The 516,144-nt window shown below is 40.6% G+C and overlaps 2 protein-coding genes across 5 annotated transcripts; one reads left to right on the top strand and one right to left on the bottom strand.

Annotated features, from left to right (window-relative positions):
• Positions 1-55,192: 55,192 nt before the first annotated feature.
• Positions 55,193-507,210, bottom strand: TRAPPC9 (trafficking protein particle complex subunit 9). 4 transcript variants are annotated; one of them, XM_056484391.1, is made up of 23 exons: positions 507,046-507,210; positions 504,031-504,631; positions 494,988-495,133; positions 493,321-493,449; positions 489,461-489,487; positions 488,160-488,281; positions 486,328-486,453; positions 481,853-482,069; positions 479,568-479,711; positions 465,709-465,835; positions 462,127-462,272; positions 457,010-457,095; positions 449,807-449,933; positions 448,101-448,233; positions 446,715-446,878; positions 439,981-440,133; positions 431,087-431,211; positions 348,641-348,783; positions 338,464-338,574; positions 294,008-294,161; positions 285,223-285,313; positions 65,993-66,216; positions 55,193-58,241 (listed from the first exon to the last, which is right to left on the bottom strand). In XM_056484391.1, the coding sequence occupies exons 2-23, from the start codon at positions 504,612-504,614 to the stop codon at positions 58,062-58,064; spliced, it is 3,459 nt and encodes a 1,152-aa protein (XP_056340366.1). In that variant the 5' UTR covers positions 504,615-504,631; positions 507,046-507,210; the 3' UTR covers positions 55,193-58,061. The 4 variants fall into 4 exon arrangements, with proteins under 4 accessions (XP_056340366.1, XP_056340365.1, XP_056340368.1 ...); XM_056484390.1 differs by lacking the exon at positions 507,046-507,210 and adding an exon at positions 506,506-506,585; XM_056484393.1 differs by lacking the exon at positions 507,046-507,210 and adding an exon at positions 506,461-506,557.
• Positions 507,211-510,562: 3,352 nt separating this feature from the next.
• Positions 510,563-513,331, top strand: CHRAC1 (chromatin accessibility complex subunit 1). The gene is made up of 3 exons (XM_056483697.1): positions 510,563-511,084; positions 511,657-511,783; positions 512,544-513,331. Exons 1-3 carry the CDS (start codon positions 510,947-510,949, stop codon positions 512,687-512,689), a joined length of 411 nt encoding a protein of 136 aa, XP_056339672.1. The 5' UTR covers positions 510,563-510,946; the 3' UTR covers positions 512,690-513,331.
• The last annotated feature ends 2,813 nt before the right edge of the window (positions 513,332-516,144 follow it).

The raw sequence follows: 516,144 nt of genomic DNA, 5'->3' as shown, positions 1-516,144 counted from the left end.
ATCACCTGAGAGTTACCAGAATTGTTACAGCACAACATGGAGCAAGGTCTCACCTGCCAAAAGAAGTGTGTACAGATCAGGAACAGAGGGAAGAAGGGGAAAGGTGGGGAAAAGAGGAAATATCTGGTTTTGATCAACTCCTTAAATATAGAAGTCTGATTACCTTTGCCCGTTTCTGATTCCTCAAGGGAGAGCGGGAGAAGAGGAATCTATAAATAGTTTGCAACACAGAGAATCCTATAGCAAAGTTGCTGGGAAAGATCAATAACATGATTCAAGGAGGGCTCCAAATTACATCTCAGGGGAGGGAGGTGCTGAACAGAATTGATAAATGAGTTGCAAATGCTGTGTGTGTTGTGTGTATCTAATTAACAGAGGGTGACTGGGATCAATAGCAAGGAAGGAGATGGTCTAAAAATAGGACTCAGGCAGGGGCTGCAACCTGCAGGCAACAGCTTGGATGGAAATGTCCCCTGGAGTAATTAACCTTTAGCAGAAAGTGATGATTAACATGAGGCCAAAGTGGGGCCTGGGGGCAGCTGGGAAGGGATGAGGGCTCTGTGGGACTTAGGGCACAGAGCAGTGTGACATTGTGGGGGTACAGGCACAGCCATGAGCTCAGAGCCTTCCTTTGGTCAGGCGACGGTGACAAGATGATGATTGGTGTGGTGCTTTCTGGAGAAACATCTGAATATTGACATTTTACTGGGGTTTTGGAACAGAAGATACATGCTGTTCTGTGTGCTCACAAACATTTCAACATTGCTTAGAGAAAAGTAATGGTAAGTTTTTTAAACATCTATTTATTTCCATAAGAATCTTCAGTTTTCTTCTTTTTTGCTGACCCTGTTACTAAGGAAGTACCCACCACTCTGAGGACCAGTCTTTGTTCATCCAGGCTCAGCACCATATAGATATTTGAGCCACAAAGAAAATAACTTGAAAAGGGGAGTGTCCTTCAATCCTTCCATCTACAACAGAGCTGTCAGGCAAACTCCAATGGAGAAGAATCGATTGGGCAGAATGGTCTATGGCTCAGCTCACAGCTTCAGCCAAGTGAGAGGCAGAGTCACACCCAGGAACAGAAGGTTCATTTGCAGACTGAGTGCAGGATTTGGACCTGGGCTGTACAGTATGACCAAAAGAAAATTAAACTCTAAAGATGAAGTATCTAGAAAATATCTGTCAGGAAAGGATTGGAGGGGTAAGTGGTGAGTGAAGAGCTTTTCTTTAATATAGACAGAAGTGACTAAAAATTCCTGGACAATTGTTTTCTCTGTAAGATTAAAAAAAAAAAAAAAAAAAAAAAAAAACTTTTATTCTGCTATAGATGGAGCTACCAAAACAGCCAACCATGTTCAGTCACCAAAAGGAAAGTTAACTTAAAGGGAAAACACATAACTGAGTTTCTCTTAGGTTAAGTCTAACTTGGAGAGAACACAGGCTGGAAGACAGCTCTGAGATGTGCAGTGGGTGCCCTGGCTGCTGACAGCTCTGCTAACCCAAAGTTCCACCTACTGTCTCCACAAAAAGCCAAGCATAATTTGAAATTTCACACATTTTAGGTAGGAGCATGTGGGTGCTGTTGTGTCACAGCAGCTCTCCTGTTTTACCTGAAATTCACTCTGCAACAAAGGCAAGAGCCAGCAGCAAGGCACCTGGATTGTGAGTTGTTCTCCAGTCCATCCTTTGGACCTGACAGATGTTCCTTGAGAGAAATCTAGTGTCCCTGTCTGTGCAAGAAGGGGCTGAGAGCTGCCAATCCATGAGCCATCTTCCAGATGAACAGCAGGAGTCACAACAAACCAGAAAGGGAAAAAAGCCCCCGAAACAAGAAAAATAACTGAAAAATATGATCAGTAGTAGAAAGAAGACGTAATCTGTTCAGCAAAAATTCAAGATAAGGGTAGGTTGGATGGGGCTCTGAGCAACCTGATCTCATTGAAGATGTCTCTGCCCACATCAAGAGGGCTGGAATGACATATCTTCAAGGTTGCCTTCCAACCCAAACCATTCTATGATTCTATGAAAAATTTTCATCCTTCCTGAAGATAAGTGGATAAATGGATCTGTTATTCAGAGCAGGAAGAGCATTCCCTTTTATCTGTTTTGACCACCATTCCTTCAGTGGTCCCCAGGCCCTGGGCTGGAACAGAGAACACAGTGTAATTTCTTTATGCCATCAGGGCTTGGTAAAGATTTTGAAGTTCAAGAAGGTGGCCCTATTTTTAGCCACTCTTCCCAGTGCAGGGCCATAAAATGATATCTCCCTGTGGGTCTCCCATCTCTACATGTAAGAGGAAGAGGTTCCATGTGTACAGGTGAGCAAGGCAGGGATGTAGCCCTGGCTCATTTTGCCCTTTTAAATGTCTCTGGCCCTTTGAGGGATTTCTTTGAATTACTACTGTAAAGAGTCACTGTGTTGAATTTTGCTGTGGATGTTCTTGTCAGTGACAATTCATGGAAGGTGGAGGCACACAAGGAGTAGTTGTTGCCATGCTGTTCACATGACAGGAGAGGCTGCAAATCTCTATCAATTCCAAGACCTAGTGAGACTGGCAGTACTCAAGAAAGACACTGCAAATTCAGTCATTAAGAATCACCAGAGGTCCTCCATAAAAATTCTTCCCTGCAATCTACAAAATTCATTCATTAAATGATCTGGCCATGAATGAAGTCTGTCCTCTACAATGCAGCAGCAGTGAAGCAGACGTTGCAATTTCAAGAACGGGGAAGCGTCTCAGTTAAAAATGCAATGCCTTGCTCAGCGCCTGTCATAGCCCTGTCTGTCACTTCTGGTGGCCTTTGGATCCGGCTGTTATCAGGAATACAAAGATTATGATGACAAGTATTAGTGACTGGGTTGTGAGGAGCCAGACTTGTCTTTGTGTCAGAGCTCTCTTCACGTCCTTTGCTTCCGCCAGCTGTGCATTTGCGCAGTCACCGAGGGGTTTGTGGACCATGGACTCGGCTGACTGAGCGAGGAGGAAGCTGAGCTCGGGTTACTGGGTGAATGCACCTGTGTCCTTAGAGCAGGAGCTCGGGAAAATGATGGAGGAGGGAACCTTCCCTGTGCAGCTCTCACTTTACTCTTTGTACCTTCTTTCCATTGATGTTCAAAGGAGTGCAACCTCTGTTGGATACACTGGGGCAGGACGCACATGATTCAACTGCATTCCTTTGTGCAGAAGCAGGTAGAACAGGACTGGTGCTTTAATTCTGCCTCCATCCCCCCGTGCCTGCAACATGACAGTCCTCTTGAAAGTAATCAGCAGTGACAGAAAACATGCACGAAGAGTCTCATTGACTTAGGCAGAGGGTGCTTGTGTGAAACAACTTCACACATGGGAGAAAAAAAAGGACAGGATCAGACCTACGCTTTGTATTTTTCCCACACTTGTTTCTTTTCACAGGGAATTCACTAATATTAAATCCACCTAGGTGGCAGGAATGTGAGCATCTGGTCCAACCTAAATAGTCTCCTCTGTTCTATTTTTATCCTCGTGTATCATTTTTATTCTGCAGAGCCTGTGCGTGGCAGAAAGGGTGAGTTCACTTCTCAGTGTACAAGCCAAAGGTCTCTTCCAGAACTGCTGTGAGGGATTTGGAAGATATTTCACTCAAGCACAGAATTTATATATAGGCACAAAGCTTTCATTAAACATGAGCAGCCACGGGGACAGCATCAGTCACTGATGGTAATGTAGGCACACTATAGAGGAGCGAGCTGCTTGGAGGAATTAATGCAGCAAAGGTGTTGGATATGGCTGCATTTGTTACTGAATTGACTCCATCTAAGTTTCCTGAGCCACTGTTATTTCCAGGTCTATTTGTAGATTACCAAATGCTCATAGTGTGACTGTCACTTTTGCATTTACTGCAGCTGATGCCTCAATGTGATATTTAATGCATATTCTGAATGAATAATTCCCATACCAAACCTGCCCCTGATTAAGAATAAGTCTTTCAGGAAAACCCTGGCAAGGTAGAAAGGAAGATCTCTGAACAGGTACAGCCCTCACCTTTGTCACCAGAGATAAGTGAGCTGCAGAGATGCAGAGCTCTGGGAGAGACATCTTCCTACAGCAGTGGGTACTGTATTTTGGTGCAACAATTTCTGAATGAATTGGTGGAAAATGTGCATTTTTAAATCACCAGTGAAGAGGGAAAGCAATTACTGAGGGGGCTTGCTGGCTAGTGCAATAATCTGCAACTGTTACTAACAGAATGCCACAGTAAAAGCAAAATAGGAGCTGTTATGTATTTTTGCTGTGGAATTGTCCTTTTCTGTCCAGAAAAAAAAATTGCTTATTATAATTAGAATAATGCTGAATTAAATGTGAATGAAATGTTCTGATTTATCTTACTTCTCTCTTTTGATTGCTTGAGAAGGAGGATCCAGCTTTTATCTCTGTGGAAACAAATGGCTGATCCATTTATTCCAAGGAGATACTCATCTTTTTTATTTGGAAGAGATTGAGTGGGGTCTCCCACAGCTCCTTCTATGTTGTTTTTTTTTTTTCCTATTTGAGGACATGTGAATACACTCACCCTTCAGTTACCTCCATAATTTTCACAGTGCATTTTGTTCTAACATATTTTTTCTGGCCTCTACTCCCATTGTTTATGACCTGCCTGCCTCCCAGTAATGGAAACACTTCTCCCAACCAACATTTTCCTCCTGCATATACCATTTTTCAGGTAGGGAGCTGAGAGCTTCACCAAAGCCTGTGGAAAGTGAGGTACCCAGCTGCAGCCTTAGATCTGACACAAACTCGATGGCACCTGGTGGGGTGTCCCCACTGCCTCCACTTCAGCTCTTGCCAAGCTGCCTCAGTGGTCCATGGCCTGAATATTCCAACTTAATCCCTGAATACTCCAGCTGTGGGTGCTACTTTGAACTCTACCTAGGATGCCTCAAGGCCAACCAAGCCAATCTGTTGTAGAGCAAGTGGGAAAAAGCTTCTTTCCTCATCTCCACAGACATGCTGGAAGTGTCAGCTGTACCTCTACAAATTCAGACAGTATTTGTACTGTACTTTAAAAAGTGTTGCTAAACATTGTTATTACTGTATCTGACTGTGTTGAAATGGAAGACCATAGCAGCAGCTTAAACCTCAGCTAATTCAATTACATTTAGCAGTTCCAGGGTCTCTTACAGGTATTTTCAAAATAAATTCCAACCTGTATATACACACAAAGCTGAACTGTTTCTTTGAAATGAAGATTATAGTGTTACTGGTAAAGATAAGGCAGGATATTTACTGCAGGGAAAACATTTCCTGAGAAACTGAGAGCCAGGGCAAAGGCAGTACCAGCTCATGGAGACAATTTCCCACCACTTCATATTATCACTTAGTTCGAAACTGGAAGAGGGAAGGAAAGTGAACCTTTAATAATTGTCCAGATCTAAAACCAATTTCAGTGCTCAAGACACCTTGTAAACACACAATGTACTTTAAGAAGGACTGATGCTGAGCAAAGTCAGGTGCACATTTTCCTGCTGTTGAAGTCAAACAAAGCTCTTAAACAACTTCCATTTTCCAGGGTGTGTAAATGGCTACATTAATAAGAGCTTTCCTCTGTCTGAAGATGAGAGATTTGTTTCTCAGCTCTCATATACACATTTAAATCAGGAATAACCCACTGAGAATTGACCTGGTGTACATTTGTTATGAGAAAAGAATAGAAAAAAAAAAAAAGTCCTGTATAAAAAAATTGTTGCAAGGATATAAATTATGATGATTTACACTTTTGGGCCAGGAGTTGAGATTCCTTTTAAAACCACAACTGATTGATGAAGCCTCACAACATGCCTGTGATTCAGTAAGTACTACACTCAGTTTGCAGATGGCTGCTCTGGAGCACAGCATAGTTATATGGTTACAAGCCCAACAAATGAATTAGTGGCAGAGCATGAACCAAATGCAGATTGCTATATCCCAATTATTACAGAGCAGTGCTTTGAGACAGCATTTATTCCTTGTGGCTGCTCACAACACAGCAAGAATTTCTGTGGTTTTGTGTCTCTTGGCTACAGAAGTTGATAACTTAGTGTGGTACTGCTGCCTTTATATCTTCATGGTGTCACATCTCATCACCCTGAAACCCACGGTTTTTCTTGACAACCCACAGTATCCCCAGGGTTCAATACTGGGCCTGGTACTTTTTTACTTAGTCCTAAATTACTTGGATAAGGGGCAAGTTTGCTGATGACCCAAAGCTGGGAGCAGTGTCCAAAACCCCAGAGAGCCGTGCAGCAGGAGAGGTGGGCAAGGAAAAGCTGAAATTCAACAGAGGTAAATGGATCCTGCAGCTAGGGAGGAATAATCCAGCACAGGGTGGGGGCTGATCTGATGGAAAGCCACTCTGCAGAGAAGAACCTGGGGGTTCTGGTGGGCAACAGGCTGTTCCTGAGCCAGCAGGGCCCTTGTGGCCAAGAAGGCCAGTGGGATCCTGGGGTGGATTGGGGAGAGCATTGCCAGCAGATCAAGGGAGGTGATCCTGTCCCTCTACCCAGCCTGCTCTGAGTGTGATATACATTCAAAGTGCTGAATATACATTCAGAATGCTGTGTCCAGTTCTGGGCTACTCAGGATGAGAAAGACATGGAGCCCAGGGATCTGGCAACAAAACATGATTAAAGGACCAGAGCATCTCTCTTCCAAGGAAAGCTGAGGGAGCTGGGGCTGATCAGCCTTAAGAAGATACAGGAGATGTCATCCCTGTGTCTGCAGGGAGGGCTCAGAGCAGGACCAGGCTCTGCTCCTGTGTCCAGCAATGGGACAAGAGAAATGGGCAGGAACTGATCCCAGGAAGTTCCACCTGGACATGAGGAATAATTTCTTTCCTGTGCAGTGACCAAGCACTGAGCAGATTGTCCAGAGCAGGTGTGGGGTCTCCTCACTGGAGATATCCCAGCACTGTCTGCACACAATCCTGTGCCTGTGCTCTGGGATGGCCCTGCTGGAGCAGGGAGGTGGCACCAGGTGACCCCACTGTGGTCCCTTCCCCATTTGACCCATTCTGGAATTCTGGGATTCTGTGTATTGCATTTAAGTCACTGAAGTAGAAGTTTAAAATCTGTGCTTACTAGAAGGTTTAGAGATGCTCAACTGCCAGCCAGGCTCTGTAAGTCCATCCTGAAGGATCAGTCAAGAAAAGGGATGTCTGCCACTGATGGCTCACACTATAGATGTGCAGGACAAAAAAGATCAGTGATAAGGGCAGAATGCACAAAGAGTGAAGAGAATGACAGCAAAGGTCATCACACAGGGTATCTAACCTAGATGGGAGAAAAAAACAGACTGGAAAGAAGATCTAGGAGACTGGGGAAGGAAGTGAACAGAGAAATTGAATGCTGAGGATGTGGGGCTAGGAGGGAGATGGTGCAATCAGTCATTTGACACTGGGCAGAAAAAAATTGCAGTCAGAACTCAGAAAATGTTTATCAATGTCCACTTCAGCTGTGTCTGCAGCTTTTCCAGCTGTCTGGAGACTCTGGATGAATCCTCTTGGCATTTTTTCTTGAAGGCAACAAAGTAGAGGAGGGAACAGATAGCACCCGCATTTTATTTTCCTCAGGGGGACAGGCAGTCTGTCATACAATGTTCCAAACCCAGGGGATTTTTGGGAAAGGCACATTATGTCCAGTGAAGTTAGCACTGGCATGATGCTGGCATAATAAAGTGGACCCTCAAACCTGAACTCTGTCCTGAACTGTGTGCCTTGAGGATTTCTGAGCACATCTCTTGCTAAGGCTTTTTTCTTGCATGGACATCACACTGCATCAGACTTTTGTCTTGCATGTCAAGAGAGATATGTGAGAAAAAAAGAGACAGATCTCGACCAGCTCTTCAGTTTTCTGTTCCCAGTCTGCCTTAGTGCACCTGAAGAGCCTTGTGTGTGCCAATATCTGAGGGACATTAATGCTGAAACACCTCCAAGCCATTCTCCTGAAAAGACAGTTTAGGAGGGAAACTTGCTGTTTAAACAGACATTCCCTGAGATTAATTTTGTCTGCAGTGAATCCATTTCTCTACTGCTATACCATCTTGGAAAAGCATCTTTGCAAGTGTCTGCAGACACCTGCCTGCAAAGCAGAGCTTTGCATAAGCTCAGTAGCTTTTCCCCACCAGCAAAGCAAGCTGTCTGACTTCTGCTGGATAACCACACTGCTGTTAGGACCTGGTGCCAGTTTAGCTAGACAGGGACTGTTCACACCTCCCTCACCCCGGGGCAATGCTGCTTGGCCAGTGCAAAGCTGGGGTTAGTGGTGGCCAAGCAGTGTGACTGGTGCTGGCCCTGATCTCCAGTGTGTGCTGGGGCACTGCTGGGCTCCTCCTTGCTGAATCTGCTCTAAAGTCACATTAAATAACCCACAAGAGCTGCAGGTCAAAAGTTTATGAGACAATGGCAAATGATATTTCTGTCCTGCTGAGTCAGAAAAAGGAGATGGGGAAGGAGGGGCCTGGGACTTTTTGGTTTTCTCTGAAGATCATGCCTTGGCAAGGTTAAATAATTTCTGGCAGATTGAAAAGACTCATTGGGCAGATTGGAAATTCTAGCAAATGCCTTTTTAGAGCAGACTGAAAAGGCAGAAATCTGAGCTCTGAATATGAAGCTGCTTGATAGCTTCAGTAGACCACTTACTATCAATCTCATCCTCTTAGCAACTGTATGAACAGCAGGGCACATGATTGAATGTTTTTCATATATTGTGAAATAAACTGCACTCCACTTCCTACTGCAGCAAGTGTCAGGTGTGCAAGATAAAACAGGGGCTGAGGTGCTCCTGATCACAGCACCTTCTGCATTTCCAACGTACACAGCACCTCCCCTCCACAAGCTACACAAGATTGAATTCATCACACTTTCCAGCACACTGCTAAGTAAAACAGAAGACTGATACACTACTAATAGTTGAGGCTTCTTATAGCAGCCTGATCTGTTCTCACATCCTCCACCATCACTCAGCTTCTGCTCCCACCTCGCAGTTACTCTGGCCTCGTACTCTGTTTATCTTGCTCTTCCTCTCCTGACTCCATGCCTCTTCCCATGCTCCTCACTCTCCTGGATCCAGTTTCCCTGCTAACCCCTGATGCCACCAGCTCACACAAATCCTCAGGACAAATCCCTTCGGTCATGACCCAGGACAGGAGCTCGGGATGACGTTGTGGGGCTGGCAGAGGTCTGTGCTCCTGGCTCTGTGCAAGGTGGGGCTGCACGGGGCAGCTCTGCACTCCCCTGGGCTACATCTCCTTCACTTGTGGGGAGAGGAACCTTACAGCCTTACTCAGGGCTTGATTCTCTGTGAGTCTTGAAGTCTAGAAAATCAAAGCCTGGGTTTGGTGGAAATGACTGGTTTCACTGGCAGTTTGCATGAGAAGAGATTGAGAATGAATGAAAACACATTTAGGATTTAGCCCAAAGTATCTATTATGAATATGTCATGAAATCCATCCTAGCACAACTTCTGCAGTTAAGGAGTAGGGTAGGAGCTCCAGGCCTGACCTGGAGCTGAATCTAGGAGATCATAATTCTGTGTAAGATCGCTATTAACTGACACACTGTCATGATGCTTTAGAGAAGAGAAAGAGGATGATTACAGAGAGAGAGAAGGAGCCACAAAATAGCACTTTTATTTTTCAAAACCTTCACATAGCTTGGCAGAAAAAATGACAACAGAAGTTAAAACAGCACTTTTCAATTTTCCATTCTTTATTTCCACATGATTCTTCTGTGGAACTGCAATTAGGATATTTATTTCCCTGTCTTGTGCTTTTTCAACACAGAATGTCAAATGGTTCAGTAACAGAGAGAAAAGCATGGCTCTTATCTCCATATAAATATAAGAGTACATTTCTGCAGGACTAAATCCAGGTATTCATGATGCTCATAGTCACCATTACCCTATTACCCAAATGTCTTGCATTAATGGATTTCTCCTTGCATCACTTGACTGAGGAGAAATTCAGTGCTGAATTACTACCCTCATCTTACAGACAGGAACTTGCATCTTAGAGAAATTACAGCATTGACTGGATGCTCACAGGAAACCTGTGCAGATCAGAAACCTCAATCAAAAGCAATGCAGACACAAAGGCCAAATCTGCTCCCTCAAGTACCTGTCCAGCACTTATGGGAACCAGATTTCCTTGAGACTGCTCCCCAGTCAGGCCCACACAAACAAGATTTCAAACCACTACATGGTAAATTCAAAGCCAAACCAAAATCTTCAGCTGACAGAAACTGGAGAAAATGCAGCTTCAAAGCTGCCAACAATGTCATTTACACCTGCTGGGAATTTGACCCAATCCACTCCCTGCTTCCAATTACGCAGACAATAAACCACTGAAATTGTCAGATTTAATGGCAGATCAAAGCAGTCCTCTAAACTGTAAGATCTTGGGGGATTTCTCTTTGCTGGATTGGGAAGAACAAAAATTTTTAATGTGAGGCAAGTATTCTCTTTTTACAATATTGCTAATAAATGTATTAGAAACAGGGAATTTCTTTTGTAAGGAAATATGTTCTCATGAGAAATTTCTGATGCAGAGACTTTCCTCCTGCTCTGAATTCCCATCAGATGCCATTCAGGATCTCCTGGTGAGGGTGCTGATTAACAGCAGCTTTCCCAGTCCCATGTTAGGCCTGGCTAGGGAATGGCAGCACCAGGCCCCAGCTCTTATGGTGACTTGCATCTCTCAGCTTTTGGGTAAAGGTGTTGACACAGCTCACTGCAGTCAATTTACTTCTTGATAAAGACAAAAAATTGTTTAAAAGAAAAAAAAATTAGAAAATCTAGCTCTATCATAAGGCATTGTCCTAGGTTGTAAAGATATGCCCAAAGGTTTGTATTCTATCACCATCTGCTGAAACCAGGTGGGACAGTGATTCTGATCTCTGTGGGAGATATCCTCTGCTAATGGGTCATCTGTTAAAACCAGATGGGGCAATGTTCTTTATCTTTGCCACAACCAATCCTCCCTCCAGGAGATATCTCCTGTTAATGGCCATGGAGTCCCAGTGCATGACTGATAAAATTCCATCATCCCACTGGGAGATGCTCCAGCCAGGGGGAGGAGCCAAGCCTTTCCTACCTAGATAAAAACTGAGATTTGGAACACAAAGCTGCCCTTACCCACTGGTTTCCAAAGGACAGGAGCTACCAGACCTTTCTACAGAATCACTATTTTAACAAGAGCACTTCATCTGGGCTGCTACCACCACTCTAACTTGCAGGGTGTCAGGTTGTATTCTGACTCTGTCAGTGGTTTTTCATTTGTACTCTTGCATTTTATTTTATTTTTTCTCTTTTTTCGTATTAAATTGTATTTCTGACTTGGAGTCTCTCACTAGTTTTGCTTTCAAACCAGTACAACTATTTAAAGCATCAGTTCATCCACTTTCAAACCCAGCCAGGTTTCTCACAGCCCTATGTCCATCCAAGCTCTAAATGAACACCAACATTCTGGCCCTTAGTGAGACCAGTGTTAAAATGTCTATGTCCCAAATTCACTTAGGGAATTTAGTAATTTATATAAAGTCCACACACCTCATAAAGAGCTAAAACAGGCAAATAACTCACCTGTGGAGGAGGAGGTGCTTTGGTGCCACAATGGTTTGCAATTGCAGTGCTTTGGTAATTCTGCCCTGCTTCTGGTATGGAAGAGATTGTATAATCCCATTTTCCTTTCTCTCTTAGAAACCTGCTCTCTGCTAACATTGTTGGAAGCCTGTTGTAGCTGTTAGCCTGTCACAGTTAAAGTATGGCTTTATTTATTTAAACAAAATACAAACAGGAAAAAAAAACAAAGCAAAAAAAAAAAAAAAAAGACAGTCTGTGTGCCTGCTTCTCTTCCTGTAGGAATCTGATCAAATTTAGCTTTACAAATGCAGAAATAATTCCATTCAGAAGAGAATCCAGAGATATTGTTGTCTGTATGATATCCAATGCTTTCTTTCAGAACTGCAGGAAACAGAGACTCCATTTCTCAGCACTGAGATTCTTCCCGACTAAAAAAGCTCATGGAACCTTTTCACTAAACTTCTCATGTTCTCCCAGTCTGAAGGTTTTTCCAGCCCTCTCTAGCTCCAGATCATGTCCTTCAACTGTCTTGTCAGCTTTCAGATTGTCTCACCTTTTCATTTCTATTTTCCTTTGCATTTGCTCATTATCTCTCGCTTCATTCTCAGCAATCTAGTCCTTAGTTAAAGTAAATGTCAACTTTTCTCTCTACTGGCATGAAATGATATTTTAACATTTATACTCTTACTTTGCCTCAACTCATAATTAAAATGATCAAATTAGCTATTTCATTAAAGTCAATGGCCAGACTGCTAACAGAGCCCCTCTTTTAGTATAATTTAACACTAGCATCCAGTGCAATGAAGGTGCCTAGCACTTAACATGTCACCTGGAATAGATACCAGTTAGCTCTGAACCCAACTGAAATAATTGTCACCACTGAGCCAGCAAAGAATGCTTTACAGTGGCTGCTGCAGTTAAGTATCTCAGGCCAAGTATTCCAGTGCCTCCATTCAATAACATCACACAATGTGTCTTAGCTCCAGATGCCTGAATTCATCACAACAGCTGGTATGAACCAAGATTGCTTTAACCCACCTTTATGCCCTCCTGGTCCATGTGGTGGCCCTTTGTCTGCTCACAGTGTTGGTTAAAGGAGATTCAAGGTCAGTAATGGAGATCCCACTGTCCATGAAGGGCCAGCACCCAGGACTGCTCTGCCTGTGGCCTCCTTTTCCCTGTGAGACCCCTCACAGACCCCTAATGCATGGTCTGGATAAAGCAGTTCATTTAAAATCACTTACTGACTCAGGGCCTTGGAGAGATCCATGAGGGTTACAGAAGGATGCTAAAGCAGCTGTACTCTAACGAGAATGGGTCTGATTAGTGACACACATGTGCCAAAAATTTCCTTGAAGGGCTAGGTTAGCACACACAGGAGAAAAAGGGCTTTGGTATTTAACAGGGTTTTTTAATCTTTGTCTATGCAGAAATGAATAATTTGATGCTGGTGTATTCTTGTTTTTTCAGAAATTAGCATCTCAGTACTGACAGCAACAACTGAACTGAGTGTGCTTTCTGAGGCATTCAGTGTCCTTTTCTGAGTGTGCCCCATAAAGAATAAAACTAATTTTATACCAATAACTCTGAATATTAATGACCTTACTGAGGTCTTGCTGTTCCCAGTGTGGGAAAGGGGAGCTGGGGCAGAGGGCTGATAATGCCTTGGACAGCTAAACTTGGTGTTCAGCTGCCTTCAGGAGGATGGAAAATTACCACCCCAGTGCCCTACAGCAGATTAGCAAACGCTGTCCCTCAGGGCTCCAGCATCAGCCAGCAGGCAGAGAGCTCTGCACCACTAAACCCACACATCTGTAACTGTATATCCCCAAAGTCTATGCCAATCTCATCTGAAAAATCCTCCTTGGCAATTACAAGCATTTTAGGGACTACTGTAAACCACTCTGAAATCATCCTGCTGTCACATTGCCTGTGCTATGGCCTGTGGAGGAAATTTGCTTCCAACAGAGCAAAGGCACTGCAGTTTCGGTGGGACAGGGTGGGTTTTTGCTTCTTTATCTGTGATGGTCTGTATGTGCCATGGAAGTATTGGAAGTTGCAGAAAGTCAAGGATATTTGAGGCAGGTTCTGTGAGGTTTGAATGCACACACAGTAGTGGCATTGGGGTGAGGATCTTTTGGAGAGAACTTTGCTGCAACATGAAGCTTTAGAGACAGAGGAACTATGCTGTGCATTAAATGTCTGTTTACTGTCTTTACTTTTATGTTTTCATGTGTCCTACCACAATGACATCTGTGCTGAAGAATTTTGCTATTGGAAGCTAGGATAATATCCCAATAATTAATTTTATAAGTAGCTCTCATTCTGGCATAATTTTATCTAGACAGGTATTGCTTCCAGTATTTCATATTTGCCCTTTTTGAGGCCAAAGACATCATTAACTCCTGGTGTGTGCTTATAGAAATGATAGAGACAGATTCTTTTCAGGGGTGCAGAGTGAAAAGATGAGAAGCATCAGACACAGGTTGCAGTAAGAAACAATCCTGCTGTTTGCAAGGAAGCATTTTTCACAATGTTCCAGCTAAGCACTGGAGTGGGTTGTCCAGGCAGGCTGTGATTTCTCCTTTCTTAGATATTTTAAACTCTGTTAGAGGGAACCCTCAAGCAAACTGACCCAGATATGAAATGAGTCTTGCACAGAACAGGAGGCTGAACTAGAGTACCTGCAGAGGTACTTGCTAATCTACAGTAATCCCTGATTCTAAAATATATTTATAAGAATAATGTATTGACCAGAGTGTTTAGGAAAAGAGCAATACTATTATTTTAAATGGCATGGAAGATGGATCTGAAGGCTTCTATACTTGGGCTCATTATTTTCTTCAGCCTTTGAGATGAAGAGTTACCAGGTTCCTTGTGGATGATGTCTTTTGGAAGGCAACATGTGATGCACTTCAAAAAGCTTAGACAGCAAAATATAAGTGCATCAATCAGCAGACAGACTCAGAATTTGGTTTCAGAGCTGTTTTTCCTGAAGACTTTACTCCTAGATTTCCTGCCAACCAATGATAGAAAAGAAACAATACACATAACATATGTGTGTAGGCAAAGCTGCCTGACCTTAGTCAATCATACATTCATAGGAAGGAGATCATGTAGACACAGTGGCAGAAATCGTTCAGCTTCAGCACACAATTCCAGCCACAACCTATTAATGGACCATTTGTGTAGGAAAAAAAAAAAAAAAAAGAGAAAAGTACCATTTATGAGAGAAATTATTTATGGCAATTTACTCTCCTAAAACTACCTGTTCTATATCCCATTATTGTTACCCTACCTCAGAGCTTTGAGGAAGGAAGGCTGATGTATATTAGCCAGGCTACTATGTTAGCTGTCATTCAACACATGAGGAAATCATTGTATTTGCAAACTCTGCAAACAGATCACTGTAAGCAATCTTCAAGAACATGCACTTTGACTTCATTCTCAAGTAAATGTTGGCATGTTGGTAAATAGAACTGGCATGGTTTAATTTAAAGTTTGATTTTTCATTGCTTTGAGGGTGAACACTTATGTTTGCCCTTTTTTTTATATATATAGAAAGCTAAATTCTTTGCATTTAGCATAAGTTTGCACAAATATTTATAAGGGCATCATTAGGTCATTAAGGCCTAAATAACAACAAAGTTCAGAAAAAAACTACAAACTAGTTTGGATTTGCATTTTTAAAGCACCTGTTTTGTCTAAGTCATGGATACATGAGGATTTTGCCTCACTCTGCCTTCCTCCACAACTTTATTCTATTATTCTAATGTTGGCAAAAAGCCAAAGTTTTACTCTGAGACACACAGGTTGCACTGTGATTTAAAGGAGAGCTGAAAACAGTTTAAAAAAAAGATACTCAATGAAATTTCTTTGTTGGATATATGGACCAGACAAACATCTGGATGTGAACTCCTTTCAACAGAATTTCCTCACAGGATCCTGGTTATTCCTGAGCTTTATGACATTATTGAACAGTGATGAGACTACTCACAATCTGAACATCAGGGTCTTTGAATATGCTTTTAGCTGAGCTAAAAAATTGCAGCAAAGCATTAATCTATTGGACTGTGTATTCACAATACTGCCAAGAACTCTGAAGGGCTCACAGTGCAGTTTTTGTGATTTCCAGCTCAAGCAGAGGTAACAGTGCTCTGAGTGCTGATCTGGTGTTCTGAACTGCATTTCTCATCAGGGGAACATTGTCACCCCATGTCAGCACCTTCTGCTCCACAGTCCTGTTCAGCCTGTCTCTCTCACAGCTAGATCCCTGCACAAGGCCACTTCTTTTCAGGAGGCAGCAGCTTTTACAGGTGAAACCCTGAAACCCAAATTTTCTTCTGCACACTATGCCATCCCAGACAGTGACCAGAAGAGGATTCCTAAGAAAGAGAAAGAAGTGAGTCATCATGTGCTGACATTTGCCCATCTTCTGTGACTTTTCATCCAGGAATTCCTCAGACAGGCATTACATGTATGCATTTAATAGTCCTTAGCACGTTTTCTTCTATGAATCTGCCTAATCACTTCTTGAACACACATAAACTTATAACACCATCCCATGGGAAGAAATTTCACAGCCTAATTATACATTACACAAGGGAGACAGTATCCTCTTGTTTGCTCTGAACCTGTAGCCTGGTAGTTTCATTATTATCCCCTAGTTCTGGCACTGAAAGAGATCATAAAGTAAACTATAATTTTCTACATACCACTCAGGTTTTAAAAGGCCTCTTTGAAATTTCTTCTTCTATTCACTTTTGAGGGAGAAGATTCTTAGTCTTTTATCCCTTGCTGTGTCTCCCTTTGCATGAAATCCAGTCCTACTGCACTTTTTTGAGATAGATGGGACACAACTCCATACAGGCATCAGGATGTGAGCAGCGTGGGGTCACACAGGTACAATGAAGTTCTCTTTTATGATGTCAACTCATTTTTCCAACACCTGATTTCTATTTTTGACCCCTGTGGAGCAGCCCAGTTGTGTTTTCATGTAATGTATTCCTCTGCTCTCAAAACATTGCTTCTAAGTGAAATAACCAGCTGCTCTGCACATGCTCACACATTTCTGTATCTCTTTGTGTCTAAGCCCTGCAAACTTTCTTTTATTTAGCTAGCCTAATCCTGACCCAGTGGTTATTCCTGCATATTGATCCCCCATAATCATAGAACCATTGAATGGTTTGGGCTAGAAAGGATGTTAAAGATAATCCAGTTCCAGCCCCTGCCATGGCAGGGACACCTTCCACTATCCCAGGTTTCTCAGAGTCCCACCCAATCCAGCCTTGGACACTGCCAGGGATGGGGCAGCCACAGCTTCTCTGGGCACCCTGTGCCAGGGCCTCACCACCCTCACAGGGAACAATTTCTTCCTAATCTAAACTTTCCCTCTTTTAGTTTAAAGCCATTGCCCCTTCTATCACTGCAAGCCCTTGTCAAAAACCCCTCTCCAGCTTTCCTGCAAGTCCTGTTTAGCTACTGAAGGTGGTGAATTCTGTCTTCTGCCCATGATGGTGGAGGATTGCTGCCTTTTTGCATCTTCAGAACTCTGATATATCTGTAGTTAGTGGAATATTTTTCTTTGCATAGAAAAAAAAGTGAGAGTTTCCAGAGAGGCTTAAAACTTACTGGCATGTTAGAATGAAAAGGATGAAGCACCACCTGCAAAACACATGGAGAAATGTTCATCTGTGTGAACTAGAAGCTTACATTATTTCTTTCTACTGAATATGTGTATAAATCAGGTTATTGCAGACCATCCATGACATGGACATCCATTTCTGAGAAGTGCCCTTGCAAGACCTGAAATGAAATGAAAGGAAACTAAATTAAATAAATGAAATATAGATTAATGATTCAGTTGCTGGAATTTTGCATGGTACATAACAGAGAGGGCACAGACCAACACCAGCTGTGAAAGAACCAGAGAAAAACCAAATGAACAAGCAACCAACCAGAAGTTTAACAGGGTCAAGTTTGTTTCTCTGTCTCCCTGCCCAATGGCAGCAGTTGGAATGAAAACATTTGCAAAAATTCAAAAATGTAGAATTTTTGAGAGGAAAAAAACCAACAGTAAGGAAAAGGACCAACCAGGCTGAGTGAGCAGAATGGAGCTGTGGATGCTCCTGAACTGAGCTGCAACTTCTGTTGTTTTCTTCAGCTGCTCTGTTTAATTTACTGCCCTGTTTTTTTGTGAAATATTGTTAAAAAGAAGATGTGGTTTCAGCAGTGTTGGATTCACTGAACCACAAAGCAAGGTGACCACCTGGAACCCTTTCAGTTACATGACAATATTAATGTGGCTAATTTTGAGCCTTTTTTAAATGCATGTCACTCACCTCTACAAGGCATCTCAGAGCCCTTCAGTCCATGGAAAACAATTTTTTGTATCAACTATAAAGACAGAATCCTTGAAAGGTTACATCTTAAGTTTATTGTCCAGGCAGACATTTCAAAGTTTTGCAGAAGTGTGTTATGTATAAGACTCATCCAACCTTAGTCCTATATACAAAACAGAGCATTGCTTGACCCAGAATCAAAACTGGCAGATCAAAAGTGGAACTAGAATTCCTCCTGATCTCCTTGATTATCTTTGTGTACTGTTCTTCAAATCCAGTTTATGCTGGAGTGTCAGAGGTTATGACACAGCAGCCATTATGGACACAAATTTGCCACTGACCATTCTGCAGATGGCTCCAGCCTAGACCAGTGCTGGCACTGGTAGTTCTGTGATCAGGAAATGGGCAAAGTTCTCTAAGTGCACATTTTCTAAGTGAAAGGATGATTTTTCTCCTAATAATTTTTCAATACTTCATTTAAACCATGATTATGGATAGCACTGGGGAGCCATGAACCTCAGTGTCACAGAGATTGCAAACCAGTCTTCTAGATCTTTCAGCAGAAAGGCTTTTCTTCTTTCAAAACACCTCAGATCCACAAAATATTTCTAAATGTGGGGTTTTCTGTCTGCATCTGATGAATGGAGAAATGAAATTGGTGAGCTCAGAGAATACTGGAGAAATCTGCCAAACCACTGAGCTGGCAAAGAATTTGCTGAGGACTTCAGCAACTTGTAGCTGGCCAAAGGCCTGTTATTTATCTAATGTATTGACAACAGTAATATTTTCCTTCTTCAGGCTTCAGCTGAAAAATATCATAATGTACTTGGGCTGCAGCCCTGTGAAAGAGAGCAAAGATTGGATTTGCTCATCCTGTGTCTTCCACAAGACTCTTGACGAGAGTTTTCCTCTCGCCCTAAGAGCAAATAGTTGATTTGATAGCTGGTAGATATAAATACTTGGTTATCTGGTTTAATGTATGCCTGTAAGTTCCTTCACAGGTGATATCAGACTTTGTATCCTTAGAATTTCCACTGGGATCTGACAAGTAAAAGTATTGCAGAAGTTGTGAATTCTGTGAAATGAGTTTAGCTGGATATTAGCCAGTCAGTCAGAAGAAACTGTAGTCCTGGAAAACAGGCAAGTATCTCATCCAGCTAATCAGAGAGCTTACTGAATGCTGGAAATCTGTGTTCTCTTTTCTGCCTGAGAAGAGAAGCAGACTGGAGGTCATGTCTGCTGTTCATAAATGCACCTTCATGACTTCTACTCTTTGAGTAAGGAAAGGGAGCAGCTCCATCCATCAGCTCTGTTGAAGTTTTTTGTACTGTAATTAAAAAAAAAAATACACTCAGTACAGAGACAAGAAAGAAAATGAATCACCATTGAGTGATGAGTGTATTCTACTGGGAGGGAAAGAGTTTGGAGCTCCAGCTCTCCTTCAGAAGGCTGTGTGCTTTATCTGTTTGTGTGATGGACACTTCATCTCACATCCCAAGGCTTCCCCACTCCAGCACTGCACCAATTACCTGCCAATCAGACTATCAGATTAGTACACACACTTTTTTTGGATGCCACCTCTGGTTTCCATAGAAACTGTTTAAAGCCTCATCCTCTCTCTCAATTAGAACTTTTTATAATTTCTCCACCCTTATGAAATCATTTGTGGTTCCCATGGTAATCACTGAAAATTTGTTCTCTCTCAAGTACTGCTTCTTAATCAGAGGCTTCACCAATGGCAATGTCCTGCTGGAGAAGTAAAAGGCACAAGAAGGTTCTAATCCTCTTTTGGAATGAGTAGTGTGCCCTTTGCTCATCCTTAAGGCTTGCACCATAAATCCCTCTGAGCCTCCTGACTCTGACATCAGCAGTGCAGTTCACTACATTCACTGAGGAGCTGCTCTGTCCCCATTTTACTGACTGCAGAGATGATGGGCACAGACTTGCACTCACTTTGTCCAAGCTTGTAGGAGAATTCAGGTCTCCTTTGCTGAATTTACCTCCTATCTAATTCTCTTTTCACTGGAGCACCATGCACTCTCCTATAAGACAGGTGCCAAAAGTCCAAATCCCCTGTGTACATTCATTGCATGTTCAGGTGTTTAAAACACCATATAGTCAATACAAACCAAATTTTTTATATATACACACACACATACACAGAGTACATTTATAACACATTTTATTCACTCTCCTTCAAGCCTACAGCAATCTCCATGACTGTAAATACACTGATGCATGATAATATGTCCTACCACAGTCCCAGACTGAGGTTTGATTTGACATTAAAAGCAGAGGTGCAGCTGATCTCAGCCCATTTTTTTTCAAAAATCAGCCCACATTGGTCCTCTACAGCAGCTCTTCTTGGAGCCCTGCTCTGAGCCTGTTAGCAAGGTTCAGAAGCAAATCCCGTGGATGGTATCCTCTGGCCTTTCTGACTCAACTCCAGCATTTCAGCAACTTCTATCTTTATCCATCTGGGATGAGAGCAGACAACTCTCCATCAAACACTGGTTGTACTTGCCTCTTACAGCTGATTCTGGACTTCTCTCTGCTCTGAGTCATAAAAACCAAATTAACTGTGTTTCAAATTTTGGACATATCTAAAACACAGATATGTGTGTATATATCTTCTGGATGCACAAGGCATCACTTGATGAGGTAAAATCCCATCCCTATCTGTTCTAGTGAAACCAGGACCTCACCCAGGAGTTTCAGGTTGAGTGGGGGCTATTGTAACCAGCTATCATAATTTCCAGCCAGCAAACACTGCATTGAATTTCTCATTCCTCTTTGAAATAAGCAATACATTTTGCAAAGATAGCCACTCTTGACTGAAAAAATTAAAGTGAAAGGACACCATTTTCCCTCTACAGAACTGCCCCAGTAGTTACTTGCTGGAGATTCATTTTTTGTTTGCAGTAAAATATTCCACATGACACACATCCATCTTACAGAAATTGCTATCTTGTGTATCCCTGTGTATCCAATTCCCTTTTGGTCCTGCTCCCTCAGCACAGTATATCATCCCTGAGACATATCAGACTTTTTTTTCTTTTTTTTTTTAGGAGGAATCTTATTCTGTCTTTCATATGTGGAATTTCTTTCTCAGCTGACATTAATCCAGGGCCTGAGCTGGTGGGATGTGAGCTTGATGTGACTGTGTGAGTATCACCATGCACTGCAGGTTATGTTTGCATTCAGACCTCACCTCTGAAAGGGGGGATGTTATCTGCAGCACTGTAGAAAGGGTTCATTGATGGACAAGGTGATGAATAACAACAACCTCGTGGAGAATTGCTCCATTTTGTTCATCAGATCAGGTTATTTCCTATACCCATGGAAACCCAAGGTTCATGGTCTGTTCATGCTCATGTCAGGACGTGGGAGAGAGTCCAGAGGAGGCACCAGGATGATCAGAGGGATGGAGCAGCTCTGCTGTGAGGAAAGACTGGGCAAGTTGGGATTGTTCAGCCTGGAACAGAGAAGGCTTCAGGGTGACGTAATTTCAGGTTAATTTTCAGTGCACGAAGGGAGCTGACAGAAAAGATAGTGGGGGATTTTTTACCAGGGCATGCAGTGACAGGACAAGGGGGAATGGCTTCCAACTGAAACATGGTAGGTTTAGATTAGATTTTGGGAAGAAATTCTTTGCCCAGAGGATGGTGAGGCCCTGGCACAGGTTGCTTAGAAAAGTTGTGGATGCCTCATCCCTGGAAGTGTTCAAGGTCAGGCTGGGGAGGCTCTGAGCCAGCCTGGGATGGTGGAAGGTGTCCTGTGGCAGGGGGTAGGAAATGGATGATCATTAAGGTCCCTACCAACCAAACAATTCAATGGTTATGTGATTCTATGACTAGTACTAAGCAGAGTAGTATTTGTTTTTAAAGCCATATATAGTATTTAAAACAACAGAAACTCAGAGTTGTTAAGACACGTCAGAATTCAGAAGAAACTTCTGTAGCCTTTTGTATTCAAAAAGGCATTGTGAAGCATTTGACATTTTGGTGTGTCAAAAAGGTTAAATGAATACCTGATAATCATGTAGCTGAACACTGGAATCCATTTGATAAAAAAAATAAAGGCATTTGCAAGCTATAGAAGATCAAAGAGCACCAAAAAACATTTCATTTATATGTTGAAAAGCCAGTGTGATGTCACACTTTTCAAAGGCCTTGCAAACAAGGCCTCAGAAGGAAAAGAAATTGTTGCAGAGGCTTATTAGCAGCTTTAGTAGACACTGACAGTAACCCCAGCTTGGAAAGAAAATTAGAGAATAATAAATAAAATAGAATTTTGTTGACACTGCCCCAGAAAGTCAGTAATTCATCAGAAAGAAAATGATTTTCCAAAAAACAGCAGAGTTGCATGTGGTTTCAACTGAGTACTGTGTCCCCCTGAACAGCACATTTTAGTGAAAGAGCACATGCCTTAAAAAAAGGAATTAAGTCTCAAGAATCCCTCCCAAGTGCTTTGGAGAAAGACTGGAGAGCTGATGGCTCAAACAATTAGGGGGTAGCTAATGGTGTGCAAAGTCAGGACACAGCCCCACCTCAGGTACAGTGGGTGTGGAGGCTGAGAAGAGGCAGATCCTTCCATGGGGTGATGCCTTTGCTCGTGCCAGAGTCCTGACACAAATGGCTCAGCTGTGAAAACTTCCCTCTGGGAAAGTACTGGGGCAGACACACAGATCCTGAAGGTTTTCCTCCCTTCTGCTGGGCCACCTCTGACTCCAGCCCTGCTGAATTCAGAGGCAGCTGTGGCACCTTGGGAGGTGTCCTGGACCACCAAAGACCCACAAATTGTCCCTGACCCACAGCATTGCATCACCAGTTAAAACTCCCTGCCTGAGGGGGGCACCTGGGTGTTCCCACCTGGACCTGAGTGTTGATAACCCCTGGAACATGAGTGCATCCTGTCAGATGGAGACTGTGACCATCACTTTGACCAACAGGCACTGCAGCTGCAACAACCAAATCTCATTGTGAGGTCCATGGGTAGTGAGATCCTTCTACTCTTTCTTTTCCTTATACATTTTCTTAAGAGATATTTTTATGCTTTTGTATTGCTATATTACTATAGATAATAATAACCAAAATAGCTACATAACTGATTTTCATTGCAACCAAATTGTTCTAAAAGAAACCCTACATATAAGTACTCACAAGCACCAATCACTCAGTGCTATGTCACTCTAATCCACCTCCACCTATTAACAAGAACCTGCTTTGCCCTTGCTTCAGGGCTGGGTCACAACAGCTCTCAAGGCCAAGCTATCAGAAATAGAGTTTAATGCATTTATCAGTATCCTGCCCCTGGGAGATGGGAAGGGCTCTGTGCACATGCTGTTTGTGAGTGGATATGTTTCACAGACAGATATAAAAACACAAATAACTTTGTAATGGAAAATCCTGAAGAGGATCAAAAGTTTGCCACATTTCCACATCTTCTCTTTTCTACTTTCCATGTCCGTCTCTTTGAACATCACTCTCAAAATGGACCTGTTGATACAAAGGGAGCTGATTTGGGCCCACCACAGTGTGATGTGTGTAGCACAGCTATTCTGCTTCCATCCTACTCTGCTGCTTATTTCTACCTCACCCAGCCTCAACTTTTCCCCCTCAGAAATACAGCCCAGACTGATGCAAAAAGACCAAAAAAAACCCCTAGAGGCTACAAGATCAAACTTTTAATTAACATCTCAAATTCCAGTGGAGTGCTAGCATCTTAAATTGCTGCTGTTTAACAGCATAAGCAATTTCTGGTGCCTCAGCAAGGCTTGGAAATAAGAACTGGCAGAGGCAAATGGTGCAGATGAATATGCACCTCACTGACATGAAAAAAGGATATTACAGCTATTTCTTACCTAGAGGTAAGTTTCTCCAAGGCTGAGTTAACAAAATGACAGTGCTCTGATTAGATTGGCCTGTTAGTTTTGAACGAAGGTCACTTGTGAATCCCAGAATTTTTCATGGAAAGATTTAGGCAACAAAATCCCTGCCTGGTTTGCAGGATCCCAGACCCAGCAGCCAGCACTGATTCCTTGTTTTCATTGTTTCTTCACCCAGCACAGGGTGGTGGGAAGTTCTTCTGTCTTCTCAGAACTGGAAGTCTTGAAGCCCCAGAGCCCTCCCTGAATAAGCAACGTAGTCCATCATCCAAAAGCCATGGACAGGGGGCTCTTTCCATCTTAGAGCAAAGCTGTAGCTCTCACATGCTCTTTAACAGAGGTGTTGGGATCAGTGTTTTCCTCAAAGCAAGATGTATCTTGCCCTTTGTGTTATGTTTGTAATTACAGATTCAAAAGGAGAAGTCTTCCCTCCTATTGTCAAAAGAAGAGGGGGCTCAATCTTCATTTGCTTGCTGTGTAAGAGAACAAGAGTGGTCTGCTCTGATTTCATGAGGAAAGGGGAGGTGTGTGTTCCTCTCACTGCCTCTGTGCCTGTTAATTGTAAAGTGTGTGATAAGCCCTTGGAGGAAGATCACAACCAGACCTGGATCCCAGATGGACTTTGGTGCAGTTCCCAGCAGCAGAGCAGAACCTGGAAAACATTGCTGTAAAATAATCACTGATAGAAAGGTTCTAGTGTGAGCTGAACACAGGATTTTAAGCTCATCATTTTGGGCTTGGAATTTTGCTTTCCATGTTTATATACTTACTGCAAGAGTCTACTCCTACTCTTTTCACTTTCCAAAAGTACCTTCTGAAGTCAGTGAGTCTGCTGAGACAGCAGATAACCTTTTATTCATATCAACATCTGCACTGAATCAGCAGCCATGGAAGAGGTGAAGTAGGATTCCAATAAACAGCCTTAAGTCAGCTTGGGCTTCACATGTCTGATGAATTTTCCTGGAGGAAAACCCATCTCCACCAGATTCTGCATCATCTCAGCTGTAGCTAAAATCCCAGCATTGCAAAGCCTGCAGTAAAATTCCAGTTGTAAGAATAAGTGTGTATCTATTTCTGTAGAGCATGAGAGATTCTGCTGAAGATTTTACAGGTGGTTTTATTTACATCTGTGTCAGGGAGGTTAGAATCTTATCCAAAACATTCTGGTTTTGTGTTGGCGAGCAAAAATCTTCACACTAACTAAATCTATCCTATAAATCACCTTGACAGTCCTCATAATTCAACATAATAGGGTTTTCTGCAGAAAGAATTGTCTCTCAGCTGATGCAAGAGGATGGACAAGAAAACCTAAGAGAGTTCTATGTCTATGAAAAATTAAATTCTTGACCCTTTTCTTGTTCCATTGAATTCCACCCATTCAGGAGCAGTTATATCCCAATCATTAAGGAGATTTCCCTCCATTAGGTCTCCACATCCCTTTGCTTGTCAGTAAGGTGCTTCAGCTCCTGCTCAACATTTTCTGTCTTTATTTTCTTTGCTCCAAGAGTCATTATTCTACATTTATCTGCACTGAACTGGATTTGTCACCTTTTTGCCCAATTACTTATATGATCTAAGACCTTCTGTGTCTGACTGCATTGTTCTTCATTGTTTACCTCTCCTCACCCACTCCTGTCACCCAAAAGTCTTGCTTTCAATAATTTCCAAGTCATGTCTGCAAATAATAAAGCATTTAAAGAGCCACGGTATAACACTCATAGTGAAATGCCTTCTCACTTGAGACACAGAAAATAGACACAATTTCTGTATGTTTTACACATCTTAGTCTGATGCCTTCCTGTCACTCTCTGCTACCCACAGCCTTCAGATGCAAAAGGCACATATTGAAGCTGCCAATGCAAACATTAATTTATGAGCTGACTACCTCTGGGTCATAAATCAAAGGAATATCTTCCACCTAACTGGACTTCCTAGGTTTTAAAATAACCCTCTGGGTACATTGGTGGCTGTGAGGCTTAGTAATTATGCAGATATTTTCTGCCAACTTGAAATGGCAGGGAAAAGAAGTGATGCAGTGACTTCCTTCAGAGCTGCAATTTCCCACCCAGCTAGGGAGAACCCCTTTTCCTCATGGTATGGCACATTCTAGGATAAAGCCAAGCTAGTCAGGTCAAGCTTTTCCTCATTCTCAAGGTAACAAATCTGAAAATCTTCTGAGAGTGATGTTTTTGACTGCAGAAAAAAAATGTTCAGAAATTTTTCAAAAAAAATGCATCAATAGCATTGTCCTGGAAAAACTTGTTGGAATTACATTTAGCCCCCCACCAACAACAGATCAGTGCAGAATTACTGCACTGCTCTTTAAGAATTTGAACAGACTAGCACAAAATTTGGACAAACTGCAATAAGCCACTAGAAAAGCTAATAAAACAAAAGGTAAAACATCTGCCATTACAGCATCATTGCTTCTAAGGTGTTTTTCTCCCCTGCCCTATAGATATTTAATACAGAAAATCCTGTAACATCTTAATTTCTAATTTTCTGCTCCAAAAATTCCCTTTTGCTCATGGGCCAGTGGTGGATTGATGAGCCATCAGAAGGTAACTTAGCTCCCAGTTTACTTCTGGTCTTTAGGCTGCTCACAAGGCAGGACTCACCAAGATGAGAGGCAGGGGAGGACCACTAGGTTGTGTTCCCCACCAGAGTAAGGTTCAGTAGCTAAAGGGAAGTGAGAGCTCAGCACATTTCCTCTGCAGCTCTCTTTGGCTGCTTCTGCCCTAAAAACCAAGCCCATGTCTGCAAGCTTATCTGAATGCAGGTTTGAAAAGTTTGGAGAGTCTCTTGAACTGAACTGTATCAAATCTCATAAAAACATGACCAATTGCAAGAAGCTTATCTAAGTGGGAAACATCAGGGCACAAGGCACCTAAATTTGAAAACAGAAGAGATACCTTCCTGATGTGTTACCAAGAGAACTTGTTTTATAATTTTGAAATTCAATTCAGCTCCTTGAAACCTTCACCACTGACACATAACACATTTTACAGTGCCTTTTATAATAAAATTACTGAAGACTTTCTACTGGAGTAGTTAAGATGGACATACTGGATTAATCCACATTAGAGTTGCAGTGGAGATCAGGATTTGCCTTGGAAATGAATTTCTCAGTCACACTTACTGCACTTCCCTACACAGACTGGAATTGCACCTGAAATTTATTTCATTTTAGATTAAACTGAACAAAAAGAACTGAACAACCTCGGGCACTTGACCCACAAATGGTAATCTATGAGATCATTGTACCATGTGGATGTCAGATTGCCAGGTTGGGTTGCTAATTATTTTATTGCTTTGCTGGCAGTTTGGGTGTGAATTACATTTCCCAAGAAAACACACCTGCTTACACCTATAAAGTCATTGCCACCTCCTGATGGTTTTTATACTGACATGCAAAAAATCCCTGTCAGAAAAGCCCAGCAAGGTCATGGTGGTGTGAGGACTGTGGAGTCTGGTGAACTCTGAAAAACATAGGGAAGGATGTTGCTACTGGGGAAAAGAAAAAGGATAAAGGAGGTATAGGGAAATCAGAGGAACACTGAAGTAATGAAGAAAAGTTTACTGTGAAAATGAGGTAAACAGTAAAAGGAGCTACAGGAAAGATCAAATGGCAGATAAAGGAGCAAGTTCTCTCCAGGCTGCCAGAGAAGAGGATACGTCTTAGGGTAATTTCTGTTCCTTGTGGATGGACAAAGCCAGTTATTTTTACTTTCAAATGAAATATCTTGTTCTGGATATGGATAACACTGTCTTCCCTTTTCAAAAGGCAGGAAGAGTATAGCCTGGGTTAGCCAAGCTCCTTTGTTTAGGATCCTGTTTCGTGGATGGAAAGGAAGGAGTAGCACAAACACACAGACACACAAACAAACACCAAACTAACTCACCACAAATTCTGAGTGCTCCTCCTATTCTTCACTCTGCTCACTGAGCATCGTATTTAAATCAGGCTGCAAAGTCTTCCAGTGTAGAAACCAAGTCAAAACTATTACTTTTCTTCCCCTGAAACCCCCCAGCATACTTTTTCAGCTTTAAAAATGAATAATCTTCACTTCTACCTGTGAACCTGAGAGCAGGCAAGTGTAATAGAAAAGAGCAGAAGTCTGTGACACATCCTTCACTCATGGTGATCAAGAAATGAGATCTTTCACCATCTGCAGCAGTTCATTTCAGTCTTGATTCTTCCTCAGGTTTCCAAGCTTACAGTGCCATGGATGAAAGGACCTCAAAATAAAATGCTTGAGTAGATATTTTCCCTTCCTTCCTTGGCACCCTGCACAAACTCTCAAAGCCATGATGATTGTTTGCATCGTTATATTCAAATCACAAACATTGTGAAGCTGCTGATGAACTTGTTGAGGCTGCTGGAAATACCTAGAGCTGGCCAGTGATACTGAATCCTAAGTTTTGTATGTTTTTTTAGGGCAAACTGTGGAGATCTTGAAGGGACTGGCAAAGCCCAGCATTCATTCCCAGCTGAAGGCTGCTTCCCTCCCATCCATCCTAATGGAGAAAGGGAGCAAAGCCCTTCCCCTTGGCTCCCCTCCTCCCTTCTGCAGTCAGGGCTGGTAGAACACACAGCACAGACATGCTGCATCCCATTAAGGGTTGTAGCAGCAAACAGGCTCTCCAGCAGCACCAGGGATTGTCATGTTCTCAAGTGCAGTAGCTAACTAACAGCTGAGAAGTTTCTGGATGAGCAGCTCACAGAGGCTGCAGCAGAGGTTACCAGTTTGGTCAGTTTGGTCAGTTTGGTCAGTTTGGTCAGCAGCACTGTCTGAGCAGAACTCTCTTCTCCCAGGCTCTCCCCACTCTGCAGATGCTGCTCATCCAGAGCCCAGCTCCCCCAGCTCTGAAATGCCAACCCAGGAGACCAGGGAGCACAAATCATGTGTCAGAAGAACAGGGAGCACAAGCCATGTGTCAGGAGACCTGGGAATTTGCTGGCTGTGTATCTGCATCCCCAGCCTCTCACAAATTCACAGAAATGCCCATTTTTTTATTGTCATCCTTAGAAGATCCCTAGGAAGTATCTTTGTGGATTGACTGTCCTTTGCTCTCCCATGGGATTTGGGAGTGGAATATCCAATAACAGCTATTTCTTGTGCTATGTGCACCTCTGAAGGATCAGCACTGAGCAGTTCTTGCTTTCCCTGCCTGTTGGAGAAGAGAGGATCATTCTGCTTAACTCTTTCTGGAGTTCACAGAGAAGCTGGGGAAGGAACTAAATTTAATTTAGCAGGCTTGGGAGAAAGGATAATGTAGAGTCTTGAGGCACTATTGGTGCTTCACCAATTACTTTGGAGTGCCATTTCAGCCCTCTGAGCACTGGGTAATGCCCATCATGAAAGCAGATGGGGCAGGGAAGGTCAGTGCATATGCAGAGAATGACTACCTGCAGGCTTGCCTGCTGTTAATAAGGCACATCCAAGTTAATTTAACAAGCCAATTAGTTCAGAGCATCAGCAGAATTTGAATAGGAAGTCCAGAGTTACAATATAAACTTGAATTTGCTTGTCATTTTCCATTTAGACATGTATTTTAACAGTAGGCAATGCCACCTGAGTTTATGTGAGTCCAAGTCTTATATCTTCCCCTAGAATCAATTTCTGTAAATATTTTCAAAATATTTTAACTCTTAGCTTTTTAAAAAGACTGTATTTTTGAGATTTTTCTATCACAGTGGTTTTTTTCTATCACAGAAATATGAGTCCTTGTTTAAAAGTTTCCATGTATATAGCATTGTACATTTTTCTCTTAATCTTTGCACAATAAAAATTTTCCACTGGCACTTCACTGCATCTGGCTAGCTTGATGCTTTCGTAGGTTTGCAGTTTCTGTCTTCTTTTGCTTATTCCATTAGAAAAGTTGGACTTGGCCTGAAGTCCCTAGTAGCTTGAGTTAATTTGGGAAGAAATAGTGTCAAAAATTCTACCCAGAGATGATGCTAAACAAATGTTCAGGCAAGAAATTTCTCCCTCTAAATATTTCATCATGACAGATTCCCAGGACACATTCCTGCTCAATCCCTCCAGTACTGGACTAATCAGTTACTTCAGACAAAATTCATTTCCACTAAGTTTTCCTGTTCACAGTGTAGATGTTTGCACCCAGGTGTTTAACCTCCCGTGGAGAGCTCAGGGTTCAGGATAGCTCTGACCAGAGATGATCATTTCCCCAAGGACAGTGAAATTTATCATGTCCTGATCTCTCCTGACCCTGTGGATCAGCTCTGCACTACTTTAGAGGGCGTGGGGTTTGCTCAGGAGGGCTGAAATGCAGATTAAATATTTAGCCACATGTATTTTGGGGAGTTGTACACCCAGTGGAGAGAGAGGAACATGCTCAGGGTGGGTGGTGTCATAGCAGGCAGACTCCAACATATCCCTCCTGAGGATGTGCAAACATTTCAGCAGCTAATAATTAAAATTAATGGGGATGAATTTTAATAGGAGTAGCAGGAGGCACATTCCTGGCACAAGAGGGAAATCATGTCTGCTGTGGAACATCTGGATGCTCCACTTCCCAACAAATCCCAGGAAACTGGGCAAAATAAGTAGTTTTTCCATTTCCTTCTTATATCTTACAGACAAATACTTTTTGCTAATTAAGAGAGAGGTTTTTGGTAAAAGAAATAATTAAAAAAAAAAAAAAAAAAAAAAAAAAGAAGAAACCTCAAACCAATCAACAAAATAATAATTTAAGAAAACCAGAAAGAATTATCTCATAAATGGGCAGGTAGAAGATTTCAGTCAAGGCAAAACTATTCCACAGTTGTATGAAAATCTGTCAAAGCTTTCAAAAAGAGGGGTGACACAGAAGTGACAGTGTTGGGAAGCCTTGTGGGCTGCACTGTGAGCTCTGACTGTCCTTGCTCCTGAATAAAGGCCCAGCTAAGATTGAAAGCCTCACATTAAAACTGCTCTCATTTGCTCCTTCATTTTGAGAGGGGCTTTTCCATAGACAGGAGGTTAATAATAAGATACTGGAAAGGGTTCAGAAGGTGATTCATGGCTCAGGTTAAACAAAGATTTACTGTACACAATCATTTGCTGCTCTAATTGCAGCCAAGTGTATCTATGTTTGATTGCCCAGGTTTTCTTTCACAGCACCTTTAAATTGTTGATCCACTACATGTGCAATGAATGGGGCATGGTATTTAAAAACTCAGTGTTCTGAGCAATCCAGTAACAAAGGAAATTATTTTATTATGTGTTTAATGGGATAAAGATCACCACAGGTTATCACATAAGAACCTTCCCTAGCCTGAAAGAACATCTTTTTAAAAAATAAACAGATTTTTCTGTGGAAAAGCCAGCTTCTTGGAAGTTTGGGGGAGACTTTACCTACAAACTGAACCCAACTAGGGAACCAGTTTAGTTTTATTTAGGCCTGAAAGAGTTTCTCATTCCAGGATGGACAGGCAGGGGCTGGCATCCTAACATGTAGGACTGCAGGGACACTAAGTCCTGTGTCACTCTGTGGCATTTGGTTGCACAGACTCATCCCTCTTCATTGCACAGAAGTCATGAGAGCAGATGCATCTGATTTCCCTGCTTTTCCACCAGAAGGGCATGTCTTGGTGTGGAATATTGTCCTTTTTTTGGCATCAATCAGGATGTTGCTGTAAGAAACAGCCAAGGACCTTGAGACAGTGACTAACTGAGCCTGGGAAGCTGCTTTGTGTCTCATAATGTTGCACTTCTTGATGTTTTCCATGGTAATTAATGAATATAACAACTTTTTTTTTTTTTTTTTTTTTTTTTTTTTTTTTTTTTTTTTTTTTTTTTTTCCCAAAAAGCTACTCTTTTCAGAACTGAGAGACCCAAAGCTTGATATCTGCTTACCAACACTGAATCTGTGGAGGTGGGCAGAGGTGCAGGGCACACAGGGCTGACAGACACATTCAGCACACTGACCAGTCCCTGCCTGAGCTGAGCCTCCAGTACCCACAGGAATGCCAAGAGCATCTGCAGCACAAACCAAAGGGTTTCTTTTCAACTTGGGAAAAAAAACCCAATGTAATTATGGAGCTCCACAAGTGCTAAATGAGGTCTTGCCTTTTAAAAGAGCTCTGTGATGTGGAAAGCTGTGGAGGGAGCAACAGGTTAAATGAACAGGCAACAGCAGCTAAAATGCAGCCTGGATAGATAAAAAGAAACACATGATGGAGGTGAATGTCCATTTTAAAATGTTTGGCCCTAAATATGTCCTTGACTATGTCAAAGAATTTTATAGAGCCAGAAGTTTTTTCCCCTTTAACATTTTTCTTTTAGCTAAAATTATACTGGTACTGCATTATTATATTATCACAATGGAGTATTTTTTCTTTCCCTTACTCTTCTCTCCCATACACAAAATCAATAGAAAGAAATATTGAAAATGCCCTATTTTCCCTCTTTTATTATAAAAAGACTTTTGCAGCCAGAGGTTGTGGGGTTTATGATTAAGCAACGCTGTTAGAAGGGCCTAGACAGATAGGAACATGAAATACAACAAAAGGTTGAAAAATATAACTGAATTTAGGGCTGTCTGAGCCTTGATATTTCAATAGTGAACCCTTTTTTGAGTCTCTCATGGCCAGTGAAACAAGTTAATGGTGCTGGAAAATGAAAAGTTCCTTTTCTGTTTTGTCTTTTAATAATTTAAGGGCACCTCCAGCAACCAAAACAAATATATTTATCACTGCACACAAAGCCTTTAGGCATGAGCTCTAAAGAGGCACATTAGTGTCAATGCATCTGGAACACTGTCACTTCCCAGTTCAGTTTAACTCTTGCTGCTCCTTTTTTCCTCACACTTGTGTCTGAAGAGATGCTGCTTGATGCTGGGGGTTTTTTTTCCAGACAACAGAAACAAGTTAAATACATATTATTTATACAAAAATACACAAGCATGCAAAAATCTCTTGGCAAAATTCAACAGTTTGACTACGCAGAAGATCGTGTTCAACAGTAATAATGGATGCACTTGATCTAAGACCTGTGAAATAACAGCACCTCTTCACTCCTCATCACTCTGTTTGCATGTGGGCAGGGTGGCTTTATTCACATAATGAAAAAAAATTGTACAGATGAACAACAAAACAACCCCTGGAAGGAATTTTCTCAGATAAAGTAATACATGAAGGATTAGAGCAGCAGCTGTTTGTAGACAACAGGACTGCAAGCTTAAATCTGGAAGGAATTAAAAGATATAACCAAGCATAAGAATTCTGGTGTTTGGTATCTCTTCAGAAGACACATTTCATGGTGGAATTATATTTTGGGGATCAGCTTAGGGCAAAGTTTGTTTTGCATCATTACATCCAGCAGCTTACTCTAGATCATGAAGCAAGTCAAGCCAGCAGTAAATGGGAAAATTTACTCTTTGCATGTTAGCAAACAGTCCTGCAAAGGTGGATCCTGAGAGTCCACCAACCCATTTCTACAGAAGGAAAAACAAAGGCAGAGCATCTGGGAGAAGGTCGTGTGGTGAAGTCATTGCTCAAGGCACTCTGAGATGTCAGCACTTTGGGCTCCCAGAGCTGCTCTGAGGAGGGAACCAAACCCTCCCATTCAGCAAGAAGTGAGATGTTGATGTCTGAGGAGCAGGGGGAGTTTGCCTTGGCACATCAGCAGCACCCAGGTTAATCAGGGTGGCACAAGTGGCACTCCCAGAAGCCAAGAGGGGCTGAACTGCAGCTGCAGCCTCGTGACAGCCTGCAAGAGCAGAGAGCCCAGAGAGTGTCTGGGAACCAGCCTGGCCACAGGGACAGCTCATCAGCCTCCACAAGGAGTCCCTCCCAAAAACCAGGGCAGAACAGCACCCCAAGCTCATCCTCATTTTCATCCAGCAGACATCTGTGAGCAAGCCCAGCAGAGCCACTCCTGGAGCCAGGATGTGGCTGGCAGGACTGATTTTGCTGTCTTTAGCCCCAGTTTCAGTAATCAGTTCCCTTGGCTTCAGTGGCATCAGCCATTATTTACCTTACTGTGAAAGAAGCAGCAACACAGAGGAGGTTTTCAGTTTCCCACTGGAGCTCTGTCTTGGGCACTGTCTCACAGCCAGGCAGAATTATCAATCTCTTCTCCCAAAAGCTCTCCTCTCAGGGCTGGAAATCTTGAGATGCTGAAGGTCAGGAGATTTAAGGTACATTGGCAGAGCTCTATATCTCCAGCTTGCATTATTCTGGGTGCTGGCCAATGCTATCAGTCTCTTGCCAAAAAGGAATAGCTATTATGGCATTGATTTTCTGCCACAAAAAAAACAGAGAGAGTGACTTCTAGTTAAATGCAACAGTAGAAAATGCTCCAGCCTTTTATTGCAAAAAAAAAAAAAAAAAAAAAGTCTGTGTCTTGGTCTGTGTGTCTTGGTCTGTGATGGCTGAAAAGTTTTCAACACCAGTTCTGCACAGAGGAATTACAGAGAGCCAGTAGAAACAACTGGTATGCAAAGAGCAGATTTTAGAAGTTGTTACAGATTGATCCCAAGATCCCAGAGGCTCCCAGTGACAGCAAGAAAAATGATTATAAAGATAATAATTGTTCTGGAATGGTAATATTCCACAGCAGGTTCAGGTCTGTAGGCTGTATCCATCATAGATGGATAGGGCCACACCACAGCAGTGAATTTTTTTCAGTGTTTCTCTGTTGAAAATTTTATCTGCTTATTAACAAACATAAGCCCAGTCCAGGCTGCACCAAACACTTCAGCATTAAACAAACAAACAAAATCCATAGTGACAATAAACATTAGTCACTAAGTAATTCCTAAGCTTTGTTGACTATCCAGATCACTTGGCTTCTGAGAATATCTTTTCCTGCTGAATTTCTGGTATGCTCACCCTGTTTTGGATAAGAACCTATATAATCCAAGTTTTTTGTTTTATTTTTGGCATGTCTTTTTTTTTTTCTTTTCCAGGGCTTGGCCAGAGTGCAGAGGAAGAAAAAGTACAAAAGAGATGGAGAGAGAGAGAGATTTGACAGTAAAACACAGGAGATATCTAACCTGCCCTGAACCTTAAATAATCATCTCCTTCAATTCAGTTGGAGCCATTGAGGACATGAAGGGTCATGTTTTATTCTTATTTCTGCAGATTCAAAGAAGTCAGTGATAGCTTAAGCTCCCATTATACAAGCTGAAAATGAACCTGAATTCATTGTATCTAAATACAGCCTAATCCATTTAAAAAAAAAAAAAAAAAAACAGAGAGATAATTCATTTAAAAATTCACAGTGACTTCTACTGCTTGTGGTTTGCAAATAATGTTGGATCTGTGCCACAGAACAGAGAAAACATGAATGCAACCAGCAATTTAACTCACAGGAGCCCCACTTTAGGAGGGTGCTTCTGGCTTTATCCAGGGTAGGTGAAATAACCTTCTCTTAATTGCTTAAATTAATCTCAGACAATCATGACAAGCTCTGTTTCTCAGCTCTTTTACTCTTCCAGATGAAATTCAGTTTCATGCACTTGGTGCAAATTTTGGAGTTGTCCTCTGCAGGACCAGGGTTTGGACTCAAAGATCTTTGGGGTCCCTTCCAACCCAGCAGCCAGTGCGACTCTGCCTGGTTGGACCCTGCATCTTCACTCAGGTCTGGCTCTCACCATCTCCCTGGTGTGCCCACAGCAGCATTTGCACTGGGAGATGAATTCAGCTGGGGACAAACCCTCAATAATAACTATGGGCAACTAGAGACACTCCTTCAAACCTTCCCATGCATCCAATCTCAGCTGTATTTATCCTTTCCAGAAAGCCTGGCAGAGGGTGGGAGGAGTCAGAATTCCCAGCCCCAGCATCCCCACATGACTGGGCTCTCAGTGCCATGGATGTGCCAGTGTTGAGCCAGTAATTCCTCTCTGAAATGTGAAAATGGGGTGAGGCTGAGGCCAGCACCAGCTCTGTGCAGAGCCTCACACCTCCTCCATCCACAGGAGCTGTTCTTCCCAGCCCAGCTACAAGGTTGGTTCCTGAGCTCTGCCTGTGTCTGTGACTCATGCTCAGCCCCAGCAGCTTTTAATTCAATCCCAGGTGTGCTAAGCACTGGCCATCATCACCAATATATGTGAAATGGTTGTATTAATCTAGTTACAACACACGAAGGTAGAACAGAGTCATTTCACAGTAATGAATCACAGTCATGGAGATTTCAACATGGGGATTAAAAAGGAAATTAAAGTCAGGTTTCCTGTATGGCTCATTCTCTGTCCCAGCATTGGCACAGACAGGAGAGAGATTTCTTTTTGTTCATTAATAGCAGGGGCAGACCCAGCACTGCTTCCTGAGGACTGTGCCCTGCCCTGGACAGCAGTGACCACACAGAGCCACTCAGGATTGGTGCTGGGAGCTCCCCAGCTGCTGCTCTGCAGTGCCTGTGGCACCAGTGTGTGCTCTGGAACACACAGAAAGCTTCTGACTTCAGATGCAACTAGGCACAAACCTAGGACTTGGATGAACCATGGTTCATTATTAAATAGTCAGTGAGAAAGAATCCTAAATTAAACCCCATGGGTCCTACCTGGTCATGACAGAGAGGACTCTTCAGGGGTCCTGCTGCAGGAAGAACAAGGACATACCTGAGCAGCTACTTACCTTTGTAAGAACACAACCATTTTTGCTTTTTCTAGACCTCTGAATAATGAGCAGCACAGTAATCATATTAAACAGGACTTTAAGGGCATGACCAGCTGCATACAGTGTCAAGCATAACAGCCCTTGGAAGTGCTTAGTCACCTTTAACTCCTGTTATTATTTTCCAAGCCTGTGTTTAACTCAGACAGAAATGTGGCTTTTTCTCACTCGGTGCAATATTGCCAGCATGTTTAACCATAACCTCCCACAACAGCAGAAGGGCAGCTGCTGCACTTTCTTTCACTAGTGCAAAAGACACAGGCTGAGAAAATTGTCTCAAGGTTTCACATGATTGTTGCCTTCAAAACATCTTTGCCCAGGGCCAGCTTTTGCACTGATGTCCCTCTGATACCTTAGGTGAGGAACTATCCTGGAAAATTTGCTTTGCTAACTAGTACAGGACTCAGGAGCTGTGGGGACCAATAAAGCAGAGGGTAAACACAGTGAATGAAGAAATACAACAGAAAGAGGAGAGAGATACTCTTGAACGTGCCACTGAAGGGTGACAGCTCCTTTCCTACATAATGTCACTCAGTCCTAGCCAAGGGCTATTCTTTTGATCTTACAAAGCTGAAGATGTAAAATGAAACCAACAGATCTGGGAAATCACAGTCCTAGAAATGGGGAAGACAATATTAGATTAACACACCCAAAATAGATGGTTGACATCCAGAAGAGTTCATATTATATTTATTAATAACAGGCAAAACTTCAGTGTCACCGTATGTTTAGAGTCTTTACTGTGTAAATCCCCTCTGCTCCGAAGGTTTTTGTTGCTCTAGCAACAAAAGGGAGGGAAGGGAGAAAAAGGAGAAGGGGGAATAAAAGGAAGGAGCAAAAGAGATGGTCTAATTGATAGGAAAGTTCAAAAAATCAGAAAAGAGGAAAAATAAACTGAAAGAACTAGTGGAGATTTTTTGAGAAAAATACAAATATATAAAAAAACATAGCTGAAACTTTTCAAAAATATAAAATAGAATAGCTTTCAAATTAGTGTTTTCACAGCTGCAGGCTACAGAGTTTATTGCTTGCAGTATAAAACCTAATGACGTGATGAGAAAAAATTCTGAAAACTCTTCCACCCAGCCCTAGACAGACTGACAGCCCTAGAGATCAGTGTCCTTTATTAAGTTGCTGACTTCATGCACAGCAAGGCAGAGCATGAAGTTCTCTGGTTCTCTTCAAATTTGGCTTAATTGGATCACCTACAGGATGAGAGGATAATTCAGCATGCATGGCCACCCCTGAGCCTAGAACAGAGGCTCTGGCCAGGAGGGTGTGGAAGCTGAGCACTGAGATGCCCTGGGACTATCTGTCCATGTCGTGAGTCCCTCTGACCACACAGGAGAGGACAACTGATCCAGTCACTATTGTTCTGAGCTGTCTCCAACCCTGGATTGGAAGAGAAATGCCCATGGCAGACTCCTTTCAGTGGAATCCTGATGAGACTTCAAAGGGAAAGGACCAAGCTTCTACTTCCAAACCATTCTCCTTAGGGATTTAACCTAGCCCTACTGAATGTAATGAGAGTTTTCTATAATTGCAGCTGGTGCAGAATCAAGTCTATATGGTCAGAGATGGGTTAGGGTCACAGATCACAGGTTTTGTTTTGTGTTTTCTTCCCCTGATTGCCCAGGAACCTTGTCCTGACACAGGAATATCCTCCATCAAAGTCTCTTGCTTCTAGAAAATTAAATAGGCCTTGGTTTTCTTAACAACTCATGCTTTTAAAAAATAATAAATTAAGCTATCCTGTGAAATTTCACAGAATTTTTTTGCTACAGTAACAGGAAGAACTACAAAGAGTTTCAACTACCATTTAGAGGGCATAAGAAAATTCATGGTTTAGAAACTGGTTTCTCAAAGGAGGAAAGGAGCAGTTCTACCTCATCAGAGAGACCCAGGGTCACTTTTATCCCTGAACTGCACCCCCACCACCCCCCCTGCCATGGCTGGGGTCTCTGCCCAAGCAGATCTGCTGGCAGCAGTTTGAGCCAGGCTTTGCTGGGTGCACCCTGTGCCTCAGGCAGTCCCTGCAGACCCTCTGCTCCCTCCCCCACTGCTGCTTCCTTGGATCTATTGGCCATGGTGTCAGAGTAATGAGGCAGGAGTTGTCTGTGCAGCCACTGACTCCATTATCTCACACGATATCAGGAGTGGAAAAGTGGCTGCTGGGTTTTTTAATGGTCTGCCAGAAGAGCCCTGTCAATAATTCTTTAGTTGGGTTTCCTGGAAATTACAGCTGTCTCCTCCTCTCCAGCATCTTGCAGTTCTGCAGGAAAGAGTTTTGAAACAGCTCCTCCAGCCTTAGGAAAAAAAAAATGAAAAAAAAAAAGCAAATTTGTCCATGGTGAACATGTCTTCCTCTCTCTTAAGCAACAATAAACGCGACTCTCTGGTTTCTTATCTCTCACTCCTGCCTTATTATTTAGGAGTCAGTACTAGCAAGACCCTCTCTGGTTCTCAGTTACAAGTTTGGATTTATTTGACTGATCCCAGCACTCTCCTGGATCCCTGACTGCAGCTCACTAATGCACCCTGTGACAGGGGCACACTCAAAGGGATGAGCAGCTGAAAATCCTGTCATGTTCCCTCTGAGCTGGAGTGAGCACAGCATCAGCACATCCTGCTCCCCACAGAACCTCCCCAGCCCCATGCTGGGCCATGCCATGCTCCACCAGCCTCTTGATTCACACAACATGCAATAAATGCCTAAAAATCCCCACCCTGCTTTAACTGAGCCTGTGCTGCCTTCTGTCCCTGTTATGAGAGTTCTCTGTGACACTCTTAGCAGCTTTTTTCCCCATGTTATTCTTTGGAGCTAAAAAAAAGAAAAAGAAAAAGAAAAAGAAAAAGAAAAAGAAAAAGAAAAAGAAAAAGAAAAAGAAAAAGAAAAAGAAAAAGAAAAAGAAAAAGAAAAAGAAAAAGAAAGAAAAAGAAAAAGAAAAAGAAAAAGAAAAAGAAAAAGAAAAAGAAAAAGAAAAAGAAAAAGAAAAAGAAAAAGAAAAAGAAAAAGAAAAAGAAAAAGAAAAAGAAAAAGAAAAAGAAAAAGAGAAAAAGAAAAATACCCTGGGTCTCTCTCTACGGTCTTGTTTAGTGCAAAACCAGTCTCATCTAAAACCTAAAAAATTTCTAAATGAAATTTCTTGGGGTGCAGAGACTCAGCTGGTTTGAATCTGAGCTCTTCCTTTGACTTAAGTGGATTCATGCCCCTTTATACCAACTGCAGCTCTGATTTGAGGTATTTAACTCATTTATTCTCTGGATATTGTGCTGGCCATCTCCTGAGATATTTCTCTCAAGTTGTCCCTTACTTTGGGTTCCAGGGAGAAATAAACTCTTCTTTCTATTATTTCAATGACATGCAAAACTCTTCTAGGCATTTCCCACCACTAATTGAAGGAGACAGACTCTGTCTTACCTCAAAATCTCCAGTAAAATGCCTGCCAGGTAAAGCTGGAACTGCAAACTCTGCATCACTGTGGCTGCCTGGTTATTTGGCAAGGGCAGGGCACGAGGGGAGGGGTGGCCAAAATTAAATGTGGCCTGTGTTAATCAAACCTGTGTTGTGGGTCTCAGTGGAGGGAAAACAGCACTGCTGTAGACCTGACAGAGACAGACAAAGCTTCCTGCATCATCCCTCACAGCCAGCTGTGCATGTTCTATTTTCTATGTGCTATTCAAGAAGCAGCTGTGAACCAGGAGGAGCAGTCTGAGGGTGGAGCTCCTGCAGAACTTCCAGACAGAAATGTTGATATCATCTGCAGGATCCAGGGAAGTCACTGGTTGGACACACTGTGACAAGAGAATGAATTTCTGTATGGCTTGAGTAAAAAAATGGGAAATGGAGGATGGAAAGCATTGCCAGTGGGGTGGCCAGGAATCATGGAACCATAGAACAGTCTGAGTTGGAAGGGACCCACAAGAATCCAAATACTGGCTTTACAAAGGACAATCCCAACAATCCCACCCTGTGCCTTGGAGTGTTGTCCAAACACTCCTTGAGCTCTGTCAGGCTTGGGCTGTGACCCCTGGGAACCCTGTTCCAGCGCCCAACCACCCTCTGGATTTTCAAATATCCAACTAAACTACCCCTGGCACAGCTCCAGCTGTGTCCTTGAGTCCTGTCATGGTCACCACAGGGAAGAAATCAACATCTGCCCCTCTTCTTGTCCTCTCAAGGAATCCTTAACTGCAGTGAGATTCCTCTCAGTCTCCTGTTCTCCACACTGAACAGCCCAAGCATCCTCAGCTTCTCCTCTCAAGCTCTTCACCACCTTCATTACCCTCCTTTGGACACTCCCTAATGCCTTTGTATCTTCCTTGTATTGGGGTGCCCCAAACTGCACTCAGGACCTGGGGGGAGGGAGGAGAAGACTGGGAGAGTGTTTGGGGAGGGTTGGAGTGTGGGACATAAAGAGAGCTCCAGGAGGGAAACAGTGCCTGAGCTGCTGTCCTGTGTCTGCCATAGCAGGGAAAGGCATCCACAAAGTGGCAAGTAGTGCAAAATAGGAGGAATCACAAAAAAGGGCAAGGGAGTGGTGATGGGGAAGGGATTCAAGATGGAAAAAGCAGATGGAGACATTTGTTCAGAAAGAAAATCTCCACCAATGCTTAGGAAGCCAGGAGGAAGCACATCCAGAAGAGACAAATTAGAAAACAACAAAACAACTTCCTCTGAATCAAAGAGCATTCCGAGAAACTATGAATGACAGGACTCAATAAAAGGTTGATTTTTTGTGAATAAGTGCACCTTCTTTGAAGCTCCCAGGCTAAAACACCAGCTACTTCCAGGGTCTGTCAACCCTCCCTCCTGCCCTCCAGGCAGCAGGCTGAGCACATCACATTTGATGTCATCTCAGTGCATGCAAACCAGAAAGGGCTAAAGACTATTTACAGTCTGCAGACCTCTAAACATTGACCATCTTTTCAACTTGACAGCCTGTTTTAAAACTGGCTGCCACACAGCAAAGCTGGGAATTCTTTGCCTCATCTTTTATTCCTCATTTCTTCCTGTTTTCTCTCAGGTGGGGACAGACTCCTCACTGGTGAAGTCTCTCATTTACTTCCAGGCATTATGTCCTGGATCACAGTCCTTTAACAGGGTTAAACTCAAACCATTATACAGCAAACTGAATTCAACATGCACATATTTGCCAGACAAATTGAATTTGCTTTCACTCAGTTAATTAGGATAAGCATCCATTCTCACATCAACTGTTTTGCATTCGTACACAGACACAGCCTCCTCTTCTCCCTGCAATTACCAGCACAAGGCCAGCACATTTGCAGACATACACCTCCTCTGTGGCTCATTCAAACCCACCTTCTGGTTCTCACAAGACTCTTCCTAGACTTTGACATCCAGCACCTCCTGCAGAAGGCATCTGAGTTATCATGGTCACATCTCAGACCCTCAAAAGAAAAATCTACCAAAAAAAAAAAAAAAAAAAAAAGAAAAGAAAGAAAGAAATCACTCAAGAAAGAGAAAAGAAAGTTGTTTAAAAAGAAAACATTTTTCTTTTTTTTCACTTTGCCCCAAACAGAGAGCTTCAACCCTCTTGTAGGCCAGCACAGATTAGTTTAGGAAATCAGAAACAAGTGGCCCAAGACTTGGTGGTGCTGTGGTTGTTACCCCATGGGATAGTCACATGTACCTGTCTTTCAACATCCTTCATTATATATCAAAGCACAGAGCCACAGGAAACTATTAATTTATTATTGTTATCATCCAAAGTTTCCTGTTTGCTGGATCCTGAGGCACTCCCAAAGAGTGGTTATTCAAAAAAGGGAGCTCAGCTCACAATGAACATCTTCCTTTTTCAGAATTTAAACATATCAAACCTTCACCTTTTCTTCCCCTGCTCCCCCACATGTTCCAGTATTGCAGTATTATTGCTTTTAGCTGCACCAAGATCTGCAGAATAAGGCCAAATTCACTCATCTACCCTCATTGACTTAACCCAGTTCTTCTAAGACAGATGCAAGCACACAGGAGCCTAAAGCACTGCAAAAGCTGAATCTTAATCAGAGATATTTGGTTGCACCAAGGTCCCAAGAACATCCTTACCTAGGGGCAACCTTTATCTCTCAACTCTTCTTCCACGTGTTTTCCCTTGAATCTAAGTCCATGCAGCTTCTTAATCAAATCACAAAATAATCAGCTCCTGATCACATTTTAAGGGATAAATAGCACAAGACCAGCATTAATCCCTCATTACACCCCATATGGGTGGCTAATTCCCAAGGACTTCCAATAAAATCTAGAAAGTGCTATGTTTTTCCTTGCACACAGTAGCCTTCACCCGAATCAAATGGAATTTTTTTATCATGTCTAAGTTGTTAACACTGCAGATCTCAGAATAGGTATTGGCAATGCTGCTAATAAAAAGTTATTACCCTCGTTGAAGTTGTATAGGATTTTATTAAAGCTAATGCAATTCCCTCAAACTCTAATGGTTAAACCACACTTTTCAAATCATCTTACAGGAGTATCATTGCCATTACTGTACTTAATGGTTTCCTTAAACACCAAAATATATCAAGGAGGGAAAAGAGATTGTTTAAGCAGGTACATTTCCCACAAAACATTGTATTAACCACACTCTAGCATAGCTCTAAAATCAATAGATTTACATCTGGGAGACAAAAGCAGGAAAGGTCAGGGGGTGGGTTATTGTGAACTTGATCAATCCTGGCTGAAGACATGGTTTTCCAGTTTCCATACTACAGAAAACCCCAGCCCCCACTGCATTTTGTTGTGTTATGCTTTTCCCATTATGCAATGTAGTTTTAAGAAGTGCACCCTACAGATTGTGACTGCTTTGCTAATATTCTCATCAAGCCAAAGTGTTCAGTTGTTGCAGCACAGTGGGTGGAGGGGGGGGATAAAATCTTCAAAAATAGATCCTAAAGTCTTTACTTAGATTGCAAAAAAAAAAATCTTGAAAAAAATTAAAAGAAATCCAAGCTACCACACACTCCCCCATTCATCTGAAAGTGATTTGTTGGCAAGAATAGAAATTTGGTTTCCAAGGTACAGTGAAAGAGCATAGAGACAGCCTGAGGAATGGGATAAATATGCCATGTTTCTCAGTTACACAAGGTGCTGTAGCTAAGGGGAGAGGCAAAGGGGGTACCAGTGTGAAGCTGCTTGCCAAAAACGCCCCAGAAGATTTGCATGTAATGCCTTGAGTTGGAAGTGGAGTCCAGGGGTGACTCAGTGCTGAGGCAGCCGTGCCAGCCGCTCTGCACAGACCCTGCAGGGCTGAGAGATCCTCTTCAGCTTGCTCAGACAAATTCCATGTGCCAGCTGCTCCTTGAATGGGGACAGGCTCCCTCCAGCTTTCACAGAAGGAGCCAGTGACACTTGCAGAGCTTGTGATCCCTCAATGGCTCTGGATCCCGCAGCACTTTCTGGCAGTGTGGTGCCTGTGCTGCAAAAATCAGTATTTAGAGAGATGCAGCCCTGCACAGCCCCTGCACAGCTGTCAGCTCTCCCTGCCTGCAGGAACACAGCCAGACCTGCCAGATGTACCAAGGGACAGGGTTTCCATGTGCACCTGAGGCCAGGAGGGGATGGTGAAGACTTGGGTGTAGGGACAGGAAACCCTTGGGCTGGCTGCTCCCTACAGAGCCCCTTGCAAGAGAAGAGGGATTTAATTCCACCCCAATCTGCACACAGCTCTGAGGCTCCTGCTGAGCCTGGGGCAAAGCAGCAGAGAAGGGAGAAGGGTTTGGATGAGCATCACATGGAGATGCTCTGTGGGAGTCTCAGCCCGTGGTGGGATGGGTTTCACCAAGACAGGAGCATTCTCAGAGCTGCTTTCCATTGAGGTGTCTGTTCTCATGCCCAGCCTGCACACAGAGGCTCTCAGGTGGAACACCCACCCATTGCTCAGGTGCTGGGGTCAAGCCTGCCTGGGCTCCTGCTGCAGCTTGGCCTTTGCCAGTTCTCCACGCTGGCCCCTTTTGCCCCTGTGCCCCCAGAGGGTCCTGGAACCCAACTGCAAAGGGCACAGCCACCTCAGATGGGCTCAACTGGACTGTGAAAGGGTCAGAAATGGAGACAAGAAAACAGCACAACTGCTGGAGAGGAGAGAGCAATGAGAGAGGAGAGAACAATGAGAGAGGAGAGAACAATGAGGGAGGAGAGAACAATGAGAGAGGAGAGAACAATGAGAGAGGACAATGTGCTCCAGGCTGCCATGACTGGAGTAGCCCTGGGAAGGCTCCAGTGTCTGAAATAAAGACCAGGCTAACTGTGTTGACCACTTTTTCATGCCTCGTGGTAAGGTCCACTTTGGGACCCAGCTTTCTTTGCAAAATTCTTTTTCCAAACATCATTTTTAGCATAAAAAATTGCTTTAGGTGACAATCCATCAGTCAATCAATCAGCCTCATTGATGCTAAACCCTTACTGGGATTACCTGGAAACACAACAATGGAGAGTGCCCATTCAATTTCATTCCAACTTTTTCCCTTTAGTAATAAGAGATCTCAGATCTTTCTTATGTAAGAAATCCCTCAACCCCTATTTCCCATTCCACAGCCCATGTTCACTTCTCCTCAAGCTGGTGGTGATGTGAAGGTCAACCAAGGGCATGCTCTGGATGCACTACAGAGAAAACACCCAAAGGTACTCATAGATACATATTCTCTTCTCTTGTGAAGTACTTTAGCATTCCTGCTTTATCCCATAAAAACTCCCAGCCCTGAACCCTTTTGTTTTTCCAGGTGGGCCCAGCTGGAAGCATCTACAGACTTCTGTGGTGGGAAAAGACACCAACTTTCTGTGTGTTTTTCCAGCCTGTGGAAATACTGGGGAAAGAATGAAGAGTTTGAAAGATATGAAGACCCAGACCAATCCTTCTGTGAACTGCCTACAGAGTAGCCAAAGCTTCTTACAGGTTATTTTGAATTGCATCCTGTAAGGAAAAAGAGACAGACACAAAACACCAAGCACACTTCTTGTGCCCCCAGCTAAAACCACAGCTCAGAAATCCCCCAGCTCAGTGATGCCCTAAGTGGGCTGCCCAGCACTGATCTATCCCTGGGCAGAGACATTTCTCAGGGTTACTTCTCCAGGCTGAGAGACCCCTTACCCAACACCTGATATCTGGAAGGAGATAAGCAATATTTCACATTGGGTTTACAAGTACATTGTATACCAGCACCATGTATCCAGCTACAGGTTAGTTATTTAAAGTGAAGTAAATAGTAGTGTTTGGCCACTTTTTAAAATCACTTTTGAAATCATTGTCAAATCACTGTCTAAACTATTGTTCAAATCATCATCAAAATCACCATTAAATATTTGTCAAATCATTGTTAAATCACTGTTTCACTTATTGCTTAATCACCAATTAATTTCCATCTGATCATCGTTTGATCATTAATAGGAACTTTAAGTTAACCCCATAGCTATGGCTTCTCATAATTCTCCTCTGACAGAAGTCTCAAGGGCAAGCTGAGGGGATGTGGTGAAATAAAGCAATTTTGGCACATTTAGCCCCAAAATCCCCAAGCTATGCCCAAAAGTCACTTCACTGAAACACCACACTCCCTGTGGAGTGTGGAACTCTACTGAAGCTGAGCTGGAAATGCATATGATTCATAATACAGACAGCATCTAATGGCTGGGTTATTTTCCTTTAATAAACCTTTCCTGAACCCAACTATTTTTCCCTTCTGTGTCCCCACCCCTCACCCTACTTCCTCCAATAAAGGCATTTCCTATTGCAGCCACAGGAATACTCCATCACTGCACCAAAATTTCCTACAGCCTCCCCAACATTTGTCCTCTGAAATGCCTGAATCTGTGTGAAGGCTTTCCCACAGCTGAATTGCTCACAGAACAAGGAGGAGAAGAGCTCAGCAAGGTGTTGGAAAGTCAACCAGCAGGTAGCTGGGTCAGCTCTGCTCCTCCTTCCCTGGCAGCAGCTGGAATAAACCTCTGCAGGGTGCAGGGTGGGGAATGGAGGAGGGAATGGGGCACCCCTGTGCTGAAGCAATGCTCTGTCTCCCTGCTCTCAGTGATCACAAGTTTCAGCTCCAGGCTTTTGTTTTGAAATCCCTAATTTTAATGGTGTGATTATTGATTTGAGCAGATAAAGCATTGGGTAGATCAAATAGCTTAATTATGTTCAGGAAAGTTATATTGCATCCTGATTATATAACTCATATTTTGTTGCAGAACTATACTAGTTTTGGGTATTAAACCACCTTTTAATTTTATTTTTCTTCCAATGAGTACTAACATGGGTTATTCCTGGGTGGAGGAACATTATTGTTGCAAGCCTGGAACGTGCCCAGTCTCACCTGGAACATGGGGAAAAGGTGTAGTAGCCCTGGTGAGGTGGTGGGTGCTGTCCTTTGTGCTTTGCCCACTGGAAAGGTCCCACCCAAGCCCTGTTTGTACCCAGGGAGCACGGGGTGTCCCTGCTGTAGAGATAAGGGGGGAATGGGTGACACTGAGGGACCAGGGCAGGAGATTTCAGGCTGTGCTGTGCAGTTCCTAGAGGAAACAGCAGCACTGCTTTTCAGAAGGATTATTTTTCATTTGATTTCATTTTTTTCTTGCCAGTAAAAGATTCCTGCAAACACTGAGCTTTTAAATTAAAGGGAGTTAATGAAAGTGTACCTGTGGTAACAATTACCAGGTCCCCTGTACATTGAACAGTCGCATTAAGATGATTTCTTATTATCTCTAAATCCATTCCAGAGGTATGTTCTTGCTGTTACAGCCCTCCTGTGCACCATTGCAGGTGCAAGTTTGCTGCCCAGCATGGCAGATAAAATACTGTCCAACTGTGTTGCTACAGCCCTGACTTGGTTTTTTAATTTTTTTTTATTTCTTAGACAGAAGAGCTGGGGCTTACCAAAAGCCCTGCTCAACCTTGCCTGTGGATAAAGAATGTTCTTGTACTCACATCCCCTGGGAATTCTAATGCAAATGGATACTTCACCTAAAAGGAGAGATCTTTTGTTCTAAGGACAGCAAAGCAGTTTTCAGCTGAGACTGTGATGTGTTGTATGAAACAATATCAAACAAGACAGAAATGGAATATTATTTTGGTGTAGACAAAGCTGCTGCAGCCTCTCCAGCCCCCTGAATGGATTAGGCAGGGTTTACTAGCAAGGCAGGCTGTCCAAAATATATTTGGTGCATTGTCAGTCACAGGCACCCCATGAAATACACATTTCCACACAGCAGTTACTTATTTTGATTGAACCAGGCTTTAGTCCCTGAGCTCTTTTCTTTGATACAGATGGAGAGTTTTGCACTCTTTTAATTTTGGTCCAATTCTGAGTCATAGATTGTTCCTAATTCACAATGCCTTGGGTTTTCTTGAGGAGGATATTTCTTTACTGAGAGGTCAGGTCAAACACTAGAAGCAGCTTCATCAAGAACTGCTCAGTTCCATAAGCTTGTCAGTGCTTAAGAGTAATTTGGATAATGACTTTAATAGCCTGCTTTAATTTTTGGTCAGCCCTGAAGTAGTCAGGCAGTTGGACTGGATGACCATTTTAGGTACCTTCTAACTAAAATAGTCTCTTCTCCTTCTCTTCTCTTCTCTTCCCTTCCCTTCCCTTCCCTTCCCTTCCCTTCCCTTCCCTTCCCTTCCCTTCCCTTCCCTTCCCTTCCCTTCCCTTCCCTTCCCTTCCCTTCCCTTCCCTTCCCTTCCCTTCCCTTCCCTTCCCTTCCCTTCCCTTCCCTTCCCTTCCCTTCCCTTCCCTTCCCTTCCCTTCCCTTCCCTTCCCTTCCCTTCCCTTCCCTTCCCTTCCCTTCCCTTCCCTTCCCTTCCCTTCCCTTCCCTTCCCTTCCCTTCCCTTCTCTTCCCTTCTCTTCTCTTCTCTTCTCTTCTCTTCTCTTCTCTTCTCTTCTCTTCTCTTCTCTTCTCTTCTCTTCTCTTCTCTTCTCTTCTCTTCTCTTCTCTTCTCTCCAATGTGTTCCCTTTCTGATGTCATTTGGGTTGTTCCACACCCTGGCTGTCACTGCCTGCAGCTCCAGAGCCTCCTCTCTTAAAGTGAATTACAGTATCCACAAGACAGAGGCTTGAAAACAGTTAGGAGTTGCCTTTTTATGTTCAGGTGGAAGTGAGAAAAAGAGCTGCTGAAGTGTTTCCTCCTGGGAAAGACTGTGGAATAAAAACAAACTTTGTGTCAAAGTAAGCAAAGCCATTTCTACACACGTGTGAGACAACTGTCTTTCACTCCTGAGCTCTGTGGGCTGCTCTGTCCTTCTAGGCTGCAAGAATCTGCCCCCAGATCCATCCCACCCTCCCCTGGACACAAGCAATGTTTGGGATGCTCTGGATATGGCAGAGGCAGCACTGCTTGGTGCCAGGGAGCTGGGGGGCGGCTGTGCCCATCTGCAGTGCCCTGGAGTGTTTGGAAGAGGAGCTGGGAGCCCCATCCCAGAGCTGAGTGAGGTGTGACATTCAGCAAAGCTTAACCTCTTGCTGCCTGGCAGTGCTGAACATTCAGCATTTCACATGTAGCACTGGGACCCAGCATAAAGATGTTGTCACTAAGCAACAAAACACAGATTTTGCAGGAGACAGTGAGGTGATACTGAACCTCCTCTCCTCCTGCCTCCTCTCCACTGCACCAGAGCACAGAAACCAGTCCCACCTGTGTGGTGGTGGGGAGCAGCAGGAGGACTGGTGGATAGGGAAGAGAGGAGGAGAGTGCTGTGGACTAATTCAAACCAACTGTGCCAGGTGTGAAGAGAGAGACCAGACAGGCAGGAGTCCTCCTGTTCTCTCTGCCTAACCTTGAAATCAGGCTGGCAGCAGAGCAAGGCAGGAGGTGAACAAGCAGTGAGATGCACTTGAACACAGAGAGGGAAGACTTCATCCATGGCACAGGACTCAGGACTCTCTCTGAGCATTCCAAACCCAGAAACCCAGGGCTTGAATGAACAGGAAAAATGGTATGGTCTACTTGCAGAAAAGTGACACTGAGAACAGTGAAGGACTATGAATAAATAAATCTGTTGTCAGAAAAAATACCCTGAAAAGAAAAATCTAAAGAAGCTAGGGAAGAAAGAGGTTTGGAACTGAGCAAGAGAACAGTGAGCAAGAGTGATGCAGGGGCTTTTTGGGTATTGAAAGCAGAACTGCCTGGTCTGTGGTCTGTGGTCTGTGCCCAGCATCACTGCTCTTTGCATTGCCACCAAAACAACCAGCCAATGTCCCCAGCACGACCAGCAGAGGCACTGACCCCAGTGATGGTGATGGGTGGCACATTTCCATTAGTGTCCTGCATGTGCAAACAGATAGAGCATCACCTCCCAGCTGCCAAAACACTGCTGCCTTATCTACAGAGCAGCCAGGGGTAGAGGGAACAGAGAGAGGGAAAATATGACCACACTCATTCAGGAACAGCTCACAAAGCCTCTCAGCTGAAGGTCTGGTCAGGGCAGGTTTGCACAAAGCTGAGATAAAGCTGCAGCAGGTTTCTCTCTTCCCCTGGACACTGCACACATTCTCCCCAGGAGAGCTGCATTTCCCCATCATGTGGCTCCCTGCTCACCCAGGTCACCCTGTGCCTGACCCATGGAAAAGTACTGGGAATGAGGCACAGCACTCCTGTTTGTACCACATGTACATGTACAAACCTGAACCCCATGAAACTGCATCCTGGATGGGGAGGGAAAGGGGTTTGCCTTGTCTGATCTCCAAAGAAATGAGACTCCTGTGCTCAGAGTTGGGTTCAGAGGGGTGTCCCTGGATCCTTTGAAACTTTTAACCACATTTGCTAACTTCATCCATGTTTCATGGGACAGGACACAGGGATTTATAGGACAAGAGGGAATGGCTTTAAACTGACAGAAAATAGGTTTAGATTGCCCATTAGGAAAACATTCTCTACTGTGAGTGGGGTGAGGCCCTGGCACAGGTTGCCCAGAGAAGCTGTGGATGCTCCATCCCTGGGAATGTTGAAGGCCAGGCTGGATGGGGCTTTGAGAAACCTGGTCTAGTGAAAGGTGTCTCTGCCCATGGCAGGGGGTTGGAATGAGATCCTTAAGGTTCCTTCCAACCCAGATCATTCTGTGGTTCTGATTTATCTTACCTGAATGCACTGGTCTGGTAAGTGGAGGTCTCCATGTCATCACCCTGCCTCTCTTTACAGGCATTTCAGGTTGGAAACTTTTCTGATGCAGGGTGAATGTTTCCTTACAGAGCCCCTTGCCCTGAGGATTTTTTGGGAAGCACAGACTGTGCGGCTCCTGTTCATACCCAGTGTTCTTTAATAAAGAGGTTTGTATTAACAACATCACTCATCTCCCCTGTTGTTTCTCTCAACAGAACCCTCAACATGGACAAGCTTTAGAGGATGTGATTTTTATTGGAACCAACAGCAGCAACATTTGGAGAGCTACACAAAAGGGAAAATCTGGTAGATTTACCCAATACTTGTGTTGAAAACAACATTCCAAAACATTTGCACCTATTTTGTCTTATTTTTGTGTGACATTTAAATGCACATTATCCATGGGCTTTGTTCTGACACCACATGCAGTGGCTAATATTGATCCACAATTCAAATACTACAGACCTGGGCCAGGTCCCTGCAGTGCTCTCCTCAAGAGACTTGTAAAGACACAGCCCTGGGCAGGATTCAGCCAAGAGTGGAAAGACAGGAGCATCTTCTTTCTCTTCCACTTGTGAAAAGAGTCCTGAGACTCAGCTCTGCACAGGAATGAGAGATGGGATGGGATGGGATGGGATGGGATGGGATGGGATGGGATGGGATGGGATGGGATGGGATGGGATGGGATGGGATGGGATGGGATGGGATGGGATGGGATGGGATGGGATGGGATGGGATGGGATGGGATGGGATGGGATGGGATGGGATGGGATGGATGGGATGGGATGGGATGGGATGGGATGGGATGGGATGGGATGGGATGGGATGGGATGGGATGGGCAGGCTTTACACCTTCCTCCAGGATTATGGAGGATGTGATGCTAGGGAAGGACAGTTCTTACCTGGTCTGCCTTGTCCTGAGGGTCTGCAGTAGTAACCTCTTCTCTGGTGACATCTTCCATGTAAGCAAATGGCCAGAGTGAATGTAGGGTTCATTTTAATAAATTAGATTGTCTTGTTCAAGTCTTATTTCATGGCTCTTCTCTTTACTTAATTTAACATTACTAAATTCACATTACTTTTGCACTTTTGTGCTTTCTCCGGGGATCTGCAGACACCCTGGCTGGCAAGGTGACATCCTGCTGGGGTGACATCCTTTTGCATCCCTGGAGTCCATATCCCAAAACACACCAAACACACTTGCAGCAGAGGGGAGCACATCCAAATACTGTATGTGTTCCATAAAGCCTTTTAATTTTCAGGAGCCTGTGGCCTTTCTCAAGCCAGAGGTGAAGAAAAATAAAATAATTATTAAACTGGTGAATTGAGAGTTGGGGGGGGGTGGGGCAGGTGTTGGGGCTTTGTTGGTTCGGTTTAGGATTTTTTTAGGAATAAAAAACAAAAGGATGAAAGGGGCAAAAGTTCCCTGTTTCATAGTTCCTAGGATCACACTTCATATTAAGGCTCCATTCAGAAAGAGCACATAATTCCTTGATACATGTTGAGGTGATTGATGAATCATTTATGGTGCATTGCTATTGAACTGCTGGTCTCAGAGCAGAGATTTCACCATCTATAAAACCTGCAGCTGCCCTGGACACGGCCGTCGATAACGCTGGAACACAAAGCATTTGTGTGCTTACCACATCTAACATTTATGAATGCTTTATAAACAATTTATAAATGAAATCTTAATATACAGCATAACCTATTTTTAATGTTGTGGCAGTTACATAACCTGTTTCACCTTGATTCATCTCAGTTAACTTTGGGCACCTTGTGGAGGTGTCTCTGTTGCCCTGTACCATCTCCCTCTGCATTTTTTTTCCTCTCTCTTCTTCCCAGTACTCATTTACCCCAGTTCTGCCCCAAAAGTTCTGGTCTGGAATGCTGCAGCCTCACAGGCTTCTGTGTGATGATGCAGCTTCACATCATCAACTCACTCGCATGTGCACACACTAAAGGAAAACACTCCCCTGCCTTTTCTCTCCTCTTTTCAACCCAAACCCATTGCATGGGTTCAGCCTTGTGTGGTGAATGAAGAGGTGAATCAGGCAAAGGAATGGGAAGGGAATGGGGAGGGAATGGGGAGGGAATGGGGAGGGAATGGGGAGGGAATGGCATCTCTGCTCTGGGTGTGAGCTGTTGGGAAAGGAGGTGGAAGGCAGATGCCTGAGTCAGACCAAGGCATCACTTCAGCACCAGGCTGGACCAGTTTGTAAGAGCAAGGGCAGACTTTGGAGAGCAGAAGGGCCCCATTTCTGACACACATTACTGATGACATCCTCACAGTCATTAACAAGATGCTCATTGTTAAACTGTTTCAAAAGCTGGCCTGATTTCTCTCTGGCAGTGTTTACATTGTTTTGTTCAAGCTGAAGAGGGGCTGAAATTGCCCTTCTCCAACCACAGCATCAGAAAACACTGGGCCATAAAAAATTCTTCTCTGCAGAGGTTCCATCACAGAAATGGTGCAGTGCTGCCTCACTGTTAACATGTTTCCATTATGCCAATGACTTCTGAGCACTCCTGAGGAGTTTTCCTGTGGCTGTGAAGATGGGGAGGCTGGGAGGATGTGCAGGCACCAGCCCTTGGGAGAGCAACACTTGGAAGAGCAACTGCAAGCAGGCTGAGCACTGCTTTGCCTGGTGCCCAGTGCTGGGGACACCGTGGCTTCCCTGGCAAGACTGTGCATCTGATTTACACCTCCAGGATGCATTTCTGTGGTTGCTATAGCCACACACTGGCCTGGAAGGATCTTCTGCACTGCCAGACTTGTACAGATGCAGAGGCAGGTTTTGGTGAGATGCCTTCTCCCTGTGCCAGTGGTGATGGCCATCAATGGCATGTGGGCCTCCATCAGGAATTTGCAGGTTCAGGTGAAGATTGCACATCTGGGCACAGGGTTAGCAGATTTCCCAGGGAGATGTGTGACTGAATTATCTGTCAAAAGAGGGGCTATTAATGTGCTTGTGTTGATGTGTTTAACATTAGGCACGTGCTTGGATATCCTGCTGGATCAGGAACACAGGGACAATAAGGGAGCAGTGACACATCACCTACACACAAAGTCCCACTGGTGTTAGGGAATTGATGCATCTAAATGCAGTGGACTTAAGGATCTTTCCAACAAGAAACATCAGATTGTAACAAACTAGACAAGATCCTGTTCGACTGAAATAGCTCAAGATGCTTTAAGGAGAGGATAGATGAGAGTCAAACTTCAGTCTAGCAGCTGAATTTGGGTTTGAAGCAATTTTTTCCCCAACATGAACAAAGTGTTAGGAGAGCTCTAACAGAGACGCAGAGGAAGGAAAAAAATAAAGGGGCAAGTTGATCCTTTCTGTTGGGACCAAAGAAAAGCAGAAAAGTGCAGTGAGTGGAAGAGTCAGTGGGAAGGATGAGGCAAGAGCAAGATGAGAAGCTAAGAACTAAAAAGATGCTGAACAACCCAAGAACCCTGACCTAACCCCAGAAGGAAACAGCTATCATGGAACACTTGACATAAAAATTTTATCCAGATCTTTTGTGTCTTCTATATTAAGAAAAGAGCACAAGTGTTTGCAAAGCTCTGTAAAGCAGCTGCCTGTAGGAAAGCTCCAATCCCCCTGTGCCCACAGAGCTGAGTGCACAGGCCTGGTTCCATCACAGGGAGCTGGCAGCCAGCACTGCTCTGGGTGTGTAGTGCAGGGTGGGTGCACAGCCCCATTCCAGGGACCCACAGCCAGGCAGGGAGCCAGAGGGAGTGTGCAGCTGGCCCTCACTAAGGAAACCCTAAGAGTTTCTAGGCCGGGAATCCAAGCACAGGAGCCCCAGGACTGACAGAAGGAGCTCAGACAAGGCTGGGCATCAAATGGTTTTTAAGTGCTTGCAGTTAGTCTCCCAGGATGGTCCTTCCAGCCTTTGAGCTGTTTCTTAAAGGATGGGAAGGGTGATAGAATCATGGAATGCTTTGGGCTGCAAGGAACATTTACAGATCTATTCCAATCCTCCAGCAAGGAGCAGGGATATCCTCAGCTGGATCAGGCTCTTCAGAGCCCTGTCCAACCCAATCTTGAATGCTCCCAGGGATGGGGCAGCCATCACTTCTCTGGGCAATCTGTGCCTCACCACCCTCAGCATCAGTATTGGGACACTGAGGCATTTCACAGATTAAGCCAAGCTGGAAGGGATCCACAGGAATCAGCAAATCCAACTCCCACCCCTTCACAGCACCTCCCCTAGAGTCCCACTCTGTGCCTGAGAGCATTGTCCAAACACTTGAGCTCTGCCAGGCTCTGGGTGTGACCCCTGCCCTGGGGAGCTGTTCCAGCACCCAGCCACCCTCTGGGGGAAGAACCTTTTCCTGATATCCAACCCAAGCCTCCCTGGACACAGCTTCTGGCCTCTTGCTGCCTTTCATGTGAGTGCTCTCTGCCCTCAGCTGACAGTGAATAGGCACTGACACAGGAGCCACACCATAGAGCAGACAGGCTTCACCACCTCTGAGCTCATCTAGGAAGAGAAAATGTGAGTGAAGCTGAAATTTCAGTTCCTGGGTCCAACACATTCTTTCAGAGACACAATACAGAACCAAGAGATATGCATTATTATCAGCAAAAACACACAAGAACACAACCAAGAACTACAGACTAAAGAGACTGGCAGAGGTGTAAATAACAAGACACAAGCATTTATTCAGGTAAAGTTACATAACTTATGCTTCTCCAGTGCATTCATATATGGGATCAACATCTGCTCTCAGCAATGGATATTTAAATCAAGAATAATTTATTGCAACCACTGGTTTGTATCAGATTTACAATGAACAGTTCAGTTCATCATGTTCAAAATAATTGCTGGGTGTTTCAGAGAAAGAAAAAAAAAATTTCAGCACCAAGAAAGGAAAGCAGATAAGACAAGTATCATCCTTCCTTCAAGCAGTACAAGGACCAATCCTGACAGCAACCCCAGTGATATTGAGCACCTTTCCCTCAACCCTTCTCCAAATCACACTAACACTTAAAATCTTCCTTCTGGACAAGTTAAAAATGATCCCCAGAAGGAAAGAATTCTTGTGCTTCATCTCTCTCACCAAGACAAGTAGAAGTGTGAGAAAATTGGGGAAGATATCATAAATGCCACAAGCAACTAAGCACTCAAGTTGACAAGGGACAGAGTAGTTTACTGTACAACAAACAGACCTTTAAGGGTCAGCTCACAGAAGAACTTATATTTATGTGCACATATGGCAGATTTATAATGGCATATTGGATACCTAGAAAATATGCAGCCTGCTTTTGTTGTAATAAAATCTGTTCCCATCCAACAGCATCAGTGGGCTGTACATCAGGATCCTTCATCAGTAGAAGCACAGGAATGTTACATCCCAGGACAGGCTCCACAGAACAAGACCCTCTCTTTTCAGACAACACTGTCAAAAATTAATTAGAGAATAGTCCCTTAGCTGGGTAAATTGAAGGATCTTGACTGCAACTACTTTACAATAATTTTATTTCAAATGCAGTGTGCTCCTTATAAAGCCTTAGCTGTATCCCTAGAATGTGCAGATTTTCTTCTGGGAACACTGAATAAAAACCCAATTTGGACTTTGCTGCAAGGGTGTTGTGCAACATAGTACAGACATTCATGTCAAAACCAAGCTTTTACAGAGAAGATGTACTGCTTTAGTTCCTGCTCTCCTTGGATCTTATTTTTGTGTGCACTGCCTATCCAGGGATAGAGAATTCAGCCTCATCTGGCACAGCCTGGTCAGCCAAGCTCCACCAGCACAGGAGAACAGTCCCAGCTCAGCTGTTGGACCCTCCTTCCAGGGCTGTCTCAAGCCCAGAGCCAGTCTAAGGCTAAGTCTTGTTACTGCACCTGACAGAGCAGTGAATCATTGCAAACAAATCTTCACCAGGGCTCAGATTTTCATTAGGTCAAGACTGAAAGCTTCCACCTTCAAGGCTGAGTACAGAGCCACAGCTCAAGCACAAACACTGACAGCATTGCCACAACACAGGTTTTTAGAGATAATCCCCTGCATACACTGGAAATACAGCTACCATGCTGCAGCCATAGCTCCCTCAGGTTAGGAATATATTTAGGATGAACAATCATCTGCAAACATGCAATAAATGGAGTTTTGAGCACTGTCTTTCCTATGGAAAAGACCAGCCACATCTAAAATACCCCTGGCATGATGCAGAGAGCCAGAACTGAGCAGGGAGGGTCAGGCCAGGCATTCAGTGGGGGCCCATGTTTGCATGAATTCTAAAGAAACAAGGAATCTGCAAAGAGGTTGTGCATGTAGATTTAAATCATGTAGAGCTAACTGGAGTGTCCCTGCCACATCTTGGTGTATCCACCCCCAAAGCATACTACCACCAAATTTAACTCTGTATTTAAGCAAAGACTGAGAAAGGTTTTAAACATATGCTCCATGAAATAATGTATTAATCATACAGCTAAGACATCTCCCTGCTTTACATGGGGTAAAAACATGTCTCACTATACAAAAACATTATTCTGAAAAACAGGCTAAATTATCAGTACATTCAACAACTACTCTCACACTCAGGAATTCCATGGCCTTAATTGCCTAATAATTAAACTTAAAAAAAACCCAAACTTTAAAGAAAACAGGAAAAAAAAAAAAAAAGAGGAAAAAACCAGACACATTTAAAGGCAATATATTAGTATGGAAAATCTGATGAGAAGAGTTTGCAAAAACTCACAAAAAGTTATATTAATGATCATCTGATTAATTCTGGTGGATCTTTAAGAGTCTGCAAATATTTCAAGTGACTATGACTATGCAAAACAGAACTGTGAAAGCCTAAATTCACAGGCAAGGCTTATTTTTTCTCCCAAGGACAAAACTCTTTTGCTCTTCCTCACCCTCTCTCCTTTCTAGTTCATAGATCTGCCAAACTAAAGGCAGTGACTTTACCAGGAGCAAGTGGCACTGGGCTCAGGGGAGGGAGAGAATAACTGGAGGCTATTCTTACTTTCAGTAGCACACTAAAAAGCACCATTACTGCCATTTACTACCAAAGACACCAAATTCTCAGCAAACAAATGAGCAAGAGCAAGCCAGTGAACAAATCTAACAGAGATCTATACCCCAAGGGAACATGCCATGGGTCCAGCATAAACCAGGAGGAATTTCATACACATACACAAATCTTAGTGAAAAATGATCAAACAGGATTATTCAAATAGGATTTAAGACCTTCAAACACACAGCAAAATTCAGCCCTGAAGAATCTTTCAAATCACTGATATCAATGGAGTGTATTGAAGTATAATGCATATAGTTTCAAAGCCTGTCTGGAAACAGAGGAAAACTTCAGAATAGTTATAATCTCTCTCTCTCTCCCTCTGAAATTAGCCAAAGCAGCTGCCTAAATGACTATCAGCCAATTCAGAAAGTGTTCAGCTGTTCCTCCAAAGCAGAGGCTGTGTCCAGGGGTCAGGCAGGGGATGTGCCAGGCATTGCTGTGCTGGGTTAATCAGGAGCACTCAGGGCATTCACAGCCTGGCTGGGGCCACGGGCTCTGTAGCACGGATGTGCACACTGGGAAGGCAGAGCCAGGACAGAGGCAGCTCCCTGCTGCAGTTGTCCTCGTGGAATTTGATATTCAGGTAGAAATCACCTGTGTAGAGGAAGAGAAGTGCTCCAAAGTACACAGAGTCTTTGGCTGGCTTTACCTGGTGAAGAGAAAGAAAAAACAGTACAAATAAACCATCAACCATCAACAATGCAAATTAATTGCAGTATGCAATTCATTAGCTACTTCAAAGTTCTCAGAGTACTCCAGATAAACATCTTAATAATGCTTTCATACAAAAAAGGAGTAAACACCTCGTCCCCATTCTAGTAAAACTGCTACATTAAAAAAATAATCCTGTTATTCACTCATGCAGTAAACTCAAAACAGAATATGAGCCTTTAGGAGTCACTGATTCCAAAACATAATTTGTTTAAGGTAGAGGTCCCCTAAATCTCTCCTTAGACTGCATTTACCAACATCTCTATTAAAGTTCTAAATCATGTCTCTGAATTAATGTTAAACACATGGTTAAACACCATTTAACAGCTTAGCAATAACTCAGTTCATTCTCACTTATTACTGAGACACAATCTGACTGCAAATTCTAACCAAGAACTTGGGTCACAATCATTGAAATAACAAAGTTTAGCAAGAAACTTCCCAGAAACAGTACCAATCCTGTTTTACTTGTCCAAATTAAATATACAGAGTTCACACTGTTTCCACATTTATGTATCTTCCTTCATCACAAATCCATCTACAGTCCATATCTTCACAACAGATAATATATCTCAGTCCATCATTTCAGCAAGACACTTCAGTAATTTCTAACTTTAACACTCCCACCACTGTTCAGCATGTGATAATGTTTGAATTAGTATCTGCTTCCACAAGATGTTAAATCCAGTTTCAGGATGCCTAGAACTGAGTTAAAGTTACAGCAAATGCAAAACACCAAATCAACACAAAGCCATTCCACTGGATGGAATTTTTCCAAAAATTGTGAAAAGACAGCTTCAATCCAGCAGAAAAGTTCTAATAAAGGCTGAGGCTCCAAGACAGGTGATCAGGGCTGTTCCCCACTAAAAAAAATTCAACATATGGTAAATTGGGACATGAACAACAGGGTGTGAACTGGGAAAGTGCTCATGGACACCCTTTGCTGAAGGACAACTTGACATTGCTTGGGAAGACCAGAACAGGGTGATGGGAAGGCCACAGTGGGGAAGAGGGGCAAGGCAAATGATCAACAGAAGATTTCAGGGGTGCAGGGAACTCAAGAATATTCCAGAGCTGAAAACTTCCAGCCACCATCTTCCATGAGACAGAATCTCTGTAGCTTCCAGAAGTTAAGGGAATAAGATGTTTCAATTTTTTCCTGTTCTAGTTTTTTTGTTTTGTTTTGTTTTTGTTTTTTGTTTTTGTTTTTTTTTGTTTGTTTTGTTTTGTTTTGTTTTGTTTTTTGTTTTTTGTTTTTTGGATTTTTTTTGGACTTTCACTGCTGGATTCTTTAGCCAGGAAAGGCATATAGCTGTGCATCCTGTATAGTCCCCAGGGCTATCAGTCTGCTTTGTTGGACCTCCCTAAATGGGAAGAAGTCCAGAGAGGGGCCATGAAGCTGCTAAAGGTATTGGAACAGCTTTTCTATGAAGACAAGCTGAGAAAGTTGGGGTTGTTCAGCCTGGAGAAGAGAAGATTGAGTGAAGACTTCACAGCACGTTCTAGTACTTGAAGGAGCTACAGAGAAGCTGAAAAAGACTCTCCATCAGGATCTGCAGTGCCAGGACAAAGAGTATGGGGATCAAACTGAAAGAGGGAAAAATTAGGATACTTATATGGAAAAAATTCTTTACTGTGAGGGTGGTGAAGCCCTGGCACAGGTTGAATGCCCCATCCCTGGAGGTGTTCAAGGAGAGGCTGGTTGGGGCTTGGAGCAATGTGGGATAAGGAAGGTGTCCCTCCCATGGCAGAGGGGTTGGAATGAGATGAGTTTTAAGTTCCCTTCCCACCCAAACCATTCTGTGCTTCTGTGACTCCAAATTGCTCCTGCACAAGAAGCCACAACCTCAGAGCTGGAGAGCTCAGGCTCCCTTTGCTTCTGGTGCTGAGCACTTCTGCTGACCTACAGCAAACTGTATCAGCACCATGTCATCCACCTCAGTGATCAGAGAGCCACAGCTGCTCCCCTGACCCCGTCCCTGGCATCTCCCCTCCTGGCTGGGTGCAGGTTCTTGCCTCTGGCACAGCGTCTGGACATGCAGAATTACATCAAGCCATGTCCCCTTTTGCCTCCTCCCCTTCTCCCAGGGCTGCCTGCCTGACTGCTGCCTCACTGGGGCTGATTGGACTTTCACCCAGAGGAGGGCAGAGGCAGCAGGGCCAGCAGTGGGTGCAGGCAAACAGCAAATGAAGCCTCCTCAGGACCCTCAGCTTTCTCAGGCTCCTGGTCCATTTTTCCCAATCTTGTTCCATCACAAAGGAATATCTGTAACAGCTCAGAGCCCTGGGCAAGCAGCAAGGTGGCATCAGGCTCATCAGCACCTACACCACACATCACATTCATGGCTTGGGCTCTACCCACATCTGTTCTACCACCACCCCTGTAACAACACCTGTGGTTTGGAGCAGAAACAGGGAAGCAAAACAAGCTTGAAACCTTTGCCTTGCCTAAGTGCAGGTGGCTCTGCAGAAGTTACAAGATGTTTCCTTCAAAACCAACTTTGGAAAGTAAGGCTGCATCTCCAGTGGGGCTGCCTACAAACATTCCCAAAAGATCAGACATTCAGCTGCAGCAGTCAGGCCAGTAGAGGGTCACACCCAGCCCAGCTGCTGCACCAGGCACAGGACTGATTTTGAGGTTAAACCTACATTTAGGAGCCCAAGGCACCCAAGCTCCTACTACAAAAGGAGGACACCTAGTCACTGCAGACAGTGGAGCAAGCACAGAATGGTCTCCCTGGGCAGCATGCAGAGCCAGCACAGAGCTGCCTAAACACAGGTAATGGGATGACCCAAGGCACTGGGAAGATGCCCAGGATGTCTTACAGGATTTCTGGCAGCACCTGGTGGCTGGCAGGATACCCACAGCACCTGTATGATGGCAAACATCTACATTTAGGCAACTGAATCCCAGCCCGTTCCTGCTGCAGACCACACTTCCACTGACTCATGGCAGCTTAGTGGGCCAGCACCCCTGGTGACACCCCCTCATTCAGGTCCTCAGTCTGGAACTGAATCCCCCCAAATGTCTGTGAAGTGGATGTCCACATCTAAGCCAGCTGCTCAAAGCAAGGATTCACCTGATCAAATGCAGAATGAGGCAAAATGTTCCCTAAACTCCACAAGCTCTGACTTGCTCAGGCACTCAGAGTGGCTGGTTCAGGTGGCACCTCTGCAGCAGGAGACACCAGCCCATGGCTGCAGGGCATGACCCAGCTAAAGCAAGAGGAGCAGGGCTCGTGTCTGACCCAGAGCAAACCCGTGCTGTCCTTCAGTCCAGCAGCACACAGCTCTGGCAGGATGTGGCCAGAAATGTGAATTCTGTCACCATCTGTTGAAGCTGGGTGGGGCAGTGATCCTTATCTCCATGGCACATATTATCTGCTAATGGGCCATCTTTAAATCAGCTGGGGCAATCTTTTTTATCTTTTCCACAGCCCATCCTCCCTCCAGGAAGATATCATCTGCTGCTGGGCCATTGGGTCCCACTGTGTGACTGATAAAATTACATCATCCCACTGGGAGATGCTCCAGCCAGGGGAGGAGCCAAGCCTTTCCTACCCAGATAAAAACTGAGATTTTGGACAGAAAGATACCTTCTTCCCACTGGATTCCAGAGGAGAAAATGGACCTTTCCATATCATCCCTGAACCTTCAGAGGAAAACTGCACCTTCTACAGGAGCACTGCTCCAGCTGAACCACATCTGCCACTGCAGGAGGATGCAGCCACCATTGAATGGGACTGCTGCCAACATCCTGACTGACTGACTGACAGGGTGTCAGGTGGTATTCTGACTGACTCTGTCAGTGTTTTGGGATTGTTCTTTGTAATACTGTATTTCTATTTCAATTTTCTAGTAAAGAACTGTTATTCCTAATTCCCATATCTTTGCCTGAGAGCCCCTTAATTTCAAAATTATAATAATTTGGAGGGAGGAGGTTTACATTCTCCATTTCAAAGAGAAGCTTCTGCCTTTATTGGCAGACACCTGTCCTCCAAACCACGACATAGTGCCACTGCCAGATATGTGCCTGTGTGTGTCTGAATCATTGATCAGGATGCTGACATTCCTAAGTCAGGGCAGAGTCAAAACAGGTTTTATTAATATTTATATTATTTATTCCACCATTCACGGAAACAAAGATGAGCAGCTTGTACCTCAGAAAATAATGATTGAAAATCAAGGAAAAAAGTCCACATTACTCCTTTGTTCCACCAAGATAGAAGAAAAATTAAGTTTCTAGCTCCATCCTAATTCTTCCCTGATTTAGGCTACCATGTGGGACTGTGATTGCTTAGAACTAATTACTACTTATTTATACTGCTGTAGTACTTAGGGAGCTCAGTTGGAGATTAGGGCTGGTGCCAGCTACTGCTCGCTGCCCCAAAGAGTTTACAGTGTGAATAAAACAGTGCCAAGAAAAATAATTTGTTCCAGATGGGCCACAGAGGACCTGCCAGAAGTGAGCAAATGTTCACCATGGCTTCTGAGCTGATTCAAAATGACCATCTACTAATGAATTTCTCCTCATCTCCCACTACCAATTGCTTGAGCCTGTGTCTGATAACACACCCAGGAAAAAATCCTGCTTGAGAATAAGTAATGGCACAAGCAGGGACAATAAGAGAGGATGAATTGCTGGGAGTTACAGGATTCTCCACAGAAGACAGTATTTTTGGTTATAATTTGGCAAAAAGCAACTCTGTGTGATTAACTAAGTCTTCAACAAAAAACATTGGTAAGAAGGAAAAAAATAGTAATAGGGCAGAAGATAAAACTTATATTGTAAAGCAAGATTAAAAAAATAAATCAACCCACTGTATTTTAATGGGTAGATTCCATCATGTTAACTTGTGTTTCAAAATCACACACTGAACAAAAAAGGCCAAATATTTAAGTCATAATGGAGAAAGTCACTTTTTTTTTTTACAGAAAAAAGTAAGGTTAGCCAAATTTGAAGTTGTGCTTAAAAATACAGATTTTACTTAATTTAAAATGCATGGAAATAACTCAATATCCTTCAAAATATTCCAGAAAAGAGTTTGCTTTTTGAAGTAGAACATCCCAGAAGAGACTTTGTGACACAAACCCAGGCTGCTGCATCGAATTGAGGTAAAAGCACAAAGAGGTGAATAAGCATCATTACATTACTTCCAAGATAAATCTTCTAACTAGGACTTCAAGCCACAAGAAAGGGAAATACAAAATTGTGTGACTTCCAGGTAGCAGCAGAAACTGCTTGGAGACTTTTTAGTCTGGAATCAAAAATAATGGTGAATTTTTGAGCATGAGATTTAATATGAAACTAACATTTATGAAGGCAGAGGGATCTGTTGGGGATTTTTTGTACCAATAATGAAGTTTCTATGTGACAACAGGGTGAATTTTCAGGGTGTGAGGAGTATCTGCCCTTGCTCTAATACCTGATGCTCCCACTTGTTCTTGACCATGCACCAGTGGTACCAAACCAGACCTGATTCTCCATCCTTCCTCCCACCCAGCTCAGCCCTGCAATAAATCATGTCAGCATCCCTGTGCCAGTGTCAGTGTGAAGTCAGCCCAATTAACTTAAACTGCTGACCAATGCAGTTTTTGCTAAACTGGACAACTTTGCACAAAACAAGTGCTTGCAGTGATGGGCCTGCTGGGGGAGAGGGGAGCATCTTTCTCAAGCAGCTGGGAAAGGGCAGCACCTCAAGCCACCTCCACTAAACAAGGAAAACAGTCCAGTGCCCATGACCTCAGGTTAAAAAAATGATGGGGACATTTTTAACAGCTTGCACACAGCAGCACTGAGTTGAAAACCAGCAGGCAATCTTGTCCAGTATCTCGAGTTTTGTTTATAAAATAGAGAAACTCTGGCTGTCTTTCATCTCACCCAGCCATGAGCATCTTTGTTTTTCAACCAGTGTCTGTCTGACTTTTGGCCAAACTCGGGGCAGAAACACAATTCTGAGCATGGTGGCTCTTCCCTGAAGCACCAAATGCACAAACCAGGGCTTTCCCCTCGTCCCCCACAAACAGGTGGAACTTTCTGAAATCTACTTTCTATTTCTGAATTAGTTATTATGAGGGAAGAAAGGGCTCTGGAAGATGTGAAGGATTTTCTTGCACAATCAGGGCTCTATGCCCCAGAGAACCATGACCAAGCACTTTCCCTAGCAGCCTGAGTAGTGTCAGCTCCACACACTGTGAAATGTAACACTGGTCTCCAAGAGTCGACATTTTGTTCATTTCACCTTTTTGTATGGAAAGGAGGACAAGCAGCAGAAAACAATTCTATTTTTAACTTCTTGGGGATTGTGTTTACAGGAGAAATGTCAAAATCCTGAGCAATGGGGCAAAAGCAGGGACTGTAACATATGAGAAGGCTGCCTGGGCAGGCACCAGAGATGTGACCTCCTGACTTTCTGCCCCGTAGGAGACTCAATCAGAGGCTAAGAATACATCACACTGACATCTCCCTTTTCCCTCATTAGCCTGGAGGGTCAGGCCCTTTGGCAGCTGGGCATCCAAACACCACCACTCTGATTAAAAACTCCACATTGTCAGAAACAAAGTCAAAGAATGCCATCCCTGGATGATTTCTGTTGACATATTTAAATTATTCAGCTATAAGAATGCAGTTAGCCCCCATTAAAATTCAAGTTGATGGTATATTTCATGCTCATTAGCTTTTAGAAATATTGTCTTCTGTGACGTGTAATTGAGAAATATGCATGGTGACTATCTCTGTGGTTAACCTTTAATTTCTTTTTAACTGAGGTTCACTTATATATTTAATTTTGACAGGTACATTTTATTACCAATCTGAAGAGCTGACCTAAACAAAGGTCCTAAGCACCATCCCAAACACCCACCCCCTTCTTCGTGTTTATTTCATGAGTTACCAGAAATGCTGCTCATTCCACTCTGCAGCATTGCCTGCAAAATTTCAGTCCAGGTAGTTTGCTGTATTTTTGGGAGGGAAGGATGTGGGAGAGAGTAGGGTTATCTGTATTTTCAGTGTCTTGCCTTAGAAGCAAAAAGCTCCCAGGCTTGAATTTTCTAGAGAAATTGAGAGAAAAATCATAATCTCAATTGTTTTAAAAAGGGGCTTTTTTTTTTTTTTTTTTTTTTTTTTTTTTTTTTTTTTTTTGTATCATTTTAAGCATTTCTTTATGGTTTTATAACAGTATGCTAAGCATCCAGGAAATGAACCAGCTCATCAGATTGGCCATTAATGTTTAGCATTTTCTTCTTGCAGTCTGTTGTGTTTCCTCAGGACCTGACTAAAACTGATTTGCTGAGTTCCTCAGCTCAGCCTGGGGAATGTTTCTTATGGACTAAAGAAGAAAAGAAAAGTTATTTAAAATCTATTACTGCAGGCTGTGCTGGGTGGCTCAAGGGACTGGCAATCTGGTATTGAACATTCAATCTAGGGTTACCCATTCACATTCAGCCACATCTGCAGTGACCAGAAGTTGCTGCCCCTGATAATTTACCACTGGTTTACACGGTAGGAAATTGCAGTCTTAAACCATTGCAGAGAAACCACTGCAGATGAACACAGCAGTAGCAGTAGCTGCCATAATCATGGGGCTTCCAAAAAGTAATCTGCTTTAAAATGCCCAATAGAACAATGAAGCCCCTTTCAAAATGCAAAATGTTATTCAAGATCCTGACACTTGTGGTAGAACAACTCACGGTGTCGATGTGGAAGGTGTTGGAGCCCACAAAGGTGATGGCATCCTGCAGGTCATAGTTGTGCACCCCGTTCTGGTAGTCCTGGTAGGGCATCATGGTCAGAGCAAAGGGTCCCACGCTGTGCCTGCTCCTGTTGGTCAGCCTCACCTGCAGGGGCACAGGGTCCCCCACCTGGCACGTCACCACCGCGTCGCAGTCGCACACCTTGCCATCAACCAGGATGTCTGCAAAGGAAAGGAGTCCTCATCAGCTGGACACCTGCTTCAGAAGCTGCATTAATCCTGACAGGAGACTCAACAAGGAAAAAGTAACCTTAATGAAACCAGAAGAGTGAGGCAGTTAATTTTGGGAGTGAAAACCCAACGCTGTGCTGCTGTGCAGGGCACTCACTGAGAAGAACCAGCTCATGTGGGCCTGATATCTCTCCACAGCTGTTGAAAGAATTATGAAAAAAACTCAATTATGATCCATACACAGGTACCAGAAGATTTTTTTTTAACCTCCTCGCTTGAAGGCCAAAGCCACAGACCATTCTCATGGTTCTGCAAATTAACAGCATGAGATGAAGGGAAATACAAACAGGAGCCATCAATACAAACAGCAGCTAGAGAGATCCAGGGCTGGAGGCCCATGTTCATGTGGTACAGCCAGAATAAATCCTGCATGGATGTGAGCTTTTGGAGCAGGACAGACATTGGCAGAATTTGCAATGTAATACATATATTAAAATCCAGATTATAAGGAAAAGAGGGATTTTAAAATTATACTGGAGTACAATATAAGCTTGTGCACTCTTTGCACTTTAAATCACTCTGGGATTTCTATTTTTAATTTTCTACTTTTCTTTCCCTTACTGGGACAGCAGAAAATATAAAGCCTCTAAATTGGTTACTGCTGGGACAATGACAGCCAGAGTAATGTGTCCATTAACCTTGCCCATTTGCTTATACAGAACCAAAATGTTTCATTACCAACACACTATGAAATTGCCAGTCCAATTCCCTGCTCTGAAAGGGTTCCCAGTTGTGCAGTATTACTGTATTTTTCAGAGGAGGGTTATCTCCAATGCACTATTAACAGAGGAACATTTCTATTTCACTATGGGTTCATGTCCAGAGATAAGAGAAAGCCCTGGGCACATGTAAGAAAGCTTCCTTTGTGTGAATACCTATCCCCACAATCTCATATGCCCACGAGGCATTTCCATCACTCCAGCTCCTCCTCGGTTGCTTGCCTTTTGACACACATCATATTATTCCTCTGCATTGGATTTACATTAGTAATATCTCCTCTTCAAAGAAAGACACTATTTTTATGCTTCAGGAGTTTTCACACGAAAAAAAAAAAAAATTACACCAAAGTGATTTTTTTAAACTCAGTTTTGTTTTGTTGCCTCAGACAAAAGATACAAAATGATGCATGTTCTTGTGATGCTCTTTAGCCTGGCAAACTGAGCAAGCCTCAAAGCAGCCACTGGATAACAAAATAAACTAAAGCTTTGCCAAAGAAGAAAAGAGTTCAGAAAGGAACAGAAATTCCATAGGTCAGCCCAGCAAAGCTGAGATACCCAGATGAAAGCCCCTCCTTGACCAAAGCTGCCCAAATGCAGCAGCATCAGGTAGAAGAGGTTTGGCAAAAAGAACACAAAAACACCCTTCAGTGTTCAAGCTGAAGCCATCCAAAACCAGTGTTGAGTCCCAGTTGGAACAGCCCCTGTTCTAAATCTCCTTTCATTTATTTTATTTTTGACAATTAGAGCACTGTTGAGGAGCACTGGAGTGCTGTATCCAGTTCTGGGCTCCTCATTACAAGAGAGACATGGACACACTGGAGAGACTCCAACCCAGTGTCATGAGGAGGATTAAGGGACTGGAGCATCTCTCCCATGAGGACAGGATGTGAGAACTGGGACTGCTCAGGCTGGGGAGGACTCCAGGGGATCTCAGCAGTGAACACTGGAGGGAGGGTGCAAAGAGGACAGAGCCAGGCTCTGATTCAGTGCCAGGATCAGAAGCAATGTGCACACACTGAAACACAGGAGCTTCCCTCTGACCATCAGGAAATAATTTTGCTCTGAAGGTGACCCAGAGCTGGCACAGGTTGCCCAGGGAGGTTGTGGAGTCTCCATCCCTGGAGATACTCAAAAGCCATCTGGACATGGCCCATGGCAAGTGACTTTAGGTGGCCCTGCTTGAACAGGGATAGGACCACATGATTGCCAGAGGTCCCTGCCCATCTCTGTGGTTCTCTGAAAGGAAGTGATAATCACCTCTGCATTTTGGGCAAGGGCTAGAAAACCTTTTTTGGCATTGGATTTCTTTTGCAACAGCACACTCTAATGCCATGGGCTGTCCTGCCCAACATGATCAATTTGCTTCTTGCACCTCCAAGATCATGGAGGGGAAGTAGTGGCTATAATGGTATCCCATTATCAGGGATTAACTGACTTGAGTTCCTCAAACACAAAATGTGTGTCTGTGGATAACCTTTATGCTTCCCAGTCTCCTGGCACAGAGCTGAAGTCCAGTTGCTTCCTTCAAAAGCAGTGCATTAATATCAATTCACTATTTTATATCAGATCATGTTTTCAAGTTTCTCCCTGCAAGGTGACTCTTTTCATTAACTAAAAAAACCTAAAAAAATTTAAAAACCCACTTGTTTTCTGCTTCCTCCATTCAGTGGGTTTTATAGCTGCACAAAAGGTTAGATCCCCAGACCAGCACAAACCTTTGGAAATACTCCCTAAGCTTAGTGGATGAATCTATATTTTCAAGCTGCTCATCAGTTGCCTTTTAGCTTCAATGGTCTGCTGTAGGAATTGTAAATGAACCCTTTGCCCTCTATCTTTACCTTTCTATCTATTAATAGCACAGAGCATTTCTTTCTAATATCTTCATGAGAAATAGAAAATCCAAACAAAAGGGAAGCAATTAAGTCTGGCTCAACCAGATTAATTTTTTTTTTTTTTTCGCATTCCTAAAAAAAAAACAAAATTCAATTTTAGATGGATTTAAGAGAGAGTGTGTGTGTGCACACGTGTTTGTGTTCATATTGAGAGATAATCTCCTCCCTTCCCAGAACACACTTCCCTCCTGCAGGGAGCCAAGGACCTCAATGAGATGTCAGATGAGAAAGCACACATGGCTGGCGTGCAAAATACTATGGAAAGGAGTGTTTAAAAACAGCCCCTTCCATCAGAGAGAACAGCTTGGCTTGCCAGGCAGCTTTACTCCCTTCCTGACACAGAAACATCTCACGGACCATACGGATTTGCTTTAATATTTTCATCCATGAGCAGAGGAAAAGCCATGTGCACAGGGTCCCGTTTCTGCAGATTCAGCTCACTCTCACAGATGGCACAGAAAAGCTGAGACTGCTCACACCACTGCTGTGAGAGTGAATCATTACTGGCTTCAGAGTACAGGAGCTCTGAATCACAAGATGCAGTCACTAGCACAGAAACCAGTCGTGGCTGTATCTCCATCCTACAAAGATTCAGATACAAGAGAAACAGCCCTTCAGAAAATTAGAAGGACCAAGTTTAATTCCAACTGCATAAATAAATTGCGTTTTAAAAGTGGCAGCAGAAAATGTGGATGACAGAAGGAAAAAAAAAACCCATAAAGACCTAGCAATCTCCCAACCTCCTTCTAATTAAAAGTTAAATCATTTTTTAAATAATGCAATAAGCCAACAGAATGCTGTCCTCCCCACCCCTTTTCCTGTTCATTTACCTACAATGCCCACTCTGTTGGCATCCTTGGCTGCCAAAATTACCCTGCAATGCCTGACAGCCATGAAAAAGGGACAGACATTAATGAACAGGCACGGGGCCATTCTCTTTTCCCTCTAGGACCCTCCCTGAGTGATTATTGTATCAAGGGAGAAAATGCTGTCCTACACATTTTGGAAGGGAGAGGATGAGGCTGCTACAACCACTGAGAAGGGTGATTGGAAAGCCTTGCTTTTCCACTGACAGCCTTTGCCAAGCCTTTCAGGATCTCCATGAATTAATCTTTAAGATGGAAAAAACTACTTCATGGCCCAGCTGATGGGTGATGCTTATTGACACCACAGGAAGTCTGTGAGAGACCATTATGTGAAAATAATACATTGGTATTGTTCTAATGTCTTTCTTTCAGGACCTCAGACCTCTCAAGAAAAGGGAATGAATGTTACAAACAGGAAGACAATGACTACTCCACAAGAAGAACATAATTTACCATCACCTGCCAGGTGCACTTCTGTCCACATCACCCAAAGAAGCCACTTGGAAATGAATACCAAACATTATTAACATTAATAGCATTAATTTTGTGCTATTTACTCTGCTCATATTAACACATAGAAAGTTGTTCTTGCCACTTTAGCTTGCAAGAAATCACAACTGATTGGTCCCCCTGTATATTAAGAGTCCTGAGTCATTGCATTTTGACACCCAAGTCCCTCTTTGCCACTGTCAAAGTCTAATTTTGAAAAGCCACATACAAATACATTTAATCCCATTGGAAATGCATATTCCAACAATGTTTTCTCTCCCCACTCATTTTTGAGCTGATTTTAAAGAACAGGCTGCAGAGAAGGGTAAGGTGGTTTTGCTCATCTTTACAGGGATATTTCCATTGGATATTTGCCTGTAAACTGGGTGTTGAATCCCCAGCTGGTGCACACAAACTGGCCTCTGCCATTCCCTGCAGCTGGGAACTTGGCCCAGGACTTTGAGCAAATCCCTCACAGAGGAATGGCTTTGCACAAACAAAACTCAGCCAACAAAACCCAAGGCATGAGATGCCCAGATGAGCAAATACCTCTCACAGATAAAGGTAAAAGAGAGTTAAACCAGAAAAGCAAGCCTTGCCTAGCTTTGCTGTTGTAGTTAGGCTACTCTGTCAATCAACCACTGCAATTGTTAATTACAAATACTAATTTTACTCATCTTGGTCTGTGGACCAGGAGAGCCATGGCCTGGGGAGGGGAGAGGAGTAGCAGCATCACTGATATCTCTGGATAATCTCCATCAGGTACGTTGATGGAGGAAAGCCAAAGACCCAGAGCCCATGCTAGAGTTGCTGCAATGAAGGTCTCATGGAATGATTCAGTTCTTTGTGTTCAAAATATCCAAAATGCTGATTAAAATGTTTGCCCATGCCAGCTTTCCTTTCAATTGCCTTAAAAGAGCACAAAAAGGGCCAGCCATGGTGTCTGGAACAACTTCTCTATATTTCTTTTTTTTTCCCCTTAACCATTTCTGCAAGAGTATTTGTTCAGAACTTTGCAAGGAACTTAACAATGAAAAGGGAATTATTTTTGAAATCATTTATTTGGAAATAGGTTTAATCAATTCTCTCCATTTCTGATCTCACATTTTGTATAGGTGCAAGAAAAGATCAGAAAGTAGGAAAAGAATCTGTACTACAGGCAAACTCTCTGTACAGAGCAGATCCTGCCTGTGTCCACACAGGCAAGTTTCCCATCCCTCCCCTCACGCTCTGTGTCAAGTCAGGAACAGATTTATCAGCCTGGTTTTTGGGGCAGGAACAGGTGACATGTGGCATTCTATGGAGACAACAGGATCCCTGGATTTTCCTGTGTCTCCTCTAAAGAATGAACCTAAACACTGTTTGTTTCCCCTCTTTGCACTTGTTCTCCCTAATGTAGACCAGCTTCCTTTCATTTTCCAAAATGTTCCTGTAAATTATTTGCACACAGAGAGGCAGGTTTGGTTACATTCATTTGTCCATGATGACATCCTGCAGCACTTTCAGAGCTGAATACATCCACACAAAAGATATTTCTATGAATATAAGAACTGTGTTCCCTGTCACATCTATCAGGAAAATGCTGAATGGTTATTTAATAACACAAGACCTTCCTGGCTACTTGCATTAAACCTTCTGTCTGTGATTTGGACCTGCTCCTTGCACCTGAATATCTTAATTTGGAATAACATACTCACATTCATTAAATGTTATTGTGACACAATAGTGAGGCAAATTCAGCCCCTGCTGAATTTCCCTGCAGTCAGTAGTACCAAAGCACAGAGGTATACAGATGTTTGTGTTGTAGCAGGTTCAAACTACACAGATATCTCACCTTGTCAACCACTGCTAGTCCTGTCCTGAAAACTGCCCTTATACTCAGAGCCTGCTGCTCCAAACCCCCAGTGGACCTGAAGAGTTCAGCTCCTCTTTGGGTCAAGGCCCTTGGACAGTGATGAATGAAAAATACAGGAAAGGATATGAACAAACCATTGCAGCTTCCTGCAAGTCCCAACAAGCCAGAGACCTTCAGCCAACATCAGGGCATGAACCAGAAAACAGGAATGTTGGCAGAGGATGGGATAACTGGACATGAATATAGGCTGGGGAAAGAGGCAATTGCTTTCACAAGACCTCTGAGCTGCCCTGTTCCTGGCAGACTTCCCATTCCTAAACATTTTAGAATTAAATTAAGGACACTTGATTCGCTCCAAAACCAATTAAAAAGAAAAACACATTTAAAATATAGCTCTAGCAACAATAAGCAATTAGTCTTTGATAATTGTCTGTGTCTTCCTATTTAATCACTCTTTTGCAGTGCCCAGTATGCTGATAACAGATCCCAACTGGTCCCATTATCGTTCCTGCCAAATTGTTCCCAGTTTGTGTCTGTTCTTAACTCTGTGATGGCAGCAGGCTGAGGATGCTGCAGCATCCCGTGGGACTCGCTTGCAAAAGGATTCCTCAACCTTGTCATTTGCCCTGAGTGAGATTTCTTCCTCCCAATCTGTCCAATTTTAAACTCCAAGACATGTGACCAGTTTTAGCACTACTTGATCTTGGCTATGAACATCTAAATGTTGTACAACCTTCTTCCATTAACTCCCAATAACAGGGTCACGCTGGCTGAGGAGGGAAGCATGAACATGACTCTGGGGTTTGACTGCCTCCAGCCTCTGCTTGGGATCTTAAAACCTGAAAGCACATTAACCACAGATTTATCTCAGAAATGTGTCAGTTCAGTTTAACCTCCCTGGTTTTGGTGGGAGTTATTTTATTTCACACATGCCTTTTATGACAGACATTTCTCCTTCCTTAAGAAACTGCTGGCACATGGATGGCACCTGCTTGTCTCATCCTCTGGCAGCCAAGATAACCTGTGATTTGGTGCTTTGCCCAATTTGCTATCAAGTGAAAATCACTTCAGAGTTTATACTGCTTGTGTCCAGTCCTAATCTAAATGCACAAAGGCAGATCCCTAAAATTTTAAGATACTCAAAGCTCTGTGTTTTTCAGTAAGCTTGAGATCCTTGAGCTCCTTTTGACTTATTTTAAAATATTCCATGACATTGCCCCAGCTTGTTTAAATAGTCTCGTTTATGAATGTGGGCCAACCCTTTTTTATCACAAGCAGGTTTAACAAAATTTCTTTTTATTATCTGCCCCACAGCCAGGAGGTCAGGCTGGCATACAGAGTGTCTTGTGTTTGAAAATTCACAAGCCTGGGATTTGCATGTTATTTTAAGTTATTGAAAATTTCATTTCTACAGCTTGTCTGTGCCATGACTACTTTCAGAGCATTTTTATCCAGCCCCATGGGGAAAAAAAAGGAGAAGGGAAAGATCCCTATAATACATTTAAACAAAACTAAAACATGTTAGAATGTATCATGTACCACAGGTTTTTGTATATTGGCAGCTTTGTGCAGGAACTGAACTGAATCACAGAATAAATACCATGAATCAGAAGGGAACATACAAGGATCATTGAGTTCAACTTCTGGCTCTGCACAGGACAAACCTAAAAATCACACCATGATGTGACTTAACCAACAGTTTACTGAAAGCAAATCACCTCTTTCTTCACTGGTTGCTTAATGAGACTTTAGGTTTTTTCCTTTTTTCCTGCCATTCTGCAGTGATGGATGTTGGACAAACCCCTCCCTCTGTAGAAGAGATTTTGAAAAGCCTCATGCCAACTTTGTCAGAGTTTCTGACTTGTGGCTGCAAAAGTTAATGGTAAAAAAGGAGCCTGTGGCACTTTGTGCTGTTTTGGGAGCATGTCTCAACCTCAAAGCAGGGTTAGTCTACACACTGGATGGACTGCAGACCTCCAGGGAGTGTTACCTGCTCTGGAAATCAGTGATAAGGGCGGTGATTGGGGCACATTTGCTATGGAGATGGCAATGAACTACAACTGCTCACTAGAGAAGTAATGCCTGTTTAACAGCAGACACACAAAACTAGGCTCCTGTACTCAGTTCTGTGCATGCAAAGTCAAATATGTGATCTCAGTCACACACCTTTCTCACCCAAAATCTCATGGAATCTGGCAAAATGGAACTGGATTTTTTTTTTCTGGCTTTTCTACCATTTCAAATGGAAACAGCATTTTCTGCATTACCCATTCAACAAGCACACAGTGCTGCTATGGATTCTTACAGAGGTAACACCTAACAGGGAGTTATTTTTTTTTAAAGTTGTTGGTTAAACTAATCCTATAGTAGTGTAGCATAATTATCTTTTTTGAGGCCTGTAGGAAGAGATCTGTGAGGTATTGTCTGAAGCAGAAGGAACTCAAACACAGGTGAGAAGAGAGATGAGACAGCAGTATCTCCATGCTCAGATATTCAGAGACATCGGTGCAAGATACTTTAGGTAAGGAAAAAAAAATTAAAAAAAAAAAAAAGAAAAGAAAGTTATACTGATTATTTGAAGAAAACTGTGACTCTGTGACTCATTTTCCATGCTTGCCATAAAAACAACCACGAGACTCTGCATGAGATGTCCAGAGAATTGTTGTGTCCTCGTAGATCAGGCACAGCCTGGTCCCAGATAATGTTTAACCCCCTATTAACAGGCAGGTAGATGATTTACCACATTTCAGAGGCTGTGTAAACATGAGCAGTAGGGCTCTGAGCCTCACAGGCCTCCTTTAGCCCAGCCATGGCTGAAATGCAATGAGCTGAGCTAAATGAGGATATCAGACATAGCCAGACTACCTGTGCCCAGTATCCACACACTGGGGGTGCTCAGAAGCAGGGGTGCTCACTAAAATCAACATATTCTTCATAGAGTTTCTTTGAATTTCAGCCACAGCTTATTTCAGTCTTATAGCTCTTAGTTGTTCCACTTGCCAATGGACTGTGTTAATTTTTTCCCATTTTCCCTGTGTGTGATTAGTCCACTTTTGCATTAAGGCATGAGACAATACTCCAGGCAGATTCAAACTGGAAACTCTCAAACCCTACTGTGACTTCTTTATTCTGATTGCATCCTGCTTCTATATCATGACCTGTCTCAAAATCCAATTTGAATGCACAAAAGAACTGCAGCAATAGATATGTGTAGATGGAAGTTTCCAGTCGTCCTCTGTGACACAAATCCATATTTTTCCTTGCTAGATTGGTTATGAACACTCAAATAACAATCAAGCTTACAGAAAACAAGAAATCTTTAAGCCTAGAGTCATCAAACCAAACTACTTTTGGCCTTTCTCAGAGATATTTCTGTTAATAATTTACTACTTCTAAAACTGAACATGCTCAAAACCTAGCTCCTGCATTTTTCATGAAGTCCTTTCCTCCCCATACCTGTCTTAATTTCAGAAATAAAATCAGACTCCTTCCTGCCAATCTCAGCTTTCACTTTGACTTGATATCCTCTCATGACTCACACCTCCAGCCTGTGATTAAATTCTGATACCACTTTCCAGAAAACTTCTCCAAAACTGACCTTTTTGCTCTGCCTGCACTGCCAAGCCCTCCTCTGAGATCTAACTGGATTACACGCCTTAAAAATTAAAGTCACCTCATCTCTGCTTTTGACACCTCCAAACTTTCTATTCCCCTGAAGCCCTTGCACCAAATATCATCCTACAGGTCCATGACCTGGCCATGTCCACAAGGCATCTTGCATGGATCTCATTCCCAGCTTTCTAGACAGAGCAGTAAAGCTGAATTCCCACATAATGACCCATCTTTTCCTGTGCCAGCTGAAACCCATTGCTGAGGTCAATAATAACCACAGAAACCTGGTGATTGCTGCAGAGGTGGCAAATTGTGCTCACTGCTACCTGTGGGCTACAACCTGGGTTCAAAACTACTTCTTTCTCTGTTATTACTCTCTTATATTATTTTTCCTATTCTTCCTCCCTGCTCACCATGTTTTTACACATGTTGTATAGAACACAACACAGACATATATATATATGTGTGTGCATATATCTATATTCATATTTATAGATATAGATATAGATGATATAGATGATATAGATGATATAGATATAGATAGATATAGATATAGATATAGATATAGATATAGATATAGATATAGATATAGATATAGATGATATAGATATAGATATAGATATAGATATAGATATAGATATAGATATAGATAGATATAGATATAGATATATAGATATAGATATAGATATAGATATAGATATAGATATAGATATAGATATATAGATATAGATATAGATATAGATATAGATATAGATATAGATATAGATATAGATGATATAGATATATAGATATAGATATAGATATAGATATAGATATAGATATAGATATAGATAGACATAGATGATATAGATATAACGCTGGATTTATTATAAGCACTCAGGGACAAAGATTATAAGCTCTTAGGGACCACAACACTCATGTTCCTAAGAGCTTAGCAGAACAATTTTTATGGCACCTAGAAGTACACAGACCTATTTTCCTGGGATGTGAAGAAGACACTGCCAGAGAATCAAAACAATTAAATAAAAAAACTTCCAAAAAAACAACAAACCTAATCCTAAATAACTTAAAAATTTCTTTATTCATGTATCTCAATTCTCTAATCTGATGGGGCAAGGAAGTGAGCACTGTCCATGTGGGGACACTGTGACATTTTAGGGAGGAGTTAACCTGTCCTGGGAAGAGAAGTAAGGAGTTCTCATTAAGCAGATATGAACTAATAAGCTGCCAAAAAGAACTAAGAAGGGAAAGTGACTTCCAGAAGATAGAGAAAAACATCTTAATTGTAAGTTTTCAAAATCCCCATGCTGGCTCTTTGAGGTACCAGCTCCTTACAGAAATAACTCTTACACTAAACCAAAGGTAAAGCCTGAGGATTTACAGGACATGCAGGAAGAGTGTCGAGGGGATAAAAGAAAACCCAAACACAAAGAAAAGTAAATTGAAATAAAAATAATGCTGTTTAAAGGAGAATTCTCTGAGAAAAGACTTAATGTAAGAGCCTAGAAATCCTTTCTTTCCCATCACTGCATTTTGAGGGAAAGGAAACCTCAAATATCAGCACAAGGGAGTGCGCAGAGGATGAAAACTTTGTGTTTCAATAAAACTGCAAATATGACATTGTGGGGAAGAGCAGAAAAGAAACACTGAGTTCAGCTAGACAGAGTAAAAAATTAAATCCTCTCCATACCCAAGACTGTGAGCCATGCCTTGGGCTTCATCTGTCAAGTGCTGCACAGATTCCTGCAAACCCTTCTCCTTCCACTGACAACCCGGGTGGCAAAACCTTTTTCCTCACTCAAACCCTGCTCCAGCCTGGAGAGCTGCTGGGAAAATGAGCAATGAGCAGGTGTCAAATTCTGTCCTTTTATCTCTGGCTTTTAAAAGACAGACACAATTATGTGCAAATCAGCCTAGTGTGGCAGCTGATTAAGTCCCTTTTCTAAGAATTATTTTCCCAAGGCTCTGAGCACAGGCCAGCCAGAGCTATCAGCTCATCTGCAGACACACTATGGTGGCTGCTCCACCTTCTAGAGACCCATGGACATGGAAACTGAGATGAGAAATTATTAATTTCTCATCCTCCACATCAGGCAAAGGGCCCTGCATCCTTTGACAAGGCTTCTCTGGCACAATCTTTCCATGGTTTAGGTATTTGAGATTATGTGGGTACATTTGATTCACAGTAATAGAATGCCCAGTAAGTGAAATGAGGTTGTAAAGTACAGCAAGTTGAGAAAGCTGAAAAACTAATGGTGAAAGTCTTCAAAATTAAGTGTATGGGAAGGCTTTATGGCTTCCTTAGTCCATGTCTTAGGTCATGTATCGTCCTGTGAATTTACATGTCAAGTGTAAAGAACTGCATTGTGTTTCAACCTACAAAACAGGAACAGGAAATCCTCCCAAGCCCTATTACCTGCTGAGACCAGATTTTTAAATCTTTATAAAAATCCATGGATTTACATTACCTAGGGGTCTGGCAAATGTTTTTTTACTTAGCCATGCTGGAAAATAGAGTTGGAGGGTTTTAAATTAAAAAAAAAAAAAAAAAGAAGGAGGATAAAAGAAAAGTAACTTTTGATGGTTTGAACTGATCTAAGAAGGGAAGTTACCCATATCATATCAAAAGGAAATTTTCCTTGCAGTCTTAATACAAAGCCTGAGTGTACTTCCAGGGATCCTGGTTGCCAGCCAAGCCACAGTTGTGCCCCTGGGAGGGCAGCACTAAAAAAAGCCTCCTGATGCCATCTACATCAGTGCTGCTTTTTGCATAAGCACAGCTCCAAATTGTGCCCCTCAGTGCTAACATCATCCTCACATCCAAACCAGGAGAGGCTGTACATGCATCCTCATCATGCAAAGAGGAAAGAGGATAATTTCGTCCTGATCCTTTCTAAACAAAAGAAGTAGAAGTTTTCAGTGCCAGGGAAGTTTTTTCCAGAATTTTTCAGGTCTCAAGCAACAGTTTAGGCTATGCTTTTCCAAAAATATCTTGGAAGTAAGAGAGTGGAGAGAAGCTCATGAGTTGCTTGGAAAGTACATAAATCAAAGAGTGACATAGAATGGAAACTGTTCCCAAGAGCATTTGTGATTTCAGCAAGTACACAGCGCTGGGAGTTAACCACTCTATTATGTGGGTTGTCTTTTCCAGCATTAATTTGTGAAAAAGTCCATCTTTTACTCACTTGAAATCCAAACAAAAGAACAAATGAAGAGAACTAAGCACAAAACCCGCGCTGGGAACAGAGCGCCGCAGACAAACGCTGCCAGAAATCGAAATTCACACTGTGCTGCATGAGCTGACCCAGAATTAACTATGGCTGCCCTCTCCTGGAAAACTCTCTGGAACAAATGAAGTTCTCTCATCCATTTCCATTAATGGCATTAGCATGCTTGGTGGCCAGACCACAGCAGAACAACTGGATAAACAGCCACAAGGAAGAAGCGACAATAGAACGGAACTGTTTTTCCACAGAGGTCTTGAAGAGATATCCCAGCCCCTCTTGTAAACCAGGGATACAACTGAGCTCACTCAGAAAATGCAAACTCTGGCTCCTGGCTTTTAAAATGGTGTCAGATGTCAGCATGGGAGTAGGAAGAAAATAACTTGCAGTCAGTTCACAGAAGTTCTTCACATTCAGACACCTGAGAGGTTTAGGAAAATTCACTGGAAATCTTAATCCCATTGAGGTTCACTGGTCAAACACAACATGAGCCTATGAGCTCCAAGGGACTGAGTGCTGGCACCAGGCTCAGCAGGTCCTCCTGCTGGTATGTCTTTGTGCACATCTGGAGAGCCCCTTCCTCACTCTTCAAATAAAGATGGAATTCCCAGAACAAATGAGGATGGGAAAGGATGTTACTATGAGTCAGGAAAATGCCCTGACCCAAATTCTAGCAATGTTATTGCTAGAATGCAGGAAGGGTGCAGGTGGTTTCAGCCTCCTATCCACAGCTGTATAATCACCTATTAGGAAACCAATCATAGACCTTTCCTCTGAAGGCATTTTTGGTTGAGTCCACTCAGTAAAAACCTCTTAAAATCCATTCTTGAGAAACAATGGCATAAGATGATAATTTTGGAAGATCACTGGCCAAATACAAATTATTAATTCTTCCATAAAGATGTCACTGAGTCATATCTGGTGATAAGAGCACAGAATTACATGCTAATATTGTAGAAACATGGTGACATTTCATTAGATTTCGTTATCAAATTGATCAATAGAGTATCCCTGATCAAAACAAATGAAAGGAAAACCAGAGGTAAAGAATTTATCACCTTCATGAGAGGTTTGACTTTGAAAGGGTTCTAAAAATTGCATCAATCTTAAACATCCATCAGAGTAGAATAATATGTTAAATTCTTTCAAAACTAAAAAGTTCAGTTCAAGCATTTTAGAAGCTCAGTAGCAAATATCTACAAATGGGTTTTGCTACATCTTCTTCATTGTTTTCCTCTTTCCTCAGGTTGTTCCTGAACATTTTTTAATATCTCCTGCTTTTGCCTCTGACAGTATCTGCAGTGCACCAGGCCCTAGATGAAAACAGGCAAAATCTGTGCCCTTAAATAATCACTTTGTCACATAATGACCAGAGAAATCTCCATGTATGCAATGAGCCCTTTCAAATGCCACATTCAATCTGCCTCAATGAAAAGTAGCTGTAATAGGAGGCAGATGCTCCCCAACAAGTTTGCCAGCTGTTGAAGTGATATCCAGATGTTGTGCTCACTGAACTCCAAACACACAGCCTTTCAGGAAAAAGGGAACTCGTTCCCTGTCTTAAAAACGCTGAGCCAAGACCTTTAACACCATAAAATGCAGTAAAGTAACTCAACTCCTGGGTTTCCTTCACAGATACAGAACAACAAACCCACGAAACAAAGCACCAAAATATTACAGAAAAATAGAGGAGAATTGTGTTTGACAGGAAAGATCAATTCCAGTTGCCTTTAAAGACCTGAATGATGCAAAACTCAACTCTAGCATCCACCCTTTTTTCCCAATTCTATTTATAGCTGGGCTCCATTTTTACCTTCCAGAGCATGGCAGCCTCAAGGAAAAAAAAATGCTTTGTATGAGTAAAGTTTTATTTCCTTTGACACTTTTCTTTGAGATCTAATATGAATAAATATCACTACCTTCTCTCTATAAAAGACTAATAAAATTTTAATTGCTTGAAAATCAGACAAGGTTGAGCTACTCTTAAGCTAATCTAAGCATTTCTCTAAAAAAAGAAACCAGTTTCTGCCACAGTGAGCCAATGCTTGCTATTAAAACATTCTGAAAATGATTTTTCTTGAAGGCGTGGCACTAACAGGAACTGAATATTCTCTCACATCAAACAACTACCAGTAAAGACCAGCAGGAGGTTTGTTGGTATTTAGAACTTTTATTTAATTTTTAACATCTCAAAATCATTCAGCAGAATGGATTGCTGTCTTTATCATCCCAAAGCACCTCATTAAAAAAAGTGAGTTAATCAAGTATATTCTACTAATGAGAAAACATGATGAAAAAAGTTCAGAGAAGTGGGAATAAGGAACAAAATTCAGGAGAAGAAAACATCCTTTCAACCTAGAAACATGCCTGTGGTTCATAAAATGTTAGCTGCAGTTTGGTTAACAAAATATAAGCAGTAATTATTTCTTCTGTGAGTAAATAGTAATTAACCTGGATAAAAATACATGGGGATACTTTCTGAGAGGAGTCCATGGGGACAATCTCTGTCTTGCCCATGGTTTGATGGTCTAGAAAGGAAGAGTCTTCCAACTCTATGATAAGATTCTGTAATAAATATTCACAACTGTACACCCTGTATGGCTTTGGCATTTGGGCCATTTGCATGTATTGAAAATTGGTATTAGGACCTTGCTGAAATCACTGTAGGTATAATCCATGCATGTATCCACTAGGCTTACAGGGAAATAGAAGTAGTCACACATTCCAGCTATCAGATTCATTTTTAAGATAGCTAATTGATTAACTATTAATAATAGTTAATAATTGATTAACAGCTGGAAGCTATCTATACATAACAGTACATCAGACACATTTAACCATGGCAACTTCCTTTGCCCTTTGACCACACATCTGAGAGTCACTGTAGCATTTCAGGTCTTGGCCCATCCCTGTCCAGAGCTCACTAAATATAGAATTTTGTTCTGAATTATGCCTGTCCAGAACTCCTTCCTATTCCAGTAACAGCTTTTCTACAAGGTCTGGTAATACCTGGAATATTTCTACCTGATACCAAGATGGAAAAAGGGCTTCATTTGCTCAGTCAGCCTTTCCCCTGCAAATGCAAGAGTATTTCATGCACATATTTACTCATACATTGTGAATTCATGGACTCACAATAACCCCAGCAATATATCTAAATATTTGAAAGCAACCGTGGCAGAATCACTTTGGAAAATCCTTCTGAGAATGGCATGATGTTAATTTTCTTGCAGTCTACTGAAATATTTACACAAATCTTTGTTCTGTGATGTGATTTGCCTGTTAATAACACTGAGCAGCAATCTACCTTGCCTAAACTTCTCAAAATGGTCCTAAATACTTGGATCCTGTAATGAGAATATGCATTGTCTGGAACTTTGTGCTGTAATGTTCTCTTGGCTCATTTACAAGCGTGGCTCTTTATTGCTTGGCCATGGCATGAAATGCCATCAAAGCCAGCAAACACCATTTCCCTGACTGCCCACTCACCAAGTCCTGGGCAGAACAAAAATATGACACAGGCTGTACTGGGAGCCCTGCAAAACCACCTGCCATCCTTGGCTCTGGGAGCTGTGCAATTTGTCCTTTGCAGTCACAGGAATGGCCTTTCTGTGGATGTTTCCAGGAGAGAAAAATACAGCAGTTAATTAATAAAACAGCCAAAGTTTATCTGCAGGTTGTTTCACTAATAAGCAGAGCCAGTATCATGATTGCAGCTTTTCCAGCTTCTCTGCAGAAAGAGACCTGGAGCAATGAAGGGAACAGTGGTTATATGAAGTGTGTCCCAATACTTCTGAAAGCATTATTATTCAGAAAGATCACTCAAGTTAGGGGGAGATAAAAATTCCTTTCTTCTCCAAAGACTAAAAATTTGTTTACTTGTCTGGTTGCTTTCTCTTACATTTCTCTCCTTTATCTTCCCTGCATTGCTGTCACGGTTCTGTTAAATTGGCAGCACCCAAAGGATGCCTCAGGAAGGAATGAATCCCTGCTGAAAGCTGGTAGCACAAATCTAACACACCAAAAGTAGTGATCACAACACGAGGCTGTTAATGAGCTCAAAGAGAAAGACTCCAAAGTGGCAAAATATCCTGGCTTTATGTCCTGGCCCATCATTCTGGACATATGACCCTGTCTTTGGATCCTGGCCCTGCCTGCCTATGTTTCACTGCAGAAAAAAAGTCACAGCTGCTACTTAGAATCTTAAAATTGTTTTGGTCCATAATGCTGTGCCCCATCTCCATCCATGACCATGGCCTTGGTTTTCCTCACACTCTGTCCTGCCACCAATTGGTCTCAAATCTTCTCCTAAAATATCTGTTATCAAACCCAGCTCTTCAGAAAGGCACATACCTCAAATGAAGAATCAAAATCCATTTTTATTGTGTAACTGCTGTCAACACAGCCATGCAAAGAAATCTCTTATTCTGCATATTTTGTCTCAGAAAATTCTGTCAGTAGCTCTGGTGCTACTGGAAAAAGCTGTGGATGTCTTTTGCAGCACACCTTTCTCAGGTAATCCTCTACACAAACACAGCAAACTCTCTTCTCTGGAAATTCTTTCCAGTCTCACTGAATGAGCTGGATAAAACAAAGGAGGAGAAATAGCCAAATTTGAGAAAAGACAGGTAATCTCCAACTGTAAGAAGACTATGATTGCTCCATGTACAGTAATTCTTCTAAATTATCCAGTCCACTTTCAACTTCAAAATGATGAGACTTCCACCATATCCTGTAGAAAATACCTCTACAGTTCAATAGATCTTATTGTCAAGGTTCCTTCAGTCTCAGTCTAAATGTTCCCATCCTAATTTTACCCTAGTACTCTTTGCTGTAGCCTATTTTCTGGCCTCAAAGTAATTCCACTCTCACATGGTGTTGGTATCCTAATATTTCTATCCTCCTCTACCCTCTGGCAAAGGAAGACATTAGAAAAATACACTAGAATAAATTAAAATTGTCAGAAAAGCCAATGAATGCCAGATAATTTTAAGACAAATAAAATTAGAGCAGTTAAAAATGGAGGAGGACTATTAGATTACTGAATGCATCCTTGAATACAGGATACCCTAAATTAATCCAATATTAAATGTGATCTAAGCCAAAAGGTCAAGAAGAATCTTCCATATCTTCTTTAATTTAAAATTTCCTGGCCTTTATACAATACCTCAAAATGCTACACAGCAGCACCCAAAGTTTTGTTAATTTATTTCTCAGAAACCCACTTAATTTCTTTTTAAAAAATGATGCACCTTGTCTTGCAGCAAACTTATCTCCAGTGGGAAGACCTTGGATGGGAGGTTGCCTGTTGAGCCTGTGTTTTCTGCAAGCTGAGTGGGAAATATTGCTGTGCCTGTCTGCAGTCAGGTACAACTCTGTATCCAACCTCATTTCAGCTGCAGCTTCAACAAACACACATGGGAATGCAGCACTGGAAGAATATTTGATTGTGTTTGTTTACCAACAGTGTTGATGCCAAGCAGCTCTGCCTGGCAGAAAAAAAAAAAATTAAAAAAAAAAAAAAAGGATGAAATTTGATTTTTAATAATTCCACGACTCTGATAGGAACTGTGCTACAAGAAATACCATTTCAGCCATCAGAAGAAAGCTGGTCTTAATGAAATAGCAACACAACAAAATCTCAAACCTGTAATTGTTGTGAAAGTTATTTCAAAGGGAATAATAAATACATATTCCCAAAGTCAGACCATAGGCCATGTACCATGACTGTGATCACCAGCAGTCTCACTTCACTTTGGTGTGGGTTTGTTGGTTTGTTTTTTGTTTGTTTTTTTTTTTTTTAAGTTTTCCTTGTGGTTTTACCTGGATTAGCTCAAGATACAAGGAATTTCACTTTTTTTCAGAATAGAACCCTCAGAGAAGAAAAGTAAAGCTGTTCCTAAACTTTTTAAACTAATAAATCCCAGTCAATTTCCAAAATATCAGGCAGGCTTCAGTGTACTAAAGTCTGCATTTATTTTAAAACATTTTTCTGAAGGACTGAAAAATTGCTTTGAAAACATCAGACATCTCAGTCCAGCATGAACTCTGTTCCTTTGAATGACATTGATTCACATATCTAGACTCAAGAAAGCATCTTCATGTAACAAAACTCTTCATTTTGGGGTCAATTAAAAATAGATTCAAGAGCAAATAAGGTTCCTTAGCAACTTAAACAAAGCAGGAAAAACCAGAGTCATTGCTAACCACCGAGGGAAAACCAAAGTGTCTCATCTCTTTGCTAAATTACCTTCATTTATTTCATTAGCAGCCTCTTCAGGCCTGCTGTAGGAGGGACATTTGCTGCCCTGTGTAATGATTTCAGTAGGATATTTCTGTTCTGCTAAGCAGGCTGTGTCCAGGTGTCCCTGTTTTCCCATGGAGGGGGCTCTGCCCTTTGCTCTCCTGAGACCCTCCCTGGGCTGGGGGTCCCAGCTCAGGAGGAGCTCCAGTGTTGGAATGAGCACCCAGGGAGGGAGGGATGGAGCAGCTCTGCTGAGAGGAAGGGCTGAGAGAATTGGGATTGCTCAGCCTAGAAAAGACTTTGGGGTGACCTAATCGTGGCCTTTCAGTACCTGAAGGGACCTTGCAAGAAAAAGAGATTTTTCCAAGGGCATGGAGTGACAGGATAAGGGGATGGCTTCAAACTGAAGGAGAGTAGGTTTAGATTGGATATAGGAAGAAATTCTTTACTGTGGGGGTGGTGAGGCCCTGGAACAGGCTGTCCATAAAAACTGTGGTTGCTCCATCCCTGGAAGTGTCCAAGGCCAGGGATGGAGCTCTGAGCAACCTGGGACAGTGGAAGGTGTCCCTGCCAATGTCAGGGGATTGGAATGAGGTGATCTTTAATGTCCCTTCCAACCCAAACCATTCTGGGATTGTGGGTTTTGCTTTGTGCTCCTTTGGCATCTCATCTAAGAGGTCACTGCTTTGCTGCTTTGGTTTTCAGGCACTATGAGCAGCAAGCACTTCAACAACAATACTCTGGTTTGTATGGAAAAAGTGGTGTACACAGCAACAATTATGACACCTTCTATTGGAAACTGCAGGGAAAGAGATCTGATAGATCATGAATAAATGAAAAAAGCTTTTATTCATGATGATAAAAGCCTGCAGAGTTCAGAATATCTTTTTTTAAAAGTTCTTTTTTCTCAAGATATGTCTGGCATACTGTAGCTGGAACCATATGCCCCAAACACTTTTTGGATTCTCACCAATCTTTGGAAAGTCAAAGGGATCAATTAAGATTTTCAGAATTTTAATCCAAGACCAATTATTTTTGCAATAAACTCTTAAACCAGGTTTGACCAGCATAATTTGGATATCAATTACAACTCTCTTGATTTGGATCTTGCAAATAGCCTCCTGAGTCATGGGCTGTGTTTAAGAAGCTGCACTCATGTTGCCACACACTGCAGGAAAACATACCATTTTTTGGTTATTAGTTACTAGTTAAGTGATTGCTATTTCATATCAAAGTGAGAATTTAAATGTCTCAAAGATGTGTATGACCTTACAGACTTTAGGGAGAGTAACTGGCAAAACCAGATGAGAATGGCAAAGAGACCACAAAGCCCTGGGAAGAAACCAGCCACAATTCTATATTTATGACAATATCTTTCAGAATCTTGCAAATATTTATTTTCTCTTCTGCTGGAAGGCCAGGTTGAATCAGGTTAAGGGTTTATTATTTATGTTAATGATATGTAGAGGATGGTCAAAAAAATAAAGCCCTGCTAATACCCCTCAGCTTTTCCATCCTGTGTATCACAGTGACTTCTGTCTGTGAGAAGGAGCATTTTCTTCCTGATCTTAAGAGAGGAAGATGATGAGCCACTCCAGCAGAACAAAGCAGAGCTGTGCTGCTGATTTTGCCTCTTCCTCGTGCAGGTGCATCAGCTCCCCTCCATTACAGCCTGAGACTGGTGAGCACAGTAAATCCACTGAGCCCTGGAAATTACAGCAACATTCTCCATCACTTCTGGGTAAAGGAAAGGCTCCTTTGCCTTGGTGTCCTTCTGCAGCATTTTCTATCATTAAATGTTAGACCACAAGGACTGATAAGGGAGAAGGAGATGGCTCATGCCTTTCTCCTGCCCTTCTACCTGTTTTCCAGGGGATAGTTCCCTTTTTATCCTCCTCCTTAGCAAAATAACTGTGTTCTGCCTGTGCCTCAGGATTCAAGTAATTTTTAGATGCTACATCAAGGCACTTACACAAAGTAGCTCATCAAATAAAGGGTTTAATAACTGGTATGAAAAAGGTACCTAAGTGTCACTCCAGACTTAGAAGATCAGACTTTGTTTGGTCTCTTTATCATCATAGCAGAAAAGTATCATCTACTATAATAATAATTATTATTATTAAGAGCAGCTATTAACATAAAACTAAATTATCTCCTTTGCCTGATTAACCTATGGCTTCCTTTTCTCCAGCATTTTACCTGCCAACACACACTTCACAATCCTTTTTTTAACTGATACTTTCAAATTTTTACACTGTTTTAGGGTTCAAATTTTTAGCCATGTAAAGTTGAAAGTTTAATAAAAGTCATAAACCTGCACAGGGACTGACCATCACACAATGGAGAGAGCTCAGGGAAACGTTCTGCTGAAAAATGTCCTTTTTCTCCAAAAAAGGCCTGGGAACTGTTCCTGCAGGTTTTACATGGAAGACATGAAGCCAAGAAGCTGCAACTGTTTTTAGAAAATCATAGAATATCCTAAATTGGAAGAGACCCACAAGGATTATAGAGTCCAGCTCCTGGCCCTTACCAGGACAGCCCCAAGAACCACCAAGAATCTACAATTAAAATTACAATTTTCAGGGGAGTAACAGAGTTGAGGGGTGATAGAAAGCCTTTGGTTTACCTCAGCTTCAAGCTGGATAAAGCAAGTCTTTCCTCCCTCCTAACCTATTTTGTAATGATGCTTGCACAGTGCAGAGAACCATTTAATCCTGCCCCTGCAGCCTGTGCTGGACTGGCACAGGACATGCACATCAGTGGCCAAAGGGAGCATCAGATCACAGCCCCCAGCTGCCTGGGGGTTCATCCCTGGGCCAACACCCCAATTCCCACCTCCAGAGAAACGTGCCATCCCTATCCATTAAACAAAAAGTTGGAAGAGAGGTGCTCCTAACATGAACTAAGGCAATATTCCCCCCTAGCACAGTGTTAGATAAAAAGCAATTTTCCCACTTCTCCCATTGCTTCCAACATTTGCCATGAACACTAATCCTGAGGGTGGAACATCCTCGCTGTTAGGGCTCTCAAATGCTGACTCCCTGCTCATTTTGACTAATAAAAATGAAAGCAAGCAGCACACTGAATGTATCCAGCCATCCTATATTGCTCACAAATTCCCCTGTATTAACATCTCATCTACAGTGCAATGATCTACAATTTTACAGCTTTCCAGCAGCAAAATAAGGCACTATTTGGAACATTCTGTAGAGATATTTCACATCAAAAAAATGGCACATTTGCAAACTGGTTTTCAATCCCTGGATAAGTTTTTATCCATCTGCACCCAAAACCAATCTGTCTTCAATTTTTTTTTTAGCTGATCCTCACCTATACAGCAGTATAACAAGCTCCAGTGTTCTACTTGCAAAATGAGCCTGTGATGAGGTACAGAGGTACAAAGGAGATTTTCACACTGTGGCATGTGTAAAGAACAGGGAGGGAAAGAAAATCCCATTACTTCTCATATTAAGTTTTTTTGCTCTTTCTTTTGAAATACCTCCTGATGTGCCTCAGGAGTTGCAGGGAGAAACTTGGATTGCACAAGCATGGGCCGTGCAACTCAATTACCAAGATCTGAAGGAAACTCGTGTCCTCAGACAGATCTCTGAGGTTCCACCATGAGCACTCCTGATCTCATTAGCAAACACTCAGCCTCTTCGTGCCAATTACTAAAGAAAATAATCATGACATGATATGACCACTGTCTTCTTTCAGCTGGAAAAGCAGCACAAAATGACAGGAAATGGAAGTTGGACAGGAGTTAATAAAAGAGCCTTGGGCAAGAGAGCAGAGAAGAGATGATTCCATGAGAAGGCACAGGTTTTCTTGACTGGAAAACAAGGAAAAAGTAGCACACTGCAAGCTAAGGGCCAACAGAAAAAGAGCCCATTTAGTCATAAATGAGCCCCAGACTCATCATAATAAACCAGGTTATGCTTGCAGACAGCTGCCTATCACAGCTTGTTATAAAAAAAGAGCCTTTATGGTGCCACAGTTCATGGCTGTCCCTCAAGAGAGACCAGGTGACAGTGCACTGACAATGCTACACCCATTAATGGAATTAATTAAATCCTTCCAACACAATCTGAATCATGGAAAACACTTTGCAGTCTCCACAGGAGTTAACCTGGTGGGTACAATGGGGAACTGTAAGATGCTTGAGGAAAGCAAGATGCTCTTAAGAGCAGCCCCAACCATAATTACAGATCTGCAGGAATTTTATCACCTGAACTTAACTGCCCTGCCCCAGTTTACTGATAAGTAAAATATTAACAGGTGGCTCTGGAGCAATCAAAGGATGGCAGACACTTCCCAAAACAATGCAGGTGATCAGAGGTGCGAGTCTTAATTAATGTTTATAGTGCCTGAAGAACCAGAGGGAGCTGGTGCTGAGGGAATCCAAAGTATCATTGCACTTATTTTGCAAAGAGGCGTGAATATGTGATTATCATTTTATTACCCACGCAGATTTATAAGGAGGGCTTCAGCACAAAAGAAATTAAACTTTCTGACACTTTCTCTGCAGAGCAGGTTCATTATCAGAGCTGTGTATCAAAGGTAAAATGCAAATTTAACAGCTCACTCCTAAGATCAACTGTGAAATCATACCCAAACCTTCACTATCTTCCAGCAATGTATAAGCAAAACACTGTGTGACAAGAGTGTTTTAAAAGTCAGGATTGTTATGTGCTTACAGCATGACACAATCTCAGTACTTTCAGAGCATTCATTTACTGTAGCAGCTGTATTTTCCTCTATATTTTGATTATCTTGACATTTTCTAATCATGAGAGTTATAAAATTTAAAATTATATGGCAGGCTTGATAGGCTGCAGATTCACCACCTCAAGTGAAGTTACTTTTTTTATGAAATGTTAAATTGCTTTTCTACAGAAGGAGAGTTGTATTTTGGTTAATTTTTGCTTTTTGAATGCTACCACAAATTTCTTCTGATAATACAGTGGTCTGAGTGACAGCAGAGAGATTTTTCTTTTCAATAATCTTTGTTAAATATTGACCAAAGATGCCAGCTCTGTCTTTCACCATTGAGATGAATTCATTTTGGCACAATAACAGCAGGAGGTTTTTTTTAGTATGGTTCCTAGTATGACTCAAAAGTTTCTAATCTGATCTTAGAATTTGCACAGATTTCTTTTTCCTTAGCAGCTCCATCATTTTCAGGCATTTTAGGCAGGGTCTGAAATTTGGCTGGGGAGGTATAGCTGCTTTCATGTAAAGCATGATGCTTTTCCTTCTCAAATTCCTATAAATAATAGTCTATGTAAAATACTGTCCTCTGTATTTGCAATGAAGAATTTTTATCCAGATGCCCTACATGTTCCCATTTCCAGTACCAGGTTTCCCTCCCAGGCTCTGTGTCCAGTCCAGTCTCTAAGAACTGTGAATCTCTTTAGAGGGAACTCTACAACTTCTTTGCTTTCACACAGATTTATGGCACAATTGAAAACAATTCTTTAACACGACCAGTCTGCCTATTTCCTACCCTATGTTCCTTTTCCTTTTAATAATAAATTATTTGGCTAATAATAATGGTCTATCACATGGTTTCATTAAGAATTTAAACTTTTAGTTTAACTTGTGAAGAGAGAACACTATCAAGCCTCACTTCTTTACAAGTACCATTTGAAATAGTCTCCTTTTTTCATATTTATTTAACTGCTTAATAAATAGACATAAAGGAAAAAAAAAAATACTGCATATCCTGGCAAAGAAACATCCCAGTGTGGAACTGCTGTCCATTGCTGTCCTCTGTCCGGAATCTACAGCTCACACACTGGACAATGGTGTAAAAGACTTCTGTGTTTTGATGCACTTGTAAAGATAAAAACGTATTCCAAAGCAGAAAGATTTGTAGTCCTCCAAACTACAAATGAGTTTTTGCTCTGAATCCCCCTAACACCACAGGGAGGAATGTGACCACTATTAGCCCTAGAAGCATGATGTGAATTTGGATTTGAAGCTCAGCTCTCAAAAGGGGGTGTTTGTGTACAATGAAGTCTTATTCCCTCTGCTATAACAGCAAATAAAGCAGGTGCAGATGCCAGGTGGATAAAAAGGACTGAGATCTTCAACCATTTTTCAGAAGACAACTCTTAGCAAATCTGCCCTGAATGCCAACAGAGAGCTTAAACTGAGATTAACACTCTGATTTCAATGCTGAGAATCACTCCAGCCCTTGCAGCAAACACATCTGAAATATTATTTTTAGTCACCTTTTCCAAGAGATCACAGGTTTAGTCGGCTGACCTACAGCCCCTCCAGAAAGTCAATGTACTGAGAAGTCTATTAGTGTTACTCATCTATCTCTCTCCCCATGGATCATCTCAGAAAAAGAGGTCACAATGCAAAGTCTGCCTTGTTTGCAGAATTCATTCTTCCTGCATATATCTACAGTGACCAAAGCTCTTTGTTTAGACACAGAGTTTCACTCAAAATACAGCTATCTCAGAAGGCAAACAGCAAGGCAGAAAGGGAAACCAGATTATCAGTGCTGTCTCTGCAGCAGAGCTGAATGAATTCCCTAAAATACTTAACCCATGAATAAAGGTTCTGATGGAAACATCATTACCCAAAACCTTCAGAGGGACCAACATGTGATGACCAAATGGTTACAGACACAAGGAGCTCAAAGTTAGATTGCCTTTGAAGTAATCAGATCACATCACTCTGTACTGTAATAAAAATACAATGCCTTGGAGAAATAAAGGAAGAAAAGGACTATTTTTCATTCTTTTTTGGTAGATCCTGTGGTGTCCTAGTAACAGAACCACATCCCTTAAACTAACTGTAAAGCTTATGGTGCTGAAGCCTCTCAAAGCCACTGCAACTACACATGTTTTATAGCAGAGCAGAAATAACCTCATTTTACATTCTGTAAGGAGAAGAAGGTGGTTTAGAAATACATCCATTTATGTACTCATTTCTATTCTTGGCAATTTAAAAAGATCTACACAGTCAAAAGAGGACGGTGGGTAATAGAAGAAATATCCTCTTCTACATATGAACAACCAGCCACATAAAGCATAGAAATGTGCATTGGGCACCAACTCCTGTTTATTCCAGTTCTTAGGTCTTAATATTCCAGCTGCAATGCTTCATGCTGACCTTGGATATACATAGATGTGTCCTCTCCTAAATTTTAAAAGAAGCCTTCAAAATATTTTGCTGTGTAATAGCAGCAGGATATGTACATTTCACAGCTTGGATCTCCAATCAGACTGAAAAAGCTTTATGAAGGAAAGATCACTAGCCCTACCTGACAATGAGAAACAGGTAAATGGGGGGGAAACAATTTTCTTACAGTTACACAACCACCAAATCCTATTTGGGGAATAGGACCCCCAAACTCCTCAGCTCTGTCCCCTCTGATGCTGACTCTAACAACAAATTCATTTTCAACACACCTAAGAAATAATTGCTCCAAACTTCATAGAAGCAAAGAACAATTTTATTCCATTTTCTGCAGAAGAATGTCACATTTTGAGGTTTGTTTTTGTTTCATTTGTAGTTTATTCCCTTTCAGCACAGCAACCAACAGACTCCTTTGAAGTTGCTTTCTCTTTCCCACACTGGCATTAGCTACACAGACAATTCTTCTCTCCCCTTCAATGGGGAAGGGTGAGCTGTAGTAGAGCTGTCTGGCATAGATTTAGGATATTATTTGCTGTCTCTGTAAATACTGTAGTATATCTACTTTCACAGCTAACTTTCAAAGCAACACAATGATAAATAATAATGGATTTTCTAGGAATCATCAAAGTGGAGACAAGGAAGTACAGCCCTGCACAAAGCAGACTTCATGAAATGAAGGTGATAAGAAGAAAAGGAGAAAGAAATGAAATTTTGATATCAAGGTGAAGAGAAGTAACAGAGAGGGTGCAAGAGGAGAGACCCTGAAATGATCTTCCAATTGAAGGCCACAGAGGTTCCAGAGGGAAAGAGAAAGTGGTCAGTCTCTGTCAGTGACAGAGCAATGGGACAATGGAAAACAAGCAAGGCAAGAAGGAAACCTTGCTGGTCATCACATCAACACTGGCCAGATGCTGCAGCTGGAGACACCAGAGGTAGGAGAGAGGCTGGGGTGAGCCACCATCCACACTTTTGGCATTTGCAGGAAAAGGGAGCAGACCAGGCCTTCACTGGGGAGTGGCTGCAGCTTTGCTGCAAACTGGCAGGGTGTGAATGACACCTGCCAAAACCCAGCACACAATTTCTTACCCCTCCATCCCAGGTGATCCTGCGCCCAGAGCACATCCTGGTCCTCCTGCCCTGGCACAGCAGGGAAGAGCTGATCCCATTTGTCTGAAGGCAGCTCTGCAGCACTTGGCCAACACTTTCTGTGTATTACAGCTGTTCTGGTCAGCTCTCTGACCATCCCATCTACCATCCAACATGCTTCTCACTGACTGCTGCTAACTTGCATGAATTTTAAAACTTTGTTTCTGCTGCTGCCTTCAGTCCAATAAATGCTTTTCTTCAGTTAACCAAGTTTACAATGACACTGACTTCCCCTTTGCTACCATTTCTGATTAAACCAAACAGCTTCTCTCTCTTTGTTCCTTGAATGGTGCTTAAAACATTCCCACAGGTGTTAAACTGATCTATCCTAAAATATGCTTAATTGAATACAGTGTATGAATGACTGGAATTGAGCACTTAGAAAATGACCTACATTAAACACAATTTGCTACTGAAATACATGGATTTGTTATTCACTTTATACTGCTCTTTTCGGAAAAGATGTTGAAGTTATTTTTTAAATATTGGTTTAAGAATAAAACCAGCTTTTGTCTGACTATGAGCCTGTGAAGTCTTTTCCTTCATCCAGTTTGAGCTGAAATCCAGATATTTACCACCCAGAATCTGCCTGGTCATTCTTTTCTTGCTTTCCTTCCTCCACCTGCAAGGGCATCACATCACTTCATCTCTACCAACTGTACCAAATGCTGTGGCCTATTCTGTCTCTGGAAGATTTCCAATGCCTTCAGAAAGCAGATTGCAGTGTACCAGTAATTGCAGTTAAAAAGAGTACATAGCTCCAGTAGCTGTTATTTATTCATTTGACATTCTTAAACATACACTTGGAATACCTACAGAGTTTCAACAAAGCTTCAGTGAAGTCTACACCTGCACTTAGTTTTTCATCCCTGTAATTTGCAGGTCGGTCTTGTGGTTTCTTTTATTGCCAATAATTAAGTGATTCAAGGTAGATTATTTCACTCATGAAAATTCACATTTTGCTCTAAGGAAACATGCCCAGGGAAAGTTGTGCTGCAAATCCTTCCCACTTGTTGTCTCTTCATGGAAACTCCAAGCACATCCCCAGAAATCAAGTACCTTGTTCTTCATGGCTGTGTGAAAGGAAAAGAAGGAATGTGGTTTTTCACACAGCTGTGGAGTCACTGAGGCTGGTAGGGCCCTCTGAGCATCATCCAGGCCAACCTGTGCTCAGAGCAGTTTGCCCAGGTTTGAACAGCTGCAAGGATGGCAAGTCCACAGCCTCTCTGGGCAGCCAGTGTCAGCTTTCAGACACCTCAATTTAAAAAAAGGCTTCTTATGTTTAAATTAATTTCAATGTGTGCCCATCACCTCTTGCCCTTTCACTGGACACCACTGAGAAACTGGCTCTGTCTCTACATCCTCCCATCAGACACTTATACACATGAATAAAATCCCCTTCTCTGGGGTGGCTTCTTCCCACTGTCCAAAGAATGTCCCATCTCCTTCTTCCTTCACTGCCAGCCTGTGGTAAATGTTCCCCACTGCACCAGCTGCACTGCTCTGCTCTCTGAGAGTGACCCAGCATCATCTCAAGGCAGAGCTCCATCAGTTCTCCCTCCACTCTCATGTAAAGTCCAAAATCTGCTGTGGATCCTCTCTGCCCTCCCCTGTCATTCTTGTTCCTATCTTTTGTCCCACTTGGCCAGGCAGATCCTGTCTCTCTGTAGTCACCTTTGATTCCCAGAGAAGGTCCCACAGTCATGAAATCCTCATTGCTGACAACAGCTGCTGGCCTACAGAATCCATCCCCTCCTTCTCTGTTCCTCCCCACTTAAGGAGAAAGCAGAAAACAAAAATCTGGGCTGCATATGCTCAACCACAAGCTGTGAAACCATCTGGAAACACTTGCTGTGCTCCAGGTTTCCTTGCCTGGATCACTGGTGACCATTTGGGACAATTGCCCAGTGGCTGGACAGACCTCAACACCCTAGAGCTGAGCCCCTGGTGAGCAGAAAACATCCCAAGGCTGAGAGATGGGGGTTAAACCCCCTGGGAGGGAGTCTCAGCTGCCATCAGCCACCCTTCTCTGGCTCAGATGGTCACTGGCCAGATGTCCAGTGACACTCAGATGGTCCCAGCCCCTCACCCTCACCCAGAAGCTGCTCTGGAGCTGCAGGGGGAGCAGGAGCCTTCCTCCAGAGGCCACAAGCTTCTGAGTTAGCCACCATGGAAATCCTCACTTCCCACTCTGGCTAGCACAGACTCCCAGAACATCCTTCAGTACAGTTGGGAGCTCAAGTTTTTTTGTATCTTCAGGATGCTGGAGAAGAACTAGTCACTCTCTCTCTGGACCAGTTCTGAACCAGCTGCTGCATCTGGGGGCTGTGATTTGAGGCCAGCAGATAAATAGGATTCTCCATAGCACCTGCTGAAAGGATGCTTGATTTTCCCCAACCAGGAGTCAGCTGGAAAAAAAGAAATTCGAAGCACAATCTGATCAGGAACAGCTGGAAGAAGCTCTTAGAGCCTGCTGGAAGTTATCCTTTCCCAGCCAAAGCCAGCACCATGAAAATCCTTAAAGAGCTCCCAGGAGACCTCTGACAGACCTAGAGGTTCCCAGGAGGCCTCAAAGGAAAGCACAGAAACTGTTCATCTGCTGGCTGCCTCTTCCAGCTGCACTCACCTCCTGAATTTACTGCTGAAAGCAGCCCTTTTTATTTGGAAATAGAGGGAAGAGAACAACTTTACAGATAAACAATACAAAAGCCATCAAGTGGAACCTTCTTAACTTGCAGTGGAGTTGCTAAATCCTATCCCATCACTGGCCCAGACAGTGAAAATTGACATTTAACCAGAAACACTGTAAATTTCTACTTTGCTTTGACATTATCCATCTTTCTTGGTGCCTTTATTTTCCTGTGCAACCAACAGCTGTTACAAATCTCTGTGTAAAAAATAAAATGGAAATGCTTTCATTTCTTAAAAGTGATGGGGAAAACAGTGAAACAATTAAGTTTGCAATGTTGCAATTATTTAAAACCCATCTACCAAAACTCAAACTTCCAAACATTGAGGGACCACTATGGTAGATCAATGAGGCATTACATAAACTCTACAAATCAGGAGCTGATTTGAAACTGCATTAAAAAGAACAGTATCTGAACTTCCCATGGAATAGACAATGTTGGCAGACAAATGACTTATTTCTGTTCTTTAATGCTGACACCACTAGTCCAGAAAAAAAGCATTTGTAGTTATTCTTGTAGCAGTGGTTGTTACTCCTCTAGGACTACAGGAGAAAGTAGAGGTCAATGCATTGCAGTGCTGTATTCATGCATTTTTGCAGCAAGTGAAGAAATATCTTATTCTCATCCCTCTGTGCTTCACATTTATAAAAGAAAAAAGTAATTCCAAGGGTACTGGTTACCTACAACTTCTTTTTCTTAAGTTTGATTGACTCAACATCAGCTTCTTTTGTGAAGAGGAAGCTGAGGGGGATTACAATCTCAGCCTACTCCTATTCCGAGGGGAGTTGTACAGATGATGGAGACAAGTGTTCCTCAGTCATGGGCAGAGGAGCACAAGTTGGAGGTTCAGACTGGATATCAGGAAATGATTCTTCATTTGCAGAGTAGTGAAGTGCTGGAAATAATCACCAGGGGACCAAATCTCTGCTCCCTGGTCAAATCTGCAGCCTTAGAGGTATTTGAGACTCCTTACAGGCAAAGCTGACCTGACACACTGAACTGTAGGATTTCCAGCAGCCCCTTCCAAGGGACATTTTCACCTTCTAGGACATGGGCTTTGTGGTGCCTGCAAAGGCTTCTGCCCAAACTGCAACCTGCTCATTACTGCCTTTCCCTCATCCTCTCCTCTCCTCTCCTCTCCTCTCCTCTCCTCTCCTCTCCTCTCCTCTCCTCTCCTCTCCTCTCCTCTCCTCTCCTCTCCTCTCCTCTCCTCTCCTCTCCTCTCCTCTCCTCTCCTCTCCTCTCCTCTCCTCTCCTCTCCTCTCCTCTCCTCTCCATTTCACAAATTTGCAGGAATTTCGTTGTCACTGAACTCTCTACCTCTTTATCAAAGTGCATAAAAAACTGGTAAACAAATTCAAAAGATATTTGGGGAGACTGAAGGAAAAAAGAAAGTCAGAAATGCAAACACACTTTCTCTTTTTTCTCAGACAGGAATGATGACACATTTAGTTTTCATTTTGCTCCCACAAAATGGTTCCAGGGGCCAGTGGCTGTGGTAATTCCTGTCCTTTTCAGATGTCCTGAACACAGATGTATGAAGGTCAAACCACCATTCATCTTCCCAACACATGCACAGCCCTCCTCTCCAGAACACTCCATTTTCTGAGACCTGTGGTGCCAGTTCTGCCTGGATCCCAGACAGGGCAGACAACTTCTCTGACCTGCTGTTGTAATTCCTATGTTTTGGCTCCCATGGAACATTTATTTCCATGACCTGATTTGCAAACCCAGATGAGGATAGAGGGCAGGACAGAACAGGTGGAACAGCACGTTGTGACCTCCTGGTGGTACTTCTCCTCATGTAATGACTGAGTTGAGAAAAAAAGTTACAATGTCAAGCTCTCCAAAATGCTAAAGCTGAGATCAAAGTTAGCAAATAAAAATGTCAAGTGAAAGATGTTCCTGTGCATCACAAATAGCAGCACTGTCAGGCAGTGAGTCCAGTGGGACAGACCAAGCTGCCCACGTTGGGAAGGTTTTGGGGACAGAGCTGGAACACTTAATGCTTCATGTATTTAACTGGTCATTTCCACACCTAATAATTAACACAGTGTGCACCCCACAGTGCATGAACCATGCCTGAAATACCAGCCATTTCCTCAACTGGGTGGAGAAAAGAGAATTTTAGCTTGCTTGGAAGAGATGAGTTGTCCATTATACACTCCCAGGCAGAGCTGCTGGCCCAATTGCCATGGGAAGGAAGACAGGACTCCAGTGAGTCCACCATAAAATGTCCTTTATTTACCACTACCTTTCACCAAAACCTCCTCAAACCTTCCATGTAAAAAAAACATTACCAAAAGTCCTTTGGGTTTCTTGAGAGCAACTTCTGTCTTGATCCCAGCCCTAAATGAGAGAGAGCTGTTTGGTGTTCTTTTGTTTCACTATTTGACAAGGTTGGCTTCTGCCTGGCAAGTGGGAGCAGCAGCACTGTGAATGCCCTTCCTTAATTTCCTCTTTTGGAAAGAAGTTCAGGCCAGTTTCTGAGTGATGGTCAAGGCTTGTGTGGACACCATCTGTGCACAGGCACATCCCAGAGGCAGATCTCTATTGCACAAATTCCTCACTACAGCTGAGTGTGTCCAGAGCTTTCTGACCCACCTTCCTCCATTTACAGAGGGGAAAATCAGAAGTCTTGTTATGCTGAACCATTCAAAACCAGGCACATCTTTTTGAGCCCACCTGAGCCAATGTGGTTTCAAGAGACTGACAGCATTCATCTGCTTGACCACAAAAAAAATATCTGAGGAGGTTTCCCCTGGATTTGGGACTCTGTATCGTGCATCACTCGTCTTTCTGCATCTTATTCCTCTCTCATTTTCAGTGTTCTGATTATTCCTGTTTTTGTTGGTGGGACTGCTATTTTTATTACCATATTTTATTTTATTTCAATGATTAAACTGCTTTTATCTCAACCCAATCGATCTCACCTTTCCCTGCTCTCCTCCCCATCCCCCTGGATGAGTGACTCCACTCTGGAGAGTGCTGCACAGTTAAACTGCAATACAGATAACAACAGTACTTTGCTCATATTCCTTAAGACTCAGAGTATTAGTCAGCTAAAACCCACTGAGCCATTAGAAAACCACCCACGAACTTCAAATTTTTTTTTTTTCTTTTCTTTTTTAATCGAGAGGCTAAAATCATCTTTGTCAGAGATATGCAAAAGAATTGTGTAATGCACATTTTATTCTGGTTTTCTTAGCTTTTCCTGCGCTTCTGAGCTCAAGCATCCCCATTTTCTCTTTCCTTTGTTTCCTATTTGCACAAGTTTTTTTTATTCAGCCATGAAATTAGACATTATTGAACACAACTCTAAGCACAACACACCAACTAAAGAACAGGGGAAAAAACCCAAACAAGGATGAGAGCATAATGACCCACATGGGACAATTAAAACATGTCTGTAATTATTATTAGTGCTAAAATTTTACAGCGTGACAATGAGTTAAAACCAGCATAAGACTAAAAAAAAACAAAGCAATGCAAAACCACCTTGACAACAAGCAACCATATGAAAAAGATAAAGAGCAACAGTGAATAAGTGAGTTCTGCTAAATATGTTCATTTGCTTCACCATTATCAGCTAAACAAAATCCTCCTTGCAATAAAAGGCCTTTTTTTCTGCAGTTCATTTCACTTCTGTTTTACTGTTCCTGACTGAACACTTAGGATTTTCCCATTGTGCATGACTCAGTCCTTGCCCAAAAATATGCATGGGCACTGGGGAAAGCACCATTACTTCCTATTTGGTAAGTATTTTCCCCTAAATTTTGCCTTGAAGTTAAGCAGATTTTCATGTTGCTCCATAGCTATTAAATTAGGAAATCAGAGGCAAGCAATGTGCACACTTCCATCTTTTTGGGTCTCCAGCTGTTTCAACAACCTTTTCTTCTGTTAAACTGTACAAGAACTCCCTTCCATTCCTAAATTCAGGGCTTTATTCAGAAGAATCTGCTCCCAGTAGCTAATTTAGGTACCACGACTGCTCTTCTGCACTGGCAGCACAGCCAGCCTGGTCTGGCAGTGCTGGATTGTAGGTGGCCTGAATCACTGAGCACTTTCCCAAATTCTGATGCTAAAGATAGGCTCCTGTAGAAAAACAGTCTGAAATGGCCCCACATCTCTGCCAGCTTTTCTCCCATGATTTGTGTTTGCCCAGCCCTGAACCTCCCAACATCTCATCCAGGATGCTGCAAGAAACACTTCTGTGTCTCCTTCCTGGAACTTGTGACCATGTCTCTGCTTCACAGTGTCTATCCCTCCTTAATGCTTCCCTTGGTTTAGATTATGCAATCCCTATTTGTAAATCATTTGTAGATCCTGTTTATGTTCTATTTAATACAATTTAAAAACTATTGCTTAGCATGGGGCTGGTGCTGCATGAAGCATTACTGACCATGCAATCCAACAGGACAGAAATGCTCTCTCATTCAAGCCATCATCTCCATTGGCCTATGACTTTTTTTTCCCCTTTAGCATCTCTTCAAACTTTCCTGATTTAGCTGAGTTGACTATTAATTCATCTACTTTCTATTTGCCAGGCTTCATTGCAGTTAAAGCAAACACAGTCAGGTGACTGACATGAAATTTGGTCTGAAATACAAATGGCTCTGAGAATTTTAGTGCTTGACTCTGCCAGCCTTCATTCCAAGATGAAATCCTGATTTATAAAAAAGGTCACCTTTCAATGAGCAGCATCAGTGCTGATAAAAATCTGCAGGACTGAGCCTTATAAATGCAATTTTTGCAGGTTATTTAGAGAGAACAAAACAAGCAGACGATCAGATTTAGACATCTGTTTTAAAGACAACTCTGCAAATTGTCTGGAGACCAAAATAGATTATTAGCAGGAAATGGAGTTTTCTTAATATTGCATTTGATCCTGCCTTACTGAAAATCAATGGAATTTTGTCCCAGACTTTCATGTGAAAGGGATTTAACAAGCAACATATACAAAAGCAGAGTTACAGAAACTGTCAAGGAGAAAGCTTGGTTAGGATAAACCTTAAATTTCAATATAAAAGCATTCCTGCTCAAGAATGAAAGAGAAACATGGGAGGAGATAAATGTCTGATTTGAGTGGAATTGCTGAATGCAGTCGTGGAACCACTCAGCTTCCTGCATAATCCATGAAGTATAAGAACTGAGGGAAAGTAAAGAAAATCCAAAAGACTTAGGTTCACAAGGGTGTGGTTCCATGCAGAAGTGTTCACATGGAAAGCTGGTGCTTCCCTTAGTGATGCTATTTTCATTTTTGTATCTTCAAACAAAAATATCAGAATATCTTACCCATGTCAATTAGACTCAGAATCCTTCTGGGACACACATCCTTATTACACCCATTTTTGCAGACTACAATGACACAGTGTTTGACTCATTAAAGGCCAGAAAATGAGTCAGCAAAGAAAAAGAACCCCAAAGCCCCAATTGTCATCCACTGTGATAACCACTGAATAACCTCTCCCTTCGTCACTGCTCAGCCTTGGGAATCAAGTCACTTATCTGAGAAATAAAACTACTCCTTACTTGATGTTTGCCTTTTTTTGTATGTTTGTTTTCCACTATGATTGCCTCCCAACATTTCCCAGCCTTGCACACAGACTGATGCACTTAATTTTGACAGATACAAAATCCATCTTAAATCTGCTGCAGTGTTTATACTGGGATGCATAAAAATGACTTTGTGAAACAGAGTCTTGGAATAGAAAACGAGATTAAAAATATTTTGCACATGAAGACTTCTCTAGGCTATGAGAGAATAAGGCCATACAAACCTCCAGATTGCCTAAAGGAGCCCCTACAGCAGAACTATTTCCTTTAATCCTATTTTCTCTTTTCAGCATGTATTTTATTTTCTTCTCTCTGCTAACAATACCCTGGCCTCTTAATAGCTCCTGAGTTCACCTCCTAAAAATATATTCCAGGATAAGCCTTGTCAGTATTCGATTTGCAAAGGTTTACAAACAGCTTGGGTTCTCTCTGAGCTAACAAACACTTAGTGATAAATGCCTTCTCAAGGAGTGTATTGCAGAGTGATTTGGTCAGTGTATGAGCCAGTTTGCTTTACAAGCATGAACTTCCCTGGCCTGCCAGTATTACTGCAAAATAGAATCATTTTCCTAAATGGTTTCATTAGAGGGACATTGTGGGGCTGAATAAGAGCTATTGAATGAAAATGGACAGAGTGAATTTTTAGTCATGCCAAACCAGTCTGTGGCATCAGTCACAGAGGTTTCACTTAAAAAAAAAAAAAAAAAAAAAAAAAGTCTCCATTGCTTTATTTGGAGTTGAACTCATTTGCAATGATTCTGCAAGATTCACTGCCACTGTGGCTACAGAGCCCTCATCAGCCATCACCCAGCCAATCTGTCAGAAGAACCCACGATGAGTTATTGTCTGACAATGCCAAGACTTTCATTTGCTGTGGAAAATCATAATCTTCTCTTTGCTTTAAACAATTCCTGCTGAATTGCCCCTCCAACTTACTCATCCCATAAAAAGCCATGAGGGGAATATCAAGAAGGAAGAGCGAGGCACAAGGAGCAGCCACAGCCTCTCCTCGAAGGGTGTCACACTGAGCAGCAACAAATTCTGCATTTTAATGAAAACCAGGAAGATGAGGGCCAGGAGAGCATCATGTGAGACAGCTGTTGCTATTTTTAAGGTACAAGGATGCTGGAGCACAGACTGTGCCTCCCATGCTTTGGGATTTTTCAACTTTCTCTGGAAGATGGGAGGATGGGATATCCTGAAGGAACTCCACCTACACAGTAATTTAACATAGCCCATGGCCATGGGCACCAGGATTTTTCTTGCTTCTTTTTCTGCCTGAAGCCCACATTTGAATTTCTAGAAGACTGAAACATACCTCCCTAATGTCTTCAGGCTGGTAATGTTGTAGTTGAGTGACACTTAGTGGGCTGTGACAAAAAGAGTTGATGATTTGTCCTTCATTTCTGCTGAATCTCTGTGTGCACTTCTACACAGGAGGGCTCTTTGGTCAGGTACAATACACTTTTTCCTCAGACCTATCCCATAAAACAAGTGCAATGGCAAAAACTTCCCATAAAAGCCATATAAACTAATACAACCATTCCAATCAATAGGATTCATCCCCTCAAACTGCAGCCATGCTAAAGCAAGATCCTCTCCAAGTTCATGAAAATAAATATTTCCACTCCATCTATCTTGGGCAGCTCCTGTAGGATGGGAAGAATTGGCCTGGGACTGTACATCTCACTCCATTGACAGTGTACAAAGCCTGGACTTTCAGGCCTTTCAAATTAAAGGAGATTAATATCTCTATCTAAACCTATAGTCCACAAGTGAGCTAATTATCCACAAACTCCTACAGCCACAACCTTAACAGTAATTCAGTGGGCTGCCTTTTTATTGTTATCAATATTTTGAAGGCACATTTCTAATGCCAAATCCATTTTCAGATAGCATGGGCATAAGAACACTTGAGAAGTATGTAGGTGTCACAAGTGTAGGTGGGGTTTCTGTAATTCATCTTGTTTCATATCCACTGTAAAGATAAATATCAATGCATGGCAATACTCTTGGAATTTGTTTATCTTGCTGCTGATTCATGGCTTATTGGTCATTAAAGGGAAATCAGTGGCATGAAGTTATATTTCTGTATAAGCAGCAAGCAATGCCAAAATATAATGAGGACAAGCAGATATAAACTTCCAATGGCCTAGGGAAAACACATGGTTTAGCAAATGTGTGGTGTTATGCACAACCTCCTACAGAAATAAAAGGAAGAAGAGAAAGAAGTAAGAAAAGAGAAAGAAAAGAAAAAGGCTGCCTTATTTCCCTGAACTCAGCCACCTTTCCTTCCAGCTTGCTCTGCATTACAGACCCCAAATGCATCTCTGTCACAACAGCCTATGTGGGCTCACTGTAAGCTGCTGTCATCCAAGCTGGGGCCTGAAACAAAACTGAGAGACCAATAAATCATGCTACAAAAGAGAAACTCAAACACCACATACTGGGCTCTTTTCTCCTTTCTCTTTCAATTTCCAAATGCCTTTTTTTTTTTTTTTTTTTTTTTTTTTTTGGTGTTATGTGATGCATCTTGCAGAGGCACTTGGCAGATCAATAAAGCTCATGCACAAAGACAATTAATCCTCATCATCCTTAGTGTGACTTGTGCTAGCCAACTAAATCTAAGATCATTTTCTTTGAGAAATGGGATTGGATCAAAACCCTGATATCAGAAAGTGACTGAACTTACCAGAAGTTCACCAGAGAGAATTTTCTTGATATTAAGAGATCCAGAATATGACCTCAAATATATATTGATGGAATCTATTAATTCCATAGATTGACTGCACCTTCCAAGTACTGTGGGATGGCTTTTTTTGTAGACTTAATTCTGGTATTACCTGCAATAATAATATATTTGTGCAACAGCTGTACATCTGTGTAGTTAATGAATTAGCAGAGCTGAATCAGGCCAGTCATTCACTGTGTCTGCTTGTCTAGATACTGAATTTCATAATAGACTGTGCTCTTAGCAACAGGATGAGTATTTCAGGATGGATATATTATGGGGGGAAAAAACCCTAAATGAGATGACTACAGCACAGTCAGGGCTGGAAGAAGGACTGATCCTTGGAGAGGGCTTTAACTGAGCTAAGCAGGAAGCTCTAGCCACACACAGGGTATATTCATAAAGTATAAAATAAAAACAAATTGCCATATCCTACCCAGTGTTTCATTCCTGTTCTTAACAGATAATGATCAGTGCTAAAAATACATCAGAAAAAAAGGCAGCCTGGGTACCCAAAGGTTTCTTACTTCCATAGAAGACCTTTCAGTGGAGCCTCTTTGCTGTGATGACAATCATCTCTATGGAGGATTTCAATCTCCAGCATTTTCAAGAGAACAATCTTAACCAATCTTAACAATCTTAAATTTTCTCCTCCCATGCAAATCATTGCTACCATGGCAAAACCCAAATTCATCTCTGGGCAAATATTCAAACCATTTCCCCATGCTGGTGTTTTGGGGGGTTGTTTGCTGGGTTTGGTTTTTTTGTGGTGGTGGTTTGTTATCTTTTTTCCTCTGTACCTCAAATGAGTTGCCAGAGAGGCTGTTCAGAGCAGAGTACCACACTCCTTACTCCAAGCCCTGTGCTCTCAAATTTCAGATGCAATTACTCCACTCTGACCCCTGGAAGAGAGAGAAGCTGGACAGAAAAATCTCAGTGAAAACCAACTCAGAGTGAGTGATATTTACAGCAAACAGTAATTTGCTAAACCTGTGGTTGTGAGGCAATTTCACACATTGCTCTCCAGGATCCAGGGGCCTCTGTACCATGTTTTATGCAACTGCAGCTGAAAGCCTTTTGTGCAGTGTGAACTGCCCAATTTAGTGCAAATAAGTTAGGTTGCCTCCTATATCAGTACCTGCCAATGTTTTAGCATAAAAAGAAATGAGGATATTAAGGCTATTTCTTTTTCAGACAGCATCTGGTTGGCTATTGTGAAAATGCTAGGGCAGTTGTTCACACCCATTTTCCATTTAGCCTAAATTAGCCTTTTAAATTTAAAAATACTCTAGTTTTTCCCAGTTTATCAATTTTGCCTTTGATACTATTTCTGAACTGATGGAAACTTCAATCAGAATGTTCTTAACCTCTGACAAATTGAATATTGGGAGAGTATATTAAGCAGAAAACTAAATAGATTTTTGGAAGCGTTGTAAAAGGCAAGAAACAAACTAGAATAAAAGATAGTTGGAAGAAAAAATAAGATTGATTTGTAAGAGTGAAATCTGATTTAGAGCCAGCACTCACTGAGAAAGAGTACCTTGTGTTGTAACAAAAAAAAAGAAGCAATGATTAATGTTAAAATAATAGTTTCCATTTCAATTTGTGTGGGCACAAGTAGGTTTAAAAAATGTTATCCCTTCACAGTGGTAAATTAGTGCATTTTTCCCACACACATATTTTCTTTTAAAAAAAGACAAAGTAATATAAAACACAATTTCCCTTTTGCAATGCCTAGTCACCCAGCCAGGTGCAAAGTTTTAAGGCTCAGGATTCTCAGCCTTGTGCTCAGACCCCAGAATTAAATTACATCATCTCTTCTTTCACTTTCTTGAACCCAAATTCAAAAATACCTACTACCTCAGGGTGCCTGTTTCATATTGTCACAGATACAGAATTTTTATAGGTTAGCTGCTTTTAAATCCTTACTCTGAACTCAAAAGGCTGGCTGAGGCAGGGCTACCAAATGGAGCTGGCCCAGACAATAATTATTGATAATCAGAGAGTTTCCTGCTTTCAGGTGGGATGGAAGAAGAACAGTGACACTGTCTGTCTTTCCATTTGTGATCTGGATCTGAGTGTAATGCATGTGATTTAAAGATAATGGAAAATCTGGCTTCAGAGACAGATCACTGAAAATGTGGGGTTTTTTTTCTAAAAATGTTTCAAAGAGATGAAACCCATGAGGGTGAGACCTGAGATCTAGGCAACATTGAAGTTTGAGAAGGGGAAAAATAATCTAAAAAACATTAAAGGTAAACTAATTCAACTTAGAAGATGCTACTGATGATTTGGAGCAAACAATAAAATTCAACAGGATTTTTGATAACAGTCCAAAAGTCAGTAAAATGCACTGAAGAGGAGGACAAAATACTAACACACAAATCTTCAGTGAGAGGATGCAAATGTAAATATCTAGCTAAAAACAGAAACCTACCCAAAAACCTGGCTTGGGGAGCAGCAGCTCTGGTCCAGACTGGGTAACCAATCTGGTTACCCAATGGCTTGTAAAGAAAACAGCAGAGGCTCCTCTGGGCTGTGCTGATGCTCAGGATCTGGGAGGGCATCACTCCATCCCAGGCAGTGCTGCTGGAGTTCCAGCACCAGCTCTGGGTTTGGCAGCAGGAGAGGTGGTCAGAAATATGGGAGCAGGAGAGGCAAGAGCTTTCACCTCACCAGGAGGGAGTGTGTCTAGTTGTGCTAGAGACCAGGGCAAAGCTGTGAGGAGGAGGCCAGCTCCTCCCAGAAAGGCTTTTAAACAGGATGGGAATGCAGACCTCACAGGGCTGAAATGTCCAGGGAGAATCTGGTGTTTATTACATCTTGAATGTCTGTTTCAGGTAAGACTGTATTTAAATCTCAGCTCCCAGGGAGACATAAATCCCCGCTTCTCATATAAATTTTTAATGCACTTCCATTATTAAAGCAAATTTTATTCCAAGGAGCTTTGCCTCTAAAATTAATCAAAAGATTTTTGCTGTACTCCAGATGAAGCAAATGCAGAATTCCAGGAGCCTAACACAGAAAGCAGGTTTCTATAAATAGCCCTTGTGGAGCCTGATTTGCTGCAAGTGGAGGGGTAGGTCACACATCACATCTCTCCAGGCTGATCAGCCTCGGTCAGGTATGGCTTGAAAGGCAGCCCAAGATGGAAAGCAAATAGATTGATTCAGCACCCAGCTCAGAAACACACACTGCTCTGAAATGAGAGCTGAAACTACACTAAATGCACTCATTTCTCTGTACATCTGAAAACAGAGCTTGAGGTGGCTCCCCCACCCCCTGCCTGTTTATCATTCTGAAAATAAAGCATGCTGGTTATGAATAAGTGGAAGTTATATATCCACCCCAAACAGAAATATACCCTAAAGCATCTTTCTTGGTTCTTCCCAGTTTGGGCAAATTAATTCCTGTCAACAGCAGAGGTGTTTTGCATGACCAAAAACAACAGATCCAGCTGGGAATGCTAAACCTAATGGGCCACGCCCATGGTCTACCCGCTGTGCTAAGGCAAAGCTCAGCAGAGGACCATGGAAGGAGTTTCCTGGCCCTGGACCCAGTGCCAAGGCAGAGATGTTGAGCACAGCAGCACTCAGACATGAGCCCATGAAGGGATGAGGATCTAAGGCAGGCAACAGTGAGGCACGAAAAAAGTGTTTGCAGATTCAGAGAGGTCTTTTACCTGCCCCTCCCAACTGTTTGTGGAGTTCCACAGAGCTCACATTCATTAATTTCATGCTATGGATTTTGTTGAAAACAGGCTTAAAAATGCCATCCCAATCCTCTTTCCCAATGCCTTTTTTTGGTATGTGACAAATAGTGCAGAAATACCTAAATACAGAGCAAGGTACCTTTAGTGAGAAAATCTCTCTCCTTGAGAGAAGGAATTTGGTCCAGAAATCAATTTTCTCATTAATTATTTGTATCAACAGAAATGCTGACACATCAAACTATTTACTTGGCTTCTTATATATTACCCTCAGGTGACAGCCTTTTGCTCAGTGCCCAGAAAAATATTTCAAAGATTTCAAAGCTGCTGCTTTTGGCGACCTCTCCCCAAGACTGCAGAGATGAAGCAGTTCCTGGCACCTGGCATTCAACCACTGAGCTTCACTCACTGCTTTCACATCCTTTTCTTTCAACCACACACTCAAAAAGGGCAGAGTCATCTTCTAACCCACTGCTTCAGAAATGGAGAGGGGGAAAAAAGAACATTCATAACCTTTGCTTGAAGATTTGTTCGGTGACATTTCTTTTGTGAGACTGAGAGAAAATGGGAGAGTAAAAACCTCCATGGATGCTGCTTTGATCTTACACCAGGAACCCACAGAACCCTCTGTCTGACTCCATTTTGGCTAGACAGGACTGGCTTTCCCCAATGTAGGAGACAGTGGAGGAGTTGGGTCACGTGCCTGATTCAATTCCAGCTTCAATCCAAAGTTGCTCTTGACACAAAACCAGAGAAAACTTGGCAGCATCATCTCCCAACCTTGGGTTGAGTCCCAAGCCAAATTCCAAATGAAACACAAGGTCCCAGATCTGCATGAAGCCAACCAAAGAAAATGCTGGCACTGATGCCAGCAAGACAAGCAGCCAAGTTTTGCAGATATCTACATGGTGCTTCTCTTCCAGCTGCCCACAAAGAACTAATATTGCTTTGTGTGGGCTATTTGCCCTGCAAATTGGGATCTAAAGCCAATGAGAGGGATGTCATGGGAAGCAAAACTGGTGTCAATCCTTGTGGCAGGGCCATGATCTCCCAGGCCACTGCACACAGAAGAGATCAGAGCCAACCTGCACTGGGCAGTGTTGAAAATCCCAACAAGAACCAATAGGAAAATTTCAAGAATTACTAAATAGTCAATCCCATTGAAGAAAATAGCTGCATTTTAGCTCATGAGGATGGATGGATGGATGGATGGATGGATGGATGGATGGATCACTATTCAAATCATCTCTGTGCAAGACAGAGGATGTGGGCAGATCTTTCTGGAACATTTCCAGCATGATTAGGCCAAAATCACCAAAACTGTGACATCTTTGCTCACATCAAGCAGGATATTTATGCAGGGGTTGAAACAGAGCTTGGAATGAGTAAGGATGCCAAATTGCCCCTTGATGCTTTCCATGATTCAGCCCTGGCTGCCCCCTGAGCTGCAAGGCAGGACTGGTAACCACCCAAAGCCAAAACAGCTTCCTGCAGGCCTAAATGCCACGAAATCCTAGCACAGATTACACTGCACAGACACTAAAGAAGCCTGTGACCAGCTTCTTCCTCAAACACACTCACTTTTCATGAGGCTAAACTCAGTGGTGCCCACAGAATGGAGTCAGACCTCCACGGACAAGCACTCAGGAGGATGATGTTCTCTGTGCACTGGATCACAGACTGGGAGGAAATTTTTCATTCCCTGAAAGTGGGAAGAGAATCAATGGCTCATTTTTCATGTTATGGTTATTGTGCCCAGTGCTCCACGGGCATTGTGTCACATGCAGCCTCTATAGCAACAGCTCAGATTCCTCACTCCTCTTTGCTCTGTCAGTGGCAATAATTGCAAAAATCCCCAGGGCTCAGGAGTGTTTAGCTCCAACTGGGAAATACAATAGTGGACCTAGTAAAAGTAAAGTAATAAAGAGAGGCCACACAAATATGAAAACAACTGCAGCATGACACCTTTCCAGTTTCATTAGAGTGATTGCCCCAGTGGCAGCCCAGCTCCTCACAAAATGGGTGGTAAATGGTTGGGGGTTTATTGAAAGTGCCTTTCACCATTCTACAAGAATTGCTCCTGAGCACTGCAGCAACATCACAGCACTGCACACACTGCTTGTGGACATCCCCTGCATTCCCTGAGCAGCAGGAGGGCTGGGAAGCTGATGGTGACTCGGAGATGACTCTCCCCTCCCAGGCTCACCTTCAGGGCAGGGCAGGGCAACCTCTTCTCTGTATTCAACTTTAATCAACCTGTGAGTGCAACATGGACATGCCATGAGTACAGCGCTGGGAGCTGAGGGGAGGGAACAAAAACTGTCTGGTGAAACACATCAAGCTATGAGTCCCCCAGACCACAGGACAGAACTGAAGATACTTTTGTTTTGGCTTGCAAAAGAGCCTTGAGATCTGACAGCCAAGAGAAACATTAAGACAGCAACAGCAGAAACAAAAACAAGCAGTGGGTTTGTCTTTCAGGTAAGTGAAACAGGGCATTGAGTATAAAATGGCTCCTTGGTGGCAAAGACTTCCAAGCCAGTTTAAGAACTGTAGAATTGCTTGGGCTAGAAGGGATCATTAAAGGCTACCCAGTCCAACCCCCCTGCAATGATCTGGGACATCTTCTATGAGATCAGGTTGCTCATAGTCCCATCCAACCTGATCTTGAATCTTATCAGGGATGGAGTATCCTCCACCTCTCTGGGCAACCTGTGAAAAATTCCAAAAGCTTGTGGGCCAAGGGCTGATTCTCAAGAGTACAGAGCAGGGGTTGGACCTGCAGCTCCCCCTGCACTGAGCAGGACTGAGATCACAACAATGCATCACCAGCAGGTAAAGCCACCCTGTCTCACCAAGATCTAAGCCCAGCTCACACCCCTGTCCCAGGTCACCAATCCAGTGCTTGATGGATTCTGCTTCCCAATGACAGAAGAGCTATTTTGGAAGGACCAAAAGGCAACATTGCTATGAACACTTGGCTACCACAAGCCAGTCACCCCCTGGAAACTTTCCTGGCACCTCCTGCCTAAAACACCAAAAGGCAGAAGAATCATGAGGCTTTCATATTTGTACTGGAAATGGACACTGAGAGAGCTTCTGCCTTTGTGCTCATGGGAGGTTTCTGTCCCCTCTGAGCTCCCTCAGGACACCCAGACCAGGCTGTGCCAGCCCAGTCACCCCAACTCTGTCCCTGCTCTGGTCCCTCCTGGATGTGCCAGGCTCCTGGTGCCAGGGAGGAGCAAGAGGCAGCAGCTTCTCACTTCTCTGGGGCACTGAAAAAACAGTCAGAATGAAGAAAGCTTTGAAGAAAGACTCCATCCCAGCTTTCTCCACGTTCCACTGACTGCCAACTTCTGTTCAGGGCTGCTTTTCATTTAGTGTAGGCTTGGGTTTATATAGAGGAGGATCCTTTTTTAAGAGCAGCCCTGCAGAGACAATGACAGGATACACTGCCACTGTTACCCCTCTATCTTCCATTCCTAACTCTATAAAAGTCCCTTTGACAACTTGTTTAGCAAATAGAAGTAATTTCCTACACCTTCAATTCACAACTATAAAATTCCAAAATTTCTTATCTCTGCAAAACATACATATTCATGTATATATATTCTTATATAGATCCTTAAGTGTAAAGAAAGCAAGAATATTTTATTTTCACCCAGATATACAGTAGGAAGGTTGAAGTTAGACCTCACAAACCCTTACAGCCTAAATGAAAGTTGCCTGGTTGTGTTTAGAGGAACATAGAAAACATTTTCATCAAATTCCTTATAGGCAAGAAATGAAAAGCACTGATGATGGAACATCAGGAAAAGAATGAGAAATCTGGTTAGACTCTCATTTTCTTCTGACTGCACAAGCAAATGATCTATCAATAAAACTAAAAGATAAAAATTGATAGGATGAAGCAGCACACACATACTCTAATTCAATTAACCTGCAGAAATCCCTGCCAAGAGTTCCAAACCAGGGCTGATTTTCATGTGTATTAATACAGTTTTCACCATATTACCCACTAGATTTGAAATGTCAGAATAATTTATAGCACCAGAGAGCAAACTGATGGTTGTCTCTGATCAAAAACCTGCAGCAATGTTCCACCACTGTTTACAGTATTTACAATTGCTGATACACATTTGTCTTCTGGTACAAATATTTAGCTTTGGCCACTGCTGGAGCAATACCAATTTGGTCCTGAAAAGATGTTCTACTGTTTGATTTATGCAGTGTCTTTAAAAGGGCTGTCTATGATTTAAATAAAGGGTATTTGATGAAGGTTTTGCAGGCTCAGGAGTTGCCAGTTTTACCATCAGCCTGTGCTAAGACATGTGCTCACCCAGGTTGTGTTTGGCACTGTATTTCCAGGCAGTGAAAGGGGCTGGAATGCCAAATTTCATTAATTCACTTCATCCAGCAACTGCTTTAAAAGGATTTAGCATGAGAAGCAGAGCACAAAGCTATCAGAAGAACACTGCACAAGTGAATAGAAATTGAAGACAAATGAGTTCCTTGTGAAATACTGCAATCACTTCTTTAAGCAATAAAGAGGTGGTTTGTTAAATAATAGACTAGAACAAGTCCAATAAAATAAAAACTGTCAAAGTACCCTTTTCAAAGTTGCTACATAATCTTCCAATTTTGTGTTCATTAGTAAACAGTAACAGATGATCAGATTCTATCATCATCTTGTCTGGACAATATCTTAGCAGCATTTGAATACATTACAAAATGAAAGAATACCAGAAGAAGAAAATTTAATGTAATTACCACTTTCTGAAAATAGACTGTGAGTTACATTCACTTAATATAGCTCAAATAAAGTGAGAAAGAAATCAAGGATGGAGAAACTGTTTCCTATATAAGACCAGATACAAACAGCTTTTCCTAACCATCTCTACTTCCCTTTCCTTTCCTTCCCTGTGTGTTGGACCAAATGAGCAAAAATATTTGTGCCAAAAGTGGCAGCACTGCCTGATCAGGAGCCTCAGCCTCCGTCAGCCCAAGGATGCTCTGGCTTGATGATCTGACCTTGAGTCAGATGAATCCTATCCCACAAACACCTTTTCCTTCACAAAAGCAGAATGAAAGGACAGAAAGTGAGAAATTTGCAGTAAATTCTGTCCCAGTGCAGCAGCAGCTCTGCCCTCCCATGTGCACACACAGAATATGTTTTCCTGCAAGCAGGAGATTAAAAAATGCCCAATTTCCCTCAAAAGTTCATGATTACTGTCCCATGCCCTGTCTCTGGCTCCCACCCAGTCTCTTGTAACCCTCTCAAGGGTATAAGAAGACATCCCTGTCCCACTGAGATCTTCACCTGTGCCAACTTGTAGAACATAATTGGTTTTTGAGATTTCTCTCCTGTTCCAAATACTGTTGAAATCAATCACTAGCTTGAAAAATTACTGGGGACAGGCATACAGACAGCACCACAGTTACTAATTTCCTTAGGAAATACAGCTAAAAAGCAGCTTCCTGCCTGTACTGCCAGGCAGAAATCCCCCTTCCTTAACCCCATGTGTCTCTAGCTCTACCTGCAGCAATCCAAACCTACAGCCAAGCTACAGAAACAAGGCACAGCCTTAGTTACATCAATCATTAACACAAGAGCAGCTGATAACAAAAGTGCACAATGTCCATGTATCTGTTTATCATTAGAACTGCAAATATCCTTTGGCCTCTTTTTAATTCTCAACCAGCAGAGAAAAAAGGCACAGTTTTGAGGGAAGAAATACTACATTGGAGCCTTTCTCAAAGCCCTTTACCCCTGACTACAGAGAATGTTTTTTGTCCCAGCTGGTCTTCACCTGTTGGGCACAAACTGAAAAGCAGAATGGAAAAAAATGAGCCATCACCTGGGTCACCATATCTGCTCAGGGAACTGATATTAGAGTCTGCTTTCATTTAGTTGACATTGAAAAGGTGCTCCTCTCTAGCAAAACCATCATGACATCCACTGGCAGAAGCTAAACCTAGAGGAATTAGAATGGGAAATTAAAGATGAATCACAGGAATGGCTGACTTTTAAAGGACATGGAAAATTCAAAGCAAAATATGGCATTTGTCTGAAAAATCCTGTGGCACATCAACCAAAATGTAGTGGGTTCAGTGCAGAAATGAAGAAGAAGTAGCATCTGTGATATTTAGGAACAGAATGACCACAGCAATTCTCCTTCAGACCCACTCACCAGATCTGTGAAAAAGAGGGAGAGAAGAGAAGCGGGATGTATTAAAGGAGAAAGCTAAACTGGTCAGGAGCTCTGGTACCAGTTTTGGCAGAGAGATGTCACACAGAGCTTGTGATTCCCTGATGTCCCTTGAACAGGAGATGAGCAGCTGCTGCCCTGCTGGAGCCCAGTGCAGGGTGCCCAGGGACAGAGCAGAGCTCTGGGGGCACAGCTGTGCCATGGTGTGCTGGGCAAACTGGAGCCTCACTGGGAGCTGATTTCACCACTGCCAGGTGTGAGGGATGCCCTTGGGGGTTTTCTGTTTACTGCTCCAAGGTCTACTGCTGAACAATATTTCAGTAAAGTGATGTTACTGTTAACTCAGGAAACTTTGTCAGGGGTTAATTGTAAATCTTCAATACAAAAGATAAGTCTGTCGTTCTTTCCTAAAATAACAGGCTCACACTATAGTAGGCATCTGCTTTGGAAATTAAACACCTTATTCAAAGTGAAGGCAAAACCCTTTGAAAAGAGAACAAAAAGCTTTTTTTTGACTCTTAAATTCTTTCAATGCTTTTCTTTTACTTTTCTCATAAAATCCAGAATTAAAACAAAAATCTAAATTATCTATCTCCAGTTTTATCAATGGATACCTTTGAATTTTGTCTGAAAGGCTGCTTACTTGCCACCCCCATCTGAAAAGAACATAAAAGATTTCTGCTGCATTGATAATCTACATGTCAATTGTTAGGAATAAATTTCAGGAAAGGTTAGATGACACATAACTTACTGGGAACCACTCTGTAGGATTGCAGGCAAGGTTACAGTAATGTCCTTTCAACAGGATAAATAACATATCCATTCACCACGAGCCAACCCTGTCATGTTACCTCATTTTAATCAGCCCTTTCATGATATAATATTCATGTGGAAATTGGGCTAAAAATACCCCCTGCCAAGGTGATTGAAGAAATAAAACTGAAAACTTTATTTTGCATATTTTAAGATCAGGTTTTGTCCAGAAATAATGTGGCATATTAATTGAGTTTCATGTGAGGAAGAGAGGGAAGGAAAGCAAGGGGAGGGAAGGAGGAGATGGGCCAGGAGCTGTTGCCTGTCCATCAATGATTAACCAGCCCAGGCTAAAGCTAACACCATCTTCTTGCACTCCTCAGAAGCTGCCACTCAGCACCTGTGATTGCATTCAAACAATAAATTTAAAAAGCCAAATGCTGGGCTTGCAGGCTGGACTGTGACCACTCAGCAGCATCCCCAGGAGCACAGGGGGCTGCCAGCCCTGCAGCTGGTCCTGGGTGGGTCTCTGGACAGTCCTGGCACACAGGTGCTTTCCCAGGAGAGGACAGCACTGCTCGTGGGATGTGCAAGGGGAGGAGGATTCCCTCTAGCTGTGATCCCCACCACACAGCAAAAGTCAGCTGCCTAGGGAGTGATTAAGAAGGAAAAATCGTTTTGGTGTGTTTGGAGACGTTTATGAAGGAAAGGCAGAAGTCCATTCTGACTTTGTATGGAAGCCAAGCACAGCCGTGGCTTTATGTGGTCTCAGAGCTGTTCCCCCAATGGGTCTCGTTCTCTGCTTGCTCAGTTTACAAATCAAAACAAGATATTTCATGCTGCTCAGCCTGCAAGCCCAGCCTGCTGCACTGAAAGATCAGCCAGTGACCTTTTCCCACCAGTATTCCATCCTCATCCCTGAGCCAAGGAGCCAGAGACACAACCAAGCTCTGCCTGATCCCTCACTCTCATATTGGCTGTGCCACGCTGACAGTAAAGAAATTTGTATCTGTCAGGTTATTAAATTGATCTAAGTGAAAAGAATCACAGGGGACTGAGGCTGTGATGAGGCAGCTCTCTCCACAGCCACATGCTGAAAACCTCCTCCTCCCTTCTCCCCAAATCCTTCCACAAGCACACACAACCCTCTGTCAGTCAAACCCATCTGAGGCTCAGGGTGTTCTTCCACAGGCAGAAGGACACATCAATACAATGCAGACCAGGACCAGTCCTGGCAGTTCCATACCAGTGGTTCTGTGAAGCTTTAAGCTGCTTTTTGAAAGGGCATTTTGTCAAGAATAATTGCAGCAGGACTTTCAACTTTTTGCAGCTGAGCTGAAATAGATGAGAAGTAATAGTAAACCAAAATGAACAAAATTGACCATCACACTGCATACAAAAAATTACAAGACGATCCTTTTCTGCCATTTTATGTAATAATTCCACTCTACTATATTGCCATAATACTCAGCAAAGAAAATTCTCATTCAAAAAGCCCCCATCTGACATTAAGAATTAGACTTTCTCATTTGAAGCAAAAAAGAGCCTCTTTCCTCTAATGTTTTTCCTTTTCCTTGCACAGAAGGAAACTGAGCATAACCAGAGTGGTGCTTCTGAGCATGAACTTTTACAGGTTCCAAGGGATGTTTCTGAGGGCAGTACCACAGCTGATACCATTTCCCATCTACACTTGGCTGAGCAGGTGCAATGAGCTCTCAGCAGGTTTGCAGTGACCCCAGACTGGGGAGGAACAGCTGTCCAGCTGCTGGAGGGTTTTGCTGTTCATGAGGACATCCAGAAGCTGGAAGAATGGGCTTCCAGAAACTGCATTTGGGAAGGAACCATCTCAGGACAGGTGTCCAGCAGCTAAATGCACATTGCACTGCAGAGCCCAGCCTGCAAGTCCTCTGCTCAGCTGCTTCCCCTGGGACACAATGTCCAGTTCTGGAATGCTCCCAGTTCAAGAGAGATGTTGGCAACGTGGAATGAGCTCACCTGGCTGGGGGCTGGAGCACACAATGGGTGTGGAAAAACCCAAAAAAATGGGAGAGGAGGCTCACCATCCATGTCCTGACAATCCAGATAACTTACAAAGAAGACAGGCTAAGACTTTCTCAGAGGTGCAGAGAAGGAAAGGAACAATGGTTAAAAGTTTTAATGAGGAAAACTTGATCAGAGATATGGAAAAAACCCCAGAAATGCACACCAGCAGAAATCTCCCTGTGCATAGAGATCTGCTGAACCTGCTGGTGCAATCCAAGCAGTGTGACCTAACCTTGGAGGTTAGAGCTCCTTGGAGCAGTTGGATTCCAGAAGTCCCTTCCAAATAAAGTTTTGTATGATGCTCAATACCCAGATCTCCTTTCTTGCACTTATATTTGTTTATGATGTCTGCTGCAGGAAAAGGCAGGCCAGGGAGTCAGGATTCCACCACTGCTTTTCAAGAACACAGAAGTAAGAGTACAGCTTAGACTTGGCACAACTTATCTACATCTTTAAGGACTCCAGAAATGGAGAGACAGAAAGAAAGCCAAAGCCTACTGCTCATTAGAGATGAGGTGACCTCTCTTGTGGTTTCTCCTGGTGTTAAGAGAAAGAACACCTTCAACTTTTACACAACCAGGATCCCAGTCAGACCAAAAGCAGCTGATCTGCTGTGACTCAATTCCCAGTTTTTCCCTCTGAGGGAATGAAGAAATAAAATCCAGAGGGCAACAGCAAGCACAGAGACAATTACAATGTTCTTCACAAGAGCAGCTGTGTCTCTATTTGTGTCATGCTTAGATCATTTGGAAAAGCAGCCCCCCTGCTATGCACCCTGCAGCACAACTTCAGCAGCCAAACAGTGCCAGAAAATCACCCCTGCTTTTCAAGTTAAAAATTAGAGATCAAAGAAAAAGGAGTTTTCTAGGTCATGGTGTCAGATTCCAGAACTCACAGTTAACAACAGGCTTTGTGAAGAACAGCATAAAGACAGAAACTGCACAGTGGTTTTATCTGGTTAGTCCAGAGAATAATTTCACTGCAGGCTGGGCTGGGAAACAACAGCTCTGAAAATCCTCCTACCTTGTACTTTTAATTGGAAGTAATTAAGTGTCTGCATATTTGCTAAGTTAACAACCTTTTGAAAAAAGAGACAGATTTACTCAGATTTAAGAGCAACAGAGCATGAAAATAAAAAAATGTTCTTGAGATAGTATCCTACTTGTAGTATTTTGTCTCAATAACACTTTTGTCTTAATGATCTCAACAAAGGTTTAACAGAGAATTTACACTTAGCAAAATTATAAAAAAATTCCTGAGTTTAGACTATATGGAGTTAGATTAATTCCATCAAAATATTCAAGAGGAATGTAAAATAATTGTAGAAATAGTCTGTGACAGAGCATGGGGAAGGACTGAGCTCTGGTGATAGGGACAGTAAAAAAGGAAAATCATCACTTGAGTATCTGTGCCACTGCTCCTATGACTACTGGTTGAAACAGTAATTGGGTAGCAAAACTAAAATTACTTTTTTTTTTTATTCATAATAAAGTCACTCATATACTGGTATAGCAACACTTACTTTGTTCTGGGCTTTTAAAAAGTTTCCAGGACATTAAGATGATGTATGAAGTACAAACTCTAAGAGGGAAATTTTTGAAAATAAATAAATAAAATAAAAACACAACATAGCAAAACGAAACACCTACAGCTTTAATGCCTTGCAGCATCAATCCCCAAAACTTGAAATTAAGGAAGCAGCAGCTGAACTAAGAGTTGGCCATTTCTTTGCAGAACTTTTCATGCTGGGATCATGGATCATGTTTCATTTTTATGGAAGATACATCCCTAGCAAAGAGACATACCTAAATGTCTGCAGTTTTGATCCAAATTTAGCAACTGGAATTGCTGTATTCTGTAAAGCACAATATATACAGGCCTTCCACATGGGATCTCTAGTAAATAACTTCTAAAGAGGCAGCCTGGAAACAGTAGGGAGGAAACAAACACAGCTTCTTTGTAATAACAGAGCACCCCAAGGAAAGGTGTTTCTATACAGGTAGCAGAAAATTTAAAGAAAAAGAAAAGTATAGAAATGAAATGGAAAGCTTCTGGTTAATCTGTCAGAACTCCTTTACTAATTTTAACTCATAAGTCAGAGAAATGTCATTGCTTTATTGACTGATGTGTTCGGAGCATCAAAACAGCTTTGGTTCTGTTATTATTTACATTGTTAAGCAATTAATTAGTTGGATATTGCATTCCTCTCTTTTCCTCATGCTTTATCATTTTATTAATGTATCAAGGGGTGCAAAACTTCACAGAATCCCAGAATATTCTGAGTTTGAAGTGACTCTGCACAGGGTATCCCAACAATCCCATCCTGTGCAGCCTGTTCAGTGCCCAACCACCCTCTGGGAGAAAAACAAGAACCTTTTTCTAATATCTAATATAAATTCAAACAAGGGAAACTCTTTGTTTTTTTCATCTGTGGAAAGATATTTTTGATAACTCATTGCCCTAACAGCAATATATCTAAGTGAACTAGAAATTTTGGAAGAAAGGTAACATGAACATTTTCAATTACTTCCTCTAAAACTTTGAGACTAGAACTAGACATGCAGCTCTCAACAAATGATGCTGCAGCACCAATAATGTCTTTAAATTGCTTGGGTGAACTGAAGCAATTAAAAAAGGGTAAAAGCATGGTGCAGTTCCTTCTCCTGTGCACTATTTTCTTTCCTGTACTCATACACAAAGAAGTGTGATGTCTTCCATTTAAACTGAAGGATTACCAACACCATGGAACAAGTATTCATTACTCAGGAGAAAGGATCTTTGAACACAAACCAGCCACCATCAATCTTAAAACTCTAGCTGACCCTAGTTACACACACAGACCTTGTCAGCACTCCTTTATTTCAGAGTTAGAAAGACTCATCCTCTTACTAATATGATCAGGCAGGAAACTTTATATCAAAGCTATAAAAAGTAACAACATTTTAAGAAAACAGAGGCCTATTAATTGTTCTACAAGCTAAAAGAGGCCTTTGAAGCACAACCCAAAATTAGATTCCCCCGGTACAACTTTAATCTGTAGCACTCTGGTCCCCCTACAACATATCCAGAATATTAAGAAAATTTTCCTAGAAATTTAAAAAAGGGAAGTTGCTAATCATGCAGGGGGAAAACTGGCAATGCTGGGTTCAAAAGAAAGGGGGAAAGTGAGGAAGAGAAGAAAACCTGTTATTCCTGAAATGAAACTTTAGAAAGCAATTTTTTCTCTTCCCTATTTCCTGCAGAAATAGCTCTTCAAAGGCCATCCTCATGCTCTTTGGGTGACCTTTCTGCTGTTGCATTTCACTGCCTGCCCTGAAGGATATCTTTTTAATATCTTGTTAAACGGGGAGGGAAACGTGCAACGAGCAAAACACTCTGAAATGGAGGCACTTCTGCTTCAGTAAATACTTTGAGGATATATAAAGTGCAAAAAAGGGTCTCTAATTTCCAAAGGCCAGAGATATTTATAGAGTGCTTTTTATCAGTGTGTAGGGAAAGTGGTTCCTATACAGTAAAAGAAAACTAAGCAAGTGAAGGTTTTATTGACTGCTGTACATACTGTCAATGAGAATATCATTATTAATGCAACTAAACCCACAATTTTAAAACAAACCAATAGTGGCCAATCCCCTAAAGTCTTTGAACACAGCCTGACATTTTATTAGGGATTCCAGAATGCAAGAGGAGAGGATTCCTGATTAACTAAATGAGATGTTTGGTTGGGAACACCTTTCAGTATAACTATGAAATAACACACTGATCCCATTCACCTACAATGAACAGAAAAACAACTTTTTCAAAAACTTATAGAAGATATTTTCTTTCTTAGCCTCATTTTTCCTGCAGTGAGAATTTGGTTAAGCTTTTGTCACCTAACAATGCTTCTCCCAGTTCCACCCCTTCCGTGGGACACAGAAACTTGAAAGTCTCTTTTGTCTAAAAATTTTGTGCTACATTTTCTGCAAAAGACACCAAATTACCTGTATTCAGATAGACTGCATTTCATACATATCTTTTCTTGGGAAGAAAGTCCTGGCTAGGATTAACAAGCAAGCAGAACACTGGTTACTATTTTAAGGGCATTTTAAGGGGACAGAAATCAGGCTTTAACATTAGAACGCTGCTTGAGTCAGAAAGTTTATTTAAAAAAGTAAAACGTTGGGAGAAACAACAATGCAAAACCCTAAGGTCTTTAATAGACAAGATTTCTAACTCTCCACTTTCATCTTTTCTGATCTGTTCAGCAGCAGCCACTGCCTTGTGCAGTCCCTTCCGCTCAAGTGTGCCTGACAGGAGGGCTGTCAAGTTAAAATTTACTTTTTTTTAAAAAAGATAACTTTAAAAATAATTCATTCCCACAAATCATTGGGACAGCCAGGGAAGAGAAGCAGAAAAGCAATGAGGGAGAATTTACCACTCTCTGCACTCATAAAATGGATGCTTAGAAACAGCAGGACAGTAAATTTCTCTAATTTCTTCACTTCGTGGTGGGGGCATCAAGCCCATGAAGCAAAGCAGAGTTATGAATTCTGCAGCTCCCCCCCAGCATGGCATTTCTGGCACTGTGGCCCCCCTAAGCCAAGGCACAGCTCAGCTGAGCCCAGAGTGGTGCCCCAGGCAGTTCCCAGCCAATTTGCTGACACAACCATGGGTGGCTGAGGTGAGGTGGTGCTGTTAAAAAATCACATTCTGCTCTTGCCCATGCTCCTACACACCTGGTGATCATTCAGTGATCAGCCCTGACTGCCTAGATCTTACTGGAAAGCTTTTTGTGCTCAAAGCAATGCTTCATTTCCCTTTTTTAGATATGTCTATCAAGTAAAGCTTTATATTCCACCTAATGCCTTCATTCACTTGGACATTATGAATTTAAGCTTTAGCTCTCAACCTTTTGACCTGTCTGTAAAATAAACTTGTAAAAGATTATTTCACTCTCCTCTAAATCAGCACTGGAATAAGAGGTAGAAGAATGAAGCTTCTGACAGGAACTGCCCAGGACATCTCATCAAGTAATTGAACAGAGATGCAGTGATAATCACTGAAAAAGTCATTTACTAAGTTATTCAATTAATATTACACTATTTATAAGTTACTGCTCAAGTATTTATAAATACTTAGGATAGTTCATCAAAAGACATTCAAATCAATGAGATGCATTGTTTCCTTGAGCAAAATACCCATTGTATTTATTTTAACATCTTTATGCTAGCATTGATACTGAACCTATGTATTCTTTTGAAAATAAAAATATCTCCAGCTTTCAAATTACAGCTCTCCCCACCTACATGATTTTATACTTTCAATAGTATAAATTACAACTTTCAATAGTCTGAACTTAGACTACAGATTTATTCTAGGGTTTTCCACATTTGCTCTGACACACAATTAATTAAATTGACTTTTTTTTGCTATTATCCTTGTACTGATGTGCTGGCAAGCAAAAGCAAAACCTTTAGCACTTAGGAGAATATACTACTGGTACAAAGAGACATTTGCTTGGACTAAGCAATTATCTAAAGTAAATGAAATGGCTTTTGAAGAGTTAGAGATTTTAGGTTTCTAGCAAAACGTAAGGCTCAGGCTTGTTCTCTGGGACAAACATGATCTTTTACTAGATTTTACTGCTGTATTATATTTTGATGGGAAGGTCACCCTGCACCCAAAAAGTGAATTATCTTATCTATGAGCTGAGAGTTTGGATTTTTATCTTGAATTATGTGATGGCCAATGGACACAGGTGCTCTGCTCCAGAATCCTGGCTCCCCAAAACCAAGACCAGGGTCCTCTTGAGTGCACCATGGCTCTCTTGCTTTTTGCAACCTGACTACTGAGAAATATATAGTACAACTCTATAATAATCATGAGATTTGAAATTTTTATTAGTCAGAAAGCATTTCTGAAGGTGACATTTGAAGATTCCATTTAAAGCTTAAATGTACACAGAGATTTTCAGAGCAGAGTTGGCATTTGGAGATTTTGTAGTGACAATACAATGACTTTAAATAATCAAATTAAAATCACTGTCAAACAACTCCAGTATGAAAGTGCTGAGATGTTTCCACGCAGTTCTGTGGAAATCATAAAAAGTATTTCACACACACCCCTCCAGCAGCGTCTCTGCAGATGCTCCAGGGCCAGGTTGTATGGGGCTCTGAACAACCTGCTCTAGTAGAAGGTGTCCCTGCCCCTGGCAGGGGATTAGACTGAGATGAGCTTTTATGTCCCTTCCAGCCCCAACCCTTGTGTGACTCTGTTAAAGGAAGCACCAAAAAGTGCTGCTCCCTTACAGTGCTGCAGGACAATCAGAAAGCACTCACAGCCTGTGTAGATGGAACATCTCCACACTCCATAACTTTAAAGTCCCATCTGGACAGTTTATTTCATCTTCACTTTTAGTGCAGCATAAAACCCTGTAAAAAGCAATGCCCAGAATGGGGGCCTGAGGAAGCAGCACAAACTGCCCGTGGCTAGAACAACTCATTGTTTGGGCTACAGAGGGAGGACAGAAATGGAAAGCCATAAAAGTGATCCATGAGACTGGGGCTCTGGAAAACAGTGTGTTCCTACAGCAAATCAGGCTTTCATCACACAAGATGTATTTCAGTATGTGCAAAGCCATTCTGAAAAAAATTGGCTATGCTACTGAGCAATGAAAGGGATTTTTTGGGTGCAGCTGCTCATCATTTCTGTTCATTGTACTGAGGGTGGAAGCACAAGCAGACCCTGCCCCATTGTTAAGTGTCAGCTTTACTCTGGCAATCCTCCCCATCAAACTCTGACTGCCACAGGAATGCATCTCACCACACCATGAGACAGAAAAGTGAAACCAGAGACTTTAGAAACCCCCACCAACACATCAATGCCCTCTCCTCTCCCCAAAGGACCTATCAGGAAAAGGAGACCCAGTATTATGGCAGATCTGAAGAAAGAAAAATTCTCACTTGTTTTTATCATTTGTGACTTACAGATTAACATTTGGTTTGCCAAGGGAAATGGAACACATTGGAGGATCTAGCTGTACATGCAAAATAAGTTCCCAATATTTACAGTAAAAAATCTGCCTTCCTTACCCCAATGTGGTACCCACTAATAAAAAAAAAATAAAAAGAAGAAAAAAAAAAATTTAAAGATAATTTTATAATCTCTCTACCTGGGGATACCCAAAAACCCATTTAAATTACTAGAGTTATATCCAGAATGCCAGAATGCACAAAAGTTTGCAGAGCCCAGCTCAGAAATGAATAAGGAAGATTGCTGCAGTCCTCATTAACATGCTGCATTTCAGTTTGTGTTTTTCCCTTTGGGTAGTCACAGGCACAGCATTTTCTTCTGACTTCATTAATTTTTGCTGCTATCAGTTTTTGATTACTTTCCTCTCAGACATGCTCTTAAAGCCAACCAATACAGACACACTCTAGCAAAAGCAGACCAACATCAAAGAAGCCTGTGTTAATGCCATAAAGTCCACACAATCCAAAATTATCCCCTCAGTGACAGCACCAAATCATCACACAGGGAGCCAGGAGTTTGTCAGGAGCACGAGACATCACAGCAGGGTTTTAATTTGCCCACTGGAAAATCCATTCTCAAGTGTTTACAGAAAAGTGGAAAGATAATAGATGTGAGACACTGGAGACAGATTGTATCATCTTTTCATGAGATTCATTCACATTCCAGTTCCTCCTTGCATTTAAAGTCAGCAGCCTTGCAAAGCTGTGCTGTGACAGCTGTCCCTGCTCACAGCACTCCTTCCATGGATGTCTCACCCAAGTGCCCGTGCCAGGCCCTGTGTGCTCTGAAGAAAAGCAGATTATGCTCATCTTTGTCATCTCCCTCTTCTCTTTACTGTCAACAGCTGGAGTCTCTTTTTTGGTGTTTAGATAACAAATTCACTGTATCTTCTCTGCATGCCATGTCTACATGTCTGGGAACTGCACAATAACAGCAACATCCAAAAAAAGAAAAAAAATCCCAAATCCCAAAATATGTTCTATAAGACTAGCACTATATTATTATTGCACTATAGCCCATAATTAGTGCTAGCACAGGATTACATACAAGTAATGTTTGTTAGGTAGATGTTTTTCCACTATGTGTTTTAACAAAGTTCAGATAGATATAGGAGAGTATTCCAAGAGAGAAACAAGTAAGCACATAACTCATTTATTTAGGAACTGGGCAGAAGTTAGTTCATCCCCTGGGTAAATGGAGAGATGACTTCAGCTTCCTGAACTATGTCATTGTCTTTATTTGCCACTACAGAAGTCTTATTAAAATTCAATTCAAACTTCTATTAAAATTCAACCAATCATGGCATCAAACACCACTGTCTGAATTTATACAGATGCCTAAAGGAAAGATAAAGGCTAAAAAGCCTTATCTCCTTCAGTGTTAGACAACAGTCTGCCAGTCAGTTCACAAGTTTCTCTCAAAAGAAGTTCATCCCCTTGAAAAGGGCAGTTTAGTATGTGAAGGGAGCAGAGAATGAGAAACAACTCAGTGTAAGAAGTCACAAAAATTGACTGAGAAGTTTCTAAAGAGAAAAAAAGCAAACTCTTCTTGTTCCCTCCACTGACTAAGCAACAGAAATGCTGTCACAAGTCACTGGTGCAGCAGGAATTTACAGGAGGAAGAATCCTTCCAGGTCTGACACTCTCCCTGCAAAAGGGTAGAAAAAGGAGCAGTCTGTCACAGCTCCCCCATCACTCACATCTCCATATCTTCTCCTTCAAACCTTCTCACCTCTTCAGGACAATGAAAAACAAAGAAAACTGTAAGCCTTCTGGAAATCCAGGAAGTTAATTTGTCCTTCAATAAGAATTTACATAGTTCCTCTATTTTATATTATATTAGATATTCTATCATGCACTTCCCCTCACCCATGCACAAAACACCACCCCAAAATCCAGCTGCTCTTTATAAAATATGCTTGTGGCTACTGTTTCTTGAAGAAGGTCCTGATGAACACTAGAACATTGTCCTGATGAAGACAAGCATTGCAGAGGAATTGTAGAGGTATTAGGAAAAAAGTCTGTCTCTCAGCCTCTCAGAATACAGTTATCCTGGATTTAGAGAGAGCAGGGTCAGAGGCTTTAGCTGTACAGAGAAATTACTACATATTTTGCAAAATGAAACAGAGTTCTGATTAGTAAGGAGAGGCAGACAGGGCTAAAAATGCTTCTTTAATGTCAGCCACTGAGGGATGGCAATGAGCAGGTCTCTGAGTGTCCTGAGACACAGATCCCCTTGCACAAAGTCCATCATCTGGAAATTGCACCCATCAAACCCCAGCACTGGGGAGCAGACAGCACCATTTCCCTCAGGGCTGACTTTGAAAGGCATCTTCCTACACGCAGGAAAGAGGAGAAATACCACCAACTCTACAGCTCACAGACTTGCAGCATTAAAAGGATTGTTCTGGGACTTTTAACTAGATCTCAGTATTTTTCAGATGCTTGAGGCCAGTTGTCCAAGTAGGTTCCACACAGAACGACCAGCAGCCCCCTAGAGATGGAGAGCTTGGAGAACTTCCACAGACAAAACTGTTCTTCAAAATGGTGAGCAATCCAGAACCAATTGGATTATGGTCTGGATTATCTGGACCCAGACATGCTACTGAAAGGGCCCCCCTGATGGACAATTACCATGTTACAGATTCATACCTAAACCTAAAGGAAGCAGCCTCTGAGGTTGATGTAACCCAGGGAAAATGGGAATAACAGGAGGGCTGAAGCTCCCTGAGTAACAAGTCAACAAAAATACATCAATAATGTCTTACTCTGCTGGAGGTACAAAAGCCTGGGACACAGTAAAGCTCTCAAAGTGCCCTTTTTATCCTCCTTGTGCATCCTTCAGGGTAGAGTCTCCCTGAACACTAATGAAAGGAGAGGGACAGCATAAGGAATTCCAAATGAGCTCCTGGATGGGTAGATTTGCTATATAAACCCAAATCCTGCCACCCAGAGTGAGGTGAGAAGAAATATTTCAGCTTGGACATCTTCCAGTCAGTCAGAAGATATTGCAGAGCCAGATCTTTCTCCCTGCACAGCCCAGAGCAGCCACATCTGGGGCTTTTCCTCCACCCACTCGACTGGGATTTGAGAAGGTGCCTTCCTAGAGTTGGATGCAGACAACAGATAAAACAGAGGGGCTTGTCCATGGAAAGAGTGCAGCCTGGCAGGAAGAAAACCTGGAGAACCAATGCTTTGGAAACGGCAGCACAGGAAAGCCCTTTGGCCAAGATGATGAAAGTAAATTAGAACTGAAAGGGCATTGCTTACTCCTTGTTTCCTCAGACACTGGAGGTTTATTTTGTCCTGCCACTGGAAGCTTCTACCTCTTCAAGAGCCCCTGCACAGCCTGGCAAGCAGGACATGCAGCCTCCTGACTTACAGATTATTGGGTTTCCCACTGTTTGTTTTCCATCTCAGCCCTTCATAATGCCATCAATTAAAGGCTAAATTTATAACTGGTGTGGCTTTTTGTAAAAGAAATTTACTCAACACTTCTCACTTGTAATGTGATTATTTGTTCTTATGGTCTCCTAAAGTGTTTCGTGAAATTAAAAATTGCAGTTAGCTCCAAGACAGGAAAGAAATACTGGAACCTATTCTAAGCAGCATGGCATCAGCCCCCAATTACCATAAAAAACTATTTATTTAATATGTCAAGGCTAATTGTGGCAGCCCACCCAGCACTTCCAGATAAATAATTAACAGCTGAATTTAGGAGCATGAGGTAATCAAGTTATCCACGGTATATGACATATTAAAAAAATGCATTGGTTTTATTTGAAAAGAACCTTTGCATGAAGAGTATGCTATTTCTGAGTGTGAATGTATATGTATGAGGCAGGAGAGGGAAAGCTGCAGAAAGAGTCATTATTCACTTTTAGCCCTAATTCATAGAAATTGTGACAGAGAATTTATAGAGTAAGTAATCTACTTTTCCTCTCCTTCTGGTAAACTAGAAGTTAGGAAGCTAAGAGGAGAGTGAGAGCATATCTGAGCCTCTTCTTCTACTCTGATATGCATTTAGTTGCACCTAGGAAAGTTTCAATCAGTCCCAGTGAGGTCCTATGTAGGAAACAGTTTACTCTGTTAACTCTGTTATTTATGTAGTTATTATTTATATTATATTTATATATATATATATATATATATATATATATATATATATATATATATATATATATATATATATATATATAGTTATATAGTTATATAGTTATATAGTTATATATATAAATAGTTATTATATTATTATATATAATAACTATATATATAACTATATATATGGTTATTATATTATTATTATATCTTATTTATTTATTTATTTATTTATGTAGTTAACTCTGAATTTCTCACAGCATTTATTCTTTTTCTGTGAAGTAACACCCAAGCCTATTCTCAATCCCAAACTGGCTTATGATTTTGGATCAACAGAGTAATTGGTTATGCCACCAATTCAATTTAATATGAGAAAAGTTTAAGTGCTGTTTTGCTGTGCCAAGAAGGAAAATCACCTTCTCAAAATCCCAAAGTCACTGCTTGGGACAGCATTGATATTGAGACTGACCATGCATCTGGATTACCAAAAATTGCTTCTTTATGAGAAATCACTTTAACAAAAAAAAACAAATACAAAAGGCAAGGCAGGTTCATAAGACTGCTGCTGTAGCCCATGATTAAATGATGCTTTAAAAAGATGTGCAGATCTGAGAGGGGCCATTGAAATACTGAACTTTGTGGTTTTACACACAAATCCACAAGTCAAGCTTCCATTCTGTCATCCTAGCTAGAACTGGTGAACCTTTACCTTCCCCAAATACCAGCCACAAGTGTGTGAAAGACTCATCTTCTCTCTTCACTCTGCCAGAGAGCTGTGGTCAGGCTCTAGACATGTTTTTCAGTGTATTGCAGGGATTGTTCCAAGTTTGTACATAAGATTATTCCAGGTTTTGTACAGGTTCTCATTGAAGGGACCTAGCCCTGTTTGTATCAGGATCATAAGAGGCAAACACAGACAGAACCTGGATTATTATTATATGGAAATGTCCCTGTTCTACTCACTGGAATCAAAAGTCTGTTTAAGGGCATCCTCTGGATAACACAAATCCTGGAGGTGTCCCAGGAGGCACTGAGTGACCCAGGTGAGGCTATCCCCTCTTCAGGACTGCAGAAAACTGCTTCTCTCCAAGCCTTTTGTCCAATTTCCTTTTGAAATTCCTTGGGGAGAGCATTCAGCACTACACTCTCAACACTTTTAACAGACCAGTGCCAAGCCATTGCTCATTACTTTCTGTGTTCCCATTTTAATTAGATTTTTTTGTTGTTGCAATAGTAGAATATAGAACTGAAATACTTGATCTTCATTCTAAGATTCTTTTTATGAAATACTTTGCAGGTTGTTTTCTTTCAAATTATCACCAGCATCATGTTAAAAAGCACTCCACCACTGAAACCCTTTTATGCAGTGCTGTTGCCTTAGGAGACCAAACACATGGAACATTCAGGAGGTGACTTTGTGCCAGTGTGTGACACAGCCAAGAAGGGACAAGATTTGCTTTTAATGTTTTGTAACTAGAAGTTCATAACTGATCCTCTCCACATGAGCCAGGATTTGAAGAGCTGATCTTTCCACATTGAAGTGAACCCTTGATATTTTATATGGATAAGAATGTATTTTAACTATGCAAAATAAAGTAGTTCAGCAAATCAGGGAGTTAAATTCACCAAAAGTCATGGACCCTCCCTAGAAGAGAAGAATTCACAGGTTTTTTTAGTAATCCTTTACATTAAATGATGATGCATATTGCCCCATCCTTGGAACTGTTCAAGGCCAGGCTGGAGGGGGCTTGGAGCAGCCTTGTCTAGTGCAAGGTGTCCTTGCCAAGGCAAAGGGGTGGAATGGGAGGATCTTTAAGGTCCCATCCAATCCAAACCATATTATCTTTCCATCAAATAGGTAACTTTTCCTTCTAATGCCACACTGCATTAAAAAAAAAAAAAAAAAAAAAAAAAAGTGAAATATATAAACAGGCAATAACAGAAATAAATAATTTATTTTGCAATTGCCATTAGTAATATTAAACCTATAACCACAATGTTGTTCTGATGTCAGAACAGAACACAGGGGAGTAGGGAGGCAAAAAAGAGGGGGGAAAACCCCTGAAGATTGGTTCAGTTTCAGTTAAGGACTTTAAAAGCCTAATCTGTTTAGTTTATCAGAAAGACTGTAAAAATTACTTGATTAGTGAGTATCTCTATGGAGAGAAAATTAAGAGCAATAAAGGACTATAGTGGGAAAACCTGCTACTGAAAGTAAGGGTTGGAAGCTGGAGCAGAAATTGAAATCAGGCAGGGAACAGGAGGATTACTCCTATCCTGACCTCTTCTAATGAAAACCAGAGACTTTCCACAGCCAAACCTCACTTCTGAGCACAATGTATTAGCAAGGAGGGCCAGATAAGCTCCCAGAAGACGGAGGAGATCAGATTGAATGGCACCTCCTCACTGAAGGGGTTTATAAATCCCATGGAGTCAAGGAGATCCATTTGCAGTGGTTAGAGGGAAAGAAGGGAACAGCAGCAATAAGCTGGGACTTAGGATGGGATATAAGAAAGTCTCTTGTCAAAACTGGGGAAAGAATCTGCCAAAAACTGCACTCAGCAGCTGTGAAGGGCAAGGCTGGGAAGCCTGGGTGGGAGGATCAGGAGTGAAGGATGTGAAGGGTGAATGCAAATAACTGCAGCTCAGGGAATTACTGATGGGACAAGCAGGGAATGACAAGAGCAGGGCGGTTTCTAAAATCAGGGAATGTAGGGAACGAGCCCAAACCCTGAGAAAGATTCAACCCATCATGGTTTTGCAGATGTTCCTGCTCCTCAGTCACCTTCTGGAGGTGAGCAATGGGGAGGGCAGGAGTCTGGGGCAACACATAAAGATGTCCATGGAGACAGAGCAGACAGAGACAGAACAATAAATCTAAAACACAAATACAAATTATAGCTTTTCTAGATATCATAGATATAAAATAGATGATATCTGGGTTGTTTTTGGAAAGGCAGAGAGTGTCTGACAGGGCTCTAATTTTACTGGGTCAAAATAGCCATTAACAAAGAGTTCTCTACAGAAAAGGAGATCATTTCCAAAGATTTTCTTAAATGCAATGCTTTATAAAGAGACATCAAGTCCATATTAGCTTGCATTGAATGTAAAAGGGAGGAAAGATCCAGTCAGAGGTCTGCAAGAACTAGGAGTTTTTCCATCTTCTTGGACTCAGAGCTTTTCATAAAACTGACTGACTGTTCAGCCTCTCACATATTTACTCATTTGGCAGCCTGGTTTTCCCAGAAAGCTTTCTCAATTCACCAATGCCTGTGGAGCAGAGACAAAACCTGGGAACAGGGAGTGATGGATGCTTTGCTCGTATGGCAGTGTAAGAATGGAATGGCAAGGGCTCATCCAGACATCCTCACAACAAATAGAAGGGCATAAAAATATTCACTACCAACTAAGAAAGAAAGCAGCATCAGAAAACAAATGGGAGCTAAAGGAAGCCAGTGAAGACAGAGGGGATGTGGAAGCAGGAAAGGGAATGTCTGAACTGGTGCTACAACACAAAGATGTCATCCCTCAGAAACCAAAAGTAGCACGTTAATCTTTGCATTGTGCAGGAGACTGAAGCCAAAACCAGTCTGCAGCTCCTGTGAGCAGAGCAGGGCCTGAAGGCATCACTGCTGCCCCTGCTAATGGAACTTAAGGTGCAGCCTCTCATTCTATTTCTGTATTGTGCTTCCTATATTTTTTTAAATATCATTTTAAATAACTACACCCAGTGGATCTCAGTGCAGGCTGGTCTGTGGACCAAGAGATTTCACAAGCAGCTGTTTCCTTCATTTTCCTTTCCCACATAAAATCATGTTGTGTGAAGTTATAGCTCCCCATGCAACTCTGAAGAATTTCTGGGAACAACTCAGCAGTGGGCAGGAGCAAATTAGTAACATAGAAAACTTTCTCAAATTTCTTCTTGGACAGTGAGCAGTACCCAAGAACACACAAGGGAAAGACAGGACCATTAAGCTGAATTCCTTTTGTCCTGCTCTGATGTCCCTGCAGCAGTTTTTGGGATGGTTAAGGTCCCTGTGAGGACCAGTGCCAGTCCAGGTCAGGCTTCTTGCAGCTCCTTGCACAGGGACAGCAGCACATTGTCTGTCCCCTGAACCCAGCCCACCAGCCCCCAGCTGTCCCATCACAGTTTGTGTTTGCATCCTTCTGCCTGAACACACTGCACTACTCACAGGTTTGTTTCCTGTTTGGTAATGAAACCAGAGAGTGACAAACTGCTCTGATTTATATTTCCTGTTACTGACACTCTGGTGCTTCCCAGCTGCACTTGCAGGGATTCTGCTCAACCCTCCTCAGCTCCACATGGAGGATAAAACGGAAGAGGCTGTATAAAAATATTAAGAAAATATTTAGAAAGAATCACAGATGGAAATGTTTCTTGGCCACTGATATTGTGGAGTGTACTCGACCCCACTAAAGTTCCTTCCTTTCTCCCAGGTCCATTCACTGTGAAATCAGCACATTTTTAGATCTGCATCTCTGTAGCCAGAAGCATGCTCTTGAATGTCTTTATTTTCCATTGCTTGGAGAAATTCTGCAAATAAAGTGTTGTTTTAACAGTTTGCATGAAAACACAGCAGTGACTAAGATCCATTACACTACATTTTGAGCCCAGACACCTAGAGAATTAGCTAAATGTGCACAATCTACCTCCTACATAAATGAAGATTATGGTTAACTCTCTTGAAATCAGTGCAGCTAAGTCAGTGTAAGGTAAGATAGACAGGAGTAAAGTCTACAGCATTATTTTAAAAAGGAGGAAATACAAAAAATAGAAGTAAACAGACCACAGTCTTTCTGCTAGAAAGCACAAACAACCACCTACATGAAGAAAAGTGGAGTAGGTGTGTGTTGGCCATTATTGATATAATTAGGTTCTGGTTTTAAAAAATATGTTTTCACAGGGGAGAAGGTACATAGTAAAAATGTGTGTCAGCAAGATATGTCATTTTAATTATATAATTGAAAATTAGGCTTACATACATGACATTTTTTCTGTAGATAAATCTAACAGGACACAGAAGATGCATATTACAGAATTTAATGTTGCTCTTAAAGCTGTAATTTCAACTTCTGACATTCTAAAAGTTGCAAAAAGATCAGAGTTTTATCTGAAAGAATACACTGCTGGACCTTGCTCATCTTTTTTAAGGTGTTTTCACCTAAACAAGGTAAACTGAATTAAATAAGCCATTTCTTTCTCAGATAGCTGTGTACATGAAGAAGACTAGGATGAGCCCTGGAAGTTCTGTAGAGAGCAGAGCTGGTGGGATGGAATGGGAAGGGCTGAAGGAGAGAAAGGTGGGGATCAATGGAGGGTAACAGATGAGCTCTGGCTGCACAGGCTGGCCAGGGCAAAATGTGACAAGAGTGGCCAATTAAAAGAGATGAAAAACTGCTGGAAAAAGAACCAGGCATTAATTTAAGAAGCCTGACTGTGAACATATTCCAAGCTAGGAATGAAACTAAGTTTGTGGATAATAAAAAAACACTGTAAATCTTATTAAGCAGGAAGTCTAAAGAGGCTTTTCTCTCGTTTTGTACCTAAGAGTCTGAAAATCATTGCATTATTAGATTAGCTTACAGAAAGGTAGTCATTCAATACCCCAATCTTATCCATGGGGAAAAAAATTTTTGAAGAAGAAGATTTATAAAAACCACTGATGGCAAGGCCTATAATTGGAGAAGAAGGATGGTTTAGCCCAGAGTTGGGATAACAAATGCTAGCCCAGGGAACTCAGACATGGAGTTCAATGGGAATTATAAAGCTTAATAAAAGGCAATACTAGTCAGCTCTGGCTCATTTTTTTCCCAGCACTGAGACAAGAAGCAGTTGCAAGTGCTGCCTGCAATTGTTCATACTGGCTGAACAGTTTCTCTCTGGCCCTAATCAGAGTCAGAGGAAATGTCCACACCTAAAATGAGTTCTCACTCCTCAGTCCAAGTGGGACTGAGAGGCTGCATGAAAAGAAACAAATCAAGAAGGCAGTTCACAACTACAAGATTTAGTCACATTGCTCTAGTCAAGGACCTGGGGGACCCAGGCTTCTTTCCCTGCTCTGCCACAGGGTCCTTGCACACCTTGAGATATGCCATGAATTCTCTCCCCTCACTTCTCAGCTGCACAGCAGAGATAAAAGTTCCTCCCTAATTTAGGAGAGTGCTGTCAGCCAAACAGAAAACAAACAGGGGGTGCTCACACATAACCACACTGTAAAAAGTCAAATTTTAAATTAAAAATTCAGGAAGGGACTTGTATTCAAAATAATGTTAAAGTACAAGCTAAATATACAGGTTTATTTAAACTAGTGTGGAATAATTAAAAATTTAAGGGCACTTCAGTTTCAGCACATTTTCATTCACTGTCCTAAACAACATTTTGAATACAGCCAAAGCATGTTCATTAATTCCTAAAGATGCACATAAAATCCTGAAACTGTCAGAAGAAAAATTAGCTGAAAGGAGTCCAGCAATTGAACTTCCAAACTAGTCTGGCATAATCAGCACAGCAGAAAAAAGATGCTACCAGGGTAAAAAGAACTTTTGATTTCATACAATTTTGTACCAAAATTCTTTAAAATATAAATCAATTTACCAGCTCAATGTAATGCAAGCTACAGGATTTATCAAGTATTAATTATTTCTAAGTATTTAATACTTAAAGCAAACCAAGCATAGTCCCAACTACTGTGACTCACTCAGATGAAACAGAAAAAATTAAGTTTTCCAAACCATCACTATATTATAGCCAATCTCCTTTTTTTCAGGTGTTGAAGGATAGCCTCTGCAACCAGATAACATGGAGAGACAGTTAAATATTTTTCTATCTGCTCTTCACTGCTGAAATTTAATCTCATATGCTACATGCCAGCCATGAAGGTATTAGAGAGCTTCATGTCCATCACTTTTTAATCATATGCCTGTTGTACTTTCAAGCTCTCCTAGTAAAAAACCCTCAAACACTGGATTTATCTTGGCAGCATTTTGGAGTTCTTTTTGATTATTTCCTATATATTAACAAACATTCCCTGCCAGGTTGTTTGTCTGATATATCTTAATCTTATTCTTTCTAATGTTATGTTTTGGTTTTGGTTAGCAGAGCTGTTTTCTAAAGCTCTCTGTAGTATCAAACATAAACAAAACAGGGAAAACACATTACTTTAGGCTAGTAAAGAACCAAACTTACAAGCTGGCTTCAATCTGAAGGGTTCACAGATTTTTTAACTGATTATCACAGTGCAAGTTCTTCCCAATATCCCACATACACTCAGAACCTACTAGAGACAAACAACATTTTAGCCTGCATTTACAGAACACTCTTTTAATTGACCAGATAAGATACAGATTCAGGCACAGGATGTCTGCACCAGGCTCAGTGGGGTGTTCTCTTGGAGACATTGGTACAAACCATGGGTAAAGTCAAGGGCACCTCTGTGTCCCCATTTATGATCCTGCATCACTGGCACTGGCTCAACAAGCTCCTGTAGTGTCCAGATATGGAACAAATTCTAGAATTTAAATATAAACCATCCTTTTTTACCTACATAAAAATAGGGAAAAGAGGATAATATGCAGTTTCCTTCTGGTAATAAGATCATTTTTAAGCAAAACTAATATATTTCTAGTTGAGAAGTAATTACAAATTTTTGCTGCTTTCAGTTTTACCTCAAGTTCCTTTTATTTCTCATCACCCAATCTTTGATGATGATATTACACTTATTGTCATTGATACTTCTCCAGAGGTTTTCTGTCATTTTCTGGTGAATTACCAAGACAATGAACAATTTCTCTGTACCATTAATATTACAGATCACAGAATGGTTTGGGCTGGAAGGAACCTCACAGATCATCCTGTTCCAACCACCCCTGCATGGGCAGGGACACTTGCCACTAGACCAGGAAGATCAGAGACTCTTTATTACAATTACCATTATATTTTAAAGGAAGCACAGAATCCACACACTGCACAACTTCACATTGTAGAAAACACTGAAGATTTTTTTTTCTGGTTGCTTTCTATATGCTGCAAAAGGCTGATTTTCCTCTGCTGTGCCATTCTCATTAATTTGCCTTCCAGGTGCTCCCATTTATTAACAAAAGGTCTGAATCACCTGAATGTGAATAGTGAGCATCTCTACAAGAGATTTTGTAGGGATCCACCAAGTCTCCATTCCTAAACCACAGGATTTCAAAGAATTTTTTCCAGAGATAATGACAGTTACAAAATGAATTTTAATGTCCTATCTTGGGATAAGTGGGAAATGTTCTGGCACCCCCCTAAAAATGCATTTTTGAAGCAAGAATGATAATGTCCTGGTAACAGCAGCTCTAAAATATTTCCCACATGAATCTCTGAAATTACTAGTCTTCCTTCAGCTGTTGTTTATGTCTTTGTGGTGCCTATGCTGCATCCTTTGTTATGTCTATATTCCTTGTAGACATTGATGGAGACCTATTTAAGGTATAAAGTAAGGACCTGTTTTCCTTTAAGAGTTTTAAAATTGAAAAAGTTGTTGAGAGCCTGGGATCCCGTTCTGGCCCCAGTGGTTCTGGGGTTTGTACTTTTTGCTTCAAATGTACAGCCTAACATCTAATCTAAGCTGATTAGAGATGTAAATCAACATATTCTCCTGAAATTCTCTTAAATTCACAGAAGTCTCCATTCAAAATTGGAGAAAAATATCCTAGCACTGATTGCAAGCAACTTCATGGTGTGGTCAACTGGCCCATTAGTGCATCTCAAGGCATTGTATCCAGAGAACATTTCTTCTTAATTTTATTTCTGTGACTACCAAGGCTGCTCCAAGCTGTTCTGAATTATTATCTAGCACTCATTTTCACTTTCTTAATAATAAGTTGACAGCATGCAGCAGATAAATTGATTCACACAGCCACAAAATTGATAAATTCTGAACTGGAAGGAGATGGCTGTTGCCATGCAAGTCAGCAGGAACCCTGAGTTTGCTTTCTCTCCTCCTCCTCTCTTTTCCACAAGCTCAGGCAGAAGAGAGTTTGTCAAGAAAACTTTAATAAGAACAATTAGCAGAGGCACAAAATGCTTTCACAGAACAAATAAAAGAACAACTGTGCATGTACACATAGGGAAGAAAAAGGCTGTAAAACACCTTATCACCTAAAGCTGTCCTAAGGACTAAATCTGTGTGTCCATGCCAGAAGGGAAAAGGACACAAGGTCTCAGCACTGGCAGGAGTGGCAGGAAAGCAGGATGGCTGTGAAGCACCCCCAAACCTCCCCAGGTGCTCCCCAAACACAGTCAGTCAGGAAAGGAAACCCAGGGGTCCTGTCAGCCTCACATGAATGTGGCTTTCCCCATAGATTTCACATCTAAGATAATGAAAGAAAAGTAAGGAGACCTCAACCAAAATGTAAAATAATAAGAATTAACATGGAGGAAGCCATGGTAGGTCCCATTTCTGTGTTTTGAGCCAGGTCATTACCTGGGGCCTACGAAAAGCTTCAATGCTCATCAAGGTTCAGAGTCATACAAGACACCTTAATTTCCCCATTTCCTGACTCCCTGGGGATTTGACTTTGCCATTCAGTCTTACCTTTCCTGGCCTGACCCTCTTTCAGTGCCATTTTCAGAAACCACAGAGCCAAGCACTGACTCCAGCAGAAACTGGCTGTGGGGTGTCTCATAACCAACATGTGGTGATGAATCAAAGAAAAGCTGACCAAGAACCTCACTGCTGAGATTTATAGCCACACAACTCACAGCCTCACCTTGAAACTGTCTCGAATAAAGAAACTGAAATGTTCCATCTGCAGAGCCTGATATGGTCACATTACAGCTGAGGAGCCTGTGCCCCACTTCAGAGAATAAAGAGAGAGAATAAAAGCTGTTTTTAAGCAAAATGCAGCTTTAGAGTACTGTGGTATTTTTAATGACTAAGAAAAACTACCAAAGGGAATTCCCAAGCAGTAATGCAATTTAGTAGGCTAATACTCACTTGTACTTTGAAAGAAAGCCATTAAATTATGTCAGCATAAAATATGCTGAAGAAATATTTGTAATGTGTGTACACAAACAACTGACACAAACATATTTAAGGAAAGCTGCCACCCGAGGAGACAGTGCAAGGGTTTAATTTCAAACAAAATCAATTTTAGGTACTTGACATGCCCATACAAAGGCAGAGGCTTTTGGTAGTGAGAACAGAAGGCAAAGAAACTATTCACTGTGAGAGAGCTGAGGCCATGGCACAGGGTGCCCAGAGAAGCTGTGGCTGCCCCTGGATCCCTGGAAGTGCCCAAGGCCAGGCTGGATGGGACTTGGAGCAGCCTGGGATAGTGGAAGGTGTCTCTGTGTTGGGTTGCAATACAGGATGTGGCCAGAAATGTGAGTTCTGTCACCATCTGTTGAAGCTGGGTGGGGCAGTGATCCTTATCTCCGTGGCACATATTATCTGCTAATGGGCCATCTTTAAACCAGCTGGGGCAATTATCTTTATCTTTCTCACAACCCATCCTCCCTCCAGGAAGATATCATCTGCTGCTGGGCCTTTCAGTCCCACTGTGTGACTGATAAAATTACATCATCCCACTGGGAGATGCTCCAGCCAGGGGAGGAGCCAAGCCTTTCCTACCCAGATAAAAACTGAGATTTTGGACAGAAAGATACCTTCTTCCCACTGGATTCCAGAGGAAAACTGACCTTTCCACATCATCCCTGAACCTTCAGAAGAAAACTGCACCTTCTATAGGAGCACTGCTCCATCTGAACCACATCTGCCACTGCAGGAGGATTTAATGGGACTGCTGCAACACCCTGACTGACTGATGGGTATCAGGTTGTATTCTGGCTCTGTCGGTGTTTTGGGGATTGTTCTTTGTAATACTGTATTTCTATTTTAATTTTCCTAGTAAAGAGCTGTTATTTTTAATTCCCATATCTTTGCCTGAGAGCCCCTTAATTTCAAAATTATAATAATTTGGTGGGAGGGGTTTACATTCTCCATTTCAAAGAGAAGCTTCTGCCTTTATTGGCAGGCACCTGCCCTTCAAACAAGGACAGTCCCTTGGCAGAGGGTTGGAACTGGATGATCTCTGTGGTCCCTTCCAACCCAAACATTCTATGAATCTGTTTTTGTACAGCCACTCCAAGGAGCTGATGTTCCTAAGGAGTCCATCCACACTTGCTAATACTTCCCTCACCTCTCAGGCTTGAAGTGATTCTTAACTGCTTTCTAATTAAATCAAGATGTTATTTTTCCCTACATTTGCTTTAATTTAAATATTTGGTTAAATACTTTCTAATTAAGACAGGATATTATTTATATGAGAAGTCTGATACTTCATTAATGATGCAAAGCAGAGAGCTGCAGTTCTTTCCTATGGAACAGTCTCAGATCACAAGATTTTCAAAATTGTAACTTAAAATCTGAAGGCCTGAGATTTATTCCTTCCCTGTTGACCTTAATAAATAAACTCTAAGAATTTCAAAACTTGGTGCCTGGAGTGAAGGCACTTTTCTTGTTCAGAATATTCCCTCTAAAGATTACTTTTTCGAGGAAAAGATGAAACAATTTCTGAAACTGTGATGGGTTAATTTTCCAGAAATCAAGCTGCACTGAAAACAGCAATGAAAATTGGCATTTGACAACAGTATTACATTATTTAGTGCTGACATTAAACAAGTAATATCTTTTGCTGCTACTGCAAAGCTTTATATTGCATCTATCAAGCACTTTTCAGGTTTCCAATGCAGTCAAAATGCTAATCAAGTTAAATAGTCACTGGGCAGATCCTGATTTAAAGTTTGCTTTGATTTCAGTACCAGCAAACTTCATATTTCTTTATTGGGCTGAAATTCAAAATACACCGTGGTGTCAGAGAGGAGGGCAAGGGCCATAAGAACCCAGTTACCAGAAAAATGAAGTATCAGCAATCAAGGGTGTAAAAATCAGCCTTTTTGGACCCAAGTTAAACAAAAAGCCAGAGGTAGGGAAATGAATGTTAAGCCACACAGACTTCCCATTTGCAAGATTAAATAAAGATAATGAAGGAATTACTCTTTTTTTCCTCTGCACAAACTAAGTCAGCCTGTAACCTCTGAATACTAGAATACTACCATTATTATGCTGCATTAATATGCAGTATAATACTTTTCCACGATTTTGAACACTCTGCAGGAGGCTGGTGGTAAACATTTCATTTTACAGAAGGCATCACTGTGAAAGGGATGGCAAGTAGCATGCTCTAGACCACACAATAAGACAGAAGCATCTATAAAGGTAATTGCTTCATCCTTAGGACATTACAGCATGCTAATATTTCCCAATTAAAATTCAAAGTCTCAGCCCTAACACAGCATGGAAACACAGTGCACAGCCCTAGCTCCTGGACAAACATCACAGCATTTTGCTTAGATACATGCAGAAGCCACAAAGACTCTGGAGTGGCCAGCAGTGCCTGCCTAGTGAATCATCCCATTTCTGCAGGCTCTCCAGCAAGAGCCTGAACCACCTGTTTGCAGCATAATGAGCTATTAGCACCTTTGCTTCAGCCATTCACTGGTAAGAGGTGTCCCTGCACAGCTCTTTGGGGCTGTAAATGAAATTCCTGCAGCTCACAGATGCTACCACGACAGGGCTGCCTGCTCCTGCAGGCAAATATTTTTGTTGCCCTGATTATTAAACTCTGTAAACCCCACTGGGAAGAGTCACGGCCATCTAAGCAGCTCCTACAAGGATCATCATCTATTTCACAGCTGATTTATGTGTTCCCTGTTGAGAAGTAACACCATGCTTTGAACTGCAGCTGCTTGCTCCAAGTGTGGGTGTCAGAGGAGGACTGGGATGAGCCAGAGGCTCTGGTGGGAGGAGGGCATTGCACTTGGTCTGAGCACCCTTTTCTTTTGTTTAATCAGTAGAATCACAGAATTATTAAGGTTGAAAAAGACCTCCAAGATGATTGAATCCAACCTTTGAACAAACACAACCATGTCAGCCAAACCACAGCACTGAGTGCCAGGTCCAGTTGCTCCCTGCACACCTGCAGGGACAGACGCCACCACCTCCCTGGCAGAACCTTCCAAAGCCTGACAAACCTTTCAGTAAACAAATTCTTCCTGATTTCCAGCCTGAGTCTCCCCTGGTGCAGCTTGGGGCCATTTCCTCTTGTCCTTTGCTGGCTGCCTGGGGAAGAGGCTGAGCCCAGCCTGGCCACAACCTCCTCTCAGGGAGTTGTAAAGAGCAATGAGATCTCCAGTGTTCACATAAAGGGTCAAATATTGAAGATAAATGTGTCTAAATATTTGAGAAAATCTAACACAAAAAGTATTAGCAGTAGTTTCTTTAGTAGTTTCTTCCAATAAGAAAAGGCAGCCTGGAGGCAGAGACATGTTAATTAAGGTATTTAATGAAAACTGAAGAAGGGGAAAGGCTGCTATAGAGCATCTCAGTGCCACACAGCAATCCACTGTCCAGCCACGAGAAAGAAGGAAATAAAATCTCAGTGTTGCCCAGAGAATGAAGATAAGGCTCCATTTGAGAGTGGAGAAAAGACAAGTCATATTTTGGGAAAAGGCAGAGAAGGGAGACAAAATCCATCCTGAAGTAGGAAGAGGAGATGCCACTTAAAACCTATTAGAAATAGAGGAAAAGTGACTATAAAAATTTCTCTGGTATTTGGCAGGGAAGGAGAGCTCCCCAAGAGATGTTACAACAGTCGAGAAACACAAACATGCCTACATTTGATAAGACAAAAAATCAAGTCCAAGTAATTAAACAGATTTGCCTCAGGCTACTTTAAATTTTCCCAACACCTGGGTGTCCACACAGAGACCTCCACCAAAAGCCAACATCTGCACAGGGAACTTCTCCATGGGGATCAATGAAGCAACACAAACTTTTTCTGATCCTCATCCAACAGAATAACTCTCCCTGGGAAAGGACTGGTATCTTCACCTGCATTTTTTAGAGCTGATCTGCACCCCACTGATCATCTCACTTTTTCTTCAGTAGGGAAAAGTCAGCAATAAACAAAAAAAAAAGAAAAAAAACAAAAACAAAAACAAAACAAAACAAAACAAAAAAACCAAAACAAACAAACAAAAAAAAAAAGCAAAGAATTTCTAAGTTTTATGTCAGCAATTTTTTCTCATCCTTTCACTTAGATAATGATTGTCCAGAACTCAATTACTAACATTATACTCTAGATAACCTCTAAATTTTTACTGGAATATGTGAGGTCATAACTATAAAATAAAACATATCAAATACAAGACCAAATACCAAAAAAACCCTCTTCTTTTACCAAATCCATTCTCATCTTTCACAGATATAAATAGAGAAGAGATTGATGTTTTCTCAGATAAAAATGAATACAAAGCAAAACAAAGAATAAGGTATTTCTATGATATATTTTGGAAATAATTGAAAATTACAAATCAGTGGTTCATTTTTTCATTGTACATCTTTCCCTGATATTTTGAGAATACATTAGCTCAGCAGTATCTGTAGTTTACAGCAGCAATTAGCATCCTGGGGAGTGAGCCACAAATAACAAATTCATAAACAAAGTAGAATTAATCAAGGGAAAAATTAAAAATAAGGAGGAGCTTGCATAATCTTAGAATGACAGAACAGCTAAGAGAAGCCCTTGCTCTAGGCAAAGATTAGTCTGTCAAAATTATGGTCAAATATTTAAACATGCTTTTTTTCCTTAATGCTTTCTGAAGTTGATGAAAGGTAATTATATAATTAAATAATAACTATATTATGTCCTGTGTAACAATTAAATTCAAACCATAATCACCTCACTAAACTTCATGATATCCTTGCAGGTTTTTCATTTCAGTCAGAGAAAGTACGAGGGAGATGCTCTTGTCCATCAATGCATAGGCAGACAAAATAATGGACAGCAGAACAAAATCCCAAAGCAAAACTGTTCCTAAATGTAAAGATGTGGAAGAAATGTTCCCTGCCATTGCATGCTTAGATTATCAGACCAACAGCAAGGAAAACCAGCCCATCCATTACTTTACATCCACAGGATGGAAAGGGGAGCTGAATGGGAACAGCACAGAGCTGCAATCTCACTCTGCAGCTGAGCCTGCCCTTCAGCAAGCAGAACACCAGCCTGACTTTGGTGAGCCAGGCTTTTCTCAGGCTGTGCCCCCCTCTCAGCCTACAGCAACAGAAACAAATCCCACATGGATTTCTTCCAATGAGTGAGAAAAGAGGATGCACAGAGAGAGGGCAAGGAGGTCACTTGTCTCATTTATCTTTTCTTACAGTTAACAACTCACAACAAAAGCTAGAGCCATAATTCTGAAATCCCTGACATGCTGCTGCATGAAGTGACCACACACTTCATAGTCTGCTAAAATTATCTGCCCAATCAGACCAAGACCACTGGTCAGCCCCTCACCTGGCTCTGTGCTGGAATCTCAGACTGGGCAGCAATGCATTTCCACTGATTCTTCTGCTTCAACTATTCATATTATCAGGGCTATAATTTCACTGACAATATGTTGGGGTTTTTTTATTATTCCAAATCCATTACAGTCTGGAAAAAGCACTCCTTGAGGAGGATATTTTTAACAGAGCTCAGCATGAAACAGAGCAGAGATGGAGCTACAGCACTTCTGACCAGAAGACACCAAGCTCAGAGATGTTTTACCAGCAGCACACAACTTGTAGTTAGGGGTTTTTTTGAAGCTTACCCATATTTTGTGTAACAATACTTTAATGAGCATATTTATAAGGAGAAAACCACTTGGAAGAAGAGTCCATGCAGTCTACTGGAAGGCTTGCTGTGGTTAATCTAATTTACCTGGGAGTGCTGAAGTACTGACAAAACCAGAAACTTAAAAAAAACCTAACAAAACAAAATAAACAAACAAACAAAAAAAATCAAAACCAGAAAGAACAGAGACAGAAGAGAGACAGAATCATCTCAGCTTGTCAGAAAGGCAGGAAACATTGTCTGGCTTGGACACACTTTATTTGAGCATACCTTGCAAACTTACAGGAGAACTCCCAAATGTAAAGTTACATCCTTAAACAACAAGATGAGGTTGTTATTGAAGTGCTATGATTTGTTTTGCATCTCTATTTAAAAGAATTTCTCTTTAGAACATCCTATTGAAAGGCAGTGAAGGGCTCTGAAGTGTTATTTTCCTTACAATTGTGAGAAAAAGCCTTTGTACTTAATATTGGTTGAGACCCACAGTATTTTAGGATTGCAAAGCCCACTTTGATTGCCCATCTCAACCATGAAAGCCCTGAGAACAATTCCATAACAGCAGAATTAATACAGTCTTAAAAGAGAAAAATCAATGGAGCATTTGTACTTTTTTTTTTTTTTTTTTTTTTTTTTTTTGCCCCCATGAGCACCAAAACATTCACTAATTAGACTTCATAACTCTGCTCCTGGCTGGGTAACAATTATCAGCTCCATTTTACAGGTTGCTAACGAAGGAGTTTTGCTCAATTAGAAGTGAAAGGATCAATATCAGGCCACACCACATCTCAAAAGGACAGAGGCCACCACAACCTGAAGTGCCTCAATCCACTGGGTAACAAGATAAAGTGCAATTAGTTATGCTTTTTCTCTGATCAAAGAGAAACATTTCTAATGGACTGCCCTTCTCTGGCACAATGTGCCACTTTCTTTCCTCTTTGTAACAGCAAAATTACAGTGAAAAGAAACAATTTTCTCCAAAGCAAGTTCTAAGCACAAGAGTGCAGAAGCTATTTTGGCAGCTAATGCTCAGTGTTTCGTGCTGCCTTTATTCTTAAGGCACCACATTTCATCAGCTGCAGGCTCAGAAGTGGATCTGTACACAGAATGAAGATCTCCCATGCCTTAACAGAAAGGAAAGCAGATGAGTCACTTTAAATTATAATCAATGGGAACAATAATCCTACAGCTAATAGTCTTGATATTTCTCAAGTACTTTCATAAATTTTCAGAAGGGGCATTTCTACCACTTAAACTAATACAAAGCAAGAGATCAATATTACAAGGGTTTTTGTATTGCACCAGAGATTTGAAAAAATTCAACTTGGTTCTGTGCTTCAGCTCTTCCTATCTAAATTCTCTCTGTTCTCACTGTCCTTCAGCAACACACAGTAATTAAATGAACAAGCTTAAATTTTTCTAAATAATTGCAATATTTTATTACTCGCACCATTTTATGCAAGGTATGTATCTTAAAAGTATTTAAAGGATATTTATGAGCTCAAGCAGAACTGATGTAGGGCTATAAATCCATGTCAGCCATGAGGAGCTATTTTCCCAGAGCCATGTACTGACCAGGGCTGGCTTGCCAGGAAAACTCAGTACTGGGCAGGTGTTTTGATTCTTGGGTACAAAAATGCCTCATTTTCCTTTTCCTCCCATTTCTTTCAGTCTCTGGCCTTCATTATAAATCTCTGCAAGGTCTTCAGAAAGCAGAGTTGGTCTGACAGCCGTGCTGAAAGGCTGAAGCACTGTGGAATATCCTGTACATTGTCACAGCCACCACCCTGCAGCACAGGCTGCTGCACTGGTGTGTCTCACTCAGCTCCTGGGACAGGACCCAAAAAGGCAGCTCAGGGTCTGTGTGTCAGCCCATCTTCTTCTGGCCAAGACTGTGACACTCTTACAAACAAGAAGACAGATTATAAACTGACTTGGTGTATTGTAATGATGGAAGTGACACATGTGGAAACAACACTTTTTTCTCTTCTGGCTGTCTCATAATCTCTCTCTGCCTTCCCCCATGACTTGATTTTTTCTATTGATTCCCTTCCATATGCTTCTGTATAATGGAGAAAGCACAAATAAATTACAAAGTACAAAAAGGAGAAGAGATGTCTCTCTATAATGATAAATCTCGTTGTGTGATGCTTTGTATCTGTTGAGCATTTGGGGAAACAGATTTTAAGAGCAGGTTCCATTAACAATAAAGGGATAAGTTTCCAAAGCAATACAAGCTGGCGCACTTCAGAAGGGCAAAGGCTTCCATTACAGGCTTCAAGCAGTTTTTCCTTTGCTCTGCAATAACAAAGCCACTAAATCTAAGGAGTAAAACCTGCAGGCTTTACCTAATTCCATAGTGACAAATGCTAGAGAGTAAAACTGCCCAGGCACACTGATGACGTGGTGCTGCAGTGACAGAATAAACTGTACTGCTTCCAAAGCAGTGTCACATCCTTAATCTCTAACACTGCTGGCTCCCTACCTCTATATGGTGTCCACTAAAGTGCTCAAAATAGGCAAAACTACCCCAGAGCAGTTAATTGATGTCCAAAAGCATATTTAATTTGGTTTAAGCAGCATGACAGAGGAGCATGTGAACTATCAGCACACCCAGCTTAGTTATTTCCATGAAACAACAGATTTACAGTAATGGTTTTAGCTTGCTTCTCATTAAGGAATTATTTGAACCCCATGAAGGAATAGGTGTGCACCTGAGTTCATGTGGATTCCTGAAGCCAACAGAAAAGATAACCCTGAGGTGTGAATGTGAATGTGAAAAGATAATGTGAAAAGATAACGAGGTGACCCACTGTGGTCCCCTCACACCTCCCCCATTCTGTGATTCTGTCATTATGTATTTTCCCCACTATCCCATTAGCCTGGTGATCATTTTCATGTAAGACTTTGCAACCAGGCTCTACTTTTAATATGCAGAGTGCTAGAAAACACTTTGCTAGACACATTTCTAGTTATGCATGCAAATCTACTGCATTTCACAGAAGCTGGTGTACCATACCTCTGCCTTACCAACACACATCTCCAATGCTTTTTTCTCCCTTAGCTCTTTAAATAATTTAACACATGAAACTGGAAATTGCTGATTTTTTTTAGCAAGTTAGAACTTCTTCCCGAAGCTCAAAGATGCTCTGGATGGCATTGGATGGGACAGCTGGAACAAGCAACAAGCATTGCTGCAGCTCTCTCTTAGCAGGCACAGAGAAGTTTTCCAAAACATACTGAGGAGGAAGCAGATACTGCTGTTGAAAAGCAAGTGCTTTGCTTAAGTTTGCTCGGTAAATTTCTGAAATGTTATCATTAAAAATTAAAATTAACTTTCAGTTGCTTGCGCTCTATATTCCGTTTCAAGCGGTTTTAGATGCAGTGATCTGGTTTTCATAAAAAATTCTAATTTTTGCTTAAGGATGTTTCTGTATGATTGCCAAGTCTCCCTTTAAACTAATCTCCCCTCCCTTCCTGTCCACTGTTGCATTTATCATTACTGCACTTATTAATTTTTAAAGGCTGGCCTTCTTCACAAGAGCTAAATAGGAAAAAATGGAAAGGTGGAACCATGACAGATAATATAAATCTGGAAAACAATTTCCTTCTCCATTCACAGCTGCCAAAACTCAAAATACCCCCTTCTTTATGACTTCATGCACTGCTGGTGACTTACAAGGGAAGTAAGAACCTGTTCCCTTGCATTTCAACAAATCAGAGGAGCAGCAAATTGCCATGGATGCTTCTTTCCAGTAGCAGTCATCCTGTCTGGCCAAACACACTTTTTCCTCCTCGTGTGGAGACACAGAGATCTCCTGGCTGGCCCCTTTCCTACAGAGCAAAGCAATCCAAATCCAGACAAATCCTGGAACTTCCAAGCATTTTGTCAGCTCTGAGTATCCTGCCAGTGATCAAACCCAAAAGGTTTCCTGCTGAAAATATCACCTGCACTGAGCTAGGGACAGTTCTTTTCCAAGGCCTGCCCCAGTTCTTTTCCACAACAAAACTCTTGCCATTTATTGTTATGGGATTTAGCAAAAGAAATTCCTGGACCAAACCCCTCTGGGAGCTCCCCTAAGGTGGTACTTTATTACAGATAAAAGAGGCTGGATAGTCTCAACAGAAATTTGGGATTGTGTTGCTTTTATACAAACTACTGTCAAACTACTCTTTTATACTGGAGATCATGTTGTGGCCTACAGGACACATATGGTGCCATTTTTTGGTACAAAGCAGTCACTAAACTGCTGAATTTCTACCCAAACCTCTTTTGTTTTAATTTTGCTGTTTTTGGGGTTTTTTTTCACATGCAGTCACATTTGAAATAATAGTTTAAAAACCCTGTGAGTTTTCTCTTTAGTCATAAGAAAACTTTCTTTAAAGGAACCACAAAGTCTAAAGCAATAAAAAAAAACAACTACAGAATCAGAGAATCACAGAATGGGTAAAGCTGGAAGGGACCACATTGGGGTCATCTGGTCCAGACCCAAATACTACAAATTCTGTTTAACCCTTTAAGGGCTAAGTTATCCTTTATAATTCCCTTAAAAATAATTACAAATTATTAAAGCCTCTAAATGTATTCAAGCTGTGGCTGATGGTGCTCTACACAACCAAAGATATAACCTGAGCTGCAAGATCTATTTGCTTGTGCTTATTTAATAATAAGAAAAAATACTATTTCTGTCTCCCATTCTGTTCAAAAGTAGATGAGCAAGTTTTATTCAAAGTTGAAAAGCCATGTATTATTCTTCAGGCAGATATCAGGATGGGAAAAAATTCTCCTCAGAGGAAAAATTCACAAAGGTTTAATGTCACAGTCAAAGAATTAGGATGGAAATATTCATGCAACCCAAAACATGAAGATTTTTGCAGTGCTTTTTGTAATCAGTGTGGATGTATTTAGGTAAAATCTAATTTTCCAGGGAAATCATAAATGCCTCATTTTCACAAGAAGCCTGAGGGAGACTGTATGTACCAGAGATAAAACAGAGATTGTATCAGAATGCAATATCTTTGGATATAAATAACATGAGGAAGCAGAGATGCAATTTCATCAAATATCACCTCCCCAGAGCACAGACAAGACTCGACCTCTTTCCTGGTACACACTGAGCATCACTCTGGGCATTTAGAGGGCTCTGCATAGCAGGATTCACAACTGTCCTGCTGCCATGCTCCAAAATGTGCCTCTCACCTGCCAGGTGGTGCTGGGATTTCTCTGGTCAGGCTTGAACAGGGCTAAAAACTGCTTTGCAAAACAGGAAAAGGTGCTGGTTCCAAAGTGTTTTACAGCTCAGGTCTGTATCCACATTTTGCAGCCCAGTTCATCCCTCTAGCTATGAGGCTTTATGTTTTAGCTCTTGGCCAGGAAGAGCCACCAATATCTGCAGTTTTTCCTAATATGGTTTTATTTCTCTCAAGAGAGAACAGAAAAAAACTTTACCATAATTTGGCCATTGTAAAATGCTGTTTGGCCCCAAAATTACAAGAGAAATGCCAATATTTCCATGTTTTATGAATACTTAAATAACAGTCATTAACCAAGTAAAAAAGTTGATATTTTATCCATCATTAACAGGGATACTCTCATTACTTGAAATAAAATACTGATGTTTCCTCATTCTCCTCTTTCTGAAAAGGCTGCAGTGCAGCTGTTCTAAAAATACACTTTCTTTTCAATTTTTTTTTTTTTTTTCCAGAATCTTCATGATCACTCTTGAAATTTGTAGCTATAACTTCAATTAAGGATGTGGAAGAACCAGGACAGTTCTGAGTACTGTTTCAGATCCTGGCAAACATCTTGGAAATAATAGATGAGCATTTTTTCATTATTCTACTGAAGAACATGCAAATCACATCAACAATTTGTGCCTTTTTCTGCTTTCCCCATCACTAGGTTTATTTTTAAATAATCACCTTTAGTTGGATTAAAATAGAATTTTTCCTCTTGGAAGATCAGTTTTTCACATGGGAGCTCCCCAGCTTTGGTGTTTGGTAGGTCTGACTCTGCTCACCTTTCTCTCTCATCCAACAGAGACTCAGGAAAAGCACAGCAATAAGTCAAGACACAAATGGAACAATGTCCTCTTCTGGCCAGCTGTGTTGGGCTGATCCAGCCTGACCCACACATGAGGCACCTCCCCAAGCAGCTTGTGACAAATTTACAGGAGACTGAGCAGGAATTCCACCCCAGTCTTCTCAGACCTGTGGAGATGCCCATCCTTCACTGCTGCCAGGTTTAATGACTGAGACACAGCCCAACAAGCAGTAATCCATCACAGGATTCCTCCAGTGCATTTAGAAAGGAAGATGGAAGAGAGCACTAGGATCAATGTTGGGAAGAGACCAATTTCACCAACACAAGAGTGATGAGCCACCACAGCATCCAGGAGGTATAAAGCTGTTAGAAGAACTGGATTATCTTTGAATTCTGGCCCTTGTGAGCATCTATCTGGAGACAAAGATGCAAAGTCATGACAGTTTCCAGCAGTGGTTTCTAAAAATTTGCAACCACAAATTCTCCTCCCTGAGCAATGAACTCATTTTCATTTACTCTGCCTGGCTCTTTCCCCCATTCTGAGAAATGCTGGTCTAAGGGGGATGCACAACATAACCCATCACACTCACAACTCATTTCTGGGATGCTGCACGACCTAAAGGCTCCCACCTTAGGTGTGAAGTCACATTCTGATGACAAGGTGCTGACCCAGGGTAGAACACGAGTGTGTGCAGGAGAGCAGCACAAATATTCATTGGAACATGGCTTCTCTTTTTATTATGTTATAATTTTATAGTTTTTAGTGCATTTCTGCTTCCCCTTGGCAACAGACTTGCCATTAAATGAAGTACAATATTAGTATCCTCCACTAAAAATTAAGACCTGCATTGTTTTGCTGGGCACTGCAATAAAAGCAAGTCTAAGCAGAGCAGCACCCAGTGCTCTGCCTTTCCTGCAGCCATTTGTTAACTGTGTCTAATTTAAAAAAAAAAAAAAAATTAAACCACCAAATGCAAATTTTACACATATGAAAACACTCCACATTGAGACCAACTAGCTGATTAGTATTTCAGATGCAGTCAAATTGAAAAGCAGCTTCATCCAAAGCTTTTAAACCTATTTCTCCAAAGCAAATCCAATGGCTCAGTAAGGCTTTGTAAACTTTCCTTCCTTTACCAAAGGAATGGGTTATTATTTTGATTAATAAAGAGCATGTGGTAGAGATGCACATTCTTACCTTCAGAGAAGCAGGTGAGAGTGTGGGAGGGCTATGGAGCCATTTTTTCTCTTGTCAAGTATTTTCAAACCTGCTTGACCCCAGGTGTGTTCAGCTTTGCCCAGAAGACCCAGAGGAGCCTGGCCTGGGAAAAGTGAGTGGCAGGAACCACTGGCAAGTTGGTAGGACAAATTTTATGTTTCTATTTAATTTTAAATCTGCTGTCAATGAGAAGACAAAAATGAAAAAGAAGAAAAAAATGGAGGCACCAACAAACAAATTTTATGGAAGTTTATTGCCTAAATATTACTTTTGAGTTTTGTATTCACAGACACCACAACAATGGGGTGTGTTTATTGATGAAGGGAAGACTGCACTCAGTTTAGCATTAGAACAGACTGAGAGACATTGCAGTGATAAGTCAGGAAGGCTTGGTAGAGACTAAAATTAAAAGCAAGCCTCACTAAATCTTAAAAATGGGATTGCTACATCAACAGCTTGATGTATAGCTTCTATTGTTGTTCACAGATAATAGTTATTTTCTGTACCTATGAAGTACTTGCTGTATTAAAGTACTCCTGCCATCATAAAACACTTGTGAAAATTAACAGCCAACTTCTCTTCTGCACTGAATATTAATTACTGTATGAACATTTCTTGCCACACAGCTTTCAAAACATCTTCTCTCCTAGGATATTTAATTTCATGTGGAAAGTAATTTTTCATCAGCCTACAGGAATTAGTGAATGGAGAGGACATGGTGCATCTGAGTGCCTGTCTGAGCTCTGAGAAAGTGCTCTTCCCACTGTGAGTTACTGGGCTTGAAATGAAACATTAATTATATTTTTTATTTATAAACAGGAATTGATCAAAGGACAGATATGGAGTGGTAATGGTAGATGTCAGTGGGTTTACTAATAAATGTGAGAGCTGTGAGGCAAATGCTGGACCTGGGTTTAGTTAAAATGAAATGTTTCATATATGTCACTGGAGTGAGCATTGCCAATACTGTCAAGCTGGAAAAGGTTAAAGTACAGGTGTGAATATAGAGTGATCAGAATTAGAGTTACAGCAAGCACTGTAAGTGAGGGGGATTAGTATCAAAAAGATGTTTGGGAGGAGAGAAAACTCTTGAAAGCAGCAACCCCAGAGCCCCCAGAGAGCCAACAGACAGTAACTCAGACACAGCCAAAACTGGCCAAGACAGCAAGGTCACTGGCTGCTTATGGAACACATATATGAGCCCCAATTAGTTATTCCTGTTTGTCACACAGGACTTTACATCAAAACCAGTTCGTGCACTTCAACACATCTCAGGGCTAGAAAGGCTCAATGAGATTTCTGAGCACAGTCAACATTAATCATTCAAGAGCTGAAGTGCCTAAATTAGTATGAAAGATACTGCAGTAAGTGAAGCTCAGCCAAATAATAATTAAATGACTACTGTGAAGAAGAGAGACAGAACTACTGCACTGTGCAAGTCCTTGGTTTGAGGGAGGGGGCAGGACCCAGAGGTGCCTCTCACTGCTGCATCTCTTCTCTACTGGAGACAAGGTGAATTAAAACCTCTAACAGCTAATTCCTCTTTTTAGACTTGGCCCTAGAACCATTTATAAACAACACTAAATCTTTGCTTCTACACATCCAAGTTGAGGTCGCTGCAAAAATGTTTCCAAGATCAGCTTTCTCCACCTCTAAGGAAACTTTTCAAGGGATTTATAAAGCTGCTCATAAAACACAATCTAAAAGTTCATACCTTATTTCCCTAGAAAAATCAATTAAAATGATACTCCATGCTATAAAGGAACTAAGTTGTTGCTTCCTTGCACTTGAGTCAAATTCTCAAACCTCTTATATTATTTTCATTTTCTTCCTGCTTTGAACTGCTATCAGATAGCTCAAGTAAAACATTTTGCTGGTCAAAACTTCAAAGAAAAAAGAGGGCAAAATATATCGGATTTCTAAGATTTTTTAATATAAAGACCCTGGTTTGTTCTTGATAGCATGCTTATAAATAGTTAAATTACATGAACAGCAATAATAGCAAAATATGTTTCTTACAAGGCTTGAACTGAACTTTCTATCACCATGATGAGCCTCTATTTATCTTGCCTGTGGTAATACTTTATAATGACTACATAAAGAGGTCTATTTTAGGGAGGTTTTATCTTTGATCTCTCTTTATATCCATAGAAATCACTTGCAGCCAACAGATCCATTACACTTACACTTGATCCTCTTCGTCTGCTAACAAAATACTTATGGAATCATTTTGTTCCCTTCAGAAAAGTGCTTTCCTGCTTCTCTCATGGAATCACAGAATGCTTTGGGTTGGAAGAGACCTGACAGATCATCTCATTCCACCCCCAGCCATGGCAGGGACACCTTCCACTATCCCAGGCTGCTCCAAGCCCATCCAGCCTGGCTTGGGCACTGCCAGGGATGGGGCAGCCACAGCTGCTCTGTGCCAGGGCCTCTCCACCCTCTGGGTAACAAATTTCTTCCCAATATCCCAACTAACCCTGTCTTCTGCCATTGTGGAGATGTTTCCCCACGTCCTGTCCCTCTATCCCTTCTCCCAAATCCCTTTCCAGCTCTCCTGTAGCCCCTCTGGGCACTGGAAGAGGCTCTAAAGCCCCCCAGAGCCTTTCCTTCTCCAGGCTGAACACCCCCAACTCTCTCTGACTGAGTCAGAAATAATTGAAAACACACTGTGAAAATCAAAGAGGGCACTGATTCCTCAGGCAAGCAGGTAGATGTTTGTTATTTAGATTTTTTTTTTCTATCAACTGACATGTAAATACATCCATTTGAAAAAGTCCTGCCTGCAAACAAGGCATTTCTAAGGCTGGTACAGTTTGTTGGAATTTTCTAGAAAGCAGAGAAAAGGAGAAAGGTGAAGGAGTTTTTTTTGAGTTGGCCTTATGAATGAAGTACACAGCCAAGCCTTTGAAGCACAGGACTTGTTCCCAGTACTGCTGAACCCACCTTGCCCTGAACATCACCTTTCCCATCATGTGCTTCACCCCCTCTTGTCTTATGTAAGATCATTTAATTCTTCATGTATTCTCAGTCAGCTGAAGAAATTCCAGGAATTACAGAATAAATTTCCAGGTGCTTTTCCCCCAATGTCTTCAGTAAATGCCTCAAATTAAGTTGTGTTCATTATGTGCTTCACCTGAAAATAGTTACAGTGATAGTTACTAGACCACAAGGAAGACACACAGGGACAAAGCCAAGATGCCTTGATATCTTCTATCAAAATCTTCTATCAAATTTGATCTACATATTCCAAAGGAAGAATGAGGCTAAGACCACTAGGAAAAGGAGTTTCACAGGACCCATGTACCAAGGAAGCAGTATCATCTCAGTTTCTAATCAACAAACCTGCCCATATCTAAGTGTCAAAAAAAAAAAAAAAAAAAAAAAAAAAAAAAAAAAACCAAAAAGGTGAGAAAGAGCAAAAAGTGGGGAGAAATGTGTCCAAAAAAAAAGTGAGGAAGAGCAAGAGGTCGGGGAAATGTGTTTCAAAGGGACAAAAAGAAAAACATTTCTGAAAGGGAGCTACCCATGGCATCAGCCAGATAACATTAGAGTAGGATGCTAATCACTGTTTCATAATTAACTAAGTTGAACTTGTATTGTGGCTCTTAAAACGTCATAACAGAGCCTGTGCACTCCTCTGCCTTGAACTTTGATTCCTGAACAAGACAGCTCTTACAGGTTTCTCAGAGTTTCAAAGGACCCTGGAAATGCTGTGCTGTTTTATCTTAATTTATCCCACACAAAAGACATCCCCTGATTTAAGTCAGACTTAATCACAGTATTAAATGGGAAGAACTGCTGTTAGGATGACACAGGCTTATTTACATTAGTCCTTGTTTGATCCCAATGATTTGCAAGCAGTTTCCTCTGATTTGATGAACCATATTGACAAGACAGAACAAACGCTGCAAAGCACTTATTTATGTGCAAATAAATATGCATTTGCCACCAAGACTTTGTCCAATATAAGCTCTGAACTCCAGAGAACTGGGAAAATATGCTCCCCACTGGGGTACACACTCTCTGCTAGAGTGTGACTAAATCTACTCTGCTGGCAGACTGGATTTAATAACGTTCTTCTCCTTCCCAAAAACGTTATAAAGCTGCATTAACATCCTCAGGCAAAAGTCTCCACAAAAATGAAAAGGAATATTGTTTCTATTTTAGAGATGTGATAAAACCCTATAGCCAGCCACCTACACAGTAAGTACTCCCATTCATCTTGGGAGCTGAAAACCCAACATTCAGATCACCTCTAAGTTTAGAATAAAGTAGTATGGGAAGTTAAACACTTGAGCAAATTCAGGATTGCAGTTACCTTAGTTAAAGTGCAATTCTGATTTATCACCTGATCATTACTAGGAATCTTTCTGTCATCTTTCCAGAATGAATACAGATGACTGCACAGAAGGCTCAAGGCATATAGCAAATAATATGTACTACATGGACTTTGGAGAAGACATCTTTTCATGCATATATGAAACCCCAAATGCTTCATTGAGAGACAAACCCACATCCAGTAGAATGGAAAAGAAACCATCAGAAAAAGAAAGATAAAAATCATTTCAGCACAAGGAATCAAACAAGCAGATCCAAACTGCACTCCCCAAAATAATTTAAATTCATCTTTATGGCTCTGCTTTAGGTGTCTTTGCTAAACTACCTGAAAAACAGACCCCAGAGTTCCTGCACAGAAACCTTAGGCAGAGCTCTGGTTGTGCTGCTAATGTGGAATATGAAACAACTCCTTGTTCATGACCAGATACTATGAACATGAGCAAATTTAAAATAGGCTCAGCACTGGTATCTACAGCAGCAAGAACTGGGCACGTTACCAGTGCTTGCTGTACAAGTGCTGCCTTACAGTTGTACTAACACTTAATCCTTACCTCTTCACTTCTCTGTTACAAAGCCTAAGTGTAAAATGGCACTAAATGCAGTGTGAAAACACAGTAATTCCCAGCTGCCTTATTCAAACATTGACAAGGTTGCAGTGAGATGTGCTGGAGAGGCAGCCCTGCAACCTTGTCTAGAAAGTGAGTTCACTGAGATGATATCTTCATATTTCTTCTGACTGATCACCTGTGCAATAAATAAATATATTCCTATTTTAAATAAACATGGAATTTGCAGATTCCTTCATTATTACTTAATCTCTACCAATAAAATCTTTTCTGTAAAGGAAGGGCACAGTACTGGGCAGAGATTCACCAAAATCTTTCCAAATGCTGTAATGTCATAGTGGCAGCACAAACTACCCATAAAAGCACTTAAGCTGCCAGTACCCAGAACAGCACATAAAATCCAGGAAACTTATGGGAATTACACTGGTACTTACAGAAAAGCTGAGTACACAGACAAATTCCTAACATCAGAAAGCTCCATCACTGTCCCCAAGCTGGACACATCACAGGCAGGGCCAGTGTTTAGGTGACACTGTACAAGCACGAATAATCCACTTGAGTGACATCTTAATTAATGGCTCTTGAATTGCTGGAGAATACAAGCATTTCTCAGATACTTCAGAATTGTTAAATAATGTGGTGAATCCATCACAACAACCTGCCTGAAGTTCCTGCAAGTCTTTGAAAAGTGCCTGCAAGTCTTTCTGGTTACTGCTGTGATCTTTGATGCTCCACTGTCCCCTACACCCTTGGCAGACACCAGCACATGTAGGCAGGGGCATGGCACTGCTGGGAAGCTGGGAACTGCTGTTCTTAGCAGAAAAGGAAGGTGGTGAAATGGGTGAAATCAGTAAAAATGCTGGAGCTGATTTCAAGCTGCAGTTGCAGAGCAGTTGCATCTGCATCTGGCCTCCTGTCTCCTCCATCCTGCCCCCTGGGATTCCTGGCTTGGCCCTGGAGCTGTCTCCAGGCTGTGGATTTCCTGGGCTGTGTGTGATGCTGAGCAGTGCCTCTGGACCACTCCTGGCTCAGTCTCCTGTGTGCTTTGCCAGCTCCTGTTCCAGGTGGGGCTGCACCCTCCAGCCTTTGGAGCATCACTCCTCATCAAGAGGCACCTGAAATCCTCACAAACCTTCCTGAGCTGCTGCTGCTGAGCACAGAGCAAACCCAGGGAAGGCATGTTGGGATCATGATGTGACACAGCAGTTGGTGCCCTGCTCCATGACCAAGGGCTGACAGTTGTTGTCTGCTCCTTCAAAGTGATCTCCTTGGAGTGACACTGCAAACCCTGGGAGGTGACATTAAACACTGCCTGTGCTGCTCCTGGAACAAACAGCCACCAAATGGAGTTTGGTGCAGCATAATTCTAATGTGAGGATGAAAAGGTCCATGTTCCTGATGGTCCTCAGGTTTTTTGTGAGAGGCAAAGACCACCATTTCCCAAAACTTTACAGTCACAAAACTACCAAGATCCTAGAAATTTACAAAAAAGGCTTTGATCTGAACTGCCTATCATTTTGCTGATTTAATTCTTCAGACAAATTTAGAAGACAAGTTCTGCTCTATTAAGACTTTTTGCTCTGGCCTTGTCACCCATGCTGACCCAACTACCTCTCCAGGAAAGAAAGCAATTTAGAGTAGGAACATCTTTCCCATGAGAACAGGGATGGTGGAACTTTAAACCTTGAAGCTTTTTGAGAAGCAGCACAAACACGGGCTCATATTATCAAGTTATCCATGTGCCAATACCAAGATGAATCCACTTTTTAAATCTTTTTATTTTACATGTGGTGCTTGACAACAAAGATGAAGATCCTGCTGTAAGCTTGTATTCCAAAATGAATTTTGAGTTGCAAAAGCACACTTGGACAGTGGGAAAACCTGGTGACAACTGTGATTCCTTCAGTCTGTTTTTGCTTCCAGTGCAAATGTTCAACCTTTTCCTGTGACCAAAAGGGACAGCATAAAGCCCTTGCCTAGACAAACACAGTCTAGATATAGAAGGTGAAAAATTCAGATGTGTCTCTGAGATAATATTAAATCCACAAATTATTTGAAAACTAGATTCCTTATTAAAAAGATAATTCATAAATGCCTTAAAGAATAATGATTCAATGCCATACACATGGAATTAACAACAAAAATCCATTGCTCATTTGTAGCAATTTCACAGAGAACAGAGATAAAATGTCTTCCAAACCAAGGAGAGGATTTTTCTAAGATTAAAAGTAATATGTAGCTTTAAGTGGGTTAATATTTATGTTAGACCAGTGTAGCAAATCTAAATACACAAAGAAATATAATTCAAGCTTTGGAAGAAACTGCAATTAAAAAATGAATTAAAATCAAATTAATCTTTGCCCTGTCTCGGTGTAATGATTTAATTGCAATTATGAAATCTGTAGCAGAAAAAAAAATAAATGAAGAATAAATTACACATATAACTGAACAAAGGCAGAGAAAGCTGAAGTACAGCAACTCAACAATAAAGGTGCTTGCTTGAGGTCAAAACTTATTATTTGCATTAGAGGTACTTGGGAGTCATCTGCATAGCAGAAGGAAACGATTTTTCAGCAAACTTGTGAAGTTTTGAATGAAGTAGACTGGCATCTGGGAAAGGATATTTCCATAAACAAATGTTGACACGTGACAGATGGATACAAGGGCTATTTGAGGACTACTGTATGCATTCATGCTTTTCATACCACATTTCTCTTTACAGGCTTCCTAGCAACAGAATTTATAACTGAAGCCACATGCTTTCTGAAGGACTCACTACCCTCCCCCTGAAACAGCACTTGTGGGGAGAATTCAAGAAAGTCATTCAAGAAGAGCATTAAACAAATGCTCTTCCTGGTTAGCAGAGAAGTACATGAGTTATCTGAGCTGGCTGAGTTGGAAAATTTAAAAAAATATCTTCCAGACAGGATTTGTTCCAATTGTGCCACATTTTGCTGAATGTGAAAACATTCCCATTACCTGTGAGAGGACAAACCACACAAGATGAAGGTGTGATTCCTCAAAGGGAGAATTCGTGCTCTAAGGGCATGAGCCAGGTAACCACTGAAGCAATGCTGGGAGCACCTGTAGCTGTAAGCTCCTTGTTGGCCTCAGTTTTGGATTTTACATTTCCTCTGACTCTCAACAATGCTGGAGATATGTCTGAGAATATTGGCTTAAGCATCACGAGGTTCAGGACCTGAGAGTGACATGAAGCAGCCCTGGAGGACAGGGCAAAGGGGAGTGCCCAGGGAGTTGACTATGGAGCAGTAAATTTAAAATAATCAAACCACACAAGCTCTTCAAGGCATTAGTCTACACATTTCCCCAAATGACAAGTATACTTTGCTTCTCTGCAACTGAAAAATAAAATGCTGTAGAAAAATCATTGGAGGATGATGGTAACTTCCTTCATTTGCCAAAGGAACAGTGAAAAATAAAAAGCCAAACCATTCTGCCACAATCTGGTATTTCTGCTTTTTTTCCCTGAATTTCAGAAAGAAAGATGTCAGAATTGCACTGGAGATGGTCCTAGTAAGGTTTCACCCTAATTCCATCTCACATTTTTCACACATTGCAGCAGAAACAGCACTTGAAGCCATTAATTCAACCCAGAAAGAATATTTGAGAGTATCCAGAACAATAAAACAAGATAGGAAAAAAAGAGCATTATCATTAAATGCATTTTTATTCATAGCCATGAACATAATGGGTGGTTGCCTTGGGGTATGTTTATTAATCTGTTTATCTTTTTTTCCCTTTTTTTTTCCAATTGAAGCCAAGTAGACTTTTATGATTTCTCAACACACACAGCTCAAATAAGGAGACACTGGATATGAAACACATCCAAGTTAAAATCATGGTCTGCCATTAATTCACTAACAGAGAGCTACATGATTTCCCAAAGATCAAAGCATGCATTTTTAAGCCACAGAGTGAAAATTTGTCTAGAATTAATCTTCATTCACTGACATATCATAAGGATCCTTTCATGATTTAACCATGCAATGCATATGTGAACTTGCTCAAGTGCCAAATACTCCTATTACCTCAGCATCTACTTCCCTAAAAATCTTGAAGACACAAAGATGTTCCTCATAATTTCCTCACATGTATTTCAAGCACCTCCTCACCTTCCATTTTAATAATAACTTTATTTTAGAAGGCTCAAACGCCTTAATTTTGATTGCCCAATTTCCACTGAAAACATCTTATTTGTCACACAGCAATTTGTCTGGAGATTAAAACTCTTCCAATAATTAGTGCTGTGCTTGCTCTTATTTCCACTCTGGACATGCTTTCTACAGAGTCAGGGCAATGCTTCATCCCACTGCCAGTTCCAAAGCCCTTTCTTGGCACATTCCTGTTATTCTGATGCACACAGTAAGAAGCCACAGGCTGTCAGCTTCTCTCAGAAGACACAGGGATCAAAGAGAATTATTTTTTTCCTTCTAATCAGAATTAATACACAGAAAATATTATGCTAAAGCCTATATTGACTGTAGTCTTTTGGAGGATCATCAGCAAAATGTGGAAATACAAATGCTGGAGGCAGCATGGACACAGATGGAGGTGGCAGCACAGCACAGCTCTGCCTTGGTCCATTCATTTACCTAAGTCCTTGCTATTACCTCAAACACCCCATTTACTTACATTAGAGCCAGCTCAGTTTTTATGCTCTAGTTTTGATAATTCATGTACTGGATTTGATATATGATTTGGCATGTTTTCTTTTTTGCCATGGATTTGGCCATGTCCTTTTACTGCTGCAGGACTTTTTGCCGTATATTCATTACGAGATGGGTCATAATTTTTAAGTAGAGAATCTATTACTCTATAGTTCACTGAGATATTTCTTAACCCCTGTCATAAGGAATATCTTTTGCATTTAAAAGATGCAAAAAACCTCACAAACTTCTGGAATAATTTGTTGGATTTATGCCACTTTATGCTTCTAAATCACAGCACTGATGACGGATGCAATCCCCTCCTGAATGCTGACTGGGCTCAGAGGTTTTTCATCTCAGGCTTCCAACATCACAGCATTTACAAAACTAAAGACATCTCTCCATCCATGGTCACTCCCCTGGCAGACACCTCCAGCTATGTCAAGTCTCTCTGCAGCAATGTTTAACTTTTCCTTGGGTTTTTATTATATAAAACCAACTTTGAGTGAAGATGAATTTGGCTACTTTACCACTGGGAAAGGAAAGCAAAAAGGAATGGTGCATTCTGGACTGCTGCATACCTTCAGGGATCAGGTTTATAAGAACCACGAATTAAATGGAACAGATAAATGAAAATCCATCTGCTGTTGGGAAAAGCCTCATAGCCATGAATCCCCCAAAAGGAACTGCACAAATTTGTCCTCTGAATGCACATCAAAGGTTGTGGGGACATATGAACACATATGAAATCAAAATATGAAAGTATCACTGACTTTACCATGGTTTTGCCTGGTAAATGTTCAGAGAAAATAACTGTGATTTATTTTGCTGAATAGTAGGGCATATAGTGATGCCATCTGGGTTTTGCCTTTTTTTCTTTTATATGTTCTCTGTATTCTTCACACATATATTTGTAACTCTGTCACCTGTTGTATAAGTGGGGAATTTTTCCCAGTACTTTTCCATGGTCTTTCACTAAGAAGAAACACAAAACAAATTCCAGAGCTCAAGGGTACAAGGCTCCTCTCCTATCTTGGTTCTTCCTGGGAGCCAAGGGGAGAACAACTCTTGGACACAAATTCTCCTGTACAAAGTACAGCCAGGGCTGAAGGGGGGCTCCAGAGAAGGGGCTTGACCTGGGGGGAAATTGCATCACCACTTGTCCTCCTAACTGGTGCTTTTAATCAATTATTAATTGATTAAATTTCCTAAATTAATTATTAATTTCCTAAAACCTATACATATGTACTCCCCAGGGGGGAGTGGGCTCTTGTAGACATCTTTCCATAACTGCTCCTGAAAGCCTTCATTAAAGATCCTCTGTTACATTAACTCCTTACTAAAATTATCTCGAGCTTCTTTTCTAGCTTGGGCAAAAGGCAACAACAGCAGTCAAAAAAAAACCCCAGTATGTCCCCAAGTAGAACTCCAAAGACATGAAATCAGCAGTTTAGTTTTGAGTGATTGAAGGAAAACACATGAAATAAAATTTATTTGATGCAATACTAACAACAACTGCAAGTACCTGGATGGTGAAATTCAGCTTACTGGCAAACATATTTGAAAAACTATTCAAATATACTCACCTATGCTTATCACAACATTCTGAACCAAAATGTCAACCCCTAATTTAATTTTGCTGAGGAAGAAATCAAATCACAGTTCAATGGCTCTTTCAAGGTCCAAAAAGTGAGAAGCTCTTATTTACATCTCATATCACTGAATCATCTTCCTTAGTACACAGCTCAGTAAAGTGCTTTATTTAACATCCCTCCCATTCAAAATATCAGGAGTTTAAACTCTGCTCTTTGTTTTGTGTTAGAGATTTGCACTTTTGTTTTTGCTCTCTCTGAGAGAAATCCCAATTATGCTGTGTTGGGAAATATCACATAAAACTGCACTTTCTTACTCTATTCCTTTACTAGTTTCCTTTAAGCTGAACTTAAAGTTTACAGCTTGGCTGTGAAAAATGTAACCGGAATAATTTCTTGCTGAGGTGACAACTGGAAAAGAAAAAAAATTACAGAGGAGGCACATGGACTTTTAATTGACTATCATGACAATTATATTAACCCAGAGATACTCATTTGAAGAAAGGCTCCTGGCAATAAGACATTAAAACAACTATATTTTCCATGTCTTGTGTATCTTTCATCAGAGGTTCTCAGTGCATCTACAGTCATTCATTAATTAAACTGTAAGAGCCCCCAGTGTCATCAAGCAATTACTGCTTATCTCCCCTTGGTAAATACCAAATCAGGGGCAGGGACAGTTAATCTCTAGGAAGATTTTAAATATGTCCTTCCCAGCTGACATTCCTTTTATAAATGAATTAGGTTTCCTAGGTGGTATTTGAGGTACTGATGAGTTGTATGTGAGGCAGAAAGACAGGCACAAGCTGGTGCACACAAATGACTGAATATCCAAGGCAGCTCAGAGCCAAAGGCACTGCAGAGAAGTGAGCCAAAGGAGTCCCAAGAAAAACCCAACCCTCCCTGTCTCATAAAATGCACAACAGCCCCAAGGTCCAAAGCAACTTTACAAGGAAAGCTGGTTGAAATTCATAATTTCATTGATTGACACAACAATTTACATCCTTATGTACCTTTTTTGGCTACCATGAACAATGCTTTCCTCGGGTTTTTGATCATGATTTTCATTCTGCACTGCCAGAAGATCTTCCAGCAGCAGTAATGTCACACCCATCTCTCTTGCAGGATCCAAATGCACTTCTAACACCAATGACACAAAGTCCCTCTCCTTCAATCAAACCCAGGACACGAATTCTCCTCCTGCCTGATAACATTCAGCTTTGTAAAGTATTATAGATGCAGTTTTTATGCTGGAATCTACTCATTATGCTTTTAATGTCCAAGAATTTGGAAGCCCTTGTAAAAGCCTCATTCTTTAAATAAGAACGTATTTATTACTTCAGTTTAACTTTAATTAGACCTTTGCCACAAGTCAGAAGTAAAAAGAGAAGGCCTTCCTCTGTCAAGTAGGTGTTTTAATCACCCTGAAGGAGCAGAAGTGTTTCTTTGGGGTGGATAAGGACAGTAAACATTGAGAGGTTCCAGGGCACAATGGTTTGCATTTAATGCTACAGCCTTTTCAGTTCAGGAATCTGAGATTAGTATCTACACAGGACAGAGGCAAAACTAATTTGATGGCCTCAGAATAGACCTCTTGGACCTAATTAACATTCCAAACCTCTCTCAGAAACAGTACTTGAGTAGTTTCTTAAATGAGAACCAAAAGGAAGTAACACTGTAAAGCCTGAGGTGACAAAGCTCAGAGGGAACAGTCATTTTGGTTCACGATTATGTTTTCTATAGAAGAGGGAACAGAAATGCATATTAATGAGAATGAAGGGTTTGGAGACAGATGACCTCTTCTTACAAACTTTATCTCATTTATATCATTAGATGTGAAAAGGAGTCAGGCCACCCCTTTTGCACTGTTGTACTATTTGCTCCAACTTTTCACCCCCTATGTCCAGACATAGTGAAGATAAAGAAACTCAAATTCTGTTTCATCTCCAGTGTTTAAAAGAATCTGTGGGCTAATATCTTTTACCAGCACTATGCAATGCATGACTGAAAAATGAGTTCCATAAATATCATGCCTCAGCAGCTCCAGAGCAGATCTAAAGCCATTGGTACAAATATGATACCTCAGCCTCCACCTGCCTCTTTATGGAGCCCTTGGAGTGGTACAGATAAAGAAAAATAAAAGTATAAAACATGTTCATACTCACAATTTTAATCAAAGGAAAATATTAAATTGGGGACATCATTTCCCTTGTTTTAGGCCATGGTCAGAGTGTAAGTGAGACTTAATAAAAATGAAGTTTCTTAGAAAAATAAAGAAACCTAACCAAATCCCAAGTTAATTCTAATTCTCCTTGCAGGTTTAAAAAGGATATCTGAGAAATTTCACTTGTCTAAGTTTGATGCAATCATCAGCAGTGCAATAGATGGAGCAGAAGTGATAACTTAGCAGAGCCCAAGTGAACCAGTGAGGGGATCTTGTCTTACCCTTTAGCCTCAAGCAGTCACTTGGCACATACATAGCACGAGGCCCTTTTCCCATTTTTCATACAGAACAGAAATGCCCCTTATCAGTAGAAATGAACATTCCTCCATCCTTTGAAAACACTTCCCTTTGTGTCCCTCTATTCTATGTGAGCACACCATAAACTCCAACAGCAAGACAACAACCTCTGCTCCTGTAAAATAAACAGCAGGAAGCTTCCCAGCTTTTCACATTCAACAGCAACAAATTTATTTTAGTACAGCAGACCAAAGACACGATCCTGCCGAAGCGGCGCTCGCCCGATGAAACCAAAGCCAGTCCAGCAGTGCCTCCAGCTCTGAGCTGCACTGCACAGACTGCACCATGTGCCTGCAGAAACACAGAGCAAGCTGCTCTCCAGGGCACCACCAAGTGCCTTCTCATGGGGCTCCCTAATGAAGAGTGTGGGCACACGTGTGAAGGCAGCACGAGAACTCGTGGTGTCACCGAGCCTTGCTGCGAGCCAGACGTCTGAGCTGCTTGAAAGTCCCAGCAAGTCTTTGTCTGAGAAAACAAGTAAATAGCTCTTTGTGTTTGGCCTCTATTGGAATAATTGATGTTGCTATAGAGAACACAGTCATAAATTTGATCGTCATTCTCTCGGAAAACCAAAACAATCTTTCTAAGGAACAGTCTGAAAGCAAGCACAGTAATTTAGCAGATAGATTAAATACAACCATAACTACAGAGGGAATTTACTTTGCAAATGAAGAGCCTACAGGTCTAAATTCTATACATTTGAAATGGCACACAATGGTAGCTCTCCTCAAAGGCAGTTCCAAATATCAAGTGAAAACAGAATTTTCAGATATCATACACTTCAAACATCGACTTTTGACAGTTTGTACTTACACAGGAGAAAATCATCCCAAAGAACCGAGGTTCCAATTAAATCTCAAACTTTTTTATCTGAGAAGCTGGTGGCCAAAAAACTCTTTCAACTATGGCCACAGTCACAGAAGGGATTCAGGATACTTTTTCTTTTTCCTACCCAAAATAACTTCCAGCAGATTTTCACAAAACTGTCTTGTTATCCATCCTTTTGAGTGCAGGTGCCAGTGACTCCATGAGGGGCACTTGGGAAAGCACCCTTAGAGACAGTTCTTGCATTTCTTGCCCTTTTCTTGCCCTTGCTTGTTTGAGTTCTGTGTTGGTAACCACTTGCTGCTCTCTCAGTGGTGGGATAAGTTCACAGTTCAGACAAAAGCAGCTTGCTCAAGGCATTCTCCACTGGGTCCACAAGCCCACTTACATTCTCTTTTCCCCTCCTGATAGCAATTCATTTTAGAAAACAATTTAGAAGGACTCTAGGATGCAAGGTAAATTTGAACCCATTATTATCCAGGCAAAACCACCTTGATTGGAGACTTCAGCTGATTCTTTAAAATCCCTTCTTTCAAGATGGGAAGATGTAACCATATTCCCACCAATAGTTCTCAGAAACCTGAAATTTCACTCATCTTTACATCCTCTGTCAGAAGGAATCTGTGATTTCAGTACACAAAACATCAGTAATGTCATTTCATGGAAGTTCATGTTTATGGAAATCAGATGCTGAATTGCACACAAGACTCATCTAGAAAAAAACAAAGAGCTTCATCCTCTGGTACAGTTGAAGGGGGAGAGAGAAAAACTCTTCTTCCTTGGTCCCAAAAAACCTAGAATTTAAAAAAACCTTGAATTTTTCAACAGAGGCTGGAAAATGGTACTAAACTTTTTTTAAAGTTTCTTCATAAATCACCAGTGAAATAGAAAGTGAGTACCATTTTTTTAAACACAGTAACTTTACCCATTTCCCAAAAGTTTCTCAGTTTTCTGAAATGCCACTCAGGTCAGCATAAAGTGTTTTAATGAGGGTTCCTCTCACCAAGGCATTCCTTCCCAAACCACAGGGAGAAGCTGGCAAACACCCCCTCAGCATGCCAGTGGCACAAAATGGGATTTTTATGGGTCTGCAGACAAGATCAGACAGCAAGAAATAAATTCTCCCTGGATGAGCCAACGGGAATTGCATGTCAGCACTTCAGGAGGAATCAAATTTCCTTCATTTACTACAAAACACATTATATTCCAGGAATTCCTATATGAAAAGCTGTTCCTCAGGCAAGGTCTGCACTTCCCCTTGCCTGAGGTAGACTCTGAGTCAGATGCTCAGAGCTGGGCTCCTGGGTGCTGGTGACAACAGGCAGGGAAAACTTCTCCCAGCACAATGTCACTCTGTGAAGGACAGATCCAATAACTTCAACAGCAACAGGCCCATCACTTCTGCCTCCTAGAACCAAAATGCATAAATGAGTATCTCAGGGAGTTTTTTAACTGGCAGCTTTCTCTGAAGAGAAGCTGCATTTGCTAGTGAAGTATTCTTGGTAAAAACTCTCAAATCTCTTTGCCCTTAAAGGGTAGAAAATCATGTTTGTAGCTCTAGTGTGGCCTGCTTCCAAAACTTGAACATCTGCACACTTTAAATCCCCTTTTTTCTATAAACTCAAAACAGGCTTAACCAGGAAAGCGTTTGTACTGATTACTGAAGCCAAACAGTACTAAAAAAAAATTAAAACCTGAAATACTAATTATTAGTATACCCTTTCCCAAGACAAGAGTGCTTTGGAGGAACATGAGCAAAAATAAGAGTGATATACAAAAAATTACAATTCTGCTTCACATTTTGGGATTTTGATTTGCCAACAAGGGTCTGTGACTTCAACAGATGATTCAAAACCCAGGAAAAAACCAAAACAATAACTGTATTTCTTGAGGAACTTGCCCAAAGTTAAGACATTTATAAGAAACAAGACAATCTCATCTATTTTTCAAGATTTTAGAAAGAAAACAAACAAAAGTTCTCCACTGCCTTTCCTTTCCCTTTCCTTCCATTTCCCTTTCCATTTTCCTTTCCATTTTCCTTTCCATTTTCCTTTCCTTTCCTTTCCTTTCCTTTCCTTTCCTTTCCTTTCCTTTCCTTTCCTTTCCTTTCCTTTCCTTTCCTTTCCTTTCCTTTCCTTTCCTTTCCTTTCCTTTCCTTTCCTTTCCTTTCCTTTCCTTTCCTTTCCTTTCCTTTCCTTTCCTTTCCTTTCCATCAAAATCAGTGCTGAGGATCATCAATTAACCTGAATCACCAAAGACTGTGGATCAAAGCAGATGCACCAATCTCCTCGAGGCCAGGTGCTTTATGCCATATTCTCATATTTATACCCTTAAAAAGCAAGGCTGAGGAGTGCTGGAATATGAAGGCTCAAGGGGAAAAGGAACATCTGTTCTTTCTCACACAACTATTAATGGTCAAAATGTTTGGGGCTGTGTGCAGGAGGTTCATACAGAATGTCCAAGGCTTAGAAAAAGCATTGTCTGGCCCAGAAACACACTTCTGGTAACAGAAACTCAAATTTTACTTGCAAAAACCCCCTCAACAGAACCCTAAATATAATGTGGTGGAAGGCAAAGATAATTTCTGAGAAATTATTTCCCAGTGGCTTCTACCAGAGAAAGGAAAGCAAGATAACTGAAAACAGAGCATGCAGACCTGCCTTTGCTCTAGTCCTGTGGCAGAAAGACACACATTATTCTCAAATTCAGTTTCACTTATTTTCTGTAAGTTCTAATTACCACCATGACTTTAATTACTGCATTTTGCAGAAGACCCACACAATAACCATTGAAAAAAGTCATTAAAGCTAATGAAAAATTCAATTCCAATGACTTCACTAGGTTGGCTTCCAAATTCAGCTTTTAGAGTCTTGGAATAAAAAACTTTGACAGTTTACATCATTAAATAATTGAATGTCATATAAATGTCCTCTTTTAGTCATCATTCATTTAATTATCTCCACTGTTGAAATAATGCAATAAGCCCATGCTGATCAGAATGACTTAGCATTTCTAAGCTCAGATCTAAGTGTACAAAACCAGTTATAGCATTTTTCCTCCAGAAAGATCAATTTCAATTTCAGTGTATAGCTTCTAATATACATGATTATTAGCTCCTATTCTTGGGTTCACCATTCAACTCAGACTATATTTACATATATAAAAAATTAAGAGGGGAAGAACTGCTGAAATCAAGTAGGGATTGAAATAAAGAAGAAGATGCTAAAAGCCAGATCAAACCTGACTCTTTTTTTGCCTCTGTATCTCTACAATGAGATTATTTTCCCTTTTCCAGTACCTTGTCAACCTTTTGTCCCTGGAGTGTAGTTGGTATTTCTTGTTTAAAACTCCGTGGTAGAACACTGATCACAGTTAGCCCAGATGTGGGATTTGAAGGCAGAAATACTGCTGTAATTTGTTTTGAAGTGTATGTGTACTGAAAGTCCATACTGCAGTTTGTAACATAGTGGTATCTGAGGTATTCTTAGAATGGATGATACAATACACTGAGAACACAGTATTTTGTGTTCTACTGATAAGTACAGATCAGTAAATGTGTGTTTTATTATGATTCATTGGTCAGTAATAATTTTCCCATTTAATACAATTTTAAGGAGCAGGATCTCTATATTACATCCATATACCAACATATTTCAGACTACATTTGCAGGAACTCACAAATATGGATACATTTACATGTGTGTGCCACTTGCTATTTGTGAGACAGAGTTACTGTTCCTCAAGGCTGTAAATTCACTTTAATTCACATTAAAAATAATCATGCTGGCTACCAGGAAGAATCCTCAAGCTTTTCTTATCCAAGAGGAACATTTCTGGTTCTTACAGGCTGTTCACTTGCAACAAAAGAAACCTGTGACTTAAATACTTTTAAGTATTTAATATTCTAGCTTCATTCATCTCATTCTCTGAATTGTTTTCAGCCACGATAAAATGCAGAGTAACAACAGTTTTTTAAGGAGAGCAGGTTCACTGGTAGCATGGAATCAATAACCAGCCAAGAGTCTGACCCTTTGTAACATTCTTCCAATATTGTACTACCTCCAGTGAGGGATGAATGAAAAAAATCTAAAGAAATCCCACATCCTTTTTCTTGATCACTGCAGACTTGTATAGAAGGAGATCTCAATTTAGAAAGAAAATAAAACAGAACAAATAAACCAAATCTGTACAAAAGGTCTTGACATATAACAGGCACAATTCTTGCCATCAATAAGCATGGACTTCTTTAACCTTCTCTGGAGAGCTCAGCCTGTGGCATTAAGCTTGCATTTGGAAAAAAAAATGCAAACTGTAGCATTCTTATTTTCAATCTAAGTCATGCAATGGGATGAATCATGTGCCTGAGAGTGGAGCAGAAAAGCTTGTCACTTGGAAAAATCATTACCTAGGTGTGCTGGCTACAGTGATTTCCCTCCAACATTACTGAGTAAGGAGGAGAACAAGTGAACTTCACCTGCTTCCCATGATGGAGCAGTGACTGCTCCTGCCAATCTGCCTGCTACACAGGACTTAGGCATGAGGAGTATTACCAAAAACTTCAGGAATTCAGAGAGCAATCACAGCCCTGAGGGGACCTGACAGAGGATGGCAGGGCTCACGCAGAGATCACGCTGTCACTTCCACAGGTTGCACCATCTCTAACACACCCACCCACTTGGCCCCAGCTCAGGGAGAAAACAGATTTTCTCAGAACCTGCAGTGTGACCTCTACAACACATGCCACCAGGATCCTCCAATTTATCTGTGTTCACATGGGAACAACTTCTAGAAAAAAATCAGGTGCTGGGCGCTGGTAAATCCAAATTCTTCATGTGAGTGCCCCTGTGATCACTGAGTTATTCTCTCTGTTCAAAAAGCAGCCTGGTTCAAGTCTGCAGTCCAGCTTCAGACTCCATTTTGGTGGATCATTTCTTTGTCACCACCAGGTTTTTTCTCCAATTTTCCAATTCCATTCCTCGAAAAAGACATGCACAGATTGTAATCAACAGCCTGGATCCTTGTCTTCCAACAATGAAACACACTGAGCTCCCTCCCAATCCTTTTTAACACATTTTTCTAGTCATCTCAGCATTTCTGAATCTCATTCAATTTTTCAAAACTATTGCTATTTTTCTTTATATCAACAAGCTAGATGTGACTAGGATGGTCTAAAGATGTAAGTGCATCAACATCTGCTCACGTGTTAGGAACCCATATAGCTTCAACATAACATTTTAAAATCTTTATTATAGAAGTATTACTTGACAAAAAAGGAAACATAAAAATAACCTACAACTGAAAATGTGCAAAGAGTATATATAAAATGGATATATATAGATAGATATATATATTTGGATTACCATATTCAGGTTTCTTCCAGATTTCCATAATGCTGTTGCATAAGATAACTGGAAAAAGACTGAATTTAATGCACTGTATATGATGTCTGCTGCCTTTAACAATGAAATCTTGGTGGTTAACATTTTCTCAAAGGTTTCTTTGTAAGGAACAGGGTCAGCTCAGAGAAGAGGATGGGCATAGACAACCTCAGCCTGGCAAACTGAAAACATGGACAGTGAGGTAAACCTCAAAGAAACAACAAGTCTTCCTTTGCATGCTAAGAAAAATAAAAATGTCCACAGTCTATCATAACAAATTTATGAATAATTCTTATTCTGGGCTGGCAAGGGAGAGCTGGTTAAAAGACACACATCAAACACATGCAACTGGGGCACGTGTGACACAGCATATGGGCACAGACAGCCTGCAAAACCTGCATCACTCCTTGGTGCACATTCCTTTCAAATCTGAAACATTTCTGACATCAAAGGATTTGTCCTGCCTTCATGGTAATTTCAAGTGATGAGCTTACAACATGATTACACTACAGTAGGAACCAATTGGAACATTTTAAGTTTACATTTTGCAGGAGTCATGTAAATTAAGTAACTCTGGTTATCAGTCTCATAAGCAGCTCTAAATTCACTGATACCACAAAAATGCTTCAGGTAATCAGCAAGCTAAGTGAAAATATTTCTGTTTTATAGAGTTAGATGCTCCCAGATTTGAAAATGAGCATTTGGGTGTAGTGAAATGAAAGAGGCAATTGGAAACCAATTAGCTGAACTGAAAATGGAAATGGATTCAGCCCCAGATCTGCAATCTGCACTGAGACTTGCATCAGTGTTCTTGTTATATCTCATGCTTTGAATTGGGCTTCATGTGAGGAAGAGCTGCAAATGCTCCCTGGTTTGGTAGAACTGGAGTATTTTGATATTTATCAACAATGGCAGCAACACAACCACCCCCCATGTTCTGGGTTATTTGCATTCCTGAGTTCACAGCTGTTTAGGCAGGTGGGGTTTTGTTTCTTCAGAAATATTAAATTCAGACTGGGCCTTTCCACCCAAGGCTGCTCCTCCACAAGTTGATTCCCCAATGCAATTTACCCCACCTAACACAGCCAGAGTCAGGACAACAAAGAAAGCTTGCCTGGGCTCCTCACTTCTCCAGAATGGATATTTGGAAAGCAGATATTTGGTCACAATCAGGCTCAATACATAGTATGAAGGAGTAGCACACAAAACATGACATTTTTGTGGAGCTGCAGAGGCAATGCAATGCTGACCCATTGCAATGTGGCCAGCTTGCTCTCACTTAATAAACTTTGCTGTAAAGGTAATTGCTGAATGATCTCCCATTCTTATTTCACCTCAGGAGCTTTATCTCTTACTTATCCCATCCTGTTGAGGTCCAGGAGCAATTCAGTGGCTGGGGGCACATCTGGCAGCTGGTTAAGGTCAACCCACTGAACACCTCCCCAGGAAATAACTGCTGATGTGCCAGATAAATATAATTCTGTGTGCACATCCCTTCCACACACATCTAGAGCTCCAGTGTCACAGACTTCATACTGAATGCACATGGTATTCCTCAGAGACTATCATGTGGCTACAGCCAGACAGAAATACTCCATATGGTGCTGCTACTGTACCTATAAAAAGGCTTTAATGAATTCTGACTTCATCCTGCCACATAAAAAGTATGGAAATGTAATGCCTGCCACATTTTGTTGCTCCCAGCCTCTCCTGCAGTCTGTCCTCCTGTGTCTTTTCCTCTCTGGTTCTGCACTGAGGCTGTGCTCACCTCTAGCAGGCATCTAAGAACATCCACTGCCCATCTGTTTGAGTTTAAATCAAGCTTTGTTCTTCAATCTGTTGCTCATGCTGCCCATTGGCTCTTGGAGGAATTTTGCTGCTTTATCCCCTCCTTGAAGCATTTCCTTGGCTTCACAAGGGTGGTGCTGTTGACATGTTAGAGATCACTGTTGTGATTCTGGTGAGCCACAGCATCTCCTGGTTTTCTTGTGTCCTCCCCAGCTCATTCAGTAATTTCCTTTCATCTTTCACACAGATGGTTATTTCTCGACACAATCTCCTTTTTTTTTGGTTCTTTGCTTGCAGTGCACCATTTATTCAGCAGGATTAGCAGGATTTATAGGTTCCATGCTTGTTCAAATAAGAAATAATAATTAACTGATTAGGAGTTTGGGAAAATAAATACGTGATTTTTCCATTTTCATAGAGGTTATTTTCTAATTTGCTTTCCCACTTTAGCACTTATTAATGTCTTCAAAAAAGATACTTTATTTTAGGTTTCTCCTTATTTTTTCTCTTTTTAAAAGAAAAATTATGCTAATATTAGCACTAAAATTATTTCTGAACATTACCAAACTATTCCTATACAGACATGTGGAAATACAGTCCAGCTTGAAGATACCAATGGGATTTTCATTGTCAAATAGGAACAATTTATATCTCTGGCTAGTGGCTGGCTCTCCAAAATCCTCACCAGGACTCACAGACATGGACACAAAAAGCAGCACTATTTTAGGTTGCTGGAAAGAGGCCATTAGTCACCATGAACACTTCACAGCTGGTGCACATTGCAGGGGCTGTTGACCAAATGAACCTTTAAAGGAGAGCAATTTTAAGCCTACTAAAACTCAGACACATGCCAACTCATGAGGAAAAAAAAAATCTTGAGAATTAAGGGGAAAAAAGCTCTGTTAAATCACACAACTCCTTGCTGAACATGTGCAAGAATCCCTCCTGCAGCTGCAAGAATGTGGAGAATCCCATGGAAGGACAACTCCAATATTGCCCATTTAGAAGGTGCTGATGAGCTCAATCACTTCCAAATAAATTGAATAAAGGGAATTAGGGTTGTTGACTTCATGTCTGGGAGTTTTTCTGAGTTTCTGGATACGTAATTTCAGGTCATATTTTACCTGAATTGTCTGGTGACCAAATGTGTCATGAAAGACATTCAAGCCTGGTGGGAGGAGTAAAAGAATTCCAGGCTGAGCAGTCCACTGGAAACCAGAGAAGGAAGTTATGAGGCTGAGGCAGTTTCAGTTGAATATTTCATTTTGGGATAGGAAATACTCTGAGGAGTTCAAGCTTATGAAACAGAAGAGGATTGGCCCATATTTTCCCATGTTTTTTTCTTAAATAGTGACAAAAGCCCTGCAGTGATGGGACAATCACAGCTTTTCTTACAGGAAGACCTAGCATATAGATTTTTATTGTTTTCTTTGGCTTTAAATTACATTCCTTTGCATCAAGTAAAAATTCATAGTCCACACCACTGGAAAGTAAAGCTGTAACAATAAAAAGTAGATATTGCAGGGGAAACAAAGGAAAATTGTTACTGAAATTACAGAAATGCAGTATAATGCATTACAGCTACCTTTTGCAATGCTCTGTACAGAGCCCTACAGAGCTGTCAGTGGAGGCCTCAGCTCAGGAGATCTCATTTGTTTTGAAAATGATCTCTCTTTATCTGAGTATCATCTGATTTCTGGGCTACAATCTAAAATAAAATATAATAAAGAAAGTTACTCAACTCCAACACCGCCAAAGATCAAGGGAACAGAGAAAAGCAAACAAACAAGAACAGCTTAGCAGCCAGTTTCATTTACTTTCACATTTTCAGAAAACAAATTAGTGTTTTAATATTCCAGGGGCAAACTACAGTAGTTGAGCTGTCAAATTTCAAGACACACTCCAAAGCTGTTCCTCCTCTCAATTTTGTTTATTAAACAACCCATCTGGTTTGGGTCTGATCCAGTAAAACTAACCTGCATCTTTCAAATATCCTTTAAATGCTGCATGCTGGAGTTTTAATAACTTTATGAGTATAATGTGTGTTCTGCTCTTCCTACTCAATGAATCAAGGGCTTGCTCATATTTCAGTGTTTAGCAGTTTGTGTGCCCCTTATACCCTGCCCTCAGACACATTTAGGAATATTACAGAGCCTTCCAGGTTTCCCAGAAGCAAATTCCATTGTGAAATTTTATCTCAGACAATAAACATTCCCTAAATTACTTTAGCGCACAAAGCAACTATTTAAGTAGAGTTCTTCAAATGGCATCACCTTTTGGTATTACCAATCTCATCTCATGTATAGTTTATAGGCACAGTGCTTCCACATTCCCTTCAACATTTAAATATTTATATCCCAGTACTGCTCTGGGAGGGAACACACACCAGTGGCTGTTAGCAGGATGTAAAGCAACATTTGGATTGGTAGTCAGTGCAAACCTTGCTTGACTTCTTAATAACTGTAAAGATTCCATCCCCATGCTCCCCCAAAGCACACTGCATGGCTGGAGCTGCTCCAGTGCTGTGCTCTGCAACTCACAGAGCTGGGGAGAAAAAAACAACTTGGTTCCTTCATAGAGGAAGTAATTAAGGCAGAATTCAGCTGAGCAAATGTAGCTGGGTTTCACCAGTTCTACACCTCCCTCTGCTCCCCTCAAGGTGATGGGGGACACAGACACCCTGACCCAGACACCAACAAGCAACTCAAACCTTGCCAGTGCCCCTTGCTGCCCTTCTAGTATTAAAGGCAGCCTCATACAACAAGATAAATTATGGACAACTACACAGGGTAACATGAATCTTGTCCTAATCCTGTTTGAATACAACTTCCTTTCACCCAAAATCACCTGAGATAATTTAAAAAATATATATAATTTTTCTTGGATGTTTACACAAACAAATGAAGAGTATCTGTAATGAATGCAAGGTTGCTAATTACTTTCTCCTTAACTACTCCAATCATAAACCCTGTTTTGAATGGAATAGATTTGTTGATTTGTTTGTTCATTTCCACAGCCCTTCTTCCAAAAACCCTGCTTTTCACCTCTGATGCCAAAGGCTGGATTGGTTTTGAGGGGTTTTTTTTAGTGTCTTTTTGCTGTTGGCTAGAAATGGAAAGGGAAATAGTAGTGTTCATAACATACCTTCATCAAACAGTAAAATATGAATGCAAACTCTAGGCCAAGAAGTAAGAAATTACAGGCTTGGTCTTCCCTCTTTCATGGATTTCATGAAGCCATGCAGATGGGAAAACATCAGACAGGAGCATTTGTCATTTCTGCAAAGATAATCTGAGAATTCAGGTTCTTATACACCAAGTGAAGTGACTTTGCTGCTGTTCATGGTGGAAAGAGGCTGAACACCAACCCAGCAGTTTGGCTTAAAATAAATTCAACAGGGAAGTTGCTCAGATTTATGAATGTTTCCTTGGAGAGTTGGTCCCTGATTCACAGACATTACCACCAACAGATAACATTATATCTTCTTCTTTTCTGACCTCTTGTACTTCCCAGGACATATAATTTCATTTCTTTCTCCTTCAGAAACTCCAGTCCCTTAAGTTTGGACACAAATCTCCCCCACAGGTTTTCTGGAGACAAATTTTACAGTCTTCCTTTTCCAAGGGGTCACAGATGAATCTCTCCTGAAAGATGCTGGAAATTCAGCTTTCTAAAGGAGCTCTAATGGCCTCAAACACTAAACTTGTATAGAGAAATAAAACCTGAGCACGCAGGTAAGAGCCATGGCAAGTCTCATGGACACAGGGTTAAACTCCCTTCCTTCCCAAAACAGTGCATCCTCACAGCTCCTCTTATTCCCTTTAAAGCTGGCAAACTGTATGATTTGTAATTGCATAACTAGAACTGCTGGAAACCTCTTTACATATATAGATACCATTTTCCATATTGTCCTTCTTATTTTCTCCTGGAGGAAATGGAAGGCAGGGATGGAAGGGGTGATACCTCAGCAGAAGGAGCTGCTCTGGGTCTCTTATTTGCCTCTTGTATCAGCAAAAAGCTAAAATAAGCCACTGTGGCACAGGGTTAATGGCTCAAAATGGACTCATGGCTTTGATTTTCTGGCTTTGCTTCCTGAAACATCTGCTGGCAAAACCACTTTCCTGAGAGAGCTCAGCAAAAGGACTGTTTTCCCCAAAAGTTAAGTGCAATTCCAGGTATAATTCAGAACTGTAAAAACACACTGCAGAGCTGAATCATTATCTAGAAATAATGGTTTAAATGTTTCAAAAGACAGGAATTTCCCTGTAAATGAGAAGAACTAGCAACCAGGACTGCCAGGGACACTAATGGAGACTCTAATGACCCAAAGTTGAATGGTAGAAGCAGCACAACTTCCTGCACTAAAACAGCTAAAACTTTTACTTTTTTAAGGACTTATGAGCACAATGTAGAAGACTGCAAATGAAGCTACTTGCTGCAGTTAATAGCATTAATAATAGGTAATAAAATGTAATAAATTATATACCATGCTATAATAAATAAAGCACAATTCCAAGGTGAGAAAGGGTTTGACAAACTGAATAACATCCTTGCTTGGTTCAGAGTAGTGTGGGGAAGAACCACATTGTGGTCACTTCCACAAGGAAATTTCCTGCATTGCAAAATACCAAAGCAGAATCTAAAATGGGAATGCCTATTTTGGGACCCTGTGGGAGCAGGATGGAAAAAAAATCAGAATCTTTACCTCTGTATTAATTATTTCTTAGTTTTATTTCTCCTCTGTCCTAATGTTGTTTTTATGCAACTATTTGCATTTATTAAATTGTAATTTATTTCAGCTCAAAAGGAAAATAAACATCTGAACGCCTTGTACTGGAAGAGAAAACCAATATGACAAAGAAAATTACTAATATGATAAAAAATTTATATCTAACCAAGGCAGAATATCAATCCTGCTGCTTCTGGCTCACATTCAACCTTATGAAGAGGCGGAATGAAAATTTTAAAAAATATATTAATAAGTAACACCAGCCCTGTTAGAAGCAGGATGCCAGGACAGAAGGAGCCTAAGCAAAAGCTCACTCTGGAAAATTTCTAGATGCAGGAAGGGTGAGCAGAGTAAATATCAATTTTTACCCTATTTTCACCAATGAAAGTACTAATGGACCACAAGGAGGCAAGAATAGCAAGTCCTTGGGTATTTATCTGCTGCATTCATAGGCAGTGACAGTCAGGTGCCTTCACTTGGTCTCATCGTGACTGGCAAATGGTCACAACCAGCTGACAAGAGAAGCAGAGAGAGGCAGCACATCTCTCACCTCCCCGGATTTCAGCGGCTGCAGAGTCACTCCCAGCACTGAGGATCACTTCTGTGACTGGTGGATGTTCACAGCTCTGCTCCACCACCCCAGCACAGTCACAGGCACGACTCCAGCCTGCTCCCCATCCTCAGAGCCAGCTCTGCAGCGTGCACAGCACTTCCAGGGCAACTGTGGTACACGCTGCTCTAAAATAAATTCAATTATTAAACAACACCATATGTCACTCCCCTCCAGCTGGAAGCACAGCACACTCTTACTTTGGTAAAAAACCAAAACCTGCTGGAGGAGATAGTATTGGATGTGACTGAAAAGCCTCATTCTCTGCTGTGGGATGGAGTGATAGTGTGATTATAAGTTTGGGTAAACTTTCACCTCCTCTCTGAGCACTTGTTCGATTTCTCTCTCGTTTCACTCTCCCACCTGTGAAATGTTTGCCTATGTAAGTTCTCACCTCTGCTGTTAAAATTACCTTCCTGGTCTGAGAGTCTGAAAATATCCTTCCCTTCCTGCCAAGCTATTACTGTACAGAGCCATCCCCTCCATGTCACTCTAAAACAGCACGTGCATGTTCTTGGCTCTTGGTCTCTGCTTTGTTTCTGGGATTTCATTCCTCCTGTGGCTCTCTGCTCCTTCTTGAAGCCATCAAGCCCACAACCTTTATTTTCTCCTCACTTTTGTTCTTATTGTTTCTCTTTTATCCTCCCTCAGTTTTCCACAAATGGAACTGAAGAGTATCTACTGCTGCAAGGTTTTCCATTAAAAGACTTTTCATTACAGGAAAAGCTCAACAATTTCCAGACAAATTGTACATAAACAAATATAAAAATCTGAAACACTTAACATGTTATAATCCTAAAACTGGGGCTTTATAACAAGAACAAATTTTGGATTCTTAAAACTATAAAACTATAAAAATATTTTTCCCCATTGCAGAAATTATTACCTGTGTAAGTTTTACAATTTCCTTTGGGGTTTATAAGGATACAAATTATGATATTTCAGAACACTGGCAGCATGGATTAGCAATTTAAAAGCAGGTTCAGGTACTTTAAAGTCTGTAAGACACACACTCTCTGGTATTAATCTTTTACAACAGCCTGTTAGTTGCATCCAAAATGCTTCTTTAATTTCTGAATTTTCCTTTAGGTTTGAATTGTTAAAAATATAAAAAGGAAGAGGAACAGTAAAAGACCAGGAGCCTAGAGTGTTTTTCCAAGAATACCAGTCCTTGTTCACTCCCCACCTGTACTCCTCTGGTTATGAAACAGATACCCCATGGAAGGGAGGAATTACCAGTGCTATTTCCCAACAGAAATTCCCAGGAATGTTCACAGCTCTGGATACCACATGAGATTTGGCAAATAAAATAAAGTTGCTCAAATGGGAAACAGAAAATGCAGAGGAGACAAAAAAGAGCCTTTAAAAGGGGAGAGGCTCCTGATGAGCTGAGATGAGAAATCCAAAGAGGTACTGCAAGTACAGGCTCTAAGACAGAGATAAATGCATTTTACAAGCTACACCTAAGAAAAGACCAGTAAAATAAAGATTATTGTAAAAAAAAAAAAAAAAAAACAAAAAAAACCAAAAAAAGGTGCCCTATAGAGAATATGAGAAGAAGAAAAGCTGTGTTATAAGACTTCCAGAGGAGATATCCTGTTAAATATTAAAGCAAGCCCATTATTCCCTTCTGGCTGCTAAGAAATACACTGAACACTGTAGATACAAGATCACCCACCAATTTAGGGTGAAGAGGCTGGAAATAAAAAACAAGCAATACTCTTAGAGATTCTGCTTCTTAAAATTATGAAAGAGTTCTCAGAACTGGAAGAAAACGATAAAGAAATACACAAACTCCAGAACTACTACCAGCATGGCTATGATGAGAAGCACCCTTAATTGATAAAGCTTCAATCCTAAAACCCAGGCACTGAATGCTATCTGACAAAAATCTCATTATCTCTGGAATTTAAACACAAGGAGATCTAAAACTTTGCAAAGAAAATAGGGGAGGGAGAAAGAGCAAAAGACAAGGTAAAGAAAACAGTAGGATACCAAGTTTAAAGGAAAAAACAAACAATGAGGCCATTCAGTTCATTAGGAATAGCAAGAAATATCTTCTAACTAGTTCAGAACAAACAGGAGAAGGTTTTGGACATGTTTTATAAAGGATTATGTGGAACAGATACATCTTCATGTAAAAGACAACCAACGCTGCTGAGGATTGACACCAGCTGCAAAAAAAACAAGAAGGTGAGAGGATAAGGCTGGATAATCCAGTTATAGATGAGTTCAAATCTGAATTCTACATGCTTTAAAAGAGCTTAAAACATTTATTAGCAAGTTTCTTTTATAAAATCTAGCAAGTAAAAACATTTCCTTCTCCCATGACTAAGAAGAGTTGTACACAGGAACTGGAACAACAGCTTGTTATATAAATGTGTTGATAAAAATGTTGATGCAGAAATGCTTACTAAAATGCCAACAGATAGAATAAAAGCAATACTAATTGGATTTATGCACTTAGAAAAGGATTTATGGTAAACAAAAAAACCCACAACTGCAGGTAATCATAGGAGCTCCTTTAGGCTGCCTTAAAATATGCAGAAAAAAATCACTGCTGGTGATACAGGCACTGAGAAGTACAAGTGGTTTCAAAGACTAATTAGATAAATCCATCTGAGAAAGTTCAGCATGACCTAATAAACACAAAGCTGTGGATCCAACCTCTGGCTCAAAAAGTGCCCAGGATGCAGTTTTCCAAAAGGAGAAGGGCACTCATTTGGTAAAGGATTGCTTTAGACTTGACATTTTATTCCCTAAAAAAGCTTTCATGCTACTGGCCACTGTCAGAAGAGGGATACAGGGTTGGGGGGAACCTCTGGTCTCATTAAAACAGTTTTTGGTGTGGCTGCTATTTCTACACCCCAAAAAGCTGAAAAGAAAAATTGAAGTGCTCTAAGAAAATGTTTCTTTTTCAGTGTAACTTATGGGCACCTGTTTTGGATTTTAGACCTGCTGGATGGGAACACAGGAGGGTGAGAGTGAGACTTTCTGATATGTGACATCCCACAAGCACATACACAGGGGATGCTACTGAGTTCTGCAGTAAAGTGCAGAAAAGGGCTTGTTATTTATAGGCAGGCACCAGACAGAGAACAAAAGGGGCAAAAGAGCATCTCAGGGCTGAAAAATTCAGATCACTCTGTCTAGAAAATAAATGAAACCCCAGTTATTTTTCAATATGCCTTAACTTCCCTGCCTAAATATGAGAAATTGTGATCTTTTCCTAAGTAAGAGTTTTAAGGGTAGTATGATCTGACTCTTTGGTGTCCAAATCTCCCTGGTAAAGTACAAGAAATCTTACTAAGAAAAATATACAATATCCCAATTATTCCAGTGTTTTCAAAGAAAAATGGGAAATAAGTATGAAAGAGACCTCTACTGATCCCCTTTTGAGGGACTGAAATGCACAGAACAATGCTTATTTTACTTGCTTCTAGAGTACAAACTTTCAAATGTAGAAGGGATGAGCTTCCTCCCTTTCTGAAAAATTTCTGTGCTCTAAGAAATCCTCAGAGCTAAAAGCAGACCTCAGTTCCATCTCTCAGAGTAGCCAACTTCCCAGACTCTGTGTTGCACAGACTGAAAGGCAGCCCTGCTCTGTGTTTTAAGGCACTTTGGAAAACATCCAAACGTGCTCAGGGTTTAAATGTGTTTATTACCTAACACAAAAAGTAGCAACAATGCATAAAAACCATTGTTTGCCTCTAACAACATGACCTTGAAATTTCTCCTGCTCAGCCTTGAATTGTGAGGCTGAAAAACATGGAAGATTACATTTCTTCTCCAAAATGCACTATTATGTTAAATATATCTGCAGATGAAGAACTCTGTATTTCTCCTTTTTGTATTTTATCCTGCTGAACTTCCAGCATCAGGTGACAGCTGCCAACAGCAGCTGGGCCTCTAAACTTCAGGAATAAATAATTTCTTTGGTGTGAGCAAGCTTTCTATAGGAGGTAATCCTTTGGGGTTAGAGCAGCATGGCTGGCTACCACAGGTGCCTAAAGCTCTTGCTCATACCCTAAAGTAAACCAGAGCAGTGATAATGATCCCATGAGTTAAAGACTGGCCTCATATTGAAAGGCACTGAGAAAGAAGGTTCTACAGGGTTCCTGAAAGTGATGAATCCTCTGTAAGGATGTTTTCACCATTGGATTGGGAAGGTCTCAGTGGAGCCAATGAGGTGATCCTATATAGGGTGGCAGCAGACATTTTCCTAATCTGGTGTCTTGCTGTGATGTAAATCTAGGAGCTATGTCTCTCAAGAAAACAAATGAAAGGGCTTTTTTTGGCCTAAAATAAGAGAGTAAATCCATCAAATTTTCCATTTTGTATCCCAGTGAGGAATAACTGCGTGACTTCCAAATCACTGCTGCCAAAATGGGAAACCATTTGAGATGGCCTGATGAGACAGAGGACACTGAGTGACCATTAGCCCCTGACATAAAGGATGTACATCAGAAAGAAATGGGGACAATGACAAACACAATCAACACAATTTCCTTTCTGCTTTTATTTGTGCTGCAGACAATCTTTATTTTACTAAAATCTGCCACAGGCCACCAGGCAGTGGCTTACCCAAGAAATGTGCTGCACTCACTGCTGGACACTACAGGATATTTTCATGTGAGCCACAAACACATTTGGATACAGGACTGATACACTCCACCCTAAAGATTGTCCTGGGCCCTTCCAATCCTTTCCCACAACGTGCTGTAAAGCAGCCTGGATTCACCCTAGCCTGGTACCTCTGAAGTTACTGCACTGCCTGTGGCAAAGCAGAGCTCTCTGCTAAGGCACCCAAACAGGAACCTTGTCCACACAAAAACCCACAATCCCCCACAGGAACGTTCTGACAAACACCATTTACACAGCCCAAATGTGTGATTTTAGGGGTTTCCCCCAGGCATTGGATGAGTCAGCTAACAGAGGCGATTCTTTTTTGGTGGGAACTTAATTCTGTTCTAAGCCCTCTATACCAGACACCACAGCCAATCTTCAGGAGCACTGGGTGCTGGAAAATGTGCTCAGTCTAGACTTACAAATAAAAATCTGCTTGCAGAGCTACTGGAGATAAAACATGTTGCTGTTAATCAAGACAATGAAAACAGGGTAAATTTTGTGTATAAATTAATGATTGGAAAGAAAAAAAGAGTAAGGGATATTTTAACTTTTCTGCATTTTCTAGTCATTACTGTTTATTCCATGGCATAAAAAAGATTGACTTCTACACCTGGATATTCATACAGCACCTGAAGGAATCATCAACCTGTAGAATAGAAGAGACCATTTCAGATCCATACCTTGCCTTCTCCCAGTCCAAGAGTTCCACTAATAATTCCCCATTGCCAGACATATTTTGCTGTCATGAATGAAGCAAGGTCTAAAGGAACCCCTTGAATGTGGGTTTCCCTAGGAATTTGATGGGATACACAAATGGGAGAAAAGGAATAGCAAGGATGAGACATCATTAAATAAACTTTGTCCCTCAAGTCATGACACTGGCACCAAAAACACTCCTAAAAATTGAATTCTGTCACTTATGAGAAAACAGGGTACTCAATGTTCTGAAAGGGTGCTCAGCAGTATTTAACAGTTAGAAACAGTTTGACTGCAGCACACACAAGACTGGACACACCAACCACCCAAGATGCCACCCAAGTGAGGGCAGCTTTGGAAAGCTGAACCTGCTTACCAAGTTTGATAGGGAGGAGTTGAATCCTGGCCAATGTGCTGTCTTCTCTCATCAGAAAAGTTTCAAGAGTCTCTCTGTATGCCCAGGACAGCACTGCTTTGTTTTCACATCAAACCCATGAGAGGGTGTCAGAGTTGTGGTGCTCAAAGCTTGTTTAGAGCTAATTCAAAGGACCCAAGAGAAAAGGCTGCAGAGATGAAAAAACTCTGCTGGTCATTTTCAACCAGCTGTGAGATCTGGCAATTGATTAGAAACTTTAGCTGAATATTGATGACTGACACAGGAAACAAAAGAAGAAGACAACTTTAAAAAAATTGGAATTTCAGAACACATTAAAAACAAACCCCTTTTTCTTCTTGTAAGTTGGATGCCCAGAGGTGACCCTTATGAACCACACAGTACTCACAGAGAAATAAAGTTTTCTATTTTTATATGAGGCTAAAACAGATCTAAGATTGAAAGCCTACAAAACTGAAAGGAAACATATGGCTGTTTTAAACTGTTATTAGCCTCATTCAACTTTATCATTAGCTCAACTCAGAGGTTAACACATTACATATTTCAACTCAGCCAGTCATATCTGCTACAGGCATGCTGAACAAATATCATATAAATCACAGAGCCTGACAAGACTTAATAGGAAAAGCTGCTAAATTGACCTATAAATATAACATATTACAATGCATCAGCTGGTGTTGCCACTTTCTTGGAAACAGTGGAAGAAATGGGATATCTGTCTAATACCCTCCAACAAGTTTTTTTACATTACTATAGGATGAATATTCTGAAACTTTACCCCAGAGAACTAATCCCAATTCAGTGTTTTACACCTGAGTTATTCTTCAATAATATGTTGAAATTTACAGCAAGACTCCAGCACCTTCCCCTGCTCTAATCATCTCTGATCTGTCTGAAGCAACAGTTCACCTCTTTGACAAGTGCATTTACAGTTATTTTAAAATCACTTTTTTGAAATCCAGCAGTTCTGCAAACCCAATTTGCTTTGAATCTCATTCCCTCTTTGCTGGGGGAGGAAGAATTTAATATTCATGATCCGTGCTCCTGTAAGGGAGTATTTGCAATTCTTCTGATACATGTTACTGGGTTAATCATATTTTCTTTCTTGAAATGTATCTTTTGTTCCTACAAAGGTAATGAAGGAGAGTTACTCATCTCCATAATGAATCTTGAATTTTAATTAAACCTATTAACTGAACATTTTTGTCAAATGTTTGTCACTTTCAAAGCAGCATAAAAAGTACACTTAGTAATAAATGTTACTTATTCCCATATTGCCCTGGGTTATATTGCAGCCACAGTATCTTTAAGAAGATCCTTATGCTATTTTATTCCATATTAACACGATTTATTATGTTATAACAATGCATTTTATTCACTCCTCTGTACCACCAGCAGCACAAGGATAAATTGTATTGTAGAACATGCTGTATGTTCTGTACAGCACACCCTGAAATAAATGAGTCTGCAATGACACAGACACACTTTCCCTTATCTCCCTTAACTCTGAATAACACACACAAAATGTACTATTTATGCATCTCCTATTGTGCAATGAGTCTAGTCAAATGAACAACCCACATGAATAAACACAAGGATGTAAGAAAGGGTTTGAAAGACCAGACAACAAATTAGCAGGTTGGGGTATCCTTTGCCTTGTTACCTGATATCTAATAAAAGTACACAGTATGAAGGACACTGGAGATGAGAAGCAGACTCTGCTTGGAAAAGAATTCCTAGACTAAGAGCCTTATGGATTTCCATGCCAGGAATCCATCCTGCCATGCTTGGCACATCAACCTGCTCTCCTCTAAAATCTGCTGCTCTGTGATCAGCCCAGGATCTAAAACTGATCTAGAACTGAACCTGAGTTTCATCTCCTCATGGAGCATCACCAACAGCAAAGATCCCACCAGTGCCATCAACACCAGTTAATTACACATTCTTAATGCCTCCAAGGGATCTGCAGACATCCAAATTATCTCCAAATACTTTGGGGATAGCAAATCCACTCCTCAGATACAACAGGAACAAGAGGAAATAGTTCAAGGCTGAAGAATTGCTAGCCATGCCCTCACATTCCAAACAGCTTTGCCTTTGCTAAAAGAAATATCATGTTAATGAATTATTCACTTAACTAGCTCCTGTATTTCCTTACATCCATTTTTTTCTTGGAAACATGGCAAGAACACCAACAGTGTTTATAAAGTGAGATGTCATGATGGATGCAGTACAGGTAACTGCATCAAAGGGAACAAAGGAGTGTGTTTCCAACAATCCAGCACAGCCCTTTAAGGAATGTTATAAAGCCTCATGATGATGATGATGCACAGGCATTAGCTGGCTGGCTTTGGTGAACTGTATTCTAGGGTCCCAAGGAATAAAAGCAGAAAAAACACTTTGCCACACAGCTCAGCAAAAGAAACTACACAGAAAACAGAGCCATGAGTGAGCTTTGAAGAGTGGCATGAAACTCCTTTCTAGATAACTCCTTTCTAGGTAAAACTGGGGAAAAACAGACTATTATTATTATTATTATTATTATTATTATTATTATCATCTGATAACTCCAGCTGACAAACACAGTCAGCTCTTTGCACATCAATATGCAAGTGTGACAATGTCATTTTAGTTTTCATTACTATTAGTCTGTAGGGCAGGAGAACAAAGCACGTTAGCATTGAGCTATTTGAGTATTAGAAATTAGTGCTTTCAGTCCTGTTTTGACATTTTTGGTGGAAATGAAAATATGGAAGTGTTTTAATCAATGAGGGGGATGATATGGAGTACTCCCTCTAGGACAAAGATAAATAAAAATTCACTGCCTTAAAGTGAGCTTTAGATTGTAGCACAAAGCACCCTGGTTTACTCTGCTAAAACATAACACAAACAACAAACAGGACTCTTTACCTGGACTCCCAGGCAAAAAACTTCACATGAACCACCCATTTAAACAATTCTTGTCAGTCAACATCATCCCAGCCTTCTGAAGGGCTGGAATACAGAAACACGAAACAACATCAGAGATACTAGCATAATTCACTATCTTAATGGATATATTCTTGTTCCATTACACCAAATATTGATTTACTCTGTATTATTACAAATATTATGGAAGCTGCTTGACACTGATCTGCTTTGCATGCTGGTAATCAAAGAGAAGAAAAGTATAATGACCAAATCTCTTAAGAGAAACTTTTTGGGTTTTTTTGCAACCAGATAATTGCCAGAGCAAAGTATGATGATGCTAAAGTGATAGACAAAAGGACAACCATAGATGTTCATAGATGTTAAAAAAAAATCCATCTAAATCCCTTCCTGTCCTGATTAACTAAGAGCTAAAGCCAAGGTGGCCACATGGAAGCACCTGGAATGATCTGGAATTTCAGTGACACCCATAACTTGCAGAATCACAATAATATGCATAAATAGCCCTTAGAAAGCAATTGAAACAATGGAATTAGGGGAAAAAAAAATACACAGGCAATGCCTTATAATCTGAATGAGATTACAGTAAATGAAAAGAGAACAAGAGTGGTATTTAAAACCAGATGAACATGGATGGGGACAGAAATAACAAGTTTTGGCCACAGGGAAAACCAACCTCAGGCTGGCAAAACCAAGATTTCCTCTGTGTTTTCAAATGCACCATGAGCCCCTTGGTTCAGGCTCCAAGTAGTGGAAATGACAGAGGACAGCCCTGCAGCTGTTATGGCAAAATACATTGAAGGAACTCAACAGGAGACACTGCTGGAGACCAGGGGAAGTGGGAGGGAGAGGAGGAACCAGGCAGACTCTGCCAGATGCCTTGGGGAGACTTTGTCACTTGCTTCAAGTGACAGTCACACACCCTCAGCTGAGAGCAGAGCACATTACACATCTATTTCCATGGATCTCAAAATGATCAACTCCAGCTTGCATCCTTACATAAGTGCTTTGCCTCCTTGTTCTCCAACATTTCCAAAACCTTCTCCAGGAGGCTGTGTGAGTCGGTCAGAAACTCCCCAGATGACTTTTTCTCATGTATTTAATCAAGTGTGGTCTTCTGTGGCCAACCCAGTGCATGCATAATTTCATAGAACCATAAAATGGTTTGGGTTGGAAGGGATCTTCAAGATCATCAAGTTCTAAACCTCTGCCCTGGGCAGGGACACCTTCCACTGTCCCAGCTGCTCCAAGCCCCATCCAGCCTGGCCTTGGACATTGCCAGGGATGGGACAGCCACAGCTTCTCTGGGCACCCTGTGCCAGGGCTCAACACCCTCACAGGGAAGAATTTCTTCCTTATATCCAGTCTAAACCAGCCCTCTGTCGGTTTGAAGCCATTCCCTTTGTCCTGTCACTCCCTGCCCTTGTCCAAAGTCCCTCTCCAGCTCTCTTGCTGCTCCTTTAGGTGCTGAAGGTGTGCAGAGGTTCCTCAGAGCCTGCCCCAGGCTGAGCCCCAGCTCTGAGCCTGTCCTCACAGCAGGGGTGCTCCAGCCCTCTGAGCATCCTCCTGGCCCCCTCTGGACCTGCTACAACAACTCAATGTCCTTCTGGTGATGGAGGCTCTCGGGCTGGACGCTGTGCTCCAGGTGGAGTCTCTTGATATACAACAGACACAAAACATCAGCATCTTAACAACACAAAATACTGCTCCACATAATCACCACGTGGGGAAGCTTCTATTGACTTGTAATAAATTGCTTATGTACAATTTCACAGAATTCACGGAATGACTAGGTTGGAAGAAGCCTTCAAGATCATCAAGTCCAACCCATGCCCTAACATCTCAACTAGACCATGGCACTGAGTGCCACATCCAGTCTTTTTTTAAACATATCCAGGGATGGTGATTCCATCAGCTCCCCAGGCAGACCATTCCAGTACTTTATTCCTCTTTCCATGAAAAACCTTTTCCTCATATCCAACCTAATTTTCCCTTGGCACAGTCTAAGACTGTGTCCTTTGGTTCTGTCTGTTGCTGCCTGGAGAGAGACGCCGACTCCCACCTGAGCACAGCCACCTCTCAGGGAGCTGTAGAGAGTGATCAGGTCACCCCTGAGTCTCCTTTTCTCCAGGCTGAGCACCCCCAGCTCCCTCAGCAGCTCCTCACAGGGTTTGTGTTCCAGCCCCTCTCCAGCCTCGTTGCCTCCTCTGGACGCGCTCGAGCGTCTCAACGTCCTTCCCAAACTGAGGGGCCAGAACTGGACACAGCACTCAGGGTGTGGCCTCACCAGGGCTGAGTCCAGGGCAAGAATGACCTCCCTGCTCCTGCTGGCCACACCATTCCTGATCCAGGCCAGGGGCCATTGGCTTTGGCCACCAGGGCACTCTGCTGGTCATGTCCAGCTGCTGTCCAGCAGTTGGTCATTTCTACAGCAGTAAAACCCAGGACAGTCTTTGCACACTCCATCCAGGCTGCCAATCAATGCTGTTGGGCTCCCAGATCAGACCAGACAAAGCAGGATGATCCTCCAATGGAAAATAAAGGCCAAATTTTGTAACATTTTTGTCACAGCTACTAGACACCCTACATGCAACACTTGTTGCAGCTTCTTGCAGCTGATAGGTTTAATTAGCCATTGTCTAATACAGAGCCAGAACTATTTTAATCATCTTTCTTAAATAATTACTTAAAAATTTTAAAGAAATCACAGAAAAAAAAAAACAAAAAAGAAGGTATAAGTAGCACTCATTCTCAAAGCAACTAGAGTGGTGAAGGAAAAGCCCTCAACTCTTGCTTGCAGGAAGAATGAGTTTTTAAAGTCAAGGACAATAGTTTAAACACGGAAATAGATCAGAGCAACTTCCCAGGACTTGTTCTGTGTCCAAATACAGACTGCCTTGAAATTTGTCATGATTCTTCATAGTCACACAACTGATTTCAGAAATTCAGACCAGTCTGTCTGGAAACATTTGGAGAAAAGCAGATCAAGATCTATACTTGCAGCCAAAAAGGAAGATATTATTTTCTGATCAGTGTGTACATGGAGCTATCACCTGAAATACTTGCAATTACATTAAATCAATGAATATTTAAAAAACAAAAAAACCCAAAAAAAGAAAAAAGCAACAAAAAAATCAAGACCAACTATAAAGATCAGATTACTGGAGTCCATCACTAAAGATACAAATTCAGATTAGTGTAAAACTTCTAAGAACAGAGATTTCCCCACATGTCCATGCAAGCTAATGTGTGGAGAAGCACATCTATTTCTGAAGGACCAATAAAAAGAATGTAGAGAAAATGTTACAGATCCTCCAGCCTTATACAAATACAAACCTGTCTTGCTTCTCTCTTTTTCCCCCCCTCCTCTTAAATATTCATTTACAGTAGGCAAGCAAACATTCTGTAGGCTAAAAGATGCTTGTCTCATTTTTCTTCTACAGAAGACACTGAGCAAGGATGCCACAATGATGATTCACTTCAAGAGAGGCAGATGGATGTTTTTGGTCTGATGATCTGATGTTGCACCACATACCAATGCTGATTAACTATTACTACTTAGCATATGAAAAGACAAAGTCCAGAAGCACAGCCCATTCATTACTTTGTTAGCTCATATGTACTTATTTAAGTATTTAAAAATGCTGCATCCATTAGTGATGGATACAAAAAAGTGATAATCAACTTAAGGGCCTAATTATGCTTAATCTTCCAGAAATGACATGAGGGATAGAATTAAGAAAACATTTTTCCTCCATGCACCAAACCATGCAGAAGGAATTGAAACCCAAAGAAAGCTGCCTCTTACTCATGTACCTTGTAAAACAACAGGTAATACATAAATACATACATACATAAATACATACATGTACCAGAAATGATCCTGGAAACTGTTTCTGCTCTCCCATTTCTTTGTCTTCCACAACAAAACTTTTCTGTTCTACACAAGCATCAAAAGGTTTGGGTTGGAAGGGACCTTAAAGGTCAGCTAGATCCAAGGTTAGTGCCATGGGCTTGGAAACACCTGTTATAAAATTTCCCAGTTCACACCTCAGCTCATGTAGGGTTCACACCAGGGATGTGAACATGTGCAGTTTATTTTTTTTGGTGTTGTGTCAGTCTGAATTTTTGCACTGTGCACATGCATCCCACTGGCTGACAGCAAATTCTGTAAATGTGGGGTGTCCACCTGCACACTCAGGAGCTTCTCTGTCTGGCAGTGAAGGCACAGATGGGACAGAAGTGGGAATTTTACATCACATAATAATAAAAGAAAAGTCTTTTTGTAAGAATATAATCAGATGAGCTATATTCCTCAGGAAACTCTTAAACCTGAAGGATTAAAAAGTGTAAAATATGGATATATTTCTTTGGGAGGAATCAATATCTGCTTAACTGTGGCTGTAAGTTAATGCACTGCCTCACTTTCAATTTAACCCATTCCACCCAGACAAGCTGATGTTTATTTTGAGCTTCAGCTGGTGTAGGGGACAAAAGGAGCCACAGAGTGTTCCCATGATCCTTTAAAGGGGACAAAGGGAAATCCACATTCAGGAAACCACAGAAACACTGAATGGTTTGGGCTGGAAGGGACCTTCAAGGTCATTGAGTTCCAACCCCTGCCATGGCAGGGACACCTTCCATTATCCCAGGTTGTCCAAACCCCATCCAGCCTGGCTCTGAACATTTCCTGGGGATGGAGCAGCCACAGCTTGCCTGGGAAACTTGTGTCAGTGCCTCCCTATCCTCACAGCAAAGAATCTCTTCCTGATATCCAATAGTCTCTTGACTGAATACTGGATATTGATTGGTACCCTCTTTCAGTTTCAGCCATTCCCCCTTGCCCTGTCACTCCATGTCCTTGTCCCAAGTCCCTCTCCAGCTCTCTTGGAGCCCTTTAGGCACTGGGAGGGCTCCAAGGTCTCCCTGGAGCTTCTCTTCTCCAGACTGAACAGACCCAACTCTCTCAGCCTGTCTCCATAGCAGAGATGCTCCAACCCTCTCATCAACTTTCTGGCTTTCTCTGGGCCTGCACCAGAATTTTGGGGGCCCCAGGACTGGATGGTGCCCATGTAAAGTGAGCACAGTGATTAGGTATCACAGTCCTGCCTCCAGAGGAATTTTATTTTACAGATTTTTATGGCTTCTGCCTCATGAGTTCACTACCATTTTTAAATCTGTGCCTTGTGGTTTGGGAGACTTGAACAACACAACTTCCACAGACCTTGAAAATACAGGATCAGCCCTGATGGGCCAAGTGCTGCCCACTCCTGTGGCCCCTACATCAATGGTATTTTGAATACTTAATTCCTTGCTCACCAAGTTGATGTGGGGAGCCCCTTCTGAAGGTGACTCAGCACTGACTTTCCAGGGAAAGGTGTTCTGATACTGTACAGCAATGACAGGAGCACCAAGTGTGGGCACAGAGGCATTCACATCATGTAAAAGGCAAAAAAAATGAAGCATTGAGAACAAGATTAAATGAATAGATTAGACAGACAGCAGAGTCTATTTCTAATGTTCCAATAATAGCCACCTATGAGAAAACAAAATAATAGTGCTTTAGGAGATCAGCCCTAGCATCAGCTGCCCAGTGTGCTCCTCAGCTTTAGGGACACAGACAACACAGAATGAGAATACAAAAGCTATTTTGGTCATAGTTTTATGTATTTTCACTTCTTGCTTTCTTGATACAATATAAACCATCCATTGACAATGTGATTTTGCTGCCATACCTTTCCCCTACCAGAAAACATTTGCTTGATATTTTTAAATTGATAATACTGAGGAAGTTGAGGACTGTCTGCCTGATTTGGGATGAGTTGCAATGCACTGAGAGGTAGCAGTTTGATTATAAAAATAATCAAAATAATAGTGCAATCACTGAGCACACAGCAGTTACTCTTTCCATGAAGCAGTGCTAGGGATGTTATCCAACTGCAAGTACAATCTAACACGTGTACTCTACTAGTTGTAGAGTCTGCAAGCCTAAAGGAGGGTCAAAATAAAAGATTAAGAAAAAAAAGTCTTTCCACCCTAACTGCCAAATTCTGAACTTCTGTTTCAGTTCCTTGGAGACAAGCAGTAGTATTTCTGGGCTTGCAGAAGCAGCTCAGGAATGTGTGAAATATAAGACATGACTGGACAACATCCATGCAGCTCCATGCTGTATTCAGTCTGCTGCCTCTTCCCTGCACAACAGAAGGGTTTTTGCAGAGCTCCAGGGCAGCTGATCCGTGCCAGGCCAAGTGCAAACCTCTCCCAGCCCGTGACAGAGCTGAACGCATCACCAGCAGAACTGCAGCTCCTACAGCTCTCTCCTCCTCTTCCAAATGGATTCATCTTTAAAGACAACTTGCTTTGCTTTTCCAGCAGGGAAAGAGTGGGGACAGACTTCCAAAAATAGGCTAGCCTGTCACAACTGCTAACTGTCACACAGTGCTGAGATTGGAGCTGATCTCTTGGGGAGGCGGCTGAGAACAGAGGGGAGCAAGGAAGTAAAGAGTAATTTCTCTTTCCATAGCCCAGCCAGAATGAAAATGAATAGGCAACCTGCAATCAATCACAAATAATACATAAGCCAAAAATCAGTCATTCTGAGTAAAAATACATAAACCTATCAGTTCACCAGCATTTATTAGCACAAGTGCTATATTCTGCAGCATCAAAAATGATGCCCAAATGTACTCTCTGTCTAAGGTCTCACCAGAAAAAATACAAGATGATTGTCCATTTAAACAAATTGACCCAGCAAATTAAACCAAAATGCTCTCTTTAAATTCAATTTTCAAAATGCTGTCGTAAAAAGGCTCCTGTCCACGTGGCCTCTACAGGACCTAGACACTGAAGACACAAGATGACTAGAAAAAATGATGTTTAGACTTCTGTGAGATGAAGCTCCATTCAAATTACACAAATTGAAATCTTATTTAAAAAAATAAAAAAAGAAAGTAAACCCAGTACTAAATATTTAAAGTTAAAACAGAAGGTAGGAAACACTACAACTGCATCATTATTAAATGGATGAGAACATAATCTCATTCAATAGTGATCTTAGCTCTGTGCATTCATTTTATTAAGAGGTCTGAAAAGGAATATTTAAAAACAAAATCTTATTAAGAAAGTCTTCATCATCCTTGCTGATGTTTTTTCCTTCCTGCTGCATGATGGAAATGTATTTTTTTTCTGTACAATCTTTGCCAATAACAGATTAATTTTTCTTCATTGCCTGCCTTAGTCACATGTTGTTGTGGAACATTAAGTATGTACTTATTTGAGCTGCAATACCAGGTGTTTTCTGATGCACCTGTGTAAGATGCTAATCTCAGCATCAGGACAAAAAAAAAAAAAAAAAAAAAAAAAAGACAACATAAAATTGGATATCATCACTAATTCATGAATTTAATTTCCCTTTTTAGGTCTAAAACACAACCCAGTTATGTGCAGACAACAACAGACTTTTGTTGTGTAGAGTCACGAAACACCGATTTAATAAGACAGAGATAGTGACCAGGAAAGATTATTTGATTTTTTGAATGATGACCATACCTAGAGGCCCCAGGAATGACACAGCCATGATTTTAGGGGCTGGGTACAAATTGTGCCAGCGTGGGCTCTGCCTGACAGCCCCTTCCTTCTGCATGCTCACTTCTTTATTTGTACTTCTGAACACCACTCTCACAAAACAGAACAGGCATGGCAGCTTAATTGTATTGTTATAACACTTCTTGAATCCTATATAAAGCATTGCTCTGCTCCAGACATGAATGTGCAGCACAAACACCAAATAGTTTCACTTTCCTTGGATAAATACTGGAGTGCTCCTTCAGAGTCCAGTGCACACCCAGAGTCCAGGAAGGGAAAGAGAGCAACAACTCTTCAATTCCTGCTCCTCAACAGAAAGTCCTTCTACTAAATGTCTGTGATAACCCATTAAAACAAGGTTGGTTTGATATGGAAGAGGATGAGCAAAGCCTGTGGCAATGCACACCATCATTGCAGCCATCACAGACAGCTGAGGGCTCCTTCACACTGTATCACAGCACTGTCCTCCCCTCAAACTTCAACTATCAAAATAAAAGCCTACTTAAAGAAATAATAACCAGTGGCATTTTTTTTCCTTAATGTCAGATATAAAACAAAATTAATTCCAGTAAACCATTCCTGAACTCAGAGTCTGAGAAACAGCACATAAAAACCACAACACACCTTTCCAACAAGCGCTTGCTGGGAGCCCTTTATTCTCCCCCAGTGTTTATGAGAGCTTTTCATGAGAGCTTTTGTGGGGCTCATCCCTACCAGAGCAGGCACAGAGATTTCTGTGCTCTAATAACACACGTGGCCCCTTGCTGGGAGCCAAAACACCACAGCAAAACAGCCAGATCACAAAACAGAAGAGATAGGAACAAAACAGCAGCTTCCTCTGGGTACAGCAGGAGAAATCCTGCAACAAGGGGATGACTGGAGTCCCAAGGCAATTATTTAGTTATCTAAAAGTGGCTTTCAATGTCAGACATTCCGCCCCAAGACCTGAGTAAAAGCAGTGTTTAGGTGGCTGTGGAGGTTTGTCACAACAATTTTCAGATATTAACTCTCTTCTAGTATAAGTAGCTCAGGGAGAACCAAGAGAATTTATGTGTTTCACTGGCTCTGTGATCCTAATGGAAAATTAGACATAACTTGGATCTTCTCTTCTTGTGTTAAGGATACCCATGAATTATTGGTGGTTAGTAGAAAGAAGGGGAGGGGGGAAGCCAAATATCTCTAATAGTAGTTATAAAAGAACATGGTTTTAAAGCAACTGCTTCTGCATAGAATGAGGCATCTAGAAACAATTACTGCAATTTCTTCCCTGATCTGAATCTCCTCAAAGGTACTTCTTTCAGGCAGATGGCAAGAATACTGAATGTACAACATGGCCATTTCTTACTTATCTCCTGAAACACCTTGGCAGCCTCAAAAATTGGCACATCCCATGACTTCAGCTCAGGGACTGAGCCTCACTGAGAGTATCCATCTTATACAGTCATCTTAATGAAGGAGCCAATGTCAAGAAGCAAACTTTGCACTGGTAGGGAAAAACCTCTCAATTTCACATTTCTGGGTGCAAGGGCAGGATGGGAAAGACAACTCGGGGGCACACAAAAAAATCCTCTTCCACTTATTTTCTCAAGTCAAATCCAAAGGCTTGCCAAATTTCTTGGACACTAACATGCATTTACCAAGGCAAAATACTGATTCACTGCCCCCACTGGAACACAGTGATGGTTATTAGTATTTGCCAAATATGTGCTCCTACCTTTCCATTACTGAGATAGCAGTGCATGTATCACAAAGGGGTTTTGAGTGTGTGACAAAGAGTTTTGGCTACTGAAAAATAGTGCTGAACAATTTGCAAACCAAGAAGGTTATTTCAAGACAAAATTGCCATGAAACACTGTCATTTCAATAATGAATGGCTGTGCTTGCTCGCTTGATTTCTTTCTTCTAAAATAATTTTTCTTGCTTTCTGTCAGTTGGCAACAAATACATCTCAACATTTGCATTTCAAGCAAGAAGAGAAACCAGACAGTTGCTCCAAAAGGACTGGAAAATGTGCTCTGAACTCTGGTATGTACAAAATCATCAGAGCCATCCAAACTCAGTCATTAGTATTTTGCCAGAAATTCAGAAGGAACCCTAACTTTGCTTAGAGGATTTGGAAGTTGCTCTTCTCTTCCATTTGAAAATGCTTTCCAGTCTCATCCCAGTTTTCAACATCCATTCAAACACTCAGATGAAAAAGGGCACCTCATTCTGCTCTCTTCCCATACCCACACACAGAGACACAAAATGTCCTTTGCATAATTCATGAGCAAAATGGCTCACTTCGTTTGTAGCTGTTGCATTGGAATTTTTTGGTGCTGCTGTTTTATCCCAACAGTCACTTGGAAATCACAGGTCAAGTATTCAAGAAAAAAATGCCCATCCAAGAATCATCAAATAGGTCCAGCTCTCATTATTATTCAGCAATAAACTAAAAATTGGGCTGCATTGCTACCAGAGTTCCTACCAGCAAAAGAGAGATGTGGAAAGAAACCCTGTTTCAATTGCTTACACCACTACAGGGAGCAGGGCAATTCTGGGCAACAGATTTTAGTCCTGTCTGTAAGAAAGAATACAAAACTAGAGCATTTGTTTGGGCAGAAGGGAAAATAAAATTAACACCCCCCACCAGGTGTTGTACAAATATTTGGCTGTGAGATGCCTATGAAGCCAACTGGTCAAGCATTTTGTCTGATAATTTGGGTTTGCAGCCTCGTGGACACAAAGCATCCCCTCCAGAAGCCATCTCAGCTGATTCCTTTGTGCATTTCTTTGTGGGCCAGAGGTCCCAGGCTGAAGGCTGCAGCCTTGGCACATCCTCCTCCCCCTTCAAATGGAAAAGAGCACAGAACAAGTCTTCTAACCCCAAATCCCACCCCAAAGGCAGCTTCACCACCCTTTTGTTGCACTGTCTCACCAAGTTAACAGTAAAAGAAAACACAGTGCACAGACAACATTGCTTGGGAATAGTCTTGGATTTTTTTTAATCTAAGGTAATAATGATGTTAAATGTGATTACTTCACTGATTTGTTACCACAACATTAGAGTTTACCATATATAATTTACTGTGCATTGGCACTTAACTAATAATATGTGACATAAATAATCTCATTTGGAACTGGACATAAGAGTTATACAACTTCAAATACACACACACACGTGTATAAATGCATTTGGAGAGACAAAAAAGATCTCCACGCACATTTCCACTCTCAACTCAGCTTACATGCTGCTGTGTTTGGGTGGGATGCTTTTAAAAACTGTGACATTTTATCTCTGCCTCTAAGACAGCTTCCTTGTGAAAAGAGAGAAAAATATTCAAAGGGTTTAATTTTTTTTTTTATCTTTTCCTGAGCATTCAGCAATCCCTCAGTGAATTATTTTCACTGCATTCAAACAGGCAAAATAAATCTACCACAAGCTAACTCCTAACTCCCTCCTACCCACAAATAAATCCTAACTTCCCTCTTCCAAACACAAAAGAATGCTAAACAGCAACACCACAGACCTTCAGGTTAAGCTGAAATGAACAGAGATGAAACATTCAAAACTATTTTAAAACATGGGCAACATAAAAACCACAGAAGAAAGACACAAGATACAGAGCTACTTGTTGAAAACTATTTCACTGAGAAGTTCTATGAAAGATTAGCATTGAGAAAATGCAAGTGTGAGAAGATAAGAGATTTCTTATCCATATTATTTAAACTGGCACAATACTTTTATTACATACAAATATATATTCTAAGACTGGTAAACTTGTACAGGCAGAGGGTGGGTGAGATGACCTCCAGAAATTGTGATTTTTGGAACTGAAATTATTCTATGGAAAGGAGGCAATGACTTTACAGGATGAACTGAGGGTGGTAAATCCCTGTGGAGAAAACATCTTCCTAGGTACTTGAATAATTTATAGCAGCATGGTGCAATGGTCACTCCTGGTAAAATTCTGCTGCATTCAAAGATTCCACAAACTCAGAAGTTTTAATCATTTTATATACTGAACTCATGTCTCTGCATTAACACAGCCTTTCAGAATTAAAAAGGCTTTCACAGTAGCATATCAAGTGGATGATTTTAATGGTCTTTCAAACACAGTGCCAGGCAGAGACTCAAGTTTCATAGCTTTCAGGGGAGAAAGTGAATTTAGAAGTAGCTATTCATTTCTTCCTTATATTCTACTATATTTCAAAATGTAACACTAATTCTAAGGGATTATAAATGCAACAATTTAATATCTATTTTTTGAGTCTCTAACGAAGAAATTAAACCCCAAATCCATCTGCAGCCTCATACAATTGTCCTTTGCATTTTCTTCTCCATAAAGATTCTCTAAGATTCTCAGAATGACTTTTGGCTACATTTTTTCTTGGAAACTAAAATAAATACCAGGAGAAGCTGGCGACATTCAAAACAATCATCCCTGAGCTCAAACCACAAAGATAACAACCCCAAACAACAGTTATTAAAGAAAATAGGCAGAAAGCAGTCCTGTCATCAAACCCTGGAGGCCCAAGGCCATCATCACAGCAGCCACAGCACAGGAGGTGACAGAGGTGTGCCCAAAACCAAAGCTAGGTAATAAACCCTACCTTGGGTACAAAATGGGGTGAAACTTTGTCCATGGGCAATTTTATACATGCACACCACATGAATTTTAGGCAAAATATCCTTCCAGTTTCCAATTTGTGCTCTACAAGCATTGCTCATTGTCAAAACATCTGCTCCTTTCTGACATGTTGCATTTTTTTACTCCTGTGAAATAAACTCATGGACAATGACAGACCAGTTCCAAAAGCAGTTTTCAGCTGGATAATGAGAATTCTGGTAGGAGCTCAGCCTGAAACCAAAACTTTCTTTAAGATGTTCTGCACACAGTTGCCACGTTCAGCAGTGCTCAGCATCCTCTGTATCAGGACCATTTTAGCTGAAAATAAACAGCTGCAGGCTCCCAAATCAACAATTCCAGCACAGCCTGGCAAACCTGGCAGTCAGATTTCAGTGATTATGATCCCATCTTAAAATACCCATCTATGCTTTACTATTTACAAAGATATTTCTTAGACTGGATACTTGGCAAAGCAAGTGATAGAAATGTCTTCCCTGGATTTGTGTGTGTGTGTTCAGATTATTCTGCACACTGTGTGTAAGGATGCCCTTGAACTCAGCAGCAGAAGGGCCCATCTCTGATGCACCACACTGCTCTGAGGAGCCACAGAATTTTCCTCTTCAGGTTCACAGGACCTCTAATCCTACTGGCCTCAGGAGGACACTTAGGCACAGACATTAAATGTGCCCTTTATCATCTCACAAGAACATGGCCAGTGATCAGGACCCTGCAGCATGTTAGCTCTTCCCAAGGTAATTTATTTTCTCTATTTTGTTACTCAGAAAGTCAATCAGTCAATGTAGTGATTTTCCTCTCAGAATCTGCACTTATTTTTAAAATGTGATTAATGGGTCTTAATGTAGCAGCAGCTCTTACACTTGACAGAAAATAAAAACTCAACCCAACAAGCTCAACTTTAAAAAATGTATAAGAGTAACTAGAGCAAAAACAAAGCAGTTATGCCTTACAATGTCATCTGAGGTCTGCTCCCAGAAAGCATTAGCAAACTAAGATATATTTAGTAAAAATTAAGGTGGCACTATATATCTGATTTATTTAAAAACCACAGAGGAACTGGAAAAAAACCAAAAACCAACACTTACTTTCATCCCTGCTTTTGTGCTTCCTGAAATGTTGGCAACCATGGCTACCAGACGTCAGCGTGCTCTCATTTTCATCACCATGAAATACCAAAATGCAATACATTCCCACTAAACTTTCTGTCTCTCTCTCTCTTTTTTTTTTTAATAAAAGCTTCACATAGTTCAGTATCAGCACACTGGAGAGGTGACCCCACCTACCCTACTCCTTTTTGCCTAAGAGCTTGTGAAATCATCACTCCTTAACCTGCAGGGTAGATTAAAATCAGGAGCTACAGTGGTACAAATTCACAGAAACATAAAACTATAGAATATCCTGAGTTGGAAGAGATTCACAAGGATTATCAAGTCCAACTCCTGGTCCTGCACAGAACACCTCAACAAGAGAAGAAATCCATGCCTGCCCCTCCTCCTCCCCTGGTGAGGAAGCTGCAGACCAAAACTGGGCAGCATCAGCCTTAAACAACCTCAGGACATTGGCCTTCAGTAACACCTGGGCCAGCTTAATCTACAAAGAGAACAATGAAACCCCTTTTCCTCAGTGTTCACTTACTTTGGAGACAAGAAAATTAATAAACAAAGCATGTCACCCCCTGGGAGATATGAACAGTGGTTGTACATGCTGGGAGGTGAACTCTGATTACCTTCAAACACATCCTGGTTCTCCCATCCTAAGTCAGAGCAGCATTTGTGGGATAAGAGGCTGCCTGTCTCCTCTCCTCCCAGAATAAGCATCTGCAGCAGCTTAATTATCAAGTTACAAATAAACATATTCAGCTTGGTGCATACATTCAATTACAGATAACGAGCTCTAGACAAAAGCTATTGAACTATAACTGAAATTCTCTGAGCCAAGATTAAATGATACACACTAAGGACAAGGGAAAAAAACTATTCTTCCCCTGAAAAGCATGCAGAGTAAGAAGATTTTCTGGGGAAAATCTGACAAAGAGGTAATTGTCAATACCTATTATTTTCTCTAGTCTCATCCATTTTTCATAATGTTCTAGCAAAAGTTCAAGTGGTACTCAAATTTTTTTCACTCTGACTGTTGCTGTTTAAATGAGATGTTTACAAATAAAAGCTTAATGTTTGCTCAAAGTTGAACTTTATAGTACCACCAGGATGCACCATAATGTGCTACATGCCTGCAAATAAAAGCTAAGACAAAGTGAAGGCTGAAGGCACATTTCGGAAATTTCTGTAATTTTAAACTCTGCAGTCATACACCAAGTAAACTCCAAGTATTAGAAAGTTGGGAAATTCAGACATGCAGTTTACTTTAAAGGAAATGAAAACATCAGGAGTGCAGACAGGGAGAAATGAAATCGGTGGGAAAGCCTGACGTCTGTCCACTGCGTCAGGCACGGCCAGCAGCTGCACACATTCATTTTCTCTCAAGACAATTTACAAATGTACATAGAGTTCTTTGAATGCATTGTGACTATGAATGGCTATGAAAATGTTTTGCTCTCTCAGTTTTCTGACATATGGGAGTGTTCTTTACATTGGCTTTTTTCCTTATCAACTGAGTTTTCACTTGCAATGGCATGAAGATTCTAGGATTCTGCATGCAAACCTTATCAGAAATACAGTTTCTTTATCTCTTCAAAAAGGGCCTGTTGTAGTGTTCCATCTGAATGGTTTGCTGTAATCCTTCATCCTGGATTTAGTTTATTCAGATTCCAAATATAAAGTAATCTGGAAATGCTAACAATTGCTTCTGCTCAGTATTTGCCCAGTGGCTGCAAGTTCATCATCATTTTTTATTTTGGACACGTCAATTCAGACTGCACTCTCCTGATAGCACAAAATTAAAATCTCAAGTGCTGCCTCCTATTTCCAGCATAGCAAAACCTAGACACAGACAAGCAGGATGATTACAGATCACAGAGGGCTTTTGGAAGAGGTATTTCACTGTGTTACCTATTGCTGGAAAAAATTGATTTCTCTAACCACAACCTGTAGCAAACTTTCACAACACTGCAGCTATGACCTTACAAGCACCCCAGTTAGTCTGGATAACCAGGGAGGGAGAGCAGGCAGCACTGAACAGATTCCAAAGTTGACTTCTTCCACATCAACAGGATGCTGAGAACTTGCTACACAGCAAGAAGAGACAGGTTTTCCTCCTTTACAGGGTAACTGCAAATCACTGCAATCTGCAGCAGCCAAGGAAAGTTCACCTCATACAAAAGCACATCTTCCAGCAGACCTGGAGCATGTTACCCTGACAAAACCCAGCTGCTTTCTCAGAACTCAGCTGTCAGATGGCCACTGTCTTGGCAAGTATTGCTCTGTGAAAATACCTGCCTCCCTAACCCACTGTCAGGATATTCCATATTAGAATGTTTCTGCATCTCCTCTTGGAGCTGCTGTTAGGGCACTGAGGTCCCTTTCTTCCCCCCTTTACTGTTACAGCTGATGACTGGAGTTGTGTCTGGAAGTGGCCACAAGCCTGGCAGAGTTCAGGGGTGTCTGGATGAGGCTTTAAGTCAAGTCATATGGTTTAGTTTTAGGCAGCTCTGAAAGGAGCAGGACTTGGACTTGATAATCCCTATAGATCCCTTCCAACTTGAGATTTTCTATGATTTTATTATTCTGTATAACCCTTTTGCTGTTATGCAACCTCTAAAACTGTCAACTGACTCTGTCATCCAGGTCTTATTGTAGGGATGAAAAAAATTTGTTCAGAAGTTTTAGTGTGAATGATTACACAGAATGAGAAAAATTGGGCTAGACAGCAAAAACAGAACAAAAGAACATCGAGTTTTGGGTGGAAAAGAGTTGAAATTGCTTCATTTCCCTGCAGTAGCCATTGGCTGCTGCATGGCAGTACCCAACACATCAGACTTTCTAATGAGGTGGGAGTCAATCTTTTACAAAGATAAGCTTTGGATTTATTTTCTCAGGTTTTTTTACAGCACAGGGCATGGCTTGTTATTTCAAATGATGTGGTTTTTCTCAGCTGTATCAACTCCTCTCTAGGCAGGAGCTGAAAAGAGAGCATCCAACAGCTCCTCCAGAGGGTTGGGGATGGCTGGTTAGAAGGATGGAGATCAAGGTGCAGAACTTCTGAGGAAATTAAGCCCCTGATAGATGTTGGCAATGGCTCTCTCTGAATGGGAGAGGGGACTCACAGCCACCATGGGGCCACCAAAGTGTCTGCAGCTGTGTGGAAGCTGAAATTACAGGAACACACCAACACTTTATACATACCCAAGAAAAAACTTCTTCCAGTCCCATAAAAAAGGCTGCTCTAAACCATGTAATATTGAAGGTCAGGAGGACAAAGCAATCAGTATAACCACAGAGGGGATTAACCAAACAGATCCTCAGGCTCTGTTGAGGCTCTTCCCAAAAATACCTTCTGTCCCATGCTGATGCCTAGATCTTATCAGCAGGCTGGTTTAAACCCATCCTTTTTGGTCAGCCACATTTAAACCTGTTTTACACATTGAGTTAATTGTGGTGTCTCCATCTCTCTATGGTGTATTTCTGAAAATGATTTTCTACTTATGACTATACTGTTAGAAGACTTTGAAAGAACAGAGAAAAAACACACAAAGAAACAAATCACAAACTTGCTACTCTAAATAATGTGCAAAAATCAATCTAGTCATGTCTTGGTTTCCTTACAATTGACATGTTCTTTTAAATAAACTCTTAATGATTACATAATTCTAGGAATACTTGTGCTTCTAACAATCTCTGCTCCCAAAAAGGCTGCACAGCTTTTTCCTTCTTCAATTCTAACATATAACTTCAATAAAACAGAAAAGCAATGTATCTGCTCAATGAAACTACAGGGTACATTCCATTAATTTACCAAAAAGCAAGACAACAGATGAGCACATGAAAGCTCTGAAGACATTTCCTGGGACAGGCAGCAATGGGAAGAAATTGCAAAGATTCTTGTTAAAATTATTTTTCTTGAACTTAAATCCAGTTGTCACCAATGAACCAAGCTGTGAGAACGCTGAAAATTTCCTCCAGTCCCACCAATTATCTCCATTCTATTTATAAACTGTGCTCATTTCTGCATTGCTTTTGATGTCCAGAAGAGGAAGGGAACTCAAAGAAGCCAGAAGTGGTCAGAATCATGGCAAACCAGTGTGGCATTTATTCTGCTATGAATTATAGGCAGTGATGAACAGAGACAATGAGTGCCAAAGTGCCACATCTCTGTCAAGAACTGAACTTCCAGCTCCTGGTCACTGTCACATTTTCAGGATGCAATTTTAGAAAGAATTTTGTGTTATACTTTTAAAGAGTTTGAGAAAAACCACAATGCATTTTGTTTTATAATGAATGCCCAGCAGTAACATCACCATTTAACTAAAATAAAATCCACAAAATTAAGTCTTCTGCCACTGGAATGTGACAATGTCTGATGCAAACACTTTGAGGATGAGGCAAATTTATAAATGAGCTTCAAAACCTCTGAAACCCTCTGGAACCAAAAGCAGAACTGAAACACAAAAGCTGAGGGCCAAGACACACAAACCAAAGTGAGGTGCAAGCAAATAAAGTTTGGTACAGGATTTGCATGGAGTTACAGTCTGGTCAACAGAGATTCAGGAAAGGAAAATCACTCTTTTAAATATGAATTTAAACAAAACAATTCTGATAAGGAATCTACATGATCTTAAAAGCCAACTAAAAGTGCTACAAAATATGTTAGAGGCCACATAAGAGGAAAAAGGAAGGCAAATAGCTGAGAAGATTAAAGCAAAGCAGAGAATGTGGAACTTGATTTGAGAGGTGAGAGCCATGCAGTTTTGGAAGTGAAGCCAAAGCTCTTGTTATCTGATTAAATGATGAACTGGAACCCACCTGAAGTGTTTGATAGGAGTGAGGATGGTCTCTACAATGATTTCAGTTCACATGGTACCAGAAGGGTACAAAGAGTGTCAAGAAGAACATTTATGAGCAGCTGAAGGACACTGCCACCAACCTCTCCAACCACCTGAGTTCTCCAATGTCTCTTGCATCCTGCACCCAATGGCTGGGCACTAGAGCAGCTGAAATAACACACAAGGCACCTTAACAAATCAACAAAGGCCAAATCAAAATGCAGGTGTGAGAGAAGCTGATGTTACTCCTCTTGAACTGGATTTGGGGGATGGTTCATCTGCTGTGTGGAAGAAGTGGAATTCAGACAGCCCAGCTACTGCACCCACATCTTCTGTCATTAATATACACTAGAGTAAAATTTTTAAATAAGGAACCTTAAATGCATTTTCTGCCTTTTCTCTAAGAGTTGGGTGAGTCAAAAAGAGATACAGTAAGCAAACTACAATAAAATCATAGCCCCAGAATATTAAAATAATTGTTTTTGATGACTATCTCGCTGCCCACATTTAATTTTATAAAAGTCAAAACAAGTGAAAAATAGAGGACTCAGCACAGTGTTGTTGTTTGATGTAAGACTTGAAGGCAACTATAAATGGAGCCACATTAGAGAATTTCCTCTCATCATCTGATTTCAGCTGGCTGGAGTCACACACCTGAATGGGAGTGTGAAGGACACCTGAGCTGCTGCTGCTGCATGGACTCCACAGACCCAGGGAAGCTCCAGAGGGGCACTGAGCTCAGCTGGGGCACGTGTGGAGGTGACAGGTGAATATTTACATCCCACCCCTGACTGAGAGCAAAATCCTTTCAAGCAGCAGGGAAGCAGTTTTGTGTCACTGAAAGCCACAATCCTGATTTGTCTCTGAGTGAAATGCATGAACAAACAGTCACAGGGTAAAGAACTGGTTCTGCCTTTCTTGGATACTCCTAAAATGTGGGAGTCTGCCTCTCCCACTGCCCCCAGCACGAAAAATCTTTATCAGGCACACCACACTTCTCCCACTCTTACATCTTTGGGGCAAAAAAAGCAAAAAAGTACCAATTACTCAAGAAAAAAAAAGGGAAAGACAATGAAAATGGCTGTGATGCTCTGCATTACCTTCCAGGTAAGACCCCCCAGGCCATGCATGCTGAAGAATCTCTACATTGTGGCTCATGATAACAATTTTGCCTTCAAGCATACATGGCAAGTCTTCCAAAAAATCCTGCAATTGGTGTGGTTAACCACTCCTGTAACAAATCACTCCTGATCCCATCATTCAACAGCTTTTTACAATCTTCTCTTTATCACTCCTGCTAATAATAAATCCTCTGCATATTTCACAACTAGTTTGGCCACAAAGATATTCACTTAAATAATCAGCAGTGAGATCTCTCCACTGCTACACATGTATTATTCATTACTATGTAATCTCAACAGCTTGCTCAACATGCCTGGGGCTTCTTTAACTTCCCACAAAAGGGCTGACAGAGAACTTTCTCCCCATTTTTAAGCACTCACAAACTCAGTTTAGTCTATATGCTAAAGCTTTCCTGCTTCCTCTTCCCCCAGCCCTTAAGTATAACAAATCACAGGAAAATCCATCAGGAAAAAGTTTGGCTAAATTATTTCTAAATTCATCACCAGACTATAGTTTCAGTCTGCTGTTAGATATCAATAAACCTGATTGTGTTTGCACTCTTCCCCTTCTATGTAAGTACAGGACAAAGCAACTAAAATAAAATTTTGACCTGTTTTCTGCACAGAAATTAAAAATCTCCCATGTATGACAGCAAAACTTCTTCTTTTGCTTCAAGAAGTAGAAATTTAAAATGGACAAAATCCTTATACAAGTACTTAGGAAGTGGGTACCACCAGAGGAGAAGGGGAAGGATAGAGAAACATGAGAAACTTCATCTTGTTTAGGACAATCAGTTTGGCACAGGCATCTTTTTCGAGGAAACATCTTTGAGTGCAAACAAATTAGTGTGACTCACTGGATCTCACTCACCTTGTCTCCAGATGCCTTTCCACAGCTGAACTTTGCAGCTCTCAAATGTGGCTTCAAGCAGGGTAATGTTGCCAGGCTCAGAACAGTTTATTTCTACTTGCCACTCATTCCTGCAGTTGTTTCTTCCTGAGGTGAACTCATCATAGGAGCTACAGTAAATCAGCTCACCAGAATACCTCCCCCAAAGCTCTGCATTAACTTATTCCTGCTGCTGCAAAGGAAACCAGGCTGAAAAACAAGGCTCTTTTTGAGAATGAAAGGCTTTTTCTCCCCTCCTTTCCTTAATTTCATTGTGTCTTTTTCTTCCCCAGCTAGGACCATGTGAGTGCTGGCCTTCAGCTCTGTGACTTTGCCATTCCAGTGTGCCATGTTATTTCCCCAGGGATAAATGCTTTCTTCTAAGCCCTATGGGATAAAGGATTTTGAGCTGCCCTCTTAAAAAAATAATTATTTTCTTTCCCATCCCTTTTCACTATTGTCCAGTGACCCAGATAGAAACCAAAACAGTATTTCCAAATAACTTTGCTCATGCTGCCAATCTGTCGTGTCCCAGTGTGGCTGAACAAAAGTGTGAGGATTGACTCTGCACCTCTAAACTGCATTTAATGTTCTCATACACCAGTCAATAAGCAATTCACTCACAAGCACATACTAAAATGACATTGATAAAAACCACATGAATTTGATTCAAAGGCAATTGAACAGGTGAACAGCCAGGTGTCAGCTGTGTGCAGCCCATGAGAAGATACATGAAGCATCTTCTCAAAAGCCTTAGTCTGGATTCTACTGGCAAATGGATTTACAGGGTTTTTTCGCCTTATGAATTTATTTCTAAATTCAAAATAGCTATTTGCTATTATCCATCAATAATGCAGCATGCCTCTGAAATAACAGTTATTCTTTCCATTCCACTATGGAAAGTGCCAAGAATAATTCCTTCCATTTTTTATGACAACTGAGTAATGGAAAAATTCTACCAACCCAAAGCACACTGCACTGAATCTCACTAACTCACTGATTCCAGCTAAGAAACCTTTCAATGACAGCTCAAAGTCATATGGCAAATCAGTACAATCAAAGTACTTCTAAAAATCAGAGCCTGTGTTTATGGTTTGTCAATTAACAGATGATCAAGTTTCAAAACAGGTATTAGTTATATAAATACTCTGAATTGCTTTCAAATCTAAAAATACTTCTTGTTGATTAAATTAACACCCTCCAGTATCTGACATACAGGCTTGAACACTGTTTTACCACACATGACAGGTCAGGTCAGGTCCCAAGGAAGCAGGTTGTGAAATTCACATCAGTGACAAGAATAACTGGGTCTGTAACACACCTTGAGAACTGCCAGAAATGCATGATTCTTATGAAGAAGCGTGATTTTTTTTAAGCATGACTTTTGATGTGGTACAGCACTGCCCCATATGCCCAACCAAATGCCATTTTTAAACCCTGAGGATATATTTAGCACAGCATACATCATCCTGCTGTCGTCATTTCACCCAACAAAGTCAGGATCATGCTAAATGAGGCATCCTCAGCTTGTGTCAAGAGCACAGCAGTGAAAGGACTGCAATACCAATGATGGCTAAAGTGCAGCCAAGTAAGCTGAAGAAATAAGATGGCAGGATAGATATCAATGGATTTGAATGATGAAGTCAAGAATAAAGGATGGGAACATAAAACAGGCTGACATACAAACTCTGTCTGCTCCTGAATAATCTCTGCTCCCCTGCCATTCGCAGAAGGCACCATCTGATCTTTCCAGCTCCTGCATGTATGATGAGCTCTTGGCTGCAGCCTGGGCTGGTACAGCCAAATCTTTGCTATTCCACCTGGGCAGGACAGAATGCAAGTTACCACTTCCTACTGGCACCATTGCCCATGCCCAGAGTGACCCTGCATAACAACTCCATGCCTCATTACACCAGCCAAGAAATTAATGTGCATCACCAGCCCTGTAAAGCTTGCTGTCATCTCAGCAGAAGCTTGAATTATTTACCAAAATTCAAACTACTGATGAGTTGTTTTGTTTTTTTTTATTTTTAGGAGTAACATTTAGTAAAGAATAAAATGTAACCGTTTTAGGAAAAAAACACAGATATTTTTGTTATTCTGTACTAGATGTCCATCACAATAAATCATTTGTTCATCTCACCTTCCTGCTAATAAACTGCCTTTCTTTTTGTCTTTGGGGTCCTGCCAATCACTTTGTACTGGTTTGTAAAGGATGAGACCCCCTTTTCCCCAACAAACTCGAGTGCCCCACCCTTTACTGCACAAAGCAGAATCAGAAAGCAAAGCCAACTAATTCAGCCTGCACTGGAGGACAGAAGCAAGCAAAACAGCTCTCAGCATGTATCCAAAATTTAAAGCAGGCTTTAGAATGTGAGTTTTGTTCAGTTTTCAGGGAGGTCTAGAAGGTACTTAGACACACTTCAGAGAGACACTTCACCATCAGATACTGCTGATCAGTCCTAAGGGAATCATTTTGTTCAGCATCTACCCAAACAGTAACCAGCCCTTGTGTTGAGCAGTATAAACAAAAATATCATCTAGTAAAGAACCAGCAGAGTGAACTGGCTTTAAAAGCAGCAGTTTGAGAAGAAAGTAAAGCACAGCCAGGGCCTTGGGCAGGAGTCCTTGATGCCCTTCAGGTGTCCACACCAGACAGCTGCTATTTCCTACACCTTTTGTTCAGAGCCTGCCTTGAGACACAAAATAACTTGTCCAAGCTGCTAAAAACCACCAGAGCAAACAGGAGAAATGCCAAAAGACGTGTGTGCTCTGCCTCTCCATCCTCTCCATCACAAGGTCACTTTTAGCAAGCAAAAGCAGTTCAGCTTTTCAGGGGTTAATTTGGACTTACAAAAAGCTGCTGCCAAACACAGAATCATTAAGGTTGGAAAAGACCTCTAAGATCACTGAGTCCAAACATCAGCCTAGCAATTCCACTAAACCACATACCTAAGCACCACAAACCTGACAAATTCTCCAGATTCTTCACAAAAAAGCCTTTTCTTCAATTTTTTTCTAAAAGAGATAGATCTTTAAATGACATTTGAGTCCTCCTCCACTGTTTTTAAATTTGGGGTTGGTTACCTGATAGGTTAAAATGTAGTGAGAGTGAACAGAGGTAAGAGCCTCATTCCACAGGGATCAGTTAAAACATATTAATAAATACAGGGAATAACAACTGAATTCATAGTACAGATGTGCAAGAATGGGATTCTGCTCTCAGCTGAGATGATTGCCTAAAGACTTGACATTAAATGAAATTCCTTCTCACATAAATCACTCCAGTCAGAAAACAAGTGCACCTTTCAAATATTTGGAGAGGAAGCAGTTAATTTTGTTTTATTCCTTGAATGTCCCAATTAAAACATTTCTACTAAATAAGCAAGGCATTTTCAGTATTGATTTGGGGGATTATTGTCAGCATTAGCTTGATGCACAGTTCATCCACTTCTTCAAATCCAACATTATCAAGCTTAGATTAAAAACAAAATCCATAGATATACTTTCTTGAATTTCTACTGTATCAAGGAAGGGAAAATGCTTCTCTCTTTTCTCCCCATGACAGGCACTTTATTTCCCTTGTGCATTTTCAGAATACATATGCTGTAGACTTTGTTTTCTTCTAAAGCAAATGAAAACTTTACCTTAAAAAAAAAAAGAAAAAAAAAAAAAAAAAAAAAAAAGAAAAAGAAAAAGAAAAAGAAAAAAAACCTCCAAATTTTCATAGAATTGTTTGTCTAACGCAGCAAGCTCATTTTTGGACCCCAGCTCTGCCCAAAGGAGAAGTCAAGCCACTCACCTGCTCCTCTGGACAAATTTGTTCTTACCTCCAAGAATTTGCTGGTCCATAACAAATTATTCTGCTGTGCCAATCTGGGAGACCATGGACTGACAGACCTTAGAATGGTTTGGGTTCAGAAAAGCTCATAAAGATCACAGAGTTCCATTCCCCTGCCATGGCAGGGACACCTTCCACTGTCCCAGGTTGCTCCAAGCCCATCCAGCCTGGCCTTGGACACTGCCAGGGATGGGGCAGCCACAGCTTCTCTGGGCTAAATCACAGCACATCAGATAATTCAGGGAACTTTATGATTTCACAGGACTCGTGTCTGCAGTGAAACATCCCCCCTTTCTGGCCTGGTGGCTTCTCTTTGCCAATGCTAGGTCAGCATTTGATTTTTAGGAAGGTTTAGTGCTCAACTCTCCCACAGTTTGCTCAGAGTTCATGAATGTTGAAACTTTTGACATGCATGGGAGATCAGCCCTGAGGGACAGGTCACCCACTACATCCTGTGCTACCTGCTGCTTTAATTAAACAAAACCTCAGTTTGTTCTTAGCAGGGCTTGGCTGGGCAGCAGAATCCCCAGAGCTCCCACACCTGCTCATCCTCTGCCTGCACCTCAGGGGACTTTGAACTCTGCTCTTCTTGTAAGGGAGAGAAAATCCCAACTACCAAAAACAATTTCATATGAATACAGAAAAAAAAGCCAGAGTATGAAGACAGATTAATCCAGGTTCTCAGCCACAGAGAGTCTGAGAACTGCCACTGGTGCCAGGTCCCAGCACACCTGAGGTTCACATGGAAGTCTCCCATCTCAACTCACACTTCTCATCATCTTGCCAATCTCTTCAAGGCTTCAGGGGTCAAACATCCAAATTTCAATTGGAAGAAGATCTACAGAGCAAACAGGGGATGAAAGCAGGGCAAATCAAGGAAAATACCTAATAGAAGACAAGTGGGAATGAGAGGACAGTCAATTTAGGGATAGGCAACACTGTGTACCAGGTACATTGTCAGAAAATCCACCAGTGATAACAGCAATTGCCAAATATTCTAATTATTTCTGCCACCAGACAGCACAAATAGCAAGTGACTGAAAACTAAATTACAGAATTTAAGCAGAGGAATCATCTTATGCTCCTTCAGATAACAAGGGCTGAAAATTTCAGGACACAAGAATAATTTCCAGGGAGTCAGACTGATATCTGGGGTTTCAGATACAGAATATATTCACAGCAGGAAGGGTGGAAGGGCAGAGCACAGCTGACAGGCTAAGGCACACAATTTTTATCCTGCAGCACAAATATTTAGATCTGCTACCCAGAATGTCCAAACCCAGAATAAACATTCATTATTAAGTATGGCTTGATTTCCTCTGAATCCAAACACATTTTCTCTTGTTACACTATAAAACTGAATACTCAGAGTACAACAACACTGCAAGACAAAAGTACAAGTACTGCATGTACCATTTACCTTGTGTACATACATTGCCTGTGTGTGTCAAGATGATAATCTACTTTTTCTTCTCATTCTGGGAAGTATGAAATGGTTAAAGCATGGTCAATCCCTCCATCCTAACCACAGCAAAGTGAGCTGTCCCATGAAATGAACTTTGTTCTTCTCCTATCAGTTCTTTTGTTATACCTTTGCTGAAGAAGGTTCCAAATCCTTAACAACATCCCTTCTGAAGCACCCACTCCTGTTTGGAGAGGGATTCAGGATTCAGGGTAGCATTTTACAAACATGGGACATCACTGCTTTGAGGGTAATGTGCTGATATGAAACATTTCACTTGTGTCTGGACAATTCTCTCATTCCATCACAGTAATTCAGAGCTGCCTGTGCCACAGCAGTGTGAAAGGTGTCACACCACAACTCTGATTTTTAGCTGTGACAATATGCTTGGCAAGAAAGTGTGTGAGGGGATGTTTAGGTTGGATCTTAGGAAAAGGTTCTTCACCCAGAGGATGTCTGAGCATTGAACAGACTTCCCAGGGCAGTGGTCACAGCACAAAGACTGACAGAGCTCAAGCAGCATTTGGGCACATGGGGTGACACTTGGGGTGTCCTGTGCAGGGCCAGGGCAGGACTCAATGGTCCTTGTGGGTCCCTTCCAGCTCAGGACATTCCATGATCCTGTACATACCAGCCTTGCTTCATTCTACATTTATCTGCTTGTTAAACTTTGCTGGTTCCAAGTCTTGTTCCATGGCTTCAGATGCTTTTTTTCCCCATTGAACACATTCAAAGTCCTCTTGCCCATCCAGATGTACATGCCATCAGATAAGGATGACTCTTTACCATCTTCTCAGGCCATTGACAAAGAAATTAATGCCAAAATTTTTACATTTTATATGAACTTTTACTGGAAGTGGTTCTGAAGCACTTTAAACACTCCAAACTGATTGCATAAACTATAAAACAAATTCTGCCCTTCCCTCCATATGAAAAAAGTTCTGCTTTTATAAGAGACAGGGCATAAACCATGGTGATATGATGAATTTCAAGGCTTGGATGCAACATGTAGAGGATAGTGAGATGTCTATGCAGAAAAGACACCCTCATTTTCTCCTGGGAGCTCTCCTGTGTCCCCAGTCATTCAGTCATTGCTGAATTGTGGAACATGTGAAGAAGTCCCTGGATAAATTTTGAGGAGAAAGTCCCACTCCTCTGGATATTTAAGGACCTTTTAACTGTCTTGTTTTGGGTTCCTGGCTTTAATATGTAAAAAAAACAAAATCACAATTTTAAAAATAAAATCCAAATGAAAAATGAAAAGGCTTTGGTTTAAATTTTAAGCATTAGATAAACTGCCTGATAGTCTGAAAAGCTGAGAACACAGCAAATCCCAAAATATTGTTTGGCACTGGGCTGACCATAACTTCTACATGAATTCAGGAACAGAATTGGATGGGGTTGGTTTTTGGGTGAGTTTTGTTCAAATCCCTGGGCAACTTCACAGCCCAAAAGATTTTACCATTCATAATTCAGCACTACAGTGTTGGTAAAACTGATTTACATTAATCTGTTTGTAAACCTAAAAAATCCAATGCTACCAGGGGAGTTCTTATGATTAACACAGTAGTGTCATACTTACAGAATTTGCTGCCTTCCATACTTGAAAACAATTCAGGCAAAGCCAAATAACACATTAAGATTATTTCAACTTAAAAAAAAACCCCAACCCAAACAGAAACAAACACCAAACCAGAAATAAAATGTACATGATTACCAAAAACAGTAAATAACTCCTAGAAATGGAAGCTGCAGGGGATGTTGCCATCTACAAATTACCTTATTTAGGATTAGCTGATATACAAAAATGACTGAAAACTTGCCTGAAGAAAGGATATTTAAAATGGCTTTAAGTATCCATGTGAACACTGGGTTTTGACAAGCACCAGCTTGTGTAGGAGTACACATGAGCAATATGGCAATTTTACAGCTGGACTCAATGATCCCAAGGGTCTTTTCCAACCTCAATGATTCCATGATTGGTGGTGGGCAGCTATGGTGATTCTCCTCAGCTGGCACAGACACAGGACCAAAACAGAACTCAGCATCACCATTGATGGGAACAACACCAAAGCCCAGCAAAGACAGAGACACACTCCTAATTAGCTCTGCTTTACTGTCCTATTAACAGAGATGACAAACCCCAACAGAGAGGAGAAAGAAGCTGTTTCTCACAGGCAGATATGAACCCTCCTGGACTCCCTGCCTGGCACCTTGGGTCTCTAGGCTTGTCCCACATTTAAAATATTAATTTCACAGTTCTGCAGACAGCACTGAGGATCGTTTTTAAGAAGCATCAACAAGCTGTGTTCAGTCCTTAATTTTTGGCACTGATGTGAAGGCTCCATTTGGTGATGCATCTGCAGTGCTGGGGAGGTGTTTGAAAGGTGGGAGAGAGGGTGATTTCCCTCCTCCAGCATATGCTGCCATTATTGGGTGATTTCAATACACATTCCAAACACCAGCTGTGGTCAATGGGACCTTCTGTGTATGTGCTGTGTTTCTGTGGGGATTGCTGCAGCTCAGGAAAAATCAAAGGATGGTTTGGGTTCAGAAAGGCTCATAAAGATCACAGAGTTCCATTCCCCTGCCATGGGCAGGGACACCTTCCACTGTCCCAGGCTGCTCCAATCCCCTTCTGGACACTGCCAGGGATGGGGCAGCCACAGCTTCTCTGGGAATCTGTGCCAGGGCCTCTCCACCCTCACAGCAGAGAATTTCTCCTTAATATCTGATCTCAATCTCTCCTCTTTTAGACTGATGCCATTCCTCTTGTCCTGTCACTCTATCCCTTATCCAAAGTCCCTCTCCAACTCTCTTGTAGCCCCTTTTAGGCTCTGGAAGGGGCTCTAATGTCTCCCTGGAGCCTTTTCTTCTCCAGGCTGAACAGCCCAGCTCTCTCAGCCTGAATCCACAGTGGAGCTCTCTATGGCCCCCTGATATCTTTGCAGCCCATGCCCCAAAATGCAGCTGATTTCTGTTTTGGGACATTGTTGATGGGTGGAATTCATGCTCAGGTACACAGATTTTTGCAAAGATTGTATTTTTTTTTATCACCCCCTGCACCCTATGGAACTTTTGGGTGTAAAACATACCTACAAATACTTCCTTCTAATATTAAGTAGTCTATATGATCTCACTAGGTTAATTACCAGTGAATAGCATAGCAGCTATGTCATAGAAAAAAATAGGTAAACTTTGTTAAATCTTTAGGTGCAATCTGCTTTACATGATTTTGCTTCACTTTTTTTTTAAATAGGCAAAAATAAAACTTTTTCTTTTTCTTTTTCTTTTTTCTTGAAATTCTGGTATACACTTTATTCTGTTTCCTTTTGTACTAAATACTGTAGATAAATAGCCTGAGAACAAATAAAAAGAAAAGAAATAATTCATCCTGTGATCTTGGATTCTGCTGACACCAAACATTTTCTAAGAATATGCATTTCCTACTCACAGTACTGTTAATTCCTGCAGCACTCATGTTTTGTTCATTAACTTCCTTTTAGCACTACTGTGGAGTTGGGGAAAAAATATGCAAATGGAGCAGAAAACAGAGCAGGGACTACAGAAGTTTGCTAGTTTAACATGAAGCTCCAGGAGAAATAACATTTTCAAACAAATGCAACACAAAATTCTCCCACACTGCAGTGTAACAATCAATTTGTTTGCCCAGAGAACTTCTAAAGCTCTCATAAGGGAAGAAAAATGTAAGACAGACACCTCAACAATATCAGGAGATGGAAATCCACAGCAAAAACTCCCTACAGCAAACTGTAAGCAAAAAAGGAAAGCTTCCAGTGAATAGATACAAATTCATTAAAAAACAATAATTAGCAGTCCTCTCCTTGTTTCAGTAACACTGACCCCTTTTGCAAGAGTTTTCATGCAGGGAATGCTCAAAATAAAGTACCAACATTGGGATTTTTTTCCAAAGGGAAAAAAATACTCAAAAGGGAAGATTTTGGGGAAAAACTAGAAAGCTGCAGGAACATGGAATGCTCCAATAGTGCCTTATTTCAGAAGCAATCTACCCAATCTCATCCCCAATGCATGAGCTGCACAGTAAAACTGTGAATAAGGCCACACTTCTATGCATGTGCCTAAAAATTCAGCCTTTTTCACAGAATAAATGAGAACAGGGACACATTTGAGAGAAGGAGGAAGAGGAGTTCACAGAGATACAGAAATAAAGTACAAATAAAGCCAAGAGTGAACACATCACCTCTGATACTAGAACCCCTGATACTAGAACCATTTCCCTTAAATAAAACTCCCTGCAAAGATGTCTTTCATTATAAATTTGAGAAGTTTAAAATAAATAGCTTCTGTGAAAGAGAAATCTTTAATAAAGACAGATGCTCTGCAGATGCATCAGTGCCTGTTCATTTTTCTTCCTTCTAATTAAAAGACCATTCTAACTCCTGGTTGAACTCTTTCCCATCCCAGTGCAAAGTATTCCAGAGGGCTGCAGTAACAACTTCACACACATCCAAACAGGATTTCACATCTACTCAACAGTAACTCTGCCTCAGATTCCAATTTACTCCATAATGGATTACATGGCAGAGATTCATTCATCTGATTTCCATAATGACAACAGTAGCTGAAAAGAACTACTTGCCTACTAAATGGAAATGTGACATCAATATTAAGGTAAACATTCGAGTCTGTTGAACACTTTATTGGCAGCTGCACTATTTTAGCTTCAAAATAAATTTTCCCCAATAGCAGCTTTTATTTAATTTCAAATCCATCAGCTCTTCTGGCTGCTAATTCCCTGAGCTGCCCCTTCAAGTTTTTAATCTTATCTTCCTAGTGTGAAAGTGCTGCAGACCAGCACTTTTAAACACAACAATGCAACAGTTTTTGAAAGCCATATAAATTGTGTGAAAGACTATCCTATTAATTCCCTTTCTTATAACCAATTTTTCTCTTTTATTTACAGGGCTTGGTAATTCAGTTACTTGAAAATTCAGTTACTCTCAGGGAAGGAAGAACTTCAATTTCACTGGGACCTCCCCTCTGGCTCTTGACATTTTCAGAAACCTGTTGGACAATACCATTCAGGTCAGCCCAGACATGGAGATTTTGCTAAGCCTAAAGCAGATCAATTTTAGTTTGTAGCTCTCAGATAACAACTTTGTGCTCAAGGCATTTTACAGAGACACCAGCAAAACAAGATATCTACCTTCAGAGTATCAGACTGGTAGTACTAAGAAAACCTGGCTGGAAAATAGGTTGGGTAAATTGATTAAAGAGCTTACCAGAGGGTAGAGAGGCAACTGCTTGTTTTATTTGCTCACAATGACCAGTATCTTTGTGCCATGTAGGAAAGAAATTATCCTGTGAGCTGTAAATAGACAACTTTCCTGGTTTAGATGCAAACATCTGCAAGTAACAGGCACAGAGGAACTGAAAACAAATATTTATTAAATAATTACCAGAGTGCAAGCCTAATGTTTTATGGGACTTTTGTTTTTCAAACATTAATTCTCCAAGGAGGGAAAGGATTAAGATAATGTCACATGCCACTAATAAGCCACTGTTGAAATGTTTTATTTATCTTCTCTGAGTTGGAATGACTGATCTAAGTATCTGGAAGTTATGAATATTAAAGATAAGCTAAAAAACTTGTCTCTAAGGCAGCAAGTTCTTGCTGATAGTGTAACCTTTTGCACCACTAATCTGGGCCATAAAACTGCAGCAGCCACCTGGATCAGGATCTCCCTAGACGTTTCCAGCCTCCTTTTCCCTCTAGTGCTGCAGTGGCAGCTGGAAGCACTCTAAGAAAAGAAGGTTTGCATCTCTCCAAGGAGATGCCACACATGAAAATTCTGTGCTTGCCCACTCCAGATAAAATCTGATTTTGATGCAATAGATGATTTTACAAACATCAACATCTGCATGATCAACTCATACTACCAAATGACCTCCACAGCTCACCCAACCTCCTGAATACCCATTTGAGACAGTGTTCCCATCCCATCCATCTCCCCAGGCTCACACAGCAATGGCATTCAGTGCCACCTAAACACTTCTGGAATTTCACAGGCTCAAAAGTTTCTTGCCTGCATCCCATCCAAAAATAAACCTTCAAAGATTTGAGTACCCTTGAGCTGTGCTCAGTTCTTCCTTGTCACACATTTGGTTTGCTCAGAGAATTAATTGGCTTTGTGGAGCATGAAGAAACAGAAATGGCAATATTGTACCTCGATTAGACTCTATTTTTAAAATAATTTTTAAACTTCATAAATTATGAGACTTTAAGGACTTTAACAAGTTTGCTTGATTCACTTTGATCAAACAAGGTTAGGGATTTATTACATTGCACATGAAGCTGTTTAACAACATTAAAATACACCATCGAGTCAATCTCTCTCTAAGTGACTTCACATCACACAGCAAGCAGATCTAAAGAGCCCTGTCATTTGCAACTGGCAACCACCACTCTGGTACCACTGTAAGAGGCTTTCTTAATTCCACCGGTGCTCAAATTCATGAGCCAAAACTCGTCACAAATTGTCTTTAATGGCTGTCAAGAACAATGATGTATATTCTCTTATTTAGCCTTTTGTGACTTACTGGGAGCCTCTGAGTGCCTGAGAAGTGTTTGCTCCACTGAACAGTAGATTGAGACTCTCCTATTTTTATGTTGGAAAGATACAGCACATAAAGTAACAACCTTAGAGCCTGCAGTCAGAACCCACTGGCTCTTTACAAGCAGACTTACATCAGCTCTTAATTATTTTTATAGAAATTATAATTATTAGAAATTTTTAGCGTGGCAAAAATAGAGGGTGAATATTCCAACTCCTGGCCACCTTCTGCCAGAAAACTGAGGCTGCTTTGCCATTCTCTGCCAGTGCCTAAGGGGATTACAAATGGGCTGAGGAGGAAACACATGATGTGTCACTGATAAAATAATCTGGCATTACAAAAGGACGGTGGCTGCAGCTCCACCAAGAGATCAATACATGTGCAAATAGCAGCCTCTTTAGAAATCATTGCTTTCCCTCCAATATGTGGTGACAAACTCTGTGACAGCACTTATTCATGCTATCAGCTTCATTAAATAAAGCAGCCTGGCCCCATCCACCCACAAGGCCAACTCCAAAAGTCCACGGAAAATATTGATTTTTCTTGACTATGTTCAGGTCAACAATGCAATGCAATAAAACAGCTTAAGAGAACTATTCCCTTTCCAGCTTGTAATTAGAGCCTTAAAACCCTGTTTCTAGGTCTTGGTCTTGAATTGACAAGACCTCTTGTCAATTCACTTTGACCTTAGGCAAGCAAATTTCAACACTGGGGAACTTGCTGCTCGCTGCAAAATGAGCAGAGTCAACTTCTCTCAGAAGGCTGGTTTGCTGCTTTTTGCTCCTTTAAGTTTTAATGATTGGATAAAATGCACTTCAGTTTGAGTTTGTTAGATAAAATGCCTCCTCAAGTGAAATCATTGCATGTGAATGATTACACACCTGAGGATCTGCATGTCAGGAAGAGGAACAGGCTCTCCAGAGCAGATTCCAGAGATATCCTGCACCACCAGTGAAAGGAGTTTTTCCTGTATTGCCACTCCTGGGAGGGCACACATATTTTTCTGCAAATGATGAAGTTTTGAACAGCAAAGAGACACCACTGAGACAGTTAAATCCAGAAAACAAGAAAAAGCAATTTCAATTTCTAGGTTTAGGTAAGACACAGAGCTATTTCCCTGCTATTGCAAGGACCAAAATCAGCCGTTTCCTGTGTTCTACTATATATATATATATATATATATCCAATATATACTGGGCAAAGGATGGAGCCCTGAGCAACCAGCAGAGATATCAAAGCTCATCTTGCCAGACCTTCCACACAGAACCATCCTTAAGGAAGAGACATAGAACAGACATAGAACTTTGTAATTTTTTTCTTCTTGTTGGATTATCTGATCCTTCTCTTATTATTTTTACCATTAACAGTGATCATGTATAAACACCCCTTTTTCTTCACTCCATAATGATATAGCTGAGGTAGGTGCACCCCACAACAGCTACAACAACCATTGAGTTACACTCTATGCACAAAAAAAGAAAAAAAAAATCAGGTTTTGAAATACATTAATATGGAAAAAGTTCAATGTTTTAAGAGAGAAGTAGGAAAAAAAAAATACTGTCCTCTTCAGCTGTGTTATTTTATTGTTCTGCAAACTTAGATAATGACCTATGGGGGATTCCTGTGTGATTCCAAAATTTGGAGGAGAATCCTCTTCATTCTAAAGTGCTCAGACCAGCCTCAACAACAGAATCAAGGGTTCCAGTCTTTCCAGACTAGGACCAAGCAAGCATTGGTAATCCACATTATAAATTCAACTACTTTCACTCTCTTTCCTCATGCTTGTCCACTTCAATTTTTGGGACAAGAACCTGAGTTTTGTGCCCTTTCATGAGGTTATAACCTCCTCCCTTGTTTAGGAGCTGAATGTTGAAGGCTGTTATGAAAATCAAGCATCCTAAACTACCTTGCACATGAAAGATACACAAAACCATTCAAAGTCCTTGAGACATTTGGGGTTTGAGGCTCAGCTTTGAACCAAGGAGAGCTGTCATCTTGTTCTCCATTTCTGAGAGTGACAGCAGTGTGCTGACTGTTCTTGCCTAACTCTGTGATTTCAAGGTGATTTATGTTTTTGGGCACTGCACACCCACCTGCTGTGAATTAAAATTTCCATCTTGCTTTACCATTTGGATAATCATACAGCTCTCAAAGGAACCCTGGTTTATAGGTACCAAAAATATCCATCCAATTGCTTGAAAGTAAATCTTGTTCCCTTTCTTCCTTACAGAAAACAGAGTAATAAAGGGACAGTTTTTGAGTCCTAATGTTGGTGCAAGCTCTATGTACTTTTTCAGTTTTGGCTTAATATTTTCCCAGCAGCTGCATCCCAAAAATTGAGTGCATGAGCTACACAGAGTCTAAAAAATATTTTGAAGACAAAAATGCTATTTAGTAGTGAAGTATCAAAAATACTGAAATTTAAATCTCTAGATCTGATTTTTGCTAGATGGCATACAAGATGTACATTCAGGTTGTTAAACTGCCTCTTCAGGATATATTTATAGGATTTGTATGAGCAAAGAGATCCACAAAGGCAGGGAGCTTGATTTCCATGCAAAAACACCTGGTCCTCCAGCCAGCAGAGCAAGGCACTCACTTGGGCTCTTATGAAACCTCCTGGTCATCACTGGGCTGCCACTGACTCATTTCATACTTTAGGTCAAAGCCACCATCCAAAAAGTGACAGGAATCCAACACATAGACAGAAACAATAGAGTGGTTTGGATTGGAAGTGACCTGAGACATTACCTCATTCCAGCCCCTGCCATGGGCAGGGACACCTTCCACCCTCCCAGGCTGCTCAGAGCCCCATCCAGCCTGGCTTGAACACCTCCAGGAAAGGGGCATCCACAGTTTCTCTGGGCAGCCTGTGCAAGGGAAGAATTTCTTCCCAATATCCAATCTAAACCTTCCCTCTGTCATTTGAAGCCATTCCCCCTCTCCCTATCACTTAGGCACTTGTCCAAAGTCCCTCTCCAGCTCTTTGGGAGCCCCTTTATGCATTGGAAGGGGCTCCAAGGCCTCCCCAGAGCCTTCTCTTCCCCAGGCTGGGCATTCCCAATCCCCAGCCTGTCTGAGCCCCAAAGGCAGCCTCAGCCCTGCTCCCAGTAGCCAGGCTGGCCACAGTGCTGTCCTCCCATGGGCTGATCCACCTAGGATTCCATCACAGCATCAGCAGGAGCACATGGACAAGAACTCCTTCTCCATCTCCAAACCACAGGTGCTGTCTGAGTGTGGCCTTTTGTATCACTGAAAGAGCCCTGAGGGATCCACCAGAACTGTTTTTCCTCCAGCAGTGAGAAGACACAGTCTGGTAAGAACATCCCATTGTAAAGGAAGGGCTCTTTGGTTCCTCACCCCCAGGTCCCTGACACCCCCATGCTGTGCAAAATCTTCATGTCCTGGTGCAAACAGAACCATTTCAACTTACAAAGGACATGAGATTTAAAATACAGGACTAAGAATTCTTTTTTCTTTTTTAATGCTACAAGAGGCAGCTCTCAAAACTGTTGAGAACAGCAAATGGCCACCAGCAAAAAGAAAGCAGAGAGAGATGAATAAAACTGCATCACCAAATGAAAAACCAGCTCCTAAATCTCTCTTTTTTTGGGTGCTTTCACCATAACTTGTTGCCATGAGCACATTAAGCCTAGAACATTGTTTTCATATTGATATGGAAAAAAACCTGCATAAAGCACTACTCATAAGGTAATGACAGTGTACCCAGCTTATTAGAACTGTCCTTTAATTTAGCTTTATGAAATTGCAGGAAAATCAAGGGTCTTGAATACAAACACAGTTCCATTGTACTACACTGTAAGCAGGAGAAGCACAGAAGCAAAAACATGAACATTCTGAAACATGAACAAGCTGAATTTTTTTTTAAGGTTATCAGGATTTGAAACTGATTGAAAAAAAGTATTTGATGAAATTTGAAATCAAAAGTAGAAGGTATTTTAGAAAAGGCTGGTATATAGAATCTCTTCATTATTTGCCTGCAAAAAGCAATAGGATTTTGTGAATGTCCCCTGGCTCACAGTGCTGGAGGGATTTTTCCTTCTGTTTGTTGTGTGTTATCAAACCTAGTGATGCTAAATGGCTGTATGGAAGCAGACATGAAAAATGAGGAAAATAAGAATGAGATGGTTCAGCTCAGGTCCTTCCTAACAAGGCAAAGTATCAGCTAAATACAATAATATCAGCAGCCTTAATTACAAAAGTCATCTTCATCATTACACAGCTTGACAAAGGACACCAAGTGGGGGTCAGCATTTCAGCTGGAAGCAAAAAGCAACTCACTGACTTCTAGGAAATTTTAAAAAAAAGGTGTTAACATGCAAACACAACTAAGACTACCAAATGCTTAAAGATCTTCTGTACTGTCCTTTGTCACTCCAATGCAAGCTGCCAGAGATGTTGTGTGCTTGCTCTCAACAAACCTTAAGCCATTATCCGAAGGAACGTTTAAAACAGTCTTTGGAACATCTCTCAGGTTGTTAAATTCCAACCTGATGAAGGTTTGGAGTTCTTTGTTTTCCAGATCTCTCACTCAGCCTTTGATAGATCCCTGTACCTCAACATGTGGTTCCTGAAGAAAGAGTAAAAATGAAAACTTACTATAGCTCCTTTTTCTATATTCTGCAGCTCCTTAAACATAACTTCACCATCTTAAAATAAGATGTTAAATTTGTAAAGCTTACTACACATTCCTGCTTCCAGTGCTAATTAACAGCTTAAAATAAAGACATTCATGTTCTGCAACTCTGCTGGAACACAATTATAGAACAAAATGCTGTAGAAAAGTCGAAGTTACTGAGACAGGCTGTTACTAAAATGCAAAACCAAGTAGGAGAGCAACCAGCAATGTCAACTTGTCTATGTAGAAAATACTGGGCAACTGAAACTTAGAAGATATTTTGGGGACCAAAAACAGGATATCTATCGGAAGGAGAGTAAAAAATAATTGGAAATTGGTAGCAAAATGAGCCAAAGCAAAGGAACAGCTCTTAACAGCATTGAATTCTTGTACTTTAATTTAGTCCTACTGCATATAACAGCTACAGAAGGCAGACTGAATATTTATAAGTGAACTGGCAGAGCAGCAGTTCTGCTGTGTCTTTTTCATTTAAAATCATCACAGTCCAAGAAGTGGCTCAAGGATAGAAGAAGTCTCATGAAAGGACCTAAAATCTTGAAAAAGATGAAGCAATCTGGTCATCCTAATGGCCAATGTCAAACCCAACAACTTCCAGGCTGATAGTTCTGCCAAATATTATTTATGTGCATAAAAGTAAAAGCCGTGTCCTCTTCTGCATGCAGCAATCTCAGAAACAAGTCAGCACTCACTGCCTTTGGCCAGGGTGTTACACTCAAGGAATTAAGGATGAAGCAGTTCAGATCAAAGACAGCATCTGTCAGTCCAGGATGCAGCTGAAGTGAGAAGGTGCCTCAGACAGGAGGAAAAGCTACTGATACTTAGCTGCATCCATCCACTGAGGGCTCAAATTCGAATTTTTTAGCTAACAGGACAATAATCGGAGGGACAGATGTTACCATCAAGAGAATTTAAAATTTAGCAGCTCAAGTAAAAACCAAGTTTAACTCAGGAATCTTTTTAATCTAACACAATATTCAATCTCCTATAGAAGTGACCTGGGAGAAGTTTACTTCCCATTTACACAGAAGAGCTGCTTCTTCTTGAACCACAAGCCTACCAAAACATCATCATTAAGCTCCAGTATTTTTCATAAAATGATAAATGGTTTGGGTTGGAAGGGACCTCCATAGGCAGGGACACCTTCCACTATCCCAGCCTTGCCCAGCTTGGCTTTGGACACTTCCAGGGATCCAGAGGCAGCCACAGCTTCTCTGGGCACTTCTGAGTTTACTGCACAGGTTTGAAAATCAATCACCTCCTCTGCCATGAAAATGAATCATGAGGAATAGGTGATCTCTAGGCACAGTGAAAAGCAAGTGCTTATTTTGGTAATTGATGCTCCACACAAGAGCTGGGCAAGAGAAATCCTCTAAAACCAAGCTCAGTGTTTCAATATAGACTTTTTCTTTTTAGGTGTTTGTTTGTTTTGTGGGTTTTTTTATTTGTTTATTTTGTTTTTTTTTTTTTTTTTTAGTTTTGCCTGATTTGAATGTTCAAGTGCAGCAGGGCAAAGGTGATGCTGTTGGGTTGGCTGTACAGGAAACTCTCTCATTTCTGCAAAGCTGTAAGAAACACTGAGCTACTTTAATACAAATTCAAAGACAGACTTTTGGTATTTTCTCTGAAAGTACTGCAGCACGTACCCAGATATAAAAATATCTGCTATTTGGCTTCTTACATAAATTGAATAATAACAGCTAAATTATCTTCTAAATATTCCATGAAAACTTTCCATTGTCTTTCAAGATAGCTTTTTTTAAATGTCTGAGCATTATTAAGTGTCTCAGCACCTGCTTTTTTCTTTGGATTTTTAGGTTTAAAAGCAAGCTTCTGGTAATGTTTTATTCACATGTCAAACAGTTCTATGTGTTGTTCTGTAATTAAGCAAAATTTAATATTGGGTAATTAAAGTATTAGGTTGCTAAGCATTGAGCTTCTCTAATATTTTATTTTCAAATAAATTGAAATTCTACATAAATTCTTAATTGAAGAACAAGCAGTAAAGAGACAATTTTCACTTAGCACTTACTTTTCCAAAGTTTTGTTAAAACAATGCCAATTTGATTTCTGAGGCTGATACACTTCCAGTATGAAGACTGCATCCTCTTTTACAGTTTTCAGATGTTTAAAAATGACATATAATAATTAAAAAGCAGACCACTGAAGCTGAGTACAACATGGGCCCTTGATAGATCAGTGGTTTCTGGTACTCTGCCTCCTCCCTTTTTGTCAATTGCAGCCACTCAACCACACATAAAACACCAAATCCTGCCAAAAGAGAAATGCATGTTTTCCATTTTACTTATTTTCACAAACTTTTTGTCACAGTAGGAAATTAGAAAGGTAAACATGGGGGGAAATCAGTCAGTATTCAACATATTTGTGTGCAGGAGAACCCATTGTTTTAGATTTTTTTTGAAGCGCTGTTTCTCAACTCTGCTGATGGAATCAACAGCAACATCTCATAATTGTGACAGATTTTTTAAAAAGTCAGTAATTACAAGGTTTTTAATGTTTTTTTCTTCTACATTTAGAAGACTATGGAATACTAAAATTCAAAACAAATACACTGAAAGTAAATTATGAAGGTAACCTTAAATAGGAGAGTGAGCTAATAAAGATACAGGAAGTCAAGGAGTAAGTTCTGTTTATTAAATGGTTAAAATCTTAAGAGGAATAACCATATTATCTTCTGTACCACTCTAGAATAATACTCTATCAGCAGTAAATAAAAACAAAACTGAGAAATATTCAGCCTTCTGCTTGCACAGCTTTAGTTAGACACAGAAATCAAGGTGTGGGCTGAATTTCACTGAATCAGTGAATTTATACTGACATAAAACTGCAATGAGACAGAGCTGAATGGAAACTATATTCCTGCAGGCTCAGCTATTTCACCTTCTCTAATAATACCTGTAGACCACTGAGCTGTTGACATATTTTTCCCCACTAGCAAGAAATGCTGACAGTAAGTTAAAATGTGTGTATATACATAGAGATGATAAAAATTTTAATTACTTCTACCTATATCACTTCCTTACATTTTTCTCTTACATTATGACACCTCTCCTGCAATTTGAATTTTTTTTACAGCACATTTTTTATTCAGACTGCACCTCTTCTCAAAGTTGTTTTGGGTTTTTGGTTTGGGTTTTTGTTGGTTTTTTTTTTTTTTTTTTTGCAAAGGGAAATCTGCAGCTTGAATATTGTTAGGGCTTGGGCCCACTGCATTATCTAACTTTTTATATTCATAGGATACACACAGACCTAAGAGATGATCCATTCTTGGCAGCACACTCTCTGTTTCACACACTAACATAGCATCAGAATATGGAATAACAACAACCCCAACCACAGTTTTTCATTGTTATTCACTACATGTGCAAGGAATCCATTTGTTTCAGATTCTTTATGAATTCAACTCAATATGTTGCAAAACAAGCCTGAAAAAGCCTGAAGTCAAATTGCCTAAAGTAAATAAAGAAAATCAAATTACTTTAAATTCTTCACCTCTACACTTCCAGCAAAAACACAAGGTTGTGCATATTGCCAAGCTCTTTTCACAATAATCAGTTTCAGAGAAATTGGAGATAAAAAATAGATTAGCAGACTCCTGCATCCACTCCCCTGAAATATGAACAACTTCTGCATATTTCCCAGTGTTTCCATCAGAGGAGAGTCCCACACGTCTGGGCATGGTGACCAGTGCAAAGGTGACTTTCCTGGGCCAGCTGGTGCCTTCCTGCCAAAGTGCTCATCAAAATCCTGCCTGGGGCAGGGTCCAGCTCAAGAGCAAGACATCTAAATTTATTTAGCTGCAGGTGGGTTTGTCCACGTGCAGTTGGTGTTTCCAGCCCCAAGGAAGGGAGATGGAGCTACCAAAGCTGAGGATGTGCAGGAGGAGCACAGGACAAAAACTCCTGGGATCTGCTCTACCATCTCCAACCTTTCACTGTCTAATAGTCAGCAGGCACCCAATCCTGCTGAAAATCCTTTTAAAACACACCAGAACATACACATCATGCATACTGCAGATTTTTGCATGCATCTTATAACAGCATAACCTATCATATGCATTTGAAATTTTTTTGGTAAGTTCTGAGACATTTTCATGCACTTCAGATGTATTTTATTTCTGGCAACTTCTCCCACTGTTAAGTCTGCAGATTGATCAAGATCAGACATTAAATTTGGACGGTGCTCATCAAACACAAGAAAAAGTCCAACATGTTTGGATTCTCACCTGGTTATTCTCTTACAGTTAAATGTAATACTCATGAACACACCCCCTACATCTCACACTCCACGTTTGATAAAACCATTTCCCTTCCCACTCTTCCACTTGCATAAGAAGCCACAATTTAATACATTCAAAGAACAGCTGACACCTTGTGGAAAATTTAAATAAAACATTCCATTTTGAAAGAGTTTTCATCATGTCAGGTATGTTTTTCTGTTGCCTTGTTCATGACGTAAAACACCAAACTACTTGTTCAGGCAACATCTCTTTTAAAGGTCCTGTTCTCAAAGAGCACAGTGGTTTCTACAGCAACCAGATGTGAAATTTTAAGTCCAAGACTAGCACATAAATAAAGCAAATTGTGAAGGAAAATGTTCCCTTCTACTATGAAGAGCCAGAGAAAAACAGCCTCAACGAGGTCTACTGAAAGAGCTATACATAAATAGAAAGTTTCAGGAACTTTATCAGCCACATCAATTTACCAAACATTTCTTCAGCAGTTAGATTGAATCATAAAATCCTCATCCTATGTGAAACAAAAATTCTCAGAGTTTTCTCTTGTATCACATTTATTTTGTGAATCTTGATAACTCAATGTCTTTTTTCCTGAGTCTCCCCTTTTTGACATAACCAAGCAGAGTCAAATCTCTCTGGAGGCTCCAGTATATGAGCAGTGTGAAACATGAAAAAAAATCATATTTGGAGGAAGATTCAACATAAGGAGCATCACTGGGGCTCTAGAGATGGCTTTATCAGAGGGAGACACATAAACTAAAAAGGTCCATGTGTCTGGACAGTAACTGGAGCATCCAGATGTGGATGAGATGATAGCAATGAATGAGGAGAGAGCAGGGAAGGGTGCTAGAACATTTGCAAAGCAGTCATGGGGTTATACTTTTAAGCAGAGATTAAGCAGCTAATTAATTGATTAATCAAAACAATTAGCTAGATGTCAAATCACCACAGCAGCAAATTTAAAGTCAATTAATTCATATATTCAAAAGAACAGCAAATAATTAATAAGGAATTAAAGAGTTTGTTAATTATGTGGCAATAGATTAGTTATGCAGAAAACTAAGTGAGAAGCAATTAATTAATTATGCAGAGAATCAAATGAACCACAAAATATTTATGCAAAGAATCCCCACAAATGGGCAGTTTAAAAGCAGATGGTGGGAAAATGCTGGGGTATGTTTAAAAAAAAAAATGTTTAGTAAGTACCAATTGCTGGCAACTGTAGTTAGCTGAGCTATTAAGAAAACCATTTGAAACAAGAATGGAAGTCAGGTCAGGAATCAATTGACTGAGGAGAATTAGGTTATCAAAGAGATTCTATGGCAAAGACTCAGGGAGACACTGCTTGTTATTGACATCTCCAAGGGGCAGGTCTGGTTTAGAGACACAGGACAGTGAAACTCAAATGGATACTGCAAGTGGACCTTTGTGACAGTGTTTTATTATCATAATGTCACCACATGCTTGCCTCTCCCCTTTGCTCACTGCCCCAGAGCTGTACCCTGCACTGTCTTCAGTTTGGACTAGAAGTTAATTAGGATTCATGTCTTACATTCATGTGCAAATTGTCGTGCATACAACTGTAGTTTCAGACAGAAATAACACTCTGAACGAACATTATCTCCAAAATTTAACTCCCCCAACATGCCTTGGTTAAAATTGTAAATGAGCTGCATAAGGGAGCTGAGAAAAAGGCTCTGTTTACATCAGTAAAAGGGAGTGAGATCCACATTGTGGTGTCAGTGTAGCTGGAATGGAATTACACAGATGTGATGCTACAAACTTCTCTGAGCAGTGCCTTCATATTCAACCACAGAGAATATCAGGCCTCAGTAAGATGAAATGTGGTGTCTACTGAGAAGAGATATTTCATTTCAAATGCCTGATTTATTACTCAGAAGACTGAGATGAATTTTTAACACTTCAGCTAATGCTGACTTATGGGGGGGGAAAAAGCCTCATTCACATGAAAATGATCACAGGGCTGGAGCTCCTTCCTTATGGAGCTAGGCTGGGAGAGCTGGGGGTGCTCACCTGGGGAAGAGAAGCTCAAGGGACACCTGAGAGCCCCTCCCTGTGCCTGAAGGGCTCCAGGAGAGCTGGGGAGGGACTGGGGACAAGGATGGAGGGACAGGACAGGGGGGAATGTCCTCAAACTGAGAGAGGGCATTGGCCCAGAGAAGCTGTGGCTGCTCCATCCTTCCCAGGCAGCAAGATGCAAGCTTTGTAAATGGAAAAAAAAAAACTGCTAGTATTTTTCCATACTTAGGAAATGTAGCCTGAAAATTTTGGTTCAGAATTTTAAATTAAAGAAATCTTTTTGGGGAGAACATTCACCCCATTCCCCTCACACCCACAGAGGTTTAGAGAAGACACCATAAAAGCCTGACCTGAGGTCTGAAGCTCCAGCATGAAATGTTTCAACAGTTGTGTGAAATTTGGGATAGAAACACTATTTATTAAAGAAACATTTCATATGTTCAGGAACATGGTCAGAAACATTGCAGAGTTTTGCAAATCTGTAAGGAGCAAAAGTGGAATAAATAAATGGTGACAATAAGCCACCCTATTAACCTCTTTTTGATTTAAAACTGACCCCCCACTATCACTTCAAGACAAGTGCCAACAGAAAGAGACAATCACCACAGCTGAAAGGGCACTGTGCTCCCTTAAGAGCTGCAATGGAAATCACTTTTAGGAGCCACAGCTTTATCACCTGCAGGTTTTCTGGAAGTGCATTTGTCATTTAGGGTGACTACCTGAAAGGTTATATGCACTGCAGTGAAAAGCAAAGGGATTTTTGTTTTTCTGACACACACCAACCACTGAATGATGTCATAGGAATACAGTATGTAAACTCATCTTGGTATATAAAGGCATTTAGCACATATGTTCTTACAAATGCCCTCTCTCTCAGACTTCTCTCCAGCCACTGTGGTAGCTCCTTGCTCTGCAAGATGCTCAGTCATAAATAAGAAAGAAAATAAAACCAGTAAATGATACTTAAAATAGTATTGGAGTGGAATGAGATGCTTGCCAAGTTGGGGTAAAAATCAATATTATTTAACACATTTCTAGATTGCCAACCACCACAGCACATAGGAGCTTACAACAATAAAAACACTGTTTCAATCCAGCACCACCAGCGAGCAGCAACAGAATCGATCAAAAGCTAAGTGAAATGCATGAGCTTTGGTTCCAGCTGAGAAAGCTCCTCTGTCCTCCCAGAGCAGCCTGCACAAAGGAGAGGGGGCTCTGACTGGAAATTCTCATGGTTCCAGCAAGAAAGCCAGGCTATGGCCGAGGTTTGGTATCAAGAAAAAAATGTTACTAAGTGTACAATAACTGAAAGCACGGTATTTCAAAGTGATTCAAAGAGATGGAAATGCACCCCAGTATTATTTTCCCAAAAATAATTCTGAATTTATGGTAAAACTGTGCATTTAGAGCTGGAAATACATGTATGAGTCAGGGACAGTCTCAAGAGATTTTCTTCCAGGAAGACAAACCTAGAGCATTCAGTGAAAAAGCCTATTGACATCAAAAATCCTAGTACAGCACTTTACTCTGCCTAAGGACTCACATAGGACAATGAGCATTTCCCAGATTTACAACTGAATTTAAGTGAAAAATTACTTTCTTCCAAGTGTTCATTCATTAGTAAATGAGAAATAAGAAAAAAAAAGTAATTGAATGCCTTCTCATACAGTGCTTTATCTGACTGGGAAATTACTTTAGTTTTCAGGGCAAATATAGCATTTTACACACACACTTAGTATCCTCCACAACAAACTCATGTCCACATTTTTGTGACTCTCAGCAGCTCTGAATAAGAGGAAAAGGGAGAGGCAGCCTCAACCTTCTGGTTTAGATAAGGACTGATGAGTGTTTCCCAGATTTCTCTGCTAGGAAATGATGTTCAGACAAATTCTGAGGTATTTTTCTATTTTTCCAGATAGCTGAGAGGCAAGTCTGAGCTGCTGAGTCAATTTGGGTGTCCAGAAATTCAACCCCCAGTGCACGTGCACATCAACTCCATGGGCAGCGATTCCACATAACCCAGCAAACACCATCCAAAAGTGTGTGCTGACACTGCCACGAGGCCAGAGACCTGGGGGAACATGCAAATGCTATGGAATACACAGTGAAATATCTCAAAACAATTCCTGCAGAGGAACAAGCAGATGTGCAATGCATTCCAGCTGTTGCCCGCCTCCTGTGCAGCCAGAGGCTCTGCTGCTCTCCTCTCCTCTCCTCTCTTGATGGCTGCAGGACAAACACATCTCCTAATGAGCTCCACATGTTGCAGGTAGTGCAGGAGTGCCCCAGCACCAGCACACAGCATGGCAAAGCACTGCACAGGACTGCAACCAGCAAGAAGAGGAGGAAGGTTTTTAGCCTGGGCAATCTGCAGGTGGAGGTTCACAAACCACAAAACTGAAACCCAGGCAAAAACAGCTCCAGTCCCATTTTACCTGGTCACAGCAGTGCTTTAATCAAAGTGAAACTCCTCAGCTCAGTATTGATGCACTGGATGGAATGAGGTGCTTCCTGCCCTCAAGTACACAAAAAATGATGAATTTTAGTAGGGCTGGTAGTGTGACACCACTCAGGGCAGTGACAACTTCTCACAACCCAAAACTTGGCTTTGCAATGTGCACAAGCAGAACATCTCACATTCCAGACCTCCAAATGGCCTCATGCCTTGTCCAGTTAGGCAATCTTTATTAATATTATTAATACAAAGAAACATATGTGCCAAATGCTTTTATTGCTCTCCTAATCACCTTGATTGATATTTGCATGGAACCTGACTATTTTCTCAGTCCATCTGTTCCTGCTGCTCATTTATAATGTGAACTCTTAATTCTGCCTTGTTAGAACTGGCTCATATGGAGGTAATTATGTCAGCAAAAACAAAGGATTGTGATTTCTAGAGGAGAATGGGAAGCAGAAGCTACTAGGCTTGCTATTAATGGCATTTCTAATAATCCTTAAATCGAGCTACTTGTACATACAGACCTTTTCAGGATGTATTGACTGTATTAAAAAGTCAAATAAATGTTATGTTGAACTAAAAAGCCAATCTTTTCAAAAAAAGAGTAAAAATATTATCTCTTTTGACCTTTCTTGAACAAAAGAGCAATAAGATCTATGGTGTTTAGAAGATACCAAGCTAGTTTCACTACCTATTAAATGTTTAATTACACTAGCCAAGAAAGAATAATTTTTGATAGGATAAATTATATCTCCTCTGTACCACCATGGGAGCAACCCACTAAAATGTTTATAATGTAGACCATTGATCATGTGCTTTGTTGTGCCATGGTGAATCTGAGATCCAAGCCTGCTTCACACATCCTAATCCATATGCCCAATTTTATTTTTGAAATAAATATATATTAGAAGGACCTGAAAATTCCCTGAGCTCACATCAGGCCTATCCAAGAATCTATTGAATTAATTGTAGTTCATTTTTCACTGGGAAAATAAAATGGAATGTGTAAGACATTCACTACTTCATTAGCAACTCTCACATATTTCTAGTTTGAAACTCATTTCAATTTGCCAAGATAAATGCCTTGATTTTTTCTCTCTGCTTAGTAACAGCATGCAGGGTAATAGAAGCTGGGAAAGGCAGCATTTTTCTTTGAGCAAATTCTACTCAGCAGGATCCAAAACCTTAACTGGAGAAAATCACCATAATTTGCTGAACATTAAACGCAGAAACACTGAGCCGCACCTTTCTGAGAAGTTCTGAAATAAATAAAAAACCCCAAACCTGTGCTTTTTTTTAATTAGTGTGTTAGCCTGCAGAAGTTAAATTTGATTAGGGGAGTCAATAATGCTTGGAAATGGTGATACATAAGCCCAGCGAGCTCTTTCCTAGAGAAGTGAGGATGTAATGAATGAAGCAGGCACAGCCGCAATGCAGAGCCTCTCCCAACAGCCCGACCTGAGAACTTCCCCACCACCCTCAAACAGCAGCTCTCACTTCTTCCTCTAATTACAATTCACTCCTGTCTGCCCCCACCAGCCCAAACTAATTTTAACACAGCTTCTTGTTAATTAACTATGTTAATTGCTAATGCTTCTTGGCAAATTTAGCAGGTTTCTGCAAGCACTGGCTCTAATATCTATGTCTAAATGCACAGTCATCCTGATAAAATTCATAAAAATCCCTCCCTCCAGTCTTTACATACTTCTAATTCAAAAATCTCTTTACCTGAAGTCTGGCTGTGAAGTCCCAGAAAATTCTGAGAAAATCACTGCTGAATATACTGTAAGCCAGAAATGAAATGAGCACACCCCATGCTCTAAACCTCTGTTTGTTGGGATATTTTCTCCTGAGGGTCTCTGGATACACTGTAGTTACTAATTTCTGAATTTATTAGGGGAAGAAAAATAACATGCAAGTGCAAACTAATTTCACCCAGCCCTGCAAATATATTATTAAGTGCTGAATCTTCTCTGAGATTTGGAATTTAATGAATTAAGGAGTCCAAGTCACCTGTAATGGCATGCAGCTGAATTTAGCCACAATCACTATTGAGTCAGTGGAAGCCACTGGGATTTAGCTTCATTGAAAGCTGTTTATTTATTTAGGCTTTCAATTATTTACTTACCCAGGCAATGAGCTAACTATAGATTTCAAAATGCTGGCTTTTATGATTTTAAATTAGTTTCTAAACACTTATAGCAATGCAACCAAAGGATGTCATCACAGTGATGTTTTAGCAGGATTTTAGAGAAGGGAATCTTGCATCATCTCCCCTTTGATTAGCCAGGATCTCCCGCCCTAAGAACCCAACATCTTGCACTGAGAAAGTGCTGTGGAGTTCTTTTATAAACAAATGCTTATTGGAAATAGTTGCAGAATGCTATTGCACAACTCAACGTTCAGTTTTTGTGCTTTGAAGGAAGGTAAATAAAATAAAATTAGTAGACAGTAGCATCCTCCCCACTCCTGTCTTGCCCTCCTTCCTCGTTCACTTTGCACACAATCAGGAGCAGGACAAAGGGCTTTTAGGATATCACTTTATAGGGAAGCACATGCTTCCCTGCCATCCTGCTCCCTGCAGGGATGATCCTGCAGTACCTAGAAACAAGTGACCTTCCCCAGAAGGGTGGAAATCACTCCAAGCTGTGATTCCAATTTGTGCTAATAGGTATATCCAAGGGAAGCCATTCCTCCTTGCTGCTGCTCTCAGTACAGGAGCACTTCCAGCATGTTCTGCAATGGGTTTGCTAACCACCAGCTCTGCAATAAAATAGTGAGGGAAAAAGAAAGAAAAAAAAAAACAGAAAAAAAAAAGCCAAAAAAAAAACCCAAAACAAACAAACAAAAAACACTTGAAAACATTTGAGAGCAATTTTAGAATGAATTCTGCAGCCACACAACAACTGCACTGGGCTCTGGGAAACAGGAGCTGCCAACACAACTAACAGGTAAACAGGAGAGTGAAACTGCTGGAAAATTAATGCTAATAGGACTGGGAAGAAAAGTGCCAACTTCATCTGTACCAGGACTCACATCCACAGCAACACATATGCCTGACCTGCAGCAGAACAAGCAGTTCACAAGTCTTAGTCCATAGAGTAATGAAAAGCTCTAAAAGCTGTAAAATTTTCAATCACTCACTACAAAGTGACAAACCTTACAGTGTCAGAAAGGTGTCATCACTAATTTGTCTCTGCACCTCTTTCCTAAGATACGCTGTGATTTTAATGTATGTCTAAAAAATATACCATGTTTGCCCTCTCAACTCAATCTTTAAAACCAGTTTTCATGAATTTGTGCACTAAGTTTTTCCTGGTGGGGATCAGAAATACTACTGAAGCTTTTCCCCTTCAAGTCCAGCACACACCCTTCTTGCAAAAGCCCTTCAGAGCTGAAAGACCACAACTTCCAAAAGAGAAAGGACTGAACTTGCATTAATACAAGGGTAAGAAGCAACTGGGGAATAAAACCCACCCTAATTCAAAACTATCTTCTGAAAAACCTTCTTCACAGCTCATCAGTCCAGAACCCTGCCAAGCTTCTTCATTCCCATAGATCCTAATCTCCAGCATTGGGAAGAACAGCCAAATACATCAGCAAACCAAAATTAAGTGAGAGTTGAAGTAGCAAGTACACAGAAGCACAGAATGCATCCTCAATGCAAACATGAACAGCAGCAGTTGGGATCTGCCAGAAGTGTCACAGCATGTGACTCCTGACACATTCCATGAACAATTTTAATGTACAGCCATAGAAAACTCCATGTCATTTCACATTAAAGGAGAGCTCTCAAGATTTAGGTACAATATTATATTAATAAACTTCAATATATGTATTTCCACAGTGGAGTTTCCTCTTTACCAAAACTCTAATAAATGTACCAATCTTCAAAACCCAGGTGGATTTTGATTGAACTACCATTTATTCTGAACTTTTTTTTTTTTTTTGGCATAAAATATTTCACACACTCATTTTTATTATTCTTCCTTTTAGCTACTTCCAACAACATATAAGTTCAAACCTTAACACTAATAAGCAGAATCTCCAAGGGTTCCATTTACACCAGCACAAAAAGCACCAAATTAAAGAAAAGTCACTGCATCCAGCTCAACTTCACATCTTGTGTGAGATTCCTTGAATTTACACAAGGTTAAGTATCTACCATATAATAAAACAGCTTACAAATAATGTGCTGATTTACTGCTAGCCTGCCCCATATCTAGTTGCAGGAATACCTTAATTTATTACAGAATCACAGAATGCTTTGGGTTGGAAGGGACCTTCAAGATCATCTCATTCCAACCCCTGCCATCATTTCTGTAGGAATTTGCCTCAGACTGACAGAATCTTTCTCTTAAAAAAAAAAAAAAAAAAAATGGCAGAACAACAAAAAATACAAAAGCCTGCAATCTAAATATGTCAATGCATCTGGTAAACAGCTCACATGATGGCTATTAAAATCTATCACTGGAATTCTACTGAAAACTGTTGCAATATAAACTTTTGATACATTATGCTGTCTAGAGTTTTATTCCACCATGACAGCATACACTATCATACAATTTAAGAAAATACAGCAAAGGACATTAAATACAACAGCATTGATGAGACAGTTCTGCCTTTGAAAAAAAGGACCATAAAACTGAAATATGTAAACATTACTTCATTGTGATGGCCAGACTAGGGCTGTAGAGCAAACCAACAAAGGGAAACTGTACTTATGTGCATCTAAATATGGGGACTATCAGATGATCAATAGTTATTTGCTTGCTATTCTTCTGTCTAAAGAATCATAACACAGTAATGGCTGCAGCAAAAAATCATTGCACAGCTTCATAAATTTTCCTTAAAAAAAAAAAAGTCACTTTTCATTTATGAGCAATGCCTCGAGGCTGATGGTGATTCATCCTTAAATGTCCATCTGATCCCAAAAGAGGGGCTGAATCTCTCCCAGCCAAGGCAGTCCTGAGCCTCCCTCCAAACCAGACAAGGCACAGAGCAGGTGAAGGGAGGTCCCTCCAAACCTGCTCAAGCCCCTGCCCAGCTCTGAAGTGATGGTGCTGAGAGCCATGTGCAGGACACCAAAGAGCACCAAATTCTTTACATGCAGTTCACTGGAGAGCTTCAAAAAGAGACATGTTTGGATATTGTAGGAAAAAAAAATCCATAGTTTTCTAAAATTATAGCTCATTTATCAGTTCTCCACAGCAGGGAAACACAGGGGACCTGTGGATTTAAAAGATTTACATATGATTTGGAAATGATTGACCAGCATAGGGATGAAGTTTGCTGACAACAGAAAGTCATTTGGAATCATCAAAATCAAAAGTTTACTGCAGCCTTGCACAAGGCACCCAAGTGATGGGGAGATAAAATGGGATCCCCAAGAGCACTGCAGGGGGGGAGGAAATAAAGGATATGAGAGAAGGGAGAGGTGGGGGAAGGAGTTCTAAGATTTAGTTTTAATTTCTCATTATCCTACTCTGATTTGATTGATAATAAATTACATTTCCCCCCAGTCAGGCCTGTTTTGCCCATGACAATAACTGGTGAGTGATCACTCCCTGCCCTTTTCTCACCTCATGAGACTGTAATTATATTTTCTTCTCCCTGTCCAGCTCAGGAGAGCAGTGACAAAGTGGCTTTGTGGGCACCTGATGTGCAGCCAAGGTCAACCCACCTGGATGAGCCACCTGAGGGATGGGATGATGAAAGAGCAGCTGGAATGCAAAGGGAAGCAGGCAGCTCTGAGGAATAAGGTAAGCACTGGCAGCTTCTTACTCATCACCACTCTAAAGCAATCCCAGCAACATGGCAACAGCTCTGTGAGAGCCACAGCAAATGGGACTGCTCAGCACACAACACAGAAGAATTATTATTGTGAGACAATAATAAAGAGAGCAGAAAAAAAAACAAAACTCCAAAAGGTATGACCAAAAAAAATTTAAGAAAACCAAATAAACCCTCCCAAAAACCAACAGCACTTTCAGCATGAGAAAAAAACAAGCATTTTGATTCTACAGCTGGTAAAGCAGGATCTGATACAGATGTATAAAATCAGGAATTATGAAATAAAGATGACAAGGGACTAATTCTTTCACAGTTACACATGACATAACTGGGACACGAATAAAGTTATCAAATGACAAATGTAAAGCAAACCCTTGAAAATGCATTTCAGACAGCACAGATGAGCTGTGGGACTTTGCCACCACCAAATGCTATAGGGCCATGAGTCCAGAAGCCCACAGAGACATCAATCTCACTTCTGCAGCACCACACCATTAGCAGCTATTAATCCACTGTAGCTGCAGATGAGAAAGTCCTGAACATGTTGTTCCCAGAAGCTGGGAATGTAAATCCTGGCCATGTCTTTATGGGAAAGGATCATGTGGCATTGTCCCTGCTCCTTACACTCCCTTCTGAGCCACCAGCTGGGATTAGAACACAGCTTGTGCCATCAGAAGAAACAAATCTGTGTCCTCCTCTGCAGGGCTGCTCCTGTGACCAACACCTGCTGAAGGGCTCATCCTCCCAGGAGTGAACTGGAGAGTCCCAAGGGGAACAGAACTGGACAGGGAAGTGGAAAGGACACATGACACATCCCATCTTCCCAGAAGTGAACTGGAGAGTCCCAAGGGGAACAGAACTGAACTGGGAAGTGGAAAGGACACATTACACAGCCCCATCATCCTCCTCCTCCTCCTCCTCCTCCTCCTCCCAGCTTCCCTCTGCAAAGGAGAGTCTGATTTTGATGGACTGAGTAGTTGCCTCACTGTTCCTCCCAGTTTAAGTTCCCCAGTGCTGTGTGATCCTTTCCTCTCCAATTTAGTGAGGCTCTAATGTCTCAGATATATCTTCCTGCTCCTGGGGAACTTCAGGCGGTCACTTCTTTCCCAAGAGAATACTTCAGGGCAGAAATGTGGTTTACAATACCAAATTGTCTAATGCTTACAATCTGTTTCTGTGTAAAGGTGATCATTTTTCCAAGCAGTATTAAAGGAGAAATACAACAGATAGCAAGGGCTGGATAAATAGTCTCCTCTCCCAATTTAAAATCTACAGTATTTTACACAAAAGTAATTTTAACTGAAAGGAAAATCTAAGTGGTCATTCATCACTGGGAAGAAATGCTGTTATGAGTCTCCAAGTCTAGGAGCTGAAGCTGTGAGAGGCTGAGATCACTGCTCCCAACAAGTAAAAAATGCTTTTTTTAAGTACTGATATAAAATTCTGCTGCTTGGTACTTCCATTATGACAACTTCCAAGAAAATTTTAAACCTGTGGTACATATTTAATAACATGGATACCTTACACATCATTAGCTTCTGCTGACACTTTATCTCTTCCCCTCTTTTCCTTTAATAATATTTAAATTACAGAGGATGATTTTAAAGTATCATTTCCCAGATCTTAGAGTATTATTGCTAATGTCTAACAGGTTTGCCAGCACTATTCTAAGGAGATTTTGGGGATGATTTCTACTGTTGCAGTTGAGTTTAGACACTTGTACAATTTGTAGGTAATTTTTAGGCAACTACTTCAGAAAGATGACAATTAAAAGACAGTTACTTGGAGAATGCTCAAATTCCCATTATTTTCTTTTTTTTTTTTTTTTCTATTTGCAATCAATATGCAAATTTAGGCATTTAAAACCAGATGAGAATTAGAGAAAAATGGTACATGTATAAATAAAACAGGCACTGTGATTACATTCCCCTTTTAGTAAATGCCTTTAAAATATAAAATGATTATAAAATGCATGATTATAGTTTGTCTACAGTTTTGTCAGCATCATAATGGAAGTAAATCTTCTGAGGCAATCTGAATTTTACAAGAAGAGTAGGCATGGGCCTGGTTAGACATGAAATAAAGACAAGGGCAGATGGTTAGGCAAGGAAAAAAGGCAAGAAGCTTGATGTAACAAAAGCGATGGACACTGCCTAAAAATCTAGAAACAAAGGGACTGTGAAAAAATCAAAGTATATGTAGAATAGTCTGTTCCAAACAAGATGAGAAAAAAGTTTGAAAGCCAAGAGGATATAATTTATATGGCAGTAAAATGAAAATGAGGAACATAAGAGGCAGACCTAAAGCCTCCATCTGATGATTCAAGCTGACATCGTGTTTGTGTGTCCAAGACCACTATCAAATAATTCCAATAAGTGTGCAAGAGATGAATTAGAAATATCTCCCTCTAATAACACAAAAAACTTATTTCTAATCACATAAATCACTCCATAGTTCAACACATCCAATACCAGTTTATTTTTATAATAAGGCTGACTATCTTATAACATGGATAAAAGACATTTTTGAAGCATATATTATCCATTACTACAATTCTGAGCAGCTTCCAACTTGAACAGTTACTTGTTTCAACACTTTTTATCATACAATTTCAGAATTAATTTTATCAGCAGTCTTCAATATGAGAACATCAACCAAGATGCAATTTTCACTGGAACCACTAAGAATTATGTACTAAAGGAAGAGGCACTCCATTGCACCAGACAAGAAGAAGGTGATGTCCCTCACAAGACTTAAAAAGCACCTAAAGGTCGACAAGAAAATTGACTTCAAGAGATTTCATACTGTTAAAAGATTTTAAACCACAACCCTTGAAGTTTTATGCAGACATTGGGTGGCAGGAGGTTAAATGTCCTTGCCAACTCTCATGGGTCTACAGTCTCACAAGTGAGACAATCAGCTAAGAAGAGACTATTTGGAAGGATTGATACCAAATATCCATGTCCTAATAAAAAGAGGAAGGTCTCTTATATTTGATTATTAAAAGTAATGGCTTAATTTTTTTTTTTTTTAAATAGGCTGTGAAATAATCTCCAGGTGCAGTTTTCTCTAACTGCATATTCTGATCATAATGACCAAACCACTTCTCAGTTTCAAGGGTGAAGAAAAACCCTGATGTAGAAGAAAAGATTGAATGAATGAATGATTGATTGATTGATGGATTGATTCATTGGAGTTTATGCTATTCAAAAAGAGACATTTGTAAGTAATGTCCCTGCTGCTTGGAAAATGTTGGAAAGTGCAAATTCTCCATTTCAAAACAGCTGTAAAGAGGCACATTTAAAGAGTCAAATCTTCTCTCAAGAGAGTGTGCACAGAGAAATTTTAAACATTTACAGAGAGAGCAGAGCTTTCCACAGAAACCAAATTGTGCCTGTTAATGAAGAAATCCTCAAAATCACAAACATCATTTGAAAAGGAGTGTAGTTTTCAGAAAATTCAAGTTATAGCTTACAGTTGCTTTGCAGTCAATGTTTGCACGTCATTCTGGAATTTCATAAACCATAATTTCAGAGAAAACAGTGTAAGACTGTAATAATTTTAAATTTTAATTAAAAAAAAAAAAATCTCAACAAATGACATTAAAGGTGAAACCCTTGTTGTCACTTACCCAAAAATCAAATTCTTAAGAACTGAAGTAAAATCAGGATTTATCTCTGATGTTAAAACACCCATGGGATAGATGACATGTGCCAGTACAGGGAAACATTCAGCACCTGAGAAAGCACCTAGAAATACACTGTCCAACACTCAAATGGAAATTAAAATTGCTTCAAGAAAAAAGTTCTTGGGTTTTATTCACATGGAGAAGGGAGGACTGAAAGCTCAGCACATCAGTTGCTGCATTTTGCAAAGATAAAAAGGAGCAGCAGAGTAGAGTTCCCCTTCACCACAGCTACAGTTGAGTGTCTCCCAGGAGTACAAATATTCAGTAATTAAGAGGGTCTAATCAGCTCCCAGGATCCACCTCACCATTTCATTTTCTTCAGACTGCCAATAAAGATGCCAATTACAGCTAAATATAACAGAACAAGATCTGCTCTTGTGAAGTACAAAGAAAGATCACATCTTATTTCAAAATGGTCATCAAATAGCTAATAAATTCTAAAGGGCTTTCATTGCTTTGATTTTGAACACAAGAGAGTAAACTGCAGAAAAAATCCTTCAGAGCAACTGTACCACAACTCAGCCAACTCTGCCAGGTCTGGGAATTGGATAAATACATTATTTTTTTATAGAATCAGAGAATCATGAAGGTTGGAAACGACCTCTAAGATCAACTATTAACATAGCACAGCTAGGTTCACCACTAAATCATGTCCTAAACACCATAATGTGATTTACATTAACCAAAGAAAAAAAAAAAGTAGAATTTCCTAACTTTCTCCAAAATAGCAATAGTAGGTAGATAACCCACACCATCCTAAATGAAACCGTGAAAATGGAAGTGAAATGATAACCACAGAATTTCACTTTTTCTCCTTCAATCATCATGGTCTGTTCTGAAAAAAAAGAACTTAAAAAATAAATAACACCCCCATACATTTTACTTGCTCTACTTATTGCCAAAACTAATCCATCTTTAGGCACTGGGCAATTAAATATTGGATATAAAAGGTACTGACACTATTAGAGCTTCTTTCCCCTGGCTGAGTAGTAATGTGCAGAGCCTGCAATTTTATTTTTACAGAAGTCATATACCCCTTAAGGCTGTCACAGCACAGCTGCTAATTTTGAATACCTCTCTTACATCTGGATCAGTAAACTCCAAATGGGAATGAATAAACAAGGTAGGTGGTGGATTTTTAAAAGGCAAGTGAAACAAAAATAGAAGGATCTTTTTATAGTAAGAAAAGCCTGGGGGAGATCTCACCACCTCTTCTCTCTGCTGAAAAATGCTATTTGCTTTTTAATTAAAGCTTCTTCAGTGTCTTTTTGCAGCCCAATTTTCTCTGAGCGCCAGCACGTCTGAGGAGATGAAAAATGCACTGAGTAATGAATTTTAGATTTGGAAGAAGTCAGCTCTAGAAATAAAAAAGGCCTCCACATGTAGCCAAGATTTGAAGGTGAAGTGATTTAATGGCTGACTCTACTCATTATAATTATCATTATTCATGTTGTGGTGCCACCCAGAGGCTTTGTGTTCAGTACCACACCAATAACACAATCTCAACAATAAATCTGATTTTACTGGGCAGAGGGTTGAGAGACCAGGCAGACTTCAAGCAGGAGGAAGAGCAGAGACATGGCAAGAGGTGGGAAAAGAAGACACTGGGAAAGAAGCTCCACCAACACTTGATCCAGTCTGGGTTTGCTTGTTAACAGGAAAGCAAACACTTATAGAGGGAATAACCTGGCACAGGTCAGTGTCCCTGGGAGAGAGGACACCAGGAGTGACAAGTGATGGAATGGGATCCACCCATCTCCTCTCCTCTGTTAGAACCTCAGCTTTAAATAGGAATGGCAGGGACAGCACAGAAGAAGGAAATCCAGGGTTCAGTGGCAAGCTGAGGGGAGATGGAAGGTCAAGGATGATGAGTTAGGGGCAAGAGAGAATAAAAACAGAGATGGCACCATGGAAGGCACTAGGAGCAAGGGATGTATAATTATATAATGTATAATAATAATATATGTATTATACTGTGCAGCAAATGTGGAAGGCTGGATTCAGCTGCTAGTCAACAATGTGGATAATTTACAACAAATCAAAACAAAAGAAAAATGCAAGATAATGTTGGTGTAATGGAATGGCAAAAGGCAATTTGATGCTTCAAGTGATAATCTTTAGGCTTATTAATTTTAGATTATTCCCTTCCCAGCAACTATGCTAGGCTTTCTTCATAGTGAATTTGGCAAAGCACTTTGTGGGCAGCTGCCCACCACCTTTCTTACACAAGAAAATACACTCTATACATAACTCTCCAAATTAATAATTAAAAGTAATTATGTAGAAATTCTGATTAGAGATACTCAAACAAGATCAGAGCTGTAGGATGGGGAACAGCTTGAAAATGTGTGCATAGAGGAAAGGGAGAGTCAAGTCATTGTCAGCAAGAAGTGTTTTTTCTGATGTCTCAAATGATCCAGGCCATACCCTTCACTCCGCCAAGCACAGCTCTCATGTAAACCTCTCACCAAAATTTAAATGCAATACCACAGACATGAAATTCACCTTTGCTAAACTGATAGAAATCTGACCTTAATTGCAACAACAGCAAAAAATAAGCCAGTAACTTGTTATGAGGCTGTGGCTATGCCTGGGAGCTTTGCAAGGTTTACTTATGTTTAGTAGTAATCCTCAAACTCTCTTCAAAGGATATTCACATCTGTGATGATAAATTATTAAGATGTTCTGACCTGTGTATTCATCAGATACAACTAAAGGAAACAATAATATCACTACAACAATTCCATTTATTAGACCCAAAATCATGCTGTTCCTCAAGTACCTAGGGACTCATCTGTGGGACTGTAAAGCAAAATATTCTGTATTTGCCATGAGAACCTAAACTCAGCAGCAGTTTTATTAATGCATATTTTCTACTTCACTTCCTTTGACTTTATCACTGCTCATCATTCACAAGGTTTTTTCAGTCCATACTTGTACAATCAGAATGATCAAGCACCAAAAATCTTCAACCATTTAAGCAGCCCATCCTCTGTGTTTATTAAAGACAGGTGTCCATTTATTCTCACAGGCACAGCACTACTGGTTAAATTAAACATAACTGCAGCCACTAATTCCCAGGCAGCCCTGTAAGGACACAGGGTCAATTATTTTATCCTTGTAAATTAAAGGCTGGAAACAGCATACCAAACAACTAAAAGCCTAACAACAGGCTGCTTTCATTACACTTCATATCAATAACAGTTGTCAAAATGAAAAGAGCTAAATTCAAGCTTCATTTGCTTCCTACAAGCCATTAGGAAATGTGTAAGTTTCTGTTTTGATATGTGAAGGAAGCCTTTACAGTCTCATAAATGTAAAAATAAAAGAGCTAATTTATGCACTCATCAACAATGGAGGATACAGCTTGACAAGTTTATATGCCTGAACACACACCCACCAATTAAAATGGTGAGGATGGGTGAGCACACAGATTTCTGGTGTAACACAGGGCAGCCTCACAAGGCTGTCACGGAAATCTGATGATCTTGCTCCTGGAGAAGACATCTGCTCCATCTCCTTTTCCCACATGAGTGCCTTGCTACACCTGATCATCTCTGAGACATTTCTGTCTTCTTGGACCTCAGAGGCTTCCACAGTGAAGCCACCACAGCTCCCAAGACAACCTCTTCCCATAACTTTGTACTTTGCTTTCTTTTCCAAATACATTGTATAAAAACCACTTTCCATAGAACTTTATTTCAAACTTATTTTTTTAACCAGAAAAACAAGAAATCTGGTATTTTTGTCCTCTCTTACAATAGAGATGTTGTGGTTAACCCCAGCCAGCAGCTCAGCCCCACACAGCTGCTCACTCACCCCCTCACTGGGATGTGGGGACAGCTGGAAGGGTAGAACTGAGAAAACTCATGAGCTGAGACAAGGACAGTTTGGTAGGGAAACAAAAAGCTGTAAACACAAGCAAAGCAAACCAAGGAATTCCTTCACCTCCCCATGGTCAGGCAGGTGTTCAGCAAAGCCAGGCTCCATCCTACAGCACAGTGACTTGGGCAGACAAACATCTCCCCTTCCTCCTCCTTCCCCCAGATTTTCCTGCTGTGCACAACCTGACAGGGCTTATTTCCACATCCTTGGGTCAGCCAGGGTCAGATGTCCTGGCTGGGTCCCCTCCCAGTCCTGGTGCATCCCCAGTCTCCACTGGCAGGGCAGAGGGAGGAGCAGAAAAGCTCTTGACCTTCTGTAAGCAATACCTAAAACATCCTCATGTTACCAATGCTGCTTTCATCACAAATACAAACCACCTTACAAGCCACTGTGAAGAAAATTAACTATCCCAGCCAAAATCAGTACAAGAAGTAACAAACTAGAGGGCTGCCATGTACCTCCTGGTCTTCTGTCAAGTCAAAAAGAAGATTCTCTCATTCTTCTCTCAGATCCTGCTGTGCAGATGTCTAACCAAAACCATGACTGTAATCTGAATTCCCTGTGTACCCTGCTGGAAAGACACACCAGAGAATCAAAAATGGTTCTCTCCTAAGGTCAGGAGCTTGTCCTCATTCCTATAAAAATCTTTATATTTTTCAGTCCAGTTCTTGAAGTAATTTCTCTCCCAGCTTCCCTGCAATTTTCATAAGAATGTCTTCTAGTCCATCAACAGGCTTGGTAATGAAAATACTCATCAGGAAGTCTTTGCTAAGCTCCATTCCACACATCCTGCCAGTCTCAACAAACCACTCATCATTTTTCTACAGGTGGAAATCTGCATTCCTGTACAGAAGAGGAATTTAAGCCACATGTCTTCAGCTTCAAGTGTTATGAGAAAGAATGTCAAAACCCTTACTAAGTTCCCCAAAATTCATAACCTGCTTCTTCTCTCTCTGTAGGGATTGTCACTTCCTCCTGCAAAACCTTTTTTTTTAACACTTTCTGTTCATTAATTTTATTCTGTTGTTTGAGGGTATTAATGCCTTTGATTGGTCTTTTTCAGCTCAAAAAGATAACAATTTTAATCTGTATAACAGTTCCAAATGATGAAGTGGACATGCCAATACATCAGAACCTGTTACTGTCAGTTTGATGGGCAGCACACATACAAAATTCACCAGGAGTGCCAAAAACCAACTCCAAGTAGAAAATTCAGCTGCTTGAAAGAGCAGAAACATGAAACATCTCAAATCTTTACATCCCAGCCATTGCAAATAGGTTGTTGAGCACTTTGAAGTGTGAGTGCAGTGCTCATTCTTGGTGGAATCCTGGTTTATGCCTCCTTGTGCTCAGAGCACTGTGGCTCTGCCATGTGAAACTATTTCAGAAAGACAGTAATAAATGGCTTTGTAGGAACATTGATATTTTTGTGACTCAAAGTTTCTTTTGTGCCAATGGCTGCAGATTAAACTGGCTGAGTGTACACTCAGTAAGCCACTTTTTCAATTATGAACTTTCACAAACCCTCAGGTTGATAGAGGTCTCATAAAGAATGAGCAAACCTAAACAAAACATTATTTTAAAACATAGAGATTTATGTTCCTGAAAGAGCAACAGCAAAAACCAGCTGCCTTATCTGAAATCAAATATGCACCAGGACAGCTGCAAAGTTTTCCTGAAATATTATTTCTTTTCAATGCCATATTTTAATCAGATTCTTAGTAAAAAACACCAAGTGTCTTTAAGCTGGTTGTTTTGAAACAGAAAATCAAAGAGAATGAGAAACAGGAGTGGCATAAACAGGTAGACACATTCTAGTTCAAGAACTGGGATTTCCCAGGTGCATGCAGCTCTACATTCACTGTAGAGAAAAATTAGCATGAGAATATTAAGGAGAAAGGGAATGCTATTGCAGAACTATTTAAAAACTTGCTTGTACACACATCATCTCTGTGAGCAGAGCTTTGTAGAAGTGCAGGGATTCTTTTTGAGAGATTTTAGAAAATGCAGACTCCTTTCTGATGGAAAAATAATTCCTTTCTGCAGAAATTCACATGGAAGTGTGAAGAAAAGCATTTTTGTCCTGCATTTGTAAATTAGAATTCACACTTTTAAGAGCTGAGCAAACTGGAATTTTTATACCCTCACATCACAAGCACAGGTCTCCTTTAACACAGATCACTCACTGGAGTTCTCACACCAAAAAGGAAAGGAAACTTTGGGGTTTTGTTAGTGAATAATGAGTGAGGTGCTAAGAAAGTGTATCCAAGACAAGAGTTTTTGACAGAAAACTGTTCAGCACATGATTCCCACTGCATGGGAAGGACAGTGGAAGGACAGAAGAAAACAAGGAAAAGCAGAATATTGAGTCCCCAGTTCTGTTTTTTCTATACTTATTCCAGAGTGCTGCAGAGCCCAGTAGTAGCTCTTGAAATCTTCACCTTACAACAGTAAGAAGTTGCAAGTATTCAAGTAATATGTCAATCAGCATTTTCTCCTGTAAACACAACAAAATGCCAAATGCTTTAGCCAGAATTTCAGAGGTTAAAATTTTATCAGGTTTGACAGGTTTGAAAAAAAATTCAGAGATAACCACAGTGACCCATCTTTACACATCTTTGTGCTCCCAATTCTTTCCTAAGCAAAAATTGGAGCAAAATAGAAGCAGCAAAGTTTTACACTGGAAGACACCAACCCCTCCTTGGATTAGCAAGAAAGAAATAATTTTATCAATCAGTACTTGCTTAGGAAAACCTGTGATAGAGATGTGATTCTCATGTGTGATGATTAATCTCATCAGGATGAATGAGAAGAAAGCCTTTATTGATAAACAATCATTTTTTTCCATCAAAAGTTCTGTGGTGAAAGAAAGCAGGCCCAAAGAAAATAACTTGCATCCCATCTGGATTAAATCATATGGTTATAATGGTACTGTAACAAATCTTGCTCAGATCCAAAATATTGCACACTTCAATACCTCTCCCTGTGCCACAGAAATTGGTTCCAAGGGAAAAATCAACTGACACGAAGTGATTTTATAGCAGCATGACATTTATTAAAAATTAATGTTCTGCTAATTGATTGGCTGGGACAAAACATGGAGCAACTCAGCTGAGTTTGATGGCAATGCCTGCAGAGTGGAAAAGGCAAAACTCTTTGTGGATCTCACTCAGATTTGCTCAAGTGTATCAGGTTTCATAACAAAACAAGGTTTAGTCAACCACACCATCTCCAAATTGTCTCTTTCCAGTAACTTCTTAAAAATACATTTTATTACTTCAACCAAATTTGACAAAATGAGCAGAGTTCTTAAAGTATAATATTCTGAAGGGCTTCTCAAAAAATTTATGTTATAGAGGTGAGGAACTTCACCAGTTCTCAAATTAAGCTAAATGAAAGAAGAAAGCAAAAGCCTTTTAGCTATTACATCCAACACTTCTATTTTCAGGTATCCTCCTTCATCCCTGTCTACAAAGGAAGAAAGGTATCAACCTCCCTGCATTTCCAGCACATCACCTTCCAAAACCAGGCACACACAGTTCTGCTCTCACAGATGTTAGCTCAGCATCACTGTGCACAGCACACTGGCAGGGTAAAGCAAAGATAACATTCGTGCAAATAAAAGCTGTTACTTGTTTTTTGTTTTGTTTTCAAAAGAAGCTGAAATTGAAATGGGGGATGTCAGAGCTGGTTCAGGTCTGAAACACCATCTGGGAGCCCACAGTAACTTCTGTGTTCCACTCAGGGCACAAATGCAAAAGAAAAATAGTATTGTTTTTAATTAAAAGAAAAAAATAGTTCCTGTGTCATTTTTAAAAAATCAGCATATCAACACCACAAAAAAAATTTCTGTGTTGAATCTTCCCCTTTACAACCAAGAGAAAAACTAAAGACAAGATGTGGAACTTAAAACTTTTCCTCTGCTGGTTTTCAGCCAGCTGTCTCCTCCTGTGCTGAAATCAGAAGTAACTATTAGTTATCAATTATAAATCTTGTCCAGCTATTTGAGGAGTAGTTTTTAAAGTATTTACTATCAATACATTTTATTGCAACCTTCTCTTTCATTTTTTAAAATATCTAATTTGCATTTCCTTTGTCATTTCATCACAAAAAACTCCTTATTTAGATCCCTATTGCCATGAAACATGATAAATGCTTCAAAATAAATTTACTCAGCTAAATTATTTATTTTAATTAATGAACCCAATTTGGATAGCTTTTTAAGCAGTCCTGAAGAAAATACTTCAACTACTCACGACAGGAGCAGCCTACAATAAGCAGGCAGGTTTTCCCAAAAGCAGAGCTCCAGAGTGAGGTCAGATTTGCCAATATTCTGCCTGAACCTGGGACAGAAACCTTGCAGAACTTTGATTGATAATTTCCCTTCCATGCTGATTGATGCTGACCTTTCTGCCAAGGTTTGAGGTGCCATTTTCAGACCAGAGACTCCTTCCCTCAACAGCCAGCAGATAATAATAATATTTTCCTGAGAATTAAACACAGCATCCACAGCATCCTGTAATATTTCACATTTCCAGCTCCTTTTCAACCTTATGACATATTCTCAAGTGAACACTTTGTGCTTTCCCTTTTCTTTTTTTCCCCAAGAGGAATTCATGATGCTAATGAACACTTGGAAAATAAAACCCACATATGAAGTATTCTTTCATCCCACCAATAAAATGACAGCTCAGAGTCAGTGGTTCAGCATCCTGGAAATCACTGAGGGATTATTGCACTTGGCACTGTGTGGGTGCATTACACATTATTAGACTTCAAGCAATACACATAAGAGATTCAAACACAACAGAACATAATTTTTATCTTTGTTTCATCTACACAGGACAACTGATGACTTCCCAACCTGCAGAGCAGACAAGGGCACTCTTATTTCAGGAGCTGAGATTACCAAATGAACTGAAAAATTTGCAGAACTCTGTTTCCCCAGAAAAAAAAAGAAAAATTGCATTGCCAGCAAAAGCATCCACCAGCATTGTTTCACCACCTCTTGAAATTTGTCATAACTAAAAATAATGTAAAAATTCATACTTCAGAAAACAAGCTAAAATTATACTTTTGTCTCCTAGTTCTTAGGAAAACTGATTTTCAACAAAGGAAGTAAATACTGTTTTCTCTAAGCCCATGTCACCCTTCATACAAAGGACACAATTTGCAACAGGTCTGCAAGGCTGGAGCTCTGCAATGAAATTCCCTTCACCCTTCCCTACACATCTGGGGTTTATTAGAAGAGTTAAGAGCTGGACTGTTTCCTCAAGAAAACAGGATTTCTTTATCTGGTCCCTTTCTGACAATTTAGGATGCAAAGAACACAGTGGCCTCTGCAATAATCCCTTTTTCTGTGCAATGCAAACCTGCCAAGGCAAATGCACTCTCACTGCTTTCCCCCTGACACCCCAAACTGATAAATGATCAGATTTTTTCCTGCAATTTCTAAAAGCTGTGGTTGCATTTGACATTTACTTCAAAACCAGGGGCACTCAGAGCCACCCTTGTCCCCCTTAGCTCATGGCAGAGCCCCAAAGAGAAGGACTGACAGTGGAAAACTTGAATTAATGCACACAGGAACCACCTGCTCTGTGTCTCCAAATCTCTCATCTTAATCAGAGCCCAGGGCAACACTGCTTAATGTCAAAATTATCCACTCCCTTTGCTACCAGAATCCTCAGGAAAATACGTCAGTGGTCTGAAACCAATGAATAAAACCCATTTCTATTATTAATGTATATCTCATCCATTTTTATTGCCATCAACATTTGAAAACTTTTGCCTTTTTTCCTTCTTTTCCCCCTTGCAAGAGCACACATTTCCTAGGAGTGCAAACACTGACAAATTTAAAGTAAAAAAAAAAAAAAAAAAAAAAAAAAAGACGAACATGTAATATAATGGAACATCCACTGGGATGAGTACAAAAAGATTTATAATTTATTTATATTTTATGAGCAAGAAAATTTTGCTATTTGCTTTGGGAATCAGGAGAAGCACTTACAATGCCTCCTAAAGCCAGCACAAATGAAAACAGCAAGATCCTGCATGCCCTGACTTTACAGTACATTGTTTTTACCTCTACTGATGCTTACTCCAGGTAACATCACTTTAAGCACCTAAAACAGAATACCACACACATGTTAGCAAACAATGCATCTTCCAGTGTAATTATGAAGGATTTCTCAGACTCTCATTCCAAAGCGAAAACCTTATTACTATGGCTTCATAAAAATTAATGTTAAACAAAGGAAAAAAATAACATTATAGACTATATGTTAAAATACATATTATTGTTTATTTTTTTTTTTTTATTTCCCTGTTGATTGGCAGTGCTGCAGCCACAGTTTGATGTGTTCAGGAAGAACCATCCCAACTCTGCAGGATGTGGGATGTGCAGAGTGTGGGTAAATCCCTCCTGCTGCACTGAGAGAAGTGCCAGGGTGTGATGGAAATCAGAGGACCTGCCACTGAGGTCAAAGCTCTGGTACATAAATTCAGGAACAGGGAAACCAGCCAGTACAGTACAGTAATCTAAAGCTGATTTTGTCGATATTTGGGCAATTTCAGATTTTTTTTTAAAAGCTTTCAATCACCTTGCAGACATTAACAGAGAACTTTGTTGTATTATCATGTCCCTAACACTAGAATGAATCTGGGAGTGATACTGTGCTTTCTGACAATGGTAAAATTTTAAACCTGAAAAGAAGAAAAACCTTTTTTTTAGTGTTAGAAGAACTCCCCATTTCTACACAGCCTGTTGAAGAAAGGCCAGACTGCACCAAACCTTCTGACAGGGCATAGCAGTAAAACACAGAGGTACAGGGATAACCCCACTCAGGACATCAACCTCAGAATGCTCCCATGGAAAACCATTGGTTGGGTGTGAACCCATCAAAGATACTCCTGGCAAGGCCAAATTTCCAAGCCCAGCTGTAGATGGGGGCTGTTAACCCCAGTTCTGAAGGGGAACTCTGCCATGATAACCATTCCATTTCTCCACACTGTCAAGAAGAAAACCTTTCACACACAAGCTTTAAAATATTGACAGCTCTATAAAGGTTTCCAGCTATTAAAAAAAAAGATAATTCCTGAATAAAGGCTAGGATGGTTACTTGACATCAAAACAAAATCATCTTATTATTTTCCACATTGCACTGCACCATCAACGACCTCAAAAATTCAGCATTATCCACCTAACATTCTGACCAAAACAAAGGAACTTCAGCCACTACCTGAGACAGTGTTGAAAGAAGTTAAAAAGGACCTCAAAAACAGCTGAAGGATGGCTTTGTGAACTTCCATGCTACTTAAACAAGGATAGATCTCACTGGAATTCTCTAAAGTGAGGGTGGCTTTGTGCAAGGGAGTGGACAGATGACTGACCAAAATAGAGAGCAGAATTCAGAACCTTTTTTTTTTCCTTTTTTCTTTTCCTGAAAGCTTCCTGCTAAATTCCTTGTATTGGATGAAATATTACTGTAGAAAATAGTGAAATTGCAAGAAGGTGCTGCAGTAATAAAAGCCCAGTTTGCTGCAGGAGATTGCAGGAAAAGCAAGGACAGATACAGTTGTAAAGGCTGAAGTGAGACAGGACACAATCCTCAGAACTTCTGGTGGAATAACCACCAATTTTCCTACAATATGAAACAAAAAATTTCTTTAAATAGAATTTAAATTTAAATTTAAGGTCTTTTCCCAACCAAACCATGCCATGATTCCATGGCTTTGCAGGGTCATTCTCACACCAGGTCTGTGCACTGGCTGCAGATTCAGGTGACCAAAGGAGTTTATCACTCTTTAAGATCCTGAATTAAGATATTTCCAAACAATTTGAAATGAGAGCAAGGAGCCTGTTGGTTTAACATCAGCATGTTCTGACTGTCAAACAGCTGCTCTTTGCTTAACTTTAAAAATGTGGGGAAAATGGAATGTTAAATTGAGCATTTTATATGATAAATATGATTTTGTTGATCCCAGCTTCCAAAAGTTAGTCAAGTGCCCAGATTTATGCCCTGAAGAAAAACCCACTACATTGAATTTCATTTGATAAAAACATCAAACTTGGTAAGTTTGATGGGAAAAGTTAGAAAAAAATGCCAAATGAGACAAGGATTAGCTGAAAGCTGAAGTTTGTATGTAATCACCTGCTGGTTCACTCCTCAGGCAGCAGGACCTCTGTGCCCTTGGCACCCTCATTCCCCTACACAGACACTCATGTGTGGGTTGTAAAACATTTCAGTAAGAACTGATTCTTGATACTGCACATATTTCCTCTTCCAACTTCTATTCTGTCGACTCAGTTCCTAAAAGAGGAAGAATGGGCAAAAAACCCCAAAAACCAGCAGGCATGGAAATTATTTTTTGTCTGGCCACAGAAAGCAGTAATGCAGAGAAGATAAGCTCTCCTGGTATGTCATGAAAGAATTTGGTGCAGACAGAGAAAGTAAAATACAGAGCCTAAAGAAATACCTTTTGTGATGGCTTTGCTGCAGTTACAGCCTGCCTAGAGCCCACAAAAAAGCCCAAGACACCTCAAGTCACAGCAGCTCAGTGAATTGGAGATGATGCCTGAATGAGCATCCCTAAGAGAGAAGGGTTCACTCAAGTGTGAGACTGCTTCTGGATTTAATTTTGATTTTATTAAAAGCCCCCTTTAGGATCTGTCTCCACAGATCTATGTCCCTTTTATGCACAGGGTAAAAAGGAACTACACTGTCAAACAGGGATTTATAAATTAGGGAAGTAGTGGGAGATTTCCTAAAGGTCGATTTTCCTGCAAGAAATAAAAAGGCAGAAAGCAATTTTTCCAATGAAATGAGGGAAGAGCTGGTCTTGCAGGATAAGGGGTAGAATGAGGAGCTGGCAGATAAGGGCTCCATTGCTCTGCTCCTGATTTCTTGGAGCAGAATTTGGGAAGTTTTTGACACAGTGTCAGAATTTTTCCTTAGAAATATCAGCAGAACCCCAGAAGGACTCAAGGTCTGGATATTTTTAGTTTATCAAGGAGGTTGATGGATACACTAAAGGCTCTCTGATAATATTGGGCTGATGCTGTACAACTATTAAATGAAAACTGCTGCATCATTAAGACCTCTCTGAATATGAAGCATTTTTTCATTAAACATGTATGATTTTAATACACTTTCCATGGCATGGCTTGCACTAATATCTGCCAGGTGTGCTTGACAGCCAGAGTGGGTAAACAACTGAAATCCAGTAAAGTAAAACTCAGTTGAGTCCATCCTGTGGCATTTTTTATAGAGAAAATGGCTTTATTTCACTTGCTTTCTTAGGCAGAACCGGAGCTACATAAAATTGGAGGGATGTAACTATAAAAAATCCACAGGGGAACTTGGCTCAGTGTGTGTATCACTTTACACTTTGTTTTTAATGATTGTTTTGTAAAAAATGTTCTCACTGAAAATTACTTTTCTGAATACAGTTTTACATTTCTTACTTTCCTGTAATCACACAAGGAACTTCAACAAATACTGGTGCCCACTCACTCAGCCAGAATTAGTGGGAAGTTTAATATAAAGTACATTGTAAAATGCAGCCAATCTCCTCTTCTGAAGCAAGGCTCAATGACTCTAAATTGGAATGTATAAGCAAAAGTAGTGGAAAATAAAATTGTTTAGAAAATAATCAAAATAAGTCATAACTATAAATGCATCATATTTACGTTCTATATGAATATAAACATGCATAATATTTCGTTTTAAAAGAGCAGTTTTTAAAATATTTATAACAATTACTGGACGGGAAAAAAAAGTCTTCAGAAAAAAAAAATAGTCTCCTTGGGATTAAATGATTGTTAATCAATTTGATTTGTATTTTTAAAAGCACTTCTGCTAGCCATCATGTACAGATGCATTGCCAAATTGGAATAAGAAGTTGGTTAAATTCAAATGGATTTTTGCAATTAAGAGCAAAGAAAATTAATCAGCCCAATACATACAATCCTTAATATTGTTCCAAAGTGCAGAGATACAGATAATAAATTTCCACATTTTTCTCTTCCAAACATTTTTAAACTCATGGAACTGCAATCCACAACTGAGAGTGGCCCATAAGGGTTACTGTGTCAATACAAAACTGATTTTCCATAATCTCATCAGCAGGCAAATGCCACAGCATCTAAAAACAACAATAACCTGACATTCCTGAACTAAAATGAGATCACTGCTTATGTTCCATCATCATCATCATCACTAAGTTCCTGAGGAGATGAGAGGAGCTGCACAGGGCACCACAGGAAGTTAAAATCCACTTGAAAGGTTACAGTCAAGAAAGCATCCCTCTTCCTAAGCACAAACCTCTTTTCAGACTTCTCTGCATCACAGGAAAACTGAAAGCAAAGTTTGCATCTAAAGCCTCACAGTGAAAATCTTAAAATAAAATTTATAATTTGAAACTGGTAATTGTGTTTATGGCAGGGTTTTGTTAAGGCTGGTAGGTATGGTTAAAAATCTTCCTTGTAAGCCTGAAAGGTCTTGGAAGTTCCCCTGCCTAGACACCAAAGGACTGGGCCAACATTATCAGCTGCTGCAGAATTTTACATTTCTGTTGAAATAATCAACTGTTGTGCTCCTCCAGAGCAGAAAGAAATCTCTTAGAAATCTGCATCATAACTCAAGTTCTCTTGGATCTGCTGCTGGTCACACTTTGGCTCAAAAGGATCATTGGGCATTAAATTATATTAAGAAGGTAAAATCTGGGGCTTCCCAGCTTCATTTGGAAGGGATGTTAAAGATCATTTCATTCCAGCGCCTGCCATGGGGGACCTTCCATGGTCCAGGCTGCTCCAATCCCCATCCAGCCTGGCCAAAACAAAAACCAAAATCAGCTGCTCCAAATGCTGCACAAGGAGAGCTGTGATTGGCTTTGACCAGAGACAATAAATGACTTTTTAAAATTTCTTTCCTTTTTTTTACCCCTTCAGATCACTTTTCAGGCTCCAATAACAGCATGTGGGAATCCAAAACTCACTAAGGAATTTCTATCATGCCTGATTTTATCAAATATGGTGATTTTATTATAATAAAAATATTGAATGAAGCTACTGAATAACCTGAGTTAACTACAAAGATTTTCAGAAACATCTAGAATAGAATTTTTATTTGTCTCAAGTTCATATCTTTCACTCCAACCTTTTAAATTTATTCTGAAATGAAAGCAGACTGATTTTCATTTTATTTGCCGCCTTGTCAGGGATTTTAAACCTGTATAAATCAACCTCTTCTATTCTAATTATTTACCCTCTCTTCAGAGTAGAGTTACCACTTGTGATTTTTTCCTGCACTACATATGATTTCAGATTTCATAACAACTGCATTCAGATTTTTCTTTCCTTCCAATTTTAACATCATGCATTGTTGTCTGTGCAACTTTCCTATTTTTCTACTCAGTATTTTTTCTTGTTAAAGCTTGTGGAGCTGATTTTTGAGATTAAGCCTACCCTGAGATGAGCTGGTTTTTCTAACAGCCTTTGCCACTGAAGAAAATAGCAAAAATTTTCACCTCAGAGTGATTTGGAACAATGAAATTAAAGAGCTACAAAACAATTTCAAGGAACACAGATCAGCACAAATGCCAGTATTATGAATGGCCAAGAAAATAGACTGGGGAGAGGGAGATGAGCAAAGAACAGGCTCTTAATTCTGGATTGCAATGAAACATGAAAATTCTTTCTGTGGTGAAGATCCCTGCTTGTTTACTGGGGCTGATAAATGCCACCAATTTTGGTTCAGCCTCACTTTGCCAAAGGGCTTTGAGAAAATTTCAGTAACAAAAAACCAGAGCAATAATGTCATTATGGCTCTTTTCTCTTTCTGAGTTGGAAAATCACAAGGGTGTCTAATAAAATTCAACACAGAGGGAAGAAGGGTACTTCAGGTGACCTGGGGATGATCATTCAAGGAACAGGTTATTGAAAAGCAATGTACTACCAGCCTTTGCAGGGCTGGCATTATTTAGAAACACTTTATTTACCTCTAAATGTTATGCAGTTCCTGTGTGCAGCACAAGAATTTGTAAGGTAATTTGCTTATTTTATTTGTCACTGTTTGCACTGAAAGGACCACATCAGTTTGCTCACCCACAGATTCAGAGTTTGGGAAGAAAATGGTTTCAGGAAAAGACAGTAAATGATTCTAATTATTCTATTTTTAAAATACTAAAATAAATCAAGTAGAAATCCCTTCAGCAGCCTGTTGCCAGTTTAGAACCCAAGTTCCAAGTTTTTGCCCTCTTCAGCATTGCTTTCCCATTTGTCCTTTGTCACACATTTCTGGAATGCTCAAAAATACAGAAATATCACAAATACAAGACAATTCTAACAAAAATATGAAGTCCCAACAGTACTCAATGTCCCAGTAATACAAAGAGTTCTTTCTTTACAGGATTTCTAACTTCCTGTTTAGTTTTGAACATTTTATCAATTCTCAACAGCCATACATCAGATTTTGACAAAGATGGTGTGTATACATTTATGAATTTATTAATTGCTCCTTATGAAATAGAGTAGTTTGTAGAATTCAGTGCAAAGCTTAATTAAGCAATACAGAAGTTTTAATCAAACACATTATGAATTTTATACATTTGCAAAGCAGCTAGTTGGAGCATATTCTGATCCCTTAAGGATTTGCTTATTGCAGAGTAACCAAAATATTCATGATATCTAATTATTTTCTGTTTTTTAAAAAAACGAAAGACAAAAAAGAAAAAAAAAAAAAAAAAAAAAAAAAGACAACCCTTCATTTGAATTACTAATTAGTTCCAATATTTCTTTAGGGCTTTTTTACCTCTTTCTGATACTCTAGACTGTTCCATTTAGTGAAAAGCTAAAATGCAACAGCAACAAGTATTTCTCCTGTTTTCACCTTGGGAAGGAACAGAGGAGGGAGTTGGGTTGTTGGAATGAGGGAAACCTGTTGCAGGCTCTAGCCCACCTCAAGCAGTATCAGGCTGTACTTTCTGCATCCATCTGTGCTCTCACATCTACTTTATGTTTGGCCATTTACACTTAAACACACAAGATATGAACTGAGAGCTGCTCCCTCCTCAGCCATGACTCAGAACCCTTGGTGTCCACACAAGGTCCTGAGGCTGGAGATGCTGCACAAAACCAGCAAGTAAAAAATACAGTGAATCCTCTTTTATTTTCTTTCTTATATTTTCCTTTTCTTTTTCTTTTTTTTTTTTAATTTAAATATATGGCTTTAATATAACCATATTCAAACTTTAATTTGGTATGCCTGGGATGGTAAAGAGCAATGCAACAGACTCAACTGTTATGAAGGATGAGGTGCCCATAATCTGTGTAATAGAGCCTCTCTCTTGCTCATCCATCAAGCACTTTGCCAAGGACACTGCAGGGACACTGCAACACCAGTCCCACTGCTCAGGATGGAAGCACTTGCTGGGATAAGGGGAGAATATGATTTGTTGTGACTAAGAGATTCCATCTTTTGAAAATCAAAGCACAGCAAAGCTTTTTCCTGTTGATCTGGTTTTTTACCACTGTTAACACATGAAAACTGTGAGGTTTGCAGCTACCCAGGGCTGGGACCCAGCTTCAGTTTCTCCCTGAATTTCAGCTCCTGACAAGCAAATCAAGAATGGATGATTTGACTGGAATGTGACACTGTACACAGGTCTGAGGGGAAGGCACAGAAGTGCAGAGTCCACTGAAACCACACCTTGTCAATCAGTTTCTCAGATTGTTTTGAAAATCTTTTGATTAGTCAGAACCAAATTCTTGTAAAAAATCATTGAGAATTCACTTTTTTTTCATCTTTGAACTCCAAAGGAATTATCTTCAAGCAATAAGATCATATTGCCTGCCAGAAAAGGAAGAAAAAAAAAAGAAAAAAAGCACTTCTATACTGCTCATAGCACTGCAACATTTATGAACCAGTGAGCTTCAGTGAAAGCTGCAGCATTCAGCTTTTCCATGGAGCACAATCAGCTTTCCATAAATTGCAGCCACATTTCTCCTAGAGGGATATGAATAAAGTCTATTTATGGAATATTCAGCACGTGGTTGCAGGGTGAAAATATCACTTGTTCCTTCAAAAAACTAAATTACCAAGTTTCTGTATCCTGGATTTCACAATCTTTTCTTCCCCTCCAAACCTGAACTTCTTTTGCACAAATACACACTAACCATGTAAACTAAACTGATCCACAAACAGCCTTAATGCATTTTTTGTACATCTAAACATGCAATAGCAACAAATAAATACAAACATATTAAAATGTGTCTAGAAATAAAAACAGAAGCAAAGGTTTTTTTTTTAACATCCCTGAATGAATACCAGGATGATCAGGGTAAAGGAACAAAGACCAGCAAATCTTAAAAACTCTCAATTTACCTTGGCCAATTTGATTTAGGTGGCAGGAATATGTGCCACAGTGTGTCAACCACAGGTAATAATTTTTCACCCAGAATTCATTATATGGTAAAATCCTATTTCCAAGGAAATCAAATATCCATTAGTCTCATGCTTTGCTTTAACTTGATATATACAAAAATTGTATGTTCCTGGACAAGTAGGGAACAATTCCAAAATTATTAAAATATACAAAAGAATGTGCATAATTAGGAGCCCAAAGCCCTTTCCTATAACATCAGACACTTGATTCTAGCTAAAATATAAGAATAACAATGTATTTAAGTCAGGGATCCAAATATTGCTAATGCTGAAACAAATGAATGAATGTCTTCAAAACAGACAATTAAAATTTTAAAAATCACCTGTTTTAAAAGGCCTGAGGCTGTTAAAATGCCATGTGCCTTTTCTCTTGGAATGACAAATGCAGACATCAGCTGATGTTCTACCATAGGTTCTATTATTAAGCTGTGTGAAGAGGCATTGGCAATTATTACTGATTTTATTTTAGGCATTAGCACAGAAAAGTAGCTGAAGAAGTTCTTTTCATGAAGTTTTCTCAGTCTGTCCAGACAGATAAAATGCAGCCATCTTCCCAAAGAAAATGTCTGTGTTTTCAGTATCTTGAAAGGTCAACCATTCTAAAAAACTAAGTTCTTAGAAGTTCTGGTGTTATTTCGTGGAAAGAAAACCTAAATACTAATAGCTTAATGAAGTTAGCTTGGCAACAAGCTTCCAGGAAAGAACCAACTCTCTAAAGAAAATGATAGAGAAAGAATAATAAAATCTCTGAGATGGAGTTAAAATACATAAAAAGCTATTACATGTACTGCATGACTTATTTATAGGTATTAAATCACTCTGCAGCAGTACACACCCCAAATTTCAGGGACAATGAAAAATACAAACTGTTAATACCACAGATTTGCCCAATGGGTTCAAGTAAATATGGATTATTATCAGTGTGTGTGCTGATCAGCAGGATAAGCAATGAATACAAGTATGTGCTGCTTTGGATTAAGGCATATTTTGTGGGGTTTTTTTATATAAAGATCATGTTGTCACACTTCCAAGATGATGCCATATACTTCAGCAGATGAAATTACACAAGGAGAAAAGAGTTATCTACAAACAAGATTTCCTGTGTTAACCTTGCACCTTTTTAACACCTTAAATTAAGGCAACAGATTCTGAGCTCCCATTCTAAAAAAGCTCTTTAACTCTCACAACTTGTTTTCCCTTTCCTCACCGTAACCCTAAGTCCTTCCTCTCACCTTAAATTCTAAATATAAATAATGTAACTCCTGAAGAAAAGCTTCAGTGCATCCAAGGGGCCTCTGCAGAGATCTGTGAGGAAATGAACTGGGAGAGTTGGGGTGGAAACACGGAATCAAAGCTGGCTCTAGTGCCGGCGTTGGGAAATTACAAAACAATGATGGTACCACTCCTCTCCAATGCCTGACCTGGCATTTCTTTTTAATAACAGGACTGGCCCTGCTCTGAGTCGGGTCTGGAATGGATGATAGCAGAGCTCCAGCCACCTACATTCTTTAAAACTTTAATTGCTCACCCACAATACTGCTTGAACAAAATTAAACCAAACCAACCTCTCCACAGCATCACAATAGAATTACAATAAAGGTGGAAGACAAAACCAGATATTCTGAGGGGTGCAACTTCAAGCTTTGTCAGAAATTTATTCCTTCCTTTTCACTCCTTTTTACTTTAGGGCCTCCACCTTTTATCTAAATGCTATATTCTGAAACTCTGGGTTAATGGTATTTAGGTGTGTTTGCAAAGCATTTCAAAAGTGGAATGTGACTACTAGGAGGGATTTTATAACTATAAACTATCAATGTAATACATGGCATTTTTCATTTGTCTTTATTCCTGTTCCAAAATACGCAGTGAGAGTGTTAAATGAAAGATGCTACGGTGCAGTCTCTACACAACACAGAGAAGAAGGTTTAGATTGGATTTTAGGAAGAAATTCTTCCCTGTGAGGGTGGTGAGGCCCTGGCAGAGGTTGCCCAGAGAAGCTGTGGCTGCCCCATCCCTGGAAGTGTCCAAGGCCAGGCTGGTCAGGGCTTGGAGCAGCCTGGGACAGTGGAAGAGGTCCCAGCCCATGGCAGAGAGGTGGAATGAGATGAATTTTAAAGTCCCATCCAGCCCAAACCATTCTATGATTCTGTGATTTTACAACTCCAGGAAACTAGAAACAGTATAGATACTAAATAAAGTGTTTCCATCTGTGACTCAAAGCAAACTTCATACACAAATAACAACTATACAAACCTCCATAACCTCCCACATCATTATGTGAGCACCAAATTTAACTCCAATTCTGTATTTCCAACCCTCTGGGACAAAGCAGAAACATCTGTCTTTATTTCAGCTGTCAATCTAACAGAATGTTTTAAGATAAATCACCCTCTATGAATAATTAATACTGCTTTCTCAGTTAGATTTGTGATTATTAAGTCATTATTTGTTTGTTTTCAGTGATGATTAATCTGTTTTCCCTTCTCGTGCTTAGTCATACAACTCTGGAGGAAAACGAAACTCTCGGATAACTTGTAAATTCTGGCTAGAACTGAGCAGTCGGTTCTTCAGAGCTTTGTATTTCAAAATACTCAGCTGAAAAGGTGCTCAGGCCAAAGGAGATCCTGCACAGAAGGAACCCTGGGTTATAAATTACCCCAGCACTGGAGGGTGCTGAGGTTGGCACACTGAAGCCCAGGGACACAGGCATCAATCATAAAACACAATTTTAATGAGGATCACATACAGAAGGGTTGGGATAGGAATGAAGGAAATTCCATGTCCTAAGAAATCTATTTCCTGTCTCTTTCTGGGAGCAGAAGATCTGAGTCTGCAATTCTCAAAGCAATCAAGGCAATCATCCCACCAGCCTTTCCAATCACTGATGCCATAGAAAACTACTGGCACTTCTCACTGGGTTTGTCTTCTGTGGTACTGGTCTGGTAAATCAGTACAGAGAATCTCCAACAAATTAGGTAGTAAAAATACACAAAGTAATTGAGGAAATAATTTGGAGGAAGACTTGGCAGTGATGAGTGAAAATTGTTTCCAGAGAGATCAACTCCTTAATTTGACTTACCCAGAAGCAATACAAACACCAGAGCCAAAACCCAGTACACACCTGGGAAGTGGGGGATGCACAGACTGCAGCAGCCCTCAGCTTAGGTCAATAAAAAAACCCTCATCAAACTACACTTGAGTAAGGAGCAGGAAAGCAGCAGATTGCAGGGTCAGGAAGACACTGGGAATTTGACATCCTGTCTGAAGTTCTGAGCCTTGATAATAGGCTTGGAATAAACTGAGCACTGATTTGTGGATCCTCTACCTGCAATTAAAATAAAACATCTTCCTAGAGGTGGCTTCTTGCAATTCCAAGATCAGGAAGGTCTCTGGATATAAATATTGCTGTGATGCTGAGGGGGATATTTAGGAGTCCTGTCAATCAGAAGGACTAGTGCCACCTCATTGCCAAGCCAGTGACAGGCAAATGGAAAACCAAAATAAGATCTGCCAAAAAGCCAAACCACAACTGAAAGGACTGGTCCTATGCACTGAATTAAAGACACTGACAGCAAGTCAATGCAAAAAAACATTTGCTTTGCTTATTAATCAGGGATGTTGCCAGAAGCAAAATACAGTCACATACTTTTAGTTTAATCTCAAAATGGGTGTGAAAAGTCCCAGGTTATTAAAAGCCCAGAACAGGACACTCTGTTCTGACCAATCATATCCTAAGCTTTATTCACCACCATTCACTCCTGGTGCTTTTTCAGCCAGTGTAATGAGTCATTCACTGGTTAAACCAGGAGGCTGCCAGACTGAGCTTCCCACTATATTACTGTCTTATTTCGTAGCCTGAGGCAAAGTAATGATCTTTTCTCAGTCTGTCTATATGTAATATGCACATTATGCTTCTCACAGGGATATGATTCGTTCACTGATGATAAAAAACATCTCAGTGTTCTCAGAAAAACAGCATCATAAATCCACAAGAGGTAAGCAACAGGGGGAAAACAACTGTGTTCCCAAAGCAGTGCAGCTGGACAATTTAGAAGTTGCAACAAACTTTTTACCTAGAATTATACCATTCTCCAATATCAAGTTCTTCAGTACTTTTTTTTAATCTTCCCAAGAGAGTTTCCAGCCTTATAAACATAATGTTGCCCAGAAAGTCAGAAGCTCATCCTGCCCTTAGACAAAGATACCCATTTGACTATTCCAGGACTTCTAATCTGGAGCCAGAAGGAACGAGATCTTCCACATCATCCCACAAATCCTGAGAGCATGGGAACAGCAAGACTTGAACTCTGTCAGTTCAGGAGGACCACACCAGCTCCTAAAAATGATGGAGATGCTGTAGAGCACCTCCAGCAAGCTGAGTTGGAAAGCTGGCATGGGAGAAGGAGTTCAGGAAAGCAATCAGATAAAATGGAGAAGATGGAATTTGCTTCTGCAGTTAAACAGACTTGCTCATTTATTTTATCAAAATTCCACTGGAGTCTTAGTCAGCAATACAGTTGCAGAGACTGATAAATGACATTTCTTCAGATAGGCACAGTATGAAAGAGGAGTTCCAGCAGTTCCACAGGAGAATTTTGCAACTGGTTTTTTTTTGGAAAATAGTTAAACACTTGACCTATCAAAGATGTTATTTGCTCAGAATCACGTTTCATGTTTCTAGCTCATATTTCACTTTGTTCTTAGATGCAAAGCATGATGCCCAAATTAGACATCAACATAGGCTTTGATCCCCCACACCATGTCAACATCCTCCTTCCATGTTTTTAAAAACCTGTTATTGGGTGAAAAGGCAAAATTATCCTTTCATCTTCATTTTTACTACCTAGGAACAGATTGGTTATGTTAGAAGTCTGTCGCAGGTTACAATGTAAAGATATGCCCAAAGGTTTGTATTCTATCACCATCTGCTGAAACCAGCTGGGCAGTGATTCTGATCTCTGTGGGAGATATCCTCTGCTAATGGGCCAGCTGTTAAACCAGCTGGGGCAATGTTCTTTATCTTTCCCACAACCCACCCTCCCTCCAGGAGATATCTCCTGTTAATGGCCATGGAGTCCCAGTGCATGACTGATAAAATTCCATCATCCCACTGGGAGATGCTCCACCCAGATGGAAGAGCCAAACCTTTCCTACCTAGATAAAAACTGAGATTTGGAACACCAAAGCTGCCCTCACCCACTGGTTTCCAAAGGACAACAGCTATCAGACTGTTCTACAGGATCACTATTTCAACAAGAGCACTTCATCTGGGCTGCTACCACCACCCTAACTAGCAGGGTGTCAGGTTGTATTCTGACTCTGTCAGTGGTTTTTCTTTTGTACTATTGCATGCATTTTATTTTTTCTCTTTTTCGTATTAAATTGTACTTCTGACTTGGAGTCTCTCACTGGTTTTGATTTCAAAACCATTACAAAGTCACAGGTATTTCCTTCAGAAGTGTTGAGGAAAGTTTTGGAAGGATATTTTTTGGCCTACTGAAATACAATTTGGCAGGAACATAGTTTTCCCTAACAAAGTCTTAGCTTATTTATCTATATTTGTCTTGAACAAAACACAGAAGAATTCTGTGAATTAAGAAAACCAGTACATGTTTCTATGTAGCTACTTAGGCCTCTGTATGGAGCAAGCCTGTAGGTGTATTTATGCAGCAAACAAATTACATATGTGGGCAGGCAATAGTAGCAGTACCTTTTATCACATCTTATCTGCTTTTCCATCATGTCAACAGGCGAGAATTTTGAACAAAGGGGGAGATTTTACACCGAGACTTGCTCATTTAATTGACAACAGGAACAACAAAGTTCATTTCCAGAATGTTTTACCCTTTAAGTTTCCCAATTTAGATTTTGTCAATGTGGATTGCATTGGATCCCAAATGCTGAAATGTCACCTAGAGAGAGATGCAGTCAGACAAGGCAACCTTACAGCTCTTAATTCCTTACAAATCTTGAATGACACCCAACCACAAGCAAGAAACCACAGCAAAAATGCATCTTAAGACACTTCCAGAGATTCATGAGAGCTTTAAACAGACAATAAAACACATCAGCACTTACACTTAACATCCACCAGCAGCAAGTCATTAGCTGCAAATGAAATACATTCACTTAACAAATAGGTCTGGAATCACAAGTCATCCTGGCTTTGCATGAGGGAGACAGCATTAGCATTGACAAGACTCCCAAAATGAGCAAATTTAAAGGACAGGACAATTAAAATGTAAACCATTGCCTGCAGCCTTTTTTGCAAAAGTGTTCCCAACGTTGCCACCATCAAACAACTGCTGCTTCAGATGGGAGTGAAGTGCCAAGACCTTACACTTTGTTTTAATTTGAATGTATCTACAGCATAGGCTGGGTATATACAATAAACTGAAGTCACAGATTAACTCAAGTAGATAAACTGAACTCTCCAGACATTGCTCTGCAGCAGGCAAAAACGTGCAGCTGAAAAGATGAGACCCTCAGATGTACATGCACAGCTTTGCACTGCTCTCCCCACACCTCCCAAAACAACTCCATCTGCCTCTAATAACAATCCTTGATATTTCAGATGTTGCAATGAGATTTAAACTGAGAAGCCAAAACTAGAACTTCAGCTGTGTCAGGAATCATTAATCCTTTTATAGAGAAACCAAGAGCCAAATCCATTTTGTGATGACAGACTGCAAATAAAGGGACTTGCAGGGCCATCAAACATGCCAAGAGCATCACTGCAAGATGCAGTGTAGGTATATTAGGTCAGAACTGGGTCAGAACTATATCATTTCCATATTCCATAAAGTTTGCCAAGTTCCAAATTAGAGGCAATCACATAAATCTCAAAACATGACAGTAAGAAGATAAAAATTCCCCTTGGTTAACAAACAAATGAAGACAAGAGTATACAAGTCTCAGATAAAGCAGAAAGGAGAAGAGATAAAACCTCCCTCAGAAAAAGAAAAACATTCAGAGAACAGTAATTATAGGCAAGTATGCTTGTCTTCCCTACAGACACAGCTTTGGCATTTCCTCTCTCTCACAAAAACTATGTATTTAAAGTAGGAAACCAGTAAAAGACAACTGTCAACTGCTGCATGTCCATTGACTCTACATCAATACAGGCTGGAATGTCTTTACTCTGCAATTATTTTTTAACCTATCTCTGCATGAGGAAGAAATTCAGGGGAGAATTTAATGATTACAAAGTGTTTTAATAACTGACTTGCATTGAATTTTACAAATTTACAACAAATTTGAATGCCAGTAGGTACCAAATTTACCAGTCTTCAGTTTCAGGCCAAGGCACAACCAAGCAGATACTTTGGCCCACTGAACTGTAAAAGATCTTTCTTAATTTTTATTAATCAAAACCACCAGTGGTAAAAAAAAACCCAAAGAAACAAAAAACAAACAATTAAAAAAATCCCTTTGTCTCAGAAATGTTTGCCTTATAAAGTAAACTGGGTGGTATGTGAACAGATAACTGTGAAAAAACTATGGAGGAAAAAGAAAACGATGTCACAGTGATTGTAAAATTTCAACAAAGACATAACCAGCAAAGTAATTACAGCCAGTCTAAGCCCTAACAGGAGTGAAATAGTCTAAGAAAGCAAGAGAGAGAATGCAAACATGGGATTGCTCAGGACTAATGAGTATGAAAAACAGCAAGATTAATTAGAGAGGTGGAGAAAAACACACACAGCAATACTCTAGCAGCCAGAGCAGCAAAATCATATGCATTTTCACAGAAAATAAACACTATTTTATTTTATTCTAGGTCACTAATCTGTGACCTAGAACTTACTTTCTTTCCCCACAAACACCTGGGCTGTGAAATCTACAAACATATGAAGCTGTAATAGATCTGAAAGCCATAAACAAATGATTTATTAATCTGCATGTTAAGATCATGGATTTTATGTCATTTTTATCACATTTTCTGCTGATTCCTTTTGTAGTCCAAATGAGCCTGTCCCCACCTATTGTCCCTGTTCCTATGACTGGCTCCTGTTTCACATGATGGCAAAGCTGAATTAAGATGAATTAACAATTCATGAACAATTAATGCCTCCTGTCCTCCTCTGTGCCCACTCTGGGAGGTGCAGAACACACTGACTCAACCTCCCAGCCTGATCCCATCCAAAATCAGAAGCTATTATTTTTTGTCTGGTTTGGTGTTGCTTTATTTTTTCCTGCTGTTTTAGTGAATTGAGTCACTGTGCCATGAAGTGACACAGCCAGGAACACCTGAGTTTCTTTCACATAAGAGTGAGAGATGAGAGATAATGTGACTAAGCAACATCTGGCAGACTTGATAGGAACAACCCATTACTGCCTTGTCTTCTCACAAAGCCATATTCTCCTTCCTCTGTCTTTCCCTTCAGCCAATGCCCATTTACCTAAATCTCATTCAATTATGAAAAAAATTTAAAAATGTAGAATTGAGATCTCTTCAGTTTCCCCAATTCTTTTTTGACAATCTATCAATTTTTGGGTTTATTTATGTACTGAGACAAGAACTGCCTGTTAATCTGTGCTCACTCTGTGCTCCTGCCTGGCAGAGGGAATAATTTATCAGTTATAACCACATGGATTTCCAAATACTGCATATACAGAAAGCTTGGGAAAGATGGTGTCAAAACTGGTGTGGATATGCAGAAAGAGAAGAATTAAAATAATTTCCCGATATGAAAGAAACTGTTTTAAAAGGAATGGGATAATGGACTCCATGTGTCAGAAGATAGGAGCCTTCAGCAGCAAGACCTTGAAGAAATTCTCAGAGAAGTACAATTAATTTCATTATACCCTGAGAAGAAAGTGTACCTATCAGTGTGTTATTGTACTCATTCTTCTCCTATGCCACATGTTTGGTGAATAAAAGGGGTTACATAGCAGCTTATTATTATTAAAATATGATGACAGTGCCTGTGTCTCCCCAAGCAGCACAAACCTCCAAACTCATATCCTCAGAAAAATCTTTTCATTTTTATAAGCCATCTGTCAACAGGCCATTTCTTCTCTGCCTTCCCTTTGATCATACAACCCTAATTTTCTCAATGTGGCAATTAATCTCTTTTCCCCCTGATTTTTATATAAAGATATTAGAAAACCCTCTGAAGTCTCCACACTGTAGACTCAGCTAATTTATGCAGACTTGTATTCCTATAATTATCCTTTTTATTCCCCCCTCCTTTCTCCCTTCTCCCTTTCACATATCATCTCTATCATATCTTGTTCCAATAGGACCACATGGTCTTTTTGTGCTCACTGAGTACCTACCCAGTGTGCTACAAGCTGTCCTGTGCCAGATATAATCACCCACCACCCACAATTCTGCTCCTCAAATTACCAGCAGAAATGTCCAGGCTCTTTTTTTCTTTGGCAAACTCCACGTTGATTTTATGTCTCCCGTTCATGCACTGCACTGCTAAGAAAATGAATGGTGTAGATGTCAGGCAGAAAAGTGTGTGTCTGAAATCCTTCACTATTTCAACAGATTGTCTTTTGCTCACGTTAAGTCTTATCTCCTTTAATTAAAAAAAAAAAAAAAAAACCCACAAAAAAATGAAAACAAAAAACCATAACAACAATAACAACAAAATACTAAACCAAACAAAACAAAATAAAAACCCTCCAGCTTTCCTAGAATGAATCTTTTGAAGAATGGGTATTGAGATAGTCTTTGGGAAAATAAAATCATCCTCCTAAGCAGCAGAACATTTAATGTGATTGGATACATCACTCCCCAAGCATTCACTTCATGCACAAAATCCTTTTGATGCTTTATACCTTCAGTGTCACAATAAAAATATCTTCTTATTACTGAGGCATGATAAGAGAGTAAACAGCAGCTGTGTGATAGCACTGATGTAGCAGAACATATCCCCCCGAGGATTCTTGACCTTTCAGCCTTGGTTTTCAATGCTGCACCTAAAAATAGCTTTTCTCCACTGACAAACATTACAGCTCCATGCTGCAGAATAGCAATGAGGAGCTTTATGCTCTAATGGCTTTACTATAAATAGAATCTCTTCACTGCTAAAAGCTCTTCATTAAAAGGATTAGTGACTACAACACACAACAGGAACAGGCGATACCAAACCTCAGGCACAAGCTGATTTTAAATTTACTCCATTTTAAGGTTTATGAAATAACTGTGTAATTTGGTGAGTAAAAGAGAATGAAAAAGAATTCCCTCCCCCCTCCCACACAACATTTTGGAGGGGTGATTTTGATATAAAATTAATATTTTGAGGAATCAGCTTCCTACTATTCTCATTTTCTCCAGTCCGATGCCAAATTGACTGTATAATGCAATGTCAAAATGGAGCACAAAGTCACAACAAAACTGATGTCAGTGCTTGAGCATAACAAATGATCAGCTCCCTGCTAGAGCAGAAAAAGTCCCATTCCTGCCTGGCTCCAGACACGGACACAAATCCTGCCAGGGCTGGGCTGTGGCTCGTCTGGGCTGCAGAGGAGTCACATTTGGGGACTGAAGCAGGAGGGTGACAAAGCCAGGGACAACAAGGTGAGCAGCAGAGTGGGAATCCTACTTGCCTTGTCAGGGTAAATGCTTAGAAAGCCAGCTTTAGGGGTTACTTTGAGATAAAAGAAGACTGGACACAAAATGTAATTAAAGCAGAAATAAAGCACATTTTTTAAGTGATGAGTTATCCCAATATGGAAACAGTGAAAGACTGACCAGGAAGTCTGTAACTTCAAGGAAAAAGATAAATATTACTTGCCAAATGTGAGATAAATTTACCATTACAAATATTAGAAGACAAGCTTGTCAAGTACTCTTAACAAAAATTTGTCTAAAGCATTCAGAGATTTTTAAACTTCACTGGTACAAATGGTGGTGCATGTGCAGTCAGCCAAGGAAATTCAACTCCTCTGAGACTGATTCATTTGAAGATATGCAGTAACTTTGCACATCCACTGGAAAAAGGAAACTATCCCATTTCCAGGTGCAGTTTCCTTGCTCCCATCTTAGCCTGGCTCACAGAGCCACCTCTCCACGAGCCACCAGCCAACAATCAGCAGTGCTCACAGTTAATCTCCCAAATGGGCTCCTGCAGGCTCTGGGCACTGGTCAGTCCTGGGCCCATTGACTTCAGCCTCAATGAAAAGGCAATTTCCTGGAGCACCTCCACATGGATGTGAACATCTCATCCCAAAACACCCACCCAGATAGAAGGTGATTGGAAGATACATACTGAATATCAACCCTTCAACCCACTGAGGTTCTTAAGGACAGGAACATCTGTCCATGGAGCCATTCTACATTTTTAGTTGACAAAGCAGGGCACCATCTGATTGCCCATCAATGAATTCCACCATGGGTCTTTAATTTATTTTTTTTTCCTGAGGTTCTGCAAATATGGTCTTGCTTCAGTACTTTTAATTTGCTTGAATTAAAACAGATGTGGTAATGCTATTAAAATTATTTTTTTTAATGAAAGCCACAGATCTGAGTAACTACTCAAAGCAACAGCACATTTAACTACATTCTGGGTTTTCCTCTTTTATATTTGTTTACTGTTAGAGAACAGAAATTTTATCAAACATAGACCAAATTTAGATTACCAAAATAACTAAGGATGGCTTTTCCCCCTCTGACATTTAGACAAATGGCAAATTTTGATTGCCTCCAAAAATTGCTAATATGCAGAACTGCATAGTTTTTTTTCATTTTAAATTAGAGGATTTGCTACTAACATGCCATATGCTGTGTGATATGTTTAACAGAATGTTACACTTCTAATTGCATACCAATCAAGGCCTCATATTTTTCAACAATTAGCAGAGTAAAGTATAAATTTCCTCGTGTCGTTGGTGCTTTCAGGCATCCAACAGCACCTACAATATTTTAATCCACACTTATTCCAAATCACAAACATGATTTCTCTCCAGTGAGAGGCCTCCAGATGCAGGAGACTGAAAAGGAGAGGATGGAGGCAGAGGAGAAAGAATGTATTTCTACTGACAGCACCATCCTTCTGACTTCCCAGGATTTCCCACAAAAGCCTAAAATATTCAACCCCAAAAATGGGGAGGGGATCTCAGTTGGGGTTTTATCTGAATCTGTTCATAATGTCTTGACTGGATGATGTTTTATATTTATTTATTTATTTATGTGTATATGTATATGTATATGTATATGTATATGTATATGTATATGTATATGTATATGTATAAAATATTATATATATCATTATAGATGTATATAGAAAATGAGGTTTCTCTGCTAAGAGGAATTGAAAGAAAGAAGTCTGCAGCTATTTCTGACATCTTAAGGATCTTACAGAATGAATTTATCTGTACATTCAAAAATCACCCATTTTCAGGGGTGAGGAAAATAGATGTTCTCTAGTCTTGGCAATTATACCTAGTTTGAATGGAATACAGGAATGCAAAAATCAAGAAACAGCTCCCAGGCAGATCTTGGTAACTTTCATTTTTAGGCAGCAGAAGGTATCCAGTCCTGATTTTCACCACACAGTTTTCAAAAGTTGCAAGATGTTTTATGCTGATTATAGCTCATTTTTTATTTGTATCTATTAACTCAAATACTCAAATATTAACAATGATGAGTCTTCCCATCATATAATTTATTATTTATTATCCATACCTAATGAAAAACAAGATTACTTGGATTCATTTTAATCCCTGTTTCAAAACAGAAAGAATCTCCAATGACTTTTCTTCTAGACATTATCACATAGAAGTGAAATTTTACAGATTAAAATATTCATTTGTGTTTATTTCAGTGTTAGCAAACTTTATTAAATTCAGTTTGCCATCAGAATATGAAGTAATGAAATTAAAGTTTGGATAATCAGTGCTTATAAAGATAGTTGTAATGTGCTAATAATTGCCACATACCATGTACTCAAATTTAATTTCTAGTGAAATGCTCAGGGCCAGTGGAAACCTTAGCACTATAAATATTTGAAGCTGCACGTATATCTGCTGTTTCATCAGTGTTATCTCAGAAAACCCCTTCACACAGCCTCCTCTCTAGATTTCTGTATGTCTGGAAAGGCACAGAGAATCATCACTATATTATTTCACTTTAAAGCTTCTTCTCAAAAGTGGTTTAAAAACTTAATTACTGCAAGTTTATGTAGAAATAGTACCGGCCATCAGTATTACCTAATGGTATACTGGGAGTAAATATGAATGCTCTTAGCATGAACTTCTGGGAATAAAGACAATATGTGAACAGTCATGGGTCACATTTGGAACCTGTGCCACAGAGAAATGTCCACAATCCATGCAGAATACAGTGAGGTCCTAATTAGAGGAATAAATTATAATGTGAGATTACTGATGACACAGCCAGCCTGCTTCAACAGTCCAAAGGAGCCATGTTTAAAATCTACAAGCTAGCAAATCCAAATAAAATGTAGTTCCTGGGCTAATTGACATCTCTGGTTTTCTGCAATTTTTTGGTCCCTTCACCTTTAAATTTAGACAGGTAACAATTTTCTGCTGAGTTCATGCCATCAAAATATCCAACTTAACTTAGGGTTTGCTGATTATTATGGCACTTTGGCAAACAAACAGCTCCACAGTCTGAAACTCCAGTTGAATGACAGAGGTAAATGCCATCTGTGGTATTTTACATAAATTAGGTAAAATGACTGGATTATTACCAAGTTGCCAGCACCAGAGGAATTCAAAAGGCACTTTAAAGGAGAACCAGAAGGATTAAGAATGATGCCATACCATATGTCAGAGCTGTTGGTAATTTCACTCAATACATAGCCTAAGAAATGATTTATTACACTAACAGAAGGGTTTGTGAAGGTTAATTCTGCATGATGAACAAGTAGCTGGATTTTTTTACTCTCTCAGAATAACAGAAGAGTTTCATTATCTGCCAATGTGCCTGTTGAAGAACAGCTTCCAGATTATCATCGCCAGCCTCTATTACGAGCTGCCTCCCCTCTCAGATGTGTATCACTTCATGTCACAGTCCTGCTCCCTTCTGCTCATTTCTACTTGTCTGATTCATGCACAGCATTCTCAGAGGTACAAAACCATGTACTGTGACAGCCACAAAGCCAAAACAATTCCTCATGAGCAAACAGTCCTGTATTGCCTCTTTGTCATTCTGTGTCTTGTGTCACTCCAGAATGGTTCTTACCTTTGTGTAGCATCTATTTGTTCTGCAGGGATTTCTGAGTATTACTGACTCCAAACAACTGTACTACTACCTTCCCAAAAATGCAGTTACTGTGTAATGAAAACTAAGATAAACTTGAAATTCACTTGCATATCTGGGGTTGCTAACAACTATTAAATTTCCAGATACTGCTTTATTACACTATTGGTCATGGTGCTGAGTACCTGAAACTTGAAATCTAATTAAAATTAACTTCTAATGATTTTGGTATTTTAATTATTCTGTATTTAATCAGTGATTACATTATTATCCATCTGAAACATTAAAGATCCTACCACAGATACACAAGAGAGACACAGCAGCAACTTGTTAAACACTGTGCTGTAGCCAGGCAGCAACAACTCTCACATTGGTCCTAATTCATAAACTTTGGTATGAGCCAGAAGGTTTAACAAGCTGGATTTAGTCCATTATTGCCTGTTTCAAACTCCTGCTTGTGAGACAGGCAATGCTGGTTTCAACAGCTTACATCATGTTCTGTGAAATACTAAATATTCATTATAACGTGGTGGTTAATGAAGGACAACAGAGAGCCTTGGAAATGATAGACAGATTCACTTTAAGGTGGATCATTAAGGATCCATGTCAGCAATAATGCTGCTGAAGACCTAAGCTTGTCAAGCAGATCTAAGAAAACAAAAAACACACTTTAGACACAGACAAAGGCTACTGAGATAATTGTGGGGTGAGAAATAAAAAAAAACCCAAAGCCCTCTGCTATCAAAGAGACTGGGAGAGTTAGTCCTGACTGCTGCCTGAAGATGCACAAAAGAAAGAACAAGAGTGATAAAAGGCAAACATCAGAGACTGAGAAAAGCTATTTAAACTAAAGAACAATATTGACATGAGAACAAAAGAGCTGGAAATGAGTCACAAATAAATTTAATCTTGAAATTCCTATTTGCAGCAAGGATCTCAGACAGAGCTCAATAAGTTTACAAAAGGCTCTCCAAACAAAATTATATTGAGACACCTTCTGCAGTCTACTGAATTAAATAACATGAAGATGTATATTTCATGTTATGAGATTAATTTAAAGCAATATGCAGACAAAGCACAATCTGCTAAGTACCCATGAGCAGAAATCCTCTCCTTCAAACACAGCTGAAGTGTTGAACAAAACCAGTTCATAATTAGTGAATGGTGAGAGCATTGCTGATTAATACCTTCATTAGGAACAGGTGTTCAGAAACTCTTCCTGATCCAGCAAAAGTACATACAAAATTCTAGTTGCTAGGAAAACAGAAGAGGTCATTCTGACTCTAACAGGCAGAAATTCAGGTTGTTCATGTGACAGCTGCTCACTGACCTTATTTCCATCCCAGTCTCAGACCTGAGATTACATTTCTCACTCGTTTTTATTTTCTGTGCTTCACAACTGCTTTTTGGCTATTTGGTTAGGGAGAGAAATCTGGATGTTTTCTTCCTGGAGGGAATGCAGTTGCTGGGAGTTAAGCACCATGAAGGAGCTCAGCAGGCAGGACAGTGTGGGCACCCATCCCTGTGGGGTCAGCTCCTGTTTTGGGGGATTTATGCCTGGTTCTCAATTCCTGGGCACAATGAAGGAGCTGTGAATATGTCTCATTTCAGAGAAAGGCTGCAAGTGGCCCAATGCAGAGGTGCAAATCCTGTTTTACTCAGCCTGAGCTCTGAGGCCAAGCCCCAGCCAAGAAGCCCAGCCAGGCTGGCTGCTGCTGAGACCCAGCAGTCTCCAGCTGAAGGCTACAGCTCTGAGGCTTCATGTCCTGCTAAAACAAATTTATTAAATGCTCCCACAGCTGGGAGCACTGATGGAAGGCTTCCCACCAGAACCACCTGCTTCTGCTCTGAAGTTTCTCATTTAAGGTCTCCAACACTTTTAATACCTGGGTTTTTCCTTTGACTTGAACAACTCAACCCCATCTTTCACTCAGAAAACTGACAGTTGACTCTTTATCAATGCACAGAAATGTAATTATCCTTTGACACTTCTTTTAATTATTGAGGATTGCTCCTGCTGCCTTTTTTCTTTCCTGAAGTTTTCACATGAGGCAACCAATTATTTCTCTGCGTAATTCCAAATACTGCTGAGCCATTTTACCCTTTGCATACTCTACTAACAGTTTTAAATGACTCTTCCCTACTTCATCTCATGTGTCTGCCCTTGATATAGAAATTCTGTAACAGCTCTGTACATGTCTGGTATTATTGAGCCACAACTTATATGATACCATGAAAAATGTAATGAGTAATGAAAACCAACTTGAGTATCATTTGACAAAAACCCTTTTGTACAAAGACATCCTACAGAATGCATTTGCTCAGCTTCCCTTTTATATTCTAAGATGGAAAAAATGTCTCTTCTCCTTCTGTAACTTTTTATAATGTATCCACAGGTTATAGGAAATGTTACTAAAGTGAGCCTGAATTTCTGCTTAGTAAGGAAACAGACATTACATAAAAAGTCCAAGTTCCCTATTGAGTATACATTATGAATAAATACACAGAATTACAGCTCAGAAAATATTTTCTGTTTCACTAGCCTCTTTTGTAAAATCAAATCAGTTAATGATTCAAATTAACCAAATGAAATTAAGTTTTATTATTTTAATTAAATTTATTAAGTTTCTTAATCCAAAGGCCAGGGATAGAAAATAAAAAACAAAAGTAATATCTAGTTCTGATACTGTTTTACTGAAGAGACAATGGGGAGATGCACTAGGATAAGAAAAATCACAAAATGGAAGAAAAAAATAGATAGCTAGATGCCAAATTTGAGAGAGACTGAAAATGAGAAAATGAGTGATATGAAAGCAAGCACTTCAGTCAAAGCATGTGTTTCTTCATACAGATCTGTCTGCTCTGGTCTGTGCTTGTGCTGCTGAGGTTTTGACTGTTGGAAGTCATTAATTTCAGAATTACAAGGCTTATTGAGCTAGATTTATGTTCTTTGCAGTTGTTAATTCACTTCTGCTTCCCTGATGAAGCAAAGGACTCCTTCAGAATGAACAATGAAAATGAAGCTGACTTCCCTCCCCTCAAAACATCTGGAGAACTTCTGCTGATGGAAGGTCACACTGGCCTTAACCAGTGAGTCCAAACACATCAGGAGAGGCAAGAATGTGTGCAAATACTTGGAAAAAATTGTTTTTACTATAACAAAGTAAAAGGGAAAGTACAAACCTCACCTTAAGTGCAAACTTCAAACTACAGTAGAGCACTCCTACCGAGCAGACATCATGGTCCAGTGAAACGACAAATTTTCTTGGTGAAAAAGGGGTGATCCAAGCACAGCATGGCCAGTGAGGGAACTGCTTTCATTTAGAGCATCCCTGCTTTCAGCTCCAGACATTGCTTTTTCCAAGTGAAACACAGCAAAAGCTGAGAAGTGTCAGCAGAGAGAAGGAAAGCTGTTTATTGCCCCAAATCAATCTCATGTAAAACCTGACCTACACAGGCTGTTCAGAGCAGTCCTCCACTACAATTAGCATTTTTTCCACTTCTCATTCTCTGCACACTTAACTGTACAGTTCATTTAATTGTAGGGCCATTAAAATCCTGCCTGATCAAAGCATTTTTCTTGCTTCCCTTGTTAACACATACATCTTCTGATCTAATTTCCATTTTTTTGAAGTTGTCCACAAGCTGAAACATATTTTTTTCTAAATTTTTATTCAAATGGTATCTTTTGTGTTCATCAAAGTAATAGAAATCTATTTCCCTGCAAATTCACTGATATTTTTCACCAACTACCTTACAAGACAGCTTTTTTGTCTTTTCAATCTTCTTCCTTACAATTATCTTCACACAGTTCTTTTTGAACATGTAACCCATTGTCATAATTATTACAGTAGCTTTTCATTTTTTAATTTGGATGTTCATTTAATCTATTATTCAATTTACTCCTAACAATACCTAGAAAATGAAGTACCTTTCATAACTGCATGACAATTTATCATCATTATGCTGTTTCTCAATCACCTGTTATGGCTTAACTGAAATGTCATAAGGAATACTCCTATAAAGAAGTAAATAAGGCATGGCTGGTTTTTTTTTTTTCCTTTAAAAATATAATGGTTTTGTAAATTAAATATTGAACATAGTCACTCAACACGAAAAAATGTATTAGGCACATGTGCCTGATCAAGCTGGAATTACTTCATTTTCCTTCTTCCACAATATCTTGTTTCTTTTTCTCTTTTTTTGTATCTGATTAAGCATCATTTTTGGTACTTCCCTCTGCACCAGTATTTCTACTGTAACATTATTTTGAAGCCCTTACTGTTGTGCTGAAAACCATCTATGCTCCTATGCCAAAAGTTGCCCTACTTCAGCAGTTTTTCTGCTCTCCTGGTCCTCTGATGGATTCCTGGAGAACAGTCAACTTTTGATTTTGCTAATTAAAAAAAATGCACCTCAGAGATACTGCAAGTCAAAGCAGACTGTAGATGTTCTAAGTAGTGAATACAGAACTCACCAGGTTTTCCCAACTTTGGAGAAATAATCAAATTTTATTCAGTGTAATATCTTTATAGTCTAAACCTGCTAATAGTCTTCATTAGATCACCTCCAAAACTTTACATTTTCTTTTTCTGGTTTGATTTCAGCTCTTCTGGTAAGAAATTTCATTAGAGATTTGGAAAAATGTCACATACACCTTTCTTCACAGCTGAATTACTCTGGTAGCTCAGAGTAACACCTAATTAAATAATTTCCAACTACTTCAGACAGCTGAACTTGTAGCAGATTTCTGTGTTACTTGTCTCAGAACAGATAAACACCTTTTTTGGCCTACATTTCATTCATTTCATTTATGCCCCTTGGTTTTTAAGATTATTGAAGTATTGTAGAAATACAGAGGGAGACTTTGGACCATGACCAGCAGTGACAGGATGAGAGAAAAGGGTTTTAAACTGAAGGTGGCAGGTTTAGATTGGACTCAAGGAAACAATTCATGACAGTGAGGGTGGTGAGACAGCAGAACAGGTTGCCCAAAATATCTGTGGATGATCCCAGACCAGTACTTAGACTTCTCCACTAGTATTTATTATATTTTTCCTCCCAGTCTTCTCATTGTTTTTTAGCAGTGCTGGACCTGAAGCTGCAGCTGCCAGTTCCTTCAGAAATCTGGTGTGAAGTAACCACTGGCACTCACACAATCTCTCTCAGGCCATTCCATAAGAGCTTTTGTTGGTTTATTTTCACTTCAGGGTGCTCTCTTTATTCTTAGCATCTTTCCTTTGAAATCATTACCGATTTAGTTTCATTTGAAACCTTTTCTGTGCAAGTTTTTATTTTCAGTATTGAGTAACCAAGGCTTGGGTAGGAATTAGAAACAACAGCTGCTTCAAAAGACATCACACAAATAGTGTGTTTTGACATGAGAGACCATTATTCCTGTGCCAGATGCCCCAGTTCCATCAAGTTAGTCCATTTTTTCTGAGTATTACCCTCAACACTTCCCAGGAACTAAAGCATGCTGCTTGCTTGACATTGCCAAAATATCCTCCCAAACAGCCTGCACACAAGCTGCTATGATATGGAAGTGTTCCCACCTCTCTTGGATCTTAAAATTAAAAAATGAAAAACCTGAAGATTTTTCTAAATGGATGAGAAAGGTCAGTTAATTGCAAAATCCATTTATCACCAGATTGTTTCTCAGTTTTGGTCATCCTGTGAATCAGACTGATTTTCTACCTTACAGACAGTTCACTCTTGAGATTTCCTGGCTAATGCTCTTGGTTTCATCTTTCCAATGATGACAATGGCCTGGCTACCATAATGCTAAAATAGAAATAATTGCAGAATATTTTAGTTTGGTGAATGAACACAGTAACATTCCCTGCTGATCTCTTTGCATCTCCAAGCCTCTATCTATATAATACATATTATCCTGTCTAGGCCTGGGAGAGTTTTTTGGGGTTTTTTTATTAAAAGAGAAAATAAAACTACTTCCTTACCCATTTCCCCATTGAGTTCAGTCTTTGAAAACACATCCAAGATATCACTGGAATTTCAAATATGGGGGAGCAGCAACATTGCAGGACTGCCCTGGCTAAAACCAGACTCTGGATAATGGTTGTGTGTGCAGAGATCTGGCTCATTTTAACTAAGCCCATGGGGACAAGATTGTCCAGGGGACATCCAAAACAAGCTTAGAGGTGCAATATTTACTCACTGGTAGACAGTACAAAATATTTTCCTGTGTATTTGGGATGCAGTGATCTCACACTGCTGAAACCTCTTACAGTTAATCACATGAATTATGGAAAGAAAAATTTAATTATTGTCCAAGGTCAGGCTGGAAACTACAGAATAAAATCACTGTGTACCTTCAGTAATTAATGTTAATATCCACAAAACACAAAGCTATGAAAACTGATTATGATTTGGTGCTCTCTAAAACATACACTTAATTGTTAAGATAATTTATTTTTAAAGTAATGCTTCCATAAGATGCTTTGTGAAACTTAATCAGACTGAACTTCCAAACAAGCTGCCATGAACCATATGTTCATACAACACTTCAAAAGACTTTTAAATCAACATCTTCTGTTGATTCTAACTACCTCTGAGGGACAATTTAACACCACCTTCACTTTTGAGGTTTTTAGTTTTCTCTAAGTACAATATTCCCACATGCTGCAGGTAGGCACAGAATTTATTGTGGGCCCACAACAAGGGGTGTAGCATTTTCTACCAATAAGTAAATAATCATTACTTTGTCTATTGTCTGCTTTTCTTATTTATGACCTGAGCAGCATCCAGTGATTTTAGTTCTCCTGTAATCACATACTAAGAAATAAAATGCATTGTGGAAAGGCATCCAAGTACACTTAAACATTAAAACTGTACTGAAATTCACATTTTTTATGAAGAAGGGAAGAATTAATGAAATGAGTGAATGAAATAAAAGAGTGAATGAAAGCAAAAAGCTATTTCTGGACTTCTTCCATGGTGAAGCTTGGCAAATGCTTATTTCTTGGAACACTACTGTTAGTAATACTAGCATTCATGTATAATCATTGATTTTCACTTATTCAGTTAGTTGCTATGGAGAAAGAAAAGCATTTGCTTGATATATTAAAACCTCTAGCACTTTTCAGTGTCTGCAGTTCTAAATTCCTAAAGCAATTTTCTACAATAAATCTTCCCTCTTATACACAAGGATCATCAGAAAAAGATTTCTATACCTGGTGCTCAGAGGCAGTGAAAGAAGTAATGCTTATTTTGCTTTATGTAGGAGAATTCAAAATAAGTTTCTGCTGTGAAAATTGTTCACAGCATTCAAAGTGTCAGGAGCCTCTTGTTTCAGGGGAACTTCTCACTGAATGCAGGAATATCCCAAGTTCCAGGATCAATCACGAGCTTATTTCAAACTCAGCTACTCAAGTTCAATAAAATCTCGTGCACACATTTGTACCTAAGATAATTTTGCTAAGGAAAGCAGAAGAGCAGTATCAAAACTGGTAAGTGTTCAGTCCTAGGATTTTGCTTGCTTACAAAGTCAGTGGCACAAATCAAATAAAGATTGGGAAAAGCCTGCAGAGGCAGCAGCTGCAGATGATTCCATCAGATCATCCCAGCCCCAGAATGAGCTTGCACACACCTCTGAGCAGGTTTGGTTCTCCTCATCAAACTCTGCAGGCTCTGCTTCCTTGCCTGATGATATTCATGTATTCACCTTAAAACCACATCCATGCCTACAGTTGGTTTGTTGCCCAGCCATAAAAAGAAAATATGCCATAAATTTTAGAGAACATTGAACCTGGTGGTGTTGAGCAAGATGATGCTTTTCAATTATGTGTGATTTACTCACCTGCCTAACAGACAACTTCATTTTACAGAGGTCCTAAATCTTAAAATCAATTTTAACAACACATTAAGAACTCTCACTCCAGCCTTTGAAGTATTTTCTTTTTTATGAATCCTCATATCTTAAATACTTTTCCCTTCCTCAGATGTTTAATTATATGAAATCAAAACAAACTATTCACTACAGATCACTTTTTCCCCCTCTCTATGACAAATTTCAAAGGTAACTTCTTCCCTCAGACCAAAATTTCAATGTCATGGACTTTTGATTCTACTCTTTGCCTTGTATTTAATGAAAAAAAGGGCAGGATTGTCAAATTTACATGAAAAATTGTTTCAATATCCCTTCATAATTCTAGAGATGTAATATTAACTCTTATATGAATTAAATATGCCGATTTTTAAAGGAATGTTGAGTACAGCTTCTACAAATTTGAATAAGAGCCAGTCATTTTTTTAATCAAAACCATGTTAAATATTCATTCATGTTTCACTGTGAGCACTTATAATAAAGTAAACCCTTCAATGTGACCATCAATATAGCAAAATCCTTGAATAATCATAGAATCAATTTTATTGCATAAAACCAAGCCAATTTTTTAGCCAATTTATGCAAAGGCTATGTCACAATAATGGGCAGTAATAAAGAGTCCATATTAAAACACCAGTTATTGTTAACATATGGAAAAAACAAAATTCAAAGCAAAGTCAGGCTGTAAATACAAACAGTGTAAGGATTAAAAGACAAAAAAAAATCCAGCTGATACTGCAATATTACAGTGTTTTAAACCCTTAACATGTTTCCATGCCTGTAAGAATTGAATAGGAAACATATTCTGGCACTGAAAGAGAATTCAAGTCCAAAAGGCAGTGTGTCACATGGTCTAAGTGCAAGGCTCACACATCAGGGGGCTGCACAAACATTTCAACAGCTCCTTATTGCTCCCACCTACCAAACAATAACAACAATCTCTTAATTCCTCCTTCTTCCCACACATTATTAAAGAAACAAAATCCTGGATTGCCACAGTACAGTCTGGAGGGACTGCAGGAGCTGCAGGTAGGGTTACCTGGCTACAACACTACCAAAGATTCAACTGCTGAATATTCAAAATTATGGTTAACTAAAAGAAGCTAAAATGTCTCCATTGTTTTTAATTTTGAATACTTGCTTTTGTTTAGAAGTAAAATCAGGCATTTAACCAAAATGTCCTGTTCAATAACCTCTGCAGGAAGCTACAGCTTGCACATGGACATACTTAGTGTGTTACACAAAATAGGTAATATTCATCAGCAATTCAGGACTGAGAAAAATTCAACAAAAAAAGTTAATTAAACTTCTGAAAAACTGAACTTTCCAGTAGGAAATATCATATATAAGTGGTGGCAAACCAAGCATTCAATATCCCATAGGATCTCCCTTTCCCTGCTTTGCTCAGTGTAGAAAATTAAAATGTACAACACCATCAGTCAACAGACTGTGCTTCAAAAGCCTCTGCAGCTATGAAGCAGAGAATATCACAGAGCTTTGGCTGAAAACTCAAGTAACTGGGACTCTTCAACTGAATTAATCAGCAGCCTGAGAAATAAGCAACTCCACAGGAGATTTTATAGTAAATCAGTGCTATGTTCATGTTTTTCAACCAGTGCATCAAAGATCACTATCCAGGCAGGAATGCCAGGCACAATTCTGTGATTCAAAAAGCCCCTTTTACTAAGCAAACAGTGGAATTTGGCATAAAGAGAATTAAAATAAGCAAGCCAAGGGTACAGGGAAAGAAGAAAAACATGTTTTTCATCCTTAAGGTGCAGAAGTGCCAAAGGAAGATTTTCCCCCACAGAGCCCAGTTACAAACCTGCTGATGGTGAAAGCCACTCTGCAGACTGAGAGGAGACCAGCCCAAGCCACAACACACACCTGACATCAACCACTGGTTTTACTGGTGAGCCCAGGGCAGTCTGGCCAAATCCCATCAATCAGACCAAAAAAAAGCTGCCAAATCCTTGAATCCTCTGAAGAAATGAGGCCAGGTAAGCTTGATTTCAGAGGTTTAATAGATTATGGCTAAACTTGAACATGCTTATAACAAACTACTTTAAACAATTTTTAATCTTCTCATCTATAAACAAAGTGCTCACAAGTTTTAACATGAGTTAAGGGTGGTCAAAAAAAAAGGAAACACTTAAAAGAGAACACAAATGATGGAGTTTGGAGCCATTTCGGTTTCAATAATTAATACTGCCCACAGTGATGGATCATTCTTCCTTAAAGTTGCTCCTCATTAGGTCATCAAAATATTAAAATATGGAGCATATTTGCTTTAAAAGCAAAAGCTTTGACAGCAATTTGCTGATGACCTGGGGACTTTATCTGAAACTTGCAATTCCCATTGAAGTGCTGGGGATAAAACATTCCATGTTCCAAAACCTCTGAACAAGCCTTGCTGAGAACCTCAGACAGAAGTTGCATTATTACAACTCTTCAAAATTAAATTAATTCAATTTTTCATTGTGGGAACATCAGTCTAAATTGAAAATTGAGACGAAATTCTTCCCTGCTACCCAGAGTAAAAACATTTTCTGCACCTCAAAAGTTAGTAATGCAGTTGTCTAGACCATAATAAGAAATATATCACAAGGACATTACCATTCATATGAAAAAAAAATTTTGAGAAATTACTTTAAAAACACACACTGTAAGAAAAAGTGGAAATTTCAGTAGCAGCCACCTCTTATACAAGACAACCAGGACTGAAAATTACAGGGAAAAGTGCACAGTCAGGTTTCATATTTACTGTCACCAAACAGTGGTACTTAAAATAAAGCAGATATCAATTCTACATTTATCTTCAGCTAAGTAAAACAGCTACAGGAAAATAAAATTCCTATCAAATTCTCCACTATCACACATTGTCAGCAAATGAACACATTCTCATTCTCACGCTGCTGAAAATTACGAGTGTAGAGTCTGTAAAAAAGATCATCAGTGGGTTTTGACAGCACTCACCCCACTGGAGAGGAGCCAGCTGCAGATGCTCCAGGACCAGCTGATTCAGAACCCCTTCCACACTTGCTTCCCCTTCACGCTTCAAGGAAGGGTGAATTGGAATTAAGGAAAATCTTGTTTCAGCATGTGATGTGCACAACTTTTATTACTGCAAATCAAAACTGCAATCTACAGATTCATTAAAGGTTAATGCTACATATGGTTTATTAACCCATAAATTGACCAACAGTAAAAACACAGCAGTTGATATCTTCTGAAAATAAAAGTCTAATTCCACTGAGGAGTGCTAAAGCACAGGTAAAATATACTTGAGCCATAATAAAACACGAGGGTTAAAAAGTCTGGGAGCCACAAAAATGCCAAACTTTTCAGTATGTGGTATTCAGAAATTCAGAATGATAAATTAGGAACAATCTGAAAACAAAGAGGTTAAAATTTGATAGGGAAAGAGAAAACAGAACAAAATTTAACAGGGCAACAGAAAACAGAACAAATCTCTTCTAGGACAGCCCTGACTGCTGACTTGGGTCAGTTCCATGGGGGTACTGGGGTGCTGGACAGTGACAGTGTCATTACCAAGGCAAACATCAGACCAGAACCACAGGCACAGCACCTGCAAGCTTCCCCTTCTACTCTCCATAGCTCAGAAACAGGCCCAGGCAGAAAAGAGAAAAAAAAATAGGAAATTGTCCTTACTCTAAGGACAGCAGAGCACTGAAATAAACTGGTGTGGACACAAGAATCTTTTTTAAAAGAGTTTCAAAACAGCTAAAATAAAAGCATGGGCAATACCCAATGTCATGCAAAGACAGTATTATCCATTTAAGCCAATTATTAATAATTTTGTGTGATGAATCAATCAAGATAATATTTATTTGTAATAGGAAAAGCACTGGATTTCCTTTTTCTAATTCCCTGACTGCAGAAAGAACCTGAATTCCCAGGGCTTGGAAGCACATGCAGATGTCAGGACCATCTTGTATTCAGGCACATGTCCCACCATAATTAAGGAATAAGTTCCTAGTGAGATTCATCAAGATTTCAGCCAACTACTCCAAAAGTACTGGAATCCTAGTCCTCAAAAATACATCAAAAAAATAAAAAAAATATCTGAGCTTTTATCAACAGCATCTAAATGTGATCAGACTCTTTCCTGTAAACCCTGGAAAGGGATATACATCATCTGACTGTGAAGTATATATTCACAATATCAGTTAAAAGCAAATTAACAAGCACTGCAGATAAGTAATTTCTACCACAGGACACAATCTTGCAGGGTCTCCAGGAGATTTAAAGAAAAGTCTTGTAAGCTCAGAACAAAAGCAGAGCTAGCAGTGATTGAGACTCAAGAGCTCAGAGATGATAAAGAGGAAAATCAATACTGAGTACAGGATTCTTGCCATTATTTTTTAAAATATTCTCATTATTGTCATAAAAATGTCATAAATAGCACCTTTTTTTTTCTTCTAAGGAGACCACAAATAAAGAATTCCCAACCCCAAAGAGTCTGAAAGCTGTAAACATCATTACAGAAAAGCATCTATTTAGAAAACTGAAGGCAGCAGAATATCACCTTAGAAGAGTGCTGTTGCAGAAAAATAAGACTCAGAACACCAGCACAACTCAATAATTTCCATAAAACACACTAGAGGGTAGAGAATAGTTTGAATTACTTCACAGAAACAGCAGATAAATAATTCTGTTATCACATCTTTAATCTAAGGACTATAAGAGAGAGAAAACACTAATAAAAGGCTGTATTTAAAGATGCTTTAAAACATAGTGGCTGCCATTAACAGTAGCATTAAACTAACTCTGCTGTAATTTACTTACAGCAGACTCACAGTGGTGCCTGGACTATTACAAATTTTCACTGTTTAGAGCTTCATGGAAAGCTTAATGTCTCAAATAACACTGTAAAATTACTACAAAACAGGTGATTCTCCATTCTTTACCATTGGTAAATGCTACCAAAGCAGATCCATGTATTCAGGTGCAGGATATTCCCCCTGGAACACAAAACCAGGGGAGGCAGTGAGGCAAACCTGGGCTGCTGTGTCCATTCAGGGCTGCTCAGGACAGGGGGGACAAAATGGGATGAAAGGACTGGAGCAGGGAAAGGCTGAGGGAGCTGCTCAGCCTTAAAAAGAGACTGAGAGGGGACCCCATCCCTGTCTGTGTCTGCAGGGAGGGCTCAGAGCAGGACCAGGCTCTGCTCCTGTGCCCAGCCAGGGGACAGGAGGAACGGGCAGGAACTGATCCCAGGAGATTCCACCTGGACATGAAGAATAATTCCTTCCCTGTGCAATGACCAGATTGCCCAGAGCAGGTGTGGGGTCTCCTCACTGGAGATATCCCAGCACTGTCTGCACACAATCCTGTGCCTGTGCTCTGGGATGGCCCTGCTGGAGCAGGGAGGTGGCACCAGGTGACCCCACTGTGGTCCCTTCCAGCCTCACCTGCTCTGTGATACTACTGGTGCTTTTATGGTCACACATTTCATAAAAAAAAAAAGTCAGAAATCAAACTGAGTGGCTCTTTGCAAAAGCTAAAAAATGTTTAAAACAAACAAAGAAAACCAAGAAACCCAAACAAGCAAAAAGGGGTGGGGTGGGGCACAAAAACAAAACAAAACAAAACCAACTAAATAAAAAAAACAAAAAAACAAAAAAACCAACAAACAACAAAAAAAAAGAAACCCACCAGAAGAACCCACAAACTGCTTAACAGAGAAAAATCATGTAATATCTCAAAAGCAGTTTGAGCTTTTACAGCCCAAATTTTCATATAAATAAATTTCCCTATTCCATCACAAGTGCCAAGCTATTTTTAGCACACTGCTTATTGTCATCTTGAGGCAAAATAAATTCCATAGACAAGAAATAGCTCAGTGAGTGTTCTTGTATATTAATCTGGAGGTTCAGGGTCTAACTTGTTTATTTGTCAAACAAATTGATGGTATTAGTTTATCTTAGATACATGGCCATGGACTGTAGAACTGATGAGAAATTTCATTTTTCACAATGCTACGTGGAAGAAAAATGCAGCATTTAAATGGTTAGGGCATGCACAGATTGACTCATGCATCCAGGAAATAAATTGCATTTGTCTAATGAGATCATTGAATGAAGCAGCAGAAGGGAGTTTGGAGGCAAAGGAGGGAAAGGCAAGGTTGAGATGCAACCAAAGAAGTGGACTTGTTAAAACATAAAGGAATAAGCACCAAAGGGATTAGGTGTTCACATGGATCTACAGAGGGATCTGGATCATGGAATTCCAAAACACTGATCTTTGTCTCCTGGCTATATCATCAGACAATTACATTAAATTGCTCATTATAGGACAAATACAAAACTGAACATTGCAACAAACTCATTGCCTTGGAGATGAAAAGCAACCAAAATATGCAATAAGAAAACATAAAAGGAACAAGAGAGAAAAGCTTAACTGCAAAGTTTGCCTAAGACAAAGCCTTTAGAAGTCAATGAAAGCAAAGGAGTTGAACAGGGGCTGCCAAGATACCCTTTTATTCTTAGCTCAAAGTCAAAGCTGATAAAAGACACAAGAGTAAGATCCAGGATTTAAAATTCATTGAAAAAGACTGTCCAGATAAACATGAGTACAGACTGCCAAGGTTAAGTCTGACCTTGCAGAATCTCTCTACTTAACCAAATCTCCACACATTTTGCTGAGGTCTCACTGCCATCACAACCTGATCTGATTGCTGACCCAGGCCCCATTTCCTAAAGTGAAATCTTTGTTATTAACAACACAGGCACCAGCCAGGATTCAATGGTTGAGATTCCAGTTTCTAGCACTACAGCTCATATTTAACAGTTCAAGATATTTTCATCTGCTCAACCAGATCAGTCCCAGTGGGGGCCTCAGAGCTAACAAACACACAATCACCAGATGTTGTTTAAAAGAAAACCAAAAACAAAACAAACAGAAAAAAAAAAAAACAGACCTAAAAACCTAATTTTTCACAGTTGACACCCTTATTTCACGTTTCTGTAGCAACAGATTGCATATGATATAAACTGTTTCATACCAAACCCCTAAATGCCAGTCAACTGAACCAGTTATTTCCCCAGGGAAAACTTTGGTCTTTTACACTCTCTGGATTGCCTCATGTGTAGCTGGGTATTCACAATTAGAACACAGCCTGGTACCTAAAACCTACTGCTTAAAAAGACAATAGGCTTTAAAAAATGGCTTCTATCTGGAAGTTACTTATGTTTTTTCTCCCTACAGCATTCCACATCTTGCATCCTAAAAAGAATAATTTTCAATACATATGTCTTTTGCAAATTAATGCAGGTGGGAGAATGCACATAATCATAAAAAATAGCAAATATTCATAAATAAGGATTATACTAATTAAAAATAAATCTGCATGAATTGCATATTTTACTTACAGCAGTTGCCTTATTCATATTTTAAGCTTTCTACTTGATTATTATTGTGGTATTTTTATATTAAAACCAATTATAAGCAGTTATTTAGGGTCTTAAATAAGAGTTATTTTTTCAAACAATAAGAAGCAGCATAGAAATTTAAAGAAACTTTTACTGATGTACATTCACAAGATGTAATATTCTCATAACAACTGATGATTCATATTTATGATCAAGATAAAGTCATCAAAAGTGGAATAGACACAGAAAAATGAATTTCAGTAAGAGTTATCAGTGATTTGCTGTCAAGCAAATGAGATGACTCAAGGTTCTGTCTGATAGATAATAACTTCAAAATCTTGATTGGCTGCTTCAATGATAAAATACAAAAACATTCATAATTTTAATGTATTTGGGAAAGATGTCAGTGTTCACAAACCTAATAAATGAGTGAAAATTATGAAGATCACTGGGATGAAATGACAAAAAGTTCCAAGTACCACCCTAGAAGAAATCAACAAATCTATAAATGAAAGTTGGGAACAATAATTCAGTCAGTTATGCTGGACCACATGAAAAAAAAATCAATCAGACAATAGAATAAAGAATAGCTCTCAGAGAAAACATCATCTCTGAAACCTGGAAGGTACAATTTTATCCTGTGAGAAATCTCACCTGCAGTATTGCCTCCAGCCTTGGACCCCACACATTGAGAAAAATAGAGCTGTAGTGCAGAACAGAATCAGTATATGACTGAAGGAAAATGTGCTCTGAAAGAAATTTTGGCAATTAGGTTCAAATATGGGAAACAAAAAACTGAGGAAGGGGCACAAGATACAAATCAAAAAATGTAAGGAAACACTGCAAATAGGATAGACTTCTATACATCACAGGTATTGAGGCTGAAGTAAGAAAAAAAAGTCTAACTATTAGAAAAGTTAAAAATTAAACTTGATATTTAAGGTGGCACTGGAAGTCTGTCTCACTTTTAAAAGGTTGTTAGGGCCAGGTTTAGAATATTTTCAAGAAAATGACCCCAAAATGTTATACTTTCATTTCACTGAAATAGCAATTCCTTCACAGTACATTAGAAAATTTCTCTGGCTGCAATCAAACCTGGGGATAGCAGAAGATGGAGGGAGGAAAGAGTTTAGTTTTCAGAAGTCATTCTCTGACCCAGCCCTCTGCCCAGCTGCAAAAATCACAGAATGATTTATACTGAAAGGCAATTCCAGAGTCACTGTCAGGCCCTGTGCTCAAAGCATGGAAAACACTGAAATTGCACCAGGTGTTCAAGGCATTGTCCAGAAGTTCTTACACCATCAAAGACAGCAATTTTACAGCACTTTGGACAACCTGTTCCAGTATCTGAGCACCCTCATTGTGAAAAGGCATTTTCCCAGCACCTGACTGGAATTTAGCAGTCTCCTTGTGCCACACCTTGCTCCAAGGGTTGGATGAACTCATCTGGCTGCTGTGACTTCAGGCTTTGAGGAGGCTGCTCCTGGGAGCCCAGAACTCCACTGGGAGCAGGGCAGCATCCTGTCCAACCCTGCCTTCCCCAAAGTCTGCTCATTATCCTGCCACGTGCCTTCCTCCCTTCCCTTGGGACACTGAGCTCCATCATCTCAGGACAACTGCAGCCAAGGCTGACACCAAACCTCAAACCCTGCAGCTGGATCCTTTGTTCAGGGAGCAGATCCCCCACAGCACATCCCAAATCAAACCATCCAACACCTGTGCACAAACACTGTCCTTAAAGTATTTCAGAAATAAGCAAACCTGCAAATGGATGACTTCTTCCAGTCCTTAAAGCAAAGTCCATCCAGTTTGTTTCTTGTTTGGGTGGCCTGTAACAAACACCCAGCACCTCACTCTGCTGGGTGACTCTGTCCCTGGTCAGAAAGCTTTCAGTTGTCTCATCCCTCCTTTCCTAATAATTCCCTGTGCACACTCTCATTTCTCCTCCACATTTTTGCAAGTCCTGGTGTAGGAATCTGACATGGGCCTTGGGTCTGAGCTCAGGGCAGGTTCTGGGAGGTTAACTCACCTCAGCCCATCACTTTTCCAAGTCATGCACACAGGACAGAAAAGTTACCTGGGGAGTTCTAAGTAGTTCAGAGATGATGGGTCAAAGGGATCACTTGGCATTACCATTCAAGAGACTTGCAAAATGCCTCCTCTAGTAGGAAATACAGTAATTTCACCCCTTTGTAATTTTTCAAATACTTTTCCTCTCTTGGCTGCACTGAGGCTGAGACCTGAAGGAAAACAAGGCTCATGCAGCTGAATTACCCATCCATTCCTCTGCCTGTCTGTCCATCATACAAACTCTGCTGACCTGTGTCCAATTACTCTGATGGGAGAAAAATACCTCAGAAAACAAGTTCCTTAAACTTAGCAGATATGAGAGAAAAATATTTTTAAATTGATTGGTTTGCATCTTAATACTGCTGCAAGAATAAAAGGATGAAGCCAGAGAGATTCCTGTTGGACATCTGGAAGAATTTCTTTATGGAAAGTGTTAAGCATTGGAAGCATTGCCCAAGGAGGTGATGGAGTCACCATCCCTGGAGGTGTTCAAAAAGGACTCAGTGTGGCACTCACTGCTGTGGCTTAGTTGGTGGCATTTGCTCAAAGTTTTGACTTGATGATTTTGGAGATCTTCTGAGGTCTTTTCCAACATTAATGATTCTACAGTGCTAAGAGAAAGACTAACTCTGCTTTGGACATGACACCTGGAAAAGAATGTGCACATTTCTTCAGGGATTTTTATGTACATGTGAAGCTTGTTGCCTTTCATTAATTAGATGAGTTTTGGTTCCTGGAACAGAGAGAACAATCATAACAAGCATTAAAACCACAGAAACTAATGGTTGCACTAAATTTAACACACAGAACCCACACACTGTTCTACTGGTTTCTAAGGTACTGACTTTCATGACAGCCACAATGGCTCTGGGATCAAAACTCAGGTTAAATCCAGAACACAGAATGGATGTAAATAGTGTTGCCCAGCAACTGGAATGAGTGAGAATAAATTTTTACACCTTGACAAAATGATTACAACTATGCACTCAATTCCAGTGTAAGAATTCATCTGTGCTATCATAGAATATTTATATCTTTCCATAACACAGACATTTTCTAAGTGTGTTCTGGTTAAATATTGACATTTTTGCATAAAAGGAGCTCTCTCTGAAATGTTGCTTGGGGAATCTGGACTGAACCAGGCATTAGGAATCTCATTCATGTCTCAAGCCTTGCCTTTGACAGAACCTGATCTGATTTAATCACCACAAGATGGTTAAGGTTGGAAGGGATCCCTGGAGGTCATCTTGTCCACCCCCTGTTCAAGCAGGGTCCCCAGAGCACAGGATTGTATCCAGGACAGCTCCTGAATATCTCCAGGGAAGGAGATTCCACATTCTCTGGGCAACCTGTGCCAGTGCTCAGCCACCCTCCCAGTAAAGCTCTTCTTCACAATAATTACTAATGAAACATCATTTCAGACCACTGGATAAAAGTACAATTTAAAGTACAAACACATAAAGCATGATTTGATTGCCATTCTTCTCTCATCTTCTGCCACCCCCTATCATGTGAATTCGAGGATGATCTGAGTGAAAAATATAAATCTCCTGGGAAGTGCTGAGTACCATCACATGGCTTGGGGGACTGTTTGCTGTACAGAATGTTTCCTGAAGAAAATCATGAGAAAGTGTATTTTTGACAAGCCAAGCACAAGATTTTTTTATAGAAATTTATAGCAATGCCATTGGTTTATTTTAACTCTAAACTGAATGCAATTTCTTATTAATAATCATAAGGCAATATTTTACTACATTTAGAATCATTGTGGGGATTTTATGTTTAGAATGACTAACTCATCACACAAGTCCTTAAAAAGCTACCCAAGATTAGATACATTACTAAATCTATAAAGAGGACTTGGAAATAAATTATTCTAATATGTTCTGATTTACCCAAATTTAATTAAATATATGCAAACTCTCTAAATGCAGCTTCATTAATTTCTTCATGATTCAGTTACTTGGTGTGGCAGAGAATAGAAAAATTTGACCCCATGAATCTACTACTCATCAATCCTAAATACACTTCCCCAGTTCCCTAAAAGCTGGGAAAAACACACAGGATTTATGACATGACCAGTGAGTCAGAAAAACCCATTATAGGATGACCCAAGCACTGCCTAAATAATATACAGCACAATTAACCTTAAACAGTCTATAATTATGATAAGCTTCATAGTTCTAATTACTTCTCTTTTCAGTAACACTGCTGTGAAGTGAGTTGAATTATAAAATAAAATGTATCAGAGGGCATCTATTTATATACTTTTAAAGCAAGTATTTATGAAAGGATATAATTTTCCAGCAAATATCCAGCTTGCTGTTAATCTCCAGACCTCTTGCTTGCTGCCTTTCTTCTTCCAGCTGCTTTGCATTTGCCAACTGTGCCCCATCAGTTGGGGACTCTGGGAAGCTCTCAAAATTGAACTTGTCCACTTGGATAGCCATGCTGTAACAAAGGAAAAAAAAAAAAAAGAAAAAAATCCAACAACATCATTTTTGCTGATATTATTTCTGCAGAACTGCAGACCACTGTGAACACAGGCACAACAATATCAATATATTGGTTTCAGTGGTACCCATTAATGATGTAATCAATGATACATAAACCATATGGTTTATGCTACTGAAAACAGAATTCTAAGCCTGTTGATGGTAAAAAGTATTTTGAAAATCATCAGTTAACATCTTAATGAGTGAGTGGTGCACAAGACATTTCTTCTGCAGTTGCAAGGAGATGACCTCATTGTGGTTCTGTAGAGGTTCACCTGCCTCCACTCCTGGTGGCTGAGAGCTCCTGGTGTGCTCAAGAACTGCTGAAAAAAGCAACAAGGCTGGGCCAAAAGCTGAGGAATTTACTATTTAAAGCTGTTTATTAATACCAACACATACAAAAAGGAAGCAGAATATTATATATGAAAGTGTCTCCTGAAGTGGACTGTTAACACACTTGGAGACTCCATTGGCTTCTCAGGGCAACTTCCTCACTTTTCCTTGCAAGACTCAGGAAGGAAAACAAAATAACCACAGAAGCAGGGCCTTAATGTGGCCCTTGACTTTTTTTTTTAAGAAGACACTTCTCTCCTGCTTTGGGCATCTTCATGAATTAGAGACCATATTAATTTCAATATCACAGTAAAATTCATTGGTAGCAAATGGTTAAATAATTGCTTTATTAAATGTACGGTAAGGCATAAAAGGTAATCAAATTAAATATAGTACACTATAATGCATACTAAATACTGATATGTTAAATTAGAATCACTAATCTAATATAAAAGGGAATTTAGACCAGCTCACATCACATGAAATGTGGTTATGGAAGATCTAATATACTATGCTGCCAAAACAGCTTTAATTTCCTGAATTGTCTGAAATAGAAAAATAATTAGGGAAGAATTAAAATATATTGCTCTTGAGATGACTTTGCACTTAAGGAGACCAAGCAACAGCTTTGAAAACCATTCAGGATGAAATGCAACTACAAACTGAGAAGCAGACTGGGAAGGACATTTCACAAAAAAACAGAACTACTATTATCCTTTTATCTATTTCTCCATATAAAGAGGGAAACATATTCTATGAATGTTGCCAAAAGGAAAACACCAGTAACAAATGTCAACAAGAAAGAGCCTTGAAATCCCTCCAGACCAGAAAATATTTTCTAATTCACATTAATTTAAAAGAATCTTGACCTCACAAGAAACTGAGTGAAAATAAATGGAAATTACAAGGAATAATCTAGAGTTTGTGAAGTTGGCAGTGGGAAGATGAATTCAAATCAGCCTTATCTACACTGAGCAAAAACTGAGGAGAAGCTTCTCAAGTTCCCCCCTCACCATTCCAGTGGAAGGTGTGCCCATGGCAGAGGGGTGGAACTAAATGTCCTTTAAGGTCCCTTCCAACCCAAAGCATTCTGTGATTTTATGACAGAAAGTTCAAATACAGCACTCAGGCAAAGGTTTCTATAAGTTCCCACTTCTGCAGCTTGCATTTTTGCTGATCCTCACATCCCAAAGGCGGAGGAATTAATCTGTTCCTCTCTAAGGGGAGGGGGGTTGTTTTGGCTATTTTTAATGCAGCAAGAGATCATTAGAAATTCTCCATTTGCATGCAGAATCCATCAAGTGCTGAGCATATTCAAAAGCTAAAGATGACTTTTAAAAGTGGATCACAGGAACTGCGAGAATCAAGCCAGAAATAAAGACCATAATGAAAAACACCCAGATACAATCTAAAGAGTGGATTCTGAAAAAAAAAAAAAAATTACCAGGCCTGAAACTATGACTAACAACATCAATTCTTACTGGCATTGAAGTATGATTTGATTCTGCAAAGGCAGGATGGCTTTCCTGGATTTTGCACAGGCAATGCACGTGGAAGACACAACTGGAATATTTTGAATTTCATAGTCTTTGTTTCTGAGATCACTCCACCCCTCTGTGGTACCTGAGCAAACCCAGCACTTTATTTCTATGATATATACAAGAATGTTTGTATTCTCACAGAAATACAGGTAGTTTCCTAAAGCCATATTTCAACAAATTGTCTTTGCTTCTGGACAGTCAGAACTATTTAGAATCCATCTCCAAAGGGACCAGGAAAAGAGCTCCCATCTAATTAGTGCTGCACTTTTCTAAGTGATTGATATTTGAGAAAAATACTCCTGCCTAACAATATTTAATATGCAACTGCAGCCTTCAGATTGCATTCCTCTGTTGAAGGATTGTTGCTGGCAATATGGTAATTTTTGTCTGGAAATTAAATATGCATGTAAGCACTCTGTACCCCAACAGCCTCCAATAAATCCACATCAGCTTTAGGAATACAGCCTAGATTGCTCTTAGCTGTTCATTGTGCATCTCTGCTTGAAGTAACTTTTATTAAGCTCTAAGTTATGGAAAACTTTAGTAAACAGGGCTCTGAGTAGTCAGAGACTCTACTAAGTTTCAAATCTTCTAACCATGTTTTTATTTATAATGTTTATACTGTATTTAGCACAGTGACACCTCATGTCACATGAGAAGCTACAAAAACACCCCCAATGACACATGTGCCAGCTAGAAAAGGAAGAGTCTGAGTATAAGAAAACTACAGAGAGAAAAATATCCCACAAAACAGCACTATGAACACAGCTCTAGGTGGGATATATGAAAGCAATAAACAGAGATAAAATAAAATGTTTCAAGACTATAGTTCCTCTCAAAGCAAAGCACAACAGAATTAAATCCTTGCTCTTTTTCTTACATGTATCTGCCTTTTATCACCGGTATTCTGCTTCCTCTTGTGCTAAAAATATCCATTTCAAGTTTTGTCTCTGCATTTTTTATCTGTAACGTTGCTTCAGTATTTTTTCCTCAGCCTATGGAACATGTAGTAGATGGGAAGGCTTTGCACAAGAACCAAAACAAAAAAATAAATACCATAACCTAAATCAGTCATTCATCCTGAAAAATGTACCCCTACTCAAACACAGCTTCTTCACTTGCTTTTTAAATATGAAGATTTCTCCCATCTCAAGAGATGCATTTCACCAGGGAGGTGTTAACAAGTGGACAAACAATTCCCAGAGCCAGCTGATGGAATGAGAAAATGGATAATCTGGAGAACGAATTACAATCACCAACTGAAAAAATGATCTTTTTCAACTTCTGAGTGATGTCTAGAGATGACATGGACCTCACCCTGGAGAAGGAGAGGGCAGTGAAAGGCAACCTTTTGAACATCACCAACTCTGTCACTGGGCTGTGCATCAGAATAATGAGACTGAAATATGTTTTAGCCAAAAAAGTCATTCTCTGCTGTCTTCTGCACTTACATTGAGACCTGTTTCCTGTCAAGAGTTCTCTGTACTTCTCCCTAAATTCGTCCTTGCTTGTTGTGATATACAAGAATCTATGGAATCTATATAGAAAAAGGTAAAAATAGACAATTCAGTCTGAAACAGGCATTCAATTTATTGCAAGCAGCCAGGATAATGACAGCTCACATTGTGCAAGGGCACCTGTTCCTTGCCCTTCACAGTAATTACATATCAGGGAAAACAGAGATCTTAAAACTCAGAAGTTTGGAAATAAACTTATTCCAGGAAAAGGCACTAGAATTTTAACTTCTTTGCCTCATGGGGAGCTATCCAAATTTCCTACTAGATGAGTTTTCAATAAATAATGAGATATTTGTATAAAAACACTGCATTATGAAAAAAAAAAATAAATCAATCTCGCAAATGCAAAAGAGGTTTTTTTTTTTCTCTCTGGCCAAACTTGTCTGAGCAGGAGGAGGAATAAAGCAACAACAGTTTTCATGAATAATGAAACAATTGTGTTTTGAAACTACTGGGTTTTGTCACGAAACCAGCCCAAGCTGTTGTGACAGCTCCTCAGACAACCGAGCATCGTTACAGGGATGCAAATTATTCAAATACAAATGAAATGGATGAAGAGGAGAAGGTCAGCTCATTGGCAATGCTGATGGTGTGTCTGCGTGGAATCATCTCACTTCATCTGTCAGGATGGCTCACAGGGAAAAAAGTGACAAACCTTCTGATGGCACAGCCACCATCTCAATGACAGTCACCTGAAGTCCTGTTAAAGTCACAGGGCAGAGCTGCTAAAGGCACTGGACAGCTCATTTCACCTCTTCTCATAAAAAGAGTTGCAACCTTACTGGAAATCCTACCCTGCCCTGACAACAAGATGCTCAGCAGAAAGGATTTGCAGGGAGGAAAAAAACTTCCTGCAAATGACATCAAGATGCTCCTGAGCCAGTGCCTTCCACATCCCCCTTTCCCACAGCAGTGCCAGTTAAAATCAAGCAGCACTGAGAGCCTCACAGAAATGGCACCTGGCAGAGAAAAAAGGTGATAAACTGAGTAGGGGAGCATCACTGGGGGTGCTGCAAACTCCTGCCTCTGCTCCTGGGAGGACAGTGGGCAGGTCCCAGGCACAACCCATCCACCAGTGACACACCTCAGATCTTTCCATGTCCTCTTCTAAGAGTATCAACCCATAAAGTGAAATTAATTATGTGATACTCTCCAAATAAAACGAGGTTAAGAGCAGGCATGGTATTAAAAGAAAAGCAGCAATCTGGTCAACATAAGTAGATTTCATCTTTCATTAAGTAAATAAAACACTGCTGCTTAGCTTGGAAGAATAGAATACAGAGATAGTCCTTATTTAATTATCCTTAGGAAGAAACAATATAACAGGAACCCAAAAACTCTTCCTCATGGCTAACTACCTATTTAAATACTATCATCCACAGATGAGTTTGCAAGCTGCTTCCAAAATGAAGCTGACAGGAGGCAGTTAGAAACTATATTCAATATTATGCTTCCTGTTCATCCTCCTTTCTTATATAAAGTAGACAGTAGGGACACTGTGCTGACCATGTTACTGCCACTTATGCAGAATGCTTATGTGCATGAAGAGTCCCTGTACACTCAACGATTTTAAATTTCAGAAAAACTTGAAGTTAGGATGATACTCTCATTCTTACATTCAAGAGGGGAAAAAAGTGCATAAGGCAAGTTTCCTTTTAAAACTTTGCCTGATACTTTCATTGTGCAATCTCACTTGCAATATATAATATCATGTTTCAGGTGCACGTAATTCCACCCAAAATACAAGTCCTGCAGTTGATTCCAAACTGGAAGTGATGCCCCAGTATATAATAATTTACAGGCAAAAAGGGACCTCAAGAATAAAATCTCTTGTGAGGTGAATACATATGTATCATTGGCTGGAAATAATAATATAAAGTAGTGAAAATTAACATACACCTTGTGTTTACTTGTAATTACTTCACAGATTTAGAAGAATAATCTGTATTTCATTCACTACTATAAAATACAACTGTAAAATCCAGTAGCTCAAGTGACCCACAAGTAATGATCTCTCCTCCTGGCCTAAAACTGACTGCAGAAAGAAAAATGATGGCTTTAGTGTCTGAACCGTGCAGAGCACAAGATAAATTTTTCCATTAATCTTGAGAAAGGTCAATTAAATTTAAAAATTTGCATTTAGAATTTAATTATTTATTTAAACTAATTGAAAAGTCAAACTATAGTGCTGAAGTCTGTGATATTCAACAGCTTAGACTTATCTGAGCAACAACATTTCAGACAATAAAAAGTTAAACCAGGAAAGAACTGTTCCACTGGATATAATGTAATATCTGAAAATGGAGCAGTGCTAAGAGATAGTTGGCTACATAAATCTTCTGCTTAAATGTGATTATACTATGCATGCTGGGCATATAGCTCCTTAATTCCTAACTCCAAATCTGAAAACCATAAACTGCAAATGAAGAGGCAGAACAATTAACTTCAACTTGCCTCTTTTTTCACTTTCCCATTTAAATAATTTGGACTCCCATGGCAATCACCATGCAGCAAAGCTGATAGCTACCTAAAGAAATAGGAAATTTAAAATAATAATAATTATGGTTATAGCCTACTTTATGAATACACCAATTTCCACAGGGGGTATAAAAAATCATTAATCAATTGCCTTTCATTAGGAAATTTGGAAAAGCCTAAGTACAGTAATACTTAAAGATTGAGTTAAATATCCTCCCTTTATCACAGTTGAACTACACAAGGATTTCAAAATTCTCTTTATCCAAAATAATGCCATACTGTACCTCCTACCTCTCTCTCAGTGGAATATAAAAATCAGAGAAATAAATTTCAAAATATATATGTTCACATTCAGCTGCTCATTTGTGCAATTCATTATTGCCTTCATATGGCAGGAAGTTCAGGAGGAAGCATATGCAAATTAAAAACACAGAATTTTGTGCCAGATATAACAAACAAGACCAAAAAACCTCAATTCTACAGTTATGCCTAGTTATCACTCCAGCTGTCTGAATCTCCTTGGGAAAAGATTGAGAAGATTGCCCATCCCAAAATATGAACAGTAAGAGTGGAATGAGGTCCTTCTGTTCAAAGCATCTTTACCAGGAGAGAAGGAACCAGGTGCTCCCCTGGTGCAAACCTGATTTTCACCCTGAATCTGCTCACACCACCAAATGTCTCTACTCCTGGAACATCCCAAAGAAACCAGAAAAGCTGGTCAGAACCACCCCAGGATCACTCCCAGCCTGGGCTCAGTCCTGACCCAGCACTGATGGTTTTTGCTGGTCCCAGAGCCCTGCAGGATGATCCAAAGGAGTGGAGTTGGGTGTGCAGCACCCCAAAACACTCAGAGGGATCTCACAGCCTCCTGCACATGATAAACCTGGAGCATCAATTCACTTTTGTCTAGAAAGTAAAATAAAAATTCCCAGTGCTCCCCTTTTAAAGGAATATGACTGTTAAATGTGGCACACAGCTGGAAGGATACTTCAGAGAAGATGCTGAGATCCTACTCAAAAAACAAACTAGGGGGAAAACTCCCAGGACAGCCTGTACATCTGAGAAATTACTCACATCTCAGTGACTACTCAAGAGAAAATGCAGAAATATAGAGCTTTACATACAACATAAGGAAAAATGTAAGTTTTTCACAGAGGAAGTGATTCAAACATCTTTTGGTAGAATCACAGGATGCATGAATGCTCAGTGTGCAACAATACACATTTTGCCATGGACTGTCACTTGGAGACACAATTAGACTTTACATTCATAATGAATTATTAATTTACCATCTACTTACTTGTCATCTCTTTTTATACACAAAGGTAACATTTTCCCTTTTCCCAGAGCACTGCAGCAAAAGTTCACCTCAAGATGATTTAGTGTAATAAAAAATTTCTTTTCCAAGTGACTGTTTTTCCAGTATAACCTGTATAATTTTATCAGACCTGCAACCTTCACATTTTCTGTTCAGAGCACTCCCTCTTTGGTTGGCCCCTTCTATTTCAAGCTAATCCAGTCCATTGACTTTGAAATGTTGATTTTTGCCACAGACATTGATTCTTTCCACCTTTAGAGCTGCACAGAGAGATTCTCAAGTCCCACATGCAAGTTTTGTGAGTGATGCCATCCTTCTACAAGGAAATCTAGAATCTCTGCTGAAGAGCAAAGCTGGGGGAACAGTCAGGACATCCTCAGTTTAAGAAACCAAAGCACCCCAGCAGCAGTGAACATCTCCCAGCAAAGCAATGTGGTCCATGAGCTTCAACCTACAGAACTGATTCTTGAACTAGTACAGGAATAATGTTCACAGACATGAGTGGGAGCACAAAAGCTTTAATCATGCTCCAGAAATCCCAGCTCACAGTGAGTGTGTGTCACAGGTTCCATAAACTGCTCAGCACTAATAACAGAAATGACACACATCTCACTCACCCACACACAATTTCACCTAGATTTTTTTTCCAAAAAAATCACTGTTCATATTAGAAGTTTATTTAATGTTTCCACCAGCAAAGACACCACTATGTGTGTTTAGAAGCATGCTCAGAAATAAGCTATTTTCAGAAAACAAACCAGCAGGGATTGTTCACCCTGGAGAGGAAAATGCACTCAGGAGACCTCAAAGCTACCTTTCAGTGCTTAAAAGAGGGTTATAAGAAAGATGGGGACAGATTTTTCATCAGGACTTGTAGTGATAGAATAAGAGATAATGGTTTTAAACTGAAGATAATAATGGGCAATAAACCAAGGTGCTGCTTCTACTGCTTCTGTTGCTCGTTACACCCAGCCTTTGGCAGCCCTGGGTCCAGCTTCAGCCAAATGCAGAGCTGGGATTGCCTTCACTTTCATCTCATCACATTTATATTGATTTACCTTCACACACTTTGCCCCACATACTGCTGAGCTGTGTTAGTTGTCTGATGTGCTTTACCAGTTTATCAGAAAATGAGCACAGCTCTAAAATATCTTGTTATTTTAGCCCAAACTCCCCATGTGGAAATCACCTTCTCAAATAATTGCCCTGCCAGGTGCCCTCCTGTACAGTGCCTTGAGCTTGAGCTCCCCTGGGAAAGGGCAGCAAAGCCAAATGTTCACTAGACCCAGATCTGAGCACTACAGTTAGAAATTCAGTATTTATTTAATTATTGTGATGGAATGATACTCATTTAGGAGCAGTTTCCTGCCACATTAACCTCCCTTGGCCAATTAGTGTGGTATAGACCACATATTATAAATGGACAATGATCCTGCTCCCTCTTGGCCTGATGTCCAGGCAGTGACCAACCCACATACAAGAACTAAAGCAAGTCAAACAAACCCTCTAAAGTCAAATGAGATCAAGGGGATTTTTACTCCTGCTTCCTGTGGCTCAGAAATAGTTTGAACATAGTAGTCAAAATTTTAGATGGGGAAATTCCACCTGTCAGCAAAGTCATGCTTGGGAAGCTTTCACAGAAAATGCAGCTCAAAAGGATCTCAGAGGTAAACCCAGGATTTTTGGTGCCATATAAAGTAACTTTTCTTACCAACTTCATATACCCAAATCTCTTATATGAGAATGGATTTCTTCACTATATTTGGAGGAAGTGAGGAAAAAGGAACTATAAATACTACAAGTTATGAGCAGTCAGCTAATGGTGAGACAAACACCTTGGTTTTAAAAATTTACTTGTCCGAGCAACCTTTCTTATCATGGCAAGCACAAAGCTCCCAGCTGTGGAACAATTTTTTAAAAAAAACAACATCCAAAATAAGACCTTTCCATTACAAGTTCACACTGAAGCTATAATTTGAAGTCTGCTACTAAACTTCTTCAGAATTTTCACTATTTTTAAGAGAAAGTATTCTTCTTAAAATGAGGAATACCATAACATGATTAAGGAGTGATATAACTTTTCATTTAAGTATTTCGTTCATATCTACTTGGAATAATGCTTTGGAAATGTCTAACTTTAAAAATACAGAGATTTTAGACTTTATAATGCTTCATTAACTGAGAAGGGATTATTTCAATTAAAACATTAATGTGGTATTATTTAGAAGCTTTGGCAATGTTTTAAAATATTTAAATATTGAAGGTGGGTTTTTTCAGCACTTATGTTTAGCATAGAAATTTTAAAAGTCTTTTCATTCACCTAAATCTAAATTTTATGAACTAAGAAACAATTTTGATCAAGATTCTGTTATTCTCTGATTATTTGTAATATTCCTATACATAGAATAAAAGTCCAGATGATGACAGTGTCTAAACATCTGCCAGACAAATTTTCCTTTAGAAGAAAAAGGGAAACTGAGAGGTAAAATTCAAAGATATTGAAATAGAAAACAGTGTTTTGCCATCTCTTTTATAAAACTTAAATCTACTTTTCACTCATTTACTAGATTTTTCTGACTATAAAAACCAAGGCATTCTAGATTTAGGCATCTATTTTAAACTGAATTCCTGTTTAGGAAGCAGATTTATTCTCCACCTTTAAAGAATGGCAAAATTATCATAGTTTCACTTTCAGCTTATGAAAGAATTGAAATTCATTTTTATAAAGATCACCAACACGATTTTTCTTAAAATCATGCTGTGCCATCAGGCTCCCAGTTCCTGCAAAGAACCCCCAAAAAAAGCACAGAGGGCACTGACATTAACACAGAGCTTTGGACCAATTTGACAGTTCAAAGAAAATAATTTTTTTTGTTGTTCGTTTCCATCTACAAAGATCAGTTTAATATAGAAAATCAAGACTCAGATTATCCCAAAAATACATAAATACTGTACCCCAAAATTGTGTAGCAGTTTTATAAACCTCCCTATCCACAGCTGAGAAGTCACCATGGTTCTGACCCACTAATTTGCCCTGAGTTACTCAATTAAACAGTTATAAATGGATTAGAGGGTTAAAACTAAAACTGAAAGTATATTATTATTAAAATTGGGTGTATATATCCTATGCTAAGCAAGTAATGCTGTAAATACACAAAGCAAAGATTACACGATCTGCTTTGTTCTCAATATAAGCTTTTCACACAAAATATTTCCTTTTATTACTTACTCTTCTCCATCTCTCTTCTTCCACACAACTACAAAAGAGATGCCATCAAGCAAGTAAATCAAGAAATAAAGCTGCAGAGATTTTTTTACTCCCATTTATTCCCATTGAGCCTCCCTCAGGGATATACAAATTGGAAATTGCTAAATTGTCATCTAATAGGCAGAAACAACGTAGGCAAGACCAATTAAGTAAAAGGCAGAAAGTTGTATTACAAATGTAATTAAATTCTTTGACTAGACTACATTAGAATCACTCCCAAAAAGGACAAAACTCGACTTTAATCAGCACATGACACATTGTAGGACACGTCACTAAAATATTACCTTAGGAGTTTGGATATTACTAAAAAGAACACTTTTCTTAACTGGAAATCAAATTACTTTCAGGTGGCAGCAAATTGGCTAAACAGCAGCAGTCCCTCCTAAAATACAAGACTTCAATGATGCATAATTGAGTACAAAGTCATCAAAAGTGTTTTCTTCTCTTTTGTTAGCTGTAATATCCTTCAGCCAGGTACCCACACACATTTTTTCAGTGGCACTGTTCTCCTAGAGAGATCCCCAGAACCCAGGAAACCACCAGATCAAATCACCACCTTAGCTGCCAAATGAGTGACAGTAACTGGGGATAATTTGGCTTGTAATCACAAACATCATCAAAAGGAACAATGAAATAGGGAAGAAAAAAGGTGCAGTGCAAACAGTTCTGACCTACAAGGTTTGGCTTCTTCATCTCTTGCCATCCTCAGCACTGAGGCCAAAACCTGCTTGTTGTAGGCACCAGCTCAGCTGGTGGATGGAAATCAATTCCAAAATGCAGATACCAGGGACTGTCCTGGATTTCAGGAGGCAGAACAGAAGGAGGAGAAGCAGCATTTACCTCTGCCCATTGTGCTTTTCCACACTTTTTCTTTCTGGAAATTGGCTAAACCAGGCAAAAAGCCATCAGCACCCCATGCTGAGAACAGCACTATTTAGTTAAACCATTAATTGTTCATCTAGATGATAATCAGAATATCAGAAATGGATTGACAGCTCTAAGCACAAGATGCCTTTTGGAATTAAATCAATTCTGTGATTGTCCAGTAACCAAGGGGGGACAAACATTTTCACAGCCTCTCTACCCTAAGCCAAACTGGTCCAAGTAATTCCCAATAGCTCACTTTTTATCTATCTCTTTTTTTTTTTTTTTTTTTTTTTTTTTTTTTTTTTTTTTTTTTTTGTCATGTTTCTTAGATAATGCCATTTCAATGGCAAATCTGTGACTTTCTGTCTAAAGAAAGTTCCAATCCTACAGGAACACATTTGCTAGGCAGGCTGAGAAACCCTGGTTGAGAAACCCTGGTTGAAGCACTATTATTACTTCAATATTGGAAAAATCAGCTTATTGTTTATCTCATACATATACACAAATTAAAATGGAGACTTGGAAAGGAAACAAAGTGATTTGCTTTCTTGATTGAATAGCATGGAAATGCAGAAAATGAAAAAAACACATGGCTTAAATTGCCTTAGGAAAAAATTAACCCATTTATATGAAAAGAACAAACAGCTTTTAAAAATTATAGATATTTTTAAATGCTAATTACTTGTATAAACCAGTTCCTGTGCACAAGGGATCAAATATAAGTGAGTTAGTGTAGCTGACAGCAGCAGTGAGAAAAGCAAGAGGCCATGAGAGAGACAAAAACCAGGGCTTGTTTTGGTGAGCCTGCTCTGAGGACAAGTAGTACAGACATAACCCACTGTCTGATGTCACCATGTGCTTGCAAATATCACTGTACAGCAGCCCAGCCTGCACAGCCTCTCAGATAATGCCAGATAAATGGCAAGAAGCTCTCCTTCAAATTACAGATGGATGGTTCTTCCCAGAAAGGGAGACATCACGTCAGAACACAAGAGAGAACACAACAAAGGAGCTGCTCTGAACCCACATGGAACTGCCTCAGAAACAATGAGCACTGACACAAAAATATTCCTCATGTAAATTCAAATTCCATCATTAGAGCCTGCATACATGTATTTATTGCCTGCTGTCACCATGCAATCAGCAGTCACTAATCACCCACAGCTTACTCTCATAAAATTCTCTATTTCATACTGGAGATCATGAGTGAATATTCTAAAGTCCCATCCTATTTAAGTCCTTGTGATTCAGAAAGAAAATAAATGACAGCTTGAAATAAGCTGCTAGTGATGCCCATCTTAAGAAATGCTTTCAATCAATATATCAAGAGAAAAAAAGGAAATATTGGGGAAGTGTGATGTAGATTTGTTGTGCCTGACATTGTTGTGTGCTTGGCAGAGCTGCTGTAGGAAGAGATGGGGTAAAGGCTGCTCATGAGTAACACAAAACAAATAATGAGAAGCAGGTTACAGCATTATTTAAAGAACAGAGCACAGCTCAGTATTTTATGTATTATTATTATTGATATTTTAAAAAACATCTCAGTGACTTACCACAAATTTCCCTTTCCCAGTTTACTACTTAATGAGTCTAGACTCAAATGACAAATAGGACTTCACTCACAGCTTCCATCATGATGCCTATGCCCTCCTACCTTAAAATTAATGGTTTTGAGTTTCTTAACATTCACCTTTCATTTCATTTTACATACAAACTGTGCTTTTCCCTCCAGTGGGTAATAAATAATATACAATATAGAGTGTAATGCCTGGGAATAAATCTAAACTGAATTCAGGGGGGAAAATGAAACAGAGTTGTTACATTCATGTCAGGATCCAAAATAGTAAGGTCTGATTAAGCAGCTGAAAAGACAATGCTTGTAACAATAATGGGTATCAAATATGTAAGAAAACAAAAAAAAAAAACCCACGAAACCCTAAAGATTTCCAAGTGCATGGACTTAAAAATGGTGATATATTTACTTAGTTCCCAATGTCACTGCATTCTTTTACTCACATTTCCTCCAAAGGTCAGTAGACTTCATAATGCAGTTTCTTTTCTAAGGGTGAACACTTTGATTATTTCATGATTTTTATTGTCACAAGCCTTTCTACAACACTGAATTACCTCTTCCTGGGACAGCTTTAGGAGAGATGTAGTTTCATGATGTGAAGCTACAAAAATATTTTGTGTTTTGATGTACCCTTTTCATTACAGTGGAAAAACCATCTATTCTCAATCTCTGTTCTATTAATAATTAAAAAAGGTTTTTTGCAGCACAAAAGCTTTTTCAAAATATCAACAAATCTTTAGACAACACTTTTGCCCTGCCCATAAATGCTCATTGCTTAAACTTAGTTAACTTGAGGCATAATAACAAATACATTTGTTTAATATGCACTTATATTCTAAAATACTATCCTACAGTTTATTGGGTCACTGAGTCCAAATCAAATTTCTTTTGTTTATCATTTAATTCCTTCCTTCCAGTCTTCCAATCCCTACACTCACCTAATTAATGTTTTGGTTTTTTTTATTCATCACTATCAGTGACAAACTTTTCCAAAGTCAGAAAGAGACTTTCCGAAGTCCCAGAAGAGGAGGAAATGCAAAGAAAGGACAAAATTTGGCCAAGGAACTAGAATTCAGTTAAAAGTTCTGCAGATAACACCTGGCCCAAGCTATAATGGCTCTCTATATTACATTCCTGCACCCCAGTAGGTGATCAGTTTTTAGCATTTATAAATATGGAAATTTTATTTACCAAAAATTGGAAGTTCTTTTAACATGGCCATGTCCACTTCAGTGTTTATGTTCTGCTTACACTCATCTCTGATTTAAGCCACCTTTTTAGCCTCAGCCCTATAACCTCACTCACACCTCACTCAAGCTCTGACCCATCCACATGCTGACCCAAAAAAGGACATTGTAATTCCCTGGCCCCTCCAGCTTCTCTCAATGTTCAAACTGAATTCAATATTAAAAAAAGGAGACAGAAAAAGGGAAAATCAGCTGAGTATTGCAGGTCTCACAGAGTTTGTCATCAACTCCATCCAGCTGGGTATTAACTCATTCTCTGGCCTCTCCACCACCATTAAGAGAGGACTTGCATCTTTTGCTGCTGTCAGTGCCTGTCTGGCTGATTTGGGGTAAATTTACCACTCAGACCAGGCACTTCCATCCTGAACTTCAGGGCATTTTTATAAATCAAAAGATCAAGCAGCTGCTGGAAACTCACTTATGATAATATGAATATAATTACTGCAGCTTCACTGAGTTCTTCCTAAGGTATTTTCAGTAAGAGCTGGAACATCATTAGAGCATCCATCATTAATCACAACCAGTGAAGCACCCACAGCAGAATCCAAGCTTTGGTTGGCATCCCTAAAACATTAAATTCCAGGTGTGTTCAGTGCTGAAAATTAAGTAAAGGACATTATTTTTGATTTTACCATTTTTGTTTGGAATTCAGAAATGGCTCAAGCACATCAATATGCTTTGGGATTCATTTTAGACTGTGAGCACCCACCAGGACCTGGAACCTGATGGAGCCAAGAGCTCCAAAGCACTTTTATGGAACACAGATCCTGTCTCCTAACATGGAAAAACCTTAACAGGGTAAGGGCTGAAGATGAAAGGCTCCTTTTAGCAGATGCTGCCCATGACTCATCATCAAACAAAAAGCATGGCTCAAATTAAAGAACACAGCACAGCTCCAGTAAGTGAAACAGCTGCACAGCCCTCTCTAGAAGTCTTTGTACCTGTTTGAAGCAATGGCAGAAACCCCCTCACTTAACCTGAAGTGCCCATATCCAGTGGTGCAGAGACCTCCCCATGCAGCTCTGGAGTTACAGAGAATCCAGCTACAGGTCCTGGTACAGAAAGGGCTCCTCACCTGTGAAAAACTGACTCTATTTACACAAGAACATGCAAAATATGAAAAGCACACCAGTCCCTCCAAGAAGATGTATAGATACAAATCAGTTTTCCCCATGAAAAGATCTGATTTTATTTCAGCCTCAATCACAAAACTTGAACCACAATTTTCTGGTATTCAGAATACGTCTCTGCACTTTTTTTCCCTTTGTTGCCATAAAACAGCAGCTGTAAAATTCTGCTCCTCTCAAGTGAGAGGAAGCCTTAAGAGGAAGACACTGAGTAGTGCTTGCAAGCAACTTTCATAAGCCTTTTCCTGAGAAGGATAGAGGAAAAACTGGTGGGCAAAGCAGTTGTTCTGACCAGCAAATACCCATAACCTGAGGGAAGGAGACAAGAGGATGGTTCCAGGAAGATCTGGGATGCCACCACTCCTGCTGTGCTTCAACAACTGCCCCCAAGGCAGGTAAGGGAGAAAGGCAATGTCCTTGTGCAGCTCCTTGCAGGAGCCCCATCACAGGGTCACAGAACTGATGGCAGATTTTGCAAAGTCAGGTCAAGCCCCAGCGGTCTCATTAGCACAAGGAACTGCATCTTCCTGTGCTCCAGCTCCTCAGACAATGGGATCTGCCATTGGCAGAGTGCTTTGTCTCCTTCTCACTTCTGAGAAAACAAGATTTAAGGTGCAGGATGTGCCCCCTGCACCCAGCTGTGACAGACCTGCCTCAATTCAGCACATCAGCTCTAACATGAGATTCCCCTGGAGTTACTGAAGAACAGCAGAGGCAGCAGGAGGACATCCATGGCAGAAATGCTCACAGGCACACCCAGGCTGAGGACAATTTTCCTCCTTGGCTGGGGCTGCTCCACCTCTCCCTGAGAACACTGAGACCTTCCTCAAGACTGGGTGTTCTGAGACTTTTGTTGTTTTCATTTGAATAGAGGAAACCAAGGAAAGATCAAACATCAAAAATCAAGTGAGACCATCAAAGCCCAACAGCTTCAAAGTCAACACCCACAAATTCAAACCCCCTGTACATATTTTTGTCAAAGCTCTCAGAACAGAAGCAAAACAATATTCTAGAAGAGACTGCAAGGAAAATAAATGCAGCTGCAATGTCATGCTAAGAATGACACAGGTAGATTAATCTCCTCCAGCTGATACCCAGGTATTTTAAGGGCATTATTGAGTAGGAAAAGTTGAAGTATTTGGTGACAAGCAGAAGGAAGCATGTCCCTGTTAGAAAGCACACATGGGGCAATCTGAAAGAGAAAAAAAGCCCATCCATATTTATTTTATCAACACAGAAATGCGTCAAGAGTCACAGAGAGCTGATGCAGCTGCTGTAAAGCATTGTTTCCACAGCCAGTTTTCATTACCAGAAAAATACCTGCAGATCCCAGACTTTGATCAAATAACATGTGCAGAAGAAAAAAGGTATTTTATGAGATTCTAAGACAAGCTTCTCTCAATCCCATCAGGAAAAGAAAACAGAAAGACAAAATACAAGCCATTGCTGCTGAAACTGCCACTCTATCAGTACCTTACACATCAGTGGCATTTCTCTGGCAGTTTCAACTGTTAATTTACTGAAAATTTAATGATTAATGTACAGGTAGTTAGGGTATCTATTTTTGTTTTTCTTCTGGTTTAAATTGCTGATTCAAACCTTAGGCTATTTTAGGGAAAGCTGGGGCTTGAGTTTTATCCTGAAAATGCAGTGGTTTTCAAAAATTTCTACAAATGCAGCATCAAGATGATACACAGTACAAACTACACCTGTTTGGGCTTTTTTTAAGGCAGGAAACCACACAACCAGACCAAAGCAGCCTGAAGCTGCTTCCCAACAAACATCCAGTTGCATTGAATCATTAAGCCAGCACAAGGCTTAAAAGGATAAATCTCAGCTTTTAAGTGCAAAAAAGAATTCAATTTTAACCACTGAGCCATGACCACTGCCTCTTTAACAATGCTATAAAAAGCTTCTTGGCTTTTCAAGTCTAAAAAAGTCACATAAATACTCTCACAAAAGATCTAAAAATAGCTTTAAGCTGCCCACCCTCAAGGTCAAAAGGAGCAGATGCAAAGAAACAAAGCTCTACAAAGAGCTTCCAATGGGAAAATACTACTGACAAAAGTGAAGGTGCTGCCACTTCAGTCCACAGCTGTTTCTTTACAGTTCTGTGTCAACTTCTGCTGAGTTCAGTTCTCACCAGGAGCCACTCTGCAGGTGTTGAGAGAACCCTTATTCAAACTTATTTACTGAAAACAAACTGTGGTGCATGTCCTTACCACTCTTTAGAATGATGTACTGAAGGAGAATAAAGATGGATATATTTGAGGTGCACTAAGCAGAAACCAATAATTTCCAGCATTTCAGTGCAGTACAGAATGTCTCATTACCATGAAGGCAGAGGTCACAAACAATGCTGATCCTGCTTCCTCAGGAAACTTCTCCATGTGGATCTGCTAATGGATTCCTCTGCAGCTCCTGATGGAAACTGGAGCAGCCTCATCACAGCCCAACCATTCCTTCAACACACTTCACACTTCTCAGAGTAGGAAAATACAGAGGAAATAGTGGCAGTGATGGGGCTCAGACTGCCTTGAGAATTTCTTTATTTTTGGCTGCAGCAGATCCACACTTGGCAGAATGTCCTTTCACCAGGGAGAGAGCTGCTCTTTATGGACCTTGAAAAACAATCTAACAAGACCATCAGTGTGTGCTCTGAACACCAGTACAGTGACTCCCTGACACAACAATTTAGAGATTTCAATGATTCTGCACTGAGCTGAGTTTATGTGGCTTGCAAAAGATGAAGGACTGAGCCTACTCTCCTGTGATTTGAAAGTCTGATTTAAAGAATCTAAATATTTCAAATCTGATGTTTCAAGCATGCTCCCACCCCCTGCAGCTACACTTTTTTTGGTTTTAATTATTTATTTATTTTTTTTTATTATAATGGGGTTTTTTTCCTTAGAATGGGCACAGAAAGTATTCAATTAGTGAAGTCAGAAGTCACAGGCTGAAACAAAGCTGTAAGAAATACTGCAGCCTGTCAAAGGTGATAAGTGCCTCTGATTATCCTTGACTGCATTCCCTGGGCTCAGCATTTCATTAAATAGCAATGCTCTCTTTTAAAAATAGATTTACCACCATATCCTGAGGGTCTTTCCTATTTTTAGCTAAAGCTATGCACAAAAATACCACTTTCCTCACTAATTGTATTTGATTTTCAGTTTCAGTGTTACTGGTAAGATTTGTTAAGTTTGGGAAATGCGACCTGAAACAAGTCATGAACATTAAAGCAGTTTTTTAACTCATTGTCACAAATCTCCCTTCAACTGGATGAATTAATAACTTCCTTGGAGAAATGAAAAAATGCTTAAAAAATTAGGTATTAAATTAAATAGGGTGAATTTGGATGTTAGAATCTTGAAGAAGAGCAATACAGTCAATTATGGGTCTATGCCAAAATAAATTAGTTGATAGGTGAAGAAACAAAGTAGAAAGGGTGGTCAGGCACTGGAACAGGCATGGCCAGGAAAGTGGAATCTCCATCCCTGAGGTGTTCCAGACAGGCAAAAGTGGTGCTTAAGACAAGGTTCAGTGCTGGATCTGGCAGTGCAGGTTTAATATTTGGATTCACTGATCTTGGAGGACTTCTCCAACATTAATGATTCTGTAATTCTATGAATGAATGAAGTTTTTTCACCATGTGCTAACAAAATTCTTCTAGCACATATCAGGATAGAAAGTGTTTGCAACACCTTTTTAATAATGCCTGATGAAAAGCTGTGGGTTTTTGTTTGTTTTTATTTTACTGAACATGATAGTAAGTAAAATACTGACTATGTAGTGAGAATATCCTATATTTATGTAGGTGGAGATCTTAAGGAAACATTGAAAAGAGTCAGTTTATTTTCAAATAAATATTTTTCTTGATGCAATGGGTGTAAATGATTCTGCTCCATGGAATAGTTATCTAACTGGGGACAAGAACAGGAAAGCTGAATTGATTTAGTTGTTAACTGAAACTCAGAAAACAACATTTTCTACATGTCAAATATCCTACTTTCCATTCTTCATTGGCAGGAAGATTCATCAACATCAGTCAGAACAGAAAAAAATTGAAACAAATACTGTATGTGAGGAGGAAAGTTGTGTAATTCCATAGATAAGCTTTAAAATCTGACACAACTGCAGAATAATTACTTCTAGGAAAAATAGAATTATCTCATGCTTCCACAAGCCAAGATGTTCTTCTAAATGAAAAACTTAACTCAAATACTGGTAACTTTTTATTAGTTTTGAAATTACTTTAAGCTGAAAGAGGAGAAATTTAGATTATACATTAGAAAGAAATTCTTAATTGGGTGTTGAGCCCTGGTACAGACTGCCCAGGGAAGCTGTGGCTGCCCCTGGATCCCTGGCAGTGTCCAAGGCAGGCTGGATGGGGCTTGGAGCAACCTGGGACAGTGGAAGCTGTCCCTGCCCATGGCAGGGGTGGAACTGGATAATTTTTAAGGTCTCTTCCCACCCAAACCATTCCAGGATTCTGTGATCCTCTGAACACTAAGCCCAATCAATGAAAAAATGAAGATGTGAAAAGACATTAATGAGGTTTGATCTGGTGTCCCAAATCAACATCTGACTGAAAGTAAAGCTAAGGGCACAAGTAAAAGGAAACTCCATGGCAAAAATATTCAGAGTTTTGTATTCCCTCTTTAAAGTAAACACAGCAGTGTTTTGAAATAAAGACAAGTCCAGCCCAGGGCCATGAAGATGATTAATGGATATGAACATTTGTCACACAAGGAGAAGCTGAGAGAGCTGGGAGAGAACCCAGAGAAAAGGCTCAGGAGGATCTTATCCATAAATTCTAGATGGGAGAAGGAGTAAAGAAGCCAGATCCAGCTCTTCTCAGTGGTGCCCAGTGCCAGAATAAGAGGCAAGACACAAATCAAAATAGGGGACATTTCATCTGGACACAGAATAAACCTTCATTCTTGTGGGGTGGAACAGGCTGCTCAGAGAGTGAGTGTGGCTGCGATTCTGTGACCTTGCTCATAAAATTATCAGTTCTGCCTTCAAACTAGTTAGGAAGACTGGAAGGGAAAAATCCAGTCTGAAGGTTATTCCAGAATCTCCATCCTCTATTATGTCCTGAGTCCAGATTTTGCTTACTAAGAAATAATTAGAAAGTAATGGGGGAAAATCTTCATTGGAAAAATAAAAATATTCCCAATTATTAAAGAGGCTGAAAAGCACAGAACAAAACATTTAGGGGATTGCTGTAGATGAATAAATATGTTTCCTGCAGGACAGCATTTCTATTTATCAGGTGAAGTTATGCAGAGTTGGGTTGGGTTTTTTTACATTCAGCACTTGAAGGATTGCTTGAATTTAGCTCAGAAAACATGTTTAACATAGTGGAAGAAATGTACACAAGAACTTCTGGGATCATCTCCTGCTCATTACCTCTACCTTCACAAAAAATTGAAAGTTTTCTGGTGCATTCATTTCCTACTGCTGTTTCAATTAATTTCACCAAAATGAATTCTCTGTAAGGAAATCTCCAACTTTCAGCTAGTCCCAATGTTTAAACAAAATATGGCCAAAAGGGAGAGAAGGAAAAAAAAAAGGAAAATTTTCTTTTGCTTCCAAAATATGTTTAGTTGAGATGGAGAGCAGCTCAAGGTGAAGGAGTGAGAGAAAAACAGAGGCTAAACCAGGAAATGAGTGAGAAAGAGAAGGGGAACAAGCAGCGAAAGAACCCCAGAGGAATTTTGTAATTTTGAGTTTATACATGGCTACTTAATGCACCCAGAATTGATACAAAGCAGACAAAATAGATATTCTAGTTTATCACCTGATGGACACAGCCTGCAGAACATGGAACCTCAGCACCCAGGGAAAAACACAGAGAGAGCACAGACCCAAGTGAATTCATCCAGGTACAAACAGCTCCCAAAGTGAGCTCTGAACTTCAAAAAGAGTTTTTACCATAAAGCCCAAGCATCACAACAACTGCAGAACTGCATTTTACTGATTTTTATTTACTACAGTGTTTATGGCTGCCAGTTCACTCAACACCATTCTGTACCAATAAATCACTTTGTGGAAGGAGCTCTTGATGAACAGGGAGCTGGGTCCTAATGGGAATCTCAAGTCCAAGTTCTGTCATAGAAGGAGGAGCTGCTGGGGCAGAGACTTTTAAGGAATATCAACCATAATACACCAGGAGAGCTCAGATGAAACATCATTAAACTGCAGGTACATGAGGAATTTGCTGCAACAGTACAAGTTTTATTCTCTTTCCATCTGAGAAGGTCAAAGTTGGTGCAGATAAGCTCAGTATCATTTATCTTCTGGCAGCATCCTGAATCACTAAGAACTGGGATGCAACATACTCCTTCCTAAATTGCATTTCAGGGATGATTTTCTGTGGATTCAGAGGGGGAAAATAAAATCCTCCTTGATTACTTTCTCAGATTTCTGATTATTTTGCAACAGATTAATATGCAGTGCTTAAATGTTCCCTGCCCATGGCAGGGGGGTTGGAATAGATGATCTTTGAGGTCCCTCCCAAGTCAAGTATTCTGTTATTCTGTGACTTTATAAAACAGTTATAGAACTCAAAATAGCACATTCATTATGTGACATCTCTTAACTCTTCATGAACAGACAACTCTCCTCCACCAGAACTATAAATCTTCTAATTCTCATGTTCTCTCTCTAGCAAATACCTGGCTCAAGGATCACAAAAATACTGACAACAGCCAGTTCAGTAACACAGAAATAGCAATAATGAGAAAATTACCAAAACAAGTAAAGCACTGTTCCAACTTTATGCCAGTATGTTCAAAATAAGTTATTTTAAATTAATTATTATTGGTGAGAACAAGCAGAAAAGAGAACTAATACCAGATCATTAAATCACACAAAATCAGCTTATTTGGGTATTTTTAAAATTTACTTTCTGTAACTTTTACTTCCTATGCTTGCACTTTCATTCCACTATCTAGGGAAAAAAAAAAAAAAAAAGAAGAAAATTGTAATATAATTCTCCATCATTATCAGGCCTTTTCTGACTCCTGACTGTTTAATTCCTTATTGATTCATTCTTTTTTTAATCATATCCAAAATGAAGCTGATCCTTTGCCTGCTGAGGACAAAGCTGGGAAGAAATACATGAATTTGCAGAGCAGCATAATAAAGACTATCCTGTCTCACAGACAATGGTCTCTGTAGGAGCAAACCTTTCCTTTACCTTGACAGATGCAAATCAAAATGGGGCTCGGTGTGAAATCAAAATATTGAAACTGTCAGATACAATCACTCTTCTGGCACATCATGCAAAATTGAACCTTTATTTTATAGACAAGAAGGATGGTTTATTTCTTGGGCAGACCAGGGTCTCAGAGATGACTCAGACTCACACTGAGGAATGCAGAGCCCAGGGTGGCAGAGGAGCAGAGACCAGCCCAGGTCCCAGGGCTTACATCAGTCTTTAGTTCTTCATGTTCTCCAATCTAATTACTGCCTGTCACAGTCTCAACAAAGATTGCAAACACCTCATCAACACCAATTCCAGAAATATTTAATTTTTATTTCCAGATCACACACATTCTGAGTTGGAAGGGAATATTACTGCTTCTTTATCTTGTTTTCTAAAACTGCTCCTGGAAAGTCAAGTTTTGTTTCCCTCAGGTTGTGTAATTTATTTCTTTATCATGCTCTCTACACTAATCAAGACCTTTGACAATAATTAGTTTTGCATTAAATGCTAAGAGAACAACACTGATTTCTGAACTGAAGCAAGGAAAAATGTTGAAAAACAATGAAATACACGTGTAAGTGAAGGATGATCATTAAGAAAAAACAATCCCAGCCAAGCAGCAGAATATTGCCATAATATGCATTATATACATTAAATTATTTTAAACCCCTGTAGATTATTATTTCTGTGCAAGGGTGTAATTTCTGTGCAAACTTACCAGACACCACCCTTAGCACTGAATAAGATTAATTTGTATGATCTGAAAACTGATGAATTTCCAAGTGATCAGCTCTCAGCATGTTTGCTTTTCAGTGGATTCAGAAAAGCATATTTGATTCATTGTTAGTTTTGAATGCAAAACATTTGCAACCAAGGAACTGTAATTGCATAGTTCTTGTGGAATCAGTAGTGTTGATAGCAAATAAAATGAAACCTGCAGCACACCCAGAGGTACCTGTAAGGCAAGGCACTGACAGAAGTTTTGGGAGACTAAATCAAAATTAGACTTGTTACCATTCAAGGAGCTCATCAGAGTAAAAGGGGTTAACAGAAAATTAGAACTTCCCCAGATTTGGTGGATGTTCCTTAGGCACCAAATTCTACTGAAATAATTTCCTACTGGCTTGTTGTATTCAGTATTGTGAATAAATCAGTATTTAATTGGAGCCAGCATGCAGTGAAGGTATCAAGGCTAAAACTTTCACCAAATTCCAGTACAGAAATCAGGAATGCAGGATCTGTTCTTGTTCCAAGCAAGAACTGAGACCCCAGCACACATTCAATTCCCAAAGGTGCCCAAGTACTGGCACTGGGGGATCTTCCACACCTCAGAGAAAGCAGAAAACTAAATTCTATCTTCTTCAGTTTTCATTCCATCTGCAATCATTTGAATTGAAGTACAGCACAGAATGCTCCATTGGCTTAAATCTTCTTCTGTGAGGAGCAGAATCTCATGTCCACAGAGTAATTCCTACAGTTCCTACCATTTCTATTTAAACAATTCCACAGCACTCCATGCCTAAATAAGGAGATGTTTTTCCTTTAAAAATCTAGTCTAATGTTTTATTTCTGTAATTCATGTATACATTTCTCTGTGATGCAGTTGCTACCTCTCCATCTGAACCAGCTTAAAATAATCAAAATGTTCCAAATAAAGCAAAGCAAATAATCCCTCAGGTATTCTGTAACACTACAGTTGAAGGTTATTATCTCACCTTTACTAAAGAAAAAGACATCTGCACTGCTTGTGTTTCCTCAAGCATCTTGCCTGGGAGGCTTAGCTGTAATTTGGATACCACACAAATATGTTCTTGTAAAAAAAGTAATTTTGAAAACCTGCTAACTTCTTTAAGATACAAGTATTTAATTCTTGATGAGCATCTATTTAGTCTTCATGCACAGATGGATAAAATCTATTTGTAGTTTTCCTTCAATGAAAGAAAGCAAAATATTTTGCCAGAAAAGGAGTACAAAAAAAACCTTAAACCAAACCCAAATTTTCTTTAAACAGTATTGAGATACTGAGGTGTTTCTTGGAATTAAAAAAAAAAAAAAAAATTAAACCCTAACAATTTTTGATCTAAGAGATCAGATATCCACCACAAACACTGCCATGATTTTAAAGTGATGAATTTACTTACACTTCATAAATTAACCTTCAAGTTATGAAACTGTAATTATTTTTTAATTAGTGTATGACACTAAAAGAAAACAGAACTGGAAAAGCAGCTTCAGGTTTTCTAATATTCTTTCAACACTCCTCAGATAAAGGACAGGAAAGGTAAGGAATACACAGGAAAAAACTCAAAAGCCTTCAGTGTGAAAATATAACTGTGAATATATATACATACATCTGTCTCTACACATATCTATTATTTATGTATATATATATATAACAGTCTGCAAAAAGAGTGACCAATCCCTGACATGGGTCAAACCTGGGTTAAAGGGAATTGCAGGAAGCTTGCCAATAAATGGAGATAGAACTTTGATTTTAAGGTCTGCTAATGATGAAAATTCCTCCTTAAGACACTTAAAACCAGTGAGGTGTCTTTGCTAGGGAAGAGAAAACCCGTGGAAGAGGGAGAATGATACAAGGGAAAGAATCTCCAGATTTTTCTGGATCTAGGCAAAAGGCAAGGCAAGTTTCATATCCAACCAACAATGTCCTTTTGTCCAACAAAACCTCCTTTAAAAGGGATAAGAGGTCAAAGACACTGAATGTAATATTGGAACTATTTTTATCTTGGAAAGAAAAAAAAAAAACAAACCATCAAACAAACAAACAAACCCTTTTTAGAATTGTCAGATCTGAAAAGGCAAAGGGTCAGAAGTCACCAGGCTGGACCCCAGAAGGGGCAGGTTTTCCTGGACACCTCATTCCCTCAGTCACTGTCACTTCAGGGAGGACTCCCAGCATCCTCACAAGTCACTGAGCAGCTGCTCTGTGGGGCCCTTCCTGCCCTTTCATCATCCAGGACTGAGTCCATCAGAGGCAGAGAGAAATGCCTGAGCTCCTAGAAGTGTTCTTCAAAGGCACAGGAGCAGAGAGAAAGAACAGCTTAAAAGGAATCATGTCTTGGGAAACTCAGTCCTTAAGAGAAACAGGACACTTAATACTGGGATTCTGTTCTTTGTGAAGTTACTGTGTTCCTTACAGTCAATATAACAACTTGTCTCAGGTGCAGATAAAACCTCAATATCTTTTATTTTAAAAATAAATAAATAAAAGAAAAAAGTAAAGGAAAGCACAGGAAGTATTTGGTGAAAATCCTTCCCTCTGAGAAATTTTAGCAACCACCACATTGTGTTCAGCAGTGCAGCAGATTGCACCTGTGCCAGGTGACCCTGCTTGAGTAGGGCCATGGCACTTGCTGACCTCAAAAGGTCCACTCCAACCTAGAAGACTCTGAATGATGCTGTGACAACACATTTCATTGATATTTCTGATGGAGCATTCACATCCAAACCAAAATGATCTTAAAGTTCCTGAGTGTTCAAACTACATCTACTACATCACTAATGACAGATGAAGAAAAAACTTTGAATGGCTCAAGCTGTCAGGAGCATATGTTTCATACTTTAATACATGGTGATAAAATTTAATGTGATTTTAAACAAGTGCATTTTTGCTGCAGATTTTATTAGACAATTACCCTCCATGAGCTTTCACAATCCTCTTACAGTGAACCATTCATAAACTGGATTCACACTGAAGAAAGCACAGAACTGTGTCAACAGCATGAGCACTTTATTCAGTTTCTAAGTCTGCTTAGTTCTCCTGAAATATCCAGGTCTAGAATTTAACACAAACTGCAATGCAAAATCTGAAAAAAAAACCACACCTAAAAAGCATTTTAGGTAGGTCAAGTGAAATTCTTCCAGAATCAGGTATATGACTAACTTCCATTGAAACTTTTTTCTAGTTCCTCCAACAATAATAAAACCAGTAATTATGACTTATTAAATACTTTCTGTACATTAAGTGGAATACATGAGAAAAAAATTGCTGCTACAACTTAAATTACTACTTTCCTCTTTTCCATATTTTTTTTCTTATTCCTTAATCTTTTTTAATCCCTGCAACAGCAAGTGTTCAAACATCAGTACTGATCAGAATCACTTTGTGTCAGGGAGAGAAGATACACAGAAAAAAGACATCCCACTGACAATGGATCTGTGATCAAAATGAAGATATAAAACTGCTGGGAAGAAATAAAAAACCATAGTCAAATATCATAGCCAGCACAATATAAAAGTCAACAGAAGAAGAGAAAACCTTCAGTAGGTGTTCAGCTACAAATTCTATGTAGCAAATGAGTATAATTTCCGACATAAAATTAAAGTTTAAATGCCTCAAAAGCTTGAAAAATTATCACAGCATGAGAATACTGTTTCATTTAACCCACATTTAATTTCAGATTTCCAACAGGGCTCGCTTATTTTCAGGACTGACCACTGGAAGAAATTATTTGTCTTGAACAATGTTGTAATTTTCTACATGTCTGTAAGTCCTTTACATTTCAGAACACCATTGCTGATGTATTTAAAATAAAAACTTCTGGAAACTCTGGAGATGCTCCATCCAGCACCCAGCTCTGCTCTCACTGTGTTTATCCCCACTCAGGCAGGGCAGGTTCAGGGTTCAGCTGCTGCCAGGGCAGGGATTCAGCACTCAGCAGCCCCAGCAGACCCAGAAAAGCAGATTTTGTGCTCCTGCCCACAGCCACAATATCACTCCCCATTTGGTCTCTCAGGCTCCAAATCACACCTTACATCTCTTTAATAACAAACTCACAGCATATGGGGAAAAAAACATGTGAGAGGGAGTTTGCTATCCCAAGTCATCCTACTAGATGAAATGACTGAAATCTCTCAAAAAATGAACAAAATGCCAGCTCTCAATTCAGTTCCTGTTCAGACATCCCAAGTGGAGAATACAGGAAAATCTAGAAAGCTCAACAGTGTGTCAGGAATTGTGGCATCCAATACCTCAGGGAAGAGAATGAGAGCTCTACAAAGCCCATGGAACTGGCTTCACAGTGACAAAATTCCAATTCTGGATCCCACAAAGCTCTGCTAACTTCATTTTAAATCATATGAAAGGACTTACTGTCAACAGGATACAAATCCTGTCCATCTACATTAGCACAGAATAATCCTTCACCTTATCCTTCATGCTGAAGAAGAATTAAAATTGCTGAAAGCCATTGACAGTCTTCCTGATTTCTTTTTTGTTTTATATTGAAAAAGAGGCTTCTGCTCAAAGTTATACAGAGGAAAAAAAAAAACCCAAAAGAATGGCAAATGAAACACAGCCCTGAACAGCCCTTGAGGATGTATGTAATTCCCAGGCCTCCATTATTATTTAATTATTTTCAAAATTTCTAGCTTTGTAGCAAATTCCCATTCCCAGGCATGAAATTAAAGTCCTTGTAAATTTCTGCTGAGGAAGCATGGGAAGAAAATGAAATTGTTCTAACCAGTTCTAGTGCATTATTCTTGGGCTTCAAAGCAGCTAAATGCATCATCTTTAGTGCTTCAGAGTCAACACTGAATAAACAGCTCTTACATCTTTTAAGCTTGCCTTGTGCTAAACTTAAGTGCTGATCTACATCAGGACTGAACTGATGTTAAAATGAGAAAGCTCAGTGTTTAAAAGATGTGATTTTTTTAAAGAGTTTTTCTCTTACATTTCAAAAAAGAAGAAAAAGGTCAAGTGACTGCTGGCTACACCTTTGGGTGAACTCTGCCACACAGAGATGGGCTGAGTGTAGAACAGTGATTGAACATGAATCTGTGTCCTGCACCTCACTGAAAAGCTTAGAACCCTTTCCTTTCCTTTCCTTTCCTTTCCTTTCCTTTCCTTTCCTTTCCTTTCCTTTCCTTTCCTTTCCTTTCCTTTCCTTTCCTTTCCTTTCCTTTCCTTTCCTTTCCTTTCCTTTCCTTTCCTTTCCTTTCCTTTCCTTTCCTTTCCTTTCCTTTCCTTTCCTTTCCTTTCCTTTCCTTTCCTTTCCTTTCCTTTCCTTTCCTTTCCTTTCCTTTCCTTTCCTTTCCTTTCCTTTCCTTTCCTTTCCTTTCCTTTCCTTTCCTTTCCTTTCCTTTCCTTTCCTTTCCTTTCCTTTCCTTTCCTTTCCCTTCCCTTCCCTTTCCCCTTCCCCACCCTTCTCCCCTTTTCTTTCTCCCCTTTCCCTTTCCCTTTCCCTTCTCCCCTTTCCCCCACTGCCATGTCTGATGTCCCCCCACTTTGCTGCTTTCTTTCCAGCCACATTTTGCACTTTCCCACAACTGCAATCACATTTTCCCTGTTCCTTGCCCCCTCCCAGAGCTGCAGTGCCCCACAGCCCCATCCCAGCTCTGACTTCTCCCTCTGCTGCCCTGTGCCCATGGATTGATGGCTCAGCAAGTCACTGCTCTGCCCTCCCAGCCCTGGGCCTGGAGAAGGGAGCTGCAGTCAATCAAGCAATTAAATTTGAGATTTTTTAGCCACTGGAAATGTAGCAGTCGTCCTCTAATACACCTACAGGAAATTAAACAATGATATCATCAGCCTATGAATAACTTTTAATTCAACCTGCTGCACCAGCAGATGCCAGGTACTGCATCTGTACCAACACAGCACCTGTCCAGGTACCAATATAGCACAGCACAAGGCTAACTCTTCTGTTTATTAGAGGCTTACTTTAAATTAGCTTTTCTGCTCTTCAGGATATGGCTTGTTTCCCTGGATCTCTGCTGGTAGAAATATCTGCTAATAAACATGACTAATATCTGATAATAAACAAGAGTAGAAGCCTGCATGAACCAAACCCGTGGCTCAAGAGCACTGATATTGTTTCATATCAAAATATTTGGAGGACAAATCTGATAACCTTTTAGTTTCCACTGGAAGTTATAATTTTGATTTTTTTTTCCACACTAAGGAACAAAACACAGAGTTTAGCTGCCAATTAGTCCTACCCTGTAAAGCATTTTCTCACTAATTCTGCCAATGCATTCCACTTAGGACCTGGAACTCAAATAGAGGAGGAGGGGATGAGTTAAAAATAGCAGCAGGAAAAAAAAAAAAAAAAAAAGCAAAAAAAAAAAGCCAATTACTAGGAATTGCCACAGTAACCTTTGTCAGGATAAATTTAAGGTACAAGGCTCCAAGATAGTTACTATGGTGACCATGGGTACTTGCAAGGTACCTCTAATGAGAAATGCAGTATCTGTCACACAAGCAGGTGGATGCAGCAGCAGCAGCCTAAAAGGCTATTCAGAGACTCTTCTCCCCTGCCCCCTTCTTCAAAGAGCAGCAGGAAAACAAACTGCTGCTCAAGTAAATTTAATATATGTATTTTTTCAATTTTTTGTTCTTTCCCCACTCCTTCAGTCACTGAACTGTTAAGATCTCAGTGTAAGATTTATCTAAATTGAACAGGTTAGATTTGCAAACATTACCCACACTTTGCCTACTCTTTGCAAAATAAATTTAACTCACAAGTCATCCAAAAAACTCCATGGAGTGAAAAGTTTTTTACCTAGAAAAATTACATAGACATAGGTTTAGAGTAAGAAAACAAGAAAAATCTTTGTGAAAAATCTTCCATCAATTATTTGTCAGTACAATGTGCAGCTGTTATCATTGAAAAAATACATTTTACTAGATGGAAAGTATCTCAGATGTATGTTTGGTACTTTCTTCAAAGTACTCAAGAGTGTATAGCTTAAAAAAAATAGGTTTTAGCACACAGCCAACTACTCAAGAGCAAATAGCTAAAAAGATAAGGTTTCTCCTTTTTCTACACACTTCTTCCACTCCATTTTCAGTGTTTATAAGCACAGTGTATTTCAAATCTGGGCTCACCACAAGCACCCTCATTAAGGACAAGCTTGGATTAACTTGTTACAGTACACACAAAATGACACAGTTCCCATCAGGACCCTAGATAACACATTTCAGATCATGAAAAAATATTAAATGTGCTGCTGCAACTTCCTTGGTACCTCTCAGATGCTGCATCCAGCTCTGGGCTCCCCAGCACAGGAGAGACCCCTGGAGCTGCTCCAGGGGCTCAGAGGAGGGCATGGAAACAGGACAGTGGTTTTAAATGGAAACAGGGAAGATTTAAATTGGATGTAAGGAAGGTGGTTTTTATGGTGAGGGTGGTTCTAGCACAGGGTGCCCAGAGAAGCTGTGGATGCTCCATCCTTGGGAGAGTTAAAGGCTGGATGGGGCTTGGAGCCACCTGAGATAGTGAAAGAGATGGCAGGGATTGGAAGGGGATGATCCTGAAGGTCCCTTCCAACACAAACCATTCTGTGTTTCTGTGATTTCCAACTACACCTTTTTTTGTGGTCTTTTTTTGCTTTTCTTTTTTATTTATTTATAGTTACAGTTGGGATTGAAGCATGAGAGGTAGGATTTTGGTGTTTGGATTTAGTTGTTTTTTAATTTTTATTTCTAGTACAGTGAGTGTTATAGTATTTTTAGTTAGTAAGTTAAAAATGACAAAATGGAGCTGTCTCTCACTCGCTACAAGGTCTTTTAAGGCCTAGCTATTTAATTAAAAACTAATACTTATATTATTTAGATTTTCACTTAATGACCAAACACCTTTGACCTGCACTGCAGGACTTTCTATCCAACCAAAAAACTTAGAAGAAGGAGGAACAAGAAGGAAGAAGAGCCAACGCCCAAGAACCTCCATCTTGTCCCACACCTGTTACTATATTCTAAAACCCCAAATTCCAAACCCTGCACCATGTGATACTACACACTTCTACCCAAACTACACACCAGTGATTCCAATTCCATTATTCAATTTTGGAAGCTTTCTCCAAAGCAGTGCTCCTTTGGGGGTCAGTGCCAGAATGCACAGAAAGCTCAAAACTCCCAAACTCCAGAATTCCAACAGACATTTATTGGAAATTGTCCAACACCATCCCCAGTCCCAAACCTGGGCAGCACCACCCCTCCCAAAGCCTGGGCCAGCTGCCAGAGGTGACCCAGCTGTGCTGGGAGCACAGGAACAGCCCAGGGCTCCCACCCTCACTGTCAGCATGAAAAACACTTCACTGCAGCTTCCCACTCACAGCTTTGTCTTGATCTAGTCTGGTTTTGAGTAAAATAATCCTATTCATGCCTCTTCTTAATTATCAATAAATTACTAAACTGCTTTTTCCCCCCTTTCCCCATGTTAAAGAGGCAGCTTCTCTCCTTTTAAACACTGCAAATTAAATACTAAAATCTTTCTTTAAGTAATACATCTAAGCCCAAAGCACTCAGGAGAACACACTGTGAAAACCAGATCAATGGTAGCTTGTGATTTAAATAGGTTAAATGTGGGTTTGGCAACTTTGCAGCCAAGCTTTTGCATTGATGTTAGCAGGTGTTAGATCTCCTTGAAGCTGCAAAAGCTCTGCCAGCTCATCAGGAGATGCACAACTCATTAACTCAGTTTGGATATAAAAGGGCTGAGAAGCTTCCCTGATGAAGAACCCTGGAAGGAAACTGGTGGTGAGTATAATTTACATGTTAGGCCCTCACTTGTCAAAGAAAAAGGTTTGAGCTGAGATAATCCCATGGCTGGGATTTTACCACACATTTCACAGCCAACTATTAACAGAATGAATATTCTGCCATGTGTGCTGAAGAGCTGACATACATTTCAGGTTCAACTTTTTTAAAAAAGACAAGGAATAAATACTTCAGGAAAAATACTCCTGACCTAGTAAACTGTTAGTGCAGGAGTCAGAGACAAAAATTTCCTCATGCAAGCAATGATTAAGTAGGTCTTTTCAAAATAAGCTTCTTTTCTGGAGATTTATAGATATAAGAAAAAGAAAACCATTTTAATTCTATGAAAGGCACACTAAACCACTGGCCCAACTCTATTCTGCTACACTGAGTTTATCTAGTTGCAACAAATACCTGAATTTATCCAGATTATACCTGTTTGTTATGTAGATTATAACTCTTTCAGCTGACTAAAAATATTAAAGCAAAGGTTGTTCTCCTGCTTGTCCACTGCCTTCCCCTCTCAGTTAAAGCACAGACATAAAACCTCCTGCTTGGCATCAGCACAAGTCAAGGGAAAGAAGACTCTGAAAAGCAGAGGAAGCAACAGGGGAGAGGAGAAATAGTGTATTTGAAACACCTAGAAGAGCACTTTCCAATTGGTGAGGAAAATCTCTATTCCATCCCAAACAATCTGCTACAAACAGCCTCCAACCAGCTCCTGTCCTCAGCAGTGCAAATCTGCAATCCTGCATGTGTGGGAGCACTCCAGGAACCTTCAGGTCAGGAGTCAGGAAAAAATTTGTGGACAATAGCAAAACCTTCACCAAGACATAAATAATTCAGTTTGTGAAGACAAGAATCAATAAACCAGTTTCCATTTAACCACCTTAACAACGGTTACACCAACCAGCAAAGCTTTATCCTGTAACTGAGTGAGGGAAAAAATTAGATATACTACCAGTCATCTCTATTAAACTTGAAATATTTTTATACTTCATTCTTCTATTCACAATGTGTACTTGCTTTTATTTTCTCTTTCCTCTCAAGTGTAACATTGGATTCCTCTCTCATATCAGCTTCCCTTTTGCAAATATTTTTTTTCTTTGCACTTCTTTTCAACTTAAATAGTTTTCAAGTGTCATCTTCTCATTTGGTGAGATCATTCCAAAGAAGTGAAAACACCCTGCCCTGTGCTGATAGAAAACATTCTGCTCAAAAAGATGCTTGTTTAGTATTCAACCACTACTGAGCCACAGGTAGGATTCTCACAGATGTAATAAAACCTGGATCCAATTCCTAAGAGGTAAAAGGCAGCCCTGAGCTCATCACCCACTATTTAAAGCTCAGATTATTTTTCTGCCTTGTTCATCACTTTGGATTTATTAAGGCTTGAGAAACTTGGGAAGTTTCACCTGACAATTCTCTCTGTAACTCCTCACATCCTCCTCCTTTACAGTCCAGAACCAGGGACCTTCCCTGCCCTCTGCCCCCTCCTCTTCCAGCAGTCCCAAACCAAGCTGAGCATTCAGGGCCCAGCCCACATTCCAGAGGGGTTCCAATGAATTTACAAGTTATTACTCCCTTTATTAACTAATGAACAACTTTCCCTTCCTATCCCAGAGCAGCCTGGTTTCTCTACCAGCTCCTGGTGGGACACTCCTTCCCATTTCAAGAATTACATTCATTAGACCCCTTTAACCCAGAATTTTGTTCTTTCCTGAACAGAACTTCAATGGATTTATGAGCTACATCTTCCCTGCATAAAGCCCTGATTACTCCTCCCTAGTTCAGCAGACTTGTTCTATGCAGACATACACATAAAAGTGAAAAAAACACATAATTAACCTTCCTTAGCACAAGTCACCCTCTTTCCTAAGGGTACTTATTTATTATTTGACATATCAAACTGGAATGTTTCTATGATGTCAGGATCTTTCATGGCCTGAAAGCACTACACAAGATAAGGAGTAATTTGGTGAATGTATATATGGAGGATTTAAACACACCTCCTGCACTAGGCAGAAATCAAGGTACTGCACAATCCAGACTGGGAGATGCACTCCCACTGAGGGCCAGGGAATAAAACAATTCCCAGTGATCTCATTTCAGAATTGTAAATTATACTCTGTAAATCCAAATCTAGAGCAGAATTCTTCATTGTTATGAAAACACATTAGAAAGAGTGTGCATTTTTGAAAACTTCCAATGTGTCAAAGCTCTTGCTGGGGAGGATTCAGCCACTGGAAGAGGGGCTGGAGTGGACAGAAAAAAAAGATTGAAGAAGAAAGATTACAGACTTAACATCCCACTGTCAAAATTAGACACTTTCATAGGGCAAATCACAGACTATATTCAAACTTAGCAGAATACTGTTTTTGTTTTTTTGTTTTTTTTTTTTTTAATTCAGGATCTATAAATCTTTCCATTATTCCAAAGAAGGCTTCAACTTTTAGCCAGTGATCCCAGTGCCACAATGGCATTGGTGAGGAGGGAAGAAAACAAAATTTCCAAATCAGTATCTGGAGACACATTTGTAACCACAAAATGAAAATGTCATAAAAGGTTGACTTTATATACTACAGCATTTACTTAACATCTTTCAGTGATCTTTTCAAATCACTGTTGTTTTAGCTTTTGTTTCCAGTTAATGAAGGCAGAATTAAATGGATGTCAAGAGTAAGGAATAAATTCAAGCTGATGAAGCACTAATTTTAAATGAGTGTTCTCTTTGAAGGAAATACTCACAACCCAGCTATTTTAATTATACTTTTGATCATCTAAAACAAATTAATAGAAATTGGATATTTTAATTTCCAACTTCAGGAAATCTGTGCTGTGCTGTTGTGATCTTTTACAGAACATCAGAGAGCAGGCAGAATGCCAAATCTGGGCAACATCCGAGTGTAACTTTCATAAATCCTTTGGCCATTAAGGCAGACATAACTGGCAGCCACTCAAGACAATCTTCTTTCATCCCATTAACACAGCCAGTGTGTCACCACAGCCACAAAACACAGCCAAGTGCTCCTAAATATAGGGAGTGCTATGGTCTAAATTAATTTATTTATCTACAGATATCGATCAAACCAGGTGTGACCTGGAGCTGCACCCACACCCAAAAGTTCATTCCCTTACTGGAAGCATAAACAAAAATGACCTGGAATGTGTTAGGGAGCTTTTCCACATAAAATAAAGATGATGGTTAATTGGGAAATGGACTATTTATGAAATAACTATTCAGTTACCTTCACCTCTTTGTCCTGCAATCTCTAAAGGGTCTTGGTAGCATCCAGATATCCTTCACTCCTTATGTCCAAGTGTCCAAATGTAAAAATACAGCAATTTATTAGGCAGATGAATTCCACAGAGATTTTGCATCTGTTTAGATGAGCATACAAGGCACCAGATTTAGGTGACAGTGAGCAGAAAAAAGTATTGCACCTGACTGAACCTATGGAGGAGGACTGTGCAAATTCACACTGCTCACAATAACACACTACTTCAAGTAAGGCATGAGTCTGGAGGTCAAAGCCTTATGAAAAAGTGGCACTGTGCCATCTGTAACAGCAGAAAAAACAAGGAAAAAAGGCCAAGGAAAAAAAATTAGTCCTCCAGAGAAAGGTAAAAAAAGCACCAAGACAGATTAGGACAAATTTATGGTTTGAATGTGTGTGAATTAAGGGCAAGCACAAGTCATTTCAACTCTGACTTCCTTCAGGAAGAGAGATATTTTTTCCTGTTTAGCTTGTTGCTCCATCATTACCTAACAAAAGAAACAATTATAATTTTTCTTACATTCTTATTTTTTCTTCCACATACCTTGCACAGAAAGGAAAATCCAATTAAAAAGTGTTAGCACTTCGTTCAATTTTTTAACAAGCCTGCATTTTGTCAAATGCTTCCAGAACTGCACCTAGCACCCAAAAATTTCAATAAATAAACAGTTTTTTTCAAGTATTGAAGAAATTAAGGAAGGGAAAAGTCTGGTTTCTTCTATGAGAAAAAAAAAAAAAAAAAGTTCTTTTAAAAAAAAAATCTAAATCTGAATCCTTAACTCAATTATCTGACTTTTTTCAAGAGACAGCTCTTGAACCCTGCAAGTCCTACAACCTGTAATCTACTTAGGGTTTAAGGGGAAAATGGTTTGGATTTTGAGTGATTTATAGCTCATTTAAAGCTGGGACAGCAAACTCCTGCTACATCTGTGTGATATTTTGTACACGGGCCAAACTATCCAGCCACGTTTATGTTGTACCCTATTAAACTTAATAAATCCTGTCAGAGACAAACTTGGCTGTGCTCACAAAGCTCCTGTTTCCCCAGCTGCATAGACAAAATATTATAAATAGTGCAAATTGGGTCTTCTGAGGCCAAGGCAATGTTCAGAGAGGTCAGAAACACTGCCATGCAGGGTAGATGCAGTGAGTTAGTCACCCCTGATTTAGGAAAAGGCAACTGAAGAAGTGGGAAAAGAAAAATAATCTTATGGAAAGTCCTGTAATACCAAAAGAGATGCCTGCCCAGTGGAGTGTATCAGGATTGATATAATCCATACATTGAGTTTTGGGGAAGGAAGAGAAGGGAAGAGGAGAAACAACTCTCCTTTCCTCAGACAAGCCAACCCAAGAAAATTCTTCAAACAGGCAGCTGGAGAAGGAAAGTTCACCTGAGCACAAATATACATCTCTTGATAGAAACAAATGCTAAATTTAAATGCAAATTGTAGGAAATAGGTTGTCTGCACATTCCCTATAGAAAAACATCCTAACTATTCAGAAGAAAAGGATGATACTGCATTGGGGACAGGACAGGGAGAGGAACAGGAACACGTTGCTGTAAAACCTACAAGGGCATTTGTTCTCATCAGCAATTACAGGGGTAGAACCCTGGAAAAGGTCTTCATTGGGAAGGTGGCACTTGCAGGCAGGTCTTTGGCAATTCCATGGAGGACACCTCAGTACCAGCCTTTGTGAAGGTCTTTGCCTCCACTTCTCTGCAAGGGAGATGGTCTGATGATGCCTTGAAACCTCTTCATTTCTAGATGCATTCACAGACAACTCAAACTTCATTTTTTATTCATATGTCCACTTCCCTTAACCTTCACAGGAGAGCCCTCCTCTGTCCCCACCTTACAGTGCATCAACATTGCCTTTAAATTTTACTGCACTTGTCAAACCAAATTTTTTTTATTTTCACTGGTCACCTGCATTTTCTGTGGTTTGATCTCCTCTTTGTCTTGTGTGTGTGACCAGAACTGAATATTGTAATTCTCTCCTGTCATTCCCTCTCTCTATTTGCCTCTCCTGTTCTCAGATCACTTTTGGTTTTGCAGTCACACTGAGGACTCTCAACCCCTGTGATCACCCACTGGGCAAAGGCACCTTACAAAGGAACCAGGACCAAGGCAGGGACCAGCTGGGAAGGGACCTCAGAATGGAATCTGCTTTTGGCATGCAAATGGATTCCTTGAGTAGTTTAGCCACAAAACAGTCCAAACCTGACATTTCTCTTTTATTTCTATTGCTTTTTCCTTTTTTCATTATTGTTTGTTATTTTGCCATTCCATAGTTCTTGCAGAATCCTCCTGTAACATCTCCAGCATTTGCAAAGTGCTTTGAAATCAATATGAACATCATAACTGGTTCATGCTATGGATCTGACCAGCTCTAGATGTATCACCCTTTCCTACCCAAAAAATCCCTTTGCAACTTTTTTGTTGAAAATAACTAACTATTCACTCAAAATTATGTATTATGTTTAAAGATTGATTTGGCTCTTAGTAGAAAAAGACAAGCCTTAAAAAAGCTAAAAGTGTACTTAAAAACTGTCAAATAAGAGACAAAATAAAAACTATTACCCTGAAAACAAAGGGTGATTTTCATGTTTTAGTTAATACAATTTGACTTGAAGGTATTTCAGAAATATCCAGCTGGCCATAGATTTAACATGAAGACCAAGGGCAACTGCTGTGAAATTTTATTTTCTCTTGACAGCAGGCAAAGCCTTAATCATAGCAGCTTTGTCTTTAAAACATAAACTGTAACAGCAATGTATGGAAAAAATCATTAATCTCACACAGACATACATGCCCTGTCATAAACAGACACACAAATTAAACACTGACTTGGCAGCTCTGAGAAATAACAACCATCATTCACTTACACATGGACAAGAAATTTATTGGGGGAACATTTGGTTCAATGTGGGGCAGAGTTTTTAATTCTCATTCCCTTTGAAAGAGGACTTATTTCAAAATGTGCATTGTTAACTAATACTGCAGAAATTGCAGTGTACCACTGCACAGACTTCATAGATCAGTTAATCAACACATGTACATCAAATAATTAAGCAGCAGAAATGGCCCTCATAATTAGTATGCACATAAAGGACTTTTAAAAAATTCTTTAGTTTCCTGGATGAAAGAAACACCAGACTATGGGATGAAAGGTATAAAAGTGAAAATAATAATTTGTTTCTTTAATTATACTTGTCTCATTAGAATTTGACACAAAAAAAATCAAACAGGGTGAAGTCAATACACACAAAAGTTCACTTAGCAACACTGAGCAAAATACCTTTAATTCTGCTGACTATAAAAAAAGAACCAAAACTTACTGTAGAGTATATGTGTAAGCAAACTCACTCATTTAACCCTGTAACCCTGCTAAAAGGCAGGGTAAAACTGCTGACCCAGAAAGGAAGCCTGAACTTGAGTGTTGACTTTGCTACCACAGTATTTCCTCAGCTTATTTTTAATTAGGCAACTTCCAATTAGAAAAATGAAAAGGCCAAAATTCCATCATGTCCTTTCACATCAGCATCCCCTGGGTGACCAGCACTTGTCAGAACTTGTAAATTCTGCACAAAATCCTTTCCCATTTGAATTACCAACAAAACTATTTTCTCATTTACCATGGCCTGTCCTGTTTGCTCTCCATTTCTCAACTCCTCACACCAGTCCTGTCCTGGGCATCCCAAGCTTTAATCCCTGGAACAGCCTGAAAATGTGAAAATGCAGAGCCCCTGTGCAGTGTCACACAAGGGGTGTGTGACAAGATTTCCCCAATCCAGCTGTGCAGTGTGTCACACGTGGGTGTGTGACAAGATTTCCCCAGCCCAGCTGTGCAGTGTCACACAAGATTTCCCCAATCCAGCTGTGCAGTGTCACACGTGGGTGTGTGACAAGGCTCCCCCAGCCCAGCTGTGCAGTGCCACACAAGGGGTGTGTGACAAGACTTCTCCAGCCCAGCTGTGCAGTGTCACACGTGGGTCTGTGACAAGATTTCCCCAATCCAGCTGTGCAGTGTCACACAAGGGGTGTGTGACAAGATTTCCCCAGCCCAGCTGTGCAGTGCCACACAAGGGGTGTGTGACAAGACTCTCCCAGCCCAGCTGTGCAGTGCCACATGTGGGTGTGTGACAAGATTTCCCCAATCCAGCTGTGCAGTGTCACACAAGATTTCCCCAATCCAGCTGTGCAGTGTCACATGTGGGTGTGTGACAAGACTTCTCCAGCCCAGCTGTGCAGTGTCACACGTGGGTGTGTGACAAGATTTCCCCAATCCAGCTGTGCAGTGTCACACAAGGGGTGTGTGACAAGATTTCCCCAATCCAGCTGTGCAGTGTCACATGTAGATGTGTGACAAGGCTCCCCCAGCCCAGCTGTGCAGTGCCACACAAGGGGTGTGTGACAAGATTTCCCCAATCCAGCTGTGCAGTGTCACACAAGGGGTGTGTGACAAGACTTCCCCAGCCCAGCTGTGCAGTGTCACACGTGGGTGTGTGACAAGATTTCCCCAATCCAGCTGTGCAGTGTCACATGTAGATGTGTGACAAGGCTCCCCCAGCCCAGCTGTGCAGTGTCACACACAAGGGGGTGTGACAAGGCTCCCCCAGCCCAGCTGTGCTGTCCCACAAGGACAGAGGACAGAACTGACTGTCACACCCTCCCTCCATCCATCTTCCCCTGCCAATGCCTCAGACACAGCGTGCTCAGAAGGGGAATGGAAAGGCAAGACAGGGTGTGTGGCACAAAATGAGATATCCTGGGGCACATAACGAGATAACATCTATTACCATAAATTATGAAGTGATTTGTGCATAAATGAGGGCTGTCATGAAATTTAATTTTAATGGTTTGATAAGCAAGTAAGAAACACAATAATTACTGTACCTATGGTTTTTCAATAAATTCAGATCACTGCTAGTGGCAACACTTTTTTGGTGACAGACATTCATACAACTCCCTCCAAGAGCTGTCTGCTATATTTTTCCATGTCAGAACAACCTGTTGATCACCTTGTTGCTGGGATAAACAAGCCCAGATTTCCCACTGATTACATTCAAAACCCTTGCACTTTTCTCATTGTAAAGCTCCTTTAGCAGTGCAGCTGTCTGCTTCAAGAAACAGCTTTTTTCTTCTTCAGGAAACTGGAGACTCAGCTAGTCCAGAAAAAATCTCTGGAGGCTGAACTTTCCAATAGCAGACATGAGAGAATTTGCTTCCCTCATCATCACATGTCATATGTTCAACTGGAGAGGTGAACAAAACCTGTTGATACCACTGTGTGATATTTTAAATTAACTAGAGACATTACCAAGCCCTCAGCATCACTCACTGCAGCCAGACCTCTGCAGAGTAACTTGGCTGACATCTTTTCATCAGGACACCAGGGCTCCAGTGCATTTCCCTGTGGATATTGAAATTTAAAAAAAAAAAAAAACTCCTGCAGATGTAAAGCAGCAAAAATTAATTTGAGTTGGAATCTAGCTTTGCAATGAACCTTAAGATTATTTTCAGGAGTTCAACAAATGACCATCCAAAACTCTTGCTCCTCTCTTTTTTTCAACCAACCTCACAGGAGAGGGAGGACAAATCTCCTGTCTTTTCCTTCTCTATACCCAAGGAATCTTGGTTCTTTGTCTCCCCATCATAATCTCATGGGAAGAAAAGACCTCAGACTAAAACATGTCATTAATTGTCCCACAATGGGATACAAAGGAACATTTCAAGTCATGTGGAAACCAGAGATGGAAATATGAAGTCTCTAATTAACATCTTGGGATATAGGGGATAAAAAAAAAGGCTGATCCTTTCACTTGTTTGTCTGCAAAACAAGAAATGATGAAAGACAGAAAGATGAGTGAACAAAATAATCACTGAGCTCAAATTATCATTTCTGACTATAAAATGACAGGGAGCAAAATGTTTCTCTATTCTAAAATAGAAGGGAAAGAGTGTCACTTCTCAGAAACACTGCTTATATATATATCTCCAAGAACAGCTACAATGCACTCAGTAAATATCCCAATTAATAGCTTTAAAAGTACAGCAAATTGTAAATTTAAGCTTTTCTGAAAGCTAATATGATGATTTTCACTAGTCATCAGAATAATCTTACTGTAGAAAAAGGCATCTATTTCCCAGATAGTCTTTTAATGGCCTAAAGGATGTCTCTTTTCCTAAGTAGTGCAATACCAGTTTTTCCTGACATATGCAGTGCTATTGTAGCAGCTATTATTGCCCTGTCTCCAAGTTAATTGAAGCAAATTGCCTTTCAGACATTAAAATAAAAATATTGTGCAGTACTCTACACATTTGATCCATTTTATATGAACACAAATAAGACAGAGAACAGGACAGGGTTGGAAGGCACCAAATGATGTGGATACTACAAAATGGATCCAGTCCCAGGGACTGCTCTCCATGGGCTCAGAAAGGTTTGGCAGTGCCAGCACTGATCTGCTGACAATCCCAGACTTTTTTTGGCATTTCTGTTTCCATCTCCTCACCCTTCCCATTGCCACCACCATGTCAATTGTACAGCTTCTTTATAAATCAAATATATATCAGAGAGTGTTCTAATAAGTGCAGCACCCAGGGACTTGGTAAATTGCTCATTTACCATGAGAGCAATGCAAGAATCCCCTGCAAATTCCCTCTCAGGAGGGAAAAGCTTGCAATCTACAGTGACCACTCTGGAATGTAGAGAGGAGAAGCAACACATCAAAACTTCCAAGTTATTTTACTTTCTAAACATCCAAAGTGGGAAGCAAAAGAGGCCAGAGTAAGCAGGATGCAGCATTATCCTTCTTTGGGTCTGGAGGCAGAGAATATCAAAACACTTACAGTCCCCAGCAATAACAACAGGGAGAAAGAAAACAATTTCCTGCTACCTCCACTCTGTCAGGATGGGAGATTTCAAAGTGAGGGTGATGAATTGAGAGAGAGTAAATTACAAAAGGAAGAGAAAGTGACCAAAGCAGGCAAAAAGTCCTAATTTAAATAAAGGTAGAATGAGGCAGACATTGAGGACAGCATCAAAAAGGTACAGGGAAGAGGAAAGAAATCCTGAACTTGATTGAAAAGCCTTTCTTTAAATATTAATTAGGTATTAATAACAAACAATATGCAAAGAAAAAATTCCTAAAAGGAGACTCTAAAGGAGGGATTTGTTGAAAAGCTTTGTACATTTGGGTTGAAAACCTTGGTTCAAAAGCAGATTCCAGAGAATGTCTGCCCTGTATTAAAAAGCAAAGATCTGGAGCAGCTGCTTAAAAAGGGGGAAAAAAATCTCCTCTTTTTTTTTTCTTTTTTTTTTTTTTCTCTTTCTTTTTTTTTTTCTTTCTTTTTTTTTCCCCCAAAGAGCAACAAAAGCCTCTTTACAGGCATAGGAAGTTAATTTTAAAGTCCAGTGTATGTTTCACCTGCTTTTCTGTAGTAGATCCATTGGAATAAAAATTAAAACTCATGGCACTACAGGAACCATATACATAGTTTTACAATTAAAAGCACTTTTCTTCAATAAATAGATAATAAATGAGTTTAGAACCAATAGAGAACCATGCAATTTCTAACCAGCACAAAAACAAATTTTTCAATATGAATAAAAATAACTTTAAAAGTTTAAATACATACACAATCTCCCTTGACAAATGACTGTTTCAAAAGAGTTATTGAAAGGGTTTATATTCATTACAATGTAATGATTTAAGGATATTTAAATTTAAATCCATAGGAAAATAAAGTTTAATCAAAGGGATGCAAAGAAATTTTATGACCTGATTTGTAGCTTAATTTTTGTTATATTTTGTCACAAAAACTGGGAATGAAAAATTTCAAGTGTTTGAAATTTACAAAAGCAATGCAAAAAACAAGAGGCATGAAAATAAAATTATAAAACAATATGGATAAGAACAAAAACATTTTGGTGACTGTTTAGACTGATTTAAAAAAAAGAAAAAAGCCAATTCTTTCCAAATAGAAGGAAAAAGCACTGTATGTTACTGATGGTCTTGGTTTTTTTCCCATTGCCTGATAAAGTGAAATTCAACCTGAGTTTGAATCAACACATTTCCACTTGGTTGTGCTTTGGGAGTCACCAAGGCAAAAAGCATTCCAAATTTACTGCTATTTTACCTATTCTGTAATTCTTTCAGACAGCTGCATTCCTTGCAATTAACGTGGTTTGACTTGGAACTTAATATTCATGCAGGGATTTGCAGACATGAAAACATCTCTCTTTAACCAAGTTTCTCAGCTGCAGGTCTTCAAGAGTGCAGCACAACTCTCCCAGAGAAGAGAGCAGTGCCAGGAGCCCCTGACCCAAAAACAAGATTTTTCTTTTTCAAATGAAAAAGAGAAAAAGGATGAAATTAGAATTCAGATTCATCACCAGGCAATCCTGGGCTACAGCAGCAGCAGGAATCCAAGGCAGGTGTATAATGGCAAATAATGGTTAATAATGAGCTGTGCATCACTCCAGTAGGGTTGTAAGAATCAATACCCAAAACAGCCTGCTTGATCTGAAATATATTTTCCCCACAGAGACTGGAATTGCTTTTTCTTCAGTTCTATTTTTCTTGCCTGCAGTTTTCTTTGTAGGAAAAGTGAGGAAATGGCCCGGGAACCACGTAAAGGAAATTTAAAACTGGGAAAGGATAACAAACTACTGAGATCAGGTTTTAACACCAGGATTACATCCAGAGCACATGAAAATTACATTCAAACACTCTACAAAAGTTAAATGAGCTGTACACCTTGGTGCCAGCTGCTTTGTATTTCATTATTTTCAGGACTACTACACGCAGAGCCAAAATAAATTTACTTGAGATATTGCTAAAACTTAGTGATGCACCTTCAAGGAAGCAAAACTTTTATATTCTCTGACATGTGTACAACATTTAAAAAGAAGAGCAGGCACCTAAATGTCATCAACTGTGTACATGAAAACACAGGGCTGGATGTGTGCCCTGCAGCAGCAGCACTCACCGCTGGCACTCCCCGGCGTGCAGGATCAAATCCTCGTTGCTCCTGGCACTGATGGTCAGCTCATGCTCTGTGGAGTTGAAGACATCAAGGAGGAGGTGACACTGCCGGGTGCTGCTCAGGTGGAGGGAAAAAAGCACAATATTAATGATGATATTATTGCATGTCTATCAAAATTAATATTTATACATGGATGTAAATATATATGAAAAAGTACATACAGGTTATATCTCCTACTCCAACTGTAAGAATATCTTTATCTCTTTTATCTCTTACTAAAACAACATTTTTCATAATTAATTTTTTTTTTCTAGAACTAAACAGAAGGGTACATCCTAAAGAGAAGCAGTCCCATGACAATTCTGACCTGCATCATGTCAAGCCTCACAGCATTTATTCACCTGTCTTTATTTTCACTGTGCAGCTTCCTCATTCACTTCTCTGGAGAAAGCCACACACATTTTTCAGTTCTTTGAGCCTGAATTGTATTAGTTTAAATTACCTTGACATTATTTCTTGAAGACACAAATTTTCAAGCAAAAACTTAAATTGGTTTAATTTCATTGCAAAGGAGAAATTCCATTTCCATTGCTTGCCTACAGACCAAAACAAGGTGGCAATTGGACTTAACCTTGAGAAGAACTTCTCTGAGAGGGAAAAGTGTCTCCCTTCTGTAAGACAAGCAAACACAGGCATTTCTCACAGAAAAAATATTTGTCAGCTACTATACTTCAAATCCAAATTTCCCCAGATGCATTTGATAGAAATACACCAACTGCATTTGTGGTAACCTCAGAAGATAATACTGACAAAGCAGCAGAATAGAAACTTTACTGCAAAATTTCATTCTAATAAACTTTTTAATTATAATTAATATTATTTTATAATATTCACCACTCTTATAATTTTGTTAATATTAATAAAAATAGAAAGTTATTAATTTAGTTTCTATTTCATACAATTAAGTGTTAATACTTTCAATAATTAATTTTGTCTAATTAATATTCTGGAAAATGTTATTCTAATTTACAACCTTCTCTTCCTTGTGAGAATAATCAGAAATAGAAGCATTGGTGATAAAAATATAATACACATAAAAATTTATTGGAACCAGGTACCAAAATGCCAATTCCAATCAGACAGCTGCAATAACTCTTTACCAATCTATCTGAAATATAAAACTTCCCAAGAGGCTACTGAACAACCCAGAAATATCCCCAAAATGGAAGAAAGAGGAATATTGGTGAGCTGAGAGTTGTTAGAGCCATCCTACAATGTGCTACAGTTGTGTGTCAGGGGCAACCAATAATATTTATATTTATATTTACATTTATATTTATATTTATATTTACATTTATATTTATATTTATATTTATATTTATATTTATATTTATATTTATATTTATATTTATATTTAGTTATATAGTATAGTTATAGTTATAGTTATAGTTAGTTATAGTTTAGTTATAGTTATAGTTATAGTTATAGTTATAGTTATAGTTATAGTTATAGTTATAGTTATAGTTAGTTATAGTTATAGTAAAAAACCCCAATGACCACTGAATGTAGAGGGGGATGCTGAGTGCCTGAAGCAAACATGTCAAGACTTGAGAATCTGAAACAAATAAGGAGAAGTGGCTCTTGTTAGAAACTTCCTTCCTTAGAACTCACAAGAAATAACTGGAAGGGCAGTACTTGAGTCAGTTACCAGAAAGGAATGGAAAAGAAAAGGGGGAAAAGCTTTTATCAGCTTCTGCCTCATCCCTGGCAGAGTGGGATGAGACCTGTGAAGTCTCAGACAACCTCTGCATCTGCAGTAGATACAGAGATGGTCTGCAAGAGCAACTTCCAGTGTAGATTAGTTTAAAAAAATTAATATGGAAGGAATTGGTTATTTCTGCCACAGCAAACCCAAACAAAAAAACATCCAAGCCTCCTGCAATATCTTATGGAAGCAGAGACAAAGTTTTACAAATAAAACAATTCATGCCACGAAGGACCTACACAAGCAGCTGCCCTTCAGGACTAAACAACATCACTGATATTAAAAATTTCCAAATATGAATTCATGAAAATTATTCATCACCATGACATTTATTTCTTCCTCTTCCAACACTGCACAAAATAGATGTGTAGGAGAAATAATTCTTTCCTCATAATTTTACATTAATTCTCAAGGGAAATCTTTAGGTAAAAAAAATATAAAACTTGAAGTTACAGAATTATTACAGTACCTTGAAAACTTAGAAGAATAAGATATTAGTGTGAAAGAATTGAAAGTAACTTTAAGACTGAAGAAAAGGTAGCACTAGATCTTCAGAATAAATACAGGACAGTATCAAAGAAACTATTACAGCAAAGAAAACCAAACAAAATTTATTTTTTTTATTAAAACAAGAAGCTTCAAACAGAAGCTGCATCCACGTAAGGAAACCAAGAAGTGTAAGCTCTGAGAAATCAGATGTAATGTCAAAAAAAAAGTCTGAAAGAAAAAAAGAAGCTCTGAAGTTGTTAAAGAACAATTTCCTGAAGATCTGAGACTAGCAGAGTTTTGTTCTTATTTTCTTTAACATCCTGCAATCGGTAGAACTGTGTAGAACTCATGATGCTGAGTTATCAAAGTTCCAGGAAAAAAAAGAATTAAAAACAAAGCCAAATAATTAATATCAATTTTTCCTCCAGCAGAACATAGAAAAGGCCATCCTTCGCAAGCCAGGAATTAAAGAACCTATTTCAGTGTCAGTAAAGGAGATTTGAGAGGCAAATCATGTTCATGCAAGCATGATAAAGGAATTTAAGTAAGGTTTTGCTGAGCTCCTATATTTAAGTGCAGTCAGAAATGTGTTGCTTAAACCAAGCTCTTTACCAGAAAATTTCAAACATCAAATTGTTTTAAGAATTTTAAAGCAATCAACCAAATCTTAGACCACTAGTGCTGATCTTCACACTATGTAAATCAGGTTTTTTTAAAGTCTGCCACCTTGCCAAAAAAAAAACACAAAAAAACCAAAACCAAACTTAAAACACTCAAAATAAGAAATGGATCTAAAGTAGATTACATTATATAATAAAGGCCTACTGACATGTTTGGCAGAGGAACACCAGTGCAAGCCACAGATTTCTTTGCCCATATATACACAATTTATTCTCCCTTCCCCAAACTATCCAGCACCATGTAATAGTTTACACTAAATATTTAATTGGTTGAGGAGGGTAGATTTTGAGTCCTCCAAGTTTATTAAGCAGGTGTTAGTTACCATTCATCCCAGAGAAGGCAGAGAACACCATCCCCCACATTTCACACATTCTGAAGGGTCACCAGTGGCTTCCCAGTCCTTTTGAGGGGTCATTTCATTGTTACCAGCTCCTCTGGCAGGTTTGGGTTGAACACATCCAGAATAAGTCAGTTTTGGTTTGGGTGGGTGGGTTTGTGCTTTAGGATGGCATCAAACACACAACATGAAACCATCATCAGCTGTGCTGGGCCATGCACAGACACCAGGATACACAACAAAAGTTCATGGAAGGGTTTGACTCTCCTTCCCATCTAATGGGAAGGAAGTAAGTCTGATCCAATAAACTCAGCCTACTAAAAAATCATAGCATCCAAACATTTTTCCATTTTGATAATCTTCCTGATTTGTTCATGATGCTTGTTTTTGAAAAATCTTCCATAAATGCCATGTTCAAGATTTTCTTTTACAAGTGACACAAAACTGCAGAAGGTTATAAGGGGAAAAACTAGATTTAGAAGGAAACATTTTCAGTAGATCAATTTATCACCTGAACATCTCAGAAAAACAAATTATAGTCAATACTGGTATCAAAACACAATTAAGAAAAATTTTAATTGAAAATTGAATTTGTTCAACAATATCTTATTGATTTAGTGTATAAATGAATTTCTGTTATCATCTACTGTCAAATTGAGAATACAGCACTAGGAAAAGTTAGCAGCACAATGAATCATGCTGTATTTTTAAAATCTTACAATGCCAGTTATGGTTCCAAAAAGAATCACAAAACTGAGGCCATGGGAACTTCAGGCAAGTGACAATGACACTGTAATCTAGAAATCTCTTTCAGGAGGACTGTGATTACTTGAAATGACAGCTGAGGATATTCTTCAGTAACACTGAACACAGAAATAAACCCCAAATGCAGCTGCAAGGATGGCTCACTTCAGTGAACAATTCTCTGCACTTCTGTCTCCAGCTTAGTTTAAAAGTCACTTTAAATAAGAAACTCTCAGGAGGGTTGGCAAGTTTTCTACATCCTGACTCATCCCAACTTTCCCATCAACTGAAATCATGGAGTATTTTCATATCCACACTTCTCTTTTGCTTCTCCTCTGTTTTCTTTTATCAGCCATTGCTACACAGAATGGGACAGGCAGGGAAGAGAAGCTGTGGCTTCTCTCCTCTCTTTTGCAGAACAACAATCTACACCACCTTTGTTGATGCTGTTGTGTCTTCAGTAGGGTCTCTTTAATTTAATTTTTAATAAATTATCTAAAAATGGAGTTCGCATTTCTAACTTCAGATGATTAAGTCAGCTTCTCCACCTTACTGGCAAAAGGTCTTTTCATATATTCCAAGAAGTGTCCTCATCTGACTTCTCCCAGTTGTAAACCTTTGCACTTATGCTAAATATTCCCAGCACATCTATAAATATTTGCAGATTCTCACATCTTCTTGTGTCAAACCATACATATTTAACATCTGGATCTCAGAAATCAATTCTCTCAATCTGCAAGCTACTTTCTGCTGCTCTTTCATGAACCCACTGCAATGTTACACCATTAGCAGAAGTAAAATACCTCTGATTACCAAGATAATTTAACTATTGGATGGGACCTCCCACGTGTCATGAGTTACCACTCAGTAGAATCTATATTGAGCTCAACAGTGTATAAATAAGGAATATATTTTAGAATGACATCCACTCCTGAGAACATTAATATAAATCCATTGCTTGACAGATTTTCCTAATGATTTGTCAGTTTAATTGCACCAAATGAGAGCTTTATTTGCTTTATTTAGTTGAATTTGCCTGGTTCCCAATATGACTGACTTTTATTATTAATATTTTTCATTAACAAAGCTGTGAATTTAGTATTAATTATTTTCTCCATGTAAAACATCAGATCAGTTTAAGCAGGACATATTTTAGTCCTCCTCCAAACTAAACATCTTGCTCTTTAAGCACCCAAACAAGAGAGGTTTTTCCTCCACCTTTCAAAGCTCTATGACATTTTGAACACCAAAATACTAAGAAAGAGAAGACTATAAGCAGCTGCCTGTCACTAGTTACTGATTCTCATTCTGAATGTAGCAAATGTGAACACTGAATTTTAAAATCTGGCTGTATAAAACCAACAAGAGTTTCAGAAACTGCTACATAACTTTTTATCATATCACAAAAAAAAAGTCTGTTAGAGCACAACTGAAGAAACAATGCTGTTTACTCTTTCCTTTGTATAATTTGTAAATATACAATAATCAGGATTTCTGATCCAAACCTGACATGTTTCAATTCACTGCAGTGAAAATAGGGGCAACCTCAGAAACTGGAATGGAAATTCTAAAAATTATGTCTGATTTCATTAAGCCTCAAAGTTCTACTCACCCAACTGAGAACCTCCTGAGAACCCTCACCACAGTCAAGATTTCTCTGTCTCCAAACCCTTTATAAAACCAAGGTAGAAAAACTGCATCCTAATTTAAAATACAGAACATGAGAAGTCTCAGACTAGGGAGAACACTGCAGACTCTGCTATGAACTTTGCCTCCTGGACAAAACCAAATCATTTCATTTAAGGATGTACATTCATGAGACAAAGGAAAATTACCTTGAACCTACAGTTAGATGAACTGGCAGTTTGAATTTAACAGTGTCAGACCTGCTACCATTCCTTTTTTTTTTTTTTTTCCCTCTGATTTAAACACAAGAACAGAGTCTAAGGCTCAGCACTTACCAGAAGAGATTTGCAGCTGATGTCTGGCACTTTTGGTGGTTTTAAGATAGAAAAGAAAGTATTCTGCCCCACCAAAAAAAAAAAAAACAAACCTCAACCAAAAAAGATTAAAAAATTACCTTATAATCTTTAATTTGTAGAATTTACAGGTAAGAATATTATTCCACATCTGGATTCCCAACTTAGCTTAAAAGTGAAGGCACCATCCCTGAGGATTGACTTCCTCTGCAAATTCAGACAGTCCCACCACATTTGTAGTAAGCAAGATCAGTATTCTCTGGCCTTTGTAAGCTCTTATTTAAGGCACTTCTGTACTGATGGCACAGTGGCAAGGGACACAAGGAGCCCAGGAGACCCCTCACAGTGTGCAGAGAACTTTACCTGAGTTCTTGTCAGACCTGCAGTATTTTTTTTTTTGGCATTTTTACATGCTCTTTTATAAAGGCAATAAGGAAGGACATTCAGTGCCCATGAAAACTGGCAGATAACACATCTGAGAGAAACAACAGGTATAAAGGACATTGTGCAAGACAACCTAGATAAGTTTCAACAGCAGCCTGGCTCAGAGCTAACAGGATATCAAACTGAGGAGGAGAATCCCACAAAACTATCAGCAGAGTGTTTCCCTACACTGAAGCATCTGCAATCCATCTCCACTGGCAGCCCAGGATCAGATCATGGGATCCCCACTGGCAGCCTGGAGCCTGCTGGTAACTGCAGCAAGCACAGCAGAGTTCTGGGGCCGAGCCCTGGCATGGGAACAATTAATGTGGCAAGGCCAACTACAGAAGACAATTAGTACAATTTTACTCTACAGATGAATCTGCATTCTATGGTGAATAAGTGGTTAAACAAGTAGATCCCTGAAGCCCTTCAAGATTTCACTGAGCTGCAGGACAGAGTGGGAGAGCTTTCAGCATTAATTCCTTCTCTCCTGTAAACCCATGCCAGGGAGGCACTGGGGGAGGACAGAGCTGAGATCTGAACCAGAATTTGGGGAGGGCAGAGCTGGGATCTGAAGCAGAATTTGGGGAGGGCAGAGCTGAGATCTGAGCCAGAATTTGGGGTGGGCAGAGCTGGGATCTGAAGCAGAATTTGGGGTGGGCAGAGCTGGGATCTGAAGCAGAATCAGGCAGCAGATCAGGCACTGCAGCACAGCAAGGGCTGTATCCAACATCCCAACACCCCATAGACCAGCACAGACAAAGGTTAAAAGGATCTGTTGTCATGACTAAACTACTGAAGATATATTTGAGGTGTGGTTAATGAAGCTTCTCCCCACAAGGCAGGAGCTTGTGCATTAGTAGAAGTCATAATTTTGTTTAGATATTTCAAAAAACAAAACACAAGCCCAAATCCCCAATTGTTTCAGAGATATTTCCTATGTATTTCTGCTCAAGCAGCTAAACAGAAGAAATACCAATTAAGTTTAGAAGACTTTTACATAAACCATAATCTTTATGTTACAATTCAGGGGGGTGAATTGCTTTCATTAACATTTTTCCTGAGGTTTTTTTCACTAAAGGCCTAAGGGAAGAATCAATGTTCAATGTTTTTTTTAGTTTGCTTTGACTTTTTAAACCCAGAAGTTAGTAAGCTAATGTTTCCTACTTTTGTGGAGGCAAAAAATGTAAAGTAAAAACAATAAAATGAAAAAGAAAAGGAAAAAAAAAATCCAGATAATGAAAGCAATGATAACCTCCATTCTGAAATGACAGCTAAGGAGGTAAATTATAAAACACAATTTCTTGTAATGGCTGAACAAAAATAGCTCAGCACCTCAGACAGTACTTAAGCAATGAAGCCTCAGATGTAATCCAAAAAGAAATCAGATTTGAGTTTTTACCAGAGCAAGTAAAAGTTAAAAAAAAAAGCCCCAAACTTTTAATTTGTTGTCATTATGTCTCAGATATTGGCAGAGATGATCCACAGTAAAAAAAACAAACTTTGTTTAGTCTAATGATGAACAGTTATCCTTAGCAGACTGGGATACACATTTCTGCCATTTTTCACTCTTAATAATAATAATAATAATAATAACAATAATAATAATATCAAATGCCATTACTTCTCCTTCTGATGGAAAACCTGCACAGGGATGCACAAGAGCAAAGGAACAGTGCTACAGATCACTAAAGCAAATAACATGGAACAAGCACTAAGAGATAAGAACACCAAAACACATTCATGCAAACAATATGTATCTAAAGTAACAAAAAAAAAAAGAAAAAAAAGAAAAAAAAGCTTTTTGACAGGTCTGGCAAGAAACAAGAAAGCATTTTCTGAGAGAAATGTAAATATTACAGTCTTTTTCTCCAACTCAGTAAAGCTTTTAGGATTTTTAAGATTGCCCCACATCATGAACTCCAGGGAGCAGGTGGACAGGGCAGGAGTGGAACAACCTTGGCCAACACAAAACACAGCTGGGGAAGCCAGGCACAAAAAGCCAAAATCCCAACAAGGGAGAGGCAAATAAAAGCATCAGGTTGCATTTGAAGCTTTCATGGGAGGTTTGCAGCTTCACACACAATCCACCCTGTAACTATAAGGAACTGCAGTGAGCCACAGAGCAGCCTGTCCATTAAAAACACACATTTTGAGAGTATGGAGAGCTTTTCTGACACTGAATGGAGGGAACTATGTATTCAAATAATAAATAAAATCTGGTTATTTTAACCTGTATAATGAGTTTTCTTGAAAACCCTTTTCAGCTGATTCTGTGATACTTCCAGATTGTTCAAGAGACATCACTTGTTCAATCTTGAAAACCATACAAAGGCTGAAGAATGTGCCATTGCAAGGATGAAACATTAAAAAAGGGCCCAGAATTTTGCAAACAGTTGTTCTGGATACCATGTTCTGACTTTGCCAAGCAGCATTAGATTTGCTTTACTTGAGCAATTCCTAAAGTAATAAAACCATGTTATCTTATACTTAAAAGTAGCAAAATGCTCAAGAAACTTGCTTACTAATAGAACCATATGGCTTTATAAGAGCTGGATACAAATGACTCATTAAAAATAATATTGTTGGTCTAATTTTTGAACATTTTCTTAAAAAAAAAAACTATTGCAGTGTTTCAGTAGTTTAGCCTACCTAAATTTCATTGCTATCTGCAAAGGTCATTATTGGCTGCATCACCTGTGGGGAAGAACAGAACCCCATCCCTCTTGGCAATGCCATGATTAAAAACTCCACTCCCTTGTCAGTCATCTCCCCTTCAGCAGGAACAGAAGTTGCTTTAAACATATGTTCTAGCAAAAATCCCATCTTATCACTCTTCTTGCTCCAGAGCCTCCAACTTTTCTTCATGTTCAAGCCTCAAAGTTTCCTTGATGCCTTAATTCTTCTGTTCACAGCCCTGTTTTTCAGGCTGTGTTGCTGCCACAGGCTGTCCATCTATCCTTGGACATTTCTGTCCAATATGATACTGGTGACTCAATTTTTTCCTTTGAAAATTAAATATTCACCCAGTACCTCCTACTCTGGCATTCCCTTCTTGCCCATCTTTAAATTTTTGAACTCCCAGGTGTCCCAGGCCCAGTAGGAATCTCTTGGATCAATTAAGTTCCCTCTCAACTATTATTATTAGTGTTGCATACATAACTGCATCGAAATAATCTCAGAATTTAATCAAACTAAATTCTTGCTCCCACTGTGCATAGAGGGTTTTTTACAATAACCCTATTAATTATTAAAATTGCATTCAGTGGTTGATAAATTTTATTCAAACAGATTTTCATGATCACAGGATTTGACCACCACCAAGTGTTGCCTTGATTTTTTTAATATTCACTATGACATGTGAAACTGCTCTGTGGTTTACAGGAGAAAACAAGCACCAAAGGAGAGTCTGGTCACAATGTATTCATCACATCATTCACACGTGCTGTGATACACAAACTGTAATACACAACACAACACAACTGCTAAGAGATACAGAAAAAAGTCATCAAATTGTACAATAAACATGAGCTCTCCTGTCCCTGCTGAAATAGGAGAAAACCTTTGAACCTCAGCAGCTGTTGAGTGCACATTAATTGCTTCAATAAACTCCTAAATCAGCAATTTTGAAAATATCTTCATGTAATTTCTTCACCTACACGTTGATGATGATACCAAAATGTTTCCAATGTGTCTTTAAGATATATTGAACAGCACAGAGAGGATGAGTGAGATTTCAGGAGTCAGGGCAAGGCTCACCTCGTTGCTGGCAGGGTGCTGATGCGAGTGAAGAAAACAGAGGGCTCCACCTCCACGTGCAGACCCAGGGCCAGGTTCCTGTAATATCCTTCAGCATGTCCTGGGCCTCCAGAGTACTTGAAATTCAAAATGGCTTCCAGTGTCTAGAGGAATAAAAGTCAATTCCTTGTTAGCTATTTTTCACTACTGTGCATTTCACAAGTTCAATTAAATTAGGTCACAGAAGTGATTTGCAAATTTGCTTTCCTAACCCATCCATTCTGTTATCTCAGGAAAAAAGGCAATCTAACAAATAACTGCAGCTTAGGCAAACAGTTGCCTAATCCTTTTGAAAACTAAAGAGTGCAGCACAAAGTCAGCTGGACTTCCCTTTACATAATTCCTCTCCATATCACATTCAACATGGAGAAAATGAAGAGTTTCTTTAAAGAGTTAGGGTTTATTAAATGCTGCACTCTTTCATACTCCTGAAAAATATTCACTTCACTGTCTGCAAAATCAAATGGAAAAGCTTCAAAGTTTGGGGGCAGATAAAGATTATACAAAGCTAAAAGAATCTGGTCTCTCAGCAAATCACTGCAAACTTACTCTCAGGTCCATGAAATAAAAGATTGGAACAACACCTAATTGCAGGCACTTTGTGTTCATTTTATAGAAAATGCTTGGTTAGTAAATATTAACAATTAGGATCTAGCATGAGCCTTGTGCACTCATTGCTCTCAGCAGCACTGAGCCTTTACTTCAGTGAGGAAATCTGGGGCTTTGTGTCTTTGCCCTCAATGAATAGCACAGGAGAATCTTCCCAGCACAGTCCCCACATCATCAGTGTTCAACTCAGAACAACACTTTGAGCCAAAGGGATTATTCACCACCTCTTCTTTCATTGTGTTCCTGAAATATGATTTGCTGGGAGCAAGGTGAGAATTTGGGAAATGTCACTGGATTTTTTTTCCCCCTCAGTTTTTATTCTGGTCCTCAGGCAGCTGTTAGTGCCACATCTCAGAGCAAGGACAGGGCACTGCCAGCCCTCCACCCTGAGATGGACATCACATATTGTGCTGAAGTCTGTATCTGGAAGGACAGATACCTCCTAAAAGGCTTTAGAAACAACACCAATTTCACCTTTGTTTGGCTTTTAGCTCATTCTTTATAAAAAAAGGCAAAAAATGTCAAACCTCAAGCCAACAACTTATCCAGAAAAGCAAATCTATTTATCAGACAGCATCAAACCTCAGATAGGTAAAAGCACTCTGCCTTTCAACTGAAGATTTACAAAAAAAATTTATGAGACCTGTTATTTTTTTCATGAGCTCTAGAGAACAGTCTAAGGATTTTCTAACTTACAAAAAACCCCATTTCTGTTTGATACTCTTCTGTTTATAAGTCTGGCTGGAGGGAAAAAAAATGAGATAGAATAATTTTTCTTGAAATAACTACGATCCAGTGATTAAAGAATACCAAAATCAAGAGTTTAATGTTCTGCTGCATGTGTGCACTTTACTGTTCTATTTCCAACTCCTGTTTAAGTGGACTAATTTTAATTCTTAATTTAGTTTCATTAAAATTCATGAGAGTCCCCTTACAATACAAATAAAACCCTTCACTGGGCACTCTGGACATACCCATCTACTCTGTTTATGTCAATTCCTAATTTGTAGTTAATGAACTTAAGTTCATGTTATGTCAGGAGAGCTAACCAATATTAAACACAAAAATAAAAAAAGCACAAACCCATTCAAAACCTACTTCATCCTAATTAACCAGCTGGACCATTTCATAAAATCAGAGTCAGGCTCTGTAAGTACAGGGATCTAACACTACCTATGAGGATGGACTTCAGTTTCAATGAGGGCTTGGTGAAAACTCTGCAGGCTCTGTGTGATTGCTGTGATGCTCACAGTGTCCTGCTGGCAAAAGCTCCATGCTTCACTCCACACTGGCACAAAGCTGCTGTAGCTGGCCCAGCCCCATGTCATTACAGCTGAACACACCAAATTTCAGCCTGAAAGGTCACAGAGCATCACTAGTATGGATTCAAACTCCTTTCCATCCTAGACCAAGTGAAAAACCTCCAGGAAAAAGGCTAAAATTACAATCATTATGTGCCACTGGTGAGCAGGAGAGTTTAAGGGCACCATCATAATCTTGGTCCCTGTTGCAGTGAGGAATTTGTGGGAGAAATCCTGCTGATGATGCTGTGTCTCCCAAAATCCCACTGCAGAGAGCAAGGAAAAGGAAACCAACCATCTTCTATTAATCCAGACAGCAGCAGGACATCCCTTCTCACCCAGAATGTGAGATGTAACTGGGCACATTAAACCCTGAGGAGAGAAGAGATTCTGAGAACTGAGAACACCCAAACCTCTGTTCTTTCTCTGGCCATGAGGATTTGCAGGAATCTGTGAATGTGCATGTGCACACAAAGAAAAAACATCAGGCAGACTTTACAGCAGGACTGTAGATGGATATGTAAAGGAGGAGCATGATTGAAGGAAATAATTTTTTTTCAGGAGCCTTCAGGTGGTTAGAGACAGTTATATTGCTTAGGATTTATGTAATATGAACAGAGAAAAATATTAAAAAAAAAAAAACACAACAACAACAAAATTCAATCTCCTTTAAAACCTCAAAAATTATTTCACCTATAACATGAAAGATCAATTTTCTATCTCTATGATACAAAAAAAAAAAAAAAAAAGAAATCCTATATTTTCATAAACCTACAAATTTAAAATAACTTACCACTCTCTCCCACAGCAGTGAATGGCCCAAATGCTACAGCCCTCAATTTAAATAATATTGTGTTCTGACTCCTTGTCAAACCTACACACAAATCACAGCCTGAGTTGCAGATTCACTTCATCCCTACAAATCCCAATAGCATCTCTTAGATTTCTCCACACTGCATCACTGCAGACTGAAAGTGAGATGATGTCAGGTGATGTCACAGGTGTCCCCATGAGCATCATTCTGCCTGCAGATGATCCACAAAAGCAAAAGGAAGGAAGGAGGGAGCACACCAGGCTCTCAGGGCAGGCAGGAGAAGCCTATTGATAACTTGAACACATCGGAAATTCAGAAATCTGTGAACTTTGGGGGATTCTTGTTTTTAAGGCAGAGCTCCATTCTGGAAACTCAACAGTAAATATTTACTATAATGGCTTTGTTTTGATATTTTTTTAATTATTTCATTGGTCCTTCCTTCTACTGATGAAGAAAAGGAAACAAAAATGTTTCTGCATCTAAGTTCCAAATGAGAGATTCTTAACCAACAGCACCCACTATCAATTACACCTACCAGAAATATTCTGCAGACAAATTATCAAAAATTGCTGGTTTGGTTTTTCATGCATTTTGTCTTTCAGGTATTTTCAGCACCAGAGCTGGCACCAGTTTGTTCTCTCATAATAAAATTTAAAACAAGGCTATAAAGGAACTGAGGTTTGATGCCACAAATGAAAAGCAAACCATTGGGCACTAAAGTTTCCTGACTCACTGGCAACAGACAGCACCCACCTGCCAACACCTCAGTGGTGACTCTGAGCAGCAATCTCATTTCAGTACTGATTAACACTGATTTTTAATTGCCAATTCAACTGCAATCCACAGCTGACAGCAAGTATTTCTACTGAACTATTACCCCAGTTCTTCCTACACAGAGTCAAATCTAAAGAGAATTTCAATCTAATTCTACAGATTATTGCTGCTCATGCAGAAGCTGGAACCTTACTGAAAACAGAAAACTCCAAAACAGGCAATGACAAAAGAAACAGAGAAATGAATGGGGGGAAAGGTGGGTGAAGGGCATTTCTTGTGCTGGCAACTGAAATGTGGAGCTCAGTCCCTTCTCCCTGCCTGTTCTCACTGAGGGATGGTTGATTGAACACCAGACTCAAGAAAATTTGTCCCCTAAAAAAGTGCTCAAGTTCTGGGTGGCAAATAACACTATTTTAGCTCAAGAATCTGTCTTAGACCAAGAGCACGTTAAGGAACTATAAACAAAGGATATAAGGACCCACCCTGCAGAAATGTAATCATTATATGCTCTATATAAAGGAAAATAAAACTTCCATAGAAGAACACAAAGCATCAGCTAAATTTAATATTAGAAACAGTCATAATCAGACCTTTTTTTTAGAAAAAAATTCTTCAATATATGAAAAGCATTTAAAACATTATTTTCTTTAAATAATTAAAAAACAAGCTGTAAAAAAGCATTTTAAAACTGTTGAACAGCAAAATTAGAAATAATCAGCAAAGAAACCATTAACAGTGAGAATGACACACAGTGCATGAATTAGTACTCAGGACACTCAAATGTCTTAATGTACTGTAAAAAAGTAAACAATAAAATGTTCATTTACTTTCCTCATTTCTGTTGAAAATTACTTTTATACATCTTAATTTTGGGTTTTGTAAAATTTACCAGCTTGGAAACATTCAGGTCAGAAGCTCCTGGGTAGAATTCCTGCATCATTTATTTTGCTTGGTCAATTTGTTTTGTTATTCTTTGCTTCTTTATCTCTAAACAACTTTACTGGCAATAATTGACTTTATCCCTGTGTGTATCTTGCTACTGAAAGAACCAGAAGATTCTGTTGTTATTATGACATTTTTTTCTTGGATTATCCCATCACCCTACATCCTATTCTTTGTCCTCAAATTTTTTTCCAAACTGAAACATAATTTTTGAAATATGACTGGTGTTTTCCATAATTAAATTAACAAATCATCATTTGTGAGCAAGGTTCACATACACTGTGTTTGCAGATCTTTTCTAAATTCCCTTACTATAGTAAAAATGACACTAAGTAGATCTCAGCAGTTAATAGAAGATGAAATGTCAGTGCTACAGGCAGTTTGCTCCAGAGGAACTGCAGATGCTGACTGCAGTGACTGAAGAAATACCAGACTGTAGCACTTCAGACTCCTCCTTACATTTGTAACACTTAAAAACTAAGAGGGGAAAAAAAAAACAAAAACCCAGCATGAAGACCAGACTCAAAAAATACAAATTCAGAACATAATCTTTCCATTTTAGATTCCCAATGCCATTAATGAGTATAATTTCATATGTAATTAGGGCTTGAAATTTGAAAAATAAGTTACTCTAGGTATGTAACCTTCAAATATACCTGCCTTTGGGAAAGAAAATACAGATTACTTGGTCAACTGTAAACATGATTTATTCCCAAATCCTATCCTGCTCCTGATCTCTTCTCACCCAAATTCCCATTAGCAGCACTGGCTCCACACATTCCTGAGTTTTCAGACATTTTTTCTGATTTTAGCCCAATTTCTCACCCACTGCCTTCTGTTTTCTGGTTTGGGTGTGGGATTTTTTTCCTTAAACTTACTAGAAATTCCAATTTTATTAAGTTCTCTCTGCCTCCCTCATTCCTCTTCTTTTCTGACCATTACACTCCCATACTCAACTCTGACCAAGAATCAGTAAAATCCTCATCAGTAAAAAAAGAGAAATAAAAATGTGCTACTTCATCAGTTACATCTCACAAAAATCACCACAGGATCTGTCTCAACAAAATTAATTTCTCCATTTCTTCTACTGTGTGGAATGCTTAAAATCTTTAAAGAGCTTTGTGCAAATAAAGCCATGGATCAGGAATTTCAGCTGCCTAGCTGTAACTAATTAAATGATCTGGCAGTAACAAGGAGAAAGTGAGTTTCTCCAATTAACCACACTCTTTTCAAGGGCAGCAGATGACCCTGGCAATGCTCAAGCTCCTGACAAGAGCAGATGTGGCCCCAAAAATGTGCCTCAGAAAGGTCCAGTGCTGCAGGCTGCAAGCCTTTAATGCACTGGGATGTGCTGGTCCAGAAACACTTTCAGACACAAACACAGGGCATGGGACACAGATGAATCATTTCTTTTTTAAGGAAAAGGCCAAAAAAGTATTGGGAAGGAAATGGATATGCCTAAATAGCTGAAATGAAGGAAGATGGGACTCAAATACATCAATTTGTGAACACAAGGCTGTGTCTATGTTTAGCACTGAGCTCCAAAGCCAGTCCTGGCATTTGGAAATCACACAACTCCACCCATGTATTCATCTGGCTATTGGAATTAATAGAGATTAGCACTTCCTTCAGCTCGATTTACAATGGTCTAACAAAATTATATCTGACATTTTTGCTTCTTCCTCTCATCACTGAGCCTACAGCCCATGGTTTCACATGGTACCCTGACAAAGAATAGAGTCTGTGTAAAAAAAAGAGGCTTGAAGGATGGTTTTGTGTAAAAGAATGAGGCTTAACAGCAGTGCTGGAGAAGCAACTGGTGCCTGTATGACCATGGGCTGAATATCCTCCTGCCCACTGGTTCTCAGGAGGATAAAAGGAAAACAACAACAAAAAGAGAAAACAAAAACAAAAACAAATGAAACAAACAAATTAAAAAAAAAAAAAAAAAAAAAAAAAAAAAGGAAAAAAAACACTCCCATACTGCTAAAGAAGAAAAGCAGAGACACTTCTGGCTACCTTCAAATTCTGTAATTCTTCTTGGGAGGAAAAAAATCTCCAATCTAATAGGAAACCAGTCCTCCAGTTAAATGGCAGATGCTGCTATTTTGAGAGACACAGCTCCTTACATGGAGTCTCTGGGCACAACTCTTGCTGCTGAACTCCATCCTGAAGGACTTGGATCTTGTTATGCTCAAAGCTTCTCCCAAGCAGGAATTCACATCATTCCTTCCCACTCAGATCTTCCTTTACTTGAAATGCTGGTATCAAAAGGACATTTGGGAGTTTAGCAGTTGTTATGAGGAGAGCATCAAGCCTTCACACCTCACAAGGGTTAATTCAAGGTGAGTATTATTTCAAAATTGAAAACAATTTTTTTTCTCTCTGATGTCTTTAGTGTCTGGCACAATCTTAGGCTGCCCAACAAAGGTTCATGTTAAGAAATGAAGATAAGAATTTGAATATGTCAACAAATATTTATGAAGTTTCCTGCCTGTAGAAAACACTACCTCATTTTTATTTTTAAAAAAAGAAATTATATATAAATTGAATTTTTACATTAAAATAATTGGAAGAGTAATTGCAAAGTGATACCATGGAGTCATGGATTTACTGAGGCTGGAAAAAACTTCCAAGATCATCAAGTCCAGCCATGGACTTGAGATTGGCAGGAAGAGATCCATTTACTTTGCAGAAAGAGATTTATTCATTACAGTCTCACTGGGCAGTATCAGTCTCTTCACTCATGGCTAACCTGTCTGATTTTCTGATACACAAAATGTCCTTTAGGGTTTTTGCATTTTCACAGATTATATTACTGTCCTCCTTTTTTTGCTAAAACATAAATCCTGTGTTTCTAAAGAGAAATTAAGCACCCAAGAAAGGGCAGAAAGCACTTCTACTTTTCTCTGCATGCCAATCCAGAAGCAAATCTGAATCCATGGAATACTTCATTGATCAAGGTAGAATTCCTGATTTTCCCCAGGTAAGAAAAGGAGACTGTCCCTGTAGATATTGCTCCTTAGAGCACAAAAAAGTGCAGTAATTGATAGCAGGAGCCCTGATACATGCATTATAAAAAGGATATGCATATGTAATGATCTTGTAGTGCATATGTAATCATCCTCCTGGACCCAACTGCAGCACACACTCTCCATGCTAATTTTTCTCTTCTGTATTCCATTAAAAATACACTTGGCAACTACAAAAGCCAAGATAAAATTCTTAACAACTGATTGAGCAATGAAATAAATTGTACCTCTGCAGCAAGTCAGACCTTTACATGTACAAATACAAACAAAGCCCACACTGTCACTCCTGTTAAGTTTCTCTATTGGTCTAACACACAATTAAATGTGATTTTCAGCCCCTGTGTTAACCAGGTGATTTACACACCCAGTTTAGTGAACAAGGTGACCATTGTGTGCAGTGTTACCCCCAGTGCACACATACTGGACTTCCAGCAGCAATTCCTGCACCCCACCAGAATTCACCCACCCACATCTCTGTCTAGTTAAACCCCTGAACAATGGAAGTGCTGCATCTCTTAGTAAAAATAGCACAATGGCAATGACAAGTAGCAGAAGCTAAATATAGCTCCTGCAGGCATATGCTGGGAAATAAATAGCACATTTTACCCCTCCCCAACCCTAAATCAGTAAGCTTCAACAAGGAATCTCTAGTGAATACACACAGGAGCTCAATAAATCCCCTCTAAGCTTACAAGGCATATTCTGAATCTGTGCAGGCTAAAAATAGCCATGTTTATAATGAGAATGGAGATGTGAGCAGAATAATATTCAGTTTAAAGGCCTGGTGTAGTCATTCTGCATTAGCAAACAGGGTGAATCAAAGGTCGCTCTGACAAACAGATACACAGGCTGACAGATAAAATATAATATCCAGCAATCTTGTACTGAAGAGCATTCATCTCTCATTAAACTCTGCACTTCCTAACTGACTACTGCAAGCACACATTCACAAGTGATTTTGTGTGCATTTTTTAGCTGGAATACAAGTTGTTACTTCCTAAAGACAGAAGGCAGGAATACACAGCATAATTCCCCTGGACAATATTCCCTCCTAGAGTATAAATCCCCTCTGGAAATATTCAGAAAATACATAATTATTTTTGTTGTAATAATCACAGAATTCTGCCTTCTTTAACTAAAGGCAAATTGTATGCAGGTCTCCTGGGTCCCACTACTGCAGCTGGATGCCCAAGGGGCTGCTGCCCATTCTCAGCTGCCCCAGAGGTTTCACCTCCCCCAGCACTGCTGACCACAGCTATCACAGCATCTCCTTCTTGGCTGAGATACAGATGAGAGATTGAAAATAATTTAAACACAAGTAACTTTTATGTGGAACATTCCCATGGAGAGTTTTCTGGCTGCTGACACTAAACTGCAGAATCTGTTAGAACAACATGTGCTAGGGAACGAGGCAGCCCTGCATGCTGGTCTGGATGAGAAGGAACAGAGGGGAAAGTCAGAACACACGTTCCTTAATAGCTTCTCTGATTCTGAAATCACAGAATGGCAATACAATCTCATTCCAACCCCCTCTGGCGTGGGGGGACACCTTCCACTACACCCAGTTGCTCAGAGCCCCATCCAATCTGGCATAGAGCACTTCTGGGAATGGGGCAGCCACAGTTTCTCTGGGCAACCTGTGCCAGGGCCTCACCATCCTTGCAGTAAAAAATGTTTCTGCTTTTATCTAAACCAAGCCTACTCTCTTTCAGTTTGAAGCCATTCCTCTTTGTCCTGCCACCCTTGCAGTCTCTCTCCATCTTTTCTGTTGGCTCCCTGCAGGAAAGCCACAATGAGGCCATCCCAAAACCATCTCTTTTCCAGGCTGAATAATCCCAATTCTCTCAGTCTTTCCTCATAGCAGAGCTGCTCCATCCCTCCAACCATTTTGGTGGTTTCCTCTGGACTGATTCCAACAACTCCATGTCCCTCCTGTGCTGGGACCCCAGAGCTGGACACAGCACTGCAGGTGGGCTCTGACCAGAGCAGAGGGGCAGAATCCCCTTCCTTGACCAGCTGCCCACACTGCTCTGGATAAAACCTGTCCTGACTCAGAAGCAGGAAGACAGAAAGAGAGAATAAATTCAGGGACACATGTTGATGAAGAAATCACAGACATACACACACCCTTCCAAGGGGAAATTTGTCTGTGTGGAGACCACCTGGTTCTCCCAGCAATAGCTAAGAACATGCTGGGTGCTGTAAAGCAGCATCACTGCATGCGTTTCCTCAATGAAACCTGTTTATTTCACCCTCTAGGCAGAGTCCCCAAGAGTAAAGGCACAAATGCTGGCACCTCCCTTCTCACTAAAGGCACACCCCAGTGAGAAGTGGATAAAACCAAGATGTGGGCATAACAAAGATATGTCTCCAGCATAAAACCCCCCCATGTCATGCAACCATCAATGAAATAACATATAAACCGAGTCACAAATCAGAAAGAACTTCAGGACAAACCAGGAACAAGAGACTCCCCAGCTGGGACTGACACCCCTGCTCAGTGCTGCTGCTTGTTCACAGCAGTGACTGAGCACTCTCACTCTGGGGAGAGCACAGGCTGTCTTCAACGGCTCCACACCACATCTGGCTGTTGGGGAGAGCACAGGCTGTCTTCAATGGCTCCACACCACATCTGGCTGCTGGGGAGAGCACAGGCTGTCTTCAATGGCTCCACACCACATCTGGCTGCTGGGGAGAGCACAGGCTGTCTTCAATGGCTCCACACCACATCTGGCTGCTGGGGAGAGCACAGGCTGTCTTCAATGGCTCCACACCACATCTGGCTGCTGGGGAGAGCACAGGCTGTCTTCAATGGCTCCACACCACATCTGGCTGCTGGGGAGAGCACAGGCTGTCTTCAATGGCTCCACACCACATCTGGCTGCTCCAGGCTCAGCCAACAAGCATTACCTCTCAGAATATATTCTCAGTTTACCAACTGAGACTTTTACAAAGCTCTACAATGCTGCTAAGGTCTGCAAATGTGAGGGGGAGTCCTCCTCCGACCTTCCCATCAAAGCAACACCACCAAGCCTGAACAGGCTCATATGCAACAACCTCAAGTCCCTGGGTATCACCACAAAGTTAGTCAGTTTTGTTTTTTCAACAATTTCTACACTGTTTCACTCTTCCTCAACACAGCCCTTCCCTGTTTCTTCTATTTCCACTTTTCTTTGCAAGAAAAGAGGGAAAGATTGCACACAAAGAGAGAAGAAAAAACTTCTTGGTTTGCTCTCTATTCCTTTACTTGCTAATATTCCATTCCTAATATTCTGTTTGCCTTTGCAGAGCATCTCATGCTTTCAAGATCTCTACCCTACACTGCAATGATTAATTCAGATTCCATCACTGTGCAATTGGAATTAAGACTCCATCTTCTTCACGTGCATGAACTTCACCTTGCACATGTGGATCAATGCTGATCTTCACCTCAAACTTTAACAACCCATCCCAACTGCAGGACAAGCCTGTAATCCCTAGGAGCTGGTTTCCATGGGTGCTACCCTTGATGATCTTTGGCATATTCCTAATCACCCTAATGAAGGAAGCACCCAGATCCTTATGTGCACAGGCACAACACAATCCCAAGGAATTAGGAGACTGCCCTGCAGGGTGTAAATGGGCCACTTACCCTGCCCTGAACCAGCTCAGCTCATGATGGGACCCTCACTTTCATCTCACAGCACACTTGTTTCTCTCAAAAAGCTTTTTGTCAGAGTTTCTGGGAGTGTTTTAGGAATCAAGTGAGCAGGATCAATGGTTTTCTCTTTGTTCAGGAGCTCTGAACATGCTACAAAGAACTCAGACATATTTGCTTACCATGATGCTGCCCTTCCTTAACAAAACCCATTTTTTACCTCAACATATGTACTTTATAATTAACTCTGCAGTTTTATTTTTGGTTTTACCATAATTACCAACAGTAAGTGTGTTAATTGCTCTGCTTCCCCAATGACAACATACAACTTAACTTGCTAAAGTTACAAACTTTTGAACCACCAGAGAATATGGAAATAATATTCCAGACTAAGGAAGAACCACATGCACCCCTCTATGGGCATAAGGTCTTACACAGGTCCAGAGTTTCTATTTTATGTCACAGGGATCCATCCCATACAAATGGTTTCATGAAGGTATCAAATCCACTCACAGTTCAAAACACTCTGCTCAAGAACCCAGCTCCCTTCACTATGTGGATAACTTTTATTCATAATAATATTGTACTACATTCTGAAGAAAAATTAAAGATAAAAATCCTCCTCTTCAATAACTGAAATATCTTTAAAAGAAACAATGCATCCAGTAAACCAAAAGAAAAAAACAATTATATAAAAGATTCTTGGAACTGATCAGATTTTTACATGAGAGCTCTTTGGAATTTATGAGTTAAACAATCCTCTTTTTTTTTTCAGGAATTCCTCTGATTAGAAGGGATAAGCCCAATTAGTGACTTTTCAAAAGTAGAAGCAAATGAAGAAAGGGGCTTTAAAAGAGGAATGCTTGAACAACTTAATCTATAGATCTGTTTATTCAGCACAGACATTAACACATAAATATGAGAGACTGAGCACTTCAGATTCTTCAGCTGCTGCTTGGGTTGGAAACAGATGCTCCAGTAGCACAATCACTTTTAAAATCAGTAAAGTTACTGAGCTAAATTTATCACTGATTTAATGAGTTTAATATGGAATGAATAGTGCAAATTCCTACTCCTTAATACGATGATCAAAACTAAGAGTAAGAAAATAGTGAAATTAGTTTTCAAGAACTAAGACTTCAAAAATTTAATTTGTCCTCTAGTTTGGCTAGAAATGGGTTCTTTCAGTTGCAGAACAGCAACACTTCCCATTCTGATGAATCTTTCTTCTTTGGGCAGGCTCTTTGAAAGTCAATCTGCCAAGCCTTCAGTCACACCATTAAAACACACAGTCAGTGCTCCTGTAAACTCACTGTATGTGATTCCCTCAAAAGTTTCCCCTCAGGACAGGGAATCTGGACTTAGCTCTTCAGTAACCATAAGAAAAATAATTGCAGTTATGAATCAGAAATAGAACTGACAGTAAAATTAACTTCCATGCTTTGCTGACCCCATTTTGGCACAATTCTGCCAGGTGGACACAGCTGTGCTGGCTGGCTCCACTCCCACCTGCACTGAGGATTCCTGAAGGCTGAGAATACACTTTAAATTCTGTGATGTTACCAAAAAATCAGACAAATTTTCCAGAGGCAAAGGTGACACAGCAAATGGGACGTGTAACAAAATGCTATCTCAGAAATATTGATTTATAAAGTGACAATTTGACCAGTCTGCAGCAAGTGCTTGGTGCTGATTTCTGAGCATGAGCTCAGACAATGCTTGAACCATTCCTGTTTTCAAACTGCCACTACTGACACATCTGTATTCTTCACACAGATCAAAAATGAGCAGATCATCCTACAAAAATTACAGAAGGAAGGAAGGAAGGAAGGAAGGAAGGAAGGAAGGAAGGAAGGAAGGAAGGAAGGAAGGAAGGAAGGAAGGAAGGAAGGAAGGAAGGAAGGAAGGAAGGAAGGAAGGAAGGAAGGAAGGAAGGAAGGAACTGATGTTTAAACCACTATTTTGATTTTATTAAGGATGCTAACCTGATTCCCAACCTAAGTGGTTAGCACACACTTAAAACAATTACAAATGCTTACTTAAAAAACACACTGAGTCATCTCTGGGCACTTCATAAATATGCAGCAGGAAACTCCCAAACAGTGACTCATAACTTCAGAGGTTTAAAACATAATCATGCATTTTCCAGCTGTTACTCATACTCGATTAAATCCTGAGCAAACCCCATCCTTGTTCTGTGAATTCACTTGACCAACCATTAAGCTCTGCAGAAAAAAGAGCACAATGGGAAAATACAACCAGAACTTCCCAGAAAACTGGGAAGAGTGCTGATTATTAACAGCATCTATGGAAACACTATTTGATATAAACATACACTGAATATTCTTTACCTTGCAACTGAAGCCATATGTGGCTTTTACCTTTACCTTATTTTGACCAAATGACTGACTGAGGAAAAAAACAAACAAACAAACAAAAAACTAAATAAATTTCACAACCTGTTTTAATCTAGAAAAAAGAAAAACAACATGCAACTAAGTTTCTTCTTCACAAAATTCTATTTGTGTACCACCATTTAGAGTTGCAACTCAACAAACCTGACTCACTCACTGAGATGCTCTAGCTACCTATTCCTATAGAATTATGATGCTAAGAATACATGTTTAATGGGTTACTTTGCTAAACAGCATCATAATACTTCTATTTCATCCTGAAATTTATTTTTTTAAATTTTAACATTACTAGAAGTGTTATTACTGCAAGCATTGATGAGAACTTTGTATAAATGAATTTTCCTAAATCTTAGTAAAATACTGGCTTTGTTAAAAATCATTTCACCAAAAGGCAAGTTAGTGTATCCACACTGTAAAAAACACAGAGGTGTTAATGCTTCCCATTTACAGCAGCAACACCAACTAAAAGACAGGAATAATTTTTGGTATTACACAATAGTCAGTAGCCAAAAGAAACAGTCTCCTGCTCTTGAAATATTTGTATAGAGAATGAAATTTTCAGACAAAAAAAAGAGAGTAGGGAAAAAAGATAATTAAAATAATTATGGTAGAACAGCAATTTTATTTTCTAATTCGATTTTATTTAACCAAAATGATGGGTCTTTGCTTCATTTAAAACCATTTTTTTGTCTTTAGTTTGTCTGAGAGATTTTTGGTGGTTTGGTGTTTCTTGGGTGGGTTGAATTTGTTTTTGTTTTTTGTTTGTTTTTTCGTGGTTTTTTGTTGGGTTTTTTTGACAGGAGTAATTACATTAAAATGAGATTTTTTTAAAATTAGATTTGTTTATAAAGTGCCAAAATACATAATTTCAGCCATCCAGAATTCCTTCTATGTCCACTCCTCTTTTTTTAAGCTCGATAATTAGAACAGGGTCAGGAATTGTATCATTTAAAAGTCAGGAACTGTTTGACAATAAATTTGTACCACACTCTCTTTAATAGAAGAAAAACAGTAGCCAAAAGTTGCATTTAAAAGTCAAGCAACAGTGAAGCATCAATACTTGACTCCATATTCCTGGATCTACATGACAAGTGTCACACCCTACTTTTAAAAAAAATAATAAGATTATAAAGAATCAAGTTGTTCTTGTCCATCTCCAAGATTTTAATTTTATCCCACCAAATGGTAAACAATCTGTTTGGCAACTTATCATCTATTTTTACCAGGTAGCAGGAGCATAACTTTTTCCTATTGAAATAAAGAGACACAAGAAATCAGTTTAAATAGATCATCATCACAGCTTTAATATAGGAAAAGTGTAAATTACTCCTGAAGTCTCTGCTTGAGGGTTGATTGGTAATTGTTTGCCTAAGGCAACCCACCCCCATTCAACCCACGTCAGAAAGAAAAAGAAGCTTTTCCAAAGCAGACAAGAAATCCTAATGAGTTCTGAAAAATAAAATTTATTAGACTTATATGTAATATTACAAATATTTGATAATACACTTGTGCCAAGCTAACTGCATTAGGCCCAAAATGTTTAAAAGAAAACATCCAAGTTTAAAATAGCACAGGATAATATGAACCACAACATTATGATGGGACCTGAAGTCAGCCCAATTTTGGAGTAGAATCATTTGGAATTCTGTCTCCTACTCATCCTCTCTTTCCACCCACTACAAGTTATAATATTCTGAGAACTGGTACCATTTAAAAATAAATAAACAGAAAATAGAATTTTTAAAGCTTTGTTAGTTTCCCCTGCCCACTATACTCTGACACTTTTTTAATCAGCTCACCTTGCTGATAATCCACCATGGGACTTTATGGGGACACTTTCAGGACTTGGTTTGTCTGAATCAGGAAGACGTTTTTGTGGTCACTCTCCTCCTCACTCTTATTTCTTGTCTTTGTTCACACAGCAGGGTGGTTTTGAAGAATGAAACTTGATCATTTCAGGTGAATTATGAGGTTTGCATCAGGAGCAGCACCAGCAGCTCAGGCCAGGGGTGATCCTTCCCCTCTGCTCAGCCCTGCTGAGACCCTCCCAGCCCAGAGAGACACAGACACTGCAGCAAGTCCTGCCCAGGGTCACCTGGCTGAGGAGTGTGACCACCTGAGGAGAGGCTGGGGTGCTCTGCCTGGGTAACAGAAGGCTCAGGGAGATCATACCCATGCACATAAACACCCAGTGTGATGGCTAAAGAAGATGGAACCGTGTTCCAGTGGAAAGATGAGCAGCAATGAAATACAGAAAAATCCCTTTAATCACAAGGAAGAGCTTTATTATTGTCAGCATAGACAAACACTAGAACAGGCTGCCCAAAGAGCTTATAAAGTGTGCATTCTTGGAGATATTGAAAATCTGAGTGGGCATGGCCATGAGAAACCTGCTGTAGCTGACCATGCTTTGACCAGGTGAGCTGGGCTAGACCCTCTTGAGGCATCCTTTCCAAAATAAATGATACTGTGATAGCAAATTGGCAGGTGCACTCCATCCACTATCAGACATTCAAGTCCATAATACCAGATTGGAGACAGTCTGAAAAAACCCTTCACCCCTCCTCAAAAGCATTGGTAACACAGACATCCTACCCTCAGCACTTCTTGCTTCACTTTAAAACTCTGCAGGCTTTTTTTGCCACATTTCTTATGAATGTAAAATCCATTTTGTCACCAGAGAGAGATGATGATCCAATTTTTGCAGCTCCAATGAGTGTCCCTGGCTGCTGAGGTCTAACATCCTGATGGCAGAGCTTCCATCCTTTCAGCCATTCCTTTTTCCCCCTTTCTCAGTTCTCCATTGCAAAACCTCCCTCGTGAGCCTTCTGATCTGCTTCCAAAATGGAAAACCCTCTCCCTCTCCAGAAGGTTCAGAACAGGCAGCAGCCAGGCCACAGCAGGCAGGGATGTTCCTGCCACCTGTGTGCCACCCAGGGCAGCCCTTGGGAAGGGCACAGCCCACAGCTCCTCTTACCTGAACACCTCTGAGCTGAGCTGTGTAACACAGGTGAGTGGCTGAGCGTCTTCAAGGATTAGAACCAACTTCACCACTTTCAAAAGTGCTGTGGACAACAGTCTGCACCATTCCAAGTATATCCCAAATTCATTAAAGTAAATTGCTCATGCTCTCAGCCACTTAAATGCAGCTTTTGTGCTTGATTGATGGAATCCATGTCCATCACTGCCTTGAGCTTCTCTCCAGTTTTTCTGTGTGCTTCATTAAGCACAAGCAGAAGAGCTCCCAAGCTTTTCTCAGCAAGGTTCAGCCACCTGCTTCACTGAGCTCTCATGTGTTAAGGGAAATATACAAGATTTCTTTTAAGTTTATTTCTTAATTTTGCTCTAGTTTAATCCTTTCCAACTATATGACATAAAGAGATCCAAGGGTAGAACAAGCAAGTGTTCATGTAAGCTTTTATAAAAGCATGGTACAGCTAGACAGCATTTCAGCCTGTTTCCTATTTAATATTTCAAATCATATAGATTAAAAAATGAGAGGGAAAAATGAGAAGACAACTCTTAGAAATTTCAATAAGAATGGAGTTGCTTTTGACACACATAAATTCCACCTTTTCCATTTACAGGATTGCCAGTTGTCTTGAATTTTGTCACAGGAGACTCCCAGTTTTGATAGACCTGTCATGTGCCCTGTCAAACAAACTTACAAGATATTGTAAAATGTGTAGAGGGAAGTATCTTTCTATTGTGGTGTGGGGATGACAGCTTTATGAATGATGTCAAGGAAAAATGTTGTTCTACAGACAAAATATCTGGCAAGTTATTATACACTGCTCACCCACTGCCCACATTACTCAAATGTTTCAGGCCTTGCTCTCCCTTTCACCTGCTTCAAATTCAAATATTTTACTTTTTCATAGGCTATTTAAAAATATAAAGAAAGGCCAACACAATGAACAACTTAAGTTTGGTAATTGAAGAAAGAATAATTAGGGAGTTTGGTAATTTTCTGTACAATGGAGATTATAATAGAAACTTAAACTACAAATGTCTTGTTAAGTGGCTGCATGTTTTCACTGGTTCTTTTAAAGCAGTAACACCATGTTATGTGTGCTCTCATATTTTGAAGTGCTTCTTTGAAACATCTGTTGCAATAATCAATGCATGAAAATACAAATATAAATAAAAAATAAATCCTGGCTCCCACTAAGAGTTCTAATACAAATCCACTCCCCAAAATGTTACAAAGCAGTACAATAATGTAAAGAATAGATGCTTTTTACTCCAGATTTCATGCAGCTCACAGCTCTTAATACTTGCTAGGATGCATCTTCAAAAATATTTAAGGCAGCATGTTTTAAATGCTCATTTGTTGTTCTCTCTTTCAGTTAAGAAACTACTATACAATATGTCTGAAGTTTTCCATAGCTGGATACCTGCTCACCAGCATTTACTGAGATTCACTGCTATAATCTAAGAGTCCTTATCCTAACTAAGACAAAATTAACCAATGGCACAGTCTGCAGAGAAAAGTTCTGAGTTCATACTTCTAGGAAATACAGCAACCAAAACAGGATATCTGACAAACAGTGCCAGAACACAAAATACCTCTCAACCCACTCTCACAGTCACAAACAGTATGAGATTTCTTAAAAATGATAGGAGAAATGGGTGTGAATGTCCTTTTCTGCACAAAACAAAGCTGAATTCTATGTATTCAGTAACCCTCACTGATCCTCTCTTCTCTGATCATGTTGAAGGTTTCTCTGAATCCAGAAGAACTTTCACCATCTCCCTCCTTCAAGTATTTCTTCACATCTTCAAAGAGCTCCAGTATATCAGACATACGGACTGTGAAGCACTGACTTCAAAAGCAAAATAAAAGCCTTGTCCCCAGTCTATGGGACACACTCATGTGTCCACTAATTGTGCATTACAGTTTCTATCAGTGCCCAACAGAGCCATCAGGCTTAGCAGCACACTGTGTCCCAGACCTGGAATTCTAAGAAAGTGCTGGCATCATTTTGCCATCTGTCAATCAGTCCACCAGCACAGAGATGGGTGGAAGCAGGAAGTGACAAACTGCAGTTGGCAACTCAAACCATCACAGCACTTCACAGAGCTGCTTGGGGTGCAGCAATAGTGATTTTGTTCATTCCCACCACATTATTTTCCACATTAAATTTTCAGCCTGGAAAAGGGAAAGCCTCAGGTGGAGTTAAGGGAGCCCACAAGAAAGATGGAGAGAGACTCTTTACAACAGTATTTAGTGACAGGACAAGGGGGAATGGCTTCAAATTGAAGGAGAGTAGGTTTAGGTTAGATATTTGGAATAAATTCTTTACTGTGAGGGTGGCAAGACACTGGAACAGGTTGCCTGCATTCCATGATTTTATGAAATTCTGTGTTACTCAGTGATATGTTTGATCTATTAATCCATTTTGCTTTAAATCTTCCCTGATTTGCAGCACTGTGCCACCTTAAAAAAAGATCACTGTGAATTCACTGAAATGCCCATCATTGTAATAAGGAGGAAATAATCAAAAACCTTGAATTATGTTAACAGAGTTTGTAAAATTATGTTCTTCAGTTTGTCATTATGCTAAGCTATGGCTGAGGTATGGCACTGACTTCAAAGCTCAAATATCTACAGCCTTGTCTAAAAGATCTCCTTTCATCCCACAACACAGTGAGTATTCATCACTTCTGGAATACCTCTCCTGCACTCATCTCTAAGCCTGGAGCTATGTGACAGGTAATAAATTCAGGATTAATCTAATATATTTTAAGTCATTATTAATGGAATCCACTAATCTGCCAGTGCTTTTAAGTGGTTGTATCAGTCAAAACATTAAGAGATGTGACAGACAATTCCTGCATGTGAAATTCCAGGTTGCTGATTTATCCACAGATGTGGAATGTTTATTTCAATCGAGCTAAGAAGTTGGTGTCAAATGTTTTAATGTATAGAAGAACTACTCAGAAATTCAGCTTTGTGCTGCTGCAGATACACAGCACCACACGGAGGAGAGCACAAGGAACAGGAGAAAGTATTGTAGTTTGATTTCCTGCATAATATCTAATTATCTCTGAAAGACCAAAACCTCTTCCTTGTAAAATGCCCAATATTGCAAATATGCCTGCAAATGTTCTCACTTCAAATTTTCTGAGTATTTTAACAGCAAATTACTCATTAAATTCACAGATAAACAAACTAAAATTTGGTTCTGCTCTTAAAACAGCAGGTCCTTTGAATGATCATGATGGATGGTGTAATAAGTGTTTTGCACAGCAGTATTTTTGTGTTTTAATTATACACACACTCAGCAGAGCTCCCAGGTGTCTTTTCCTGCACCAGCTCACAAAGAATTCCTTTATCCACTGTTACTTTGTCCACAACTTGAGAGTCTAAGGAATTTTATCTGGAAGATCTGGCAAGCAAAAAGCCAACAAGGAGGGCAAAAGGATCCTCTCAGTTTTGGGTGGAGGTTATTTCCAGACTGAGAAGGCTGCAGGAGGAGGAGAAGGGCAGGAGGGGCAGCCAGCACAGAGCAGGACCCCCCCTGCAGCCCAGGGATATTTCCAGGGGATTCTGCCCCTCTGCTCTGCTCTGGGGAGATCTCACTGGAATGCTGCATCCAGTACTGGGGCTCCCAACAGCACAAGCATGTGGAGCTGCTGCAGAGAGTCCAGAGGGGACCACAAAGATGCTCCAAAGGCTGGGACACCTCTGCTCTGGAGACAGGCTGGGAGAGATGGGCTGTTCAGGCTGGAGAAGAGAAGGTTCCAGAGACACCTCAGAGTCCCTTGCAGTGCCTGAAAGAGCTACAGGAGATCTGGAGAGGAAACTTGGACAAGGGGCTGGAATGACAGGACAAGGGAAAATGGCTTTTAACTGAAAGGGAGTAGGTTTAGATTAGACACAGGAAGAAATTCTGGGCTGTGAGGGTGGTGAGGACGTGGTACATGTTTCCCAGAGAAGTCATGAATCTCCCATCCCTGGAGTGCCCAAGGTCAGGTTGGATGGAGCTCCTGGTTTAGTGGAAGGTGTCTCTGCTCATTGGACTGGGCCAAAATCAACACCACCAACATAGGTGGACAGTTTGCACACACAAACACAACTCTTGTCCCTTCACAACAAAAGATTCCCCACAATTATTCCACTTCCTGGCAATGTGCAGCTCTCGAGTCTTGCCTTATCACCATCCATGAGCTTTTACATCTTATTCTGCCCCCATCCCACTGCTGGGAGGAAACCACTATGGGGGGTGTCTGGCAGCCAGCCAGTCATCCCACAATACTGGAATTGTCTATAAAAACATAGTTTTAATTTAAATTTTCTTCTTACTAAGCCTCAAATGGGTAATTTTCTTCTCTCTTAAAATGGCCTCAGAAAACAACTGCATTCAGTCAATAGCATTTTAACTTCTTTTCATTTCTCTCCTGATTTCTTAGTATTTATGGTATCATTTGATGTCAAAATTTTAAGCAATTCTTGATAGGAGTCTAGTGTACTTGTTAAAGTATATACTGGAAATAACCAGAAGAGCACAGTTCTGATTCAGGATAATAATAGAAACTCAAAAAGGCTATTCAATAAAATACGCCATGTAGAAACTTAACAATATGTTCTTGTACTTGTAAAGACTGTGAAGAACCAAATCTTTCTGGGTCTTCAACCCCAGCACTCACTCCACTCACTGTATTTGTATAACCTAAAAAATAAAGCACTCAGCATTTCATGAATGTCAAACTGACAGATTAAAATTAACAATAATAAATGCTCTCAACATTTACTTTAAATTGTCTTTCCTAACATATTGCCATTGAATTTTTTATTTTCCATCCTTTTCAGATTATTAGTTCTCCTGTTCCAGCCCATGTGTCATCATGGAGAACTGCTGACTTGGTCTAAATGCAAGCAGGCTTGTCAGAAACATTACCCAATCTGAGTTAAATATAGGTGGTGAACAATAATAAATGTGTCACTTACATTGTACTGCACCCTTACCAGTTCCAAAACCAAAAGGAACTATTCACATTTTATATTTTATTAAGTAGATAACAAAATGTAAAGGGAGTCAAGTTACAGAAGATTTCATAAGTGCATTTGAGCTGTGGAAAAAGAGAATGTATAGTTTAAAAGTCAATAAAGCAGTCTAGAGAAAAGAAATCCTTCATCTTTCAGAGGGCAGCACTCTTAACTTTGGAACAAGGCACTAACTTTATATCCTAGTATTTAAAAACATTGCTGAAAGAATGATATTTCTGCTGAGACATAAAACCCAATCGTTTCCACATGCAGAGAAGTGTTAACCTTCATGTTTTGGACAAATTTCATTTGGACAATTACATTCCAACTAACTACTCCTGTGATTCAAATGTCGAAGAGATACCAAAACAAATGACACCACCTTAGCTCTCAGACCAGAACATGAGGAACTAGAAGGTCACTGAGATAAACAGCAGTGCATGGGTAGACAGTTTTAAATGTCAGCAAGGCAATTTGTGTAGGGTATAAAATGCAACTGAGAATTAAGCAGCATTTTTAAAAATTATGCTGAAAAGTATATGGGATCTTTGGTTAAGTCACAGGCACAGGTTAGGAACCAATTCATTAACCCGTGAAACAGTTATAAACAGTGAGTCCTTTATTTATTAGTAAAAGCTTCTTCTGTATTAAGTGGAGTTGCTTTCTATAATTTGGCCAAAGAAAACCCTGCTCTTTGTGCATAACCTCTGCTTTCAGACACCAGAGAATGGAGTAGGATAATTCTTCAATATTCCTTACAAGGAATATGACAAGCACACAGGAAATACTGGATCAGAGGGAATCAATGACCAAGTGCAAGAATGGCAACGTTACCTAAAATAGCCTTGAAAATGGGTAAAGTCAAAGCAACACATTGTTTAGAACTCATTAGGCAAGATTAGAAAAATACAACAAACTTGCTTGATTTTTTAGAAGACTTAAGACTATAATATCAAAAGAAATATTTTAGAAAAGCTTGAGAAGGGTCAGAGTAGGAACTGTTTTTTTCATAACATTTATATTTTTTAATATAGGAACTTTCTATGCTTAAATCAACTCCATGCATCAAGCACTGGAATGGAACCAAGGTGTTCCAATTGTTTAAAAAATGGGGCAAAACAAAGACTTTGGAATAAGGAAAAAATAGACAAGAAGAAAATAAAATAACTGAATCCTCTTTTTGAAATATGACAGGAAAGTTTAGCACTTACACTAGAATTTTTTAAGACAGAAGCCATTCAATAGACTGCATCTGATAAAAAGAAGTATAAAAGTACTTCTTTTATGGTATAAAGAACTACACCAGGAAAATAAGACAATATTTTCTGACTAGATTTATTTACTTGAGATTACTTTCAAGACCTTGCATTGCTATTGGTGAGATAAAATATCCTGCTAACATAAGCTATCACTCTGAAAAATAGACAGAAGCACTGAAACAGCACTTGACTACTGGACATCCCACTGCACCCATGCAGCATACCACAATCATCTTGCTGAAAAAGCTCCTGAAGCCCTCCCTGAGGAGTTTATACATTTATCCCAGAGTAGATTTGTAGATATTTTGTATATTCTGTAGTACTGTGTATCATGTTTATATTTTGGAATAAATTAGAACCTAATGTAGTAAACCAAAAGTTTGGTTTCCTTTAGAAAGGAAGAGATTATCAGTATGGCTCTTGATGCACCTCAAACTTATACTCTACCACTTCTATTTGATATCACAGACATAAAAGCCAGCCTTTCAATGACTCCACTAAAATTACCCTAGTTTTTAACCTTTGATGGTAAATTCACTCTTCTTTAAACATGAGATCCACTTTTTCCTTTTGTTAACAATATTTTCCACGTCTTACTCTCTGTTGAACACTTCAGTAACATGTAAATAAATGCACAACCCATTTTAATCCTAAAATACAAAGTTGCCTTGTAAAGAAAGAGCTAAAGACTATAAGCAAATGTTGAATATATTTGTTAGCTCACCCTTAACACTTCTAAAAAATTATATTAGACATTTGTAGCATGACAGTGATTTGCTCTGCAATATGGTATCTCCTCATGAAGGCATTTTATCACAGACTTTTTTTAAAAGTTTATTAGTACATTACTTGTAGTGAATCCAATTCATTCATCTGAAACTCATAAAACACACCTATGCACTGCTTAGGAAAGATTAATTTCCCAGTGTTTTCTCACAGTCCTCTGTGAGAAATCTACTTAAGGTGAGGAGAAGCAAGTTTTGCTTCAATCCACAGTTGCAGAAAAGAATTACCTTCTGAACATACTTCAAAGTGAGATTAAAACAAAAACAACATGAAATGTTGGGATCCAAAGTGATAATTCAGGGGTTTTTCCCCATAAAGAAGGAAAGAGAGATCGAAAATGGTTAAGTAGGAGAATGCCAAGAATGATAAGAAGCACAGAAAGGGGTTACCCCCAGCTGGCTCCAGCTCTGGCTCACACAGTGCCATGGGGAGATCTCCTGGGGGCTCTCCCCAGGATCCCCCAGAGCTGCCCAGCCAGGGAGCAGAGCCAGGGCAGCAGCACCAGAGGGGTGGAGCAGCCCCGTAGGAGCAGCCAGCATAGCAAGGACAGCAAAGCCTCCAGCACTTTGTAGATTTTGCAGCACCTGTGGCAGGTTGGGCACTTGCTTATTGAGGGCTTTGACAGTGGCAATGTCACAGCCACCTCACAGCAGCAGCTGAACTTCATCCATGCTGTCCATGCTGAACTTCGTCTCTGCCCCCATTGCCTACTCCTTGGTACCAGGCTGAGTTCACCTGAAGGATCTGGAAGTTTACAACTTGCTCACCTGATGGATCAACTACAGCCCCTTTTAATGACCTTCAAACAGCCTTTCTCATCTTTTAAAAGAGAGCAGTTTCTAAAGTTTTTTTTAGAGGCAGATCAAAACTTTAACTTTCAAAGAGGCAATGGAGAAACATTCCTTACTTTTCACTTGTTCACCACATCCCCAGAAGTCTGACAGGTTATTTACAGGAAAGCAGAATAATTGTTTTTGAGGATGCTCATCTTTATACCAAGAAAATTATTTCAAAATCAGAAATTCAGCCTCACAGAACTTTAGACTTTGTAAAATAGCTTTGTGTTTCTCGGTGAACTAAGATAAAGGTACAAGAGAATAGAAGAGCTCTGTTCTCTGTCAGATGCTCATTCATAAGGTCCTTTTGACCCATTCCCTTAGTACTTCAAGGCAAGGGCATTTAAAATTCAGGCAATGAAAACAATACCTGGAGGGTTATTAATGCAATAATCAGTTAATTCTGACTAATAATTAAGCAGGCTAGTGAAAATGTATCTAATTACATCGCTCATCAAATTAATACTCTGATGCTGTCATGCTATTTAAAAACTACTCTTCAAAACAACAGCTTGGTGAGTTTTTTCACAACCATGCCAGTACTTTAGACCTGGTGTTAGATCTTCCACATCTACAAAACCCTAAGATCTTGGAGTCCAGCAAGTCCCAAACCTATTTAAGTAGGCTGGATTAGGATGTGGCACTGACTGCAGAAATCACAGCCCAGTGCAATATTGCACAGGACAAAGCCAGGCTGTGTAATCTTGCAGGAAGTTAATGTGCAGTCTCAAACAAACCCAAAGTAACTCAACAGAAAAGAGCACAGGCTCAATGAATTGCCCAGAATATTGGTTTTGAAGCATTACACCTGTCTCCCATTCTCTGGAGAGACATCATACTATAATACATGACAAAGTCAATGTGCATCCTAAAGGATTAAGAGACATAATACAATATTGAGACAAAAACAGGATCTGGAAATTGAGGGTTTTAATGGTTTTGCTAAGCAAGCTCATAGCCAATAAACACTGTTTCCAATAACTGTAGTGACTGAAATATAATTGAACATCTGTATAACTCCCAATTAGTCCTCTCTCAAAAAACCTACTAACACAAACTGTCAAAGAGACAACAAAATTGAGAGAAAAAGAAATTAAAAGGCAGTAACTACAACCATTGACAGGAAGTTCCTTCAAAGTTATGGCCCAGAGATAACTACCACAGTAAAGAATTCTCCATTCCAAGTCAATATAATTCAAGAACTCCAAAGTCCAGCACAAAAACAGCAGCAAGCATTATCTAGGGATTTCCCATCCCTGGAAGTGTTCCAGGCCAGGAAGGATGGGGTTTGAGCAGCTTGGGATAGAGGAAGGTGTCCCTGCCCAGGTCAGGGGGTTGGAACTGGATGATCTTGAAGGTCTCTTCCAACCCAAACCACTCCATGATTCTGTGATTCTAAATACATGGCCTAGAAAAAACCAAAAGCGGCTGCAGCCTTGTGCATTTCATGATGCAGAAAAATGGACATTATAAATACACATGTAAGTGCTTTCTGTTCATAGCCTGCTTAATCAAAATTTTATTTTTTTCCATAGTAAAGCTAGAATCTCCAGAGAGTTTTTATTTGTTATTTGTATAAGTAATTTAACCACTTTTTGCTCCTTTATGGTAATAACTATGTACCTGATTATTTCAGCAACGAGAAAAAAAATCTAACCAGAAGTGTCAACTGTGAGCATAATATTGTAGCTGAATCCACTAAACCCAACTGAGTATGACCTTAGAACCAACAAGCTCTCACCATTTTACATCTGGAAATCAAATGAAAGATACATTAATATTGTTGTGCACAAAAGGCAAACATGTGGCTACACAGGAAAAAGGGATCTGTTTATCTAGGTTATCTTGAGTAATTATGTACAGGAATATCAAGAACTAACAAGCAAATAAGGTGACTGCTGAAATTTGGGACAGTACCTTCAAATAATGCTTAAGACTTTACAGGACACCATCAGCCTTCACATACACTGAGACTAACTGAAAAACGTTTAACCACACAGGGAAGGATTAACACTTAAAAACATTACACTAAAACATGCAGCCTAGCCTCAGAACTCTGCAGAAACACTGATCTCATCAGCTACACCTGGACAAGTTGGACATCACTAAAAGATGTACTGTAATAAGTATTTCCCCCCTGCAAGAAAACATTGAAAAGACAAAACCATCACAAAAAAAGTCAAGATTTTCCTTTTTATGTTATCAGATGCATTGAGGGTTTTCATGCTTAAGAATGTTTTATGCAGTATTTCATACTCCATAAAATTTTCCACTGTTATTATAAAAACCTTTGCAACTTCCAATTACAGACTTAGGAAGGCAATTTTGGTTCAGAGTGTATCAGTTATAGTATCTTCTAAAATATTTATAACTAATAGTAATTAGAATGAAATGGTTTCATGTGTAGTAAATCACTTAATATATTCTGTGCAAGGTTAAAACTTTATAAAAACCTGCTCTGGCAAACTGAATTATCACCTTCTGGTAGATCACTCTGCTACTTCAAATTAACAAAAAAGAAAAGTCAATCTTTGAATTAAAATGTCTCCATCAATAGGCCAATTTCTACAAAAGATAACAGAACCAGTGCTCAGTGCACTTAAATCTTTCACAAGTAGTAAAAATAAACTTCATAAACACATAAACTACACATAAATAAAACAAACCCTGCATCTTTCCACACTTCAGGTGTACACTGCTAATTTGGCCATGTTCTAAGCAGCCACAGTTGAAAAACTAAAATAGATCTCTATAAGCAATCAATACCTTCCTTTAACCATTTCATCTCTGCAAGGAACTGCTGTATACAGTTTAACATTTCATTTCAACAATATCTAGGATCTTGATGAGGAAAAATAAAGAAAGGAAATGGGAGAATGTATTGTTCAATTTCATATCCCTGTTTAGTTGTGAAGTTTTAGAAATTGCAATCAGTTGATGTAGTTGAAACTGATGATAGAAGTTAAAAAAGAAAAAAAACTGAATGAAATTGAAGTTATGAATAATTAAAACAATATACTAAAGGCCAAACTATTTATTTAAGGGACCTGTGCTGAACTGAGTTTCAATAAAGTGAATCAATAAAGTTACTGGTTGTCTTGGTTCCCACGTGTCCACTGCATTTCTTGTCTCTGCTGTGTGTCTCAGCATTCCAGACTACTGCTGTTAAATTTTAATTCAGAGTCTTCCATAGATTTCCTACCTTTTGCAGTTCAATGAAAAAAGTTTTAAAAATATAAGGGGAGAAAAAAATTATGTTGTTTTTTATTTTCTCAACTCCAGTACTATAACATACATTTATTTTCTCAATTTTTTTATTGCTTGGGGAACCATCTACCATATGGTACCTCAGTCTGTAATAGCCTAAAGAAAAAAATAAATGCCCTGTTGAATAAAGCCTTAAAATAACTTATAACTGCATGGCACCCAAGAAAGAAAGGCATTCTAAGCTCTATACCACAGATGAACAAAGAATTTGGCCATATTTTCTCCAGTTCTATGCTAATAGTGCTCACTGGCCTTTTTTCTTACCATGCCTCTTAAAATCCTTTTTAGAAGAAATACCACAATTGCAGAATTTTTAACAATTCTACTTTTACCATAATCAGTCTGTTTCATTAACTAGTTCATTACACCTGACAGCTGACAGTAAGAAAGAAAAAAAATTTTAATATACTTGTCAATTTATAATCATAATCATTCTGATATTAGAGATTTTCCAAGTCAATCCAAATGTTACAGAATGCCAGAAGTTTGGTTAAAGCTTTTTAATCCATGAAAGTTAGCTACTTCTTATATGGATCAGAGTTTTTAGTTACAGCATTGTTTTTCAAACTCAGTTTCGTCTTCCATCTGAAACAGCTCCATGACTAGAAATGAAACACTCTCCACCCCAGGAAATGAAGTTAGCTGTGCTCAGCCAGACGTAGCAGATTTTCATCTTCAATCAGGTTTTTACCAAAATGACAGTATTACTCGTCCCTCCCAAAGCCAACAAATGAATAGTGATGCAGATTTGGATTAAAATTTATTTATTTCCTACTTAGTCCTTTCTCCTGACTTGTAAAACTCAGAGAGTCTCGATAGAAAACATCAAATAACAAATATTAAGTCATCAAAAGTCCAATGTGCAAAGGATGGGAACAGTTTCCACTGCAGACAGGAAAGACATGAGGAGGAAGAACTCGCTGAGAAAAGTGGAAAAGCTTTCTATAGTTTCCTGGAATAGCAAAGGCTGGAGATGATTAAAGGCAGACTGTGGAGCTTCCATCACCAGATCTTCTTCCCAAAGGTTGCTGCTGTGCAGCCTCTGAGGGAGCATGATGGAATTGGATGTTCTATCCAAGCACCTCCCAACTCTACTTTCCATGATTTGTTTAGCATCCCTTGTATAAACAGGGACAGGAAAATTCATTAACTGCAGAAGAAACAGTTATTTAAGAAGTCAGTATCAAAACTGAGAACAAACTAACTGAAATCCTGCTTTTCTCCAGGAAAGCTGCTTTCCCATTAGATCAAATAGAAAATTTTCTTAAAATATTATGCTACAAAAGCTTATAATAAAGCAGTATTATTAATTGAAGCTACCTTATCTTGATGGCAAATGCATAAAATAACCTAACATTCCCTTTTGGTTAACCAGGAATTTGAAAATAATTTAGGTTTTACTGACCTAATGGTCTCAGCTGCAAAAAGGACATCAATGTATTTGGCAGCTACAGACCAGATAACCTCACCTCTCAAAGAGAAGAAAGATGACAGAGTAAAGTATAATGAAAAACATAAAGTGTAATTTTGTAGTAATGCTCTGTCATCAGCAACCTCCCATCTATAACAAAATCTGCAATTTTACAAGTTCTAAACTTTGACTAGATTTCTATGTAAACCATTCACAAGATCAAGGAAACACCTAGCACCAGAAAACATTTCATAAATCTAAAATATTAAAAGAAAACTCTACTGTTACTGGTAACATTAAATACCATTTCTACAGCTTCCAGCAGATGAATGACTAATAAAACAACCAGAACTATCATACACATTTTTGTCAGCAAATACTTCAAAAGTAGCATTATTTAATTTTTAAGGGGGTGTGATCTAGCACTCTAAATAGTCTGGAGATGTAAATGCTTCTATATAGCTAGGAAACTGTCCTTTCTTACATATGAATTTATTACCAAAACCTCTTAGTGCAAAAATAATTACACAATTTCTAAAACATGCCAGTCTAATAATGCTGTTAAATACATAGAGATGTAGCTGATATTTGCTAACATTTCCTAAGCAAAACGTTCTGAAATATGACACAAAAGATAATGCTCTTTACAAAAAAGACAGCACAATGTTTCAAATACAGAACATTAACCCTGCTATGTTTTTAGGCTGGAAAACTGCATTTACACTGCTCCTTTCAGCATTACTGGTCAACTCTGATCCTGCTTTAAAAGTTAGTCTTCATGGTGTATTCATCTCTGCTTTCACTTACTTTGTGAATCACAAAGTAATTAACCTTTATTCAGTATATTTCTTGTTCTGTGACAGGCGTGGCATTTCTCCCTCAAGTGTTTCTAAAAAAACATTGCTACTGTTCTGTTCCCAAAATATGTATAAAACTACACACTGCTAAAAGTATAGCAAAACACAAAACTCTAAAAACAGTCAAGGAAAAACTCATCTCCACTACATTGGTGTAATATTGCTTATGGGTAATAAGGTCAGAAAATATCCTTTATAGAATGTTCCAGTCACTGCCAGGAGGCTCTTGGGAAGCAGCTCCTCGGAATGCCCACCAAGGAGCACCAAAAGACGCCGGCAGGAGGGGGAACAGAGATCATAGTGTAAGGGGGAGCAGCCAAGCCTGTCCAGGGCCTCCTCCTGTAACAGGAGCAGGACAAAAGCAAGGACATCTCCACTGGGACCACCAGGCCTTTGTCACCGGTGGTGGCACCATGCCAAGAGGCCATTGTGACAGGGGTTAATGTGGTCACTCCCACGAGAGCAGCTCTCTCAGGACAGCTCCCCTGGGTGTGTGTGGCCAGTGTTCATCAGAACACTCCCACAATGATGGAGAAGGAAGAGACAAATGTCTACAGCCAGCCCCGTGAGGGGCAGCCAGTGCTGGGCCCGCGGCGACAGGTGAGGGACAGGGATGGAGGCAGAGCCTGCAGTGGGAGCTGGGGGAAGCCCTGGGGCAGAGACAGCCAGCCCTGGCACCAGGCCTCCATCTGGGGAGGGGCCAGCGCTGGCATGGCCCAGGCACAGCAATGGCCAAGAGGCAGCCAGCACAGCTGGCAACCCAGCCCAGCCTGGCTGCCTCTGGCCAGCACCTGCCTCGGGGCCAGGCCCAGCACGTGAGGGACACCGTGCTGATCCAGCCACCTCCATCCCACACCTCCTCCTGCTCCCCACAGGTGACCCAGAGGCAGCCACTGGTGCACCACAGGTCACCTGGACGACCATCACCCCACACAGCTGTGTCACTGTCTCGGACATGCCGCCTCTCAGTGCCCTCAGTTGCCACTGGCACTCACTGCCAGCTCAGGCCTCAAAGGCAAAGAACAATCTCTGCAAGGGACAGGCTTCCCCATCTGCCAGCAGAAGCAGCACCCTCTGCATCTTCTCCCAGAAACATAGAACATCATGTTGTGGACACTGCTGAAGGCCTAGGCAAAATCTGACAGGCCTTTTTCTCAAGTTCTAAGTATTTTTCTCAGGCCATGAAACTTTCTCAGCTCCAGCCAGGATTTTTCCCAGCCTAGAGCCTTTTCCTTTACTGTAAGCATAAGAGAATCATAACAGAGATAAACACCTGTAAGGTCCATGGGAAAGCCAGGGAAAAGAGGTGTCTCTTTCTCTGACCAATGATCTATTTGTATTTTGTTTTGCACGAACTGCCTTATGTAAGGCAATGATTTCTTTTAATAAATTGCTCTTTCTTGCTCGTTTCTCCACCAAGCAAGAGAGTGTCTTGTTACTGTGTTTTCTCGCCACTCTGTAATCTTTCTCCACGGCAACATCATGTACGACCCATGACCAGTGGCCACCAAGAGCTTCTGCAACCTTCACGACAGGGCACTCTGGCAGCTGGCAGGGCCTGGGAAACATCTTCCCTAGACTGGAGAACAGGACAGTGGAATGGGCCAGCAGAAAGGCAGGGCCATTGACTGACACCCATGCAACCCACAGGTGCTGTGCAGATCTGCACTGGGACGCAGCCGCTTTGGAAGCACCTGGGGCACTCTGAGACAGAGAAGCTCATCAAGGTGCAGGGAGGGCATGGGGGCGACACCTGCAGTGACCTGTTTAGAGAACTGGGCCCACATCTGCGCGAGAACAGGCCCATCACATCCACCTGGAGAACCTCCTAGTGGTTAAGTGCCTGCCCAAAGTGGGAGGGAATTCGTCTGCCAGCCCAGCAAAGTGGGCGTGGTAAAGTGTGCCCAGAGGATGAGGAGCCATGATGCAGCGTCTCCATAAAAGGACAGAGGAGCGGGAAGACAAAGTCTATGATGAGATGTTTAGAGCCATCATCTTCTCCATCGATGATAAAGAAAGCCCCTCAGGGTCCAGGTGCATCCTCAGGGATCCACCAAGCCCCACCCTGGAGGCAGCGGCAGGCCCCTCAGAGCGGCACAGCGCTGGCAGCGGCACCAAAGACGCCGCAGCAGAGACACCAAAGCACTCAGAGCTTGTGTCTCTGGACCAGTTACTGGCTGAGCTGGGCCCTGCCTCTGATGACTCGCTGTCCTGCGACGCCCACGTCAAGGAGCTCCTGGAAAACTGGGACCAACAAGAGCTCCCTGACAGAGAAGCAGAAGGACACAGGCCTTGGTTGTCCCAGCACAGAGCGCCTTGGTTGTCCCAGCACAGGACAAAGAAGGATGTGTCCTCAGGGATGGGCCAAGTGTCACCTGGGAACTTGCTGCAGGCTCCCAGGGGCTGCAAAGCACCTTGGGTGTGACCAAAGACCCAGCAGGAGAGGCAGAAAACAACACAGAGGATGGCACCTCCTGACCTGTTGGCACACCTATGCACTGCCTCTGGCGACTCACCAGCCTGTGTTGCTCTTCTAAAGGAGCTCCTGGAAAAGAGGGAGGCAGAAGAGCTCCAGGACAGCACAGTGGCACGGGAGAGGGACTGTGAGCCAGACAGTGTGTTGTGCCACTGCAGGAAGACGACGAGACAGCACATTCTCATCCAAACACCAGTCCCTGTCAAGAGGAGCACAGCGAGCCGCTCCCTGCGGCGCTGCCCGAAGAGGCAAACGTGTGTGGTTTGCACCTCTCCTGCCGAGGCCCTGGGCTAGGCCAATGCAGCATGGATGCAGGCTGGCTGCGCCCAGGCCTCCCCTCCCCAGGAAGAGCTCTCCACAGGAGATGCAGAACAGCCCATGACCTCCAGCTGCATCCTCTGGGGTTCATCCATTCCCACCCCAGAACCAGTTGCAGACCCCTCGGTGCCACAGAGCGCTTGCATCGTGAGCGAAGACGCCCCTGCAGAGACACAAAACTCCTCAGAGCTTGTGTCTCCTGATGGCTTGTCAGTCTTGGGGTATGACTCTGATGACTCGCTGCCCCTGGAAACTCTTTTAAACGAGCTGCTGGAGAAGAGGAAGCAAGAAGAAGCGGCAACACAGAGGGACGGTAATGTCCAGAGCCCTTTGTCCTGTCCACCACAAGACAAAGAGTCAGAGCCAGCACCTCCTTCTCCAGACAGCGATTTCAGCGACGAGGAGCACAGGGAGCCTCTGCCTGTGGCACTGCCCGAAGAGGCAAAGACGTTTACACTTTGCGCCTCACCTGCTGTTGCCACAAACGAGGCCGATGCAGCATGGATGCAGGCTGGCTGTGCCCAGGCCTCCCCTCCCCAGGAAGAGCTCTGTGGAGCTGTGGCACCAGCAGGATCTTGCCCGGTGCCTGCCCAGGCCCTGGCACGCAGCGTTCCTGCTGGCCCCGCCGGCAGCGCAGCCGTCCCGCAGCCCCCGGCCCCACGGCCATGGCGCTCCATTGCCAAGACGGCCCGGCGGGCTCTGCGCCGGCTTTTCTCCTTCGGCTGCCTCAGGGGGCAGCCACAGGAGTGAGCCCAGTGCCAGAACCAGGACCATCACCAAAGATGCTGTGCAGAGAAGTGCAGATTGTGGAAGGATCCATGGGACACTGTTGGAGCCAAACGTCTGGGACTGTCTTCTGTTTCATCTCTTCCCCACCACAGCCGTGATCATCCCTACACCCCAACGCCCCACTCTTCCCTTCCTTACCTCATCCACGATAATCACCCCTTTCTATCTCTACCCCACATTTATTGTTAAATAAAACCCCTGTTGTTGATTTGGGTAGATGATCTCCTTGACACCTTCATTCATACTGGGGCATCTCTCACTAATCACATCTTATCGAGTGCTTACCATGTGGCTGCCCCAGAGCCCAGCAGAGAGGGCCAGCCACTGCCTTGGTCGTTCTGGGCACACTATGACTAACAGAGAACACCAAGATGCCACTGGCATATTCCTGTCCAGAATTCCACTCTCCTCTCTACCCTCTCTATGGAATAAAGAAGGGACATTTTCCTTGGAACTCCTTTTTTTATTAATCATTTTTAAAAGACACACTTTTTGCTGCATTTAATTGCAGCAAGCAGATTAAGTTCAAATGGAGGTTCTGCTTTTCTGATGATCTTTCTACCAGAGGTTGGAGCCAAGGGCTGGGAAACAAAGTGGGCTGGGTAGGACAAGCACAAGGGCACGGCAAAGGGCCTGTTTGGGGATGTTTGGGGGAGGAATGAAAGGTGGGACAAGAGCTGCAGGTCACTGGGAGAGGAACAAGCATAAGTAAAATACAAGGGGAAAGGCATAAAAAAGGACTTTTTTGTGCCCAGGAGTGGCTGCATGGAAACCGCCAGGCCACAAGGACAAGTGGCAGCCATGCCCAGCAGGGCCTTTGTGACCCGCGGTGACATCGTGTACCAGAGGCCATTGTGACGCGGGTCTGCATGGTGACAGTGAGGGCTCCCAATCCCTGCACTGGTCACTCCCACGAGAGCAGCTCTCTGAGGAGGCAGCAGCTTCTCAGGAGAGAGAAGTTCTTTTGGGAGATTGTGGCCAGTGTTCATCAGAGCACTACCACAATGATGAAGAAGCAGGAAGCAAATGTCTACAGCCAGCCCCGTGAGGGGCAGCCACTGCTGGGCCAGCGGCGACAGGTGGGGGACAGGGATGGAGGCAGAGCCTGCAGTGGGAGCTGGGGGAAGCCCTGGGGCAGAGACAGCCAGGCCTGGCACCAGGCCTCCATCTGGGGAGGGGCCAGCGCTGGCATGGCCCAGGCACAGCAATGGCCCCGAGGCAGCCAGCACAGCTGGCAACCCAGCCCAGCCTGGCTGCCTCTGGCCAGCACCTGCCTCGGGGCCAGGCCCAGCACGTGAGGGACACCGTGCTGATCCAGCCACCTCCATCCCACACCTCCTCCTGCTCCCCACAGGTGACCCAGAGGCAGCCACAGGCGGCACCGCAGGTCACCTGGACGACCATCACGCCCATCCCTGGGGACAGGCCGGCTCTGTTGCCCACACCCATCCGGTCTCGGAGCCCCACCAGATCCCGCAGATGCAGGGGCAGCCAGGAGGGAGGGCACTCAGTGCCCCACAGCAGTGTCACAGGGCCACGGAATTTGTCGGTGTCACACTTGCCGCCTTTCCAGGCCCCAGTGTTGGCACTGGCACCTCCACGCCAGCTCAGACCACAACAGTCAAGAGCATCCTCTGACAGTGTCAAGCTGCCCCCTCTGCCAGCAGCAGGAGAAGCCTCTGGATCCTCTCCCAGAGGCACAGCCTGTGCTGTGGGAGCAGCCTCTGACAGTGTCAAGCTGCCCCCTCTGCCAGCAGCAGCAGCCTCTGGATCCTCTCCCAGGGGCACAGCTCCTGCTGTGGGCTCCATGGCCTGGGCCCAGCCAGAGCTTGTGCCACCTGCCCCATGGGGCACTGTGGCTGCGGGCAGAGCCCAGGGAACCCCTTCCCTGGAGAGCAGATCCGAGGGGCTCCAGCATGGGTCAGCGGCAAGGCAGGGCCTGCGCCTGCCACCCCTGCAACCCGCACGCGGCGCGCCGCTCCGAACGGGGACCCAGCCGGCTTGGAAGCACCTGTGGCCCACCGAGATGGAGAAGGTGCAGGATGGGCATGGCGACAGCACGTGTGGAGATGTTTTTAGAGGATTCAGGCCATGCCCCTCAGAAGACGTGTCCATCATGTCCACCTTCACTCAGGAGCAGGCTAGTGTCCACCAACAGTTGGCTGCAACGCCACAGGAGCTGCATAGTGATTCAACCAAAGGCTCCACAGCAGAGGCAGCAATGTGTACTGAGCTCCTCTCCCCTGCCCAGTCGGCAGAGCAGAGCTCTGTATCAAAAACCTTGCAGTCCTGGGACACTTCTCTAAAAGAGCCCAAAGAACAGCTGGAGGAGGAAGAGCTCCCACAAACAGAGGCTGCAGGAGTGAGGGACAGCGACCTGCAGGGAGCGTTGCTTTCCCTCTTGGAAGAGAACGAGTTGGATGCAGAAGCTTCTGCCCTGCTTGGAGATGCATCGGACAAGGGGCAAAGCAAGTGCTTCCTCACATCAGAGGCTGAGGAAAGCTCAGGCTGTTCAGCTGCTTCTTTGTCTGGAGGCGCCTGTGAGGAGAGGGCAATTCGTTGGCCAGATGAGCAGGCTGCACGGCACAAGCAGCTCTGCATGGAGCCTGATACTTTGCTGCGCCTTATGCCAGCAAAGGAGGAGGAGATGGAGAAGCTGGAGGAAGAAAAAATGTATGAAGAGCTGTTTGAAGAAATCTCCTCCTCCACAGGAGATGCAGAACAGCCCATGACCTCCAGCTGCATCCTCTGGGGTTCATCCATTCCCACCTCAGAACCAGTTGCAGACCCCTCGGTGCCACACAGTGCTTGCATCGTGAGCGAAGACGCCCCTGCAGAGACACAAAACTCCTCAGAGCTTGTGTCTCCTGACGGCTTGTCAGTCTTGGGGTATGACTCTGATGACTCGCTGCCCCTGGAAACTCTTTTAAACGAGCTGCTGGAGAAGAGGAAGCAAGAAGAAGCGGCAACACAGAGGGACGGTAATGTCCAGAGCTCTTTGTCCCTTCCACCACAAGACAAAGAGTCAGAGCCAGCACCTCCTTCTCCAGACAGCGATTTCAGCGACGAGGAGCACAGGGAGCCTCTCCCTGTGGCACTGCCCGAAGAGGCAAAGATGTTTACACTTTGCGCCTCACCTGCTGTTGCCACAAACGAGGCCGATGCAGCATGGATGCAGGCTGGCTGTGCCCAGGCCTCCCCTCCCCAGGAAGAGCTCTGTGGAGCTGTGGCACCAGCAGGATCTTGCCCGGTGCCTGCCCAGGCCCTGGCACGCAGCGTTCCTGCTGGCCCCGCCGGCAGCGCAGCCGTCCCGCAGCCCCCGGCCCCACGGCCATGGCGCTCCATCGCCAAGACGGCCCGGCGGGCTCTGCGCCGGCTTTTCTCCTTCGGCTGCCTCAGGGGGCAGCCACAGGAGTGAGCCCAGTGCCAGAACCAGGACCATCACCAAAGATGCTGTGCAGAGAAGTGCAGATTGTGGAAGGATCCATGGGACACTGTTGGAGCCAAACGTCTGGGACTGTCTTCTGTTTCATCTCTTCCCCACCACAGCCGTGATCATCCCTACACCCCAACGCCCCACTCTTCCCTTCCTTACCTCATCCACGATAATCACCCTTTTTCCTCCTCCCTCTCGTCTTTGCCACCCCTTTCTATCTCTACCCCACATTTATTGTTAAATAAAACCCCTGTTGTTGATTTGGGTAGATGATCTCCTTGACACCTTCATTCATACTGGGGCATCTCTCACTAATCACATCTTATCGAGTGCTTACCATGTGGCTGCCCCAGAGCCCAGCAGAGAGGGCCAGCCACTGCCTTGGTCGTTCTGGGCACACTATGACTAACAGAGAACACCAAGATGCCACTGGCATATTCCTGTCCAGAATTCCACTCTCCTCTCTACCCTCTCTATGGAATAAAGAAGGGACATTTTCCTTGGAACTCCTTTTTTTATTAATCATTTTTAAAAGACACACTTTTTGCTGCATTTCATTGTAGCTAGCAGATTAAGTTCAAATGGAGGTTCTGCTTTTCTGATGATCTTTCTACCAGAGGTTGGAGCCAAGGGCTGGGAAACAAAGTGGGCTGGGTAGGAAAAGCACATGGGCATGGCAAAGGGCCTGTTTGGGGATGTTTGGGGGAGGAATGAAAGGTGGGACAAGAGCTGCAGGTCACTGGGAGAGGAACAAGCATAAGTAAAATACAAGGGGAAAGGCATAAAAAAGGACTTTTTTGTGCCCAGGAGTGGCTGCATGGAAACCGCCAGGCCACAAGGACAAGTGGCAGCCATGCCCAGCAGGGCCTTTGTGACCCGCGGTGACATCGTGTACCAGAGGCCATTGTGACGCGGGTCTGCATGGTGACAGTGAGGGCTCCCAATCCCTGCACTGGTCACTCCCACGAGAGCAGCTCTCTGAGGAGGCAGCAGCTTCTCAGGAGAGAGAAGTTCTTTTGGGAGATTGTGGCCAGTGTTCATCAGAGCACTACCACAATGATGAAGAAGCAGGAAGCAAATGTCTACAGCCAGCCCCGTGAGGGGCAGCCACTGCTGGGCCAGCGGCGACAGGTGGGGGACAGGGATGGAGGCAGAGCCTGCAGTGGGAGCTGGGGGAAGCCCTGGGGCAGAGACAGCCAGGCCTGGCACCAGGCCTCCATCTGGGGAGGGGCCAGCGCTGGCATGGCCCAGGCACAGCAATGGCCCAGGGGCAGCCAGCACAGCTGGCAACCCAGCCCAGCCTGGCTGCCTCTGGCCAGCACCTGCCTCGGGGCCAGGCCCAGCACGTGAGGGACACCGTGCTGATCCAGCCACCTCCATCCCACACCTCCTCCTGCTCCCCACAGGTGACCCAGAGGCAGCCACAGGCGGCACCGCAGGTCACCTGGACGACCATCACGCCCATCCCTGGGGACAGGCCGGCTCTGTTGCCCACACCCATCCAGTCACGCAGCCCCACCAGATCCCGCAGATGCAGGGGCAGCCAGGAGGGAGGGCACTCAGTGCCCCACAGCAGTGTCACAGGGCCACGGAATTTGTCGGTGTCACACTTGCCGCCTTTCCAGGCCCCAGTGTTGGCACTGGCACCTCCACGCCAGCTCAGACCACAACAGTCAAGAGCATCCTCTGACAGTGTCAAGCTGCCCCCTCTGCCAGCAGCAGGAGAAGCCTCTGGATCCTCTCCCAGAGGCACAGCCTGTGCTGTGGGAGCAGCCTCTGACAGTGTCAAGCTGCCCCCTCTGCCAGCAGCAGCAGCAGCAGCCTCTGGATCCTCTCCCAGGGGCACAGCTCCTGCTGTGGGCTCCATGGCCTGGGCCCAGCCAGAGCTTGTGCCACCTGCCCCATGGGGCACTGTGGCTGCGGGCAGAGCCCAGGGAACCCCTTCCCTGGAGAGCAGATCCGAGGGGCTCCAGCATGGGTCAGCGGCAAGGCAGGGCCTGCGCCTGCCACCCCTGCAACCCGCACGCGGCGCACCGCTCCGAACGGGGACCCAGCCGGCTTGGAAGCACCTGTGGCCCACCGAGATGGAGAAGGTGCAGGATGGGCATGGCGACAGCACGTGTGGAGATGTTTTTAGAGGATTCAGGCCACGCCTCTCGGAAGACGTGTCCATCATGTCCACCTCCACTCAGGAGCAGGCTAGTGTCCACCAACAGTTGGCTCCAACGCCGCAGGAGCTGCACAGTGATTCCAGCTCAACCAAAGGCTCCACAGCAGAGGCAGCAATGTGCACTGAGCTCCTCTCCCCTGCCCAGTCGGCAGAGCAGAGCTCTGTATCAAAAACCTTGCAGTCCTGGGACACTTCTCTAAAAGAGCCCAAAGAACAGCTGGAGGAGGAAGAGCTCCCAGAAACAGAGGCTGCAGGAGTGAGGGACAGCGACCTGCAGGGAGCGTTGCTTTCCCTCTTGAAAGAGAACGAGTTGGATGCAGAAGCTTCTGCCCTGTTTGGAGATGCATCGGACAAGGGGCAAAGCAAGTGCTTCCTCACATCAGAGGCTGAGGAAAGCTCAAGCTGTTCAGCTTCTTCTTTGTCTGGAGGCGCCTGTGAGGAGAGGGCAATTTGTTGGCCAGATGAGCAGGCTGCACAGCACAAGCAGCTCTGCATGGAGCCTGATACTTTGCTGCGCCTTATGCCAGCAAAGGAGGAGGAGATGGAGAAGCTGGAGGAAGAAAAAGTGTATGAAGAGCTGTTTGAAGAAATCTCCTCCTCCATAGGAGATGCAGAACAGCCCATGACCTCCAGCTGCATCCTCTGGGGTTCATCCATTCCCACCCCAGAAACACTTGCAGACTCCTCGGTGCCACACAGCGCTTGCGTTGTGAGCGAAGACGCCCCTGCAGAGACACAAAACTCCTCAGAGCTTGTGTCTCCTGACGGCTTGTCAGTCTTGGGGTATGACTCTGATGACTCGCTGCCCCTGGAAACTCTTTTAAACGAGCTGCTGGAGAAGAGGAAGCAAGAAGAAGCGGCAACACAGAGGGACGGTAATGTCCAGAGCCCTTTGTCCCTTCCACCACAAGACAAAGAGTCAGAGCCAGCACCTCCTTCTCCAGACAGCGATTTCAGCGACGAGGAGCACAGGGAGCCTCTCCCTGTGGCACTGCCCGAAGAGCCAAAGATGTGTGCGGATTGCAAGTCACTTGCCGATGCTGCGAATGACGCTGATGCAGCATGGATGCAGGCTGGTCGTGCCCAATTCTCCCCTCCCCAGGAAGAGCTCTGTGCAGCTGTGGCACCAGCAGGATCTTGCCCGGTGCCTGCCCAGGCCCTGGCACGCAGCGTTCCTGCTGGCCCCGCTGGCAGCGCAGCCGTCCCGCAGCCCCCGGCCCCACGGCCATGGCGCTCCATCGCCAAGACGGCCCGGCGGGCTCTGCGCCGGCTTTTCTCCTTCAGCTGCCTCAGGGGGCAGCCACAGGAGTGAGCCCAGTGCAGGCAGCAGGACCATGCCCTAAGATCCTGGCTCACCCAGAGGATGCCCAGCTGCCAGGGGCAGCAGCAGCTCCCAGAGGCAACGGCAGCAATGGGAGACAAACCCGGGATGCACCCATGGATGGGCGGATGGAGCCCAAGGCAACCACTGGCCAAAGGCAGGTCCTGCGGCCGGCCCCAGCCCCTCACCCCATGCCACCGGCAAGGCAGCCAGCTCAGGGAGAGCCTGCTGAGGATGGATATCAGCACTGTCTTGTAGAATCCCCCAAGAAGCTGACTTTAGGTCTGGACTGCATTTTCAGGGTACATATTCGACCTGTCCCCAAGCTGAATCAGAAGCTGAGAAATGCTCCCTGGGCCTCAGCATTGCAGGTAAATGATTGCCAATCCTCCTATCAGATAGCAAATAGGAAAACACTTCCCTGAATACCCACAATGGGGACTGGAGAAAGGTGTTAATCCCAGATGAACCACCCAGGGACCCCACCTCTACAAGAACCACTGGTGTGACCTGAGTGCCAGGATGGGGAAGGACCAACAGGATGCTGCTGAAGCCAAGCCTCTTGGATTGTCTTCTCTTTGATCACTTCCCCAGCCCTGCTCTTCCCCTCCACACCCCACCCTCACTCTTCCCCCTCTTTCCTTCTCACTCTCCTCTTTCCTATCCCTTCTATCTCTCTACCCCACATTTATTGTTAAATAAAATCCATGTTGTTAACTTTGAGAGGTGCACTCCTTGTCACCTTAATTCACACAGGGGCATCTCTCACTGCTGCCATCTTGCCAGGGGCACACTTTCTCACACAACACTCGAGGTGTGGCTGCCCCAGTGCCAAGCACAGTGGGCTGGTCAATGTCTTGGTCCTGCTGGCCACACTATGGCTGACACATAATACCAGTAGGCCACTGGCCTATTCCTGACTAAAATCCTACCCTCCCCCACCCTGAACGAAAAAAAGAATTCTCCTTGGGCCTCTATTGTTAGTTTTTAAACACACAAAATTTCTTATCATTCACACTAGCAGTGAGATCAAATACAACTGGAGCTTTTGCCTTTTTGATGAACTTTCTACCAGAGGTTGGGGCTGAGGGCATGGCCACATGAAGAGCTAGGGGGAAAAGTACTTGGGCATGGCTGACAGCTTAATTGGGGATGTTTAGGGGGGGATCTCACAAGGTGGGACAGGAAAGAGTTGCAGATCATTGAGACACTAAAAAACCTTGAGGGGTAAAGGCCTTAAAAAGGCCTTTTTTGTGCCCAGGAGTGGCTGCATGGAAACTGCCAGGCCCCGGGACAAGGCGCGGCCATGCCCAGCAGGGCCTTTGTGACCCGCGGTGATATCGTGGCCCGAGGCCATTGTGACATGGGCCTGCATGGTGACAGTGAGGGCAGCCAATCCCTGCACTGGTCACTCCCAGAGCAGCTCTCTGAGGAGGCAGCAGCTTCTCAGGAGGCAGAAGTTCTCTTGGGAGATTGTGGCCAGTGTTCATCAGAACACTACCACAATGTTGAAGCAACAGGAGACGAATGTCTACAGCCAGCCCCGTGAGGGGCAGCCACTGCTGGGTCAGCGGCGACAGGTGAAGGACAGGGATGAAGGCAGATCCTGCAGTGGGAGCTGGGGGAAGCCCTGGGGCAGAGACAGCCAGCCCTGGCACCAGGCCTCCATCTGGGGAGGGGCCAGCGCTGGCATGGCCCAGGCACAGCAATGGCCCAGAGGCAGCCAGCACAGCTGGCAACCCAGCCCAGCCTGGCTGCCTCTGGCCAGCACCTGCCTCGGGGCCAGGCCCAGCACGTGTGGGACACCGTGCTGATCCAGCCACTCCATCCCACACCTCCTCCTGCTCCCCACAGGTGACCCAGAGGCAGCCACAGGCGGCACCGCAGGTCACCTGGACGACCATCACGCCCATCCCTGGGGACAGGCCGGCTCTGTTGCCCACACCCATCCGGTCACGGAGCCCCACCAGATCCCGCAGATGCAGGGGCAGCCAGGAGAGAGGGCACTCAGTGCCCCACAGCAGGGTCACAGGGCCACGGAATTTGTCTGTGTCACACTTGCCGCCTTTCCAGGCCCCAGTGTTGGCACTGGCACCTCCACGCCAGCTCAGACCACAACAGTCAAGAGCATCCTCTGACAGTGTCAAGCTGCCCCCTCTGCCAGCAGCAGGAGAAGCCTCTGGATCCTCTCCCAGAGGCACAGCCTGTGCTGTGGGAGCAGCCTCTGACAGTGTCAAGCTGCCCCCTCTGCCAGCAGCAGCAGCAGCAGCCTCTGGATCCTCTCCCAGAGGCACAGCTCCTGCTGTGGGCTCCATGGCCTGGGCCCAGCCAGAGCTTGTGCCACCTGCCCCATGGGGCACTGTGGCTGCGGGCAGAGCCCAGGGAACCCCTTCCCTGGAGAGCAGATCCGAGGGGCTCCAGCATGGGTCAGCGGCAAGGCAGGGCCTGCGCCTGCCACCCCTGCAACCCGCACGCGGCGCACCGCTCCGAACGGGGACCCAGCCGGCTTGGAAGCACCTGTGGCCCACCGAGATGGAGAAGGTGCAGGATGGGCATGGCGACAGCACGTGTGGAGATGTTTTTAGAGGATTCAGGCCACGCCTCTCGGAAGACGTGTCCATCATGTCCACCTCCACTCAGGAGCAGGCTAGTGTCCACCAACAGTTGGCTCCAACGCCACAGGAGCTTCACAGTGATTCCAGGTCAACCAAAGGCTCCACAGCAGAGGCAGCAATGTGCACTGAGCTCCTCTCCCCTGCCCAGTCGGCAGAGCAGAGCTCTGTATCAAAAACCTTGCAGCCCTGGGACACTTCTCTAAAAGAGCCCAAAGTACAGCTGGAGGAGGAAGAGCTCCCACAAACAGAGGCTGCAGGAATGAGAGACAGCGACCTGCAGGGAGTGTTGCTTTCCCTCTTGAAAGAGAACGAGTTGGATGCAGAAGCTTCTGCCCTGTCTGGAGATGCATCGGACAAGGGGCAAAGCAAGTGCTTCCTCACATCAGAGGCTGAGGAAAGCTCAGGCTGTTCAGGTTCTTCTTTGTCTGGAGGCGCCTGTGAGGAGAGGGCAATTCGTTGGCCAGATGAGCAGGCTGCACGGCACAAGCAGCTCTGCATGGAGCCTGATACTTTGCTGCGCCTTATGCCAGCAAAGGAGGAGGAGATGGAGAAGCTGGAGGAAGAAAAAATGTATGAAGAGCTGTTTGAAGAAATCTCCTCCTCCATAGGAGATGCAGAACAGCCCATGACCTCCAGCTGCATCCTCTGGGGTTCATCCATTCCCACCCCAGAAACAGCTGCAGATTCCTCGGTGCCACACAGCGCTTGCGTTGTGAGCGAAGACGCCCCTGCAGAGACACAAAACTCCTCAGAGCTTGTGTCTCCTGACGGCTTGTCAGTCTTGGGGTATGACTCTGATGACTCGCTGCCCCTGGAAACTCTTTTAAACGAGCTGCTGGAGAAGAGGAAGCAAGAAGAAGCGGCAACACAGAGGGACAGTAATGTCCAGAGCCCTTTGTCCCTTCCACCACAAGACAAAGAGTCAGTGCCAGCACCTCCTTCTCCAGACAGCGATTTCAGCGACGAGGAGCACAGCGAGCCTCTGCCTGTGGCACTGCCCGAAGAGGCAAAGATGTGTGCAGACTGCCACTCACTTGCCAATGCCGCAAACGAGGCCAATGCAGCATGGATGCAGGCTGGCTGTGCCCAGGCCTCCCCTCCCCAGGAAGAGCTCTGTGGAGCTGTGGCACAGGCAGGATCTTGCCCGGTGCCTGTCCAGGCCCTGGCACGCAGCGTTCCTGCTGGCCCCGCCGGCAGCGCAGCCGTCCCGCAGCCCCCGGCCCCACGGCCATGGCGCTCCATCGCCAAGACGGCCCGGCGGGCTCTGCGCCGGCTTTTCTCCTTCGGCTGCCTCAGGGGGCAGCCACAGGAGTGAGCCCAGTGCAGGCAGCAGGACCATGCCCTAAGATCCTGGCTCACCCAGAGGATGCCCAGCTGCCAGGGGCAGCAGCAGCTCCCGGAGGCAACGGCAGCAATGGGAGACAAACCCGGGATGCACCCATGGATGGGCGGATGGAGCCCAAGGCAACCACTGGCCAAAGGCAGGTCCTGCGGCCGGCCCCAGCCCCTCACCCCATGCCACCGGCAAGGCAGCCAGCTCAGGGTGAGCTGGCTGAGGATGGATATCAGCACTGTCTTGTAGAATCCCCCAAGAAGCTGACTTTAGGCCTGGACTGCATTTTCAGGGTACATATTCGACCTGTCCCCAAGCTGAATCAAAAGCTGAGAAATGCTCCCTGGGCCTCAGCATTGCAGGTAAATGATTGCCAATCCTCCTATCGGATAGCAAATAGGAAAACACTTCCCTGAATACCCACAATGGGGACTGGAGAAAGGTGTTAATCCCAGATGAACCACCCAGGAACCCCACCTCTACAAGAACCACTGGTGTGACCTGAGTGCCAGGATGGGGAAGGACCAACAGGATGCTGCTGAAGCCAAGCCTCTTGGATTGTCTTCTCTTTGATCACTTCCCCAGCCCTGCTCTTCCCCTCCACACCCCACCCTCACTCTTCCCCCTCTTTCCTTCTCACTCTCCTCTTTCCTATCCCTTCTATCTCTCTACCCCACATTTATTGTTAAATAAAATCCATGTTGTTAACTTTGAGAGGTGCACTCCTTGTCACCTTAATTCACACAGGGGCATCTCTCACTGCTGCCATCTTGCCAGGGGCACACTTTCTCACACAACACTCGAGGTGTGGCTGCCCCAATGCCAAGCACAGTGGGCTGGTCAATGTCTTGGTCCTGCTGGCCACACTATGGCTGACACATAATACCAGTAGGCCACTGGCCTATTCCTGACTAAAATCCTACCCTCCCCCACCCTGAACGAAAAAAAGAATTCTCCTTGGGCCTCTATTGTTAGTTTTTAAACACACAAAATTTCTTATCATTCACACTAGCAATGAGATCAAATACAACTGGAGCTTTTGCCTTTTGATGAACTTTCTACCAGAGGTTGGGGCTGAGGGCATGGCCACATGAAGGACGGGGGGAAAAGTACTTGGGCATGGCTGACAGCTTATTTGGGGATGTTTAGGGGGGGAGCTCACAAGGTGGGACAGGAAAGAGTTGCAGATCATTGAGACACTAAAAAACCTTGAGGGGTAAAGGCCTTAAAAAGGCCTTTTTTGTGCCCAGGAGTGGCTGCATGGAAACTGCCAGGCCCCGGGACAAGGCGCGGCCATGCCCAGCAGGGCCTTTGTGACCCGCGGTGATATCGTGGCCCGAGGCCATTGTGACATGGGCCTGCATGGTGACAGTGAGGGCAGCCAATCCCTGCACTGGTCACTCCCAGAGCAGCTCTCTGAGGAGGCAGCAGCTTCTCAGGAGGCAGAAGTTCTCTTGGGAGATTGTGGCCAGTGTTCATCAGAACACTACCACAATGTCGAAGCAACAGGAGGCAAATGTCTACAGCCAGCCCCGTGAGGGGCAGCCACTGCTGGGCCAGCGGCGACAGGTGAGGGACAGGGATGGAGGCAGAGCCTGCAGTGGGAGCTGGGGGAAGCCCTGGGGCAGAGACAGCCAGCCCTGGCACCAGGCCTCCATCTGGGGAGGGGCCAGCGCTGGCATGGCCCAGGCACAGCAATGGCCCAGAGGCAGCCAGCACAGCTGGCAACCCAGCCCAGCCTGGCTGCCTCTGGCCAGCACCTGCCTCGGGGCCAGGCTCAGCATGTGAGGGACACCGTGCTGATCCAGCCACCTCCATCCCACACCTCCTCCTGCTCCCCACAGGTGACCCAGAGGCAGCCACAGGCGGCACCGCAGGTCACCTGGACGACCATCACGCCCATCCCTGGGGACAGGCCGGCTCTGTTGCCCACACCCATCCGGTCACGCAGCCCCACCAGATCCCGCAGATGCAGGGGCAGCCAAGAGGGAGGGCACTCAGTGCCCCACAGCAGGGTCACAGGGCCACGGAATTTGTCTGTGTCACACCTGCCGCCTTTCCAGGCCCCAGTGTTGGCACTGGCACCTCCACGCCAGCTCAGACCACAACAGTCAAGAGCATCCTCTGACAGTGTCAAGCTGCCCCCTCTGCCAGCAGCAGCAGCCTCTGGATCCTCTCCCAGGGGCACAGCTCCTGCTGTGGGCTCCATGGCCTGGGCCCAGCCAGAGCTTGTGCCACCTGCCCCATGGGGCACTGTGGCTGCGGGCAGAGCCCAGGGAACCCCTTCCCTGGAGAGCAGATCCGAGGGGCTCCAGCATGGGTCAGCGGCAAGGCAGGGCCTGCGCCTGCCACCCCTGCAACCCGCACGCGGCGCACCGCTCCGAACGGGGACCCAGCCGGCTTGGAAGCACCTGTGGCCCACCGAGATGGAGAAGGTGCAGGATGGGCATGGCGACAGCACGTGTGGAGATGTTTTTAGAGGATTCAGGCCACGCCTCTCGGAAGACGTGTCCATCATGTCCACCTCCACTCAGGAGCAGGCTAGTGTCCACCAACAGTTGGCTCCAACGCCGCAGGAGCTGCACAGTGATTCCAGCTCAACCAAAGGCTCCACAGCAGAGGCAGCAATGTGCACTGAGCTCCTCTCCCCTGCCCAGTCGGCAGAGCAGAGCTCTGTATCAAAAACCTTGCAGTCCTGGGACACTTCTCTAAAAGAGCCCAAAGTACAGCTGGAGGAGGAAGAGCTCCCACAAACAGAGGCTGCAGGAGTGAGGGACAGCGACCTGCAGGGAGCGTTGCTTTCCCTCTTGAAAGAGAACGAGTTGGATGCAGAAGCTTCTGCCCTGTCTGGAGATGCATCGGACAAGGGGCAAAGCAAGTGCTTCCTCACATCAGAGGCTGAGGAAAGCTCAGGCTGTTCAGCTGCTTCTTTGTCTGGAGGCGCCTGTGAGGAGAGGGCAATTCGTTGGCCAGATGAGCAGGCTGCACGGCACAAGCAGCTCTGCATGGAGCCTGATACTTTGCTGCGCCTTATGCCAGCAAAGGAGGAGGAGATGGAGAAGCTGGAGGAAGAAAAAATGTATGAAGAGCTGTTTGAAGAAATCTCCTCCTCCATAGGAGATGCAGAACAGCCCATGACCTCCAGCTGCATCCTCTGGGGTTCATCCATTCCCACCCCAAAAACAGCTGCAGATTCCTCGGTGCCACACAGCGCTTGCGTTGTGAGCGAAGATGCCCCTGCAGAGACACAAAACTCCTCAGAGCTTGTGTCTCCTGACGTCTTGTCAGTCTTGGGGTATGACTCTGATGACTCGCTGCCCCTGGAAACTCTTTTAAACGAGCTGCTGGAGAAGAGGAAGCAAGAAGAAGCGGCAACACAGAGGGACAGTAATGTCCAGAGCCCTTTGTCCCTTCCACCACAAGACAAAGAGTCAGAGCCAGCACCTCCTTCTCCAGACAGCGATTTCAGCGACGAGGAGCACAGCGAGCCTCTGCCTGTGGCACTGCCCGAAGAGGCAAAGATGTGTGCGGATTGCAAGTCACTTGCCGATGCCGCGAACGAGGCCGATGCAGCATGGATGCAGGCTGGTCGTGCCCAATTCTCCCCTCCCCAGGAAGGGCTCTGTGGAGCTGTGGCACAGGCAGGATCTTGCCCGGTGCCTGCCCAGGCCCTGGCACGCAGCGTTCCTGCTGGCCCCGCTGGCAGCGCAGCCGTCCCGCAGCCCCCGGCCCCACGGCCATGGCGCTCCATCGCCAAGACGGCCCGGCGGGCTCTGCGCCGGCTTTTCTCCTTCAGCTGCCTCAGGGGGCAGCCACAGGAGTGAGCCCAGTGCAGGCAGCAGGACAATGCCCTAAGATCCTGGCTCACCCAGAGGATGCCCAGCTGCCAGGGGCAGCAGCAGCTCCCGGAGGCAATGGCTCCAATGGGAGACAAACCCGGGATGCACCCATGGATGGGCGGATGGAGCCCAAGGCAACCACTTGCCAAAGGCAGGTCCTGCGGCCGGCCCCAGCCCCTCACTCCATGCCACCGGCAAGGCAGCCAGCTCAGGGAGAGCCTGCTGAGGATGGATGTCAGCGCTGTCTTGTAGAATCCCCCAAGAAGCTGACTTTAGGCCTGGACTGCATTTTCAGGGTACATATTCGACCTGTCCCCAAGCTGAATCAGAAGCTGAGAAATGCTCCCTGGGCCTCAGCATTGCAGGTAAATGATTGCCAATCCTCCTATCGGATAGCAAATAGGAAAACACTTCCCTGAATACCCACAATGGGGACTGGAGAAAGGTGTTAATCCCAGATGAATGACCCAGGGACCCCACCTCTACAAGAACCACTGGTGTGACCTGAGTGCCAGGATGGGGAAGGATCAACAGGATGCTGCTGAAGCCAAGCCTCTTGGATTAACTTCTCTTTGATCACCTCCCCACCTCATCCCAGCCCTGCTCTTCCCCTCCACACCCCACCCTCACTTTTCCCTCTCATTCCTTCTCACTCTCCTCTTTCCCATTCCTATCTCTCTATCCCAATCTATTGTTAAATTAAATCCATGATGTTAACTTTAAAAGATGCTCTCCTTGTCACCTTAATTCACACAGGGGCATATCTCTCACTCCTCCCATGTTACTAGGGGCACGCTTTCTCACGAAACGCTCGAGGTGTGTCTGCCCCAATACCAGTCATGGAGGGCTGGTCAATGTCTTGGTCCTGCTGGCCACACTATGGCTGACACAGAATACCAGTAGGCCACTGGCCTATTCCTGACTAAAATCCTCTCCCCCACCCCTGAAAGAAATAAACAATTTTCCTTGGGCATCCATTGTTAATAAGTTTTAAAACACACAATATTTCTTATCATTCACACTAGCAGTAAGATTAAGTTCAAATGGAGCTTTCTACCAGAGGTTGAAGCCAAGGGCGGGGACACGTGGAGGGCTGGATGGGAAAGCACTTGGGCATGGCACAGGGCCTGTTTAGGGATGCTTGGGGGAGGAACGCAAGGTCGGACAAGAGAGAGCTGCAATGAGGAATGATTGCACGGGCAGTGAGGAAAGGCCCATGATGTCCAGCTGCCTCCTCTGGGGTCCATCAAGTCCCAGCCCAGAACAGTTTCAGACCCCTCGGTGCCGCACAGCGCTTGCAGCATGAGCGAAGACAGGAGAGCAGAGACTGAAAACTACTCAGAGTTTGCGTCTCCTGAGCTGCCGGCAGACCTGGGGTCTGACTCTGACGACTGGCCGATCTGGGAAACTCACATAAATGCACTGCTGGAGAAGTGGGAGAAAGAAGAAGCGGCAGGACAGACGGACGGCGAGGTAGCCACCTGTCCTTCCCACCACAAGACCAAGAGTCAGAGGCAGCACCTACTCCTCCAGACAGTGATCTCAGCGACAAGGAGCACAGCGAGCCTCTGCCCGCGGCACTGCCCGAGGAGGCAACGATGTTTGTGGTTTGCGCCTCACCTGCTGATGCTGCGAACGACGCCGATGCAGCATGGATGCAGGCTGGCTGTGCCCAGCCTTCCCCTCCCCAGGAACAGCCCTGTGGAGCTGTGGCACAGGCCGGGCTCTGCGCCGCCTTTTCTCCTTCAGCTGCCTCAGGGGGCAGCCAGAGGAATGAGCCCAGTGCCGGCAGCAGGACAATGCCCTAAGATGTCAGCTCAACCTGAGGGCTCCAGCTCCTGATTTTTTCTTCTGATCTTTCTTTTTCCCATCCATTTATATCTCTCTACCCCACACATATTGTTAAATAAAATCCTCATTGTTAACTTTGATACATGATCTCATTGGCAGTTAATTCACGCATAGGAAATTCTTATAAATTGCATCTCAACAGGGGCACACATCTGCACACAGCACACTAGGTTTGTCCTGCCCCATGCCCAGCACAGAGGGACAATCACCACCCAGGTCCTGCTGGCCACACTAGTGCTGACACAGAAGGCCAGGAGGTCACTGGCCACCTTGCCCACCTGGGCATGCTCAGGCTCATGTTTGGCCACTCTCAGCCAGCACCCCCAGGGCTGTTCTTGCTGGGCAGCTTTGCAGCCACTCTGCCCCCAGCCTGGAGCACTGCAGGGCATTGTTGGGACACTAGGGCAGGACTCAGGCCTTGGTTTTCTTGACCCTCATCCTGCTGCACTCACACCATCCATGCAGCCTGTTCACATCTCCCTGCAGAGCCTTCCTACACTCCACAGGATCAACACTCCCTTGGTGGTGTTAAAAATTTACTACTGAAGGTACCCTCGATGCCCTTGGCCACATCAGCAGGACAGACACTGAACAGGACTGGGCACAGGGGACACTTTCAGGGACCAGAGGTCAACTGAATAACTGTGCTTACTTTTGAGGACTGAGGCAAAGAAGGCATTAATAACTCACCCTTTTCCTGACAGACAGCCTGCAGTGGGAGCTGGGGGAAGCCCTGGGGCAGAGACAGCCAGGCCTGGCACCAGGCCTCCAGCTGGGGAGGGGCCCGCGCTGGCATGGCCCAGGCACAGCAATGGCCCAGAGGCAGCCAGCACAGCTGGCAACCCAGCCCAGCATGGCTGCCTCTGGCCAGCACCTGCCTCGGGGCCAGGCCCAGCACGTGAGGGACACCGTGCTGATCCAGCCACCTCCATCCCACACCTCCTCCTGCTCCCCACAGGTGATCCAGAGGCAGCAGAGACAACAGCACAGGGAGGCTCCTGCATCACAAGAAGTCTTTGAGAGCCAGCAGTGCCCTTGAGCCCATGAAGGCCAATGGGATCCTGGGGTGCATTAGGAAGTGCACTGCCAGCTGATCAAGGGAGGTAATTCTGTTCCTTTACTCTGCCCTAGAGAGGGGCATCTGGAGTGCTGTGTCCTCTTCTGGGCTCCTCAGGACAAGAGAGATATGGAGCTCCTGCAATATGTCCACTGGAGAAGAACAAAATATGCTTAAGGGACTGGAACATCTCTCTTACAAAATAAGCTCTGAGAGCTGTGCCTGCTCAGCCTCAAGAAGAAATATCTGAGAAGGGCCTTTTATCACTGTCTCTCAGGAGGGTGTCAGAGCATGCACCTTCTCAGTGGTGCCCAGCAGTAGGACAAGAGGCAACAGGTAGAAACTGATGCACAAAAGTTCCACCTGAATATGAAGAATAATTTCTTTACTGTGCAGTGATCAAGCACTGAACAGTTTGTCCAAAAAGTGTGTGCAGTCTCCCTCGCTAGAGATATTCCAGGACTGTCTGGACACAATCCTGTGCCATAGGCTCTATGATGACCCTGCTTGTGCAGGGACATTGGACCAAACAACCCAGCATGGCCCCTTCTAACTTGATGCATTCCATGATTCGGTGACATTCTAACACAGACTGGTTGACTCTGAAGTGGACAAAGTCTTATTTAAACAAATCAAAATCACCTCCCATCTCCTTCTAATGGAGAACAAAAAACTTTCAGCATCCACTAGGAAGGTAACTTTGCAGGACACAAGAAATCCATGACATTTCTGAATTGTGGGGAGGGTAATATTTTGTCACAGATCTTGGACAAGCCTGCTTTCTCTAATCTTTGGAAACTTCCATCTGCCCAAAGAAGCACTGTTGCTGTATGTCAAATTACTTTTACCTTGGAAAAACACACACGTTTTTGCACTGACCTGCTTATCCAGCACTTTAAAGTAACCAGAGTATTCTTGGCTGCTCTTTTATCAAGAAGAATGATAGATGTCCTTTTGTTAAGGCTATAAAAATTAGTTCCTTGTACTTATGAGTCAGAGCTTTCTGAAGCAGCTTACTCGTTTTTCTCATAGTGAAGCATACAGATTTCATCAGCAGTGCTTCCACTAACAATCCTAAAACAAACAGCCTAAAAAAACCATGATGAGTGCTTACAAGGAGTCTGGAAGCAATAATCTTCTCTTAAATAGGGACAGACCAGATAAATGCTGAGCTGGCCACAAATTTTTAGACAAACAAGAACTTGCTAATGATAGATTTTTGAAACTAAGAGGAATGGGGCAGTGGGACAGCCAATCATTTGCAGGATTTCTCTTGCAATATAACAGTGCCAAGCTCTGCTAGAAAAAAATGTAGCAGAGAACTCAAGGTTCCTGGAAGATTGGATGTGGATGCCAAAATTTACGTGTCATTATCAGAGGACATTAAAAAAAAAAGTTTTGAGAACCCCATTCAGTTAACTCATGACCTCAAAGAAATCTGACAAAGTAGTGCATCAGTCTTCTTTAGAAGACCAGGATGAAGAGAAAGGCCTTTGTGATGTTACACAGAACATCCAAAAACATGGCTCATATCTGCATGATGAGAATAACATTTCTCCTCTTTTCTAATGACTGAGTTTCAGAGGTTTTAATTTTTTCCACACCACTCAGGAATAACAGGACTTGATCCCTTGGATCCCTTCATAACTGTCAGTGTTCTATACCAGTTTTAAAGAGATGACCGAAAAAAAAAATCACCACACAAATCAGACATGGCCTGTCAAGGAATGTTTTGCAAAATAAATTTCCACTTTGTCTAAGTACATTAAAAATTTCAGCCACAGTTGCCTCAAAATGGATGATTTTTATGCACACATGGACTCTTGATGCGTGGCTCCAGTATATGGAATTGGATACCCCTTTATGAAGTCAGTAACGTTTTCAAAGGGTAAGTAATACCTCAGGGTTACTGAGTTTTTAATACAACTTCATATCTCTTTTAAATCTCAGTTCAAATACAGGGTATTTGCTTGAGACTTTTAGGCATTTACATGCTACCAAAAACAATGTCATGCAGAACATCTCAGTACAAGGGGATATGAACTGTTGTCGGCCATGCACACTTGTTGATAAGTGAGTGATGGAAATTATTATTTCTTAAATGGAAAGCAACTAATATGCCAAGCAGATGATGAATGACAGCAACTCAGTCTACAAAATGTAGAATTCTATCTGTTCTCAGTCAAGAGAACAGGAAACTGAGATACACAAATGCAAACAAAGTTTGTTTTAGGACTCCAAGCAGAAATAAAACCCATTCTGAGAGGTGATGCCCCTTGCAAAAGGCTGTATATAATGTGTTCTTTGCAAAACACTACATAGAAGAAGGTACATGCTGTATCACAGATACTATCAGTAACTGGAATTCAATACACCCAAAGACAAAGCCACAAAAATGACATTTGCTGCCACCACCTAAAACAAATATCTCATCAGTAAAATAAAAGGAGAAAGTTACATTTAAAATTAGCACTAGGAAATACAACTGGATGCCTCTTCTTCTTCATATCTGAAAAGTAAAAGTGATGTGACCTCAGCCAAGCACCCTGTCTTAACTATACAGCTACACACCCTCCTGAAGAAACAAATTCCTACCTTTTTATCTTTTCCCCTTAGTCAACCAGTGTCATCTGCTTCAGTTAGGATGAGTTTCAGCCAACACTCTTAGCCAAAACCCAATTTCAGTGACACACTAATCATCTAAAAAACCTGACCATCTGTGTTTCATGAAAGAGAGACGTAAAAATGAGTATTAGCAGCATATTGATGAAACTGCAAACCAATCTGTCACAACCTCCTTTGCAGTCTCACATAAAAGGCACAGTTGGCAGGAAGCTAAAAAATTCCATGAGAAAGCTTCTGGAAGAGAAGAAACAACTGCTTCAAATAACTCAGTTGTCTGGAAGAGAATAAAAAAGGGAGTAATTAAAGCATGGAACTGCCAAACACAAAGATAACATGGAGACCTGGCAACCATCTCTCATGGCCAGTGAAACCAAACACAGCACTTGTGCTTCACATCCCCCATTGGCAGTATAATACTATTAAGCAATAAACCCAGTGTGATTTCTGCATGTTTGAAGGAAGTAGATGAAATGTGTTTGAGAATTTGACAACAAGCAAACTTTTTTACCTTCACAAAGGACTCCATAACACTCCATAATATAAAGAAGCAGGAACAGCTGTCCTTTATTCCCAGTGAGAATGCTCTCCTGGCTCATATTAAACTTGGCATCCACTGTGACTACAAAGACCATTTCATCAGAACTTTGCACTTCTCCTTTTGGAACTTCTGAAATTGCTATTGGTGCCAGCCTCAAATTTCCCAAGATACTTTTGCACTCAATCTCTACCACTTACAATGTTTACTCAACACTCAAGTCTCATCCAGGAATTTGCTGAGGACACATTCTGTTTCACCATCTGGATTTTTCATATATTGGATGGTATCAGCCTCAGCATCATTAAAGAATCAGTCATTTCTGCTGAGAAGACAAACAGGTCAGTCAAGCTTGAGCTGAGGTTGGTAACTCCACACTGATTGTGCTCAACCGTGTTCTCTTTCAAATGTTTGGAAAAGCTCCATCATCTTATCAGAAACTCAACTAGCCTGAGCAACCTCTGCAACCCCAAATCTGCCTCCTTATCTTTCCTTTAGATAAAATACTAATTTTTTTCAGTCATCAGGAGCCTTCCTGAGTGACCAATCTCAAATCTTTTGTCCCTTTAATATGAAAAAAACACCCTGTCCTTCCTCAGACTTCAAGAAAAAATTGATTGCATCACTTCAAAAATCACACCTGGATACCATCCATGGAATGCTACTCAACATAAATTAACTTGCCTTCAGAATTCCCTTCTGTACCAAGACACTTCTTCATGCCCTCCATCATTATCTTTACAAATTTTTCAGGTATTACTGTAATTTCATCTTCAGGGTTTTTTTCTTTCTCATTCTGCATGTTCCTAGGACTAAACACCAAGTTCTCCCACAAGAAGCTGGGTATCTGCCTCATTTCTAGACACCATCAGGCACACCACAATTCTAGCATTGAATGAGAAATATAAACTGCAGCATGATTCACATTTCTGGTGCAAAATTTGAGCAAACTCATGTCAAGAATCTGGATTTGTGTTCATCCACTCCTCACCATGTTCACTATTAGAAAACACAGACCACTTGCCTTCACTGATTATAACAGAAGTTACTGCCAAGAACACCAGTTACACCTGTAATTGCTATCAGCTACATAAAAACACCTGCATTACTTCAACATTTTTGAAGGTTTTCTTGAAAACTGAATAAAGCAAAATTATTAAAGAACAAGCCATTGTATTACCTTTCTTTAAAAAAATTAACTGCTCTTCAAATTCATGAGATTTGATAAAACCCACTTAACAGAACAGCAAGAAGTATGAAAAATACTAAAAAAAAATCCTCTGAGCAGTCAAACCAAACAAAATTGCTTTTTGTATTATACATACATCAACCAGATGCTTCCTGATATACTGGATAACTTGTCACTATTCCTTAATTTTTTTTAACAAAGTCCTTCAGTCACATGAAGCCTTTTAGCTCTGGGTCTTAATACAGAGCTTTTGTTACTGGAACAAGCCAGGCATTCCCATAGCTCTGCATCCTACACTGGACAGCAGTACCTGTCTGGGGAGAAATATGACAAGTAAGGCATGAAACAATCATCACTCTCATTTATACTTAGTATCAAACAAGTTTTTAGCACAGACACTGCCTTTGGATCATCTGGACATCAAGCTATCTAGCAAACCCAGTTTTCCATTTCTCTTGTTCCATGTTGAACCTGTCATGGCCTTCCTAACATTTAGCAAGAATGAATTCTACAATTTACATTATGTACATTGTGAAAACAAACCTCCTTTTGATTATATTAAAATTTCACCACAGCTGAAGAAGTGTATTAATATTGTATTGTCTTCTTCTAAATATTAATCTTACTACAAATCTTCCCACTAAAACAAAGTTAATTTTTAGTTTCCATTTTTCAGGCAGGTTGCATAACAGAAAATTTATACATTCAGAGACAGTGATGATGCACTTAAAAAAACACACTGATCTTTTTTATTATTAGTTATTGTATAAAAATCAATGTAGCTTTTTTAAAATCTGTAATCAAACAAAAAAATTTAATGGCAAATTAACATCTACCACTGCTGTTCATGAATCACAGAAGCCCCTCCCCCAAATCCAAAGCAGTAAAACGAGACTGGATCCTCTCTTTCCAGCATGGTGGATGGTAACAAACCATCCCAATCCATTGTTCAGAGCCTGTTACTGTTACTCATAGCCCCACAGTGCAATTCCCTGCAAACCTGACAGCACAAGCAGGGATGCATTTTATTCCCCTTAACTCTCTAGCCTCTGTTCCAGTTCCTCTAGGCATCAGTTTCTGGTGAGCCAGGCAAGGGAGGTGAGGCATCTGGAAAACCCCAGGACTGAAGCCCTGCTGGCAGTCCCAGAAAGGCCCAGCAAAGGTCCAGAGGCATCAGAGCCAAGAACCCTGGAAACGTAGGCACGTGAGCGACCAAGTAAAAGGGGTTTCTGTTTAGCATCTGGGTTAGGTGCTAAGAGGTTCTGTAGATTGTAATTTTGTAAATTGTAAGTTTGTTTGGGGAATTGTGTTGGGTTGAAGTGGCCAGAAATGCGTATTCTATCACCATCTGTTGAAACTGGGTGGGGCAGTGACCCTTATCTCTGTGGCACATATTATCTGCTAATGGGCCATCTGTTAGAACCAGGTGGGGCAATCATCTTTATCTTTTCCACAACCCATCCTCCCTCCAGGAAGATATCATCTGCTAATGGGCCATTGAGTCCCACTGTGTGACTGATAAAATTACATCATCCCACTGGGAGATGCTCCAGCCAGGGGGAAGAGCCAATTATTTCCTACAAAGATAAAAAACTGAGATTTTGGACAGAAAGATACCTTCTTTCCACTGGATTCCAGAGGAAAACTGGACTTTTCCACATCATCCCTGGACCTTCAGAGGAAACTGCACCTTCTACAGGAGCACTGCTCCAGCTGAACCACATCTGCCACTGCAGGAGGATGCAGCCACCATTGAATGGGACTGCTACCAACACCCTGACTGACTGACAGGGTGTCAGGCTGTATTCTGACTCTGTCAGTGTTTTGGGATTGTTCTTTGTAATACAGCACTTCTATTTTAATTTTTCTAGTAAAGAACTGTTATTCCTAATTCCCAGATCTTTGCCTGAGAGCCCCTTAATTTCAAAATTATAATAATTTGGAAGGAGGGGGTTTACATTCTCCATTTCAAAGAGAAGCTTCTGCCTTTATTGGCAGATACCTTCAAACCAGAACAGGAACCTTAAGGTTCTAAGTAGAGTTGTTTTGCTCTTTATCCATGGGTAAGAAGGAAAGACTTCTTAAAGAGAAGGTTTAAATTGTAGGGGTGTTGCCCTGAAGCCAAAAGGTGGTGCAGTTGATTAGCTTCTGTGCTGTGGCTTCAAAGGTTTTGAGCTCTAATCCAACTCTTCATTTGTGTCTTCTCCTCTTTATTTTTGGGTATCAGAATGAGTTGTGTATCCTCTTGTGAATATGGTAATAGTAGTATTCCAAGAGATGGCCCTCTGGGGTTAATACTGAAAAACTGGGCGAATTTAACCAGGGAAGAGTCTATGCTTTTAAAACCTAGACTTATCAGACTCTCAGAGAAAATGTGGCCAATGTATGAACTAGATAATGGAGAAATATGGCCTAAATTTGGGAGTTCAGACCAAAAATTAATAACAAGTTTAACCAAATTAAAATTAATATCAATGTATTTAACCAATTAAAATTAATAACAAGGTAAACCAAAGATCTCCAAAGCCCTGAAAGCTCCACTACCACGCAGGTCTACACTCTATTCTCTGGTGTCTTTTTCAGTCATGTCAGAGTGCTGCAGGTTCCTTACAAGGCAGGCACTTAAAACAGAGTCTGTTCAAAAGTGGGACCTGATGTCCTCCCTCCAGTCACACTTTCAGCCTCCTCCATGCTCTGACCAAGCAAACAGAGCAGCCGAGTCCCAGGCTCTGCATTAACTCCCAGCAAATATCTACCCCAAAGAGTCACAGAACCATGGAACACTCCCAGGGATGAGGAGCTGGACTAAGAAAGCTGCAGAGGACCTTGGATCCCGTGGGTTTAGGCCCAAATGAAGGTGCATCCAAGGACACTTCCACAGGATACCCATCCTCAGCTGAGCTGTGGTGCCAGGCAGCCACCGCCACAGCCAAGGGCGTCTCACAAACCCACGCCTGGAGCACAACACACAAATGTCCAGCCATGAGCTCAAACTTCACCAGAACACAGATGAATCACAAATTTAGTACAATTCTGTTATTTCTCCTAAGGCCCAACACTAACCTCATCAGCATAATGACTTTCTACAGTACCAAGTGCATGCCCACACACACCCATGCTGTACTTGATGTCAATCCATCACCAATCCAACATGAAATAAACCCCACTGAAATCAAACTGCTTAACAATAAACACCAATAAAATGCAGTAAGAAACCTCTAACAGTTTGTTTCACACCCAGACTTCATAATATGTAGTACTCAAGAAGTTATTGTAACTTTTTTTCTGATTTTAATTTTCATGTGCTTTTCTGCATGTACCATTTCTTTGATTATCATGTCTAGCTTTGTTCTTTCTTGCAGTGTAAAAATGTGTTGGGATATTAAAATGTTACTAAGTGTGTACAGATGTATAGTTTCTATTTGAGCAGCTCGGGGACTGGTAACCATGGCAGTGCTTCCAAGAATAGAATTATCATCTGTAACAGCACTCATGCTGTGGCAGTTGACAGAATGGTTATAAATATATCTATTAGCAGCCTGAGCTGAATCTTTAAACAGCACTGTAGGGACAGCAGTTGGCTAAAAATAGCTTGACAATATTGCATTTGAACACTTGTCCTCAGAAACACTTTGTCACATCCACAGAGCAAATTTCAGCTTTTTTTTTCCTGCATGAAGCTGAAAATGAACTTCTGTGGCACACAGGAGACAGACAGTGTGACATTTTTTGACCTCTTTCCCCCCTAGAACACTACAAATAAAAGCACAACAGCAACAATCTTGAAAAGGCTGCTATAAAACATGAAGTGATGTCTAGAATTCAAAGTACATGAAGCAAGAGCAGAATCAAAAGTCATTTTTTCAAGGAGGGAAAAAAAAACACATGGCAATCAAGAGCACACAAATAATCTGTGTGAACTGCTGGAGCTCAGTTTCATTTTAATACATGTCCATAGAACTGGAACAGGGAAATGATGGCTACACAGTTGTTACAAACAACTGTATGGGCCACCACTCAATATGAAGAAAGAAATTGTTTCCAACAGGTTTCTAAATTCAAAAAATTTAATTAATTCGGACCTACATTCTCAATAAATACCTTTTGCTAGCCACTTTTAATAATTTCCTCATCCATTTAATCCCAGGTGATACCAGTGCAGTAATACCACTGTGACCAGTTCAGCCAGCTGATGAAAAACAAACAAGTGTCCTTTATTACTCAGGGAAATGTTTGCATTTCTTTAAATTACCAAATACAAATGCAGACTGCTAACTGCCTAATAATCATCTGTACACTGGAAAATGTGACTCACCAAAAAGAAAAAAATAAGGTATGAATGATGAAGGTCTCTACAAAGAAAAAGATGTGCTCACAGAGTACATCATGTCATACAGCATAACATATTTTAGCTGAGAAGAAATCTCTGGAGGTTCTCTGATCCGCCCTGCTCAATGCAGGGCTAAATTACAGCGGGTTGTTTCATGGAGCCAATTCTGAAAATGGAGATTCTGCAATATCTCTGAGCAGCCATTTTGTGTCTGACTGCTCTCCCTGTGAACAAGAAACTCCCTAATATGTGACTGCAGTTTTTTATGTTCCAGGTTGTTCCTACTGCTTGCAATTTGGGTGGTGCCCAGTGGCAGACAGTGGGCACAGACTGAAACACAGGAGGTTCCCACATTCCTCAATAATCAACCTGTTTCCAGCACAAACCCAAACCACAGCCCCACACCAGCCATTATGAACAAAGTTAACTCTGCTGCAGCCAAAACCAGCACAGGGTGAGAGCACTGGAACAGTTTTCTCAGGAGGCTTTAGAGTCTCCCACCATCAACATATTCAAAACTCAACTGGACAGAATCCTGGATGCCTGACTGCTTGAGCAGGGTGGAACAGAGTTCCTGTCCAGATGTGCCTTCCAGTCTCAGCCATTCTGTGATTCTGTTCTTATTTTTTCACAGTGTGTTTCCCAGACAAGCCCAGCACCCTTCACTCTACACTCTGCCACCAGGTAACACCCTCAGCCCCCTCCACTTGGGGCTGCAGAAACCTCAGATCCCACCACATCCCTCCTGGACCCCACTGCCCTGCCCTGGACTCACTCCAGCATCTCCTTGTCCATCTTACACTGAGAACCCAAAACTGGGCACAACACTCCCAAGTGCTGACCAGAAGAGAAGAATCCCTGAGCCTGCTGACCACACATTCCCTGGCCCATCCCAGCTGGAGTTGGCCTTCACTGAAAAGGCACAGACACTGATAACTATTCCTCCATCAACATCCATCCAGATTTTTCCTGCCACGACTTTCTATCCTAACTACCTAGTGCAAGATAACTATCCAATTTTATTTTATTTTATAAGCATATACATATATGTGTGTGTGTATAAAGTTTCATTTAACAGTGGTTTTGAGGGGGCTTATCTGCATTAAAAATAAGAAATTAAGCACAGTTTAAAATGCACTGAACTTGTGTTCTTCAAAAGTAAAGGTAAGACCTTTGATATATACTTCCAAATGCAAGTGAAAACAAGACTCTGGGAAAAGAAAAATTATGCCCCAGCCAAAACTAAATACAGCTTCTAAAATAGGCTTGCATTACACCTCCATCTTTCTTGCTGATTATTTAAGGATGAAGTACAACTTAAATAGAACAAGTTCCACATGTTGTATCCTTCTTAAAGCTTGGTTTTGGTAAGGGAATGTAATCTGACATTTAAAACTTAGATAATGAAAGTCTACTCCATCGTAGTACGATACTTGAATATTCAGGCAAGAAAATTAAGCTCTTGGGATAATTAGAATTGCTGTTTTCATAAGGCATATGGATCAACTTGACCGTGGCAGTGAATTCAGGCTGCTAGGCAAAAAGAATTAACAATTCTACTCATATTTGCCCATTATCAACCACACTTTCTTTAAAATTTAAACACTTCCAATCTTTTTTCTAGATTTATCACAGGGGGATTAGAACATAGAGCACACATTACAACTCTGAACTTCTGAAAATGTATGTAAATGCCAACAGTAGTACTCCATATCTCTCTAGGATTTCTGCATATCTGCCAAGTGATATTACCACCACGAAAACTTTACTCAACCAGTCAAAGTGTGATGCTGAGGACTAAAGAAAAGTCATGTCAGATCTAATAAGATACTTCATCAAACAGAAAATTAATGAGAGAACAAGCCTTTAGAACAAGCAATAGCTTGATTGATACCATTCCTTTAAAACACCATTTCGGTAACTGATTTTACAAATAAAACAAAAATTAGGTGAAACCTCTGTGCAAAGGAAATTAGTTTTTGTTCCTCTTAACTTCAATGTCAGCTAAAAAAGCGCTGTTATTCCAAGGATGTAAAAGCTTCTCTAAGATCTCCAATTAAACCTATACCACAAATTTAAACAGAATAATATCTGACTATTATTTTATGACTCTGTCTTGGTAAAAATCTTTGGTCAAGTAGCATTTGACAGGATCACAGAATGAGTGGAAGAGACCCACAAGAATCATCAAGTCCAACTCCTGGTCTTGCACAGCACCATTCCCAGCAATCCCAGCATGTGCCTGAGAGTGTTGTCCAAACACTTGAGCTCTGTCAGGCTTGGGGCTGTGACCCCTGCCCTGGGGAGCTGTTCCAGGGCCCAATCACCCTCTGGGGGAAGAACCTTTTCCTGATATCCACCCTAAACCTCCTGGACACAACTTCAGGCCATTCCCTCGGGTCCTGTCACTGGTGACTGCAGAGATCAGAGCCTGCCCTCCTCTTCCCCTCACAGGGAGTCTGTAACTGCAGTGAGGTCTCCCCTCAGTCTCCTCCAGGGTGAACAGACCAAGTGTCCTCAGCCACTCCTCAAGTGGCTTCACCTCCAGACCCTTCACCATCTTTGTTACCCTCCTTTGGATGCTCTCTAACAGCTTCACACCTTTCTTATATCAAGGCACCCAAACCCACACACAATATTCAAGGTGAGACTGCTCCAGTGCAGTGCAGAGCAGGACAATCCCCTCCCTTGCCAGGTTGGTGATGCTGTGCCTGGTGCCCCCAGCTCAGGGCTGCTCCTCCTGGGTGCCAGGGCACTGCTGACTCATATTCAGTTTTCCACTGAGCAGGACCCCCAGGTCCTGTCCCACAGCTGCTTCCCAGCCTCTCATTTCCCATTCTGTCTGTACATCCAGGGCTGCCCATCCCAGGTGCAGAATCTGGCACTTCCCTTGTTGAGCTTTATAAGGCTGGTGCTTGCCCAGTCCCTTTGTTCAGGTCCCTCTGTGAGGCCTCCCTGCCTCTGAGGGCATCAACAGCTCCTCTCAGTTTTGCACCACCTGTGAACTTGCTCAGTGACTCTTCCAGTCATGTGTCCAAGTCATTTATGAGGATGCTGAAGAGCACAGGGCTGAGGATGGAGCCCTGCAGAGCCCCACTAGAGACAGGTCACCAGTGATGTCACTGCTGTCATTGTCACCCTGTGTGCCCAACCCCTGAGCCAGTTGCTCACCCATCCCATGATGTGTTTACTCAGCTGGGATGAACAATTTGTCCAGAGGGACTTTAAGAGAGGCAGCACTGAAAGCTTTACTGAAATCCAACAAGATGACATTAGCTGGCTTCCCTTGCCCAGCTGGGTGGGTGACCATGAAAGCTCTTGTCAAGTTTGATAACAGGACTTTGCTCTCCTGGAGCCAAGCTGGCTGTGACCAAGGACTGCCTTGTCTTCCAGGTGGTTTTCAGTACCTCTCAAAATAATCTTCTCCAAAACTTTAGCAGGCACTGAAGTGAGACTCTCATCAAAATGACTTTTTCTCCTCAAGTAATCTGTTGCATATATTCCTTTAGAAGCAAAAGAAGAATACCAAAAGTTGCCTGAGTTTTTTATATTTTTATCAGATAGTCTAAAATTAATCATTAGCAAATATGAATTGGTTGGTTCCATTGACATAAATGATCATGATTGGATAAAACACAAGCTACTGAAGCCAACTGAGCTACTGAAGTTCAATACAGACAGAAAAAATAAAAATAAAATTTAAAAAACCTTACCACTGTTTGATGTAACAACTTCAGAGCAAACTAACATTTATTCTGAGCTGTAGCTGACTATATTTATGGGTGCTGTGCTTTATCTCAGTCACAGTGCCATCTGGTGACTATTTATACCCTTATACATTTTAAATAGATGGTATCTTTTAGGCTCATCCAACCACCTCATGTCATCCATTAACCTCCTCCTAAGTCTGATATGAAAGTGAGGACAGGAACAGTTTTCTAGGAAATTGAATGATTCCAGATTTCCAGTTTGCATGTTCTTCTTGTGAGCTTAGAAGTTCATTAGGAACAGAGTTGACTTTAAACACCAAGATTTATAAATATTTCTATAAAAGAATAAAACTTCTATTGCTAGAAATGAAGTCCCTGAACTCAAGAAAGAGATAAATGGAAGGGTTTGCTTTTTTATTTGCCTTTCCCTGGAAATTAGCCTCTAAAAGCCAGCTGTGCAAGGACAAACAGCACAAACTGCCTTTCAAGTCCCACTGCTAAAGTTACCACAGCTTTCATTGAAAAAGTGGTGGCAGATAAATAAATTTAGTGAAAATAAATCAGTATTTATCAGCCTACTGTATCCACATATGAAAAATTCAAATAGATTTCCCAGGCTTGTTACATATTTTATCTCTTTTAACAGTTCATAGCAGTTATGAGCCAGTTCTGACACTTTGATGAAAGCAGTAACGTGGTTAAAAAAGACTTATGTTGGTGTTAACTTTTATTTCTACCCCTTCCCCAAACTCACAACAAATATTCCCATCATTATTCACCCTTCACCCATTCCCACAACAAAATAAGTGACGAGACTGTAATACATTGTATATCTATAAAAGAGGAACACATATCTGGCACTGTTTTTCCTTAATAATAAAAAAAAAAAATCTGTAAGAAAAATACCTGATTAGGAGTTAAGACAGTACAGACAATTCCCCAAAGTCCCCATGGCAGGGAGACTGGAACTTAGAGGACCTTTAAGTCCCTTCCAACCCAAACCAGTCTATGATTCTACAAAGCCAGAAACTGTTTCAGTAAGAAAGAGGCAGCTGTTGGATACAAATTTGAAATAGGCTCCTGTCTCTCCTTCTTTCTGGAATAAAAGGATTCTATGTAATATTACACTTATTTCAGGCTTTCAACAGGCACAACCAACTTCATATAAAACAAATGTGCATACCTGGTAAGTTAGAAAATTAATTCATATTGTTGTTTCTTATGCTCTCTGATACTACCTCAATTTCCAATCCAGTATCTCTTTTGTTATTAAGTATATTCACATGAAATCAAGTGTATAAAACATTAAATATTACTTCAGCTGCTATCAGTACCAGTAGTAACAAAATGCTTCAAACACCCCATAAGTAAAACAGTTGTGATGCTCAGAGAGAATAATTATTTTCTATTTTTCTGTGGAAGACAATGTCACATTCCATTTAGGGAAGAACTTCCAGCAGGCCTGCTATTCACTGCATAAAATAGGACAGACTGTTGTTCAAAACTCCAAATCTGCTGCTTCTAATGGTTTCACTGGAAGAAACTGCTCTGATCCCACACTCTGTAAAGCAGAACTGCTCTGAATGTATTATGCAGGTCAACAATTTCTTATTAGGTTTTCTTTCCATAAACCATGCTATTAATAATTTTGCCATTATTCACTGTTTTCTAGAAAGCTCTTCACCCCCCAAAAAGTAAAAGTTTTGGTTTTCAAGGGTAATACAACCTACTCCTGACAATGAGCATACACAATTATTTGATAAATTAGAGGGGAAAAAAGGACCCAATCTTTCCCAAGTAATTGTAATTAAACTCATCTATTCTCTTCCATTAATATTCCAGAGTGCCACAGAATCATTTTCTATTTACTTGAATGAATATTCATTAGAGAATGACTGGAACTCGTGTCCACTCCCTCACGTGCTCATCATTTCAAACAAACTCTCATCCAGGCTGGGCAATCTTGTAAAACTGCAGTGTCCTAGCCAGGAAAGGACCTGAATTTCTATTTCTGGTGCATTGTAATGAGCTCACAAGGCCTCAGGATTGAGGTTTGTTCAGTTTGCTCTGACTGACCTGGCTGCAGCTTTATTTTATGAGCTTTAGCTGCCACAACAATTTGTCCACCTGACCAGCATACTGTGTCTAATTTGTTTTAGCCGTGTGAGACAACCACAGCTTTACACACAGAGCTGCAAGAGGCAGTTACTCTGTGGAGAATGACTTATTTAGGAACAAGATAATCATGTGGTATAAATAAATAAAGGCCCTGTCTGAGGATGGACACTTTGAGAGGTGGTTGTAGCACAGCTGGACAAGCAAAACCCCAAAGGCTGTAAATCACTCACCAACAATCAGATAAAGAAATGCAGGGACAAAACCCAGCTCAGAGCTAACAAGAACAAACAACATCTAACATATGCTGATTTGGGATGCAACAAGGAAACACAGACCACTGAAGAAAAAGTAAGGTGCAAAAACATCAGAAAATGCATCCTAGAAAAGAAACCACCTGTGGCATGTTCCACCCAGTGAAACTTCACCAGCTTGGGAGGGTGCCATAGCTCCTGCCCCTTCTCCTATGCTAAGAATTCAGTGTGCAGTCATTCCAACTGGATTCTTGTTCTTCCTGTAATGATTAAATCTGGACTAATAATGACTGAAAGGTTACCATTTCAATAGTAAATACTGTACTAGTACTAAAGCACTGGTTAGCCATGTAAGGTGTTGCTTTCTCTCTGGCTGTAGAACAATAAAAGGTGGCATTGGGTGACCTCCAGAGGTGCCTCCCAACCTCAACCATTGTGAGTCTGATTCTGTGAATGATGCCTTATCAATAAATAGCTGGATAAATAAGCAGGTGAGATTGGAATGTTTCCTTGAACTCTCTGTGCTGTGTTCTTCTATCCTACCTCAGACCTATAGTTCTGCAACATTTGGGTGAGACACTGTTTATTCTCATTTTTGCTGTACAGATCCTAGCCAGTGAACAAAACTCTGTAATGCAACTATTAATTTTCCTTAATGAATTAGAAGCTGACAGTTCAAACAATTTTGTATTTTTACTTATGTTTTTCACCCTAACAGTGATGACTGATGTCCAATATACCTTGCACCACATATTCTCAAGACTTTTTTGTATACTGGTAAAAAATGCCACAGGAATGCTGCAGTTCACTCGAGAAAAACAGAAAGATGATAGCACAGCTCCAAGAACACAGTTTGATGCTGAAAAATATCTTTCCATTTTTTCTAATTTGGAACTTTAACCCTGAAGTTCCTGGATGAAAAATGGCATGGAGCAACCTACAATAAAATGTAAAAGCAGTCTCCAAAGAGAGTGCACTGCCCTGAACTGGACTGAGGTCTTGAAAAGGAGACTTTTGATCCAACATTACTGTGTTAAGATTCTGGGTCTTCTGCAGCTCTCAGAAATATTTATGTCAAGAAAGAACAGTTAATAAAAGTCAACCCTCAAAGTTGCACTTTTATAATAAGTGAAAAATCTATTCAAAATGCCTTTCCTGCTTGATTCAACCTGAACCCCCCCAGGCAAGTGCCCTATTACCAACCTGTTCACCTGCCTGGCATTAACAGCTTGTTCCAGCAAGAAATCTCCTCTTGACAAGAGGAAGTTACAGAATTTCCTTCAAACTATGAAATCTCAACCACTGCCTGTCATGTCCCCTTTCATAATTAAAACCTTCAGTACAGAAGCCCCGGGGTAAAAATTCAGTTCACAGAACTCCAGCAGGGTGAGGTTTCATTGAGGTTTTCAGAACCTCCCAGGAGAAACTGAGAGAATCTTTTCACAGCTACATGTATAGACATCCATGCAACCTCTTACTCAGTGGAAACAAAACAGCCCCAGATTCGTATTAAACAAATAATGGTGGCTGGTTTTAATTCCATTATAAAGTTAAAATCAAACAGGAACACTGGGAGATGCAGTCAGATAGCAATTGAGATTTCTGAAAGTAAACAGGCTCAAATGCTTGACTTCAGCTTTCACCTGAAGATGCATCTTCAAAAGCAGCACATTTTCAAGCATGTGTTAAACAGAAACAGCAGCAGTCAACTTTCCATTTTAAATGAAGAAATTTGTAAACTTGTTTGGAAAGAAGTAAATTAAGAACTGACAAAAATGACAGCTGAAAGCAGTAGAACAGTCACGGTATTTTTTTTCTAAATATAAATCAAGTAAGACTGAAATATCTTCAGTTTCATTTATAAAAGCAAGTCCTATTTTTCTTTTTTAAAATCTTCCTACTTGTATACAATTTTAACTGGTATTCAGTTTAAAATTGTTTTTCATACTGCTGTAGTTTTTTGGGTTTTTTTTAATCTCCATGTTTATATACTATCTTAACTGGCATTAATCAGTTTAAATTGTGTTTCATAATGCTGAATGAATTAATTTTATCTTGCAGTTTCCAAGTTACTTGTAGCTTATAGGGCTCAAAACCTAAGCCACAGATTAGAATATTAAAAGCACCAATCCATATATTTAATGAAAGTTACAATTTTTCACGGACTACAGCATGGAAATATACAGAAAAAAAAAAAAAAAAAAAAAAAGGGACACACCAGGAGAATGTGAAGGCTACATCAAGCACCCATCTCAGCTTAGTAACCAGGTAGCCTTCATTAATATTCCTCAAAAATGAGCAGCTCCATATCTCTCTGCTCCACACATAAACATTTGTACTCACTCAGATCTATTTCCTCTATGCTCACAAAGCCTTGCTTGCTTTGGGGTTTTCCTCCTGCAAACTCTGTTGTTGTGTTTTTATATTACAAACCTTCAAACATTGGAGTAACTAAGGGGTATCACTAAGTGTTGACTACTTGGACTTACAGACTTAGCCTGGGTACTAAATACATGGGTATATTTCAATTATTTTATGTAATGGAATCTAAGAAAAATGATCTTTCTGAACACTTTTCCATATTATGCAGTCTGAATATTCCTAGATTGGATTAGTGCATTATATTCATCAGGTTTTCTGAAATCTTAGAAATGTAGAAACTCATAAAAACCTTAAAACTGGTAATTTCAGTCTTTTGCATTAATGGTATTCAAGAGCAAACAGATCAAGTACTTTCAATAGAAATATAAATGTGTCTGCTGAAGATCTCTCTTCACTGTTATTTCTGGAGTTTTCCCCACAAAGTTTTTTTTTTTTGTTGGAGTTTTCGTGGTACAAACCTCCAACACACACACAAAAAACCCATTTTATTTAAAATACACACTCCAGTATGTGGGATATGAAAATAAACTACTTTGCACAGAATATGAACACATCAGCTAGATGAAAGATTTGCTTGTATTTATGACATAGGTTTACCATTTACAGTACAATCCACCTTGTGGTATTTAATTAATAGGAGGCAATTGTATTTGCACCATGTCTAAATTCCATTCTTGAAATATTACATTTTTATTAGGAATTCCTGCTTAGATTATGCTTCAATTTCTTAACTTAAATAATGTCCAGTTCCATGCAGAAAACAAATCTTTTCAATTTCCAACAGCAATTTTTCTAGTCTCTCTTCAAAATCTATCACGAGTTGATGGTAGGACATGCAAACCCCAGGTTATAAATCACAGGGAATTTAAGTATCCTGTAAGATCTTATTTTTATAAATATCTCAGTCATGAACAACTTGCAAGCAAAAAGATGACCTAATTTACATAAGCATTCTCCAGCAGTCACTAATTATTTAATTCAGCTTTATCTTAAACCATGTATTAATGGAAAATGAGAATATATTTAAAATTAAACTCTCTGTGAGGAAATGTGAGGAAATTTCATTTAGGTTGCGTATTAAATGAAAGGCTTAATTTTCAATCAGATTTCTTTAAAAGAAGGCTCAGATTTCGGGCAGAAGCAAAAAAAAAAATAAAAGAAGGAGGAGGAAAAGGGAAAAAAGAAACCACCAGAAGTTGCTGAGATGCTGTGATAATTTAAGCTGAATTTTATCCAAATAGCACACAAGTTTGGGTAGCACATAAGGATTAACACATTTAACACTTGCCAAGGCTGCCACAACACTGAAATGCCCTCTTGAATGAATTTCAGAACAGGTGCATCCCTACATTTCCAAGAACAATTCCAGCAAGATCCAGAGTCTTGTGACAGGGATGGGCAGAGTCCCCCAGGGGGATGGGGACACTGCTGACATTTTCAACAGCACACTGTAACCACAGCAGACAGGACTACAAAAGTTTCAGAGCCTTAACTCCTTCTTCTAAGTCCTGAAGTGAAAAAGTAAAGGAAAGTTGAAAACCTTCTCAGAAGGAAGCAAGGGAAGCTATGTAATCAAGTGAGGGGATGTTGACAATTCTCTTCTGCTTTTATTTGCAGCTAAATAATTTTGTTTATATTACTGCTTAAAAACTCTACCTGCAGAAAAAAAAAAATCTTAATTCCTTCTATGAAGTCATAGATTTGTTTTCACTCTGTGCTCTGAATAGTCATTAAAGGTGCAGGGTAGCATTTGTAATAAATTATATGATTATAAGCTGATAGGAAGGCCTGAAGAAGTGGCACTGGCAATTAGGGAAATTCTTGAGACAGGGGGAAAAAAAAAAAACACAAACCACCAGCAGCAATCACAAGTATTTTAAAGAACTTGGACATTATCACAGAATATAAAGGAAAAGGCAAGTAATATTCATATTTCAGAGTTTTTTCTGTTTATTGTCTTTGCAGTCTTACTTCTTCCCACTGATTGCTACCATGCTAAGGCAAGGACAGGCATGCAGGAAAGCAGGATCTGAACTGAAGACAAAGAGGAGATGAAAAGAATCATCCTGATACTGTTAGTTCACAAAAAATGTGCATCTTTGCCTCATCATAGACAAAGCATTACTTAAATTAGGAACTGTGTATGCCCTGGAATCAAATATGAAGAAAAATCTCAGCTGTTGCCAAATTTGTGTGACAATAAACCAAAAAGCCTTTCTAATTTTTCCTGTCTTGGCAATTTTGGTTACTCTGTCTCTTAATTTAAAAAAAAAAAAAAAAAAAAGAATTTCAATATAAAGAATGTAACACAGAAAAACAGACATACATATATTCATCTATCTCTTCACCTTAAAATTCATTTAACAGTAGGCTTGACTCAATCCCTATTCCTTTCTATTTAGAATTCCCTAGAAGAAGCTCAGAACCTGATGTTTAGGTTAAAGATTGAAATATTGAAATCCCACATTTGATCTTCTCCATCAGTTCAGAGCAGCAACTCTAGATCTGAACACACTCCCTGAGTATTACACTGCAGAAAAACTCTAAACCTGTAGTGTCTATTTTTAATTTAATTGCTTCCAAATAAAACAGACCCTGAACAAAACCCACAGACAAACCTGCAATGAAATGCATTTGCTATACATACAGCATAACACTGCTTCAAACCTGCTGCTATTCTTTAAGATTTTCCCAATTCATAAAACAGCAGGAAAATGTAAACCAGTGAGCTGGTCATGCAGAGAGAGAAGTAAGGAAAATTTCATTTTATCTTGGGTGATGAGCTAAAATTCAAGGCTTATTTTTAAGGGTTGCAAAAAAAAAAAAAAAAAAGAAAAAGAGACCACCCACCACAACTCCAAACAGGTAACCACACAAATGTAAAGGAATATGTTATTAAAACACAGGGACTAAATGATCAAAATAATCTCTACCTTCCTTCAAAGTAATGCAGCAGGGGGGAAAAAAGAGGGGGAAAGAAAAGATGTTAGAGAGGCTGAGAAACTGTGCTGTGATGCAGAACTCCACACTGCTCCAGAGCCAGTCCAGCACATTTCTACAGGTTAGTCCAAGGCCAGCTCTTCAGCCTGGCTGACAAAATTTTAATGAAGTGTTTCAGTGTTTGGGAGATTTTAACCATTTGAGCACAAAGCATGAACAGCTTCTCACTTGGCTTGCTGCATTCTGAATTTTTCAACTCCTTCAAAAGAAAAAGCTCTTCTTGTCATGTACAAAAGACATTTTCCATTGTTTTCCTAATCCTGTAACCTGCAAGTTTTGGTGCCCTAAAGCAAGTTCTGCTTCTATAAAATTCAGACTCTGCTGGGAAAGCACAGGGAGCAGTGGCTGAGCAGTTTCCTCTCCTTCCTGAGATGCACAAAGACTTTCTAACTCTTTGAAGGCAATTGAACCTTCAGTCACTGAGACAACTGCACAAAGTTTTTTATTTTTTAGTTCTTTTTAGCAGGGACGTGAGCCAGATAAGAATCAAAGAATTATCAATCCAAGATATCAGATCCAACCTTTGACCAAATATCACCATGTCCACTAAACAGCACCACAAAATGCCACATCCAGTTGTTTTTTGAACCCTTCCAGGGATGGTGACTCCCCCAACTCCCTGGGCAGTCCCTTCCAGTGCTGAACAACAATTTAAGTGAAGAATTCTTTCCTCATACACAGTGGAAGTGTTTTGAAAGAAGAAAGATTTTGTTGCTCTGAGGAAGGAAAGTAAAAATTAAGATGCAAAATGAAAATGTACCACTGTTAAAATCATAGACAAACTTCTACCCCCATTTGATATTCTTCTACATATCCTTAAAAAGCCTGATGGTCATAGTTTGATTTTCTTTCTGAGTAAGATGCAAGCCTGTGAGCTGATCAAATGAGGAAAAGAGGAAAAGAGAGCATGAGCTGAGCCTCACAGACTTTCACACGTTAGGCTGGTACAAGGTACTCAACAGATGGCAATATTCCTGAAAAAGCCAGCCAGGATTTTGTACATGGCAAAGCAACAGTGAGTAGAAAATACTATGAGAGATGAGAAGAGACAAAAACAAAAATACAACAAAAAAAAAATTAAAAGCAGAAAAGCTTCAAAGAGCTTATTTTATTATATTATATTATATTGAGAAAAGACATTTCTAGACAAAGGTAGAAACATGTCAGTGCTTCAGAGAAGGAAATCAATGACACAGACCTTGCCTTTCCTGATGTTCTTTGTGCATGGGAGACACTCTGCAGGTATCAGAACTGGTCTGGGCCATTTCTCCTGTCACTGGACAGCAGCAATCAGAAGTTATGGGCAAGCAGAGCTATTTGAGATTCCTGATGTCATGTTGTCCTTCTGGTATTATTTTCCACACATCCCTCACTAGATGAGGATATTATGATAATGGATATTAAAAGAAACATCTAAGAATTTTGTCTGGAATGCAGAATGTTTTTTTCTCAAAGCAATATTATTAAGTTGATTAAGTTGATCTGAATTCCTCCTCCCTTTCTCTTTCAGCTAGTATTCCCTTAATGTTTGTTCCTGGAATGTAAAGATCCCTATTTATGCCTTCCTGTTCCTTGGGAGATTTAATACACATCTAGGAGAGCCTGGTGTGATGAACACACAGCTCAGCAGGACTTAGCCTGGCACAGCAGAGTGCAGAACTCATGTTTTTTGCACACAAAATGTCACAAATTCTGATTGTCAGGGGGAAACAAGGTCCCCTGTGTACAGTAAATAAAGAGAGAATGTCCACAGGTTCATTGTGTGACCTTTTCCATCAGGGACTTTTCAAACCAAGTGGCTTTCACAAAGGAGATGAGGTGAGCAGAGCTGCCACTACACAAACATCTGAGGATTGGATTGTTTGGGATTTGGGGGCCTTGGAGTAGTTTTACTCCACAAAAATCATAGTCAAAGTTACTATTCAAAGTTATTAGCAAAACACAGAGCTGTAACTATTGAGATCTGAGGACAGCTTTTGCTTTTCCTCAACTCACCTCTCTAAATTTGAACAACCACTCCCAGGAGTATTCACTGAAGTAAGAGGTATAGAACATGATAATAGAATTATTTCTACTTGTATTAATTTTTCAGTTAAAAATCTAATGATCACCCACAATTTTAACTCCATTCCATCCAGACTTGGAGATCATAACCCACACTTGGATACCAATTACAAAGAACAGTTATAATTCAAACTATTTTACTTCTTTTGTGCTAGAAAATTTGTCATGGTGAAGTTTTGCATTATAGTTGCATGACAGTACCACCAGAAAGGAAACCAGAAAGGTCAGTTTCAAAACTGAAAAAAAATAAAAATGTTCATTATAATTCCTAAAACTTCAGAACTACAGAAATACAGCTTCAAGAGCAAAACAAGCACTATGGGGGCAGTCATCTCTGAGCTGTATAACAGTGAAGCAAAAGCAGTGTCCTCCTTTCTTAGGAATTTGACACCTCTGTCATACCCAAAAGTTCTGAATAAAATTCTGAAAATAATTGGTCCCACATTATCTCATTTACAGTAAGTAGAGAAAAAAGACACCTAGGGCAGAAGGCCCTTTATTTGCTTTAAAACCCAGTGGTGGAAATTGAAGGTAAGACGAATTAGAGCTAATGATAAAATGCACTTTTAAAAGGCTATTTCACCATTACAGGAACTGCTGTAAGGATGGAGAAAGTTTTCTGCCACTGAAATATTTCCATAAAATTGGCTAACTTCCCAAAATGCCTGCTTCAGCTCAGAGTTCTTGGCTTGATGCTGAAACCTCAGAGGTAAATTTATAAGGATCAGATTAGATGGATGATCAGTAGGAAGTTTTCTACCAAGGCTACAAGAATAGATTCCCAGCAGAATAGATTTGTAGCTATTCCCCTCATTATTCCAGCCTGGAGCACCTATAATCTACAGGTGATTACCAAGCAAGCAGAAAAACTCAGGGAGAGGATTTGGATTACCAACAGCACTGCACTGCCCAACAAGAGGTAGAAAAACAAATGAAACAAAAAGACACAGACAGCTGCCCATAGGGAACAAGCACCATGCAAGGGGCAAAATCCATAAATGTCTTTTGGTAAAAGACCAAGGTTCTAGGCAAAGAAAATCTAATGTTTAATTTCTCCAGCAGTGAAGAATCCAGGATTTCAGATGGTTTTTTCATATTCTTAAGAAGCAAGATTGCATCACCTGTTTCTCACCCTCTTCATGGGAGCATGGAGCATTTGGTGGTTATTTTGACAATACTCCCAACTGCACATCTTGTGTGATCTTGGGCAAATCATTTATTCCTTGTTCTGGACCATATCAGACAGCAACAGTAATAATTGCCTATGACTTATATTTAATAGTAATAAAAATATAACTTGCATTTGCATAGTGTCTAACTAAAATGAGTGGAATTTCATGGAATTGTTCAAGAAAGCCACTAAAATGGGCTGCTTACCTTACTGGGCATTTGATACAAAGATATAACCTAGATGAAAGTAAACTTGATAAAATTTAGACACATTAGTTACTGCCATGAAGCAATCTAGAAGCTTCCTTGCTCCGGGGATTAACTTTATTACAAAATATGTATTTTAATTGCTTCTTGTCATTTTTTTTTTCTCTTCTCAGACCTATTTCGGCTAAACCAATAATGTTTTAAGAGCCCCAGGTTTAAAATTAGCAAGTCAGTTCTGAGCTCTCCTCTCTTACCCATCTGCAAAGTGTGATGTATTATGCTCACTGTATTTAATAACTACTGACAGCTGAAGCACATCCAAGTCACTTAACAGTAATATTTATAATAATATATCATCAAACTACACACCTCTAAGCAGTACAGCAAATACTCCACACAAAAACAACATGCACCAGTGCAAAGGATCAATTTCCCAATGTAATATTCATAGTACTTTTGATCTTATACTACCAGAGAATGTGCTTTTTATTCCATTTAAACACAAGAACATTAGGAATTTAATTTACTCTAAGATTACACCTACAGAAAATCAGGTCTAAATGAATCATAGAGAAACATCTAAGAAATTATACTATATTTGATCAACACCCCCAAATTTCTACACTTTCCCCTCTTCATATAACATTTTTTTCATCACCTGCTTTTCCCTCTCTCACATCATCAGTCACTGCAATACACAGCAAGATCAGCAATTTAATGACAATACAGAAAAACGAATTTCATAAAATGACCAACAAAATATGAGTTGGATCTGTTTTATCTAACACAATATTAAAAGCTGAATTTATTTAAGTCTCAGGATTTTTTCCTCTTTGTGTTACAAAGACTTTCTTCTCCTCTACTTTTGATAATTTTAGATAATTTTCATTACTTGGAAATTTAAGTATTTTGAAGTCAATCTTGTCCTACTCACCCTAACAGAGAGTCAGCCTCTGACTGATCAATGATAAATTTAGCACATCATTCCTAGTACTAAATTAAAAAGCTTTAAACACACTTGTAAATAAACTGAAATTCTCTTATGCAACCCCTCTTCTACATCATCTTACTAAAAACTTGCAATCTATGACATTTAAAAACTGGTTTACCCATAACCAGCCAGTGTGGAGCTTGCTGGGATGATTCTCCAGTCACTTCCCTCATTAAAAGAAGTTGGTAAAGCAGATTCTGAGGTGCCCTTTCAAAAATGCTTTGGCATCAATTACAGCCATCACAGTCTGCACTTCCCATTTCTTCTGAGCAAAACTACCACACTGACCTACTCTTCTGAAGTCCCCACAGTGATAAATTACTAAACTCCATTCTCTTTCTCATACTCCTGGGGAAGGCAGCTATTAAAAATGCCACTTCTGGCTAAACAGAACATTCACAGTCTAAAGAGTCTACTTTTTTTTTTTTTTTTAAACAAGATGCTCTTTATCTCCTTGGCCAGCTGCCCAAAAATCAGAACAAAACTCCAAGCCTTACTGTGATCTCCCTCCTATGATTGAGGAATTGAAAATATTTCAACCAAAAAAAATAAAAATTAAATATTAAGAAACTAAATGTGCTTGCAGATTTATTCATTCTCAAATGGAGAGAACAAACTATGGCACAGTGTTTATCACAGCTTGCAGTAAAGCTATTCTTCATTACTTGTCAATGCACTGAGTTTTGTGGGTAAAAGAGCACAGAAAATTATTAAATCAATACAAGTAATGGAATTTCAAAGGAGTTCCATCAAACATTTGAAAAGAAAACATTATCATATGCAGGATGAGCAATAGTTAAGTAAAAATGCAGCAAGAGGCTGAAGCCAACTTCAGCAGCAAATGTCTGGATCTACAAAATGAGCAGTGTAAATGTACACAGGTAAAAAGCAAGAAAATAAGGGACTTCAAATAAACAGTGGTCTTTGGTCCAAACCCTGTCTGACCTCATCTGTTCTCATTAAAAGAGGAAAACTAAACATGCAAGAAGTTGCAAGTGCAAAATGAAAGTGCAAAACCCTGAAGGGATTCTGAAGTTGTGGCACCTGGCCATGGGGCACACAGCAGGTCACATTCTGAGAGCTCCAGGCTGCAGGGGCTCTCTGACCTCTGGAAGAACATTTTGAGGAAATTTATCATCCAATGAAAGCAGAGCATTCACACAAACATCTCAGTTTCTAATCATTCTTAACATTTCTTACTGAGCTGACTGGACTTTCACCATCCTGTTCCAGATGTTTGTTCCAAACCTCCCTCCCTCCACTTCAGGTTTCCAGCCCAGCAGGAAAAAAAAGCCCATCTTTTTTTATTGCTCCATTATTCTAACCCAGTCAGCTTCCCCTCCTTTTCTCCCCTCACCTTCTATACAGCCAATACTCTCCTACAAAAGCCAACATCAGTATTAAGATTTTTTCCTTCCTTATCACAATGTCATTATGGATGTGACCACCTCCAGCTGTTCACATAAGCTCTGCTTATTCTGTTGGTGTCAACTCTCATTTTTCTTTGTTCATCTTTAGACAAGAAAGAGATGAAGTGTGGTTTATACAGGAGATTGCACCTGCAGCTGTCCTGATGAGAGATTTGTTTGGGTATAAGCAGGGTATCATCACTTGTTTTCTGAGTGGCAATGAAGACAGTCCACAGAAACAGTGCTTTTGACAGGCAGACAGTGCATCTATCTAATTCTTTTCTATTAGCACTTCATAAAACTTTTAATCCTTCTTTCATGTCAAATAAGATGGGAAAAACAGCAAGTTCTAAAACATATTGCATTGAAATTGCAGATGATACTGTGATAATATTGAAAGCAAACTTCCAGACAAGGTGAATGAATTGAATTTACCCAAATCCAAGGGGCAGAAGAGTTTTTTTCCACTCCTGGCTCTAGGGAATACTTCAGTAAAGTGTTTTCTTAGTGTTCTGAATTACAGTCCTCTCTAGGGCACAACAGACTGTTCCTTTCTTGAGAGAACAATTCACAGAAGAAGAGAGGAAGAGGAGTGGTGAGCAGAAATTGTGTGGAACACTCAATTATTTATAGAACTTCAGGGAAGGTAAGCAATGCTGAACTGGGCAGGGAAGGAAAGTTAAAAGCATTTAGACCCAGACTGCTCAAAAATTGCCAGCTCTCATCCAGATCCAGATCACAATCTAATTTGGCCAGACAGGTACCAACTGCCAAAAACCCACCTCTCCCTTGTTTTTGCAGAACAGCTCTATTTTTATAATCCACTTTATCTCAAAGAAAACTGCAATTCTTGGCCAGAAAGGCAAGAGTGAACACCTTGACCTGGCAAAGGTTGATGTGGCTCACAGCTCCAATCTGAGCAGGCTTCAGGAAATGTCAGTGGCCTTCTGGCACTCATATCACAAATTTTCAATTACTAAAAATGAGATATGTATTATTTTGATAAAAATCAGATTTGGAAGTGAAAGAGCTTTGTTTATTTTTTTATTTTCTACCATCTTGAAAGTTATTAGGGAAACAAGAATAGAAACATAAGACTTGACATGTTTAATACTGAGGGAGAACTCAGGGCCACAGAATTTACAAGCATACTACTGAATTCCAAAATAGGAGCGTGGATGTACAACATTTGTGCCTCAGATCTCTTTCCTATATTCACATTTCTTCAGTGAAAAGGAATATAAATTTCATTGTGTTCTATACAACATCCACTCTAACTTCAGCAGCACCCAAAATTATTTAATTTTTTTTTAAATCCCACTTTTTCTGTTTAAGGGCTTAAACTCAGAATAGATATGAGGCTTATGAATAAAAGGAGTTAGACTTAAAGTATCAACAATATAAAGTTTATCTCTATTAGCAGCACACTTTCACATAGAAGAGTAAAGCCTGAGAACTGAACAGAAAAAAATCCAATTAAGGCCTATATCTCATCTTAATACACTGCAGAGTAAATCAGAAAAGATACATTAAAGACAGTGTGTTAAATTAAATTAGCTCTACATACTGTATTTTAACACTGCCTACCATTTACTGAGAGTGCAGGAGCAGAGCAGTTTTATGAGAGTACTTAAACCTCTCCAGCTTCTGCAGCTGAATCTCCAGAATTACAGCTCACATCCAGGATGCAGAGGGAAATTCTCCTGAACAAACAAGTCTCAAAACAAATAAAGAAGTCAGCCAAATCCCTTATAAAATTATAAACCAGCCCTGTCTGCCAAACAACTGGCCAGTAAGCACTGGGTTTGACAGCTTAAAACAAGGTTTTAAAAAGCTCACAATATGCTTTCAAAGATTTCATCACCCAGCTAAAGGAGTTCTCCATTTCAACTCTTCATTTGGGTTGCACTGATCTCTGAAGCTCAAGTCCATATGGAATATGGAATGAAGTGCCAGTGTGTTTCTTCCATCTGACAAGAACTAGACTACACCACATAATCTCAACTTCCAAGCATGAAAAGCAGTGCAGAATTCCCTAGATTAAACTAACACTGTGTTTGCTGAGACATCATGACATCTGGTTGTATTTCTGGCTGCAGCTTTTGCATTAAGACATAGAATAGCTGAATCTCTAAACACTCTGCAGTGTGACCCAAAAAGTAACAGATTCAGCCTCAAAACTGGCATTCCCACACCAGTATCACACAGCAATGGTGAAAGGATGAGTTACCCTAAGCAGGGCAATTCATCCTTTCATTCAGATGCACCCTGGAACAACCAAGGAGTTTAGACCAGGCTCAGCACAACAGCCCAGGACTGAACAGCAGAAAAGAGTATCTGAACATAATATTAAAGCATGAGATTCTATTCAGCTTGAGGGTATAAGCAAGCTTTATGATGAGGTCATAAAGCAATTTTTACACTGAATTTATGAGCTCATTGTAACAGTCATTTCCAGAAGCCAGTGACTGGTTTATTAGGAGACAGCCTGCAGCAAAATTGGAAACAGAGATTGCAGAGAAGCTCGACTGCAATATCCAAGACTGAAGCACAAAAATTGTAAGGCAAACAAGTAAGGAGGGAAGCTTTAAGTATGAGGCTTATAAATATCTGAACAAGGACATTTCAGAATCAGCAACACGAGAAGCATTGATTTACATTCACTTTCATTTGCAGAAGTTCACTTTTATTTGAAGATGAGCTTATGCACAGCATGCAGGATTGAAAAATAACCACTACCCCTGAATATTCACACCAGACACCTATTGTTAAATCATGAATAAGTGACAGCAGAGTGTTTTCACCACACATACAAATTGTTTAAGATCCATCTTGCTTCTTAACTTAAACTCCCACTTGCTTCTTACATTAGTCCTTGTCAAACCACTCTAATTGGCACAACAATAAACCAAATGTAACCCAGCCCTCATCCCAAACTGCACCGTGAGGGACAAACAGCCCACGAACCCAGATCTGTTCTGCTGCCACAGGGAGAAACTCAAGGATCTTTAAGGAGGTTCTAGGGAACTCAAAAAGGTTCATAAATATCAAATATTTTGAGACTCAGTATCAAACAGAACCTTGGCTCATTTCTCGTGTGCAGATCTCAGCTTGTTTCATTTCAGACAGTGATGCCTGAGCAAAATCATTTGACAATGAACATAATTCATGTACTTAAAGATACCCAGTCTAAAACAGAGATTCAAATCCAAAACTACAGCAAATTCCTCAAAACTCAGCCAAGAAAACAGGACCACTGCACATTCTAATTATATCCTGAAATGCTTAATTGACTGGATTGTTTACAGTCATTCCCTGGTTCTATGGTTTATCTAGTTTTCTAGAATTTATCTAGCTTTCATTTTAAGCCACTGGTGGTTCCTATGCTGCTTCATACTAAAGAGCAGTGTTAAAACAGAAGTCACAAGCAGAAACCCACATTATCACAGAATGACTGCCTAAAGAGGCAAGTACATCTCCTCAGTTATAACAGGTCAGTTTTTCTGGTCATTTACCCACTACCTCTTTGCACATGTCTGTCTATATAGATAGAAAGTTACATGGATAGTTCAGTGAATGAAAAAAACATTTCTAACATAGTTGTAAATAGTTTTGATCTACATAGGCATTTTTAATCCAAGCAGATCCAATTATGGTAGTTTAATTGGGACAAACTCCAGGCACACCACAGGTGTTGTACAGCAGTGCTGCTCATCAGGAACAGAGAATTATCTACTCAGCAAAGAACCCTTTGATGCTGTTGAAATGTGTGTTCTCTACTCAACATAGTTTTGATCATCTGAACAGTTCTTCCATCACAAAATACAAATTAAATAAAAATTCATTTCATAAACCTGGCAACAGAATCCAGCACGTGCCTTTCCACCACACTGTTTTAGCTACACATGCTAAAAATCAAGTTTCTGCTTTACAGCTCTCCAACATTCTTCTAATACTATCACACAGATAATTTGGAACCTGCAACTTCTTGGCTGCCAGGAAAACTCATTGACAAGCAAAAAGAGCACCAAAATCCTTTTTTCCTCGTGCACTTGGTGCAAAGTTGTGCATTTCTAGATTTTTATTCCTATCTTGAAGTAACACTCCCCTTGGTCCCATGACTGAGAAGTGTCTATAGGTCAGACATTCCACACAAAGCTCCAAACTTAAAAATTAATGCTGGACATTTTATTCACTTAAATAGCAAATTATTTCCTCAATCATGCTGATTTATATTTATAAACCATTAGAAAACACCTTGCTATGTCATAAAACACAAAAGCTTCAGTAATTTTGCTAACACCTCTCCTATGCTGCAGTCATGTTTTCTGTGCTGCAGAATCAAATTGATGAATTAGCAGTGCTAATGGTCCAAAAGAAACACACTTACAAATTAACAGCTTCACCTGTTTATTGCCCAGATGGAACTGTGAATATTCTCACTGTGAAGGAAACAAATTCACAGGCAAAGCAAGTCACTGAGAAAAGCAGAGCCTGTGTTTGCTTCTCAGCCAAATATGGGAAAGCAAATATTGCCATGCACAACACTCTCTCTAATTCCTGATGGGATGAGCTGATGCAGAACATGGATCTGTGCAGGGAATGTATCAAATACTGCACACAACTCAACATTCACCAAAAGATGGGAAGAGACCAATGAAGTGCTGCAGTCCATTATTTACAATCTTTCTTATTTTCATCTTAAATTATATCTTCCTCAAAACTGGCTATATGAAGCTAAACATATTTGATGCTTGAAAGAACAACTTTACACCTTCAACAGGTAATATGTGTTACAGAAAAGCAAAGAGAGCTCAGGCCAGGGCAGACTCTTGGTAAGCACAGCACAGCTTCCACCTACACAGCTGCTCTTCCACCCTGCTACTTTCATTTACTTTTCCTTTGACACTCTCAACTATTCTGTTTTATTACTTGTATGAACACCACTAAAGAAAACTCACTGCAAGAAAGCCAAGGATTCATAGAGAAGCACCTTCCTACAGAGTAAATAGCATGAGAAAGCACAGGGAGGTGAGCTGACAGCTCCCCCAGCACACCACAGGGACAGCCAGCTCTGCAATTTCCACTCTTAGCCTGATCTTTCTTCACCTTTTTTGTTTGTTGGCTCTAATGTAACAATCCAAACACAGAACATCAAGCTGTGCTAAAGGAAACCAAAGGGAAATATTTATGAGACAAGGAAACCTTTGCTTTTTAATCACACAACAAACCATAGCACAGTACAACAAAAAACCACAGGTTTTACTTATTTTGATGTCATTCCCTTACCTTGACGTGACTGAAATCACCAACTTTGCTGCTTTCTTGGGGATTAAGAGGTTTGGTCTCCACTCTTGGTTTGACAACCTGCCGGAAAGGGCTGGAGAGTGGGAGCCCAGTGACACTGATTCCATCTGGAAAAGAATAAATAGAATTACTTTTGCTTGTCTAATGCTATGTTTTGTTCTAATTAGTTTATATCTGTATTATTAAAGAAGGGAAAAGACACAAGAAGTGATATTAACCTTTTACACAAAAAGACAAAACAAAAGACAAAGATTATCTAGCTGTTTCTCCCAGAACACCAAAAATAATCAAACTTGAACACACCAAAAACTCGGTGATTATCATAGAGAAAGATGGCAACTGCATTTGAAATATGACAACAGAGATGTCAGAGTTAAAAATATAAAATTAGTTTTAACATTTACAGTATTAAAATAAAATCAAAGTTTGTGTTTTTCCATGAGAGTTTGACCCTATCAGCTCCTTAGGATCTTTAAATTAATTTTGGGTACAATGATTTCCTTTTCAAATATACATTGTGGAAAACAGAATATAGACATGTCCTGTTTTGTACATCTACTGATGCAAAAATAGATAAAACAGTTCTTATTTGTAAAGGAGGCAGAATGGAAACTTAAGGTTTTCATTGTAAGAGTCAACATAAAAACTTCAGAAATACCCTGAGAGGAATGTCCCCAGTTTGGAACTAACTCCCAGTCTGGGTGCTGGCACACACAGGATGACAGCAAGATACAACACAACCACCAACAGTGTCTGTTACTGCCAACAAGGTGTAACTTGAAGGTAAATAAATGCACTGCAGCATACTTGGGGTTCTCAGCACAACCAGGGCTGCACTCGAAGCACAAATTAAAATGTGAAAATTACTGCTGAGTCAAAAGAGTTAAAAGAACAGGAGTTTTAAAATGATGAAGCCTTAACAGTAAAACTAGATTCACTCTTTGTTACTATTTAGATTTACATCCAAAGAGAAAGACTTTGTTTCTTCATGCTGTGCAGAGCAACTGCAATCTGCAAACATAACTAAATACATGCAAAATCTCATATACAGCAGCAGAGACATACAGCTGAACACATAGGAAACACCAAATTGCTACACAAAATCCAAACATAGTTCCTAAATTGCTCATATGAAATCTGGACATGTTGAGGATATGTTCCTCAAAAGAAAAAAACTTAAGAACAAAATGCAATATGAATGGGGTTTTGCTTCATTAAACTCCACAGATATCCAAATGAGAAAACAAAGGGAGTATTCCCAAATTCTCTCACTTGCAATTTCCTTTACTAAGTAATTCTAAAATGCACCTTAGCCCTGAATAAACATCTTTTTCTATCAGCTCCTGGGGGAGAGCAGCACAGGAGATGAGAGCACCCTGCCCGTGCAATGCAGCAGGACCATGAACAGGACAAAATACAGAAATAAATACAGAACTGCATTTGATCACAGGCTTTGAAAGCTGCTCTGGCAAAATGAAAATTAGAAGTTTTAATTGAGGAAAAATATTCTTTGCCAACTGATGAATGATTTTCACTAGTTCTATATTTAGAACAAAAACTGACACTGACTGGTGCATAAAATTGCAAATTAAAACATGAAAAGAACCAAGTATGAAAATCTGCATGGCATTAGTCAGATTTTTTCACTTTTTATATGGCATGAGCTTTATTTATTTGAGAGAAGAATAGATAATACCTAAAACAACATCACAGAGATACAATTAATGCCTTCCTTAATTACTTTATCCTTTAAAATCCCATTTTATTTTAATTTTCTAGGGTGGGGGGGAGAAGAAAAGACAATAGTTTAAACATTTTCTCTGCAAAGAAGAAATTTTGTGTCTGAAAAAGAAGGTTTTCGAGCAAAGGAGACATCAGGATGATGTCCAAGGTAACCTGGGAGTGGTTGAACTTTCTGTCTCAAGTCTGTGGCACTCTCACAGAGCCAGTGCCAGGCACTTTGTTATAATGCAAATGACTCAGCCCTTCACAGCCTGGACTGTACATGGCAACTTTACTGCCAGAGGACAAAAAAAATTAATTTTCTGCCACAAACGATAATTTTTTAAAATTATTTTGGTTTTTCTGTTTTTTGATCAGGCAGCAATGGGGGAAAAGACCTTGCCCAGCTCCTCTGCAACACATTAAATAGTCAGAATGGAGGAAACCCTGGTAGGCTGCAAAACTTAATGATGGCAAGAGAAAATAGTGAGCACCAATGAAGCACTTCTCCAGAAGTTTTATTCGTTGAGATTTCATACATTTTATTTTCTCTCATGAAGTTTAGAGAGATGAAGATGCTAAATCCTCCATAGTTTTCTTTTGTCAGTCCCTACTGTCAAACATCCTGAGCAGCCTTGTACTATAAAAAGAATAATTGTCTTTCTACTCTGTCCAGAAATTTTCCTAATTTCAACAATCCACACTGAATATCTCCATGGTAACAGCATATGACCAACACTTTTTCCATGGTAACTGCAAAAACACAGCTTGCCTTTCCAACATCCCAGTCACTGCTGTCACAACAGAGCAAAATCTCTTCCCAGCATTTCCTCTCTCCTCTCAAATGTTAAGTAAATTGTCAATTTAACTTGATTAGGCACTTTCCCAGCACACTGCACAGAAGAAACCCACAAAATTTCTTACTTGAATGAGGGAAAGTGCATTCAGGGAGTAAAAGCCACAGATTTAGAACGTGGTAACTGAGCACAGAAGGGAGAGCTGGCATGGGACAGCCCCTGTCCTGTCATCCTGTGCTGTGCAAGGATCACTGGCCTGACCCAGGGGATAAAAATAACATCAAACTGACAAGCAGAAATTCTTTATCCAGAGGGTGATGGCACAAGTTACCCAGAGAATCTGTGGATGCTCCATCTCTGAAGTGTTCAAAGCCAGGCTGGACAGGGCTTGGAGCAACCTGAGACAGTGGAAGGTGCCCATGGCAGGGAGGTGGAATGAGATGATCTTTAAGGTCCCTTCCAATCCAAACCATTCTGTGATGCAATGTCATAGAACTATTAAGTTTTTCAGAAGTACACAGCTTGATCACAACATATGAAAACTAAATGCCACCTCAACCCACTTGCTTATTTTGTCAATTCTTGCCTGTTTGAAATTTCCTAACAAAAACCTCTTGATAGGCAACATCTCATAAGAATACTGCAACACCTTTAAAAGTACTTTAAACATGCAGAAAAAAAAAAAAAAAAATAAATAAATAATAAAAAAAAAACTTTAGATGGGAGACAGACTCTTGAATGCTTTCTTTTTTCCCCCTTAGAAAAAGAGAATTGTATTCTCATGAAGTGTGGAGAATTCTAGAAACTTGTGTTCAGCAACAAAGAGCAGAATAACACCAGAATACCCAGAGTTTGAGGCAATGTAATCCACCCTTCACACTTCAGGTGGGCACTGAGAGGCAGCTCCTTCCCTCTCTCAAAAACGTGCCCAGGTCCATCACAGGAGGGGCCCAGGCAGCAGCACTCCAGGCAAAGCTCCTGGGACTGCAGCAGCTCTCTGGCTCCCAGGAGCAGGGCAAAGCCAACATGCACCAGACTTGAGCTCTTCTTTGAAACTCCATTACCTTTGAAGACAATAATTAACAACAACAAATGCACTGGAAGTAAGGATTTATGTCTTGAGGTTGTTGAACTGAACAAAAATTGGAAGATAAATTTACAATAAGGGTGAATGCAATCAAAGAGAACAAATGAAGTGTAAAGAAGTTCATAATAAACACTAGAGATTATGTATGCAGATTACTTTAGATGCTAAAATAAAGTGCCTCAGCAAAGGAACAGCTTTGCAGGATGGCAGGTTTATTGGCCTTATATGTGCCAATAATCAATTTATTGTTATTTGCCTCGTGTCTGTCTTAGTTATTTACACTGTAAAGATTTGGGGTCTGAAAACACCAGCTCTCTGTGTATTTCTGTAGTGTCAGGTACAACTGGTATAGGCTGAAGTACTATGGCACTTACATACTGTTAAAAAAAATCCCACCCTATATTAGTCAAATCATGAGACAAGATGATTTATCTGGTTTAAAGTGCAGTGGGAAGAGAAAAAGGGCACCTTATCTTCCACAAGTACTGAAGCTGGAATTCAAGAATTCTGTAGTTCTCAAAAAAATTAAGAATATTTTTTTAAAGTTACACAGTGATGAATTTATAGAGGACACAGAAGCATCTGTATTTAAAAAAAAAAAATAGAACAAAAGGAAAAAAAGTCATTTATTCATCATGTCATTTACTCACATCAACCAAACTTACATCTTCAAACTGCAGAGAAAAAAATTCTTAGAAATGAAGTTACTTCAAAAGAATACTCAGAATTATTAAATGTAATAAAGGCTACCAAGCAGAGTAACACGAAAATTATAATTCAGAAACATCTCTGAGGACCCCATCATCACCATCAGTGATACCATTACCCTAATAGAGTCCTCCAGGCTACTTAGTTTCTTGGAAGAACTGTCAAGAGACCATTTAAATTCCAAACCAGGTATCCTTCCAACAAAAAAAATGCTTTGTCTGTACACTATATAAGTGCAGGGACATTTTGAAGTAGAAAAAATCTGTCCATTAAAGCAGAAAAACAACAAAGGGAGTGTGAAAAATACACTGGTCTTGCATACCAATGTTAAAATTTATTTAAGATTAGTCTTCTAGAAATATGCTATTATTTCTCTGCAACCTTTTTTCCTCTTGATGATGCCTTAAGTTTTAGCTTTCATATTTTCCAGATTCTGTACTGCATTAGTACACAACTCTGAACTTCATATAAAGTGTTGGCAAGTTCTCCTCACAGTTCAGTCAGACAAAACAATCCTTTTCCAGCCCAAGAACCAAGGACACCATTGCAACTTCAGGCCCCAAAAGTGCAAACAGTGAATTGAGGAGATCAGTCTGGGAGGATGGGACTGCAAAACCTGGAGCTGGAATTGGACAATGAACCCCAATATGTGAATGGACCAAAACTTCTAAAAGTGTGAAAACTTGTGACTCATTGTCCATCTTGGATGGAGCCTTGGCTGGGCTCTTGTACTGCCCAAGGTGTATCCTTTAAGGCCTTTTAATAAATACCTGCTTTATTCCTTTAACTCTGTCTAGCCTGTGTTCCAGGATGCCTCTCAAGGCATCAAGAGAAGAGAAAGAGAGACTTAAGGCACGGATTTGCTTCTCTCTCAACATGTAATTAATTAGTTCCTTTGATGAATTTATGAATTTAAATATTCTCACACTTGTCTTTAGGTTCCCTATACAGGGAATAAATGAACATTAACATTCTACATAATGAAGCAATAGTTGTAAATTAATTCATTAACTTTGCAAAACACTGTCCCCACATAACAGGAGCTTTCTTAAAAGCCTCAAACAAGTCACCATGTACAATACATTCCAGAAAGAGCAGCTATTGTTCCTACCCCATTTAGTATCAGGGAAATGCTGAATTTCAGAAATTGCACTATAATAGCTGGAAAGGGGAATTCATTATGCTCATAATGTGAATATCCTGGTCATCTTTTCAGTCACCTTAACAGGTGACAGAGATCTCACTGCTTCAGCTCCTTGCAACTCCAAGCAGAATGAGCACTTCCCCCTGCCTCACACAGTCCAACAACCTCAGAATTAAATTAAATGGCCCTGCTGACCTTCCCAGCCAGAGGAGGAACCCTGAACCATCCAGCTGAGGGACAAGAGATCCAAAATTTCACTAAGATTTATAGCAAACATGGATCTCCCTGCATGGATCTCCCAAATCTTGATCAACTGTCTTTAAGACATGGAATCACAGAACTGCTAAGGTTGGAAAAAACCTCCCAGATCATCACTGTTCAACTCTCAGCCCAGCACCACCATCATGTTCACCACTCAACCATGTCCCCAAGTGCCACATCCACACATTTTTTGAATGCTTTCAAGGCTGATGATTCCACCCTCACCCTGGAAAGCCTGTTCCAATGTTTTCCAACTATTTCGGTGAAAAGATGTTTCCTAATTTCCAACCTAAACATCCCCTGGTGCAACTTAAACCCATTTCCTCTTGTCTTTTGTTACCTGGGAGAAAAGACCAACACCCAATAAGATGTCAAAATTCAGCATAAATAAATGGGGGGAAACAATCCTAAACTCATACATGCAGTAAGAGGCTCTCAGCATGTAATTTCTGTTGAGAAGCAAGATCATGGAGTTGTGGTTCACACATTCATGAATCTCCCAAATCAATGTTCAATAACAGTCAAAAAAACAAATTATAAATTTGCATTACCCCATGAGGAATGTAATATAAAACAAAATAAAGAGCACTATTAGGTCATTACATGAACACATAGATCATCTTTACATAGTGTGTACAGACAGAACTGAGAGTTCAAAAGGGACAAAGCTTATGGAACAGCTCCCATAAGAGGGACAACTAAGCCCTCAACAGTTAGGAATCCCCAGTCTGCTGTGTCAGTACCCTGGGAAAATGCATCAAATCCCTGCAGGAACCATGTTTAGAAGATGTGCTCTCTCATGCAATAAGAAAACCTGGGAACATAAGGACATCAGTAAGTGCAGAGCTGCTAAAAAGTAATTTAGCTGTAACTCTTCATGCCAGGCATGTTGGAAAGTGCTGACAGGAAGAATGAAAAGGAAGGAGAAATCCACTACTCATCAAGTAAGGATGAGTAAAAGTGCCTAGAACCAGCCCTGGAAGCTCCTGAGCTAACAACAGCTGGAGGCCAAAAGCCTAGAGGAAAACAGAAGTATGTGCACATTTTTCCCTGTACTGTCCCACTGAAATCTGCTCTTAGCCACTGGCACAGTCAGATATTGGCTGGATGGTCACTGAGCTGACCCTGTACAGCCACTTGTGGTTTTAATCTGGAAAAGCACCCAACATTTTTCTCTGTGAGATTGCACACCATCAACACACATCAGCAATTCAGATTGAGAACTTAGGTTTATTTTCCAATTGGATAAATGTGTATCATCAGAAACATCAGTAATTTATCCCTTCTGCACCATGTCCTGATTAAAAAAAGCACAAAAGGAAACAATTCCAGCAGCAAATGAAAAGACTTGAAAGTAAAAATTGCCCTACCAAAGACATTACTTTTAAGAAGCAAAAATATTTTGATAATAATTGTAAATGTAGTTGGTCTCCAAAAGAAAAAGGTACCACAGCTACTCTGTGATTAAAAGTCATGTTATAGTTGCCATTGATTTTTCTAGCTCTTTACTGTTCTTCCCATCAGGCTCTTACCTCCTCTTTGGAAAGCATTTGCAAAGTTTGTAAAGTTAAAAGCAATACACAAAAAATAAAGTAGCAACTAAATTGTCAATATACTTAGCATCCCCAATAACACTTTCAAAGGACACAGGGTACACAGCACCCACAGACACCAAAGCTCCAGCAAAGCATTAATGGATTCTACTCCCTTATCATCACTGAAAGAGGAAAAGTTGAACTGCTTCAGCCACACAACCTTCCAGAGAAGCAGGAGGTAATAGTAGGGTAAAAATGGTGTTCAAAGTTTTGTTCATCTGTGGTCCCATAAGAGCTGGATACAGAGGCCAAAACCCAAGTCCCAAATCCCACAAGTGCTCAGTGCCCATCTGAAGAAGTATGTTATCCTCACCTCCTACAGAATACTTTGGGTTTATATTATTTCATCAGAAAAGCTCCTAGACAAATGCAGCTTCAGAGATTTTTGGACACTGGGCAAATGAAGGAAATAATTTATCTGTGTGCATATATATATATATATCTATATCTATATATACATATGTACTATGAAATTTCACTTCCTATCAAGGGGCATTTCTCAGTGTCTCCCTGGCACCCAGTTTTCACAATATCAGGATATGCTCTTCCTTCACTATCAGCATTTTCAACAAGCTCTAAATTGAACTTTAGTGTAGCAACACTGTAGGATTTGTGCAGTTAAGTCCTAAAATATTTTTAAAGTATCTTTAGATCTTACATTAGGGAGGTTTCAGAACCAAAATCTTTCAATCATTACTAACAGCTACTATAATTTTTGTCTAAATGCATTTGCAAGGTAACTCACAGAAATCATTCTTATTCAACCTGAATAAGCCTTGCATGTAATTTTGTTTTATTTTCTGTACTGAAAGATTACTTATAATGGTAATGCATACTTGCAAGTGGATCCTGGGAAAAAAATCCAAATAACAGAGTTTTAATACAGGAATATCTTGCTTTGTGAAGGTAATTTAATCAGTGTAAACATATCAGACAAATGAAGAAATACAGAGTAGAATAATTACTCCAGAAAGACTGTGTGTTTATTATAAAAAGGAAATCATTATTACAAATATCTGATACTTGTAATTCCAAATAATTCTAATAGAGGCAAACACTGTGGCTTCCTTTCTTTCAAAATAAGTTTAAACACATGGCACTTTCTCTGCAGTACAAATACTATTATGCCTTAAATTTCAGTCTGTCACTTCAGGCAAAATTGCATTTAGCAATCATTCAGAATTCTGCAATCCTGGATAATTAAATAATCAACTCAATGCTATTTTTCTTTAAACCCCACTAATGTTTGTGAATTATTTTTCATTACCTTCATAAGACAAGGATTCAAAGAGATACATCAAAAATACTGTCACAAAATATTTTAGAAGACAGCAGGGTAAGGTCTCATGATGGGGAAGTTGGGCCAGACTCTCATGCCCACAGCAGCCTCAAAAATTCACCCTTCAATCTGCAGAGCTCAGCCAAGGGCTGTCTTTGCTCTACAAATATTTCAAACACACAGCCACATCACAAACTGGTTTAACACAAATGGCACAGCAATTAGAAAAGTATTTCCAGCAGCACATACAACCCTCCTAAGCAAAGAGAAATGAAGAACTCACCATCACTGAGATCCTGCAGAAGGTTTTCTTGGCAAGAAAAGTCCAGCTTCACTTTAATGTTTACGATAAATGTTGCAATCTTTCCAGGTTTTAGAGGAAACTGGCAGAGGGTGTCTTCTAGATTCCAACTCAAGAAATCTCCATACAGCTTCTCTGTATCAAAATAAGTAAATATTTCATAAGCATAAGCCCTGCATGAAGGAAGTTTCAGTTTTGAACTGCTGTAGAGAGTACTAACCAATTTTTCATGTTCTGTTTAAAATCTAAAATATTCAGAATTAAGGTATTACTGACACTGACCTGGAATCACACAGATCACAATGCTCAAAATATGAATTTAAATGAAGAACATCACTACCAGAAAAAAAATTTACACAACAGGCAGCATTAAATAGAAACTTTAAATATAGCCTGCAGGGGTTCTAAATGTTGATGTAGTTTTGAATCCCACACAGTTCAACTCAGGAGGTGTCAAATGAATGAAGAGCACTTTTCATCAAAATACACCAAACTTAATCAGCTGAAATTCTGAAACAGCTGTAACATCATTCTTCAGTTATTTTTTGAGCAATGGTGCAGACTAAGAAGACTACTGGCTTTCATCTTTATAAAAAGTCCTTTTTCAAAGCTGAGAAGCAGCTTTTTATAAGACCCAATCATTAAGGATGCCAGACAGGATTAGTCCTTGACAAAATAAATTTTGTTTAATAAATTATTTGTCATTGGTCCATTTGAGATAAGGGATCTGTAATTATTAAGTCCTCCCTCATAAGACATGCCAGAAAATTATAAAAGGAGAGAAAACCCCAGAATTTACTGTTGATCTGCACTGGGTCTTCAGTTCTGGCCAGGGTCAACCCAGCCCATCCATAACTCATTCATACATGCCAGATCAGACAATGCTAAACACTACAAGAAAGTCTATTGATACATAAAATAAGCATGATGGTTTGACTGGGAGATTCCTAAAGATATGTTTACTGATTTATTACAGCAATGCATGTTATCTCCAAAGTATGTTGGAGAATTCTTCCAAAAGCTCATATCAATTCCATTTGAGCACAGCAACTGTGAAGTCACACAGTTCATCTCTACATCCTCCCAGGCTACTTGATAAGATCAAGATAATTAGAATCTGCTGTGATTTCAGAACCTTTCCAAAACCACCATCTGAGATCCACATGTGAGGGAACAGGGTGGGCAGATACTACAACCTGGAATAAAGGATCTTTCAGAAACAGCAATCAGAATTCCAGATTATGTCCAAATCATGCTGACTTGCACAGAAACCTTTGGTTTCCCTTTCTAGGGAAGGAGAAAACAAAGAGAATACTTTTCTATTAACTTCTACCCAAGTAATAAAAGTTTTGCCTGAAAGATATTCTTCTCACAGACCACCAGATGTTGTCTTGTGCCTCTCTCCATCAAATCAATAGTATAGATTTCTTTATAAAAACAAAGACAAGGTAAAAATAAAAAATCCTCCCAAAAACTGTTTCCTTAAACTTACCTCCACCTCACCTAATGATTTAGCTGGAACCATATCACCATTCTGATCATTTTCTTTTACTTTCAAGAAAAAATTAAGTTGATAAGTATGGCAATCTCTATCCCCTTTTCTTGTTAAGTAAAAATCCAATATGCTAAAGGAGTGTTTTCCCTCAATGTAAACAAAGAAGGATATATCCCAAGCAGTGGAGCAGCAAACTCTTTCCAAAATGTGTTTTCATTAAGAGATTTATTTGAAGACATTACAAGTGAAAAGACTTTTGAAGTGAGAACAGCCCGTGCAGATACTTTCTAATTAACACCAGTAATTACAACACAAGATCTAAATGCTTGAGCTAAAAGCTAAGCTGTAGATGTAGAGAAACAGCTAATTTATATTTATCTGACACTTGGTTATAGTTTAACAATGTTGACCTTGTTCAGTAATTACTATTACAGTGAATTATAGTCTGGCTTCAGACCTTTCAGTTCAGCTGAAGGCTAAATTTGAGCAAGCCTGCATTCAGCTCCTTCTCAAGTCCAAAATCTGTATTTAGCAAACATCTTAAGTTACAAGCAACTGTTATCAGGAGTTGGAAATAGCAAACTGTTTCATTTTACTGGGTACTAAATCACTAAAATCCTAACAAATATCACACAAAAGCTTACCCAGAAACTAACTTTGGGTCATCCTAGGCCAATCTAACCTTCAAAAGATTTTAAGGTCTGCCAAAGAAAAGGCTCACACTGACATTTTGCACAGAGAAGCTTGACAGAAAAGTCTTTTGAGAACACAAGCACCCCAATTCTTTTCCATTTTAAATCCCCTGATAAATCTGGCTTTTTGCTATTGTTTATTTTATAAACTCAAAATAACTATCAGTTCTAAATGCACGGGCGTTGCCATTCCTACATTTTAAATTCTCCTCGACCTGCTGGATAGAAATGAACCTGCAGGACTTGCTATGTTCTTTCCAATGAGGTAACACATTTAGGAAGAAAAGAAGTCATTGCACAGCAGTGATTGTGTTCAGGGAGAGTGAGAATATGTGAGGAACAACTCTGCAGACACCAAGGGTCAGAGGAGAGGGGGCAGGAGATGCTGCAGGTGCCAGAGCTGAGATTCCCCTGCACCCAGGGGAAGGACTCCTCTCCCTGAACAGCAGCAGGAGCCAAGTGAGGTGAACTGACTGCAACCCATCCCCACCTCCCTGTGCCACTGTGGGACATGGAAAACCTGGGAAAGAGGGAGTGGTGGGGGGAGGTGTTCTTAAGAGATATTTTACTTCTTATTATCCTGTCCAATTTTGTTAGCAATAAAATTCAATTACTATCCCAAGGTGAGTCTGTTTTACCTGTGACAGTAATCAGTGAGTGATCTCTCCTGGTCCTTAACTCAGGAGCCTTTTGTTATATTTTCTTCTTCTTTGGCCATTTGTGGAGGGGAGTGACAGAGCAGCTTTGATGGTGTCTGACATCCAGCCAGGGTCAACCCACCACAATAACCCAACTCCAATTTGAAAGAATTTACAAAGTTTTCTTTAGCAAAAAAAGGGAAATAGATCTAGTCCTAGATATTCACAGTTTTTCCTGAACCTCAGACTAGATTTTTCATTTGTGGTCTGGCAGATGTGTTCAAAGGCCATGGGAAGAATACAGCTGGACAGGTGAACCTGTTTCTCTACATTTAAATTCCTGAGGTCTGTCACTTCTAGGAAAGATAAGTGATAATTTTGCTTCATCCAGGTTCATTCAGTGTGTGTAGCTGGGCTCACCACTTGTGCTAAGATTGCCTCATGGGCTCTTCTCAAGTCTCAGGTTTGAAAACACCAGGGTTATATTTGCCTCTGAGTGGATCAAATAGTTGGTTTATTAAAGCCTTTGCACTGCAGCCCCTTATCTGAGGCACAACAAGCCTCTAACAAGAGCTGACTGGAGCCAAAGAGAAGGCATCCAGCTCTGCACAGGTCATCTTTCCGAAAAAAGGATTACACACTGTCTGACCCAGTGCAAGGGACACAGAGGGACAGTGAAAGGTGACACAGAGCTGACCCTGACAGTGGACATGTGATGTCCAACCTACAGATGCTCCAGCCTGGCTCAGGGGTGCAGTGAGACACTAAAAGCCATGACAGACGTGTCTGCTGTGGCAGCATGACAAGTTCTCTTGCTGATCTGCCTCAGGATCTGTTCCATGACACAGAGTGCTGAAGGACTCAAAACCCTGTGATGTCCTTCATGAACTGCACAGGGGGAGCTGCTAGTTCTTATTTATCTGAGGGCCAGACTGGAAAACCCAAAGAGCTGCAGCTGATAGTGACAGAAGAGAAGAAGTAAGGGAAGGCAAGCATGAAAGTCTCACCTCCAGAGTTCTCATTAACATGACACCACTCAAAACAAGGCCAGAGAAGCTGGCTTCCACAAGGACAGTGACTGGCTATAAAACCAACAACAGTGAAAAAGAGAATGTTTGCCACTTACAGCACTCACCTGTGTGCTAAAAGCTGTGGCTCCAGAAACAGAAAGTAGGGAAATGGGGCAGGCAGGCAGCAGCTGCAAGAGATTCACAAGCAACTGCCAAGGAAATCAGGTGTAACAAAGGTTGACTGAAAGCTCTTTGTACTTGGCTGGAATTGGGCAACAGCTTCTCATGGATCCTGAGCTGACTGGCAAGCTGTGGTCAGGCAAAGGAAGGTGACCACCAGCGTGCAAAGGGACCTTGAGCAGTTTGAACAGACACATTTCAGGGAGGAGTAGTACAAAACAACCAAGAGACAACTTCTTAATGCACCATGGACACCTGCACATGCTTTTAACTTGTGTAACACCAGGAGTCTGTGTTGCTGTTAGAGATGGTTTAATGCTGCATCCCCAGTATTCACTGACCAGTGGAGCTGCTGACATTACTTTAGCTCCCTGTTGACCACCAGAATCCCATCTCACTGTACTGTCAGCCCAGCCTCCTGCATTTGTATCAACTTATCATCAACTAAAATGGAAGAGTCCATGAAAGAAAGGCAAAGGTTCACCCCCAATACAAGAAAGATCTGGAAAAAGTCCAGAGGAGACCACTAAGTTGGTCACAGCACCTGTGCAATGAAGACTGAGAGAGCTGGGGTTGCTCATCCTGGGGAACAGGGCATAACAAGGGGGAATGGCTTCAAACTGACAGAGAACAGGTTTAGCTGAAGTATTGGGAAGAATTCTTTACTGTGAGGGTGGTGAGACCCTGGCACGTGTCTCCCAGAGAAGCTGTGACTTCTCAGAGCAATCTGGAATAGTGGAAGCTGTCCCTGCCCAGAGAGCTGAAGTCCAAGGTCTTTAAGATCCCTTCCCACCCAAACCATTCAGTGACTGATTCTATGATACTCTGCAACAGCTCCATGCAGTCACATTTGAAATAACATAATTCCTGCATGCTTACTGTGGACCATTAGTTCCTCTGCCATGGACAGCCTTTTCTAGTGCTTTACATTGTTTCCACAGCAGTCATTTAAAAAGTCACACTAATGGTTGGTTGTTTTTTTCCTCTAATAACACAATTCATCTCAAGTACACAGTTCCAAATACAAGAATGCATTCCACTTCTGTGAGACAACACAAGAAACTGAACATTCTGCTTGACAGAACCCTGGATCACCTTAAGTTCTGCTTTCAAAAGAAGGTTAAAATGATTTCCAGAGGTCCCTGCCCACATAGACATTTCTGATTACATGATTCTGATGGCAGAGTTCTCACACTGTCAGAACAAATATCATTCAGAATCAAAACTCACTTCTGTTTTTCTGAGATAGGAATTTAAGCTGCATTTTTGGAGTATGCACACTTATAGCTTATTCATCAGAAATTTTGCTTTTTCTGATAGACAATTATCATGCCTAATAACATTTAAACACTGTCAGACACACAATGGGGCTTCATCATAAACATCTTCTATAGAGAAAGAAAATACAGGATGAAGTACAATTAAAATTTTACTGAACTTAGAGATGAGTCTATCAGCTATTCTCCTTTTTCCCCCACAGCTTTTAACAAAATTTGTCATGAAGAGATGGTGATTTTAAAATTGGCATGAGTTTCTTTTTTTACATTGTGAAGCCATGAACTGTATAATGTTATGTGCAAAAATTCTGATGAACATGTGATTCAAAAACCCATATATTCCACTATTTAATACATAAATTTCTCCATTTCACCTGAGTGCTGTATTTGGCCTCTCCATTCCATACATGCAGCCCCTGGCCCAGGAGGAGCATGTTGGAATTTCTGAAATAAGAACAGTAAGTCATGATATGTTTCAACTCTTAAAATTATTCCTGGTAACAAGTCTCAGACCAAAAATCTATTTTGAGATGATTGGCAACTCCTATTCTCTGAGGTTGTGGAGAAGGGGATACTCTGTTATAAAAAAATCACGAGCTTGAATACTGAAATGAACAGAAATCACAAGGTATCACACTGCATTTTAATGCTCTGGCACTGGCAGAATAAAACCTGCAATAAAATAAGGTATTTCTACTGTCAGTAAAGATTATGCTGCTTGTCACCTGCAGTACTTCTGTTAAGGTCATTTTCATAAACCAAAAAAAAAAAAATGTATCACAAAGCAAAAGCAGGATTCACTTATCAGACTACTTTTTAATACTAACATGGACAGAGTATTTCAAGAGAATTAAGTGTACACAGGGGATGTGCTGTATTTCATCCAGAGCTTCAATTATTCTTTTAACTTACAATAGTTTATTTTATTTATTGCCTTGTCTTTTAAAGTCTTCTCTCCAATTTTTTTCTTACTGCTCAATGAGTGAGATAGAAAGAGGCTTATTTACTTCCATTCCTTCAAGTAGGACAACATTACTGCTAATAGTAATTTATTTAATGAACTAATCAGCATATTTAAATATAAGGAGAAAATAATTTAGACCCAAGATTCTTCCTCTTGACAAGTAATTGCCTCAGGGTTTTTCCCCAAGTAACACTAAAATTAAATCTAGATTTCCAAAAAGCAGGTGACCCTTTAACACAGACAGTTCTACAATTTCCTTCATCTTTCTACATTTTCTGACATTCTCTTTCATTTCTATAACCCTACAATAAAATCAAACTGAATTGTTTCAGTTCTGTAATGGCTCTGTAACTATGATATTTATTCTAAACTGGCCTAAAAGAAGTATAACACAAATAATCTCCCTCTCAACAGAGAAAAGTCAGAATGATTATTTGCAAATATAAACCAGCATACACACCCTTGGTGTTGACTGTTTTTGCTGTCACCTCCAGTTTCTCCAACGGTTCTGCTCCAATATTTTCTAATTTAATGATGAGCTGCTGAGTCTCTCCATTGTACAGCTGGACAGACACATTAGTGGAGATTTCATCCCCTGAAGAAGGCTGAAGTGTATGAGCAGACCTGCAAAATGTGACAAACAAATTATTATGATGAAAATGTTAAAAGCCTCTCTGACTCATAAATAACTGCTGAAGACACTAGATACCATTTTCCCATTTTTAGAACCATTGAGGACAAAAATTAATAATTTATGCATAAGACAAGTCAGATTTCAAGCAATAAAGAATACATATTCTAACTCTGAAAGCTTGTTAAACTACCTGCAAAAACTGCAAGGGAGTATAAAGGAAACAAAAATCAAGAGCAGATCACTACAATGGGCAGGTTTAGTGGACAGTGCAGAGCATAAACCTCATAGCAGTGGATCCTGGGAAAAATTCCCAGTGTGAAAGGTGAAATAGTGACTGAAAATGAACTCTTTGGAGCATGAATGAGGGAAGGAGGTTGCAGAACAAGACAGATGGGCAGAGGTTCCATTCCTGACTGTGTTTTCTGTGCTAAGGCAGAGTGGTCAGAAGGCACCAAGGATACAAGGACAGAAGTTACTGAGATTAATGACCAATAATTCCACTTATTTTTGCAGGTATTCCTGCATCCTTCCACTTGATTCTGTCCTTCCTTAGCACAAGACAAGCAGCCTCCACAAACAGGAGCAGATTTCAGTCTTTCAGAACAGATCTGTGATGAGGACTTCAAACAAGTATTTTCTGATCATTCAGAATGTACTGTCATGTTCTGTTAGCATTTCAGGGCTCTGAAATCTGAGCACGTGGAGTGAAAGGGAACAAGGAATTTCCTTTTTTTCCCCCCTCATTTTGAGATAAAAGTATCATGGAATTGCATACTAAAAAGGAAAACAAATCATGTTTTCAGTTACTGTATAAATGTACATGTATTCATTAGTGATTTCTTCTGCATATTTTTCTCTATTACTTTTTCTTTCTACTGTCATAATTGATCTGAATTAACAGTGATGCCTGGACTGGATTGTTAGGCTACAAACAGTGAATTCTTGGCTTGATACATCCCTCTTTGCCCAAAACCAAAGTTTTGAGCACAACAATATTGCAAAATTATTTTGCACAACTCTGTGAAACTCCACGCTTTCAAGCAGTAAAACAAAAAACTCAAGTTTGCATTCTAAGGCAAATAATGCAGATTTAGATTATGTCCTGTTTTACTCAAGAATTGATTATACACTCAGGTGGAAAACCTTTTATTCAGAATGTGACTAACACTTAAATATGACCAAATAAAATGATAATTTAATTTAATTTTTCACCTTGGAAGGGAGGTGCTGATCTGCAGCCTTGGCAAAGCTGGGATGACTTCGACAGTGCAGCCATTGGTCTTCACTCCTGGCAGATTGTCCAGAAGGCAGTCACTGAAGACTCCAAAAACTGAAGTATGATAACCTGAGATTTAGAAGAAAACACTAGTTATGTTGTGAATTTTACTTTTTTCTGGCAGGTCTAAAAGTACTAAGTTTACTGGTCAGATTTTTTCAGTGTATCTGCTACCCAAACCATCACCTTCTCTACAGGAAAATCTTCTCAGGACACATAATATGTAAAGGAATTTCAAACCCCTGAAATAACATTTATAAGCACCTGATAATGTATAAACAACACATGTTCATCTCTGCATCTGTGGCATGTAAAATAAAAGAAATTGTAAAGAGCCTCTGATTTCTACACTGCATTACAGTAACTTCTGCAGAATTCTTTACAAGATCAATATCACAAATTATAGCATGGTCACCATTTTATAACTTGTTACCAAATTCACAGGTGCACATAAAACATGTCAACCTTCAACATGCAATTCCCTATTTCCTCAGGAAAATGTTTACAGGCAAGAATCTCAACTGCATCCAGAAGGATAAAAGAACCCTAAAGGGCATTATTAATGGAAAAAAAAAAGCATGCATAAACACAGACAGCTGCCATGAAATATCACAACTTCTGAAAGTTCAAGTCAGTAGAAAAATACTTCCCCACTGATTCCTTACCAGGCAATATTTATGAGTTATATCTGAAGGAAAATTTGATACATTGGCACACAAAAAGCTGCCAAGTACAGAAATCAACTCCTCTACTTGCAATACATTTTTAGTACGTGGAACTCAGGAGACAACTACAGTACAAATGTTCTGACTGCTTTGATGCTATTCTGTATTTACTGGAATACTTTCTGGGCAAAAAAAAAGTCACATCAAAAATTGTTTTATGAGCAGACACAAAAGCACTTAAGAAAAACTCAGAGAACAGAGTTTTTTCATGTTCAAAGCCATCTTCTTTTAGTGCTTAGCTTTACTAAAGTGGTTCTTATCCTGTATCCTAATTTTGCATTCCAGGAAGACATATTTAAAAATGTGATTTGGTAAGATGATTCACTCCTACTACATGTTGAATCTATCCTCTCCACATATGCCTCCTTTTCTAGGTCTGCTAGTCTTTTGTAAAAGCTCTTTAATTTTTTTCCTTACTACAAACACAGTTTTATTTAGGCTTATTAATGAAATGATATCTTGACTGCAACAGGCCATACACCCTGGCTAAATTGTTTCCACGGAAGCAATCTGCAAAAATTTCTGTAATCTTACATGAACACAATTAATTAAGGCAAAAAAAAAAAAAAAAAACCCTGCAAGATTATCTTCTGCATTCTCAAGAAAAAAGTTCAAATAATCTTCCTCAGAAGCTTTCCAAGTGAAAGCACTAATAAAGGGGAGCTGAAGTTCATTATCCTCATCCTCTCACACATGAGATACTCCAAGAATGTGCTCGTTACTGCTGCTGCAACCAAGTGATTCATCAGGCTGATTTTAATGAAGCCTGGAACAGGAGACAGATTCCCTTTTTTTCTTTTACTTACTGAGGAGAATTTAGAGTGGTGAACACACACGTGGCAAACAAAGGCATGCAACCCCCAGGGTGTAAAACCCAGGCTGTTCTGCCAGCAAAGGGGAGTGGAGCCATCCCTTACCATTGACAGTGATCTGCCCTGTGGTTTGGGGAACACCAACCAGAGTCACAGGATAGAGCCCAGATTCTGCAGGGAGGGAAAGGGCAGCAGGCAGAGATTCAAATTCTACTCCAGTTGTCAAGAGACCCTGAAAAAACAGATAAATCCATTTATGAGATACACTTACATCTTTATGCTACATACTTGTATTTTAATCCCATGCATTACATCAGCCAAACTTTTATGATTTATTCCAATTTACTCATAGCAGTTATTTTGGGGTTGAAGTTGCAGTGACTGCATCCAGAATTACAGCAGGATTTGTATTCAACATGGAAACGTGTTTCAGGAACTGAGCTGGGAATGATGCATGAAAGACTAATAAAAATTTATACCCAAGCACAGGAAAAAAAATCACAGATGCCATCGGAATGGTGCTGTTTTGTACTTATATTTAATTGCACCTGTGACTTTAACTTGAATATTTGATAGATTTTGGGCTGTGGAAATCAAACATCAATAGCAGATCTTGCTTAGTTTTAATCACCTGATCAAAACATGTTTTCTAAGAGGAAAATTATTTACAGATAACAGAGCAAGTCTAGCTTAACCATCCAACCTAAACATTTCAGTGAATTGGAATAATGAATTAATTTTGCTGATCCTCTCCAGCCTAAATGCCTGCAGTTACTCCCTTAGTGTCATAGAAATCTTTCAGCATCCTAAATTTAAAACATGGGACAAAATGAGAAATAAAGTGGGAAAAAAAAAATCATTGAAGAAATTTGTGAACACAGCATTACTGTTTTTAGTAGACTGGGGGTTTTCTTTAAGCTTGGTTAATGAATTGAAGATACTTGAGCTTAGAATGTGCTGTTAAAAGTAAATTTGATTTTGGAAAGCATAGAAATCCAAGTTTCCCGTTGCTTCTCTACACATATATTTATTTTTATTTTTGAATGAAGATGCTACAAAGACCTCCATCAATAAAAGCAGTAAGCACTGATTAAATCTCAACTTATAAATGCTTCATAAGAACTGAGAGCCCTGTTAAAGAGGAACAAATTGCTTTTGTGAAGAGAGATGGAAAAGCCACAGAAAAACAGGTAACATACCCAAAATCTGTAAAATCTTTGTTCTACTAATTACTTCTTTGTAGACTTGACACTCTTGAGACAACACCTAATTCACCCAAAGCTAATCTGGCTTTGTGGAAAGCTTCATTAGAGAACTCTGTCCTTGAGACTGCACAAAATTCCATCTCACCATTTTACTTGAGCTGTAAGCAAATACTCAGCTACATCCTCACTTCTACTAAATTTTCATTTTCCTCCCATTTCACATGGAGACTTCAGCTGTCAGAAACAATCCACAAAAACACAAGTAAAACCTAACTTTGTCTTTCTGTATATTCACCACCCACTGTATCAGAGCACTGAGACTTTTTGATTCCCACATTAATCCTTCCAGTGGATTCACCCCACAGAAAAGGGATGAACATTCTTTCTTTAACACTGATATAGCTTCAATTTTCACCACAATTCTGCTGCTTTTGCTTTGGCTGAAGCCAGTCTTAGAACACAAACAAAAGTTGACCCCATACATTCTCCAGAACTCATTTTTAAAATGGGTACAGAAAGCTTTTAAATTTTACTTTAGTCTCAAAACCACCAATCTATCACTTGGCCTAATATTCAAATACATTTGAATTATTCAGGATTTATCTCGACTAAAAACTTTCATCCAAGTCCTGCAAAATCAGTGATAAAAAACCCACAAATCCTCCAATGCCTTGTTTACTATCAGCTGTAGCAAATGTAAATAAACGAATCTGACAGGGACCCCCAAATATTCTCTAACATGTACTGCAAACCTTGAAAAAAAAAAGGGATTTTTTTAGAAAACAAACACAATGTAAATGCCAAAACACCTGCACTAAGCACACACTATGCTTCAAGTGCACTAGTACAAAAACAAGAAAGCAGCAGTCCATTCCTCCACTATCAGAGTTCTGCAGTAAAACTTCCAAGTTTTGAAAAGAAAGCACTAAAACTCATTGAAATAGGGGGAAAAAATAGTATAAAAATCAACTAGACTTCAGATTTCCAGACATAAATTGAAATCAAGATATTTACCCTTAAAACTCAGGCCACAGAGGTGAGTTTTAAAAGCAGTGACATATCTGAGAATGTCTGAAAGACGATTTCAAGATCACAACTTGCTGAATTGGACAATTCTGCAATATCTGCCCAACATTGCCCTCTGCTGCCTAAAGTTCTGCAGTTTAACAGTGAAAACCTAAAGCTGAAGTACTCTCACATCCATTAACTAAAATATTTCAGCCACACCACCAAAAGTAGGGAACTGTGTTAGATTTCTTTTCCTGAGAGTTTTCTACATTATTTCAAGTAGTGATACTTAGTAATCATGTAGTCATCACTTAGAAATCATTTCTCTTTCTGACCCTACAGGAAAATACCATCCAAATCCAAGGTTCCCTCCAGGGAATATACAAGTCATGCACACAAAAAAAAGTTTACATTTCTTTGTATTCTTATAAAACAATTTAAATTGTCTTAGAGTGAATGTATGCATGCTTTTATCACAGCATGTCTTTCAATCACTTCAAATCTCATTTTAGTTTTAGAGGAACAAAACAACTTGCATGTAAATGGCAGCATTTGGGGATGCTGTTAAAATGAGTATGTAACTGCTTTTTTTAGGTTTTACTTACCAATCCCAAAATTCAATCATTCTTTTTTAAAGTAACATGACCTTCAAAGTTAGTTTCCATGCTGAACATACTTGTATACCATGTTGTCAAATACTTTACACAAAAACTGTCAAATATTTATTTTAAAGGAAATTTTCCCCACTATTTCTAATATGGTTATTTTAGGCAGACCTAGAAAAACACCAAATACAAACATTTTTATTCTTTTTCCCCACTTCACCTTTCTGTGTACATTCTTGACTAGTGCAGTCTTCACTAAATGTATTGTAGCAGTAAGTAAATATTCTCTCAAGACAGCAGAAACAGCAAAAGATGTGAACTCAAAGCAGTTCATGGAAACAATTTAAACCATCATAAGCAAAGTTGTGGGACTTAAAACATCCAGATTTATGAAAATTATGAAAATTTTAGATGCTGTTTTTAAACATCAACATAGAGCTCTTGACTAATAGCACTGTTTTGAAGTTAAAAAAACAAAAAAAAAACAAAAAAAAAAACCCAAAACAATGGCCATTCAAAGCATCATTAATCAAAATACCACACTTGATTGTGTTCAATTAAATACAGGTACCAAACAGAAAATACTTAATTTTTGAATAATGACTAATTATTATGTATTTTCATGGTTTAGGGTAGCATTTTTTTGTTTCTTGATATTTATTTATTAAATATAGTTTACACTTTCTGTAGATCTTGCAGCTTTCTTGGAACTATAGCTGTACTTTCCACAGTAAGAGCAGAGAAAATGTTTTCTCTCAATATTAACATTACCTCAAAATTTCTCAGCTTTTTTTTTTTTTTGCTTTTAATAGGAAATTTGATAAACAAAGATAAAAAAGTAGTTAAAATCTCAGAGAACTTAACATCTTGATATGTATTTTAGTAGTAGATCTTCTCAGACTGTACTGTACTGTAGTTTGCTGCTTTAAGTATTTGTCTCAAGATATAAAATAAATCCACTGGAGATCTCCCAGAATTTTTTTGGATTTTTTTTAAATGTGAAGATCATTTTTTCCTACATAGAAAACTGCAGTAATGGAGTAACTGCAGAACAAACTGCAAAAGGGCTGGAGGCCATCACTCAGATACCTGAGCAAGTCTGTACAGAAATCAATATTCCTGGCAGAAAAGGCAAAGTGGTGGCACTTATTTACAGATGAACATCCCTTCTCCAGGTGACCTGGACCCCAGCACCATGGCAAGAACATTCTGTCTAATCCATCACAGCCAATTCTGGTTAAGCTCATTTTTGTCCCTCATTCTGCTGATTTAAGGTACCTGCTGAGTTTTATTAAAGCATTTGTTCTGATCAACCCCAAGATCTCTCCTACTTCACTTTATTGACTCACACAATTGTGGGAGCTAATCACTTCCATGTTCCATGATTGAACATTTTCATTTGTTATTTTACAAATGCACCTTTCATTGGACCAGCCTTCTAACTATATGGACAAAACAGAAATAGAAAAAGACAGAAAAGGAACACAGAAATGGAGCAGGAATGAAGAACAGGTACCTAATTAGAGTTCCAAATCAGGAATATTCATTCAGGAAATCAACAGTAAAAACAACAAAGATGGGCCAAGATCCTTGATAACAATAATATAAAATTGCAAAGGAAATCAATTGTTCAGGGTTTATCATCAGAGCAACACTAATCAAAGTCTTGGGTCCACAGCCTCACGTCAAGTCTAGAAATCCAATGCCTTTTACTTAAGCACACCTCAATTAACCTACATGGACTCAGCATTAATACTTCAATTAATGAAAAAGCTCAGGAAGCCTTTCCATTGGGAATCACTCTCCTTAACAACCTGTGCTCAATGCTAAATTGTTTACCATCACAACAGATATTCAACAAACAGAAAGACACAGTAGGAAAAGTACCAGGGCAAAAGCTTGGATTGCATTTAACATGAAATGAGTAATTTATCAGAACAACAAATCTAAATTAAGGAAAAGGGGGATTTTTTTAAAAAATAAGTAAGACTCAGACTTCAGTACAGTTACATATTGAATGGTGGATCATGGAAAGGACAAAAAAAAATTAAACCAAGCAATGGAGAACTTGATCATTGGAAACAAGCCTGAATGAGCAGTAATCCTGCAAATGAGAGGTGCTGAGTCAGGCAGGAGGAAAAATGTGGGAAAAACAAGCTGAAATTGCCACTAAATGACAGAAAAGGTTACACTTGCTACGAAGCTGAGTCTGTGAGAGCAAATAGTCTGAAAGAATGTGATATGTGATGGGAAATCAGACAAGAAAAGGGTATGAGGACTGCAGGCACGAGAACATGTTAATAATAAAACACATCATTTTAAAATATTAACCAGCACTCTGAATTATTAAAATGAAAACAGAAGAGTTTATTCTTATGATAAAGTAATACCTATTCCCACATTCCAGAAAGTTCACAGATGAGACTGGAAAATCAACAACTTAGGTTGGAAAGCAAAGGTAGAAGTCATCTTGTTTAGCCCAGTGCTCAAAACAGGGGTAACTCTGGTGGTAGTTTAGGTTTTTCACATCCTGTACACTCAGGTTTTAAAGATTTCTAAAGATGGAGGTCTCAGGCTCTCTCTGGATGACCAGTTCCAGTGTCTGATTTCCCTCATGCTTGGGAAAAGGGAGTTTTTGTCAGGGAGGGAAGTTCCCCAAGGCTGCAGCACATTCCCTGACTCTCATCCTGACACTGGGCAGAGCCCAGCTCTGGTTCTGCTGCACTTTCCCATTCTGGGATTGAGCAGAAATTGGGGAATTACCCCAATATTCTTCTCCACAGACAGAACAGATGTCAGGGGTTTTGTCATTTGGGGAGCTCCAAAGTGGCCTCAGTTCCAAAAAAATTGTCTCTAAAATTCCAAATCAAGGGGAGCAAGCACTTTCCTCAACTTGTTACAGTCTTGATCAAGACACAAATCTACCAAAATCAACCAATTTCTCTGAGTGAGGCCACATCAGTGAAGAACAGAATTTCTCAAAGCACTGACTAAAGAGTTACATTAATCACTTCAATGATTTGTATCTGGTTGGCAAATTAACTCCTCCTGTGCTTACCACTGGAACTGGAATTCAGTGTTAATTCCAAGTCAGAACTTTATCACAACAGTAAGAGAAGTATTGGTGGTACTACAATTAACTTGCTCAAGGAATGGGTGTTCTGCAGATCTACTCAAATAATTGCATTCTGAGTTCTTGAGAGCATGTAAGCACTCGGAATTTCCTCAGTAAGTAATTTTCCAAATTTTTAAAACATATAACAACATCATTACTTACACAATACAAATTAGACTGTAAATCAAAATGTTCTAAATCAATTAACTCCCACAGAGACCTTTCTGATGTGCAGCTTTACAACTAGTTTTTCTGTTAATCCCTAAAAAATCTGAATACCTCTGTGAGGGTGAGACAAAATGCTGCTGGAGAAACTGGCATGTTAGCTCCCAAGAATTAATTTTATTGTGCTATAAAAACAAAATCTTTGAGCACGTTCCCTTCCCTTGGAAAAACACTTTATTATATGTGGTTTATTATCAGTAATTTAGGGCAACTTGTTTGACTAGACACTGCAGTAGACATATCAATAAAAACTAAACCCAAACAAAAATCACAGGCAAATAAATGTACACTGATTCAATTAGCTTGACAGAACAAAGGGCTCTAAGAGATGTGATTTATATTTAAAGCAATACTAAAGGTAAAATATTTAACATAAAGGAAAATGCTGGATTAGGACTGAGTGGATATTAGGTTGGTCTGGTAGTTACAGAACTTTAAACTTTCAAATGGATAACTATTTTTTTTAAATCCTGTTAGTAGGAGTAAAAAAAAAAAGGAAAAAAACACATTATTTCCTTTTTTTCAGGATACACTTCAAGCAGCCAACTGAAGTAGTAGAGAGCTAGGGCCTGATCCTTCCAACCTCATATTTCTCCAGAGGTTTAGCTTTTTTATCCACTCCCTTCTGATCATCAGACATTAGAGCTTTTTCAAATAACATAAATCACTGGGAACAACAAATGCATGAGCCAAAGCTTTTATTAAAACCCAAAGCTTCTCAGATCTAATCATTTTAGTTCATCAGGTTTTCAAACTGTGGTCAAAATGGGAATTTAAGAAACAAGGATGAATGTGGACTTTTAAACCACAGTAGCAAGTGTACAATAATTATTAGGTTTCAAGATATAATTATTACTTGAAAAACAGTCAATGTAAATCATGTAGCAGGAGTTCTACTCAATGCAGAATTGTACAGAACTGATTTATGGGTCAGTGCCAGTAAAGCATTTAAACACTCTTGAGGGGCAGAGATTTTTCAATACCTCGTCACCAAAAATATGAGAAAATTGACAACAGCACATTGTTAAACTGAGGTCATGCTGGCTTAAACCATCTTTTAAGAATATTTATACAAAACCATATTTGAAAGTCCAAATGAGATTTTTCTTCAGAAAAATAGCAGAAAGAGAAGATTTAGAAAGATGCATACCATGTTTTCTACACGGAGCTCAAAAGGCATAGGGTTGTACACCATCAGCTGAACTTCACACACATCTCCCTGCACCCACTGGAAGTCTGCAAGGAATAATCACAGAATTAAGGCAGGAATTACCTAATCATAGGGTTATAAAAAAACCAGCAGCAGCTGAGCTGTCAGATTGCTATAATACTTAATATCTCTCTATAATCTTCACAGACAAGTCCTACTCAAGAGCACTGTGTGACACAAGCTGTAAACCCCAGGCAAAGCAATAGGTTAAGGGACTGGAAACACTCATTAACACAGAAATAGTGCTCTAAAGACCCAGTGCTTCACTGGCAAAATTAACTCAGGCATCAATTCAAAACACAACCTTCATCAATTCAAAACACAACCTTCATGTTCAACACTTAAAGGTTTCCACACCTGGAGTTATGTAGGGTACACATGGCCTTGATATTGGAGACATGGACAAGAATCAACCAGGTAAGAAATGAACACAACAGGAAGAAGGAAATCACAAGTCCTCATACAGACACAGCTGATTATATGGAGTAAATAGACAGTGAAGTGGGCCAGGTAAAAACTGTACTTGCAGTTTATATCTTAGCATGAGACAGGTTCAATTTTAAGGATATTTCACTCTGCCAATTTTAATATTTTTTGAGTTTTATAATTTAAGGAGATGAGGCTGGACTAGTGGAAGATGTCCCTGCTCACAGCAGGGGAGATTGGAACTGGATGATCTTAAAGGTCCCTTCCAACCCAAATCATTTGGTAATTCTGTGGTTCTGTGGGAGATTATAGAGGTCAGCAGCAGAGATGCAAATTTTGAGTAATTGTTTAATGCAGAAAGATTGTTTTATATCAGCACTTCATAACCTTTCCAGCCCCCAAGTTCGTGTCCACCTTCCAAATTTCTCAGTGAACCACATGCACATGAAGTTCAGACTTTAAACTGAATGCAGCAAGATTCTCCCTGCAAGCTGAGGATCTGCAGTTCAAGTAAACAAAAGGTGGTTTAATTACATTTGTTAAATAAATCATGATTGTGAGCTAAATGATAACATATATGTTATAACATATGGTTCCTACTAGTTTACCCAATGATTTTAACATACACTGCTAACAGTTTTTTACTAGGATATTAGGAAATGTCCAGTAAAAAACCTGGATGATCAATATTAAGACTTTAATGCACAGTTGAAGCAATCTGTACTCTAATTGTACATTCACAATCATTTACTATCTGATTACATTTTGCAAGCAATATTAGAGAGCTCAAGGGAGATGTACTTAATGCAAATGTTTAACTCCAATTAATGCTAGTGGAAATTAAACACATACATCCACAGATGTTAATGGTTATATTACTGTGAAACCTGAAAAGCAAAACTGTTGATTAAAACAAAATGTTCAAACTCACAGTGGTATGAGATGTTCTCTACATTTCATATTAATTGCTAATTAGTGTCCATGATGTCTTATGCATTCTGCAGCCCCCAAAGCAGCCAGGGACTGCTCTGCACAGGTACAGTTAATTAACCATTGTGGTTTTCTACAGCAGCAGAGGCACCTGCAGCAGCACTGCAGTCCTGGATCTCCACATCCTAGCAATCACCATGCTGTGGAATGTCTGCTCTGGAAGCACAACCATCCAGCAGGGCTCTCCAGGCACAGGACTCATCCCCCCATGCTTCACTCATGCCATTGATGTCACACCTCTGGGACTGGGCCAAAGCTCCCAGCTGGTGTTTGTTCCTCATGCTGTGTGCATCAGTGTGCAAACATTTCAGGTGTGGTACCTTGTTGCCAACACCTGGTGAAGCAGATTGAGGGATCCCATCAGCATCCTCAAGGTCAGGTACAAAATCCCACTGCCCATCACTGGGGAGCCTGGTTTTCTCCCTTTCTCCCTTCCAAGTCAGTTCAAAGCTCTGTCAGTGAGCCCCACTGCTCCTATGCTAGAACTCCTTTTCCCATCTCAGAAAGGCTCATCCCATCAGCTGTTGATAGATCATCCCATAGTCAAAAAACCCATGTTTTTTCCACTGACACCAACCTTGGAGCCATTCATTGTACCTAATGGAGCTGCCTGTTCCTATCAATATTATTCCTTGCTACTGGAAGGATCAAGGAAATCATTCCCTGTGCTCTTGATCACTCCACCAACTGTCCCAGGACCTTGAAGTCTCTTTGGATTTGCTTCAGACCTCTCTTTGTTGTTTTGTTGCTGCCAATAGCAGATGGCTATCAGAGGGTCTTTCTAGACTGGAATTTTCTGTGTCCCTTACCTGAGCCCCAGGGAAGCAGCAGACTTCTCCTGAGCAGGGTCATGTCTGCACATGGGACCCTCTGCTAGGGAGTCTCCTATGAAAACTCCCCTTCCCCTGCTGACAGAGGAGGTTGTGATGCAGGGTCCAGCTGGTGCTGCTTTAGGAGCCCCTCTGTCCCAGAAGGACCCTCAGCCACCTCACCAGTTGTTGTGGCCTTCTCATTCCAGGGCCTTACCCCTGTTGTGGGTGCCAGTCCTATTTGTCACATTCTGAGGAGGAGGAGGAGGAGGAACCTTGCTCCTGGTACCTGCAGTGAGCTGGCTCCATCCTTCACCTGCAGCACACCCCTGACTGATGGTCCCTCCACCCATCTCCCTGCTGGGCTCTGAGCCCATCTGCCCCTCCACTGCAGAGAGGTGATCATTCTACACCCTGTGCTTGCCAGGCACAGCTGTGCCCAGCTGTGGTCCCACAGACAGGCTGGAGAGGATCCCAAGGAGCACCAGAAGGATGATCAGGGACTGGAGAACCCACCTGATGAGGAAAGAGTAAAGGAGGGAGAGATCCCATCTGGGGAGAAGAGAAGGCTCAGGGGTGATACCACCACAGTATTCCAGTACTTAAAGGCTGCATAAAGAGGACAGAAGCTCTTTCCTCACAAGGAGCCACAGGAAAAAGACCAAGGGTAACAGACACCAGTTGCACTGAAGCAGGTTTTATTTTCTTAGTAATTTTTTTTTTTTTGTTTCAGTAAGAACAGTGATTCAGTGGAACAACCTCCCCAGGGACGTGGTGGAGTCTGAATCGATGGAGTTTTGAGATGAGATTGAAATCCCCTGTGAAAAATGTGCCAGGGCAGTGCTACTGAATTGTTTCCTTGGGGGAAAATGTTTAGAAAGGAAAGGTAAAATGAGCTATATTTGTATCAGCTAATACAGGTATGACAGAGCTGCTGGATTTACTAACAGAACTATATTATATATTCTTGCTGCTTTAGACTATCAGCACTCAAAACCAACAAAACACTTCATGTCAAAAATCAGGGGGTTTATTTTTTATGACTAGCATGCTATTAAAGCAATTTAACTAGAATACAATTATCCCTGTTATTGTTTCCAATCAGAAAAGCTTATCAAGTTGAAAGCTGAAAACATTTCAAGACTTTCTAAATGGGTTTTGTTTCCCTTTGGTTTGTCAGCAGTGCTTGATTTCCTTTGCTGTAAAACAATAATTTAACCAAAATATGGAGTACTATCTCCATGTAAGAAAAACAGTTCATTTGTTATTGTTGTTTTTAATTAATGTTAAATGCATACAATTAAAATAATCTCATTAATTTCGAAGTTTATAAATTTCTCAGCTTCTTTCAAAGGAAGTATCTGCTTCTATTTTGTATTTTCTTTTGTTCACTAAACTTTGAAACATTAGAGGCTTTTAGCAGTGACTGCAATGTTTATATACTTCAAAAGACAAATGCTGTACAGGATCAGAAGCAATCAGACAACTCCTTAGGCTAAATAAAAACCCAAAAGAAGAAAATTCACTGTAAAATGTAAATCTCCTATGGTACACAAAGCACTGAAACAAATCCTAACCAGTTCAAAAATGCAGGCTCATTTTGTACCATCAAAGAATGAGAATACTGCATTATACAACTGTTGAAAACCTGGGAATAAAGTTTTATTTAAATGAAAAAACACAACATGGTATAGCTGAGAGATTAAATTTAACAGTAATCAAACTTTCAGTAAATTATTAAGAGAAATCAGGAGACCACTTTAAGATGTTCCCCTCTGTGCACTTTTTTAAATTTATCCTTTAACTAATTCTTATTATTTTTAAAATTTCTGATCCTTTCTCTTTTGAAATCAAAGTAGTGCTGCAGCAAAGTCACACTGAGCCAGGTGCATCCAAACTGCCAGAAAATCCTCCCTGCCTCTGCACATCCCAGCTGTTCCTGTTGCAGCTATTTATTGAAAACACACACCACCATAAACCCAGCTAGAAAACATGCATGTTCTTCTATCACCTTAACCATAACCAGGCTCCTCAGCAGGAGCACAGCCCACACATTTTGGAAAGAGGAAACCACCAGAGATTCTCAGAAAACTGGTCCTGCAGGCCAGCACAGACCAGATGAACAAGGAGCCAAAATAAAACATCCTGCAAATTTCTGAAGTTTTTACAATCAGTTCTGTTCCACAGTCACACAAATCTTTTTTGTGCTGACATTGATGCCTCTGGTAAAAATTATCATGCATGTGATACACACAAAAGCCACAAAAAGAACTAGCAGTATTTGTAATTTAATCCAGGATTTAAACAAACTTCTATTCTTTTTCCAATGGCACAATTACTGCACTGAAAGGCTTTATAATCTTTATAAAAAGAAAATGACTAATATTGCTAACAGGGTTCAAAAACTTTTTCTTGGCTGAACTGTCCTTAAGTAAAAGGGAGTATCAGACAGTTCATCACTCTGAGTTTATGTTAAATCAGAATAGGAAAAGAAAAAACCACAACAGTGCATTTTCCTCAGGGCACTGAAACTGTGGTGGCTGCCAAGCAGAGCGTGTCAGAACACAGTTTTCCTTGAATTCTCTTTTGTTTGAGGAGGAAATAAAACTAGTTTATCTCTTCTGAAAAATCAATGTTATTATCTGTGAGACTTTATTCCTCTTTTGAATATGAAACTGTGCCCCAGAGAAAAAAGATTTGTTCCTTCAGGACTTTAGGATAAAGAAATGGTTATCTCAAATAAAAGACAGCAATGTTCAGGTTTGCTTTCCTTGGCTACAGAAGATTCTCTAATTTAACAAAATAACAGAAAATACTGTAAGTTATTCTTACCTATTTTCTTATTTCTTTCTTCCCCACGACTGTGTGCAATAATTGGAGAATATATGAAGGGGCTTTTGGTTGACACATTCTGACCAAGTAAACTTTTCATTTTATGAGGTCGGAGACTGGTTGGGAGGTTCAGGAGCTTCACAGATCTGTTGAGTGAAAATAATTTCTAATTATTTCATTTATTCTATTTTGTAACAGGTGATTGTGTTAAAAAACAACTGATAAATATGAAATGTCAGTCTGAGAATAAAATACCTGAAATGAAAAACTTGAAGCAAATATTTACAACACAGAAGGAAGTAACAAGAACCCAAGGAAACTGCAAACTCAGAAATCTCTCAGAAAACAAGTAACAAAGGAAAAAATCTTTAGAAACCAACAAAACCAAACAAAACAGTGATTTGAAATCCATGAATTTCTGAGTGCAGACTGAACCACAACTCCAGTGCAGAAAGCAGCCAAATATTTAACTTAAACCCAAACTAGAAACCAGACAAGATTTCACTGGCCAGCACAAATAAAGAAACTTCTTCACAGTGAATAAAGCTGATTTGAATACAGTAAAAATGCAGAGTTGCTGCTGGAAGGAAGGAAATGTCCCAGAAATTTGAGTGGGTTTGTTAAACAACCAGAAAGCAATTACAAATAGATAGAAAACAAATGATTTATTAGATACACCCCTGCCAGACCCAATTCCCTACAGTGCCATGCAGGGAAATCACTGCTCTTCCAATGCTGAGGGGAAAGTAAAGACTAAATTTTGGGCAGAAGAACAAGCAATAAATTGGCAGATATTCAGTAAAATCAGCAGCATTCTATAAACCTGTAGGACACCTAATTACCTCAAATCAGGAAGTCAGCACAATAAAGAACAGATATATCAGTATCACACTAATAGAAAGCAGAAACACACAGGAAACCAAGATAATGTGCTTCTGCTGAAACAAGTTCTCTCTGTGAAACAAAAGACCTGATTAGAAATTACTAAATAACACTAGAAGTAGGTTGAAGAAGAAATAAATTACATCCATGTATTACATGTTGGTGATACTTAGTGCCAGCATCAAAATCATATGCAAAATCACAGACAACAAGCTTGAGGAACAAGAAGGAAACTGTAAGAGACCCCTGATATTTCATATTTTAAAACCTCTTCTGATAGAGTTATTTTACAAATTAGAATGCAACTTAAAGCAAAAATGTGAATTATACATATTTGAGGAAATAAACATTGAATTTGATAAAGAGGTAATAATAAATAATTTTATTTTATATACAGAGGAAAGTGCTTTGGCTCCTTCATGGTTATTTTACAAACCCTGGTGGATAACCTGAATGCAGGACAGTGGAAGGAATGTTCCTCAACCTCTGTACCTCTTGGTCAGACATAGAAGAGGGCAGATTTTTTAAATCCTTCATGTGAAAAGCTTGGCCTGACACCACTGAATGCAAATGAGTGACAATTAAGAATTACTAATCAATTTCACTAGCTACCCAAAATATCAAGATCCCATATTTGGAAAATGTTAATTAAAAACAACCTTGCTTACATGGGAAAGGAAAATTTATTTTTATTTTAAGAAATCCCACTATACTAAATAAACAGAGGGAAGGGAAAAAATGGCACTGAGTAAATATGAAGTAATAAGGAAAGTTTGTAAGGACAACTAAAAGCAGCAGTGGTGAAAAGAAAGAAAATTTTCTGCTTTTAAGTATATTAGTAAGACAATTACCTGAAACACAGGTGCATTATAAAAATGGGAACAGTGCATTTTTTTATCTGAGAAAATACCAGATGATGATTTCGTAATGAACACGATTAACAGAATATAAAGATTTTGCCTGGCCAAATCTCTTCTATTGCTTTTAAAGTACTGGGGAGAAAAGGTAACATTGCCACTGTTCCTATTTCACTGTGGCATTTCCATGCCTGACAGTATTTTGATTAAGAAATCAGCATCCAAAATAAGCACCTCACATTAAATGGATTAAAACTCATAGACCATGAAATGCCAACAGTAAATAGAAGTCATCCCACCAGTAAATGTGGGTTTCTAGGGGGCTCTAACATGGAATGAATCATAAGCTGAGGTTATTCAACATTGATCAAAATGACATTTCCACACATTTTTAACTGATGTCACAAAAATTAACATGATTTAGCTCAGAGAGCTCTGCAGTCCAGCAGCACAGCTGGTTTCCAATGGGCTGGGCAGCTCTACAACACCAGATCTGCTGGGCAGATGTCAATAGAGGCTTTGTATCTAAATTCAACTAATATTTCATTGGAGTACAAATTTTTATTACTATGGCTTTCATAGAAATTTTAAAGGACAAGAAGGAGGAGGAGAGGAGCAGCAATTCTTAAATGTTAATTGAAGTTGATGCTGGGTTCCTCACCCCATGGCAAAAGAGAAGGAGCTGTTCCCAAAATTCCAAGCACAGCCAGATCAAGACAAGTTGATAATGTAAGTGGATATGTTTGTTTGTCCCCTTCTCTCAGCATACAAAACATCTTAAGTGACACAAAGTCTTTCCCACTGAAGTCTTGGGAATCTCTTGCAGAGTCCTGACTGGCCTCTTCTTCCAGTCTCTTCTCCCAGGTAACAAGTGACAGGATAAGGGAAAATGGCCTCAAATTGCAACAGGGGAGGTTTAAATTCAATATTAGAAGAATTTTCTTAATGGAAAGGGTTGTCAAGCATTGGAAGGGGCTGCCCAGGGAGGTGGTGGAGTCACCATCCCTGAAAGTGTTCAAAAGTATGTGGATGTGGCACCTGAGGACATGGTTTAATGGTGAACATGGTGATGGTGCTGGGTTGATGGTTGGACTTGATCACCTTAAAGGTCTTCTCCAGTTTTAACTATTCCATGGTTCTATGATGCTATGACTAAATGCATGACTCCCATGAAGAAGGATGCAATCAGCATTTGCCCCATTTTCTTCACCATTCAGCATACTTTTCCTGAATAGGAATTATCTTTCCTTCAAAAAGAAAATACTTTTTTCAGTCTTCTATTATTGATACCCAGCAGCTGCTTTCTCTCTCTGGCTCTAGTATTTCATGCCAGGTTTCAACCTGAACAAGTTATTATTTATTGGCCTGACTGCAAGATGTGCCTGAATGGAACTGAGATGTAGAACAGGCCAGTGAAGGTGCCAGCTTGAAAATGCAGCATCTGGAAAGGGAGAATTACAAAGAGCATCACTTCCAGGTGAGTTCCAAGCTCTGTGGATGGAGACTGCATCCAGCTCATGGACCCTCAGTATTGAAATGCTCAACTATTCAACTAAAATCTCAGCTGCAGCAATATACCTTCCTGCAATTGAATAAGAAATTGTTGAAGGACAGTTCTTCCAAAAAAACAAAACTTCTCTCTTACTTAAACTAAAGGCCACAAAGTATTTTCTGGTCAAAGGCTCTATTTTTGCTCAAGAGCTTCTCAAAACAATTTGACATTTAGACATTTTTCCATGTTCCTGTGATCCACATGCATAAAGTGACATGACTGCATCCTTTCAGTATCCTTTAAAATTTGACAGGTACTGTGAAAAAGTTGAAGATTGTGTTTTGGTCTTACTTCACAATAGGCAATTTGGTGAAGGGAACAGGAGGCAGCTTCAAACCATCTGGAAGAGTGATGACTTCCATTGTCCCAGGGCATTTTGCTGTGTAGCTTTCCAAGCTCTGTGTGACATCTTTCTTTTCTAGAAAACAAAATTGAAAAACAATTTTAAACTCACATTTAACTGAGACTACAGCCTTTTTTTGCACAAAATAACTCAAATGGCATGCCAACTAATTTCTGCATTCAGCACTTGGAGATAAGTTCAACCTTGACAGATGGATCAAATATAATTAAGTGACCTTAAGCAAAAGAGATTTCTCAGAATTTTTCAAGTGCCAGTCTATACCTATTTATTGTTTTAAAAAAATACATGTCAAAATACAATTTTTTACAATTCCATCTATTAAATCTATATATCCAAACAAAACAATTGGCCTCACAGATATTAAGGTTATTAATAATAGCATTGTATGGGAACAAGGACTGTTTTGATACATTAGATTAAATAATATCAAAGGCAATGAAGAGAAACAAATTACTTTTGATATTAACTTGTGTGGAAACTATCAAATCCTCAAAATAATTGTACTGTGTTATGCTACTAAATCATAACAACTGGTAAGAATGATTTTCTTTGGTTTTGCTTAAAAATACAAGAACATTCAAATAAATATATATTATTTGGGTTATTTTCAAGAATGCACAATGATTGCATATTAGTTTTATCCAGCAATTCTTTCAAACAATATGTAAAATTGTGTCTCCAGAAAAAAAAAAAAAAAAAGTCTATTTGGAAATACAAAGCCTCAACACAAAATTGTATTTGATCTTCATGGTGGCTTCCAACCCAAACCTTTCTATGATTCTATGATTCCCTATTTCTTTGATGAAATGGAAGTCTGTAAAAAGTGAAAAGCCTGGGAGTGTTTGTTTAGAGGGGAGAATGAGGCAGCTGTAAAGACCTATATTGTTTTAAAGTGAATATTCATAGAGTGCTGGAAGGAACCTTAAAGTCCAACCCCCCTGCCATGGGCAAAGACATTTTCCACTAGCCCAGGCTGTTCCACGTGTACCAAAAAATATCATTACTCAATATCAAAACTGCATGTAGAAAATAGTTAAAATATCAAAATACTCAATGATAAAACTAAATAGGAAAGGAGAGGATGATAACAAGTAGTTATCAGTAGTAGTACAACCAAAAAAACCTGCTTAGACAGGTGTAGGGTTATGCAGAGAGGTTTTGGAGCAAGGAGTGGCTTTTGGGACAAGGCACCAGGGTATCTCCATGAGCCCACTCCAGACAGCCCCAAAACAAACCTGCTGCTGCCCAAAGCTGGGCCAGTCACTTATTGCTGATGGCACCTCTGTGAGAACATATTTATGAGAGGGTAAAAAATGCTGCATAGCAGCTGTGAGAGGGAGGAGTGAGAAAAATGTGAAAGAAACATCCTGTAAACTGTGCCAAAAATACCAAAACCTGCCCAAAACACCATCTTGGGCCTTGAAAAGCACAAACATCCAGCAATGCTTGTGCTGCCCACATCAATCCAGCTCAGTTTGTGAATTCTACAGCCACGAGTACATACTCCTTCAAAGCAAATGAACACTGACTGTAATCCCCTTCACTATGGAATTAATGCTGCATAAATGACAAATTGCCTTGCTCCTGTCTGTGTTTCACTGAACAATCTCTTGAGCCATTCCCCACATTTTAATTGCCTGTAGGAAATATTCCCAAAACCACATTAATTAGACATCCACATACACTCGGAGGACCACAGCACAGCCAGGAGTTGTAGCAGGTCAAGGCTGAGTATTACCATCAAAATTCCAGGTTATTTGCCATATTATGAGCAAGGGCACATAATCCAAGCAGAATCCACTGAGATGGAAATTTTCACAGCTAGCAAGAATAATGAAGATAATACTACAGCATGTGCTTAATTGTGCTTGAAACCAAAGGTCTGCCATAGCTGAGCAGTGGCATTCATTCCCCAGTGTGAAGCACTGTCAGTTATTGTTCCCAAAGAAAGCAGGCTGCCATTTGAAAGAAGAATTTGTTTACAGATTTTTGACTCACATGGTTATTTCACAGTAGCAGCTCCCCACACTTTCCTTGAGAAAAAAGCCAAACCAAACCATTTTTCTATGTTGATGTGGTGTGAAGCACAGCTTTAACATGCTGCTGCCAGGCCAGCAGCTCAGTTCCTTTTCCTTGGCACATCTCAGCCAAGATGCTGAAGGAATCCACCTCAGCAGGTCACAGTGGGAAGTATTCACAATGCAAAAGAGCTGCCTGATCCTGCCCAAGAGCCACTTCTGAAAGCAAACACTGGAACCTTCTCCCTCGAGGAGCAGCTCAGCTCCCTGACCTCTGTGGCCCCATGGCTGCCAAAACCTTCTGCAGCAACTGCAGCTCTGAATTCTCACAGCTTCTGGCTGCTGACATTGTGCTCTGGCAGAACCTCCTGAACCTCCCTCCTGACCCACACCTGGCAGATTTCTGTGACTGCTGTAACCAGCACTTTTTTTGAAAAGAACAGACAAAAAGCAGCTGCTCTTGGAGGTCTTTACCCACCTGGTGCCTTCATGCTTGTGCAGGTCAGCAGGAAAGCAATCACCACTTGATCCTGTGACCTGTGAATTCACCTAACAGCTTTAAAAGCCTGTCCTGCAGCTGGGAGCACTACTGGATACTCTTGTGTAGGTATTAGACTCATTTACTGAGTGAGGAGTGACAGCTTATTTTCTCATCTGGATTAACTATGTTCACAATTTTTTTCCCCTCAGTTTCTCTCCAGACTCACTGAAAGATCAGGATCACAGAATGGCTGTAACCAAATAAAGCTGAGCAAAGCCACTGTCAGCACTGACACTGGACATATTCTGCTCAGTTTGCTCAGAATAACCCCATAGTAGTTTCCCCATTTCATACCAAATTGGTTTTGACTGCTTCTGACAACCAAAAATTTTGCAAGTCCACCCATACTCTCACAATTTCATTGCTTAACTACTTCACCTCAACATAATGAGCACTAGTTTTGTGTCCAAGCTGCTTCAAACCTTGTTCTAATCTGAGAACACAAAAATCTGAAAGCTTCAGATGCACAGTCAGAAACCATTAGTGATTGAAAGCTACTAAATGTGAAAAAGACAAGACTTTCTGCTCAGTTCACAGTCATGTGGAGCAGTATTTCACAATAATGGAACCACTGAAAAACCAGACCAGGACAGGACAGAAGGTCAGGTATAGACTAACATTTTTAAGCACTTTAGTAACTGTGATTTAACAGTGTAACACAAACAGCAGTTCATGTCTTGGCAGTTAACACAGAAAATTACAAGAACACAATTACTGTAACTGTGTTCTTTAATATTTGAAGTATTTTAAAATAGCTGTACTTATGTTCAGTCACTATCCACTGAACACTAAGGCAAAGAACAAAAACAAAACACTTGTTCTTTGGCAACAGTTGATGTAGTGTTGATCAAGTCACAGTGTCCCCTGTAGAACAAGCTACAGCCAAGTGGAATAAAGAAAAGGAACATTTCCTGTCTGACCTCACTAAAATATTGAAAACAAATAGCACTTTCTGACTCCAATGTTACCTCAGTGATATGCCCAGAATCAGCATTTCAACAAAAACCCTCAGGGTGCTTTGTGCTGGCTGAGCTCTTTCCTTCTCCCTTGAAAACATCAAATAATGGTCACAAAGGAGAAGTCTGAAGAGAGCTCCTGTAGCAGTCCTGACCCAACTCTCTCAGGACAGACACAAACACCTCTTTTATGAGTTAACAGTAATATATAACAAGACTGAAAAGACAAGACTGTCATCAGTCTGATGACAGAAATAAAAGAAAAAAAAAAAAAGAGAAACAGGAGTTTTTGCACCCATAAACATAGATATGGCCTTCCAGTGCCTGAAGGGAGCCTACAAGAAAGATGGAAAGAGATGGAGAGAGATGGAGAGAGAAGGGAAAGGGAAAGGGAAAGGGAAAGGGAAAGGGAAAGGGAAAGGGAAAGGGAAAGGGAAAGGGAAAGGGAAAGGGAAAGGGAAAGGGAAAGGGAAAGGGAAAGGGAAAGGGAAAGGGAAAGGGAAAGGGAAAGGGAAAGGGAAAGGGAAAGGAAGGGAAGGGGAAGAGGAAGAGGGAAGACCCTGACATGGTTTGGGTGATGGCACTTTCTATAGTTTGAGTAACAAACAGCATCACTAATATTTTTGTGAAAAATACATGGAGCAAATAAACACAACTTGAAACTGCTCAGAAATCTCCTACTTGAACAAGGTGCTTTGAAAGCAACACAGGACCCCTGGTGTTCATCCCACTACTGCCACTGCAATAGATGTGTGTGCTACCCACAGACTCCAAAGCTGCTCTCAGGAGAAAGGCACTGGCAGCCAGCAGAGAGTAGGAATGCCACTTCTTTAAGAAATCAAGCAACATAAATCTCGAAATAAACATAGCACAGACTGATAAAAATCACTGTCTGACATAAAAAGGAGCAGAAGCTAGAAGAAAATAATTAATCTATGCTACCAGAGAGTTAGACCTGCTTTCATGAGCAGAGCATCATGAACTGTATCAGAGATATTGACTCCATCCACACAAAGCATTCAGTTATTTACTGTGTAATAGCTCATCTTTGGAAAATAAGTTCTCAATTTACTACTCACTTTGCAGGAAGGGGGAAGAAAAGAGTATTTTAGACACAATTAAAAATAGCTGTCTTTTAGAAGCAAAATGTTTTCTGCTTCTTAAAAGACTGACACAAATAATGGGAAGAGACTGACTAAACACATCACAATCTTCCATTACAAGGTTTTTAGTAATTGTACAAAATGTGTACACATGAAGTCCCAGCCACTTTGCACAAAATTTTATATTTATAATTAAAACCTCATTTAAAAAATCAACATAGCTGAAGACAAGAGTTTCTAAAGATACCACTAAAATTTCAGTGTCTGGTTCTCAACATATCTCAGATGTCTGCATGCTTTCAATACTAAAAAAATACATTTGTACACACAAAATCAGTGTACAAACCACTGAAATCAATACTAATTTTTTCGTGTTAAGGAACACCAAGAGTCCTACCTTTACAAAAAGTGGAGTAAATTAGGCATGGATAACTTCTATCATGATAAATGAAGTTAAGGACTGCTGTAAAGTTGCTTCTGGACAAGGCAGGTTTTGTAAATATTCACAGATACAATGGTGCAACTGTTAAACACATCTGATTCTGGATTTTTTGTGGAAGAAGCAGAGACAGAGGATGGAAAGAACAACACATTGATTTGGACACTGTCATGCAATGTCACAGGATTTGGCCAGAAAGGTTTATCAGGATTCCAAATCTCAATTCCTGCACTGGTGATCAAAATTTGCTTCAGAAAATAATTGTTTAATTGTTGAAAAAACTGGGAAACTGTCTGAAAACTTAAAATTAAAACATGTCAGCTCTCTCTCCTAATGTACAGTTGGGTTATCCCACCTTCCATCTCTTCAGCATCACTCCAATCCTACTCATCTTTTCTTGGCACATCCAATCACACTCAATGGACATCATATGGGGAGTTCACTAAGGTACATGGATGATCCATTTTTAAACATGGATATGTATTTTTCCATATAAAGTGCCAATTTCAACAGCAGCTTTGACTCCAGTGCTTTAATTTGAATTTAGGGTGAGAGAGCAGTATTGAGTCTGTTAAATGTCACATAAAATATATTTGAATTTTAGCAATATAGCACCTCCTAAAATAGCTTCCTTTGGTACAAAAAAAAAAAAAAAAAAAAAAAAAAAAAAAAAAAAAAAAATTAGCACTTAATAATACAGCACAAATTCTTCATGTCTTCATCTTGCCAATTAAAGTAGATCTTCCCCAAAGGAATTTTTTTTTTCCTGGAACAAAAACCTTGCAATGTCCCTCCATTTGCACACCTGTATTATTTTTTCCCTCAATTAACTGAGGGAAATCACACTTCTTTAAGATCAGAGGTACCTACATGACGATGGCAATTTTGGGCTAAAGCTCAAAGACTCAATTTTGTTAATGAGTGACCTTAAAAGAAATTAATAGAATTTTATTGTCATAAAAAAGCACTATTTTACTGTAACAATCCGCTGATCATAGGTTAAGAATTTGGCTGTGGCACTGGCTGGAGTTTTTGTCTGTACCTCACACATACAAGTCTAAGCAAAGGTAAATCATGAGACTTTCAGGCTGGTCTGTAATGCTAAATATTTGATTTATTTGATTCACAGTACATTATTTTTGTCATATGACTTAAAAATTCATTGTGTTTCGTATTTAGTGCTATGCAAACGAATTTACATCTTTTATTCCTGTTGCTATTTTACACCATTTCATTTATTTATTCCACTTCAAAAATATTATTTATCTCCACTTCAAAGTCTAAAAGACATGTAATTCAGGCAAATAAGTTACACCCTCTTAATAATAAAGCAACTTGAGCAAAGTTATTTAATAAGTTAGCTTGTCTCTACAAATTCCAGGGAGACATTCTAAAAGTGGGGGGTTAAAAAAAGCAGGAAAAAATGTAGCAGGAACACAACAGTGCTGAAATTTGATAGCACAGAACTGATGAAAAGCAGCAGAAGTCACAGCACCATGATGAATAAGATTTAAGCAGCTTCTAAGGAGTCTTCTCCTGCTTCATACACAATCTCCCAAGTCTTTTATTCCAACCCATCAGAAAGCATTTCCATTCAGGGTTTTTTAATATATTTGTTCTTACACCACATTGTACCACTGCTATACATCAAACACACAAGGTGAAGAGTCTGTTTAATTACATTTTTATACATATATATGCACATATACACCTATTTATATATAAGTACACAGGCAAGATATGGCACTAAGCTGAAGCTGTGAAATATTTCAAAGTAATGGCTAAGAACTACCCAGGCTGCTATAAATATTCTCTGGTAATTATACTGTAGATTTCCATCTTCATCCTGAAATCAGTTAATTTGAATATTATAAGACCAACCAAAGTAGCTCCCTAGTGAAAGGTTTATTGGTTGGGCAATACCAACTTGCAGGTACTTTGTCAGCTAAAATACAACACAGTCCATTAAAACCAGTTCATCAGTGTCAGGCAAGTAAACCCCACTCCAACTCTGAAGTTTACATCAAGTTTTAATTTGCATTAAATTCTCTGTTCATTCTGACTGAAGCATCATTCTTTCTAGCCCTTGCAATCAGCAACATTTACCTTTCTAAAAATGAATTTACACATTACAGATGATCTAGGAGAAATGCTGCCCTAATTTAAATGCAATTTGAAGCATTGCAGCACAAAAGAGAAGCTCCTGAGCAAAGCAGTTGGTGCCTTCATTACTCAGCTTTGGGGGATCACCTGTGACAGCATCAGCAGACTCTCAAAGAGCAGGATTCCAACACAGGATCTCTTATTCTCCACTCTCAAGTAACATTATCACAATCAAGTCTACTCTAGAAATTATTCTAAATAACCTAAGCTTGGCAACAAATTGTGATATTGTCACTTTTGCCAGTTTCCTAATATCTTACTTCTGTTTTGACAAGTGCTGTTGGGCCTGGGGTAGAGTTAATCTTCTTCACAGTGGCTGGGCTGGGGCTGTGTTTTGGGATTTGTGCTGAAGACAGTGTTGATAATACAGGGATGATTTGGTTGTTACTGAGCACATGACTGGGAAACTCTTTCCTCAACATCCTAAACTCATTCACTTATTGTTTCTATCTCTTCTAAGCATTAATGAACCAATGTACCAACAGATGTTGTTTTCAGGTTTTTGTGGTTTTACTGTTTTGGGTTTTTTTTTTAATTCAGGAATAGTGTATCAACTAAATCACACTCATTTAAATGCTCCATCATTCCTTGAAAAAAATCATGCTTCAAAGATGTTCCAACCTCTTCCTATTAAATCACAATTATCCACACCTACTGTTATTTACTACAGCTTCTTGTAATGCACCCAGTACTGAGGCCAAATTTATTGAACTCCAGAGGGGTTCAAAGGATGGAATTTAGTTTACCTCATTTCAAGAGAAGCATTCATGACCAGGGTCACTTAGTCAGCCAGTACTGAGACAGCCACAGATGTGTAAGGGGAGTGATGAATCTTGTAAAAAGAATCACTGGTGTGGCCAGGGTCACTAGGAAGACTATGACATAGATATATCAGTTGGAAGAACTTCCATCCCTCCTGAATTCTCAAAAAAATACAGCAATGCACTTGCCATTTGTAATTTTAAAGTGAGGATAAAAACACTTTAAGAAATTAACTGCAACTGTAGTTCAGCTGTTTAAAATTAAAATGCTTTTAGTGCCTTTGAACCTTATCTGGTATCTGAAATTTATTACTGTTCATTTTACAGTTCAGATCACTCCCTACCATAAACCACTTCTAATTACATTTCAAAATAATTTCACAGATTTATTCTCTGTAGAGGAAGGACCAGTCTTGGAATCTTCTTCTCTAAACAGAAAATCTTGATCCAAATGTTCTGATACAGCTCAATCTTCCCTGAGTGTCTCTTTCATACCTTAATTATCTTTCAGCTCTGGAATGCCTCCTGCTTCTGTGTAAAGTTATTATTTTTCATGAGTTTGAGCAAGTTATACCTCAAAATTGTTTCTGGGCTTATACCTTAATTTGTAATATTTATAATCTTGTTTCTTCTAACCTAAATATGAAAAAAACAGGAGAAAAAAAAGAAGAGCAGCAGAATAGGCAGAAGAAATGGCAAACAGTGGGGAGAAATGGTGGCCAACCAGCTCAAACTGAAATGAGCTGAAACTCTCAACAACTCTGGCTACAGCTCTGAAAACATGGGGAAATCAGTCACAGCAAGACATGAACATGAGAACAGTGAGGTGAACAGACCCACAAGCTGCAGTGCCTCAAGAAAAGATACCATTTTTAATCATTCCATGCCCAAAAGTTATTTATAGGCTCCCAGGTTCTTCTTATCCCCTGCTCCAGTGAAATCCCCAATCTCTGTGGGGAGGCATAACCCACCAAGTGCCTGTGCAGCTTCACTTCATTTCCCAGGTTTGGATGGAATTCAGGACAATGTTACAATTTTAAGTAAAGATCCTCAGAAACTGTCTGGTCCTTACTGCTGCTTGGCAGGAGGGGTGCAAAGGGTTAAAGTCATTTCCACACTCACTTCTGGTCCAGCTATCAATTTTCAGGAGCCCAGTTTAATATTCTTCCTTAGCTTCCATACTTCTACATAGCAATCTGAAATTTAAATGGCAACGAGGGAAAGCATATGCAATCTGTCCTATAAATAAAAATGTCTAAAATACTGCATAATTTCCTCTTTCAAACTGCAAGATTGAAAGACATATTTTAAGAGTTGTAAGACACCACGTCTGACATCATCAAATTACGCTCAGTCCAGGCTTAGCCATAATTTCTGAAGATAAACAAGATTTGGGTTTTCTTTCTTAGCTCAAGCTCATCACTTCTTTGCAAAAGGCACAACCTCACCCTGGCAGCTGACATCTCACCCATCACCTGAGCACAGCAGGCTTGAAGGAAAAGGCTCTCAAAGTGCTCTCAGGTTAATGGTGTAAAGTCCCTCAGCTACTAAGAAGTCCAAGTTGTATCAAGGTGGCCTGCCCAGTCAACACTACAAATCCATCCCAATTCACCTACAGGATGAGGGGAACTGAAACAGCATTCAGCAGAAATTTTGGCAGAAATTCTTCATTAGTTACAATGATCTCAGTACAGGCTGAGAATAAATACCTTTTAAGCAATGATTTAAGAAACAACCACACAGAGGAAGGACAGAAAGGCGCTCCAGGGTGTTCTGGGAAGTTCTCTCCATCACCTACTGTCAGCTCAAGAACAAAGACATCCAAACCCCTGGTCAACAGATGAAAAATTACTTCTGCATGTTTAATGCAGAATCATCATAGAGTCACTAGTTTAATTCATTAAGTACATGACAGAGCAGTTGGGAGCTCAGATGTGAAGGCTGTCACCTCACCAGAAGACTGGAAAGAACTCAAGTGCAGCAACAATAACCACAGGACAGGAAGATCCTGGCAGGGCTACACTGAGAAGAACTGAAAAATGCACATTAATTCCCAAACAACAAAACAGACAAAGCTTGAGGATCTTTAAGGAATTCCACAAAATGGAATACTCCTAGTTTCATCCCATACTATGCATGGTAGGTGAGAAAAGGTCACCTCAGCACGTTGAGATCCTTGCCACCAGAGGCAAACAGCAGGAATCCCAAAATCCTGGAAACCTGCTGAATGTCTGAAAGAACATGAGCTTGTGGGAGTGAGGGACTGCTCTGAACTGCTTAAGCTGAATAGAGAAGTTTTGCCTTGATCCACAAATGCAGGAAGGAATTGGGGTTCTGTACCCAATAAGAAGATTCGAACACAAACGAGGTTAAAAGTTGGGATCCAAAGCGATAACTTCATAGAAGAGGAAAAGATCAAGTAGGAGAATGTCAGCAATTATAAGAAGCACAGAAAGGGGTTACCCCCAGCTGGCTCCAGCTCTGGCTCACACAGTGCCATGGGGAGATCTCCTGGGGGCTCTCCCCAGGATCCCCCAGAGCTGCCCAGCCAGGGAGCAGAGCCAAGGCAGCAGCACCAGCAGCTTCCTAGGAGCAGCCAGGACAGCAAGGACAGCAAAGACTCCAGCACTCTGCAGACCTCACAGATTTTTGGCAGGTTGGGCACTTGCTTAGAGAGGGCTCTCTGCTCCCCTAAAATCCACTGGCTGCTCCTCAGTATCCAGGCCAAGTTCACCTCATCTACCCAAAGTTTATTGCTCCCTTCCCTAACCACTACAAGGTCTTCCAATGATCTTCAAACAGGGTGCCTCATTTTCTAAAAGAAATTAGTTCAAAGCTTTCACTGTCAAATCTCAGATCTTCCAAGAGGCAATGGAGAAACATTCCCAACTTTGTACTTGTTCACCACAGGACTGCCTGGTGAGTGGACAGTCACATTATCTTAGCAGCTGTTTCCAAATAGTTCTGTGTTTAAAGAGGCCCTAACAGATGAGCCAAATCAGAATTATTTGCACTCAATGCAAGTCACAGCACTTTTAAGAGGGATGAATATTATCAGTGAAGAGCCACACTAAAATAATGGTGTTTTTTTCCAAATATCTGCCACTACTCAATTCTAATTCACTGACCTGTACAGTTTTGTTTCAAAAAGCATTATGCAAAATATAGGTTCAATTCCAAGCAACTTTGCAACTGCACATTTTAATTCTTATTTAAAGAAAGTGATTCTTAAAGGCTTGTTACCATTAAAACATAATAGCTTGAGATTAGAGGTTTTACACAGAATTTAGTACATCTTTTTGCTTAGCAGAAGACTGTTACATATTTATGTAACTAAATAGCTTAATTTTAAATCAAACTTTTAGCTTCCATGTTGTTAAAATAGTGGCTGACATCTCCCATTTACTTGATGATACTCTTTATTTAGATTTGCCAAGCTTCATGGTTGGAGATTCAAGTAAATTCAAGTACATAGAGTCAAGCTGTATTTAAAATGCATAATTCAATTCAAACATTAAGTTTTGTTTTAAACACAAACCAGTTTTGACTATGTATTTGTGTTCCATAATTAGGAGCAAGAGTTTCTAATTAATGGATCTAGATTTCATTGGAACAAATAAATCTCATCAGCTGAATTTCTACTTGGAGAATAAATCTCTCTTTTTCTGTTTCCTGAACAGAAACTTCAACTGAACTATTAAATGAACAGAATTAAATTTAAAAAGTAGAAAATGTTCCTCTTCTGTGTCTAGAGGCAGCTAATCCTGAGAGAAAAAGGGTTAGAAGGTCAAGGTCCAGAGCCAATTGTTTAGCAGGTAACTTCCTCTCAGCTTAAGAGTTTTCACTTCTATTTATTCTAATTTTAAGAATGATCTACAAGCTACCCAAACTTTAAATACAAGAATAGGATTTAGCAGATAATCAGCAACAAGCTTTAAAAATACAAAGTTTATTTAGGAAAGAACACATTCAAGTGAAAACTGACTTTTCAGAAGAGTCAGTTTTCCTCCACTCTTAGTAACTGGTGCTTTTCTATGCAGCATAGAAAAATAGTAAAATCTGAGCACTCTTGAACTCCAATACCACTGCATTATTTCTGTTTTCTAATTAAACCTTCAATTGATTAACATAACCTGGACATTTCAGTAATGTGACATCAGAGAAGAAAACCAATGACACCTTTTTACCAGTTTATAAAGGAACAGTTCACAGTAAGTAAAACAGGAACCTAAACCACTGCCTTCAGTTGTCTTGCTTTTGTCCTTTACTACAACACAAGACTGAAGGAGGTTTGTCGGGTTATTTTTTCCTTAATATTCCAATATTTTCAGAAGAACTATAAATTTAAAGTAATTTTCTATGCTAAATGGACCCTTGCACACCATCAGGTTGGACTTGATGATTTTGAGGCCTTTTGCAACCTTAATGATTCTATGGTGACATAATATCAACCTCTGAAGAGTTACCAAAAAAGATTAAAGGCCAGAAATACATTTCTGGCACTGTCATCCACACTTTCCTTTGGAACACCACTCACTGTGTCTGAGCAAGAGCTTATCAATAAAAGACAAAATCAACAGCAAAGATCTATTTTGGATGGGAAAAAAAATCAACTGTTTTTCAAACACATGGGAGAATATTTAGTCTGATTTTTTCAAAGGCACTAAACATCACAGTTATCCTAGGCCTTACAGAACTGGAAGCTTTACACAGACATACAACATCTGAAGGCAAAGAACAAAGAAGTTTCTTGCCTTTAAGAGTTCCAACCTTTTTAGAATTAGGGATTAACAGTATTACATGCGGAAATGCAGAGTGGAAGAGTTTAAAACCTTTTCTTCAGCACAACTTTCCATATGTACATCAACAAAGCTTCACTCTAAGTCCTGGAAAATCCAAGGACCTTTGACAGCAAATAAGGTTTAGAGGCAGAAAATTAATTTATTCCAGTTTATCAGTTCCTTCCTCTCCTTCCTCCAGCACTGATTTGAGCCACTAAACAGAGGGAATAAAGCAGGCAAATACCTAAAGTTTGCCAACAAAGTTCTTTGCTGCAGGCGTCACTAAGGGGAGACATTTAGCCATAACTGAAGGAAAAAAGGAAAAAAAAAACAACCTATACTTTTTAACCTCCATCCTATTTGTTGTAAACAAAGGAGTAACTGGCTAAAAATGCATTTTTTACCTAGCTGACTGAGAAACAAACCCACATTTGAAAATCTTTCAGCACTCATTAAGATCATTGGACTCATTAAGCTGGTGATAAACAAGTCACTATGGAAATATTTCTCCTAAGAAACATAATACAAAATAACAGTTGTCACTTTTTGCTTTTCCAGGTGATTCTGTAGATATTACATGGTCCTACTGCATAGAAAGATCCTTATATACATCATTCCCATTGCTGAAAATCATCCACAGACACATTTATTGCATTGTCAATCTTTGAGAATTAAATCCCGTTAAAGTGTATTGTTGACTTAAAAAAAAAAAAAGAAACTGTAGAAATGTAAAAGAACTTAAGATCCCTGTCCCAGTTAAACACTGTTTAATTCAGGTCCATCACATTCAGTTTCTAAAAGTTAGAAACACAGAATGGTTTGGGTTGGAAAGGACCTTAAAGATCAACTAATTTCAACTCTCTGTTGACTGACTACCACCAAGAACCACTCAGGCATACACAGAATTCCCCAACTTCCCTGCTCTCCAGTCCTTCCCAAATTAATTGTATTTCAAAACAGAGACACATTATTTGACTGTGGGTCAGAAGAAAGTGCAAATATCTGCTTCTTTCAGAAGTGCTACCTTGGTCAGAAAGGAAGTCCAGCATGGTCTGGAGCAGGAAGGAGAGGTGCCTGACACACAGGGCGGGGTTGCCCATCCTCCTGGAAGCGTAGACCAGCTCATGGAGCAAACGCATCTGCACTGCCGCCCATCCCCGGTGAGTCCCTGGAAAAAATGCAGGTTTGAAGGGATTTTAAAGCTGGAAGTCTTCACAAACACATTGATTTTGGTTTTCTTCATATTCTAAGCAGTAATTTTACGGCATTTAAACCAGTCACCCAATGGTTGTTACAAAATCCAAGTCTTGGACTCAACACAAAAATCAGGATTGTTATATTTGCTTGAATATCTAAACATGAAATCAAGTTTTGCTTTAAATGTTTGTCTATTGACTAATAAATGTACAATTAAAATTCTGAAGACACCTCACAAAACCCAAAAGTATACACAAAACCTTTCAAGTTTTATGTTGTTTGTTTTTTTTTAATTCTCTGGACAATGAACATGAGATTTCATACAGAAATTAAAATCATAGGATCACAGAATGGTTTGGATTGGAAAGGACCTTAAAGATTATTTATTTCCAACTCCCTACCATAGGCAGGGATACCTTCCCCTAGACCAGGCTGCTTAAAGCCCCATCCAATCTGGCCTTGGACACTTCCAGGGATGGGGCAGCCACAGCTTCTCTGGGCAACCTCTGCCAGGGCCTCACCACCCTCACAGTAAAGAATTTCTTCTCAATACCCAGTTTAAGTCTACTCTTTCAGTTTGAAGCCATTCCCCTTGTCCTGCCACTCCAGGCCCTCGTTAAAAAAAGAAAATAAAACAAAACAAAAAAAACCCAAAAACAAACAAATAAAAAAAAACCTGGTAATTCTTAACTCTCTTTAAATATCAAGCAAGAGTTATTTTCTCTAAACACTTTCCTGGCCAACAAAAGCAATAAAACTTTAGAACACAAGGCACATATCCTAATTTTCAGTCTTTAAGTTTCAGACTATGAATTACTTCATATTTGCAGAGTATCTGTGGAAAGAATAAATAGATCATCATAACATAACCTTCCTCCCAGAACCATAACATGCAGCACTCTTCATGAAACTTAACCTGCTTTTAGTAGTAAGCAACAGCAATAATTTTTAAATAACAGATATTTCAAGACATGCAATACTTCATAAACTTCAACAGCCTTCCTTGTAATATCACCCATCAGCATTTGGCAAACTGTTTTAGGAATATTTACTGCAACCAAACCTTGAGAGTTTATATTTTGAGAGTCTCATTATTTTTCATGTGTGAAATGTCATTTCTATCTTAGAGTTTGCAGTGATCTTTCCATATGTCTCTGAAAGAGCCATTTCGGGGATAAAAAATGAGACAACGCACTCCAGTGCAACATGAAGGTAAGGTAAAATCAAAGATAAACACCAATCATGTCCTTTGCTTTTTTTAATTATCATTTCTTACAGAGCTTTCACAACTTCTTCTCCCAACACAGTCCCATCCCAGGCCACAGTGTATTTTTCCCAGCACATTTTCTCTTCCAAAGATTCTTAGCATCTTTCCATCCAGTCCACTTGGCATTTGCTACCTCCTCTCACATAAATTTGACTGCCAAATCACAACAGTTTTAAAAACCCCAACACTAACCATCCACAAATACAGCTCAGCCCATCACTTCCTGCTCCTCTCCTGCAGCTATAACATTTAGGGAATGGTCCCCAAACTGCTGCTGTATAACACAATGCAAGGTTTTGGAGAAATTACTCCAAAGGAGCTGCCAAGCAGCATTTTAGCTGTCTCTGATCTCACTTGTGGGAAAATGTGACATATTTGACCCTACTAATTATATGTATCTATGTGTGTCTATATACAAAATTATGTAAAAGGATTTTTAATCTTTCCTTATAAGATCAAACAGCTACAAAACCAAAAGAAATACAATTTCTGATGGAGCAGCTGAAGGCACTTTAATTGAAAAAATAATTCAGAATAATATATGACCTTTTTATATACTGAGAAGCATATTATCAAAACAAAGACATTTTTGAAAAACACAAGAAACTAAGTTTTCATAAATAACACATAATTATTTCCTGCAAATGGGGAACCACAGAAACACCTTCAGCAGTGGCTTGCAGAAATCTGAAATTATTGGAACAACACTAAGAAAAAGTGAGAGTACAGTGTTAAACAGCTGCTTTGTCTGCTGCAATTAGTCTCAGATTAGCAAGTAGTTTAGGTCCAGGATGAAATCTCTCAAGGAAATGGTTAGGGAAAGGCAGCTAAGCGCCCACACTGACCTTTGCTGAAGTCCTGAGGGTCCAGGGAGAGGCTGTAGCCAGGCAGGGTCTCCAGCAGCAGCTTGTAGCAGGCTCTCCAGCCGGGCTCGGGGATGCTGGGCGCCGCGCACTGCATGGCCGCGATGCGCTTGAAGAACGCCGATTTGCGGTGGAAGCCGATGCGCTCGTACAGCTCCGACAGGATGCTGTAACGCTGGATCTTCTCCTCTTCTGACAGCTGCAGTTGGAAGGGCAAAGAGGAAAGGGCTGGTTTTTACCAAAGATTTAAAGAGCTGGGTTTTAAAAGACAAGCGGGAGGAAAGCCACGGCAGACATTGGCGCCGCAGAAGGCCGGGGATTTGCACGCAGCCAGGCATGACAGCTTCTGCAGCCAGGAAACTTCATCTTGCTCCAACTGCTAACAAAAACTGCAAAGAGGAAGTTCTGCAGCTTCAACTTTATCTGTCAGTGGTACTAATGAGTAAACAGGCAAAACAGGCAGTAACAGCTAAACAGCTCCACATTGTACAGAAGATACACAACATGATATTCATGTGAATGAAAGGAGTGCAAAAATATACCACTTTCAAGATTCATTGATTCATTAGATTTTATCTTGAAATCTCAGGCTATGAAAGCAAGAAACTACTGTCTTGATTTTTTTTTTTATGTCTCTAATCTTGTAAACCACAAATTTTTCATTCCATGAAATCATACTGTGATTCATACACTGTGAGATTGAATCACAGAATCATAAAATAGTTTGGGTTGGAAGGGACCTTAAACATCATCTTGTTCCAACTTCCATGGGAAGGAGTGTCTTTTTCTAGACCAGGTGGCTCCAAGCCCCATCCAACCTGGCCTAGAACACTCCCAGGGATGGGGCACCTACAGCTCCTCTGGCACACCTGTGCCAGGGCCTCACCACTGTCTTGCACAAAATAAGTTTTGGAGGGCAGCAGTGACTTCAATGGGAGCTTTTCCCAAAAAGGTGAAAAATAATGTTAAAGTAGCAAGATTTCATAAAAAGACATACATCCAGATTTCTTCACTGAGTCCAGTATTGGAACAGCCTGCCCAGGGTCATGGTGGAGTCACCATCCCTGCAGGGCTTTATAAGATGTGTAGATGTGGCACTTGGGGACATGGTTTAGTGTTGAGCTTGGCAGTGCTGAGTTAATGGTTGGTCTTGAGGTCTATTCCAACCTAAACAATTCCATGATACATTTGCACACTGCCAGCAAGTGAAGTGGAATTTAGTTAAAGTCCCATTAGGCTTAAAGTTGAAACCAACTTGATAAGGAACTACCACCATGTGCTTCTTTAGCTTATCAGTGTATTGGCCTAAGTCCCAGGTAACTTAATTCTTTTTGCCTCTGGCCTGAATGATAATCTTGCTTTGGAGTCAGCCAGCCACGAAGAAACTGCCACAGAAACTCTGGATGATTCCTACTCTGTGTCCCAGGAAGCAGCAGTGCAGACCAATGCTGACACCTAGTGCACAGGATCCAGCACAACCAAAAGCAATATAATGTACTTTAAATTTCTCTAAAGCTGCCAGCACGTTTTGCAAAGGTGTTTCAAGTGACAAACTTCACCCAAAAATAGCCCTGAAGGACAGAAACAGCAACTCATTCTTCAAAACTGGAAGTATCAATCAGTGTGTTTAACTTCTGACACTGAAAGGCTTGGACAGTCAAGGGAAGCTGCTCACCATCCTGGCTGGTTTTTACAGAAATGAGCAGAGACATTTTGTAAGCAGAGCTTCAAAATGTCCTTTAGCCACTTAAATCCTGATATAATTACAAAAAGCAGTCTGTTCTCAAAAGTCACTTCTAATTTTGGACATAGGGATAGGAGACTCATCAAAGAGGAGTTATCAGAGGGCACCACGACCTTATCTGACAGTTCAAATCTTTGTACTTCAGGATATGAAGAAGCACACAGAGTAGCAAAGCATTTTGGAAAGTTGCAGACAATTTTTGAAGCTGAAGTTGCTATTTTTTTCAGATCTGATAACAGAAAACAGTGCTCAACACAAAAGTACTGCCCATCCCTAAGAAAGAGCAAGCCCTGTATCAACAGTTGTGACAAAAAGATAATTGAACCAGGGTGAAAACTTTCAGAAATCAAAGCAGCTGGACAAAACTGAAAACACAAAAGGAAAGCACAGAAGAATTATGGAGAAGTTATCAGAGTTCCCAAAAGCAATCACTCAGAAAGAACATGAGCTGAAGGTACCTATTTATGCCATTTTTAACAGGTTAGAACAATAAAAAATATGGCAGCAAAGTTGAAAAGGGCACAAGCACATGATCAGGAAATAAAGGAAAAAAAGCTTTAAAAAACCCTATCAAAAGCTATTCCTTAAATACAAATACTGACAATGTTCATTAAATTCTTTAAGATGAGAAACTAAATTCTTTAAGATTATAAAATGTGTCATGCTATTTAGGTAGACAGGAGCACTCACCAATAATGGGAACAACTATGAGAGAGGCAGCAGATTCCCAGAAAATTTTATTTTATTTTATGTTGCATAACTTGTTGCTTAATGGTTATCCCCAAAGTTACTCAGGTATTCTCCTCAGCTGCAGGAAGCCTTTTTTTTATCATCACCACAAAGACAGCAAATTTCCTGAGCACAAACAGTTATGTTACCATCCAGGAATTTAAAAGAAGAAAAAAGGAGAAAAAACCCACACAAATACTCCAAGTAATTAATTCTGGGAAGGTTGCAGCAGGCATTCTGCAGGCCATGGGTGTAGCACCTACAAGCATCTCTCCTGACCTCATGAATTTATAAAAGTTTAATGCCTGCAGAGTGGCTGCAAAACAGCCACCACCTGAAGCACAGCATCATTTCCACCTGATTAATTTTTATTTAACTGCCCTACCAGACAAAGCTACAACTGCACCTGGAAAGGCTGTGGGTCACAATCCAGGTAATAAAGCCAGTTTTTTTTTTTTCAGGCTTGTTTCAAGTCAGGCTTTCAAAGAATGCAGCTTTGTATTTGTTTTTTAATTATTCCTTAGTACATTAAAATTTTATAATCTCACTTTCTCCGTAATTATATTTTAAAATTTATTCCTCATAACTGGATGCAAAGTTAAGTCTTATTACCCTGCAGCTCATCAGAAAATACCAATTACATTATATTACTAGACTGAGTATGAAATTGAATTTATGGATAGGAACTAGTTTTCCTGTTTATAAGTTTTACACTTTAAACTGTGAGGTGTTTTTCTGCTGCAGAATATTGGTTGTGCTGATGTTCTATTTAACTACAAAAGAAAAGCACTGTCCTACAGTTTATTCCCTCAGTTATCACAGAATGACCCCTCCTCAGAGTTAGTCCAAATTATAAATACAACTTATTTGTTTCCATGCTTTATACACCAAATCTTAAAAACCTGTAACTACAATTCCCAGCCATAAAAAGTGAAAATTGTAATATCAATGGTGTCAGGGAGAACAGGGCATTCTCTTAATGGCAGTAATTGCTTCCAGAAAAAGAAACAATACTGGAGTTTGCAGGCAACAAGAATACCAGCACCAGAACAAGAGGATGGGTGAACAAAGGGTACAGAACTGCCAGCAATAAAACAGGTTACAGAATTAAAGAGAAGGCCTTTAGCACTACAAGGATTATGGCAATTAAGGCACTCTGTAACAAGATTGATCATTTTTATAACAGCTTATCAATTAATTATTGTCTCCTTTATGCTTTGTTAGAAAATTGATTCCAGAGAAAAGATTCTTTGAAAATTAAAGTATTCTACCTCCCTCATAAATCTGCTGTCCCTGCCTGGGCCTAATAAGGTCAATGGTGTGGACTTAAACTGCTCATTTTACCAAGATGTAATGAGCAAAACCCAAAAATCAGTAAAAAACTTAACAGCTTTTTATTAGTTCTTTCAGCAACAGTAATCTCTCTGTGAGCAGTGACACCAAGCTTGAGACACTGCTCAAGTGTTAATGCTGTTTTGTGGTCATACTGAGCACTTTCCACACAGTTCCAAACACTGATTTCCCTCCTGAATTCCTTTCTGATTTGGCTTAATTAAGACTTTGCATTAGACAACAAAAATTCATTTGATTAAGAGCACTAATCAGACCCTTCAGCTTACTCTGCAGCAGGCTATTCCTGATTTGCTCAGTTTCATTGAATGAGATGCAATCAAGAAAATTTTTTAATCCACTGCAGAGCAGTCCCAGGCAGCTGTTTTTCCCTAGTACAGCATCACAAGAGAACAACAATGGGATTTTTTTACCTTCACAAGGGAGAAGAAGGAACAGAGTTTATCTCAAAGTCCTCATGTTTTTAGATGAACTCTCATACCTTGCAACCCAGACTCAGAGATGTGAAAATCCTCAGAAGTCAAGCTCTCATCAGAAAGAAGGCAGAAAATAAACTGGAGTCTCCTGAATCTAAGTAACCTTCAATACATTCTGTCCAATGACTAGAGAAGAATAACCGGGCTTTCCGACTGACCTGCCGGAGGTTGATATAAACTGCATTCTGCAGAAACTCAGAGGCTTCCATGCTCCTCTTCTGCATTGCCAGGACTCTCACAGCCTTCACACAAGCTTCCAGTTCGATCACACCAGCGTTCTTATACTTGGAGAGGGAGAAAATTAAAATAATATTGAAGTATTGCACCTGTTAGATTTTATAAGCATTTCTGTTCAGCACATGAATCAGCTGTCACATCCTCCAAACCCAGCAATTCCTTAATGCTAATGACTATACTGTTAAATTATCAACATATGTCCAAGTGAAAATTAAGGTGTCATCTAAAATATTATTATGCAAAACTGCTATTTTCATCCTCTTCACTCACTGCTCTCATTTTGAGACAGAGCACAGCTTCAGTCTGAGAGTTCAGAAGAGGAGAAAAGCTGGGAATATTGGAACCATTTGGGATAACCTCATATAAATGGTTGGTTGTGGGTGCTGCATGGGCAAATAAATTCTATCTTTACAATGCAAGTATTTTTATTACTGCATCCATCTTCTCTTTAGTTAAAACAACAGTCTGATGAAAAGAGGATTAAAAACCAATCTGAGTGTTCCAGTATTTGTTTATAAAACCTTTGCTGTAAATAACTGTTTAGTGATTTAGGTTGCTTAAGGATGCTAAAGAGAGAATGCAGATGTGCATTGTGCTCAGGTAACAAACAGGCAATTTTCTAGCCAGACAATCTGGTCTGGTGATTTCCTCAAACTGGGTATTTGTTCAGCCCACCTCCTGCTGAAGTTAAGCTGTCTTGAGGTATTCATAATTGAAAATCCCCATTTCAATTTCCCCCATTTGAAATAATGGGGGAAAGAAAGCTCAATAACAAAATGCAAGAGTTACACCAGCAAAGCTGTCACATACTCCTCTCTCATTTATACTAGCAAAAGCAAATCACTGGAGATTGAATCTATTTTAGAAAGTGCTACAAAAGTTTTTCAGCTGAGTGAGAATATAAAAAGTATGCAGAAAGTGCAGCTTCCTCAGCATTAGAGTAAGGAGTTACTCTGTAGGTCTGGAACAGACAGGAGGTAACTGTGCTTGTCTTGAAGGGTTATAAATCAGTCCAGACAAAAAGCTCTTTGTTACTTCAGCTGAAGCTGCAGTGAAGCACAGTTATTACTTGCTGAGAGCACAGTGCATATTATAAACAATCAAAATATAAATATCCTGCCCTAAGCTAAACAAAGTCCAATAATTTTATACTTCCAGAGACATCACACACTTTCTAGATGAGCAATGTACCCTTAAGGTAAATGCATTAAAAAGCTGAATGCATCCTTGACAGTTATTGTTTTACTGATGGATTCTAATTTATCTGACACTGTGCCCAGAACTATCACCTTTCATTGCTCCTGATCATAAATTACTCATGCACACAATTAAACTTGTTTCACTTGGAGAGTCTCCCTTCAGCATGGACATGAAAATGCCTGTAACAAATATTTACAAGCTTAGTCTAAAGATACTTTATCAGACAAGAGAAATACCTGAAATTAAAAAGTGATTAAATAACTCCACTGCAATACAATCAAACTTACCTTTATTGTTGATGTGAACACTGAGCCACTATTTTCACAGCACAAAACAATCCTTTTTCCTTCCTTGTTATGATTGCAGACATTAAACTCCATTTCCACCTCAGACTCTGAGCATTTGTACAAAAACCTAAAAACTGCTCCAGTAGAGCTGCAACCTGTTTTGCAAACCTCACTGCTATGTTTTAAAAGATCCTCCAAAACTAAAGCCTCAGCAATTCACTGTTGGAAAAAACTTAAGGTGTTCATTTAAAAATAACCAGGATTACCTTGCCATAGTAAGAAATAGCTTCTTTATATTTTTCTATGATGTCTTCAGGACTCAGGCAGTTCTTGGCACGTCCTATCTCAGCACTGGTATCTGCATTTATCCCATTTGAAGTCAGAGCACCTAGAACAGAACAGGGTCAGAAATGAGCACAAGGACTGCTGGCAGATATTGCATATCTAAAAATCAAGCTAGGGTATGCTAGGTTTGACACACAATACACAAAGTACACTTGCCCTACCTACAAAGAATGGAAATAATCTTTCACTTAGTAAAAAACAAACACATTCATGCTTTTTAGCACATATCTGAATGTTGAGACTATGAATGAAGTAATAGATTGCTTAAATGATATTATGGTCACATCTCAATAGATTGTTTTAATCTTTGAACTATTCCTTCTACTTTAAAACTGTGTTCCTAAAGCACACATTAGGAAAACAAAAAAGGCTCAGACAAAACAGTAAGAAATTGGTTTTCTTATATAAGAAAGAAGGCAAGAGACAGAGAGGGTCTATATAAGGGATAAGAATTTGAAATAGATGCCAAGGAAATCTGGGGTATTAGTAAGAACATGAAAGTTTTATTTTTAGAATTTGATTTTATTGAGGAGTTAACATAATAAAAGTAAAAACACATGAAAGGTTTGGCAAGGCTCGATACCTCCTTATATTTTACTTAATCTGTAGGATTATATTGTAATTTATTTAGGATTATACACTAATTTATTTCTCCAAAGGGTTTCTCTAGTAAAATGGCAAAAAAATCTCTGTGTTTCAGAGCTGGCCCTAACTGTCAATAGACAGTTAAAACTACTGTGAAAAGTATTTCTCAATATACTGAAGCAGCAAAAAGAATGTTTCTTTACATACTTATATGCTAAAACAAGTTTATTAATATGTTTATTAACCTTAAGGAATCAGACCAAGCACTTCTGGAAATTAAGAGCATTTTTATGGAAGTGAAAGATGTTTTTTCATGATGACTGAGGGAGCACCATGACACTACAGAATTACAAATGACCATTCAGGTTGGTCACTTCAAAAATATTTTAAAATCCTCACTACTCATGGAAAGAAATCCTATTAATTAGAATTTATGGAGACACAATCATGGAATTACAGCATTTATTTTGTGCCAGTTACCCTTCAGTCTCTGTAATTTCTCAAGATTTATAGCCAAAAACTGCAGCATCAGGGATCACTACTAATTCTGGCAAGTGGCAATAACTATCTATACAATTGCAAAACACATCAAGTAATACAGGAAAATAATTTGGAAACATGCAGGAAAATAATGTACCTGGATCAATGAGAACTTCTTGTGCCCCTAAAAGGAGGAACAAAAATGATTTTTTTTCAGCCTTAAATACAGCCAGAAAAGTAAGTTCTTATAATGTTTTATAACATCAGGCTTGACCAAAATCATCAGATTTATCAGGATTATCACTGCTATTGTGAAGGACTACCAATTATAATTCAAGTAGTCACCATATGTTGAATCTCATTTTGTTAATAAATAAATGTAAAAATCTATAGAATTACAATGAGTTCTAAGACATACTAAGAAGAATTTCAGAATTTTCAGTGTATAATTTAAAGCTGTATGTTTTTTCCTTTATCTTTATTGTTTTGGTTACCAAGTTTTCATTACAGTCAACTTAGTGTTAGTGCCAGGACCTACAGTCCCTAAATCTCCTTGTGGGAGCTCATTTAATCTGAACAATACTCTAGAATAACATTTCCAAGTAATTTTATCCCTTTTAATTGTCATTAATTTCTCTCCACCAAATTTTGTGGATAACTGAGTCATGTTAACCCAATAAGCCAGACTGTCCATGCATGAGTGGCCAAGAGCACTGCAGAGTTTGCAGTATTCATTGCCCTAAACTTTGGTTAAACATGGCAATAAGATTGTTCATATCAAGGGTTAAGCAATCAAAAACAGTTATTTTATCAGCAAGACAGACCCTCCCTTAGGCTGATCTGCTCAGATTCCAGACAAGTGAAGCAGAGATTTAGATCTAGACCCAAATAGACACCAACACTTCACTCAGGTGTCATAATTCTGTCTGGGGAAAGAGGTAGGTCAAGCAACAAAGTCAAGATCTTAGAACTCCCAACAAATAAAACCCAGTGGAGAAATCCAAAACAGCCAGTAACCTAAGCATAAAGCAATCCAGACTCATCTTGTTTGACATACAAATCCCATAACTGACAGACCACATCCAGATTTCCTGGCCCGGAGGAACTGAGCAACTCAGAATCTTCCTCTACACTGAAGGCAGCAGAGACACATCCAGGAATCTGAGGAGACATGACCTAAACCTGTCCCCATACAAACAAAAGGGTTTAGGTACCTGAGAAGTCAAAGCTCCCTTTCCACAGAATCACAGAATGGTTTGAGAAGGGAGATTAAAGAACATCAAGTTCCAACTCCAAGCCCCTGTACACGGGCAGGGGCACCTTCCACTAGAGCAGATTGCTCAAAAACCCCATCCAACCTGACCCTGAACACTTCCAGGGATGGGCAGCCACAGTCTAGAGCAGAACCTCATCTGCACTTTGGAGCTTTCTTTCCAAAGTTATTTCTACATAAAGCAGACATCCCATTTTCTGAGCAGCCAGGTCCTGTGCTGCAACCTAAAAATGCCAGATGATGGAAAGCACAAGGGATTCCAGAGGAAATGTTTCTCTTGGCTGGATCTGGGCAGGAAACTTCATCCTGTGAAGGCTGAAGTACAGGCACAAGAAGATGTGCAATTCCAGGTAAAAGAGGAAACACTAAAGGTAACTCTCACATCTACATGCTTCAAAATCAGGCACAAATGTCAGTTCCAAGTGTGGCATTTCTTGATTTGTGCAGAATTTGGAAAACCACTTTTTTTTTTTTTTTTCTGGCTGTATCCCACAGAAAGATACAGTGGAATTTGTTCCCCAGATTAAGCACTGTCCTCACAAAATCAATTATAGGAAAAGAAACTATAACTAAAGTCTGAAAAGATTTTAAATGAAAGGCACTGCAGAGGCAGGAACAGGTAATGAAAAGAAACTTTCAGAAAACTTTGTAGGAAAATAACATCAAAGCAACAGCTGTTTGGCCAGAGAGAGCTCAGCAGTTCACACCTCAAAACACAGAGATCATGACTAGAGTTAGGGAACAGTATCTAATGGGCCACAAAGTCATCATTTCATCTGCAAAAGATGACAAAAAAAAACCCCTGTAATCAGTTTTTCTTCACAGAAAAATCCTTTGAAAAATCTTGTCATGTGAAACCAAAACATTTTTAAAATACAACTATACTAGCAAGTTTGTAAACTGGACTTTGAAATACAAGACAACTTAAATAGAGACCCAGTAATAATATACCCAAACTATATTCAATTATTCTGATAGCTGTGGCTTATTTGTTACCTTCTTTAGTAAACAGAAGTACCCATGACAAACAAAGAGATTGCAGTATCTCCTGATAAATACTCATGGAAAAGCAGACAAAGGTTACTAACCATGTAAAATAATAACAGTCAATAGGTCATGGGACCAAGTGCACAAATTTTAATGATTAGATATTGTATAAAAATTAGTATTCTGCCCTGAAATAAGGTAATTTTACTATCAAAATTATCTGATTTGAACACACACAGTTCATAATAAAGGTAATGCAAAGCAAGCATTTTGATTGTGACTTGTAAAAGAATAAAGGTTGCTTCTTTTAGATGAAGGAATTAATTTTGACCACATTGCACACAAGAGAACTTAACACCAGCACTTGAACCCAGCTATGTTTCAGTGATGTGAATGCAGACACAGCAGCAGCTGTGCTGGGTTAGCCCAAAGGCCCCTAATCAATGTATTTCCATTTCCCTACCCTGCCCAGCCTCTCCTGAAAGCCACAGAACCTTGCAGGAGCTGTAATGCCATGTGACAAGTGTCAGGTTATGTGACAGACCCATCTGCACAAGCACAAATGAGCAGAGAGGATCAGTGAGCACCAGCTGAACCCCAAACACCAAATCAGAGCCAGCAGAGCAGTGGGGGGTGAATCCCTGCAGCTCAGTGACTCCAGCAGCTCCTGGACCCCCTTACAGACAGACTGGGGGGTCACTCCCTACAGGGATATCACTGCAGGGAAAGAACATCTTGGGATTGTACAAGATTCCTTCTGGGATGCAGGGGACCAGCCAAAGACAAGGAGAAGGAGGGACTCAGGCAGCTTAGGGAACAAGAATGGAAAAACAGAGGGGAGTACATGTGTGTGTGTGCTGGTCTAAGCACCAACAACTGGAATGGGCTCTGGGGCTCAGCCTTGTGTGTTGTATGTTGGTGCAGCCCAGTGGCTGAGGCTGGCTGTGTGCTCCCTGTGTGTTCCCTGTGTGCTCCTCCAGGCCTGCTGGGAGCTCCTGCTCAGCCTCCTGTCTGCCCTGGCCTGGGGACATGGAGCTGCAGCAGCCTTGGCTCTCTCACACACTGCCAGACCTGCTCACTCTGAATGACAAGGAGCTCCATGCCATACCTGTAGGCTGGATAAAGAGTAACTCCTTTCATCTGCTTCTCCATCTGCTAAGCTCTGTTGGATGTTCTCCAGCTCTTCTCTTGAAAGAAACATTGAACCTTTGATCCCTACCCATCCTTTTCCACAATGTTCACTGATTGTACAGATTGCTCTCATATTTCTCCTCAGCCACCTCTTCTGCAGTCCAAGAGTTTAGAAAAAGTATACTAAACCTTAAAAATTATGTTAGTTTATTGGCATTTCATTAACAAAATATATTTATTACTCTTTGACTTTAGAATAGCAAAAAAATGTGAATAAAATGTACCAAATTTAATTATTTTTAATACATGCAGCTCTGCCAGATCATATTTTATGAAACTGTCTGCATCTTCTCCAGCAAAATTCAAACCAATACAGACACTACTAACAATCAGGTGAAGAAATCAAAAGCTTTGCAATTCTATGCAAATCACATCTTGACATTAACACCAAAACAGAAAAATAATTGGGGAAAAAAAAAAAAAAAAAATTAAAAATAATTCTTCCCTAAACCTCCCTCCTCTAATTAAACCTGTCATCTGTATAATTTTACAGAGTTAAGATGTAGGGAGAAGTTCTCAGATGTTTAGTGGTGGCAAACAGAGTAAAGCTGCAATGCCATCCTTACCTGGCCTGTGCCTGTTGCCTGCCTCAGCAGAAAGGGAACCCCCTTGAGCCCTGCGAGATCCAACTCTGCCCCCAGTGCCACCTGGGTAGTGATAGATGACAGATGCTGAGCACAGCCCCTCAAGGGCAGCTGCAGAGAAAAGAAAAAAGCCAACAGATTAGTAGAGACATTTGCAAGAAGTGAAGTTATCATGTGGTAAAGCCCATTTACACAAACAAAATATGCCTGAAATTGGAGGTCTAATGACAAAGGCCATGGAAAAATCTGAGATATTCAATGTGCTTTTCACCTGTGTGTTCACCCTCAGAGCTCCCATTGCCCCAACTCTGCTGAAAGAATCTGCAGGAGTAAGAACCTGTCACAGCAGAGGAAGTTCACATGAAAAGCACTTTATCCAACTGGATGCAAAACCAGGTAAGATGCCAAGAGAGCTGACAAAGGTGAGGCCACTCTCTCATCACCCCCAACATGTTCATGCCCACTGGGAGAAGTTTCTAGTGGCTGGGAAAAGAGAAATGTTATCTTCCTTGAGAAGGAAGTACCAGCACAAATAGATCAACATCAGCTGCCTGGAGAGGCTCACAGAAATCCTGCTGGAATCACAAAGTGAAAGGTGTCTGTGAACAGCACACATCAATTTACTGAGGATAAATCAGTCTTTGGCAACCTCACTGCCTCCTATGAGGAGGTGAAATTCTGCTTTAAGCTAAGACCAATTTATGTTTTGTTGTTGGTTTTTTTCAAATTATAATCAGCAAAATGTTAGAACAGGTTGCACAAAGCCTGCAGAACTTCCATCATTAAATATACCTGAAATTCAACTGGACAGGTCCCTGAACAACCTGATTAAACTGGATGTGATATAAGCAGGAGATCAGACTTACAGACTTATCAAATTATTTGGATTGGAAGAGTCCTCTAGAGGTCTCTAAGTAGAATTTGAGGAATCCTAAGTATTTAAGTTTTTGGAATTGTGGAAGGAAAGAAGTGGGAGGTCAAAAGGTGATAAGGTTTTCATAGTATGTAATCTACAGGGCCATTAGGACAATAAATGGGTTTGCTTGTGGAATGAGAAAGCTAAAAGCAGAACTGGAGAAAATGATTGTCCTGAAAGGGTATGAAATTGAGAAGAAGAAATTGTGCTCTAAGATCATTTTGTATCATTTGTATGGCCAATAAATAACAAAAAGCAGGTATGAAAAAAAGGAAGGAAAGGATGGAGGAAAGGCAAGGGAAAAAAGCAAATCCTAGGACCTAATATGAAAGGAAATTATGCCAGAGGCACTTGCAGCTTTGAGAGATGTAAAGGCAAAAATCTTTTCCCAACAGTCCACAGTGGACATGAATAGGAAATACCTTTAAAATACCTATACAACACAGTGAATAAAAATCAAGTATTTTCCAAGGAATCGTGAAAAAATCAGACATGATTTTTATTAAGTACATGCTTTACTACCATAACACAATTTATCCTCTTTAGGTTTCCCTAAACACATTCCTTTCTCATGCCTTATTGACCAATTTTTGCCTCAACTTAATTCTTACTCGCACCTGCTATCCAGATTTCGGGTATCACTAAAACCATCCCTACCTTTCACAATGCCCAAGGAAATTACAGAGGACAGCTTGGTTGACTTGGGTTTAGCTGTGCCAGCCCCTAGCCCTACCTCCAAGCCAGAGGAAGTCGTTGACAGAGCGCAGCAGCTCCACAGCCATGTGGTAGTGCACCAGGGAGTCCTGCAGCATCCCAGCCTGCAGGCACAGGTCGCCCACGTGCTTCCGCATGCGGCCCTGGCAGCGCTTCTTGTAGTGCCTGCAAAGGGAAAGGGACTCAGTTACTGCCAGGGAATGCCTGGCTGGGGTAATCAACACCTCACAGCACTTCTCTTTCCTCCTTAAAGCAGATCAACACTGGTTAACTCTCTGCATAGTAATATGCAAAAGGATCAACTATTTGAGGATATATTGAGAAAAACAACGTAGCACATGTTTTGGCTACACAGCATTTACACACCTAGAGTCACAACCCCTGAACACCTCCAAAGCAAGGTTCCTCCAGACTACACTGAGTATTTGGTTGCCTGTCCATAGCTGATATGCCCAAAAGCTCATTGTCTTGTTCTGCCTTTTTCCTGTCCCTCAGCAGGGGATGGATTGTTCTTGTGCTTCCAGGAAACTGTTCTTGAATAAATCCCAGAACCCCATGGATGCTTCCCATGGAATCCATCACATTTTGGCTCTAGGCATATTAAAGGTGACTTTCCCAAAATCCTGACCTGGGCCTGTGTCTCCTCTGCTGGGACCCTCTCCCACACAGAGCCCAAAGGTATGGGGGGCCCAGAGCTCCCCCAGACTTCACAAACCTCCCCCTGCTGCCAGCCCCTTCTTTTAAAGGGATGATGAGTGAAAAAGCACCACCACTTCAGGCAACAGATCACAGGGTTTCTCCTCCTACTGTTTTTTTACATGTTAAAATAACGGGTGATGTTCTTCTCAAATGAACAGACAAAGCCTACTGAATATATTCAACAGACACCTTGGTACAGCTAAAAAGGCAACTTGAGCATAAATCTGTGTGATAAAGCACTAATCCTATTGTTTTATTTGTTCTTTGCAGTACATTTCAGCTAAAGAAATGCAACAGACACACTGGACTTGGAAAACACCTCATGGTTTAAGAGACAGTTCAGAACAACTCTGCTCTCCCAACTCCATGAACAATTCTCCTGTTCTCCCTCCTGCAAAAGCATTCCCTGGCAAGAATGTCCTTGCACTGTAATTATGAAATTGTTTTATGAGGAAAAAATTTAAATGTCAACTTAGATATTTTATTAATTTATCTATGTTACTTTCACTAGCATATCCTGTTGTTCTACTAGTCTTCTAAGTACATATAGTGAGGTATGCAAAATTACTTTCCACACATCACACCAAGGAAAAACAGACTCTTATTTCTTTGGATAGTTTAAACTAAAATAAAAGTCTAACAATAATGAAATGTTAATTAGAAGAATTGCTGCAGATGTCATTCTTCATTGCATACATGAAGTCCAAAGAATCTGGTAAAAATAAAAAGAACCATCTTGGATTGCCATAGTTGTAAACTTGAGTTTTTAGGAGATGTAGTGATACTTTTTCAATTTAATTAATTTCATCAGAATGGCTGTTGAACAGGCTGCCCAGAGCAGCTGTGGATGCTCCATCCTGGAAGTCTTCCAGGTCAGGTTGGATGGGGCTTGGAGCAACCTGGGATAGTGAAAAGAGTCCCTGCCCATGGCAGAGGGGTTGGACTGAGATGATCTTTAAGGTCTGTTCCAGCCCAAACCAGCCTGTGATTTTTTAAACAGTTACCAAGACTGTTTGAACTTAACAACTTTAAACAAAAAAGAAAACCAAAAAACCTAGGGTTACACCCACTCTCCAGATGCTGAACTCTTATTCCCTAGAGTCAGACTTGAACATAAGAGGAATGCCAGTGTTATGGGTTTGAGGCAGTAGTTTGTTTTTTTTCAAGAGAAGAACTCCTGAGAACCCTAGAGATGAACAGAAACATCACTGAAATAATCTCCATAAGGCATCTGAACAAACTGTCTTCATGAAGCCTGTAATGTAGAAATGATAAAAGAGGCACAGAGCATATGAAATATAAGGGTAGAAATAATGACATTCATTTATTTCCTTTAGGTTTGAAGGCAGAAAGGCCAGGAGGAATGGCAAGAATCCAAACAATCACATGTCACTGGTTCATTTGCCTTCAAGGCCATCAGTTTGGCTTGGGGAGTTTACAGCAAAGAGAAGAATCTTTTCAGCCACCAAATAATGTCTCATTCCTTGCAGTTGGTTTGGAAAAGGGAGATGAAGAGAAAGTAACTGATTTATATGGATAGGGGACAGAAATTGAAAAAGAGAAGATATAGAGAAGTACAGACAATAGCCTTGCAAAAACTAAAGAGAAAAGATATCAGAACCAGTGTTGTTGTCTACAAATAAAATGGGAATAAAAAGAGACAAGAAGTATGTCTCCTATTGCTTCTCTCCATCTAAAGAGTTACAAATAATTCCTATATAAATGTTTGCACTTTTCTCATCTATCACACCATATTCACAATTGATGTGAAGGTGTTGACATTAAATGAAGCTCAATACAAGTGTTGTTCTTTATCTTTCAGATGTGTCAGAAATTGAAATATTTGTCTTTTCTTTTTGAACAAGTGTGTATATTACAGATCTTTTAAGAACAAAAATGCAAGAAAATTCAAAGTGAATGCTAAAGCTGCTCTGTATGAACCATGGAAGGGCACCAAATCTTACCAAGACTTTAATCTGAACTATGAGTTATAGAAAATTAACTCCATCAAAAAGTTCCTTTGTAATCTGGAATCAGCATTGCACAGGAGTGTTTATATTGATTTTCCTACTCTTGGCACTCCAGATTGAAAATAACATTGTAAATGTTATATTGCTTTAACTTTTTTTTTTTCTTTTTTTTTTTTTTTTTACATAAGCAGTGGAATTGGAGAATCACTGCTTCCTTACACAATTATAATTCCTTTCAAAGATTCAACTGCTTCCAATTCCCTGTCTCTACACTTTCAAGCAATCTTGATGTTTATGAGCAAATTAAAGTTCTTATTCTCTCAAAACTACACTTTGTTAGTGTTCTTCCAGATTTTCCAGCTAGCAGATTAAGTTCATAAATACGAGTCTTACATGAAAGGAAAAGAGATGATGCCTGACTCCTAAATCAGGATCTGATACCAGAATAGTTTTGATCATACTGCCTCACCACCAGCTCTTCCTAACTAATTCTGCTGCTGATTTATGTCCACATCAATATATCTGAGGTTTAAAGGCATTTATTCACCTAGACATCAATACACATTGCTCATAAAAACACTGTTCTTTGGGAAACTCTTCTTATTTATAGACAAACAGGTAATTTATTCCTAGTCATTAAGAAATTTGCTATTAATTATTCAAAAACTGAATTCACACCATCTATTTTTAGGCTCTTCACGGTACTGCCAAGACAGGATCCATCTCTTACAGTCCTTGCAAGTCTTTGCTATCCTCTTGGAAAATATTTTCTCACTAATTATAGAGTAAGTTTGTACAAAACAAATGTGTAAACTGTGTCTTAATTAGGCACTCACAATGAAGTACAATGAATTCAACTACTTCAAGTATGTCCAAAAAGACAAAAGGCAAAGACTTCATTGAAATGAAATCCACTCTCCACAGACAGCAAAACTTAACTCACATTTGGGAAGCCTCTTTCTAAAAAAATCCACTATCTACAGCATCAGGCCCTTAAAATCATATCCAAGGGACTCACTGTTTCTTCAATGTATCCTGGGGTGCAAATTAAATGGGAAAAAAGTCCTATGTGCATATATATTCATATATATATATGTATGCATGTATGAGCATAAAATGATGATTACTCATTTTAATACAACACAGTTTTGCTTCACAGCTTTAGCTGAAGAACCTGAAAGTGAGAAGCTTACAGATATCTTCTCTCTGATTTTTTTTTTTTAACACTGTTTATATATTTTGGTTCTCTCCTCTTAATCCTAATTTCTCTGGGGGCAGGAAGGCCATGTAAATTAACAATCACTTCCTCTAGGGTAAGAGACAGTTTGGGCCAGTTCCTTGCAGCACCCTACTGCCAAGAGCAGTTCCTAGTAATTTTTCTTCTAGATCATTTACAACATTGAATTTCAAAGAAGCACCTGAAGCCTCCCCCTACAAACCCCTTCCTGAGTGTGATGCACTCAGAAACATCCCCAGGGAAGGCAGTGCCACCTCATCCAGGAGCATCCATGGAATGCTCCTTGGTGTCAGTCACCCAAACTCCTCCTGAAGGGCCTTGCCACAGGGAAATATTCCACTGACTACAGAACTAGTTTAAAATCTTATTTCCTAAAGTTAATTGGGTTAATGCTCTACCAAACACACTCTTATATTCACAGGAATCACCACAATCATGACCAGTGACCACTGCAACCACTTCAAAGGAGAGGAAAATAAATCTGTTCTAGGAACTACAAAGAACTACTGGATTTCCACTTCTGCCTTATTTGTTCTAGAGGATATGTGCTTTATTCTTTCATCTCCAGCTTTTTTTTTGAATCCCAGGATAATTTTATGGAAAATTCAGTGTAACAGTATTATATTTCAAGACAGAATTTATTTCCACTACAAACCATCCAGAAACAAGTTTGACAGAATTTCTGGATCCTCAAAATTTGGCTAAATTTAACAAACAAGAAACATGCAAAATCAATTCTCAAAAGTGTATTCATGCAAAATGCTCCAACAGAAATTTCCACCAAGTTCTACTAATTCCAGTTAGCATGCAGAGCTATAGATATCACCAATCATAACATTATCCAGACTTAAAGAGACACAGCTACAGCATTGGATTGACTGCCAGGACTTCTGAGTTTGGAAATCAAACACAGGCAGCAACAGCTTCATGGCTTTGGAGTTTAAAAAATAAAGCAAATTCCAGAGGCCAGCAGCCACCTAAGCAGACTATGTGTGTCCTACAAAAAAACTCAGCATTGCTACCAAATATAATTGCCAAATGCACCAAAAGGGGGCAACTGCAGTGGTGAGGCTCCAGCAGCAATTATTTTTGTGTGTACTGAAAAAATAAAGATAAAAAGCAACACTAAAATATGCAATGAAGGCGAAGTGAAGAGGCAGGACATGGGAAAAAAGCTAACTATTTTCAAAGATACACAATCACATCCTACCTTTTTAGACCCAACAACAAACTCACAGGGCAGTATGAGAGAAGAAGGGGGGGAAAAAGAACAGAAAGGAACAAAACAGAAATTAGAAAGACAGAGAACAGAAAGAAAATTAACAGCCACATACACATACTGAGATCATCAACTTTGATAAATCAATGCACAAATCCCAGCTATGACACCATGCAGAGAAAGACACATCTATAAACAGGGTCCTACATCCTCATCCCTCCATAGCATTAAATGATGCCAGTATTAAAAAACAAAAAATCTAAGACACAAACTGATGTGAACAACATTAAAATGAGCTTATCCAAGTAGATTTACAATTATACTTAAGTATGTTTATTTTTAACTGAAAACAGAAATAAAATAGAAAACTTAAAACAAGGGGATTTTCAGTATTTCTGGCACATGTTTCCTAGTTTTCAGTTTGTAGAACGTTTCTATAATCATGAGAGCATTTGTTTCCATTGCTCTCCATCAATCTCCCAGCTTCTACAAATAACTATCAAGTGCAACTGATTTCAGAAATTTTTTCAATTATCCTCAGCAGCTCTGTGACCACATAAATATTTTATCAAATTTACAGCTGAAGAAGCAGAAAGAAAAAATAAATCAATTTTCCAAAATCCCCTCATGGCAGAATGCTCTGGGGATTAAACCAAAGTCAGCCTCTCAGTCCTACAATTTCTGTTTAACAGGACAACCTTTCCTCAAAACACTTGAGGACTTAACCCACTATTTTTCATACATAAAGTTTTCGACCAGCCAAAAAAAGTTCTTCTACAGACAAAATTCATTGAGTTTGTGCATGTTGTCATCTCAACTAGTTCTGGGAATGTATCTCTCCTGCTCATTACACAAGCAACTTGCAAAAGACAAAGATCATCCTCACTTTTCCCAAGAATTACATTCTTTTAAATAATAATTCTTCTTCCTAATTTATGAACTTTGCATCTTAAAAGAAGCCAATCAATTTGCTTCCATGGCAATTATCATGAAACCAAGCTAATGAAAGTCTTCTAATTGGGTGAGGGAGAATATCAGGTTTATATATATATAAGTATTAACTTTAATATTTGCCCATAAAATAGCTGGAGAAGAGTATCTTTTAAGATACAAACTATGTTCAATAGTTTTAATTAGTCTTGAAATAACGTGATCAGAATTATGTGGCCCATGTAAATTCTTAACATATTTTCCCTCAAACTACCATCCCAATAGCTCCAGGTTGCAGCTGCATCACACATTTAATTACACCTTTGCTACACACTGCCACTAAGTTTAATTTTTGAAGTTTTAGGAAAATACATGCTTATTTAGCCTAAGCAAGCATCCCCAATTACAGCAGCAGAGACACACCCTCTGTTACAAGAACAGAGTGTGTCTTCTCTGACACCCATTTAATAAAGGACATTTGTGCTTTTTAAGTAATTGGTTGCACACTGACTGGGAGGCCAGGATACATTATATACAAAAATTGCAAATAGACAGAAAGTGTATAAAAAAGTTCAAGAGATTTCTTTGCCTTTAGCCCTTTAGAAATTTCCACCTGCTCTAGAAAAAGCTGTTTCATCTGCCTCAATATCTCAATACCATCATGTTTTTATTTCTTTCTGCAGAATCATTATGCTGACAGACACAAAACCAAAAAAGTAGCAAAAGTTGTTCTACCAGATGTTCTCATACTCACTTCCTGCATTCAAACAACCTTGAGCCCTCCCTGAAAAGAATTACACATACAATCTTGCAAAAACAGAAACTGGTCTCTATTGAAGAAGGTCCTTCCTAGCCCTGTCTTCCCCTGGTATGCAATGCTTTCCCTTAATCTCAGTCAATCTGTCACTACAGAAGGGAATGTGCTAAAATAAAATCCTGTGAGCTGCAATCCAAGCAATAAAAAACTCACAAGTAATAAAATGCAATGTTATTATCACCAGCTCACATCCAAATACTTTGGCTTGAAAGTGTAAGTTAGTTTAATAAACTGATCTGAGTTCAAGCTTATTCCATGGACCTGAGTTTCTGCTTTAGAACAGAGGGCAGAGATGTATCATGAAAGGTGTCTAGAAAGGCTCCTGTGCAGAGAAGCTAGGAATACATTTTCATTCAGCATCCTGAAGTTTTAATATATAAATCCTAAGTTTTAAAACAATCAAAAGTACAAACTCCACAGCAAAACAGAACTGAAGAACTTTCTTACTATTGGACTGAAAAATTAGAATATTTAACGCCTTTTCCTCAAACAGCTTGGTGCAGCAAACATTTCAAGTACATCCATTGATCCAGACTTACTGAAAACCTGTTTGGTATTCAAACCTCCCAGCAAGGGTATGTGCAGAGCTGAGCCAGTGATTAACTCTGGATAAACCCCTGTGTCTACACAGGCAGGGTCACACACCTTCCATTCTGCAAAGACCTGAGGCATCACACTGAACCTGTTTGAACTCTGCACTGCAACAGCATCAAACACCTGCTTGGAGATTTGTGGGCACAGTCACTCGAGCTCCCCACCAGCTCAGAACTTCACAAGGAGTATTTCCCACTAGTAACAACACAGCCACTGCTCAGAAATAAGTTATTTATCTAACAAAATGATTTCCAAATTACAATTTTTAGAAGACACAACTGAACAGCAGAATTCATTCTGATTTTGAGATTCTTGGCCAACAATTGCCATTTTTCTACCTATTTGGAACAGGAAATTTTGATTACATTCAGCCAAATTTCATTCAAACTAAGTAATTAAAGACAAGATTCTAAAAAGGCTTGTCCAGTCTTCACAACTTAGCACTCAGAACAAATATAGTAACACAGCAATTAATATTGATAATTGAGTAATAGTGCAGGGACAAACCAGGGAGCAACAATTCAGAGCCAGTTCAAGTGCTCACCAAAGAGGAGCAGAGCACTGGGGTACTGATGGTCTTTGAAGCAGCCACAGATAATTTAAGAAAAGGCTTCAAACTAATTAGAAACCTGGAATGCTTTCTTCCAGTTTTCCAAGGCCAGGACTAACTATGCAGGCAGAGCTGATGAATGTGATTGAAAAGCTTCACAAACCTGCCAGGATACCTCTGAGCTTTTACACACACTAATAACCTCTGCTGGCATCCCTACAGTACAACACAGATTTGAACACCACTATTTCCACACACAGCCTGAGTTTTGATAGAGCTTCCCCACCACTGCCTTTGCCAGGATAAAAGGTGGTTATTTCCATCCCCTGGATTTGACTGCAAGCAGCAGAGTCAAACATATTTTGCACCTGCCTGTAGCTATCAAGCCAGAATTACTTATCCCTTGCACAGGAACTATGCAACACAAAAATCTGACAGATGAGTATGCAAATGAGGAGGAAGAAAACTCTAACATAAAAAAAAAAACCAAACAGGTAGCAAAACAAGACAGGTAAAAAGCCACAACAAATAATTACATAAAACAAAGAAGGACAGGGAAAGATGCTGGACTTCATCATCAAAATAAACACTCATTGTCTCATAGAATTAAAAAGTAGACAGATTTAAAGAGAAAAAAATACAGTAAGTAGGATTAGTCAAATATTCCTCAATATGATATAAATATACTTTCATTAATGCGAACTAATTTTTTTATTAATACTCTACATCTATAAAACACTGGAAATTTTCCAGCAGAAAGCCTCATTACAGCAGAATCTGTCAAACCACTCCTGTGACTTCTTTCTGCTATTTGATGAACTTCATCAATTATATGTGTATTTATAAGCAAGCTCAGAACATCAAATACAGTGAGACTACACGTTAAATTCTCTTAAAACTACAGCAGGCAGACACAGAAAGATCAGGGCACGGCCTCTGTTGGAGCAAGGCTGAACTTGTCCTTTTATCAGGCTTATCTTAAAGGCTGGCAAGTGCCACAGATGTGGTTTTTAAAGATCCACAAGCTGACAAAAGTAGCTGCTTACCTACTATCAGTGTCCAGACCTACAAAATCCTTCTTCTCAAAAGGAACACAGAGGAGGGGGATCTTGTCTCCAGACTTATCAGTGGCTCTGTCAAGACGTTTGGACTCCAGCACTATGAAGAGGGACTCGATAAAATCTTCTATTCTCTTCTCCACAGTTTCACACTCGTCGTAACTGGGATAAAATGCGACATCTGTGCGGGGCTGCTCCGCAATCTCTCCTTGAAGCCCAAAGACAAACAGCCGGGAATCGTAGAGAGTAGAGCCATACATTTCCTTCTGAAGATGGAATTTTTCAAAAGTCTGAGGCCATTCCTTTGCTGAAGAGCACTCTGTGATAGTGATCAGCCCCACGACTTTGCGGTGTGTCTGAAAATCGCCCCACTCGTTGTTCTCTGGGGGATAATGGTGCCTGTAGCGGATGTAGAGCACTCGCTGCGAGTCCCGCACGTTCACCTGGCTCACGGCCGAAATCCGCTTGTAGATCCTGAAAAAGCTCTCCTCAGGTACAATGCCAACGGGCTGAACCACGACCAGGAGGGTCTGATGATCCTCAGCACACTGCATGTAGTCAGGAACACTCATTTTGCATCAACTGCAGGCTAGTGAAAGAAAAACGCATCATTATTTTGTAACATTTAGAAATACACGGGGCTGCTGAATCAAACCAGGGCTTCGATGCTAAACACTTCTGCATCCTGAATTTATGTGCTACAATACCTTTATTTGCCTCATAATGTTACTAAATCTTCAACCATGCAACCTACTGATGTTACACTGTGCACAAGTAGTACTTTTAGTCACCTATCAAACAAAAATCTGCATATAAGGGTTTTCCAAGGCAATCTCACTCCCTGTGTAGCTACACAAGCCAGCTCATACAAGTCTCTACCACAGCCACTGGGCAGAAATGCCAGCTCAGGACAGCCTGTCAGACTCAGGCTCCATAGTCCCATTTTCTTGGGGAAAGATGCAAAATTGTGTGGGGTAAGAGGTGAACAAGCACCATATCGTGATCGCTAAACTTTACACAGGTGTCATGCTTGCACATGGCCAAGCAGAGGAAAATCAGGACCAGAACACCTATTTTTGAGGAAAAGTGAAGTCTTGCTTTCTCTAAACACACATAGGTAAGGACCAGACAATGTTTTCTGCCTTTACACTTAAGCATTTAGAACCCCTTTTTTCCTGAGCTCTCTAAAACTGATTACTGCACTGCAGCTGAGTCTTGAATGAAGGTGCACATCCCTGAGTCCTTCCATGTCTGAGAACTCCTGGACCCCACGGATCCCTTCATGAATTTCAGTTCCAAAGCCCTGAATTGTAAATACCACAAAAAAGCACCAAAAAAACCAAACCTCCACAAAAACAAACATAGGGACAAAACAAAACAAAACAAAACAAAACAAAACAAAACAAAACAAAACAAACGCAGCCGAGGTTTAGAATTTACGCCATTGGTTTTACAGGCAGAACGACAAGATCCGAGCCCAGGGGGACTCAGGTGACAGAGAAGCAGCTGCCTCGAGGAAACGGGCTCAGAACTACAGACTGTGCCTCCCTTCTCCCACGGCACTGCCGGGGTCTGCCCAGCACCCCCATTCCCAGAGTAGCAGCCCCATCCAATCCCAGGGGTGCAACCCCATTCCCAGGGGAGCAGCCCCACTCCTAGGGGTGCAGCCCCATCCATTCCCAGGGAACAGCCCCATTCCCAGGGGTGCAGCCCCACTCCCAGAGGAGCAGCCCCATCCATTCCCAGGGAGCAGCCCCGTTCCCAGGTGTGCAGCCCCATCACCAACAGAACAACCCCATCCATTCCCAGGGAAGCAGCCCCATTCTCAGGGCAGCAGCCCCATTCCCAGGGCTGCAGACCCATTCCCAGCAGAACAACCCCATCCATTCTCAGGGCAGCAGCCCCATTCCCAGGGCTGCAGACCCATTCCCAGGGGAGCAGCACCGTGCTGACACTTCCCCCGGCAGAGGCCGCAGCGGGTGGGAGATGCCCCCTTTCCCTGTCCCCGGGGCTGGCCAAGTTTAGCAGAAAAAAGAATAAACCGCAGAAGAGCCAAGCGCAGCAGAGGCGCGGAGGAGGCGCACACCCCCGAGCCCCGCCAGCGGCAGCGGCAGGCGCGGGGGAGCCGCTCCGGGGGAGCGGCTGCGGGTGGAACCGGGGAAGGGGCACTGACAGCCCGGGCAGGAGCCGGGCTTTGGGCAGCGGGGACGGGGCACTCCCAGCCGGGATAGGAACCGCTCTAGGACAGGGAGATACGGCTCCCGGGCTGGAAGCGGCACTCACAGCCGGGGCGGAGGGACGCGGCTGCCGGGTGGAAGCCGCACTCACAGCCGGGGCTGGGGGACGCTGTTCTCGGATGGAAGCGGCACTCACAGCCGGGGCTGGGGGACGCTGTTCCCGGATGGAAGCGGCACTCACAGCCGGGGCGGGGGGACGCGGCTGCCGGGTGGAAGCGGCACTCACAGCCGGGACGGGGGGACGCGGCTGCCGGGTGGAAGCGGCACTCACAGCCGGGACAGGGGGACGCTGCTCCCGGGTGGAAGCGGCACTCACAGCCGGGGCGGGGGGACGCGGCTGCCGGGTGGAAGCGGCACTCACAGCCGGGGCGGGGGGACGCGGCTGCCGGGTGGAAGCGGCACTCACAGCCGGGGCGGGGGGACGCTGCTCCCGGGTGGAAGCGGCACTCACAGCCGGGGCTGGGGGACGCGGCTGCCGGGTGGAAGCGGCACTCACAGCCGGGGCGGGGGGACGCGGCTGCCGGGTGGAAGCGGCACTCACAGCCGGGGCTGGGGGACGCTGCTCCCGGGTGGAAGCGGCACTCACAGCCGGGGCGGGGGGACGCGGCTGCCGGGTGGAAGCGGCACTCACAGCCGGGGCGGGGGGACGCGGCTGCCGGGTGGAAGCGGCACTCACAGCCGGGGCTGGGGGACGCGGCTGCCGGGTGGAAGCGGCACTCACAGCCGGGGCTGGGGGACGCGGCTGCCGGGTGGAAGCGGCACTCACAGCCGGGGCGGGGGGACGCGGCTGCCGGGTGGAAGCCGCACTCACAGCCGGGGCGGGGGGACGCGGCTGCCGGGTGGAAGCGGCACTCACAGCCGGGGCTGGGGGACGCGGCTGCCGGGTGGAAGCGGCACTCACAGCCGGGACAGGAGCCGCCCCGCTGCCGCCGGAACTGACGGCAATGGCCGCTCCGCCCCGCATGCGCGCCGGGCCGTGGCGGGAGAGTCGTGAGGGGATCCGGGAGATTCTCCGGTTTCATCCGCGGTGCCGCTCCCGGGGCTTCCACGGGAACTGGAAACCTCTGCCTGTGAACACAAGGCATTCCTCCAAGAGGAACGCGTTAAAAGGAGTGGATGAATGACTGATTCACCCGCATGGTAAATTTCAGAGTGTGTATGAAAACTTAAAAGGCTCTATCCCTTAGAACGCAGTGAGCCTTCTTGACATTCCCAAATCCCGAAATTGGTCTGGTGTCATAGAATCATCCAATCCAACTCTCAACCCAGCACTGCTACTGTAACCCCAAAACCACATCGCCAGAGTCAGAGACCTCTTAAACCCTTCCAGGAATGGTGATTCCGCCACCGCCCTGGGCAGTGTGTTCCAATGCTTGACCACCCGAACAGTGGGAGGGAGAAGAAAGAAAAGAAAAAGAAAGAAAGAAAGAAAGAAAGAAAGAAAGAAAGAAAGAAAGAAAGAAAGAAAGAAAGAAAGAAAGAAAGAAAGAAAGAAAGAAAGAAAGAAAGAAAGAAAGAAAGAAAGAAAGAAAGAAAGAAAAGAAAGAAAAGAAAAAAAAATAAAAAGAAATCTAATATCTAATCTGCATCTCCTGTCTCAGCTGAAGTCCCTTTCCTCTTGTTCTCACACACTTGGGACAGCCAGATCATGTACCTTAAATGGCAAAATCTTGAAAACTTGGGAAGTACAAAACCTCCAGAAGTATGAGCCTTGTATGAGAGTTCAGGTGAATTTCTGGTGGAGGATGTGAGAACCTTAATGATGTTCCTGGAGGCCAAGTGCAAGATGCTGCACCTGGATGAGCAACCCCTGGTGTCAACACAGGTTGAAATAAATGGAAATTTATTATTAAATAAATGGGAAATAAATGGATTGAGAGCAGCCCTGCCAAGAAGGACTTGGGGGTGCTGGTGGATGAGAGGCTGGATGTCAGCTGGCCGTGTGTGCACTACATCCAGAAAGCCAAACATGTCCTGGGTTGATCCCACAGTAAGGGAGGGGATTCTGCCCCTCTGCTCCAGTCTGGTGAGACCTCACCTGCAGTGCTTCATCCAGGTCTGGAATCCCCAGCACAAGAAAAACTCATGGACTCCTTGGGGCAGGGCCAGAGGAAGCCATGGAAATCATTAGGAGGCTGAAGTGCCCCTCCTGTGGAGACAGCCTGAGAGTTTGGGTTGCTCAGCCTGGAGGAGGGTCCAGGGACACCTCATTTCATAAGGGGCAATGTCATGACTTAAAGTAGTGGCACTCCAACAAAATACAACACTTGCAGTGTTTGAAGAAATTGGATCAACAATTGCATTTAGGTAGAATCATAGAATCATTTAGATTGGAAAAGACCCTTAATATCATCAAGTCCAACCTAGTACTGCCAAGGCCACCTCTAAACCATGTCCCTAAGAAACCCATCTCCATGTCTTTTATGTCCCTCATGGGATGGTGACTCAACCACTTCCCTAGGCAGATGGTTCTAGTGCATGACAACCCTTTTGGTGGAGAAAATTTTCCTAATATCCAATCTAAACCTCCCCTGGTACAACTTGAAGCCATTTCCCCTTTTACTGTCACTTGCTACTTGGAAGAAGAGATTTACCCTCTCCTGGCCACAACCTCTTTTCAGGTCTCCTCAGCCACTGTGACACAAGCTGTGGGCTCCAGGCAGGTCTCTCTGCTACCCTGGAATTTCCCCAGTTTGGGAGACATGAAAAAAAAACAACAGCATAAAAGAAACTGAACAAGCTTTAACCTTGACCTTCAGTTATCTGCCAAAAATGGACAATTTCCAGAGGGAAAGGAGCTGGAGAGACGGCAGCACAAGCTGGACTCAGAGTCTCAGACAGAGGCTGCCAAACCCCAGCAGCAGCAGGGCCTTAGGGCCAGAGAGGGATGGGGTGTGCTCAGCTCCTGCTCCCTTTGTCCCTTCGCTGGGGACAGTGACTCAGAGAGGCAACTTCACCTGGCAAGCTCTCAGCTGGCAGAGGGGAAAAGAGCAGCTCTGAGGAGCTCAGCAGATCCTTCACCTGTGCCTTCCCACCACCAAGATCAATACCATCAGAAACCCTGGTAGTTTGATGAGGGTTTATTTGTTTATTAAAACCATCAAAGACCCCGGTAGTAGTGATAAAAAATTCACTGCTGGAGTAATGTCAGCTGTCTCCACAAGATGTCACAAGACACTAAGGATCAAAAAGGAAACCGGTCCTTCCAGACATCCAGGCAGCATCCCAAGATACTTGTGCTTCCTTTCAGATATAACATACACACAGTGGCCTCACATAAGATATAATCTCAAGAGAATTATACAGCCTAAGAGATACAGACTATCTGCAATAGCTAACAATAAACAATGCCCCTAAATACAGTAATTTTGGAATTTTATCATATACTGTTGTTATCCTTGCACCAAGATGCTCCCAACTGTTCATGTTCATATTTTATTAATAAATCAGTATCATCTGTACCCTTATCCTTATGTACTGGGCAAGTTCTGTATAAGATAGTAACATTCAGTCAATAAACTCCCTGTGTTTTCCATTCAGTGATTCTTCATGGGTACATTCTTTTCTCCCCTAAATTCCATGTGAATTATTATTGTGTATTCAGTACAAAATGACCTGGTGGAAAAGGATCTGGAAGCACTGGTTGACAGCAGCTGAACATGAACCTAGGTGAGACCAGGTGGGCCTGAAGGCCAATGGCATGCTGGTCTTCTGTGTCAGCACTGGTGTGGCCAGCAGGACCAGGGCAGTGATTGTCCCTCTGTGCACGGGGGAGCGAGTGCTGTATCCAGTTCTGGGCCCATCAATTTAGGAAGGACAGTGAGGTGCTGGAGCATGTCCAGAGACGGACACTAAGCCGGTGAAGGGGCTGGAGCGCAAATCTGACGGGAGCAGCTGGGGGTGATTCGCCTGGAGAAAAGGACCCTCAGGAGTGTGACCTTATCACTCTACAGCCACCTGGTGATCGGGCACAGGTTAGACTCGATAATCTCAGAGACCTTTTCCAGCCTACTTGGCTGTGTGATTTTATGGAGGGACTCACAGCCGGAGCCTGAGCGCGCCCGAGTGTCCCCGAGCCCGCTGTCCGCCCGCGGGGGACGAGAAAGCGAGTGGGGCCGGGGGAGCTGCGTCCGGAGAGGGGCCTGCACGGCGGGGAGATGTGGGGAGATGTGGGGAGGTGTGGGGAGATGAGGGGAGATGTAGTCCCGGCTGAGGGCGGGTCCCGGTGCTGTAGGGAGCTGTAGTCCCGGCAGGAGGCGGGTTTTAGTGCTGCAGGGAGCTGTAGTCCCGGCAGGAGGCGGGTTTTGGTGCTGCAGGGAGCTGTAGTCCCGGCAGGAGGCGGGTTTTGGTGCTGCAGGGAGCTGTAGTCCCGGCAGCAGGCGGTTCCGGAGTTGTAGGGAGCTGTAGGGAGCTGTAGGGAGCTGTAGTCCCGGCAGGAGCGGGTTTTGGTGCTGCAGGGAGGTGTAGTCCCGGCAGAAGGCGGGTTTTGGTGCTGCAGGGAGGTGTAGTCCCGGCAGAAGACGGTTCCGGAGTTGTAGGGAGCTGTAGGGAGCTGTAGTCCCGGCAGGAGCGGATTTTGGTGCTGCAGGGAGGTGTAGTCCCGGCTCTGTAGTCCCGCCTACAGCTCCCGGCGGGCCGTGCCCGCGCTGCCGAGGGCACGGGCCGAGATGGCGACGGCGCGGCTGAGCGGCAGCGAGAACCGTCTGGTGTCGCTGCCCCTGTCGCGGATCCGCGTCATCATGAAGAGCTCCCCGGAGGTGTCCAGCATCAACCAGGACGCGCTGTTCCTCACCGCCAAGGCCACGGTACCGGCTCGCCCTGCCCTGCCCTGCCCTGCCCACCCTTCCCCGCTGAGGGGCCGCTGCCTTCGGAGCGCTCTCGCGGCCCGGCCGCGTCCCGACCCTGGCCTTAAAGCTGCCCCGAGTCTAGAATCATAGAATGGTTTCTGTTGGAAGGAACCTTAAAGAACATCTATTTCCAACCCTCTGCCATGGGCAAGGACACCTTCCACTGTCCCAGGTTGCTCCAAGCCCCGCCCAGCCTGGCCTTGGACACTGCCAGGGATGGCGCAGCCACAGCTTCTCTGGGCAGCTTCTGCCAGGGCCTCACCACCCTCACAGAGAGGAATTCTTCCCAATATCTGATCTAAACCTACTCTTTGTCAATTTGAAGCCATTCTCCCTTGTCCTGTCACTAAATGCTCTTGTAAATAGTCTCTCTCCATCTTTCCTGTAGGCTCCCTTCAGGTACAGAAATTTAATGAGTCTCTGCACTGAGTGCCCAGTTCAGTTAAATGCGGTGCTCCTGCCTTTAGATAGGGGTCAATGATATGTGTGAATTCTTAGTCTGACTACTCGGTTTTGTTTTAATTTTTTAGGAGCTTTTTGTTCAGTATTTGGCTACATACTCTTACAAACACGGCAGAGGGAAGGAGAAGAATGCTCTGACTTACACTGACCTGTCTCATACAGCAGAAGAGTGTGAGACCTTTCAATTCCTTGCAGGTATCGGTAACACAAGGCTAAATCCAGTGTCTGCTTTGGAAAATGAAATCTTGCTCTTAATGTTCTGTTTTGTGGGGACTCATTTCTCCTTCTGGTCCTTGATCTTCTGCTTAGCATTCAGTTGGAACTCATAAACTACCTCACTATAAACATTTCTTAGTAAATGGGTTTTTTTTCTGCTGCATCTAAATTATGCAGTTATACTGTATACAGTTCTCAGGATACTGCCTTAAGCATTTCTTAAATTCCAGCAGTTCCATCTGAAAGCTTTTAGCCTGTGAAAAAAGATCATTGCACATTTTTAGGTGAGAAATTATGTGGACCAAAAATGACACATAGGAATCTGTAAGTTTTGAGAAAAAGAGCTTCATCATACGGTCCCTCTATGCTTTTAGATATACACACACACATACACGTTTTTACTGATACTTGGATTTTATAGTAATGGCTTGTTGGATCTAAGGTAGTTGAGCACTCAGTTTTACATCAAATAATTTACATCAGCAGACAGTAGAAGTTGCCAGTAATTAGTCATGAAATAGTCCTTATCTTTGGCTACTTGTACCATAAGTGGGTAACTCCCTCTACTCCTACAGCTGTGTGCGGGTCAGGCTGACTTACCCAGTTATTCACCTAAAGTTTGTTAAAAATACTAATATTTCTTTTTGACTCCATTTCATTAGTGGTTTGAATGCAGCAGTATTAATGAGGCAATACAAGTGTTCAAATTGACTATAAAAGCCACAATTCTGCCTTTCAGATATCTTGCCAAAGAAGATCCTAGCTAGCAAATACCTGAAAATGCTTGAAAAAGAGAAGCGAGATGGAGAAGTGAGAGAAGATGATGATGAGGGTGAGGAGGAAGAGGATGAAGATGAAGCTGTTGGTGACAGTGTTGCATCTTAAGGCCAATGGAGAATTGTTTCACAGTTGATCCATTTTCTATTGTATAAAGGATGTTATTTTTGTGACTGAGAATCCAGATGCTGGATATATTTATACACTGAGCCATCTGCTTTTGCTTTAAGAAGTTTAGAAATTGAACTTTATACTTGTTGGAGAATGAAATTCTTCCCTCACAAACAAGGTGGGGTAGGAAGAGACAGTGCAAACCTGACAGCAGAGCTTGGTCAGATAATTTGAAATGACTTTGTCAGACAATCATTACCAAAATTTAAAATTTCTTACAGGCAGCTTTCAGTTCAAAAGCTCCAACAGTGGACCAAGTCCATTTAAAAAGTCTGTAAAAACAGCCATGTGGGCACCCAGATGGGACAGGAGGAGATCCATCCCAAGAGCTAATATGGTTCTGCAGCTGTGGTGGTAAATGAGATAGAAAATTATGTAAATGTGGGCATCTAGAACCCTTTTCTTGAATGAACTCAGGCAGTTTCTCTTGCCAAAAAGCACATTGAAGTCTGTTAATTGTGGGTTCTTGAGAATGAGCAGCTCCTTTACCAAGTGAGTGACAGAGATGGATTTTTCATTTGGTTTTGGTTTGTTTTTCTTTTCTTTTTTTACTACAGAAATGGCAACCGTCCCATGTAGAACTTCACACATAACTTTTTAAAATAAACGTTTTGTATGAAAACTGACAATGGATGCAGAAACTTCCTGTAGTTCCTTCCAGTTTCAGTCACTCTCATGGTCAGTGTGGCAATGTTTGCAGAGTGTCATGGTCAGTCTGAGAGAGAGAAGTGACCGAGATCTGTCCCCAGGGGTGAAAAATGTCCCAGGTAAGCATGAGATGTTAACAGGTAATAACCTCCCACTCCAGAAAAGCTGGCAGCACATCAGCCAGGAACTTGTCCCAGGCAACACCCTAACTTGGAGGGCATGGTAAAGAGTTACCAGAACTGAACAGCTTCTCTTGGGTTGAAGGCACAACCACACTCAACTTCTCTGAAAACATAGCAGAGAGCTCCAGCATATCCACAATCCATATTCTGAGAAAGCCAAGTGGAGCTTAGGACTGGCAGAGATACTGAGCCACACCAGAAATGCTCCTGCTCTTTTAACAGATCAGAGGATGCTGCACTGTAAAACATTTTCCTGAAGTTGACATAAATGAAAATTGTATTGTACCAGGAATGCTGCAGTGAGTGCTGAGTGGGGCTGGATCCCTGGGGAAGTTCCCAAGGGGGTACAGGCAGAACTAAACCATTGTTCCAAGAGTTGGTTTGTGCTTTTTTTAATATTATTAAAAGTGCATGGAGATGTGTGGGAAACTTGAGTGTGGAATGCTGTTTAGGGGGATGGGGTGCCAGTTTTTTGGGAAAGAAAAAAAGATCCACCAGCACAAAATTGTACAGTGATTCTCTAGCAGGAACAGGGCTGAAGGCAACAAGCAAGTACCTGAACCGTGGATGAGTCACAACCAAAGAGAGGAACATCCTCAAACAGCCCTGGCAGGGGTCTGACCACAGCCCCATCCCCACCCCTGCACCCTGGGGAGAGGAGGCAGGGGGGGAAAAGGGACTGGGAAAGGAGTGGAATTTAAGTTTTAATTTTTGTCTTAGTTTCTCACCATCTAATTCCACTTAATTTGACAGTAAAATATATAATTTTCCCTCTGGTCATACCTGTTTTGCCCGTGGCAGCAACTCCTCAGTGACCTCACTGTTTGTACCTGAACCCTTCAGCTTTTTAATCCAAAGTGCATCATTTTAACAGGAACTTCCTCAAAAGTGACCAAGTGTCCTGACCTGTTTAAGGTATTGAGGGATTTCAGGCAGTGGAACACAGGCCAGGGGACACTTACCAGGATTTATTTATATTATTATTATTAGAAGTTATTAGTATAGACATTTCTTTTTTTCCCCCTTACAACACCAGGTTGTGAGACCCTTTCCCACCCCAGCCAATGCTGCTCAAAGGACATGAAGTTTCCTAAACTTGCCAAAATGACAAAAGAACTGTGGTTACTAAGTATAAATTACCACATTTCATCCCTCTTAGAAGTTTCCTGTGGGATGAACATACTCTGTGAATTCCTGAGCCCAGAAGAATGTGCACACCCTTCTGGATTCATTCAGCCAGAATCCTCCATGGGGACTTCAGAGCTGCCAAAATTTGCCTCAGCTCTCTCCCAGGCCCTGCATTTGCCCAAGCTTGTTGCCATCAAACCAGTGAAGGGTTATTTGTTTTTCCCAAGAGCTGACACAGAGCAAAACCTCATCCAATTCAAAGTGGCACTTCAAAAAACAAGGGAAAAAATAAAGGGAAGAGACAGCTCTGACAGTATTTCACATTCCTGAGTAAAACCAATCTGTGTTTGCAGGGTTGGGCTCCCAAAGGAAGCCCCTTGGCATCACTGCAATTCTGCTGGATGTTTTATAGTCACCACCAGGTGCTACCTTTTCTTCATTTAAAATTTGACTGCTGTAGGGATTCACTCAGAAGAAAAACAAAGGCATTTCAGGCATGTGGTTTTCAAAATGTTCATCTTCCAATAAACAATTCCAGATTACAACTTGTAAGAAGTTAAAGCAGCAGGATTGTCTCTAGCTGGGCACAGAGCAGGTGGGAGCACAGGGAAACATCCAAACACAAACAAGGGGAGAAGTGCACCAGAGATTTTGGCAGTCTCACAGTGCACAAGCAACTGCAAAAATGGCCAAATATTAAATGAAAAGACATCAAACAATATCTTGTAAAGATGAGGAATTTTATTTTATTGACATACTATGAGGCAAAACAAAATCGACACCATACAAAATAAATTTATAAAATATCATTCACATCATTATTTTGTCAGGAATTACAGCATTCTGAGCTTGTTACAAGTCTTATGTTTTGAGGTGAAAAACACTATGCTAAATCTTTAGTATTAGTTGTATATATACAGTAAGAAACCAGAACAGAACCTGTTAGGTTTTTCATGAGTTTATTGCAAAAGTAGTGCAAACTATTTTTACCTTGCAAGCTGTAAAACAAACTTGGAAAAGGACCCATCTAAGCTTAAAAACATGACAATAAATGCTCAATTTCACAGCCTTTGAAGCTTCCTTCAACAGTTCTCAACAAAAATTCCCCATCTCTGCACATTTTTAGATTTTCACAGACTCGGAAATGAAGGAGTAGAGGGTGGATCTGCAGTAGGGAGCAGGCCAAGAGCAGGAGAGCTCTGCTCCAACGTGAGGCACTGCTCTTACCCATGGATTTGGGGAATCACCCCCAGAACACCCACCAATGGGCAGGTTTGGTCACTGTGTGCCCCCATTAATCAACTGCCCCTTTCCACACTCGTATTTGAGAAAAGAGTCAAGAAAGCAGAACGAGCCAAAAAAAAACAAAAAACAACCCAAACAAACCATAATTAAGAATTAGGAACATGTATTGTCTGTTTTAGGAATATAGTA

Source organism: Oenanthe melanoleuca, chromosome 2 (assembly GCF_029582105.1).
Source record: "Oenanthe melanoleuca isolate GR-GAL-2019-014 chromosome 2, OMel1.0, whole genome shotgun sequence".
In the NCBI taxonomy this organism is placed as follows: domain Eukaryota; kingdom Metazoa; phylum Chordata; class Aves; order Passeriformes; family Muscicapidae; genus Oenanthe; species Oenanthe melanoleuca.
The sequence above is the reverse complement of the archived record's forward strand: the minus strand, read 5'-3'. Positions and strand labels throughout refer to the sequence as shown.

Bases quoted from the DNA above. Each gene is read 5' to 3' on its own strand.
- TRAPPC9 (XM_056484391.1), bottom strand. From the start codon at position 504,614: ATGAGTGTTCCTGACTACATGCAGTGTGCTGAGGATCATCAGACCCTC. The intron at 489,488-493,320 runs GTAAGGATGGCA...TCCTCCTTTTAG, and splicing joins AGGCAACAGGCACAGGCCAG to GGGCACAAGAAGTTCTCATT. The intron at 449,934-457,009 runs GTATGCATCTTT...CTGTTTTTTCAG, and splicing joins AGCTCCGTGTAGAAAACATG to GGTCTCTTGACAACTGGAGT.
- CHRAC1 (XM_056483697.1), top strand. From the start codon at position 510,947: ATGGCGACGGCGCGGCTGAGCGGCAGCGAGAACCGTCTGGTGTCGCTG. The intron at 511,085-511,656 runs GTACCGGCTCGC...TTAATTTTTTAG, and splicing joins TCCTCACCGCCAAGGCCACG to GAGCTTTTTGTTCAGTATTT. The intron at 511,784-512,543 runs GTATCGGTAACA...TCTGCCTTTCAG, and splicing joins GACCTTTCAATTCCTTGCAG to ATATCTTGCCAAAGAAGATC.